The sequence below is a fragment of the Sander vitreus genome, chromosome 6 (genome assembly GCF_031162955.1).
Source record: "Sander vitreus isolate 19-12246 chromosome 6, sanVit1, whole genome shotgun sequence".
NCBI lineage: Eukaryota > Metazoa > Chordata > Actinopteri > Perciformes > Percidae > Sander > Sander vitreus.
The window spans coordinates 18,783,895-19,326,394 of NC_135860.1; the positions used below are offsets into that span (position 1 = coordinate 18,783,895).

Sequence of the window (542,500 nt, forward strand, 5' to 3'; positions counted from 1 at the left end):
TCCGTACGGCGCTTAGCACCACCCAAGACGATTGTGATTGGTTTAAAGACATGCCAGAATACCAGAGCACGTTTTTCTCCCATCCCGGAATGTTGTGTGGACTAGCCAGACCCTCCTCTTCAACGCTGTGGAGGAAGGTCTGGCAATGTGAGACTAAAGTTTTAGTAATTTCAAAAGCCTTTATATGTGTATTTCTCCCTCTCTCTTGCTCTTTACCAAAGCTTAATTATTCTCTCCACATCTGTTTTTCTTTGTCACCAGTCACCAACAAGCATCACTTTGCCGACGGGCCCCTCCTCTACCAGTTCAGGATGAATTTCCGGCGACGACGGCGGTTGATCGAACTTCTTCACGAGCGCAGCCGCTGCATCCCCGAGAGTCACGACAGCCCCTTCTGTCTCCGCAAACAGAACTCAGATGGAGGCAACACCAGTTTCCTCTCAGGTACAGACTGTACCATGTACATGTCTAATTTTATATAATATAGTTTGCCACCTATTCGTAGCGGTCAGTGTGTGGTTGACAGAGAAGCTGAGGTTACTTGTCCGACAGAACATTTTTAATGTGTTCATAACAGTTTTTTTATGCTCACTATAAAATTTAAAATATTCCCTTTGGTTATTGGATTCTGTCTTCTAGCAGAAAAACACAATGACATTTTAACCCCTCTGCCGTTATCTTCTGTTGACACACATACCATGACTGGTTTCCTTGGTGGTATTTGCCATATGAATATAATCGAGTACAGCTGTTTGTGTTGCTAGGCAGAAGAACATAGTTAAAAAGTGCTCCTGTTCTTCGATCACACTGTCTAGTTGACTTGGCTCCCAAAAAAGAAAGTAGCTAAGCTGTGGGCATTTGCAACTTCAGCTCAGCTTTTAGATTAGATGTGGTTTGTTCAGCTTATATCCTACTCATTAAATGGTGCCACTAGAAAAATGTCAAACATCTGCAATCTGTGCCAGTGGATATTTTTCTTTTTTCCGCTCTTAATGTGAAAAACGGCGCTCACAATTTCCATAAAAATATTAATGGAATAATAAACATAAAATGAATGGACACAAAGTCTAGTGCTTTACTGTTAGCAAACTTTATCTAAATATACTACTACTGGAGTCATTGATTTTCTTTTAAAAACCTGTAACTATAACTAATCATTTTTCAAAGAAGGTTCCTCTGGGAAACATGGTGCATTTTTCCCAAAGAAGTAGCATAAAGTACTTGTAATTAGCAAACAATGGTAGCTAGAGAGAAAGTGAGAGAGAGGGGTCCCAGGGGAACAACTTTGACTTAACTGAAGTGGGCAATGTCATCAGAGTTTACATAACTAATATTAATATTTCTTTGGACAGTTTAAATAAGATTTAAACCTCTCTTTTTAAACATACTATGTGCTATGTCAAATGATTCCAGCCTGTATTCGGCTTCATTGCCTTCTCCTGTCTGTCATTGGTCTAACTTCTCTCTTTGTCTCTCTCTGTCTCAGTGAGTCCCACTAAAGAGATTAAAGTGGCGGTCGGAGTCCGGCGGAGCAGCTTGAGCAGCAGCTGTGGCAGCAGCGGTTATTACAGCAGCAGTCCAACGCTCAGCAGCAGTCCACCTGTCCTTTGCAACCCCAAGTCTGGTGAGATGACATGGACACACAAATAAGTCTAATTTGTGAAGGGCCTCACTGTGCAGTTTCATTCTGTTTTAGTTTATGGGTCAGCGTTTATTACTACTACTATTAGTTCTTTATTATTCATGATGTATGAAATCTGCAAAAAACAATGGCAACCTGAACAAGTTGTGTTCCTGGTTCTCACCCAATGCATGCAGATCGGCTGTATCCATCTCCTAATGATGATGATACATTGCTATAGAAGTGGAAGTGATGTGGTAGATGTTTTATGTTTAAACCGACAGATTAATGCCTCCTGATCAAAGCCTAGTGATGTTAACGTATTTATTATACCTTAAATGTGTTCTTTTGACTTTGTATTACATATTTTCAAACATTACAGTTGCCTTTTATTAAAAATGTCATACTCAACACACAAGTACAAAAAGTACAAAAACCTACCTCCTGCCATTCATCATTCATGGCTTCACGTCATTTTAGTAGACGTCAGTACAAGTGATCATTTAGTAGAGATTTGAATCAAGAAGTGATGCCTTTGAGGTGTGTCTGTCTGTGTGTGTGGTTTCCTTTTATGTGTATAATCCAAGCAGAGTCCTTGACAGAGTCTCTTTTGTAGCACCAGAGCCCCCTCGACATGAGCACTCACACATAAGATACACAAGGAACAGGAAAAGGAAAGCACAAACACACCAAATTCCCCTCTGTCTCACATTAACCTTAGTAATTGTGGTATCACATGATTTGAAGATAAGGAGTCCAAAAATATAACATTCACAGTAGACGGTACAAAAGTTATGGTATGCATTAATGAAGCCAGACAGATAAAAAAAAGATTTGGGCCTCTGATGTGAAGTAAAAATGACAGACGATGAGGTATTAAAGAGAAATTGTCCTGTAGATCTGATCACATCAGGATTTCCACAGAAAGATTATGGAAATGTCCGGATCAAGAGGATAAAAAGGTCATTCTTACTTAATTTCCTGCCTTATCAGATTACAATGAAGAACCACACAGAGTGATTTGTCAAGAACACACATACGTAACAGTACTCCACGCCACAGATGTAGCCTACTTTCAGGTTTGTGCGGAAAAAGTAAATGCAATTCAAGTTATTTTAGCACTTTTATTCAACATACTTTTGCCTACATTTTTTCTGTCAGTGTGAAATAATAAAAGAGATTAGCTACATACAAAGAAAACACGAAAACAGCTTCTGAAGTGAATGGATTCTATATACATCTGGCTCCTGGTCGTTGACCAGTCGGCTACATCTTCCCAGCTTCTCAAAGTGTTCATCATTTGTATTTATAGAGTGAAATGAAATTAAAATATTTCTTTGAGACACAAATGTTCATTTAAAGCCAGTGTAGAGTCATGTTGAAGTGTGTAATGGTGAGGGGAAGTTGGAGGAGGGGAAGGGGAGCTATACTGTTACAGGAAGCAGCGAGCCTCCAGGCCCTGTTAGCATGTGACTGACATCAGCACTTTCTATGCACTTTTAAACTAACCATTTTGTGTGTGTGTGTGTGTGTGTGTACGTACGTACATGTATGTGGTCATGTCTGATTATCACGGTAGCAACAAGTAACATTTTGTGTGTGTCTCAACAGTTCTGAAACGACAAGTGAGTCCAGAGGAGCTGCAGACACCAGGAGGACCTTTTATAAAGAAGACATTCACTGTATGAGACACACACACACACACACACACACACACACACACACACAAAAACCAAGCTCTAACAAGGACTACTTCAGCGTGATGTTGTCACACATACTCATAGTCACACATTCACTCTCACGTGCACACACTTGAGGATACATAAAGCAGAGTACTCAAGTCATGTGCATATGCAAGAAACTCCAGCACGTACACACAACTCACACACACTCACCAATTTGCTGCACTTTGTCTCAGATGAATGTGATCTCCACAGGATGCCAAATGAGTATCACACTTGAAGAATACAAACATTCGAATAAGACAAGGGACATAAATAGTATATGTATAGAGAAAATAGGTTAAATACAAACTGTGTGCATTACAAACAAGTGTGATGTCATGTTGTACTAACATTTCATGTCTTCTCGTTGTTCCTCAGATTGTAGGTGATGCTGTGGGCTGGGGCTTTGTGGTGCGAGGCAGCAAACCCTGTCACATCCAGGCCGTGGACCCAGGTGGACCTGCGGCCGCTGCTGGCATGAAGGTAAAGACAGGAGACTGTTTGTCAGTGTCTGTAGCATTTATTTATTTTTTTTACGTGTGAGGAGTTACTGTATGTAATATGTTGAGGCTGCAGTGCTCTTGGAGAAATGTGTATGCCTTTTGCCTTTTGTTGTTTTAGTTTTCAATATTGAAATCAAAGCTTTATGTTTGCCTTTTGATATTTGAGATAGCATCTTCTTTGCTTGGTCGCTAAGTTGTTTGCAGAAATGCAAAGTGCTTTGACAGTGCACGTTTGAACAGTTTGGTATTATTTAGAGTAGGTTGTTAAGTCTGCACCTAAATATACCCTGTTATGTTAAAATGAAGAATGACGGGATGGAATAGAAAGAAGAGTACAGGCACACATAGGATAATTGCGGCTCTGCTGCCACAGCTGAAGGTATGTAGGCTGAATGGCAGCAAGGAATCCTGGGAATGTATAGCATGGCGACTTAAACCACAACGTGGTGAGAGGAGGAGATAGCAAGGACTCAATAAAAAAGCAGCAGGAGCCAGAAATAGGAGCAGAGAAAGGGGGGAAACATAAGGTTATTAAGAACATAATAAAGTGTTGGTTGTGTTTTAAAAAAAAAAAAAAAAACATAAGAACATAAAAATGTTTCTTCTGGCTTTGAGTATCATTTGTTCAGTGTCAGTTCAGTTTTACGGAAACCCAAAGGGTACAACCCTTTAAAAGAAACATGAAAATCTGGAGCTACAGCGTTTTTACATATGCAGTCCGTTTCAAAGACCATGCAGTTGAAGCTGAAAAATACTGCAAAGCTACTGCTGTTTTCTTCCCGTAATGGCAACTAAATTTAACTTTGCCAGGAAGGGAAAGGATTTTAACTCAGAGTGACGTCAGCGCAAAGACACATGAGCCAAAGAGTGTGGAGGGTGAGGAAGGAAGCAGAGGATCTTAAGTATTAGCACTGAATGAGGAAACAGTCAGTGGAAATAATATCACTTCTGATTTTGTTGCTGTAAACTGTCATATTTTATCACCATGGAAACACGTGTGTGTGTGTGTGTGTGTGTGTGTGTGAGTGAGATAAGCTCTGTTGACATGAGTGTGGACTGATTGTGGGAACTACCATGAGGACACCATGTAACCCTTTACTTCAAATCTTGTAATATCAACTTTTGTGTGTTTTTGTTTTTTGTTTAGTCTAAATGGACTATCTTTTATGTGCTGAGGGCAAAAAAACCCAAACAAAACCAGAGTATTGGGTCTGAAATTTGAGATTTTCACTCACTATCATTGTAGATAACATTCCTAGTATGTGCTACAGCGTCACTAGTTTATTTATAAGGAGTTCATTGCACTCCCTGCAGTTCCTAGAAGGTTAGTCCTGTTCAACTTTACCTGAGTAGTTTTTATTGACGTGTAAGTAAGCAGTAACACAATCCAGCAAAAGGGTATGCCGTGCTGTGAGGTGTTGGCACCACGTTCCAGGCAAAAGGCCAAAAGAGAAACCTAAACCCACTGACCTCAGGGGGGGAGGTAGTAAAAATCATCATGAAGCTCTTCCCATTTTTTTTTTTTATCAAACACACACACTTTTAAACACTGGTTCTCTGTATGTGGATCCGATGGATGGATCCGAATACTTATGTAACTGTCCAATACATCACCGTTAGAGCCTCTTCTAATGCACTTCTATAAGGCAGCAGGTAGAGCATGGTCTGTGTGTGCCTGTCTCACTTTGTGTCCATTTGTGCATCCTGTACTGTACTGCATGTTTGCACACCATTACGCGTGTTTACTTATTATTTTTACCACGTGGATATAATCACCAGAGTTTCTCCATTTGGAAGATTATGAAACTTAAAAATTGCATTTGAAGATTAGATGATTTTGAAGGTTAGATGAATTAGGATGTAGCAGGTTGTAATATCCAAATACTCTAAATACTATGTGTAAGATTATTTATATGCTGAACATTTATTCCCATTTTTGATTATATTGACTGTGCTGAAGACGCACAATTATGACCAGTTGAGACATGCATGAAAGATCTAATAGTCTGACTCTCTCTTAAAGAAATAAATTCGACGTTTTTGGGAAATACACTTATTCCTGCCAAACCCTGGGGTCTTGTCGTCAACGCGAGGTTGCCAGTCAACCAGAAGACTCCAGGAAGTTGCTGCTCTAGGCCAAGAAGTAGTCTGGCACGTAACTCTCCGTAAAACCACCAACTTGCCCATTTATCCATCCATCCATCTTCATCCGCGTCGGGTCGCGGGGGTAGCAGCTCCAGCAGGGGACCCCAAACTTCCCTTTCCCGGGCCACATTAACCAGCTCCGACTGGGGGATCCCGAGGCGTTCCCAGGCCAGGTTAGAGATATAATCCCTCCACCTAGTCCTGGGTCTCCCCCGAGGCCTCCTCCCAGCTGGACGTGCCTGGAACACCTCCCTAGGGAGGCGCCCAGGGGGCATTCTTACAAGATGCCCGAACCACCTCAACTGGCTCCTTTCGACGCAAAGGAGCAGCGGCTCTACTCCGAGCTCCTCACGGATAACTGAGCTTCTCACCCTATCTCTAAGGGAGACGCCAGCTACCCTCCTGAGGAAACCCATTTCGGCCGCTTGTACCCTGGATCTTGTTCTTTCGGTCATGACCCAGCCTTCATGACCATAGGTGAGGGTAGGAACAAAAACTGACCGGTAGATTGAGAGCTTTGCCTTCTGGCTCAGCTCTCTTTTTCGTCACTAACGGTGCGATAAATTGAATGTAATACCGCACCTGCTGTGCCGATTCTCCGACCAATCTCCCGCTCCATTGTCCCCTCACTCGCGAACAAGACCCCCAAGGTACTTGAACTCCTTCACTTGGGGTAAGGACTCATTCCCTACCTGGAGAAGGCACTCCATCGGTTTCCTGCTGAGAACCATGGCCTCCGATTTAGAGGTGCTGATCCTCATCCCAGCCGCTTCACACTCGGCTGCGAACCGATCCAGTGAGTGCTGAAGGTCACAGGCCAATGATGCCATCAGGACCACATCATCTGCAAAAAGCAGTGATGAGATCCCCAGCCCACCGAACTGCAACCCCTCTCCACCCCGACTACGCCTCGATATCCTGTCCATAAATACTACAAACAGGATTGGTGACAAAGCGCAGCCCTGGCGGAGGCCAACTCTCACCTGAAACGAGTCCGACTTACTGCCGAGAACCCAGACACAGCTCTCGCTTTGGTCGTACAGAGATTGGATGGCCCTGAGAAGGGACCCCTCACCCCCGTACTCCCGCAGCACCTCCCACAGTATCTCCCGGGGCACCCGGTCATACGCCTTCTCCAGATCCACAAAACACATGTAGACTGGTTGGGCATACTCCCAGGCTCCCTCCAGGATCCTTGCGAGAGTAAAGATCTGGTCCGTTGTTCCACGACCAGGACGGAATCCGCATTGTTCCTCTTCAACCTGAGATTCGACTATCGACCCGAACCCTCCTTTCCAGCACCTTGGAGTAGACTTTACCGGGAGGCTGAGAAGTGTGATACCCCTGTAATTGGCACACACCCTCTGGTTCCCCTTTTTAAAAAAGGGGAACCACCATCCCCGGTCTGCCACTCCTTAGGCACCGTCCCAGACTTCCACGCAATGTTGAAGAGGCGTGTCAACCAAGACAACCCCTCCACACCCAGAGCTTTAAGCATTTCTGGACGGATCTCATCAATTCCTGGGGCTTTGCCACTGTGGAGTTGTTTAACTACCTCAGCAACCTCCACCAGGGAAATTGATGCCAATCCCCCCCTCATCCTCCAGCTCTGCCTCTACCATAGAGGGCGTATTAGTCGGATTTAGGAGTTCCTCAAAGTGCTCCTTCCACCGCCCTATTACCTCCTCAGTTGAGGTCAACAGCGTCCCATCCTTACTGTACACAGCTTGGATGGTTCCCCGTTTCCCCCCTCCTGAGGTGGCGAACGGTTTTCCAGAAGTACCTTGGTGCCGACCGAAAGTCCTTCTCCATGTCTTCTCCGAACTTCTCCCACACACGCTGCTTTGCCTCTTTCACGGCAGAGGCTGCAGCCCTTCGAGCCCTTCGGTACCTTGCAACTGCCTCCGGAGTCGCCTGGGATAACCTATCCCGGAAGGACTCCTTCTTCAGTCGGACGGCTTCCCTGACCACCGGTGTCCACCACGGTGTTCGTGGGTTACCGCCCCTTGAGGCACCTAAGACCCTAAGACCACAGCTCCTCACCGCAGCTTCAGCAATGGAAACTTTGAACATTGTCCACTCGGGTTCAATGCCCCCAGCCTCCACAGGGATGCACGAAAAGCTCCGCCGGAGGTGTGAGTTGAAAGTCTGTCGGACAGGGGCCTCCTCCAGACGTTCCCAATTTACCCGCACTACCCGCTTTGGGCTTACCAGGTCTGTCCAGAGTCTTCCCCCACCCCTGACCCAACTCACCACCAGATGGTGATCGGTTGACAGCTCTGCCCTCTCTCCACCCGAGTGTCCAAAACATATGGCCTCAGATCAGATGAAACGATTATAAAATCGATCATTGACCTTTGGCCTAGGGTGCTCTGGTACCAAGTACACTTATGAGCATCCCTATGTTCGAACATGGTGTTCGTTATAGACAATCCATGACTAGCACAGAAGTCCAACAACAAACAACCACTCTGGTTTAGATCAGGGAGGCCGTTCCTCCCAATCACGCCTCTCCATGTGTCTCCATCATTACCCACGTGCGCGTTGAAGTCCCCCAGCAGAACTATGGAGTCCCCGACTGGAGCCCCATGCAGGACTCCACTCAAGGTCTCCAAGAAGGCCGAATACTCTGAACTCTTGTTTGGTGCATATGAACAAACAACAGTCAGAGTTTTCCCCCCCACAACCCGCAGGCGTAGGGAGGCGACCCTCTCGTCCACCGGGTTAAACTCCAACGTAGCGGCGCTCAGCCGGGGGCTTGTGAGTATCCCCACACCCGCCCGGCGCCTCACACCCTGGGCAACTCCGGAGAAGAAAAGAGTCCAACCCAAATCCAGGAGTATGGTTCCAGAACCAAGACTTTGCGTAGAGGTAAGCCCCACCAGATCTAACCGGTAGCGCTCCACCTCCCGCACAAGTTCCGGCTCCTTCCCCCACAGAGAGGTGACATTCCACGTCCCCAGAGCCAGCCTCTGCTGCCCGGGTCTGGTCCGTCAAGGCCCCTAACCTTCACTGCCACCCATGTGGCAGCGCACCCGACCCCAGCGGTTCCTCCCACAGGTGGTGGGCCCATGGGATGGAGGGATGTCCGCCACGTAGCTTTTTCGGGCTGTGCCCCGCCGGGCTCCGTGGCAAACCCGGCCACCAGACGCTCGCTGACGAGCCCTCCATCTGGGCCTGGCTCCAGACGGGGGCCCCGGGCTTCCTCCGGGCAGGGTCACTTCATCCCTTCCTCGATTTTTCATAGGATTTTTGAACCATTCTTTGTCTGGCCCCTCACCTGAGACCACTTTGCCTTGGGAGACCCTACCAGGAGCACAAACCTCCAGACAACACAGCCCTCAGGTTCATAGGGACACACAAACCTCTCCACCACGATAAGGTGATGGTTCCCGGAGAAGACTTGCCCATTTATGCTTATTTTAATTTTTATAAAATAAATCATGTGTTAATTAGTGAGCTTAAAAACATGATGTGTGGATTAAGTCTGATTTTAACCAACAATTAATTTTCGTTTCAGGCCAAATTTCTGTCTTTCGTTTAGCATTCAGTTTGAGGGGGTTCATGATGCCTGATTAAATGCCCACATTATTATCGATCTGGCTCTCGGATGATTAGTTGGATTTCGGGCATTCATCAGCAAGAAAGTGAATAAGCATATTTTCCAACATGTCGCACCATAAATAAATTTAAAAAACAACAACCAGGGAGCCGTGTTTGGTTTCAGTCTAGTCAGTTATTGTTTCTTTGGCTTTCTAATTTCTCAACAGACATGCATGCAAATATGGCCTCAGGTCATCCATCCCCTGAGTATTTTTGTAAAGAACAAATATCCTCTACTTTTGCATACTGCTGTTATTGCTGCATGGACATCTCAGCGTGGCCTCTTACCATGTGTTGTTTATTCTCTCTCTACGTCTTCTCTTTATGCCTGTTTCTATCTCTTTCCTTTTTTCTATGTAAAAATAATTTTAACCCTCTGAGTGCAAGGAGCCATTAAGTCCAGCTGGACCCCAGCCAAGACTAACAGCCCCACAGCCTGAAAGGAGAGAAGCATCAGTGGGAGAGAAAGAGGGGGAAGTTTTGGAGTTGGAGAGAGAAAAGGTGGAACAGAGAGAGGAATGCATAGAAGTCCAGAGTACTTTGACTTTGCAAGTAGTGGGATATAGGCTGCAGAGGTTTAAATGTGATTATAGTAAGAGTCTAAAATTCCTGTGCAGCACAGGATTAACAGTCTGGGTTTTTCTTTTCTCTATCACTCTTAATCTCTCTTCCCCATTTATGTCCTCTGTCTATTCTAATCTCTTCTTTGCTGAAACACTTATCAAGGCCGGAAAAAACATCTAGTAGCAATTGCTGTGTAAATAACCCAAAATAGTATTGTTTGTGGAGTAAATAGTAAAGTTTGTGTAAGGAACAGTCAGGGTGTAAGTAGCTGCTCCCTGTAAAATGTTTCCTGAGTCAGCGGCTTATTAAACACATCTGTAAAAGTTTTTCTTCCATCGTCACTCAGTAGTCTACGTCTGCGCTCAGTTGATTTATAGGCATTACAAATATCAGAGTGATTATGTGCTTTTGTTCTCTGTGACATGCCTCAAACCTTTTTTTTTTTTGCATCTTGCAGAGCTTTTGGAAAACCTTTGGGGAGCCAGTGAATTGGGAGTGTGCTTGCGTGTGTGAGTGCTTGCAAAAAGCCAAACCACAGCAGCAGCTGAAAAAGCAGCATCATGTTGCAAGAACAGCAGCTAGAAAGCAGCTCAGACAACTAGTCTTATTTTTATCAAAGCTGTTGAGTTTGAGTGGTGATTAAATAATGATAAGGGAAGAGGGTGCAGGCGTGACACAGGAGTGATTTGAGCGTGGCTGTTGTACCTGGTGTAATTTATGTCAGGCAACATTATCAGGGTTTACCTGTTTCTCTTTGAGCTTTGAGTATGTTGTCATTTCTGTGTTGTCCTACTGAAACATTGTCTGCTTGATTGGTTAAATAGTTTGGCTTTGGTTGCTGCAGCACTGTGAGTGAACAAATGTTTTCAAAGGAGTACTGCTGGATTAACCTGTTCGGGGCCTCAGGGCAAAAATGACATTACACAACAAAAAGGTTTTTTGTAAGCAAAAAACTCAAATAATAGAGTTGCTCTATATTTGTGAAATATGCGTATTTGAATTTTTTTGCCCAAGGGTTAGATGAGAAGATCAATACCACTCTATCTGTCCCTTGCCAGGCGGTGGAGGCAAGTCTTCACTTGTCTCCACTGCCTCTGCTGTAAAATGGCAAACTTGTCTTTTTCACACTTAGTACAGGTTAAACAAACAAGATGTAACATGTACATTTGTCAGCTTTAGAAGTGCTGGTAGGTGGATTTTGTTTCCGTTGGACAGAACCAAGCTAGCTGTTTCCCACTGTTTCCAGTCTTTCTGCTAAGCTAAGCTAACCATCTGCTGGGTCCAGCTACATATTTACTTTAAAGACACGAGAGTGGTATTAATCTTCTCATTGAAGTCTCAGCAACATAGCCAATTACAGCTCATTACAAGCCCTCACTATGTCAGTTGATATGTACTTAGTTAAGCAGATTTCCAACTACATTAACAAAAATCAGTTGACTCACAGTAAACCTGGAGCTTTTGAGCCCCTTGAAGCTTGGAGCCCGGGAGGTAATTAAGCCTCAAAGACAGCTATAGGCGGTTTAGATTCACAGCCGGTAACAATGGATTCCAATGCGTACCCAGAATCACAGTAAAAAAAGCACTACAATGTCCATAGAAACTTCTCAAACCACTCCTGCGACATAATCCACTTCTCCACTACAGATGTTGATCACATTTTAAACACTGCTGAATACACTATTTCCACATCACGCTATCGTCCTCCCACAGCTCCAAAGCGAAGCAATAATGAGTATTTTATTCCCCAAAGACAGATTCCCGTTGGTGTAGTACTTGTAAGTCCCTTATTTCTCTCTTCCTCTCATTTCTCTCTCCACTCCCTCCATCACTTTCACTTTCACCCGTTAGACAATTTTTGTTTGATGGGTGTGAAAGTTGAGAGCATTATAAGAATCAATCATCTCTCTTGTCTCCGTCCGTCTTTTCTCTAGGTGTGTCACTTTGTGGTGTCGGTGAACGGACTGAACGTGCTCTCTCACGACTACCGGACCGTCAGCAACCTGATCCTAACCGGACCCAGGACAATCGTCATGGAGGTGATGGAGGAGGCATAAGTTGGAGGAGAGCTGCGACGGAATTCCTCATAGCTGAGTAGCACAGTAATAACATGGGGACTGGAAGGTTTAGTACTTGACCTTAAAACCACAGCGACAGAGCAACGTGGATGTGTTGAAATGCAACTCTTCTCTTTCTGTTCCAACATTGTTTGAACAAGGTGGACGACTGAGAGACGCAGTGTGTTTTTAAGAATGTGTGTATTCAAGTCAAGATAATGATTCAACCTGTAGACAAAACACGCAGGTTGTACTTGAATTTTTATTTTTTATTTAGAGGCACACACATAAAAGAGTGAAAGTTCCAAGAGCCACCACTTCAACAGACAGTGATCCAACTTCTTCAACGTGCCCACGAAGACTCTCAGTCTTAATGAAGAGGCCCCAGACTTTATGTGCAGAATAGGAAGAGCTGTGTTCCCTGTTTTTATTTGAGTTCCCAACCAGAACTGTTTCATGAATCAGTTGCTGAACATGAGTGTTCAAAGGACGACAGATGGGAGTTTGTCATTAGAAGCAAGAATTGAACCAGTACAAGCTGGGACTGAAACATTAAGGAATAATATTTCATGCTGACACATTCAGTGACCTCTCCCCCAGTTAGTTTCCAACCATGGACTGAAGCTCCTGATGGCTCAACACTGCCCTCTGCTGAGGAAGACAGGAAGACACACAGAGAGGGAGCATTTATTCAACAACTATGTAAATCACAAGTGTTGTTTAGTTGCTTTTTTCCCTTGCTTGTGGAACCAGTGTGTAAAATAGAAAAAAGACAAATTTGTGGGGCTGAGTCCTTGGCAGCGGCCGCAGGTTCGAATACGACCCGCGGCCCTTTGCTGCATGTCACCCCCCCATTTCCTGTCTTCGAGCTATACTGTCAATTAAAGGCCATAAAAGCCTTATAAAAATAAAAAAAATCCTTGTCGTGTGAAAGAAATTAACAAAGTAATTGATGCCCAGATAGATTTATGTGTAGCTGCTAGGAATTAGTTAGTTAACATAATAAAAATGCAGTGATAAACTGTTTGTGACATTAACAGGCACAATGTACAGTATATACTATAGCATAGAAAAATTACAAAAGACTTAACGCACAAACAAACGGAAGAAGTCCTGCTTTAGGATGAAGCCTCAAATATTGTGCAAACTAAAACAACATCTTGGAGACTTTAAGATGACACATGATATGCAAACCAGAAAGTTCAACATGTCAACAATCACAAAATATGTACTTATATAATGTAATATATGTACTGTTGAGATGTTCTTAACTCTAGGAAAGATAAAATATTTCTAAGACTTGTTGCATGTATTGCCTACAAAAAGAATAAAAAAAGTAGTATGTACCAGTGGCAATGCAGAAACTTAAACAATCTTCTTAAAGTGAACAGTTGATTCAGTTGACCTTAAATATAGAAATTGTATCTACAGATTATTTGATGTTTGAAGGATCAAAGGGTAGAATTACTATTTGAGCACTTAAACTATTAAACATTTGTTTTTGATTGACAAAAGCACTTAGTTGAAAGCTTAAAAGCTTTCCTTTTTTCTTTTTTTAGAATGTGAATATATATATATATATATGTGTATATATATATATATATATGTGTATATGTATGTGTGTGTGTGTGTGTGTATATATATGTGTATGCATATATACATGCATTTTTTAAATGCAATTGTTTCAATGTTGTAAGAAAAACAAAATGGAATTCACTTCCAATGTACTGGCACTGTACTGTAATGTAGTGGCAGCAGAAAACCTGCCGCCAAATATTTCTTTTTTATTATTTGGTTGAAACAACCCCCTAGGCTTGATGTTTAGATAAATACATTTTTACATTAGCCTCCAAAATAATATCAGAATTAACTATGTTTATAGACTGTGCCACTTAGACATACTAGCATGAGAAGATCATATTTAAAACTATATGATGATAAAAAATCATCCAATCCATGGTTGACTCCTGAGTAAACCCTTTTTCGTTTACTTGTTTTTCTTTAGACAAATCAACACTGCCTGGTTAAATGAATATGTACTTACTGTAGTTCAGTCCTGGTGTGAAATTATTACTAAACACAAATGCACACAAACGTTTTCATTCAACATGAACATAATATATTCAGGAAATCTTTATTGCCAAAATGTAGAATTAACACACACAGTAAACTGCCTCTTAGGTCTCTGAAGTGAGTTATTCAGTGGAAATCTTTTTGTTTTTTCTCAATGTGCTTCGGTGTTGCACGCAGTGAAATGCATGACTCCTGTAAATCTGTGCTTATGTAGCATTAGCTTCTAATCTAAAGTGATTCTTCAGTTTATTGACTAGTAGGACTGAGTTAGCTTACAAATCATTTAAAAAATAAAGTAGATTTAGGTCTTCAAAACTTACGATAACAGAACAAAACTTCCTCAAGTGTATAAATAAGACGTTTATAAAATTATTATAGAATATTTTACAGACATTGGTGATGTTCTCTGGTTGACTTTGCTAAACAATTTTGACATTTTGTCTTAGATGCTGATCTTAAAACTGTCCACTCTACTATTTTAACATTGTTCATGCACAGCTCATGGGTAGTTTTGTTGTGGGTTTGCTGTGTTTGGAGAAGATATATTTTAATATTCTTTGATACTTTTTTTTTAGTTGGATTTTTTCACACAGCCATTCAGCAGGTAGCGTGACAAAAATCACATCTTATTTAATTCTTATATTAGTCTATTGTAGAGATGTCATTGTTCTTTAACCGCTGATATCTACACTCAGCATGGGTTCACTTTTTCTCAGTTTTTCTTTAATTAAAAACTCACCTACCTGCAGCTTTCAATCCAGTATTTGTTCTTTTAACTGGAAGTGATCTGGCTGAAGGGTTGGGATTCTGATAAAGGAGATGGAAAATGTATCCTGTTTTTCTGAAGGCAGGTTGATTACAGTCACAGTTGAGTTTTGACAAATTGAAATATGCAGAAGTGAGGCAGAAGTGCCAAAGGTTCCCTTCACATGTATTAAAAGGTCTTGAACTAGTTATTTGTGGCTGAAACAGGTTCACTGACTCTTCAAGTCTGAAAGCATTTGCCTTAAAACCTCATTTTTTGCTGCTAATCCCAGTTGGTGGTCAGCTAATCTATTGTTCTGTTCATCTCTGACTTTTTGTATTAAAAGTGCTTGTTGTACTGGGCCATCATGCTTCACTTCAGTTGACAATCAGTGTTTTATAGACACCACTTTCAAATAGCAGTTTTAAAAGCAATGGTCTGACAGAATGTATTTCACCGCCATCTTCTACATTGTGCTGTTGATATTGTCAGCTTTATACAATTGGTTAAGTTGTTTAATTAAAGGGATTCTTTTGCGTTATGTTCACCTCATGAGGCCGGAGTGCGGGCCCAAATATTTTCAGGGTGTTTATTTTCTCCGCTATCAGAGATTGAATGTTGGTGTTGATGTCAATATAAGCTCACAGTACCACAGTCTGTTTTTGACTAAGCAACTAGAACTCATTCTGATGTATTAAACAGTTGATTAAGTGTTTAATAAACAAACCGATTCTACTCTGTGCTTATGGTTTCATGTCCAGGATGGTTGGAAGTCTTTGTACTTAATAATTTACAAGATTTAGGCTCACATTTTGGCTTTTGGGGTCTGATTTAGTTTAGTCCCAGGAGTGTGTTGATTTTGCATGTCACGAAATAATAATAGTATATTATTATTATTATTATTATTATTATTATTATGTTATTATATAAATATAACTGCAGACTTGAAAATGGTCGTCTTTCTTAATAAGTCTATTAAGTTGCTATTTGCAATGCATTACTGTAATTTTTATTGTGTGTAATAGAAAAAAGCAAGTGGTAAAGGCAGTGGTTCCCAAATCTGCGAGTTACCAGATTAAAAACATAAGAAAGAAAAAGATTTTATTTATTAATGAATATTTTTCTTCTAATGAAATATACCTTTACCTCTTCAGGCCTATAAAAAATCCTTTAAAACAAATCTGAAAAAGGAAAACGGTTACCATAACATGTGATGAGGGCTCACAAGTAGACATTGCGTCATTTTAAGAGACCCCAAACCAAAAAGGTCGAGAGCCACTTTCTTAAGGCACTATTATGAAAAATCGCAGATGAGAGAAAATGTCGGAAATATCAAATTAACTGCTGCATGTTGTCACTGAACACATATGTCTTGTCCTGCCTGGTTTTCCTCCCCTCCTGGTTTGGTGAAAAGCTAAGTATGACATTCCTTTCTTAGATTTTTTAGATGTACAACCCAAAAGCTACCAACAGGGGGTGCTGCTTTACTGTAGCAAGCAATCTGCACTGAATACATTTTTCACAATTTTGTGGATTTCAGCAAGAGACCATACTGTAGATTTTATAGAACAACTTGCCCAGCTTGGTTTTAGTCAACGTTGACCTATACCACATAGTTTGGTCATTTTGTAGTGACATGCTCACAGTGTCCAGCCAACAGGTACGCGGGTCCCCCCTCTCTCTCTCTCTCTGGTAAAACAACCAGGCTTATTCTTTCTTCATAAAAATTTAGTTATTTTTATTGTGTTTCAGCTCTTGTTTTAACTTTTTGTAAACATGGCATTGTGCATAGTGACAGTAGATTATTTTCCAGAAAAGAAATGGAACAGAAAATAGGTATGATCAATACACATTATTGGGAATCTAATACTTTCCCATTACTCAGTATGCAGGTCAATACATTGAGATAAGGCCACTTTAAGTGTTACCAGAGAGTCACCAAAGAATGTATTCAGGGATGCAAGGTGTCTATAAATAAGCTTTATAACATGTTTAATTGCTCAGTGATGCTCTCTCTCTCTCTCTCTCTCTCTCTCTCTCTCTCTCTCTCTCTCTCCTTTTCCCATCCTTTTATCTTCAAGGAGGACTGACAGATACTCTAACTAGAACAACCTATCAGATGAGACCATCACCACTTTTCATCCACCCATCCCTCTATTCATTGCATTCACACATCCATTGATTAGCTCAGAAGCCAACCCTCACGTCGACTCCATCCATTCATCTATCCGTCTGTGTGTTAACGCTCAGTAAACAGAGTGATACATACACACAGGAAATTAGAAACTGTTGCACACACACACACACACACACACACACACACAAGACATGAGGGTATAACATTCAAACCACCAGTGACTCACCAATGACAGGAAATGTGTTTATTGAACAGAATAAGTGCAAAGCAGCAAACTTTTACACACCATTTGCACTGATTCAATGGACCTTTTTCACAGCAGACATTTTGACTTGTCATAGTAGGAAAAGCACAGCTGAAATTGATAACCTTAACGATGGCTCAGTTCCATCAAGTGTCCCAGTAAGCTATTTCAGTGAGTCAGCATGCACAACACCAGGGCCTCTCCTAAGTGGAATGCAGCCATCATTAATGGTTACTATACACCTACTATGACAACATGTCTGCCGTGAAAAAGGTCTATTATTCAAAGTTGTCAGTCAGAACAAATGTGTGGCAAACAGTAATGATGTTTTTGGAGGAGTGGTGGGCATTTTTATAAGCGAATTTAGTTCTTTTCATGTGAATAATGTGTTGATACAATGAGCTCGCTGCATACAGAATCACAGTCACACCACCAAAGTTATTGTAGGAGTCCAATTCCAAATGGAGCCAACACTAAAAATGTGCACGCCCAGAAAAGCCTGGGATGAAAGCATTCATCAAGTGGCATATATTATAAGATCATATTAAGGTTTAAAAAGCCCAGTTGGTCCAATTAAAGCAACACCAATGCAGACGTTACAAGCCAAGATCCAGTAATTAAGAGGCTAAGAAACCCTCTCGTGACAGTAACAGAAGCCAAAATAAGAGAGAAATATGAGGTGCATGAAAGCAGGGTTTTGGTTTCATTCAGTGTTAGACAAGGACAAGGAAAACATGATTTCTCACTCATTTATATCCTGACTCTACTCTTCACATCAGTGTTTCCTTAATTATGATTAAATGTGATGGGATTTTTCAAATAAGTGAATGTAATCAAGCACACAGACTTTCAAACCTGCTATAAAGTTTGACAAAAGCAACAGAAATTCTAAATTCCGAGTTGGAATTCTTTGTTACAAAGTCTCTCAATTGCTCAAAATACACCATATTTATCTTAATGCTGGGTGACATTAATGATATGGTTTCAGGCTATTATTATATTTTCATATCCTTTTTAATTATGTCATACATTACATTATGGCAGAGCAAATAATGTAATACTAGAAAAATGAAATAAGATTCACTGGAACACAATATTCTTCAAAGTTGAATTAGCTTTTTGACACAGACTGCCAATAAGTGTGGCTGCTGCTTTGATTAAATAAAGGTTATCTGGTTTTACATGTGGGAAATATGAAGCTTTTTGAATATATTACGAAGAGAAGAGAAGAAAAGAGTAATGTAGCTGAAGAAGAGGAATGTTTCAGCGCCTACTCAGGCTGATGGACTAAATGCCTTTGAGGCATGATTACTGTTTTCAAGTGAATTGTCTCCTGTCCTCCACTTCCCTCCCCACAGGCGAGGAGCTCAGGACAAGTCACAGCAAGCAGAAATATTAGCCACCTGCCAAATGCTCCTTGGACTGTGGCTGCCAGCTCTGTGAATTTGGCTAGCCACTCTGGCAGGAAGTCACCTTTTGTTCAACTGGCATTTCCTTTTCAAAACTTATTTTACCAACTAAATAGTGGGACTGGAAATGGCATATTGTATAGGTACAGGAACGCGATTTTAAAGGTGCAGGTGCATCAGTGAGAGAAGACTAATTCAAGGTTAAAGTAGTTTTTAAGCATTTTAACCAAGACACAACCAATCATCTATTTTTATTCAGGTATAATGTTTACATGTTCTCATCTTTGTTTGGCGTGTTAGCAAGCTAACATTTGCTAATTATACACAAAGTAAAGTTGAGGCAATGTGATTAGTTGTGCAGGTATTTAGTCATAAACCAAATTACTGAACATATTGACATTTTGATCTGATTGTTGGCACTACATGAAAAGTTAAAGGACCAAAGCTATTACAATTCATCCTGATGTCATCCAATGGCACCATGTGCCATTTCATGGCAATCTATCTTTCATTTGTTATTTAATCTTTCATTTTTACAGGGAAGCAATTGAGAACAGGTTGGTATTTACAATGGCGGCCTGACAAGTGACAAAGCCACATAAGGGAAGGAAAGGAGGGCTTGGAAATAAAATACATTAGACTTACATACAGTTGAAAATGACATAAAATACAATTAAAAATGTGTCTAATAGTTGTCAATGACAAAAAACTCTGTGTGCAACTGTAGTGAACGCACTGCATGTTGCAGATCCCTTTGGTCATACTGTACTTATTACCAAAAATAACATACGTTTTTTAAACAAATACCAGTATTTTCTGGAATACATCATCTCCATCCTTGCGTCCCACCATGACAAGTTGTATAATGTATCATGACCTTAAGAGCTGTCTGGTTAGCAGCCCTCTGGGAACAGCAGGCCTGGTACCAGATGACAAGCCGGCTAATAACTGTGACTAGTTGAGCTAATCAGTAGGCTGCTGCCCTCATATTAACCTGCTGCTTGTTATTAACAGGGAGCTCAAGAGCAGAAAAGTGTGTGTGTGTGTGGCACGCCCTTGTATGTGTCAACTCTACTTGAACTTGTCCAGGTCTTTTACTTGAGTTCATAAGACAAACAAACCATGTTTTTTTCTGTTGGTTTAAAGGACATCATTGTGTGTGAATTACACTTTGACACTGTAAGCCCCACACCTTGGGTTATCTCTGTTTTAAAAATGTAGGGCAGGGGGCTTCAGGTGTGTGTGTGTGTGTGTGTGTGTGTGTGTGTGTGTGTGTGTGTGTGTGTGTGTGTGTGTGTGTGTGTGTGAGAGTGTGTGCATGTGAATGGGAAAGAAAGCAAAAAGAATTCAGAGGTCTTTGTTTAAATGTAATATTCAGTGTGTTTGCAGAGAGCAGACTTTTGTCACTGCGTGTTCGTTTGTTTCTCTCTGCATGTGTGTGTGTGGAAATGTCTGACTCGTCAAATAGAATCAAATGAAAAAGAAAAAAATTCCATTATTGAATGCTGCAGCTTCTGAATTGCAGGAGGTTGCAGTTTTTCTTCTGTCAACTTTTTGAAGACACGCAGCTTTTTCATATTAATAACAGCAATATTTGAGATCTGTCTCTCTCTTGCTGATTGATACCATATGTCTTTCACCCAGTTCAAGCTTAACCATGCGCTTGTATAAACACAAATGAGGGGGTTCCTGTTTCCTGGGAGAAATCCTCTGCTAACAGGAAATGGTGCTTTCTTTGTTTGTCAAAGCCAACAATGGTCACTTGTTTCTAATAATTACAGGAAGGTAGAGGAAATACAGGAGGATGTGGTGGAGTTTTATCATTTTTTTTATTACAATGTGTTGGTCCAGTGCACACCAGTGGAATGACTGCTTATTACCAACAATGTCACCAAAATCAAGATGCTCCTTAAACGATCAATTTGAAGGTTCCTGACTAAGATGCTGTACAAAAACTCAGTTTACCAAAAAAGTTGCATCTTGGAGGAAAGAATATGTATGAAAAATTATGCGCATGCAGTTTCAATTATAAAAAAAGAAGAAGCAGTGTTTTGTGTGTGTAACACTTCCCCAAACCTTCTCAGTGTCAGGCTGAGTATAATTGGCTGTCAAAGTTTTTACTTTTTATCCATACTGTCTCGCCACAAAGTCTCCTGGTGCTGCACCATCCAGGTTTTTACAAATCGAAGATCTGTCACATATCACCTGTATGCATACACAGTGAAACAGCTGATCTAAACTGCACACATTTTTATAATTCCTGAGGGGCTTTATACGTACAATTGTTGAAGGTAAAAACTAAGATTCCCCACTGCATGCCACAGACTTGTATAACAGGAATCAGGATGTCTGGGCCATCAACTATTTACTTCTTGTTTGTGTGACAGTAATGCTAAATTCTCTATGCCCACTGGGACTGGGAAGTACCTGCAGTATACAGATATTTGTTGTAGTGCAATGACTTTAAAAACTTTATGGGGCTTCACAGTTGGAGCATATGGCGCTGAGATAAATGACCTGTGGATCAACTCTATCTGATGCATTTATTCATCAGATCCACAGTTGGGATGGACAGCGATGGCGGAAAGGTAGAAAGAAGATAAATAGATTAGGAATAGGGTGAAAGATGGAGAGAACAAGAAGGGAAATAAGGTAGAAATAAAATAATAAAGGGACAGACAAAGAACACAGAGGGAAGACATCAAGAGAAATGGATAGATGACAAAAAAAGAAAAGAAAAAGGGACTCGCAGGGAGAACAGCAGCATGGTTCATCCATCGGGCAGGTCTTTAGGTTTGCTGGCCTGTGCGTCTCTAGAGAGAGCTGTCAAATAAAAGCCACCTGGGACTGCGACCACTCAGAATAACAAAATAACCAAATATTACTGCACATTATTTTTCGTATAACTTGTTTCATATAACAGTTTCAGTACGTTCTAACTTTACTGTTTTTTTTCTTCACACAACTAGCTGGTTTTAATGTTGTCTTAAATGTGATGTATAAAATATAAAATATATTTTCACCTGTTTTGACCAGGTGAAAATTAAAATGCAGCTATGGCTGTAGACTCTGGCAGCCAGGGCTATTTTTGTTTGGTGTGTGTTTGCTGCAAACGGGCAACAGATGAACGACAGACGGACAGGAAGGCAGGAAGAGGCTGGAGGAAGAAAGAGGAGGAAGGAGGGAGGAGGACAGAGAATCCTTATCCACATGATTACAGTGTTCATGGCATCTGGACAGTTGTGTGGCTAAGGTGTGTGTGTGTGTGTGTGTGTGTGTGTGTGTGTGTGTGTGTGTGTGTGTGTGTGCGTGCGTGTGTGTGTGGTGTAGTGCCCCAGGGACACACCTGGAGTAAAGCTATTTGACGTTTTAACTTAGCCAGCCACTGGCACATTTCACCATTGTTTCCCATGACTTCCAGTCTTCCCACCTCAGGGCAAGTCACAAAGTGTCTTCACAAGCAGAGGAGAGCTGAGTGTATAAACAGGATTATAAAGTGTCAAGTCTTTTTTTGCAGCCCAATAGAAGAAAAAACTGGTGTTGACTGATCATTTTAATCATCATTTTGCGAAATACGCTTATTTGCTTTCTTGTTGATTGTTCGATGAGAAGATCTATACCACTCTCCCATTAGATATACAGCCAGGAGACGGTTAGCTTAGCTCAGCGTAAAGACAGAGGGAAACAGCTAGCCTACCTCACATAATCCATCTTGTCATTTTGACCCTGGGTTTTCTGTACAGTTTGCACTAACAAGACACAGTGTGTTATTTTGTGAGCTTTCGGGGTGCTGGTAGGCAGATTTTTTAACTGTTTTTTTTTTTTTACTGTTGGACAGTGCTGGGCTCTCTGTTTCCCCATGTTTTCGGTCTTAATGCTAAACTAAGCTAAGCTAATCACCCCTGACTGTAACTTCACTGACAGACACCAGATCTTCTTATCTAACTCTCGGCAAGAATGTGAGTAAGATTTCCCAAAATGTCCAACTATTACTTTAAAAATGTTAGCTGACTGATTTCACCTATGGCTACATGATTTTCTAATTGGACAACTAGCCTATAGCCATAAAACCTCTGATTTCAGACATCTAGAAACTAAACGTTCTGTAGTTAACAGTCTATTGTTAAAACAATAATGGAAAAATCAAACATCAGTGAATAAAGAGAAGTTTGACTGAGCACTCAGAGGCCCTCTTAAAAAAATGGTTAAGTTTAAAATGTTTGGTATTCACTCCGATTTTCTTAATTAATTCATTTGGGTAAAATCACTTGACTTTGCTTTGATTTGACAAACCAAATCCCAACAGGTAGTTTAAGATTAGCTAGCCTTCTGTTTTAGAAATAGGCTAAGTAAAGTGGTCTGCAGCCATTATAGGGTTCCATCAGCAATTCAGTTCCATCAGATGTTTTATAGAAATAAACTGTTCAAACTGACTATATGTGGACATTTTTCTATTGGAGAGAAACTATGAATTGAAAATTATCACTGAAGACACATATTGGAGCTACGGTGTTCCATGTGATGTTCCATGTGGATTTACAGCTAAAGTAAGAGTGTTTGTTTTGTAAATCTAACTTTCAGCTGAGGTGAAAACCCTGCGTCATTGTGCCTTCAACATCGGAGCTCGCAGCGCAGCAGGCAAGCACCTGCTCCGAGCGCACTGAGCCATTTTCAGCCGGACTTTTTTCTACAAGTCAAACATACAACAAACGAGTTTCAGCAACGACCATGTGGTTCCTTTAAAGCCGCTGATTCCGGATATGTGCCCACGAGAAGTCTCGTCGCGATCGCGAAGGCGCACACAAAGGGCCCCGAAGGGCTGAAGCCGGATTGGAACTTGCAGGTTGGCAGCGGAGGTTTTTGTGCAGCGGCACTCTCTCTCTCTCTCTCTCTCTCTCTCTCTCTCTCTCTCTCTCTCTCTCTCTCTCTCGAACCGGGACGAAGAAAAGGGTTGGGACAGGGAGGAATAGCTTGAGGGAGGGATGGCTGAATAACGAGGAGAGAAACACCCACTCCGGACTGACCGAATTGTATCCGGAGAGAAGGAGTGAGAAAGAAAGAGAGAGAGAGGGGAGAGAAAGAGTAAGAAGAAAGAGGAACCAACCATCCTAGTATTCAGAGGATTTCCTTTGGGGATAATAGGACGCCTCGAATTGATGCTGGAGAGGTAAAGAAGATTTCATTCATTGTAGTCGTGTGTGTGTGTGTGTGTGTGTCTCAGCCAGATTTGGTCAAACACCAAATCTGGCTGAGAAACTTAATCTAAACCAGTCAGCAGCACTTTGAAATTATCACTGAAGACACATATTGGAGCTACGGTCAGTCAAAGTTGTGCAGTCTCTATTTTTTTTAGTTTTCCCAGAATAAAATAATTGCGTGCGAGAGATCGTCTACGGCCTTGTACTGTGATTAATTGTATTTGAGTATGTCTGCAAACTCGATTCCACAAATAGCCTTTAAAAAGCAGCATGCACATTAAGCACATAGCCTGCCTATTTTTAATGAGGGCGACGCCTTTACCCTGGTTTTCATTAACCAATTAACCAGTTGCAAAGTTGCCCTTTGGACAGGAGGAAATTACGCAAACTGAAGAAACTTTCTGGCCTAATGTGATTTAGATTTTGCTGCAATGTGCGTTTGTGTTTAATCACATTTGTCAAGAGAGAGACTTTTTTAATTGAACCTCACTCTGAGACTGTCTAATCTCATTTTAGTGAGATTAACTCTCATTTGTGTGTGTTAGAGAGAGACTAAGAGAGAATCATTTCTGTTGAATCTTTCTCATTTCCCTCCTCATGTCCTGAGGCTTTTTATTAAAACAAAATGTCTTTGATGCTCATCAATATGCATTGTCATATTTCTGGCCTTTTGACAGTGTCTGAATTGAAGGAGCTGGCCATCCCTTCACCGGGTTACCTCTACATCAGAGAATGATTCAAATCCTGAAACAACTTTTGTTGAATGTTCTGTTTTATTCATTCGACTGTCAGCGTGTGTGTGTGTGTGTGTGTGTGTGTGTGTGTGTGTGTGTGTGTGTGTGTGTGTGTGTATGTGTGTGTTTTCCAAGGAGAGAAATAATAAGTATGTCCGTCTATGTTCATCCCCGGTGTGTAATATTGAGTGGCAGAATGGAGAGGAGAGAGAGGAGGGAAAGGAAGAGAGGGTGCAGAGAACAAAAAGTGAGTGGTGAAAGGAGGAGATGACATATGGAAGAGGAGAGAGGAGCATGTGTTTGCTCTTGTGGAGACAATGGTTCCCATAAAATGTTCCCTTGCTGAACTGACATCAAACTGCCCTCTCCCTGTCTGTCTATCACACTGTCTGCCCTCCATCTTTTTTTTCTTTTGTCAGTTCTTTTTTTCATTTGGTGTCCACTCTTCCCTCAAACAAAGTCCTCCACTGTTTCGCCCTTAGCCTGCTCTATGTGGGCGGGAGGCTCAACCGCTGCTCTGCGGTCAGTCTAGACTGTCAAACTACTGCTCTGTAATTGTATCAAAGTGGATATTAGACAGGAGTTAACTGATTCCAGATCAGTGATTTGGGGCCATGTGGGCAAGGTGGGTCTTCATGAACCACAGAGTCTTTCTTGCTTTTTTCCCCTCTTTGCTTTGCATTTTCTTCTCTTTGTCAACATAATCTTCATCTCTCCGTGCAGGTCTACACTGCTGCTTGTAAGGATGTTGTCAACGGGGCAGATGAGGTGGTGCTTGTGGGCTCCACTGGTATTACTGGCCCTAGTTTCCCATTCCCCTTCTAAGGCACAAGATGAGGGTAAGTCTTCTTCTCCAATCTCCTTTACCTGTCCACCCATCTCACGTCCATCCCCTCCTTCTCTCTTCCCCTACCTTCCAAGTGAGCTCCCATCCCCCTTTTTCACCCTATCCAACTTTTCTTTGCTTTTAAGTCTTCCTCTACTTCTCACATTTGCCATCCAACCCTTTCCCATCTGTTCCTGTCATCACTCTTCCCTCTTTCCTCTTCTCACCTCTCTGCCCTCCTTTATCTCCATATCCTTCTCCCTTCCCTCACCTGACCTCTCTGTGTTTTCTCCTCCCCTGTTTCAACATTCCTCCCTCTGCCGTCTCGCTGTTTGATGTGCAGGCTCAGTCCAATCAGATTACATCACGCTCATGATCATATCACCGATATCATTATGTCATTTCAACCTGCCAGCATGGCAATGCTTGCAACCCCGCTGATGATGCTGCCATGCTTCAGAGGGGCTATAATAAACGAGTTGTAACTTCAAGCTGTGATGATTTGCTGCGCAATATAACGCTCCACTGTGCTTCACAATCAACCTCACCTCAGCAAACCTGATTTTATCAAACTGAGTCTCATCAAAAAGTAGGCTGTTGTCTGTTTTGTTCAATGTTTTTGGTCATGGATGTTAAAAATCTGGATGCACTCTAAACAAGAAACGCACATTTGAGTTCCAGTTGAACATACTGCATGTTAATATGTCATTATGTGGCAATATTAGCATATCATGTGTTAAAATGTAACTTATGCATGTTCTTCTGAATGGGATGTTCTGATGCACTCCTCCTGCTGCTCCTCTCTAAGATCTGTTAATATACCGGTAGTAACTTTGTTAGCTTTAGAGCTGAAGTCAAAGTAATCCTTTCTTATCATGAGATCAAGCCTAGGAAGTAAGGTGATAGATGCTTGGGGCTATTATTTCAACTACAGCTGTAGGATGCTTTGACTGAGAACATTTAGCTTACTCCAACAAACCGATCCAAGAGCTCTTTTCTGAATCTTATGACTGCTGTGTGTGTGTGTGTGTGTGTGTGTGTGTGTAGCAGGTCTTATTTAAAGGAATACTACACATAGAAATCAACAAAAGAATATTTTTTTTCTCTTTCTCTCACTGCAGTCGTTCAAATTCAATAATCCACATGTGACACAAACCTGAGTGGATCTGTGTGTGGCTGCTTTGTGTTTATTTACCAGTGGAAGTCCTCACTGAAAAGTGATTGCTTTGAAATGAGAGATGTGGTTTTCTATTTTCTTCTGTCCTTCTTCTATCCTAAGTTAGTTCTCTTTGCTCTCTCTGCTTCTTTCTTCTGTGTTCTCTCCCTCCATCCTTCTCGCTCTGTTTCTCTTCAGTTATTTATTTTACTTTTCTGTTTCCCCCTCTTCTCTTTTTCTCTCTTAACATTTCATTCCAATTTTCATCTGCAGTTCTGTAAGTCATATTTGTCATTGCAGGCAGACAGAAACGAGAAGTGAGACAGAAATGTGACAGCGTAAATTAGACAGGGATTTGATCCCAGTGAATCACAGCAGAACATGGGTGACCTCCCAGACACTATGGGAGCATGCCCTGCTTGATTGCTTCATTAGGGAGCATGTGATAGCCATTCATTACTGCCTGGTCTGTCCCTGTAAGCTGCAACATCTGGTCAGAGGGGATTTGAGCTTAAGGGTTAGTGTGTGTTCGACCCATGTCGTCAGGAATTCCTACTACCAAGAAGTTGGTCAGTTCAGGAAGTGATTTTTTATCTGCAAGAAATAGTGTAGCAAATCAAGAAATTGCAAACTTGACTGTTGCACATTCCTTTTATCATTGAGCAATTGTGAAACATTTTCTTTCACGCATTATCGAAAGAAATTAGTTACACTGTAACATCTGAAGTGAAATAACAACTGGGGACAACAAGTGTACACAATTTCATGACAGTTCATAGTTGTTGAGATATTTCACAGTAAAACTTTGACCTGCTGGTAGTTCTAAATGAAAAGTTAGGTAATCACCAAATGAAGTTGGATTAATCCTGTGCAGGGCACGCATGTAGAAAATGTCATGGTAAATACATTAAAATGTTTTTGAAATATTTCAGTGTGGACCGATTGTTGTACTGTATATGAATAACATTTTTTTAGGAGAGAAGATTTGGATACAATATACAGTCTGCACTGCATATGAAGCTTCAGTTATATTTACCTGTAGGAACGGATCTGATGCAGTTCCCAATGCAGACATTGAGCAGCGGGCAAGACAGTGGGTTGTTTTTTGTTCTCTGGCTGTTATCTTGGCCTTGAAAAGTATTGAAAAGGAAAATGTAAATTTGGTTCTCTGCTCACTCCTCAGAGGGTGCACAGAGTGACCTGGCACTTTGTGTGGCTGTTTCCAATGCAGCAGTGACAAAAGCAGGATGGATGGAGGAAAGCTGCCTGATGGGGGAAACATGCCACTATTACATCAGAATCTTGAGACCTTGTTTTTGTAATGTCTTATTGTTACGTAATTAAGCTTTTTTTTATAGTTCTGTTTGTTGGATAAGTCAGGTAGTCATTAATCTATCTATCTATCTATCTATCTATCTATCTATCTATCTATTTCTGTGTGTGGGTTGTCCTGTGTGTTTGTGTGTGCTAATTATTGTAATTGATTTTGTTGACAGCCTGGGTCAATACTGTGCTTCTAGATACGGTGGTTAAAGGGCAGCCTGGTGAATTAGTATGAGTGAAAGTGTTGGCCAATAATTTCAGTTATAATGAACAGGGAGAAAAGCCAATGATGAGAAATAATTTATTCATAAACAAAAGAGAGGAAGAGATGGAACAACCTGTTTTGAATTTAAAAAATGCTAAATTATCCAAATCTCAACATGCTGGTAATCCAGCATCTCATAATCATCAACCACTAAATGAGGAATTGAATCGTTGCGATGTGCAAGTCGGCTCTGTCATTAATGTGATTGTAAATAAACTTAATTAACTTTAATTCATGGGAACATGAGCTAATGAGGATTTTTCGGAAATATGAGGCTTTGGCAAGGACTGATACAGGAACCAAAGGACGGCACAACGTGTAATAATATCACTTTGGATATCCAGTTCACTCTACATCCAATATGCATGCATATGCCAAATTACACAGTATGGGTACCACAGTGTAGGTAGGAATAATGGGTGTCAGGTGCAGTATTTGCAGTCTGAAAAGCATGAAATAGGATAGAGCGTTTTGGAGCATAGATGTGCCTCCTAAAATCCCAGAGTGGAATAGCCTGCAGAGCCTGTAGTGGCTCATGGTTGAGCAGATATTGTTGTATTACAAGGTTTTGAATTGTCTACTTGGGTCTTGGTTTTCTTGAAATAACTGAGAAAAACTGCCAGAGTGGTTAGAATAGGACACGTTTAAAATGAAACTTAACTTGCTGCTGGTGTGATCTACATGTCTTCCACATATATTCCCCAAATTTAAAGAAAACTCCTTTTTTGTAGTTCTGGCCATCATTTCTATTGGTTATGATAACATTGTACACACCAAAGTATCTGCTGAAATCTGGTAACACTTTCTGGAATCTGGAATTTGATATTTCATTATTTTTTAATTCCATTCATCTTCTGCAGAATCAACCCAGTTGAGTATTTTATGGTAATATTTTTAGTTTGCTGGCATGCAGAATATCACATGGGGACAGACCTTCCTGACTCTTTATATTCAGCCAGTCCTTAAGAGAGATTTCACACTCGCACACACACTGTACAAACACAATGCAGCAGAGAGATAAGAGTTGAGTGAAAAAAGCATCACTTACACAGGTAAAGCGATGAAAGAGAGAGAAAATGCGTTAAGCCACTAAAGGAGTGGAGGGGCACAGAAGAGGAGAAGATATGATGAAAGGGCAGAGGAGAAGACAGGGAAAGAGGAGGGCAAGGAAAAGAGAGTTTAAACCCAAGGATCAGAAGAAGAGATGTGATAAAAGAGTTGAGTGTTCCATGAGAGCAGCAGAGGAGATAAAAAAGAGTGGAGAGGTGGAAAGAAAAAGCAGGAGTGGATTTGGGTTAAGTGCTATCTCGGTGAGTAGTTCTTGTACTGACTAGACGCCGGCCTTATCAAACGATGCGTGCAGCAGCGCTGGATAGGCACTAAACAGACACACACACACACACACACACACACACACACACACACACACACACACACACACACACACACACACACACACACACACTTCCCCCATCTCCCTCATGTACAGTATAGTAGCTATCTTGTGGTGACAATGCAAGCCAACCGTTGTCATCCATAAATCCTACGTATTAGTGGAGGCTGAATACTCACTATGGAGTCAGTACTGTGCTAATCTGGAGAGAGGAAAACAAGGAATTAAAAAGGACTGTAAGAATGAAGGCGATGGAAGTGTAGGAGAGATGATGAGGGAAAAGAAGAGGAGAGGGGGGACTAATTAAAAGTATGAGAAAATGAACTACAGTATAGGCGAATAGTGGAAAAGAGAAGACAAAATGAGGACAATGGAAGGAGAAAATGGATGAGGAGATGAGAAAGATGATGGGAATGAGAAGACAGAGAGAATTGAGAAAGGGTTTGAGAAGATGGGAAAGAGGCAACTGGCACTGAGAAGAGAGATTGAGATAAGCCAGAAAGCTCAGAGAAGACAAAGGAAAGACATGAGGCGAAACAGATAAAAAAAGACTTGAATAGAAGTTGAATAGAGAGATTGTTGAGTAAAGAAAGTGGAAGAAAAAATGAAAGGAGAGGAGGAAAAAGAAGAGAGGGGATTGTAAGTGAGAGGAGCAGGATGGAAAGAAGCCAACATAGAGCAGAACGGTGAGCCAAATCAGGAGATGGGAAGAGGAAGCTTGCAGACGAAGTTGATCAAGGAATAAGAGGAGGGATGAAGAGAGGAGATGAAGTGAAGCAGAGGATTGGACAGCATTTACTCATCTACCAGGAATCCCTGCTAGCTTTCACTGCTGCTAATCCTAGGAAAAGTCATCCCTTCTCAGACTGGGGGCGTCAAGCTGTGCCTGTATCGCTCTTACCCAGATAATTCCAGTTCATACTGGGGGCCTACAGTTAAAATATTTTCTAGTTCACACTCCCTACAGAGTCGGGAGATTAGAAGTTCATCCTTCAAATTAGACCCCTTTTAATAGCATCTTTGAATTAAGGTTCAGCTGCATGAGTTAAGAACATGTTAAATATCGTTCTTAAAGGGATTTCTATCATTTTCTGGCGCTGGTTTGTAATTTTTTTTCATTGAAGCTTCAGTTACTCAGACTATTTACTGGAGCTAAATTGTGTTGCTAAGCAGTAGTCGCCAAAACTTCTGCCAAATGGCTGGACTTGCATTTACTACCTGGCAAGAAGCTTATGCAAAGAGCTGTTGGGGGCTCGCTGATTCCAGCAGTGTAACTCTTTCAGATACATGGCTGTGGTTTGTGTGATATACTATTGTGCTATACATGAGTTTAAGCGCTGTATGTTTAGGGTGGAGAGTTTAAGCCATCTAGCCATGTTCTACAATATTTACGCAAAATATCGGCTGTCTAATGCAATTCACTAGCATCTGGCACTTCGATTCAGAGAGTGTGAAATGTTGAGCTCTTGGATGATATTTATGGGTGCATGGTGGTAAACAAGAACAGACGTGGCGGTTTGCGAAGGGTAATTTATATCAGAGACCCTCATGTTCTGTCAGCATCCGCAGCCATTGGAGCTATTATGTCCATATTCATTAATCATAGTTGCCGTCACTGTAATAGCCAACTCATAGACCTTGACATGCATTCATAGAATAAAAGAGGGTCATAGTTGGCTCATTAATTTTTTTACATACTTTTTTATTATAATTCAGTGTGTGTGTGTGTGTGTGTGTGTGTGTGTGTGTGTGTGTGTGTGTTCATTGACATGCAAAGTAAAGATGAAAGTATTCAAGGCAATTTTCACTCGGCTATTAGTACCCTGTCTGCCAACTCAGTTCACCTATCAAGCACACACTAAATGATACCAGAGTGATAATCTACCAGCTCGATCACAGACTTAAATTATTCATAGATCCGTATTGTGTGGTTTAATTATACGGTTTCATCCTATGCATTCTGAGTATTTGATAGGTTGCGCGGTGTGAAGGAGTGAGCAAAATGCTTAACCGTGAAGTGCTGCACTGTGTCTCTCAAAAACGTTCAAACAGCTGCATAAGATCTGGTGATGAAAAGTCTGTTATTTGGGCTCCTTTAACAGTTGGCATTTGACTTTAACTTGTGAGATAATACCATGACTAAAATATTAAGGCTGTTTGAAAAGAAAGTCATGGCTGAGATGACTTTTTTCCTGGAACTATTCTCTTTGCTTTGATAATTGATTTTACATATAGTACAGTATAGTATAGTGTACATTAGATTATAGACTAGCATATTTATTATACTAAAAGTAAACTAAATCGGGGTGCCCTGGTAGCTCACCTGGTAGCTCACCTGGTAGCTCACCTTGTAGCTTGTGCGCCCCATGTACCAGGGCTCAGTCCTTACCGCAGCGGCCCAGGGTTTAACTCCGACATGCAGCTCTTTGCTGCATGTCACCCCCCTCTCTGTCTCCCCTTTACTGTCTACAACTGTCCTATCAATTAAAGGCTAAAATGCCCAAAAATAATCTAAAAGTAAAATAAAAAACAAAAGTAAAAGTTAACTAAATCTACAGTTGGTTAAAACGTGGGTTAACATTTTTAACCTAATTAAACCTTTTACCTAATAAAAAGTTGACCTAATTTGATTCATTTTGTCCAACCATGCTTATGAAGAACCTTAAAATAAATGTGGTCACTCACTCTGGGTTAAATGGACCAACTCAACAACCCAACAATTCAGACATTTCTGAATGTTCTGCTTATAAAATAACAATAGTGCAATATGGAAAATGCTGTGCTCCGTGATTATGGCCTGATTGGGATTTTCCTTTGAGAAAGATGGAGGTCTGTTCTCATCAGCGAGTGAAAATCCTGCACAGTACACCTCAGGTTTGTCAACATCATATCACTCATTTGTTTCTCTGCAGTTTCTCCATAATGGCTGATGTACAGTCTTTACATGGCACCACTCTACAAACATTCATCACATGCTATTAATTGACAGATCAGCATCAATTTGTGTAGGTTGTAGAATTGCTAATGGGTCAGCAGTTAATGTGAAGGGTCCTTCAAAAGTTTATTACAGCTTAAAGGGATTATTTGGCCTTTTAAATTGTAGCTCATTTTTCCCTCCTCCAGACACAGAGTAGTTTATTTAATGAATAAACTATAACAGAAACTATTCAGTTTATTTTTTATTAACAAAGTACAAAGACTACAAACACTATCCTCAACATGTTTTTAAAGAGTGGTGACAGGTAAAGTGACTTTACATTGGCAGTCTCATCAGATTTATGGATGAAAATGTCTACTCATTTATAGAAACTTTGTAGAAATACATATTAAAAACCATTGGTTTGTGGTGACTACTTTGTACGTAAACTAACATAGGATAATATAGCAAAACAGTGAAATGGTGATATGTGCTGCAGACATAAAGGTTATGTCAGCAACTTTTGTTTTCATCTGAGGTGAATTTGTAGCATTCCATCATACTTACATTTCCGTCTTGCTGATGTCCCTTCTTTTCTTCAGTTGTCTATTTCTTTGATTAAAAACAGTCAAATTCTACCACCTTTTTTTTCTTCACAATATGCTGTCTAAGTGTGTTTGTAAGAAGCCACACACACGCACGCATCCAGATTCATGCAGAGAATGGCTGCTGTCACCATTTTTAAGAGGCTACTGCAGATCTGTTTTTTATTGACAGATGGCTGTTAAGTATAGAGCTCAACAGTGTGGTTCCGGAAGTGAAAATCCCATTAATTTTCTCCATAAAGATTTTGATTATTAAGCCATTGTTTTCCTATGGGGAGAGCGGACTGCCCAACGAGGTGGAGCGCTACCCTTGGCGTTGTGCACCACTTGGAATTTCCGCAGAGCGCTGCGCTCAAAGTTCAAATTATTTAAAACTTTGACCTCGTTGCCGCTGACCTTTCAAGGTGCAACCAATTCCAGAACGTATACCTGCGCGTATACTTGCCTCTCTGCTCTGCGCCATACCTAACAGTTTTGCCACAGATCGTGTGTAGGCGGCTTTAGCCATAATCTCTAAACCATCCAAGGTAGACTTACCACGAGCTACGAGATTGTGAAACGATAGTTTATGCTCCTGTAGACGCCACAAGTCCGTATGAAATCAACCTTGTTTTAATGTCACGGAGAGGTACTACACTACTCAAAATCCTAAGCGTAACAGCGACGTGTCCGTTGGTGGAGCTCGCTGTTACCAGTGTTTACCGCACCTGTAAACGGCTATGAGTGAGTGCTACCACTGAAGTCTGTGATTCTGTACACAGTCTTATACCTTTGCCTTTTTCCATTTTCAAAATATTTTTTTGCGGTGAAATGCTTTATGGTAACAATTCATCTTGTAGCTGGTTGGCTTGGTTCCTGGCTTAAAACTCTTTATATAGGGCCTAATCATTTTCTGAAACGTCAATGGTAAAATCACTTCTGGAACCAGAGCAGTTCAAAAAAGCGGGCTGTCACTGTTGAGCTCTATAGGAAGCTGCTGCTGATGCTACTATAAACCAATATTTTTTCAATGATATTGTATAAATCAGAAATGTACTTTCATGTATTGGCACAGGCAAGAAACTGCCTTTTTTCTACTTTTCTTCACCCGTGTGTGACAGAAATCTAAAATCATCCCTCCTTGCATCACTTGTCCTTGAAATGTATCTTATGAAGAGAATTTGACTGGAAATAGTTTCTTATAAATCTGTGCCTTTTTTTTAAACCTTTTTCATGCTGTTTTGAGCTGAAGCTGAGCTGCATGCTGACTTGCTTTATGTGTTGCTCTCATGGATTCAGGAACTTCAAAATTGAAATTCACTCAGCCCTCTCTCTGTCCTTCTGTCCATCCATTTATACATTTCCTTTTGAGTCATTTTTATTTGTGGCGTTTTGGGGTGAATCGTTTTGGTCTTGGTGGTTGTTTTTGGGTCTAACCCTATACCCACAGTTAACACATGGTGACTGATGGCTGGGAACTTTTTGATTAATCATTTTCATTCATCAACATTTTTCAGTTTTATTTCCAATCATTTCCTAGCTTTATTGAAGCAGATTTAAATGTGGTTAATTGTTTTTCAGTTCCAGCTCCGAGGAGGCTGCGTTTCAAAGTGCTGAGCTCAAACAAACTCCTTGTTTCCTGGAAAGAGCCCAAAGGAGACTTTGACAGCTATCTATTCCTCTACAACAGTGCACCAGGTAGGGTCATTTTGCTGTACACACACACACACACACACACACACACACACACACACACACACACTCTTACAGAAAATACTTCTATGCCATTTTTGGGGGGAAGGATCCTATTATGACTTGGATTTTCTGTCTGTCAGGAAGGATTATGCAATTTACTCAAAGCTCCTTTGATGTGATCACATTTGAGAGATGTGGAGGACTCAAAGTTTGTCCTGTACCTCTGCCAAGTTTGAGACAAAGGAATGTTTTTGCTGCGTATGTGGTGTCTGTCAGCAGATCTGAAAAAGGGACTGATAGATACACAAGCCAATAGGACATACTCCGAGTCATGATGGAGTTCAGTTCAGGACAGATGACAGACAACGGCAGCCATAGTCATTCATTCAGCATTAAGCTGCATTATCACTGTATGGAGTTGTGGGCATGATTGACGCCTTGACATCCTGCTTTTACCCTGCATCTGTCAGCAGTCAATCATTGTACTGACACAGGGCATGACCTCATCTCTTTCTGGGCATGCACAGTGCAGTCAGTAATCACCCTAATTACCATTGATGTCTCCTTCATCATGTAATCACCACCACAATGTGCACCTACCTTCACATCAATTCCTTATACCTTGCTGTGCTGAACACTGCAGAAGAGTCTTTCGCAGCCATTGTAGAAAATGATAAGTAGAACTGAATAAGCACTCTGTATCATAAAACTCAACAACCCTTTGCGAGAAATGCCTCGTCTGACAATTTCTTGCTGCCTCCGACAACTGAAAAGAGAACAAAAACTGAAATTTATGGCCACTTCCTCTCAGGGAGAAGTGCAGCAGTAGCTCACTGGCATCCAGCAAATGCAGTTAAAAAGTGGACTTTCACAATGTCCACACACTATGTGGGTAATAAAGCCTTCTTTGATAAAAAGGAGGAGGATGAGGACACAAATACCTGTCCTGTCCCGTCAGATGAGGTGAACGACACCCACAGTAAAGCTTGTTAAGATTGGCTGTCCTTTTGTCCTTTTGTTGAGAATAAAACACAATTTTAGATCACAAAAGCAGAGCTCTGTCAGAGTGGCAGCTAACCTTTTGACTCAACGTAATATCCCTTTTCTCCTAAAAAAAGAGAGCAACTCAAGTGCAACTGGATAAGAATTCAGGTTTTAGGTCAGGACAGATGACTCATTTTTTGCCCCAAAAAGTTTTTTTTTCTATCTAAATGCTTATATATTCTTTAAAACATTGTCCAGTCAATTTCCACCTTGTATCCTTGTGGATAACGTCACCCAAGTCTTATTGCATCGAAATGTGTTTAACTTTAGCCTGTGCTTCTTTGTCCAGTGGCTTTATTCTCTGACAGTGCATGAATTCAAATAAAATAAGCACTTACGGAAGTCTGTTCAACAGGCTGCCAAGAATTTTGAAATTCAGATAGTGTGGGTTGTGTCTGTGTGTAGGCCTACTTGCATATTTGTGTATTTATCAGTGCCAGATGTCTATATTTACTCTCTCAAATAATCTCATTTGCCCATCAACTAGTAACGTAAAACACAGTCACTGGGAGATTAGCCCTGGAGGCTGAGGTTTGTTTAACGCTTGAAGAGGCTCTAGTCGGTATTATAATTATGTAACGTTAAAGATCAAGAAAAAAAAGGGGGGACTTCAGGTTCAGGTAGCCTACTGTAACAAATGAAGCAGACAGTTCGGAAAGCCGCACAACAGGTAGCCCCGTTCGTTTCATCAACTGCCCTATTTTTTTACAGTCACTGTCCACTGTCCGGGAGATCCATGCCAGGAGACAGTCCCGGAATGTCCCATAGTAAAGCGGGAAGGAAGCGGCTGTGCGTTGCTCTTTATTGAAGATGGGGCAGTTAACCATACGTACATTTGCCAAACTAAGCAGTTAGTCATCATCCTTAAAGTCTTTTCTCTTATAAACCGAAAAAGACGGAAAGGATAGACCTTTGTGTCGCTTGTCCAAGTCATGGACAAGGGGTTAAGCTTCGCTTCAGAGCTCGAACCTCTTATGGCGCCATTTTGATGCTACAAAACAATCACCCGACGTTAGCATCCCATTGACTGCCATTCATTTTGACGTCACTTTGACAGCGAATAACTTTACATCTGAAGCGTTTAAAGACTTTATTTGTCCATTGTTTATTTCTAAAGAAACACGACAATGTATAAAAGGCTCCATTACCTTGTATCTTACGTTATGGCTCCGTAGTAGACGTTTTTGTAAAAATAGGCTAACGATTGTGTCATAACCATGCAACTTACTGTCGCATAATAGAGGAATTACCGTATAGTACAGGAGAAGCTTGCAGGCAGTTTCGACTTACATTAGCTGTTTAAGTTTAATTACTAATGTTAACTAGCATTTTAGTTAGCAATGATTAGCCTGTGTCCATGTTATCTCCTTACATATACCTACGCTCTCCGTCTCTGTAAGATTGGGAATAATTGAGCTTTCTCTTGGCACAGCTAACAGAAGACTTACAACTTTCAGACAGGTTGCTCACGTCACATTTACGTCGTCTCTCTCAGTTGGAGGCTGCGCAGTAACGCTTGGCGCTCACCGGAAAAGTGCTTCTAATATCCTTCACTGGTCTCCGTCCAGAGCAACGGGATCTGTTGGTCCATTCTTATATACTGTCTATGGTCATGGATGTATTAAGAGAACGGTTGCAGCATCTTCTTTGCTTCACTGTGGTTCGCCAAACAATGGGCTCATTACTGCCTCCTGTGGCCGAAGGGCGAAAAACACCCAAGTGTTGGTTTTCCCCATATCGGCCACAAGGGGCAACAATGAGCCCATCCCACACTCGGAAAGAAACTTTGACAAGCGACACAAAGGTGAGTATTATACTTCATTGGAAGTGTTTTCAAAAAGTATCATCGGTATTACAAGAGAAACGACTTAAAGGATGACAACAAACAGGTTGTTTTCTCAAATGTGCGTCTGGTTAACCGCCCCACCTCCACACTCCCATGGCTGCTAATGCTAACCTACCTGTAATAGGTCTGCCAATGCGAGACTAATGGACTACTTACAATGGACTGGAGACTACAGGAAGGATGCTTGAGAAGTATTTAGCTATTATGCCAATATATCAAAATTTGAAATGTTTTATAAGGGCAAAGCTCATGACATATTATTGAAGTTTGACTCTAAGAGTTAAAGAAAACAGAGAGACTGATGGTGTAACTGAAACAATGATATTTAAGGTCAGATGAGGTCTGAGATATTTTCAGCAAGACAAAAAAGACGAAGACTGCATGGATAGTGTTATAAGGTTAAGTTATACGGGTTTTTATTATTATTCTTTCTCTGTATATGCCACGTTGTGTACTTGTGTGTGTTATAGATTTTGGTATTCGTCTGAATTTTAGTTGTAGCATTTGTATGCAATATTTTTGCTGTTTCCTTAAATTGTATGCATTGTATTTTGGCCACTATGAAGAAAATCGAGAGGGAAACAGCTGAATCTGTCCAAAGTTCACATCTAAAGCTCACTAATTAACATATTGTATCTCATTTGTTTAATCATCGTCAATCCTTCATCCCTCAGTGGGTTTATTTGCTAGTTAACTACCGCTAAGGAAGAATCCAGCAAATAGACGCCACCCGAAGAAATGTGAAACAGATGATTAAATGTCACCGCTCATTTTACATACAGTTTAGCAAAAAAAAAAAAAAATGCTACGGGAACATTAGTTTTTTTCATGTTGGTTTTGAGCGATATGCATCCCCACTAGTCTATATCGAAGACGTTTCATTTATGGGATTGTTTCAGTGCCGCCAGAGGTTCCGCTGGATGTCCCTCATTTTCGGCCAGATGTCCCTCACCTTTTGCTTTCTTTGTGTTGGCATTTTAAACTCCGGTCAATTCATGAGGACTATACTGCTCCTCACATCTCTGCAGGGTAATTCGAGACAGCTAGCTAGACTATCAGTCCAATCTGAGTTTTCTCTTGCACAACTAACACAATCTTTGAACGTACACATTCATACACGGCTTAGCGGCACCCAAGACGATTGTCTTTGGTTTAAAGAAATGCCAGAGCATGTTTTTCTCCTATTCCGGAATGTTGTGTGGATTAGCCAGACCTTCCTCGGCAGCGCTGTGGAGACTACATCCCCACTAACCTGGAAAAAGTTTTAAACAGTAACGTTAATACTGCTTGTCGGGGTAATACTACATCTCCTGCAGGGGGGAGTCAAAGGCAGAGAGACCGCAGGGTTCGTTAACGTTAGCTTCTTGTCTCATCTTGGGTCTGATAAACAGTAAATTTGTCAAGCTACTGTAACTTTCATATGTCACGGGACCCGCGTGAGAGCGGTTTTCATGGTAAATCGCTGCTGTTTGTCACTCTGCCTGAAAAGACTTGCGCTGTTGTTTATTTCGTTGCCATGACTTCGCGAGTGATGACATCCAGTCACTGAGAGAGCAGATGACCATTCGCTTGAGTTCAGTGAAGCAAACGGCTCTGCAGACTTCGTGGCATTTCATGAAACTGTGAAGGAGTGGCAGCAACGATCTATTAGTGGCGGACCGCCGCTAAGAAATGTATATAGCGAAAACACTGCTGGTTTGTGGTGTGAACACTAATCCATGCACTTACCTCACCTGACCTGCTGTCACCTTCAGTACGATTTATCTCTCTTCCCCTAGAGGCGTCATTAGTCATCACTCTGCAGGGACAAGGAACAGAAGAGCTGAGGAAACACACACACACACACACACACACACACACACACACACACACACACACACACACACACACACACGTTGATGGCTGCATTGATTGCAGGGTCAAAATTAAAATGGGGTGATAATGTGACCTGTTGGCCTGATGGGGATTAACTGCTAAGGTGAGAAGGATAGGACAGAAGCACACACACACACACACACACACACACACACACACACACACACACACACACACACACACACACACACACTCATTGTGAGGGCCCACAATTTATTTCAGGGACAAATTGTGTTTTCCTAACGTCACAACCTAAAACTAGGTCTAACCTTTAATCTCTCTCCCTCTCTAAGATTGACCCCCTAGCTCTAGAAATAACAGCAACAACAACATCAAAAACAGAATTAACTTTGGACCACAAAATGTCTTGTTTTGGAGGTTTTTTTTCTCACTTTAGCGAAGATATATGCTCTTCACAAAGACATGCCCCAATGAATCCACTATAAAATAAAACATTTCAACCTTGAACGTAATGTTTGCCTGCTTTCAGAATGGAGAATGCTAATCAGTTCTTTTGCCGAATTAACTTCATATTGGCTCGACAATGAGAATACTAATATTTTGCTTCCAAGCTACTGAATATAGCAACAAGAAATGGAAAAACACTGAATCAAAATATCCATGAGTCTAACCTCTGCCCTTCTGCCTCTTCTTCTTCTTCCTCTCTCTCTCTCTCTCTCTCTCTCTCTCGCTCTCTCTCTCTCTCTTTCTCTCTCTCTCTCTCTCTCTCTCTCTCTCTCTCTCTCTCTCTCTCTTGGTCAGGTGGTCAGCAGAGGGAGATCATAATATCTAAATCTGACACAAAGGTGTTGATAACAGACTACAACCCCTCTAAGGACTACACTGTCAGTGTCATCAGTGTCAGTGGCAGTGATCAGAGCAGACCTCTTCAGGGCAGACATAAAGGTGTGTTCATGAATGTTACTTCTTTGCTTTTATTCTATTCCATTGCTGTATTGTAATGTGTAGCTCCCACATGCTCTGTTCTTTTCTACTGTTGTGTATGCTATTCTAGTCTGTACTGTACAGTGTTATGGTCTTCACTACTCTACTCTGCTCTCAATTTTATTTGACACTAGAGTGTGTATACTACGACAACACTACTTTGATCTTTCCTCCTCTCCTCTCCTCTCCTCTCCTCTGTTGTACTCAACTTTGTTCTGATGTGCTATACTCTGCTATTTTACTTATTAAAACCATATTCTACTCTGCTCTTTTTTTAAACACTTCTCTACTGTAATCTCTATGTATCAATGTATGTGCTTTTACTTATTGTATATATAGACCCAGATAGAGAAGGGACTCTCTAAAATAACAGATTTTATTCTCTACAATTCTGCTAACTTGTGGTCAATCTGTTTTATATGCCGCAGCTGAAAGAGCTGAGAGTGACGGAGAAGACAAGACTGAGCCCGAGAGGCTGACTGAGTCAGTTGTATCTCCTGAGGATGCCAACGAGATCTCTGGAGGTAGGACAAACACACAAAAACACTGTTTCCAGGAGAGAAGGCCATATACAAATCCTGTGCTCACATAAACATAAATAAAATGAATTGCACTGAGTAGGACTCTGCTTAAAGATTCTTCCAGTCAGTTACCATAGCGATGTTTGGAGGAAGGAAAAACAGCCATTGTGTTCTCTTTAAAACCAGCTCCATACATCAGAAAGCCAAAAATATGAGTCTGTGTCCAGTTGGATCCTACAGTCGAGTGTCCCCCCCCCCATGCAGAGTTTGTGTGCAACCGGTTAACTGCAGTATCCGCCTTTTTAAAGCAATACCCAGATGGACTTTGGCCTGGTGGTCTACTTACCCACCAAGTGAGAGTAAAGATGCTAAAACCGTTGCTTCAGTGGTGAATCATTCACAGTGGTGCTTTGTGGAAACTCTTTAGCATATGTAATGGTGAGTGAGGTGACTGTGACTCCTGATATTAGGCAATGAGTGACCCACGATGTTATGTTAACTTGTGTCTGTGTGGTTGCCTGTTAATTTGAGCTCTCCTCCCCAACAGGAGTGTGTGGCTTTCTGTCTGTCTGTTACTGAAATCAAGATGTTCTTTCAGTTGGCAGCATTAATGTCTTCATATTTAAGTGTCTAATATTTCCACCTCTACTGAAAAGCGAGAGAAGAAAGGAATGCATTGATTTTCATCTTTAGTGTATGTATCTGCTTGCATAGAAATTGTCCTCTGTTGGTTTCTTTACATAACAACATAGCTGTGAGTGCAGCAGGGAATCTTCTGCGATAGTATAATTGGTCGTGTGTAGTATGGTTTTCTGTGTGTATTAGAGAAAAATTAAACTGGTAATTTGCAGAATCACACATTAACGATGCTTGTGGCTGAATTTGAGATACTATAACTGCTGCTGATGTGTGATTGTTTCTATAAGATTTAAAAATAAATTTCTGTGACAGTTTTACCATTGCTTCAAGCCTAAAATGTACACAAAGACAGAATCTCATTACTTGGTGGTAGGGGGCTTATTATTTAAGCAGTTTTGCTTATGGCCAGTTCTTTTGTGTTTTTGTGTGCAGGGTGATAATTTGTCATAGGGCACTAAGAGAAAGATATTCAGGAAGTTGTGATTATTGAATATGGTTTAAAGAAGGCCATCCTCAAGTTAACTGTATACTGTGTGTCATAATTTGTTATGGACTATAACCCTTTTATATTATTTGCACGATATAATTTCACTCTTGCTATATGTGCACTTCAAATTTGCTGATGGAGCAAGAGAGGGACACACACACACACACACACACACACACACACACACACACACACAGAGACCATGTTATAAGGCTTATTTATTGACATTTCACATTCATGAATACATAATGAGTAGGCTCTTTGGTGGAGATGAAAACACATCAAAGCAAATTTCCTATTGTATAGATTCTAAATAATGTGTATTTATCATACCTATATTCTGTTTCGACAGTTATACAAAGAGCAGATATGTTTAGATTCTTCATATCACAAACCTTTCCTTTCTGGAAAATACTGTACTGTCACTATGCACACTGCCATGTTTACAACAAGTTAAAACAAGAGCTGAAACATAACAAAAATTCAAACATGTAATGAAGAAAGCAAATAGGCCTTGTTGTTTTACCAGACATCTGAATTTCAATAGATTTGTTTTTAGCTCCCACGACTGATTTTGTGGTTTATCGAGGCAATTCATATCAGGTTATAAATTCATAAAATAAATAACAAATTGTGTGGTGACCTTTTTAGACATTTCTATTTTTTGTATGGGGAAGGAATGTGGTGTCAGAGCAGAATTCACAGCTGTGCCTCTGGTGAATTTGCCATGCACTTATTGACAAAGTAGAAACTTAAAGTGGCCATATTATTCTCATTTTCAGGTTCATAATTGTATTTTGAGGTTGTACCAGAATAGGTTTACATGGTTTAATTAAAAAAAAACACCATATTTTTGTTCTACTGCACATTGCTGCAGCTCCTCCTTTCACACGCTGTCAGGTTTCTGTTTTAGCTACAGAGTGAGACCTCTTAACTTCTGTAACATCTCTGTTGTCAGTCGCACATGTGCAGTAGCTAGGTAAGGATTACATGAGCTAGCTCCAACTTCGGCCTGTACAAGGCAGGATTAGCCGGGAGACTTCTTCTAAACTAGGGCACACTTCCAACTTTGCGTGAAATACCTGCAGAACAGGGACATGTAAGTACAGAATTTATGTGTGTTGTAGCAGTGTTTTGCCATTGAGAATGAGCATGCTAACGGTTAGCCCCCTAGGCCCCTCGTTTCAGCTAGTGACGTAGAAAGCCGTGCAGATTTTGAACAGCTCACCCGGAGACTGAAGGCAGGACACATTCAGAAACCGTATCTCACTCAAAACAGCATGGATGTTTTTTTTTTTCAAAGTTTGTATGCGTGTGGAAGCACCAGAGACACAAAACAACACCCCAAATCCCAGAAAAAGTGATTTTTTTCATAATATGGGCACTTTAAACTACCATTAAACCGAGACTGAAACTGTACAGGACACGCACGCACGCACGCACGCACACGCACACACACACACACACACACACACACACACACACACACACACACACACATATAGGTTTAGATCTTTGATGCTCTTTTCTTCTTCTTGCTCTCCTCCTCCCCTTCTTCCTGTCAGTAGGTAGATTAAAACTGGATTTCCGTCAGTCTGCTGTTATCAGACCCTCTCACTGCAGTAGAGGTGACCTTGATTGGTGTTCTGCTTCGTACCTGTTGGGGATTATGATAATATCCTGCTGTGCTTCAATAGAATTTGTGAATGCACCGTGTGTGTGTGTACTGTACTGTATGTGTATTAGTGCCTGTGTATGCAGCTTTGTGTACTATAGTGATGATAATAATTTCACACTGTGGAGACTGCTCTTTTATGTTGCACTGTAATGTGTGACTGCTTCTCTTTCTCTTCCTCTCTATCAGGCTCTGTGTGTATATTTATGTTCTCCGTGATAATACTAATGTCCCGCAGTGTTCCAAAGAGATGGTGTTGTATGAAGTCTCCCTCTGTGTTTGTGTTTATGTGTGTGTGTGCGTATTAGCAATGCTAAACCAGTCCATCACCGCTTTGTTCCAAAGTAGTAATCAGCTTGCTTTCATGTCAGAGTGGTTTGTTTACAAAACCTTTCATTAACAGCTGGCTCATAGTCTCACCTCCTCTCTGATGTGTGTTTGTGTGTTGCAGACATAAGACAAGTTAGTTGTCTTTTTGTGTGCACACTACCTTTTATATGTGTGGATCACAGCTCAGTCATAAAGTATTTGCAAAGAAATTGTAGGGTCTTTTCACTCTCAAGCTGTTTTATTATAACGATAATTAGTTTGGATATATTGATACTGATATGAAAAAATGTAATAATGTGAATTTGCAGACCAGATTGCGACTCAGTTCTTCTTTACCGCTCTTTTAGACAGAAGTTGCCAGTGGCAGCACAGTGCAACGTACTGTGTAGGCTACTGTTTTAGAGCGGCAAGGAATAATTGATTTCCGAGAAATTGGCTTATTTATCTGGGTGAAACAACTTGAAAGTTTTTTTACGATACTGATATCGGTATCTCAGTTTGGCAAATCAAGGAAAGATATGCAGCAAACTTAAGCTTGTTATCTTTGGCTGCCGATATCAAAAGGCTCGTGGCTAGTGTGTGTGAGTCTGTATGTGTGCATGGGTGTTTGTAAGCATCTAAGTAAGTTGGTTTGAAGTTGCTTGGATGTGTTTTAAAGTAGAGGGGAGAGGGCTTTTAGCTAAAAGAAGTGTCATGAAACTTCCTCCGCTCTCAGTAAAATAACTAGCTTGGCCACCCACTTTTGTTCTGAAGATACTCTACAAATTAGTTAACCGTATCTGGCAGAGCGTATGCACAGGCTGCTCTGAACTAAATACAGACCATCCATTCCAGGAGCTTTAAATGAAACTAATTTTATGTCTGCACTTGGGCTGTCATTGACTGAGTCAGGCTCTGAGCAAACAGGAAAGGTTTTAAATGGATATTTTACCTTGGTTTGTAGTTCGTAGTCTGTCCAAGCTTCCTATATTGATGTCCATCATTTGTGGGTCTGCACTCTAAAAGTCGGAGAGAGGCATTTTTTGCAACCTCTAAATCAATGAGTGATCTGAGCACCAGATTCAGCTGCTCACTGCTTGAAGATGTGAAGAGAATTCCTTTTCTTCTTGAATATCAGAATTGAAGTGTCTGAATTGTGTTCCTTTTTGCTTGGTCATTGTCTGCAGAGAAAAGCAGCATAAATACCTAGGCATGCTAGAATGATTTAAAAACCTTGACTACTGTGCAGGAGAGAAACAACATTCAAATGAAATCAGATTGATCTTAGAGTCAGATTGAGCCATAGTCATTTACGATCGATATATATTCCTTGTGTACTTTTTAGATCATTTTTTTTGGCATGTTATGCAGGTATTTATTTGTGACAGGACAGCTCCTGAAAGGGGAGAGAGAGGGGGAATGACATGCAGCAACTGCTGCGTCGAGGACTGAGCCTCTGTATATGGGTGTGCGCTCTACCAGTGAACTACTTAGGTGCCCCTTGTGTACTATTTTGTTAATGAAAAACATATGTGGCCACCCCCAGAAACATAAATACTATGAATGTTTGTTTTTTTAGCCATGCTGGCGTCATGGCTCTAGAGATGGCATTGTCGGTCGGTTGGTCTATCCATTACTGTACTTTGATCCAAAAATATTGTCTACGTTATTAACAGTTAGCCATTGCTGCTGGTTTCATCCACATTTCATCCAAAATAAAGTCAGTAAGGAATTCTGCAGCCAATAACAATACATATCTTTGTTTTTCTTATTAAAACAAGAACAAATCCATTATTAGTCACCAGTGCAAGACAGTAATATATTTTCATTGGAAAGTCGCCCGAAACAATGTTTCCTAAAAAATAATAGCCATTATTTGGACAACTGCATGATATTAGATCAGGGGTGTGTGTGTGTGTGTGTGTGTGTGTGTGTGTGTGTGTGTGTGTACATAACTGTATTTGTTACAAATGTGGGTCAGTAGACTCCAGTAGTAAACCAGATGGTTGTCGCCTTGCAGACCATAAACATCTAAGAGATACTTTCAGTCGCTGGTTTCTCTAATCAAAGCATTGAAGAAATTCCTGTTTTCTCACCATTGACAGTGAGTTGTCACCTGGCCCACTTTTGAAGAGAAGCTGTCTAAATGGGTTTCAGTTTAACTTTGGAAAAATAACCAGATATTTTTTAAATAAACTACATTGCAACAGGTTTTAACAATTGCACTCTTTATTGTACTTTCCTTTACTTAAATTAAAGTTACTTAAAGGGATATTTCATCGTTGGAAAGATGACTATATCTTTAAATTGGGTCACTTATGTAGTAGAAATGTAAATTTTTTTTAGAAATTGGTGGCTTCTTGGCCAAGAAAAGCCAGAAAATTTGTTTTTGGCTCATGTGGATGAAAGACACCAAATCCCAAAATGCACTTGCTTCGCTGCTTTAGATTCCACTCCCAAGCCACGCCTACCGTTTACAGACAGACAGACACGGTGAGACGGTCAACTCAACTCAAGTGTGTTTTATTGTAATTTCAACCATATACACGAAACAACGTTTCACCGTGGCTCAAGTGGTGTTACACATTTAAAATATATAAAAACGACATAAGAAACAGGCTACATTTAGTGCACACATTATAGGCTCCGTAAAGTTCAGCTAACGCATACTAGCATTAGTACTTGGTGGGCTGTAAACACCGAGTATAAACACAGCCATAAATTTGCATGGAATGTAGAATGGTCGGCATTTAACACAAACTCCACCAGCAGTTAGCAGTTAGTTGGATACAACACCCCATTTCTGCACAAGTCCGTGTTAACACAGCCCACCTCCACTAGTCTTACCTGGCGACAGAGCAGCAGGCCTGGTAGCTGGATAGTCCGGTACACTGTTGTTCAGCCACGTTTCCACAACAACAAAAACACAGCAGTCTCTGAACTCGTGTTGGGAGTTTCGTTGAAGTTGGATGTAGTCCAGTTTTTGTCTAATGAGCGGACACTTGCAAGCAGGATTGATGGAACAGGTGGCCGGCTAGCGTTAGCTTTCCACCTAGCTGCTTTCCACTCCTGCACACCGCTGTCGAGGTCCCTTTCCCCGGCTATCGGCATCAGGCGACACCGCAGGCTGAGGTGCTGGTTAGGGCTGCACGATATTTTGTTTCATCGTCTACATCGCGATGTGCGCATGCGCGATAGTCACATCGCAGGACGTTGCGATGTTGCCGCTACAACTTCTTTGCTGCTTGATAAAAAAGGAAACTTTCCCCGTTCTCCTGTTCCAATTCGTAATTTACACTGATTTAAGTGCTCTTGGATACACAGTTTGTTGCAAGAGTGTGACATGCAGGCTCTGCATGCACAGCAAACCAACAACCATGATCAATTTGAATCAATTTATCAAACAGCCAAAACTGCTAGTCGACCACAACCTGAAATTTAGAGGAAGCAACATGCACGCATTATATCATTCACTTTAGCCTGGATTGATATTATATGAATACAATGGTGTCATGTCAGTCAACCAGTGTATTTCTTCCTAATTTCCCTCTCCAAAATCTCTTCAGAAGAGTAGTCACAGCGCTTACTTGCTTTGGTTTTTGTAAAGCATTAAAGTTCAACAAAGACTGGTTCACATAAGAAAATTTCCTTTTTTATTTTTATTTTCTTTGTAGATGCACTCCCCTACAAAATCACCCCAGTAGTTGAGAATGATTTAGTATTTCTAAATAGGACTATTTATGTCCTCTTGTAAAAATTATTGTTATAATGTTATTAATTATTAATTCGTCTTTTTTTCATATCGCAATATATATCGCAGGGAAAATAAATATCGCAATGTAAGTTTTTTCCAATATCGTGCAGGCCTAGTGCTGGTCTCCGTAGCAGGCGACGCTCGCATAGTGTGTCGAGTATTCCGTCTGTAATAAAGTGTCCTGCATATTCTCCGAACTGTACAAATGTATCCCGGTGGTACACATGTGCGGTAGTTTGAATGCACATAATTGTTGTAAAAGTTTTCTGCTGAAAAGACGGAGCCTGTTAGCGAAGCTTCAAGATGGCTGACACTTGTTTTGCTTCGGCAAGCTTCGGGTAAAGGCGACAGTCCAACCCCCTATGGGCGGGTTGTAAACATGCGGAAATAGCTCCTACTACTGGCTGTAGTCATAGACAGTATATAAGAAAGGACCAACAAATCCCGTTGCTCTGGACGGAGACCAGTGAAGGCCATTAGAAGCACTTTTCCGGTGAGCGCCGAGCGTTACTGCGCAGCCTCCAACTGAGAGAGACGACATAGATGTGACATGAGCAACCTGTCTGAAAGTTGTAAGTCTTCTGTTAGCTGTGCCAAGAGAAAGCTCAATCATTCCCAATCTTACAGAGACGGAGAGCGTAGGTATATGTAAGGAGATAACATGGACACAGGCTAATTATTGCTAACTAAAATGCTAGTTAACATTAGTAATTAAACTTAAACAGCTAATGTAAGTCGAAACTGCCTGCAAGCTTCTCCTGTACTATACGGTAATTCCTCCACTATGCGACAGTAAGTTGCATGGTTATGACACAATCGTTAGCCTATTTTTACAAAAACGTCTACTACGGAGCCATAACGTAAGGTACAAGGTAATGGAGCCTTTTATATATTGTTGTGTTTCTTTATAAATAAACAATGGACAAATAAAGTCTTTAAACGCTTCAGATGTAAAGTTATTTGCTGTCAAAGTGACGTCAAAATGAATGGCAGTCAATGGAATGCTAACGGGGGGTGATGGCTTATTAGCATCAAAATGGCGCCATAGGAAGTTCGGGTTGTGAGGAGATGCTTACCCCCTTGGCTGTAGTCCATTGCCTCTGGGCAAAAAATCTTCCGATGACACAAAAATTGTCGTTTTCCGCATACAGAGATCTTTAGTCTCCCTTTAACTAGGTCAATTTTGGTATCGATACCAATCCATTCATAAAAATGGTCAGCTTTCTTTGTGCATTTGCTTTGTAGCTTTTGTACATAAAGAAATCATAGCGCCAGTCCAACAACATACACAAACAAGTGGAAATCATTGAGCAATGAAGGGCAAAAGCATCTCCTTTCCTCCATGCTACAGTGCCTTTTTCAATATATATTACCTAACAGGATGTGAGCCGAGTGTTGCCTTCCTCACTCTATGACTGAAGGTTTAAACAGCACTCACACATGCAGACACAGATTAAACCCAAGGGACAGACATAGTTAAAGTTGAACTGAAGGCCAATGCAATTCTGTTGACATTCACCACTCAGATAGTGAACGAGACGGAAAGAGTGCTCATAGTATCCATCACATCTGCAGAAGGTAACAAACACACCTGGAGAACGAGGTTTCTATTTTATAGCCAACCCTGATTCCTAACATTATCATTTATTTCAGCTTTGGCACTCTCTAGATAGGTGTGTGTATGTGTGTTCATTCTTCCATAGTTATCACGTTGTAATTCCCAGTTTTAACATTCATTTAGTCTATGTCTCTCCATCTCTTTGTGCATGTGTGTGTGTGCATATCTGTATGTGTGCCAGTGTGTCTTGCTTTATTTATTGCCCTATTAGTTTCCAGAATTACCAGTTATAGACTTCCTCTGTCGTGCATTTTGCCCTACAGTATATTTAATTCCTAGGCTCCCCATTCAGTTGGTGTGATGCTCAGCGGTTACACAGGATGTCAAAGGTTTATGGCCAGAGAGATGTGTCACAATGCTGACAAATGGCCAGAGAGACTGAGTAAGGAGGCCAAAACCGTTACCACAAAAGAAAGGAGACAACTACAGTAAATACCTGCAGCCCGTTCAAGTACGTGCTGGCTACAAACTAACTTGCGAATGATGCTATCAGTTCCTTTGAATGCTTCTTAACATTACGTCACTTATTTCCATTTGAGAGCAAAATGAGCCAGATATGTGTGTCATGGCTAAAATGCATGAACGGCTCGAGGAAAAGTAAAAGCAATAGACGTGATTCACAATTGATGTGAAAATGCACAGTTTCAATATGAGCTGATGTGTAGTGTGAAGGGCAAAGTAAGATGAATGTTAAAGAGAAAGTATTTAAAGAGAAAGTATTGAAATAAACCAAAATGAAAAGTGAGGCAACAAAAGGTGAACTCAGGTAAATGCCCCCCAGAGATGCACATTTCGTCTCCATGGCATTAGTCTCATCTCACTTAATGCTTCACTACGCAAGTTGTGTTTTACATTTTGTTTTGGACATTTGCCAGCTGCTGAATTATTCCTGTTTTGAGGAACTAAAGAGAAGAAAGAAATATCATCCTCACATACGTTGGATGTGCGTTCAGAGACGATTAGCCATAGCTCATTGGGACGTGTGTGTGTGTGTGTGTGTGTGTGTGTGTGTGTGTGTGTGTGTGTGTGTGTGTGTGTGTGTGTGTGTGTGTGTGGACTAGCCAGACTTCGGTCCTTGTCCTCGATTAAGTAAGAGGGTTCATGGCTGAGTTGAGCTAATTATATGACGTGTGTGTGTGGATAGGCTAATGGCATTTCAAGTGCAGAGGTCAATAAGAAAAATTAGCATCCACTTCCTCCCGGATTTTCCCCGCTATACCTCTTCTTATCTCCCTTCTTCATGTTCATAAATATAAGTTATATCACACTGTACAATTCTGTGACTGTGGTATGAACGACCTGGTATGTACTGCACATGTAGTTCAACCAGAAATGAGCCAAATTGAAAACGATGTGATTTTAAGGAGGCAAAAAGCACTGTGCATGCAACAGCACATTTTTACATAAAGTTTATCTTTCACATTACATACATAAACTACAATGGGATAATGCTATTGTAGAAGAAACTGCAGTTTCATGCAATACCTAGCTGGACATTTGATATGTGTCATTAGAAGTGACACATTTAGAACCAAAGTATACCTTGAATGCCCTTTCATAATTTACTCATTTAGCCCCTCTTCTTTTATTACCTCTTTATGCCCTTTTACACACTTTCTGTTTCTCCACTTTGTTTTACGGCCCTGACCTTTCCTCTTTTGTCCCCTAAGCTCTCTTCCCTATTTATTCAATCCTGTCCTTTTTTCTCGATCTTTCCCCTCTTTTGATCTCTATAGTTTTACTTTGTGGTTGACAAAGCACATTGAACTGTTGTTTGAGGCACATTCATTGATCAGAGGATCGTGGTTTAAAAACTGATATTGTATCAATAGTGGAATATGGGCAAATCATAACTTTGTTTTGCATACATTTCCATGATTTTTCAGTGGCTTGTAATAACTAGTTTAGCTGCAGTAAATCCTCCTTACACTTACTTTCCTGACTCTACCACAGAAGTGCTTAAGATGACTGTACCTTCTTTTGAGTTGATGATTATATACATCTGTCAAATAAATAGTTGCTTGCTTGACTAAGACTAACCATGAAATAGAAACAGGGTGGGCTGGCAAGAACTGTCCCTCCTGCAGAATTAATAAGTAAGCCAGTATTGTATTGAATAGTGACAAAAATAAAACCTTGTTTGAGAGCCACACCCATCTCTCTGAGGTTCTTACAATGTGTGCATGGAGCTAAAAAATAACCAGACATGATAAGAGGGACTCAACTTTCAACACAGTTCAACAGTGTGTGTGTGTGTGTGTGTGTGTGTGTGTGTGTGTGTTTGTGTGTGTACCAGACAAAGAGATTAGAGGGAGACAAACACAAAGAAAAGAGCAAGGCAAGGCAAACAGAGACAGGTAGAGATGGAGCGACAGATTCAGAGGTAGGGAGAGAGACTGTTTATAGACAATGTTTTGCTTTCAGCATACATATAGAGTTTGTTCTGTCAGAAGTCTGTGTATTCAGCGAAATGGAACAGAACAAGACAGTGGATTAAAGATCAGGAGACCAAGCAGGAAAATGTCTCCGGTGGAATGTCACAAACCGCCTAAAAACAGCTGTCGGATTACACCTTAAACCCCACTGGATCACACTACTTACACAAACACACACAGACAAACACACACACACACACACACACACACACACACACACACACACACACACACACACACACACACACACACACACACACACACACACACACACAGGCCCACAGGTCTCACAGATGAATATGAATTTTTGCGCCCGGCTGAGTTTGCCTGAGTTGCTCTGAGGGCCACTGAGCAAACGACAGGTGTATCAATCTGCTGTCTGTCTCTTGATTGAATAAACAAGCCAATAACACAAAACAAATCTGGTTTATTGGGAGAAACAAAACTGCTGTAGGCAGGCTAAAACAGCTCTCTGGGTTCATGCTCAGGTTGTTGTGACATTGAGATGGTTGCTAGTACTATTTTTTGTAGTCTCGCCTTGCCAGACCCTCCTCCAAAGCGCGCTGAAGGAGAGTCTGGCTACTCCACAAAGCATTCGGGGATGGAAACGTAAAATACATGCATCCGGTGGAATTTCCTGCAGCACTGGAGAAATCCCGGAAGTGGAACGCAAAGGATATAGAGTATATTTGTTGTAACCACTGCAGCTACTACTACTACTACTACTACTACTACTACTACTACTGTATTGATTCTTTTCCAATGCCATTGTTGTCAGGATTTTGACTAAAACAATCTCACCTTGACGTTCATTTAGTAGCTGTTCTGGAAGTTTTGTTCATATCACATTAACTTGAATTGTAGATGTTTAAATTACCATTTTTCTGTGCACTTTTGTCCATGTTGATTTAACAGTTGAGCATTTAAGTTAATTCTTGACTTTGGAAACAGCATTTGACAAAACAATTCTCATATTTCACAATCTTAAGGTCCAAGTGCTCTTTTTTTAAAGCTATAGTTCGTAGTTTCTGTCGCTCCCATGAGAAATTGTAAGTAATGACAACAAAACAGTCGGCTCGTCCACATGATACATGCCTTCCGTAATTGCGCATTGCCCCCACCCCTCCCCAACGCAGTTGCTAGTAGCCAAGGAGGACAAGGAGAATTAAAAAACATGATGGACTCTTCAGAAGAGGTAATTATCTTCACTTGAGTTTTTGCGCGCGAAAGTTGCCAGGCGTCACAATCTTATGAATTAAAAAGTTAAGCACTAAAGCTTTAAAGGACAACCCTGACATATTGGGGGAAAGAAATACAGTGACTGTCTTAGTAAAAAGACTGGTAGCAAGGGGAAAAATATAGTATTTATGATGTCTTCAGACAACTCCAAATTATGAAAATAAGTGCCCCACCATTGAATCATTTAAAAACACAACAACAGATATCTCAACAGGAATTCTCAACTAAATGCTCTGTAAATTTGCAGGTACGGAACCCATTAGACATATATTATCTCCCGGGAAGTGAGAATAATTTTTGTCTCTTCTTTGGCACGTGGTTAAACAGCTAAACACTAAGTTATGATATGGAAAACTGGCCAGCAAGGTCAGTTTTTCCCTTCATCGTGTCTGCCTCTTTAAATGCCATCCACATTTTCATCTCAGCTTGGCGGAGCACTTAGCAAGGCACACCTACACATGAGCAGATGAGGTGGAAAGGACAGTGTACATTTTCTCTACAACATAAAGGAAATTGCTAATTTTGATACAATAGGTTCTACATTTTAAACAGCAGGCAGGAGAAATAGATCTTATTAATATCCATCCTGAAATGATATATTGAGGAAACATTTTACAGGGGTTCACAATGAGAGAGGCAGTGTACTGTATAATATTCCCATTTCATCATTTCACGTAAGTGTGTTTTAACATTGAGTGGATTATTACATCAAAATCAAACATATCAACAACTATTTGGGAATAAATGTCCAATTATTTTTCTAATAACTTAGCCTCATCTTGGAGGTGAAGTGCTCTTCTAAAAGCAGGTTCATGGGGGAATTAAACCTTTGCTAAAAGAATAAGGGAAATATTCTCACTAATGTGGGGATTGTCGCTGCTACTATCCATCTATCTACATGCCCGTTACTGTTCTTAATGTCAATTCCAGACACTGAAACACAATCACAGAGGTGGGGGAAATAAAACTTAACTAGAGAGAGATTGAAATGACAGCACACTCTGTCTGATCCCTGGCTAAATAGAGGTCAGCAATAAATCAAGGCTGGCTAGGAAGAACTACTGTTAATGAGAACAGAGTAGAGGGAGGAGGGAGAGGGTGGAATCGTTTTTTTTTAAACAAGAAAAGAGTATGTGTTTGAAGATGTGCTGTGTGAGTCTCTGTATTTATTTGGTTGTATATTGTGCATACTTACTTTCCCAACTATAGCCATATGTTTGAGTGTGTGTGTTACTTCCAGGGAGTAGGAGATTACAAAGCAATCTGCTTTGCTTTAATCAATCTGGCCTGTTTTGCAATAACATGTAGCCTATATATGCATGTGTTTAAACCTCTGTGTGCTTTATTTGTGTTTGTGTACTGCTACAGTACAAGTTTTACTACTACTAACTGCGACTTCTACTATTTGTCTATAGCATCTCTCTCTTGTAGCTCCCAGTTCGGTCTTTGTCGCTGCATGTCTGTCTTTGCTCTGCTACATAGAAGGTGCGGCCAGCCAACAGTGGCTTCCATTGTTTCACACACATTTTTAACACCCATTTCTCAACTCCCACACAAGTTAATTCAATTGTCTAGGAGCCACATACTTTTTTCCCACAGCACTGCAGACGGCACTGTGGGCTGAGTTGTAAAATGTGGTCGCTCACTCTCTCATGGACACCAGGTGGACGGTCTGTCTAATCATGTGTTTGCATGCCAGTTATTGTGGGTGCTTGTCCAATTGTGTACTCGCATGTAAATAGGTTTGGTGATGGCAGCGCCTTTTTCTAATTGAGTACTTCTATGCAAATAAGGTTCATATGTAGTTCAGCCAACCTTATGGTTCACAAACAGTGAATATAGAGCCATATCTACACAAATCTGCAAATTCAGCTTGATGACATAAAATGTTTGAGCAACACTGGTAGGCTACAGGGCTGGATGGTTTTGTGCCTTTTCCATTTAATCAATTAAAATGACATAATTTCAACATCAACATTAGAGCCTTCTTTACAGATGATATTTTGTCATGTCACAGTAGGAAAAGCTCAGGTTTAAATAATAGAATTAACGACAGCTCAATTTAATTTGGCTGCTTCAGTTTCAGGGTCCAGATATTGTGCATGCTGGCTCACTGTCACATTGTCATGGCTTACTGGGACAATTGAACAGAATGGAGACATCGTTAATGTAATCAGTAAAACTTGCTGTGAAAAAGCCGAGGTTGTGGATGGGTGTGTTTACCTGGTTGTAAGTGTAAATTGATTATGCTGCAAATGAAACCACGTATTTCTGGTTATACCTAAATCTATGTACAAAGACAATTGCGCCTATGTTTACAAACAACTGGAACATTGGTTTCATTTTTGCATTTGCAAAACAACTGTTGAAAATACTGTAATTTCTTTGCTACTGTTACGAGCTACAGTTAGCAGCTATGCTAGTCACGTTTAGCTATCATAACCAAAGTAAATAATACATTAGATATCGAGCCATAGACTAACACAACTTTTGGACACAGAAACATTTACTGTTTAGACAGACACTGTCTTGTTCATGTTAACACTGTATTCTTGCTTGATTTTTGAACAATGTTTGAATTAAGCCAAAGAAAGTTGGCTTTCAAACATAAACACTTTGTTTTGATTAATGTCCATGGTTAAACCCGCTGTAACATAGTAGGCAAGTAAAGCTCAAATACTTGGTTCCTGTCGTGTATACCAAGAAGTCATTTTGGTTGACTGAAATGTGGGTTTCAGCTCCAATAGCTGGCTGTGGTGTAAAACGCTCTCCAGCAGAGAAAAGGAAACTAGCCAAGCTCTTCTGCAGTAGTAGTATTTCTGCCATCCATGATGTTAGAAACATAAAAAGGTTGTTAAATGTAATACAGATACAGAGGTTTGGCAAATTATTCAGCCATAGATATGAAATATCTATTTGTCAAGTGTCCCTTTAACTCTTACCTTTATCCTAGCATTAAATCTGACTTTAACTGTAACGTCTCTACCAATAAAAGATTTAAGTTTGTCAGCACTTGATAAGATTTTCCAATTTCTTTCTATTCTCATATGAACATTTGCATCCCCTTATGAATAGAAATACAAGAACACACACACTTATAGTAGGATCATTAATGGAGTTTAAGAAAGATTTTTGTGCCAAACAAAGCCTGTATCTTATTAATTAGCTGCAGAGATGGACAGAGTGACATGAGAGAGAGGCAGAGAAGAACAGCAGTAACTGTAGACTTGGACAAAGGAAAGACTTGGCATCACAAAATCTGTCAATATATCTGCTGTATTTTATCAAACCCAAATACAGCGTGTCGCTCGCTCCCTGGTTTTATTTCTTCCTTCTTAACTTGTTTCCCTTCCTCCCGTTCACACTTGTTTCTCCTTGATTTGCACACAGACACAGTTAGCCACTGTTCCCCAGTAACTGCACTTTGACCTGCAGCAAAGGCGTTAGACGGGAAGAGAAGAGGGGGGAAAGAGGTAGAGAAGAAGAAAGGCAGATGGGGCTTAGAGGGAGTAGTAGGACCTTTGACAAGTCTGCTATTGTCTGGCAGTAAGACAGAGCAGGGAAGAGGGATTCAGTAGCAGCTACAGTAAGGGAGACCAGGGACAGTTTTAACACTGTTTGCAATTTTTAGCAATACATCAAAAACCATTTACACTGGAATAACCAATTTGAAACAAGTCCTCCTGAGATAGCATTCTCACTGACATTATTTGGAGGGAAACACCATTGTGTGTGTATCCCTCTGTCTCACTATATCTGCAACATGATTGCTGAAGTTATTCTGATGTGATAGTGGATTATTTTCTCAAACACTGAGTATATTTAATTTTTGAAATTGTTCATTACCAAATCTATTCAGATAGACTCTACAGATGGGTGGGATTGTTTTGTTACAGGACATAAAGTAAAACCGATTAGGTTTATTTAGGATAAAATAATAAAAAAACATGTAATATTTAATTAACACAAACCTACATTACATCTTCTGTAGCTTGAAATGAATGAGTACACGGATACCAAAGTTGCAAAAAAATACATTAAAGTGCTCATATTATGCTTATATATTAGGCTTTTTCCCTTTCCCTTTTGTGTTATATACCTTTTTGTGCACATTATAGGTTTAAAAAGTGAAAAAGCCCAAAGTCTACCCCAAAGGGACTTACAATCTTCCAGAGAAAACACTGTTCACAAGCTGCTCCAAACAGCTCTATTGTAGTCCAGCCTTTACTTCCGTGACGAACGTGCGTCACTTTGTAACACACGTTATAATGCTCGCCTAGCTGCTAGCATGGCACGTCCTCATACTCTGCTTCTGACTGGCTAGTAGTCCTTACCTAGCTACTGCGCATGTGCGACTTCCAACAAAGATGGAGCTGCAGCAATGTGCAGTACAACAAAAATATGGTGTTTTTTGAAAATTAAACCACATAAACCTATTCTATTACAACCTCTAAATACAATGATGAACCTGACAATGAGCATAATATGAGCACTTTAAAGTTTGTGAGGTTCTTCAGCAACTTCCATTTATCTGTCCAGTCGGTTGACAAACTGAAAACTGTGCATAATGTAATGCACATGGATATGAAAACACGCAACCTGGGCAGAATGAAAAAACAGTAAAATCATGACTCAAGGTTTCATGTTTACTGAGATTGATTATCTACCTTTGGCAATTATGGAAGTTTTTTCTCAGTCTATATAAGAATGAATGGCAGCAAATTCTTTCTTCAAGGAAAAACGGCCCTCGATAGCCAACTAAACTGACTGTTTACAGACGTCAGGGGGGATAATGTTAAGGCGAGGGGCAACCTTGATTATTGGTTCATGTGTAAAACACCAGTGTTATGAAGGACGTTCTCAACACTCTGCCAACAAAAGATTATGGAATGACCATTGAGCTGTAATTAGCTGTAATTACGACCCTCTAATCCTTTGTTTGCCATCTCCTTAGTCTGACTTGATGGCTTTTCATATTGCACAGAACCCATTCTCCCTCTCTGACTCTTTCTTTCTTAACCATTAGGTTCATCGTCTCTCTCTATTTACCCATAGTGTCAACAGCAGTTACTATAGATACTAACACCCCCTGAATGTCTCTTGCTTTTTATCATAGAATAGCTCCTCAGCTTTTTCTTGTGTATATTGCTTTTAAGGGAGCCTTCCCGGTGCTTAGTCATGGTTCTTTCTTTCAATTCTTTAACCTCAAAGTTTCTTTAAAGGCCATGCTTGTTTCTTTTGTAAGAAGGGAAACTCGACAAAGAATAATCTTTTCACTCTTTGGCTTCTCAGCCTTTTTGCCATTTTGCTGAAACTCTCAAACTAAGAAATGTCTCTTCTCTTTTCAGTGGGATAGTTAAATTAAAATGATTTTCTTGCCCAGGTTAGGCCACCCTAGTGGCCATCATATACAGTCGGTTGTTTGAAAGAGTGCTCTTCCTCCTTAAAAAAAAACCTGTGACCAACTGAACCCTTAAGGATACAGTCATAATCATCTTGGCTTTTTCAAAACATTAGCAGAAGAGTATTTTATAATAGCACGTCAGTCTTTTATGCTATGCATTTGCAAATCAAAGATTGTCATCAGCTATCTCTTGTCCTTGTTGTCGTCTCTTCTCTTCTCCGTCTGCCGTCTATAGCAGATGGATAGTTCAAACAGTGAGACAGACACAGACAGCGGACAGAAGGCTCTGTCTGGAAAATCACTTCTTGAAACAAATTACTACGTGGCTTATTGTTACACTATGTGTCTTTTATGAATTTCAATCTTGAGATAGTGTTGGCCTGACATGATAGCCACAGGCGGTACAATAAATGTTCCATATATCTTTCCCGGGAAAACAAAAACAAAAAAGATTGCTTGCCAAAATACTGCAAGTCTCAGCTCTTTCTATGTTCCATCTAATGTGTTGTTGTTCACTTCAGAGTCATTCATGCTACTGTGGATTTCTGACAAATAGCCATTAGACTGGGGAGGATAATTTCCCTTTTGCCACCTAATAGCGTCTTTACTTTTTTTATTTGAATTATTTTACAGGTGATAGTTGACAGTGTACAGAGAGGGGAACACAAGGAAAGCAAAATTCAAACAAAGGTTTTGGGACTCACCCAGGACATTGCAATTACCCAGTGTGCACCTGCGCCACAAAATTAACATATGTTGCCAAAGCATAGTGAGAAATTGAACCTTTCACTCTGCAGTCCTAATCGAGATATTAAAAGAAGCTAGTCCCTTTTGTGTTCAGTTTGGATTGGTTTTGGTGAAATTATTAACCAGCAGCAGTTGAATAATCTACATTGACTCATATGATATCTCTCCACTCTGTCATCTTTGTCTTAATATCTTAAACCTACTTTTGTGAGCAGAAATGCAAAGTAATAATTCTCATTTCCTACAGTCAGCATTCTCTTTTTTGCCTTTCTTCATTAAAACATAAATGTCCAATCTGATCAGCATGTTCTGGATTATTCACTATTACTTTTGTAGACAGACGAGGGATTATAATGCAACTTTAAGTGGATGTATTCATTTTAAGGATATCATACAGGGCAGGATGACAAGATATGCAGTTATGGAATTATGATAAATTAACAAGTGTGTGTGTGTGTGTGTGTGTGTGTGTGCGTGCGTGCGTGCCAGAGATGTTCACAAGTCATTTTTTGCAAGTCCAAGTCAAGGCTCAAGTCTTTGAGCTTGAGTCCAAGTCAAGTCTCAAGTCTCTGGCATCTGATCTGTCCCTAACACTGTATTGTTAAATCTTATGAATTCAAAACATGTCCTGTAGCTACCATCCAGACAGTACAGTATCAAAATCAGTTGTAGGATAACTTTATGGGGTCTACTTAACACATCCCTCTAGCCCTCGGACCTGGTGAAATATTAACCTAAGTCTGTCACATCATATGGATACAACTATAAAGATACAATTTGCATGTTCCCAGCATTAGCACAACACTTTGATCAATTACGCATCACATGAGTTTGCCCACCCGACACAGCGTTTGTTCCTGGGGAGATGGATTCGTGCGTCCCGCCTCCTGTGCGCCATGGATTTCTTAGCCTCAGCAACTACTAACTATAAGATACAAGCACAACACTTTGTGATGGTTAGCTTGTATGTGACGATATATGCTAAATGTAACGTCTCTGGAGATTTTGCTTTAAAGCTGTCTTTGAAGTGAAAAGTGAGTTAGTTTCCGTAATTTCAGGAAGAGGAGGCACCACAGTTGAAAGGAGGCTCTCAAGATGGCTGTAGACTTACGGGTTATATTGTGTATTACTGTATGCAAATTAAATTGTCTGTGTCTTTTTTACATGATTTCTAATTTTCTAAGTTTTGTTTTTGGCTGTTTGGTTTACAGTGTGTGTTTTGTTCAATAAAGAAAACCTGAAACCTGTAGACTTGTGTGTTTTCTGAGTTTTGGCTGAGAAGCCTGCACATCAAATAGAAAGCATGTTTTCAATGGGGTTATCCTTTCAATTACCATTTATTAGTCCTTTATCCTGTCTGTTTGTCCCTGACTGTAGTCAAGTTAAAATTAATGTCTTTTCTCCTACTTTTAGTTGATCAGTTTGTGTGCCACACTGAGGCCATTGCAGACATCGTGATCCTGGTGGACGGCTCCTGGAGTATTGGTCGGCTCAACTTCCGACTGGTCCGCATGTTCTTGGAAAATTTGGTCAATGCCTTTGATGTTGGCATCGATAAGACAAGGATAGGTGGGTCCCTGCTACTTTCAACAGATGGGCACACCATGTGACCAATATGGTCTTCTGATTTGTGTTTGTGTCCATAATTCCCCTTTTTGCTTCAATCATTCTCATTTTTTAAATGTTTGCATATCAGCATTCTTGTGTGTGTGTGTGTGTGTGTGTGTGTCTGTGTGTGTTTGTAGGTCTGGCTCAATACAGTGGTGATCCCAGGATAGAATGGCATCTAAATGCTTTCTCCACGAAAGATGCCGTCATTGATGCCGTTAAGAACCTGCCATACAAAGGAGGAAACACTCTCACAGGTGCTAGATTTTACTGATACTACCATTTTGTTTTGATTTGATTAATTTCCCTTCTTTGGTTTTGCTCTTAAATGGCTTTTTCCCTTTTTTCTGACTTTCTACTTCCATCCACCCTGGTCCCTCTTCCTCATTCATCCCTCTTCTCTTTCTCCGTCTGTCTCTTTCCAGGCCTTGCATTGACCTATATCCTGGAGAACTGCTTCAAGCCTGAGTCTGGCTCACGGGAGGGTATACCCAAGATTGGGATCCTCATCACAGACGGGAAGTCCCAGGACGATGTCATACCTCCTGCAGAGAGCCTGCGAAATGCTGGGGTTGAGCTGTTTGCTATTGGTGAGGGACGACACAAACACACACACCTGCAAAAGACATTAAGTCTGAGGAAGAGTCAGATCTGTGCAGCAATGAGTTGTCTTCTGTCAGTAATGTTTCTTTGAACTGATGTTAGTTAATTCTTTACTGTCCTGCTGTGCTATAATGCATGTATGTAGAATAGATGTTAAAGGAGAATTTCTGTATGTTTTCAACCTGGACCCTATTTTCCTATGCATTTGTATGTAAGTGACTAATGTGAACAAAAATCTTTAAAATCTTACGGGGCAATAGTGACCGTCGATGTACGTCCACTAAAAGTGCTTGTTTTTGCCACTGGCTCAGATGTTATTATTAGTGTCTGACTACATTAGGGAATGTGTGGAAAAATAGGGTCCAGGTTGAAAAATACCAAAATTCTGCTTTAAGGCTGACAATCACACTTCTAATACTGGTGTGGTCACTATATGTAATGCTACATATCATATGTCTGACCTTCCTTTCCCAGGTGTTAAGAATGCTGATGAGAATGAGCTGCTCTCCATCGCCTCAGAGCCGGACAACACTCACGTCTACAACGTGGCCGACTTCAACATCATGAGCTCCATTGTACAGGGTCTGACCAAGACTGTGTGTGAACAAGTGGAGCTGCAAGACAAGGACATCAAACAGAGTAAGGGCCGGGTTATACTAGAAAAGAAGTGTTTCGAATGACATGTTGTCCATCCAAGTGATGCATTTTTGTGCAGATAGTATAATAACAGTAAGCTCATTTAAGGGAGCGATAGCTTTAACTATTAACTATTTGCAAGTGTGATCACTTTGGCTATCCTTGTATCAATGCATGACTGGATTATACAATGTCACATTGAGATGACAAGCAGCTGTAGTTGTGGAGAAGATTTTATTTGGAAGTGTGAATCTGGATATTTAGAACGAGCTTGAGTGGCCAGAGATTGTGGTCCTTAATGCAAAGTTTCTCTGTAGGGGAAGATGATGTTATATAACTCATGAGGTCATTGATTCACAGCCAAATAGAAAATTATATCCTGCCACAAAATGTTGATTATTTTAAGACACATCCTCCTCTTTCTCCATCCTGTTCCTCTTTCTCACTCTTTCCTTCAATAAGTTTTTATTTCTACGGAAATAAAGATGCAGTATGGAAAAACAAGAAAGAGGATGTCTTTAAAGAGACACCATGAATCCAGTCTAATGTGTTTTGATTATATTTCAACACTATCTCCTTTACTCTGATCCTCAATGCATGTGTGTTTTCCTACTTAATAGTTACTCACTGGGAGTAATTTTATGTAATCGAATGCAATCTGTTTTCTTATCCTTCCCTTTTTCCTCTCCTTTATAACTTCAGAACAGACACCAGAGGAGACAGGAGCGCCGCTTGAGCTGTTGACATCAGAAGTCACGGCCAGGAGCTTTAGGGTTTCATGGAGCCACGCCCCCGGAAACGTAGAGAAATACAGAGTGGTTTATTACCCTGCTAGCGGAGGAGAACCACAGGAGGTAAATGCTGTCTGTTTTCTTTTACTAAGAACCCAACTTAATTTACTGTACTAATAGTGTTGTATTAGGAAAAGCTGAAGGAGTAAACAACCACTTCAAACAAAGGTATCACTACATAAAATTAAGGAATATCCATGTCATTGCAAGCACACATTGCAGTTTACTGTTATCTGAAAGCTATACATGCATATGTGTAGACTCACTAGCAAGACCTAAAAATATTGAGATCAAGAGACTCAGTTGGAGCTCAGAGAGGGGTGGGGGGGTTAGGCTGCGCTATGCTCTGTTTTTCCATCATATTTACTACATAAATGGGAGTTACTGTATCTGGAGTCTTTGGGCAAGTGTATGGATTGAGATTGTATTGATTCAGTTTTTCCATGAGACGCTGGTGGTATCATTCATTCATACCTCTCCCACTCATCCCTCCATTCACAACTCCCATGAACATCCGTGCAGGTAAAGAAGGCTCACTAGAAATTATACTCTCGCTGATAGAGGCACCTGCCTGATTTTTCCAGATCATTTGACCACAGAAACCATTAAATCTTTTTCTTAGCTTGGTTTACGGGGACCAGATGTTCCATAGCCACATGTGAGGAGACCTTTCCAGCTGGCTCAGCCCAGACCTAATCTTTATCACAACTGTCATCCATATAGATCATGATGAAAAAATATTCTTTTGCTTTATCCCATTCAATAAATCGATTCTGTTCCCCCTCCTTTACCATTATCTTTCGATCTCTCTTCCCTGCCCTGCCTTCCTCTTTTTTTTTACTCCCTTCCATTTGTCATTTCATCCCTGCTATTTTTTGTCCTCTACCCCTCCCTCCTCCTTCTCCCATCCATTGCTGCACCCCATCTCTGCTTTCTGTCCCTTCCATCTATCTTTCACACCCCCTCTCCCTCGCCCCACTCGTGCTGTTGGCCCCCAGGCTGTAGTGGACGGTAGTGAGACTTCAGTGGTGTTACAGCATCTCACCTCTCTCACTGAGTACCATCTGGCTGTGTTTGCTGTGTACGCAAACGAGGCAAGTGAAGCTCTCAGAGGATCAGAAACAACCTGTAAGTTTATTATGACACACACACACACACACACACACACACACACACACACACACACACACACACACACACACACACACACACATAGAGAAATTTACTTACAAAACCTCACACCAATGCTTCAGTCAACATCTAAAGTCACAAGTTGATAAAAATGAAAAGGTTTGACTACCATGGAAGCCAGACATATTGAAAATGATGCCCCCATGATGCAGTGATAAAAGCATCTGGGAAGACAATACAAGCGGTTTTGATCTAGACCAACTGAAAATAATTGGTTTATTAGAATGAGGCCCCCTTGATTGAACTGTGCTGTGTGTTTGTGTGTATGTAGTGGCTCTTCCCACAGTGACGGCCCTCCAGCTGTTTGATGTGACTCACAGCACAATGAAAGCAAGATGGGACAGTGTGGATGGCGTTTCTGGCTACATGCTGCTGTATGCACCTCTTACAGATGAGGGAGACCTGGACGAGAAGGAGGTAGTGAAAGAAAGAAACAGATAGATAAAGAGGAAAAAAAAGATATATTAAATAGATAAATGCTTATTCAATGTATAGTTTTAAACAGCAACTTGGTAGCTGAGAGTCAGTTTTGTTTTAAATGCTGTAATGTGTGCATTTGTGCGTGTTTGTCCCCCAGGTCAAGGTGTCGGATGCAGTGACAGAGCTGGAGCTGGATGGGTTGACCCCTCGCACTGAATACACCGTCACTGTTTATGCCATGTATGGGGAGGAGGCCAGTGACCCTATTACAAACCAGGAAACTACATGTGAGTAATGCACATGCACACACATACCATTTTTAACTTCTGTCTCTCATTCTGAACCTCTATCCTAACCTTCACCTAAATTAAATACTAATCGTATCTGTAAAAACTAATCTTAACCCTCAAACAGCCATTGGATCAGACAAAACATCCTTTTTTTCCAACAATGTCTTCACTCTCAAGTCTAAACCTCAAACTGGTTCTCACAAATCAAGAAGCGCAAGAACATACAAACACATCAACCACTTGCTCTCTCACTCTCTCTCTCTCTTTCTCTCTCTCTTGCAGTACCACTGAGTCATCCCAGGAACCTCCAGTTCTCTGACATCACTCACAACTCCGCCCACATCAGTTGGGACCCCGTGCCTGGAGGAGTTAAGGGTTACCGCATCATGTGGGTCAAGACAGACGGACTAGTCACGGAGGAGGTGTGTGTGACTTGCGTGGCTCTGTGATTTTATGTTTTATGTGGATTTTTAGATTCATTATATTTGACAGCATTTATATCTGTGAGAGTCTGTGTCTTGATGAGAAGAAGTGCGAAAAAGAGGAAGGAAGAATAGAACAAAACAGAGATTAATTAGGGATTAGTAGGGATTGTTCTTCTTACTATGAAAATGTTAGACTGGAATGAGTATTGAACACTGATATAAATCAGCTTGGAAAATATTCAGATTGCAATCTTCACAGGAGTGAATAGTGCTGTGTCACAATCTATCGCCAAACATTTATGTTGTCTTTTTGGCTTACTGCCTTTGTGATATATTTGTGTGTGGATATGTTGTGTGTCTCTGTGTGTTTTGCAGGTGGAGGTAGGTCCAGTGAACTCCTATGACCTCAGTGAGTTGACGTCTCTGAAGGAGTACTCAGTGGCCATCTTTGCCCTGTATGATGAGGGCCAATCGGAGCCACTCACAGACGGATTCACTACCAGTAAGTTGCTTTTTGGCTGTAAGGATACATAAGAAGATACTGCAGTAAGTTAGTTTAACCAATGTTGGCACCAGTGGTACAGTAATTATCAAGTCCATTTGTTTTACTGTAGTCCAGTTTGTCTTTCTCATTGGTGTTTCAACATTTACCTATTGCCATCTCTGCTAAGGACAATTGTGTCTCAATTTCCTAAACACAGTTGTATCAGTACCATTAAAAGGCAAACCATTTCTCTTGTAGTGCCAAACAGTGTTGAATTTTATTACCCCAACTGGGCAACTTCTGCTATTTTGGCGGTCTGCCCATCTCATTTACACCTCCGCATAATAGCTCAGTCGCATTAAAAGGTCATTTCACTGTCCCTTACTATTCCGTCACGCTAACAGATATTGATTTGTAACAATATCCCTTTAAGCAACAAGCAGTTGGGCTCCAGGGCTGAGTCAGCTAAAGGAAATGTATTTCTGGCAAGCAACTATTAAACTACTCACTCTAAAGGACCATGTTGATTTTTATTGATTTCCTGGCAAACTTTGTTGAATGGACCAGGTTTGAGAAAGGGGTCTTCATGAACTAATGCACTTTAAAGGTTTTTGAGTGGAGGTGTGGGAAATGATGGGAACCTGCATGACAAGAGTTCACACCAAAAGTGTTGTTGTAAGTTTAGATAATTGCTTAATAAACAGTTTAAACTTGTGCAGTACATTAGCCCCTAAAGTCAGGAAAGTAGCAGTTTATTATCCTGGTCACTGATTGTACCATGTTCCTAACTAAAGCTGCTTAGTGGGAGGCACCATGAGGAAAAACTAGTGCAGAACACTGTGGAAATATCACAAAAAACAGAACATTGTTAGAAATGACAAGGTAAAACAAAAAGAAAAGAAAGCTCTCTGTCTACCTCTTAGCTCCAGTTCCTGGTCCTTTGGATCTACGCTCCAATGATGTTGGCATAGACAGCTTTCAGGTCAGCTGGGATCACTCAGCCAATGACATCATCCTCTACAGACTCTCCTGGGCACCGTTCACAGGTGGCGACACAAAGGAGGTCAGTACAAATAAAATACTTTATGTGAAAGGTGTTTGTTTTAGATATTTTTTCACACACAAGAAGTGAAATGTGACAGTGCAGATCATCCTCACAGATCATGTTGACAACACTATAGGCATGACACTTTAACTTTGAGTCCTTGGTGTAGCTATAAGCTAGCCTCAAACTTCTCTTTCTCAAGATATTACACCAATCTATAATTTAGCATCAAAAGATTAATAACCTGCATGAACTCAGATTTTTTTTTATTTAGCCAGGGGTCCACGTATTATCTCTATTGCCTGCACTCCATATGCTCAGATAAAGGGGAGCCTGTACTTTATAGAATTGCATATAAGCTTAACTACACTACTACTAGCTGGTAAAACCCCTGGCATGGCTGAGTATAAATAAAGGCTGAACAAATCTACAAATTAATGGCTTGGGTGTTTTATTACCATGATCTGGGGTTTAGAGACAGCTGGGCGGCAGCGATAGAGCCCTTAGGTCTGTAAGAGTGTGTGCGTGTCTGTGTGTGCAAGTTGTGTAAGCGTGTCTGTGTATTTGTGTATTTTGCTGAGAGTCATCAGAGCTGAAAATAACACTCTGGGGAGTTGGAGAGGTGGGCTGGTAATTCTGCCAGAATAGAGAAAGGGATACATGCAGCTTTTCTCTGTCTCTCACCCACATACTCTACACATGTACACACACACACACACACACACACACACACACACACACACACACACACACACACACACACACACAAACATTTACATCCTCCACCAACCGACCGCTCTGTATTGTTATATCTGAGATGAGATTAACCATAATACAGTCAAACAGCCATACAGACACAGACATACAAACAGAGTGAAATATTACCCAGATCAAAACTTGACAATTTTGATAATCTAGGGCTCCATGAGTTGAGTAAATGATATAATTGATGATCATGCTGTTTTGTTTGGATACATTTGTTTTTCTAGCATCCTGATGCCTTTTTTAAAAACAGATTTGGGGTTGTTTTGAACTCTTTGTTAATCAATAAAATATCTGTTTGACTCCACTCTTTTTAATCAGGCAAATACCACAAAGGGCAATGCTGTAAAATAACGAAATATATCTCACTAAATGCAAAGAAATTTAAAAAGAAAAGCAAGAGAATGAATTATTAAAGATGCACCTGCTCCTTGGAAAGCACAAATGGCCGGCCCCACTGCGGAAATTTGCATGTAACTGTGCCTCAAAGGGCTCTGAAAGAAACAGATTCCTGCACATAATATGATTATTGAGTCATATTCAGTACATTCCAATTTCAATGTTGCTCTCCTCCAAAGCAAGCTATACTTTTGATGACCTCTTTGCGTGTACCTTGGGATCTGACTTATTTTTGTGTTGGGCAAATTGTATTGGTCGTTTGGACTCCTGCAGCAGTAGTTGATCCAACTGGCTACACTGTTGTATTCAGGGAAAACCACATATTCCTGAATAACTCATATTGTGACGGCCATCTTTGTAAGTCCTACAATGGCCTTATTCAAATGTATATTATAGTAAGTACATTTAAATGATGATGAATTCTACAATGCATAATTTATTTAACAGAGTATTACAACCAAATCCACATACAAATTACAACAGTTTGTTTCCATAGACACTATCCTATGAAATATGCACCACCGTTTCCTGCTGTTTTCTTGCGTGAAATTACGAGCACTGAGGCGATTTGTTATTTTATGTTTTAGCAGTTTTCTCTTCTAAACCTCAGTGACAAACTTTGTTTTGAAAGTCTGGTGTACTCTTGGAGTATAAATAATCTTTTCAGACTGTTGGTTAATGCTCAAAACTTTATCACATCTTGAGGCTTTATTTTCTTTGAGCAAATATACAGCAACAACAAATAAAAATACAAAACACAAGAAGGTGACCTAACATGTTAACAGCACATTTTAAACACAACATGACAAAAAAAAAATGAAATGGGAAGCACTTGTAAGAACTGTTGTAAAAAAGGTTATAAAACAGCAAGAGCACGTGGTTGACATGTTTGGAAATAACATCTCTGAGAAGTAGTTTTTTGGAAAGAAGATTGTTGGATGTCAATTGTAATATGAGGCTAAGACTTGGGTGTGTGTTTCTCTTCTGCAGGTGGTCTTGAGTGGAAGTGATAACAGATACATCCTGACCAGTCTGAGTCCGTCGACTGAGTATGAAGTTATGTTAACAGCTGTATTCAAAGACGAATCTGAGAGTGACACCGTCTCTGTTATAGAGACCACATGTAAGTGACATTAGATTGTTTCATTGGCAACATGTACGGTTGTTGTGTTACTAACAAGGCAGTTGTAGTATTTGCTTTATCTAATCAATACAAACCTTGATGAAAGTCAGAATCTAAAAACTTTCCCAGAGAAAGAAAGTATAATTACATGAAATGTCCTTGGTTACACTGAAATTAGCCTGTGACCTAAGATCTTACTAACCCTCCTCACTGAAGTGCCACTGTCCATTGAAACAACAGACCAGTCCAATCACATCTGCCCTTTAGGTTCATAGAATTAACATTTCTGAGTTCAAAACTTGGCTCTGCATGAGCCCATCTTATTTCAAAAGAAGAAAATCTATTTCCCCGTCAATGATTCGTCATGTATTTCTGTTTAATTGCCTTAGTTATTGACACAGAGAGTTGTTGACGAGAGGTTTGATCCACTTATCTGATTTATGCTCTCTGCATTTTCCCAGTGGCCAAGACAACAACGATTGCTACCACAACCACAGGTAAGAAGTGTCCAAATAGCTTTTGTGTAAAATTCCAAAATGTCAGGAGTGTAAGTGACTGAAGCATCACACTCAATGTTGTACATGTATTAATAATGGCCAAACAATAATTTGAAAAGATGTGACACAATGTCATGTTGGATTAAAATTGTGCGATGAAATGTATAATTCCGTAATGTTTAAACCTTAAGAGTTTTTTTTTAAACAATTGTGCTGGCATGTGTCTAGTGAGCAGTGGCTAAGTTACTTGCTTTAAAAAACTATTATGGCAGAGAAGACAGCCAAATGTTAATCACAATTCAAGCCAAGGCATCTGTCTAGAAAGTCTTCTTCCATTAAAATATGAAAGGCTTTACTAGCTTCCAGGGCATGCAGATGCTGCCAGAGTGCAACCGCAGTTATAGCAAGTTCCCGTAGCAGAGTTTTTGTCCTTGTTGCTCATTTAGTTTCAGGAAGGAAATCCAGAATTACTGAGAGCTTAGAAAAGGTCCACACTGTCTCTTCTGACTAAGATTGATGAATGCAAAACTGAAACACTGATTAGATTTTCAGACAAGATTTATCTTATGAAAAACGATGGGAAGATCTTTTGTGTTTCTATAAGTGTGTTTACCAAGTTGGCTTAGTTCAGGCAGAGACTAAAGCATAGACTATAGTTCAAACTTCATTTTCTCAGAGGCAACCCTGAGGCCATCTGGATTGTGTTTCTGTATGAGGAACAGGCAACAACTAACCGAGTCAGAGCAGTTTCTCCACTAAGGGGTTTAAAAACTTAAAAAGCAACATGTCTCCTTCATTTAATGCCCTGCTCACTCTAGAAACTTTAAAATAGCACATCTGCTTTGGTTAAAACTCCAAGTGCTCCTGTGAAAATCACAACTTAAAGTGGCCGGTTAAAAGACAGCGAGTTGCCTTGGCAGAGCTTATAGTTTAAAGCTGCATGTATGAAGTCCTCACACTGATTTTAATCCACCCAGGACTGCATAAACCTAGCCTGACAAGCCAGACCCACATCAAGATGTTGGGTCTGGGAACTCACCATAAACAGGGCTTAATCCGAGGGGCGGGATAAACGGTTGTCTTTCAAATTCCCTCTGCACGTAATAGGATAGCGCTACAACCAACCAGAGCAACGAAGAAGGTAGCGAAGCTAGTTGATAGATAACACATCTTCCTTTTTTAAGAATGATTTCAGTGCCGTTCTTTGTTCTTTTCTCAAAGAAAAGCTTAACCCAAGTCTTCCAGAAGACTGCTGTTCCCAGCAGCAGCAGCCATAAGCCCGCCCACCGACTCTATACACGATGTGATTGGCCTGACTAGAGTTTGGTTTTTCCAGCTCGCAAGCCAACGGAGAGTGCCTAGACCCCCCTGGCTGCAAATTAAATTTGCTGCCGCTAGGGTGCGTCTAGATTTCTAGGCTAGCATAGACCTTAAGACATGTCTATTTAGTTTAAAGCTTTTATCAAGACTGATGAAACAGAAACACTTTGTTGTTTTTTCAAACTCCAAGTAGTGTTCCTGAGAAAATGGGCCAGATTTGAATTAAACTTTATTATCCACCACATCATAGCAGTCAGAGCATACTGGCACATTGGCAGTAACTGTTGTGATTTTTAGCACACTGGCATTTTGACTGACATTTTTCTAATCCACAGTTTACTGAACCACATTAAGTGGGGAGAAAATAAGACTTGAGCCAAGATCTTGTGTACATTTTTGGTACATAAATCCTACAGTAACTGTTATCTGTGATGTGGTGTCACAGTGGCACGTCTGGCTGTGAGAAACCTTCTGCTGAGTGACGAGACCACCCAGAGCTTAGAGGCATCATGGGAGCTGGAAGACCCCCATGTGGAAAGCTACAGGGTCTCCTACGCTGGCCTCAGGGGCGACCACCAAGAGGAGTCTGTGAGTTGATCAAGTTGTGAGCTGTGACTGTAAAATGAATCATTCACAGCACAGATTAAGAGGTGCAAGGGACATTTGCTGTAGTGGGTCTATGGTTGTGTGCATTGAGTGTTTTCTGATTTGGATTATTTCTCTCTTTTATGAGCTATTTGCATATCCCTGCATAGTTTCTAAAGTCTCCCTCCCTATGTTTCTCTGCCACTTTGTGCACTTTGGGCATTGTAGCTCTCACACACATGCACAGTGTAAACACACACAAAACTCTTCCCTGGTGAGTTGTGAACACTGATTATTTGGAATAGACCACACTGGAGTTATATTGGGAGGAAGATCCTTGTTATTTCACACTTCCAGCCAACTGGATGGCACTGCAGTGGTCAGTGTCGGGTCATCTGCTCCAATCAAAAAACTGATTACACTTTTAGTCCCGGACTACTCAGCCTCCCCTTCCTGATTCCTCTATCTGTGGTAAGAGCCCTTGAGCTCAGTGCCATGTACTGACCCTGATCGCTGATGCACACACACAAACACTTTCTCTCCCTCCTGTCTTCTCTCTTGCCACCTCCCCTTACTTCCCTCCCCTCTGTTCCCTGCCCCCTGTTTTAATTTCCCAATGTGGTGTCAGAGCTTTAGAAGATGGAGAGGCTAGGCCAAGCCAGAAGACATTCCATTATCTTTTCAGCAGCCATTTACCTCACTGGGAGCAGAGATGGAGGGCAGCAGAGAAAAGAGCAAAAGAAACAAAACAAAACGACAAAAAAAGAAAAAAAAAGAAACAATAGCTAAATAAAATGGGAGAAAGGCTTAAACCTGTCCGCCAGCTGATAGATAAGGGTTGTTAAAAGGTCGCGCCTCTCTCTGAAAGTTTGGATGTGTTTGATGTTCATGTGTGTGAGGGAGACAGATAGATGGCAAAAGAGTCAACATGGACGATTCTGTGTGCTTTATAAGCCGGTTGTGTGTTTATTTATTTGTTAAGAAATGTTTGAGTGCTTGTGTGTGTGTGTGTGTGTGTGTGTGTGTGTGTGTGTGTGTGTGGGGGGGGGGGTCTTCCTGCTTTGACACTGGCAGGTGTTTCAGCACCACAGTTAGAGTGGACAGCTCCTCCCATCTCATTGGCTGTGAGAGATTTACCTTGCCTTCCCTTAATGCACATCTCTCTCTCTCTCTCTCTCTCTCTCACTGTCAAAGTCTTGTTTTGGAAGTTAGTTAAGAACTGACAGATGAACGTTAGAAGCCTTGCTGATGGGCATATCAAATAATGTTTTGGTTATAATATTTTGGACATATCGTACGGTTAATCAGCATATGGTTTGCTCAGTTGTCACAGAACTATAGATGTTGAATGAATGAACTGCAAAGCTCAATTTTTAATCCAACATGGACAATACTTTTTAAAAATGCTCAGAATAATGGGCGTTTAGACATCACCAGTCACTTAGCAAACTTCATCTGCTTATACAATAGTTGGTTGAAAGCAGCAGAACAAAGTGAACCTTCAGTGGAGATTGTTTTGTCAACTACTGTTTCCAAGGTCAGGATATAAAGGATCCATCTAGATTTAATCATGTTATAAAATGGCAACGTCAGGTTTCTCAGGTCTTTTTCTTAGTGTCAGTGAACCAAATATAATTTGTGTACGGCACTTCGACATTTCATGACAAAGAGGTACCTTATTTATAAGAATGAATACTTTTAGAACTTAAAGATGCAGAGAAAGAACAAACTTCAACACTAAATTAAAACATAGCAGTAATGGGTTTTTTCTCAGCCCTTTATTGCCTCACTGTTGGCCTAAACTGACTTTGTTGACTAAACTGAAGTGAGCAGAATTCTTGAACAGTTGTGGTTCAATTCCCTTAAGGTATACCTAGCATTTTGCAAGCACTTTCTGTTTCACCTAATTAAGCCTGGCTTTAATCTGTGCCTCCAAATGTCCCTATAAACCAGCCGAGAAGAGCAACAGATTCTGTGTGTAGTCTGCTATATGGTGCATGTAACCTAGTGTGTGTTTGTGTGCGTGCGTGCGTGCATGCGTGTATTTCTAGGGCCATGGTGTGTGCAGATTAGTCCAAAGTGAGCAGAACTCATAATTTCTTTACAGCTTCCTGTACTACACTTTTAAGTGTGTGTGTGACGAGCCTGTGTCCCAGGGCAAAGCACACACTAAGTTTAAAAAAATGCTCCTGTGCTTGACATCTAACAGCTGTTTAACAGTGCTTCCATTTATGTGTGTGTGTGTGTGTGTGTGTGTGTGTGTGTGTGTGTGTGTGTGTGTGTGTGTGTGTGGACAGAAGCAGTCTGGCAAGGCAACCACTGATTTTGGCGGCTGAAATGAAACTCTGAGATTCTATTAGCTGTAGCTAGCTAGCTAATCAAGCCAGCATTAACGTAGCTAACAGTGCTTCCATACGTGTGTGTGTGTGTGTGTGTGTGTGTGTGTGTGTGTGTGTAGGTATTAGTGCCTGGTGGTCAGAGGAGAGCAGTGCTTCAGCCTTTACTGTCAGACACCCAGTATAAAGTGACAGTCACCCCAGTTTACGCTGACGGAAAAGACGGAATCAGTGTCTCTGCCCTGGGTGCCACATGTAAGCTGTACAAACACCCAACACACACACACATGCACACACATGCACATACACACACACACACACACACACACACACACACACACACACACACACACACAAACACTCCTTTATTAATTAATTAACCACCGGGGTCAACTCTGGGTTTCTCAGTTTTCATTATACAAAGATGAGGCTTCTAGTTTAGGTGATGAAACTGAAAGCTAATGAAAATTAATTTTATTGCTGTGAGCAGAATGTTCTTTTGCATTGCATTAATTTCATGTTCATTCATGTTCCTGAAGGAGAATGTTAATTATGCTATGACAAATACTGATGCCTTCTTAATTGCCTTAATGAAGGCCGTTCATAATTACAGCAGCTCTTTTCATTAATGCGACGATTAAAATATTTTGCTCAGCGGTAATTGATTTTATCAACTATTCTAGATTATCTCTTATAAGCAGTTGTGATTGTCTCCTCGTTGTACAGAGAATTGAAATGTCAGATGGAATATGCCATATTATTAGATGAGGGGTACTATAGTTCACCATATTGCAAATAAAACCTCTTCTCAGCAGCATAGCTGTACAGTAAATCAGAACTCAGACTTGCTTAATGTAGAGTAAGACATGATTTTCCGACGGGGAAAAACTGTGTTCTCCTAAATCAGGTCAATGTTATATATAAATCATGGGATTTATATTTCACTGTTTGTTGAAAAGGATATAATTAAACCATATATCAACAATCTATATACAGAGTGGCGTACCTTTTTTTTTTATTGTGAACAACAACAAGGAACAAAAGTCATAAGATATACAGGCACTGCACTAGTTCTTAAAGGAACACGCCGACTTATTTGGACTAGTAACCCCCAGAGTTAGATAAGTCCATACATACCCTTCTCATCTCGTGTCGTAACTCTGTCAGACGGTTCCACCGGTAGCTTAGCCTAGCACGTATCCTGAAGGTAATCGGTTCCAACTAGCCTACTGCTCCGAATAAGTGACAAAATAACGCCAACATGTTCCTATTTACATGTTGTGATTTGTATTGTCACACCATGTACAAATAACAAGGTCACATGAGACACAGCCATCTTCTAACCGTATATAAACTGGGAACTATATTCTCAGAAAGGCGAAGCATTGCTGATCTGCTCGGGGCTTCTCAGGTGCTGCAATCATATCACTCCGCCCAAGTAGCAGAAGTAGCACTGCACGGAGATGATAAGGGTATGTATGGACTTATCTAACTCTGGGGGTTACGGTGAATAAGACAAAGTCCCAATAAGTCGGCGTATTGAAAAAAGTGGGAATGTGTGGAATTAGTTTTACTGCAAAAAAGGGCTTGGCTCTCTTGCTTTGGTATTTGTACTAAAACTCAGGCATTATCTCGGCACTAGTATTAAAAAACTTTCAAATGATTTCCAGCCCTAAGTCATACTGTATACAGTAGATACACATGATGACACTTGAACTCAGTAGAGGCCATGCTTTTTTTTTTCTTCTTTTTTTTTTAAAGCTAAAAGAGTTTTAGACAACTTGTAGCTCTATGGAGCTTTTAGCATTTTAAGTCAAGTTCTGAGAAGCACTTCTATATTCTAATTTGGTTCATGTCTTGGCAGTGCCCCTCTTGTCTCCCAGAAACTTACGGGTGTCAGAAGAGTGGTACAACCGCTTCACGGTCACCTGGGATCCACCTCAGTCTCCTACAGTGGGTTACAGGATCGTCTACCAGCCCATCTATGGTAAACACACACACACACACACACACACACACACACACACACACACACACACACACACACACACAGACACACATAGACACACACACGGCCACTAAAATAAAACAAAGGAAAACAGGGGAGGGTCATGTCTTTTTATTCTTTGTTGATGGGAGGGTCATCCAATTCTTTTTAGTCTAGGGGGGAGGGTCACCCAACTTTTGTATTCATGAGAACACTAAAATTTCAAAGTGGCTTGTTTGGTGCATATTTATCCATGTAGCTCCATGTAGCTCTCTCAGTCTCGGCCCCTATTGCTAGCAGATGGGTCCCTCCCTGTTTAGTCAGCCAGACAATTTGAGCTTTAGCTTTAGAGACCGTGGGATTTCCCAAACTGAATAAATCCCGCTTGCATATATAAACATAAAACTGCTTTGCTAGCTCCATCGTGTTGTAACTAAGACATCTGCTGAACAAATAACTTTATTCATTAGCATGATTGCCATACTGTTTAGTTCAAAAACATCCAAAACACCGTACGAAAACATACCAGACTCAAGGTTTCATTTTGAAAAGTCAACCCTCCCAGAGTGCACCAGCCGGGAGGACATGAGACGGGAGGTCTCCAGGCTGCCTGTCTGAGAAATGGAGTTTTGGATAATGTTCAGCTTTGGCAAGCTTACCTATGCTAAAATATACAATGACTGAGGAAGCCTAGTGACGAGTCCATAGCACCCAGTGTTGAATTTGTTATTTCCCAGTGCTGAATGGTCTCAATGTTGTATTGTTTTATTTCATGTGAATACTAGTTTACTAACTTAGTATTTGAAGTAATGCAGTAATGCAGGAAGTGTGCATTTAGTTTCCATGCTTATTGTGTTTCTACAACAATGTTAGTGAGTAAATCTACTGAAATGGCCACCACACCATAACAGAGGAGTGTGATGCGTAAGATGAGAATGCAGAGATTTGATCACGTATGTCATGGCTGTAAAAAAAACAATGGCTATCTGTATATCTTTGCCAAGCGCAAACCAATACAAAAATTAATTTACCTAAAATCTAATTAATTCAGCCTGTCTGCTTGAAGCTGGATCCTCAAAGAAGCAGTAGTTGTGTTCAAATGACTAAAAACAGACATGGAAACTATAAAGACTGGAGCCTTGTCTTGGGAGGATGAAACAATTAGCACTTGAGAAGCAGCAGAACAGTGAAAATGGGCTTTTGATGATAATTCAAGACAAAAAATGTATGAGGAAGGGTAATATTTTATTTCAGCTCTGGATCGCTGACATTTTCCTTGAAGACTCAACCGTCTTGTTTAAAAGAATAACTAAGAAGTCACTATCAGGAAACACTCTGAGAGTAGTTTGTTTTTCAGCTACTATGTGCCTGTCGCAGGTTTGTTGCTGGTGGGCCCTCACATAACAAGCAGATTAGTATGTTTGGATGCGCCTGTGTCCCAGGGCAAAGCACACACTAAGTTTAAAAAAAATGCTCCTGTGCTTGACATCTAGCTGTTTAACAGTGCTTCCATAGGTGTGTGTGTGTGTGTGTGTGTGTGTGTGTGTGTGTGTGTGTGTGTGTGTGTGTGTGTGTGTGTGTGTGTGTATGTGTATGTGGACAGAAGCAGTCTGGCAAGGCAACCACTAATTTTGGCGGCTGAAATGAAACTCGCTGAGATTCTATTAGCTGTAGCTAGCTAGCTAATCAAGCCAGCATTAACGTAGCTCTATGAGTTGGCTGAAAACGCCGTCTCCAACTGTTGGTTGGTTATACACAGTGCATCATGTTAAAAGATTGAGGCTAAAGCTCAGGGCTGGACTGGGACAAAAAATCGGCCCTGGCATTTTTGGCCCAGGCGGCCCACACCCACCGTGATGGTCAGACACATTCCCTGCAGGCAGTCCTCCTAAAATATGCGTGCATTCTATGATATGAGTTACCTAGTGTTCTGCATTCATGTGATTGTTTTGGATCCTTCAAGAGGGGTCTCAAGACTTATCTGTTGATCTTACACTTAAATAATTAATTAATTCTTAGAGTTATGATTTTTGATTTGTTTTTTATTATTATTATTGGTATTTGATATTATATTGCCATTATTGTTATTATTATTATTACTATTTTGCTTAGCAACTTTAAAAACTGTTTACTGTTAATTTTAACTATTGTAAGATTCATATTTTGTCGCTTTGGACATAAGTGTCTGCTAAATACAATAACCATAACCATAACCCTTCCCAAAAGCTACAATAAAGCTGAGAGTAGTATATGCCCTGGAGAAGAGCACCAAGAGAAGCAGTGTACTCACTCACTTTTGATTGACGACCTGGAGGCCATAGAGGACACAATGTCCATACTCAAGTGCAAGTAATTGCCAAAGACGAAGAGTTTAAAGTATAATTTCAAATTATTTAATAACATTTAAGTATACAAGTATGTATTGTCAGTAAAGTCAGTCAAAATGTTGCCTTGGCCCACACCAATGAACAAGAAAGATTTACTCTAACAAGGTAACCTTTAAAAGAGGGAGAAACAGAGAGAAATGTCAGCTAAGTTAAGGAATAATTAATTTAGCTCAAATGTCTGGGCAATGTAGAGAGACAGCTGTATACATTGTATACATGAGCCTAGTAGAACAGGCTGCATAGATCACACAGACTTTTCAGCTACCCAGCAGGCCAACCGCTAGCATTTTCAATGTAAGCTTAAGCAGTTAGGTTACCTGACAGCCACTAACTTTAATGTTACAGCCAAACTGCTTGTTGTCGTTATGATGCGCGCACACACACACACACACACACACACACACACACACACACACACACACACACACACACACACACACACACACACACACACATACAGCCTCCCTCCCTTCCTGAGAGTCCCTGTTAATCTTCCATCTTTTCCTCACTCGCTCCCATGGCCCTGTCATGGTCACTCTCCTCCTCCTCGGCTTCTTCCTGTCATTATGTTGTTTCTGCTTCTATGTATAGCCAGCCACCTCTCCTCCTTCCTCTACTTCAGGTAATGCTGATGTTGAAGCAGCTACTACAGCCCCAAAAATGTCAGACATTTTGGGCCGTTCTTTATGGGCCGGCGCGGGCAAAAAAGAAAAAGAAAAAAATTGTTGATTTTTTGTCGGAATTGGCGATTCGGCCCAAAAGTGTGTCGCCCACCGGGAAAATGCCCGGTATGCCAGATGGCCAGTCCAGCCATGGTAAAGCTGCATGTCCATGACAAAAAGTCAACATCCTCACCAGCTGATGAGCCATGTCGAAAACATGAAAATAGAGATAGGAAATTGTTCTTGTATTGCATTGTAGAGCTATTTAGTCATGGGCGTAAATCTGATCTAACAGTAGGGGGGACAATAAACAGCAATTTTTGAAGGGGACACAAATAATACAGCCACAATTATATTCGTAGAGGACATGTGTACACAGATGAAAGCCTTAATACTATCATTAGTGTATCATGGAGACTGTACCATTATTCTTCTTTTCAGTGTTTCTCTCGATTCAATGAAAAAGCTGACTAAATTGACCAAAATATTCTTCTTTAAAACCATGTATTTATTTTAAGTTGTTTACAATCAAGCCACAAAAATACCTTAAAACATAATGAATTATTTTGAAAAAGGGTCCCCATATAAAAAAAATACAATACTTTTGTACACTTGTTAAATTAGCTGATCATAATGTTACTTAGTGAGCCACTGATAAAGCTCATCTGCTAACCCTGACAGCCACACACCTCCAAAAATATGAACTAAGCTCAACACACTTACCTGAGACTCTACACCTGACTATCCCTGGTCTCCCTGAGACTCTACACCTGACTTTCCCTGGTCTCCCTGTTCCTCAGTTCTTTGTCTCCTTTGCCGGTGACATAGTGACATTAGTATTTCCATAAGCACCCATTCTTATAAAGATGTTACCAAATTGTCTTGATATGAGGATTATTGTACTTACTTAGCGTTTTGGTGTAAGCCTACTGAAAAGGGATCTTATGTCTGTTTTTCATATCAGTTCACACACATAACGTTATGCTTATCGCCGTGGTATACGTTAGTTGTAGTGGGTGCATTTCTATCCAACAAGTTATTAAATAAGCTAGGTAACGTTACATTATATTACACTAACATAGTAAACTTTTTTGTCATGACCAATTTATTAATTACTCAGCATCATTTCTATTTGAGAAAAGAACAACTTAATCCGATGTTTAATGTGAATAAAACAGCCTTGAACCGCCTACTTACTACATACCTGTGACTGTGAGTCTAGTGCAGATCCTGACATACAGCAGGCAGTGGACCAAACCACTGTGAGGCAAGGAAGGGGGGACTCAAAATGTTTCTAAACTTAAAAAGCATTTTTTGGGGTTTGTATTGTTTTACTACTTACACAGATATTTTAAGTATACATCATTATGTGATTTACAATACACAGCATTGTTTTAATGATATTTCTAGGGGGGGGGGGGTGGGACAACCCTTAGATGGGGGGTTCCTGACCCCCCCCGACCCCCCTGGGATTTACACCCTTGTATTTAGTATTATAAGTGTGCTACAGAAATAAATTAAAATCCGACATTTCTAAGTCATTGTAACATAACCCTTTTTGGCTGTGTATGTGTTCACTTTCAACTTTAGCTACATGAGAAAAACTGCTTTTAGGATGAGGATGAATCGATGTGTTTGGAAAATGCAATGCTATCTTGGGTAACGTTGGCACAGTGTGCAGGGTCTAACCCACCAAGTTTCAATTCTAAATCTGGGATTAAAATGTTTTAAATCTATTCTCTGTCTGTGCTCATGTATACATGTGTGTGTCTTTCTTAGTTCCAGGATCAGTTATGGAGACAACAGTGGGTAAAGATTTGAACTCCATGCTGCTTCTGAATCTACTAACTGGGACGGAGTACAGTGTTCAAGTGACGGCTTCCTACCCTACAGGACAAAGTGAACCACTGCTAGTGAATGCCAAGACATGTAAGTGTAATCATACATCTGTAAAGACTACTCACACTTGTTGTAAGAGTAGCTGTTTAGGTAAGGGATAATGTATGTGTGAGTGAGTATTATCAGAATGAAGTATTCAACCAAGCAATGTAATAATACGTGGATATGATATCTGATTGTCCAATTAATTTCATGTTTTCCTTCATAGAAATGTCTTCACTGTCTTCCTCACTTGGCACTGTTGACATTGTATTGGCATGACTGTAGTCAATAATGACGACATTTCACTTCCGGGATTGTCCAGAAATTCTGCCGGATGTCCCTCATTTCGTCCGGATGTCCGTCACCTTCTGCTTTCTTTGTGTTGTAATTTTAAACTCCGGTGGATTTATGAGGACTATGGTGAACTGCTCCTCAGATCTCTGCAGGGTAAATCCATATAGCTAGCTAGACTATCTGTCCAATCTGAGTTTTCTGTTGCACGACTAAAACAACCTTTGAACGTACCATATAAATGCACGGATAATTCGTTGTTTGTCGTTAGTGAAACACAATATTGACCTTGTAGTTGAAAAAGGAGCCTCATATAAGAATGACATTTCCTCCTATGGAGTCCGTTCATTCGCATTCGGAGAGCCCCTATTTTTGACTGGGAAAATGGCAGATAGCATAAACAACAACTGCTAACGTGAGTTGCTCAAAACCTTTCTTTTTAGTAAACTCTGGGTACACAAACAATGTTGTCAATGCTTTCGTGAAGGTGTAGAGCCCCTGGTGATACTTCGAGCAAAGTTTCATGTTGTGTCGAACCTTCTTAGTGTTTTAGAAATAGCTATTTTGAGGCTAGCATAAAAGTGTCCCTAGCACTCCCATTCAAAAGGCCATTTGACCGAAAAACGAAAATACGGTAAATCTTAAAAGTGGCGATTCTGTCCTAAATATGCTTTTAAACGAAAGTTTGACTCGGGTACATTCACAAAAAGACCCTAGGTTGCATTTTGGCGAGAGTTACGCTTTAAGTTTACATTTTAAATTTGTCACAATGGACAGTGTGACTATTGGAAGGAGGAGGCAGCAGCAGCAGAAAAGCAAACTAGTTTGAGGAAAGTGGAAAAACGTACAACATGCATTTTAACTGCCTGCTGATACCATACACTTTAATTTCCATTGAGACTTTAGCAAACAGACAGATAGACAGAAGGATATTAATATTTCCCAGTCAGCCAGTGAGAACAATCCTTTTTGCATATAGATTAGGTATCAGTTGGTGCAGTAAGACCTAATGCAGGCTTTAACATCTCTCACATCTAAAACAAATAGACTGTAAGAGATGGACGAAGTGAGAAAGAGAGCAAGATTGACTGTTGATAGAGAGAAAGAGAGAAAAGCGTATGTAGTGAGGCAATATGTGTGTGTGCATGTCCATATACATATTCTTTAAACCCACTCTGGCAGGCTTTCAGAATAGTGCCGTGTCATACTCTATCACTAAACATTTATGTTGTCTTTTTGGCTTACAGTCTTTCTGTTTGTAGGGTCTTCAGAAAACTGCTACATCATTCCTTACTTTAAAATCTACTGTTGTCTTTTGGGCTTGCTGTCTAATTGGCCAGCAGGGACTTGCCAAATGGCAGAGCATTAAATGGGATGAAAACAAACACACTGTAATTTTAATATCTCATGAATTTCTCATGCCCGTTAATGCACACAGCAAAAAGAGAATTCGATTTTTCTCTAAAAAAAACCTATTTGCCTTACAGAACAGATTAAGCATGGCACATCACTGCAGCACAAAAAGCATTGACAAGTCGATTTATCAGCCTTCCACTTTTAAACTTTACCTTCTGTCCCTCGTGTGGCACTTGAAGTTTGTGCCTCTACTGTATGTCCACCTCACCAAATTTAATAAGACTTTCTTGACTCCTCATAGTCCCGCATTGCCAGACCTTCCTCCACAGCGCTGTGGAGGAGGGTCTGGCTAGTCTACACAGCATTCCGGGATAGGAGAAAAACATGCTCTGGTTTATTGGCATTTCTTCAAACCAATCACATCGTCTTGGGCGGCACTAAGCACCGGGCCGAGCAACAGTGCCTCTGCAAAATAGACTCGGGAAGGAACTTGTTTTGGTGGAACATCTATATGTTCAAAGGTTGTTTTAGTCGTGCGAGAGAAAACTCAGATTGGACAGATGGTCCAGCTAGCTGTCTCGATTTACCCTGCAGAGATCTGAGGAGCAGTTACCCATAGTCCTCATAAATCCACCGGAGTTTAGAATGACAACACGAAGAAAGCAGAAGGTGAGGGACATCAGGCCAAAAATGAGGGACATCCGGTGGATCCTCCGGCAGCACCGGTACAGTCCTGTAAATTAAATGTTGTTGATATATCCTAGGCTCCTCATAAAACCCATTTATATATGTACAGTACAAAATAATCTGTATGTATAATAACTTTATCTCCAGTTTTGCATTTTCTCCATGAGACACAAGCAATTCACAGTGCACTGATACATTCAGATGTATCAGATGTCCCATATTTCACAGGGCATATTTAAATTCATTGCCCATATTTGTACTTTCCACTGAAGGAATTCTGATTTATTAAGGAGGATGCGTTCAGTCATTTGTCATTTTAATAAGGGAGATACAGTAACATACTGTAGATCCCTGGGTACACTGCATTCATTGCAGCCTCACCATGGGAGCTAGCTGTGATGTATAAAATAAATTACACATACTAGCATGTAGCATAAAAAGGTAATGATTGGTACCTTGAGGTCCATTGAATGAAATGAAACGGTTTCCTCCAAATTAAGTTTGTATTGAGATGCTGGAACTAAAAATGAATTTTCCAAGGGACCACTGAGGGCTGCTCGGTCAATCTAGTCTCAAGAAACTTTGTAGTATGCACAAAAAAGGAAATAATATTTAGTTTAACTGACATGACGAGAAGCAGGCAGAAGTAGAAAGAAGAAATAATTTGGTGAAAACTAGGGTAGGAAAGAGGGTGTGAAGGTTGGGAAGGCAGATGGGTACAAATGTTTGGCTTCATATTAGGCAACGTCAGCTCTCTCACGCACACAGATATATTTTCTGACTGATTGCAGTATCTCTATATGGTCCACCATGGTTTATATCCAGAGTACTCATTTTATTTGGACTTTTGGATAATTAAAATGGCCACCACATCCTCAGTTCCTCTTCTTTTTGTACTTTTAATATTGTACTTTCCCCTTCTCTTTCATTCTTTTGTTTGTCTTTGTCCTAGTTTTAATGATTTTTTTTAGTTTAAACTGGCTTTGCATACTTTCACTTAAGCTTGGTGGTATACTCCATCTTACCAAAACGTGTTTGGTGTGTTTGATTATTGCTGCAGACAAAAGTGGGGGCATAAATGTCTCAGACGTCCCTCAAGGAAATAAATTCAAAGTTCTCCTAGAACAAATAAACTTGTGGAATAAAACAAATATTTGGCCTAAAACCAACATTGTTGCAGTCAGTAGTCTATTGGTGGCAGTAAATGATTTTGCCAGTTTGGCTGGCCAGCCCGTGCACTCACGGCAATCAAGCCCAAATGCAGAGCTTCATGTTGGTCATGAACCTGCCATTTACTGTACCTATGCAAACATGCCAAATTGATCTTGGTTGAGTAAACTGCCAGCTGACAAAGTTTCTTATTGTATGTACACATGTACACACCACACACATGCATCTACACATGATTATTACTGTTATTACTATTATATGATTATATATGTCCATATTCATGTGTTAATATGTACACATGTGCATGCTAGTGTTCATTTTGCATGGCTGTGTATGAGAGTGAGTCTAACTTTGCATATCATTGAATAAAAATAAGGGTTGTCATATGCATTATTCACTAGTATTTAAAATAAGGCACCTGCCATATGGTCCCAGTATAAAATGTCCATTTACTGGCGCTAGAGACAAGTTTATTTTATACCATCAGCAATTCTGTTAACAAGGGGGAAAGAACGAGAAAGAAAGCAAGAGCGAAGAGAGAGTGACTCCTGGGAGGTTACCCTAAAATCTCACTGCCAAACAAGCAGCTATTTAAATTGCTTGCAGTGTTTTGCATTTTGCTGCATCATGCCTCATTGTTTCTCCACAAAACAGTTTAACACCAAGCCTGACTAATTTAACTACTTTGAGATTTGTTCTCACATCTACACAGCTGTGTGTTGTAACTGGAATTGTCAATATAAATACATTTCCAACATTTCCACTTTATATATGGTAACTTTATGTTAATGTTTTAGCTATCAGAAGACTAAAATAGTTTGATGCAGTTCTAACCCTAACTTTAAGTTCAGTCAGTCAAAGTTTTAGTGACACATTATAAAGTATGTACATGATGTGAAGTTCGTAAAGCCATGTTGCTCTCTGTTCAGCCAAACTGACCACATTTCTGTCAAAGTAGTTTACTGTTTACAGTTTAATGATATATCTATGCAAAATTAGTTCTGATTCCATCTGATTCCTGACACCATTAACAAGATGCAAGGTATCCTTAACGAAAATAGTAACTACAGTAGTACTCTAGCCCACATCATTCATGGCTGGAGCCAGCCAGAGTGCTATGTGGGTGGGTGTGAGTTGGAGTCTTGGATCTAATTTATTTTTTTCCAATATTGTTAAACATCAGTTATAACTTACGTTTCCATGTACATTACTGTAAACCATTTGTTCGAAAACAAAAGCGACCAGTGTTACAAACTTTAGGTTTGATGTTTTTTAATTGATCTTTGTCATTTTTTTATCTGCTTGTCTCTCTAATCCCAGTGATCCTCGGTGTCTCTGGCTTGTCGACCTATCAGGTACGTCCCAACAGCCTGTGTGTCCAATGGCTGCCTCTTCTACATGCCACGTTATACAGAGTCTCCATACAGTCTACACTCAGTAAGTACATTTACGGTTAATGAGAGTGTGTGTGTGTGTGTGTGTGTGTGTGTGTGTGTGTGTGTGTGTGTGTGTGTGTGTGTGTGTGTGTGTGTGTGTGTGTGTGTGTGACATGCACTATAAGCCAGTCCTCATCTCTTTTCTCTAAGGTAGTAGAAAAAGTGAGTTAATTTCTTGCTTGCAAGCTTTCATTAGTTTTGCTTTTTTTGTGTGAGAATGGGACATCAGACAGGCAGCTCACTCCAAGCATCAACTTGATTGACTTACCTGTTTTGAATTCAAATTAAGTGTAATGTCATCATCTTGCTGAATTGTGGTCTGAATCACACCTTTAAACTGCAGTTTCATAAAAATGAAATATATCGGGACAAAAGTAGTAACACTAGAACACATGCATGGTCACACAGTCAACAGCTGTTCTCACATTTTTGGTGTGCCCCTTCAATAATCCCGACATGTTTCAGCGTTCCACGTTGTAAGAAACAAGGCTTTTTCCAGTGACTGGAATACATTTCAGTCAATAAATCAGAAGTTTTACTAGAGTACTTGGTGGGGTGGCTGGATTGAAATTCAGAATGTTTCCTTATAGATTTACAGTCTATCCTTGTGAAAGTGTCTCCTCTCTTTATTATTAACACAAAGACAAGTCAGCTCAGGACTCTTTGGTAGTGTGTGTGTGTGTGTGTGTGTGTGTGTGTGTGTGTGTGTGTGTGTGTGTGTGTGTGTGTGTGTGTGTATGTGTGTGTGTGTGTGTGTGTGTGTGTGTGTGTTGGTTACTACCTTCCAAAGTCATCTGGATTCATATTGATATGAGCCTGTTATGAAATGTGAAGTAAGTGTTATATATTTCTGTCATTTTCATATTGCAGTGGTGTACATTATAAAGGATATTCATGTTGTAGAAAGGAAGGGAGATATGACGTGCACCCAATCTCTCCCCAATAAACGACATGGGAGGAAACCGCTTTGAGGATTGTTCATGTCATTGCATGAGAAATAAAATAAAGACACAGTGTATGACCTTTAGTAGCTGTTTAATGCTGAGCTCACTCAGTTAATAAATGGAAAAAGGGAGACAGAGGAAGAGAAGAAAAAGAACAAGGGAACAAAGGAACTCTTAAAAAAGGAAAGAAAGTAATTAGCAAAGATATCTATCAAAATCTATTTAACTCTTAAAAAACGCTTGAAATTCCATGCTTTTTGGTCTAAACCCAAATTAAAAGTGGTACAGCTCCCATATACTTTGACACTCTGGGGTGTGCCTGACATCATTGGAAAGGAAACAGTCTCAAGTTTTTGTTACAAGTGTCATGGTGATTCTAGGCCTTACTGCCACAGAGTTACAGAGGCTAGAATGGAGGGTTTTTATTTCCGTCCAAGTCATATATCTGTAAAATGATTAGAATACACTGCTGTAAACACATCTGACAGGTGACAGACAACACAGGGCATTAGCCACATGTCTCAGCTTACTACAGAAAAAATCCAGAAGCCAAAAGACTCAAAAAAAAATTTCTACAGATATGTCTGTCCGTTTTTCTTATTTCAATTTGAAAAGTGCAAAGAAAAAAGCCAATAAAGTACAAAATAAAACACTTCTCAAATACACAAACACACCCACATCAATCACACACATACTTGAAATAATTATATACATAAATATATAGAAATAAGTAATTATAAATTTCACAGGGTGTGATATGCTTATAGGAGGCCCTGTTTTTGCTTTGACACAGCTAGAGCCTTTACAGGGTTAAAATTTCAGGGTCATATTAGGTGTCTATCGAATTGTCTGCTCATTGGCTAAAAATGTAGACGGGTCCTCTAGCATTTAAATCTGGTCTGAGCAAATGTCGCTCGAATGCACGTGGGGCTTAAATGGTGTCAGAGGCATCCTCGGCTTCCAATGGGGATATCACAGGCAAACCTGGACGTATTGGCTCATACCAGGTATCTATGGAAACCTCAGATCTCAGAGAATACAGTGACGCCAACATCGAGCATGTAGGAGCCTCGGGAGAGACGCGAGGCCGTGTTAGAAGTGCGGAAATGAAGAACTGTTTCGCGTTTTTCCGTTGTGATTCGGCCAGGAACTTCAACATTGTGAGGCGAACAGCTAGTTTTGGACATAACAGCTTGGATATTCCATTTCCTTGGACTCTTGGGTATTTATGAAAAAAAAGTTTTGGGTTAAATACTCCTTTGTGGATAAAGGGACAAGGAAAAAAGGTATGGATGCACTCTCGATTCTAGACACCAGCTGCGAAGTTTACGGCTGTATTGTTTCATTTTCTTTAATTTTGTAGCAGTTGTATAACTGCTATAAATCATCTTATACTTTGTGTCTGGGCTTAATTGAATCATGATAGACTAAGCTTTCAATTGGTGTGTCGCATGGCTGTATATTTTGAAGATTTAATGCTTTAAAGTTATGAAAACGTTTATGAGTGGAGGTTACAGCGACGCCACAGCCACAAAGTGTGCCGTCCACGGTACAGTGAACCTTGAGAGGTTTAAGCAAATCAGTCAGCTAAAGAAAAAAATCAGTTTAAACATTACCCATTGAATCAAGTGTCTTAAATATAAAAACTTTAATAAAACCATTGTACAATATGTCTTGTTAACAAGCGAGTATTTTGATGCTGGTCCACTCACAGTAAACAACTTCAAGTTCAAGTTTTATTTTTATTTGTCCTCAGGGATCTGAGGACAAATAAAAACAAATACAAATCTACAGTAAAAATTTTAAAAAATATTAAGAATGCTGTCACTATTTCAACAGAGAAACAGAGATATTTTTCTGTTAAGCAGTCTTCACAATGTCAGTTTGCATTATGCAACCACCTGTGACAAGTATCATGTAGAGTCCTGGTTATCTTTAGAAAGAAAGGTTTTACTTGGTGTATGAACCTGTTGACATTCAGTTGTCTGCTCATTATTTTTATTATTTATCTGTCCTTTGAAAACTTTTTTGTCTATGATTATTTTTTAAACGTCAACATGTGTCAAAAGATCACATAGGAAGCAGAACCAGATGCAGTGACTATGGGTTTTCACTTACAAAACAAAACACAGTAGGCCTACAATAAAGGATGTAAGTTTTCTGCTTTCAGTTGATATAAAAAATGACTACTGGTTTTTACAGATAGATATATAGATTGATTGATTGATTGATTGATTATTAGCCAACGAAGGCCGGTGGAATTTGTTTTCTGTACAGTATGTTGTTCTCTGCAGCATAAATCCATAAATGGACACATCAGACAATCAGGGTAACACATTTCAGTGGTATGTGATGAGGGGGCTAGAGGGAGGAGTTCAGAGTCCTGATGGCTAATGGAAAAAAATCTGTTTTGTTGTTAATGTTTAGTAGATGAGGTTTTCACAATGATAGCTGTGTGGCAAAAATGTGGCCTTCCTTATTCATTTCAGTGAGACAACTGTGTTGGTGCAGGTCACAGACAGCTCTGGGCACAAAAACAGCATAATGTTGCAGAAAGATTGTTTGCCTCTATTATTTCTGTGGCACAATAAAATGTCACGCAATGCACTTAATTAGTCTGAAGGTTGTACAAACTGTGGTTAAAACAACTGTAGGCCATTTCTAAGTAAAATAGCTTTCTTGTAATCCTCCTGTTGCCCTCAATTGGAGTGTTACTTCTAAAGAGAGACTAGTTAGAGTAGGAATAGTTTGACATTTTGGGAAATATGCTTATTTGTTTTCTTGCCTAGAGTTAGATGAAAATATCGAAACCCCAGAGTGGTATCGATCTTCTCATCTAACCTTCGTCAAAAAAGCAAATAAGTGTGTTTTCCAAATCGTCAAACTATTCCATTAAAATGGTTTGTTTTCTCTTGTACCAAGTCTTGTTGTAGATAGTCTGCAAAGAATGAAAGAAATTAACTTTCATTCAGATCATTAGTTGAGCATTTCGGAGAGCAAAATGTGTCACATTTGAATACTAGTGACATAAACCTAAACATTTTTTAATTAATTAATTAATTAATTAATTGATTGATTTTATATAATTGAGTATTATTAGTTGCATACTTGTTTGACAAGACAATGTGTCTTCTGAGAGAACAGCCTACAGTAAATCAAATGTTTGCTCTGTTTTAAAAATGGATTTTCAATTTTCAAATAAATGTGAGTGTTGGCTGGTAAATGTAGAGATTAGAGACAAGAATAAAACTACTTCTTGATGGAAACATGCACAGTACGTAATATATGTACACCTTTTACTGCCTTTTACTGTCAGAAAAATAACAGAAAGAAGTAGGAAGACTTCTCTCTTCCATCTTCCTTCCCAAGGGGGTAAGCGAGCGTCTGGAAAGCGTACCTCCTATGGGGAGTTTCTGAGGCTAATAAGCCATCACCTGCCGTTAGCATTCCATTGACTGCCATTCATTTTGGCGTCATTATGACAGCGAATAACTTTACATCTGAAGCGTTTAAAGACTCTATTTGTCCATTGTTTATTTCTAAAGAAACACGACAATGTATAAAGGCACCATTACCTTGTAACTCACGTTATAGCTCCGTAGTAGACGTTTTTGTAAAAAATAGGCTAACGATTGTGCCATAACTACGTGACTTTCTGTCGTACAGTAGACAAATTACCGTATAGTCAGGAGAAGCTCGCAGGCAGTTTTGACTTACATTAGCTGTTTAAGTTTAATTATTAATGTTAACTAGGATTTTAGTTAGCAATAATTAGCCTGTGCACTCTCTCTGTGACAGCTGTTTCCCTAAACTTTATTATCTATGGGTGTTTCCTGTGTGAAGGAGTGAATTTGTCACTCTCTAAGATGAGAGACACATTAGGAAATAGAATTAGACTAATGAAAATGACAAATAACAGCTATTAGTGCATGTGTTCAAGAGAAGAAGAAAGAAAGAAAACAAGTGATTCTTTTAATTTTTTTTATGGGCTATAGTGATATTTTCCTGCAGTGATTTTTACTGTAGAATTATCTAGTTACCTTACTTTTTGGTGCATTCATCTGTAATAAATCTGCTAGAGATTGGATGAGTTTGAAGTATCACACTCGACTTTGACCTGGTTTGTTGTGAAACTTTGAGATGAAGCTCAAAAGTGTATTCAGATACAGTTTAAGGCAAGATTTTCACATTAAGTTTGAATTTCCAGATGACCTGAGCAGATGCTTCAGCAGTTAACCTTTAATGTGCCCTGGAGCAAGGCACTAAATTACCTGACTGCTCCAATAAAGCTGCTTAGAATCCAACTCTGAAAGAAAGTGATTGTACTTGGCAGCTCCGAGGCTTCAAGATGCAGAACATGGCTTAAAAAGAGGAAATGTGCTCTGTAAAAACAGTTAATGTGAAACAGGAGCTGTAGAGGGATTTGAGCTTGTTTGGATTGATGACTCTTGATCTGAACTTCATTTATTGTCATTTTCTTTTTCTTTTTTTTCTTTTTTTTCACTCACAGATGGTCAGAGGCAGGAAGTGAGCCTGGGAGGTGGTGCTTCCCGACAGTGCTTCTATGACCTGACTCCCAGTAGCCAGTACCAGATCAGCATTCACACCCAGACGCAGGAAATGGAGGGACCTTCTGTCTCCATCACTGACATGACGCGTATGTTGCAAATGTTTTATACATTGTATATACGTATACATATACGACATATATGTATATGTCCTAATGTCCAAATTTTTTTGCACTCAGGACAAAAGCAACTAAGTGGAATTTATTTGAGTTTCATCCCATTCATTGACATTTTTCATCAACATTTTAAGGAGTTTGACTCACCCTTTTAATTCATCTATTTCTTGTCTATCACTCACTTACTTGTTTCTTAGTTCTCTCTCAATTTTCTCCCCTTGCCTTCCCAATTAATCCTTCCAAACTCTCTTTACAGTCTCTTTCTCCATCTGCCACGCTTCTGTCTCACCTCTGCAACTTTGTCCTCTACCTGTGGTCGTTCTCTCTCTCTCCCTTTCTCTCTTTTACTCTCGCCCTGAGAACATAGAGGCTACGGTTGCAGTTCATTGGTCAGCTTAGGAGGTGAGGTGAATCACACAGCTTCAGGGACCACGAGTGCTCAGCTCACAAGCAGGGTTATAGATAGATGGATAGATGTGCATGCACACACAGATTCACCAACTGATGTTGTTGGTTCACAGATTTTGAGTCGACAGTAGTAAAGCTCTACAATTGGATTTCAGCAACGGTTGTAGGTCCATAGACAAGTTTAGAATTGTCAAGATACTTAATTGTGAGGAAAATGTACCTAAATATTAAAAGTGAATGTGCTTATTAGGCACAATAGTCTCTTTCAGAGTGCTAAATTAGGCAATATATTATGTTTTTGTTTTTTATAATAATTACTGATGCAATAAAATGTAACAAGAATTTTGATCTTGTAGCTGGTGGGTGTGGAGCTAATTTTAACTACTTTATATACTGTTAGGTAGTTTATTTTATAACAATACATGATATTTTATAAGAGGATCACATCACATCATGTCTACAAACTATATACTACTACTACTACTACTACTAAAGCTGTCAGATAAATAAAGTGGAGTGGAAAGTGCAGTATCTCTCTTATAAATGTCGTAGAGTAGAAGAAAGTAGCATAAAATAGAAATAGTAAGGTAAGAGTACCTCAAAATGACTTAACTACAACACTTGTAAATGTACCTTGTTACTTACTGCCTACAGAAGCATTCTTATCATGTGTCTGTAGATGTCTTTAGGGTGGAGAGACAGTAAAGAAATAACATCAACAATAGTAATATGGTGGTTCTTTGACACGAACATCTCCTAAGCCCCAGAAACTCTACAGTGTTTATTGTTCATTGACATATGCCACAATCTCACATTCTAACACATTGCTAATTATCATGTTTGTCACCAACAAGTTAAACTGAAGAAACATTTGAGATAATTCCATCTACTTTCATGAAGTATGTGTCCCTTCTCTGGGCAGTCGCAGATGTTTCCAAGATGATTTACTTGCTGTACCCTGGTTTGACAGAACCCACTGCTCTCTGCAAAGTAATTGGCTTGGCACTGAGGCATACCTTAACCTGGGGGCTGTTTTGACTTGAAAAAAAACAGCCTATGGTCAGACAGATACTACAGTAAACTGATGAAAATAGTAGTCTTGCTGTCCCCAACTTATTGAAGGTAGGGAAGAGAGATATATAGAAAGAAGGTAGAGATAAAGTCTGATTGCTGTAACTCAGTGATGGAAAGAAAGATAAACAGAGTAAAACACAGCAGCTGGATTGCTCATGTACACATAATACTGTCTATGATGTACACGTAGGTTGTATATACAGAATGCACTAGAAATAACGTAAATATAAATAATAATAGGAAATAAAGGTCCAGAACTTAGCTGTCGGAGAAGGGAAGAGGATTAGGAAAGTTACAGCTTAATAGAAACAGGCTACTGCTATCTCTCATTTTGCCAGCTTATTGACTGTTTGTGTGGTTGTGTGTGGTCGGCACATAAAGATGAGGATGGTGCCACTTGTCACTGCCATCATGATTGATTGCCTTGTCTTCTTTCGCACATTTTGTGTTTATGTTTGTGTGTCCAGTGCCAGCGCCCACTCAAGCTCCGACTGAACCCCCCACCACAGAGCCCCCTCCCACCATCCCACCTGCTAAAGAAGGTGAGCAAGAAGCCGAACACAAAACACACACTCTCATATTATTCGTCCAGTGTTGTACAGTAGGTAATTTTAGTGTTCTGATTACTTAATATGGTAACTGTAGTCACCTGACCCTAGTGAAATGCATTTTTGGTTAAAATTATACAACGCTGTGCACGTAAACTTGTAAGCTATCACACTTAATATATGCCAGCTGACCAACAACAGACAACAAAAATTCTGTAAAACTTGCAACAACACATACATGCAATATTTGTAATGTGGATGTTTTATGAGGTGGTAATAACATATTCTTTCTACATGACCAATAAGGCAACACTACTGAGTGCAATGATGGAATAATTCTTTTGAGTGTTTTATTTGTTACCCATCTTGTTTGTTGTCACTGTATATTTATAATAATATTATGATATTACTACAGTTAGCTCATTTTTATATTTCTAAGAGAAAAAAAATCAGTTGCTCAGCTATTCAATTGTTGCTTGCATTTATTAACTTTGATGTACTTAAAGGTGTAAAATTCAATCAAGGTTTGTATTGGCAGATACTTGCAATCAAATGCGATTATGAATTATGGGGGTTACGATCGGGTGCAAACTAAATCTGATTGGGACATTGCTTCACAGGGAATTGTAACCAGTTATACAGAGCAGTAAGTTTGCTCTTAAATTTAAATCAATGATCGACACCACACTTGCCAGTGCAAGCTACGCTGCTCTGGCCTGATTTTGAAACAGGAAACAAAACAGTTTACTTTTGACAGAGTAACTTTCTAATGTCACTCTGTACTTGTTACACAGCTGTGAACTGTGTTTAGTTTCAAAATATTAACAGTGACCTCAAAAACTTTGGGGGCACTATAACTAAATCAGGGAGGTTCAATTTAAGCTATACAAAAAGGAAAAGTCAAAAAAAACACTTGAATGTCTCACACAGGAAGTCTACAAGACATTTACTATATTTCACAATGACTTTATTGGGTGAACTATACACCGTCCACTGTGGGTTGCAGCCAATGCCATAATAAAGAAATGCTCCTCTAATCCTGGTTTATTAGCTTGTTAGCTCAGGCTCAGCAGAGCTAACCTGATCACTCCCACCTAGTTTCCGCGTCAGTACAGTTCGCTCCAAAACACCAGAGCACCAAGCACTCAGGTAAAAAAGCTCAGCAAACTCTACAGACATGAACCGACACACCCGCTGAGCCCGTCTGTAAGCATTTCTGTCTAGGTTTCTGACCTTTGTTAGATCGATGCCTAATGGCAGGCAACCTTTACTTAGGACAGAACCACAAAAAAAGAAAAAAAAGAAAAGGTGCACCTGTTGCTTCGTTGATCTTATGATCTTAAGTTATGTTTTTATGTAGATTTTAGAATGTTTTTTTCTGTTACATGTTTGTGTTGTAAAGCAACAGATTGTAGCACTATGCCAAAGACAAATTTCCCTCCGGGGACAATAAAGTGTATTCTATCCTATTCTGTGTCTATACGTGGAAGAGAGACAGACAGACAGTAAGAACAACAAGAGGAAGAGAATGAAACAAAGTGATGGGCAGGATGTGAAAAAGACAGGCAGAGATACAGCTGCAGAGGCCAGTAGGCAGAAAGAGAGACACATGAGGAGAAAGACAGTGGTAGAAACAGACAGAAAGAAGTGAGAAAAAGACATGCTGTATTAAAGCACAGACAAGACAGAGAGAAAATGATGGCGATGAGTGGTGGTTGAGTGGTTTCAGTAATATTCCAGCTTTTATCAGAATCAGCCACATAAAACCGTGTAATCAAAACATTCTCCAGCTGACCTTTAACTTGACATTTCTGACAAGCATGAGCGCTCCACCTATGAAGTTCTGTAAAAATATATGATAATAGCATTTGTCTCTAGTGAAACACAATAGGACCAGTAGAGCAGATTTTTTTGTCAATACAGCTGAGGTTTTTCCCTGGCTTGAAAGACTTGTTGTCAGGAAGGGGATTTGGGATTTAGCGAAGAACTTGAGTTTGAAAACATGTTAAAACCACAAAACAACTTTACAGCAGTAAATATAAGGCTACTTGGAGTCTTTTAGAAACCTGAGAAGACTAAAAGATGAGAAGTCACTGCTGGACCAGGAATATGAATGAGCAGCTTACGGAAGGAGAAAAAAAAAATACACAAACACAAATTGCATATAGCACATTTTTGTGGTCAGAAAAATCTGTTTGAAACTCTGAATTTTAGTATACTTGTAATCTTATAAACTCTCCCATGTGCAAATTATCTGAGGACCCAGCCTTTGCATATTTACCCTTTTGCAGCGGATGTATATTTGCAGTGCTTCATACTATGCATATTTACTTAGAGTCTGAATATATTAGGCAGCCAGTTAACATTCAAGTTATGCGTTGTCCTTTGCAGACCTTCATTCTTTATGAAATTACTTATTTAAATGCAGAGACAAAATAATGGGCTGACTAAATCTATATGTCTCTCTTGTCTGCTTGTCTTTCCGTCTAGTGTGTAAGGAGGCCAAGGCTGACCTGGCATTCCTGGTCGACGGTTCCTGGTCCATAGGAGATGACAACTTCATGAAGATCACGCGTTTCCTCTACAGCACCATGGGATCACTGGATTTGATTGGCCCGGATGGCACCCAGGTCTGTCATGTGACCACACCTTAGTCATTTTTACATCAGGGAGAATCTCAAAGGAAGAACTCAAAAATGTAACCGTAATTAACAAGTTTTATGTGCATGCACACACCTCTATGGCATCAAACTACACCAAAGGAACACAATGGAAATAAGTCCTGTGGCTTTTTTTGTGGTATCCTTGATGTTATAAACAAAACAAATCAAAATACTTGTATGATTGTATCGCACCGCTATTTTACCAAATGCATCAGTACATGGGGAATGATTTCTGGATTAAAAATGTAAGAATTCAGTCTTGACTATCTGAGTCTGAATAATGTTGCAGTGAGTCTACTTGGAGTGCTGGTATTCTCTTGTATGACCACTTGTGGTTCTTGTGTCTAGTCTAAATGTCTGTGTCTTGTGAAAATGACCGTATTGCCAGTTTATACAGTACCATACAGAAATACAAATGTGCTGAAGGCTTTTAATTTTTGTTCAGTCGATTCATGCTCTTTGTTAAAGCATTTTCCTTCTGTAAAATGCATGCTCATGGAAAATTAAATGTGCAGCAGATGCTGGGGATCTAGCCAAAACTAACCACACTGAAAACCATAAAAAATAATGAAATATAGAAATGACATGTCTTAGTGTAATCTGTGGGTAAATAACCCATTCACAGAAGAGAGAATGTTGTGAAAATTATATATTTGTTCATTTATTTTTAAATATATTTTTGTAGGATAATCCCCCCAAAAAAGAAACAAATAAATCCAAATATGGAGTTTTTAGACGTGAGGTTTTGCAAGCACAGCACAGTGTCTAACTTATAATATAATTCTCATATATCCAACAACCCATTGCCCCCCAACTCTTGTGCTCCAGCCAACTACCTCATCCTTTGTCCTCCATCTTTCATATACGGCAACCCATTTAACTTTCAAGATTGCAGAAGAGAAAGAAAGTTTTAATGTGCTTTCTACAGACTTTTATTCAGTAGATAATGGAATAATGGAGACAGGACACTGTCCATAATGAAAGGGTGGAGAGTGATTCAACATCATGGCTGACTCTCTCAAAATCTGCAGCTTTCGTTCTATAACCAGCGAGCAATTCCCTCCATATTTTCTTTTTTGACAGAAATAGAAATTATGGACATAACAGACTTTTGGCCTAATGAATCCTAACCAACCTCAGTTTACAGTTCGTGTTTTTGACACGTGGGCTTGGCTCATTTATTATTTGAGGAAGTCTGCTGCTGTTGGCATTAATTGACTCTATAAGTATGCTTTGGAGCAGAATTTCCCCCAATTTCCTTTGGCTGTCCCCTGACAAATAAGCAGGGCCACAGCCTTGTATCTACAGAAAAGTTTAGAAAAGTGAAGAGGAACTTTAAATCCCTAGTGAGTCAATCTTTACTTTCTGACAAGACTTTCTTTTTAGTTGCTGTGCAGAATTCGATTAACTCTGCTCATTTTCTGCCACTGTGTTTTGTGCCAGAAAACATTACTTGTCTGGCGGGAGTGGTGGTCGTAATCATTTAGGTCTTGATGCATTAATAGCTGGAATAATGTTCAGATTGTTCAAGCATCGACTAATGCACTATCAACTTGATTCTTCATGAGCAATGCTTTAAATCACATTCCTACAGTGAATATTACCGTCTTCACTGCCGCAGAGTGTTTCTCATGTATCAGGTTCATCAGTAGTAATGTCAGGCTCTAACTTGGGGCAGTAGTTCTGTATTGTCATTGTGAACTAATTTCTTAGTGCTTCTTGCCTGCATGGCCCCCACACGTCAGCAGAGCTCAGCTGGTTCATTTGTCATACTGTAGAGGTGCTTGCTAAACCTTTTTCTTTCATTTGTGTAATGTCTGCTGTTACACAGTTTGCTACCCTCATTGTGCCCCATAACCCTCTGGCGGTAGGCTTCTAAGAGCAAAACACTGGCTGTAATGTGAGAGAGTTGGCTGTACAGTAGAGAGAGAGAGTTGGCTTGTAAATGTAGGCCGCCCTGAGCCAACAATAGCACCATTAGCAGTCTGGAGGTAATGATAGTTGTTCTCTCCTCTTAGATTAAGCCAATTAGATTGATTATAGCGCAGATTTGCCAGTTTGGACATATATATATAGTATATGTATTCAGTGAATTTTCACCTAGAGTCTTGCATAAAATAAGGCTGTAGTATTCCAGTTCGATGTCGTGGTCTTTTACTTCATGTGCTCAGTGTGAAAATATTAAGACCACCAGCACTGACCAGGTTGAAAATAAGTTGAAATCCGTGACCAACATTAAACCAGGAAAGTCACACATTTTGGCTTCTTGTGTGTGATGTACAATTCAATTTGTACAGTATCCACTTTGTGGGGCTGCTTCGTCCCAATTTGTATAATTACAGTGTTTCCTTCTGCAAACAAAGGCAGCATCTGTTTGATACTGTTGTTGCTGTTGAGCATAAATGCAGAAATTGTAGGTAATAATGAGGTTAGTATAAATGCGCAGACATTTGGCTTCATAGCACTCACATCATGCCACATGAGCTGCTTGGAGTAATGGAGTAATTAGCCTTCTTGATTTGGAGCAAGCAGAATTAAACCTGCACACACACGCACGCATACACGCACGCACATGCACGCACTCACACACACACACACACACACACACACACACACGCGCACACACACACACACACACACACACACACACACACACACATTTCTGTTGTATTGTGACTGAGAAGAGTGTGAGCAAATGATCATTTTTGTGTGAACTATTCATTTAAGGCAGGTTTGAAACACCAGGGGTCCAGAAGATAGAGATTTAAGGTATAATTTAATTTGACATATGAACTTATTTCACTTATTTGTCTGTCTGTCCGTCTCTGCCTCTCTGCAGGTGGCCATTGCTCAGTTCAGTGACGATGCTCGGACAGAGTTCCAGCTGAGTTCCCATGGCAACAAGGAAGCGCTGTTGGAAGCTATTCAGAGGATCAGATACAAGGGAGGAAACACCAAGACAGGTCAGAGCTGTGTGTTATTGGATTATTGTAACAATAGTTCATGCAATAAAACAAGACAGGTAAATTCAGATGTCAGTTTACAGTTTTTTCTGATGGCTTAGGCACATTTTTTGTAACTATTGGCTATTTTTGCAAAACTCTACACACAAATAAGAAAACCTTTCACCAAATCAGCAAAACATTGTAGTTCTCTTGCAAAAGCTAATAAACCTTGCTTAACTCTTCAAACCTTCATAAAAATGGTATTTTCGTATCAACAGTTAACACAAGCCATCACATTAATAAGCACCCAATGCAGCAACTACACACTGATGGCATGAATAAAGAACACATCTGGCTTTTGCATTCTCTGTGCACAAGGTAGTCAGTTTGAGGTCATACTTTTGTCATAGTTCTGTAAACATACAGGGATCCAAACTTCAAGTATTGGTGTTTATTTACACACATCAAAACAAACACAAGTGTTTTTTTTCCAAGTCAAAACACAAAATAGTAATTTCACTGAGAAGAAAAAAAAAATCAGTCTACATTGTGTCGTCTCTCTGGGTCGGGCCACAAAATTTCGTCTATATCATGCAATGTGCTCTAGTCCAAGGCACCGGGGAAAATATCTTCTGGAATGCCGTATCCAGCCCTGACATGATGCCTGGTCAATATCCCCACATGCCTCCTCCATTGCCTGTAAAAGGGCTATGCATTGATGGGGATGACGGTCATAGACCTTCCAGCGCCAGGCAGAGAAGAACTCTTCAATTGGATTCAAGAATGGAGAGTATGCGGGGAGGTTGAGTACAGTGAAGAGTGGGTGATCTGTGAACCAGTTGCGGACCAAAGCAGCTCTATGGAAACTAACATTGTCCCATATGATGACGTATCTGGTCTGCTCTGGTCTCTGAACATTAGTGAACATGTCATATAAGGTGTCCAGGAATGTAATGATGTGTGCAGTGTTATATGGGCCTAGGGTTGCATGATGGTGAACAACACCATTTTGACTTATAGCTGCACACATAGTTATGTTACCACCACGTTGTCCTGGGACATTGATTATGGCACTGTGTCCAATAATGTTCCTGCCACGTCTCCTTGTTTTAGTGAGGTTAAAACCTGCCTCATCCACAAAAAGCAGCTCATGACCCATGACATCTGCCTCCAGCTCCATCACTCTCTGGACAAGACAAAACAAATGCAGCACAGCAGGCCCATGCACAGCACTACAGTATGCACTTCCAGATTCAGTAACAATGATACTATAGCTTACCTGCACATAGTCATATCGCAGTTGTTTCACATGTTCACTGTTTCTTTCAAAAGGGACTCTTTAGATTTGTTTCATTCGGATTCTGTTGCGGGCAAGTACACAACATAATACAGAGATGCTCACATTGTGTATGTTTTGGAAGGTGGTGTCATACTCAATTATGCGCTGCTGTATTTCTCGTAGCCTTATGGAATTATTTCCAATCACCATATTGGCTATATGGGTCTCTTGTTCTGCAGTGAACATTCTTCCTCTGCCCCCAGCATCTGGACGTCTAGCAATTCTGTAAAGTAACAATTTCAGTATTTTTACATGTATGGTATTGTTGTGTTTCTCATTAGAGTATGGCAGTGCTACAAAACTTAGTGCAAAGTGACTGTACTAACCGATTCTCATTTCGAAATGTCCTTATGATGCTTGCTACAATGTAGTGGCTCAAGTTAGGCTGAACCCTTTGGCCAGCTTCCCTCAGGGTCATTCCATGGTTGATTACATGGTCCACTATTGTAGCTTTGATGTCATTAGTAATTCTATTTCTTACTCTTCTTACCCTTCCTCTTCCCCCTCCTCGTCCTCCTCTTGCTCCTCCTTGTCCTCTTCCTCTGACTTCACCTCCTTGTCCTTGTCGTCCTCTCCCTCACGCTTCTTCACTTCCGCGTCCTCTTCCTCTGCCTCCTCTAATTCTCACTCTACTCACTCTTCCTGCTTCCTCCATTGTACTCCACACGGACAGCTCACTTGTGGCTTATTTATAGTGCTTAGGCTGATTGCAAAGTGAACTAATTATCTACAACAGTTTTCACATGTGACAGTGTGCCAGACAGTTGGCAAAATAGAGTAAATAATAGCCATACATGTGTATAGTTTTGCTAGGAGTGTGTTGGATCATTTGGAAAATGAGTGTAAAGCAGTGAGATGTGTTTACAGTTCCGCAAAAAGAGTGCTGTGCAGTGGATTGTACCTACAGTTTTGCAAAGTGTGTGTTACAAAATTGCAAACTGAGTGCAAAGCAGTGTTTGTGCTTTTAGTTTTGCAAACTCAGTGAGTGGTTTTGCTATAAGTATTAATAGTTTTATAAATTGTGCTATGACAATCACGGTTAGGGTTTAAGCATTCAGAAAAAACTGTAATACCTTATTTGAAATTTTTCCAAATCTCTTCACAAAACAATCTCACCACAGGGTCTATTAGCTATTCTGGAGCTTTAAATCATAACACACAGTCTTCCTTAGCAAATATAGTTTGGCCATTTGTTGTGGAATTGTAGATGTTAAAATAAAAAAATACAAAATTCAGAGCACTCTAAGGACTTCTCGTCCATGTTGGCTTGAGATTGAAAGTTTATTCTTAACTTGGAAGCAGCTGTTGACAAAACTATCTCACCACAAGGTCCATTAGTAGCTGATCTGGAGCTTTGTCCAAACCTTTATGACAACTGGACAACTCCATTTTCCCAGAACAGCTACTAATGGACCTTGTTTTGTCAACTACTATTTCCAAGGTCAAGAATGAGCTTTAAACCTTAATTTACCACAAACAATCTTGATAAGAAAACTTAAAGAGTTATTTGAAACATCTCTATTAAAATGCCAGTTTTCGCCGATTTCATGATACTTGTTGAAACTATCACATACTGCAGAGAGGAAATACTTTAATTTGAAACCTTACAGTGGCTTGCAAAAGTATTCATACCCCTTGAACTTTACCACATTTTTTCACGTTACAACCACAATGTTATTTTATTGGGATTTCATGTGATAGACCAACACAAAGTGGCGCATAATTGTGAAGTGGAAAGAGCCATTAGCTCCAGGGCTGATCGCACTATCCTCTCCCCACTTATCCCTTGCTCCCCCTTCTTACTCCTCTCTCTTTTATTCTCTCTTTCATCTCCTCTACTCTCTTGCCAACCTCCTACTGTCTTCTCCTTCACTTTATTGCCTCTTTGTTTTCCTTTTAAGCGTCCTGTTAGGTTGGGCTATCCAGATTCAGTAGCAGACACGGAGGAAAGGTTGGAAACAGGGATAGAGGTTAATTGAACACAAAGGTAATGATGGTGCTTTGAAATCCTCTGGGGCTGAGAGCGGGCAGACAGGCGAGAGGCAGGTCCCAAAAAAAACCAATTCGGCTCAGGCAGGCAGACTGGGCTTCCAGGACTGAAGCGGGTATCTGGAGCAGGAGCAAAAAAAACACACAAGCTTAAAACAGGAGATACTAAAGGCAGACTGTCAAAAAACCACTTAGGTTGGCCGTAGTGAGTGTTACCACTTGGGTGAACGGACGATCTGGCAGAGACTGGTTGGAAAGCCAGGGTTTAAGACAGGAGCGGTGATTGCTGGATCTGCTTCAGGTGAGTAGGAAGAGAACCAGGAGCGCCACATCCACTCAACCCAGGACAGACAGATGACAAAACAAAAACACAAGGGAAAGGGAAAACAGACAGAACCCACTAGGACTGGGGAGGCAGCAAGCCAAACCATGACACGTCCTCTCTTCTTCTACCTTTTCATTGTCTTCCCTCTTTTCCTTCTCAGCATTCCTCCTTTTTTGTCTTCTATTTTTTATCTTCTGTTTTCTCTTGTGTCCTTCTGTTTTATTCATTTTCCCCATACCCCTTATACGTCTACTGTACTGTCTTATAATGTAACAGGTGAAAAGTGGTGGAGTTTTAGCTGACAGGGCTGTGTGTGTGTGTGTGTGTGTGTGTGTGTGTGTGTGTGTGTGTGTGTGTGTGTGTGTGTGTGTGTGTGTGTGTGGTCTACAGAAGAACAGAAAACCAACCATAAAATGTCATCTTCCCACACAAAGAAAGAAAGATGGGCTGCCAACTCTTACAAGGTTAGGCTAATGCCTACGGACTCACATTGTCTCCCTCTCCTCCTTTCTCTTTGTCTCTCTCCCCCACATACATGCACACATACACTGCCTCAGTGTAGCATTAATCCTCTTTAGTAGCTTACACATAATGCCTATTGTTCAGGCTGTCCTTATTTCACAGCTTATTGCTTATATATAGATATGTGTATATATTTTATTTTTTAGAATATACTTGAGTTCATATAATAGTTCCTTTATTTTACATGTTTATATCCATACATACATAATAAAATATTATCTATTTATTTATTTATAAGATAATTCAGGCAGAAGTGAACAGTATTTTCTGTTCTGTTCAATGATTTATTATTCATGTTTTGGTTTTGATATTTTACCCTCCTTTATGCTAAACTATACAAACATACATATATAGAGCTGTATGCTCTGAACCTAAACCTCCTTACTTACATCTTACTCCTCTGGTCCATTTAGAAATGGATCAGTAGTGAATTTGGCTTTCAGGACTGAGGCTTGCATTACAACTATGAAGTTCGCACTCCAAACCCAAACATTTCCCTTTTTTCATTCTTAAACCTCAACTTCTCCTCAGAGACTTCATCAGCACCCCCTCACTGGGTCTAAATCTCCCACAGCTTTAGTGCCTTTTTTATGCTTTTACTGTAAATGACTAGCTTACTTTATATCATAAAGTATATAACCCTTGGGTCAAGCAAACACAGAAAACACATTTTAAAATGTGCTTAAGGGGCGGCCTCTAGCTCACCCAGTAGAGTGTGCGTCCCATGTGGGCTGAGTCCTTTGCAGCGGCCCGGGTTTGGGTCCGACCTGCTGCCCTTTGCTGTGTGTCATCTCCTCTCTCTCTCCCCACTTTCCTGTCTATCCACTGTCACTATCTAATAAAGGAAAAAGCCCGACAAAAAGTGCTTAAAACTATGCACAGATCCACAGTAAAGTAACAAACATCTTGTCAGCTCTACAGGATCCCTGCACCCTTTTTTGTGTGGATAATATTGGACAGTAGATTTGAGTTTCCTAATCATGTTTATCCATTTTGAAACATTTAGTTTAAACCTGCTTATTTTAGCTTAGCGTTTCACATCTGGGAGCTGCCCTCTAACTTGGTCGGCAACAGAGCTTGTACTGTATCTATTGGGGATGAGTACTTTGCTCAATGGCACTGCAAAGGTTTGAGGAGGAGGGACAGTCTTCAAGTCATAAGCCTTCTCTCTATACACTTTGTATAAACACTATGTAAATAATGCTGCCTTCATTAGGACTAAAGTCAGATTTTTCCCCCCACCATCGGTACCCTCTCATACGAGTGTGAGGGAAGAGCATGTTGAGGATTTAGGGTGTTGAAGCTGATATTCTAGGATTTGGCTTTTCGCTATGCATTTATTCATAAAGGTATTAGTATGCCTCTGACTGGCTTGGTTAATGACTGATTTAATGTAGCTGCATCTGTAATAGTCTATCCCTGGATATATACTGTAGTGTGTATACAGTGTGCATATATATATATATATATATATATATATATATATATATATATATAGTACAGGCCAAAAGTTTGGACACACCTTCTCATTCAATGCGTTTTCTTTATTTTCATGACTATTTACATTGTAGATTCTCACTGAAGGCATCAAAACTCTGAATGAACACATATGGAATTATGTACTTAATAAAAAAGTGTGAAATAACTCTTAAATAGGTCTTATATTTTAGATTCCTCAAAGTAGCCACCCTTTGCTTTTTTGATAGCGCTGCAAACCCTTGGTGTTCTCTCAATGAGCTTCATGAAGTAGTCACCTGAAATGGTTTTCACTTCACAGGTGTGCCTAACCGTCAGGGTTAATTAGTGGAATTTTTTGCCTTACTAATTGAGTTGGGACCATCAGTTGTGTTGTGCAGAAGTCAGGTTGATACACAGCCGACAGCCCTATTGGACAACTGTTAGAATTCATATTATGGCAAGAACCAATCAGCTAAGTAAAGAGAAACAAGTGGCCATCATTACTTTAAGAAATGAAGGTCAGTCAGTCCGGAAAATTGCGAAAACTTTGAATGTGTCCCCAAGTGCAGTCGCAAAAACCATCAAGCGCTACAACGAATCTGGCTCACATGAGGACCGCCCCAGGAAAGGAAGACCAAGAGTCACCTCTGCTGCTGAGGATAAGTTCATCCAAGTCACCAGCCTCAGAAATCGCAAGTTAACAGCAGCTCAGATTAGAGACCAGATGAATGCCACACAGAGTTCTAGCTGCAGACACATCTCTAGAACAACTGTTAAGAGGAGACTGTGCGAATCAGGCCTTCATGGTAAATAGCAAATAGCTGCTAGGAAACCACTGCTAAGGAGAGGCAACAAGCAGAAGAGATTTGTTTGTGCCAAGAAACACAAGGAATGGACATTAGACCAGTGGAAATCAGTGCTTTGGTCTGATGAGTCCAAATTTGAGATCTTTGGTTCCAACCGCCGTGTCTTTGTGCGATGCAGAAAAGGTGAACGGATGGATTCTACATGCCTGGTTCCCACCGTGAAGCATGGAGGAGGAGGTGTGATGGTGTGGGGGTGCTTTGCTGGTGACACTGTTGGGGATTTATTCAAAATTGAAGGCATACTGAACCAGCATGGCTACCACAGCATCCTGCAGCAACATGCCATCCCATCCGGTTTGCGTTTAGTTGGACCATCATTTATTTTTCAACAGGACAATGACCCCAAACACACCTCCAGGCTGTTTAAGGGCTATTTGACCAAGAAGGAGAGTGATGGAGTGCTGCGCCAGATGACCTGGCTTCCACAATCACCGGACCTGAACCCAATCGACATTGTTTGAAGAGTGAAGGCAAAAGGGCCAACAAGTGCTAAGCATCTCTGGGAACTCCTTCAAGACTGTTGAAAACCATTTCAGGTGACTACCTCTTGATGCTCATCAAGAGAATGCCAAGAGTGTGCAAAGCAGTAATCAGAGCAAAGGGTGGCTACTTTGAAGAAACTAGAATATAAGTCATGTTTTCAGTTATTTCACACTTTTTTGTTAAGTACATAATTCCACGTGTTCATTCATAGTTTTGATGCCTTCAGTGAGAATCTACAATGTAAATAGTCATGAAAATAAATGAAACGCATTGAATGAGAAGGTGTGTCCAAATGTTTGGCCTGTACTGTGTATATGTGAGGAATTGTGAATAAATGTATGCTTGTGGACGAAAGATTGTGTGTGTGTGTGTGTGTGTGTGCGTGTGTGTGTGTGTGTGTGTGTGTGTGTGTACAGTATGTGTAAGATGACTGACTTCCAATGTGTAAAATAGTGTCTTTTAATCCTTAATTGTGCAGATATTATATTTCTACATTAGATTATTCAAGATGTGATTGGCCTTGTTTTATGATTTTTACTTGAGCAGCCAGTCTGACTTCTTCAGCTGTAGTAATGCAGTTGTGTGAGACCCTCACTCAATTTATCAAGGTTTATGAGTCTTTTATGAGTTCAGGAATAGATGTATGAATGGCCCATGAATGAGTTTCACTGACATAAAAGCCACTGAGACCCATTCAAAATCCATTGTATATTTTCAATAATGCATTTGATTGTCCAAATTTATTTCTTACTGATTTCTTACTTACTGTAACCTTTCAAAGATTAGAGAATAGTATAGCTCTTTCTTTTCATAATAACCACACATAATATAACAATCCCCTCCCAGTCATACAGATTTTACAGCCACATAAGAACTGGGAGAAAAAGTCTCCTACTTCATTATATTGCGCTTTGGATGCTATAACAGGAGAGATGATTTCAACTATTTATTTATTTTATCCCTTCTTATGTGACAGCGAGAGAACTGTTGCCAGCTCAATCTGAACTGATAAGGATTTCTTCACACACAAAAAGGGATCACTGATTGATGATGAGCTTTTGAACCCAAGATCGACTGACATGTTTTTGTTTTGTTTCCATTTTTGTACCTGCCCTTTCTCATCTGACCTCTTACTTCTTCTTTTTCAACCTTTTCCCCCCACTCTTTCTGTGCCCTCTTACCTGCCCTACCATTTCATCTTCCACCTCCTACCTAACCCCTCCTCTGTCCCATCCCCTGTCTCCTCTGCTCTGTGTCTCACTTCATGCCTGGCTGGCTGCTGTAATTCCAGTCTCGCCCCAGCGTGATCAGAGGACAGTGTAGAAACAGATGTATCACTGATAGATACAGCACAACACTTTACAGACCAAGCACTCTATCATTTGTCACCACTGACAGCTGACAGTCTGAGGATTTTGGTTTGGTTCGAAATTGGGAGACAGAGACACCATACACATTCTCGCATATACATTAAGTGTTTGGTCAACTTAAAGGGCCATTTACGGCTTCATCTTGTATTGTTTTTATTGCAAAGTTCCCTGATACTCGGCACTAATCTTAATAAATCAGACACACTCTTGAACACACACAAGGAGTGAGTTTTAAAGGGCAGTGAGAGTTAAGAGAATTAATAGCAGTGATTGTCCATTTAATTATGAAAAGGTCAGGTGGAGATAAGCAGATTAACTTTTTGAAGTATTAATGCAAATTATGATGAAGAATATGCAAAAACTGGCATTGTGTGCATTCAAACACGCACACAATGAGTATATTTGCACACATATTGTTGCTAATATTCAGTATGTGTGAATAAAAATTTTGATGAATTAAAGCCATATTTATATATATATATGTGTGTGTGTGTGTGTGTGTGTGTGTGTGTGTGTGTGTGTGTGTGTTATTTTAAGTGACTATACCTTGTAATTTGTCGCTGCATCTGTTCAGAGTTCATGTTTCAGCAGTAGTCATGTTCACTTTAGTTTTCAGCAGTAGAGAGAGCTGTCTGGAGGCAAATAGATCAATAGAAATACCATAAGAAATATAGTATAATATAACACAATGCTTTTAAATTTAACATTTAACCTTGCTAATAAACTGTTGACTGAATTTTATCTTCTGACCTTCAAGTGTTTTTTGAGGGGTCTTGAAACACAGTGATACATAAGGCATCATTAAATTCACTGACACGTATGTATTGAAACCACATTGGCTGCCTTTTTTTTTAAAGCTGTCTAGACAGATTGTTTTTGATTGATTAAGTCCATTAGTAGGTGACGTGCACACTGTCAAAGGTTCATCTAATTTTCACTTTCTGACAGACTGGATTTTGACATTTCCATCTTTGTGTTCAAGTCTCATTGAAATACCTTGGACATGTTTTGCTTTCTGGCATATTTTAATCTTGGTTCAGGAGCGTTTAGGTCACTTATTGCCATGTAATAATTATGGGCTTGAAAATATATTTCATTAATGTTGGTGGAAGAATAAAGAATACTTTTTTTAATCAGCAAGTACATTAAAATTGTAGCAAAGGTCACAAGTATTCACACCCATGCTCGAGGTGGGGAACAGGATTTGTTTTAGACTGTTAAAGACATCTGTGCTTCTAATAAGTTGGTTTGCCAAGCTTTTATTCATCTGTTCCAAAATGTTCTACCAATGAAGAAATAAAGCTTCATATCAGATGACGGTGCTAAGAGTGTTGTGGAGAAAGTATAAGCACCATATAAAGGACCATACTAGTTGTTTTGCATTTTTATTTTAATGTATATGTTATATTGTATGGTTTGAGTTAGATAGACTCAAAACAATCACTTGGCAGCTTTTATTTTTCTCAGAGTTATTATTCAGTCAGTGACACTTATGTCAAGGAATTGACCATTTGTAACAAATGTTTATACAGTAAGATTGGGCAGAAAAGGCTCTGCTGTTTGAGGAAGCTCTCAAAGACTCAGAGAAATGACAAGGATTATGCTGAGAGAGCTAACCCTCCCTTAATAAACATACATGAGCATTGAATCTTAGTTTAATAAACAATATGAAATACGTATCTCATATGAGGAGGTTAGGGTGGTGAAGGGAACTGTGTCAGCAAACGGCAGATGCTTGAACGTAAGTGACAGTGATAAGTGTCAGGTTTTAATGTCCTGCTGCACACCTGCATGAATATAATGGAACGTTACTAGTCACACAGCTGGGAATGATTGCAAAGTATCCAATCAGACAGTACAAGTGTAGCTTCAGTGCTTTGTTTGTATAACATAACAAAATATTGACAAAAAAAGATACGTGTACTGTGATTAACTATCTAATTTAAGTTTCTGCAAATTCATTTTATAGTTTTACAGAAATTAACAGAAACAAACAAACCTAAACACCATGGTATGCTTCAAAAAGCATGGCATAAATGTTAAGTACTGTAAATGATTATATGGGCTAAAAATGCAAAAATACTGGTATGGGTTTTAAATCATAAGGTTATTATTCTGTCCTCCATCAGGTCGGGCCATCAAACATGTGAAGGAGACTATTTTCACCCCAGAGGCCGGAGCTAGAAGGGGCGTTCCTAAAGTCCTGGTTGTCCTCACTGATGGACGTTCACAAGATGATGTCAACAAAGTGTCCAAGGAGATGCAGATGGATGGTTGGTATTTTATAGACCAAACACAGAAAAAAAAACATTGGTTGTTTACTAAAGTTCTGAAAAAGATGTCTACGTTTATGTGTTTCATTGACATTCATAAGATAAGTTGTGTGTGTTGGTACAGTACAGGCAAGATGGAGGACAGATCCCCATCCCCCCTTTCAATTCTTGGATGCTTTATGTACTGTGTCACATTTTACAGTTATAGAATATGAGACACTTCAACCATTGGTTTGAAGCCCATAACTCCCAACAATGCGTTACATTATTCCACTTTATCCTCTACACTTACTTACAAACTTGTAATGAATTCTCTTGTTTAACTCTATTCTCAGGCTATATCATCTTTGCCATTGGCTTTGCGGACGCAGACTACGGGGAGCTGGTGAATATTGCCAGCAAGCCCAGCGATAGACACGTCTTCTTCGTGGACGATTTGGATGCTGTGAAGAAAATAGAAGAACAGCTCATTACGTTTGTCTGTGAGGCTGCCACCGCCAGTGAGTAACACTACCGTGTGTTTAGAACAGAGAGAGGGAGAGGGAAAGAGACCAGGAGGAAAAAGAGTTCTTAAGAAAGGAGAGACCTAGAGAATGACTGAAGAAAAACAAAAAATATTAAATATGAACTAACATACTCTTTTCTGTCTTTCAGCTTGTCCATCAATTTTGATGAGTGGTAACACAATGGCAGGTAAAGGGAAATGCGTAATATACTGTACAACAGTCACACAGATGCAACCATGATGATGGTAATAACATAATGACGGTGCACGCTGTGGTTGCCGGAAATTATTGTAATTACAGTGATCGCATGGAGGAGGAGGAGGATGCTGATCTTAATGAGGATGAAGGAAATGATGATTTGTCTCTTGCAGGTTTCCGTATGATGGAGAAGTTTGGCCTAGTAGAGAAGGAGTACAGCACCATACCTGGAGTTTCTCTGGAGCCAGGTTCATTCAACAGCTTTCCCTGTTACAGATTACACCGTGACGCCCTGGTGTCACAGCCCACCAAGTGAGTATGTCCACTCTAAGGGGGAGAAATCTGAAAACACAGACTTCTGTGTACAAAAGCACTGTTTAGATCATTTCTAGAAATTCTGTTTCAGTTGGCAAGCAACAAAAATGGTGCATCATAGCTGTCATTTGATAATGAGTTGGTTTTGCCTGGGTTACTGTGCATAATTATACCTCCAATCTCTTGCCTCCTACTCTTTATAGCCACTTGTGTTCTGTTATAGTGTAACACACAATTTAGCTGTTCTCATTGATGTATATGTCTTTTATCTGTTGTCTAAAAACAACTCATGAATGCAACCTGTTAACCAAGGCTAACAGTAATCCCAAAGCAGCAAAGAAACTGTTGATCAAGTGTTGATTTACATTAAAACCTGCCTTACATGGGCATACAAAATAAGTGATAGCAGACAGAGTTGGAGGTGACGGTTTGTTCGGAGACAGTTTTATTTGTTCAAGTGTCATTGAGATCAAGATCCCTTTTGCAAGAGAAACCTGAGAACATATAATATACACAAGGTTATAAATAAGATGATTCCGTCTCACAAAAGAATCATCATGGCACAAAGACATTTTACAAATAAAATCAAAAATATCTGCATGTTAAGTTGTCATTTCTTTTACACAGCTTCATACATCATTATTAGTGCATGCTAAATCCAGTTGACTACTGTTTAACCTAAGGTTTCTTCTGTGTTTCTTAGAGTTATTTTGATCCTACTCCGCTGTTTATCCATCTATGTTTGCTTGCTCCTCTGCACATGGGGAGTGGTGACTGTCAGCAGGACACAAACACCAGAGGACTTTGAATTATCAGCCAGCAGTACACACAGGATCCTAAAACTATTTAACAGTCCTGCCAATGAAAATGTCCCGACTTTCTGGCTAAAAGAAAAACCACTGGGGAACAAACATGAAAGAAAATGTTTCAAAAGATTTTCCCTTTGTCTTTGTTTTGGATTATCTTTTAGGACACAAGGGTTCAAGTCCCACTCATAGCACCTGGGCTGTTATACTTTCTATCTTGCATGTCTCACAATTAGTACTTGCCCCCAATGCTAATAACCACAAATAGTGGTCTTAAAAATTATAGAATTTGAGCCTGTTGCTGTCACAGTTACAATAATATTAAAGAAAGACTAACTTACAGAGAATGCAGTTTTTACAAATCATGGAATTCCTGCAATAAAAAGAAATGTACTTAAAGCTCAGAGCAGAAGCAGAATTTTTGCAGTAATATATTAAACATGCAGTTTCCACTAATCCCTGCAATTCATACTGCCAATTAACACAAAAAACAAATTGGCAATTTCAGATAATTTTCTTTTTTTAGGGCCTCAAAGCTCAATTATAGAATGTTTTTTCAAAAATAATCGCAACCTGTAAAAACTGCATCTCCAGGGAGGCTTTACAGTATATACAAAAAGCAAAGTACACTTATTAACATTTACTGCACATTTCACCAGTACACATTTAATGCCCTGAAGTTTCCAATGGAACAGACTCTCTGTGTGTGTCCTGACCAGAGCAACAGAGAAACCACCCAAAAAATAAACTCAGGCTTTGATTAATTGTCTGCTTTCCACATATGGATATAGCCTGTATATCTCTTTGAATTCTCTTTCATTTTCATTGTTTACACAGGACACTTTTAGGACCTATTATAGCGTTTAGTTTGATTAGACCATGCCCAATCGTGTAAGTATCAATAAACAATTCAAGGTGTTCAGGTCATGTCTTCAGGTTTCATTAAGAGTTCACCTTGTGCATTTCAAATTGGTTTCTAATTGCAGATTTAGACCATGACCACAAGTAATTAAGAGGCATAACAGCTTTAGGGAGAAGCTGGAAACAAATGACAAATTCTCTAGGATGCTTGCAGATGCAGGTCAGCGTTAACATTTACCTGGCACTAAAAATATTCAAAAACCCATGCATACAAACACTTAACAGGAGCATTCAATGGCTTCAAAAGTGCTCTTGTAATGTCTTTGTTTCTGCAATGTTGTCATTTTGGAGTTGGGGGGGGGGGGGGAGGGGGGTATACCTACAACAAGCTTTCTGCTCCGTGACTTTGACGAGCCCTCTAAAAAAAATTTGAGCTGAGATCATTTGAACCTGAAGTGCTCGAAGGCAGCTGCACAAAAAAAGGCTCGGCTCTGAGATCAAAAAGAGCCTGGCACTCGAAGACAGTCTCACGCAGCCAAAAGCACTGTAAAAGAGAGCTGAAAAGAGACAATGGCACTCTGAAAAAGACACCTAGTGGATACATGCCTTTAGGGCACAGCTAAGCTCACTATCTATGTGTGTGTGTGTGTGTGTGTGTGTGTGTGTGTGTGTGTGTGTGTGTGTGTGTGTGTGTGTGTGTGTGTGTGTGTGTGTGTGTGTGTGTGTGTGTGTGTGTGTGTGTGTGTTTTGAATGTTCTTTCATGTGTGTACCAGGTACCTTCACCCTGAAGGTTTACCCTCTGACTACACTATTTCTATGATGCTACGTCTACTTCCTGAGACCCCGCAGGAGCCCTTTGCATTGTGGGAAATCCTCAACAGGGACAACGAGCCATCGGTGGGACTAATCCTGGACAGTAAGTTTGAATCGCTCTTTGTCTCCCCTACATCAAACTCAAACAGCAGACGTGTGCTGAAGCTCCTGCAGTCCCAGTGTCTCCAAATAATCCGTGAGAGTGCATTATGCAGCAGATTGCAGAAGTGCGGCTGGAGAGAATTTTTTATCCATAATAACGTACCTTTAAATGAGCAAAATGTTCATCTTACCTTTGTATCCTCAATCATTAATAAGATGCAGAGATACCAGAGCACTTGTGTTTGTGGAAGGCCTGCAACACACAAAAAAACAGGGAAAGCATTATGACCTCACACTTAGAGGCGCTGATCCTTGTGTGCTTTAGAGTTTGTAACTGGAGATCACAATTTCATATAAAGCCAGTATTTTCAAAGCCAAAGCAGATGGGATGATAGTGTCCTTAGATTGACCATGGTGCAGTGGCTGTGTTTGTATCCGACTGTGTAAAGCGATGTGACAGAAACATTGCACACTGGGTGAACTCACCCCAGGCGTCAACCTTTAGAGGTGTTTTGGACACTGACTTGGAGGAGACCCATTGCAGACCCCTGACCAGCTGCGGAGATTATGTTACCAGCTGGAATGGATGGTGTTGGGATCCCCTGGAGTAGCTAAAAGAAGCTGCAGGGGAAAAGTCATTTTGTTTTGCTCTGGTTTCCCTGGTGACCCTGATGCAGCCAAGCAGCAAGGCATAACACACCCATACTTTACTAAAGTACTGTACTATACTACTGTATTATATGTACTTTTTTGTGCCTTGTCAGAGATTAAACAGCAACAAAGTAATCATTATGCTTACTCAAACATCTCAATGCAGTGATCCATTGAAACATTTTTCTCTTTTTTTTTTCTGAGATTATCTATTATTGCTTCTAAGCAATAATAGTTAGATAATCTCAGAGTTTAGTTTTTATTGACATTGTACAAACAAACTCATAGTTCTCATTGCCACTAATATCACATATATTATTAGAACAATGGGGAGGACGGTATAGTCCTGCACTCATAAGAAACTCCATAAAAAACACAAATACAAAATTATAATTACAGGGTTTTGCAAATTAAAGATGACAGGGATTGCATGCCTATATCACAATGAAATGAAATTGAATTATTACATTTATCGATCAAAATGACATCTGAGGAAGTTTGTACTTGTTCAATGGTAAAATGCAGACAAACAGCAGAGTAGCACAAAGATCAAGTTGTTTGTTGCTAATATTGTCCAGCCCATGTACTTCACTGTTGAATCAAACTAGACCTTTATTGGAGTCTAATAATAGGAGACAGTGACAGTTAGGGCTGTCAGCATTAACGCGTTAATTGCGATGCGATTAAGGGCCGATCATAACGTTAAATTTTTTTAATCGCATTATTCGCATGCCGCCTTTTATTAATTTATTTTACACTTTACTCGGCTTTGCGTCGTGCCTAACAGGCTACTATTTTGACCCTTTGCGGCACCTTTACTTATCATCAAGCTGCCAGACACACAACGCGGATTTCGGTGCCACATTCCGGTGCCACTGATATGCCTGCGCTTCTCTCTGATGCTCTGATTAGCCTACCGCTAGCTAGTAGCTGGATTAAACACGGTTACAATGCTGACAGCTAAACGGTGTAAAGGGTGACTGTATTTCACGACGGTGACGGTGCGTTCAATGAAACTGGTAACCTACAGTCTCATGGTGCATTCAAAGTTATTGTTAAATGCCCATTTCCCATCTGGTGGTTGTTTTTGTCGTTCAACAGCTATTTACTAGTGAAATAAGTTATTGTATTGACTCTAGATTCAAATGTGTGACTAGATTCACAAATACAAATCTTAAAATCAAGTTCATAAAGTCACTTTCTTTGCATTCATTTGATTCCCAATCAAGATACACTGGTAAGAATTGCTTTAATATGTACTTAAAAACAGTTCTGAAATGCAAAATAATAGGATTTTAAACATGTGATAAAACATGCGATTAATCGCGATTGACTATAGAAATTCAGCGATTGATCGCGATTAAAAAAATGTATCGTTTGACAGCCCTAGTGACAATAGTGTGTACAAGACAAGTGTCTACTTAATGTGAACATCAACCTTTTCTATCGTCCCTCACCCCCTACTCTGTCTGTCCCCCCACAGACTCTGGAAAGACCCTGACGTTCTTCAACTATGATTACAAAGGAGACTTCCAGACCGTCACTTTTGAAGGAACTGAAATCAAAAAAATCTTCCATGGCAGCTTCCACAAGGTTAGTCTTTAATATCTGTGTGCTAAAAATGACTTGAATCATAAAACGGATTAATAATGTTTAGTAATTTGTTAAGGAAAAGATTACATTTGCTGGTTATAGTTTTATGCTAATGTACTTGCTTCTGTATCATAACAATATACTGTAGGTATAGGTTTTCAGCTGCTTTAAAATATGCAAGGTTTAAAGACGCTTTTAAAAAATACAAACATTTGACATAATTACTGTAATTCTAAAAAGTGTACTGTCCAGTCTGTGCTACTGGATTGTCAAAGTCTAGTAAAAAAAAAACAGTGTTATCGTCTTCAGAGCCTGTCCCACAGTGGCTACGTGTGCCAGTTTGCATCACATATCAGGTTCACACTGACAAACAGTCAGTATAATAATATATACTGTATACAATACTTAGGTGGTAGCTTTTTAGACAAACATTTTGCAGAGGCTTTCTAACAAGCCGTTGAGAAAGAGACAAAAATAAGGACCATCGACTGTATTTTGATGTTTTTGAAGTGGTGGAGCCTGTTGGTGGTTTTCTAGTGGCTCTTTTTTCTCTTGACCTGTCAACACCACTGCGATGAGTGTGTGTGCAGGTGATGATATCCCTCCCCTCTCTTCTGTCTCTCCCTCCCACTCTCCACTGCTTTTTCTACACCCATTTTTATGTTATTCCTTTTAAACTAGTGGAGTATACGGAGTGGGCGTGAAACTGCAGATTATTTTACCCTTAGAAGACCTCTCTGATCTTCCCTGATGAAGTTATAGTCAGATCAGATTAATTAAAAATCCAATAGCCTTTTTGCCTAACATGTAATCAATGCCACATAAATGACATGAATGTAATACCTCCAACAAAGTAAATTTGATGTATACAGAATATAGAAGAATGCAACAATTTGTGCCTATGATTTTGTTGTTATTCCTGTTCCCTTGGTGACCTTAATACACTAGTTTGTCCTCCCAACTGATTCTCTGACAAAGACATTTCATATTTCCCTCAATCACTGTGATTCTATCCAAATATATTTATATAAATGATACAGTGTCAAATTGGTCAGACCAAATGGAAATGTCAAATTTTGATGACATTCCTTCAATTAAAGACAATTTTCTGAGAATTTCTTTTTTTGCTGTAGAGCTGCTGCTGTTGTATACTTTATTTCCTGGAGCTCTGGGTCTTTGATTTAAAAAAAAAAAAACAACACCAGCCACCAACTCTCTGTCTTTCTTTATCTCAATTCTCAAAATGTCAGGGAGTGGCTGTCCATCATTCTCCGCGCCGTTTGGTTTTCTCCATTGTTTTCTGTCTCTCTGCTGGAGAACATGACAATGTTGAGAGAGGTAACAGATGCAGAAGACTGCCTGGCCAGAGGAAGTGTTCGTCTCCGCTTAGACAGGATGACAAGTGAATAAGAGGAGCGTCCGTGTGCGTGTGCATGTTTGTGTGCCGGTTATAAAGGGATTACCATATGAAGACACCTCGTGTGAAAGCAGGAATACCCAGCAGGATCTGTCACTGCTCAGCGAAAGAGACACACAGAAGACAGAAACAGGTGAAAGGAGGGAGAGTAAAAAGTGCAGAGGAAGAAATAAATATGACAGTGAGCTGGAGACACAAAGAGGAAATACAGAGACAAAAAGACATGTAGAGACATGTAGACATAGAAAGATGTGAAAGTTATTTTTAGTATAACTCACATAGTGTGTATAAACGCCATTTCTGTATCTCCCAAAATGATTAAATGTCTCACATAAAAATGCTAGAGAGCACTGAAAGCTGTAAAAATATACACTCAGAAAATTTGCACCAGTGCTTCTGATGTCTTGCTAGCTTTACAGTAATCTACAATATTTCACAGAGTCAAATTCACAAGCTTGTTCATGTGCCCATAAATTATTATTATAAAGCTGTTTCCATAAATGTTGGCAGTTTCTTGGAAAGAAAAGAAGTGGACTTGGAGAAACAAAAGCAGCAACTAGAAATAAATGTGTTGAGTTGAGTTGAGTAGGATGGACCGATTTGGGATGACTGAAACTATGTTTGTTTATAAAAGGAAAAAAAGAAACAGTGTGGCTGAGAAAGTAATATGGTGGGTGGATCTGTTATCCTGACAGTTACCAGCTTGATGTTTAATCCAGATACAGTAGGTGCACACACTGCACAGTGAAATGTAAAATGTGTGCCTATTGTACAGTAGTTAATGATGTTAACTTTAAAAAAAATGTTGTTTGTAATTTTGTATCTGAGATTGTTTGTATTCAACTGCAGGGGTCCGTTTCAGAAAGCAGGTTTAGTGAAAACTCTGAGTTTGTTAACCCTGAGATGAGGGAAACTCTGGGTTTTGTGTTTCAGAAAGAGAGGTAACTTCACCTCAGAGTCAGTTACTATGGTAACTGAGTCTGTGACCCTAACCTGGTCGGGAGCAGGTTTTCTTCAATAAACCTCAAGTTTCTCTCAGTCTCCTCCCTCTGCACAGCGTGCTTTCATTTCTTCATTCATTCATTCAGTCTGTATCAGGTGCATTTTAGCGCAGTTTGTTATCTGCATGAATAAAAAAAAGTATTGGTTTATTTTTTCTCAAACATTGCATGTCCTTTTGTGGACGATCCCGTTGATTAAAAAGCTGTATTCAGTCCCTCCAGAAAAACGCGATTATGCGATCGCATAATTCAATGCATAATCAGCATATTTATGCGGGGGCCACATTTTTTCAAATACGCCGCACTTTCGCCGCATAAATTGCTGATTTCCGCGCAAAATATGCAGGGCTTGCATGATTTTATAATCCCCGCATTTTTGTTGCAAAAAAGTCACATATATCTTAGCAGAAAGTTGAAAAATGTTGCGTTTACTTCACACAAGAGCAGCCATTTTCCCCTGGTGCCATGGGAACGTTATGAAGTGACGTAATTACGCGACGTGAACATCATCGAAAAGCTGCAAACCCCGCGATGAAGCCATGATGAAACCGCAGTTTTTGCAAGTTCCCGCAATTTCATCGCATAAAATTGCATAAATATCCTGCATATTCCATCGCATTTTTTAAGAAAACGTGCCGCATAATCAAGGATTTTTGCCCGCAACAATCACAACAAAAAGCTTTGTGGAAAGCTTTTCTGGAAGGACTTTGTATTAGTACTTCACAGAGAGTTTATGTCGGGAAATGATATTGAGTCCCGACTAGATTTATTTTCATTTCCATATAACCAATTTGAGAGGTATTTTCTTCACAGTCGATTAGATATATACCTTATCCATCCTCATATAACATCCACCATCGTGGACATGCTTTTACATCCCAGCAGATTCTTAGTGTCGCATTACGTTTTTTGCAAACAGCAGTTTTCTTTACAACATTGGTGATGCGGATCATATTAGTAAAGCCACTGTATGCAGAGCCATCAGAAAAGTGTGCCTTGCTCTGAAACGTTTTTTTTAAACGTTTTTGTAGTTGTTCCCTGGACACAAACCAGTGAGAGCCATTAAAAAGAATTAAATGATTATAAATTATATTTCTGTTAATGATCATGGTGTAGCAGGCTAGAATGGGATTAGTAGTAGCAGCTTACTTTTTCACCCGCAGGATTGCACCTAAATTAAATTATAGGTGTAATACCATTCCAGTTTTCACCAGTAATATTATAGGTTACCTTAGATTAAATATGAAATTAATACACTGTCAATGCTTACGCATTGACTCAAGCAGCAATTTTCTCCCAGACCACTTCTCTCTCTTTTGCAGCAGCCGCTGTGTTGCTTTTTTAACGAAATATATGTTCAAACTCGCTGTTTGTGCACATGACTATTTCCGCCGACCAGTTTGTTTGTGGTTGTTACCATGGTGAATCATAGTATCATGGCTCCATTCATACTGCCTTTTTATAGTGGTGGTGCACGCGCTTAGCTCTGAGTCAACCTACTGATTGATTGAACCAACTCATATCAGCTGTTCTGGAACCGAAAACTCATGTTTGTACATGTCTGTTATGATAGGGTCAGAATGCACAATAAATTCCAGTCCAGTTTATCTGGATTTGGGCTTTAGGAGCTGTACTCGACAGACAACTTCACACTCGACACTGCACTTCCTTGGGTGCTGAGCAAGACACTTGCAATAACATAGTTTCGTCCCCTAGAAATGCTATACGATAATAATGAGTATACGCATCATTTGCTGAAAGCTAACTCTTTGGGACTAGGCTATTTTCTGAAACCTTTTTTTCCAGGTTTTAATTATATATAGAAACAAAGGATAAAAATGAATAGCTCAGGAAAAACTCTTTCAAAGCAAAGTTTTAAAGAATTAAAAGTGTAACTTAAAGCAACAACTGGAATTACATTTGAGTTGCCTGTCAACAGTGCAGATGTTTCTTGTTTTTTCATTTCATTAGAATTGTTTCCACAAATACCTGGGGAAGAGAGATAGAGCTAACCTTATGTGACAGTTGTCAAGTTAGTCATTACATAAACACTTTCAAATGTGTCCAGCTGTGATGACACATTTGTTTACATTTCACATACGAAAAGCACACTGTACTATATGCAAGCACACACCACACATGCATGCACACACACACACACACACACACACACTTTCAAACATGCATAAGCGAGCATGCGGATGCTTATTTTTAAGCGCAGGCCAGAAACAGCTGAGTCAGCAGAAATACTGATAGCCTCATTTACTTCAACCCACATTACCCTACACATCATGTTTAAAAACTACATTAACAATTTAACTGTGTGTGTGTGTGTGTGTGTGTGTGTGTGTGTGTGTGTGTGTGTGTGTGTGTGTGTGTGGGCACAACTGGAGACACAGGTGCAAAACTACAGTCTGCACAGCAGCAGTTCATGTGAACCAAATTCTAGTTCGTTTTCATTGCTTGAACACAGTTTTCAAAACTCTACACACTTAACCACAACCTGCACAACCACAACACTGTAGATTTGCAGCACACTGCTGTCAAAACTGTTAACCACGGATTCCAAATTCAGCCTGGTGTATTTCAAACACTGCTGATTGCAATTCCAGCTGAAAGCCTAAGCAGGTGTCTTGTTTTAGACTTGTTAGTGATCACATACTATATATATATATATATATATATATATATATATATATATATATATATATATATATATATATATGTAAAGCTCGGAAAGATTTTTTTGAAAATAAAGAAACACCAAATAAGAATGAAACTGTTACACATTGTACTGTTTGAGAGAAACAGTGAACAGGTAAAAGAGCAAAGATACCAATATGTCCAGGTAAGATGTCTGAGGTTACATACACAGTTATATAAAATGTGAAAAACACTTCCTTTACTATAGTAAAATTGCGCACTTACTGTTTTTCAAAAAGTAATGGAGGTGGAAGCAATGGGAACACCACAGTCATTTGTTTTTGCCATATAGATAATGCAGGTTCATGGCAAGAGAGGACATCCAATGTGTTGATAAAAAACTTGTAAAACTTCTGAACTATTACATACCTTTATTTTGTCCAGTAATTACGTAAATTACTACAGACAAAATAAAAATGTATATCTGTTTACATAGTGTAGGTAAGCAAACTTCATTCATTCTTGTGTACCTTGTTTACTGGTGAAATACATAATTTCACTCTTTTCTTGTTATTATTTGTGTAAAGTCACTTAAATTATTCAAACTGTAAAGATGAAAAGATAGTATTTTCTGTATTGGTGTTTGACGCTAGTGTTTTCACTCTGTGTTTTCTGAGTGACAGTGTGTGTTATCTCGATAACGATTATTCATAGTGTTTGGCTGCACTGAGCCTGTTTTGAGAAGCGTGAAGAGTTGTGTTGCTTGGAATGAGTTTTGCAGGTGATGTGAACTGTTTTGCTCAGGTGACTGTTGGTAATGCAGACTGTGGTTAGTGTTTTGCATGTCGTTTCAGTTGTGACCAGTATCGTTTAGCAATTTTATCCTTTTTCCACTCTTTTCACTTTTTACTCTTCTTCCCTCTGCTTTCATATTTTGTTGTTGGGATGGTGATCCTTACACTACTCTGGTATAAACTTTGCTCTTTCATTTCTTGGAATCAGCCATAAAATATGCCTTCAAACACACTACTTTCCTTATGACATTAAGTAATTAAAAGCCCAGAGCATAACACTATTTAAGAATCTCCAAGCTGTCTTAAATGTTGCATTAAGAACACTTTTAGTTTTTCTCTTCCTGTTGATTTTCCCTTGTTTGACATTTATATTCAGTAAAGATAATGCTAAGTTGATAGCTCAGTGTTTAGGGTTTTTTTGCTGTCAAAGTACAACAGAGTTGTTATTCAATCTGTGAGATTATAAAGAAGTCATATGTACAACATGAAAAAGATAACGTAGCTCTGTCAGTGGTTTTGAAAATAAAAAGTAATTTGTCTGAAAAATGATAAGGAAAAAGAATTCAGATAAAGAAAAAAATAAAACCATCTGCTGACAGAGAGACGCAAATTAATGAGGTGCTTTGTATTACAGAAAGATACTGTTGATGTCTAAAAAACAGCAGTAGCATTAGAAAATACAAGACTGTGTATGTCTGTGAGGCTAATTAATCTTGTGCTGGCAGTATTATAAGCTGTGGATGGATCTTATAGTTTCCAGCCAGCCATCTGACCTTCCAGGAGCAGCACAAAGTGAAAAACATTCTTTACATTCAATACTTGTTATTCTATATCTATATTCTCATTTTGTTGTGGTCATGTTTTTTTTTGTTTGTGTGTTGTGAATGCTGGCCTATAAAACTGTAGCCTAGCTCCGCCCTCCTACGTACTTCCGCTCATGTTTCATTTTCCTTCAGTACTCCGTCTGGGTTTGCGGTATATTCTTGGGTTTTCTCCGGCCAAATATTTGGCGGTCCAATCAGCGAACAGAGGGAGTGGCTGAGAACGATGACGTTGAGAGACGCGAGCGAAGCCATTCGGTCCGTTGTGGCAACGCTGCCGAATATCCAGAAGTTAAAGCCCGAGCAAGAACAATATTTGCTGAGTTGGGTTGGTGGCCATGATGTTGTGGCCCTCCTCTTCACGGGGTTCGGGAAAAGTTTGATTTTCCAGCTCACTCCGTTAGTGGTGAAGGAGTTGGCTAAGGCTAACTCTAGCAATGCTAATGCTGAATATAAGCCGATAGTTGTTGTCGGTCTCCCCTCTTGTTGCACGGGCGCATGACATACGTCACGACCAAAAGTTAGTGATTGGTTATGGCAGATCCAGAGTGGCTCTGGGCAGATCCAATAGTTTTAAACTTCAACAGAGTACCCGCCTTCAAGGAAGTTAACACTTGTCAATGGAGAGTAGCCAGACTTTCTGTACACATGAAATGTACGAGAGTCTGGTAGGATAAGGCTAATAAAACTTATCCCAAGTCTCAATTTTAAGACTAAGAATTTTCTCAGCTTTGAGGTTATCTAATGACTCTCAGATGAACAAAAACAACAACAAAACAGACTCAGTCTTCATGGTGCAAATGTCAGAAGCCTATTCAAAGTTGTAATGTAATTCTACACTAAATATGCACTCTATACTGCCCTCAGATGCTGTCATAAAGAATATATAACCCACCAAAAAAGCAGTTGCTTGAAAATAAAGAGCATCATTTCTGATGCATGCTGCTGTTTCTCAGGTTTTTCTGATTGCATATAGCGCAAGAGTAAGAACAGAGGTTGGTTCAAATTTCAATTTTCAAGAATAAACCTCCGCCAGACTGAAAATAAGTGTTAGTCACTGCTTGAGTAAATGGAGGAACCAGCTAGCCTGAAGGAGAGTCACTGCAATGTTTAACACACACACACACACACACACACACACACACACACACACACTTTCAGCCTAGGACCCCTTACAAGATAGAGAATATACTAGGGTGGGGGAACAATCGATACAGCATAGTATTGCAATATTTTCTGTGGCAATACTGTTTCGATACACAGACGCTAAGTATCGATCTTTTATGATATACAGTATGTGTTGGTCAGTTTGTCTGCTTGACACTCCTCTTTTGCAGAAATAAAATTGAAGTGAGATGAACAAACTTATTTATTAGTTGAAATTAGCTTACCTGTTTGAGCGTGCACCCATGTACAAGGGCTCAGTCCTTACCACAGCGGCCGTGATTCTATTCTGACCTGTGGCCCCTTTCCTGTCTTAAGCTGTCAATAAAGGCCTGAAAAGTCCCAAAAAAATTATCTTTAAAACAGAAAGTGATCTATGAACTATTTTAGATTAAAAAATTAAAATATTCATTGAACTATGAAGCCTTTTGTAATAAAAAAAAAGAAAGAAAAATGCCTAAAATGCCACAAAATGCCTGCACCTTAGAGGATTTTCATCATCTTTTATATCACGTACAACACACACACCATGCCAAGTGAAGTATGCAGAATGGAGGATGAGAACAGAAAGTCATTATAAAGCAGCCGTCCAAACGTCAGCCAAGGAATGGGCCTTGACACTTGAATATGAACTTAGTTTGATTCCACATTAGTTGCACCTTGTTTTAGTGTGTGTGTGCGCGTGTAGAGGTGTATGTGCTGCACACATGCATTAATATTCCTATAACTTACACTGCATGAATATTTGTATTGAGGCTGTGAAAGAGTGATAGAAAACCTCCCATTATGGTGAAACATGCGGGTGCTAATAGTCTATTTTCTTACTACCCTTCAGCAGGATGCAGCTCTCTTTGCTCATTAACCAGGCGACCGGTTGAATTTCACAGTTCACTGCACTGGCAGTGGCTTCCTCTAAGGAGGCAGTTTGAGCTCACAGGGCCAATTTGTATGCTTTAAAGGGGTGATAGAATGATTATATAGGGTATTTTACACTGTTCCTTAAGGTCTCCTAATAGGGTATGTAACATTGGTTGGGCTGAAAATTGCCCGAATGCTATTTTATTAGGCCCTTAACTACCCTGTGAATATGGCTCCATTTGGAACAAGAGCTTTTCTTCCAAATATGGTATGCTCATGAATATTTAGATGAGCTGCGCGCTGATTGGTTTGAGCGAACCCCATAGAAACACATTGGAGACGAGACAGCAGGTCTCATATTTCAGACACTGCAAAGTTATACATTGTTTGTCGGGCTATTTTGTTATTAAATTCACTTCTGAGACTTTTTTATGTGAAAAAATCCGTTTTACGAAAATTGATGGCTATTTGCAAATTTGGTAAGACGTGTCGGACTTTAAGAGCTCCACACAGTCTGACGAGAAAACGGCAACCTCCATACCCAGTGGAAGTCACCATTTCTCGGTTACTGGACTACCAGGGCTGCCGGCATAACTAGAGTATATTTACAGTTTGAATTTCGTCACGCCACTTATATAACATCTACCCCAAGGTCTTATAAAGTTAACAATGGTGTCCGATTTCAATTTAATGCATTTTTGTGAACATTAGGGATTCCGTTAGCTGCTACTGTCCCTTCAATCCTATGGGTAAAGATCGCGGCTAGCTGCAGGCCCTGGAGCTCCATCAGGGCCTCGGCATTTTGTAGTCCAGTAACCCAGAAACGGTGACTTTGCGCGGGTATGGAGCGCCGTGGGCTTCCCTTCGTGATGGAGATCCAGGGGCGTTACAATGTATGTCCTATTTACCCACCGAACTGTTGTTATTCAACTATGACAAGGTAAAATCGGTTTTGCATTCTATCACCCCTTTAAAGCTTTTAAACTTCATTTATAAAAAACAAAAAACAAACAAAAAAACACACAAGCAAAGGAACCCATTGTCACTGTGATTAGTTAGTAAAGAGGTGGTCTATTGTTGCTGGTGCACATACACATAAATGGGGTTGTATTTTGGCTGATCACAGATACAAGACCCCTGAAAATGCTGCACTTAATTATGTCACAACTCTGTTTTATTGACTACATCTATTCAATTGTTTGTGTTTATGTCTGGTTATATATTTAAGACAATAATCATGGGTAATACAGACTAAACAAGGATTCACTATTGAGACAAAATACTTCCTAAAATAATACAAAAAAGTAAATACATTTTCACATCTTATTTGCTCAACAGGTCTTCGATGTAGCTTTAGTTTGGGAAGTACTACAATCTAATCCACCTACTACAATCTAATGCACTGTATTCTCTCTCTTCCATGCAGCTGCATGTAACCATCAGCAAGACGTCTGTGAAGGTGGTGTTAGATTGTTCTGTGGTCGGGGAGAAATCTGTCAGTGCTGCTGGCAACATTACCACCGATGGAGTGGAGATCCTTGGAAGGATGGTTCGTTCCAGAGGCAGACGCGACAACTCTGCTCCCGTCAGTATGAATTATTATCTTCATCATTGTTAAGTGCACTCTGAAGAGATGGTGATTGCATACCTGTATGTTTAGGGTTCCCACTGGTCATGGAAATTTGATGGGTGTCCTCGATACAGGAAGAAAAAGAATGTTATCAGGGCAGTAGAATATGGGGGATGGTCGGCATAATTGAGTTAGAGCTCCATGCATTTTCACATATTCCTTGAAAAAATGCTTGTGTTCATTATTTCTTCCACAGCATATCTGTATGGTGTAAACCACAGCTAAAGTGAGAACAAATCAAATTCTGCTTAAATCAAATCTGGCTGTTATACAAGTGTCCCTTGTGGGCAAGGTGTATGTGTGTGTGTGTATGTGTGTGTGTGTGTGTGTGTGTGTGTGTGTGTGTGTGTGTGTGTGTGTGTGTGTTAACCATTGTGGATTATAAAATGGCAACCATTATGTATATACATTTTAGTGAGTCACAGGGGGAGTTCATTTTATTTATTGCAAGTGGCAATATAAAAAGTGCTTTCTTTAGCTGTGCTCTACCCATAACACAAGCAGTCAAACAAACGTTTGGCACATGCAGGCAAGGGAGAAGGTAAGATATTATCCTGGGCTTCTGGGAATTCTGAGCACTGCTATTATTAAATGTATACTCCTTAGCTGCTCCAAAAAAAAAAAAGATCAGCTGGAAAATTCTGCGTGAAGAAGTTTTAATGAAGGAAAATATTACATTTTCTTCACCCGATTGTCCCTTACTAGCCAGTAATGGTTATTGATTCAAAAACATGTTGTGTGTGTCATGTTTGGAAAGAAAGACATTGCAGAAAGTAATCTGTTATAAAATTAAACCATAATGGTAGCTATACCTGGCGTCAGTTTATTACATTTTACTGTGTGTACTCAGTTGTCCAGAAGTGAAGTCTACTTTGTTTTAGGCTCCACAGCGAGCAACATTTCTTGTTATCTGGATACTCTTAAGTTGGGAATGGTGTGCCCGTTCATAATGACAGCTGAGCCTGTGGATTTTCAGGTGATTAGGTGAATTAAAGGATTACAAAAGTGACAGTACATCAGCATGAATAAATTAAATCATATAATGACAATCGTGACGCTTTTTTCAAGATTTCAATTAGCCAGCACAGCTATTCTATGAATCTGGGTCAAAGCCCCATACTGATCACAGCAAGTCTGTATCTTTCAGGTCTCAACTTTAGTTCCAATTTGACTGAGACTGCCCAGCTATTTAAAGTCTAAGACCCCCTGTGGTGTTGTAATAGAATCACTATAATTACTGGGATATTGCTGCATTTACACTAAATCAGGCGTTGCAGCGATTAGCGCAGGGTTGTGCAGCGGTGTGGGAGTGTCACTTAATGGCCCATTTCTGTCTCCATTGTGTTCCCCACTTCATTGTGTTTTGTCTGATCGGAGGTAGGTTACGTATGACATCAGGCTGCGTTTCTCCAAAAGTTGCGATTTATTTCCCGCCATCCCCGGCGGTCCCCACCCCCACATTCAAATGAATGGGAGGACTGATGTTTTCACCTGATTTGGTGTGAATGCAGCCTAAGACTGTTTGACACAGGCTGCAGGGCAGGCCTTTAATCTTTAGGAATTAAAAACATTTGACTCAAATTTCCATTTTTTGTCATACATTTTTAGATATGACATTTGACAGAGATGAGGTGACAGAGTCCACTGGCTGCTTTTAGCCTTGGGACTTCTGCACCTTTTTTAACTAAGGCCAACAGGGCCAAAACCAGGTACAATGTGTCCATACAGAATACTTCTCTAGAAATAAAGTAATGAAGATTATAATTGTGTAACTGAAACAGTAGCAGAGAAAAAAACGCCCAGCAGTTATTGCCCAGCTTTCCACAAGCCGACAGAATCTCATCCAAGTCTGCAATCGTGTGTTCGTGTCTGTATGTATTTAACTTCCTAGATAAAACAGTTTCACAGTCATTAAGTCTAAGTGGGAGTTTTCCATAGTTTAAGTTGTCTGTGTTATATATGTGTATAAAGTTTGGTTTCTGGATAGTTAGAAATTTAGATACAAGAAACTGCCATTCTAATGAAATGAATAAAAACAGTATATTTGTAATGTTTGTTAGTTGTGATGATAAACTTTGAATCAGACTTGTGCCTATGACCTAATTTATAGTCTGCTCTAAAGTTTAAGACTAGTGGAGCCTCCTGAACATTCTTTTGTTTATTAAAGTTCAGCCAGACTTTACATATCTCCCAGCACTTTTCAGCTGGTCATTAGAGCTTGTAAGCAGCCAAACAGTCTCTGTGTTCTTGTTTCTTATCGACACAGAAACACCATAAAACCATGTCATTACAAAATACCAAGGTTTACATTCCATTTGTAATATCTCTTTTATACTTCTGCATTTTGAAATGTGTCAACTGATAAAATTGTTATTATGTATTAATGGAATTGGTTTGTGTGTGTGTGTGTGTGTGTGTGTGTGTGTGTGTGTGTGTGTGTGTGTGTGTGTGTGTGTGTGTGCGTGCGTGCGTGCGTGCGTGTGTGTGTGTGTGTGTGTGTGTGTGTGTGTGTGTTTTTACAGTTCCAGCTCCAGATGTTTGACATCATCTGCAGTACATCCTGGGCCAGCAGAGATAAGTGTTGCGAACTACCAGCATTGGTAAGAAACTTAACACATATACTGCATATACTCTCTCACACATATACAGTGGGGCAAAAAAGTATTTAGTCAGCCACCAATTGTGCAAGTTCTCCCACTTAAAAAGATGAGAGAGGCCTATAATTTTCATCATAGGTACACTTCAACTATGAGAGACAAAATGAGAAAGAAAAATCCAGAAAATCACATTGTAGGATTTTTAATGAATTTATTTGCAAATTCACATAAAAATAATTACGCACCTGATCACAGACACTATTAGCGACAGCATTTCTTTTGCCAGTGCTAATGACAGCCATTCATACAGATTCCAAGTAATTTGGCTTTAATTCTGGTTTTATCATTCTGGTTTCATCATAACTCAATATGATTGTACCCACAATTATCACTCTAATTATCTAAGGCTGTAATATACAGCGCGCTAAACTACTGTACACTCGGAAAGAAGAGGCAGTAAAATGATGTGATAAAGTGTGTGAGCATACAGTGGGGCAAAAAGGTATTTAGTCAGCCACCAATTGTGCAAGTTCTCCCACTTAACAAGATGAGAGAGGCCTGTAATTTTCATCATAGGTACACTTCAACTATAAGAGACAAAATGAGAAAAAAAATCCAGAAAATCACATTGTAGGATTTTTAATGAATTTATTTGCAAATTCCTCGGGACAATATTTGGTCACCTACAAACAAGCAAGATTTCTGGCTCTCACAGACCTGTAACTTCTTCTTTAAGAGGCTCCTCTGTCCTCCACTTGTGACCTGTATTAATGGCACCTGTTTGAACTTGTTATCAGTGTAAAAGACACCTGTCCACAACCTCAAACAGTCACACTCCAAACTCCACTATGGCCAAGACCAAAGAGCTGTCAAAGGACACCAGAAACAAAATTGTAGACCTGCACCAGGCTGGGAAGACTGAATCTGCAATAGGTAAGCAGCTTGGTGTGAATAAATCAACTGTGGGAGAAATTATAAGAAAATGGATGACATACAAGACCACTAATAATCTCCCTTGATCTGGGGCTCCACGCAAGATCTCACCCCTTGAGGTCAAAATGATCACAAGAACGGTGAGCAAAAATCCCAGAACCACACGGGCGGACCTAGTGAATGACCTGCAGAGAGCTGGGACCAAAGTAACAAAGGCTACCATCAGTAACACACTACGCCGCCAGGGACTCAAATCCTGCAGTGCCAGACGTGTCCCCCTGCTTAAGCCAGTACATGTCCAGGCCCGTCTGGAGTTTGCTAGAGAGCATTTGGATGATCCAGAAGAGGATTGGGAGAATGTCATATGGTCAGATGAAACCAAAATAGAACTTTTTGGTAAAAACTCAACTCGTCGTGTTTGGAGGGGAAAGAATGCTGAGTTGCATCCAAAGAACACCATACCTACTGTGAAGCATGGGGGTGGAAACATCATGCTTTGGGGCTGTTTTTCTGCAAAGGGACCAGGACGACTGATCCGTGTAAAGGAAAGAATGAATGGGGCCATGTATCATGAGATTTTGAGTGAAAACCTCCTTCCATCAGCAAGGGCATTGAAGATGAAACGTGGCTGGGTCTTTCAGCAACAATGATCCCAAACACACCACCCGGGCAACGAAGGAGTGGAATCGTAAGAAGCATTTCAAGGTCCTGGAGTGGCCTAGCCAGTCTCCAGATCTCAACCCCATAGAAAATCTGTGGAGGGAGTTGAAAGTCTGTGTTGCCCAGCGACAGCCCCAAAACATCACTGCTCTAGAGGAGATCTGCATGGAGGAATGGGCCAAAATACCAGCAACAGTGTGTGAAAACCTTGTGAAGACTTACAGAAAACGTTTGACCTCTGTCATTGCCAACAAAGGGTATATAACAAAGTATAGAGATTAACTTTTGTTATTGATCAAATAGTTGTTTTCCACCATAATTTGCAAATAAATTCATTAAAAATCCTACAATGTGATTTTCTGGATTTGTTTTTCTCATTTTGTCTCTTATAGTTGAAGTGTACCTATGATGAAAATTACAGGCCTCTCTCATCTTGTTAAGTGGGAGAACTTGCACAATTGGTGGCTGACTAAATACTTTTTTGCCCCACTGTATGCTCACACACTTTATCACATCGTTTTACTGCCTCTTCTTTCCAAGTGTACAGTAGTTTAGCGCGCTGTATATTACAGCCTTAGATAATAGAGTGATAATTGTGGGTACAATCATATTGAGTTATGATGAAACCAGAATGATAAAACCAGAATTAAAGCCAAATTACTTGGAATCTGTATGAATGGCTGTCATTAGCACTGGCAAAAGAAATGCTGTCGCTAATAGTGTCTGTGGTCAGGTGCGTAATTATTTTGACCAATCTTGTCTTTCTCACATATATATACAAGTCTGAGCGTGCCTGTATAAGGGCACCAATTATTAATTAACACCCCTGGCATGAAACATACGCACGCAACAAACAGATACACTGAGTTACCAGTTAATTATGTACACCTCTGCAATCTGATAGAATCTATTCACGCTATGTTTTTGAGACACTTTTGTTGCCACTCAGAAAGGTCAGAAAGGTTTTGATTCAATTTAGTGGTAATTCTTCGGCTGTAGTTTGTGGTGGTATTGGATTGCATTACTGACTTTCACATTTTATTGTCCACCCTATGTACAGTACATGAAGGGCCACAGTATATTAGAAACACCCCCAGTATAATACAATCTTATAAACTGTGTGTAATTCTAACTTTCAACTTATTTTGATCATATACTTTATCAGTAGTCAAAGGAACCAAGCAAGTTTTTTTTTGCAGTACTTGCAGTACAAAGTGATTTGCTTTGTACTGCAAGTACAAGCTCAGACAGTTGAGAGTTTAAGACCTGATCCAGAGAACTGAGACAAGCTGGCAAGCAATGAGCATGTTTTACCATCGTTATCTTGTTTGCTGGCAAGCTCGCGGTGTACATAGGTTCAGTTTTGAATGATGATGCTCACATCTTGCCTGAATACAGACCAAGTGCACTGTGCACTCAATGTATGTTTGTTTTCAGAGAGTTGAGGAGCAGTGCCCCTCCATGCCTCATGCCTGTACCTGTTCCCAGGACAGCAAAGGACCTCCAGGACCTTCCGGACCCCCTGTAAGAGCCCGCTCATTTATTAATTCTGTCATTTATTCTTTCATTTAATTACTTATTCAGACTTTTGTGCTCAATCCAGTATAAAGACCATATTTTTCAGTCTTTCCACAGACCTGTGTGGAACTCTTTATAGCTATAATATATTGAGGTATTTATGGTATAAATACCTCAATACATTAACAGACTTTCTCGTTCGGAGAATGAATACATCCGTTATTCACTTTGAGTATCTAGACTCTCAGTAAAAAGGTTGTATTTATTCCAGAATTTCTGAGTCAAACAAGTTCATCTCCAGTTGTGGAATTTACAATTGAATGTGACAGAAAGAATCAATGTTATCCAGCTCGGTCAATTCTTCTTCCCTCAAGGGGGAATTTGAAGTAATATGATCTGCAAATATACCATAAAAACACAATTTATTCACACAATCTAAAAAATACCACAGAGACACATTATATCAAAAATTCCAAATGCATTTATTAGTGTATACTCAATACATTTATTTATTATATTATACGTACACAGTCTCTTGGCCACTGACTTTTTAATGTTTTAATGAAACCTGTGAAATGTAGACTTACAAATCCTTGGGTGTTTTCATTGTGGTGGCGGTATAATAGAGAGAGAAGCTGTATTCCTCTCACGCAGTAGCAGGTAAAACCTGATAGAGGCTCAGAGCAAGTAAATTACCTCATTTACAGCCTGAGACGTTTGTCCATATTCTCTCTTCTTTTTTCTTTCTCTTTATCTCCTACTCTGCATTTTCCATTCATTTCTTTCTTCTTTCCCCATACCACAATATCTCGTTCGGTTTCTCTCATTTTCTCTCCCTTCTTGAAATTCTCTGTCTTTGTCTCTGTCTCTACCCTTGGGTAGTGAGGGCATGAGAGGGGCGTGGATCAACACCAGTATAGTTTGAGAAAGTAATTATATGGCGATTCCATTTATCACAGCCGATTACAATCCCCCCAATTTTCATCCCTGTCCGACGAGCCAGATCCACTTACTCTTCTGTAGGGTTATGTCCACAGGCCACAGCCCTCCCCTCGAGTTTTCTACATCTCTTTGTTTATGTCTCTATCTTTTAATGTTTTTCATCGGTATACCAGAAACATACTGTATACTACAGGCAAATGTCAGCTAAGCCATTAAAAATGTAGCACCAAAACTTCTCTAATTTCTAATGCAAGATAAGTTGCTAGTTGGTACAATAATTTCATTTAAACTACCGGTAGTTGAGCTTAATTTGAAGACATTGTCATGAAATTTAATCTTGTGCTCTTATCTTTTGACTTGTTATCAAGAAGAAAACTAATTTAAAGGACAATTCAGGGGCAAAACAAATTTAGGGGTTATTAACAGATGTGTACCCACTCAGTCGCTCTCTGGGACATGTTTTCATGCTAATCGAATGTGTTTGTAGCTTGAAAAATGCTAGCGCGGACTGCTGATTAGCTTACAACGCTTGTATTCAGGGCACAGGGAAAGTAAAAACAAATCGCTATTTTGTACCACTAAAAAGGCTCAAAATATCACCAAACTTCAACGGTAGCATAATGAGGGTCCCTAAATGTTAACCGAAGCATTGAGAACTTTGTAAGTGTACAGACAGTTTATTGAAAAGATACATTATAAAGACACTCGCGTTCATGTTTACATGCCGCTGCCGTCTTGAAAACCAGTCATGATTTGCTCAATATATCTGAAATAATCGCACTCTGCATAACTAGTCTAGTGTACTTACTCAGTGGATAACTGTCCATCTGGTCCCTCCGGTCTGGGTCGCCGTCTCCAATTTCTTTTCGGGACATGGAAAAAAGCCAAGTACAGCCCTATTTATCAGAGAGGTGAAATCTTCAGACTGTACAAAACACTGCATCTCTTGGGTGTCGCAACGCAACAGGTCTCACTCCGTGCAACACAGACACTCCTGTTCGGTGGCCATAGCTTCACAGTGTCCGCAGGTACGAGGCTGTGTTGCGGCATTGACTACCGGTAGCTCTCTCTCGTAGCCCTTTCACGGAGCTCCCGCAACTCTTCGTTCAATAAACTGTCCTTACACTTACAATGTTCTCAATGCTTCGGTTAACATTTAGGGACCCTCATTATGCTACCGTTGAAGTTTGGTGATATTTTGAGCCTTTTTAGTGGTATAAATAGCGATTTGTTTTTACTTTCCCTGTGCCCCGAATACTAATGTTGTAAGCTAATCAGCGGTCTGCGCTAGTTTCTTTCAAGCTACAAACACATTCGATTAGCATGAAAACATGTCCCAGAGAGCGACTGAGTGGGTACCCATCTGTTAATAACCCCTAGGTTCGTTTTGCGCCGGAATTGTCCTTTAAGACTTAAAAATTTAAAGACTAGATTTTTTTCATGTTCCTCTACTCTCTATACTGTGCATTGCTTCTGTCACCTTCATCTCTTTTGTCTCTCTTTCAATCATTCTCTCTCCAAACCAGATCAATAGCAGTACTGTAAAGCTTTCACCTCTTCATTGTCTTTCTGTTTCTTCTTTTCTCTGTTTTCTCCTTTACCTCGACTTCATCCACAAGCCTGAGGCTCTTTTCTCTTTTTTTATTATCACTATGCCTCTCTCTTTGTACCTGTGTCTGTCTCTCTGTCTTGTTCTCTCACTGGCATTGAATAGCCTTCTTAAATCACATTTTAACTGCAGCATATGTGCGTAGATGAATGGTTTAATAGCAAAATCATAGCCACTTTTGTGCTCAAACTGCATAATCAGAATCAGAATCAGAAAAGGTTTTATTGCCAAGTACGTTTTTTAACACATACAAGGAATTTGTGTTGTTGGTGCACGTCACACATTCTTTAGATGGAATATTAAACAATATAAGTATAGGTACAAACAATATAAGTATAAGTATATTTACACAGTATGTATTAAGTTAAAAATAAAGAATAAATAAAGATATAAATGAAAAATAAAGAGCAAAGAGCATTACGCAGAGAGAGAACAGTGGCATGAAGGTGGAGAGTCAGGGTGGTTTCCGGGCCTTGTTAATAAGGCTAGTGGCGGAGGGGAAAAAGCTGTTCATGTGACGTGAGTTTTTGGTCCTGATGGACCTCAGCCTCCTGCCAGAGGGGAGTGTCTCAAAGAGTTTGTGTCCGGGGTGGGAGGGGTTGGCCACAATCTTTCCAGCACGCTCCTGGTGGCGTAAAGGTCCTGGAGCGGCGGCAGATTGCAGCCAATCACCTTCTCTGCTGACCGAATGACACGCTGCAGTCTGCCCTTGTCCTTGGCTGTGCTAGCAGGGTACCAGATGGTGATGGAGGATGTGAGGATGGACTCAATGATGGCTGTGTAGAAGTGCACCATCATTGTCTTTGGCAGGTTGAATTTCTTCAGCTGCCGCAGGAAGTACGTCCTTTGTTGTGCTTTCTTCACGAGGGAGCTGATGTTCAGCTCCCACTTGACGTCCTGGGAGATGGTAGTTCCCAGGAAGCGGAAAGACTCCACAGTGTCAATTGTGGAGCCACAGAGGGCGATGGGGGCATGTAGGGCTGGATTCTTCCTGAAGTCCACAACCATCTCCACTGTCTTTAGAGCGTTGAGCTCTAGATTGTTTTGCTTGCACCAGGTCACCAGGTGGTCAGCCTCCCACTTGTAGGCGGACTTGTCGCTATCAGAGATGAGTCCGATGAGGGAGGTGTCGTCCGCAAACTTCAGAAGCTTGACAGACCGGTGACTAGAGGTGCAGCTGTTGGTGTACAGGGAGAAGAGCAGGGGGGAAAGAACACAGCCCTGGGGCGATCCGGTGGTGATGGTCTGTGAGTCGGAGACGTGTTTCCCCAGCTTCACATGCTGCTTCCTGTCAGACAGGAAGTCAGTGATCCACCTGCAGGTGGAGTCAGGCACGCCCAGCTGGGAGAGTTTCTCCTGGAGCAGAGCCGGGATGATGGTGTTAAAGGCAGAGCTGAAGTCCACAAACAGGATCCTGGCGTAGGTTCCTGCGGAGTCCAGGTGCCGGAGGATGTAGTGGAGGGTCAGGTTGACTGCATCGTCTACAGACCTATTGGCTCTGTAGGCAAACTGCAGGGGGTCCAGGAGGGGGTCGGTGATGGCTTTGAGGTGTGAAAGCACAAGGCGCTCAAAGGACTTCATAACCACATAGGTCAGGGCGACCTGACCTCTGAATATACTGTACAGTAGTCATTGGGGCTTTGAGGAAGGATGAAAAGGAAGTATTGGTTGTTAACACAATACCTGTATTGTATCCCCTGTGGAAGACAAGTTTCCTTCAGACAGCAAAACTTAAATTAACAGATTGAGACTTTCAGTGTAAACATTTTTTGTTGTGCTGCTGAGACTTTGCTCACTCTTATGAGCCAAGGAGTGTAAAGAAAGCCAAATAAACCTGGATATATGGGGATGACCTGATGCAGTGTCTAAACACACAGAATACAGCAATGAAAAGACAACTGGAAGGTGAATGAACTGGAGAGCAAAGAATTATTAAAAAGGATTAAGAAACTATAGTTGCTGTCTGACCATAGAGATTAATGGAGCTCAAACAGTCCTGGTGCCTGTTTTCTTCAGAAAGTCTTGCTATTGAATAGAACATATGCACTCTTGTCTATAGTATATCTACACAGACTATATTTTGGCAAGAAATCTGCTCTACACTTAGCATCGCCATCCAAAACACTGTTTTTCCTTCCAGAGAGTAATTTTCTGTGTTTGTGTTCACTGTCAGATGCATGTCTTTTTTCTGTCTCACACAGCAGCAGGCCTCTTCAGTTTTGTAAATCTTTGAGTCATGTTTGAAATAATATTGATTGCCCCAGCTGAATTGCAATCTGTGTCGCCTGATTTGGCACTGACTCAACTCAATACCGAATATCACTCAGCAATCAGTCTGATATTAAGGAAAACAAGACTTGCACTGCCTGCCATCTCCTTTTGTTAAGATTGAATTGTGCACATGCTGTTCAAGATCGTTGTTTAAAAATGTAAATTTGCCTTTGGCATCAAATTGCTCATTTAAAAGATAATAGCAGTGTACTTTTTTTTTCTATCACCATTGCTGTTAAGGCCCATGAAAAATCCAAACAAAATTATTTGTATTGCTGCTGTTGAAAGCTAATTTCAGTTTCTCTGCAGGTTTGCCCGACCTCCAACAAGTCATGGGCTCACATTGTTTGTAAAAATCCATTAAAAAACATCTTGCAGAGACAAATTGCTAAATTAACGAACACAATCAATCATTTTGAATAACACATGTATTAATTTCTTAACATGAACTTACAATTGCACAATTGTTGCATTTCATTCAAAAGTACTGTTAGTTCCAGGGTGCGATTTGTGAAAAAAGCAGAGGGCGGGATGTTTTTTGATCATGCACAACAAAACAAAACATGCAAGAATCAAATCAAATCCCCCTTTCAGAACCATGGATAGTGCCCCTTTGCCAGCCATGCCAAAATACTTATTTATGAACTTCAATATCTAATGGAAAATAATCTCGAAATAAAATCCCTTAACGTGGTGTCAACATAAAACAGAGAAAAACAGAGAGTTCACTTCGCTGCAAAAACAAAATACTTTCAACCAGGAAACGCTCGTTCGTTCCTTGGGAGTGTTTAAATCCAAACCACGATCTGTATCCTAAACTTAACTGTCATCGTTTTCTGGGTAAACTCCACTATCCTACATGGCCCCTGAAAGGACAGTCATCTGACGGTGCCTGTATCCGGCTCGCAGTCACCTATTGGCGGATAAACAACTGCCGCTGGTAGCCGGCCGCTGGTAGCCGGCCGCTGGTAGCCGGCCGCTGGTAGCCGGCCGCTGGTAGCCGGCATCCCGGAGCTCCGTAACAGTACAGTTTACAGGTAAATACAACCAGCAACTGCCGCTCGGATTTTATCATTCTATGGCACTATAGACTGTTCACATTAAAGTGATCAGTGCTTTACTTAATTTAAAATACTTCTAATTTAGGTGTGGTCTGTTGGTAAAGTAGCATTAATCACTTTGAGGGGGGTACATTTTGTCCCTACTGGGGATAAAAATTTTATCAGAGGCAGAGACAGACCAGAAAAGGGGAAATACCACGCATCCCCCCCGGGCAAATCGCACCCTGGTTAGTTCCATTCCTTATTTAATTTTGTCTGTTTACTGTCAAAATGAGAATTTAAAGGACAGTTTTTGCCTTTTAAAAGTCTATCTTATTTGAATTTGCACATTCCATATATTGCATAGATTTATTGGTTACTGTAGTCCTTCCTCCTCTCTATACTAGCCTTTAAGCAATCCTTTCCCAGCACCACTCCACCATTGATGGATGCTGATGAGTTGTAAGCTAATGACTCCTGAATGGTAAAGCAAAGCATCACACTTCAGACTTGGGTCAACAGTTTGGTGGGTTCTGACTTTTCATTGATATAAATTGAGAAAGAAATCAAATGACACGTCTAATAAGATGATATATAATCTGGTATAGAACCTGGTAAAAAAACAAGCATATAATGATTCCATTTCTATTTGCTTTTACCACATCTGTGTGTCTCCTCTCATATTCCTCGCCCTTCTTGGAAACACCCCTTCTGTCCCCTCTGGCTAAATACTGTAGGAACTACCTAGTCGCCCCCTCGTTCCCAGGGGAGGCCTATTTAAGCAAACGCAGGAAGAGGATGTATCCCAAATGAGCCAATGATTAGCAGATGTGTGTAGTTTGTCCCGTATAAACCTTGTGGCTAGAGGGGTCAGCCCGAGGTTTACAGCTCCAGACTTACATACAGATGTAGCATGGTAAAGTGCAGAGCTCACAGGGGCAGTTTACAGCACAGATCAGCGTTGGCCTCTGTCCATCAAATTCATAATCCATTCATATCAAAGACCTGTGCAGGTCCACTTTTATTAGATAAAAAAGAACTCCATTTACCATGTTTGAAAGGGAGTCTGAAGAATACATATTTTTGCAGAGGCATGTTTCTTAGCCATCACTCTCTTTCTAAGCCCACAAACTGCAAACACTGATTATGTGCTGTTTTTACCATGTGTGTGTGTGTGTGTGTGTGTGTGTGTGTGTGTGTGTGTGTGTGTGTGTGTGTGTGTGTGTGTGTGTGTGTGTGTGTGTGTGTGTGTGTGTGTGTGTGTGTGTTTGGCCTGTGTTTCAGGGCGGTCCAGGCATAAGAGGAGCCAGAGGAGACAGAGGAGAGCCAGGAGTGACGGTTAGTAAAATGCACTTAATTTCAGAGACCATTTATTCTTCTGAAAAATCTTCAGCACATAATTTGTCTCAAATTGTGTCTATCTTGCATCCTTTATATGGTTGAGTCACATGTTCCCAACTGGGGAAGAAGAAGCACCCTAACAGTAACAGGCTGGTCAGACTGGATTTCTCAAACTGGCTGTGCATTGGAGAGCCTCATAATTTCACTTTTCACAGTTCAGTCTGATTGAACTCTACGTGAGGTAAAAGAGGCATTTGCAACTGGAAGTGATCACACCTGGCCCTGTTGTGAGGAGCCCACGAGACTAGCCGCCAGTCTGGTTTATTATACATTTTACTCATTATATGAACATGTCCAAACCTCTACCTCTAGGGACAGAATAACCCCCATCTTGTTTAGACAATGAAAGGAAAGAAGTTAGTGCTGATTAAGTAATGCCCCTGACTCACAAATAAAGAGCCTTTTCAACAGCAGCCCACTCCATCCTACAGACTAGATGTGAAGTACCTTGGGCTGAAGAAGTGGTCATTTTGGAAAAGCCTACAGTATATCAGTTTTCCAGGCTACCTCATTTTCCTTTTGGCCTCAGACTTGAGGCAGACTCCTATCGCCACTGTTACTATCCTTTTATTTAATAAATTTTTTAATAGACAGTTCCAGCCAATCCTGTCTTGGACAATGAATGATTTACTGTTGAATTTGCATCTGTTACAGTTTTGCTATGGCAATATGTTCCAAACTCTTACAAACCATCCAGCTGTGGCGGTCAGTACAAGGCCCGATGCTGTTGGATATTTATCAATACCAATAGCCAGTTCCTATGTTTGTGATTTAATCTTAAATTACAGAAAAATATGTTAGGAAGCCTTTCTTTTTTTTCCAAAAGAAGCAACAGGGGTCCTGCCACTAATGCTCAGACACGCAGGCTGTCAATCAAGAAAATAAGCTTGTTTATCTCAACCATGTGTCCTACTTTGACTCAGTAGAGTGACAGTGTATCGAGTGCAGTACATGAAGTGGGCCACCAAGAACTTAAAACATACCACAAAGACAGGATCAAACTCATTAAGGGCTTTTTCAATACAGGCCAGATGTGTTATATTTGTAATTGTGTTAGTTTTGGAGAGAGATGTGGATTTCTGTCCTGCTGGCACACACATACTCCACAGCACACACTTATATATGTATACATGCCTGCCAGATCACACTTGTCTTAGCTCAGCAGCATTTGTACCTCCTTAGCTAGAGCCAAGTTTATTTGAATGGTTGGATTAATTTGTTGAATGAGACCAGCTCCTCCATGAATTCATCCTTATTCATTCTCACTAATCAATTTGGGTGCATTACTTGTTACAGGATAATCACTGATAAATGAGAAAATAACAGGTGCAGTTCTTAAAATAAACCTTTAAGTAATTTAATTTCAGTTATCTGTAAATCCATTCATCTCTTCAAGTAGTTCAGTGCCATATTCAAGCGAAATTTATCATTTAGTTAAACATGACATAACACATTTCAGTCCTCTGTTTATTTTTGTTTCCCACTCCATTCATTTATATCTGATCCAACGTTTCTTTTGATTGTTTGCATGGATAAGAAAGACATGAAGCCAGTAACTGTATGGTTGAATAGTAAAACAATAAATACAGCCAGTGTGAAGATTACTTTGGCTACGGCTGCTGCTGAGCCAACAAGCTACAAATTCTGCGAATCAGTGGCCGTTTACTGGAATTCCTCTTTTCTGACTACCACTGCAGGAACCCTGTCTGTAGCTTGGATCAAATAAGTCGCCACACCGGCACAACCTGATTATAGATGGATGGACGAGTGTTTAAATCTGTTTCCTGTAGTAGATCTCTTTATGCAAGCAACCAATGGTAGCAAAAGCCCCAAAAGCATGTAGTGGTGATGTTGACCAGAATTTGTAGTTTTAATTGATGGACATTGTGTGTGTTGAGTAGCTGCAGCCTTTGAGAAAATGGGAACACATCAGTTACCTCAGTGAATATATAAGCGTGACATTGTCATGTAATAAACAATTAAACATTATTTAGATTTAGATAGAGTGTTATAATAACAACTAAAACCGTATAGCTAAGACCTGGAATTGTCATGTACAGTACGTCATATATAATTAGATTTGATATTTTTATCTTTCTTTTTAAGTGCTACTTTGGTTCCACATTGCTGTTACTGAAGAATTTGTTCAGAATTTGGTTAAAATGCATTTCGTGACTATGTGATATTAATGAGCTGATGAGGCGTTTTTGATTACATCACATGTTTTTCATTTAGAGGGGAGTTTGCTCATGGGATGGAAGATGTTCACATTTTCATTTTTCCTGAGCACTTAAAGGATTTATCGTTCATGTTGTTTAAACATTTATTATAAAAAATGAACTTTGAAACATTTAAATCCATTGTGTTGTTTTCACAGGGACCTCATGGTCCAGTGGGAGAGATTGGCCCTTCTGGACCCCCAGGGCCGCCAGGTCCTCAGGGACCCAGTGGTCTCTCTATTCAGGGCCCCCCGGTAAGACTTAGCATGTGTGTGTATACTAAAAGGCTGTATAATGTCATATTTTAAGTAGTGCAACCGCACATCTTGGTAATTTCCACATAGGGCTGGGTGATCTTTTTTTTTTATTTAACCCATTTTGCTCTTTGGGGAGCGTAGGTCATTTATTGACTTTCATTCTGTTTCCTTTTAGGATGATGTTGTATATGGCCAAACTCTTCTATCCCGATAATAGGTCATTTCGTGTCTATATCAAGACATAGCATGTTTTCTGGTAATTCAATAATTCAATACTCTATATGAAATAACCAACATATTTTTGTATACTCCTGTGTGAATTAAATACTTGACAAATTAAAAATACTAGTATTATATCATTTTATTGAGAACTTTAGTATAAAATAAACATAACGTAGAAGGATCAGAACATGAAGCTTTGTCCAAATTAAGTAAATATTGCTGTAACGCAGATCGCCGCTGTTTTCTTCGACATTGCAATAAAAACAATATATAAAACTATATACGCTATTTTTATTTCCTTTTTATGATATGTCATTATTTAGCTACCTCTCCCTCTTAAAACAAACAACTGTGGCTCTCCTGTTTAGATGGAATGTGTTAAAGTATAATGTGAAAAATGTAATGTTGAAAGAAATAAAACTGGTACAAGAATGACATTATCTGTTCCTGCCAAGCATCACTGCTGCATTATATTATGATGGAAACAGTCACAGAAAGTGTGCTGTTTGCCATTCCACTCCCCCGTCTCCAGTAAGGTCACAAACTGTCTGCAATTAGACAGACTTAGTATTGAACTGTCAAAATGTTGACATATGCCTCAGATAGACTTCCAGACACTTGAAGGATCCAAAGCACGCTGAAGCTGTTCTCGGGACTTGTGGCGGCCCAGCATCTTATTACAGTTTTTTATGATCGCTATGGCACTTTTTTCAATACTTTTAACAACTTTCCTAAACTCTTAACACAGTTAGCACAACATCCGTCTGTGTAGGCTATACAATTAACACATTTCTTGTTGCTTTGACACAAAATGCATACAGTTAACACAAATTTTAAATGCTTGAACTTCTTTTACACACAAGCTCCACCAAGACCAAAACAATGGATCTTTACTGCCATATTTACAAATGCTTTCACACTGTATGCCAGAACAGATAACAACATGTTCTTAACTCAACTTAAAGCCTAAAGTCAAAGTGAACAGCTGATCATATTGTAAATTGAAACACAAATATATCCCCTGGAGTTTATACATGCATTTATTGAGAAACAGCTGATTGAAGTTATGCAAATAGCTCAATCACAGCTGATTCCCTTCTAGGAAACACACTCAGGTGTTGAGGTTCTTTCAATCACATGATCATATGGTAGTACAGTAAAGGAAGACCTATTTAAACAATATACTGTAGATGAACACAGAAAATAAGAAAAATGCCTTCACAAGGGAGAGGAAGAGGAGTACCAGGACAATTCTGTCTCTGTCTCCTTTTTTTCATAAACTGTACATTCTATAAAACTACTCTGAGATGGGTCATTCATTTTTTGTATTGAATCTCTGCAGCAAAAGTAACAAAATGGTGGCTGGGTTGGCTCAGTGGGTAGAGCAGGTGCACATATACTTGGAGGTTTATGCAGAGGTCCAGGGTTCAAATCCAACTTGTGACAATATCCTGCATGTCTTCCCCTCTCTCTCTCTCCCCTTTCTCAACTAGCTGTCCTGTCAAATAAAGGCTGAAAAGCCCAAAAAATAATCTTTAAAGAAAAAACATATGCATGCATTTACTAAACCCAACAAAACAAAAATGTAGAGAGGCTTCAAGAGAAACTGCAGTCCAAAACACAATCTATGATCGATACAATCACTGTTGTCTATTGTATAAAGGCAGACCTGACAAATTTAAAATAATGCAGTTTCTGTAATTCCATGGGATGTTAGTGTTTTGTATGGCATTGTTCTATGATTGACTAAATGTTCCTGTTGGGAGAGAACATGTGTTAGTGTTTTGGAAGAATTATTTGACTTAGACACATGATTGCATTGTTTTGGTAAACACAGTGTATTGTGTTAGTGAATTATTGTATTTTGAAAATCAGTGTTGGAGTTTAGTTTACAATGTGTGATTTTGACCATGAAATTAACTGTTTTGCCAATTGTGTGTTGTAGGTGTGTTGGTGCGTTAAGAGTTTAGGAAAGTTGTTAAAAGTATTGAAAAAATTGTCATAGCAATCGTGAAAAACTGTAAGATAACTGATGTTGGTTTTTCCGGTCCTTTTGTAGCTATGAGTGTGACCACTGGTCCAACTGAGATGTAATAACTTTGTTTGTTTTACAGGGTGCTGCTGGGGAGAAGGGAGAGAGAGGAGAGATCGGTCCTGCCGGACAAATGGTAAGACAACATTTCCCAAATGACATTATAGTAAGACACAGAGGTGAATTGTGTGTTGGTTCATGTTGATATGATTCCCAAGATCACAAAGTAGAACCCAGAGGGGCAACTATTTTCCAATCTGCCTGACATGCAGTGATTTCTCCCTCTGCTTTTGTCTTCACTAAAGTAGTATTTGGTTATTACAAACCCAGCTGAGTGTGTGTGTGTGTGTGTGTGTGTGTGTGTGTGTGTGTGTGTGTGTGTGTGTGTGTGTGTGTGTGTGTGTGTGTGTGTGTGTGAGAGAGAGAGAGAGAGAGACACTATGTTTATAAATTTTTCTCCTCTGTGTGTTTGTTTGGAGAATACAAATGAGTCACTAAGGTGCCATGGCCCTGCAGGCTCACAGAAATGAGACTTGTTGCCCTATTGATGCACATTTACATTTTTTTCTTGATTTAAAATATTTTTATATTTGACTCTTCTCTAATGCCTTATATTAGACCATCCTAACTTACAGATATTTGTCAACTCTTAGAGATATAGGGATATGGAGATAAAGGTTAAAGTAGCTGTGCGTGTGTGTGTGTGTGTGTGTGTGTGTGTGTGTGTGTGTGTGTGTGTGTGTGTGTGTGTGTGTGTGTGTGTGTGTGTGTGTGTGTGTGTGTGTTTTAATGGAATCATTGAGATGTGAATAATTATTACCAGCATCTCTGTTATTTTACTGGGAAACCTGGACATCAGCAAGGACAGGAGAAACCTGGAAAAAATTTTAAGGAAGATTTTGTCATTAATGTGTCTTTTTTTAAATACATTCCTTGACACATTTCAACACTTGCAAAACACACGTGTGGTTACAAACAGTAGCTTTGGTCTGTTACAGTCTTTCAGTTTAATCCTGAAAAGAAATGTAATCAGGCTAATTAAGTGGAAACGCCTGTGAGAGTGAACCGTGGGTGTGTAGAGCGTTTTAGTTGATCCAGAGTTTATCTGTGTTACTTTATTCCCGCTATACGTCAAATATCAAAGGTATCATTGAGGTGAATAAAATGTGATGGTGTGAAGAAGGGGGCTAGACAACACACTGCAAATTATAGTATAATGCCCTACTCAGGCAACAATTTTGTCTTATGTCTTATTAGTGATATATTAAAGTATTGGCTGATAGGGGATACATGTTAGCAATAGTTGTCATAAGGCAGTCCTTAACTTTTAACAGCACTAATGGAATAAGCCCTAGCTCACTTATGTTGCAGATTGCTCCCTTCCAGATAATTTTCCTAATTCTTCTCAATCAATTTTACTGTCTTGGCTTATTACTTCATTATCACCCCATTTGAACATCAAAATGTCCTTTTGAGCCTAAATCAAGCGTACAAAAACAGATAGTGTGCACACCCTGTTTCCACTAATCTGACTACTTTCTTGAGATTTCTTATAGATGTCATGATATATTTGTTTTGCTGAATTTACTTAAGGGGTTTCTTCAAATTGTTCAAAAGTGGAGATTGTGGGAGCCAACATTCCTAAAAGCTCTTTCAGCTCCATCACAGTCACACACCTGATGCAACACTATCTGGTGAAGTTCATTCCTACAAATACTTTAAGCTTTTTTCAAGCTTATGAACTGGAAAAATAGCACAAATACTACCTTTATTGTCCTCCAGGCTGATATGGATTTTTTCCCTTTGAGAAATTTCAGTGTGGTTAGAAGTGAGCAGGAACCCTTTTACACACACAGCTTACACATACACCATTGCTTTGTTGTCTGAGGTCCAGGACAAATGAAATAAGATGGTGGATTCCATTATGGCTCTGAGCCCAAAATCACTGGAGGATGTCACAGAGTAGAGGTGCTAACCAGTCTGACTTAGGGCTCAAGGTGCACCTGTAATGGATTTTTGAACATCCATTTAGATTTTTAGGAAAGAAAAAATATTATAAGTGATTTAACATTATGTTCATGCCAGGGGATAGCACCTACTCATTAGATCCATTTCCTGTTTTGTGTTTTTATATTTGCTGTAATGAACTGTTTTTTTTCTGCCTTCTACGCACTGCATCCTGGGATAAGCTACTAAGGTACAACAGTGATCTGTAAAGGGATAATACATTTCAGAGAATGGGTGAATAAACTAATTTAAAATTCATTACAACCAGATGTACCTGCAGTCAAGCTCTACATGTAGAGCTGACAGTGGAAACATTTAGATTTTGAGAGACAGCTCCTGCAGACAGCATAAAGGAGCACTATTATCTTTTTTTCCACACCAAATCACAGCTTGTTACAGTCGCTGCTCCCATCTGCCGATCACAGACTGATACATCGATCTACCTTTAGAGCACACTGCACTATGATGGGATGGTCACTTTGTCAGTAATACAGTAATAATCCCCCACTTTCATGTACTGAACTGTACTGTACTTGAGGATGGTGCTCACCTTCTGCAGGGTATCTTTATTCATGTTTAAGAGTAGATGAAGTGGCTGTGTAGTACTGCTTATTACAGGGTTTTTTTCGATTGCTTAAAGTGCTCATATTATGCTTTTTGGCTTTTTCCCTTTTCCTTTATATATATGTATATATATATATATATATATATATATATATATATATTTATATATATATATATATATATATATATATTTATTTATATTTATATTTATTTATTTATTTTTATATATATATATATATACATCGATAATGTGCACAAAAAAGTATATATATATATATATATATATATATAAAGATATATATATAAGATATATATATATCTTTTTTGTGCACATTATCGGTTTTCAAAGTGAAAAAGCCCAAAGTCCACCCCAAAGGGACTTACCATCTCCAACAGAAAACACTTTTCAAAAACTGCTCCAAACAGCTCTATTGTAGTCCAGCCTTTACTTCCGTGATGAACGTGCGTCACTTTGTAACACATGTTATAATGCTCGCCTAGCTGCTAGCATGGCACGTCCCTCATGCTCTGCTTCTGACTGGCTAGTAGTCCTTACCTAGCTACTGCGCATGTGCGACTCCCAACAAAGATGGAACAGAGATGCCTCACTCTGTAGCTAAACCAGAGAGCTCAACACACAGGGTGAAAAGAGGAGCTGCAGCAATGTGCAGTACAACAAATATATGGTGTTTTTTGAAAATTAAACCACATAAACCTATTCTGCTTTAACCTCTAAATAGAATTATGAACCTGAAAATGAGCATAATATGAGCACTTTTTTGAAAACAGGGACCGTTTTTTTTCCACCCAATTAGCAGAACAGCTCAGACCCTTTGCAAAATGAAACACTCTTGCAAAAACTATACACTAATTTATAAAAACCATATTTTGTTACCATTTGAAACACACACGTTTCATATGACTGAATTCTGTTTGAACCAGTTACACACTGCTGTTGCTAACCTAAAACACTTTTAGCAATTCTACTTCTCAGTGATTAGAGTACTGTAAATGAAGTACACAGAGAAAGTGCAAATATACAATAAGTCCACCAAACATTACACAAGACCAATGCTGCAGACTGAGGAAAATATAATTTATTTCTCTCCATATACCCAAATTAGTCAACATGTTTTCATGCTACTACAGTAGTGTGCATAACACTGTTAGCTCAGCAAACAACAGACATACATAAAATACTGTATCCAGTACAGGTTACAATTACAGTAAAAAAAAAAAAAATACTGAACAGAAGATACTACACTTACCTGCTGCATTTTTATAGTGCTTACAGTAAACCTGATTGGTGTGTCTATAATTACATTAAGCAATCATGTGTTTGCGCACCTGATGTCTGTGTTTCACAGATTGGCTCATAGGTGCAGTAATTTGACAGTTTGTGCTTTGGAATTGCAAGTAAGTGACATTATGATATACTTCTGTGTCTAATGTATACAAGGGTGTTTAGTGTTTTGCAAATCACTGTGTGTATTGTTTTGCAAAAAGTGTGAGGCTAATGTTTTGCTCCTTGAATGTAAGGTTTTGATAATTGTGTAATACTTTTGATTTCAGTGTGTAAGCAATCGGCAAAAACTGTAATTATTTAAATCACTCAGAAAGTTTGTGCCAACAGGGTCTTAATATAAGACTACATTGAACAAAGTTGGCCAGGTGTTTATTTTAGTGCTGATGCAGATAAACAAACAGACACAAACACTTTTTGGCAGAGGCAACTGTAAAGACAACGTCTTGTTATGCTGATGCTGATAATCATGTGCCTTGTGATAGTTTCTCTCTGGACTCTAATCCATTTGTATTCACTGTTCTGTAGTCTGGCTCATGAAATGGCTTGTATATGTTTCTTTTGTTGAGTGTTTTATGAGTTGATGAGACTAGAATCCACTTGCTGATTGGAAGTCGTACTCATAGTGTTTCTGATTTCTACCACAGCTATTACATTTTCACAGATTTTCTAAGAGAGGAATGAGCAATAACCATTTGTATAAGAAGAAAACAACTAGTCTCTGAACCAACTCACAGAGAGCTGCAACACTACCTGATGCAGCACTCTCTCTGCCTGCATAGTCCTATTAATAAAAGCTGGCAGTGCGGCCCTGTGCCGCACTATGTTACCAAGTAATAATGTGTTTTGTCAGAGAGAGGAATATGAATAGGTGTGTGTGTGTGTGTGTCTCAGTGGGGGAATATTGTAGCTTCCAGGGCCCTGTTGTAATATACGAGGGGCCGCAGAGAATATTACAACTCTAAACTCTCTCTCTCTCTCTCTCTCTCTCTCTCTCTCTCCGTCTATCGCTGCAGTAAATACAATGTAACCTTGTCATCAGAGTCCTCTTCACCTCTGTTTCAATTTACCAATAAAGGTTTGTAGATACACGTGCGAAAGTGGCAGGAGAGATATTATTGCAGATGTCTTGGGAGAATGCACATCAGCCAACATCTAAACAACAGCACATCGTTAATCATAAGAGGCCTGTCCTCTGCGACCTCGGCCTGTAATTTGTAGGACCTTTAACAGTGTTAACTGTCCTGTTCTATGGGCTCTCCACTAATACTGAAGTGCAGAGATAAATCACCTCAACACTTAATCCATGACTGTCTTTTGGAGTTGGCTGTGTGCATTGACCTGCAGAGAGGTGGATGAAGGGGAAATGGGGCAGGAGATGGAGCAGCAGGGTGGCCTGCTGATGTAGAGACTGTCCTGTACCCTAAGGGTTGCAGGTTGGTTCTTCCCGTTTCTGTTTTGACCTTCGGTTGAATGTGTTTGTGCATTCTAGTTATTAAGAGAAAAAAGACATTCCTTGTTACACTGTATGTAATATGGCAGATAAAATGTCTGAAGGCTCCTAGGACCCTTGTAAACACATTTATAAATGCTACTTTTCTTAGTTTTATATCATCACTAAATGTCCAGTGGCGTGCTGTGTTGTATGTGAACCACAGCCAGTGTTGTGATAGTGATTCAAACCTGCTTGTTTGTGTGTTTTTTTAGGGTGTTCCTGGAAGATCGGGCTCCCCTGGTAGAGACGGCCCCCCAGGAGTAAGGGTAAGAACATATACATTAACTCTATCGGTTACTGTTTACACTGGTTACACAGTGTGGTTTGGTGGTTCTTTAAAGAACCACCAAACCACACTGTGTAACAGTAACCGATATTTATTCTACTGCAGTGTCAATTACAGACAGTATATGTAGATGGTAATATTATATATAGAGATGTAGACAATATAAGTCTTTTTTATTTAGTTTTGAGTTAAATGGGGTGTAAAAACCCCATCCTGAAAGTGAGACTCTGCCGCCACCATCATAACTAGTTGAAGAGGGTGCTCTAAGATATGAAAAAAAGGTCTTTGGAAATGGTTTTGAGAAAAGGCATGTAGGCAAAGCAATACACAACAACATAGAGATTTAAAAGAAGAAAATGTATGAATGAATGTATGAAAATGAATTGAGCAATCATGAAGAAGTAAAAAGTGTTTTTAGAGGTTCTTTAAGATCGATGTCTCTTCATAAAACCATACAAGTCTTCCCCCATTTGTAGTAAACAGTATAGTAGTAAATGTAGTTGACAGAAGAATCAGGCCTTACAATACCCAACAGGGCTGTAAATACCAAAACAGTAACGCAGCCAGAGCGTAATGTGTCGACAAGCAGCAAGAAGAGGTTTTATCCAAATACGTAATATGATAACAGAAGATTTTTGTCCCGGCCTTGCTCCTGGCGAGGTGAAAGACTCCACACATAATCCATCTGCTGTCTGTTTGTTGGCTGACAGCAGTCCAGATGCTCATCCCTTCAGTTGTCATGTGGTTTCCTTCAGGACAATTGTATGTTTACCGGGGGTTTCTTCTTATGACGCCAGATAGGTTTGGAGTTCATAAACTTATAGCAAGAAAAGCATTAACTCACATTTTGTTTTAATTAAAGGTGCCAATAACAACCATAACATAACATAAGTAATAACATATATGCCAAATTCTTTAATCTGCTTTCTAGTAGGACTTTGTTTTCTACTGTTTGAAGCAGCAATGTGCTCGAGGTTTCTGGGTAACTGACTATAGCATGTAGACAAAGTGAGCAAGGTTTGTTATGTACCCGTTATGATGATATGTTATGATAGCTGAATATTACCATCAGAGTGTGTGTGTCCATTTGGCTCAGGGATGTCACTAAACTAACCACCAGTTATTATCTTTCATTGTCAATAATACCTATGCATTACGGTGGAAACAACCTGAATGATGAAACTAATTCAATAATCAACTCAAGATATATTTCCTCTTATGGATGCTAGAGATCTTTGAAGAACACTGCATTGGATTGACTAGGAAAACTCGAATTTGATCTTGAATCACTCAAATTAAAGTTAAAGTGGTTAGTTTGATTCTTTTCAAGCTACAACGTATAGTGATTTAAATTATATAATATTTATCTAGAATATTCACAGCTTGATTCTTTTATTATACCATTAACAAAGCCCTGTTGAGCAGTTTAATGAGTCGAGTCCTTCTCAAATTTTAGAATTACCACCCTAATCTGTGTGGTGATTTACCACCAACACACCCACACTCACAGAATACACTACATGTTTACTAATAAAATTATTATTAGTAAACATGTGAAATTACTAATCAGGGAGCAATTTTAGCTGCTATATATTGGGAGGAGATGCCCCCTTTGCAGCACGGATTATGACAGGCCTCCCATATCCATATTTCATCAAGATGTTACAGATCTATTGTGTATTTGTTGGTAGGGACTACTAGAAAATAATTACACCATGGGGTATGTTTGTAGAATCACAAAGAGCAAATTATAATTTAGTTTCCATACACAACAGGAAACATCTCAAAATTTTACTTTTATTGTTGTAGAATAACTGCAGCGCCACACTCTGATGTTAACAGCAGCGTGCTTAGACTAAATTCCCTCCAAATGTTTTTGTTTTTTTCAGTAGATGCATTGAAAGCAGTAGGGAAGGGGACACAGTGAATACTGATAAGAATCAATTCTCAAGAGGTCAACAATGCAATAGCAATTTCTGCTATCACTATTCATTTAACAGCGATATAGAAAGTAGAATGTAGCCAACTGAACTGTAATGTATGAACAAGAAGCAGCTTTTGAAAATGAATTAATTCACAATGATTGTGCAACTTTTTGGGCTTACCAGTTAGTGGGGGTTTATTCCAGCCGGTAGTATGTATCATCCAATGTGTACAAAGAAGACCGGGGAAAACATCTATCCCTTTGTTGACTCACAGTAAAACTTAATAGCATCGCACTAGTCCACTGGGCATAAAAACTTTTTGTAAGGTGGATAAAAGCCCAAAAAAAGTCTGGCAAAGACTTCGCTGCAGTGGACAGTTAGGTCAGTTGAAACAATAGTAACTGTCTCCCGGGTACTTTATTTGTCCATATTAACGTGAAATAGATTACGGAAAGCTATACATCTTTATTTTGTAATTGAGGCTTGCATTACAGAACTTTTTCTTTTTTTTTTACTTTTTCCAACTCAGAACTGAGTAGATCTAGCTTTTCTTCCCAAGGCACAGACTCACAAAAACATTCTGGCACTACCTGTCATAACTCATAACTTTATTATTTAAGATATACTGACGACTTATTATCCAACGCCTAAAAGTTGCAGTTCTCATCAAAATTTTACTTGAGCATCCAAGTTCACCTCAGAGTGCTTTGCGAGAAAGTTTAATATAAATAAGAAGTTTCAATCCTATAGAATATAATTGTTAATACAGAACAAGCCTAACCTTTGTTGGTGGGTATTTTAGCATGCAAACAAAAGTCTGAGTTAGACCGTAAACATGTTGCAGCTTGGACTATAACAACAGTGATACATTTTCATGAGCCTGACCTACTGTGAGAGAAGGCAGGAGGCTGAATTTCTTATATGAAAAATAGAAAAAGAAAACTTTGAATGTTTGCTTTGGATTATAATATAGCCAGTACTGGAAAACGTTTATAGTGTGACAACAGACTGACTCTCGTCCCAATGTCACAAATGCTTGTTTGCTTCACTGTCGAAAATTTTGTCTGACTTTTTTTTTTTGTCTGAAGATGATGATTATTTTTTTCCAGATGTGCTTCTGATAAATTTGAAAGGTTTTCAAAGTAAAAAGTTACTAACATTGTGAGACTTTAAAAATTGTGAGGAACCAAGGCTGCCTCCAGAGTCCCATTAGTGAGTTTACCAGTACAAGTGTTTACTGTGTGACACCGGATTGACTCTAGCAGAGGCATTCTCTGATGTCACATTCTGGCACAGCTTTTCAGAGAAGCTCAGGCACATGTTATCAATCAATAAATTCAGATTTTGTTGTGCAGTCAAACCCTTGGTTTTGGTACATTTATTTGGAAGGTAAAGATCGCAATGAGAGCTTGATGCTTTAGGTGTTGTGGGGAGCATTTAGGACATAACGCCACAGGGGAATTCCCTGCTCCAAGATGTGCTGTCCCTATTTGTCTTACCAAATAAGATTTAAAAAGAATGTACAAGCAAGACATAACCCATATCCAGAATATATTCACAGAAATAGGAGAAAACAAATTACGTTGTTTTAATGCTCCTTCCAAGTTCTTAAACTTACGTAATAGCACACTGTAGACTGCACACTTCATTCATTGCTTTGTACCCTTACACAGGTTAAATTGAGTAACATAAGGAGTGTGTCCATGTTGAAAGGGCATCAGCCTCAATGTGTGACTACAAAATACATTTTGATATCCAAGCTAACATGAAAGGATTAACTGAACCTCAGGTTAAGCTGTTTTCCAGGACAATCTGATGCTGAGTTCAGCTTCTAAAATGTGTATTAATAACACTGAATTTGTTCAATTTGAATCGCCTATAAATATTGAGAAACATCAAAGCCATCATCATGTTATTATATGTCATGTTATTATATGTCATACCTTAACAAAACCAGACCTTACAGAAATGGCATACAGTAGGTATGAATGTGCTTCTGTAGTGAAAGCTCCAGTTTCATACTCACATGTTCTCTTCAAACCACAGCATCATGGAGAAGACATTAAATGACGGAGAAGTTTTAGACACCTTGAGGCAACTCAAATGCAGATTACAACTTATTGTTGTCTTTTTGTGAAAACCCATCAGGAAGAATGCAAATGTGTTTCATACACACTGTCTAAAAGCAAAACCAAACAAAGGTTTGATAGGCGGCATTTGTTGGTAGACTTTGAGCTTGCACAACAACCAGTAGAAGTAGCAGATGCAATATCTACTGAGTTTGGTTTCCGTCAGTAGCCTGTATGGTAATTGTATTAGAAAAGAATGCTGTCGGTTTAGTCTGGAGACTCGCACGAAATCCCTCAGGCCATTTAGAAAGGGCTTGTGCAAAACAAAGTTCAAGCCTACAATTATGAAAGTTCAGCTAATATTTAGTAAACTGAGTGTTTTCATCTGCGTCTGTCTGTCAGGGTCTGCCAGGTAATAATGGACCACAGGGACAACAAGGACCTCCTGGACCCCTTGTAAGTCTCTTTTCTTATTATTCTCAGCATCATATCGTCTGTCAGATCACCCTTACACATGGGCTGACTGGTCCTTCTGCTTCCTGTCACCTAACCTTCTTCCTCTCTGTCTCTTTCACTAATTGCCTGTTATTCTCTCAGGGTTCCCCAGGAGCACCAGGAGCTCCAGGACCTGGTGGGCCAGCAGGGGCCCAAGGAGATCAAGGACTTCCTGTGAGTGAAAATGTTTTTGTTTCATTTTAAAAACCTCTGATACTGAATTTACTTGAGACATAAAAACTCCATTGAAATGCATGTGAAAAGTCCACTTGAGAGTTTGACATAACTTATCCAAATTAACAAGAAGGACATTATCTCTCCACCACTTCCTCCTCCTCCATCTGATGTCTCCTTTTTAGATATTTTTCTCCCATCATGCCTCCCTAAATTTACAGGCAGAACAATCACAGAGCTGCTTACAACGTTACAGATTTGTTTAAACATTTAAAAAAAAAAAAGTAGTTCGGTTCCAACTCTGACAAGAAGCTCATGCTCCGCAGATTGTTTATTCTTCTCCTTTTCACCCTGTTCCATTTTCAGATCTCCCTTCTCCTGACTGGAAACAGCCTGTTAGTATTTGACGCAGTCCTCATAATGACAAATGTATCGTCTTAAGTTAGTTTTACTAATGAGGCTTATCTTTTTTATGATATCCAAAAGACATATCTCATAAGATGACTTAGGACTTACGGAATAAAAATTAGTCTTTTGAAAATCACAATGAAGGTTCAACTTTCTTCAACAATATTCCAAAAGTACAGTAAGTCGGTTTGCCCTGCAAAAGAAGAAGAAATATGTGCAAGAGACACAAGCACAAAGAAGGATGCGGAGGAGTAGATGTTGGGTTCCAGACTTTGTGTAATGCTAACAGGAACAGATGATACTGTGATATTGATGACAGCTAATCTAGTGTTGGGTCAGCTCTGCAGCAAAGTTTGGCTCAGAGAGGCAGCGCTATAAATCACTTACTGACACTCTCTCTCCCTCACACACACACACACACACACACACACACACACACACACACACACACACACACACTTAAACAGTGAGCAATCACATCTGCCTCATCTCTGAATCTCTGAGACATAGAAGACACAGACACCCCATATAAAAAAAATGTATGCACATGCAGCAAATACACAAACGGAGACAAAAAAGAAAATCAGATCTCACTTTCCTGAGCCATAATCTCTTAAACTTTTAGTTTTCCCTCAACTTTAAACTGCTGATGCAGTCCACGTTCTGCCCTCTGCAACCTTTCACCAGGTTTTTGCTGCAAGAGAATCATTTTTCTCTTTAACAAGTGTTTTTTATCTGAAATAGCAGCCATTTAAATCTACAGGGAAATTTTAGCATTTTGTTTCATCATGTGATAACTTAACTTTAAGACATGAAAGTTAATCCTGTCAGTTTTGTTGAGGTGGACACAAAAGTGCCACACATCTTTCCCACTGCACTAAGAAATTTGTTGAAGGACAGTGGCTTTATTCCATTGAGAGCAAGATAAGAGTATATGTAAAGATGCAGAGTAGCAGTCCTAGCGTCTAATGTGAAAACCCAAACTGTTCTGTTTAAGGAATGACATGATTCTTCTGGAAATGTTATGCTCTTTCTTTCTAAATCAATATTCATAAAACTTCATAATACGAAACAGAACAAAACATATTTTCTTTGTAGCTTATTGGCACGTCTTTGCAAAGTACAAGTCCATATGAGAATGAGAGTCAACTGTTCAAAGTTGTCAAAGTCTTGATGAGGCAGAAGTGACAGATATCCCTTGTCGATAGCAGCAGAATCCACCTCGATGGCGCATTTGGATTTACTTTTCCTTAACTGTTTCATATACCTCCATATTTACAGCTGACCTCAGAAGTCTATTAAGTTGTTGTAGCATTTGATGATGTCGTGAGTGTGTGGCTTTCGCCCATTTTACACAGCCTGTGCAGGGTGTGACTGTTATTCTGCCTCGCTGTTCTGTATAAAAGGTACGAACATGGAATGATGGGAGCATTGTTGCTCTGCCGCTAAGCCAGCACGCTATCTAAAATAACAACTGGGGCAGCATTATGTCGGCTCTGTTTGGTTCAATGTAAAAAAGCAAAGCCAGTGTTATGAAGGGTCTTCTTTACAGCGGTATTGCAGGATCTCTGACCAAAAGGAGCTAATGAGTCTAAGTGTGTGTGTGTGTGTGTGTGTGTGTGTGTGTGTGTGTGTGTGTGTGTGTGCGTGTGTGTGTGTGTGTGCGTGTGTGTGTGTGTGTCTGACCTGGACAAAATACTGCTTCTGAATGTGGTTTCCAGTGACTCAACCACCTGCAAAAAAAATTTATTTATCTTGCTTTACTTAGCGAGCAAGCACATTTGCTTTGCCAGTTACAAAAGAAAAAAGCAACAGTAATTTTGTTTTATCAGTCCACATTGAAGTGCTATGCAAGAGGAAAGTCATGAACATACTCTCCCCTGGGATGAACTGTAAAGCATTTTGAGTGAAAAAACATTGACTCTGTACTTTGGACAGACTCTGCATATACAGGGCACTATGGGAAGAACATTTTAATAAAATAATAAAAGAAATCAGATTTGTATAAGAGATATCTTTTTTCCCCGCTCAGATACTTACTTTGGCTCCCACACAGTTAGATTGGGTTTTTCCATGTCACCCTGATAAGACGGTAGACATTTATATATTTATATGCCCGGGAAGACTCAGGAGATCCAAACAGACGTCCAGGCGAAGACTTTTATTGTGGAGATCTGCACTCCAATTCAGCGGCTGTGTCAAATGTTGGCACAGGGTTTCTGTCATCTGCAATATAGTAGACATACTCTATGATATGCCAGGCCTGCACAAGCATTTTCTCATCCTCTATCCACCAACCCACTTAACACACAGCCAGTCAGTCGGTGGTCAAGGACATGTTTCCCCCAAGATAAACAAGCTTTATTCAAAAGCTGTAACAACATCAATCTGATATTTATCATATCAGCAAATGGTTCTGTGGCCAGGAAATACTTGTCTTTTATTTGCCTCTGGATCACAATGCGTTACACTGTGATATGCCATAACCCGCTTTATGTGCTTGGCAGGTTTTTGTGTGTACATGTGTGTTGTGATCAGATATGCATCTGTGTGTTTTACAATATTGGCAGTAGCAGAAAGGGATCGCATCCAGGCACAAAATTGCTCTCTGTTTGTGGGCACACATACTTTGGGGCTTATGTGTGTGTTGTCTTTAGGACACAAAGAACCTGAACACACATTTAAATGCATTTAGTCATACCAGCTGTTAGATCAGAGAAGAAAAGAGAGTGTGTGTGTGTGTGTGTGTGTGTGTGTGTGTGTGTGTGTGTGTGTGTGTGTGTGTGTGTGTGTGTGTGTGTGTGTGTGTGTGTGGATGCATAAAGCAAAGGAGAGAGATGGAGAGTAATGAGGTGGGGATATTGAAGGAGAGAGGGAAAGAGAGATGAGCATTGCTATTTCTGAGTACACATCCCGGTTGAATGTTTATTCTTCTGTGCTTTTATGTTCCAGGGTTCTGCTGGTACCAAAGGCGATAAGGGAGAAAGAGTAAGCCATTCCACACACACACACACACACACACACACACACACACACTTCAACCTCTGTTTAGAACAAATCATGTTTTACTGCGCCATTTTGCAGTGGAAATGTTATTTTGCTGAATAAAACTCTACTTTATAAGACTATTACTCACTAATGCTTCACACCCTTGTTTTGTAGAAACCAAATTACCCTCCAGTACACAGTCACTTTTTCTCGTTCCTCTTTTGCACAAACATTCACTTTATTTCTCTCTTTTACTCCCTTAACCTTGTTTAGAGCAAATCAAATCAGTGTTCATGGTTCACATTTGCAGCTAAGCAGGGTCTGTATTTTTGCTGACACAGTAGCCAGGCCATCACTGCCGAGGGCTTGAGAGATGCGCAACTTGCCAACTTGAATCAAACCTGTAATTCCATTTTCTGCCCCATTTAATTAACTGTTAGGGACATGTGAACCATGCTGCAGTTCAATTTTGTTTAAAGACTTAACACGGAAGTCTTTGCCAGTACAAGTGTTTTCTCCTCTTTGTTGTGCATTTTGTGGGGTGGCCCAGTTGCGAATAGAGCTGGTTAGGATCTTGTAGTGTGCCTCTACCCTAGATTTTTAATTTCACAGTGATTTATACGATAATAAACAGGGGAAACATTTCCTACAAAGCTTTTCTCCCTAATATATTTTTGAGATATACACATTGCGATATAGATGTCACATTAAATGACTATATGACAATGATTAGCACAAGGCAAAAGAGGAGATAAAAATCAGTTAGTCCGTAATTTTAAGTTGTATGTGTGGCCTGAAAAAATATTTTTTTTGACAAAAAATAATTTTTTTGCCTAAATCATCTCATCATGGTGCTGTCCACCACTGATACAACTGACTACATCCTTAGTTGAACAGGTCATGTGATTCTACACTTTTAGTATAATGGCCCATGTCAAGCGTGTGGGCCGTTCAGTTTTTTGTGTTTTCTGAAAAACCTGAAAAAATGACGTAGGACATTATTTTAGGAAGGTGACAATATGACATCAGCAGGGTTATTTTTTTCAAATTTTGGAAAGCTCCTCCAGTGCCACAGAAGACATTACTCAACTGTTGTGTCAAACTCCTTGTGACAAGTAAACTGAACTTAGGGTTTAGAGGTTATGGTTTTAAAACTAGCAGTTAGAATTTAAGTCAGTTAATTCCATCCTTTATATTCCTGTGGTTGCTCAAATAGAAAGTGGTATCAATCTACTGTGTGGTTGTGTAATATCAGACCATGAGAGCTCTGTGTTTGTTCTTCAGGGTGATGTGCAATCCCAGGCTGCCGTGCGTGCCATCGCACGGCAAGTGTGTGAACAGCTCATTCAGAGTGAGTATTCAGAGATATTTACACATTAACACCAGCATGTTATTAAGTACAATTGTCTTGCTGAAAATGTTTTTTCTGACCTCTACTGGCTTCACTTCTTCCCTTTTCTTCTATTCGCTTATGTTTGATTTGTGGTAAAACATCATAACTAAGCAACAATTAGAAACATTCTCAAAACGTCAAAAAGCTCATTCTAAATCATTTCAAACCATTCTCCTCCTCTACCTCCCGCAGGCCACTTGTCTCGCTATAACTCTATACTGAACCAGATCCCTGTCCAGTCAGCGGGATCAGTCCGAACAGTACCCGGACCACCCGGAGAGCCAGGTAGGAGAGGCCTCCCAGGACCTCAGGGAGAGCAAGGGCCATCCGGCAGGCCAGGCTTCCCTGGTACCAGCGGCCAGAATGGACAACCAGGAGAGAGAGGTGAGAGACGAAGATGTTTAGGGTTGTGTTTATGAGTAAAGACAGTTGTTTACAGGATGCACAACACATGTTGAGAGAGAGAGAGAGAGAGAGAGAGAGAGAGAAATATACTTGGGAATTTCTATACATACGGTATAGCTCTTATAATCTCAGTGATATACAGACTGATAACAATCCATCATCAGTACTTTGCTGTTTGGGTTGTGTCTAGACACTTTGACTGCATGCTGTTGTTTATATTAGCATCAGAAAGAGTGAGGAAACATTTGAGTGTTTATTAGACCGCCCTTGCTGCAGTGAGCAGGTGATATTCTGAACTGAACTCATAATAGTCGTAAGTGGAAAATAAGATGATAAAATGTGTTACTATGCAGTATAAAAGAGTATAGAGTATGGAGCCTTTGGCTTCTCTTTTATTTATTTTAAGTTTAATGTTTTTTTGGGGCATGGTATGCCTTTATTACAGAGCTGACAGGAAACCCAAACTTCATGCTTTCCAAGATTATCTTAATGAGTGTTTAAACCTAAAGTGGAAATAAAGTACATCAGTGTCTTCAAAAATATCTTAATCTTAATCATCATCTCCTAAAATGGATGTAGAGTGTATGTAAAATGTGCTTTTTGTAAGGCAAAACAAAATAATGTGAAGTTTAAGAAAACCAACAGGAAAGTATATGTCCTTTGCACAAAAAAGTAGGTCAAGCATCGTAGCTGACGTCTTAATTTCATTTCACTTCCATCTCTGCGTTTCCTGTTGTTGTCCTCTGAATAAGTGACATAGCCAGTTATTTGGATAAAGATTATTATTGCGACGGGACTGTATAAAGCTCTGGTGTTGTAACAAATGTTTATATATAAGAGGAGTCTACAGCTGGCGAAAGCAGTGTGTGGTTGTGAAATAATCAAATGCATTAATGGATGAAGCATCATCCTTTTCAGCAATAGCCACGGGCTTTTACTGTGAAAAGAACAGAAAACTTGCCTACTTGCTTGTTTGCTGCTTTTCGTGGTCTGGCCTGATCTCTGACTCATAGTCAGGATCACAGCTCCCTCAAAGTTAAGACCAGGCCAAAAGACAGTAACTCTAATATCCATGAGGTCATTCCCCTGCCATGAGCCCTTAGTGAAATAAGGGCCTTTAGGAGGCTCCATCTTCATCTCTAAAATACGCAACCCACACTAAAGAACCACATACCGGATGAGCCTGCACATGTGGAGGGTTAGGAAAGCTGAGAGCGGCTGTCAGGAAATAACCAGCATGGTTACCTCCACTTCAGCAGTTCAGACCTAGGATTCTCCCCAATAACATTTACGATCTGCAGCCACTGGTCCACCACACACTTGTTGTTTTATAGGCTGAACTGACACCAGAGTAGGCCAAATCTTTTAAAAGATGTATGGCAGGCTTAAGAAAATTAGACATGTTATAATAAAGTCAGATGGTCCATGTAAGGCTGATACCAGTATCAGGAACAGAGCTGTGCTCAGGCTCAACAGATGAAATTTATATTCCACATACTATATTGTCCTGAATATAGAGAGACTATGGGTCAACTAGTGGCCATTGTAGAAAAAATATCACGAGGCCCCCAGTGTAGAAAATACAGGGTTTTTTTTGTGGTAATATAAAACGTTTCCTCCTGAACCTCACTGTGCTTACTTCCTCTTTACCGATGCAATTGATTAAGCCAGTCATAAAAGCAGCAGGACATTCAAACCTCCAGATCACCAGTTTTGTGTGGTTCTCTAATATTAGAGTATACGAAAAATATTCCATTAGGTCATTCAAACAGCTGCACCGCTGGACAGCAGTGCAGAGCCAAGTCTGGGTTTATCATACATTTTATTAGACTGATCATCCACGCATAATTTCTCCGCCACATTTCTCCAAAAACTTGCAATGTATTACCGATGTTGGAATAGAAAGTGGTGAAAGAATTATTCAGATGCTTTGCTTCAGTAAAGGTACCAATTTAACGTAGTAATGGAGACCTATTAACAGCAACATTTACTTTAAGTATCAAAGTAAAAATGTCTGATATATTTACATGATTAGATTGTTACTACTGAAGCAACAATGTGTATGTAGCATGTTACTGTTGTAGCTGGTTGAGGTGGATCTAGTTTTCCCAGCTTTATATACAATTAGGTGCTTTATTCAAGTGGTCGAGCCCCCTCCAAAGGGTCACAAGATAAATCTGAGGGGTCCAGAGATGATTAATGAGGGTTGGAAAGAAGAAAAAACAAAGTTCTGCTTTACAAATCTGTATTTGTAAAATATTTATATAGAGGTTTATAGGGGAAATCTCTCAGATGGTCCTGCCTAAACTCTGAAAGGGTCATAAGCCAAAAAGGTTGTGATTACTGCTTATTACAAGCACCTTAAACAAAAAAAAAGTTACCCTCTTAGGGAGCTGTGTATGCACCATGAGATGTGATTTTGAGTCTAAAGTGGATCACTTTGAACTGTGTGTGTTTCCAGGTCTGCCGGGAGAGAAGGGAGAGAGGGGGAGTCCTGGGATTGGGAGTCAGGGACCTCGAGGACAATCTGGACCTCCAGGTAAGATACTGAAAAACGTACAAACAGTTCTGAGCATGCTCGGTAAGCTAAACCAGATAATTTAACATAATTCTGTTCCTGAACATTCTTTTGGTGTTTTCCAACTGCAGCCTAGCTGGAGCTACCATATGTAGAATATTTTTCATTGTGTTCCCTCTGGAAAAAAAAACCCCTAAATGTTTCAAATATTGAAACAATATGATAGCACAGATACCCTAATGTGGTTTGGATCTGCTTTACTTTCTGTTAAATATTTGTCTGAGAAAAGCAAGCAGACGTTTTGGACCGTGAATAGACTTCGCTGTATTGATTTCCCTGTGCTCTGTGTGGACTTTGGGGTTTGTGTAATGAAAATATGTGCTGGGATTTTCTGTTTACTGTTGTGCGATCAATACGCGAAGAACAAGCTGACAAAAGTCCCCTGAAACTTATCTATGATAAAAAAACTGTTAATAAGGAAATTCAAAACTTTAATATATGAAAAAGGAAATCTTTTCTGAGAGAAAGGTACAGGGCAGAGCTATCCGTCTTTATTTGCCGTGCTTTTCTGGAATATTTGTGGGATGATAAGTTTAGCTCCTATCAAAATATTGATTTCATATTTTGGCTGACTGCTGAAGTGAGTCCTGATGGAGCACTTTCTCTTGTGTAAACAGAAAACAGAAGCTTCTGACTAAATCTCAGCTAAGAACTGTGTTATTCCCGCTCCTGCCCTCAGGACATTCACTATCATCTCACTCATCCAGAAATGACAATCATGTCCTTTCTGCCATGTTGTCACAGCAGCAGTGAGAGGGATTTAGAAGAGATTGAAGAGGTGATATGACAGTAACAGGATGTAGCCTGTTTGACACATTTTCAGTTTATTTTCCTTCCCTTTATTCCTTTATCCCCTCTCACCAGGCATCACACTGGCGGTGTCATTTTACTGGATGCTTATTGATGACTGATTTAATGTACTCGCCCATCTTTAACACAAACTTCCCTCTATCCTCAGGCCCGCCAGGTGAAGGACGGACAGGCAGCCAGGGTCCCCCTGGTCGGCCTGGTAACCCGGGAACACCGGGGAGGTCGGGGAATCCAGGTGCCTCAGGACCAGCTGGCCCACCAGGATACTGTGACCAGAACTCCTGTGTGGGGTACAACGTCGGAGGTAAACATCATTCAGCTGCTATTTATTCTGTGGTAACACTTTACTTCAACCCCCCTTATTTAGCATTTCTAAGCAGTTTATTCATTTAATTAATTTAATAAAACGGTTTATAAACCACTATAATGTAGTCATGAGCAGATATGAGGACATTTTAAGTGTTTCTTACAGTATTTTTAACAATTATAACTTGATTATAACTATGATCATGCCTACAGCATACTGTAGAAGGCATCTCTATACAAAAATGCTAATTTTGTCGTAATTTTGATTTGTTTAAAAGAGGCCATGACAAAAAAGTTTATAAATCACTGCTGTAGACAAATGAACACAAAAGCACACATGTAGACATTAGGTCAGGTTCTGGCAATTGAAACAAAAATAACATTTTGACTGAAATATTTTCACCAAATATCCAGACTTAACAAAAACATTTGCTGTTCTTTATTTAGACCTTATTTTTCCCGATTGTCCATTAACCTAAAATCTGTTATTTTACACTTTGGAAAGACTTGTTCAGAGAAACCATCAGTGTTACTAAGATTTATTCAGACATATTTGTTTTATTGTTATATTTGCTAATGTATCGAGCTGAGACAGTCTAACCCTGCCCAGTCTTTCCATTGTATAAACCATCTTTTACACGTATAAAACACTGAAATATTGTTTTCACAGTGACAGCCAGCTGTGAGATAGTTATTGTTCTCATAAAGCTCTCAAAGAATTGGAGAGTGATCTAGCTTTTATGGTTGTTCTACTGTGACATTTATACAGTCATGTCCACACTGATGGATTAAGAAGTTAACTGTGTCACTGACCCGAAGCTATTTGTCTATATTAAGATGTAATAAAATATGATGTTACACTCACATTCAGACACACACACATACACTGGACGTCTTTGAATATTCATAGTGATGAGGACATTTATGGGTCCATTGTCTTGGGCCATCTCAGCAGGGATATTACACATCTAACAGCTTCTGATGAGTCGTCTTAATGAAACATCATCTGCTAAAAGTAGCAGATGGATGAGACATTATTTCATCCATCAAACCATTTTATGTAAATTGATTCCAGTCAAATGTTTTTTGTATGACTTATTTTCAACCATGCAAGGATTAAATGCAGCCTCCCTGACCACTTTAAATGAAAATACAGTATGTGGAGTAGTATTGTTCCTTTCACAGCAGCTAGATATTGCAGCTCATATTTAAAGGTATAGATCAGTTTACTGGTATTTCTTACTTAACCAAACCCATAAGTTTCTGTATGCTGTTTAAAACTGTGGGAATAACACAGTTAGCCTATCATATCTCATATCTCATTACTGGCTGTCAAGAGGTTAAAAAAAAAGTCATAATATAGTATGCCTTAAATAAGTCACTTAAAAGTCATAGTATAGTATGTCATGAAAATATAATTGAAAGTCATAGTATAGTATGTAATAAAAAATATAATAAGTCATGGTATAGTATGTCATAAAATATAATTAAAAAGGCATAGTATAGTATGTCATAAAAAATGTCATAAAAAGTCATAGTATAGTATGTCGTAAAAAATGTCATAGCATAGTTTTTCAAAAAGAAATCATAAAAAGTCGTAATAAAAAAATGTCATAAAAAGTCATAGCATAGTATATCAAAAAGAAATCATAAAACGTCATAGTATAGTATGACGAAAAAAATCATAGTATAGCATTTTGAAAAAAATGAGAAAAAAGTAATAGTATAGCATGTCGAAAAAAGTCATAGTTTAGCATGTTGAAAAGAGTCATAGTATAATATGTCAAAAAAAGTGAAAAAAGTCATAGTATAGCATCTCGAAAAAAAGTGATAAAAATGTAAGTATAGCATGTCGAAAAAAGTGATAAAAAGTCATCGCATAGCATGTCAAACAAATATAATGAAAAAGGTAATAGTATAGTATGTCATAAAAAAAAGTCATAAAAAGCCATAGTATTGTATGTCATTAAAAGTCATAGTATAGTATGTCATAGTATGTCAAAAAAGTCATAAAAACGTCATAGTATAGTCTGTCAAAAATTCCTAACAAAGGTCATAGTATACTATGTACAAAAAAGTCATAGTATAGCATGCCAAAAAAAGTCATAAAAACGTCATTGTCGAAAAAAGTCATAAAAAGGTCTTGGTATAGTTTGTCAAAAAATCATGAAAACATCATAGTAAAGTATGTTGAAATGGTCATAAAACGTCATAGTATAGCATGTCGACAAAAGTCATAGTGTAGTACGTCGAAAAAAATTATACGAAAGTCTTAGTATAGCATGTCGAAAAAAGTGATTAAAAAAAAGTCATGGTATAGTATGTCTAAAAATATTATACGAAAGTCATAGTATTGTATGTCGAAAAAAGTGATAAAAAAGTCTTGGTATAGCATGTTGAAAAAAATCTTAGTATAGCATGTCGAAAAAAGTCATAGTATAGCTTGTCGAAAAAAGTGATAAAAAAAAGTCATAATATATTATGTCAAAAATAGTATGTTGTATGTTGTATGTTGAAAGCTGCATGTATCTCTCCAAAGCAACAGGTTGGGAAAGAGACTGAACAAAAGTGTTCTTTCCATCTATTTGTATTCTTCATTACTGTAATGTAGGTCTGAAACTAATTGCACCATACAGAATTTGAACACTCAACCTTGTGTCTTCCAATCATTCTCTTATCACCCTAAGCTATCTGACCTGACACAAAAGTTATGTTTTTGGCATATTTGTCTCTTTCACTTTGCATATTGGACCTCAAAAGTTCATGAAATATAATTAAATATATATATATATATATATATATAGGATTTGAACACCTGACCTTCTGTCTTCCAAATAGTCTCTTATTACTCTAAGCTATCTGACCTGACACGAAAGTCATGTTTGGCATATTTGTCTCTTTCACTTAGCATATTTGGACCTCAAAACTTTCCAAAACATGTAAGATTTGAACACTAAACCTTCGGTCGTCCAGTCATACTCATATTACCCTAAGCTAATTGATCTGGCATAACAGTTTGCGTATTTGTCTCTTTGACTTTGCATATTGCACCTCAAAACGAAAATGAAATATAATGAGATATATACAGGATTTGAACTAGGGCTGTCAAAATAACGCATTAATTTCGATTAATTAATCTGAGAAAAAATAACACCTTAAAAAAAATAAAGCAGATTAATACATTCCATATTGAACTTTGACACGGAGCCGTTCTAGCCACCATTGGACTGTAAAATAAAGGAGGGAGACGAGAATGTGCTGCCTGGATCATTAATTGGAACATTTACTTCTAAAAATCTTCTTCCTGCCAACCCTGGCTACCGAAATCTGGTGTAACAACCCCTCTACTAAACAGCTATTCAATGTAGGGTCAAAATTAAGTGACAAAAGTAAGCTACTACATCATTCTGGGTTTTTTTTCTTCGTTGTTTGGAATCATGTCCGACCAAAACTACAACTTGACTGCTCTCCACGAGGCATGTGATGATTTTGACATTGAGGAAGAAATGGAAGCGGAGCAACACTCATCCAAAGAAGACAAAATTAACAAAAAACACGCCAATTAAACAGCCGAATCCAAAGAAACCGAGACACCAAAGGGAAAGTGAGGACGCGAATACTGGCGCTGCAATTCTACAAGCTGTACAAATTCTGACCAAAAAAATGGACGAGCAGATGGAACTTTTGAAAAGTTTCGACAGACGTATTGAAGCTAACACAACCGCAGCAAAAGAAAACCGAGGAGACATCTGCGTGCTTCAGAAAAAAATAGGAGGCCTTCAGAAAGAAAACCGCTTGTTGAAAGAAGCATGTTCAGAGCAAACCCGGTACAAAAGAAGGTGGAATCTGAGGATGATTGGCCTCACTGAAAAGGATGGCGAGGACACGAGAGAAGTTGTCATAGGGGATACTGACAAGAGTTGTTCCAATATCAGTGGAGAGGCTGCGTGACACCGTTGACACTGTTCACCGGCTGGGAAGGAAAGGCGACGCCGCTACCTCAAATAACACACCGAGAGCAATCATCATTCAGTTCGGGATGAGAACGGTGCGGGATGATGTTTGGAAGAAGTCGAAGGATGCGAGAGTGTGTAAAGACATGCACATACGCTTCAAAGAAGACTTCTCGAAAGAAGACCGGGAGGCGCGTGCGAAGCTGTGGCCACTGGTCCAAGAAGCCAGAAAGACAGGTAAACGGGCATTCTTGAAAGAAGGATACGCTCTGATCGATAACCGGAGAGTGGACCCAAACTGAACACTTGTTTTGTTATAATTTGAATGGCTGTCAGAAATTCAGCCTACAATCACGTTTTTCAGTGAAACTTTAATCTTATTGTTTGTTTGACATAAACGCTCAGATATGTAAGTATTAACACTACCCGCACTTTGTTTGTTAATGCATCACTGAACATTCGAGGTTAAATAACCTGATGTTATGATTGCAGCATGGTTAATGTTACGTTGTTGACTTCAAATATATTTGCACGCCAGTATATGGCAGATACTGAATGTTTACCTTGTTTACCTGTTCATATTTGGTATTGCAATTGGTCACCCCTTGATATCTCTTGTTATGCCAAAGTTAAGAATATTATAACAAAGTAGGCAAAATTGATTTTGTATTTAAATAGAACTTTGCTACAATAGCTGTTCGGTTTGTAGGTTTCCCTTTCTCCCTCTATAGTTTTACACAAAACATATAGATTTAGGACTAACTACTCATTCCTGCGCATCGTTACACTCTTTTGTGCATTGTTTATAGATTATCTACTTATTACCTAAATGTTGTCCTTTATTTCTTTAAATACTAGGGGGATGAAAGATAATGTAAAACGTAAGGCTATGTTTCTTTTCTGTAAGGAGCAAAAGGCTAATTGTGTTTTTTTACAAGAAACTCACTCAGCTGAAGCTGACACAAAATTTTGGAAATTGCAATGGGGAGACTCCATCTTTTTCAGTCATGGAACGTCACACTCCGCAGGAGTTATGATTTTATTAAATAGATTTCCTGGGGAAATTATTGACCATAAAAGTGACTCTACCGGTTAATGGTTGCGACAGAAATGAACGGTATAAACTACATCTTATTATGTGTGTATGGTTATAACAAGAGAGCACAGAACAAAAATCTCTTCTCATCCTTAAGTAAGTACTTAAAGGAATGGAAAATGCTTTTTTCAACGGATAGAGTAATAATTGGGGGAGATTTCAACCTAGCCCCTGATCTTTGGTTAGACCGCTAACCATCAAAGAGACATTGCCACACACTTGATGTAACAATTGTTGAATTGATCACAAAGGCCAATCTAATAGATTATTGGAGAATGAAAAACCCAACCAGAACACAAAGAAACCAGTGCAAGATTGGATTATTGGTTAATATCAGACAATCTCAATAATGAGGTTAATAGATGTGATATTTCATCATCACCCCTGACTGATCATTGTGTAATATCCTTGACACTTTCTCGGGTAGAAGAGAGAATAACATAAATTCCATATGGAAATTTAACAATAACCTTTTGGAAAATACTGAGTTTTGTAATGTAGTTAAACAACTGGTTAAAGAAGTAGGTGAATTGGAAATGTCTTTTCTGAGTAAATGGGAATGGTTTAAATTCAAAGTTAAACAAATAGCTATCAGAACAAGTAAGCAATCATCAACACTTAAAAAGATAAGACAAAGGGACATCATTAAGCGCATCAATACGCTATGCTGTAAAAATGATTTCACTCTGCAAGAACAGACTGAATTAAACAATTTACAGTCCCATCTTGATAATATATATCTGGAAAAGGCCAAGGGAGCATTTATTCGTTCAAGGGCTCGTTGGATTGAAGAAGGGGAGAAAAACTCTTCTTACTTTTTTTAGTCTGGAAAAACAAAGACAGACGAAGGAAAAAAATTCGGAAGTTAAATAGTATTATTGTTGAAACGAAAACATTAAAGCTTTTTATAGTAACTTGTATAAATCCCTTTTTTCTAAAGAAGATTGTTGTTTTTTCTTAGATAAGATCCAGGGGTTTAAAAAGACAATGGATGATAACTTTAAACAACTTATGGAAGATGAGCTAAGAACTGAAGAGCTAGACTTAGCAGTTCAACAGATGTCTAAGGGGAAGTCACCTGGAATAGATGGGCTAACCGTAGAGTTTTTTTGTCTTTCTTTTGGAGTGATACCAGGGAAATGCTCTATAATGCCTATTTAGATTGTATCTCAAAAGGTAATCTTTCTCCCACTATGAAACATGGTCTCATCACCCTAATTCCCAAACCTAACAAAGATAATCTTTTATTGGATAATTGGAGACCAATTACCTTGTTATGTAACGATTATAAATTGCTGGCACTTGTCTATGCTAATCGTCTGAATGAGGGATTATCACATATTATTGACGAGTGTCAATCAGCTTTCATGAAGGGTAGAAATATACATAACCATACCAGGCTGCTACTAGACATGCTTGATTATCGAGACTTCATTAACACTGATGCTTTTATTTTATTTCTTGATTTTTTTAAGGCATTTGATACTGTTGAACATACCTTTTTATTTGAAATCTTAGATTTTTTAGGTTTTGGGAGTAACTTCTGTAAAATAATTAAGATGTTTTATACTGACATATATAGCTCTGTGACCCTGAATCCTAGTATAACTCCTAGGTTTGAAGTGCTCCGCGGTATTAGGCAGGGATGTCCGATTTCTCCCAAACTGTTTATTCTAGCCACCCAATCACTTATAATGCTCATTAATCACAACCCGACTTGCATGGGATCTCAATATTTGACAAGGAATTTAAAATTTGTCAATTTGCAGACGACACAGCAATCCTTTTAAGGAATAAATTCATGGTTGATGTTGCCCTTGATTCAATCTCGATTTTCTCTAAAGCTTCAGGATTAACCCTCAATATTAAAAAATGTGAGCTACTTCCCATTCACTCATCAACGGATTTCATCATCTCTTCAATTGAGGTTAAAGCTGAAGTGAAATATCTAGGAATAGTTTTATCTAAAAATGCTATTAGAAGGGAAGACGTTACATTTTCTAACCGTTTAATAGATATGAAGAAATCTTTGAGTCGCTGGCTTACCAGAGATCTCACCATCTTTGGTAGAGTAACTCTGTCTAAATCAGAAGGTATTTCCAAAGTAATTTATCCATGTCACTCCCTGTATGTTTCTTCCGATAATGTTAAGAAAGCCAATTCAATTGTTTTCCAATTGTGAGGTGGCTGATGAGACTCTGGAACACATGTTCTTTTTTTGCCCCGTGTCTAACAGCTTCTGGTCTGAGATACATAATTGGCTGTCACTTAAAATGGATAATATCCCTACTCTCACCTTGCCACACATCCTCTTTTATATGGATAATATAGATTCATCAGTATCAGACTTACTCAATATGATTATTCTAATGGGTAAAACATTGCAGTAAGTGGAGGTGTTCTAAGCCTTCCTTTGTTTGGTTTATACATGACTTTAAATTTTTTTTTCCTCACTGAAAAAGATCAAATCTACTAAGATTGCAAGGAAAATGTGTAGTGACATATCTAGGGAACTACTGTTTTGATTAGTCTCTCCTTGTGTACCGCTCTAAATGTTAATTTTACGTTCCCTAGCCTTTTTGCTTTTGACTTGTGTATTTTAAGCAGCTCCCCCTTTTTGTTTTATTCTTTGTTGTTTCTTTTGATTAGGTAATTCCTTCTTGTACATTGACAACATTTGTATTGTATATACGCATGTATATCCTTTTCCCCAACGAGAGTTTTGTATGTTGGTGCTTTTTTGTCAATAAAAAAAAACAAAAAAAACACTATACTCGACAGCAGCTAACGTTAGCCTACCGCTAGCTAGTAGCTGGAATTAACACGTATGTAACAATCTGCAGCTGCCGTCGGAGAAACAACACATTTGCGTTCAATGAAACTGGTAAACTACAGTCTCGTGGTGCATTTGAAGTTATTGTAAATGTCCTTTTCCCATCTGGTGGTTGTTTTTGTCGTTCAACAGCAATTAACTAGTTAAATAAGTTATTATTGTTATACATTATTATTAAATCATTTAATTTTGACCATATGGCCTTAGCAATAAACAAGCTGTTCTTTAATGTCACCAACTGTTGTTTAGTACCCTTTTCTTACAAAGCATCGGTTCAGGCACCATTAATTATGTATGTGATTAATTCATCACAGAGTGTGTAATTAATTAGATTTGATTTTTTAATCAATTGACAGCCCTAATTTGAACACCTGACCTTCTGTTTTCCCATCATTCTCTTATCACTCTAAGCTATCTGACCTTACACCAAAGTAATGTTTTTAGCTTATTTGTCTCTTTTGCTTAGTGTATTGGCCCTCAAAACTAGATGGGACACATAGGATATGAACACCGAACCTTTTGTTTTTAAGTCATTCTCTTATCTGTCTAAGCTATGTGACCTGACAGAACAGTTTCCGATTTCGGCATATTCGTCTCTTTAACTTAGGACATTGGAACTCAAAACTTCCTGAAACATGTAAGATTTGAACACTCAACCTTCTGTCTTCCAATCAAAAGCTTATTACCCTAAAGCTAGCTGACCTGACACAATGATTATGTTTTTGTAAAAAAGTCATAGTATAGCATGTTGAAAAAAAAAGTGATTAAAAAGTCATAGTATAGTACGTTGAAAAAAGTCATATTATAGCATGTCAAAAAAAGTCATACTATAATATGTCGGAAAAAGATATGAAATAGTCAGGAATAGTATGTCGAAAAAAGTGATAAAAATGTCATATGTTGAAAAAAGTGATTAAGAAAGTTATAGTATAGGATGTTGAAAAGAGTGATAAAAAGTCATAGTATAGTATGTCAAAAAACGTGATAAAAAAGTCATAGTATAGTATGTTGAAAAAAATTATACAAAAGTCATAGTATAGCATGTCCAAAACAATTGATAAATAAGTAATAGTATATAGCATGTCGAAAAAAGTCATAATATTGTTTGTCGAAAAAATTGATAAATAAGTCAAAGTATAGCATGTCCAAAAAAATAATAAAAAAGTTGTAGCATAGCATGTCGAAAAAAGTGATAAAAAAAGTCATAGTATAGCATGTCCAAAATAATTGATAAATAAGTAATAGTATATAGCATGTCGAAAAAAAATTATAAAAAAGTCATAGTATAGCATGTCAAAAAAAGTGATAAAAAAAAGTCATAGTATGTATCTCTCCAAAGCAACAGGTTGGGAAAGAGACTGACAGGAACACAATTTTTCTTCTACATCTATTTGTATTCCTTATTATTGCAATCTAATTGCACCCTATAGGATTTGAACACTCTAATCATTTGTCTCTTTCACTTAGTATATTGGACATTCCAGTCATACTCTGATTACCCTAAGCTAGCTGGCCTGTCAAACAGGTTTATGTTTTTGGCATATTTGTCTCTTTCACTAATGTATTGGATCTCAAAACTAAATAAGACATATAGGATTTGAACACCAAACCTTCTGTCTTTGAAGCATTCTCTTATCACCCTAAGCTATCTTACCTGACATAGAACTGACTGATTTTGGGATATTCGTCTCTTTAACGTAGGACATTGGCCCTCAAAACTTCCTGAAACATGTAAGATTAGACCTTTCGTCTGACACAAAGTTTGTTTTCGTAAAAAAGTCATAGTATAGTATGTCAAAAAAAGTTATAAAAACATCATAGTATAGTACGTCAATAAATCATAAAAACATCATAGTATACTATGTAGAAAATAGCCATAGTAAAGTATGTCGAAAAAAGTCATGAAAACTTCATAGTATAGTATGCCAAATAAGTCATAATACAGTATGTCGAAAAAAGTCATAGTATAGCATTCATAAAGAAGTTTATCATATTTTAGTGTAGCTGTGCATATGCTATGAATCACCTTTAAATGAGTATTTGTTCAGTAATTTGTTATAAATTGCTGGGCTTGCAGAGTTTGATTCAGTATTACTTACAATGCATGCTTTTTTTCTGGGTATACTCTACATTCTTTTACTAAATGTTTCTGTGTTGTAAATCTTTATTCATACTTTCTCATGTACAGAAAGAGAAATAGAGATCTGACACATTTCCTTCTTTCCAAACATTTTAATTTGAAAGTCTTAACATTTATTTGAGCTAAATATTTTTGCAAGAATTTACTCAGGGTGTGTGTATTTTCTTCCCCTAAAAGAGAGAATCAGATTATAACACTTCATTTTACTACCTCAAAAACTGCAACCCAATAGCTGGGGAAGTCTTTGGTGTTGTTGGGTTTTTCTCCTGATATGAGGTGTAACATCTTCCCTGTGTTCCCCTCCCTCTGTTTCTTCCTCTTCCTGACTGAAGTTCAACAGGACTATGGGAATGATTACTGAGGAGCATTCTCCAACCGTCCTCCTCTCCTCTCCTCACCTCACCTCCCTCCACTCCTCCCTCTGTGCCCTGTACATAAGACTAAAAACTGAGTTGTTTGAAATTGATAAATTATTTCTTCGACGCCTCCATATTTCCTGATGGATAATTACTCCTGGCCCCGGTGTTTGACCTCTAACCCTGCAGCAGTGGTTTTTAAATTTTGTTTCTACAGAGACCTTTTTTTCTAAATGACTCTTGCGACAAACACTTCATTTTTCGTTTGATCTTCTGTCAAATTATTTGGATTTTTTAAGCAATCTCACAGCATGGGAAATTTAAAGGTATTTAAAGCTCATTTAAAGTTAACAAGTGATTTTAGTCAACTCTGTGTCCTCATTTAGGTCTGGTGTAAGTTTTTAGAAACATTCGCACCAGATTTAAGTCTTCATGAACACAGTCTGTGATTCCTTATTTAAATAGAAACTGGATTCATTTCGACTATCAGTTAACTTTCTTGATAGATTTGGATCGTTAATCTGGCTGCTTCATCATTTACAGTCTCTGAGACAAAAATGGATTAGCTTACCTTCCCACATAACAATAACAAAACCCCAAAACGCTGCTGCGATGATCACCACCACTGATCTCAGTGACATCTGTCAACAAATTCTCGTGCACACAATGGTTTGCTGCACAGCCTCCGCTTCAAGCTCAAATCTCTACGAAAAAATAATTTTTGTAGAGATTTTTTAAAGCCTGATGGCTTTAAAAAACACTAAATAGTGATGAATTGCTTTGATGCTGATTAGCTGCATTTATTATTGAACAACCCCTCTATTTGTACATCTCATGTACTGCTAATGTGACCCAGATGTGATCTTTTCATTTCTGGAAAAATGATCAGATCTGGGCAATATTGGGTAGCCCACAAACGAAATGTCATTAACACACTTCCTCATTAACCAAAACGTTTGGACTATCGTAGGTCTCAAATCTGCATGTGCAACTGTTACAAAACAATTGTTTTGTAACCTTTTAACAGCACACTGCCTCCTTATTGCTTTTAAGTGATGGTCGGCATTTAAGGTGGTTTAGTCCAAACGTCAGCCTTAACATTGCTCCATGTTCCCCTTGGTGGTGGTTTTATGTTAGCTGCGGTGATCCAGAAACATTCAGTCAAACTGACCCTAAATGTTCCCACCACCCCAGTCCAACCCCTGCCTCACGGCGGCTACCAGCCCTATAACCAGCCGTACAACCCTGCTGCAGTGGCTTACAACAACGACCAAGGAGGCGAAGACGAAGAGGAGGAGGAGGAGGAGGAGGGAGAGGAAGAGCAGGACCCCTATTACCGTGGTTACCCACCTCAGTACTACCCCCAACAGCCCTCACAACTGGCTCATGGCCACCATGGTTACCGCTCGAGCCCCACCCACTCTGAGGACACGGAGGTGAGGTCGCCGGGCGTCGCCAGGAGGTTTTCACGTGATGTCGTCGTCATGGAGGAGAGTGAGGAGGGAGGACTTTAGAGGAAGGATGGACTCACCTAAAGTGCTTGAGCCCCGCACACCACAACACACACACACTGATATTCACACATGGAAACAAATCAGACATTGACACACACACACACACACACACACACACACACACACACACACACACACACACACACACACACACAGTCCCCCATCTGAAACTATGGTGAGAGCCTCCCCCACCTCCCTGTGTATCCAGTGGTTTGCTCCATCTGGTGAAACAATGTAAATAGCTCTGTGGACTCTTGTATATCTCTGTGAAAAAGGGGGGTCCGAAAAGTGCCTGATCTATGTTTGCATCGTCCAGTGGTAATGTAAAGGTAAGACCGGTTTCTTCCCATCTCACAGCTGAATTCAGGACTAAGCCCTTCTTTTTGTGTGAAGCTGCATGTCTCCTGCGCATCTTGTTTTGGTTGTATGTAACTAGCTAGATTATTTTACAATTCAAATGGAGAACGTTGAGCTGGCAACATTTGTAAAGTTACAGGCTGCTTTTTATAATGATGAATCACGATTCCCCGCCTTCCATGCTGTCTTTATGTCCTTCTTGTCTTCTTGTTCTTGAAGTGATTTTCTCCATACAGTATTGTGTTAAGTTTGCTTCTTTTTACCAACTCTTATTGGAGTTGATGCCCCTAAATTAACTGTAGAAGCATACCATTTCTGTTAAGTTTAATATTACCTTAACAATGTGGAACACAATCAAATGTATTGCTTTTTTTATTCACAGAAGATCTGACTTCCATCACATTTTGTCCTGCAATATTTCCTTCTGTTGCTACATAATGAACGAGGTCTGTTCTGGGTTTTAATACTCAGATTCTGTGCTGTTTGTCTCGTTTTGCTGCCTCAGTTTGTTTCGTTTATTGTTCTTATGCAGCCGGGCCTGATTACTGTGGAAGCCGCTTGCTCACTGATTGACCTCTGACCCCCTGCTGGAATGAGACCTCCAGTTATTATTAAATACAGTCAGCTGGCTCTCAGTTAAACCAATTAGGATACACAAGTGTAAACTTTACCCCTCCTGCACTGCAGTCTGAAAAAAGAAGCTCTAAACTAAAAGTTGAGCTGTGAGCTAGCCCTGGTCTATTTGAGAAACTGTCAAAATTGAACAGATTTAATAAGGAATGTGTCTCGCCTCCACACCCCTTAGTACAATATGAACTTATTTATTTTGTATTTTTGATTTTATAACCAATAAATCTGTAATGAGACTATAAAATGTGTTTTAGCTCATTTGTTCAACTTTAATGACATGAAAAGGTCAAACTTCAATTAGCTGTTACACCATTTATGTAAAAAAAACTACTTGACAAGAACAGGTTTATTAAATTGTTTATTAGCCATAAACACAATTGATTTATTCTTTAACAACACTTTGGACATTTCTAACACACTGACAAGACTAACCACACTGATGGCCTGAATGTCGTCATAGTAACACATTAATTGGGGTTTTACTGTGAACCCACAAACCTACAAAGGCAGGACCGGCTAACAGATGTCATTTTTATTGGCCAGATCGGATCATTTCATGGTTGTATGATGAGAGGAAAACTCACAGAATCGGATTTTCTCTGATCAGAGCTGAGCCACATGGTGAAATCTCAAGCTGTTTCTGGATAATTCAGGTCTGCTGTCGAGGGTTATACAACTAACAGCGAGGTATATTGTGTGTAGAGGAGCACAGAGTTTGTGTTGATGATGTTGGCATCCCGGGTTATGACTTGTGTTTTCAAACAGATAACATCTCGGCGCAAATCCTTAGCATCATAATGAGAAATATTATTGAGGATGCTGTTGCTTTCAGCGTTGCGTGCTTTGGTCACGTCGGGCAGCCTCGATTTCATTTCATTTTGTAGTCTTCAGGTCTGTGGAGAAAACATAAGACAACGCATTAGTATGGGGAGGCATAAGAGTCTGGGAAAAGAACCGATTACAAGGAAAAACATGGAGAGAAAGTGACAGATGACAAACCACGCACATCTTATCTTTTCTTTGCAAAATGAGACCAGACACAGCATCCTATTTTTGTGTTTTTTCCCCTTTAATTTTGAGCAGAGATTGCAGCAGACAGATATTATCAGGGCATGCTGTATTGGGTTTGATACAAAGTAGAAAAATGTTAGCAGTTGTAATAGCTCTGCCACCAAGTTGTCGATGTTCTGCGTCTGAGCACCGTGTGTGTGTGTGTGTGTGTGTGTGTGTGTGTGTGTGTGTGTCGCATATCGAATAATAATCTTTTGCTCCAACGTTTTCTGAGGGAATATTAACTTTGTTTAATAAAGGGTAACAATTGAGTCGCCCTCGATGACCTCAACCCCATCTCCCCTGACACACACACACACACACACACACACACACACACACAGATCAGGAAAATTAATATGCCAGAGTGTGAGTGAATATTAACTAGGCTAAGGCCCATCCCTTAAATAAACCAGGATTAGCTTGACCTTGGCGACCACACAGCGACAGGCCTGAGCACACGCACTGATTGGCTGAGCAGATTGGACCAGTAAACAATAAGAAGTGGCTCATTTATCACCATGCGCACACACACTCTGACAGTGATGCTGAACGTAATGCAGACATGCTGTACGTGTCTGTACAAGGCACAAACACTAAGAGGACAGTAACTGAATGAAAACAGTTTTTGGCTCAGAGCCCTCTGAGTGGGATCACTTAATAAATTCGAACCAAATGTGGGTTATGTTTGAAGTACCAGATGGAGGGGTTACCCCATCAGAATCACTGAAATGCTGTCAGCATTGTAGTAATTTTTAGGATAATTTGTAGACACTAAAATTACAACAAAGCATCTCAATTGCCTCTTGTGGCAACCCACCATGCAGACTTGGTTTTAGATGTTCAGGTTTTGAGAGTCTGAGATTTCTGCTGCCACCCCAATACAATGGAGGTGAAAGAAATGTAGTGCTTCACAGCATTGAAATATCACATTTAGAAAAAAAAATTCAACAGCAGCTTTGTTTAAAAAAAATAATGTCAACGTCCCTATTGCTCTGGATAATCTACAGAACATGCTGTCCAGTAATAGTTGGGACTATTTCTTCTTTTTCTGGATTGGCCAGGGTGACTGGGACATAATTTCTTGAACGATGTGCTGCTATTCAATCTTTCTGTAACCATAAACAAACCTCCATTCACCTCCATTGGGTTGGGCTGGAGGCTGGAGGAGACATTTTGGACATGGACAAATAAAACCCAAACTATCTGCATGGCTGGTTAACTCTAGATGTATGAGAATTCTATTATTTGGCTCAACTGACTCTAATATCATGACAAATGGTTCTGTCATTCCACTCATCATCTCAAGCCAAGAATTGTTTGCAAAATCAATAACGTAATAAACACAATTCAAAAGCAACTCCACAAAATTGCATGTACAACCCATGATGGACAATGTAGAGAAACACATAGAAGTTGCATGACTGAGTTCCACAGTACTCACATTCTGTAGAGTCAAAGTGTATTGACTGCATTAACAGCGGTGTTACTGTATATTAGACTGTGATGCAGCTAAAAGTTGAGCCACAAGGTGTAAAGCTGTTTCTATTTACCACTTTGTCTTTTTTACGAGAGGACCAGCAGTCACAACCTGAGCAGTTCAAATTAAGAAAACCAGTGGACGTGGGTGTTATAATGAGATGTGGATGATGAGGACCAACCCTGCCCTGGATAAAGAGCTACGAATGGCTGGCTGTCTGGATGGATGAATGTTAGTGATGAGCGGGTGGAAGATAGAAAGCTCTCAGTCAACCTGTCAGAATGACGTTTACTACAGGTGAAGCCAGAGAAATGCAACAGGACGACATTCTCATGATCAGCAAGCCACGGGTCACAATGTCAGTCCAGACAATACCCGACTCAAAAAGTCATGAATAGGATTATGCCAAATAGCAGATGCTCTCCTCACACCCCACAGAGAAACCTCATACGTACAAAGAGGAAGTGGTGGCTGCTGACTTTCCCAACGTTTGTGTCATTTTACCATTTATATTGAAATGCACAACAACTAGGCCGGGGAGAAACACAGAAAGTTTTGCAATACAAAGATTCTGTTAAACAATACAACTGAACTGCTGACACACATCTACAGAGCACAAGCTGAGATGCCTGTTATATTGCATTGCCCTTCAGTTATATGTTTGATAATAGCATAAAGTACTATGGCCTTAATTTATAAAGCTCACAAGGCACTACAGCATTCAGCCATCAGAGCACAACACAGGAAACACCACAAAGACTTTTATCTATACTGAATAAAAATGTCAACATGGGGAAAAAGGGTCATATATTTAAGTACTACTACTATATGTGAGTTCCTATGACTGGATTCCCACAGGAGCAGTATCACGTGAGTTTTTAACCTTAGATTTTATTCCAAAGAATCAAGTGGCTGCTCGTCCAACAGCCAGTCTTTGTTCTCTGTGCCTCATGTCACATACTGACAGCTCTCTGTTGGCTGACTTGCATTCACACCACAGCCACATGTGTTTGTAGTTACAATAAAAAATATTGCATCTTATTTTTTTCATGCATGATTGAAGTGCCAGAGTGAAACTGGCCACAAAAAGGGGGTCTGCACGCTTTAGAATTGGATCCATTAATACATATGTTGTGTAGTAAACTGTGTAAAAGCGTCTGCACTGTTCACTGCTGAAGGTCGGGCCAGGGCAATACGTGAGTCCCTCCTTACTCATTAACATAACAGACTGTACTGCGCTGGTTAATGGTCAGTGACACGCCACCTACTGTGGCTCTCCTCTAAAGTCAAGTTCACCGTATCGTTGGTACCTTCACCATCTGCTGTCAGATTTTTAAAGCTGTATTTCGTTTGAATGCAAAATACAAAAATGTATGCGTTAATCTCGGACAGGTTTTCAGTACCCGTTTTAGAGTATTTGAAATAATGATTTCTTTTTAAAGATATAACAGCATAAAATATTCCAAATAATCTAATGCTATTGTATGACAACTACTGTATCCCAAAGGCAGGGTGTTTGGTATACACAAAGAGGGTGTGAGAAGTAGAAATGTGACATGGTACTCAGATCAACATCGCCTCCTTCTGCCTGTTCCTCATCAGCACAAGACACAGAAATATGATTGTGTGTTTGTGTGTGCAAAGGATGAAAAGATGAAGAAAGGATTCCTAAGCGAGAAATTTTTAAAAGCATGTCAATGTAAAGTATGGCAATTAAAAAAGTCACTAGAAGGTAGACGTTATGGGTTAGCATTACCACAAATGTTTACATTTGGAATTTTCTGTTTAGTTCAGTCAATTGAATACAAATAGCACTAAATAGTAAGTATGCATTTTTGTATATTATACGGGTATATTTGATCTGTATTAGCATTTATAAGTGTGCACTGTGTACATAGACAGTGTCATTAGTGTGTTTGAGAAGAGACTGTATGAGTGTTTGTGTTTCTACATACGGTGTCCACAGCCTGGGGAAGGTGTCTATCTCCTCTTGCGTGTACTCGCTGAGTTTCCTGGGGATTTCTCTGGGCTGCGGCAGCTCCTCCGTCAGGTTGGCTCGGATGTCGTCTGGCAGCTCCTAGTGAGGGGTGGACAGAGGAGACATTGAAATTAAACTGTAAAATGTGGGCAGGACAAGAAATTCCAGGAGAAAGGGAGGAAATGAGACCGATAACAGAAAAAGAAGCTGAGAATAAAGAAGAAGTTACCATTTCCACTTTCCAAAATACTCACAGGCAACTTTACAGTGCCTGAACTGCTCTGAATTGGAGATGAGACTGCAGACATTCACAAGGCTCAGGAAGCCATCTGCTTGTAATTAGGGATGCACACTGCACAACATCAATTCTGATGGTGTATATCAAGTCAGGACCAAAATAGAACGACAGGTATCTGACTTCCCTCACTTCTATATTCTGACATCAAACACCTCATGGATTACATTACAAGTCAAAACTCAAACATCTGATTTTCTTCCAATGCCTGGAATTAATAATGTTCTCTCACATGGATAAAAATTACATCCAGTTAATATTTGGGCAGGCCGCCAAGGTCAATTAACAGTCTGTCAAGTCCTTTTTTATTTATTTATTTATTGCAGAAGCTGTGATGTGTGACGCCGGTTGTTCACGCCAACATCATTTTAAAACAATCATAAATGAATGTTACCAAATGCCTGCAGATCACCGCACCACCTTAGCTGCTAAATGCTTCACTATGTTACACATGCTGGTTGCTAACTAAGTCCGTCTGCTGTTTGGTCCTGAGCAGTGTACAGTGGCTTTTTAGAGTTTTGTTGCTGAAAACATCTGTCTGGTGCAACTCAAAAAAATGCTGATGAGGGCAGTGAGAGTGAACCAAAACAGTGAAGTTGCGGGTCGTAAAACCGAAACAAAAAGCTGAAAGAACTCCGCACAACTGAGGCGAACTGAGTCGGCTGATCTTGCTCTGTGGGTTTGTCACTGTGACACTTTCACATAAACACAGGCATTTGACCCGTTGTTAAAATAAAAATATTGACTGATACAGCTTTAAGTTATAGAAGCGTGAGAACGAGTTAAAGTGCTTCTGAAACAACCGCACAACCAGAGGGAACACACACACACACACACACACACACACACACACACACACACACACACAGAGACAATGTAGATGAAGAAAAGGACTAATACTTTCCTCCATCAAGGGAAAGAATCACGTTGAACTACATATATTAATTTTATAGTAATTAATTGATATTAATTGTAAAGGTGACCTGGAGGAATAAAACTGGTTAATTATTTTGTGTCAGTGTCTGCAAAATTATATCAGTGCTCCTCATAATGTGCCCTCTTTCTGATTGTCCTTAATAAGCCTGGTTAATTAAGGTGTAAGGGTGGCAGTCTGAAGACCCCTCAGCTCGGAGAGATACGGAGAAACTGCACTTACGTCATCAGGAAAGATGTGTAATCGTTGCATCATGGTGCGGCGGTGCAGATTCCTTGGCAGCATACCGTAAACCGCTAACTTCACAATCTGGTGACGAGAAGCACGTTGAAAAGGTTGACATACAATCAGCTCACTGTTTTTCTTTTCTTTTTTAAGCCAGTGTCTATAGCAACCGTACATACTTTTTTTTCACATTTGCATCCAAAACGGTTTCTCGATGTGAGGTTGGTTGCACAAATGTGAATTCGACTTGGAGAGAGTTACTGGACTGAGACATTGGAGAGAGATGTTGGACAGAGGCTGCGCTGACAAATCATTCTCTTCGCTCGCCAACCTCATTATAACTAAACCACCGACAGGACACACGTACAGTATGTGGTCACCGGCTGAACTAAAACCTGCATCATCTAAGAGCCAACAGCAGAGAAAATGTCTCTTCTAGTTTTAAACTACAGAATGGAAACCAGTACAGGTCATTCACCAACGTTTAGGGTTTCCCACATAACAAGAGCAATTCCACAGTATTTTTATAGCCTACGTGAGCCACACGTGGAAAAAGTCTACAAACCCCTTGTGTATGGCCCTCATTCTGCTGTTGCAGTTGACATGTTAAACGATTCTGAACAGCCCTGTTGCTAGTGTGCAACATCCAATCACTTCTGATCCGTGAAGCTCAGTATTCAGGTTAAACACCCCTTCTGTTCCTTTGATTAGTCTGATGTCTGCTGTTGTAGAATACAGATCGAGCAGGAAAAGGTCAGACAAATGCTAAAATGAGGCCATAGACAATAATCTAATGCAACAGTAAACAAATATAATAGTAGACAAATAGATCTTAGCACAATGCATGTGAAGACTTGCAAGTGGTAAAAACAAACCTAACTAACCCAACACAATGCAAGTGTTAGTGGATATGAGCCACAGGAGCAGCACCCTGCGCCCACTGTGAGATGTCAATCAACATTTTATAAGATATAAAAGACCCTGTCTGTGGCACAAAACTGCAGTAACTCTAAGGACCCCGTAGGAGTCCCGGACCCCATGTTGAAGATCTCTGGTCTAAAGGTTCATGAGTGGGCGGTTTCTCTCTTGTGACAAAGCCTCCATGTTTTGCAACACAGACGTCAAGTGCCAGTGGTTCGTCAAGTACAGTACGAAGGTCACATCAAGTTCTAAATGTCAGTATAACTGCATATGCAGCGCAATGAAGTGTCCGTAAACCTGAAACCACGAATATGCAACACAACCAAAACCCCAGGAGTTATCTTTGAACTGGCATTCTTGTACCAAGTTTCAAAACGCACCAACCACCACCACCAGTCTAAATCCACTGCAGTTTAATCGCTGTTCTCTGCACTTCATATTAATATGCATGAGCAGCACATATGAAGGAAGGGATAAATGTCAAACCACGAAGCACCTGCTCTACATAGCATGTAGCAGACAAAGAAATGAGACTAATCTCAATCCCCAAGAATGTGGGTTAAATCACACATACAGTATAATAATAAAAAAAATCATGGTGTAGGGAATGTGACTGTGGAACATCTGAGGTTTTAGAATTCTTTCTAAATAATAATTTAAAAAAATGGAGAATACTGATGATGACACTTACAGCTTTTGGGTCTTTTTGGTGCAGCTGGGTAGCTGTGACCTGTTTAAATCCACCTGGATACCTTTAGAGAAAAAGACAAGCTCGGTCAGTCCTTGTTTCTTTGAACATGTACAGTGGAGCAAAAAAGTATTTAGTCAGCCACCAACTGTGCAAGTTCTCCCACTTAAAAAGATGAGAGGCCTGTAATTTTCATCATAGGTACACTTGAACTATGAGAGACAAAATGAGAAAAAAAAATCCAGAAAATCACATTGTAGGATTTTTAATGAATTTATTTGCAAATTATGGTGGAAAATAAGTATTTGGTCAATAACAAAAGTTAATCTTAATACTTTGTTGGCAATGACAGAGGTCAAACGTTTTCTGTAAGTCTTCACAAGGTTTTCACACACTGTTGCTGGTATTTTGGCCCATTCCTCCATGCAGATCTCCTCTAGAGCAGTGATGTTTTGGGGCTGTCGCTGGGCAACACAGACTTTCAACTCCCTCCAAAGATTTTCTATGGGGTTGAGATCTGGAGACTGGCTAGGCCACTCCAGGACCTTGAAATGCTTCTTACGAAGCCACTCCTTCGTTGCCCGGGCAGTGTGTTTGGGATCATTGTCATGCTGAAAGACCCAGCCACGTTTCATCTTCAATGCCCTTGCTGATGGAAGGAGGTTTTCACTCAAAATCTCATGATACATGGCCCCATTCATTCTTTCCTTTACACGGATCAGTCGTCCTGGTCCCTTTGCAGAAAAACAGCCCCAAAGCATGATGTTTCCACCCCCATGCTTCACAGTAGGTATGGTGTTCTTTGGATGCAACTCAGCATTCTTTCCCCTCCAAACATGACGAGTTGAGTTTTTACCAAAAAGTTCTATTTTGGTTTCATTTGACCATATGACATTCTCCCAATCCTCTTCTGGATCATCCAAATGCTCACTAGCAAACTCCAGACAGGCCTGGACATGTACTGGCTTAAGCAGGGGGACACGTCTGGCACTGCAGGATTTGAGTCCCTGGCGGCGTAGTGTGTTACTGATGGTAGCCTTTGTTACTTTGGTCCCAGCTCTCTGCAGGTCATTCACTAGGTCCGCCCGTGTGGTTCTGGGATTTTTGCTCACCGTTCTTGTGATCATTTTGACCCCACAGGGTGAGATCTTGCGTGGAGCCCCGGATCGAGGGAGATTATTAGTGGTCTTGTATGTCTTCCATTTTCTTATAATTTCTCCCACAGTTGATTTCTTCACACCAAGCTGCTTACCTATTGCAGATTCAGTCTTCCCAGCCTGGTGCAGGTCTACAATTTAGTTTCTGGTGTCCTTTGACAGCTCTTTGGTCTTGGCCATTGTGGAGTTTGGAGTGTGACTGTTTGAGGTTGTGGACAGGTGTCTTTTATACTGATAACAAGTTCAAACAGGTGCCATTAATACAGGTAACAAGTGGAGGACAGAGGAGCCTCTTAAAGAAGAAGTTACAGGTCTGTGAGAGCCAGAAATCTTGCTTGTTTGTAGGTGACCAAATACTTATTGTCCCGAGGAATTTGCAAATAAATTCATTAAAAATCCTACAATGTGATTTTCTGGATTTTTTTTCTCATTTTGTCTCTCATAGTTGAAGTGTACCTATGATGAAAATTACAGGCCTCTCTCATCTTTTTAAGTTGGAGAACTTGCACAATTGGTGGCTGACTAAATATTTTTTTGTCCCACTGTATCAGATGACATGAGACCATTTTTCTCTAACATCCCTAAAACTTCTCTGGTTTACAGCTATTAGATATATATGAAAATAAAAGTATACATATGCCGTTACCAGACATGACAATATCTTCTTCTAAACAACTGATGAATATATTAAAGAGCGTTCTGTTTTTATTCTGCAAATCTAAATCACATACTTTTTTCTCTTTTAAACAAAGGAAATATATTAGCTACTTGTGGAAAATGGAAATGCATTGTAACGGCTTTTCAGCAGTTAAGGGATATTAGAGCATCTAACGCAGACCCTACCGTGTGCCCCTTTAAAGTGCTGTATTACAAGCAAACCTTAGAGAAATACAAAACTAACCACGCCCAATCTCTAATGCGAAGGCACTAAGTACTATGCAGGAAATCGGTCATTTAAACCAAACAGTTTGTTGTAAATCTGTGAGTCAAGAATAAAAAATCAACATAACTAACTGACCACAAGAGTTTTAGTATAGACTATGAATGTGGCTACTGAGACACTGAGACATGCTTTTCTTGAAAATTTTCTGAGTGGTTCATGGGCATTGAAGAACAAAGACAAATTGGAAACAGAGGAAAAACGTAAAGGAAATGTGAAGTATCATATGAGGGAGTATGCACTTACCCTGTGTGTGATGAGTAGACTTTCTGCTCCCATTTGTTTCCAGAGAAAGCTATGTGTTTGGTGTTTATTACTACTACATGGTCACCACAGTCACCTGCAAAGATGTTCAGAACAAGATATTTATTTTCAGGTGTATCATTATGGTAAAAATGATGAAAAGAAATAGTTGACTATTTCAACAAAGAGAGAGACAGACATGGCTGGTATGCCAATGATAATACCAAAAACAGCAGCTAGTTTGCTAGACTAATAAAGACTTATCCTCCCAAAAAACCTATTCCGACAATGTCACTGTATTAATGCTGTGTTCTGTTGTTTATCCTCTACTGCCATCATATGGCCGTTCCATGTCACAACAACCTTAAAGAGAGGGTTGTGGTTTAGAAAGAAATTGAGGTTTATACGTAGCGTAAGGGTTATATTACAGTTACTCATGACTTTATGTGTGTGTGTCCTGTGTCAGATTGGACTCCAACTCACTCAGTGCATGGTAGATAGGCTTGTGTTTCCCCTGTAATCTAACAGCACACATGGTCGCGATCTTTCCAGGAGGCTGCACTCTGGCATCGATCAGGAACCAGGAACGAGCAAAGGTCGCCCATTGCTGGAAGAAGAAAGAGAGAAAGCATGTGTTAAAAAAACTGACAGGCATGGGACCATCACAGGTTTAATGGTATGAAAAAGAAAAGAGACCTACATTTTCTGTGACAATGGCCTCTTCCTGAAAGACATTCTGACATGTCTTTCAGGTGATGGTGTGGCAGTGGATGTGACATATGCCTTTGGTGTGGAGACCTGGGTTCGACTCCCACTGTGATACATCAACCAATGTGTCCCTGAGCAAGACACTTAAGCCTTAGTTGCTCCAGAGGTGTGCAACCTCTGATATATAGCATTTGTAAGTCACTTTGGATAAAAGTGTCAGCTAAATGTAATGTAAAATGTCACAGTAGGGATAGCACAGGTGTAAGTAATACAACAAATGAGGCTGAGTTCCATTTAGCAGTTTCAGGGTCCTAGTATTGTGCATGCTTGCATTGTCATGGCTTACTCTTTAATACAAAGGAGTCATCATTAATAACACCTGTGCTTTTACTACTATGACAAGTGACAACCTGAACCTAAACCAAATAAAGCTTTTTAGGTTATCCACGAACCGGCAGTATCACACTAATTTACAGAACGCAACAAACACCACCATCCCAAATACACTGCTGGTCAATCCAAGTTCTCCTTTGTACTTTGCATTAACCACATATAAAGAACGGGATAAGTGTCTGCAAAAAAATCCTAAAAGGTATGTGGCAGACATAGAAATAACTGTATGATGATGATAGTGGGGGGGTGTGTGTGTGTGTGTGTGTGTGTGTGTGTGTGTGTGTGTATAATAACAGTTCAGATTCAGAATCGTTGGTGGTTTTCAGATGCTCGACTAAAAAGCCAGGACAATAAACTCTGACATAGAAATTAAAATCAAATCCCCTATTCCTTTTTTTCTATGTCATTTTCTTACCAAAGTTAAAATGAAAACAAAAACAAAGCTTTAAGCTAGCATCATTTGACTGTTGAGGTTTACAACGCGGTTTGACACCTGTGTATTTCGCGAACTGCTGAGGGCAGTTCACTTGTTAACGTTACATTACTAACCGTTACAATAAAATGTATACCGTTACATTAATATCACTCACACCGTGGCTAACGTTAGCTCGTTAGCAACGCACGTTAGCTAACGGCCTATTTGTGCTTTAGCGTTACATTAACCTAACGCACATAACGTTTAAATTGGGAGATAAAAATGTATAAGTTGTTACCTGGGCAGATCTAGAGAAACTTGACATTTCGATGAAACTACCAGCACATCCTCAAAACATTTGACCCTTAACCAACGTGAGTCACGGTCCGTTTGGTAATTTCTCTCAGTTGAAACACGATATGAGACTTCACTGTTCCTATATTACGGGGTTTATGGATATTTAGCTCATGTACCAACATATACCGCAATTTTATGGATACGCTCCAACTAAGTGTTAGTAAATCTCACGACACACTTTAAATAAATGCTCAAGGATAATTATTTTAGCATTCATTTAAGTTGCTGTCGAGTAATAGTTTCTACCCGGTCCTATTTTGACATCGCACCTCAACGTAGTTACCACACTTCCTTCCCACGACAGAAAGAGAGCGGGGAAATTTGACAGCCACTGGTTATTTGCTACAAAGCAACATTAGTTTTGACTAGTTATTGCACATTAGATACGGGGTAGTTTGTGACAGTTTGTTTCGCGAGTCAAAAAGCGGCTTATTTATCAAAACGTTATCGATCTAACCCAAAATGAGAACTTTAGAGGAGGTTCAGGCCACTCTGCAGATCGCCAAACTGAAAGAGGAAGATCTACAGAAAACAATTCACTGCCTGTCTTTTGGGGAAAACGTTTCATCTGCAGACTACTGCCTGATGGAGCTGGACGACACACTGTGCAAACACATAGAATCTGGGGACAGGTAAGGTATTAACAATGTGTATAAGCGTGCCTATGTGTAACACAGACACTAAGGTAACGTCATTGTTTGATGTAACTATGTTCTATGTTATCCTGTTCCGTCTGGTCATTTCATTAATATCTAAAAACATAATGTAGTCAGCTTATTTTGTGTAGATTGACTAATAGGCTAGACTAATAATAAGTAATAATTTTCGCAGTAGGCCTACTATTCATTTAAACCTGGAAAGAGCACGTCTGTAAACTACTATCTTTCCTTTCTTCTTTTTAACTTGTGTAACTCAAATTATTAAAGAACTTGTAATTGAGGATATTCTAATTTAAACTGATGTGCAGTGTAGTGGCCCAATATGCATTATCAGGATGGATGTAAAAATATGTAAATGTAATTAATGAATTATAACTAACAATCATTTTCCCTTTTTCCAGTCTAGTGATTCGAGGGGATACGGATGAGCGTGCCGTGCTCTGTAGTGGTGACAAGACCTATGATTTAAAAATAGCCGATACATCCAACATGCTGCTGTTTGTACCAGGATGCAGAACACCAGACCAACTAACCAACAGCCAGGAAAGCTCTCATGTGGTGCACACTCAGGTATGGAAAGGATACACTTTACCTGCCTGGTAAACTGTAACACCCACACAAACAGACCCAACCTACTGGGTAGTATATGCACAAAATGGTTAATTGCATTTATGACCTACATACACTAACAATACTGCTACTTCTGTTGTAGATCTGGGGATTTTGTAACAGCTACTGGGAACTGCGGAAACACCGTCCTAAACTGAAGAAATTGAAGAAGCTTTTAATGGAGAATCCTTATGAAGGACCTGCTTTAGGGGGGCAGGAGGAGAATACAGAAAACAGGGTAATTACATATTATACAGTGAAGTCATTTACCATCATATCCTGTAGGACTGTGTAGATATAGGTAAAGGGCTTATTAGAAGTTTATGGCTTTAAAACCATAGATGTTAGTAGAGCTGACTGAGATGACTGTTACATTTTGAGTGTGTCCCACTTCTTTTAAATGTCATTGTAGCTGTTAGTAAGTATGTGTTCCTCTGTTACCAGTACACAATGCAGGATCTGTTGGAGAGGATCCAGGCCAGTGAAGAGGAGCTAAAGACCCACTTAGAGACCATCCATGCCTGTCAGATAGATGGTAAACAGTGACATTTTTGAGTAATAACTACATGTACTATATTAATTGATAAAGTTGCTTTTGCTGAAAAGTAACAAATAGGTAGGAAATCATTGCCAATGTTGTGCTCCTGGGAGGTACAATGCAGTGAAGATGCTTTTATAAAAACAATTTCTCTATTCTTACCTATACTTAGTAATATAAAAAACAAAATGTATACTTACCAGGTGTTTAGAGAGAGCATTGTTTCTGTCTTCTAGGCTACTGGCGCATGTTGGACTTCGACTACGAGATGAAGCTGCTCGGTCATGTGACTCAGCTGGTAGATTCTGAGTCCTGGTCCTTCAACAAGGTTCCCCTTCAAACCAGTCTGGACGAGTTAGCTCCACTGGAACCCAAGTAAGTTAACAAATGTGATCCTCATGCTCATGCAACAGGAAAAGCAAAATATTAACAGTTTAAACTAAAAGAGTTGATTTTTTTGTGGTGTTGAGGCTAAGGCAACTCTCTGGGCATCTATTATGATGCTAGATAAGTCTTAGCCAGGTTCCAATAATGATTCTCTTCTTTACAGAGAGATGATCGAGCACTGCTTGAACTGCTATGGGAAACGCTTTACTGAAAACGGTAAAGAAAAACCGACCAAACTGAAGTTTTTTGAAGTAAATTGGTAGTAGAACCCTACATAATAATGTCACTATGAAGCTACACAGTACTAACATCTCTGTATCCTCCTTCCTCTATATAGACAACATTTTTTATGCACTGCATGAGGATAAAGTATGTCGGGGCACAGCGCTACTGCTGCTGCAAAACGCCATCAAGTTCAACCTGAAGGAGTTTCAGGAAGTCTGGCAGCAGAGCGTTCCAGAGGGCATGAACACAAGACTGGACCAACTAAAGGTTAGCCTGTACCTCTCTTATATACTTAGTTTTAATTATAATTTAATATAATTATATAGGACAGCCGACGATGTGAAAGGGGAGAGAGGGGGGGGATGACATGCAGCAAAGGGCCGCAGGTCGGAGTTGAACCTGTGCCCGCTGCAACAAGGACTGAGCCTGTGTAACCTGTGTAGCTATCCAGGCACCCCTCTTTTCTTTCTCTTCATGCTGTCTCTGGTTATAAAATAGCACAATGGGTTCATGCATAATTTATAAAAGTCAAATAGGTTGACTACAGTAGTAATATCTGATATTACTACTGTAGTTGTTTTTGACTCCTAGAAGCCATAGCGCTCTATGTCATAGAGCGCTATGGCTTCTAGGAGTCAAAAATCCATTTAAATCACCAGACTCTTCTTCTTATCTTATTGCTCATTTCTTTGCATGTGAGGATTTAGTTTCCATCTGCCTCTGACCTAGACTGAGAAAACATGAACAACAGTCTCAAATCATGCTCTTTTAATAAAAGAGCGACTTGCTGCAGTTGTTTTTCTCTGGTCATTCTTACTGACTCCTCTTGAGAAACTGGCTGCAGTGCTGACTGCGTTGTAAATCTTCCAGAGTGTCGCCCTGGTGGACCGCAACTCCCGTCCAGAGACCATCTCCCTGCTGCGGGTGGAGGATCTCTCAGAAGACACGCTGGAGCGTTTCAACCACCTCTTCACACTCAGAGAGAAATGGACAGAAGACGACATCACGCCATACATACAGTAGGTGTCATCCATTCAGGACATTATCGTAATAAAAGCAAAAGAATAACCATAATGACAGGAACCTTACCATTTATGTGAAATAAAAGTACATGAATTTGTCTAGTTGACATTAGTGAAAAAAACTAATCGCATAAGTTATACCTTTGGCTATCTGATAGATCATAATGTGTAATGCTTCCTCCCTCTTCTCCTCGTTCAGGGACCTGTGTGGAGAGAAACAGACCACTGGAGCTTTACTGACCAAATATGCTCGATCTTCAATGCAAAATGGGATCAAGGTCTTCAACTCCAGAAGGCCTGTGGCTACATGAACATGTGAACTGTCCAGTTCTGAATTATTTGACAATGAATGTGGTCATGTTATGTTAATTCCCAGAGTGACTATTATTTTACAAATCATTTTCCCTAAAACTATCTCACAGCAGTTTAAGTAGCTAGCTTGTAAAGTGTATGATAAAAATAACCACTTAAAGTTAAAGTTATAAAGTTTTTGTAACTAACACCAAACTTCAGTTTGCTTATTTCATGTTTTGTCTGTAAAAAAAATGCTCCATCTTGGTAATAAAAAAAGTAAACTGACGATTCAATTTCAGATAATTAGAATTATGACTAGAAACAATGCAAAATACCCACAAATGTATTGTTATTGATATCTGTTTTTTTGTAACTCTGGTCCACACCATAGACCACTCTAGTATAGTGGGTGGTGGTAATGCACTTTAAGAGTGTTGCCAACCCGCCCTTAAACAAGAGGAAGAAGAGGCAACAACAAGCCGCAGTCTGATTATTTAGCATGTCTGTACATGATTCTTGCCGTCTTTGTAATGACAATTTGCGAATAAAATGAACTCTTACGAATACCAATAGCATATTTAATCCAAGAAAGATAACTCAAGATCGTGTTGGGGGGGGGGGGTTCTGCTTTTGCATGATTGAGAGAATAGAAGATTGTTTTGTGATTTTTAGAAGATGGCAAGAAGCAGAGAAAGAAACAATTAGTCCAGAAGCATCAAATACTGGTTTCATATAAATAACCTGTTAGTATGGGAATAATAAACTGGGAGCTGTCGGCCTGTTCATCAGCATCATTCAGCTTTAATTTCTCATTGTTTCACTTCTTTTTGACATTTCTTTGTAAATAAACAGTGTGTTGTTACTACATATATCATTGTCATATCAGTGCTATTTTCCACGCAATGCAGACATCATTTCAATATTTTGATTTTGGCAGGTACATGCTAACTGAAATCTGACTGCACCCTCTATCACAGAGGACGTGCAGTCATTTTTTGGCATGGTATGACCTCTGCCAGAGAATGCCTCTACTAAAAGTCCTGTCTTTGTCAGCCTTTGCGATCCTTAGGGGGGTGCAGTCCTTTTTTGACATGGGTTCTATGGAGCCTGCCGAAATGGGACTGCACCCCCTAACTCAGAATAGCAAAGTCTGACAATTACCCAATGTGCTATACTTGCATGGGTTTATTTATTTTTACAGACACAAAGCGACGCACGGGTCTGCTCCATAGGTCCGTGTGTTTGAGCCTGAACCATATAGACTGTTAACGTCACATCACGGGAAGTTAAACTTTGTGTTGCCTACAACAACTAGCCTTATGCCATTTTGGGGCTACACTAAAAACATTCGGGGCTCAAAGCCCTGCAAAAATAACCTGGCGACGCTAATGGTAGTATTGGTGCACATAACTTAGACTGACCAACATTGCCCTCAAGCGGCGTAAAGTCGTATTTCGGCAGGCAGTCTGTTTTCAGTAGCCTGACAAGCCAGACCCACATCAAGAAGATGCTGGGTCTGGGAACCATGTGTCAGTATGCTGGGAACTCAGGGCTCAATCCGAGGGGCGGGACAAACGGTTGTCTTTCAAATTCCCTCTGCACGCAATAGGGATAGCGCTACAACCAACCAGAACAACGAAGAAGGTGACGCAGTCAGAGCGACGGAAATACATCCATGGAGTGTTCCGAAAAAAAAGAAAAAAAGTGTTCCGCGTATTGTGTGTTGTGGAAAAGTTAGCCAACAAATGTTATGGTAATGGAGCCCAACGACTGTTGCCGTTTTTGCGAAAAGAATATGAGAATTTCGGGCGTGCTTACACATTCATCAAGCATCTTCGAAAAACAGAAGAAACCCCAAAGTATTGCCGAGAGACTACTGCATGTTGGAGTGGCGGTAGTTAAAACACCGGCCAAGTCGAACAGAATTTGTCAGCGGTGTCTCACCCTTTTAACGAGACTTGAACGTGACTTGCCGGTGTACTGGAGATGGGTGGAGGATGAAGAGAACGAGGAAGCCTCCGCAGTAGAAACGATAACAGGTCGTTCAGATAAACGAGACCGTGAGCCTACTCCGTCGAAGACACCCAGAGCCTTGAACAAGTTCTGCCTTAACCCTGCAAGTACTGGAAGAGCTAATATTCGACGCAGCATCACCGAGGTATGTTAGTTGTATTGTTAGATATGTTTTAACATCCAGTAACAGTGCAGAACAGCCTGATTTTCATTAGACATGTTGCCCACCAGTTACTCTGGGAGCAACATCAGTTATGATCGTAGACAGTAAAAGAAAGGTTATGGTTTTCAGACCTACAACCAATCAGAGCAACGGAGTATGTGACGTATGTTGAGCGACGCATAGTTGTCAACAGAACTCAACTGCACGCACGCTGGAAGAAGTAGAAGATGATGAGTGTAAACGGTCTTTGCCGGTGTTATGCTTTTATATACTGTCTATGGTGTTATGTCCCTACTGGTTTAAACACTAACTGGTTTCCGTATATTGTGTTTACCTAACAGCAGCAGTTGTTTCTACCTCTATCGCCAGATTCGTCACACAATCACAAACACATTACTGGCGATTTTCAGGTCGCATCTCATATCTATTGCTGCGAATATGATTGTATGAATGATAGAGATGTTCCGATCCGATACTGCCTAATACGCTGGTATCGGAAAGTACACGTAATAAAACCCTGAAGAAAATCTACTTTAAAGTAGTTTATTTATGTTCTTTTTCCGTTATAACTGACTGTCAAACTGCATAATAAAAGAAAGTTCTGGGGCGTTCATTGGTTGAGTTTGTTCATGTTTCACAAAGAGTTTAACCTGAGCCAGACTGACAACAAAGATAGAAATAATATCACATCCATACAGGGATAGTAGTATACAGTTGTTAAAACATAATAAAATATATGACACACTGGTATCGGATGGTACTCGGTATCAGCCGATATGCAAGTTCAGGTATCGGAATCGGTATCGGGAAGCAAAAAATGGTATCAGGCCATCTCTAATGAATGAGCACTACATCGCAGCCACATACAAAAAATAAATTTAAGAAAATACAGTAATTGCAAGTTTGCGTCAAGCTGGTTTCAAACCGTCGAAAGCAAAAATACATACTCTTCATGTAAGCAGCTCTACGCTGCGAGCTACTCGAACGCTGTTGACTTTTGTTTCCGATAGGCATTACTCAACTACGTCAGCATCCAGGTAACAGTTTGTTTTGGTTTTGTCTGAAAAAACTGGGGCCTGTTTCAGGAAGGAGGTTTAACAAACTCTGAGTGTAACCCTGGTGTCTGAGTTGATTTACCCTGAGATGGAAAACTCTGAGTTTTCAGTTTCAGAACAGCTGATATGAGTTGGTTCAATCAACTCGGAGTAGGTTCACTCGCTTGCACGACCACAATAAAAACGCAGCATGAATGGAGCCATGATACTACGATTCACCATGGTAACAACCACAAACAAACTGGTCGGCGGAAATACTCATGCGCACAGCGAGATAAAAAAAACAGCGGCTGCTGCAAAAGAGATAATTTGCGTGGGAGAAAATTGCTGCTAGAGTAAATGCGTATATTCCAATATAGTGTATATCATATTTTAATCATAAGTATAGCCTAATATTACTGGTGAAATGGTATTGAACCTATAATCTATTTCATTTAGGTGCTTTGCGGACGAAAAAGTAGGCCTACTACGCCTACTAATCCCACTGAGGCTGCAGCACCATCATTAACAGAATTATAATTCATAATCTTTTATTTCAAAGGGTTTACATCATTCACCTGTAATACTGTGGAACTCATTTTTAATGTCTCTTACTGGTTCGTGTCCAGGGAACACTACAAAAACGTTTAAAACACGTTTCAGAGCGAGTCACACTCTTCTGACGGCGCTTTGCTACAGTGGCTTTACTAATATGCTCCTCATCACCAATGTTGTAAAGAAAACTGCCGGTTGCAAAAAAAACGTAATGCGACACAAAGAATCTGCTGGAATGTAAGAGCATGTCCACGATGGGTGACGTTAGTGATATGAGGACGGATAAGGTTATGTAGGCTACATAACTGATAGACTGGGAAGAAAAACGATACCGCTCAAATAGGAAGTTATCTGGAAATGAAAATGTCGGGGTTTCAATATCATCTCCCGACATATAACACCCTGCAAAGTAAAGCAGAAGTAATACAGCTTCTTCATCAACGGGATTGTCGACAAAAGGAAATGCCATGTTTTTAGAAAAAAAAAGTTTTATAGTCTGCCTAACACGGTTAATAAACCAACACAATTTTTTTTTATTCATGCAGATAACAAACTGCATTAAAATGCGCCTGATACAGACGGAATGAATGAATGAGGAAATGAGATTCTCTCAGTCTCCTCCCTCTGACAGACTGAGAGAAACTCGAGGTTTCTTGAAGAAAACCTGCTCCCGACCAGGTTAGGTTCACAGACTCAGTTACCATAGTAACTGACTCTGAGGTGAAGTTACCTCTCTTTCTGAAACAGAAAACCCAGAGTTTCCCTCATCTCAGGGTTAACAAACTCAGAGTTTTCACTAAACCTGCTTTCTGAAACGGACCCCTGGTTACTCCCATAGGCTGTATAAAACCGTTACTTTTAGAAAATACACAATCGTATTTATCATGATTCTTTTCTCGTGGCTACGGCTATATTACCACTACATTACAGCCCCTACAACATTACACATATGACTATAAATACTGTTAAATAGTGACGATATAACTCGGACAAGCTAACACTGAGCCACATGAAAAGCTAAAACAACTTGTTACCCTGGGCTTAGGCAGTGTTGTATTGTGTCCACAAGGGGCGCACTTATTGAACCCAGAGAGAAACATATATCACCTGAGCTCAGTGCTCCTAAATAATTTAAATAACGTTATATGCTGTGTTGGAGTTTGATTCGAACCAAAGACTGTAAATATTAACAGTCTATGATTAGAACATAGCTTTGGATAGAATCATTCGATAGACACACAAGCTCAAATAACACTGTATTGCTAGCACGTTTTGCAAACACAGAGGTATGTTTTACTATTCAATATAGTCTACACAAAATGAAGCTTTACTGTAAATCATTACGTCCACGCCTTCAGAACTGGTGGGTATAATATTACCACTTGTATGTATTCGACTTTTCCTGGCTCAGTGGCTTGCTCGGCTCATACTGTATGTTTACGGTTTTATCTGAGTTAGATCGTCACTATTTTTTTTTTTTACCATAGACCTGTGTAGTGTCGTAGGGGGCTGTAATGTAGGCTACAGTGGTCAATATAGCCGTAGCCACGAGGAAAGAAACGTGAAATACGTTCGGGTATTTTCTAAACTAAACCTAGGTAACCAGTTGTTTCAGATCAACTCAAGACAACATGTTACCTGGCTGCTGACGTAGTTAATTAATACATGATTGGAAAGCAGAAAATCCATGAGCTTCGTAGCTCACAGCGTAAAGCTGCTGTTAACAGGTGATTATATGTTTTTGCCCTTGTGAGATCGAAACTACCTCGACACAATCTTGCAATCATTATATTTTCTTAAATTTCTTTTTTTGTATGTGGCTGTGATGTAGTGCTCACTTATACCATCATATTCACCGCAGTAGATCTGGGAAGAGATTTCAAAAATCGCCAGTAATGTGTTTGTGATCGTGTGACGAATCTGGCGAGAGAGGCAGCAGCAACAACTGCTGCTGTTAGGTAAACACAATATACGGAAACCAGTTAGTGTGGAAACCAGTAGGGATATAACACCGGTGTTGTAAAAATAATTTAAGGATACACGTAGTACTTACCAACACGATCATCATTTGAGAGAAATAGTAAAGGTGAATGCATATACGAACAAGTTCTCTGTTTAGGATTAGAACTCGACAATACAGCAAACAAATCTTGTTGCATTTGTCGGTCCCGTTAGAACTTAACAACACGGTTGGAATGCGACACGCCCGTGTTTAAAAAATGGACAGATGACGAAAGAGACCAGGCTGAAGAAGCGTGTTCATCTAAAGGCCGTTTTATGCTTCTGCATGTGGCGTACCCCCGCAGACCCCTCTGCATCTTCGCAGGACCCTACGCCGTAGCCTGACATGCACCTCTCGAAAAATGTAACTACACGTCGCTCGGCCGTGGCTTGGTAGCGTTGCATTTCCCCCGACTCATTTCCTGGTTCTCCTTCTCCATAAACATGAACATGAAATCAAGGAGAGGGTTAACTTTTCCTGCTAAAGATGTCTCACTGTGGTCAGAAAGCAAAAGGGAGACACTTTGTTTCTCTCACTATGACTCTAGAGTCAGTACTCGCTCCGAAGGTAATTGCCGTCACTCTCTCACTTCTCCCTCTACCACACCCCCCCACACCCCCACACACACACACACACACACACACACACACACACACACACACACGCCGGCTCGACGCACACACCAGCGCACAAGTATAAACACCAGGCCACTTACATAGCCTACTGCGAAAGCTCTGCGTGGTGCCTCCGCAGAAGCATAAAACGGCCTTAAAATCTACGCCGTTGCTACGCATGTAGGTACGTGATCATCAGCATCAGAGAAAAGAGACGGGGAGCCTACTCCCTCCAAGACGTCCGGGGCTCTGAAGAAGTTTTGCACCAATCAGTCAACTCCAACCAGTACAAGAACGCAAAGAAGCATTACAGAGGTAAGCTTGTTGTTGATGAATTTCTACTTCTTATGATATGACTATGAGAATAACCTCGATTTGATTGATGAACGTCCTGACCTCAAATGTTGTGGCTGGCATCCAGGCTAAGAATGCCCTGTTCCCAGGAAAGTTTGATTAGGAGAGGAGAACCTGGAAATGAGTAGGGGGAAATGCAACGCTACCAAGCCACGGTCGAGTATCGAAAGTCCTGCTATTCTTTTGAAGAGATCGATGCACGCACAAATATAAACTTCAGGCCCCTTACGTAGGCCACGGGGAAAGCTGTGTGTGGAGCCTCCGCTCCGTTGGACGCAGCGTCCCGCGTCCAACAGAGCAGTAACCAAGCCCGGCCCGAGCCTGACACAGTTAAAATCTCATTTTTTTCTCATACTAATGACACATGTACGTTTTGTAGGAAGGCATTCGGAAATGTCAACAGATGAGCGCATCAGCGCACATGGGGCAACAAGCGCACGTTAACACAGGCGCGCACCTACGTAATAAGCTTTTTTAAATTTGAAATGTTCAGTGCCTTATTGTGCTGCTGTGACCAAGCCCAAACTTCATTTCTAAATATCTGTCGGGTACTGCCGGGTCCTGACGGGCTTGGTTCAGGTATCCATCCTCTAGTGCGAGTGCCCAGCCTTTTTAAGTTGACTTTGCAATGGTAACTGCTTTTCCCATTTCTTTCAACCCATAACATAAACCCAGCAGATTTCCACTCCACAGCCCAACCTCTCAACTCTAAACAAAGCATTCAGTACTTTAGTCTGCTTTTAAATTATATTTGTGATAATGAAAGTGTTGCTGTTCCCTGTGTTGGTGTTTAGGGCACCGCTGACAGTTCCTGTCAAATTTTGCCTCCTGTAAGACACGTAGGCTCCCAGACTGACTCCCCAAAGAAAACATCGGTCGGTCCACAGCTATCTATGCAAACTCTGCAGAATCAATTTCGAAGTAAAGGTTTGTAGTCCTACATATGATCAAGTCATGTTTAATTTGCTTTAGTTTTTTGCTTTTACATACTATAGTAGTTAGTGTGTGCTCATTCATTTAGCAACTGTAGACACAACTGACAGAATTACTCATTTCTTTGTCTGTGCATTGAAGCTACCCAGGTGAAGATGCCAAGCAGAGATTGCGGTGTGGGCACTGTCACCTTCCCCTTGGACAGTCCACTACTGCTCCTACAACCAACATTAGTAAAGAGACCATCCAAGAGACCTCGACTCAGCCTTACAGACGAGGAGGAAGGCCCTTCAGAACCCAGCTCGTCTGTGGCCGTTCATGAACCAGAGGACTCAACATGACTCTGTGGACTCAGTCACTGTCGTGGGTTAGCGGTCTCTTTTCACCTTCTCATGGAGAGGAGTTGGTGGATGACAGATTAGTGAATGGGACAATAAAGACTGCTGAGAACTTGAGCAAGGCACCAAGCCTTCAGCTGCTCCGTTGGAACGGTTTAATAATAGATAACTGAACTTCTTTAGGCAACTGATTCTCCTGTTCAGTCACTGCTGTAAAAAAGGGGATGTGTTTGGTCTGCCTGGCTGAATGTTGACATGTTTTTGTGTTCATTTTGTTTTCAATTGCTCTTCTACACATTATACCACAAGTTCTTTCTTAGTACAATGTGATTTCTCTTCTACTAAAACTAGACAGAAGTGGAGAAAAAATTTGGACCACATAGACTGCCAAAACCACAAAAAAGTAAATGTAAGTGAAAAGTAGATGTAATGGGGAAAAATACATTTTAAATGTAGCTTTTGTGTGAACCTACTAGTAATATGGTAATATAATTTCATTGTCAACCAGTAAACTATCAGCAGCCTTTGTAAAGCTGGATCCTGTTTTATGGCTTTCATTATTCAACTGGCTACGTACAGAGGTGATAATAAGATAACATTACAAGCAAGTAGAGTAATTCTCTTCACTAAACACTTAAAATGGCCATCAATTTTCTGAACATCTCACAGTTTCAATTCAAATTTATAAGAAATAGACATATGACATCCACTAGGTAGAGTGGAGTTTAGGACTAAAATAAAAAGTCATAATGCGAAAAGTGTGGTTGGCAAGAATATTGGGGATGGTAATGAAACAGGAAGGCATCTCGTGGGCCCGGGGAAGAGTTTGTTTAGCAGTATTACCATGTTGAGAAAAAGATGCTGTTTTTATTTTTTGTTTTAAGTGCGAAAGCAAATACCATTTGTATGGATTACCGGAGGAAGATAGCCTGGAAATCCAACTGGTGGCCCAACTCGAGGGGCGCAATTGGATAACACTACGACCAATCACAACAATACACGGGGTGACGTATCCAGAGCGACGGGAACAAGTTTGTTTTGGACGATAGAGCAAGGCTCTGTTTTTGTTTGCTAAGAAAAATAAGAGATTTTTGCTTGGTTACAATTTTAATGGGAATATCAAAATACTGACTTAGATTCTTCAGGGCATTTTCTCATAATGGTAATTACCAAAAATAATCACACAATGGTTCAAAAATCCTATGAAAAATCGAGGAAGGGATGAAGTGACCCTGCCCGGAGGAAGCCCGGGGCCCCCGTCTGGAGCCAGGCCCAGATGGAGGGCTCGTCAGCGAGCGTCTGGTGGCCGGGTTTGCCACGGAGCCCGGTCGGGCACAGCCCGAAAAAGCTACGTGGCGGACATCCCTCCATCCCATGGGCCCACCACCTGTGGGAGGAACCGCTGGGGTCGGGTGCGCTGCCACATGGGTGGCAGTGAAGGTCAGGGGCCTCGACGGACCAGACCCGGGCAGCAGAGGCTGGCTCTGGGGACGTGGAATGTCACCTCTCTGTGGGGGAAGGAGCCGGAACTTGTGCGGGAGGTGGAGCGCTACCGGTTAGATCTGGTGGGGGCTTACCTCTACGCACAGTCTTGGTTCTGGAACCATACTCCTGGATAGGGGTTGGACTCTTTTCTTCTCCGGAGTTGCCCAGGGTGTGAGGCGCCGGGCGGGTGTGGGGATACTCACAAGCCCCCGGCTGGCGCCGCTACGTTGGAGTTTAACCCGGTGGGCGAGAGGGTCGCCTCCCTACGCCTGCGGGTTGTGGGGGGAAAACTCTGACTGTTGTTTGTGCATATGCACCAAACAAGAGTTCAGAGTATTCGGCCTTCTTGGAGACCTTGAGTGGAGTCCTGCATGGGGCTCCAGTTGGGGACTCCATAGTTCTGCTGGGGGACTTCAACGCGCACGTGGGTAATGATGGAGACACATGGAGAGGCGTGATTGGGAGGAACGGCCTCCCTGATCTAAACCAGAGTGGTTGTTTGTTGTTGGACTTCTGTGCTAGTCATGGATTGTCTATAATGAACACCATGTTCGAACATAGGGATGCTCATAAGTGTACTTGGTACCCAGAGCACCCTAGGCCAAAAGGTCAATGATCGATTTTATAATCGTTTCATCTGATCTGAGGCCATATGTTTTGGACACTCGGGTGAAGAGAGAGGCGGAGCTGTCAACCGATCACCATCTGGTGGTGAGTTGGGTCAGGGGGTGGGGAAGACTCTGGACAGACCTGGTAAGCCCAAACGGGTAGTGCGGGTAAATTGGGAACGTCTGGAGGAGGCCCCTGTCCGACAGACTTTCAACTCACACCTCCGGCGGAGCTTTTCGTGCATCCCTGTGGAGGCTGGGGGCATTGAACCCGAGTGGACAATGTTCAAAGTTTCCATTGCTGAAGCTGCGGTGAGGAGCTGTGGTCTTAGGGTCTTAGGTGCCTCAAGGGGCGGTAACCCACGAACACCGTGGTGGACACCGGTGGTCAGGGAAGCCGTCCGACTGAAGAAGGAGTCTTTCCGGGATATGTTATCCCAGATGACTCCGGAGGCAGTTGCAAGGTACCGAAGGGCCCGAAGGGCTGCAGCCTCTGCCGTGAAAGAGGCAAAGCAGCGTGTGTGGGAGAAGTTCGGAGAAGACATGGAGAAGGACTTTCGGTCGGCACCAAGGTGCTTCTGGAAAACCGTTCGCCACCTAAGGAGGGGAGCGGGGAACCATCCAAGCTGTGTACAGTAAGGATGGGGACGCTGTTGACCTCAACTGAGGAGGTAATAGGGGCGGTGGAAGGAGCACTTTGAGGAACTCCTAAATCCGACTAATACGCCCTCTATGGTAGAGGCAGAGCTGGAGGATGAGGGGGATTGGCATCAATTTCCCTGGTGGAGGTTGCTGAGGTAGTTAAACAACTCCACAGTGGCAAAGCCCCAGGAATTGATGAGATCCGTCCAGAAATGCTTAAAGCTCTGGGTGTGGAGGGGTTGTCTTGGTTGACACGCCTCTTCAACATTGCGTGGAAGTCTGGGGACGGTGCCTAAGGAGTGGCAGACCGGGGTGGTGGTTCCCCCTTTTTTAAAAGGGGGGACCAGAGGGTGTGTGCCAATTACAGGGGTATCACACTTCTCAGCCTCCCGGTAAAGTCTACTCGAAGGTGCTGGAAAGGAGGGTTCGGTCGATAGTCGAATCTCAGGTTGAAGAGGAACAATGCGGATTCCGTCCTGGTCGTGGAACAACGGACCAGATCTTTACTCTTGCAAGGATCCTGGAGGGAGCCTGGGAGTATGCCCAACCAGTCTACATGTGTTTTGTGGATCTGGAGAAGGCGTATGACCGGGTGCCCCGGGAGATACTGTGGGAGGTGCTGCGGGAGTACGGGGTGAGGGGGTCCCTTCTCAGGGCCATCCAATCTCTGTACGACCAAAGCGAGAGCTGTGTCCGGGTTCTCGGCAGTAAGTCGGACTCGTTTCAGGTGAGAGTTGGCCTCCGCCAGGGCTGCGCTTTGTCACCAATCCTGTTTGTAGTATTTATGGACAGGATATCGAGCGTAGTCGGGGTGGAGAGGGGTTGCAGTTCGGTGGGCTGGGGATCTCATCGCTGCTTTTTGCAGATGATGTGGTCCTGATGGCATCATCGGCCTGTGACCTTCAGCACTCACTGGATCGGTTCGCAGCCGAGTGTGAAGCGGCTGGGATGAGGATCAGCACCTCTAAATCGGAGGCCATGGTTCTCAGCAGGAAACCGATGGAGTGCCTTCTCCAGGTAGGGAATGAGTCCTTACCCCCAAGTGAAGGAGTTCAAGTACCTTGGGGGTCTTGTTCGCGAGTGAGGGGACAATGGAGCGGGAGATTGGTCGGAGAATCGGCACAGCAGGTGCGGTATTACATTCAATTTATCGCACCGTTGTGACGAAAAGAGAGCTGAGCCAGAAGGCAAAGCTCTCGATCTACCGGTCAGTTTTTGTTCCTACCCTCACCTATGGTCATGAAGGCTGGGTCATGACCGAAAGAACAAGATCCAGGGTACAAGCGGCCGAAATGGGTTTCCTCAGGAGGGTAGCTGGCGTCTCCCTTAGAGATAGGGTGAGAAGCTCAGTTATCCGTGAGGAGCTCGGAGTAGAGCCGCTGCTCCTTTGCGTCGAAAGGAGCCAGTTGAGGTGGTTCGGGCATCTGGTAAGGATGCCCCCTGGGCGCCTCCCTAGGGAGGTGTTCCAGGCACGTCCAGCTGGGAGGAGGCCTCGGGGGAGACCCAGGACTAGGTGGAGGGATTATATCTCTAACCTGGCCTGGGAACGCCTCGGGATCCCCCAGTCGGAGCTGGTTAATGTGGCCCGGGAAAGGGAAGTTTGGGGTCCCCTGCTGGAGCTGCTACCCCCGCGACCCGACCCCGGATACGCGGATGAAGATGGATGGATGGAATCACACAATAGTCATTATAAACATATGGATACAGCTCCTCTGTTGAGAATAACATGTTCTTGATACCATAGAGGATAAAACATCATACTGGTTGAAGAAATACCCTTATGCCTCCTTAGTTGTGGGACAAGATTTTAATATAGCAATTAATAATATGTTAGACAAATGGCCACCAAGGAGGTCAGGGTCTCCTAACTATGTTAAATTGTCTCATGGATACATTTGACCTGGTTGATGTTTGGAGGGAACAGTTTCCAAATGACAGACAGCATACCTGGTCCAATAAGGACTGCTCAAGACAATCCAGAATGGACTACTGGTTAGTTTCCAGATGTTTAACGAGGAACACCATTTCAGTCAATATCAGTAACACTCCATTGAGCGATCACAAAGCTATTTACCTCTCAATAACTCTGTCCTCAGATCAGTCCTCTGGCCCAAAAGCCTCATTTTGGAAACTTAATAGTTTTCTCCTTGAACATGATCAGGTCAAATAAAGAGTCAAAGAATTGATTGAAAACTTTTGGATTAAAGCAGACTCTCAGAAAGCGTATGGGACAAATTGGGAGCTTCTAAAATATGAGTTGGGGAAGTTTTTTTTATGAAGTTTGGTGGTGATTTGGCCAAGATATATCGACTCAATATCGTTATCGCAATATATTGAAAGTGTCGCAATAAGTATGCAATATTTTGTTTATTTTGTGGAGCGCTGCATCCCGTCCGTTGGCTGTGGCTTAGTTGTGTTTGATTTAGAGCTTGCTTGAAACGCTATAATGATCCTGTTTCATTGGCCAGTTACCGTGCCACTTGCACATGTTAGTGCACTTCAGTACATGGGTCCACTACGTGACAAACCCTATGGAGCGTACCATGTGACGTGTGTGCAACAAAACGGAACAATCTATACACATCTAATTACTGCGAGGTAACAACTAAATCATTTATGGACTCTATCAGCCATTGTAGAATTATATCCCCAGAAGACAGAGACTACTGTGATGATAGCATATCCCAAGAGGAGGTGTTGAAGGCGATTTTAAAAATCTAAAAAACAACAAGAGCGCAGGGTGTGATGGTATAACTGCTGAATTGTACAAAATGTTTGATGAATTACTAACTCCCTTTCTGGTAAACGTTTTCTCAGAGAGCTTAGAGAAAGAAGCTCTCCCAACAACTATGACGCAGGGTGTCATCACATTGATTCCAATTGATGGAAACTAGAGAAAAGTCTAGAAGAATTGGCGCCCTATCACTCTCTTAAATAACGATTACAAAATGTTTGCACTAGTTTTCGCTAATAGACTTAAAGAAGTGTTAGACATTAGATTAATCACAATCTGGGTTCATGAGGAAACGACATATTGCAAATAATAGAATAGTGCTGGATTTATTGGATTTTAATGAGTTTATCACTGACAACAGCTTCATTCTGTTCCTTGATTTTTATAAGGCATTTGACTCTCTTTAATATGGTTTTATCCTGCAAGCGCTTAAAAAATTTGGATTTGGAGATGACTTTTGCAGAACTGTCAGGACCCTGTATGAAAATGGTAGTAGTGCAGTAAAATTGAAATTTGGTACGTCCCCTAGATGCAGAGTCTCACATGGAGTCAAACAAGGGTACCCAATCTCCCCATACTTATTTTTGATTGCCTATCAACTCTTAGCTCTACATGTCTCTAACAGTGCCTTGGAAGTTCAACTGGCTGATGACACAACCATCTTCCTGAGAAATGCCTCCCAGATTCCCCCTGCGATAGAGTTGATCAGAGGATTTTCACAAGCTTCAGGTCTCAAATTAAACTTAAGAAAATTTGAACTAATGGCAGTTAAAGAATGTGATGTTTCAACTATATGTGATATCCCTGTGAAGGATCAGGTTACATACCTGGGAACAATAATAACTAAAGACCACAATATAAGAAGGCCATTACATTTTAGCCCAATCATTGAAAAAACAAAAAAAGAAGTTGAACTCTTGGCTACAAAGAGACTTCTCCTTGAGAGGATGAGTGTTACTGACAAAAGCGGAGGGAATTTCCAGACTTGCTTATTTGGATGTTGATTGTGGGGTATCGAAAAGAATTGACAATATGTTTAATTTCATGTGGAAAAACAAAACTCATTTTGTCAAAAAGTCTGTAATAATGAACACAAATCAGTGTGGGGGCTTCAAGATCAACTGGCTCAGACAATTCATTAATAATCCAACATCACTATGGAATTTTATTCCAAACTATATTTTCTCTAAAATCGGTGGCCTGAATTTTCTGTTATTATGCAATTATAATATTAGCAAAATCCCAATCAAACTGTCCAATTTTCAAAAACACATGCTTTTGGCTTGGTCTCTCTTATTTAAACATAACTTCTCACCTCATCGATATTACATTTGGCATAATAAGGACATTCTCTTCAAAAACAAATCTTTATTTTTTGAAAACTAGTACAGGAATAATATTTTACTTGGTGGCCAACTCTGTGACAGAAATGGCAGACTGTAGAGTTATTCTGATTTTTTTGCGGAAATTTCAAATTCCTGTTTCGGTTAAGGAGTATGCAATTGTCTTTGATGCAATTCCCTCTGGAATAAGAATGCTGATGGGAGGCATTCATTTCCCGTGGCCACTGACTCACAATATGGATTTATCTGATACTGCTGTGGGGAGTTTATGCTTTTCGGTGGTGCGCCAGACTAAAAATAAAACAATTAGGACTCTATACCAAAAAGATATTGTTACTGTTCCTTATATAATCCCACATTGGAACAGTTTAATAGAGAATTTCCCTTGGAAAAACGTTTGGTCTTTGCCTTTCAAATATATGCTTAATAAAGTGAGAGAAGTTACGTTTAAATGAATTCACAGATTCTACCCAGCAAAGTGTGTGCTTAAGCGGTATATACCAGATATGGAATCTGAATGCTCTTTCTGTAAAAGGTCAGATGAAGATATTTTCCATTTATTTTGGAAATGTTCCTACACAGAAAGATTCTGGTCAGACGTTCTTGAATTTATCCAAAACTATTTCGTTACGGATTTCTCTTTTTGTTTTAAGGATGTTTTCTTTGGTGTGGTCGAGCTTAAAGACGGACAAGGAAGAAAAATATTTCATTATTAATCTTTTATTTATACTCGCCAAATATCACATCCATAAATGTAAGTTCAGGGGCTCTAAATCTTTCTTTCCTGCGTTTGAGAGTGAAGTCAAACGCTGGCAGTCGGAAAAACAACGTAATCACGGGGGCAGTCCCTTATTCCCAGGTGGCATGAACACAGCAAAAATCATGCCCTTAATTCGGAAAAAAATATGAACGGTAGTGAACGGGGAGAGGCAAAATATTTTTTTTTATCGCGTTTGAATTGAGCCATGGATTACAAATATGATGTTCGTAAATTTAAAAGATAATTTTTCAACCGAAGAAAGTCTCAGTTAGCCTTAGGTTTGTCATATGAACACTTAGTTTTGTGTGAAACCGCTCAGTGAACTACAGCTCTCGTCTCACACAATTTACGTCACCTAGCTTGATGCTCAACTTGCTCGCTACCTAGCTAGCTTAACTCTGTTCCACAACACATGTAACGTTATCTTACCTGATGTGTTTTATCCAGTGAAGTGTTTTCAGCAGATAAGCAAAAGAACAAGCAAGATCCGCTGCTCATTTGAGTAACGTTACATCCCATTACGATACACACAGACATCGTAGCTTCAGCGAGACGTCATCCATGCGACATTGAAGTGTGTAGTCTTTCTAATTACGTATTTTCACAGTCTTCAACAAAACTGAGACTTTCTTCGGTTGAAAAATTATCGAGACGTAAATGTAGCCTAATGGAAATGGAGCCACAAGACGACTTTTGCCGTTTTTGCAAGCAGAATATGAGAATGGTTGGTTTGCACAAATACTCAGTCAACATTTTCGATAGATTTGGGAAACCAAGTATATCCGAAAGACTTTTTCATGTTGGCGTGACGGTAGTAAACAGACCAGTGTCGAATAGGATTTGTCGGCGGTGTGTCACCTTTTTAACAAAACTGGAACGAGATTTGCCTGTGTATAGGAGGTGGATAGAGGATGAGAAACACGATGAAGCCTCAACAAGTCGTTCTGATAAAAGAGACCGCGAGCCCACTCCATCCAAAACACCAACGGCTCTGATAAAGTTGTGCCACAACCCTGCAAGTCCTGCTAGAGCTAATGTTCGAAGGAATATTACGGAGGTACGTTTGTTGTACTACCATGTATTTTTTAACGTCCTGTAGGCTAACTAGAGCATCCTCTATTAGCTTCTTCATAGCAGCCGGTTTCGTATTAAAATACTCGTGGTCATGTTTTGTTATGATGGTGTGATTCATGCTCTGTCATGTGTGTCAGGAGTAGAGATGGTTGGTCTCGGATAGCCTAGTTAGATCCATAGACAGTGAAAGAAACGGACACAGCTACGCCATAGACAGTATATAAACGGACGGAGACCAGTGAAGTCAATTAGAAGCCCTTTTCCGGTGATAGCTGAGCATACTGCGCAGCCTCACCGTGCGTTCATGGACATCGGAAAAACGTTTTTCCGAATGAAAACGTCATCATACACGTCCCTTCCCGTGGGAATCAGAGGTGGGAAACTCGGGCTAGATTTTGCTAACCGAGTTTCCCAGTTGGTGACGCGTTGTTGACAACTGACGTTTGATGTAGGCGAATTTGGTTCACTGAACATATTTCAATGACAATACACTTATTTATTGTGGACAAACGCCTCTGCTGAGAAACGTACACAGACATAACATGTTTCGAAGTTTTCATAAATAGGCCTATGTATAAAAAAAAAAACCCAACAACACCCGATCGTTGTCCTGCAGATAACACAAACACCTAACGATGTGCTGTTTGTATGCTCACATAAGAAAACAGCAGCAAATTATTGTGGCCTCCATGTTTTCACCAGGTTTTCACACACCTGATGCTCTAGGCTACGCCCAACAGTTGGTGGCAGTCATGTAACAAGTTGTTATGCCAAACGGCAATATAACAGAAGAAGAAGAACACGCATCCTGACCATCCTAACCATGTGAACGCTGGTAGTCGGAAAAACAACGTAATCACGGGGGTGGTCCCTGTCATTCCGAGGTGGCATGAACGCGCCATCAAACTGAGCTTGACGACGTAGATGTGACGTGAGCAACCTGTCTGAAATTTTGTCTTCTGGTAGCTGTGCCAAGAGAAATCTGAATCATTCAGAATCTTGCTACATGGACCTTTATTTTTTTATTTTATTTATACATACAGATCATTACAGACAAATACACCACAAAATACACAGAACAGATGACATACAACATTACATCAAATACACAACATACAGGGGTACCGCTACATTCATAATAGGCCTAAGTGGACAAGCTGGTAGGCAGAGAAAAAGTAACAAAAATAAATAAATAAAAACTAACAAAAACCTTATTAATGAACCTTTGAGGTCACACACGACTCACAGAACCAGAGTTCTTACAACCTTAGTGTTTTTTGAGTACTTAATTGAATCAATGTAATTTCTAAACTCAGTCATAAAACCAGAAAAGATTGGTTTAGAACCACTGAATTTGCTCCTATGGATGTGGTATTTAGCATATAGAAATAAAAGATGTATAATGAAGTGTTTACCTTCATATTCAGCTTCAAAGTCAAACATACCAAAGAAAACATCCTTAAAGCAAAATGAAAAATCTGGGATTAATGGTCCGTGTAACGCTTATCAGTTCAATTTATTAAGCACAAACAGACATTTGGAAAAACAGAAAATGGGTTCAAATATCAAATTTTTCATTTTTTTCCGCCATGACAAATTAAAAAAATTTGATTTTTAACCTGTTTTTCCTATTTTCTGTTTTTATTCGGAGGATCAGAAATTTAGAAAATTACAAAATTGCGTCTGGGCTCCAATTATTCAATACTGCAATGATATTCTCTCCGTCGTTCCACCTCTCGGTGAACGTTGAATGTTTTTGTATATTCGACTTCCAACACGTCATCCATTCTCATTCTGTCTTTAGGTCTGGCTGCTGTGCTCGAGTGGGGGGGCGGGGCGGAGCTAGGCAGAAAGAGGGCGAGAATATCATTGCAGTATTGAATAATTGGAGCCCAGACGCAATTTTGTAATTTTCTACATTTCTGATCCTCTGAAGAAAAAAACAGAAAATTGGAAAGACAGATTAAAGATCCAAATTTTTAATTTGTCAAGGCGGAAAAAAATAAAAAAATTGGATATTTGAACTGAGCTTGACGACGTAGATGTGACGTGAGCAACCTGTCTGAAATTTGAAAAGTCCTCTGGTAGCTGTACCAAGAGAAATCTCAATCATTCCTAATCTTGCTACATGGACCTTTTTCACAGCAGACATTTTTGACTTGTCATAGTAGGAAAAGCACAGCTGAAATTGATAACCTTAACGATGGCTCAGTTCCATCAAGTGTCCCAGTAAGCTATTTCAGTGAGTCAGCATGAACAACACCAGGGCCTCTCCTAAGTGGAATGCAGCCATCATTAATGGTTTTGAATACACCTGTGCTTTTCCTACTATGACATGTCAACATGTCTGCCATGAAAAAGGTCTATACCGAAGTATTTCCAAAACATCAAAAACGTTGCTGAAATATTTTGTTCCAATGCTTTCATGGACTCTCTATGGGCTTCTCCCTTGACTGTATGCTTTCACGTCCCTCTCCCACCCCCCCCCCGATTGCCTGCGAGCTTCTCCTGACTATACGGTAATTTCTCTACTGTGCGACAGAAAGTCGCGTGGTTATGACACAATTGTTAGCCTATTTTTACCGTATATTACTGTATTTTACAGGAAAAGCTTGCAGGCAGTTTCGACTTACATTAGCTGTTTAAGTTTAATTACTAATGTTAACGAGCATTTTAGTTAGCAATAATTAGCCTCTGCCTATGTTATTTCCTAACATATACCTACGCTCTCTGTCTCTGCAAGATTGGTAATGATTGAGATTTCTCTTGGCACAGCTACCACTTAGGCCTACTAGCCTAGAAATCTAGACACGGCAGCAAATCTAATTTAGGCACTCTCCGTTGGCTTGCGAGCTGGAGAAACCAAACTCTAGTCAGGCCAATTACATCGTGTATAGAGTCGGTAGGTGGGCATATGGCTGCTGCTGCTGGGAACAGCGGTCTTCTGGAAGACTTGGAGTTAAGCTTTTCTTTGAGAAAAGAACAAAGAACAGCACTGAAATCATTCTTAAAAAAGGAAGATGCGTGCCGACCGGATACAGCAAAACTTTAATCTATCAACTAGCTTCGCTACCTTCTTCGTTGCTCTTGTTGGTTGTAGCACTATCCTATTGTGTGCAGAGGTAATTGAAAAGACAACCGTTTATCCCGCCCCTCGGATTGTGGGTCTGGCTTGCAGGCTAACCACTTACAACTTTCAGACTGACTACTTGTTATATGATTTTTTTTTTTTCATCTGTGTATCTATTGACTGATATGTATTATTTTATATATATATTTATTTATTTTTTTACTTTCTTACTTATTTTTTTATTCTTCATGAAAACATGATCTGTAACAAAATGATTTGTGTTCTACAAGTTCAATTTCCTTTTTTGACAAATTGTAACAAATGTACTCTGCAATAAAAAAATAAAATAAAATAAACTTACAACTTTCAGACAGGTTGCTCACGTCACATCTACATCGTCAAGCTCGGTTGGAGGCTGCGCAGTAACCATGGATGTATTAAGAGAACGGCAGTAACGCTCAGCCCATAGACAGTAATAGAAGGCTCAGCCATCACCGGAAAAGTGCTTCACTGCTCTCCGTTGCTAGTCTACGGCGTCGCTTTGTCCTGTTCTTTAACTGTCTATGGTTAATGCTCGCCTAGCTGCCAGTGTGAGGCACGCCCTCAAAACCGGTGGAGGGAGTTTAGCTAGTTGTATCCATGTCTAGGAGACGCTGTATTCGTCAGTGCAAGGGGAAATCTCCTCTGTTTCATCTTCCGAAAGATGATGAATTAAAGAGTCAGTGGTTACAATTTATTTTTAACACTACTCCCCAGGACTACAACCCCAACCTTATGTTGTGTTCTGTTCATTTTACGGATGACTGCTTCCTGAACCGGCCACAGTTCAATTTAGGATTTTCGAAACGATTACTTCTGAAAGACCGTGCAGTTCCGACTCTTTCTGGCCATCCTGGAGATTCAGAACCACAACCTGTAAGTGTGCTTTAGTTGTGGATTATATTCAAAATAAACAAGGCAATGTAACTTTATACCAGTGTTCAAGTGTGGATATGGAGGTTGTAGCTAACCTACAGCTAAAGCTAACCCAGCTAAAGCTGTGATGTTATACAGCCGTGTGAAAGCTGAACTTATTTAGCTAACTTTCAAATGTTTTTGCTCTTTTTTTCTTTTTTTTTTAAACCAGGAAGTGTTTTTAAATATGGTGATGGGTTGTGTATTTCAAAATGTGGAACAATGTTGTGGATGTGGATTTATGAGTGACTTATACCAGCTGATGTTAAGGTCGCAGTCAAATGTAACGTTAGGCTCGTTAGCTACAAAGTTAGCAGAGGATTCACTTTCTAGCTAACGTTTTGCGTGCAAATGGTTTTGTTCAAAATAGTTTGCCCACAAGTACGTTAGACAATGGACATTGCTTTTCGATCACAATATGTTGAACAATGTACAAGTGTGCATGTGGATGTATGTTTAGAACGTTAACGCTACTTTACACGTTGATTGGTAAGGGCACCAAACCACTGTAGGTCTCAGTTAATTTGGTAGCGTTAGCTAGCTAACGTTGTTGTTGTTGTTGTTGTTGAAGTGGTAAACGACACTGTTACGTGGAGACAGTTGTCGACATCCAACAGTGTATTTGGTCCCTAGTTACACAACCGGGGCATGTCATGTGCACGTGTGTACATTTGTTTACAGGCTACATGTCTCCTGATTTCACAGGGGATAAGAGTGGAGGAAGGATCAATCCTGATTATGCAAGACTCAAGTGTGAAATCAGAGCCTGATGATATTGTGATATCCGACACTGCATTATTGACCCCACCAGCGACTACGGTATTTTCATGTTCAGTGTGTGTCACTGTCAGCCTATTTGTGTAGAAAGACTGCATGCAATACTGTGCAACATGTGCCGATTGATAGGCTGCTAGATTGTTTAGCTCCCAGCAGCTAACGTTACTGCTATGCTCCAGCGCTGTGGACGCATGTCCGGCTATGCGAGATTTGCATATTACGTGAGAACCCACAATACACTTTTTGTCCGCCCCTTCTTTCAAAGTCACTATGTGATGCCGAGTTAAAAACACGACTGCTGTGTTAAAGGACGGGGGCTAATTGTTAACTGTGCAGGCATTTCATCACAGGGAAAAAAAAAGAGCATCAAAAGTCATAAGCAGATACAGTCTGCTGGCTTATATTTTTAAGGAGAAAACGTGAGTTCATGTATTACCAAAGGATCTGAAAAATCCAAGAGAAATGGTGCACGTAGCCCCCCAGACTGACCCCCCAAAGATAAAATCAGTCGGCACACAGCTATCTATGCAAACTCTGCAGAATCCCTTTCGAAGTAAAGGTTTGTACATACATACATATATTTTAGTTTTTTGCTTTTACTTACTATAATAGTATGTGCTCATTCATTTAGCAACTGTACACAACTGACAGAATTAGTCATTTCTTTGTCTGTGCATAGAAGCTATCCAGGTGAAGATGCCAAGCAGAGATTGCGGTGTGTGCACGAACACCTTCCCCTTGGACAGTCCACTACTGCTCCTACCCCCAACAATTTTGGGGGTTTATTTTGAGTCGAGGACCCCTCTGCATCGTACCAAAACACTGATATCAGCCAGGGTTTCATACGTCACATAAGGACCTAATCCCATCATCTTCTGGGGTGCTAGGGTGAAGCCATGGGTATCCATGGATATACAATAAGAATTGGGGTATGGGAGGAAATAAGCCAGGTGTAGCTACATATTGGTATCTTTCAAGCTTAGTTTCACTATTTTCAAAACGATGACAGTCGTGTTTTCGGTTGCAAAATGGCAAAAGGAGAAATCGTGAGCGTTCATTTATTCCCAAAGGATCTGAAAGTCCCAAAGAACTGGTGTAGTTTATTTGTAGTATTTTGTGTGTGTCCTAACCACAGGAATACGTCAAAGCAGAATGTGCTTCAGAATTAGGTCTCAATGAGGGAGGATCAATCCCGACTGTGCAAGACCCAAGTGTGAAACCCAAACCTGTAAGTAAGAACACTATAGTAGATATTCCCAAGGTACTGTTCGCACTGCACTGTTGATCCCTCCAGCGATATTTTTATTAAGAGTCCACCCCTCATACACCTTCCTGCTGCTGTAAATACTAGTGCACCAAATCTGCCATTGAAAATACTCCCAAATAAATAGACTGTTAAGCGTTTGAAATATTTGTGATAATGAAAGTGTTCCTGTTACCCGGTTTGGTGTTTAGGGCACCGCTGACAGTTCCTGTCGAATTTTGCCTCCTGTAAGACACGTAGGCTCCCAGACTGACCCCCCAAAGATAAAATCAGTCGGCACACAGCTATCTATGCAAACTCTGCAGAATCCCTTTCGAAGTAAAGGTTTGTAATGCTCAGCTTGTGTGCTCATTCATTTAGCTATTGTATACACAACTGACAGAATTAGTAATTTCTTTGTCTGTGCATTGAAGCTATCCAGGTGAAGATGCCCAGCAGAGATTGCGGTGTGTGCACCGACACCTTCCCCTTGGACAGTCCACTACTGCTCCTACAACCAACATTAGTAAAGAGACCATCCAAGAGACCTCGACTCAGCCTTACAGACGAGGAGGAAGGCCCTTCAGAACCCAGCTCGTCTGTGGCCGTTCATGAACCAGAGGACTCAACATGACTCTGTGGACTCAGTCACTGTCGTGGGTTAGCGGTCTCTTTTCACCTTCTCATGGAGAGGAGTTGGTGGATGACAGATTAGTGAATGGGACAATAAAGACTGCTGAGAACTTGAGCAAGGCACCAAGCCCTCAGCTGCTCCGTTGGAACTACTAACTTTAGGCAACTGATTCTCCTGTTTGGTCACTGCTTTAACCCTCTGAGGTCTAAGGGCATTTTCACATATCTTTTTAAATGTACTTTTTTGTGTCTTTGCATTAAACTGATCCCCATGTGCTTCATATCAAAATGGTCAGAATGAACTCAGCTTTCCGTATAGTGATCCCCACATTTTTTCTAGCGCAATGTGTAAAGAGATAATTTGGCCCTAAAGCTGAAAGTTTGATGTTGGCCTTTTGAAAGTCCTCAAATCTCTTTTGAATAAAAAAAATTCTTAAAGAAAAGAAGTTGGTTCATATAAAGTATGTAAAGCTGGACCCTTTTGTATGGGTTTCATTACTCAACTAGCTATGTAAAGAGGTGACTTTCTTTGTGTGAATTTGAAAATCTTGGAATGGCTTAATGGAAAAAATACATAGTCACTTTTCTCAGTAAGTCTCCTATTGTCCTTAAAACCCAAGAGACAAATTAGTGGACAAATTTCTTACTTGCCAGGTGCAGTGCTAGACATTGTCCACAATGTGGTGCACTATGCTGATAAATTAAGTATAAACTACACAAGGACTGGACAATACAGCATGTGCTGGCTGACATCCAGCTGCTGTTTTGTTGTGTACTGCATTCAAATGGCAATCACTTGTAATGCAGAGAACAAAACATGATTCAGAGTCACAAATTATTTGTTTTTGTTTGTACTGACCTGATTAAAGTCCTCAGGAGGTTGAAAACCTTCAGGTTTCTGTGGACTGGATCACATATACTGTAGAGCTGGAACAATAAATCAAATGGCATATATATTGATTGACAAAACATTCTAGCTTCTCAAATGTGAATACTTTTGTTTTCTTTGTCAGTGAATGGACATGTTGGATAAAACAAGAAAAGATGTAACCAAGGTGGGCTCTGGCCATTTCCTATTTGACAACATTCTGTCGACTGAACGAATGAGCCACAAAGAGCACAATTCACTGTCACATACTTTCTTCACTCTTCTGTGCCATTTTCACTTTGAGAGCTCTAAAGCAATGATATGAATAATAGGTATACATTCATTTTATATACTTCAGCTATCATGTACAAATCAAGGTACATGAAATGCTACATTACCACTTTTTTGGTGGGACTTAAGACTCATCTTTGAATTAAAAAAAATTCAGTTTGTCAGATGTCTGTCTCGTGGTTTTCTACGGATCATGTGCATGGTGCTCATACGTGACTCACTGTGTTAAACATCCACTGTTCTTTACTAACATAACTGTGAATCTGTGTTAACTGGCACATGGGGAAGAGCTTAATAGACACTGGCTACACAGCTTTGTGTCAACACAGACACACATACTCAGACACATCTGTGTTTCCAAAATTACTTTATATGCATTGGCTGGCTGACTCACCCTGACATCACCACTCAGGAGTGCTGACTCTCAGTTCATCGGGCAGAAAAATCTCAGCTGTGTGTGTGTGTGTGTTGCGTTGGGATGTCAAAACTTATGAATTTTCTATACCTCCTCTCCTCTGTATGATGTCACCTCCTGCTTCAACATTACTTTTTCTCCTTTCCATGTAATAGATGCATAAGTCTCATCTGTCATCATATTAAAACTACATGATCAGCAAAATTAGAAAGTACAAAGGCAGAAGCGATAAAGCAATGATTAATACTTTATTGCAACACTGCAATGTACAATCTCACAGAACACTGTAAATGTGGCATTAGGAAGAATGTTTCCTAATTTCTAAAAAACACAAACCTGCTTCTTTTAAAGATAAGGTTGTTCTTCTCTTTAACACTGGAAACATTTGAAATTTGAACAGCTCCTTAATTTCTCAACACTTATTTATGAGCCCACTGTTGCTGCTTATTTGATTTTGCAGCACATTATATAGCAAGGCATAAAGACAAACAATACCTGAGAAAGTCTTGGTCTTGTCCATTGACTAAAAACAATGGACGACTCACATTCAATTTGTAAAGACTTTATAACTCAATCCATTCAATCTCAAGTTTTTCTTAATAAAATCTTTTTAAAAAGTTGACCGTGTGTTTTGGAATCAACCAGTCCAGCTGTTCATAGTCACCATACGGTCTTCCTTTTCACTGGGGGGGGGGCCTCAGCATCCTGTGTGGTAACTGGCTACCTGGGCAGCATGTCCTGTAGGTCTGCTACGACATAGGCCACCACGGCCCACAATGCTGAGCAGAGATTCATGGCTTGAGGGTCCTGAACAGTCATGGTATCACCTTCACTGTGGTGGAACCAAAAGTATCGATTGTCTGCTACATGGAGGCTAGCACCTGGATGAGAGATGGCGGGGGAAAAAATTGATAAAATAGTAATTGCTCCACTAAACGTTACATGTTGTAGAGACAACTGTTCAAACAATCCTGCACTCAAAATCATTACATTATACACAACATTAAAGAAACACCATTTGTGCAATGGATGTAATCCTCCACCATTTGTCTGTGGAAGGGTTATGTGGGTCTGACTAATATAAGGAGTGGTTTAATTCCTTTTACCAATAACTCATCATAGGGGTTGGCGTTTTCCGGTCCTAGCATGTGGAAAACAACCAAAGCAACTAAATACTCCGAAATTGGTAAAGAGAGAAGGAAGAAGTTTGATACAATTTCACTTCTCTTTGTGGTGATGTTTCTATTTCAGTCTGCTTAACTTGTTCTTTAGACTGTCTGGCCTGCTTAGGTTTGCTGATGTATTAGGAATGAATCATTTTAAATAATGTGTTGGCATAGACAACCTTTTTTTTTTTTTTTTTCCTTTCTTGAAGTTCTGATATGTACTTGTGTTTAAATGACATACTAGGAGACGTATTATGAGTTGTACCATGGCAGGTGATCATTTCTGTCTAAGTCCAGATGGCATCCATTCTTACCCTTTATCCTGGTCCAGGTGCCAGCTCTTTGCTTAATTATGTTTTTTTAAGCTGATTGAAGCTAAGGATACCAGTTTCACATCCATAGCCTCTTGCACTATTTTGGAATCCATTGTTAACCATTCATCTGTCTGCACCCCCCCACCACCTGACTACCACTATCTTTTGTGAGGCCCTTTCCTTATCCTACCTCCTCACCTTAAGAGAGAGACACACACACACAATGAATATGGTGCTTGCATATGTATTTACCCCCTTTGCTACGAAGGCCCTAAATAAGACATGCTCCGTTTAGCTTCAGAAGTCACAAAAATAGTTCAATAGTCCACCTGCATGGAATCCAAGTGTCACATTATCCGTCACATGATATCAGTAGTATCTTCTGAAAGGCCCTAGGCCTTTCATATTAATAGTCTATGGCCTTAATACAGCCATGGAAAGGCCCGATTTGCATTTGCGGAAACTCTCGCGAGACCCGCAGCCCGACGACCTATCCTAAACAACCATCTCGCGACTTTTGCGAATCTTGGGGTACCATTTGAGCCAACCGGGCGCGGAGAAGAGTTTGTTTAGCTAGCCATGTTGAGAAAAAGACGCTGTTTTTATAATTGCTTAAGCAAATACCATTTGTATGGATTACCGAAGGAAGACTCAGTGAAGAATCAGTGGTTCGAATTCATGTTTACCACGGTTCCTCAGACGTACAAAGGCCCCTACCTTTATTTGTGTTACCTTCATTTTGAAGAGCATTGCTTCCTAAACTGGGCACAGGTCAAGGCTGGATTTTCGCAAAAGTTAATGCTGATAGAAGGGTCAGTTCCCACTTTGTTAGGCCATTCTGGAGATTCAGGATCACAACCGGCGGGATGTGCGTCAGAATTAAGGCTCAAGGAGGAACAGGACGGATCGATCCCGACTGTGCGAGACCAAAGTGTGAAATCAGAGCCTTGTGATATTGTGGTATCTTACACGGCATTGTTGACTCCACCAGCGACTATGGTATTTTCATGCTCAGCGTGTGTCTCAGTCAACCTGTGTAGAAAGACTGCATGCAATATTGTCTGCAACATGGGCCGGTTGTTTAGCAGCTAACGTTACTATGCGAGATTTGCATATTACGTGAGAACCCACAATTAACTTTTTGTCCGCAGCTTCCTTCAAAGTAATTATCTGATGCAGAGTTAAAAACACGACCGCTGTGTTAAAGGACGGGGGCTAACTGTTAACTGTGCAGGCATTTCTCCAGGAGTAACCTCAGTGTTCTGCTGGCTCGCTGTTGGGAGACGTTAACCTTCAGGGATTTCTGCTACAAATCTGGTTAAGTTTAACTAGTTGGTTAGGTTAATGAAAACATGATTTGGGTTAAAATAGCTGTAAGCCCTTAAGGCTCAAACTTGTCCCATGTGCTGCTGCTCGCTCTCATAGCTTTTCTTTTTCTACTCTTCAGCCGACTTTTTCCTCTTCTGCTAAGTGAATTACTGCCCTCCACAGGGAAAAAAAGAAAGAAGTGTATCAGTCTGCTGGCTTATATTTTTCTGCAGTTAGTGGCTCTCATGTGAGCTCCATTGCTACCCAGAAACTATTAAAAACACACTAGTTCTTTCATTATGATGAACATTGGGTATTTTGGGGGTTTATTTTGAGTCGAGGACCCCTCTGCATCGTACCAAAACACTGATATCAGCCAGGGTTTCATACGTCACATAAGGACCTAATCCCATCATCTTCTGGGGTGCTAGGGTGAAGCCATGGGTATCCATGGATATACAATAAGAATTGGGGTATGGGAGGAAATAAGCCAGGTGTAGCTACATATTGGTATCTTTCAAGCTTAGTTTCACTATTTTCAAAACGATGACAGTCGTGTTTTCGGTTGCAAAATGGCAAAAGGAGAAATCGTGAGCGTTCATTTATTCCCAAAGGATCTGAAAGTCCCAAAGAACTGGTGTAGTTTATTTGTAGTATTTTGTGTGTGTCCTAACCACAGGAATACGTCAAAGCAGAATGTGCTTCAGAATTAGGTCTCAATGAGGGAGGATCAATCCCGACTGTGCAAGACCCAAGTGTGAAACCCAAACCTGTAAGTAAGAACACTATAGTAGATATTCCCAAGGTACTGTTCGCACTGCACTGTTGATCCCTCCAGCGATATTTTTATTAAGAGTCCACCCCTCATACGCCTTCCTGCTGCTGTAAATACTAGTGCACCAAATCTGCCATTGGAAATACTCCCAAATAAATAGACTGTTAAGCGTTTGAAATATTTGTGATAATGAAAGTGTTCCTGTTCCCTGTTTTGGTGTTTAGGGCACCGCTGACAGTTCCTGTCGAATTTTGCCTCCTGTAAGACACGTAGGCTCCCAGACTGACCCCCCAAAGATAAAATCAGTCGGCACACAGCTATCTATGCAAACTCTGCAGAATCCCTTTCGAAGTAAAGGTTTGTAATCCTACATATGATCAATTCATATTTTGCTTTTACTTACTATAATAGTGTGTGCTCATTCATTTAGCTACTGCATACACAACTGACAGAATTAGTAATTTCTTTGTCTGTGCATTGAAGCTATCCAGGTGAAGATGCCCAGCAGAGATTGCGGTGTGTGCACCGACACCTTCCCCTTGGACAGTCCACTACTGCTCCTACAACCAACATTAGTAAAGAGACCATCCAAGAGACCTCGACTCAGCCTTACAGACGAGGAGGAAGGCCCTTCAGAACCCAGCTCGTCTGTGGCCGTTCATGAACCAGAGGACTCAACATGACTCTGTGGACTCAGTCACTGTCGTGGGTTAGCGGTCTCTTTTCACCTTCTCATGGAGAGGAGTTGGTGGATGACAGATTAGTGAATGGGACAATAAAGACTGCTGAGAACTTCAGCAAGGCACCAAGCCCTCAGCTGCTCCTAACTTGAGAAAACTAATTCTCCTGTTCGGTCACTGCTTTAAAAAGGGGGACGTGTTTGTAGTTCGTCTGGCTGAAGGTTCACATGTTTTTGTATTCCATTTGTTTTCAGTTCCTCTTTTAGTATTTTGTTTAGTTATTTAGTAGTAGTAGTTAGTGTTTACAGACCTGTAATGGGTACACGGTCCAAGGAGGGAATCTCAAGGCCCTCTTTTCCAAAAGCATCTTAAAGCTAAAATGACCTTACTTGTAGAGTAATTCACCTCACCAAAAATACTTTAAATGCCCATACATTTTCTGAACATCTTACAGTTTCAATTCAGATTTATATAACCTCCACTAAGTAAAGTTGAGTTTCATACTCAAAGGTCCTAATGCAAAAAAAGTGTAGTTGGCAACACTATTGGGATGATAATGAAACAGGAAGACATCTGTAATAAATATAAAAGCATGTTGCTGGAAGAATTTGGGTCAGGAACTGGGAAGAGGCCCCTTCATTACCTATTTACATCAAGGACACACAAGGCTCAAATTAAATCACTTTATAAAACAGGTTAACACCCAACTGGAGTATGTACACTAAAATCAGCCAAAAGCTGCTGAGCATGTGCTACTAAAGCATCACTGAAGAAACTTAAAACGTAATACATTTGAAAATGTTGATACGGCATAATGGAAAATATATTGCAACATAAAAAAAAAACATTTAAAAGAAACGGGTTTAGCTCACGTTTCAAAAATGTTACCTAACAAGCTCCCATTTCATCAGCAATCCCTCCTGCCTAGAAGTTAAACAGGGTTTTAAAACTAGACACCTTCCCCATTCCCTTTTAAATAATACAATTTTTCAAATCAAATCCATCCCATCTGGACTAATCCAATGTATCACTTTATTAATGTTTTGGAAGAGGTGGCATCCAAGATGCACCATCCTCAATGATTTGGCATAAATATATATAATAAGACATCTAATAATGAACATATTGGTCAATCTTCTAGAAGTAAAAAGAAAATGGCTTGTAAAAAAAGAAATAAAAATTGGAAAATATGTCTTTTATATACAGTATTCAGAACTTTACATACAATCTAGATACCGATAACTCCTTAGTTGATAAAACATTAATGCAATTATTTTGTCAGTGTCAAATAACGATGGAATTTTGGCCCGACTTAATTTTTTCTAATCTACAACCGTTACTCACCACTTAATCCTTCAAGATATCTTTTACTATGACAATGTGAGTACAGGCCAAGAATACTTCACTCTTAATTGTCTTGGTTTATAGGGGATATTCTATTTACAAAAACAGAATTCTTTTGGTTCTGAGCCTTCTTTATCCATTTTATTTTTGTTTGAGGAAAAAGCACTAATCATTTTTATTTATTTATTACAGATGTCCGTAGGTAAATTAATAAAAAAACAACATCCAGGGCTGTGAAAACATCACTAAATTGAAGAACAAAAAGTCCTGCAGAAGTCGTTCTATCTTAAAAAGTGCCTTTGCGCAAGGCACCACACCCTCAGCTTGGAAATGTCTGATAATGGAAGACTGTCACTTTATCCACATACTGCAACACTCTATCCTCCTTCCAATAATTCACCTTGCTTTAAAGCAGGAACATTTGTGGCGCCTTGTTATGCACATAAGGATGAGTTACTTCATATTTTAATTGTGTGCTTACGACAGACACAAAATTACGTTGAACCAGGTTAAGCATATTTCTTAAGTTGATGTAAAATGATTTTTTACTGTGCCCAATTATCCTATCATGAACATTTGCTGCTAGTTGCAGACAGACCGATAAAATATATTTATTCAACTAACCTGGTACTCCTGCCTGCATCCACGGTGAGATGTCTGTCCCTTCTCCATGTGCCTCCAGTTTGGTCGTATTAATGGGAACCAACAGTTTGACCACTTCTGCCATCACCTGTTGATACGGACACAGCTTAGTGCTTTTCAGCTCATCGCAGACAGTCTGTTATACACCTGCACCTTTTAAACATGGGGTGGAATTTCAACATGCATCGTCTTATTTTTTACATTACATGGCCTCTCGGATTAGATGCAGGAAAAACTGCTCAGTCACTGGACTGACACCTTGCAGAATCTGTGCTTTGCATAATTCAAGCCTGATTAAATACTAGGGGTTTCACAATTTCAATTCTAAATTGAAATCAAACGAATTGAGCTTTCAATTTCAATTATCGAAATTAAAAGCAGGATCAGTGATTAACAAATTATTTAAAGGAACACGCTTATTGGGACTTTAGCTTATTCACCGTATCCCCCAGAGTTAGAAAGGTCCATACATACCCTTCTCATCTTGTGTCGTAACTCTGTCTGACGCATCCACCGCTATCCTCACTTAGCACGTATCCTGGAGGTAACCGACTCCATCTAGCCTACTGCTCCCAATAAGTGACAAAATAATGCCAACATTTTCCTATTTACATGTTGTGATTTGTATAGTCACAGCATGTACAAATAACAAGGTCACATGAGACACAGCCATCTTCTAACCGTATATAAACTGGGAACTATATTCTCAGAGGGCAAAGCACTGCTACTTGGGCAGATTAGCTTAACACCTGAAAAGCGCCGTTACTCTCTGCTCCTCACCACGGGGCTGCGAGCAAATCACTCCGCCAAAGTAGCAGTAGCAATGTTGGCGTTATTTTGTCACTTATTGGGAAAAGTAGGCTAGATGGAGCCGGTTACTTCCAGGATCTGTGCTAAGCTAGGCTAGCGGTGGATGCGTCAGACAGAGTTATGACACGCACAGCGATGAGAAGGGTACGTATGGACTTATCTAACTCTGGGGGATACGGTGAATAAGACAAAGTCCCAATAAGTTGGCGTGTTCCTTTAAATACGACCATATTGTGTGGTACATTCCAGAAAAAAAATATGGCTATTATTATAGCACACTTGATACCATGTAGTCTCTTGTTTTTTTTGTTTTTTTAAGCATTGCAAAACTTAAAATGACAGTTGTCAGGGCATAAAACAAATGATCTGTTGATTATTTACAAATCAAGAGTTGATAGTCTGGCATAGCATAAAAAAAAACTGAATCGTGACCTTTAAAGTGGCTAGACTGTAAGTAACTTGAAGTTTGTGTCGATTCTAATGGCCGCTTTGGACAAAAGCGGTAGTGTTTTTAACCACACCTTCTGTCATAAATATCTTTTCCGTACGGTGCTGTATTACCTACTGTATTACTGAGTTAACATTACCGGGAGGTCATATAGCCACGATGCATGTTTTGCTCAAGACAGAAAATGATTCCTTTACAATAAGAAAATACGTTACAGATGCATCGTTGCATTTGCATCTGGTAACTTAGCTACTTTGGATATATCGTGAGCTAAACCGGGGGTCACTGTCATGGTTTCTTTACACAAGTAACGTTACAGGGGGACAATGAGAAAATAGTAAGATAACACAAACACGGACTGAAAAGAAATAAATACTGGGCACTAAATGGAAGGGGGACTTAATTTCATGTAGGCTACCGACATCCAACCACGTCTTGCATTTTGAAATATTATAGACTATAATTAGTCTTGTTTGCTGTTACAGGTCATTTATGATCATCAGATGGAAAATTAAACCATTTAAGAAATATTTAAAAGTTCCACAGTTACTTTATATCAAAAGGTGTATCATTACTTTTTAAATACTTTAATTTTGTGACACTGTTGTGTTTTCAATCCTACCTTTCGTGCTGCATCACTGCCAGTAAACTGCAGAGCCACCGGGGTAAATGTCCCCAAGTCCGACTCCATGACCAGGTCAAAGTTGGACATGTTCACCTGGGTGGGGAGAGGAAGGAGACAGAGCAGACTAGAGGAGGTGAAAGAACAGAGAGATCAAGAGAGAGCATGGACACAGGAAAACCAATCCAAGGTGTGTTTGAATGATTAAACACAATACAAGCTTCAACAACGTCAATATGACTTAGATACAGCTGCCTTAACTAATTGAGGCAGTTTAAATTCTAATTATATATCAAATGTAAGAACTGGACAGTCAACTGGGGAAGTACACCAATGCATCCATGGACATGCCCCCCCCACCTCAAAGAACTTATCACCCACAAACACAACAGGTTTTATTTATTTTAAACTGCTCATCTTTTGTTTCTAACCGGTAGCACTTTGAGAAAGGGCATTATAAATAAAATGTATTACTACTAGTCAAGGCTTGGAGGTAAGCAGCCAAAGTCACAAAAAAGAAAAACTGTAAGATATTGCCGTTTAGACCCTTTTAACAGAAAAATCTGGTAGCTATCCAATTCACTGGAGTACATTTCTACACTCCTATACTTTCAGTGTGGTCTGACCCTTCCTGATTCTTACTAGCAGGAACAATATGCTTTACTGCTTTTACAGTGCGTTTCTCATTAGGTACTACTGCAGTAAAAGTAGACAGTACCTTATGTAGATTATAGTACTGCTGCGCTCCGACTCCACCCTGCTCCTCAGCTGTCCACAGCACTGTTCGCAGGGTTCTTCTCGGACGCAAACCTGGAAGATATAGACTTAAATGAACACACAAGCAACAAATGTGTAAGGAATGATAGATATTACAGCTCCAAATGCCTTATGAAAATGCTGCCACTTTTCTTTAGAACTTGTAATACACTTTAAAGCTTACTGTATTTCTGACTAAAAAACGTTTTTATTAGATTAGATAATACTTTATTCATCCCACAATGGGGAAATTCACTTGTTACAGCAGCAGTTTTTCCACAATAAAAACAAACCAAACAAACAAACAAACCAGACAATGTGCAAAAAGTACTGAATTAATGTAAAGTGGCATTATATAAAAATATTGTAATTATAAGTATAGTAAAGTGAGATGGTCATAGTACGAAATTTTTTTTAATATGAGTAAGTAATTGACATGAAATTAGATTGAATAATATGTAATTAAATAACAGAGCAAAAGTAATTAACAATATAAATGATATTGAAGTGTGACCATAATATAATTAATATTGAAAAAGTAAGTACTCTGAATGGAAAAATATAAATACAGATAATAATAAAGATATACATGGAGCCATGGTGAGTGGTGGGTAATTCATAACTGGACCTTGTGCTCTTGGCTGGATGAAACTGTCCCACTATAGGTTTATTCAGTTGCATTCTTTTAACCATAACAATACTGTACTGCATATCCAAGCCTGTTTCCTAATTATGCATGTTCTTGTTCCTCTACAAACAGTTGAAGGAAATTACTGTTTATAGTCTGAGGAATTGTTTTGTAACTTGTCCCCAAGTTTAGAATGGGATACTCTGGCTTCCTCGTCAAGATATTCACTAACTGGCCGTTGAAGTTTATTAAAGCATCAGTATGGAAAATGTTTTGCTCCCTCGTTCGTGGAGCTTTACTATATTTTACTATTGTACATTGTTCTACCAACTGTTAACAGTTGTACTGTAAAGTCAGTTAGTAAATCATTAACTTGACTTTGTTTTTGAGCTTGTGTAAGCTTGCTGCCATCGGTATACTTTTTTTCCTACATCCAATTTTACAGTATGTAAATGTTTAATTCTGTGAAAGTTCATCTGTGAAGCATCATGAACTGTATGTGTGTCTATACGGTGGGTCTATACGGTATGTCTGTGTCTATATTACCTAAGTCCTTGATAAGTGACAGGGCCTCCCAGGAAATCATGGCTCCACCTCCGTCATCCATGGCGCCTTGGCCCACATCCCAACTGTCCAAATGGCCGCTCAGTAAGACAACCTAGCAGATTGGACAGATAAAGATATAAACGTGGAAATGAGAGACTGAGGTGGGAAACTGTTGCTAGGTACGTATCCATGCAACCCGACCGTTTGTCTGATCTAAATTGAAGTGCCAGAGAATAGAATCAGATAATGCTCTCTGACCCACATCTTGTCTACAATTTATTAACACACACACACACGTATTTGTAATGAAAAATTGCTTCTTTTTTTTTTTAAATCAGTAAGGACAAACAGACTTACAAAAACAGACATTTTCAGAAAAGTTCAGAGTAACATTCCCATTTCCAGGAATTTGAAGGGGTGGGATTCCGGTCAGCAGGATGATCCTGACCTGAGGTTCCAGGTTACAAAACATTTTCTGTCCTGAGCCAGCCCAGTCTGGACAATAACCCGGAGGCCACACTACCATTAAAACGAGAGCGTTTCTCCTGTTGGCTCGTTATAAATTAAATCCATCAGTAATCACAAATGGTAATAGTGTGTACTCTACACGCCTAAATGCTTTTAGCATGACATAGGAATACCGTACATCAGCTGGGAATATAAAACATACATACACATTTAGTAAAGACAGACACACAGACATGGTGCTGTGTGCAAATTCTATTAATCAGTGGTTTTGCAATACCAGAAATGTTTCTAAGTTTTAATAATAACCCTTAGAATTAATAATTCTAAGGGTTAATCCCAGGCTAAAGCATACATCAGGGTTTTTACAATCCAGTCTTTGGGTCAGAATATGCTCATAAACACACTAGGCTTGTAATAATTCAGCCCACCTGCAGTGTTGAAATAACAGATCATTTATATGTATTCAAAACGCAACATGGATCATTTTTGTTGTACTGTAATTCATACTGTTTTTTACAATATGTTGACAGTAGAGACAACTAAATGTTGTAGTTAACTAGTTTAAATGAAGACAGATCAACAAAGTATGAAAAAGATGTTTAGATGCGGTTCAGTGACCTGTAGTTTAGATGGAAATAAAAAAATGGCAACATGATTTGTGTTTTTAGCCGTAACCATAAACAGAAAGCCTACACATCGACATTTCGATTTAAAAAAGGCAAGTTAAGTGGGTGGAATAAACCCCCCAAAAAAAAAAACAACAACCAGCAACTCACTCTCAGATGACTCTGACTGGCTATGAAAGGCTAAACTGTTGAAATGACTCACTATACCCATTTTTCTATGAATGTGGGCAAACACACTCCAACCACGACTGTTGACAGCTGGAGCACAAAGTCACAGAGCCAGAAATGATGTCAACCATGCCATGTGTTTCATTTCCCTTTTCTATAATGGAGCGACCAAACAATGATTCCCAGATCAGAATAGTAACAGCTTACGTCAGCGAAGTTCCTCAAATCCATGTCTCCTGAATTGTTCTTCAGTTAGCACAACTTTCCCCCCACAAATTAAACCAGAGGGACTGCTGTTGAGAATAGAGTTCACTTGAATTACATGCATTGGTAATTGCTGAAATATATTGGACATAATAATACTATACAAACTAAGTTTGGTCATCTTGGACTGTGATGCATTTGCAAGCTCAAGAAGCTGAGAGGAAGTAAAGGCTTACACACACTGTTCATGGTCACACTCCTGGGAAATTCCCAGTGCAAACACCATCCACCTTCATCTGCCAACCAAACATATCTTGTCAGATATTACAAACCGTACATACGCCTCTGTCTCAAATGCAAAATGCACACTTCCTTAATAACTTCACTCATGCTCCAGGCAACCTTTCCTTTTGCCTGAATTACTGCAGCAATGCGGCGTGGCATGGAGTCGATCAGTCTGTGGCACTGCTCAGGTGTTATGAGAGCCCAGGTTGCTCCGATAGTGGCCTTCAGCTCTTCTGCATTGTTGGGTCTGGCGTATCGCATCATCCGCTTCCCAATACCCCATAGATTTTCTATAGGGTTAAGGTCAGGGGAGTTTGCTGGCCAATTAAGAACAGGGATACCATGATCCTTAAACCAGGTACTGGTAGCTTTGGCACTGTGTGCAGGTGCCAAGTCCTGTTGGAAAATGAAATCTGCATCTCCATAAAGTTGGTCAGCAGCAGGAAGCATGAAGTGCTCTAAAACTTCCTGGTAGACGGCTGCGTTGACCTTGGACCTCAGAAAACACAGTGGACCAACACCAGCAGATGACATGGCACCCCAAACCATCACTGACTGTGGAAACTTTATACTGGACTTCAAGCAACGTGGATTCTGTGCCTCTCCTCTCTTCCTCCAGACTCTGGGACCTTGATTTCCAAAGGAAATGCAAAATGTACTTTCATCAGAGAACATAACTTTGGACCACTCAGCAGCAGTCCAGTCCTTTTTGTCTTTAGCCCAGGTGAGACGCTTCTGACGCTGTGTCTTGTTCAGGAGTGGCTTGACACAAGGAATGCGACAGCTGAAACCCATGTCTTGCATACGTCTGTGCGTGGTGGTTCTTGAAGCACCAACTCCAGCTGCAGTCCACTCTTTGTGAATCTCCCCCACATTTTTGAATGGGTTTTGTTTCACAATCCTCTCCAGTGTGCGGTTATCCCTATTGCTTGTACACTTTTTTTCTACCACATCTTTTCCTTCCCCTCTCTATTAATGTGCTTGGACACAGAGCTCTGTGAACAGCCAGCCTCTTTAGCAATGACCTTTTGTGTCTTGCCCTCCTTGTGCAAGGTGTCAATGGTCGTCTTTTGGACAGCTGTCCAGTCAGCAGTCTTCCCCATGATTGTGTAGCCTACAGAACTAGACTGAGGGACCATTTAAAGGCCTTTGCAGGTGTTTTGAGTTAATTAGCTGATTAGAGTGTGGCACCAGGTGTCTTCAATATTGAACCTTGTCACAATATTCTAATTTTCTGAGATACAGAATTTGGGGTTTTCATTAGTTGTCAGTTCTAATCATCAAAATGAAAAGAAATCAACACTTGAAATATATCAGTCTGTGTGGAATGAATGTATACATTATACAAGTTTCACTTTTTGAATGGAATTACTGAAATAAAATCAACTTTTTCCATGATATTCTAATTATATGACCAGTGCCTGTACAGTACACACATAATGATTCACAGAGGACACTGTGGAAATTCCACACAGATTTCAGGCGTCGATACATACAAGCAAATGGAAAAGGTTAATTCAGTTTGGTCAACTCTGACGAGAATCTTCTCCCCCGTTTTCTTGCTATGCAGTTTGGTTCACACAGGTTTTACCACTCATCTTCACAAATCAGTGAAGCTGCAATTTACATACCCTGCTCAGCTATTTAGCACATGCTTGTTCAACCCAACTGGATGGGAAATGTTGATTCTGCTTCTCTTCCACTTTTATTCAGACAGACCAACAGCTTTAAGTAGAGAGTAAGATACCTCAAGACAGTGCCTTCCAAGGATTCCAAGTTACATCTGGCCCACTAGTTCTAACTGTAACAGTGGGCAACATGTGCCTTGGTGCTGAGCATGCCACATCTGGTATCCTAAGCCCACTGTGCCGTTTCAGCCCTGTACACTGACGACAGAAGCATTTTTCATCATACTTCCTCCTCTGCAAACAGAGAAGCATGCATTTGGAGATTTGTGCAGCAACACCTTGTCCGTTTATCAGGTTCTACCTGCTAGACATGTCTTGGTCCTTACCCACATATAGTGCTAAGGACCTGTGTGTGACAATGCATGACACTGCAATGCATAGCTGCAAGCTGGGTCAGGTAATGTGTTTGCTCTGCACAATGATAGGCTTCTGACTTAGAGCAGGGCATATTTTGCCAACTTATTCTATGGTTGGCAAGTCTAATAGTTAAAGTGGTAACTATACGTTGTACTTAGGTGTCTGTCTATGGTGCACATAACCTTTCATACAATGCATGCTGGAATCGGCTCATTTTATCCTATTTTCAGGTAAATCACCCTGTTAAGAAACACTGGGGATCCCCATTGACTCAAGTTTCCTACACAGCATACTAGTTTTACTTTACAAAATAATATACAAAGAATGACTGCAGGTTTTAATAGTCATTCTGTATGTTTACATTCATGTGTGTTCACAAACCACAACTCTGCTGGTATAATCAAAGGATAGGTTCATTTAATTATTATTATGTAATTTAAGTTGTTTAGACTCGCCAATAGAAAAAATGCTGTGATCTGTGAAAAATGCAGGAATGTCTGGCTTGTTGTAAATTCATATAACTAATTTCCCAATATCAGAGTTTGGGGATTCGTGAAAATAGGAAGCCAAGGCGGGGACATTTCTTGAGAATTTCCAAGATCCTAGAAATAAAAAAAAACTAAAAGAAATTTCAAAACACATCCAAAAACACATAATTAACAGATTAATAGTCTTCTTACAAAATGCTTTCTCTCCAATGAAACATAATTTATACTGACCGACTGAAAGTTGAATTTCCAACTAAGCCTCAGCACTTCTATGGAAAGACCCCACCCACAAAACAAAAGCTGACTAAACACCTCTGGGAATCTGGAGTCGGCAAAAAAAGAGGTTACACAATTCTCTCCTCGCCCCACCAAACCGAGGAAAAGAGAGACTAAGAGAGAGACAAGAACATAATAATAGAGTCCTTCTTGCGACATCTGTTTCTCATACAATTAATTTAAAAGGCCCACCAAAATAGTTTAAATAAGTCAGACAGGCAGGTGTCTGTGATGGGAGTGTACGGTCTACCTGCTCAGGGTGTTGCCAGCCTGTTATTTCAACCACTGTGTTGAAGGAGTCAGCATCCGGCAGAGTCTTGGCTCCCATTGTGAGTCTGACCACGATCTTCTGCCCTCTCTGTGCCATACGCCACATCAGCTCAGCATCCTCCACAGTAATACAGGCTGAAGGGATACGCTTCACTCCAGCTTGGTAGTCCTGCCAACCTGTGTGGGGACTAGAGAGGGAGAGACGTGACAGAGACATATTATTGGATGGATGGATGGATGGATGGATGGATGGACGGTTACCTGTTAATAGAAAAAGGAGTAATAGATCGAATGAGTGTGGCCAGAGCTCCTTCTTTGGCTGCCTCAGAGGCGCCATAAGCACGGTAAGCCACCGTCTCCCCGTAGCTGACAAATGGTTGGTTAAAGACCACAATCCTCCCCATGGCCTCACTGGCTCTACGCTTCAGTTCCTCAAAAGACTGAACCACCAACACCTCTGCCTCGATACCTGGAGAGATAAGAGAGAGACATGGAGGAGTAAACATGAGGTGGATGACAGCCATTAAAATACTTTTATATAGTATGGTCTTTACCCTCAGGTGGTGTCCCTACACTGCTACCCAGTCCCAGTATAGCCAGACTTTTGGCCCTCGGTGCAATCATTTCTGCACTCTCCTTCCCTCTTACCCAATGTGGGATTTTGACTGGCTCTGGAGAAGAAAAGGGTAAAAAGGGACACAAACTACTGTTACACTCAGCAGAGGGCAATACATTGCTGAAAGAGATCCCTTAGTTTGTGAAACATGTATCCTCATTGCACACTTCTCACAGCCTGCATCCAAGGGAGACAGATAACAAGGCATACTCACCTAAATGTACATCCAGCCCATCCTGTGTCATAGCATTGTACATGTATTTGATAGCCATCTCCAGGTTGTGTGAGCCACTAACACGGTTCCCTATGGTGTCGGTGAAGTCAGCCAGCCGTCTGTGGGAGCGGTTCTGGGCAGCTCCAAACACAGCCAGGTCAATAATCTGTTTGGCCACATTAGCATAGCCTGCTACCTCTGAAGCTATGTCTGAGACTGGGTTCACACAGAAAAAAAAAAATCAAATACAGTCTCTTTGTCACTTGAGTAGATACAGTAAGTGAGGAGGTAAATGTGCAGTCATGCCACTATGTTATATAATTTTATTTGCACATTATCCAAGGCTTGTACAAATGCATTTCCCAATAAAAAGTATACACAATAGATCAAGGAAGTAATATTACAGTTTATATTGTTATTAGTAGTTAAGAGTTGGGTGACATCACGTCAATCCCAGCAAAGCTCAACCACACGTCAACCTGACTATAGGTCTAATTAGCCAAAATAACACCTGTGTGGGTGTGCATGGCCTTTAAGAAAATCAACCAGTTTGACTGTATTAAAAATAAATTGATGTCAACCCTGATTTCCATACATATACAGTGCATCCATATATCTTTTACTACATGTCTGAAGACATGAGGGTTTGGGATTACCTTTCCTCGTAGTGTGATTAGATACAGCCCTGGCTGCAGCCATTGACCTCATGAACCCAGCAGAGTGAGGGTGACAGTCACACAGAGATGATAACATGAAGAGAAACGTGAAGAGGGAGAAGAGGAAGGGCAGTCCACCTTCCTGAGCCATCTGCAGAGAGAAAAACATGCATGTGATAATAGCTGCTTAATTCATCTCCAACAGGGAAATTCCATGTAACTAGCAGCACATCACTGAATGATGTGCTGCTAGTTACAGAGAATTTCCCCAATTCCTCCGTTAGTGACACTGATCCAAAAAGCTCATACTGACATCAACGGATACTAACGTTACAGTATCACTAATCTGCTTTGGGGTTGATCAATCAAATTATACTTTTCAAAGTAGATAAAAAAAACGGTACGTTAGATCAGTTAACGTTAAACAAATTCATACCAACCTAAGGCACCAAAAATGTAACGTTAATGCTGTATTAGTCTCGCTTTGCCCGACCCTCCTCTGTAAACCCAGAGAGTTGGCTTCGAATTATAATTTAATACTGTAACGTTACCTTATTTATTTTAGGAGTAGCTAATGTTAATATTACAACTTTACTTTCAGTCGACGCCTGACAACGTTAGTGTTTGGGATATCCATTCAAATACACCACCAAGATGAAAGTTGCGCCGTATTAACAAAGTCAAATTCACCGTGCTTTACTTTTATCAACAACCAAACGTTAAGATAGACAGAATCAGATTTGTATACAGACGAACTGAGGATGGAGAGAAACGTTACGTCAGTAACAATAATCATAAAACTTGAAATCTCCATAAAATATATATAAAAAAAACGAACCCTTCAGGCCCAGATAGTCTTTGATAATGTTGATGTTATGTTACAACACTGTTTTTTTTTAGAGTTTTGAGAGTACTCTCATAGAATACCCGGAATATAAACACCGTTTCCGTGCTCGTGATCAGCACAGGATCATCGGCATGCCTAACAAACGACAACTTCCGGCCCGATTGTTTTAACAATAAAAGCCCCATCAATGTGTAACAGTCTGTCTATGTTAGCAGTAAAAAATAACAAAAATAACACTGCACACGAACTAATGTATCGATGAAAAGAAATATGCAACACATGCAAATCAATCTATTCAATGATTCAAAGGCGTAGCTACAAATATTGAACACTGAAAAAGTTTGATATGGTAAAATTGTTAGTTAAAATTGTTTTTTGTGCTTTGTTTTAAAACTGACATTTCTAAAGGAATATTATAGTACTCTAGTTAGTATTGTGTAGATATGTTATTACAGATAGAGAATAGAGAGTGTAGTGTTGCTGCAGAGCCAGATACCTCATATTAAATAGAAACCAAATTATAAAGTGTTTGTTGGGGCATTTTAATATAATGTGTTTTCTTCTGACATTTCCACATCTCCTTGCCAACAATTTTAGTTGCCAAAAATATGTCCAGTGAATGGTACGTATTGTATCAACACTGTGGAAAACACAGCACTTCTCTGCCCACATCCCAATCTGCGGTTTTCTACCACTAATCTAATCTTCTCTGTTCCTCTGCAGTCATTGACATTCACTGTAAACATCCCACCCTGTGAAAAGGGTTATATTAATGTTAACTTATACTGTATTTACACATTTACACTCTACTACTACTCTTATATATTACTTTATTTGTGAACCTATCTAAAGATATTTAACTTCAGTTTATTTTCAGCCATTTGCTTTTTACATGCCATTCAGTGTTTGTCTTTTACCAGCCTGTTTAGTCTGCTATTTGTTTTCGTCTCTGCATGCATCATCAGGTTTTGGAAAACATCTGACCATTTGGCTCCATTCACATGCTGCTGGCTTGGTTTAACACAGTGGTTTGAAAAAATTGTTTTGGCCCCTACATTTGCAAGAGGATCTTTCCGGAGGCTGGGAGGAAATATTTTTCTGTGGAACAAAGCTGCAGCTTAGCTTTCAATGCTGGAACATTTAACACTAGATGTTGTGTATGTGTAAGAGATAGGAGGAGGGGGTGGAGGGAGGAAAGGGAAACAGGTCAATCAAAGCGCATCAAGTAAGACAGGGAGCTGGTTAAACATTAGCACACATGCTATTGAGTGAATACATCTGTCTTGTTGTGTTGTCTGTGGATGTGTGTGTATGAGAGCGAAGAAATAATGTATTATATTCAGACCAATCCCTAAAGCCAAAGAAAAGACAGACCGTTTTAGAAGTGCATTAAAGCCATCCTTTACGCAGTAGTGAACCTCATACAAAATACACCATTTCAGCAACACAGTTCTCTTTTGGCCACCTTGTGTGCTTATGTCACGCTTGTAATCTGCAAGTTGATTTTTAATTGTGTAGGTGTTTATTTGTTCTAATCAAGGCTTCAGTCAATTCATATTCAACTTCAATTAAAATGAAAATGAAAGCTTCAATATATTTACAAGAACTTATTCTACTTTATTCATTTATTAAATGCCTTTATATGAAAACAAGTATTTAAAAAAAAAAGATAGACAACTGATAATGAAAATTAATTGAACTGAGGCTCATCAAATACACGGAAAACATAAATATTTAAAAACAAAAACTGAGCAGTAGGCACAAAGAGGCTTCGATCATTGGTAAATACTGTACAATCCCAATAAATCACTGACATAACTTGGATTAAAGTCTAAGCAAGTATAAATTAATACATTTAAATTATAGTATCATCAACATACTGTATAAACTTACAAAGATTCTAGAAGACAACTGTTATTGTGTGTCATCATCTGTTGGATTGCTGGCAAGTGCTAACCCGTTGTCCTAACCCTCTAGAAGTAGGGTTTATTATGTTTTTTTCTGTTGGTATGGAGAACAGAAATGTCAGTTTTTCCTCGACCACACTGGAACAGAAATATTCCAGTTGAGGTTCCGTACAACTCAAAAGGTCAAAGCAACTGTAAATGAATGTATACAATGTATTTTGTGAGGCACGGAGGATTCAAGTGTCCAACAAATTTTACGTTATCAACAGTAAATCACAGTAGGTTAGTAGTGATAAAATCGTCTTGTTTATTGCAGCCACGGTGAATAGGTAGTTTGCATTCAGTTATTCTAGAATTGCTTAAAATTAGTACGTATTTTAAATTATGGCAAAGGTATTTATATCATGTAAACACCAATAAGTAGACTTGACTAAAGGACAAAAAATAAATGTAGCCTCACTCACCAACTTTCACTGATGTTACATTGTCTCATGAAGGGAATCAAACGATTAATAGACACAAAAACTGCTGCTACAAATTTTGCAATGGGGCAACAAACAAAAATAGCTATTACAATCCTATAAGAATACCTATACCAATTTAACATCTGTTATGACATTAAACTCATGTCAACAAAGTCAAAACAACAGAAATACAAAACAATATAATTTCAATTAGAATGTGTGGATAGCAGGCCAAGTCTACTCAGAGTTTAACCACTTAGCCCCACCTCTCTGTATGCATCGACCACTGATCATCAAATTTAGTTTTTTGACTCATAATAAGCAGTAGGTAGATGGTTAAATTTCAGACACTATACATGGGGCAAATCCCTGATCTTTTCACTTAAATATTTGTCTAACAGGGTGTATACAAGTAAGAATGATGTGCTGTGAAAAGGGAATATCTCTAAAATTCTCTAGAAGGTCCCATGCTCCTTTGGTTGGCTGGTTGAGGTAAAACCTGACATGCCTACACTACCTAACATTGTAACTATTTAAAAATAATTTGTAAGACATGAATAAATTACTGATTTTTTATAATCCTGTCAGTTACATTGTCACTGTCCCTTTAAGTCCAAACCTGCTATGGTAGCTGTATGCAGTTGACAGTCAGAAAGGAATGTTTTGGTTGCTTCAGAAATCGTTGGTAACTTTTACGGTTTCTGAATTATAGTCATTAGCCTTGGCTTTACCTGAGGAATCCTGTTACACGTGCTTGCTGCACTCAGTCATCAAATAAAATAGTCCTTTAAATATGACTAATGCTGGATGCAAAGTTGAGGGCCAACATACGGCTACCACTGTATGAATACTATGAATAACTGAAATCTCTTAAAAAATGGCTTACGGAAATATAATCTCTAAACATCAAAACACATTGAAAAGGCTAGTAAAAATAATTTTACAAAAGACAGATAAAGCACATTTATATTTGGTCAGTTCTTTAGTGTCAAAAATTTGTAAGAAAGCAACAGAAATATGTACCTGCAGAGAAACATCATCTCTCATTCCAATACTGGACAGCATATGAAAAAACATATTCATTCCTCATAACAACAAAAACAAATCATCGATGCAGCGAAGAAAGCGTACAGAAAATTAAATGTAATGATGAAAAATGTTAAAAAGAGCAAATTTGACCTCAAATAGTAAAAGTAAAAGGGTTTACATTTTTGAAGGCCCTTTGTAATACTAATCCCATAAGTGGTACCATTTCAATTAACAGCATTCAAAATGTGTTAAGGCAATTCATATGTTTCTGTGAACGTCCTCAATGTTGTTAAGCTGAGCTGGACAGTTCAGGCTGTAGCTCTGCTAAATGGGACAATCAATTCCTCTGTAACTCAGAACCAAGTCCAACGAGATGTGAAAGGATAGCAGAGGAGGAAGATGAGAAAAATAATAATGGCGAAAGCACTGAAGAAGAACAGAGGTGCTTGACTTCAAACTTCATCAAGAGGGATCATCCTCAGTTGTTTATAGATCCGTTCTTAGTCCTGATTGGGAGGAGACACACTCCATTTAAAGTCCCTACTGGTCAGTTCAGGCGTAGAACTCCTTGGTAGGCGCTTTGTGATAGGCTGTTGTGGAATCTTTGGTGTCTCCCAGGTTGTAGCTACCTTCGTCCTTCTTCTTCATACGGTAGGCGATTAGGATGAGGAGGAAAACAGCACAGAGGAATCCAACCACTCCGCAAGCTATCACCGCTGGAGAGGGAATAAAAAAAACATTGAAATATTATTATTTTCTTGACAATATTTGGCAAAATGTAAATCAAAAATCTAAATCTTATTTCTAAAAGTGCTCCAACAGAAAATAACCTGCTTGCAAATTATGCTTTATCATCATCTGTTAAGTCTTCAGATGCTAACTCTAACCCTGAATTATACCTCATTAAACCAGACATGTGGGGACAATAAAGATGCTGTTAAGCCTAGTGGAAATCTGTCCTTACCTGCCAGCACTTCCGTCCTCTCCCACATGTTCTCAGAGGTCACTTCTGCCGGAGAGTCCATCTCATATATTGTGCCTCGGTCGTTGGTGGCCTTAAGATCATTTTCGGCCCCTGCGATCCGGACTTTGTCTTCGCGGTCTTTGGGTGTTGAGACATCCCACCTATCCAGACTGTTATCCTCGACGGTATCATTGATTACAGCGATGTCTATGCCGAATTTGGTTGCAGTAGTTTCCCTGGGAGGCTTGCTGGTGGAGCTCTGTGCGAACCAATCAGCTGTTGTGCCTGCCACCTGGAGAAATATAAGCAGTAGTTAAAGCTATAGTGCGTAGTTTCTGTCGGCCCCATGAGGAATTCTAAGTAATGACAACAAAACTGTCGCGCGTCCACCTGATACAAGCCAAGCACTAAAGCTTTAAATGCATGATGCACTCGATAACAAAGTTGGGCTGAAAAGGATTTGAAGAAATTTGAAAATTTGAGGCATAATGTCATCGTCTCTCATCTCACATCATAAGTCGAAAAGCATACAGTATAATGGATGTATTCTTGGGAAGGCTTTGGTTCATACAGATGTTGGAATTAACAGTGGCTGCAAGTCTGTTAATCATTTACAATGTCCAAAGACATTTCTTAACAGAATACATAAGTACACCATTTGTAATATTTGTTTGAATCTTTTAAATCGTCTACAGTATACTAGTGGTTTATCTTGGAGAGTTTTCTTTGAGATAAGGATTTATATCAAAGGAAAAAGCAATATTCTACCTCCTCATCACTGCTGTCCCCATTAGGTAATATGAATGGTGTTGTCTCTGTATCCTTCACTTTGGTTGCTGCTGTGGTTGATGGGTTGTGAGGAGAGTCTGCTGTTGGCGGTGGTTGAGTTGGAACCGTTTCCTTGGAGACTGTGGTCTGAGAGAAGTTAGTGAACCTCCTGAGTATCTCCTCTTTATCTGCGAAAGCTGAAATAGAGGAAACAATCATCACACATTCTAACACCTTAGAGTGACCTTTCTTTAAAACCTAGCAAACATTGTTTTTTGGGGTAAAAACAATGTCTGTACACATCACCTATAAACAGACTGCATGTATTAAGAGTGTTTGAACCTAATTTTTGGCACAGAGCCGTTGCCGTATCAAAATGCATCATTCATGCACATTCAGTTAAGGATTAAGAGTTACTTTATAGTTTAAGGGTAGTCTACTACTAAATTAATATTATTATAATCTAAATATCTAAAAAATAGATTGCCACAAAGCTAAACAGGGCTTCAGCTCAAAGTTGACATTTTGTAGATGAATGGTTTGAATCGGATAATGATGCAATATTAAAAGTTGACATTGAGATGTTAATTAACCAGTTCCTTTCACACCCAGTATTGCAATGCAATCTGGGAGTTTTATAACTTACTGGAATTCACTGAACCACATTTTAGTTTTTATTGTGATCACGCTAAATGTTCCAACACATTACTCACTGTGGGCGTAAAGGTGAGTCACTGATAATGAGGCAGAGAGTATCTGACATCTGTGCGCTTCCAATAAAATCTCACCTGGTACACTCCACATTACCTCAGGTCAAACATCTGGCACACAGTGAGCGAGTGCTTCTGTGTCTGAATACACTAAGCACTTGTGTCTACCGTACATATATGGCTCATTTGTCTGACATTTGCAAATGAGCGGATAGAGTAGATTAGAAAACTTTTTAATGGTCTGTAAGGAAATTTGAATTTTAAGATAGAAATATGGTCCCTGTTACCCAAAATCACTTAAAGACTAACAGGATCTCAGTCCCACTGTAAGTCTAGATGCTTCGGGGAAACCGGGCTCTGTACTGAAGAAAAACTAATTTTGACTTTGTGTTTAAGTTCATTCAACAAAAATGATGATGTATCTGAGAACCCTTCATTTACATATTTAACTGCTGAAACAAAGAATGTGATGTTGCAACCAAAATCAGTGTTTCCCATACATTGATATATTTGTGGCGGCCTGCCACGAAATACACACACACACAAAATGATTTCCATTGATAAAAATAACAAAGCAAAACAATTACAAAACAAAGACAGTGGTCTCCTTACCAAAGGCTCCAGATCCAGAGCCTGATCCGCCATCATCACCATCTTCATCATCTATAGGGAGGTCACCTGACGTTCGGCCCTCTAGGTACATGTCATCTGTTGCGGAAAAGAGTGACTGGGAGGAGACAAAGAGCTGGAAAAGAGAAGAAGAAAAAACAGGTATTATGATTCAAGCAAAAGAGAAATATTATCAAAGACAGAAAAGACGAGGAGACACATAGATCTCCTTTATTCAAACTTGCAGAATTCCCTCCACTAATCGAAAACATGTGAACGTCTCTACAGTTTGGGGGTAAGGCAATACCTTTTACAGCCAATGACCTATGCTGGCTAAATATGCCAGAGTGTTCACTGGTGTCTATCAGTTTAACCATAGTGTGTATTGCATCCATACTGTAGCATGTACAGTAGATGGAGGCAAACTTTATTTTGTGGCAGTAATTTGTGATGCTTCACAGAGCCGGACAGAAAAGATCTAAGTGTATTTCAGAGGAGGAGGGAGAGATAGAGCAGCTTCAAAGGCAACACACAGAACAGAGAACAGGGCACACACATGGGGGAAAAATGTTTCATGTTGAGTAGGAAAACCTCCCACTAACCCAAACACTACACATAGGAGTCTGATGAAAACCAAAACCCTACTTGTCCCGTCATCTAAAGCTTAGTCTGACACTAGAAAGCAGACTCCAACCAAAACGATGAAGTACTGGAATTGATTAGGTTATTCATCAGCTTGCTGAAATATGACTCTCTCTATGTCTGAAGAATAAAACAAGCTGCGATAACTTCAGAAAGACGTTAATATAACAAACGGCTTGGGAAGACTAGAAAAACACATTAATCAAAGAAAGCAACATGATAATGAGTCTGAAATTTAAACGAGGAATGGCCACACACACACACACACACACACACACACACACACACACACACACACACACACACACACACACACACACACACACACACACACACACACACACACACACACACACACACACACACACACACACACACACACACACACACACACACACACACACACACACACACACACACACACACACACACACACACACACAAAATATGGCCCATTGAGACCTGAAATATGTCTGGTATGTATACTATGCTTCCACTAACACAGGTGCTGAGAGAGCGAGAAACGAGGGCGACTGGAGGAAGGGAAGAAGACGAAGACAGAGACAGAGACAGTACTGTATGTTTCTCTTGAAACAGGTGCTGGTGACATACTGTAGGAGGAGGATCTTTTAGTGCAATAAATATTCACACTTGAGGGATTACACATACTAGCCTTTCATTTGGCAGTATACCTACTAAGAAGTGAGAAGTGACATAAGAAGTGATACAGATCTAAAATGTGTGTATTTATTATTCACTAACTGCAGACCAATGCTCTTCACCTGATAATGCCAGACACTTATTTCTGCTTGGGAACATATTTTTGGTATCAATAAACTACAGTAGATCAAGGCTTAATAAAAACTTTTAAAACATACTTTTCTTTGTGACTCCTGAGATATCATGTTTTTATTCGAGCTACCAGAGATGCAACAAGAGAAAAGCATTATGAGATGAAACCAGATTTTGTGTTCACATTGTGGCAAAACAGGCCAAACAGAAAACCATCCATTTTCACAAGACAGCAGAGTCTCACAATGCCAGGGCTGACTAGCAGAAGGGGGTCTCGCATTCTTGCTGGCTTCAAGCGGGGATTACAAAAGCAGATGCTGTGCCCCACACACACACACACGCAGACATTTCACTTCTTTTAAAAATAACTTTGGTTTTTATTGAATTAATGTGGATGACCAAAGAGAATTAGAGCTGTCTTACATTTACTATCAAACTCACAGCTCCAGGTTGGACACAATCTAGATTGTTTGGTCTCTTTGAAAGAGAGCTCATGCGCATGTCTGTCTACACTGATTGGATAGTCCCAGTGAAGGAGTCATACAATGTACATGCTAAAAATGAGCAGGAAACCTTTATAAAAAGGTCACAACTACTACTAATACTATTTCTGTGACAGAATTCAAGTGCTGCTGAACTGATGGACTGCCAAACGCACCACCTCCACCACGTACATGTACTTTAAACAGAATCCCTCACATACACAGTGATGTAGGGCTAGGCAGTATGGTTGAAATCATTATCACCATTATTGAGGATATATTCCGATATCAATAAACACGACAATATGGTAGATGTCCCAATCATACATAAAATAATCCACCTGATGTTCAAAGCAGTTAACTGTGTTTCACTGGTATATATTATACTCTTTATATGTGTAAAACTAAAACTTTAGAAACTCATTTTAGAATTATAATATAATGTGCTCTGGGAGAAACAGAAGAGAACTCAAACAGAGGTTTGTATGAAGGTTAACAAGATCATATTTTTCAAAACGTATGCTGAAAGTCTATGCATGATCATATTGAGAATAATTACATTTTTGCCAATCCCTACTGTGGGAGCAGGCCCAGGAGGGCAGCAGATAACAGCTATTTTTTTTATTATTTATTCATCTGTTGAGTTTTCTTTTCAATTATTAAGGAAGTTGATCAAATGTCAGAGAATGGTAACAAATGCAGATCACAAATTCCCAGCTTAAGGTGACATCTTCAAATTTCTTGTTGTGTCCAATCAGAAGTCCAGAACTCAAACATATTTAGTGTACAATACAATACTGAGAAAAGCAGCAAAACGCCACAATTGAGAAGCTGAAAACCCAAGACAGTTTGCCATTTATGCTTGATAATTGACTGATTATCAGAGGTATTGGCGAATCATTTTCTGTTGATTGAATAATCGATTCACTGTTTTCGAAATACACTTACAGACAATGTAACATACAAAATGTAACACAAAGGCCAAAATAAAAAATCAGCTATCACTTTCTCGGTCAATCCCTCTTGCTAGAAAGAAGTTAGCGTTAGGGCTTACTAGAAGACTTGACTCAGTCAGTCAGAGGTTACACGCATCTGGAAAACATACATATGTCACACACACACACACACACACACACACTTTTGACAGCCTGGTCGCAGTGATAAAACACTACAGACATGAAATAGGGAGGGTGTATGAGTGTGTTTTTAAGTGCATTATTAAATCTTGTAATCAACAAATCCATATTTGTTTTTAGTCTGCTGGATGGCTATTACAGTAAAATATTCCCCCAATGAGCGGGATGTCAATGATAATGAGAAAGCAGTCAGGTCAAGAGTGAGGTTGTGTAACAGCCAAAAGTACACAGACAGCAGACCTGTCATCACCATCTAGATAGCAGCAGCACACAGCGCTGTGTTAGAGAGGGGGTATGTTTGACCAGGGCTATGAGTCATGTTCAAATGTCTGACTGACCCCCCCCCCCCCAAAATGTCAAATGTGTCTGTTTAGTTAACAGCAATTATCGTCCTCAAAGGCTTCATAAAAGGCACAAGTATTTGATACCAATTCCAATTCTTGGCTCGTGATTCTTAATCAAGTAATTTTTGTTACAACTCTGTTGGCCTGGACAGAGTATCGCGGTAGGATTGTAATACACAATATCTCCTTTTGTTTTACACATAAGAGAATATTATACTGGACTTAACTGAGATATGTATCACAGTTATTTGAATCTGCTGACCCCAAACTAAAGGTCCTAGCCCACACTATTTGAAAAAACATACATGTTTTCATCAGTTAAGAGGCTTCAAATATTAAAAGCTTCGTGGTGGACCAAAGAGCAGTATAAGAAAGATTTCCCTAACCACCAATATGTGGCGATAACTGGTAAGAAGAAGTGGTATTTACCATTGTATTGAAAAAAAATTAAATTACTAAAACAGTTAGCTCTGGTTTTACTATTTAACTCTTTTCAGGTCTAGTTGTTTGTGTACATTTCAGACATACAACTAGCAAAGTCACAAAAATGCAATAGAAACAGTCCGGCAGCAAATCAGATGTCAGACAGGACGTGAACAGTCCTCACTTCATATGCAGTGTTGTGACTAATACTGCACTACTGATAAACCGAGAGCACATTCAGGCAGACCACACATGTATACCAATTTTCCACAGCTAGGAATCTCCACCTTCTATTTTTACATTCATGGATTATCATCATTACAATAATGTATTTGGTCTTTCTGTGAAGCAGTGTGAAAATAATCATTGATAAAGAGCCAGTGCCACAGGCTTTCTCTTGCCTACTATGGTTGGGTGTGTGTAGCCCACGCAGTTAGATGCTTGCCTGGACTAGCCCGGTGGGACTCACTGTGAGTCAACCATCCAGAAAATGACACAACTACTGGCTCACAAACTCAAAAGCCTGTTTCAACATTCATCTTTTAGATGGGAGCAACGTCACTGACTGACTAACCAGTAATTCTACAGCCACACAGAAATAGATAGTTTGATCCTTCACGCCCAGCAATTTAGGACTGGAGTCTGTGTATTAGTGGCATGAAGTAATATGAAATCAAAGCATGTGTAGAGTAGAGTATGACTTACATTACACAACGGTAAAAGTAAGCAGTTCAAAAGTTGTTTTTCTAGAATACATGTTCACAGAGTAAAACTTATGGGGCCTTAGGTGGAGAACAAAATTACATTAAACTATATTAATTCTCTCTCTGCCCACACAACTTTTTCAGTATCTAGCCAATGTTTACTGCCTTGCCATCTCTGGCCACACATTTTGAGCAGGACAGTCTCAGGTTTCAGCTCTTTCCCTTTCACTATATACAGTCCATAAATCATAAATGTCATGCATTTCTGGAGAGGTGGCGAAGTTCCCTGGCTCTCATTTGGGACTTTTACAGTGAATAAATCATGCAAAGAGGAAGGTTTTTGCACTTGTGACAATACACAGAGCTATGCTTTAGCCTGTCATTTCCAGGTGTTTTTCAGCTTACACACACACACACACACACACACACACACACACACACACACACAGTTTGGATTCAGTTTGGGGGGGGGGGGCAATTTGAATTTGACTTGTCAGACAGGGTTTCGTCATTCAGTTAAATATTCATTAGATTGTGATACAGAGTTTTATCTGGCAAAAAGGATATTTTAAAACCTGACACAAGCCCTGTGTTGCTGGGAAATTCAGGCCAGGAGGTTTGGGTTTAAATGTCAAAGCTGGGGGCATAAAGGCTGAACAGAATTTGGCCCTGTGTGAACTTGACACCAACTGGACGCCTGAACTTTGCTTGAATACACAGTCTGAATATCAGTAAACCCTGCATCAGTCCGTAGTAGCTCTATACTGTTGCTTCCTGGGAGATACCATTAGCTTATGCTTAAAAAACAGTAACGTCATGCTTATTTTCATGTTGACATATTTTAGCACAGACTTATATAAAACGTCCAGGTGGTAAAGGATGTTAAAAAAAAAATACTGAACACGCTAACGTTAGAACGGTATAACGTCATATGTAACGTTACAGCATGAATGGAAAAAAACACAATTAAAAACAAAACAAATATAAACGTTACGTAGGCTGGCATTTTCTAAATGTAGCTAGCTATCTCAAAGGCTTATTCGTTTTTTTTCTCGGAATAAAAGAAAGGCAATGTCATCGAGCCAAATTACATTCAGGTTTTATACATAACGTTAGTTTTTCGGTATTTTAAATTAAGCCGAAATTAAAAGCTACTTACTTTTTCACTGATAAACCCAGTCGCCAGCCCGACGAGGAACAACAACCGCAGATTCCTCATCGTAACTTCCAAAAAGAGACGACAGTTGTAAGGATAAATAAATATATAGTAAGAAAGGAACTAAATTATATATACTCAAAAGCAAAATTAAGTCGTTAAGCTAATTTCTCGTCACGTGTTCGGCTGATGTTTTCTGCTACTTTGGTAAATCTCAGCGCTTTGATGGAGGACTGGACGCGTTGTGGTGTGCGGTTCCTCTGGAAAAGTTGTTTGGACTGGCTCCATAGTTGTGCAGCGTGGCTCCGCGGTGACGTCAACACGGCGTGACGTCCATTGACTGCTGGGGGGCGTTTTTTGTACAATGAACACACACATGCAAGCACGAGCATACCCGCACGCACGCGCGCGCGCGCGCGCACACACACACACACACACACACACACACACACACACACACACACACATACATACACAAACACGGGAGACCTGTGTGAAAGTAAAGAGAAATGCACTACATTTTAGGATTGTCAGGGAAAAGACATTTTTCAGAAAACTAAGTTGAAAGTCCACTCTCCAAATCTTATTTAGATCAGATTGTGGTAAACTCTCCTCAAATAATGAGTAGGATAATGAAGTTAACTCAGTGGGGTTGGTGTTTACTCTTTGTTGTACCTGTACCCTCAACAGCAGATATGTACCTGCCTGTTACTGTAGGTTGTTGGACTGATGTAGGTTGTATGAAAAAACATCAATCAACACTGCTCTGAAAATGATGGTGCTGATTCTCTTTGTGCTGACTCTGTGTTGGGGAAACAAAAACTAACCAGGCTACACCACAAAGTGACAAGTACAGAAACTTCTCAAAAAAAGATAATAAAGGTTCCTAAAAAATTTAAAGGAAATTGGTAAATGAGTAACTTTTAATAGCCTACATAAAGCTGTAAGCACTGGCTGCTTGTTAGGACATAGAAAAGTGAAGTATGTTATAGCTTGGAGGAAGACAAAGTTTACTTACACATGACAATGTTCTATTTCATAGTCATTTTTTAAATACTTAGAATTCAATAAACATTTTAGTAACCCATACACATTTATTTGACTCATTTTACACCTGAGATAAGGGACTGACCAGTGTGTGTAGAGAAGTAACAACTAATGAAGTGGATTTTAAACTGTAGCTATGACTCTCTAGTCCAGAATGGTTATGACAGCAAAGTACAACACATTCACATTCATCACAGTCACACCTGACATTAAACTGAAATATAAAAAAAAAAAAAACTCTTTGAAAGTTTTTGTTTTCTTTGTACCAGAAGAATTTACCGTGAATAAAGTTTCCTTTATATTTTGGCCGAAAAAGTATTCCCAGCTATGAGAGAAAATGTCACTTTGCTTTGCTTTCTTTGCCATCATCTACTAACATCATTGCTTTAATGAGACTCTTCTCCCAGAAGTCCATATCCTGAAAGAAACATACTAAAACTTTCTAACATTTTACATTTTCAAAACATTGATGATCTGGAATTTGGAACCCATCATTGTTTTGGCTCAAATCAACTACTATAATGATTTGGTTTTACAATACCTTTTCAGTGGATGTAATTGGGATTTTTTTTGACAATTAAAGACTTTGATGTCAAAACTGTAACTGTTGCCCAAGGTGCCTTGAAACATGTGAATACTTATGCTAGACATTTCACATTTGTACTTTTCAATATGTAGTAACTACATTTTGACATTGAAGTCTTTTGTAGTTGTTCAGTGCCAGAAAAGCAAAATTAGATCCACTGTGACTCAATGTGTTTAAAGAACGTGACAAATTCCAAGTATGCTGAATATTTTATTATTATAGGCATAAAATATAATACAGGGCTACAACAGTCAAAAGGTAAAGGACATGGCCGGGTTTGTAAAAAAAAGTACACAGTACTATAAGGCAGTGCTTTCTAACATTTTGGGCTTGTGACCCCTGAAAATAAATCCAGATCTTCTAGTGATTCCTCGTCACCTGTTGCATAAGTCTATCAGCTTTGACCAGTTTAACTAAAGAGGTATAATCATGAAATTATCTAATAAATTAAGACCCCTCTGATTCATTTGGCAACCTTTTGAGGGTATCCTGAAACCCAGGTTGGAAACCACTGCTGTAAGGCGTGAGCTGTCATGTGTATAATGTGGCAGTAACATGATTTATAATAAAGAAAAAAGAAAATGTATTATTCATTTTATTTCTATGTTGACAATACTTGCAATAGTTTGCTTTGGGTTTAAATACCCCAGAATGACAAAGCTTTTCTTTGGTCGGTTTTTACATGTTTTCATTGAGCTTTGATGCAAATAGGAAGGGGACAAAGTCGATAACAGCTCTACTTTTGAAAGTTCCTCATGACCCTTTAATTTCTGGGCAAACATTTTGAGACTTACTTACAGTTACAAAGTCAGACACAATACAAAAATAAAATGGCAATTTTTTTTTATTTTTTTTTAAAGACTGAAGAATATTTGATGAAATGCCTGAAAATGTGTCCCATGTGTGACTGCTTTTAACCAATTATGTTTATAATAGTCTGGCATTGTGCTGTGACAGTGCTGGAGTATGGTCTGGCTACACCGCTGATCTACAGTATTCGGGGATAGGGATAAAAAAAGCTCTGACTTGTGCCGCTAAACCCTAGATGCAGCGACAGTGCCCTTGCAAAATAGATAGCAGAGATTGCGGAAGGAAAGGGACCCCCAGCTTGTGATATCAGGCTTTATCCCAGCAATGTACATCTGGTAAGCCAGACTATGTTGCCAATCACATCAGATATCTGATTAGGATCTGATATCATGTATGATGATGTCATAAATGTTTCTGGAAGTCTTTATTGTCTAACTCAGTGTTTCTCAAATGGGGGTACGTGTACCCCTAGGGGTACTTTGGAGGACTGCAGGGGGTACGTGAGATGTTTAACAAAATCTTTAATAGTTACAAGGCTGTTGTCCAGAACATTGTTCCTCTTTATGTAGACATTTGTGTCGCCTTCTTTGGACCTAATCTATCCTTCCTTCCTTCTACTGTCCTACTTTTTACAAGTTTCTTGCTTTTTTCGAAGTTATGTCACTGTTTTTGAAGTTTTTGATACTATTTTTGACCTATTTTTGCCTTACTTCCTTCCTTCTTTCTACCATCTTTTTCCAAGGTTTGTCTTTTTTACAGTTTCCTTTTCTCATTAACATTTAAATGTTTTTCAGTTACAAGGCTGTTTAGTAAATCTATCGCTGACAGTGCTGTACTGTTGCTCTTTACATAGACTTTTTTTCTACCAAAATGATTAGCGCTGGTCAGGGGGTACTTGTCTTAAAGAACAATTCAAAAGGGGTACATTACTGAAAAAGGTTTGAGATACACTGGTCTAACTGATGTTACACTGTTGCATGCTGTAACCACTCAGCTTAATAAAGGCAAATTCTTACTTACTGAGCATACAGTAAATAACACTGTGAACCTTAAAATAGACTTTACACATTCATTTTGTTCACATCCATTTAAAAAATAAGATTCAAATCATTTTAACACACATTTTCACCTATTAAATGAGGGAACATACAAGTACATGTAAGGAGGTTATCATATTAGTTAGCTTTTTATCTGTTTCATTTCCAATTGCTGCACCTCGCCCAAGCAACCACGCACTGCTCTAAAACCACTGACAGAGCAATACCCCCACGTGTTTTATCCACATACTGTACATGCAGATATGATATGATTAGGTGACATCTAATCAAGTATCTGAAATAACCCCGACATAGTACGAGAAATTTAATGATGGGGACACAGAAGCACACATAACACACTGACGTCTACGGGCATTTGGATGCAGTCTTAACCTCAGCTGTATGCATGGGAGTGTAAAACAATGAGGTGTGTTACTAAATGAATATGTCCAGCCCTTGTAGAGAATTCAGGAGGTCCAGGTTGGTAAAGCAATCACCTCTAAAGCTGCACAGTCTGTAGGAGGTCTGTGGCATTTTACAGAGCGGTGGTAGAACATCATCTGACTCCTGCCTTGATGTCTGATGCTTTCATATTTCTCTTCCAAACTTGAGGGATCTGTATCACAAACAGGAGGAATGACACGTAAGACTTAATCTTTAAACACTCTTTTATCTGGTATTATATATGTGTGTGTGTGTGTGTGTGTGTGTGTATTACTAGAGGGGGTACTGAAGGCTCTAGATGTCGTCCAAGAAATGACAGCAGTCTTCTCCATATCAGCCCGCTGCCCAAGAACATGAAGCCTGTTACCAGCCAGAAAATACGAGGGTCCTGGTAATAAACACAAGCAGTTTTATATGTGGGTATAAACATACAAAAGGTGCAGTATGCACATACAGACACATGGACCAAAATGAATGAATACACTCAAATGACATTGCAGAAACACCAAAAAAAATGACAATCGCACACACACAATCAGGTCTGCATGGACATGTCCACAAACAAAATGTACTGTAATGACTAAACTTATATAAAATAAAACAAACAACTTTTTAAATTCACTTTCATTATTGATTTATCAACAAAAAAAATGTAATTAAACCAATTAGACTTACAAGAATATAAAGTTAAGACAAGCAAGAAAATGCTCATATTTGAGAACACCACTGTTAAACTCCATATGTGATATCATTCTTTCTTTCATAAGAAGGTTTCTCACCTCTTCAAAGGACGATGTCAAATTCATTCCAAAGGCCACCCCTATCAGACCAAATAAGGAAAGGGAGAAGGAACCCATCGCCAGTTGCAGGTTCAGGCGCATCATCACGTTACGATGGCTGGACAAAACAGACAGCACGTTTCATGTTTCAAGGGGACTTGTCTACGTATATGTCTTTTTAGAAGCAGAAAGTGATTTTTTACAACAACTACACACAATGTAAGTTCCAATTGTATTAAAGCATGTTCAAAATAAATCCTGTAAACATTAAGAAAACATACAAAACATCACAAATGTCATGAATATTCATTTTGAACAGTCCAAAATAATAGTCTACATACAATTGAATTGGGTTAGTTGCTCCAGAGGCGTGCGACCTGATATATAGCAATTGTAAGTCGCTTTGGATAAAAGCGTCAGCTAAATGACATGTAATGTAATTAAATACGACTGAATGTTCAACCATGGTCCAATACAAAATTTGGGAAATAATGAAGTTAGTCATAATGCTAAACACAAACGGGATTGTGAAAAGAGGGCCCTGTCCCCAGTGTTAATTACGCCTCAGGCTTTATATATACTGTACACATACTGTGTACAGTGTGTGTGTGTGTGGGTACCTGTCCAGATTGATAAAGATGACACTCTCGGAGTCGTCTATCAGCCCTTTCAGCTCTCTGGTCTTGTTCCCCAGCTCCTCAGCCTGTATGGAGCAGCTCAAAGTCAATGTATGAACACAACCACTGTGTTTACATTTGGATGACATTAAACACTGTGAGTGGACAGGTTCAACACCGCAATAAAGGTGCAAGTAAGAATAAATGTTAGCACTTTAGTTTAGTTTATTCAAAATATAATTTGTTATAATATATAACATTTGACATAATATTAAGTTACATTAATTAATTGTTGAGCATTCATTATCTTTTAATATTTTTAATTATTTCATATCATTTAGGAAAAGTGAAACATTTTTGTCTAACTGTTTATACATAGCATTACCTGCATCAAGTAATTCTCCAATAAAAGTTCCATCTCCTCAGCATGGTCAATACCTAAACTGCTCTCCTCACTAGAAAGACAGACAGACAGACAGACAGATGAATGTTCATACAAATAAACATACCTACATACATACAAATAAATAAGATTACTGTTTCAAAAAATAATAATTTAAATAAGTCATGTTTTAATGTAAATTAATCATAAAAACGATAAATCAAGTCAAAGCACAAACGTGTCGTAAATAGCTCGTTTGAATACCCAATTAGAAAATATGAATCCAGCGGTGAACGACGTAACGTTACACATTACAGAAATAAAACGGGGATAGTTTGACGTGAATTTAGATACTAAAAAACGTCTTGCTAAAGCAAAACGGTCCAAAAAAACGTAGCTACATGGCAAGCGGTGTAAGGGGATTTACAGTCATGAAGATGGACGACAGACAGAATATTCAGTAGGTGGGTAAGTAAGTGGAGACAGCTAAATAAGTTCCCTTGACAAAAAAAAGAGTTGTCGAACTTCTCAATAAAAATCCATGGTGACGATGATACAATGATTATTAAAAAATAAATAAAAAATTATCTAAATTATTAAAATAGTTGTTTATGTTTTTATTTTAGTTGATTTTGGTAAACCATACAAATTCATTCAGATTTAGGCATTATATAAGTTAACTTTTAAGTCAAAATATCTTTCCTCCTGTCAAGAAAGACTCATGAAGGTCGTGAAATTAGTTCGTACCAAAAAGAAAATTATAAATCCGTGATCCAAACCCGTAGTGTTATATCACTCGTATTTCCCACAAAGCGATCTGTCCACAAGTGTTTCCGTGTGTGTGTGTGTGTGTGTGTGCGTGCGTGCGTGTGTGTGTGTGTGTGTGTGTGTGTGTGTGTGTGTGTGTGTGTGTGTGTGTGTGTGTGTGTGTGTGTGTGTGTGTGTGTGTGTGTGTGTGTGTGTATATCACGGCTATGTAGTTTGCACGTGGCCATGTATTTGGCACCAGACCGCGTGGCCTAATGGATAAGGCGTCTGACTTCGAATCAGAAGATTGAGGGTTCGAGTCCCTTCGTGGTCGATTATTTTGTTTTCTATTGTCTATTTAGTTTCTCCTTACTTTAACCATAATGTTCTGGTTGGGGTCCTGGAGACATACTTAACATTCTTTTATCATATTTATAATTACGTTTCATAGTTGCTTGAACAAAGTTGAGTCTGATTTTTTTCTTTATACAACTCACTGCATAAACATGTTTGGATTGATAAATACCCCCGGCCCCACCCCCACGATAACATTCAGATTCAGAGGGTAATTGGTAAAATTAAACTATGCAAGGAAAATAAGTAAATAAATAAACAAACATAAACATACAAATAGTGTAAAATAATCACATTTAAAAGACAAAATAAATAAATACATTTGTTTGAAAATTGAAAATGATAAATTACTAGGGGTCATGTTAGGACATATGAAGGATCAATCCAATGCTGCAATTCCGCTCCTAGTTACATACCTACATACCTAAGACTATACTCAACCATAAGATTATCAGAGCCTCAATACCGATAATACCATAAGATTATCAACGCATCAATACCGCTCAGGAAAAGTTGCCACATCAATGTAAACTTGTCAGCTGACTCCCTAATAGTACACCTAATCTTCTCCAATAAATGAAATATTACATATCCCTTATCCATTGTGCAAATGTTGGGAGGGTTACAATCTTTCCATCTAATCAACATTTGTCATTTGGTCACCGGTGTGGCTAAACACAGAAGATTTAATTTACTAATGTAAGATTTTGTGTTACCACACCAAATAAAGCATGGGAAGCTAATGGTTCTAAGGATGTATCAGTAGTTTGGGAAAGCATTTCAAATATGTATTGCCAAAAATTAGATAACTTAGGACAATCTCAAAACGTGTATTAAAGTGGCTTGGTTCTGCCTGCAGCGGTCACACATAGGATCTATATTGGGTGTGAATTGGGTTAGTAACTTTAGTCCCGTGCAGTCGGGGGAAAATTTTAAACTGCATAACAGCATGCGGCCACCTGCGGCCCCTGACCAAGGCTCGACGGACCAGACCCGGGCAGCAGAGGCTGGCTCTGGGGACGTGGAATGTCACCTCTCTGTGGGGGAAGGAGCCGGAACTTGTGCGGGAGGTGGAGCGCTACCGGTTAGATCTGGTGGGGCTTACCTCTACGTACAGTCTTGGTTCTGGAACCATACTCCTGGATAGGGGTTGGACTCTTTTCTTCTCCGGAGTTGCCCAGGGTGTGAGGCGCCGGGCGGGTGTGGGGATACTCACAAGCCCCCGGCTGAGCGCCGCTAAGTTGGAGTTTAACCCGGTGGACGAGAGGGTCGCCTCCCTACGCCTGCGGGTTGTGGGGGGGAAAACTCTGACTGTTGTTTGTGCATATGCACCAAACAAGAGTTCGGAGTATTCGGCCTTCTTGGAGACCTTGAGTGGAGTCCTGCATGGGACTCCAGTTGGGGACTCCATAGTTCTGCTGGGGGACTTCAACGCGCACGTGGGCAATGATGGAGACACATGGAGAGGCGTGATTGGGAGGAACGGCCTCCCTGATCTAAACCAGAGTGGTTGTTTGTTGTTGGACTTCTGTGCTGGTCATGGATTGTCTATAACGAACACCATGTTCGAACATAGGGATGCTCATAAGTGTACTTGGTACCAGAGCACCCTAGGCCAAAGGTCAATGATCGATTTTATAATCGTTTCATCTGATCTGAGGCCGTATGTTTTGGACACTCGGGTGAAGAGAGGGGCGGAGCTGTCAACCGATCACCATCTGGTGGTGAGTTGGGTCAGGGGGTGGGGGAAGACTCTGGACAGACCTGGTAAGCCCAAACGGGTAGTGCGGGTAAATTGGGAACGTCTGGAGGAGGCCCCTGTCCGACAGACTTTCAACTCACACCTCCGGCGGAGCTTTTCGTGCATCCCTGTGGAGGCTCGGGGCATTGAACCCGAGTGGACAATGTTCAAAGTTTCCATTGCTGAAGCTGCGGTGAGGAGCTGTGGTCTTAGGGTCTTAGGTGCCTCAAGGGGCGGTAACCCACGAACACCGTGGTGGACACCGGTGGTCAGGGAAGCCGTCCGACTGAAGAAAGGAGTCTTTCCGGGATATGTTATCCCAGGCGACTCCGGAGGCAGTTGCAAGGTACCGAAGGGCTCGAAGGGCTGCAGCCTCTGCCGTGAAAGAGGCAAAGCAGCGTGTGTGGGAGAAGTTCGAGAAGACATGGAGAAGGACTTTCGGTCGGCACCAAGGTGCTTCTGGAAAACCGTTCGCCACCTCAGGAGGGGAAGCGAGAACCATCCAAGCTGTGTACAGTAAGGATGGGACGCTGTTGACCTCAACTGAGGAGGTAATAGGGCGGTGGAAGGAGCACTTTGAGGAACTCCTAAATCCGACTAATACGCCCTCTATGGTAGAGGCAGAGCTGGAGGATGAGGGGGGATTGGCATCAATTTCACTGGTGGAGGTTGCTGAGGTAGTTAAACAACTCCACAGTGGCAAAGCCCCAGGAATTGATGAGATCCATCCAGAAATGCTTAAAGCTCTGGGTGTGGAGGGGTTGTCTTGGTTGACACGCCTCTTCAACATTGCGTGGAAGTCTGGGACGGTGCCTAAGGAGTGGCAGACCGGGGTGGTGGTTCCCCTTTTTAAAAAGAGGGACCAGAGGGTGTGTGCCAATTACAGGGGTATCACACTTCTCAGCCTCCCCGGTAAAGTCTACTCCAAGGTGCTGGAAAGCAGGGTTCGGTCGATAGTCGAATCTCAGGTTGAAGAGGAACAATGCGGATTCCGTCCTGGTCGTGGAACAACGGACCAGATCTTTACTCGCAAGGATCCTGGAGGGAGCCTGGGAGTATGCCCAACCAGTCTACATGTGTTTTGTGGATCTGGAGAAGGCGTATGACCGGGTGCCCCGGGAGATACTGTGGGAGGTGCTGCGGGAGTACGGGGTGAGGGGGTCCCTTCTCAGGGCCATCCAATCTCTGTACGACCAAAGCGAGAGCTGTGTCCGGGTTCTCGGCAGTAAGTCGGACTCGTTTCAGGTGAGAGTTGGCCTCCGCCAGGGCTGCGCTTTGTCACCAATCCTGTTTGTAGTATTTATGGGCAGGATATCGAGGCGTGGTCGGGGTGGAGAGGGGTTGCAGTTCGGCGGGCTGGGGATCTCATCGCTGCTTTTTGCAGATGATGTGGTCCTGATGGCATCATCGGCCTGTGACCTTCAGCACTCACTGGATCGGTTCGCAGCCGAGTGTGAAGCGGCTGGGATGAGGATCAGCACCTCTAAATCGGAGGCCATGGTTCTCAGCAGGAAACCGATGGAGTGCCTTCTCCAGGTAGTTTAAAAGTTGTTCGCGAGTGAGGGGACAATGGAGCGGGAGATTGGTCGGAGAATCGGCACAGCAGGTGCGGTATTACATTCAATTTATCACACCGTTGTGACGAAAAGAGAGCTGAGCCAGAAGGCAAAGCTCTCAATCTACCGGTCAGTTTTTGTTCCTACCCTCACCTATGGTCATGAAGGCTGGGTCATGACCAAAAGAACAAGATCCAGGGTACAAGCGGCCGAAATGGGTTTCCTCAGGAGGGTAGCTGGCGTCTCCCTTAGAGATAGGGTGAGAAGCTCAGTTATCCGTGAGGAGCTCGGAATAGAGCCGCTGCTCCTTTGCGTCGAAAGGAGCCAGTTGAGGTGGTTCGGGCATCTGGTAAGGATGCCCCCTGGGCGCCTCCCTAGGGAGGTGTTCCAGGCACGTCCAGCTGGGAGGAGGCCTCGGGGGAGACCCAGGACTAGGTGGAGAGATTATATCTCTAACCTGGCCTGGGAACGTCTCGGGATCCCCCAGTCGGAGCTGGTTAATGTGGCCCGGGAAAGGGAAGTTTGGGGTCCCCTGCTGGAGCTGCTACCCCCGCGACCCGACCCCGGATAAGCGGATGAAGATGGATGGATGGATGGATAACAGCATGCTTCATGCATATCGAAGATGAGTATATACCCCCAATCATCTTTGACCAGATGGAGACTGAGATTTCCATACCCTCCCTCTGGCCTTTAAGCGAGTTAAGACTTGTAATATGTTCTGACATTAATAAAGAGCCAATTACTGGGACTCCAAAGGATCTTTGAAGAGATCTGCTTTTAGCATTCATGTGAGTGCATGTGTAACTTACAACACTCTTGGGTCTGTCCACTTGGTCAGACAGAGTTCTTCAATGATCTCGTCCTCATCCAAAATCTTCAGCAAGGTATCTTTAAAGACTTTAATGTCCGTCTCCAACTCTGATAAGCTGTTAGAGGTACAAGAGACAGGAGGGATACTGAGCGAGACAGGCAAAACAAAGTATGTGAATGTTTACTGTAAATGTTTAGGTCTAACACTGCCGAACTGACTCCATAGCTCTTAGATCCAAGGATGATTTTGAGAGAAGATAAAAGTAGTGACAGCTGTGCCCAAAAAAATTGAGAGAATTGAAAGAAGATAACATACATGAAGCAAACAATAATAGTGTAAGACCTGTGGCATGCCAACTGTGATTAATGAAGCATAATTCAAGTAATCAAAGGTGAGGGACTATTTTGATTGACTGATGAAAACCAGTTCAGCCCCAGAGATGCTGACCCATTTCCTCATATCCATAATTTAGAAATGCATTGCTATCTTGATGCCATCACCCTCATTTATAAGAGCATTTACAAACTATGACAATGTATGTGGTTGTGTGCTTTACCTCTTGCTGTTCTGCAGCAGTATATGTAGTTTACTTCTATCAACGGAAAGGATTTTAGGATCCACCAGGGATTCCAATGTGTCCAACATTACTGGTTCAACATCATTCAGCCGAGCTTGTAGAGTGTTTACCTATTGACATAAATACATGAAGATGCATAATACAGTATGCGCAAGCTCGCTTCACCTTATCTCGGAACAGAGCCTCATGTATGTCCTCAATTTACATGCAGGTTCAATCTAGGTTAGAACATGCTTAAATACACTGTTTATCTAATCAGTCTTACCTTGTGCTGCAGGATGGCCTCCAGTGCTCTGAACTCGAAGGGCAGAGCGTGTGACTGTGATGCTATCTGAGGCGCCAGTTCCAGTACCAACCAACGTTCCAATCCAAACCCACGAAAATCCAACACCAACAGGGACTGCGGCGTCACGATGGCTTTCAAAGTCTGTGGAGAAACAGAGGGATGAGAGGAGAGGTTAGCCTCTTTAGAAAACACTGAAACATGTACTCTGATCCTCGATATCGGATGCAAAATTTTTTTTTCATTTCAAGACTTCAAGATTGAAATGACTTAAATGTTTTGTAGCAACTGATGCATGGCCTTTCATAAATTGTTTAAATCTGCATTGCATTTCGGGGTAACGCGAGCGCGTTCATATACAGCCATGTATGCAGAACTACATTTGGATGACTTCAGTCCCAATGGTGGACTACTGATCTGTAAATATTTGCAGTGAGAGACCTGAAAAACTTTGATCCGCCAGACGTACATTTCTGTGTTTGTTTTCTCATGCTACAGTTAGATACTCAAAACAGCCGAACCAATCAAGATGAGTGGCCGGATTCTGCATCATGGGACACAGGCAGCATACACACCAAGTCAATATATGCCTGAAGCTTGCCAGTGTGTGTGTGTGCAGAGGTAAACAGCCCCCTGAAGCAGCTACAGCACAGAAAGTTTTCAGTACTTAAGGTTTGTTTGTTTGTCTTTCTAACAATCCTTGTAGTTGGGTTTTTTCCCCCGACCAATATCATTTCTATGGCTTCTACATTTGTCAGGAAAGAGATATGTAGGTATATAGTAGAGGTGTTGAAATTAATCAAATAATTGATGCATCGAATCGTGGACATGGACGATGCTGCATCGATAATCGGCCGGGCCATAATCGATTATTTCTGTTTACAATTTCATGTAGGCCTAACAACCTTTCTGTTTACATATTCTGTTATGTTTTGTGTTGTGCTCAGTGCTGTAGTTTTATGTATCCAATTTATTTAGTATTAGAGCACCGCAGAATGTTTTGTTTTTGAAGCTTGAAAAGCTATGAATTAAATATCCTATATGGCTTTAACAGAAAAATGTATTTGACGCATCGTGATGCATCGAGATATCGAATCGAAGACATGAAAACCGTAATCGAATCGGGAGATCATTGAAGATTCACACCTCTAGCATATAGTATACTAAACTCCTTAATTAACAAAAACATGCAAAATTGCTTTAAACATTTAAATGATAAACAAACAGGTCTGACTCCACGCCTGCATCTTCACCGAGTAAAAATCGAATTAAGTAAAAGGATTTGTCTTATTTTACCCATGTAATTAATATTTATTTTAAGTGTGCCCCATTAAACATATATGTACAACATGCCACAACTAGGAGCACATATTGCAACCTGTAAAATGATGAGCAGTAATGACTCTTGCTTCTTTTACTAAACCTTCTCCTGCATGCCCTCTAGAGGACAGTTAACTGTGGTGCGGGCTAAGGAAAGTCCTGGTGTACTGTCAATGGGATCAACCAGCAATCAAGTCCAATTTTTCCCTGTCTTTAATGTTAGTACTGGTCCAAATCAGCTTCATGCATTGAGTTTTAGTTTACTAGATATCACGTTTTAATGTGTTTTCTTGTCCTACAAATTGTTCTACATTTTGTTTGTAAGAAAATAGGTAGATAAAACAATTTTTTTCCGTTTTTCCGTGTCATCCTCTTGGCGCATCATGTCTCATTTACAAACAGGCTGAATACCTCTGGTTTTAAATGGAGTTGTAATGGCGTCTGCATCAGCAGGAGAAGTTGATTTAAGCTTTCTGTAGAAGTATTAGCATAATGGTGGCCATGAAAGACAAACTGTTATTAATATCAATGGTTTGGCTTAGACTTATGGTGATAAAAAAGAGAGAAAGAAAGCATACCTCCATCCGTATGATAATGCAGTTGTTTCGAGCTATGATGCTGGTGCTGTGCTGGAAGCGAAGGTCTCTGGCCTGAAGACTTAGCTCCTGACAAAGCTCCGTTTTCTTCTTCTCTGTAAGAGAAAAAGGAATAAGAGGGGCAGAAGGAGTGGGATAGAATATAGACACGAGTTTCATATATATTTGACTTCATAACAGGTAATAACATATCTACTGTTTTCAGCATTCTCTCGTTACAACAAACGTAACAGAGCGAAGGGGCTAACACAACCCACTATATGGGATGCTCACACCACAGGTCAAGCTACAGGTAACACAGCAATGGTGAGCAACAGGGTACTGTATGACGATCATGTATTTGTGTCATCCATCCATCCATCCCCATCCATCCATCCATCCCCATCCATCCATCCATCCATCCATCCATCCATCCATCCATCCATCCATCCATCACTTACCAAATGATGTCACATTTCCCTCTTGGTCGAAACTCATCTGTGAAATAAATAAACAAGTGACTGATCAACTACCTTTAGCAATCACAGATATTCAAACTAAAACCAGTTTTAATGTATTTCAATAACTAAAAAGGTATGACAGCAGATTGGTAAATGTTTGATTAATGTGGGAAATCCGGGTTAAATCCAGCGGACAAAAGCTGTAAAATCCAAAAGGCTGCATCAGTTTCTCCAAAAGAATCTTGTCTTTAAGTGCATTTGACCTAATATTAGTAACTACTGTTCAGTAACATCGGGAATGTTTTGGGCTGACTGCCCTGCCTCTCTTACCACTACAAAAGCTGGAGGCACACTGGAAACGTCTGTCACTCTGTGCCGGATAAATGACACTGTTCAAAGAAAAAACAGTTTACAAAAATCAGATAGAAATATGTCACTGATATTTCTTTCTTTTTTACATTAATACATAACGTTAAAAAAACAACGTTGTGACAAGATGTGTACTTACTTTACTACTTTCCTGTTTGATGCTGCCTTTCTTAATTGTTCATTTCTTACACTGCACTGTAACTTTTATTCTTGTATTTCATATCTGTCTTATTCTATTTTAGCTGGGTTTTTTGTTTTTTTAATTATTAACTGTTATAACTGTTTAGACTGCTATTTAATGTTTTTATGTAAAGCACTTTGATTGCCTTGTTGCTGAAATGTGCTATACAAATAAAGCTGCCTTGCCCTAAAAGGGGACACTGTAGAATAAACTTGTCCGTGTTGTCTGTTGGACAACTATGTAATGAATAAGCAGTTTCTAGATTACCACTAACATATTGGCATCTCTCTACAGTAGGGCTGGGCAATATGGATAAAATCAAATATCACAATATCTTTGACCAAATACCTCGATATCGATACCGCAACGATATTGTAGTGTTGACTATTGGTGCTTTCACAAAATATTTACACAATGAGATTTTTTTTATAAATAATCATCAGTAATGTGGATATAATGACTAAATGGGTAAAGGCAAATAATAGAACAGTTACAACAGTCTGGTAGGTTCAGAAAATGACATAACTTTACTGTAATGCAGCCTTTAAAACCAGGAAAAGACAACACTTATGCCATATTCCGATATTATGATATCCAAAATCTAAGGTGATATCTAGTCTCATATCACGATATCAGTATAATATCGATATATTGCCCAGCTCTACTCTACAGCTAATTCTTGTTACTCAACCACACACACACACACACACACACACACACACACACACACATACATATGCTAATACCAATATATAAAACAAATATTTGGCCTGTAAATCAAAGTATCAGACAGGCTATAATATAGACATGTATTTAAATGTGAAAAATATACCAAATACTGCAAACAGGATAAAATGGTGTAGTTATCTACCAAAGACAAAGCCAAAAGTATAGTATTACAATGTAATAGCAGCATACACGTCACAAATATGAATTCTGCTGAGGAAACAGCTCAAATCACCTGTTGTCAGTATGCATACTATCTTACCAGACCATGTTGCACCTCCTTGTAGCAGGTTCTCCTTTCTCACAGCAGCAGACTGAGATCTTCTGGGTTGACATCTGGACAACGGCAGTGTTTGACTGCAGAGTGCATTTGAACCAACACCACTGTAACACCTGCGGTACAATCCCAGTTCTCTGTTTCCAAGTGGCACAGTGTACTTCAGTGGGTAGAGTACTGTACGAGCACCCCAAAGGATACGGGTTTGAGTCCCACCCATTCTTGAGGAAAAAGAACTAACAGAACTAAAAAGGCGCTTTGGATAAAAGTTCCCACCGAATGGCAGATACATCCTAGTGCAGTTCATATAGCCAATCAGCAGCACACTGTGTAGTTTCATCTCCACTGCAGCAAGAAGATCATAAAACATACAACCGCAGAGAACGGTGGGGGAGAAAAGGAAGGAAAGAAGGGAATGCAATGTGTCGTAAAAAGATGAAAGTGGTGATAAAATATTGGTTAACGTAGCCTCCAGTACTGCTAGTCATACTGCATGTTGTCTTAGCTAACTTTCTTCACAGTGTTTTCAAGAGTGCTGTGCAGCTCTGCATGTTAGTAATGCTAACTTAGTTATCTCAACTGCTACTATCAGGAATAGCCCGTGTTCTAAGTTAATTATCCATTTAAAATTTGTGACAGTAAACGAAGACACAAGTAACACAGGTCAGTTAACTGCCGCTAACTACAGACTTTTCCTCAACCAACACAGTAGCTCTGTTTTAGTCCCAAAACACTGTTGTGTAAGTTAGCAGGCTGGAAGCAACTAGCAAACAAGAGGACAGGCAAGAGTCCTCTTGTACAGGACCATAATGCACCGCGGTGACAAGGACCGACTGCCAAAGATCGTCTCTGAGAAAGTCAACCACTTGGACTAGCTACAGAAGTTGACCAACACAAGTGGGATATTGGCGCGGTAGCCAGGTTTTAAAAAAATTACGGAGGTCATGAGTCAAAGCCATATACAATACAACAATCAAACGTTGTCTCTATTTCCCTATAATAATACAACTTATATAGCCTAGTTATTTCCAGGAAGCATTATAAGACATTAACATGAAAGGATTAGCTAGCCTACCAGTCATCTCCCATAAAGGTCTATTATTAATGGTGTCTCAAAGCCATCTCCGCTTGCCAGGAATAACATTCCGATGGATACATACATACATACATATATACAGATCCTTTATCTATTTTGTTGGCCTACATTTAAATAAAGGCACATTGAAAATACTGCAATCAGCCAAAATAATAATCCTAAATTTCTAAACCTAGGTTATAGGACATGACCTCTGTGGTCCTCCCTGACCACAGGCGTTGCCACAGTGACCTGTCTGGTTCTGACTCTTAGCAAAGTTGTTCCTCTCAAACACTGCCCATCATCACAGACACGTGCCAAGCTGTGGATATTATTTGCGTGCTTATCAATATTTCTGGCTTGTGTGGCACCCGGAACAAACTATAGTGTGGGCTCATAGCTCTGGCATCGCGAGATGTGGACACAGAATTGGTAAAAGACGGCGCAGCCACTGAGGTGTTTGTCAGCATCAGCATCTCTCCACTGGACGCAGACAACCGGAAGGATGCTGTGACAGGGAGGAAGCGTGGACATTTTTATTGTGTTGACGCTGTATCCGATTACAAACAGCTTCGTCCTCAAAACGGACCTCGTCCATTTTTTTTATTTGTATTTTTTTTTTCCGGCGTTGGTAATCTGCATTAACAGCTGCCATGTTCCCATCGTGTCAGTCCCAGCCCGCGGACAGCAGCGCGAAGAAGAGCTCCATGGCTAAGCTGCTGTTTGGGGTCTTTGTGGTTTATATGCTCCACACCGCCTGGCTGCTGTACGGCTTCCTCAACACTAAACCCTGTGATGGAAGCACAGGAGAGTACTGCATCACCTCCTACCTGACAGCAAGACCCAGACTACAGGTTATAGCAGGCCTGTGTTTCTTATTTCTTACTCCTCACAACAAACGGACAAATTAGGGATACCAAAAACTCCATTTCTGTGAGCTCCAGCTCAAGACACTAGCCTAGAGCATGGGAATTGAGTTGAGAATAACTAAACTGACTGCCCCTGTCTTTTCATCGTGTTATTAGCCAGCACTGTTTAGCATAAAGCCCTTGGCAAATAATTAGTTTCTGCCATTAGTTTTTTTTTTTTTCAGAAGAAATCAGTAGGCTTTTTATTTTATAGAGAGTTGACGTGTTTGTCAGGCTGAAACATTGTTTTGGTGATTTACGTAATGGAGGAAATCCACACAGGTTTATTATCCTGAACATGATGGTGAATCTGAGCTTTGGTATAATACTGCACTGTATCACAACAGTCTCTTCATAAAATGCATTTGTTGTGTAGTAAGTTTAGTTTTTGGTGGCGGCCAGTTTAATCAATAAAATAAACATAATGTACACATATTTGATATACAGATTTTTCTGTTTTGTTTTGTTCCCAATTTTCATTTCTGCAGTTGCATCTCATTTTGCACTCAAAGCTTTTTCTAAAATGGACTGCTTTGAATCTCGTCTCTTCTTCACTTTTGTTTTATCCAGCTAAGTGTCTTCACCTGCCTCATGCCAGACAACAGCCAACTGCACCTTGCTGTAAAAATAGACCCATTTGACCCACACTCTACATTTGAGAGGTGGGTTTGACATGTTGATACATCTGCATGCAAATATTAAAGACAAGACTCGCTGCTTATTACCTACCACAAGAGGAACAGTAGAAACTATACATCTATGGCATGAAATGTTGTTTTACATAGTTTATTTAAATTAGAGAGAAAAGCTTATTTGTCCATCTCTGTCAGGCTGGCTGTTTTGAACTTACTGTCACACTTATACCTCTCTCTCTCTTTCCCTGTAGGCAGGTGAATATCTCTCTGCCAGAGCAGACTCGGGCTAATGGCACTCTGTATGCAGTCGTGTACGTTCACAAAGCCGGTGTTTCACCTCTGGACGACGGCAGAGAAGTTCACTATGCAGCTCAGCTCACCACCTACATCACACCCACACACACACACACAGAGGGGCAGAGAGACATGCAGAAGGTAACATGTACAAATGTAATTCCATTTCTGTCATAGTCTTATCATATTTCAGCCACAGTGTCACCTTTACAGCAATGTTAAACATGCTGCCTTGCTGCAAATAAAGTTATTTGTGTGGCTCCATTAGAGGCCGAGTCCCAGATCAGAGAATCCTGTATCCCATTGGAGACCTCACCTGTCAATCACTATGATGTCAGAGGACTTCACCTTCAACAAGGCGGGGCTTCCTAGTGATGTGCGGCGCTACATGAGAGTGTAAGTCAACAAGATGCTTTGGAGGTCAAAGTCATGTGATCAGTCAGAGTGCTGCTGACTCATCAGTAAACTCCAGCGCTTGAGTGAGGAAAGCTTTATCATCATCATTATCATCTTAAGCATCCATATCCTCAATATATATATATATATATACAATTTAACCAACCATTTAAATGCATGTGTGTGTGTGTATATTTGTTCATACTCTTATTGTATTTTTTTTTTTTTTTTTTTTTTGCAACTCCACACGGCTGTAAATAAGGAATTTGCCCCAGGCCAACATGTGTGTTTAGGTTAAACTGTGTTCCTGTTTCTAGCTCTCAGGATGGCCGACAGATGATCTACCTCCCTCTGCTGCTGGTTAACGAGCTCAGCTTCAGAGTCAGAGACCTCCTGGTAGGACGACTTTACACACAAAGTTTAACAGACACTTAATAAAACCTTGTCTAATAAATACTGGGGTTTGAATGAAATGACTTTACGTGTATCTATCCATACATTTAATAGGAGATCAGCAGCAGCACTGTCCAGCTGCCTCTGACTGTGTCCTACGAGGGAATCTCTTTAAGGGGGTTCAGGTTCTGGGTGCATCTACAGGACGTGGTTTATTCCCTGCGACAGTTTGGTGAGCTTATAAAATTACAGATATGTAATAATAACCCATGTACACGTTTCAGCCTTTGTTTTTGTCTTTTTGTATATCACATAGTCAGGAGATTGAACTAAATGGAATCCTTTGATACTGCGTCTTGGTGTTTACCTAGGCTTCACAGAGGAGAACATAGATGAGATAAAAGAAACTTTGGTGGGCTCCAACCTCTACCTGTTAGTGTTGACTGCACTCATCACAGCTCTACAAGTAAGATTACACCATAACAACACTATACCGTACACATTAGAATCCACCTGATAAATCCGTCTCTCTATGTAACATAGTGTGTCATAAGGGCACATGGCAACTCAGGCATATTGCAAATGACGCATTTTTAAATGAACAATATGTTTCTTCTCCACATCTGGGGTTTTCAACAGCTTATCTGTGAATTCTTGGCTCTTAAAAATGACTTCAGCTCATGGAGAAAAAAGAAGAGCATGGCGGGAATGTCCAGGAAGTCAGGTAAGAAAATCATCAAATTAAACAAGTTTGCAAAAGTTTTGTTGCACAGGCAGCATTTGTAGTCAATGTAGGAGGGCTTACCGACAATTATGAACGTTAAATGATAGTTTTGCCGTAAATGAGGTACCACACAGTAAAGCAGTGCCTGGAAAATGTTGGTCTCTTCCCTCTCTGTTTGTAGTTCTGTGGCGTAGTCTCAGCACTTTGCTGATTTTCCTCCATCTGCTTGAAGAGACCAGTCTACTGGTGCTGCTTCCTGTTGGATTGGGAGCATGTGTTGAGGTATTTAGTACAATCGGCCTCCTTCAACAGAAAAGGTAAAATAAAGACCTTAACAGACAGTTTTAACCTACTTACCTGTCGTCCCGCCAGGTATGGAAGGTGTTTAAAGTGTTTAAGATCCCGCTTCAATGGAAAAGCTCCAAGCTCCATGTGAGTATATGGTGCCATTTAACCATCCATTCACAGTAGATGTGTTAAGTGATGTAATGTGTTGTGGTGTAAATAACTTAACTTTTGCTTCCAGCCCTGATGCAGATAATCAATACATTTCTTTTCTAACCTAAGCCTGCCTCCTCTCTTACTGTGCAGGTAAATAAACTGGATGAAGAAGAAAGAAAGACAGTGGAGTATGACACACAGGTATGATTTTATCTTTTTCTCATATGTTTGAGCTGATTTTAAACTCTGCCTCCAGCTTTGTGTAATTTGAATATTTTGTGTGTGGTTTCCTTCTCTAGGCGTCCAGATACTTGTCCTACTTGGTCTATCCTCTGTGTATCAGTGGAGCTATTTTCTCACTGGCCTACTTACGCCAAAAGAGGTGAGCTTGGCCACACAGCTTTCATCTCGCAACCAAATGTCACACTCATTTGTGCAGTCTACTTGTAACATTTCAATACAAACTCTTTCCTGGTTACATCTTGGTTCCTCTCCACCTACTATACTGAAGTGTTTTAAGCAGTCAGATTCAAATCAGACCTGAATATTTCTTGAATAAAAGTAAGATGGTTTTTTATATATATGTTCTAATATACTTGGCATTATGTACATAGATGTAGCAGCCACTACATTAGATTAACATTAAATTGCATTATGTTGACAGTTACTATTCCTGGTTGGTCAACAGCCTGGTGACTGGTGAGTTGACTTCCATTATTTGTCTCAGTGAAACAAGCTCATCTGTATGTCTGTCATTAGTTCATTTGTTTACAGCACAGTTTTTCAATATACTTAAATGAATTATTGTCAGTTTTCCTCATTAATTAAATAAATCATTTTTTAGGTTCATACTTGTATTTTGAATTGTTACTAGAAGATGTTTTCATGCTTTAATGTTCAAAAACACATTTTTCTCACACCGTCTGTCTTAATAAACCTGTATTTACCCTCTGCCTGAAACACTCCGTTTTGGCGCCTGTCTCTTTAAGCCCCTCTCCTGAAAAAGCCCAGAATGCTCTGATTGGTCAGCGTTTCCTGGTCTTCCGCATCTGCACTCTCAGAGTCTCTGCCCCGTTATTGCAGCCGGGAAATGACTGTAATGGCACTGCGGCGGCACTTTCTACCAATATATGATATAGATGTGACATCACAACCGTACGGAAGTCCAGATGGGTCGTTTTAAAGGCACAGTTTCTGAATACGGCTGTGTGCGCTTCTCTGTGGATTTAGCGTTTCGATCATTTCACAGTAATATAGCATCTCAACCTGCTTTATAATACAAATACATGAAAATCTCACTTTTTACAATATAGGACATTTAAAGCTGATGCCTTTACTTGTATAATAACCACTAATGTGCTGCATTGACACTTTACTTCTCCTTCTCCTCTCAGGAGTGTATGCCTTTGGCTTCCTGTCTATGGCCCCACAGCTCTTCATCAACCATAAGGTCTGTCCTGTCTATCAGTGTATTAATTACCAACTTATCTGATTATAGTGCTGAGTGAAATGAAATAACTTGAATATTGTAAATTACTGTGCAAACTGTCTACTCTGCTGTCTCTTTGTGTTTCTTCCCCTCCTCTCCCTGAATCAGTTGAAGTCTGTGAGCCACCTGCAGGGGACAGTATTGATGTACAGAGTGAGCGTGAAACTTTTTCTGGAAACTTTGTATTAATGTTGTTTATCCTCATTTATTTGACCATGAACTCAGAGTTTTAATTACCTTTAGACAGCTTTTGCTCGGAGATACTCATCAATGAACTCATTGATGAGTTCATTATTATTCTCTCTCTCTCTCTCTCTCTCTCTCTCTCTCTCTCTCTCTCCCAGGGAGTGAACACCCTGATCTCAGACCTGTGTTCCTTTGCCTCATTGTTCTCCTCTTCTGGATCATTCTCCTCCTCTCATCAACTTTCCTGCTTCAGAGATGAGATCCTCTTCTTCCTCTACCTCTACCAGCGAAGGTTAGGACACTCCACACACAATACTACAAAACATACACACTAACACTTAACAAAACACTTGCATACATTTAGTTACAATGGATCTGAATAGCATACTTGTGTCAAGTAAAATTCATGTCATGTTTGTCAATGTTTTCAGTATATCCAGCAGTTTTCTATTCCCTATGCACCTAATGGACTTTTGTCTGGATTAGTGTGCGATATAACCCTGCTTTCATCTCATATCCCCACCAGGCGTTTCACCCACAGGGCCAGGAGGCGAGAGTCCGGGCCCCACAGCAAGAAACTAAAGACTCAATGAGGACAACACAAATTCCTCTCCTTCCTTTTTTCCAGTGCACAAACACACAAAAACTCCTTCTTAAAACATCATCGAAGATGTGAAATGGAGGCTCAGGCAGGACACTGGGCCACGTGTGCCACAGCAGCTTCAAACTGATCCAAGATGAGCTGTCCTGCCTCTGACTCTTCACTACTGTACATTGGTGACGCAGCTGCCGCTTTTTGCTCGACATCGGTGAAGCTTCCCCCTTTACTGCTCCAGTGATTGAACTTATTCATCTACAGACACTCTCTGCTGCATGTTAGGCAGAAGAATATTGACGGCATGATATGACCAGTCGTAATGTGCGTTTGCTCGATTCTGTTCTTTATGCACGCATACAGGCGGTTACAGAAGGTGTTTCCTGGTACATTGTAAGGGATGTAGCCTTCAACCCCATTACATAATCATGAATCAGTAACCATCTGCTGCAACTATAGACTTGAACTTTATGACTCAACTTGACTTTCATATGTCTGAAAAGCTCGAACCATAATTCTTCCTTTAAAATTGACTTTGTAACACATTGTTTGTACAGATTTATACACATACAGTACTTGTTCCAGCACCTAATTAAAGCTGGGACGGCATATAATGCTGTATTAAGCTTTACACTTGTATAAACTAAAAATCCCAGACAAGACAGCATCATTTTTATGGTTGCACCATTACATTGAATGAAAATTATTCTGCCCAATTACCCAAACTCAGTGCAACATATTTGGTTTTTGTGGAAACTATTCTTTTGTGATCCTGAATAGAATTTGAAATAGTGTCCTGTGGTTTGAATATTGCATGGCTTTGCAACACAAGGGTGTAATGATAGACGTACAGGTGGGTCCTGCAGGGTTGCAGATAAGCAACATGGCAGTAATGGAAAGATCAGACCGGCCACATAAAGCACTTTTTACTCTTCATCCAGTTTAGGAAAATAAATGAATGACTTGTGTTGAAGGTGCTTTGGCGCTAGTCTGATAAGGTTGTATTGCAGGTAACACATCAGACATGCTACCTGTTGTGTAGATTTAATGTTAGACTTGTATATCTAGAATATCATTAGATAAAGTATTTATTTGTATTTTGTCATCCTTAATGTTCATGTATTACATAGATACGTTAGTTTCACTGTCAGTGTACTGTACAGTTATTTTATAAAGATTGACTTTTCAATGTTAACATATAAAAAGAGACTACACTATTGTCAGCAAGTTGACCACTTACTGCAAATATCCTGATGGCATGTGTCTCTAAAATCCCTGCAATGCATTTTGACTTACAACATACTGTATAGCTGCTTAATTTAAGTATCAGTGTGTTTCCTTTCACTCGGCACACAAACGCATCACATAGTAGGAGAAACATTTGTCTACAGTAGGCATGAACACAGCACTGTAAATTAACTATTTTATCAAGCTGTTTGTTGCGTTTCTTTAACACTGATCTCTGCACTAATTTCTGCTTCTTTGCTGACTGAACTGCTTGAGCTGGAGAATGATTTTCAAACTTCAAATTATTTTATTTGTATTTGTTTTGGCAATACAACCTGCTTGCAATTTTTTATTTATTAATATGAAATAAAACTAAAATGTAACTGGCTTATAGAAGGTTATGCAAACTGGAAGAAAAACAAATCACTGTTTCTGTGTACGGATTGATGTGTGCGTGCCGGTGTTATCAACACGTGCAATCAGGAGACAAATCAACACAGACAGCAGACTGGTAGTTATGGTAACTGTTGGACTGGTTTTTGTTAAGGACGTTTATTACATGCATTGTGTGTGTGTGTGTGTGTGTGTGTGTGTGTGTGTGTGTGTGTGTGTGTGTAATTACATAAGGAGGAAATGAGGAAAGATTCAGATGTAAGGACAGAATCCTAAAGAAAGTGTGTTAGGTGTGTGCTGGGTGTATACTGGTGCATTCCTCTGTTAACACTGGACAGCTGTACTATGACAGATAAGAGGATATATTATACTTATATTGTTTGTTCTGTTTAATCTGTCTAACTTATTTTAGAGAATGTGTGACATGCACCTACAACACCAAAAAAATTCCTTGTATGTGTAAAAAACGTACTTGGCAATAAAGCTTTTCTGATTCGGATTCAGATTCTGATGACTGAGCGCTACCGTAAAACAAAGTAGCAAGATCTAATTTATTTTGAACTGAAAAGTGCTGCGATGTTTTCAGGAGCCAGTGAAAGGTTGTGGTAAGAACGAAATGAGGGATGTGGCTTTAATAAACATTTGATTTCAATGAAAGCACACCTTCATTGACTAACATATCTGGAACATCGAGTCACTGGCTAATATGCTGCAGGATAATTTCAGCAAACAATGTAACCTGTTTTTGTATATTTTCAAACCTGCAATAACAGATTCTTTTGGCCACTTGAAGGCAGCGGAAACAAGTTGCTAACATATCACCAGTTTCAGAGCAAGCTTTCATCTGGAGCCATGTTTATGCCCACCTGATGAATTTGAGTCCGATGTACACTGTTACACTTTTTGCACTGTTTTTGGTCTCCACCAACTTAGATTTATGTTTTCTAGTGGCCTAACAAACACCATTTACCATAAGACCTAGATGTTCGTGGGCTAAACAACACAGGTCAACAGGTGAGGCGATTACATGAGCGAGTGCAGGGGTCGCAGCTAGCTCAGACATGTCTGTAATAACAGCAGGACAGAGGACTGAATGAGTTACACATTTTTGGACAGCAGAGTACAACTAGAACGTTGAAAACATGACTTTAGTAGAGTGTTGGTGAGTTTTATGGATATGGATGAAACCAAGTTACCATGACATAAGTACCCATGCTGCATGAGAGTGAACCAAAACAGTAAAGTTGCGGGCCAGACAGCTAATGAGCTGAAACTGAGGGGAGCTGCAGATCCAGGTGATCTTTCTCTGTAGGTTCATAATAACTAGTAACAACTTTCACATTGTCATGTATGTCTTGTAGTATCTGAAGAGCCTATAAGGTTAAAGTTTGTATAAAGCTCAAATGTGCTGAGACATAATGAACACTGTGTTAGTGAAGTAAGTTTAATGATTTTCCTCTCAGTGGAGTGATGTGTTGAAGAGGATGTTTTATGTGATTCTGTGATTGGGGACTGAGTGGGATCAATGATTTTATGTGTAGTGTTGGAGCCCCCAAAGAGACTCTGACCTCAAAGGGGACTCAGACCTTTACTTGCCAACTCACATCTATTTACTTTATCTAACATGTTACCTAAACGTACCCCTTATAAGCCATGTTCTTGCTGCAGCAAGACAGAGTGCATATTGGCTTTGTACTCTCCGGGTTCTGCAGGATCCGTCATGATGCTGAAATCCTTGATGTAATAAACCTTTCATAATCAAGAACAGTGTCAACGAAGTTCCTTTTCCACACATCGGCAATGCAGTGCTGCAACTAAATCTACAACAAATCTGTAACAAATATTAATTATAGCCACCTTAATAATGTATCACTCCTGTTTTTCATACGTCTGTACTTATGTACAACTACTACATGTATGTATAGATGTTGTTGTTAAATAGAAATGGGAGTTCCCTCTTGACTAAAGACAAGTCAACAACCCTTAAAGGAGCCCTTCAGCACAGGTTGAGCTGAACATAACAAAGTCATGACATAACTTTTCGTTTATGTCAGTTACGTTTCAGTGAATGGCAGCTTAAGTCAATTAACCACATTGTACCCGTGATTGGCAGCAGATAAATAAAAGGACAAGTATCTGTGAAACCATAGCAAGATCTAGGAATGTCCTGATACACACTGAGACATTTATGAGATGCTTTAGGTGCCATGATGGTGGATGATGATGTGGGTGGAACTGCTGTGATGAGGTGCAAACAATAGAAACCATACGTGAGCAGGCACACACACACACACACACAAGGTTTGACAGCGGACAGCAGAGGTTCAGGTTCAGTTGAACAGACACTCAACACCTGTCATGAAGATGCTGCTTGGACTCGTGCTCCTCTCCCTCCTCGTCTCTCCAGGTATGTAAGTTAACTTCAGACTCCTCAAACTGAATTTAACCAGGATGCCTTTTAAGTTAAGATCAAGAACAAATGATCAATGACAACGGCTTTTCTCATCACCAAACTTACTTGTGGCCTTTAAAGGCAGGTAAGGTGAGGGTGGTAATAGGACACCGGAGTTTTAGCTCTGAGCCTGTATGTATACATATTATAGGGGAACCAGGGAGGGCTTCAGTTTAAGGGTTGCTAAAAACATCAGAGAACAGATCTAAAATCACTTCATCCTTCCTGAAAAAGTCAGTTTGATTTAGTCGCGATCAAAGAGACAGAAAGAAAGACAAAAGTTGGATTGTGTATAGTCAAACTGACTATAGTTCAAAGTTAATTTGTTGTTTTTCAGGTGGCAATTTAAAGACTTTCGCACACAATTGTTCTTAAGGTATATACAGACCTACTTTGATTGTACAGAATAGCTAATAGTAATTAGTAAGAGGAAGTGAACAGAATATGACAGATTTATCCAAAATAGTCAAAGAATGAACATAAGATGAGATAAGAGGGGGTTTATTATCAGTGTTGCTGAGGAAACATGAATTGATGAAGAACTGATCTTTCTTTATTTTATTTGATTAATAACTGATTAAAAATGTAATTGTGTCAGATGGTTAGGCATCCTTACCATGTCTTTCAGTGGCTGTAGTAGGACTGGAAATATGTAACTAACATAAAAGTGTAATTTCAGATTTGGTAACTGTGGGCAATATAGAAATAAGAAATGTTTTAATAATAGCGTAATATGTCTAGTTTCTGCCTTTGGGTTTATAGATGTGCATAGGTTTATTGTGATGACATGAGAGCAGAATAACCTGAATGAGAGGAACAGTATGTAGCCTCCTTTTAAAACGTTTTACAATTAAAGAAGCCTGACAAGTTTGGACAATGCCGTCTGGGAGCAGTTGTCTTTCTTGTTTGGTGGATTTTGTGTACATAAATACTTCTGTAGTTCGAGAAGTTTCTTCTTCTATAGTCAAGACTAAAAATATCGTCCCAGTCTGTCATACATTTAGCATTTTGATTTTAGGCTTTAATCTAGTAGCAGACAATCAGGAGCCTCATTTTGACTCCCTATGCTTGCACTGTTGGAGAAGGAACAACCCTGTATTCATCTTTTGTGTGTCATTCTCAGAATGCATTCCTGTCACAAAGACTACATAGACTATCAGATCCCATTCCAGTCAAGTTAATTCTGTTCTACTCTCTTATGATTTTTAATACCAATTCCCAAAATATGTTCTCGAGCAGACCCAGGCATCTCAGAGCTTACTTCTAACTTCATTAGGATTCTCACATTCTCTGAAAAATCTAAAACAAAACAACATGACGAGTGACTGAGTGAATAAATACATGAGGAAAGACCCTTCCCCTGACCCCTCCTATAATCAGGTGTAGGGATATGAACCTACAGTAACCATCAATAAGCAACCATAGCAAAAGATCAACTTGATATTAAATGTCAATATGGTTTCTTTTGGCTTAGGCCTTCACAGAACTTCTATCAATGGATTTAAAAACTTAATTTAAATCATGTACTGGCTTTTAAGCTCGATGGTGTTTTTTGCCCCCAACTGCTCCTTCCAGGCAGTGCTGCCTGGAAGGAGCTGTTGGGGGCAAAAAACACAGATAAACAGCTTTTAATGCCTTGCAATTGATCTCATATTTTTTTTTATCTAACTTTAAATCATGTTTCTCTGTTTTTGTCTGAAGTGCTGTCATTGGATTGCTACGTGTGCAGTTCTTCTCCCACCAATGAAAAATGCAACAGTAACAACAACACTCAGACATGTCAGCCACCACTGGACACGTGCATGACCGCCATTGACATTTTAGGTAACAATGAAAACACAATATCAGGTCATATCTCTGGTCAACCATGGTAAAGAACTGCATATTTTTGGGATCCAGTATTTATATAAGATGTCTTATTGAATCTATATGCATCTCTAAAGTAGGTCTTGTATTATTGGAGAGTCATTACAGCTTTGGTAATTATCTAAGGCACTGTGCAGCCTTTAAATGTGGGGAAACATAGGATTTTAGTCCAAAATAACTCACTCCAATACCCTGCTGCCTCTCTCTACGTGTGTGTGTGTGTGTGTGTGTGTGTGTGTGTGTGTGTGTGTGTGTGTGTGTGTGTTTGTTGCTCAGGCTCTCAGAAAGCCATTGTGAAGTCGTGTGCCAGTCAGGCCACATGCAATGGAGCTGCCGCAGCGGCCTCAGTCGACTCAAACGGAAACGGAAACATCGTGAACTGCTGCAACAGCTTTAACTTGTGTAACTTCAGTGGAGCCGAGTCTGTTCACATACACACAACACTGCTGCTTTTGACTGTAGGTGTATTATTACTGCTGTCACACTGACGTCAGTGAGATATACCAACGCGGTCTGTAATGTAACTCAACTGTAATATTATGTAATATATTGTATCATGTAAAGACTGTTTTGCTCTGTAATTCTGTTGGAGACAGAGTATTAATACTATTTTATACACAAGTATGAGATTCAAATATTAACAGGACGCTGATCTTCCTGTGGCTGTTATATGTGAATGCTGATTGTTATAATGTTATGTTAAAAATGCCCTCACAGATAATACATTATGGCTTTGACTCTCACTGAATGCAGGTGCACTGTTCTTGGACTTGTATTTCCTTTAAAATCTCAGGTTCTTAAATACTATTCAATTCCTGCTATACTATGCTTGATTATTTTAATGGATTGTCCAAACTACAGCCTAAAACGACTTTAGAGGGTCTACATTTATCATAATATAAACAGCAGTATGACCTGCCTATACTGTATACACCTTTACATTTGTCAATTTGTTGAATTGTTGTGGGAAAGGTGTTGACACCATAGATATAAAACAGTGGAAAGTGATGCCAGCCTCCCTAGTCACTTTGGTCCTTTTGGTAAAGCAATAGGTGCTGCACAGCTGATAGTAAAGCTGCCCATAGGTGGCAATTGTAAACAGTACCCAGGTAAGATGATGTCATGTCACATCTACTGTTTTATATCTATGGTTGACACAATCAGGAGACGACCAAAATCACTGAACTCTCATTTTTTGGCTTAGAGACTTCAAATACTTTCTATTCCAGATACAACATTGAGACTTTGAAACCAGGAAAACGTATATAGTGGATTCAAATCTGTCTCTTTGAAGTTGATGTTTTGAAGACAAGTGAAGGTACTTGATAGGAGAGTAACTGTAGAACTTAAATGTAGCGCTTATTGAAAAGAAATTGTAATTTAAATACAAAATGTATCACAGCAGGGAGCCTCCCCCACGCCAACATTAAAGCTGTGGTAGGTCATTTATTTTTGCCGTTGTTCAGGTCATTTTAGAAAGAGAGAGCATTCCTATTGGCTGTTCTGAACATGCATATGCCCGTGCGACAGAGAGGGGAGAGGGAGAGCTGCAGGAAGAGGTCTCATTCTACTGTCAAATTCTGGCGTTTTTCTGCTTTCTACCCACTGCAGCTTTAACATCAAATAAAAAGTAGCTCTGTAGCTCTTGATTCTGGAGCTATACAACTTGAAATGTAATGCTTTCAAATACATCTCGATCATAGATAAGAATGTGGACAATCTGATTTCCATTTCATCATTATTTTTATTTCATTGTTGTTTTTTTTTCTCCTCCTATTTGACAAGATGGCTGATTTAGCCCAGAAGACAAAATAAAAACCAGTGTTTACTAGTACTAGTTCTGTACAATTCACCAGTGATTCACACCAGTATAACTTACAATATACTAACATGAGCAGATTTACGCAACGATAAAATAGATTGGGCTTTTTTTAACTTTTTTTTTAATCCCTAAAAAACCCAGATATTTGAGAGTTTCGTTGCTGGCTAACCCTGGAAATCAAGTCTGGGTAAAATAGGGCTAAAAAAAGTTATGATTTTTTCATTTTATTTGGTGCTGTGCAAATATGCTCTTTTCCATACCAGTATATCATGCTATACTAGAACAACCACTGGTATATTTCATATAGCAGTATGTCATGTGGGGGTCACTATTAACAAAGACACGTGTGATCTGCTGTATTTTCAGTTCAGTGTTTTGTGTCTGCAAGACAAGTTCCAGTCATGTGGCTCCACATTTCATGTGTATGTGTTTGTTTGTTTGTTTGTTTCCCTGGGGACTGTTGCTAGGAGGGACACATTTAAAGAGTTACACCTGACAGAAACTGAGACTCCAGTTGTGAGGTTTGTTTGAGTCCCATGTAAAATTCACTTTAAGACACCGCTGGGTGAGGGGACAGTTAAAAGGTGTGGCACCAGTGTTGTATTAGGAACCACTTCACGATATTGGGACTGTGGGCGAGGAAAAACAAGGGAGAGAGGAGACACTGTCCTCACAGAAATGGTTCAGTCAAGCTCAGTGACCAGTCTGAGACATGATGTCCTCTTCTTCCTCTGGGACAAATAGGAATGTCCAGTCACTCAGACTGAATTCTCAAAATTCACCTTCTGTTTTTTTTTTTTTGCTCATCAGAGTCAATGCTGGGATTGAATATTTGCTTGTATTCCAAGTTCCAAACAGTTTTCAGTACAGAGGAAGAAGATTGTGACTGCTGAAACAACACAAAAAACATGGAGCCAGCCGATTAAAAAAAGTAAACTGAGTGCGAGTAGAGAGTTTCCTGTCTGCGGTGTTTACCCAGACAGAGTTGGATTCTTCACATTTGGAGTCTTTAAAAGTGGCTCAGAGAGGAGCTGAGGAAGACGAACGGTGAGAACAAAAGGAAAGGAAAGTGAGTGAGTGAAGAGACGAGAAAAGGGTGTTCATTCTTCAGGCAGCAGACCGGCGCTAGACTGTCCTCAAGTTTTAATACCCGTCTCTCCCTCCGTCTCCTCCTCTGCAATTTCTGAGTCTATAAATAAAACCTGGTGAGACGGAGGGAGGACGGGAATGGATGGAAGGGAGAAATGGGAAGAGTGATGGGAGGCTGCTTCTCCAAACCAAGACTTGAAGCACCACATTTGACCAGAGCTGAATACGATAACATGTGGTTTGATCTGCCAATTTAAAAGAATCCATGGTGATGTGGAGGTATTCAGCTGAGGAGAACGTTCACATCCAGGGGCTCACAACACACGATATCAACAACTGACATGGCTGCTGGCTGACATCTAAGTCCATTCCTACGGTGAAGTTTCATGCAGATATGTTGCAGATCAAACGCAGTATGATCAGGTTCTGATGGCTATGCTTAAAAAGAGTAATCCACCCGATGGCAACAGTCCCAGATCCAATTGCTCCCATGATCGTGTTTCTGTTGGACGTTTATAAACCTTTTTAAGTCTAGGACCCAATGATCATCTCAGGTCCATACCCACAGTTTGAAAATCATCACTCCTCCTCCTCTTCGCTTTTCCTCCTCTCATCATTATATTACAGTCCAAAAAGAGTGAAGCTGCCAAGTCCCTGATTCAGAAAGTGTTTTTGCTCTGCTCTTGTATTACGAAAGTCACAGTGGTGGAGAGACGACCTCAGCTTACACAGGATTCAACATCTAATGATTCTTCACGGACTGTTCGATGTCAAAGTATCAGAGCTGCTGTTTGCTCCGTTGATGTAAAGCAGTCAGCTCCCATAACTCTCACATATCATGATGTCACTTTTATCCACAGTATCCAGAATGATGTTGTCTCTCAACTAACAGACCAGTTCCTGTTGGTCAGCTCAGCTGTCGTGGGGCTAGTGCGGGCGGGACTGGGACATCATCTTGAGCCGTGATTGGTCGATGACATCTAACAGGTTCTTGGCATCAACTGCAAGAGCGTGAGCCGCTGTCAACATCTGCTTCTTATAGTCCTGCTGGAGACTGGGACAGAGCAACAAACACACACACACATACATCATTTAGTGAGTGATGTGAGTGAGTGAGATGAGTAGGACAATGATAAAGCCACTATTTATTCACTATTCAACATTCCGGGGTGGGGAGAAAAACGTGCTCTGGTTTATTGGCATTTCTTCAAAACAATCGCAATCGTCTAGGAGGAAGGAACTTGTTTTGGTGGAAAATGTGCACGTAGGGAGGCGAGCCCTGGAACTTAAATGGCTGTCGATTAATATATAAGGAAATGTCGTTAATATAATTTGATTCAGTTCTAGCTCGGGGGATGTTTCCCGAATCAACCGGAGTTCGAATTAGAACGCCAACACAAAGAAAGCGGAAAGTGAGGGACATCCGGCCGAAAATGAGGGGCATCTGGCGGTACCTCCGGCGGTACCTCCGGCGGCACCAGAACAATCCCGTAAATGAAACGTTGTTGATATAGACTACAATTTGTACAGTTTTAGAATTTCGGACTTTGGCGCCCCCCTGTGATAGCATTATTGGCAGAGAGCTGGAAAATGTTCCTCTGTCTCTTTCCAAACACTGACTAAATATTATTTTTCCCTTAAAAGTGCTCATATTATGCCAATTTCCAGGTTCATTTTTGTATTTAGAGGTTGTACCAGAATAGGTTTACATGGTTTAATTTTCAAAAAACACCATATTTTTGTCGTACTGCACATTGCTGCAACTCTTCTTTTCACCCTGTGTGTTGAGCTCTCTGTTTTAGCTACAGAGTGAGGCATCTCACTTCTGTTCCATCTTTGTTGGGAGTCGCACATGCGCAGTAGCTAGGTAAGGACTACTAGCCAGTCAGAAGCAGAGTATGAGGGAGTACCATGCTAGCAGCTAGGCGAGCATTATAACGTGTGTTACAAAGTGACGCGCTTTTGTCACGGAAGTAAAGGCTGGACTACAATAGAGCTGTTTGGAGCAGTTTGTGAACAGTGTTTTCTTTTGGAGATGGTAAGTCCCTTTGGGGTGGACTTTGGGCTTTTTCACTTTGTAAAAAAGGTGCACAAAAAAAGATATATAACACAAAGGAAAGGGAAAAAGCCAAAAAGCATAATATGAGCTTTAACTGAATGTATTAATGTCCTGAAATAGAATAATAATGTACTCTTTGAATGACTGCATCCACTTGATAAATACAATAATTAGAATTAAATAACTTTAATAGTAAGGTGTCTATCACATGGAAATGTAATGTCTTCCAATGTAAGGCACTGCAACTATTATTTATATATTGTAATATTAATATTTGCACCTACCTGGTCATCACATATTGTTGGGCTAACTTCATCTTCCCAATCAGCTCTGCCAAGTCAGAGTTCAGAAGTTTCTGTGCCATCTCGATCTGTTGAAGAAAACCGGAGCATTAAATATCAATCTGGTTAAATACAAACCGATACTACAACATTTATTCCACACTACTCAAGACATATTATAAAAACACACACAACGAGTGTGTGGGTGTTATTACCTCTCTGTGTGTACTGGCTGGAAGTTGTGGTAGAGTCTCATCCACTGTGGCCAATAATGTCCTCAATGCCAGACCCACATCCTGAGACACACACACAGACACACACACACACACACATACACACATACATACATACATACATACATACATACATACATACATACACACACACACACACACACACACACACACACACACACACATATAGACACAATTGCTTAGAGGAGGTTCAAAATTATACATAACAAAAAGGAAGTTTAGGAAATAAATTATAAACAGCGTTTAAAAAAAAAATGTTTACTGTATAAAACAAAAGTAAAAGCCAAATGGGGAGACCTCAATTACTAAATCCCCACAATTTAAAGCAACACCTAGTGAAGTTATAAGGTCAGATCTGTAGAGTCGTGTGGACCAATGTATCACAAAGTATTCATTGGGAAGTAGAAGTATAAAAATTCAGCCCTCCGAAGAGCTGTGCTGTGTGTCATTTATTTAAAACAGGGTGTCAGATGAAACTGTATAAACAGAACAGCAATAATCTGTGTAATGCTTTCAAGTTATGAGGTCAAGTTTGCAGCTCAAGACAGAAAAACTGAAAAGTCAGACAGCCTCTGATAAAACAAGGAGTGAGATTAACTGTGCTCGGTTACCTTGACCATGGGAACGTACTCCTCTGGAGGAGCTGGCTGAATCTTGCTCGACATCTCAATCACAGCTTTGACCAATCCGGTCACGTTCTCGTACACCTTGTCGTTGGAGCGATCCAGATTGGCGGTGGGGGGCGGGCTTATCTCTTGGGGCTGCAGCTGAACCATGACAGCACAGAGAACGCAATGAGTGACAGGCTGCCTGACTGAACAAAGACATAGACGTCTGTGTGGGGGGGCTGGGCAGTGAGACACGGCGATGACACGCAGAAAACAAGTTGGGATAATGTTGATGAAAAATATGAACCTGTGTACAAATTCTGCATGATTATAGAGATGTACATGAAACATGCCTTTGCTTAACTAAGGAGCTTCTGACCGTCTGCACATCTGGTGGTGGAAAGTGAAACAACACTGCTTTTTAATAAGCTGAGTAGATAAACAGGTGGAGATGAAGAAGATAAGCTGAGCGCTGTAACCTTACAAAGAACAAACTGGCATACAGATGAATGAATGAATGAATGAATGAATGAATGAATGTGGAAAGGTTATTTAGCTTTATGACACAAAATGTGCAGTTCTCTATTCTGGCCACTAGGTGGCAGCACAACCCTAGTATAAATAGATATAATTATGTCACTTCAATTCTTAAATTGTGATTACAAAGACTAACACTTGGCTTCTTTAAATCTGCTACTAAATTAGCTTTTCAGCACTACAAAATGTAATCCTAAACACGTTTTTGTACATCCTCTCTGTGGCCGGGTTGGCTCAGTGGGTAGAGCAGGGTTGGAATCCGACCTGTGACGATTTCCTGCATGTCTTCCCCCCTTTCTCACCTAGCTGTCCTATCAAATAAAGGTGTAAAAAGCCCAAGAAATAATCTTAAAACATTTTTTTTTACCTCCTCTCGATCACCCTGTGCCCCCTCCTCCCTCCAGTGAGAAATCATGTTTGCGAAATAAGTCGCAGTCACCCCCTGATGTCAAAACCCTTGAGTTCTGAACCTTGTACACATTATGGTCAGCTACTTTGCTGGTTCTACTGTGGCGATTTTAAGACTGATTGTGTTTGACATGGAAAAAGCTAAAAGGAAGTTAAATTGAGTTTGTATTGTCAAGTCAACAATCACAAATCTGGCTCAAAGGTCTTAACATGACATCTCTATCATTAAGATGAGGCAAAACTAAAAACAGCAACAGAGGAGGAATCCCTCTCCTGTTTATGAAAAAAACAAAAAAATAAAATGTATTTGGCATTTATTCTGACCAGGTTTTTCACTCTAGCCTAGAAAGCAGCATGAATAGTGCATAATTAGTCCAAAGTGTGATTAAAGTAAAATAATAAGTATGACAGAGGGTTAAATACTGTTAGTATAAGATAACATATAACATACATGACTATGTAGATTTGGATGTAAGTGTTGACAGAAAAAGAAGGTAGAAACCTGACCGGTATCTACAACAAATGAAATAAATGTGTGTGAAAAACAGAATTTGATTTGTTGGACAGAGAAATCGAAGAACTGATGGAAGAAGGAATCAAATCAATCTCGGTGTGATCAACTAGCAGACAAGACGCACATTAAAACACACTAGACAGTGTGCTGCTTACCCGCCAGGGCTACAGGTCACACAGTAAGGCAGAGTGCAGGAGGAGGAGGAGGGAGGGAGGGAGGGAGAGGGAGCAGCCAAAAGAAAAGAAGATACAGGGAAAATATTAAAGCATTTAAAACATGCAACCTATATATTTGGTAAATGCATCCTTGTCTGTGTCTGTGTGTTTATAGGTGTTGGTTGCTTCTGTGTATTTTTGATTTGGGTTTGTGTGTGTGTAACTGTATCAGTGTGTCTCTGTGTACCTTGACTCCATCGTTGTAACTATCTCCAGTGTTCAGACAGGCCAGACTGCCCACTTGGCTCTGGGCCCCAGGTCGAGGGGGTTTCTTTGGGGGAGCTGCATGCTCTGCAGTAAACAAGATATAAAAGTGAAAACTATTTATCCTCACAGTTATACAGTCTCATACATACAAGTTCTGGAAAAATTGTACTTTAACATTCTTCCGCAGCTCTTAGCAACTGATGTGGTAGTTCATATCTGTATAAGCATCCGACTAAAGATTATTTTCATTATCGATAAATAGTTAAGTCTATAAGAAAGCGACATCATTAAAGTCTGATTTTGTCTGTGCAACAGTCCAAAATGATATAAAACACAGACCATTTGTGAATCCTCACATTTGAGAGACAGTTTGGCATTTTTGCTTGATTAAACATCTGAAACAATTACTCCATTATCAAAAATTGTTGCCAATTAATTCTCTCTAGATTGACTAATCAGCTTAATTGTTTCAGCTTTACATGACAATAAACAATTCAATGGTGAAAACAGAAGGAAAAAAAGGTTGTCACTACACTGACAAAAAATAAATCTCTCATCTCTCAAAATCTCCCAAAATATTTTAAGATGAATGCTTTTCTATTTTCTCTGTATTTGACTGCTTGCACGGCGGGCATATTCACGCTCTGAGCACACACACACACACACACACAACATATTGAGCTTGACATGCTGTCTGAGTCCATATAAACAGAGGTTGGTTTGCTCACTGGCAGGCCAACAGGCTCCAGAGTTCACAATCAGATCTGTCATATTGTGGCATCAGACTGTAAACTCTGCAAGCAGACACTGACACACACAGACTGACACTCTATCTGCTGGCAGCGGGAGATACGGCATCTGTATACAGATGGTTAGTTAGCGCTAAACACAGCTATGTAATGGTATATGTGGGTTACGGCATACTTTTGGGAGATGAAGACACAGAAAGAGAAGAGAGAAGAAAACAATAGTGGTTGTGCGTAATTGCAGACGGTTACAGGGCCTGTCTATTACCTGGCTTGCCAACGGGCTGGTATATGTGCTGGTTTCCTGTCTGCACAAACAAACAACAACAAAACATTGGGTTAGCAAGTACTCAATCACACGCATGATCAGAAGCTTCACAGGAAATGAGAACTTCACAGGCAAAAATCACCGGTCGGGAATCCAATTTAATTTACCTGTCACAAGACACGCCTTCTCAATTTGTACTTGTAAAATACAGCGAGTTCACGGTCGTCTCTGGTCGAGGAGATGTTTCTGTTTTCAGTGGTGTGTGGTCGAGCACTGTGTTACTAATGTTAACAAAAATATTCTGTCTGGCTACACAGGGATAAGAAAAAAAGCACTTCCTTTGTTAGTGCTACCCTTTCAAAAACCAGATAAAACCCCGCAGCATGTCTTTATGATTTGATGGTTGGGATCATAAAATGATGCCACAAAACTCACTAGTGGTGCCAGACATGTTATATATTTACTTTGTTGTATTATTACTCAATCTTAGTGGGTTTTTCCCTGTGTGAGAAAACAGTACATATGGCTTTGAAAGCCATCAGAGCATTGTGGACTGACAACCACCAACACCCAAAAATACTCTACTACAGCATTTCACGCACACGCACACACACACGGGAGATTTTACCACCACAAACCACAGCCATTCATTGGGAGGAGGAGGACAAGCAGAGAGATGAATTACAGAGACAGAAATACAGTATCTGTCCCATGGCAACTTCAGACTGCTACAACAACTTCTGCTGGCATCAAGAACACTACAGACGTCAACGTACAACTCTGCAAGTGTGTTCGGCTCTTGAGAATCCAACTTTGGGATAAAGTTACACCGAAGCGCTGATCAACAACATCATTTAGTTTCAGGAGAAGAAATTTAATCCCAGAAAGGACTTAGAGAGAAACATTACAGTACAACTCCAGTGTGATGAGGTTACCTTAAAATACCACTTGTCTTAAAATATATTACAGGTTGTTACAGCATGTATCCACCATTATGTTTTGCTGAGTTACACCACAAGGCTCAATTAAAAAAAAAAAAAAAAAAAAATGATGTGGTTAGCTTTCCTAAGCCAAGAAAGGTCTTCTTTCACAAACACTCATATTGTAGCATGGTTGGTTTGTACATATTCATATGACAAGGGCTGTAGCTAATGATTATTTTTTAATAATCTGACGACTGTGTTCTCAATTAAACCATTGTTTAGATAGTAGATAGAGATAGTGAACAATACCTGTCGCAATTTTTCTAAACCAAAAGGTGACGCTTCAAAACAAAGAAAGCAGCTATTCCTCACATTTGAGAAAGCTGAAACTTGGGAATGTTTCACGTTATTGCTTGAAAAATGACTTAAACTATTATTTTAAAATAGTTGCTTCTTTCAATCAACTAATCTATTAATCAACTGTTGCAGCTCTGAATGTGAGAAATTCACTGGGAGAAGCAGATAAATAAAGATGGCGACTTCCTTTTTTGCAACAGTGCTCTAATAATAACTGCCAATGTTGTGGGAATCCATTGACCCCTTGTTTCTGAGCCCACCCCTGACAGGTCACTTCCTGTCCCTGGATCAATCCCCTCAGCAACTAATCAAAACAAACACATGCTGCAGCCAACTGCAGTGAGTCCAACCAGAATGTGGACTTCCGTCAACATTCGTCTTTATCAGACATCCTCCTCTCTTAAAAACACAAACGGGCCAGAAAAATAACTTCCCTTTCTAATGCGGTGGGAGTGGAAAATGGTCATGAGAGCTGATGTGAAGTACAGTTCGTTCAAGAGAAATACATCAACTTTTTCTTGTCAAAATGGATTTCTTTACGCAGCCTGTGAACCGCTGTTATCGTCCTGCTGCATGCATGAATAACACCAACAAACAGTGGGATGGATGTGGGAAAACATCTGTAGAAAGTAACTCACCGGTGGTTGGAGTCCACCGTCTTCTCTGTCCAGACTCCCTCTAGAACTTCTAAAGTCTGGTTTCTACACACACACACACACACACACGCGCACACACACACACACAGTTATGCAAAATGTTTGCAATTGTTTTTCCAATGAACAGTAAGTCACACTGCTTTTCTGTTTGGGCTTTTACAAGCAGTATAGGATTTTGATTACTGGGATATTCACGGAGACAAATTGCCTTTCATGGCATGCCATCAGCTCTATATCACATGCTGTTGGAAGACTGGTGCATTATATGGTGCAAACTCGGTCACTTAAACCAGTAGATTTACTCATTACAATTTTTGGATTTAAATGATCATCTTTTATAGGCATTTTACTGTAGGAATGCATGTCAACAAGCACCATGTAATTAGTAAAAGAGTGAGTTTATACACTGATCCGATCCGTACAAGGTGAAAGTGACTCCAATTCTCCAAATCTAAGTTTTATCTTAAATCTCGCAATGATTATGTGAATGAGGAAATGAATGAGTGAATCACAGCAGTGAAGCTCACACAAAGAATCTCGCATCCAAACACAGCCTTCCTGCACGAGACTTCAAATAAAAACAGGAACACACTGTACAAAACTGCATGATTCAGAAGTGCAGGACTTGTATTACTACACACAAACAAACTTTTTCCAATATAAGCACATTTTTTTCGGATGGACATTTAAACCCCAAATAACACTGCCACTGCAAAAACATCCACAAACAATGCCAAAATAATAAAAAAAACACCTCTACACATACAACGCCCACACCCATCAATGCCTACCAGTTTTCCAATACAGGACTTGAAGACCAGCATTGCCACTGAGTTCAGCAAAGTTGTCTGATGAACCTTTTGTGTCCCGAGTTGTCTGAGATGTTGTGTCTGTTTTGCTATCTGGTTCTGATCTTATTATATCTCTCTCTATAGTCTATCTGCCCCTACGACTGAGTGTTTTCCTGTCTGTCTGTCTGTCTGTCTTTCTACTACTCTGTGCCAGCAGTTTCATCAAGACAAGAATTCAGACTCAACTCAACTTCCTGCCTCCAGCACACTTATACTGTATCTGACTCTGACGCATGGAGAGAGGGAAGGAGAGGAGGAGAAGGGAGGAGGGATGGAGCATGCTGCCAACGAGCCGTCAGTGTGTGAGCATGTCTACCCTTCTTTCCCAAACCATTCTGTTTTCTCATGCCTTTCTCCCACCTCTCTCTCGCCCCTCCCTGAAGTGACAGGGTTATAAAAACCAACCAGCCTCCAACACGCACACTCACACACACAAATATACGCCTCCCCAGCTTTTCAGTAATCTTATGTGTTGTCAGTTAGTGGTTGTGGGTCAAAGACAGACTGTTGACTGGGCTGTCAGATTGTCTAAGCCTCTCATTAGCCTGGAATTCACACATGCCTACACACACACACACACACACACACACACACACACACACACACACACACACACACACACACACACACACACACACACACACACACACACACACACACACACACACACACACACACACACAAATTCCTGAGCAACAATTGCGTGCGCGATAACGTAAGGCTTGTATCATGTGGACGCACCGACAGTTTTGTTTTCATTACTTAGAATTCCTGATGGGGGCGACAGAAACTACGCACTATAGCTTTAAGATGCTATGGCTCTAGTAGCAATGTAATGATCCAATTTAGTAGAAATGTGAAGCTGATAAATCATATGATATATTTAATCAAATCTAAACAATCGGAGAAAAAAAAAAAAAGATAAAACCCCAGGAGATAGATAACTAATATTAATTTAATAACTTCCCAATAACATGGTTCTTAACACATCCCAGAAAATCTTTCATTCAGTTTCACCCGTCATTGAAGGTCAGAGTGGAATCACCATGACAGTCACCCTTAAAAGGGGTAAGGTGTCAATATGTTGCTATAGTAGACTTCAACAAGCTTGAACCCAGATTCAGAATATTAAGTGTTTTCCTAAGACATAATGCAGCTGAGGACGAATATCAGTATTGCTGCTATTGTAATTCTGATCCAAACAATGATTAATAATAATGTGGACGTGATTTAAAATCTAATTAGCTCACACATCCAATTCATGAGTCTTTTATTTACATTTATTAAATGTATTTATATGCGTTTGTCCTTGAGGGGGATGTATTTCAGAGAGTCCGTTAACAAATTTACAAAAACACAACAATCATGCATCATGGAACTAAAAAAAATACTTCAACACAACTGACAAGTCAAAGATGGCAACTAAGCGAGAAAGCTTTGCATTACAGGTAACAATAACATGCACAACAAAATCACACAAAAAAGGACTCCGGGGTCTTAAAAATGTAGCTAGTTCTCTATATTCTATGTGAAATGTCCCTTATTATGCACATATGTATGTACACTATCGTTTAATTATGTTTAGGATGAAACTGATCTTACATTTTATTTGAAGTACCATTAAAAAAAATCCAAATTGTCCAAATTATTTTACTTGCAGAAATATAGTCAGCAAATCTTTGTTTTCTTGCCACTGAAATACAAATATATTTGATTTGTAGTGTATATTTTCACAGTAGCAATATCATGTTGCTAACAGAGTACAGTGCATCAAATAATTAAAAAAGTTAAATGTAACGTTATGTTCTTAGTACATGTGTATTAACTGTGTCTGAGAGTGCAATTTCCAATGAGCGTGCTGTGTGTGTTACCAGCAGCCTTTCCTCCTGCTCCAGCCACCTCTGGTCCTCCTCCATCTGCTGTTGTTGTATCATCAGCTGTTCCTCCATTAACAGGCACTGCTGGCCTACACACTGCTGCATGTCTACTGCCCTGTCCTACACACACACACACACACACACACACACACACACACACACACACACACACACACAAACAAACACATACACAAATACATGCATGCAACAAAAGACGAGCATAGCAGCAGACATGCACACCAACAAAGGGACACACACGCGTAGAGTCACAGATGAAGACACACACACAGACACACAGACACACACACTGATGAGTGGTTGAACTTAGATGATGGACACTTAACTACATGTAATGTAATGTTATCTAGATAATAATGTAAATTTGTGGACTGGAGTGGTTATGAAGATGGTACTTTCATTTACAATACTTCCCCACAGATTTGGTCTAATAGCCCCAACAGCAAAATGTATTTCCAGAAAGTAAAAAAGGATCTCAATAGTATTTAACCACTCAGAGTTGGACTTACTTATCCAAGATGTTGACACTATAAAAACTCTTGGAAACTACATACACATTTTTGAAGACTTTAATTATTATTTTGAACGACTGTGACTGAGTGTGACCATACCAATTTCCATAATTCTGTGTGTTTTCATTCTGCCTTGAAACATCTGTGTGTGCAAGTGTGAGTGTAAAATTGGTCTCCTACCTCCATCGCAGAGCCCCATAGTGCCATGTCGTGCGCATGTGGATGGGGGAGGTGCTGTGCGTGCGAGTGTGTGTGGACGTGGTGGCGGGGGTGTGTGTGTGCGTGGTGTGTGTCCAGCATTGCAGCCGGTGGGGGGTACAGGGCGCTGGGCACCGAGGGGAGGGTGTGAGGGCCTGGGTACCCTGCCATCTGATCCAGGGAGGGAGGACAGAGAAAAAGACATGCTGTTAGTCTGTTAAGAGTTCTCTTTTGACTACATCTTCACCTTTTTATCAATTAAAAATGATTTCTCTCAAAATGATCCATCCTTTTAATTTGTGCTTACATATTATACCCTTTATTTCCTATTTACTGTTTAAATTCTTTATTTAAAGCACTTCATATTATCTTTGTGAAATGCAGTTAGGTCAACACTCTCCATGCTAAGAAATGTGCTATACAAATACAGTTGTGTGTCTTACTGCAACCCCAAAACACTGCAACAGCAGCAAAAGAGCAGTCAGCTAAGTGAGTCTGCGTACCTGGTAGTGTCCAGGATGTTGGGGACTGGGATAAAAGCCTTCACTTGAGCGAGGACTGGGATAGCCTGGTCTACTAGGCTACAGACAGAGAGAGAGAGAAAGAGATAGCAGGAAGAGATGAATAGAGGTTGAGTAATAGCAAGACAGAGGGGACAGAAAATAGAAAATACAGTTACAATGCTTGTTCATCTTTTTTCCCAAAACTGAAACGTTAGAAGACGTGACACCGGGTCATTCAGACAATCAACACACAAACCCCTCAGAGCTGTTTGTGTGGCTGGGTTAGCTGTCAATCAAAACAGGGAACACCCACTGGGCTGCAAGTCCAGCAAGCTGTTAGTTGAACTGGCACAAACGACTGTCCCTATAATCAAAACATCGACCGGAATAAACTGTTTGATATTCCTGGACTACTGATCACTGGTTAGATATGATGCAGGTGTGTACATAGAGTGTTATGGCTGCACGTTCACCAAAGACCTCTCTTTCAAGCATTTGCTTTATCTTATTTGGAAAAGAAAGGATGTATTGCTGTTGAAAAGAAAGTGTGTAATATATATTTAGGCTTTTTAATCTGAGTTTATGCTGACTGCTGCTGCCTAAAGGAAACAAATTTAGTAGAGGAGAGTGAGTCTGCTTTTGCTGGGAACTAGTAGCTAAAAACAGAAGTGCTTGGTGAACCCACAGCCTTGTTTCGTCTCTTGTTTCTGGTGATTTGTTGTGATGAAGCTGTTGAAAGTTGATGAACAGTTTCCCCTCTTAGAATGACTGGAGATAGTTGTCTTTATGATTTAAACCTCTCTAACACAAGAGCTCATTTCTAACACAACAATGTTGTAACCTCTACCTTCCACAGTCTCTCATAGTAGCTTTCTCTGGACCACACCTCCGACAGCAAGACAGACACAAAGACACACAGGGAGAGAAACGGAGAGCAAAAAAAGACGGGGAAGGAGGGAGACAAGGAAAGAGAAAAGGAAAAACAGTAGGAAGGGAGGAAGGACAAAGAGAAGCAGACAAGACAAAGAAACTGAAGACGAGACAAACAGGAGCTTTAAAAACTCTGAGATTGACAGACCGAGAGGGAAACATACAGCATGTTGTGAACATGATCAAACATGTAAGGACACAGGGTTCCTTAACAAGAATAAAACTATATCTTGGAAGTTTAAATCTGCCCCACACAGATTCACAGCCCCGTGGTAGCCAATCCATGTAGAGGGAGGTTTCCTGGGGAATACCAAGTTTAAAAAAGGAAAGATAAACACAAGGCTAAAAGACAGACAGACAGACTGGAAGGGAGGTGAGGTTAATGGGACAGGATAGTCACACCAGGATAAGACATACATTGGTTACTATCTGGAGACTTTTGGATGAATATTTCAATGTAAGAATGAATGACAAATAAATAAATAAATAAATAAATAAATAAATAAATAAATAGGCCCAGTCAATGTCATCCAACTGCAGTACTGTAGTGCCAGGAGTATCAGTCCCAGCTCGCCACTTATAGGCAAAACAAGTAATAGCAGCACCAGTTTACACCAACAGATGTGTCAATGTGCGTCATCTACTGGCAAGGAAAATAAGCTGATGCGATGTTGAAATTTGTGCCACCTGCAGGCCATGAGCAGAAACAGCTTTAATAACCGTTTATGCTTTTAACGCTGGTATTATTTTCACCTTGTGACAACTTAGAAAAATTGAAAACATTTCAATACAACTTGTCAATTTATCATCTATTTGACATTCTTTTTTTCTTTTCATTTTCTTTAGCATTTAAGCAAATTGCGCAATTTAAAAATGCAACAATTTTAGGGCAGCACATTTGGGAAACACTGTAATAAGGATTCTTTTTTAAATTAACTTGCTGTTGTAAGCACATACCTCTGTTACTAACATGTAACCATGGCATAACTCCATGAAGAATTTTAGGTATGTTGAGGGCCACAGTGTAATTAAGCTTTTCTTTTTACTCCATGTATCTGGGACACAATTCATTGACTCCCACACAGACTCATCTATCACCATAAGGGTCACAGTGCAGTGAAAACAGACTTACAACAGGAATTCATTCTGGCTGTTGTAAATATTTAACTTGTGACCTGTTTTCCAGCTAAGAACCAAACAGAAGACTGACTAAAGGTATATGTATGTCTAAAGTATGTCCTATACAGCGGTTTCTGTCTCCTGTTTGCTACAGAGATTTCTCACTGGTGCCAAAAGTATCTCTGATTTTAACAGTATTTTTAATTTTTTACATGAAAGCCTGCATTTTCAAGCAAACAACTCATGTTTTAAACACTTTCCCAGCATTGAAAGTCATAATTCTTAGCAGACGCATCCATGTACAGTATGAGGTAGGGTGATGTTACAGCTCAGTGGTAGTAGGACTAAACGCTCAACAGGGTCACCTACTAAAACAAGCTCATGTGTAGAACTACTGGCCAGCATCCAACAGCTAGGTCAAGGTGACAGATGACCAGCTCGGTGTAAACAGGCTTAAGTAGAAACAGATCTTTTAGCTTGCTCTGTATTGTTTTCTTCTCTGGGAACCATCACCTTATCGTGGTGGAGAGGTTTGTGTGTCCCTATGAACCTGAGGGCTGTGTTGTCTGGAGCTTTGTGCTCCTGGTAGGGTCTCCCAAGGCAAAGTGGTCTCAGGTGAGGGGCCAGACAAAGAATGGTTCAAAAATCCTATGAAAAATCGAGGAAGGGATGAAGTGACCCTGCCCGGAGGAAGCCCGGGGCCCCCGTCTGGAGCCAGGCCCAGATGGAGGGCTCGTCAGCGAGCGTCTGGTGGCCGGGTTTGCCACGGAGCCCGGTCGGGCACAGCCCGAAAAAGCTACGTGGCGGACATCCCTCCATCCCATGGGCCCACCACCTGTGGGAGGAACCGCTGGGGTCGGGTGCGCTGCCACATGGGTGGCAGTGAAGGTCAGGGGCCTCGACGGACCAGACCCGGGCAGCAGAGGCTGGCTCTGGGGGACGTGGAATGTCACCTCTCTGTGGGGGGAAGGAGCCGGAACTTGTGCGGGAGGTGGAGCGCTACCGGTTAGATCTGGTGGGGCTTACCTCTACGCACAGTCTTGGTTCTGGAACCATACTCCTGGATAGGGGTTGGACTCTTTTCTTCTCCGGAGTTGCCCAGGGTGTGAGGCGCCAGGCGGGTGTGGGGATACTCACAAGCCCCCGGCTGAGCGCCGCTACGTTGGAGTTTAACCCGGTGGGACGAGAGGGTCGCCTCCCTACGCCTGCGGGTTGTGGGGGGAAAAACTCTGACTGTTGTTTGTGCATATGCACCAAACAAGAGTTCAGAGTATTCGGCCTTCTTGGAGACCTTGAGTGGAGTCCTGCATGGGGCTCCAGTTGGGGACTCCATAGTTCTGCTGGGGGACTTCAACGCGCACGTGGGTAATGATGGAGACACATGGAGAGGCGTGATTGGGAGGAACGGCCTCCCTGATCTAAACCAGAGTGGTTGTTTGTTGTTGGACTTCTGTGCTGGTCATGGATTGTCTATAACGAACACCATGTTCGAACATAGGGATGCTCATAAGTGTACTTGGTACCAGAGCACCCTAGGCCAAAGGTCAATGATCGATTTTATAATCGTTTCATCTGATCTGAGGCCATATGTTTTGGACACTCGGGTGAAGAGAGGGGCGGAGCTGTCAACCGATCACCATCTGGTGGTGAGTTGGGTCAGGGGGTGGGGGAAGACTCTGGACAGACCTGGTAAGCCCAAACGGGTAGTGCGGGTAAATTGGGAACGTCTGGAGGAGGCCCCTGTCCGACAGACTTTCAACTCACACCTCCCGGCGGAGCTTTTCGTGCATCCCTGTGGAGGCTGGGGGCATTGAACCTGAGTGGGACGATGTTCAAAGTTTCCATTGCTGAAGCTGCGGTGAGGAGCTGTGGTCTTAGGGTCTTAGGTGCCTCAAGGGGCGGTAACCCACGAACACCGTGGTGGACACCGGTGGTCAGGGAAGCCGTCCGACTGAAGAAGGAGTCTTTCCGGGATATGTTATCCCAGACGACTCCGGAGGCAGTTGCAAGGTACCGAAGGGCCCGAAGGGCTGCAGCCTCTGCCGTGAAAGAGGCAAAGCAGCGTGTGTGGGAGAAGTTCGGAGAAGACATGGAGAAGGACTTTCGGTCGGCACCAAGGTGCTTCTGGAAAACCGTTCGCCACCTCAGGAGGGGGGAAGCGGGGAACCATCCAAGCTGTGTACAGTAAGGATGGGACGCTGTTGACCTCAACTGAGGAGGTAATAGGGCGGTGGAAGGAGCACTTTGAGGAACTCCTAAATCCGACTAATACGCCCTCTATGGTAGAGGCAGAGCTGGAGGATGAGGGGGGATTGGCATCAATTTCCCTGGTGGAGGTTGCTGAGGTAGTTAAACAACTCCACAGTGGCAAAGCCCCAGGAATTGATGAGATCCGTCCAGAAATGCTTAAAGCTCTGGGTGTGGAGGGGTTGTCTTGGTTGACACGCCTCTTCAACATTGCGTGGAAGTCTGGGACGGTGCCTAAGGAGTGGCAGACCGGGGTGGTGGTTCCCCTTTTTTAAAAAGGGGGACCAGAGGTGTGTGCCAATTACAGGGGTATCACACTTCTCAGCCTCCCGGTAAAGTCTACTCCAAGGTGCTGGAAAGGAGGGTTCGGTCGATAGTCGAATCTCAGGTTGAAGAGGAACAATGCGGATTCCGTCCTGGTCGTGGAACAACGGACCAGATCTTTACTCTCGCAAGGATCCTGGAGGGAGCCTGGGAGTATGCCCAACCAGTCTACATGTGTTTTGTGGATCTGGAGAAGGCGTATGACCGGGTGCCCCGGGAGATACTGTGGGAGGTGCTGCGGGAGTACAGGGTGAGGGTCCCTTCTCAGGGCCATCCAATCTCTGTACGACCAAAGCGAAGCTGTGTCGGGTTCTCGGCAGTAAGTCGGACTCGTTTCAGGTGAGAGTTGGCCTCCGCCAGGGCTGCGCTTTGTCACCAATCCTGTTTGTAGTATTTATGGACAGGATATCGAGGCGTAGTCGGGGTGGAGAGGGGTTGCAGTTCGGTGGGCTGGGGATCTCATCGCTGCTTTTTGCAGATGATGTGGTCCTGATGGCATCATCGGCCTGTGACCTTCAGCACTCACTGGATCGGGTTCGCAGCCGAGTGTGAAGCGGCTGGGATGAGGATCAGCACCTCTAAATCGGAGGCCATGGTTCTCAGCAGGAAACCGATGGAGTGCCTTCTCCAGGTAGGGAATGAGTCCTTACCCCAAGTGAAGGAGTTCAAGTACCTTGGGGTCTTGTTCGCGAGTGAGGGGACAATGGAGCGGAGATTGGTCGGAGAATCGGCACAGCAGGTGCGGTATTACATTCAATTTATCGCACCGTTGTGACGAAAGAGAGCTGAGCCAGAAGGCAAAGCTCTCAATCTACCGGTCAGTTTTTGTTCCTACCCTCACCTATGGTCATGAAGGCTGGGTCATGACCGAAAGAACAAGATCCAGGGTACAAGCGGCCGAAATGGGTTTCCTCAGGAGGGTAGCTGGCGTCTCCCTTAGAGATAGGGTGAGAAGCTCAGTTATCCGTGAGGAGCTCGGAGTAGAGCCGCTGCTCCTTTGCGTCGAAAGGAGCCAGTTGAGGTGGTTCGGGCATCTGGTAAGGATGCCCCCTGGGCGCCTCCCTAGGGAGGTGTTCCAGGCACGTCCAGCTGGGAGGAGGCCTCGGGGGAGACCCAGGACTAGGTGGAGGGATTATATCTCTAACCTGGCCTGGGAACGCCTCGGGATCCCCCAGTCGGAGCTGGTTAATGTGGCCCGGGAAAGGGAAGTTTGGGGTCCCCTGCTGGAGCTGCTACCCCCGCGACCCGACCCCGGATAAGCGGATGAAGATGGATGGATGGATGGATGTATTGTTTTATAGTAGCTGTCTCAATCCTAGGCTTCACACATTCTTACAAGGCTTAGTAGTACATGGAATGAATACATGTGGCTGAATTCAGTACAGGATGCAGACCCATAGCATTATATTGAATTATACTGTATGTTACAGTTGAAGCTCTTTCCTCTTGAACATGACTGAGACCCTGATGGGAGTGGAGAAGTTGTTGCATTACATAACAGCACTAGTTCTGGACTTTGGGTTCCACCTAGTGTTTTTTTTGTTAATTCTGTAAATATTTGCTTTTTCTGGCTAATTCATGATATACTGTATAATGTCTCTACAGTAAGTCCCACGTGTGTTAGATGGGTCTGACTGTTAGCCAATGTATTTCAGATTATAACAGGCATCCAAGAAGAGGCTAGAAATAGGGTGTAATTATCCGAGGACACATCAACACAATACCTGATGCAAACACAAATACCTGTCACTACATTCAATCACGACAGAGGACATTCAACAGCATGTCCAACATAAATAACGCATGCCAATCATGAAAACAAAAACATGCTCATTTACAGTCACTGGTGTTGACAAGAATCATATCAAAAATCACTGCACTCAGTTATAATTAATGATTCAAAGACTGGATTTAGTTTCTGAATCCATTTATCAAAAAAAGTTGCAACATTTTTCAAAATGTTTCGCCAACACTAGGCTTATTTAACTTTGGTTGCCATGTGGTGGGCATGCAGAAAGAAAAGGGATGTGGGTGTGAGGAAAGTCAACGTACCTAGGAATGTTTTCATTCTCAACTTCAATTATTACCTTTTTAGTCATGGATATTTAATATATAAATATAATAAGTTATCATGGGCTGATAAAAATCTAAAATATTTTACAGCTTAAAACTTTCTGAGCTAACTGTATGTGGCTATTAAGTTATTGAATGGCATATTTTTTCTTAGCACAATGTATTCATTAGCATCAATAGATCAAAAATCAATATAATGGTGTTTTTTTTGTGCAAGCCTGGCTGATCTTATCTGGAATTACAAATCTTTGAATCTGAAGTTTCCTTTTAAATCCCCCTGGACATTTATCAAATGGACTACAATCCTAAACATTGCAACTTTTATTTTGACAAAAACACAGAAGTTTGTTTTAGTTATTAAAAAACAACAGCTTTAGTGCAGTTTAACAGTACACCACCTGCCTTCAAGGGTCTGGACATGTGTCTTTCGGAGCAGGGGATGGGAAAAGGTGTATTGGTAGCTACAGGGAGGCTTGGCATTCGACTGGGTGGGTGGTGCTGAGTGGAGGACAGAGTGCAGGCAGAGGGTACTGGGAGGAGTCTCTCTGTGAGGGGGGCAGGAGAGACCAGCGGGGGCCTCCCACATGACAGCACAGCAGGGTGTTGGTGCTGGGGGTCAGAGTGAGGTTGTAGTGAGGTACTGGGATTAGTTTGGCAGCCAGGGTGAAAGCTGCGCAACAAAAGGGTTTTAAGATTAGAATTTGACTTGGGCTGGATGTTTTGGAGGGTGTGGGGGCAAATTGTTGACATACTGCAGGGCAGAGAGTTAAGGTTAGGACTAGACTGGGAAGGTAGTGGGGAGAGCCCGGGATGGGAGTGTGAGTTGTTTGACTTTGGCTGGGATGAACAGAGCAGGTGGCCGTTAGTCGGGGGATTTGTCTCGTGGGGGCAGCTGCCATTGGACAGGCTCTCTGACCTGGTGTAAGGTGGAGAGTAGAAGTTAGCATGAGACTGTAGGGATAAGCTGGCTTTGGATTCAGGATTGAACTTAGTGTTGTACTGAGAGAAAGAGCGACTGTAGAAAGTGGTGTTTTGAAGAGGAGGAGATTGAGGCTGAGGATTGGGAGAAGAGGAAAAGTGATGGGGAAATTGCAGAGATGATGAGTAAAGTGGAGGAGTGGGTAGGTGAGAAGAGGTGAAAGGAGACGAAGGATGGGGGTTTCCAAGGCAGAGGGAAAGCTGTGAGGCAAAACGCTGGTTTTGATGGCAATGGTGGTAAGGCGAAGGAGCAGACAGACAATCCAGACTGAAGGTGGGCTGCAGGGAGGGACGACGGCTGGGCTGCAGACAGAAGGACAAAAGGTAGAGGACGGACAAATGGAAATATAAAAAGGTATCATAGGAGATAGAGATGTGTCGTAGTAGACAGGTGAGACAGACAGGGATGACTTGAAGCACAGACAAAAATATGCACGACTGTAACTAAAGCCATACAGCGACTGTGCCTCTGAAGGCCTAAATATGTAGTGAAAAGACTTTTACAATTTAAATTCCTTTTGTTGTACATGAAATGAAACAAATGCAGCATTCACTAATACCTGCAACCAAATTCAGATAAGGCATAGGACAACTGCATCACTAAAGGCTTAAAATAACAAATCTTATGAACTACTGTTCAAGACATATGGCTTTAGTTGTAACCAAAAGAAGCAGTTAACAGATGCTAACAGCAGGGGCATGGGGGGGCTGTAAGTGAGGGTGAAGCAGCCAGCAGCTGGGGCAACAAGCTGAGAGGTGGGATGGTACTAGTGGAGGTGGGAGTGGGGGTGGGGTTTACAGACTTACAAAAATAACCATTTTAGCAAGTAATTTCATATTTGTAAAAACAAATTATTCACGAAATTCACCATGTTTACACATCTGAAGGGAGCAGTTTGTTATATAAAAAAAATTTAAAATAAATAAATAAATAAAATGCGCTCAAGGGCTTGCATATATGCATATTACACAAACCCAGTAAGTCTCCCTTATTCTAATCTACTAGACTTTAAAGAGCAACTATTATATAGTATTTTCAGGATTATACTATTTACATGCTTTAATGTAAAAAACAAAAAAAAAAAACACTCATACTGCCCATGGCTGCTGCTCCTGTATTCAGCCTCTTTGTGAGGCCCTGTTTACACGTACATGGTTATTTTGAAAAACTGAGACATTTCCCTACGTTTGTGTCCTTCGTTTAGCCTGGTCCTACCAGACTCTCGTACATTTCATGTGTACAGAGAGTCTGGCCTCGCTCCATTGACAAGTGTTAACTTCCTTGAAGGCGGGTACTCTGTTGAAGTTTAAAACTATTGGATCTGCCCAGAGCCACTCTGGATCTGCCATAATCAATCGCTAACTTTTGGTCGTGACGTATGTCATGCGCCCGTGCAACAAGAGGGGAGACCGACAACAACTATCGGCTTATATTTAGCATTAGCATCGCTAGCGTTAGCCTTAGCTAACTCCTTCACCACTAACGGAGCGAGCTGGAAAATCAAACCTTTCCCGAACCCCGTGGGGAGGAGGGCCACAACATCATGGCCACCAACAAAACTCAGAAAATATTGTTCTTGCTAGGGCTTTAACTTCTGGATATTCGGCAGCATTGCTGCCACAACGGACCGAATGGCTTCACTCGCATCTTTCTAGTGCACGTTCTCAGCCACTCCCTCTGTTCGCTGATTGGACCTACACATATTTGACCGGAGAAAACCCAAGAATATACCGCAAACCCAGACGGAGTTCTGAAGGGAAATGAAAATTGAGCGGAAGTAAGTAGGAGGGCGGAGCTAGGCAACCCTTCGTTTACACGCAAACGGAGAATTCGCCTCTGAGAATGAGTCTTTCTAAAAACTCCGGCCAGAGTGGAGATATTTGAAATTTTCGTTTGCACGTTTGCATGTAAACGGAGACAAATGGAGGTTTAGGCAGCCGAGAGAGAGAAAGAGGAAGTGATTCGTTGCTGTTGTTGCTATTTTCGGGATTCTGATTGGCAAACGTGGGCTTGAGCTTCTCGTTACACTGCCACCTACAGGTTTGGCATGCTCTTGACGGCATTCACGGCATATATACACGGGTACATGTAAACCAACACTTTTCTGAAAACTGACAGCTGTGCACAATGTTATTTTTGAAAACGAAGAGGTTGAAATGTCCATTTATGAAAATAGCTGGCCACGTGTAAACGTAGCATGAGACGCTCTGTAGGAACGCCTGTCTCTTTAATCCCTCCTCCCGAAAAAGCTCAGTCTGTTCTGATTGGCCAGCGTGCTTCCTGGAATGTCCGGAGCCTCCGCTCCGTGTTTTACTAGTTGAAGCTGGAGCTACTGCAATGGAATATATAACAGGACTTTGTACCGTGAAAAATCACCAATAAAAGGGTTCTAAACCAAATATTACACAACCGGACATGTCCCAGCAGTAAAGTGACCGGGGTTTGGGGAGAAATGAACAGCATTGGCTGAGATTACAGCTATGTCACGTTAGCATGTAGCTAGCTACTTAATAGTTAGCAGTATGCTAAAGTTAGATTGTAGTGGAACGAAGCAGCACTTTCTCGACAAATAAATCAGCAAATAAAGGCTTTTAAACCAAATACTACTAACAGAAAATGTTTCAGGAGTAATGTGACCCGGAATTGGGGAGAATTTAACGACACTGGCAGCCAAGGTGACATTGTTTACTGCCGTTAGGATGTAGTTACATGGGACAATGTTAACACAGCAGTGGCTTAAAAAAAAACAACACTCCAGTCTTGTCTACTTGGAGCAGATGACCAATCATAGAGGGCCGGCTTAGAGTTGCGTATAATATGTGACCTTTAATATCAACATTAACCTGCCCACCGTAGGAAAGCTGCTTTTCAGAAAATAAAAATAATCAAAATTATTACATGTGCAAAAGTTGTTCATTGGTCCTATATTTGCACATTTTTGTATAAGGGCATTTCTTCCTATAATATGGGACTAAGCTACATGCACCTGACACTCCTTCTTGAAAAGCTTGGATTCAAGAGCTCAAAGCCATACACATTTGTTGGTCTTGAACTTTATTATCATAGTGAGAAAACCCCACTTGACAACTGACTTCAGCAATAATTGAACTTCGACAGGGTCCTGCAGAATGCCTTGTGCGTTCAAAGAGTCAAACCTTAGAGGAAATATTAAATCAAATCAGTTACTAGTTGAATCATTTCAATGCCTTAATATTAATGGTCGCCACAGAATCGTGTGATGCAGCAAAGTAGATGACAGAAAATATATTACTAACTCCACATGAAAGCATATCAGAGAGGCTAACTAAAGAGTGCATGGGACTTGCAAGGGTTAGGGTCAAAAGCACAAACACAGCAGATACTCTTTATTGCTACACCTATTGCACTTAACAAACATACAGACCGAGACACAAACATATGTGGTGTAGTAGTGCCTTACTTTTGGTGGTGCTTCATCAGTCCCTCCAGAGTCCCAAGAAACAGTGACCTGTCTCCTCATCTCCATCCTGCTCCTCTCCTTCTGCTGGAGCTTCTCCTCCTCTAATATAGTGCTGAAAACGAGGGGAAAAAAACAGTACTTTAACTCCACATCCATACACACACACACACACACACACACACACACACACACACACACAAACACATGCTCCTACATATAGGTACACACAACAGGGTTTTTTCTTCAAGAGAGAAGTTGTTTTTAAAACATAACTGTCAGCTTTAGTGGTTTTCTGCTGTCTAGAAATATGAAAAATTCACCGACAACTCCACAAACACACATACATCGTTGAGTATGTCAGAGCTTCATTACTGTGTGCTGTAACACCCACACAAACGCATTTGTACAGAGAGTAAAAACACAAACTACTAAAGTCACAGGAAAAACACATTGCATTTTGTTACTAAATGTCTTATTGCTCAGTCTCTTACTACCATTACAGTTCATCCCACAATACTCAAGTAACTCCTCATCACATGCAGTGAGACAATACAGTAATACAATAATAAAAACAATTCATCTCGCTCTACCTTGCAATAGTGCGGGAATGGTCAGCTATTATAATGAAACATCTACTTTAATTTCAATATTATGTCTTAACAAAGACTAAATTCACTCTAAGCTAATGGTTTCAACGTTTACCCGTCACTGTATATTCACTCCAACTACTGATACCATCTCTTTTCTGTGTCAGGCAAAACTGTTATAGCAAGCAAAGCAGTACATTTATGAGTAATATTGCTTAAGATTAAATTGAATCATATGGAGGTGAAGCAACATCCCACACCCCAAACCCAACATTTTTTAGGTCTAATGTAGCCAAAGATAACACACAGAATTTACTCGCTAAAATGATCCCTACTGACCTGTTCCCTGGGAAAACTGCTGCTAAACCAAACCCAGATTCCCAGAGAAAGGAGCTGCTGCTGAAGAGTTGACGGTTCAACAAAACAGAAAAGTGACTGGTTGAACAATCCAACACACACACACTCTCCACACACTCTTTCTACTCTCTGATCTTCAACAAGGGTAAGAGCTATTTCTAGTATCACCATCATCTGTTGTCCCCTGCCGTGTATGTGGTGTGTGTGTGTGTGTCCTTGCACCTGTCGAAGTCAGTCTCCTGTCAGGTCTTCTTTTCCATCACAACACAACAATATTAGTACTGAAATAACAGTTTTCCACACAAATATTCAGTTAAACAGATCCAACAGCATCTGCAGAGAGTTAAAATATGTTTTTTTAATCACTTCTGAATGTATTTATTTATTACAGATTGCCTTCTTTCAATATAATTGAATGATACAAATTATGTATGTAATTAATTTGTTTGGCTTTAAGATTTACATTCTTTTTTAACTGATCTCCATTTGACTTTTTGATTTTCAAATATTTGTTGGTTTTAGTTTAGTTTTTGTATTTTTAAAATCACAGTTAATTATTTGGTTGCATCTTCAAGTCAAGTCATTGGCAGGTATTATTAGCATTATGTGTTTTTGGTTCATATGAATATAAATGATCTGGATGAACACTGTGCACTAATAGTAGATCCAATCTTTTATTTTTTACTTTACTTAGCCCGACAGTGATAATAAAAAGTTATAAAAGGTTATATTGAAATGAATCTCAGTTCTAAAACTTAATTTATTCCTTTTCTTTGAGTTTAGCTTTATAAGTTTTCATTTTCACAGTAACAGCATAGCAGCATTGTAACTCTTTTTTTTAAATTGAATGTCTATTTAACAAGCAAAGTCATTATAAACCAGTCATGACTACATCTGCCAACCTTGCCTCACAGTTCAACAGTAAATGACATCATGCATGATTATGTGTGACGATAATAACATCAGCACCTGGCAACATCAATGCTGACTGTCTCCTCCCCCACCTACACCACACTGCCACCTGGAATAACAAGGCCTGTTTACATTATGTACTCAGCTTGCTGGGCTGACTGCACAATCTTGGACTTTCAGCACCGCCTTGATTTACTCTGACGTACTTCTCACCTGAGCGCAGCTACCCAGTATCTCTTTGCAGTACAGGACGGACAATTACAGCATCCAATAACTGTTTCAATCTACATACGCGTATATAAATTTTGTTTTAAGACAGACTTGATAAAATGTGAACCTATGTATTAAGTAGGAGACACATTTCTTCCAGAGGATCAATGGAGGACAGTCAAACAACAGACTAGTGTTTATGTTTAAGAGGCATATTAAATCGCTGCTCCGAAACAGCTCTGGATTGAACCCATCAGTACAGTAGCATCCACTGAATGCAGCACACTTGTACACAAATAAACTATTCATTCTATTATAGGCTGACACTACATTTAGAAAGCCTAATGAGACAGAAAGGCACGTAGACGAGACAATACTTTACCTTAGGAACAGGCCAATCCAATAGCACCAGAGTATATCCAGTCAAGCCCTTTTAGGAGAATAAAGTAACCACTAAAATGATAATAAGACAGTGGCTATCAGCACTGATACGTTACTGAAGGTCAACATGAATAACTGCAAAGGATCCCAGCAACGCTCAAAGGATAAAACCTACTACTCTTGGCAGGAAGACTCAAATATACCCTGTTGTGTAGTCCTTCCCCACACACAGACTTCACTATCAGGATAATGTGATCTGAGATTTAGGAGCCTTGATACGCTAGCTTTCACCATGGGAGTACAGCACTGCAGTAGTTCTGCTCGCCTTTTTCCTTCCTTCTTTCATTCTCTCTGTCTATTTTTTTTTGCTCTCTGTTCTTTGGAAAGCTGTAACTCCTGGCTACCCGCACACACACACACACACACACACACACGGAAAACTGTAGTAGTAGCTGAGAGCTGCATATTTGGCAGGAGAGAACTATAATTGATATTATGATATAAAAGCCGGCCAGACCGAAAGTAAACCAAATTGTATAACCTTATACGGCATGACTTTCCCCTATTAATAGCCAGTGACCACAGTTAACGTGGTCAATATTGACTTGGTTTCCAAGACACTGGATGAGGCACATTGAGGGTTCCTCATTTCTTCATGCCAACATATCACAGTCAATTAAAATAAATGTTCTTAAATTTGTCAGATTTTGCACTCAAATGCAGTTCACATGTACTTTTCCACACTGGATTTTCAGCCCATTAAAACATACAAGCACAAACATATTGTACATGTGTCAGGCTAATGATCGGACCTCCACGATGTGGGGGCCAGTACTCGCTTGGAGCCAAAATAAGAAAGCGAGATTATGAGGTCACAGTGAAAGAGGTGAAAGAGGTCAGGAGGAGAGTTTTTTAATTTTTTTAAAGAGCACAAAAAGCAGAGTTTGGAAAGGAGGCAAAGAGTGTGTAAGAGGAGTAGAATTTGTGGAAAAGCTCAAAGCTGACATTGAGAACATTAGCAGTGCAATCATGGCGGAATTTAAGGTGTGAGTCATGCTGGTTTTAAGCAAACTCATAAAACCACAGGGGTTAAATATTCACTCTTATTTTCCGGTTTCTGTGTATGTGAAAGAGAAAGAGAACAAGACAGAGAGAGAATGTGCATGTTGAAGGAAACAATGGCATCTTGCTGTGCTGCTATACCTTGTGTTCTACTTGTGTATACGAGTAGAACATGTTTCAAGCCTCAACATTAACAATATGAACACAAATGACGTACATTGTACCTAGTTTTCTCCAAGTGAATTCAGTTTTGAATGATAAGAAAAGATGTGTGAAACATACCTGTAGAAATATTCTCTCATTTCAACACTTCATGATATCCTGTAAGTAATCTTTCGAGGTAACCGCACTCACATGCAGTAAGTGGTATGTATTGTCCAGACTAAATGACTGCAAAATCTGTTGTGCTTAATTATCCAATTTGGGGAAACTGCTCTGTGTAAAAATGAGAAAGCTAAAGTCTGGAATACCACTGTTTATCACGGTTTAACCCTTGTGTTGTCTTCCTGTCGAGCATGAAAAATACACTTGTTGTCCCTTCTCAATGTTTTTTTTGTTCTTTTTTTCCATTTTTGCAGGCTTTTCAGATTTTTTTCCATTGTTATTCAAGTTTTTATCCTTGTTTTTGTCACTTTTCCCAACGTTTTGTCACTTTTCTCGACATTTTGTTGCTTTTTCGGCACTTATTGCGACTTCCCATATTTCTGATATAAAAGGAATCAGTGCAAACCTGGTATTACCCCAAGGTTCAGCAGTGTACAAGTCTCATCTGAGGACCTTGAGACCATAGTCTCGCTTTGCCAGACCTTCCTCCACAGCGCTGCAAAGGAGGGTCTGGCTAGTCCACACAGCATTCCGGGATGGGAGAAAAACGTGCTCTGGTTTATTGGCATTTCTTTAAACCAATCACAATCGTCATGGCCGGTGCCAAGCGCTGTACGGAGCGATGGTGCCTCTGCCAAATAGCCTCAGGAAGGAACTTGTTTTGGTGGAACATGTGTACGTTCAAAGGTTGTTTTAGTCGTGCAACAGAAAACTCAGATTGGACAGATAGTCTAGCTATCTGTCTGGATTTACCCTGCAGAGATCTGAGGAGCAGTAAATCATAGTCCTCATAAATCTACCAGAGTTTAGAATGCCAACACAAAGAAAGCCCAAGATAACGGGCATCCGGCCTAAATGAGGGACATCCGGCGGAATTTCAGGAGGGACCGGAGCAATCCCGGAAGTGGAACGTCGAGGATATAGACTATTGAGACCCCGACGTTACTTAAATTCACTGGGAAATTCATGTAAAATCTATCTGTGCAAATAAGATTCATTAACTGTTTCCACTTTAGAGTTTTAGGCCCTGTTTACACGAATCCTCTCGCGGGTGAAAACGACAAAATATTTTATCAGATGTGCCTTTCGTGTAGACGGTGATAGCATTTTTGGGGCTTAAAAACACAAAAAAGTGAAACCACCCTCCAGAGTGGAAATCTTAAAAACGCTCCACCGTCGCTTTCCCGTATAAAAGGGTAAAAACGCACTGTGTGTGTGTGCCGCGTGTGTGTGTGTGTGTGTGTGTGTGTGTGTGTGTGTGTGTGGCGCGCCGCGCATTGTTTGGAGCAATAACTGCACCTCCTCGTCTGTCCAAACAAAATTGTCAGCTTTTGTTGTTCGCGTCGGGCTACAAGGGAGAGGAGAGGGAGAGAGGAGGAGGAGAGGGAGACAAGTAGAAGGAAGGTTCTACGCAGGCGCGCGGACTTGGTGGATCGTATTTCACACACTTTTGCAGATTTCCCCCCCATAACGCTTGTCTAAACGCAGAATAAAAAGTGAGAACGCAACGCCACTTTTGTGTTTTCTCTTCAGATCGTTTCCGTCTAAACATAGCCTTAGTTTGTACTCTGCTAGTTGTACTTTTACAGCAGCCATCCAAAACTCACTCTAGTTTTGTTATTTAGCACCAGCACTACTCCCGTTATTACGGTCTATCTTGCCATCAGCTGAAGCATCGCTTCTAAAACACTGCAGGTCTGTTCATGTCTCAATAATTACAAATTGTTGAGTCTTGGTAGCTGGGAAAGCTCTACTTCCACTGTACCCTTACTTACTGCTAATGTATGAAAAAGAAATAGTGCCTACCCTCATTCAATTCTGCCTTCGAAAAATTGTACTAATTTTACTGACTTCTTAAATATCACTTCACCCACTTTAGTTCCGCTGGTTGTCAGAAGTCTTAGATTTAATATAATGCTAATGCTGTTTCTCTGTCTTGAGAGGAGTCCCAACTTTGTTACATAAAGCAGAGCAAAAGGTCTTATCCAACATTACAATACAGAAAGATCTCAAATTTAGTTAAATTCAACTTGTGTGCCTGTTTTGCATGCTGGGAAGAACAATGCTCTGAGAGCTGTGGATGTGATTTTGTCTGTTAGCATTAATTATAATCACACACTGTAACCCCACACTGGCTGGCATAAATCATCAAACATGTCAGGTTTATGGAGTTTTTTCCCTCTCCCCTTGGCACATGATGATGACTGACACCGTGCCCCAATGTTCTTGGTATTTAAATAAAAAAAGAAGCTTAAAATCTTTTTGTCTTTTGAGTGCAACTCGCAGTACATTTGATCAAACATTTCACAAATGGTTAGCTGTCTTTCCCGGTTATTTGCATGACATTATGTGACTCATGAATAGGTTGGACCCTTCCTGTTTAAAAGGGAATATCACAGGGATTCACCCTGGGGCTTACGCAACAAGTGTTTAAATTGCGTACAGTGTTGTCTAGCTCTGCCTTATCTGATCACTACACGCACAGGATATCGTCTCTTGATAGATAAAATCTCTCTCTTTGCAAATCTGTCTCCTCGCAAAGCTAGTAACAAGGCACTGATGTATCTTTTAACAAGGAGGCAAGGCGTGGCCGAGATATCTCATTTAATCCATCTCTGTCATCATCACATCTATGTTACCATGCCAACCATGTCATCAGCCCAAACAGGAGGTAAAGTGAAGTCTGTCAAGTATTTGTTTTGACTCTGTACAAAGAAGCAATCACTATGGAGGTTAAAGTCAGGACTTTGAGGTTTAATTTGAGGGTGTTGAACCATGTAGAAACTGTTGTCCTTTGTATACAAACAAGGGTAAAAATGTACTACGAATCCTAGATTATTCAGCTAGTATGGGTGCGATCAACGCCAAAACACCCTTAGAGGTGAAAGTGATTACGATTGAACGTTCTTCAAATAGTTCAGTAAATGATACTGCTGCAGAAAAGGTATGGGCAAAATGTAATACTTCACATCCAGTAACTGCTGTCAAAAATCTGCACGTTTGGGATATTAAATATGTTAAAATTACAATGTACATTTTTATCTATATAATTCAGATGGAGTGACATTACAATATCTATAGCATGTACCCTCTCACTACACACCACACAGGAAATTACTTCCCCGCTGCCTCCACGAACATTAAAATTGAATGCAGTATTTTAAAGTGGATTAAATCAGAGCACACACAAATCTCCTTCCTGCCAAGACACTGAAATGATCTAGTCTGCCATCTCAATGAAAATAGGAAGGCATGTAAATGTGACCTTAGCTGGATAAAATCCCTGTCTTTCTGCTTACCTACCTGTATCTGACTGTCCATCCATCTTTAATGGTTCATTCTGGTCTGCTGTTTAACCAGCAGCCAAAGACAAAGGCCAAAGTATGTTGCTTAATTTTAAATGCTTAATATTTGCTGTAGCTCTTTGTCTGCTCCGTTCATCTTCTTAGATTACCATGATTAATACAGACAGTGACACCTGGTGTTAGGAAGGCGAAAGAAAACCTTACTTCTGGAAAATATCATTTGCTGTAGCACATTCCTTTATCTTAACTATGACTGGGAAATGAGCAAAGAATAACAAGCAGTAGGATTTACATTGATCAAATATCACAACTGGATCTTTTTTTTTTCCATAAATCATATTCTTTGAGCTTCTTTCAGCCAATACATTACACCCAAAGCTTACTATGAGGGACAACAAAATGCCGGTGCACTCTTCAGCTGAGGTAAAGCATACAGATATAATAATTTAACATTCGCTCACAACGCTGGAGAGATAAGAGCGTTGGTGGTTTGTGTCCTTGAGCAAGACACTGAACTGCTCACACTTACAGAGACACACAAAGACACTCACACACTCTCAAACCACAATCCATTAAGTACCTCAGTTGTGTTTTGAGTTCAGTGAAGCGTGGCCTCTTGCTGGGATCATACGACCAACACTTTGTCATCAAGCTGTAGAGAGTAGGAGGGCATTGAGGGGGCATCGCCAGTCGCTCGCCGTTCTCTATCCTGCCGATGACGTCGTTGTTCTTCACACCTTGGAAAGGCTTGATGCCGAACATTAGGATCTCCCACATACAGACGCCTATGGAAAGAGAGAAAAACTGAAAAAACGCACTCACTATGAGACTGAGACAGCCACCTATTGGCTCTTAAATGCTGCAAAGAGTAGACAGTTAAACAGAAGCCAACCACAAACAACAAACCGACCGTTGCAGCACTAAACATCATAACAAAACTGACATAGAAATGAAGAAAGGAAGAAAACGACACAGACTTAAACTTACCAAACATCCAGACATCACTGGCTGTGGTAAACCGTCTGAAGTTGATTGATTCTGGAGCCATCCACTTAATAGGCAGTTTACCTTTAGAAGCTAAAAAAATCAGTTACACTTTAATGATCGGCTTAGTTCCTGTCAGTCCAATAAATATTAATGCTGATTTCCTCCAAGTGTTATGACAGACCGAAGATGGTTAAAAGGAGACGGTGAAGTGTGCATTTATGGAAACACTGTGCGTGTATAGAGGTGTTGTATTTACCTTTGTAATAAGAGCTATCTTCCATGTATCGAGACAAACCAAAGTCCCCAAGTTTTACACAGTCGACTGTAGACACCAACACGTTCCGTGCTGCGATGTCCCTGAGGAGGACAGAATTAAAATGGAGAGAAAATCCTTGCCACTTTGACATTTATTCTGTTTATCTATGAGACTGGACACTTGTCACATGAAGTAATAATTTACTCTCTCTCATGTCATAAGATCGCTAGTATCCAGCATTCAGCCTTCCAGTAGGTGGCAACACCAGGCTGTGGTTTACAGAAAATATGTATTTGCCGTAAAAGAATATTCTGTCACATTCAACTGCCCTAGATCTAGGGCCCTAGATATACATGATCATTTGTAAACAAAAATTGTTGGGTAAACCGAACCACTATTTCATATGTGATGTTATTTTGCACTGGCCACTTAGCACAACTATTAATTTAGTAGTGGAATACTAGCTTTTATCATTTTAAAATATTCTGATATATTAGAGGTTTTGGGAGACCCCTAATGCATACCTGTGTACAAAGCGCTTGCTCTCCAGATAGGCCAGTGCCGTGCTGAGCTGGTATGAGTACAAGATGAGACTGGCCAAGTCAAGACTGTACTTCCTCACCTGGAGAAATGACCGTAGCTATGGAGGACGGAGAGGAAAAAACACAGACAAAGAGGTGGGTGAGAGAGAGAGAGATCCACAATTTGATGGTGACAAACAGAAGACAGAAACAGGGAAAGACATCAGGAAAAGTAGAGGAGGTAGACAGAGATATGATGAGTGAGACAAAGAGAAATAGAAGGAGAAACCGAGATAGAGGGGTAGAAAGAGAGGAACAATAACAGTTATTTAAACAGTTCTATAAAACAAGCTGTGCCATTGTAACAATAGACAGGAACTATGTGAGGAGTAATTAGAGGGGACATTATCCTTCTTGTCAATAACAGAATGTGTAGAGCATGTGGGTGCGTTTTAGATGGCCAGTTGTCTACTGTTCTGCTGCCTACACATGTAGTGTGCTGCATCATGAGCTCAGATTTGCTTTAAAATGTGCTTATTGTGTGTGTGCTTGGGTGGCTTGTGGGAGGTAAAATGGTTGCCCCTCAACCACAAGGTTGGTGGATCAATCCCAGGCTCCTTTGGCCACATGTCAAAGTGTCCCTGAGCAAGACACTGAACCCCAAGTTGAGCCCCGGACGCTGTATGTATAGCTGTCAACTGCTCCTAATACTTAGGATGGGTTAAATGCAGTAATAGAATGTCACTACATTGTACTGTGTGTATGTGACGATTAAGGAATAAAGTTTGTTTATTAAGAAAACCAATATACAGAACCAATGCAAACAGAAAAATAATATATAAACGTTAAACAAATCATTTGTCAAACCAAAGTAAAAGCAATTTATTAATTAGTAAGGAAGATGTTCAATTTCTTTTTAAAACGCTCCCTAATTTTTTAAACACTTAATTTTCCCCCTGGATTTTTGTCCCCATGCATCTAAATTTTGTTGTGTTTCACGCTGCAAGAAGACACTGTTAACACAGGTCAGAATAATATAATAATAATACAAAGTGAAGAGAAAAATGTAATGGAAAACAAAAAAGGAGCTATGGCATAGAAACTAAAAATCATTTAAAACGCAGTTAAAGTGTTTGCTCTGAAGATGATATTTTTATGATCGGATTTACACCCAAACTTTAAAAATCTAATTTTTCCTCGATAAATTCCCTCTTTCTTTAAACTAATACTAAAAAATATAGCCCTAGGGTCTATGTTTATACTGTACAACAGTCTTTTAACGCATGCACACATCCATGTAAACTAGCAGATGCTGTACAAAACAAAATTCTTATCAGTGTCCTACCTCTCCGAGTGTGCAGAGCTCCATGATGATCCAGACCGGATTATCTGTGATGACTCCCATCAGCTTCACAATGTGAGGGTGGTCAAACTGACGCATGGTCACTGCAGGGAAAGAAGAGGTCAGTTCACAAACAGCTTGCAAGTTTTTCTGTACTAAAATGGTTATTCTGCAAACTCTTGACGGCACAGGTCTTGTTGGCAGGTAACACTTAGAAACACACACACACACACACACACACACACACGCTTACGTGCTTCTTGGAGAAACTTTTCCCTGACACTGTCTGACGTTGAGTTCTTACACGTCTTCACTGCCACAGACAGGGCTGGGTTCTCCTGCAAGAAACCGATCCAAGCGAACCACATGATGCAGCAAATTCACTGTCTTTAAATTCACCGAAAATATTAGATTGAAACTTAATTAACAAGAGTTGTAAGTATATCATGGTTATTCAGTGGCAAGCCCATTAAATCAATTTTCTTCTGTTACAAGTATACTGTATATGTGCAATTATTGTGAGTTCAAGTTCAGTTTTTTTTTTTTTTTTGTCTCGTATCCGTCGCTGAATTGAATCAAAATTGTATCGTGGCAGACTTTGTGATACCAGCAGATATTGTATTGTTGTCCTAAGAATCAAATTTAATATCGTATCATGATAAAACATGTGATTTACACCCCTATGTATAGGGGTTAAAATATGTATAATTTTAACTTTTCCTTTACTTTAAATGTAAGAAGATGAACCATTTTTGTATCTACAGAAGTGTTTGTCACGTGAGTAAAGGGATTAATGCTACAACATGTGCATGGATTTGCTTTCTTGCCACCTGTCAACCCCTTCTAGATAAAGGACCATCTAAAGTGGGCTATTAAATTAGATTATTTCGATATATAAAAGGTACCATATTAAACAGATATTAAACGCTTGTGTGTGTGAGAAAGAGACTACTGTACATACCGGGCTGATGTAGACTCCTTGGTGGACGTCTCCAAACTGACCCTCACCTATGCAGCGTCCCAACTCAATACGATCTCGCTGAATCTCATAGTCCCGTGCTATATATGCAATATACATAGACGTGAACACACACACACACACACACACACACACACACACACACACAGAGAAGACCTTCAGATCAAACACATACATCAGTGCCCACACTCACTTCTTAGTCAGCACTTGCATTTACCCAGCTTGTCAGAGTGCTTTGTCATGTGCAAAGTCTGTTAAAATCGTTCTTTAAAAGGCAAAAAACATACAACGGATTATGTTGATGATCAGCTTTTGAAACAATCCTCCAGCAAATTTCTATAAACGTGAATGAAACAATTTAGACCAAAGCTCACTGTGTTGAACTTTAATTTCATGTGAGCAACATTATGTGGTGCCATCTTTGCTTTTAAAATGTGATTACCCTGCATTTCCAGATGAATAAAGTCAATGCACCTTCCTACTCTGACAAGCTTAGTTTTTATAGCAATCAGCATAGCTCAATGTCAACAGCATGCAACAACAGCATCAGGAAACCACAGCCAGACAGGCCAATGTAACACGGACAAACAACAGCCAGCAACACTCAATGTATATATGAACATGAATTTCCAAATTAAATTAAATGTAATATGGATAAAGTCAGGTGGATTGTATAATGGCAGCAATTCAAAGCTCACAGGCTGATTTAGGACCAGTGGAACATTTGCATAGTACAAAAGAAAGTTGTATCTCTGTTATTATAGTCAGTCAAATTTCTTCTGTACTTTCTGTCAAGTGCATCTAGATAAAATGCACCATTTTTTTAATATACAGTTTTAAGAAAATCAAAAGAATGTCAAGGTCTGTGAAATGTTGGCTGTTGGGAGGCTGGTGGTTTGCTGACCTGACTTAGTCCATATAAGCAGCATGAGCATACAGGTTTCTCTGACTTCACTTTTATACGGTTTATGGCTGTGAAATGTCCAGCACGCATGCGACCTTTAGAGACAACTATGCTGGGCAACAAAATGCCTGTCGTGGGAAAGAGACTAAATGAGGTTGTACACTTTGTCATAATTAATGCCTGTGTGCCCTGCCTCTAAATGTCGCCCATGTAATCTGATCTTAAAAAAGTCGATCATTATGGTTAAACAATGGAGTGGGACTGCCCTGTTTGTTAGTGGTTTGGGTTTAAAATGTTACCATACATACACACAAAAAAACACCGGTATGTAACAATCTGCAGCTGCCGTCGGACATTTACAATAACTTCAAATGCACCACGAGACTGTAGTTTACCAGTTTCATTGAACGCACCGTCTGTGTTGTTTCTCCGACGGCAGCTGCAGATTGTTACATACCAGTGTTGAATCCTCTACAGTAAAACACAGTCAAACTTTACACCGTTTAGCGTTAGCTGTCAACATTGTAACCGTGTTTAATCCAGCTACTAGCTAGCGGTAGGCTAACGTTAGCTGCTGTCGAGTATTGTGTTAACTAGCGTCACATGCAGCGGGGTTTGTGTTCCCTGTAACGTCTGTTTCAGAGCATCAGAGAGAAGCGCAGACATATCAGTGGCACCAGATTTTCGTCTGTATGCAAACGTCAATATGGAATGGATTAATCTGCGTTAATTTTTTTAACGCGTTATTTAGTTATGATTAATTAATCTAAATTAACGCGTTATTTTGACAGCCCTAATATCTCTCTCTCTCTCTCTCTCTCTCTCTCTCTGCACTACCTCCTCCGGACACAACTTGCCTGGTTTAACAATATATAAAATGTTTTTGAACTGTTTCCATGTATTTGTTACCCTGAGCAAGTAAATGTGTTTCGTCAAATGGTATTGATTTTTACAATCATGTAAGTGAATACAGTTTGTTTAGACTTGTTTTTCGATTAAAAAATGTAAAATACACAACAAGATCATTGTTCAACAACAGGGGTTCAGTTCGGAAGCTACCATCAGCACTGACAGCACATCAAACATCAACAGGGAGGGGGGAGGGGGGGGGGTCAAATCAACGCAGTACGGAGATAACAGAAATAAATTCATTTTTATTTTACAGTTGCAAGCAAACATAAAATAAGGATTACAACAACCACCAAATCAAAGTGCCATCACAATACAACCAGACTTATTACCTTGCTCTAGTCCATAGTATTCTGGGAAAATGGGTTAGTGATAGGAGACAGAAATAACTAGCTGTGAGTACAGAGATCTGTAAATTGTGACTGCAGTCTTTAATAATTGCCATGATTGTGGGTGTGATAGTGATGCAGTTAAGTTCGAGGTACTGTATGTCAGTTACTATATAGGTTTCACAAATGTATCCCTTATCATATAAAATGACTTTTTTTTAGGATATTTAAAACCTTCTGGTGTGTTTTGATCTGTAGAAGTTTTTTTTGTTGTGTTCATACAAAGACGCACACCATTGGTCACCTCTAGCCAGCTTCAACAGTTCACAAAATGTGTATTTTATAATGCAAACTAAATGTAAACACCACATGGACCCCTTCAATTGCTTAGCATCCTGCTGTTTAACAAAACCAAAAAAAAAACAGACACTGAAACCCTGAAACTGCTCAGTCTAGACATAAACAGCTAAACAGCACCTTGGCTGGCATAAGTGTGTTTAGTGTATTAATCTTACTAGATAACTTCTAACTAAATCAGCCGTATCCATATCTAAGAAAGTCATGCAACATGACAGACTAGTAAATAGCATGGATACAATGTTTAGTATGGACATCTAGCTATATCTAAGATGTTGGACTTGCTTGTTCTCTCGGTATACGTTTGTGTGTTTACAACTGTTCACAGGACTCTGGTGAAAGCTATTGTATAGTTTATGAATGCTCAAAAAGCAAAGCCATGTTGAAATTTGGTTGCATGAACAACTTATGCTTGTTATACCCAGACAACATTTTGAGGCAGGTTAAATGGGGAATTTTGTCGGTAAAAATCATTCACTTAACGTCCCAGTTCCTTTCCCCTTCATACGTTAAGGTGATATCGCCTATCTTCACTGCCTCTAAATGTTGCCTATGTAGCGTGACCACTTAAACCTGGTTATCAGGCACTACTCCGCAGCAACAGCAGCACAGCAGGCCCTCTACAAGGCCAGATAAACCTCTACATTAATGTAATTGTCAAGATGAACACTTATCATTATAGTGATTAGCAGGAGATACAGCCATTTGTAAAAGGTTTACTGTAACGTAAACATTGTGGCTAGATGTCTCAAAGCTGCCTGAGGAAGCTTGTGACAACTTACTAACCGATTGCAGACCTATTTATATAAAGACAGATGTGGTTCAAGTGGTTTCCCCTTTTATACAAGATTGCTACATGTAACTACAGACAATGTAGATCCATTCAAGCCTCAGTTATTATTTTGCCTGCCATCCTTTTATCCACCAATCTAAAAAAGAGTTTAATTCAAAGCCGTAGCCCTGAATAGATTTATAGTTTGGTCCAATGTATCATTAAATCCTCCTGTATGATGGAGTGTGATGAACAACAATTACAACAGCTCGTTTACAGCATTTCAAGACACTCTGCACTCTCTGAATAATGTTGGTTGGGTCCAACACATTTCACAGTGCTAGTCACTTGATTAGAAAATGCATTACAGATGTGTTACCTTGTCATTGATGATGTTTTCATTGAATATAAAACAACCACGGGGTGAGGCCCAAGAGAGAGACACAGAAATCATCCAAACACACGTTTATGGCTTCTACAGACCTGAGATAAGGCTCCCTTTCACTCTCTCCCCGTCACCTCAACAACCTTTACACCTGCACACATATGAACTAACACTCGCTGCACAAGTCAGGGGAGGTCAACTGATCAGCAGAGCACACACACAGATGCACAATGACACCTGTGACATTGTGCCTCTGCTTATCACAATAGCTACAATGTTTCTGTGCATGTGTGTGTACTTACTTGAAGGCATGGTATATGTGTCCTCCTCATCTATGATCTCAGCATAGTCGTCTGTTTCTGCATAGGACAGTGGGGAGGGGGGAAAAAAAGAGCCAAGAAATGTCTCAGTTGGTGACACACAAAAGACAGATACAAGAGAAAGTTGACAAAAAGCTCACATATAAAAGTCCACTTTGATAGAACATGCTGAGTCGCCCGGACAGCATTCAAATTACAACTTACCAAAAGTCCCATTATCAATATCAAAATGTCATATCCAGATATCACCTGGATTTTAAGGAAATACTGTAACACTTGACTGTAAAATAATTTGATCCCCCACTACCAATATAACAAGTAAAATCCCTGCATCCAACTCAAGAGTTCTGTGAACACACCGTTAAAGACAAATAGAGTAAAAATGGCAACAGAAACACATCATCATCATCAGACAGATGTACCTTTCCAAAAGGCCGTCACCATACCCGATTCCAAACACATGCACAGCAATTTAAACGTTCGTGTACTACAAAACAGCTGCAAACGAGGAATGTAGGACAGAGGAGTGTAATAAAGAGAAAGAGAGGGAGATATAGACACAGAAGAGAGGAAAGGGGAGGGGAGGGATGGAAACGTTCATTCTTTCCAGAGAAACAAGTTGAAGAATAACAGGTTGAGTCATCCGGGATAAGGCCGACCAGTTACAGGCAGATACAGAGATACTGTACACATACAGTACAGTACCCCAAATGAAGAGACAGAGCAGGAATTCCATTGAGTTTCTAATTTAGGATGGTTAATAGAAAGAATGTTGTTTACCATCACCACTAGTGTGACCTGCAGAAGCCACATGCAGCATGAAACACACACAGAGAGGGAAAGAAGGGGAGATAAGTATTAGTTTACTGTTGCAACAGATGAAAATAAGATATTATTTATAGACTAGATACTATAGTCAAGGCTAATTTTAATTTCATTCTCTATCACTGTGAGTTAGTCAGAGGTCAGTAGACAGGCAGGGTAGAGGCAGAGGGACAGTGACTAAAGCTCTCCATGGGAACATCTGGCGAGACAAGGACTCTTCACTGCACACACAGATGAGGCTTTATAGAGGAAACAGAGTATGCACACATATCTATGAAGCCTTTATCTAACTGTTAGCAGTCACTGTCATTCATGACATTTAGAGCAGCAGACAGACAGGGAAACAACAGGGAGAAACAGACCAACAGGAAAGGAGAAAGCAAGACGGGGACTTATACCTGAGACACAAACAGCGCGGGTCCGTACTCCATCCATCCGTTTTTCCATTCGCCTCTCATGATTTGAAACTCTGGATCAGACATGAGAAAATCAGTTTGTCCCACATTAAACCTAAAGCGTCCAGTTGCAGCTATGAAGACAATAGTGCAACCAGAGAAATGGAGGATCCTCCCACATCCTGTCATGTGTGTAGCTTTACAATGTCGAACATTAGAAAATGAAGAACAAAAAACAAAGCACACATTCCAATTTCCCTCAGAGCAGATTCTGAAGTGCAACACAAAATGATGGAACCCACTGGATAAAAACCACTGAAGACAACAAACATAGTTGCACTGGTGAAAGGGAAGACATCGTACAATGTTTTCTTATGCACTTAACATCTGAACCTCGACTACACCTCTTTTATGTGTCTCACAGAAAACTCACCTTTTTACTTGCTAAATCAACTAATGAGACAAAAGGAGTCTGTTGACTTACTTGGGGATGGATGGCAGAGCTCTGTCCCCCTCTGCAGACACAAAATGAACACATGAATTAGACAAAGAACAGACTGGTTATATGTTTAAGCTGTATCACTGTAACCATTTCTTTGCTGCCATAGTTATTTACAGAAAAGACCAGCTGAACTCAATCCGGTTATTCAATCCGGTGTTTATGTTTGGAAAGAGTTTGAGTACTATTTATAGTACAAGTTAATTTTTCTTTCCTTCGGGTTACTGTTGCCATCTAAGCAACGTAAAAAGTATCCCAACTCATTAACTGCAAACAACTGAAACATTATAATGCTGCAAAATGTGGGTGTATAGTAAACACAAAAATACATATACGAGTAGTTGTGCATCCTACCTTTGTGGACTCTGACAATGAAGGAGTGAGTAGCTAAGGAGACAAGCCGACAGTAGCCGTCAATCAAGTCAGCCATGTTTTCAGCCGTAGTCAGCAATGCTGTGGTGACTGTGAGGGGCTACACACACACACACACACACACTATTAGTGGGACAGAGCGTTGCTTCAGTGACACAATGAGAGCTTTATTAGGGAAAACATCTTCTACCAGCACACATTCAGTCTAACACACACCCCTACACAGACACTCTAGCACTGTTACACACATACTTTTCCACGAGTAAGGCCTGCTGCAAACCCCCACCCCCCCATCTCGACAGACACACTCATGGCGTAGTGTAGATGACAATACCCGCCTTCAAGTGCTGTTTCCTTCTTTCCCTCATCTTTTCATGTTTTTCCTGCTGATTTTTTGTTACTACAACTTTAAATACAATGTTTAACAAGCAGATGCTATTTTATGATTATTACACATAGTAAACATTGACATCATTTAACAAATTCAAAATCAGGTATTACTGCAAGACTGCAACAGGCAATAATGTTTTGCAAAGAACCACCCTTCATGGAAAAGCCAAAGTAATAGTATGCAGTGTGTGTGTGTGTGTGTGTGTGTGTGTGTGTGTGTGTGTGTGTGTGTGTGTGTGTGTGTGTGTGCGCGCGTGCGTGTGTGTTTTCACCTCTGGAGCTCCTGCTACATTGAGCTGCAACATGCCTTTCCGGTCCTTCTCTTCCAAAGCAGAGTACTGGATGGACTGAACCTGGTTAAAGTTAGCTAAGTGTGTAGGCTGCAGAGACAAGGGCAGATATACAGAAACATTAAAAATCACTTATGGCGTACTGTATAGGTAGGTACACTTTATTCAGACTCAGTTTTTTCCATGGTTCCAGTTAGTCATGTATGTCTAACAATGAGCACTAGAAAGACATGGGTTTATGAAGGCCAAACAGGACAAGCTCCGGTCAATTTTCATGCAATGATCGATATATTAAATTAATTATAAACATTTTAACAGGCAGCCTGTCATCATTAAGTTAAAATGTAATAACTCAATTTAAGCACTGGAGTTACAGGTGTGCAGCCATTTTCCTGCATTTTGAGTTGTCACTGCAGTCGGCACCTCCAACCAACCAACCACCCCCACCAATGCAGCTGTGTAGATTTCCTAATTACATCACCTACTGATGAGACATATGGCCTTTTTTAGCTCATATTATCTGTTGTGTAACAACAACTACCGGATCAGTGGAATTTAAAGACTCCTTTCAACTTGGGCAACTGGGGAGAAGAGAAAATCTGTCTACTGGAGAGAACAACCAGTAGAGGGCAGTATGGTGGATTGCAACTCTGACATTCAAATAAAAGCATGCAGTATACAGTAGTAACAATTAAGCCCTACTGCAGTATACAGTAGTGCTAAAAGCCTTCTTAAGTCCATAAAAAAAAAACAGAACTGGAACATCTGCTAGAATCGATACACAAATACACAATATTTTAAAGAAAGTGAATTTTGAAACGGATACACTTTTTACTGAGGACAAAGTCAGGCCTTGTGAGATGAACTGTCTGAGTGCATACTGACCATTGAGCCTTTATCTGTGAGGTAGCTGATTCCTTCTTCTGGTCCAATAGCCAACTCTACTGATATTACCCAACTAGACTGAGGAGGGAGAGAGAAAGACAGTGGGAGACATACAGTATTAAAATAAATGTCACATTTCAAGTGCTTTATTAACTACACACAGTGCTGGCAAAAATGTGATACTGATAGCATAAAACAATTTTAATTTTCTCATACGTTTTCACTACTTTTGAAATGAAATGCCCTCTAGAACAGACGAAACTTTGCATTCTGTAGATGACAGTAATAATGCATTGCTGTAGAAAACGGTATAAGAGCAGTATACTGACATGATGCAGGACTGTGCTAGCGTCACCTTTATGATTCTGGCATGCCCTTTAAATTAAAGATAACACTCCACTCTACATGTTTTGTTCCCTGTGAATGCTGAATAGGAACATCCTCCTGACTTAGTATGAATTTTCAGGTATGGAAAATGTATGAATGGATTTCCCTATTCACCATTACACTTTTTTGTCTTTATGAATTAAGTGTTGCCCTACCCCCAAAGCACATTTGAAGCACTCTTTGTCAAAGCGGTAGATGGGAGAGAGTATCTCAAAGAACTTGTGGATGCTCTGCTCATCATTGAGGTTAGCGAACTGCTTGAAGGTCTGCTGGATCTGCTTACGAAGAGTCTTCGCCTGATAAAGAGGGAGAAAAAAACATTTCCAAGGATGAGGCCTTCTGGGAGAAAGTTGGTTCAGAGCCAAGAAACGCACAACTGACAAAGCAAACTGTGAGTGACAACAGGACGTTTAACTTAATTCCACACAATCAGATTATCAGACATTCAGCCAGAGATCCATTCAGTGATCAAGTTGGTGTCCCTGTCAGCCGGTCGCTCAGTCAAATAGCCATTAGCTCATCCAGCCGACTAAGCTGGACTAGGATTCCCAGAGACATTTCTGACACTGTCACTTCTGTTATCTGGCAATGGAACTTAAATGGGAGACCCCGGCCAGTTAGTCAGTGAGGTGACACATTAACAGAAGTTTAGTCTCACCTTGAGGGAGTCCAGCAGGCTTTTGGGGAAGAACCTTCTCAAACCAACGTCTTTCCTGAGAATAACAAAATCACAACATTTATGAAATCTACCATCACTAAATCTAAATGAGAGACGGTGTGGACCAAATGAAATCAATCTTACTCTAGTAGTTCATAATTGGATTTCTTATCCAGGGCATTGCCTGGCATCTCTCTAAAGAACCTCCTGTAAAATTCAAAGAGAGAAGGAGAAAACAGTATTAAAAGGCCATCAATAGATTTTTCAGTTCAGATATTCTGGGAAACTTCTCTGATATAAGCACTGACTAATAGTCAAGAACCTGTTTGAGTAAACAGAATATTTTTGTTGACTTTGTCCTGCTTGTGGCAGAACCAAATGTGTGTTTATGTGTGTGTTTCTCACCTGATTTCCAAACAGCCCAGTTTCAGAGCAACATCTTGATCCACCTGATCAGCTATATGATGCATGTAGTCACTCTTTACCTGATAACAGTGTGACAGAACAATGTTTTAAAATAACGCTGCTGTAAAAATAAAGCTGGACAGTAGTCCCATGTAAGAGCAGAGTGTATCTGTTAAGTATCTTTTTAATGATCTGTTTCAAATCGTGTCTGCCTTGTGAGACGTAAAAGCGACAAGGAGGATTTTTTATTAAGTAGTATTTTACTTTCCATCTACTCTTTTTTATGTGATCCTGCCGTGTTGCCTCACCTGGTGATAGAGGTAGTTAAGAGATGGTTTGTCTTCAGAGAAATGGCTGAGGTAACCTTTAGGAAGGTACCGCATCCGCAACTCATACCTGAGAATGACAGAGACAGTTTGGCTAAATAAGCGCGCACACACACACACACACACACACACACACACACACACACACACACACGCATCCAAATTCAATGCCTGTCCAAGCCATAGAGACAGAAGGAGCATGCTTACTCATACATACAGCTGACGCATACACAGACCTCTTCACTTATACTGTTTAAATATTTGTGCACCTGACTTACTTACTGTATGTCAAAGACTTGGATAACAAACCTGGTTATGCAAGTGGATACCACAGAATCCACGACATGATCCCGATTAAAAAAACTCCTATACATTAAGAGATAATATAAAAAGAAATATAGATATATGTTGCATATCATAAAAAGGCTTTAAAAAAAAATTCATGACACAACTCTGATACACAAGTTTTGCTGTATGGAGCTAGAAACTAGTGAGTGACTGTGGGCCGGGATGTGTTTCTTGTGGTTGTTTCTTGCTCTATTTTCCATAATTCCTCTTGCTCTACATTCAGAGGTGGTTAAAGTACATGTTAGCTACATTATAGCACCCATGGAGCCGTCGATTCCATGTCGATTCCACGTCACCTCAGCAACGCAGCTGTTTGCAAACACAGGGGTTTGAAACAAAGATTGGAAGATGCCCCTTCTACTCACTAGATTACTGTCTGGTGGCATAGTCAGATGTGATTTCATATTTTGCCGACAGTGAACAAACTGAGAGTGATAACTTTGTAATACCATACAGCATAAAGAGATTCCTTCTGTTACACATGCCAGTTAACTGTGCCAGAGAAGTACGCAGATGGGCCATCATTGTTTATAGTGACATATTATTTTATGACTGACATATTGCAGTGACTACAGCGGAGAGAAATGGGTCAGGGGAGTAGTGAGCTGAGCTCCAAGCCGCTGTGATGGGACAGCACTGTAGTTAGATAACAAAGGAAATCAAGGCTGAAGGCAAAATAAATAAAACATCCTCGTTCTATAATGAATGAACCAAAAAGAGTGTGAGAAGAGAGAGAAAGATGCGTGTTTGAGAGAAAAGAGAGCGCTGGATAAGAAAGAAAACACAGATATGATAGATGAGAGAAAGGATGGAGAGAAAGATCAAAGTGAAAAAGAGCGACTGCGAGCGCACGAGACTGGAGAGAAACACGCAAGGGAGCGAGATAGAGTCAGTCCATCCCCTGGGCTACTTCTGCTGTTCTAACAATAGCTTGGCAGCAGCAGAAGCTCATGTGGGCTTGCAGCTCGGCTGCCCTCCGAGGCAAAGCTGCAACAACTGGCAGAGCTGCTCGGCTGCATGTTAGCAGCAACAACTCGTTCATTTTGAATTCATTTAAATTTTGATGACTTTGGGTGTAACACATCAACAGCAGGACAAAGGACTGAATTGTAAGGAGAGTTGTTCACAATATCAACTGAAGATACCTAAGCGCTAGCATAGTTTCAGTGTAGGTTGGAACAGACACGGCTGCTTTCAAATAACTAGCAGCTCATTCCCTTTCATCAAACAGAGCAGACCATCCCTACATGGCATACTGCATCAAATAAATGGGAAGAATAAGGATCTATAAATTATGTAAGGGATAATGTAGAGCGAGACTGTCATTATTGTGAATTTGAACCCCAACAGGGTAATACAGAACCTTTACGTCAGGGTCTTAAATGAGCCTGAAGGACACCAGTAACTACTACTCATTGCATGCAAGTCATGTACAGGTTGGCAGGTTTGTAGCTTAAACAAGTGTAGCTCCTGTACAGCCCAATAGGGCATTTATAAAGATGACATGTTTGTGGTAATGATCATCCTCTTGTCAGCCTCTGAGGAGAATAAAGTAATGTTATGTTGCTTGGCCTGCTGTTTAACATTAACATTAAACAACATTAAAGAAGGAGGGTGCACTCCCACACACACACACACAGAGAATGAAATAACCTGCAGCATCGAAATTCAATGCCTGTCATATCTAAGGCATAGAGACCGAAGGAGCATGCTTACTCATACATACAGCTGACTGTAAAACAGTGAGTGTAAAACATTGAATCTTGTGTAATTCTACCTCCACTCCTCCTGGGGGTGCTGTTTCTCATATTTCTCCCTGATGTGACACACGCCCAAATCAGGGTGTAACCAATGGAGTGCATCAGAGTGTAGATGGGTCAGACGGAGGCCCAGAGAGGACACGCAGCGCAATTTGTGGATCTCTGCTATCTTTTGGATAACACCCTGTTGAAACAAGAGGAAGTATGAACAAAAATAAAAGCGAGAGTCAGGGAAATGATGACGATGGGAGGGCTCGAAAGGTAAGAAAGGTTTGTGTGTCTTACCCTGACATCTGTAGCATCTCCATGCCTGATATTACTAGCCCAGGTACATGGTTCGCTGTTTGTCTCAAAATAATGGAAGATCTTCAGAACCCGGTCCATGGAGCCTGAGGGCCGCTCAAGGCCTCCAGCAGAGCCGCTTGTACCAACACCGGTACCACCAGGCATCCCAGACCTGGATTTAACCCCACAACCACCCACTGCAGAGTGATTGAGGTTGGGTTCCAAGTAAGAAGACGACGCCATGCCTGATTCAGATGCTCCTGCTGGGGCTAACTGGCCGTCATATTCTGAAAAAGAGAGAGGGACAAACAAAGGAGGACAGAGGTCAAAATGTGACTTCATAGTTAAGGAGTAATCTGTAATCAGCACGTCTTGTATCTTCGCTGAAGATACAGTCGATTGGATTTTGTGAAAGTAACATTACGCAGTCGAGGAGAATAAAAATATGGTTAAAAAAGGCGATTAGGGTATGTAAACAAAATTGCTACATTAGCCCTTTGAAACACACTGCTGGAAGAATAACGGACACAGTAAAACACCCACTCAGAAAACCTCTCAGTCACCACCAGTATGTCATTCGTACTGCACTCTATACATTTGTCATGACACAAAACAGGCTACATTAATAATCGTAAGGACATAATATAATAATAAAACTGTTACTGTATGCTGTATGTCTATATCCACGACGTTCCATTTCCGGGATTGCTCCGGTGCTGTAGGAAATTCCGCAGGATGCGTGTCTTTTTCGCTGATGTCTGTTTCCTTCCACTTTCTTTGTGTTGGAATTTTAAACTCCGGTAGATTTATGAGGACTAACTATGAGGTTAACTGCTCCTCAGATCTCTGCAGGGTAAATCCAGACAGCTAGCTAGACCATCTGTCCAATCTGAGTTTTCTGTTGCACGACTAAAACAACTTTTGAACGTACACATTCCACCAAAACAAGTTCCTTCCCGAGGCTATTTTGCAGAGGCACCGTTGCTCCGTACAGCGCGTAGCTCCGCCCATGACAATGTGATTGGTTTAAAGAAATGCCAAAAAAACAGAGCACGTTTTTCTCCCATCCCGGAATGTTGTGTGGAATAGCCAGACCCTCCTCCGCAGCGCTGTGGTGGATGGTCTGGCAAAGCGAGACTACTACAACTGTAATGACACAGCAATACTGAGACAACAAATCACAGTGAGAGAGTTTCAGTAAGGCTACCAGTCAGTCAGTCAGTCAGTCAGTCAGTAAAGAGTCAATATAAACCAGCAAAACACTGACACAATGTCTTTTAGAAGGACCTACTCACAGCTCAACATAAATCAGATGAGTTTAAATAAATAAATTCCTGGTGGGCAATACTGCCAATACTGGTCTAACTGGACAACCAGCTGCTAAATCAACCATGCAGGCAGTGTTATCAAGCACAAACAGCAGGCCATTCCAACATCAGTCAGGAAACCAGTCTGTTGCATGGCAGCTCAGCTGCAGTTTCCAATCTGGTAGTTTCTAAAATCTGGCTTGACACACTAAGGTTTGCTGTGGGAGGATTAGTAAATTGTTGTGGACATACTGGTGTTCAGCGGCAGTGTCTGTAGTCGGGTAGTAGCTTGCTTGAATAGTAACGGCTGTAGGTGGATTGTAGCCTAAAAGCAGGATACATTTTTCTTAATGAGCTAACAGATAAGCGCTTAGAATCTAATCTAAGGTGTCTAATTTAGAAAAACAGTAAATTAGTAAATCCATTGTTAAATTCTAGCTTCACATTTACTCTATTACCACAGTGTGAGACTACAGTAGAGCTGGGCAATATTATATCGATATCGTGATATGAGACTAGATGTCTTAGATTTTGGATATCATAATATTGTAATATGGCATAAGTGTTGTCTTTTCCTGGTTTTAAAGGCTGCATTACAGTAAAGTGATGTCATTTTCTGAACCTACCAGACTGTTGTAACTGTTCTATTATTTGCCTTTACCCATTTAGTCATTATATCCACATTACTGATGATTATTTATAAAAAATCTCATTGTGTAAATATTTTGTGAAAGCACCAATAGTCAACACTACAATATCGTTGCGGTATCTAAATCAAGGTATTTGGTCAAAAACATCGTGATATTTGATTTTTTCCATATCGCCCAGCCCTAGACTACAGCAGCAATAATATTCATAGTGCAGTGCTTAACAAAGCAGACTTTTGTAATTAAGCAAACACAAGCACAAACCATCCACTTCCACAGATTCTTCCTTTTTATCTCAGACTCTGTCTTTCATGTATTTACCCTCTTCAAAGGTTGTTTCTACTGTAGGTTTAACTTCACCCCAATGGCGCCACCCAAAGAGGCAGCTGGCACACCCAAAAAAATCAGATGCAGATTGAATTTTTAGTTGTAGCATTACTAAAATGTTTGATTCGAAACTTAGGTTATTTTGGCCAAATTATAATAAAAAGGTAATTTTAAAATAAACTCCTTCAAAAAAAAACAACATCTGGCGTCATGCGGAGCCTTCCTACTAATACTGTTCCAGGGGATGAGGGGGAAAGAAAAAGTCACGGAACACATCACAAATCCACAGTGCCTGGAACACATTGGACAACACCTAGGCGCCAACTAAACAAAACTGACAAACAAAGCTTATTTATTTACATTTATTCATCAGAGCATACACAATAATCACTCCAAATCAGCAGGGGGAGACGCATAGAAACAGCTCGCTCTCTCTTGTTGACTGTCCCTGTAGCTTCCCTTCAGTCTGTGGATGAAACGGAATTAAAGCCAAAGTTCTATTTACAATCACGAAAAGCAAGCGGGCTCAGAGAAAGTTTTGCGACCTGCAAAACACAAAGCTTCTGGCGCTTTTTCACTCAGAGTTGAAGTTTTTTCAACTCGAGGCCTTTAGGGCACTCCTGCAAAAATGCAAGGCCCATACAGCGAGCAAAATGTGGGACTCTCATCTAAAACAATTACAAAAAGCCACCCCAGGCTGCTAAATCGATTGCTCCATTTCAGTACTACGGACAGCGCTACTCCAACACACGCACCCCCTAATTTAGACTTACTCATTTCACCATTTCACAGCATAAACGCCCACTTGCTTAGCTGTGGGGCTTCAGTAATTATGCCAAAACTATTTAGACTCCAAGAAGCAATAAACCACTTGCCAGTATGCAGGGCATCTACTTGGTATTTGTGGGGTTTTAACATTAGAGATAATTCAATGTGGCACAGACAGTTTTTCTGATGCACTACCAGAAATTCTGGCCACGCTAAAAAAAAATAAGGGCGATGGACGCTCACTATCGGCCCAACTTTGACCAACGGCCAACCGTCCCAGTGGTGTCGCCACCTTTATCCTTGTGCAAGGCACACACTCTGCTGCTTCCTGTGTCATAATGTTACTTCCTGGATATCCCTACAGGCTTTGTTGAGTCATCATCACTACAGTGACTGCTTTCAGCTGACTGTGAATTCTGGCTGTCATGTGGTGACAAAAGAGACACAGGTACACCGAATCTCATTGACTGACTAATTTCATGGCTCATTTACAGTATTGGGGATGTAATCTACAACTAAATACTTTTCCAAAAGACCTGTCTAAAATTGTGATCTGCATCACCGAGTTATTCAGGGTTTAAAGATTTGCTTATTTATATTTGATGACTTGTTTAGTCCACTAAATATGGACATAATAATTCCAACTGCCAAACCGTCTTTTCAGCTAGGTTACTGTCGACCCTTGTTGTTTCACTCATGTTCTGAACAGGCTGTAGTAAGCACAACAATCACTACTGTTAACATCACATCACTACATTCAGCATTTTTCTGTGTTGTGTTCAGGTCACGGTCAGATCACTTCATACTGAGAAAAAAGAGAGAAAGTAACAGAGACAGAAATATATAAACTGATCCAGGGAAAGTTGGTTCACCACTTTTGACAGCGTCAAAGAAGCATGCTGAAATACATGCCTGTGCCTGTGCGTGTGTGTGCGCCCCGTTTATTAAAGTTAGTGTTGATTAAGAGTGTGGTGCTATTAGCATATTTATTAGTACTGTCCAATCTGCTTGCTTACTTTCCACTGCATCGAGACTCAATTAAAATGTTTTCCTCCTTTCCCCTCCTTCTGCCCTACACACACACACACACTCCCTCACACACACACACACACACACACACACACACACACACACACACACACACACACACACACTCCCTTTTTCTATTTTGCGCATACACTCCTTTTGCTTTGCTTTTTCAATTTTCAGTTTTTTCAATTGTTAAACATGTATGCTTTCTAGATATATTGTTAGGTCTTTGCTGGATTGAAAAAGTGACTTGTTTTAATCTTTTGCATATAAAGAGCCTGACATTTTCTTTGTTACTCACCTGTAGTAAAAGTTTAAGCGGTCCAAGTATGTAATCTTTCATGTATTTCAATGTACATTGTCAATGTTAGTTCCTAGAAGCTCCTGAGACATACAAAAAGTAAAAACCTGCCTCGGTTATATCATGCTGTAATAGGTTATGTTACATTATTTAGCATTTTCTTTCTGAGTGGCTGCAGTTTAACAAACAGAAAATTCCAGAATAGTTAGTGCTTAGCTAAAGTTACAAAGTGTGTTCTGAAAAGAGTAAAGGTTGGCATTTGGTGATGAATATGTCTAGTGTATGCATTTGTGTGTACTGTAATTAAAAGGGAGCTCATTCTGTAGGCCTGATGAATAGCCACACATTCAACAGAGCCTCAGGGCTTCATTACAACAGATTAGTGAAGATCAGATTAAAAATGTCTCTCTTACAGTGTTACCATCACCATCCAATTAAAATAATACCACTGTGGCTATGACACTACTGGATTATTAGGTGGCTTGTAACAATCCTCAAAGAGTGCACTGCTGCTATAATCCCTCTAGAAATACCACTAATATCATCTCATTGTAACAATACCAGCTGCCTTGCTAATGACTACCGACCCAGTCTACCCGATGAAAACTATCACTATGATGAAAACATTAAAAGGTACAGCTAGTAATATTAAACTGGCTCTTTGCACAAAATAAACATATAAGTGGGGTTTTGAAGTGCAAATCCTTTATAGTCACTCCTCCATTACTTACAGATATTTCTAGGCTTTCTAAAAAGGCAGAAACAGATTCACTCTGTGTACTTGTTATGAGTGCTTCAAATTACAAAGCTTTGTGAACTATACCTCACATTACACTATAGTTTTTTGAAAAAAAGCTTAGTGAAGATCAGCACTGTATTTGAAAGGGAAGGAGGCTTTGGACTATGAAACACTTCAGCACTCTTGTTGGCACTATATTTGCTGAAAAGTTACAATACACCATACTTTTCCAATGACTATGCAAAAAAGACAACATACATAGATTACTGATTGATTAAAGAATTCCAAACCTGGCAACATTTAGATAGCCCACACACTGACTATGTTCTGTTGTTGATATAGCATCATGCCCTTGCATTGTTGTCATGCCATTTCAGTTTACTGTGTGAGAGCAGACGGCAGGTTTTGTGTTTGGTGGATATCCTAGTCATGACATCAGAATATGTTGCGGTCGCTTCTAAACAGTAAAACTGGAAAAAATTAACACGTATACTAAAAATGATGTTTACACAAAAACTAATTATTTCAAATGCAGTACACCCGTTTGCTGTACTACTTGGGGGTGGCGATACATTTACATCAAAACATGCTTTGTGGAAACCCTTGTCCAGAATGTGCACGGGTAATGATACACACAGCATACCTTCAGTTGTTATAACCGCTACTCTGTTAGTTCATGCCCGGCCTTCATGCCTAGTCTCAGAGGGGCTCGATAAAAAATGTATCGAGGACATTTTTTTGCCTGCAACTCATTTTTAAATAGAAACAGTTGCACCAGAGGAGATATATAGAGTCACAAACCACAGTCAGCCATCTGCTGCTGGTCTCTCACTCGGTCAGTAATCAGATTAGATATTAAGCACTAAATTCTTGTAACAGCCCACTGCATACACTGACACAAAACACAATAGCGACACAAAATCACACACACACACGTAACCTTAACCTAAATACTACATACAGCTTAATAAAATCCTATTAGAGAAGTTGGCGGACCGACATTTGCCTTATTGCACACATACAACTAATGTATACTGTTAATACTGTTACATCACACATAACTCGGAAATGAAGTATGCTTACCTGCTTTTCAGCAGCATTTATGAAAAGAGGTTATTGTTAACATAGCCCCTTAATGCTAAAGCTACAAACCAATTTGCGACTGAAGAGAGTTAGTTTTTTTTGCTTAATTGTCTTAAACAAAAAAAATTGGAAAAAGGGTTATGTTTTTACCCATTTTTCTGCAAAATATCTGAAATTGTTACAAACAGATGTCACTGACATGGTGAACATAAAGCCTAAGCATCTGTTTGTGGTACAGATCAAGGGTTTCCATCAGATACTTTTCAATTTCTTATATTATCCAGGATGTACAGATCTGATAAAAGAGTCTTGTGCATTATGCCATGAAAACAAACAATGAACATACACAGACCATAAAAGCCTTTATATTACAAAAGGCTGTCCTTTAGTTGCCCGACTCTACAGTATAGCTTGCAAAAACTAAAAAACATGGCTCTCATAGTAAATAAATTACCGTTTTAAAATAGGTGCACTACACAGCACAGGACAAATGAAACCATTCCTCACTGCACCCATTTCTACTCAACATAACTGCACTAAATCCCCACATGCATGCCCTCACACACTCAAATAAAGAAAAGCAGAGGAATCAAATCAAATAGGCCATGCAGGCAGTCAGTAGGGGAGCAGGTGACTGACAGTCAGCCTGTAGAGCCACAGAAGGCTGGAGTTGAGCTCTGCACCGTAGCAGCAGCAGCAGGACGGTTTATCTCCTCATCTAACTGGTAACTGGGTTACTGGGGTTAGCACAATCCCAGGGGAGCCTAGGCCTCTCTGCCTTTTTTCCATCCCTTTTTAATTCCTCTTTTCCTCAGTTGCCCATTCTTCACATTTATCCCCATCTTTATACTTTTCAAAGCCTTCAATTTTCCCTTTCTTTTTCATGGCTCACATGGCAAAACATCTGTAACCTTCTTTCTCCATCCTTTACCCCCTTCATCTGCAACTCTCTTCTTCTTCCCTCTCTCTTAATCTCCTCCAGTCACTCATCTCACATGCTCACAGACCTTTTAGTTCCTGCCTTCACGTCTCCATTTGATCTTCCTGTCCTATTGAACCACAGCGCTTCCTTCCTCCCTCTCATCTTTCTCTCATCCTCAAACAATTTCCTCTGTCCTCCCCCTTCCCCCACACTACCACACTCTCTCTTCCGTCTTCTGCCAAGGATGTGTATTATCTATACCAGGGGACAGAGAAGAAAAAGTCTAAACATCAGTTGTATATATCGATACATACGTGTCACTTTCATATAAATGCAATCCTTTTCCATGGTGAGCTGAAAAAATCCCAAAGGACCAACACAAAGAGTGTGTGTGAGTGTACGCATGTGTGTGTGTGTGTGTGTGTGTGTGTGTGTGTGTGTGTGTGTGTGTTCTGAGCTGTTTGTCACACTTAAGTGTTTCGGAACATCAAACCAATTTAAACAAAAGTCAAGGACAACACAAGTAAACACAAAATGCAATTTGTAAATGAAGGTGTTTATTATTAAAGGAGAAAAAAAATCCAAACCATCATGGCCCTGTGTGAAAAAGTGATTGCCCCCCTTGTTAAAACATACTATAACTGTGGTTGTCCACACCTGAGTTCAATTTCTCTAGCCACACCCAGGCCTGATTATTGCCACACCTGTTCACAATCAAGGCATCACTTAAATAGGAGCTGCTTGACACAGTAAGGTCCACCAGAAGATCCTTAAAAGCTACACATCATGCCGAGACCCAAAGAAATTCAGGAACAATTGAGAAAGAAAGTAATTGAGATCTATCAGTCTGGAAAGGGTTATAAAGCCATTTCCAAAGCTTTGGGAATCAGCGAACCACAGTAGAGCCATTATCCACAAATGGCGAAGACATGGAACAGTGGTGAACCTTCCCAGGAGTGGCCGGCCGCCCAAAATTACCCCAAGAGCGCAGCGACGACTCATCAAGAGGTCACAAAAGACCCCCACAACAACGTCCCAAAGAACTGCAGGCCTCACTTGCCTCAGTTAAGGTCAGCGTTCATGCCTCCACCATCAGGAAAAAGACTGGGCAAAAAATGGCCTGCATGGCAGAGTTCCAAGGAGAAAACCACTGCTGAGCAAAAAGAACATCAAAGCTTGTCTCAATTTCTCCAGAACACATCTTGATGATCCCCAAGACTTTTGGGACAACATTCTGTGGACCGATGAGACAAAAGTGGAACTCTTTGGAAGGTGTGTGTCCAAGTATATCTGGCGTAGAAGGAACACTGCATTTCATAAAAAGAACATTATACCAACTGTAAAATATGGTGGTGGTAGTGTGATGGTCTGATGGTCTGGGGCTGTTTTGCTGCTTCAGGACCTGGAAGACTTGCCGTGATAAAAGGAACTATGAATTCTGCTGTCTACCAAGAGATCCTGAAGGAGAATGTCCGACCATCTGTTCGTGTACTCAAGCTGAAACGAACTTGGGTTCTGCAGCAGGACAATGATCCTAAACACACCAGCAAGTCCACCACCGAATGGCTGAAGAAAAACTAAATGAAGACTTTGGAGTGGCCTAGCCAAAGTCCTGACCTGAATCCTATTGAGATGTTGTGGTATGACCTTAAAAAGGCCGTTCATGCTCGAAAACCCTCTAATGTAACTGAATTAGGACAATTCTGCAAAGATGAGTCGGCCAAAATTCCTCCAGGACGCTGTAAAAGCCTCATTGCACGTTATCGCAAACGCTTGGTTGCAGTTGTTGCTGCTAAGGGTGGCCCAACCAGTTATTAGGTTTAGGGGGCAATCACTTTTTCACACAGGGCCATGATGGTTTGGATTTTTTTTCACCTTTAATAATTAACACCTTCATTTACAAATTGCATTTTGTGTTTATTTGTTGTCCTTGACTATTATTTAAATTGGTTTGATGTTCCGAAACACTTAAGTGTGACAAACATGCAAAGGAACAGGAAATGAGGAAGGGGGCAAACACTTTTTCACACCACTGTATAACCACTATGTCCCCACTATCACACTCTTATTCACAAACCTAATTACAGCTCAGTACAACTGTAACCCAGGCAAATTAACTAATAAGAACCCGTCGCCACGATTCGACGCAGAAGCATAAATCAGCCTTAAGGCATTGTGATAATGTTATAATCAATGCCAAAGGGGATGAAATACACAAATCTGTCTAATTCAGACTTCATGAAGCAGAAAACATAGTTCAAGTAAATTAAATCCAACCAGCATGACGAAATACTATGTTTAGCAGAATAAGAAGATGCTTTCAAGCAGAGTGAGAGATGGTAAACAAGCATGGGAATTCATGAGGATTACTTAAATAAATAATGATACCAAGGTGGAGAAAGGTGCACTGTCTAAAGGAATATTTTATATTTGATTAACAATGATATGGATCTAATACATGTACATGTAACTATGTAGCTGTGAATCATTAGGATTTAGTTAAATTCACGAGAACTTATCCAACTACATGCTGTATTTGTTAGTACACAATATGGCATGTTGACTGATACACTATTAGTACATACTTGGTAGGGGGTGCTGTGCGTAGATGCAGGCCCCCTTGCTCCAGCACAGAGGGATGCAGCCGCTTTTCTCCATTTGTTTTGTAGGGGGGGCTGTTCAAGGTCTGGCCACAGGGCCCAGACAAACCTGCTGGGCCCTAAAAACAGCATAGAGCCTAAGACTAGGACCGGATCCTAACCTGGCTTTTTGCAAATGTGAATAAATCCTGGCATATAAATTTGAATAAGCCAAGGAAAAGCATGTAGAGGTCTCCTAGAAAAGTTAGAAATTGAGATGTGCTGTGCTGGTAACTGGACTGTCATTGGTTACAGGAGTGATCATATCCATTGTGCAACTTTTATCCACCTCACAAGATAGCCACAGGAAACTCAATAGAACAAAATCAATCAAAGCCAGTGTCCCAGGGCTGTAAGTAAGTCCAGAAAAGAAATAAGCCCAATAAGAGGAAACAGAGGATGTCAAATATCCTTTGTACTGTAAAATCTGATGACACAGCAAGTATCCCCACAGGAGGTAGAGAATATACCAGTCCGTGACCGTATATACTGTAGCAGCCACTACACTCGATCTATCATCAGGATCCAAGTCCAGTTGATAAAGATTTAAATAAAAGGTCAGACTCAGCTTCTTACATTAACAGTGGCCCTGCATACAGAATCTGTCCAAACCAAAGTTAAGTTGGAAGTCAGACCGTCTTCTGCAACAAAAAACTAACTAATGCTAAAAAAAAAAACTGAAAGCTACTAATCACACGACCGCCAGTCACTCTCTTCAAAAGCTTGCTGAACATCATCTTATTTCAGGAATTGAGGAAGTGGCTTGAGGTCCATGTCTTAGTAATCAATCCGTCCAATACATGTCATGACCTTTGACCCAGAAAAATAACTTTTCCATTGTGCAATGTGATATGTGAAAATCCCTGTAAGAAGTTCTTTTTTTTCCCTCCTTCACTTTAGGGAGATAGAGCCCTTTTGGGTGGAGGAGATTCAGTAAGTTGCTCGAGGACACTTCAGAAAAGGTGAAAGCAAAACAGACTGGGGGATGATTTCTCTACCCATTAGGCCATCCTGCGGTCCAATAAATCCTCACAAAATATCAAATTCAGGTCTTCGGAGCAGAGCTGCTGATCCAATTAATCAATCCTTGATGTGAAATTCAAAGAAGGCGACTTCCCTGCAGCCATTAATCTTAAGTCACAGGGTTTGGCATTGTATGTCAAACATCCAGGTTACAAAATAACACTGATATCCCCTGCTGGCAAAGTAAGACTCCATATAATTACGTCAAAGTACCATTTTCCAAAAAAGGAAGTTTTGTTCTGTAAATCCACAACGTTGTCAAAGGAGATAGTAAGACGGATGAGAGAGAAACTGGCATCGATAAAGAAAGGGACGGAAATGTAGAGCAAAGAGGGGCGTAGAGAAATGGAGCATAGTGAGGGAGAGGTAGGTAGAGTGACCGACGCAGGAGGGAAAAAGGAAAGCAAGAGAAAGAAGGATGAAGGCAGAAGAAGAAAGACGAGAAAAGGAGAGACTAAAGGAAGAGTTGAATAAGAACAGAATGATCAAAAAAAAAAGAAGAAATAATTAAAAAGAAAATATGCACAAACAGACTGGGATGAAGAGAGAAAGTGGAGAAACCACAGGGAGAAGCTGAGCCTTGCATCCTCCAAAGCTTTCCCACAATGCTCTGAGCATGCAGGAGTTAACCAGGTCAAAGCAGGTGTCTGATGTCAGAGAGAGACATAAAGTGACAGAGACCTGAAGGGAAAAGTGGAGCAAAAAAAGAGAGTCAGGAACTAAAAAAGCTATGATTGCAAAGCCAGGCAGGATGGGAGAAGGACTTTAAAGAGAAAATTATGTTGCAGGAGTGGGTTGGAGAAAAAAAATGGATGCAGTAAATCCGTTTCGAAGTCAGTCAGTCGTGTGCCGCTCAGTCTGGCTTCTGACTTTCTTCTGTAGCAGCGGAAGGGCAACTAGATCACAACATCATCCCAATCTCTCTTCACACACACACACACACACACACATTGCAGCGCAATCCTTGAGCAGTTGAAAGGAGTGCACCAAAAAGGCTATACAGTGAGAGGTATGTGTGGAAGCCAGAGAGAGGCTGTATGTAATGTATACAAGAGTGTGTGTGCATGTGACTAAGCAGGTAGGCGACTGTGTGTGTGTGTGTGTGTGTGTGTGTGTGTGTGTGGGGTGGGGAAGAGTGTCAGCAAAGCAAAAGGAGTGTATGCGCAAAATAGAAAAAGTGAGTGTGTGCATGTAAGTGTCTCTCCTCTGCTGTGTTTTCAGTATAGGCTCTGTGACCATGCTGCGAAAAAGCTGCTCTGCTCACTAACAAGCGGGTGGGTGTGGGGGTGTGTGTGTGTGTGTGTGTGTGTGTGTGTGTGTGTGTATAGGGCAGAGAAGGAGGGGAAAGGAGGAAAACATATTGTAATTGAGACTTGATGCAGTGGAAAGTAAGCAAGCAGATCGGACAGTACTAATAAATATGCTAATAGCACCACACTCTTAATCAACACTAACTTTAATAAATAGGGGCGTGCACACACACACACACACACACACACACACACACACACACCCCTCTGTCTGTCTGTCTCTACTGCCCTCAGCAGGTCTCTACTGCCCTCTGTCCTCACTCTCTGTTGTCTCTCCTCTCCAAACATATTTTATCTGCTCCTGCCGCATGCCAGGTCTTCAATGGCAATAAAGCACTCTGACATTCAATTCCTCTGATGTGCCAGAGCACAAGATGAATGTGACAACTTTCTAGCTGAGCTTCGGGCTGCAAAACACTGACAACAAATGATCATATTGTGATTCTTTTGTGACACAAACTGATGTTGAGAATTAGGTATGTATTCAATTATGTAATAAGTCCTCCAAATTAAAGAAAAAATACGTTGTTTGTAACTGACCCTTTAGATCGACACATTGAAGTGTTTTCTGAGCTGACGCCGCGCCCCTATAAACAGGACTAGTGGCTGCTGAGATCAAGGGTCGACTGGTGGTACCTTTGCTCAAATTGCCCTTCGATACCAACAGAAACGGAATCATTCTGCTGCAATGAATGCCAGTGTGGGCAGTTTTTGTTGGATACTGTAACTGACGGCTGAATGACAGTTTTATTCATCACTTGGACAGAGGTGTGCTGGAGACCTTCTTCAGGAGCCTGAAGATTAACTTGAAAAGAAAACCACGACCAGCAGGGCGATTTTGGGGCAGTTTTTGTCATTTTATTCAGCTAATTTAATGGTTTGCCTCTAAAGAAGGAGTAAGAATTGCCAACAAGAGACACTGAGGAAATACAGCGCGTAGAGCCGACGTATTTTCACATCTGACTCTGTGAATTAAGGATTTATTTCAACCAAACCAGAGTTTGTGATTGTTGGAACAGTGGAAAGACTATATTTTGGTGAGTTTTATTTTGTTTCTGTGCAGTTTTATGTGAGTTAACAAGGTAATTATTCTAGTCTTGGTTTGGTGAAAGAGACTAACTTGAATTCAGAAGGTTGTATTTTTGTTTAGGTGAAAAAAGTGTCCTTTCTTGACATTTTGTGAGTTTATTTTGTTTACTAAAAAAAAAAGCTAAGAGCTGAGCAAAGTCGACGCCAACGTGCATTGCATCCTGGTACTGCTGCCAGGGCTCTGTGAGCAGGAGAACTCACTTTCTCAGTCAATATAGCACACACCGACAGGGGGATTCATTTCTTCAGTGGACTACATTTACCATTAGTACTAATTAGACATCCACATTAAAAGTGGCAAATATGACCCTTAGTTAAATGCTAGGATGCTCAATATAACCGCAATGCACTGTTTTAACAATAAACAATGATGATAATGGTTCATGCCATAAATTGGGCTCAGCCCCAAAACACCATATGCAGCAATACACCAAAAGCCACTTTTTGACCAGGCATCGCATCACTCTTTAGTATATCCTCATGTAAAATGACACAAGAATGAGCAATATGACATGATAAAACAAAATAAGTACAGCCTTCAGTTTTTATCAGTTATGTAGCCCTAGTTGTCCTTGATTTACTAGATTGTAAACCTCGTGGTGCTTAATGCCTCAGCCACATTGTGAGCCTAAACTCCAGATTTGTCTTCCTTTGTGTTTTTAAACTTATTACCACTTAAAATATTGCGTAACATAAATGATGTCCTAACAGAGTTACAGAGACTGAATGTTATGTTCAGAATCCTCTCCACTAAAAATTTACTTGTGATCCTTATCAGCAGTACTGAGAGTGAGAGTATTCCCAGGGTTGTTATGGGTCACAGATGTTCAGTTTACTCAGTCTGTACACTGTCTGCTCTGCTACTATTACTTTCTAGCAAAGTCAGAAAGCATCATCTCATTATAAGTTTCAGTTAACCTCAATCTTAACCTCAATTTTGGCAACATGTCTGGAGACTTGCCAAAGTTAAGGTCATGGAATGTAAGTTATGTTTCTGTCCTTTTCAGGAATGACAAGTTCTCAGCTCCAAATATACAACAGCCTGCTTAAAAACATAGGATTAACCGTTACCTAGCAACAGCCATGGAGAGAGACTGGTGCCCGGGGCCATAAAATCTTATCTATACCTATGAAATTATTTAGCTCTACCAGCCCTCTTTAAGTGTGAGTCAAGACTAAGACCAAAGAACATAATCCTTTGTCAATCTCTCTTAATTACCATGAAATATAAAACTGAAAAGATACTAGCGTTTCCATTAAGTGGTTGACATTATTTCTGTTCATATCCCACATGACTTCGCGTAAACATACACGCCCACTTTCTTAAAAGGTCCAATATGTAATATATTTACTGTAATAAATCCAAAAATGACTGAATTTGTCATCAGATATTAAGGAAACATGCTAAGTTGAAATTCTATCTTTTCTGACAACAATGCTAATACCAGTATTTTCTCAAATTTCCGTTCCGTGACGGAATGTCTGTTTGTGTTCTGGCCTGTGTGTTGTTATCAACTGCCCAGTTTGACAGCCAGGCTGGGTTGCCAGATATACCTGTAAACACGTAAACCCAGCGCGCTACAGCTGTAACGTCAGTACAGTCATGAAAGCAGCAAACAAACTAACAGGATCAACGGAGATACATTCTACCCGACCTAAAAAAACAACTGCCATGTTTCTAACAGTTGCGTGACCAGAGACGTAACAAACCCCGGGGAAATATTGGAGATGTATTTGAAAGATGGAGACAGCTTAGAGCCCAAAAGGACGCCGAGTTGGCTAATTTCCTCCTGAACAGGTAAGCATTAGCTTCAGGCTAATTTATCACAGCTACAAGGGACGGGCATTTTATGTAATTTCAACATTTGTGTAGCTACTCACATTGACTTATATAGCTAGAGTACCCGAGTTGGTTACTCGCAAAAACAATTGAGACACAGCCAGTAAAGTGATCCCGACTGGTCCTGGCTAACGCCACCATGCTAACCCTGCTAACTGCTAGCGTTACCGGAGGACCAGTCAGGCGGGCCACGGCTGTTTACAACATGTAGCCTGTTTAGCGGCCGGAGCCGACAACGGTGAGTTATTTGAAGCCAAGAGAGGGGGGCTGTAAATGGGGAAGCGATTGTTGCCGTAATTCGAAGCCAATAAAGTGTGTTCCATCAGGTGGAGAGAATGGCAAGGTAGTGTTATTTTTAGCGATTCCTACTGTAATTCTAAGCCAAAAAAGTGTGCCTGTCAGTTGGGTACAGAGCTCTGCGTGAGCACGGGCTTTTATGACTGTCAATATAGCCAGCATCTAACGTTAGCTACTTCGCTGTGCTGTGGAGTAATGTCTAGCTATGTGAGACGAGCGTCTAGCAACACTGTTGAGGATGCTGCGGTCTCAGCCTGGCAACCTCCGTGAACTTCGGATCTGGGGAGGAGGGGGCGGGGGAGACGACTGTATCCAGTATTTTGAATTTGTACTGCAGTAACTATTTTAAACACTAGCTGTCAGTATTACATATTGCACCTTTAAGCCAAGTGGCGTGTTATCTGTACGCATTTTGAGCCAGCCGCGTGTATGTCTACGCTGTATACAGCGGACGTAAACATACACGCCACTTGGCGTGTTATCGCATAAACATACACGCCACTTTCTAAAGCCAAGTGGCGTATTATCTGTACGCATTTTGAGCGGCGTATACAGCGGACGGGTTGGGTTTAGGAAAAGAAGAACCGGTTGGGTTTAGTAAAAGAAGAAAGTGACGGTTGAGTTTAGGAAACGTGACACGCGGGACACAAAGGAAAAGTGACACGCGGGACACGATCCCCGGTCTCCTGGGTGAAAGTCCTGTGTTTTGCCCAATAACCACCCCGACCAACCTCCCTACGCGGATTTTCACCCTTTCATACTACTCGCTACGGCATCAATTCACACGCAATCGCAAAGTAATGTAAGTCAACGGAGGCCAAACGGCGTTGATAAACACGCTAAAAAGCGAGTATGCGTCTTGATAACACGCCAACGAATGGCATACGAATTGGCGTGTCATACATACACCACTTCATGAGATCAGTCTGTCATATCCAAAATGACATCAGGCACCAAATACCAAAGCAAAAAAAACAAAATATATTCGATAAGGGTGCAAATGAAACCTTTATATTGCAAGTTTGAGGCAATCATTTTTACACTCTGCACACACAATGCGGTAGTGAACAATGCATACGAGTATGCATGCATTATTCACTACTACTCATCTAGTGGTGGATTTTAAACATCTTTATACACAAGTAAAACTTTCTACCATTAGTTGACAGGTAGTTCAACAACACTTGCCTGTATTTAAAAATAAATTTAATATATATACTCACCAGCGTAGTATGATATTCTGGAAATATCTGGAACAGAAAAGGGTGAGGGGGGAAAAAGGATTTTACTTAGATAAATGTGTGTATAGAACACTGTGTTACAGTGAATTATTCAATCAAAGTACCTTCATGTAATGGATTCAGTCATGGCATCAATGAGAGCCACTGTATTATAGCTAGTTGGAAGTAATACTGTACTGTACTAGCTGAGTTACTTTAAGATTGTTCTGTGGCCAAAAGTATAACAAAGTGGTGTTTATTCCGTTTTGCAATTAATTGTCTATTCAACTGATTGACCCTCATTATCAAGCACTTGAGAGACACACATTTGTCTTGCATGCATGCACGCACAGATAAACTGTCCACTTTAACAACAACAAGCTAATGCACTTCATATACTAATTCCAGTTCTTCATAAGCTTCCCCTTATCTCTCCAAAACACAATAGAGAAAGATGAAAAATTACATAAGTATTACCCAATGATCAAAATATCCTCAATGAATTTTCTGTTAACTGAATGAGAAATCACAACACACATGAAAGAGGACTTTCATCACTCGGAAAGTCCAACTGTCCAATCCAATTGATACAATGCTCAGTTTATTTACCAGCCAGGTAAATAATTTCTAATACACTAAGCACAGCCACTGGTTTACATGTCAGCACTGACCAACCAGTGACTGTGGAGCAGCTCTAATGAATCAGGAGGATTTAATATGAGCTACATTCCAGACAGAGCGAGGCGAGAATCATGACTTGGCAGAATACATCTGCTCTGTCATGCTGTAATAACTTCACCCACTGGCCTCACCCAACTATGCAATTTGTCTCCTAACCACCTTCATGTCACCTTCTACTCACCACTCTCTTTTCACTCACTCGTCACAATCTCACGTAAACATTACACCAAAATGAGCAATATGATGAAAAGTCTCTCTGAAGCTACGCTGATCTGTTGCTAAGCAACAGACACAAAGCAGGACTGTGGTGCTAATTAGGATGCCAAGGCTTTGCCTTATATGAAGCTGCCTACACATCATAAGAGGTTAAACCGCGAGGTAGGGCGCAGAGCACAGAGGCAAAGCACAGGTACGTCGCCATTGCTTCTGGCTTTGGTTGTGCCTTGAAAGGTTAGCAGCAACGAGGTCAAAGTTGAAATAATTTGAACTTTGAGGCAAGCGGCAATTCCAAGCACTGCACGATGCCAAGGGTAGCACTTCCTCCGAGTTGTCTTCACTGCTCTCCCCACAGGAAAACAATATGTCATATATATCATGTGTAGGCGGCTTTATAAAAGCTGTTCCATGATACGACCTACTATTACTGTATTATGTTTGATATGTATCAAATTATGCTCTTGTTACAGATAGTATGAAATAAATAGCATGTAGTATGGAATTGGGACAGAATGTAAGTATCTTCTTCATTTCCTTTAAGCAATACATTGTGCGTCAGTCAATAGCATATTTCTCAATTTAAAAATCAAGTAAATTTAGTATCAATACTGATTTCTTTGAGTTTACGTATCTTACTCTTTCTATAGTGCAAACACACTACAAACTCAACTTATTCAGGATAAGACTAAAGTATATATTTGGGACACAGTTTAGGACTAGGGTATAACAATACACATGGGTTAATAACATGGGTTATTAAGTTATAACATTTTGGTTTTTACATTTTATTTGGTTTGATTCACTGCTGCTCTGTGTGTGTTCTGCCACTTCACATCATTTCCTCTAATCACATAATCCAATTTGTTCCTGGCAGAGTTGTGTCCAAAATGCTGGCTACAAGTAGGATGCTATTAACAAAAGCAACATAACACCAATCTTGGCAATATTCTCCCTCACTCTGAGTGTAAAATGTAGCCTACTAGTGACAAATGTAGCATTTAAGGCACTGACACACTAAGGAATTTTGAGCCAGTACTGGCATTGCATTCAGTAAAAAAGTATTGAAATGTTTCTTGGTGTTAAAAAAAAAAAAAAAACACATTTATCAATAGAATGCTGAAGCACTATTGCCCTTGAAAATTGCCAACACATTTGCCTAATACAGCTGCCTAGGCCAGTATATATTTGAATGTTTTAGATACACATACAGACGTACGGCAACATGCACATCACCCACATACACATTTTGTTAAAGAGACTTGCTTTTTTTGTTTCAAACAAACCTCTAGGCAGAAATGTTTTCTCGATGTCACCAGAAATGACCTCGCTTTAAACCCAACTTTAATCGTTCACATCCACAAATAATGACCCAAAACTAGAACCACGTTATTAAAAACAGATATGAAATATCTGTCACATTTTTCACTTGCATAAAACACTCCAGAGGTTCTCCGTCCTAAGCTATCACATTTCCCTCCCCCACACGGTTTCAGCCTTGTTCTTTCTTTCTCCCACTCAGAGTAGAAAACTATTGCCTCTGGTTGCTGTAAACCACAGAGGCTACGCTACAGTTGACACCACCACGCTAAGGGCATTGCACAACTTCATTCTCATCAGGAAAACAATAGCAGTCTTTTGCAGTCCCTCTGTGCTGTCAGAATAGAGAGCAGCAGTGAGTGCAACATCAGAGAGGAGAATAAAGTCACCACAGTAGCAGCTACAGCTTTAATGATGTAGCGGTCACTGTAAGTAGCAGCTATATAATAAAAAAAAAAAAAAAAAAAAAAAAAAAAATTGTAGTATTAGGACTACTGCAGAGATAAAGAAGTAAGCCAGAGAATGGTCGGATTCACACCAGCGCCCCTTTTCACATATGTATTTTTAATGTTTGGCAGAGGAAGTGTCATCAAAACATTTTTTACATGTTTGTCTGTTGAAACACCTGCGTTAATGACCTTCATTGGCCCAACATGACCCAGGAGAGGCCATCCTGGCGGTTCATTTGCTTATGTACACACAATCAAATGAAGCTGCATGCTCAATTTGTTAAACAGTGTGCAAATAAAAAATCCTTTTACATTACATTATGCATTACTACACTTTCCAGTGCACCCATATCAAGAGTTCAGAAGTACACAGTGCAATGTTTGTAACATCCCACCTTCACATCTAGTCATCAACAGCCCATTATCACTGTCATCAATTATTTTCCTCCTAACAACAAATACACTGAACCACACGCTCTTCTTTTAATTGAATCTATTGTATCAAAGACTTGATTCAATTATAATATTTGTATGTTATATTACATTACTATTATACACCCACAGTTTTATACGAATTTCTCTCAATGTAAGCTACTTAGAAAAAAAATGTGTCTGCTGTCAGACAAAAAGAATTTGTGGTGTGAAAAGAGAGAAGATTCAAACAACCGTGATATCAAATATTACAGCCAGAGCTGTGCAGCCATGGATTAATGTCTGTTCTTACTTTTAAGTTAAAGTTAAATTTAAGAATGAATCCAAAAAATGTAGAAATGCAAAGATTAATCGATTAGGTGTCAACTATAAAATTAAATCGGTTCTATTATGACAATCGATGAATCGGTTTGGGTCATTTTTTTAGATTTTTTTTTTTTGGTCATTTCTGATTCCAGGTTCTAAAATGTGAATATTTTCTAGTTTCTTCACTCTTCAAGGATAGTGAACTAAATATATTTGAGTTGTGGACAAAACAAGATGGAGGATGTCATCTTGGGCTTTGGAAAACACTGATTATCATTTTCTGACATTTTATAGACAAAACAACTAATCAAGATTAAATCAACAATGAAAATAATAGTTAGTTGCAGCCCTTCTGTTATTTATTTATATATATATATATATATATATATATATATATATATATATATATATATATATATATATATATATATATATATATATATATATTCAGCTATTTTACTCCACTGGGTGCTACTCTAATCATGACTGCATTTCTGCAGAAAATGCAAAGTAAAGTCAATATTTTTATTTCATTATTACCTATCATTGTTAATTGTAGAATGGGGTTTCTTTCCTAATTTGAATCATGATACAATTGCTAAGTCAGATTTCTCCCATAATGATTTCTGAAATGCTCGGTTTGACTTCCCATTACCATGCAGCCCAATGTGTTAAATATCAACAAGACAACCTGATGTGATTCTCCACACCCATGCTATATATGGATTTTAGAGGCAGGTGTTCCAGTTATTGTGATATTGTTTTTTTCCACATTGCCCAGTCTAAAGCTAATGTCAGATAACGGGCAGTGTCACAAACTTGATTAGTGTAGCCTAACCAATTGCTTTGAAGATACATCCAAACATCAGAACGAGAAAAAAATAACGCGTTAAAAAAAAATAACGCAGATTAATCCATTCCATATTGACGTTTGACCCGGAGCCGTTCTAGCCACCATTGGACTGTAAAATGAAGGAGGGAGACGAGAATGTTCTGCCTGGATCATTAATTGGAACATTTACTTGTAAAAATCTTCTTCCTGCCTTCCTGCTCTGAAGACGATACAGGTAACACAAACACCGCTGCACGTTACGCTAGTTAACACTATACTCGACAGCAGCTAACGTTAGCCTACCGCTAGCTAGTAGCTGGATTAAACACGGTTACAATGTTGACAGCTAACGCTAAACGGTGTAAAGTTTGACTGTGTTTTACTGTAGAGGATTCAACACCGGGATGTAACAATCTGCAGCTGCCGTCGGAGAAACAACACAGACGCAGAGGTGCGTTCAATGAAACTGGTAAACTACAGCCTCATGGTGCATTTGAAGTTATTGTAAATGTCCATTTCCCATCTGGTGGTTGTTTTTGTCGTTCAACAGCAATTTACTAGTGAAATAAGTTATTGTTATTGTTATACATTATTATTAAAATCATTTAATTTTGACCATATGGCCTTAGCAATAAACAAGCCGTTCTTTAATGTCACCGACTGTTGTTTAGTACCCTTTTTTTTTTTCTTTTCTAATAAAAAAGAGCAAATGTATGATTTGATGAGGTGTAATACAAGTTATTTCACAATCATCTGACAGTGTGTGCTGACCACATGGAATAGGTTAAACAAAACAATGAGCTATGCAAATAAGGGAAGGTTGTTGATGACACAACAGGAGCACATGCTTCCAGTCATACTTTCACTGCTCCTAACAAGATGGCCTGCTGCTGTGCTGTCCTGTCCCCAAAAGAAATGACAACTATAGCTCTAACAAACATGGACTCAACAAGTATAAATAAGACCTAGCATTATATTCTTCTATATAAGTGGGAAGAACATGACACAACCCATCAGGTATCTAATCTATAGCTAGTTATGCAACAGCAGAAAACATGGCCCGGGGCACAGGATGGGTTTTGGAGATAACTGTCCTGCAATTCAATACAACACAATAAAGTAACCACAATTGAGGCAAGACACGAGAAAACACATCTTAAATGAGATCAAAAGGCAGAGTTTTGCATACTTTATAGATTAAGAGGTTGTGTGTGTTTTTATGTAAATATTGCAGGCACAAACAATGTCTGAGGACCATCTGTACTCAACTGCGTAGGCATAAATGTGGGTATTAAAAAAGTGACTAAGGCAAGAGCTATTTGCTTTTTAACATCAGTTGCCCACCTACGTATACCCCTGTGGACAAGAAAAGTGATATTTGATAGCTGTGGGCTGTAGTTGTTTAGCTCCATTTATACAGAAACCGAAATCGGATGTTTAACTTTGTGGTACAGGTCTGACCAGACAGACAGACTCGTTGCCCCAATAGAGTTAAGAAGATTGGAATTCAAGCCGTTTCTCTTTGCGGTAAACAATAAAAAATAATAAATAAAAAAATCAGATGTCAGCCACATACAAGGTTTAAAATATAGACCTTTTATGCTTGTATGAATGCTGATTTAGATGCACAGGATGACTTTAAAGAATAACTGGTCAGGGCATTAAAAAAAAAAACATAACAGAAGCCTATATGGGTGTTAAATTAAAAGCACACGTTATCTACAGTTAAACTGACAGCAGGTTGTTAAATTACAGCTCTCAGTTTTGTATTTCATTGTCATAGGTGCCAGTGCCTGTGAAGTGTGACAGTGGCAGTGAGAGTCACAGTAAAGCAATAGTAATAAGTGGTAGCAGCGGTTGTTGTACTCCATCTTTAGGTTTGTGGGAATTTAAAATTGTTCACCAATCATTCAATAGAGTACTTCATACGAACAGCACACATTTAATTTAACACACGTGGATGCAAGCCTAGCAAGCAAAGTCCAAAAAACATTCAGGGCAACAGACAAACAATTTGTGTCAATTTATTCATTTGTCAAATCTGCTGTCAGAAGCAACCAACCAGGTTTATCAAAAGAGAACAGAGCAGACTAACACTGTATCAGAGCCTTCAGCGTCTTTGTTTGGGCTCCACACTCCCTACCTGTCATTTTCACATGCAACTGCTTGCACGGCGGTGAGCAGCACAAATTCCTTTCCAGTCCTCAGCCTGCCAGACCCTCTCTACCTGCCTAGCACAGAGCACCCATACAGCAGTCCAATCACAGCCCAAGACATTCCCTGAGCCATCAGTATGACTACACACGTTCATACCTCCATTGGTGCAGCCCAGGAAATCCCAGAACTGCATGTTGGCAGTCGGCACACAGAGGACTGAAACTCTGCTAAATCACAGACGCCTGTATTCCTGTTCTGTCTCTCCACTTCCTAGTTGTACTGTATGCTCTCACTTATAGGAGAGGGAAAACACCCGCCCACTGATTGTTTGGGACTGACACACCTGGGGGCTGAGTTTAATTTCCAAACTGCTTCCTCCTTCTCCTAAGCTCTCATTTTGAATAGTCTTCACTACTTCTCCCTCAGCTTCCTATCTTATCCACTACTCTGTCTCTCATCTTGATCTGTTCCTGACTGAAAAACAGACGGGTATAAAGATTGATCCAACATCCTCCATGTTTCTTTCCACATCCCTGCCTCTTCAGATTAGTGGAAGTAACTGGAGAGGAGGTAAGGAGAACAGACAAGAGGCAGAAGAGAAACAAAGCTACAGCAGAGTGCACGTCCTCCTTCACATGTTGTGTGAATAACAAGTATGAAGATTATGATTTCTACTAAGAAATGCAATTTAAGTTTGAGAGATTCTTCATATGTACACAATACTCAGACATTTGAATTTAAATCACATACGTTAAGACAGATCACACAAAATTACTGATGTGCATGAGTCCGGTTTTTATACGTATATGTGACTGCAGACCTGTGTACAACCCTGGCGGGGAAAAGCCATGAATCACAGCACTGACTGGACATGCAATCTGATCAAACACTAACTAGACTTTCAATACTATCTACACTGTAAAGTGATTGTGTAAGTCCAGTGGAAGGGTAGTGACTTCATGAAAATGCTAGGAAGTTACCTCTCTTGATAATTCACTCAATGCCATCATATCTCTTTTCCAAGAATAGCTGGAAGTAGATGTTCCATCATTAGTAGAATTGAATTACATTTTGAGTTTATTTAGTGGAAAGTGAGCTGATACCAGCCTTGTCAGGTTTGTATTCAAGTATAAAAGACTACAATATGTTCTGAGTACTTTGGGGTCCTGACCCTTGGCTGAAAGGGGATGTGTACAGGGATGTGATCAGGGGCAACAGTCACATAAAGGCAGGAAACAAGATGGGAAAAGGAAGTAAAACAGAAATATATAGGAGACATGACATGAGGGCAGCTTTGACTATACAACCCCTGCAACCCAAAAGAAAAACTGACTGTTCAGCAGCAGGGCTGCGCTGGGCACCAGCCTCCGCACCATGTTTAGTTCTGTAAATGTTGACATTGCACCTAAAATTATGTTTTAATCCCACCAAGCATGCTCAAGGAATGATTTGTGCCTAGCTCAAATATTAATACATTTCACTCGGCGTACCACAGCGTTAAGTGTTCAGTATTGTAGTTAACAAGAAGACAACAAGCAACCGAAAACACTTAGACGCACAGGTTAAGTAAGAACTGCCCCTTTTGTCTCAAAGCCGTTGCTTTCAACAAGAAGTTTCAGTCTGAGCAACTCGTTATTCATCAAAACAGATGTTTTGTCACGGCGTTGTTGCTCTGCATTACAGAAATCCTCCTTGGCTTGGACCTTTGCACCTAACCGGAGAAACAGAGAGGGGTGGTTTCGGCCACTGCACCACTGTCGGTCTGTTAGGAATACAAATGACTTCGCGGTGTCAAAATGACCAGCATTTAATTCCATTCAGTCCCCGATATTTTATCATACATCCTAATACCAGCTCCTATAAACACATCCCCGCGTATTGCATTCGCGTTAACCCCATTGTCTGTGTGTTACCCCCTTTAATGCTAAGCTAGCTCAGCTAACGGTGGACTATTCCCATTTAACGTTAATCCGCTCCCCCCCAGAATGATCAATACTCACCCGCTTTAGCCTTGAAGCTCCGGCCGCACCTAAAGTTACTCTCCGTAACCGGCCACCTTTTCCAGCCAGTAAGTTTGAATATGTATGAACCCGTTGATATCAGAACCGGCTTGGTGGCTGTATCTCTTCGTTGTGAGTCCCTCTCCCTGTCTGTTTTTGTCCTCAACAGCGCCGTGCCCGGTAGTCGGTGTCCACTGACGCTAGCTGTTTTAGCAGTGCTGCTGCCGCTGGAGCTTGAGCTTTTCCAACATGGCTGCAGCTGGCTGGGCTCACTGACAGGAGGAGAGGGGCCCTACGTGTCCAGTACTACAGCAAGGGTCCCCTAATGTTTGTTTTTATGAAAGACCCCAAGTTCACAATACCCTCCTCTCCTCCATTTATCTTGTCAAATGATGTCATGGAGGGTAAAGCTCTCCAATCTCAGTTTACCCAAAATGTTACAGTATGTTATCAACATAAATGACTATTAGGGGTTATGCAACATGAGAACATAATCGACTACAAAGACCCAGCAGCCAGAAATGTCCATAAAATCATGGAAAATAACAGTACTCACATTATGATAAACCTAATAAACCAATGCTGATTACAGATCAAAAGAAAAAAATACCCATAAGATACAGATTATAGATGAACAACTATTATTCATAATAAAAGTGGAAGTAGTAAAAGACCATTTTAAACAATAGCATAACAAAGTAGAAATAAAAATAAATAAAATTAGAGCTTATGTCCTCCTGACTAATTTCATACACCAAAGGGGAAACATGCTATATGTGACCATACCACATGATATACCAGACATAAACATTACAAATATAAACCGTGTCTATGAACAAAATAGTAATTATCCCATTGTACAATATGTTACTGCGTGAAGCTGAAATTAAATTGCTCTCCACATTGTCAGCCCCACTTTGGGCTAGTAATCACAGTGCTGGCAGGGCAGCCATTAAACCCATGTTAAATCACAAATGTCTACCAAAGTGGATGAAAATTTGCGGGATTTAGTGTATTTGTGACGCAGCCCAGCGCACAAAAGCATAGTGAAATAATAGGAAACACAAGATACATGTAAGAACCCACAGTCGTGCTGGAGCTGATGTCTCGTGTTTAAAATGAAACCTTCAGAGATTTCTGTCATACATTATTCATCATAGTATTATAATGTAAGCTAAACAAAAGAAGCTTTGAAATAAACACACACACACACACACACACACACACACACACACACACACACACACACACACACACACACACACACACACACACACACACACACACACCAATACACACCAACAAACAAAATGATTGTGACTTTGATGCCATTATGCTGTCTGTGTGTCTCCACTGTCTTGCAGTCACATCCCAAAACAATCCATACTGACGGGCCTACACACAGTCCCACCTACACATACAATACATTCATGCATGCAGCTAATATCCATACACACACAAATGCAGACACACACTCAGTTCAAATATTATTTTTATCCAGACAAAAGAGTGATGCAAATTATGACACAAGGGAGGAAGACACTTAGGTGGATTAAAACTCATGAGGTCATAGTTACATGGTGTCCGCTGGGCCAGCAGTATACTCCACATTTACACTTTTGGCAGTCACACAGCTTGGCAGCTATTGGGAAAAACATATTAATGTTTAGTGTAAGATGAATCTAATTAAACACTATGGGAGAGAAAGGAAAATGCAAATCAACCTTGAGCTATTTGCATCATCTTTATGCTCTATACTGTATGCAGTTAAAACCCCACTGTGTAGCCTACTGTAGGTTGATGTTATGTATCACACATATATATATATATAAATATACATATTATATATATATATATATATATATATATATATATAATATGTATATTTCCACTACAACAGGAACAAGAGGCTAAACCATAGCCTACCACTGGGTCACCTTATGTAGCCAAATAACATTCAAGGCACTGTGCTCATTCCAAACTGCTTTTATGTATTTGGCAACTAAATTCAAATCATATAGAAATCAAACCTATGTCCTGGATGTGCTTGATTTTTAACATCACTTAGCCTACTGTACATACATTACTGCTATGATGCATAACGAAAGAGAACAGAAGAGGTTATAGAGCTCCATCTAGTGGACACATTGAAGATGTACACTATGGTTTGTCTTAAAGCAACACCAAAGCACTTTTCCTCTTCAGTCCCCCTACAGGTTGGAAGCGGAATTGTCCATTACCGTTACCATTACAATTATTCTTATGTCTCATTCGAACTACAGATCCTAAGAGTGTATGGCTTTTTTTTTTTTTTCATGCCTCCCATTAGATCTGATATCTAAAATTTAGATAAGAGGAGGTTAACCAATATTTTATTATAGGCTAAATATTTTTAGTCTTCTATAATTTCGAAAGCTGCATTTATGGATATGCAATTTGACAACAAAAATTAGGATTAATATAAAATATTGGTTAACCTCCTCCTTTCTGAAATCATAAAACATTTAAAACTGCATGAGCGTTTAACGTTGACTTTTGTTTAAGCCATATTACATGAGAGGGTTTAATTTCGAAGTCCGAAAGGCGCATCACTGAAGTGTAGGCCTCCTTAAATGTAATATTGTGATTATACAACAACGGTTACCAACAAAATAAGTGATAATCAATCTGTATTCATATTGTGGAGCAATTCGCTCTTGAAATACAAAAAAAAAACAGACAGGATTTCTAGTCACTCCTTGTTTAGTCAGCCAGCTTAAGTAGCCTAGAGACTGTGGGATTTCCCAAACTGAATAAATCCAGCACATATAAACAGAAAACTACTCCATCGTGTTGTAACTAAGACATCTGCTGAAAAATTAATTGTATTCATTAGCATGATTGCCGTACTGTTTAGTTCAAAAACATCCAAAACACCAAAGTACGAAGACATAGCGGACCAGACGCAAGCTTTTATTTTGAAAAGTCGAAGCTCGGGGACAGCACCAGCCGGGAGGGCATGAGACGGGAGGTCTCCAGGATGCAGCCATACCGGAATCACAGATCCGCTACCCGATCTGGCAAACTTGCATAGTGTGGTTATAGCCGATAGAAGTGCCGTTCACCCTGTTACGAGTTGATGAACCACTGAAACGATTTTGGAAACATTATTTTAAGGTACAAAATAATCTTTGGTGTTGCTTTAATGCAGAACATGTTTGATGTAATGTTTACATGTCAGCCTTTAGTATCATCCAATGTACAGAAAGTACAATATCTTTGCAAAAAGAGTTAATGAACATCATTTTTTCGGGATTTAATACAGTCTAATGTGGATGAGAGTTTACAAATCATCAATTGTGATGACAAGGGAACAACAGAAAATCTTCCACCATCATAACAGTCTGAGGTGGTTTTCTCATCACACCACCAGTAATTGACATGTGATGATTTGAATCACAAAAAAAGACCATGTTGATGGACAACATAGACCTTTGGCATGACACATATAAAGATTGATGTAATCAGATTACCCTTTTCTTTGAAAACAAAGCACCTAAAGGTGCTGGAACATTTACCGATGTTTGGGTCACTTCTCGCGATAGAAATACTCTGAGTCTGAAATAATGCCTGTATCTCGCCAACTTTCATCTCAAATGTTTTTTCTTTGTCACTTAAAACAGTCCACCACCGATTTAGCATTGCACATGAAAGTATATCATAATGGAAAGTTTTTCTTTAAAAAAAGGATCAAAATCTATAGCAGAACCAGATATATGATCATTTTTATTCCAATTAATCCAATCAAATAATCTAGTGAATGGTGAGTCTATGTACAACAGAGAGCTGAAAGCAACATTTTGTCAGAATTATGTTGTGGTTATCATTGTAACAATCCTATTTGGTTGTTTTTGTCATTTAAAGCCAACATTTTGAAGTTGTAAAGCAATTATAAGCCCTCTTTTTATGACAGTAAAAGCAGTTAGTACGGGGCAGGTCAGATTGTTCTGTTTTTTATCTGTAGTTAGAATAAATGAGGGCCAGCTAGGTGATTATTTACAGTAAAAAGTGTAATCACTGATAGCACAAGAGATACTTACATGAAGTCCTCTGTTTTAATTGAGTTGAACAGTAACGTGTCTTTATAGTAATAATCACACAGAATTCCCAATGCAAGTCCAAATATAAAACATTTTTGAATCTAAAAAGTATGTCTATAAAACATTCCTGCAGTTAATAACACACAGCTGTCACAGTTGTGAATAATAAATACACATTCCTACAGTTATGAGCATACAGTTTTTAGACCTTACTTTATATACTGTGTCTTTACATTTTAATTGCATTCCTTATACATGAATATGCATTTGTGTATTACATAAACACATGATTTTCAAAGAATACATTTCAGCTTGAAAGTAGACAAGGACATGAACAGGGACAGTGAGGGGAAAAAAAACATATAGTAAAGAAGGATGACATACAGTAACAGTTCAGAGAGGAGGAGAGCAGTTGGATAGAGAAACTAGGAATGATGCCAAGAGAGTGACGCAGGAAAGGATGGTTAATTTATTGATGAAGGAATAGGGAGACAGAGTTTAGATAGACCAAAGTCACATACGACCTGTGACCTTTCAGCTAGAGATAGTGCAGATGAAAGGGCATGACAGTGGGAAGCTGTCTGATTAGATATAATGAGGTATGATTTGATTTAAGTGCATGCGATGTAGTGCAGAGTGCGCTCTAGCATGCCACTTCGCTGGACTTTGAGACGATGTGGTCCACATTACTTTTGGACATACTCTCCATTGGGATGTCAGTGTGTGAGCGCCCGCGCTTCTCTTCGGTGCCGCGTGAGTGTGTATGTTCATGCTGCAGCTCGTTGGTGTGCGCGCGGCTCCGAGGGCCATCAATGGACGTGATGCTGGAGCTGGAGGTCGTCCGTGACCGAAGTCTGGTCATGCTGACACTGGACACTGGAGAAAGAGGAGAAATAGGTTTGTAATATTCTGCATCCCCCCTTAAGGGGCATAATAATTCATTTAATCAGTTTTGCCAACTGATATAGTACAATAATATTATTATTATTATAATACACAGGAAAAATTGAGTAGCTTGCATAGCTGAACGGAGAGTGACACCTGCAGAGATGAGAATACTTCCGCTACTGATCTATGAGATGTAATAGCTCTAATTTAAAGGGGTGCTATGCAGTTTTGGCCATTTCTTCGCTGTTTTCTCACTTTTTGCTCGCAGGTTTCTCTATAGAGCTCCCCCTACAGCTTCGGAATAGATATTTGGCAGCTCCTATGTTTACTCGTGACTCCTCGCTCGGTCAGTCTGCCGTTTCCTCTATCTCTGTTCCTCCGACAATGCTTTCCTAGCTTTCTGTTTCTTTTTTGCTGGCTCAGCCATGACGATAGTGTGAAAAACTCCATCGCTACCTTGTTAGCCGGTTCCTGAATGGGCGTATGTGTGCAGTGCCGTGAAGCAATTTGTTACATAGCGAGACCTGATATCACGCGATACTTCCTGATACTGAGGCTGCCGGCTCACCGGCCGAAAGTTGCAAGGGTGGTTTTTCCGCTCACAGGCGCTAGGGGGGGAGCAAGACGACCACCACTGAACTCGAAAAAAGTCATATAACCATTCCAATGACTCCGAAGCTGTTCAGTTAAGGTAAATTAAGCTAAAAAAAACCCCTGCATAGTTCCCCTTTAAGATTAGGATAGTTTGGGGTTAAGTAGCCCAATAGTCACTTACAGTATCCTATGCCCTGGATGAAATATTTCAAGGCTTCAATCACTTTGGCTGGCTGGGGAGACAAAAGATAAAAAATATTGAATATATTTCCAACCAATCAGGAGTGCAGATTCTACATTGTTGTCAGCGGAGTAGCCATCAAAATGTCACAGTGTACCTGATCCACCTGAGGAAGTCCTCCACAGTCCGCCATCTAGAAGAGCAAAGTGCAAAGGTCAGGTGTAGGCTTCAGTCTGCAGTAAAACCTTTACCTGGTGTTAGGTTCAGTTTAGTCTCGCTTTGCCAGACCATCCAAGGTAAAGCTGTTCGTGCTCATGTTGTTATTTAATTTAACAGATCACTCATCATTCTTCACAGGTTTTCAGCCCTGACAATATGTTGTCCAAGGTTTTCTAACCGTTTGAAAAATAATTATTTGGTTGTTTGCTTCATTTCTGTGTCAGTCAGTCAGTCTTTTGGTTACCTTGAGCAGAGTGGTCTCGGTGGGGTTGAGTTTAGAGTTGCAGTCGACCACGGCCTCCACAGCTGGAGAATTATCTCCTACAATCAGCAGGGTGGAGCACCTGTAAACCAACAAATGGGCAGGTGAAATAGGCGGAAAAAGTAAGACATAGTTAGGATTGACAGAGCCTGCTGCAATGATGCAATGATGATTCACACATTGGCTGATGCTTTCTACTTCTTACCATCAACAAGGGTATTATAATATGTGAAATAACATCCAAGTATTCATTTTAAAGACCCTGCTGCTATACTCTCTTTAAATGTCAGTGGTTGTACTAACTTGAGGGTCCTGAAATTGATGTTTTCTCCAGGAATAGGCCTCTCCACCTCCAGAGCGTTGCGGTTGTTGTAGGAGTGGAGGAACTGAGTCAAGTTGGACTGGTTCATTGTTGTTGTGATGTTGTGACGGTAAGTAGCTATGAGGTCATGATTGGTCTCGATCTCATCCTGAAAAATCAGTAAGACAGAGATATTCTGTATTCTGTATGTAAGACTCACTTGATACTTTTAGTTAAGTTTATTTTAAAGATGTTTCCACTTTCGTTGTCACGGCAACTGAAGCTAATCCCTGTAGAGTAAGCCTGATAACTTACCTTTCCAAACAAATGTGAGATGACCGTGTCCGGGAGAGTGTGGGTCCATTCGGTGAGCTATAACACACACACAAAACATACACACAATTACATACAGCTAGATTCAGATAGCCTTTAATTTATTTACGTTCTAGGTTTAAAATAATCGCCAAATGGAGAACCGATCACAAGGACAAATACTCTCACTACTCTTCTAGCGGCACAAATGGGACAAATATAGGCGTCACTAAACACATAGCAGCTGAAGTGTCAGGAACAATCAAATGTAATGTATATCTATCAATACAGGCGGTTGTATAGATTGAAAGTACCACAATATTTGAAATAGATGTTGCTGTTATTCAACATACATGATGGATGATCAACCCACACCACACTGCTCACCTTGCTTGCAACAGAATCAATTAATCCTTCAGCGCTGGGGTTGATGTTGATCAAAACCAATCCGTCCACCAGATCTGGGTGATTCAGCTACACACACATAGAGAAGACTAGTTAATGATATCATATTCAATAACTCTTTTAAACTTGCTGGCATGTTTTTCAGCAGTTCTCTCATATATTTTTTGAGCGTGTTTACAACTTAATGTCATGTTATTCTTGGACAAACAGATCACATCCTTGATTTCTATGCAGCCATACATTTTCATCAGTTTCTTCCATGGATACGATCTTGCTGTTACCCATCTAGCGTTTTTTTATGGATAGCATGGCTGCGAGGGTATGTCCCTCTTTGGCTAAGGTATTTTAAAGATGGAGGCGCTATATGGCGGCCGTCATTCAAGCTCGTATGTATTCTGAATGATTCTGAATGGCAGATTCTACGCTTACGAGAATACTTTGATTAGTTGGTGGAAGTAATTACACATGAATGAGCACATATTTGTGAAAGAACAAAGGGTGTTTTGCTAAGAATCATCTCAAAAGATTACACAATGTAAGTTTAAGTTTATCCGTGGCTTTCGAATAGGAGTTTCATCCCCCCTCTGGGACTTAGGAGACATGTGTAATTGTATCTGCGTAGTTTTGCAAAGGAAAGATCTGATCAGTAACTCTGGCATAGATCTGAATTACGTATTTGCCCAGTGTACGCTAGGAGGAACTACAACCAAGCGAATGTCTTTGCAAGAGTAAAGATTTATACTTTGCGGTGACCTCTAGCTCACCCAGTAGAGTGTGCGCCATAATTAAGCGGAGTCCCTGGCAGAGACCCAGGTTGGAATCTGACCCGCGGCCCTTTGCTGCATGTCTTCCCACCTCTCTCTCCCCTTTCCTGTCTTCAAACTATCCTATCAATTAAAGGCCAGAAAAGCCCAAAAAACAATCTTAAAAAACAAAAAGATGTTAACTTTATATTTTTGCAAACTGGGTGTAAAACTATGTTCTCTCTCCCTGTCTCAAGTTCAAATGAGATTTAGAGATTGTAACTCACAGCGAACTTAGCCAGGATGTAGGCTCCAGCTCCAACTCCAAGTCCAATAACTCTACGCAACCTGTAAAGCACACAATCACAAGGTCCAAACTGAGATGAATCCTAGTGTGGGAAAATGTTCTAACCTTTAATGAAAGGCTAACTGAAAAGTGTTTGTTAAGTATCAGATTAACTCACCCAAAGTGTTTGAGGACAGCGGGCAGTGCTTCAGATAGCTGGTCCATGGAAGGGTAAATATATCTGAGGGGTCAAAAGTCAACATACCCATCAGCAGGTGTGGGATTCACTCACTTATTGCTTTATAAAACAATGATAATATTACAGCACGACATGTAAATACATTTCAGACTGAAAGTTAAAAAAAAGTGTACTGACGAAGAAGGCAGAGTTTTGGCTCCCTCATGTTGTCCTGGTGCTTCAACATGACAAACAGGCAAATAGCTGTTGATTTCCCGCATGTCCTCGTGGTTGAACAGTGTGTCAAAACAGGACTTGTCTATAAGAAGACAAAAATTACATAGATTCCGTTTAAGTAAAGGGATAAAAGGTGATAGGATTATGAAAGATAAAATAAGAAAACACAAGAAAAAAGAAAACAATATCACTCAGATTAATATTTATTTAGAGAGAATTGAATATGCGTTATTCAAAATGTACAAATGGATTAAAGTGTTGTTTTAAAGGATTTCAAATATAAATAAGGATATTTTGACGCATCCATGCAAGCTAAGAGGTTTTACATAACATAATGAACCAACAAGTTGTATTTACGCACCATGGACATCTAGTTTTCAGCTTAGCTGATATAAATAGACTGATGTTTAAAAAATAAAAAAATCAGATAGCTGTGATATGCCTTAATTTGGATATCAAGATATTTATACAACTTCTCCTTTTTACAGCAGTGATTTCCATTTGGTTAGATTTTCCCCCCACCTGTATATAGGTATATTACAGTTTATTTGTGTGCATTACATTACAAATGCCACATTATTGTGGGGCTGAGAGTTGGAACTTACGGTTCAGTCCAACATCATGAAATGTCAGGAGGACAGGGTGGTTTGCCCTCGGAGTTCCTACCATGATGCAGTGGACGTTTCCATAGTGAGTCTCTACATGCTCCTCCTAAAACAAACAGATTCAATCACACATTCAGATAATTAATACATGCAACTGTGTGTGTGTGTGTGTGTGTGTGTGTGTGTGTGGGTGGCTGAAGTTACTGATGCACATATTATTACACCCATTCGACTGTGTGCTGTACATGTAGCCAGGCAGAATACAAGTAATTTAACTATGCACAAGGATTGCACATGTAGAAGTGAATCTAGCAGCAAGTTTAACTGAAGCTCTTTGGGATACTTACAGTGATGTGGGGCTCAAATACAGATTCACACTCATTGTCGTCCACTTCCATCACTGCTGATGCAGAGTAAACCACAACAGAGGTAGGCTAAAGAATATGTGCAGTAGATGCAGAGCAGATGTCCTGTGTAGATATTTGTTTCTTAAACCCCTCTTTTTTTTGTAGCAAATAATTTTCTCATTATTTGTATTTTTAGTCCAGTCCTGCAGTAATGACGACCTCAGAGCAACAGTGTTTATGCGTCTGACACACTTTTAGTTTGAGCTGGTTTATATATCCTAGGACACTGATCTGTGTCTAAGCCCTACTGTACCAATTTACCTTACTAAGCCTTACTATTAAACCTTACTATTTTAAGCCGAGCTTAAGCTGCTGTATTCCCACAGAGACAGCACTGTATTTCCAAAGGGAATTCATATCTTCACTGTGAAAACACAACTTTACTGTGAAGTTTCCATGCATCTTAAGATACTTTGAGCAAAAATATTCAGCTGTAAGGACAGATGATCAACAGAATTGAATTGAAATTTGTTTCTAGACATTTAATAAACTGATTTTCTTAAAATCAGCTTTGAATAAGGTATTCTTATGTCTCATGCGCGACAACTGAAATGTATTAAAAACTAAACTATTGGAAATAAATCTGACTAAATGCGTCCTGTTATAAACTTTGTTGGTGGGAACTTACATTAAAATCACAGGTAAAGCTTGCTGTTTTTGGCATCAGTGGAGTCACAACAAGCCAAGCCGGGAGCAGGTCAGCTGTCTAATCTCTTTGTGCCATCTGTTCCTCACAGCAAAACATTCAGCTCCTTGCAGTTCGGTTAACCTTGACCCTCCTGCTAACAAGTACAATAACTCTGGATAGCAGTAAAGAATTGCAAAGAATAAATAAAAAGATTTTCAGATATAAAGCAGTTGACTAGTTGTTTGAGACTATGTTTCATTGCGGGAAATCCTTCCAGTCATATCTTTGTGAAAGTTTAATATTTAAGTCTTGGTTTCCAACAGTTTTTTTTTTTTTATGTGAGGGGTTTGATTTATTACTTTCTTTATGACTTAGGTTTTCAGATTTATTAAAATAGTGTGGTTTTAGTTAGAGTAAACACACATCTACAAATGTCTTTGCATAATTCTTATTCTTATTCTTTATTTTATAAAGGACAACACACATTAACATTTCTGTTAATGTGCCAGTGTTAGCCAGCCGGCTAATTTTCAACTGTAGTTCTTTGGCCAGATGATTTTAGACCAGAGCAACAGGAAACAGCAAGACATTAGTACAGGTTACACTATACAGACAGAAGTCAACAAGACATCATACAGACAGCTAGAGCAATAATAAGCTTTCTCAGTTAGCCATGCGGAGCTACAGGAAGCAGCAAGACATTAACACAGTTACACATCAACAATATCTCCATTCAGTATTCAGAAGCCATGCAAGCATCAAAACACAGCCAAGCAACACAGACCAGAGCCATCTTCTTGCACCATTCAACCATGCAAAAGCAGTAACAAGCAGTAATAAAAAGATGAAATAGGCTACATCACTCATGAGGGAGGCGTTAATACAGCACAGGTTAATTAGATGGTAAAATAGTTAAAATACAGGTTCATTTTTCATAAATACTGTACCCAGGAAATGCAGAGAACTATATTTGACACCGGGCAAGACATCAAACATGTTAGCAGCAGGTCAGCAGTGATAACAACAATAATATAAAATTACCAGGAGATTAAAAATGTTCACAAGTCTGACTTCCCAAGAGCCAGGCCTTGAGCCTTTGTGTGAAGTTATGGTAGGTGGTGCAGTTTCTTGTTTCATTTGGTAGAGTGTTCCATCTATTAGAGGCTCTAACAGAAAAAGCATGATTGACTAAAGGAGTTGGACCTGTAAGGGGTTACACAGTCCCCTCTCAGAACAGACCTAGTGGTTCTAGTGTTAGAATTGTTTTGCTTAATAAAAGTATTGAGCGGTGGAGGAGATTTGCCATTCAGGATCTTGAACCTTAGGCAGGTGTCATTATATTTGATTAGATTTTCCCAACTAAGGATGGCATATTTGTTAAGAATTTTACAATTGTGATGAGTATTGTGTTTTCTGTCTAGCACTTTGAGGGCCTGTTCATACAGAGAGAGAACAGGCTTAAGGGTGGTATCTTTTGCTTGCGTCCAGCTTGTCATACAATATAATTTTGCTGCTGAACTTGTTAGGCAGCTTCTTATATACCTAAAATTGGCTAGATTAGTGGCTGGGTTTATGCCTCGACGCAGAGCTCCAGGGTTCGAATCCGACCTGTGACGATTTCCTGCATGTCTTCCCCCTCTCTCTCCCCTTTCTCACCTAGCTGTCCTATCAAAATAAAGGTGAAAAGGCCCCAAAAAAAAATTGACATGATAGACAACTTGAATATTATCACCAGACACATAGACTTTGTGATCACAGTCAGATGAGGAGTGTGTCTTTGTAAAAAACATGCAGACAGTTTTCTTTACATTTAGACAGAGGTGAGAATGTTTAAGCCATGTAGTTACATTTGCCATTGCTGCGTTAAATTTAAAAGCTGCTTCTTTTTGTTTTTTTTGTCCAAGGGAATGTAAGTGCTCTTAAATGAACTGGCGTTTCCCTCATGATGGCAACAGGTCAAAGGTTTTGGGATTAGCTGCAGAAAATCAGGGTGGGTAAATGAAGTGCTATCCCCTCAGTGATGTATCTTTAACATTGTGTCAGCGACTATCAGCGTGCAGCAGACGCTTCATATACAACAATTATTGTCACATACAGGATATTCCCTAGATTCCATATGATATATTAAGACATGTGACATGACTGAGCGGAAACACAGCAGACTGTGCTGTGTGCACCTTCTTAAGGCCATAACACCACAACTTGCTTGAACACACGTAAACACAGCTAGATAAGAACTGTGTGTGCAGCAGGTTTAATCCATTTAGTGGTGGCTGATAAGCAGAGAGCAGCAGATGGGTCTTACTCAGCCTCACGTCAGCCGGAAGCCATTTTAACATCATACTAACCCTGACTAAGCTTTGGCATGCTAGCCTATTTCAAAGAAGTCTGAGGAAGGAAGAACCTGGTGCTTGAAACATTACACAGCATTAAAATGATTCTAACGGGAGCTACTTGATGTATGTGGCTCTTTTTGTTTTAATGTCTTTGATACACCACCCATCCTATTGGGCACGGAGATGTGCGTGTTTTTTTTATCGTTTCTTTTTGCTAGCCTATTTCACCAGTGACCGCATTAGTCCCATATTTTGGGGCATGTGTTGTGATCATTTCAACTGATTGATGTGTCAGATTTGACCATGTTAACAACATTAACCTGCCTTTTTTTTGCATAATAGTGTGTTTGAGGTTTTGAGTGACTAGTGTCACTATTAAAATTAAAGCACCCTGTTGGTTATAATTATCTAATATGACAACACGTTTACATCCTATAGCTCTAAATGCGTATTGAGTCTGTCTGCAGGTAGAATTTCTGCCAGCTCAATTAAGGTCACACCTGCTGTTTGACTGAAGACACGCTGGCATTTGATCAAACAGGACATTAAGTCTTGTGCAACAGATAAAACCATAAGAAACATAATCAACCACAGACATTGACCTTGTTCAATTGGCAACAGAGTAAAGTGCTATTAAAGAATTTTCAACATTATGTAACAAATGGTTACTTGATACAACATGGCTGCAAAAGTGTGAAGGATTTAGGAGATCTACTGGCAAAATGGAATATACTAATCATAACTATGTTTTTATTTTCTACAGTAGCCCAGAACAGACAAACCAAACACTGGCTCTAGAGAGGGCCTATAGCCATAATAGTATTTAGTGGCTAGATGCTACTAAATCTAGTCATATTATGAACTAAATACTGAAGTCATCCCTAATTCAATGGAAAGCATTTAGGGATCAAACAACTGACTAAAAAAAAAAAAAAGTTACTAGTACACTAGTTCCAAAAAAGAATAAAGTGATAAAAAATGAAAAAGAGATTGTATTACTTGAAAAATGCTATGGCTAGGTCATGTGAGCCTGTGTCGGGATTTTTGAATGGTGTCTTCAGGAAAAAATAAAGTCACAGGCTTTCTTTACGGCCAGCATTTTGGCTTGTCATTGTAGGAAAAGCACAGGTGTTACTAATAACACTAACAATGGTTGTGTTCTATTCACGTGTCCCAATAGGCTGTGACAGTGTGACAGCATGAACAATGCCAGAATCCTAAAACTGTAGCAGCTAAATGGAATTCAGCCATCATTAAACCTGTGATATCCCTGCTGTGACATGTCAAAATGTCTTATATGTGAAACAAACCTATTGTCACTGTATTACTGCCTGAAACAACAAACAAGAAAAGGCTGAGCAGTATGTCCTGTATGTCCCTTACCGACTAATGTATTTCAAGATGGCGCATGAATATGGAGTGTCCACCCCAGTTCATGCGAATGCAAATGTAAAATTTCAAGCCAAAAGGAATACTTGGAATTAATGGTGGTGGTAAATATTCATGAAAAAGGACAAGTTTGTGAACAGGCAACACAGATTTTGATAATGAACAACTAAACACGTTACACACTGGACCTTTAAGCCTACATCAGATATCACCCCAAAACCTCTGCTGTCTTTAAGCAAAGTAGTGCAGCATTGGTCATTATAGTCAAATTAGTACTGAAAATAAATTTTACAAACCTCACAGCTTTAAATGAGCCATTTGAAGCTGCAACTAATCTAAGAAGTTACTTTACTTTTACTAGTTTACTTTTTGTTTTACTTTACAGGACATGTGATAAATGGAAAAGTGCAGCTGCTTTACTCCTTCACATGTAGGCCTACTTGGCCATATCTTCTTTTAGTTAAGTTTTGGACATCAGTCTTTTAAATTATTTCAGAAACCCTTTCACAACCAAACTGAGCCAAATCCTTTGACTACTATTTTTGGCATAGACCCAAACTTTTTTGTTGAAAAAAAAAACAAACAGATTTGCTGAAAGGCTTTTACAAACGTACTGCTTTACTGGCTGACGAGCTATCTTACTTACAGTAAGTGGAAGGACTCTGCTCCTCCCTCCCACTCACACTGGATCAGAGACATTATGTCCTGTATGGATCTAGTTCCTGGGGAACAGGCAGTAGATTTTACAGTGTGGCACCCCTTTGTATCTCTACATTTTACAAATGAATGAATGAATGAATCAATTCATTAATTAATTTTTTCTTTTCCTATTTATTTATTTTCTACTTCTATTATTTCTCGACTTACTTTTTCTACTGTGAAGGTATATATGGATTTTTTTTACTGTATTATTATTGTTATACTTTTAACTTGAATTATCCATAGAATCAATTTAGAATACATCCTCTGTGGTCAGCTCTGGTTGTCTGTATGTTTTTCTTTTGTACAGAGGAATGTCTTGTGGCACCGGTGAGTGTTCAGAAAAAGAAAATTCCTTTCCCTTTAAAGATACTGTTTTATTGGCTATTGACAATCAATCAACAGACCTTTGTAAGAAAGCAATATTTGTGTCAGCTTCCACGGTCACCTGAGCTTGTAGCAGCACAGTCTGCACCTTTGTATTGATTCCACCAGATGGAGATGTTGACTTTCTGGATGCAGCGTGCTAAAGCTCAGAATTTCAATGCACTGCTTTTCACCTGACAAATGTTTTTGAAATGACTGTTGCCTAATATTAAAATAACTTTGTACTTGGCGCTTTGTACTTCCGCATAGCTTAAATTTAAAAATATAATCTGGCGTTAAATATATTCAATATATGTTTTAATATTTAAGGAAGTCACTTGGAGCTTTTTAAATCCCGTATGGGGGTTTCCATTCCAAAACAGAAGGGATGGACAGTGAGATGGAAAGTAAGTTTGGAAAGCCAGAAATCTCAGCATATGGTGAAGTGATCCTTGACTTAAGAGTATTGATATGCAACCTTCTCTATAACCTGCTGCACATGTGTTATGGACACTCTGTGTTGTGGGTGAGAACGATTCTTATTTATTGCTTATGTATCAACAGGATGCATGAGACCATGTATCCCACACTTTCTTTACTTTATTTCTTCATGATGTTTAGGTCACCTGGCTTACATATGCATATACAGTATACTGTAGCGGGCACAGTTGCAGTTGTATTGTCTTGTTGACAGCTGGTTGTCATGGTAACTCTTCTAAGTCTGCAGGTGAAGGTCCTGCTGTCCAACTCTCAGCTTTCAAAACACTCTAATTATACACACAGCAGCTGCTGCTGCTTGCCACATGCTTGACGGTGTGCTTATGTGTGTGTTTGTTGTGTGTGTGTGTGTGTGTGTGTGTGTGTGTGTGTCAGTATGTAGCCTATATGCGTTCTCCTGTAAGCATGTTTCTGAGGGTATGTGCGTGTTTATGTGCAAAGACACAGGCCCTTTCCACTATTCCTTGTATAGCATGATTAGCTAAGGGTACAGAATCTCGAAAAAAAGAGATTTAGGTACAGTGTTTTGCTGTGGAGTTACTTGTAAGACCTGAAACTGTTTTTGAAAGTGAAATAAAGATCCATTAAATCTCGTCAGAGGTTGATTATTGTTTTAGATGCCTGAAAAGGTAGAACTATGTTAATAAAGTAAAAAAGCACAGATTTAAGAAATGTTTGATATGCATAAATATAAATTTGGGTGGAACAATTTCTTTTTTTAAATCTGCCTGCGACCCTTCAGATTTATTTTGCAACCTTCTGGCCCATAGGTTGGGAACCACTGCAATGCATTGTTCATACAAGTTGTCATATACAGTATCTCTTTGCACAGTTTTATATTGCATTTTGTGAAATGGTCCTGTATCGCATTATATAGATGAAACAACTTTGCAACAAATCAAAGATCCTTCCAAAACTGCAAGCAAGTTTACTGCAGTCACTTCAAAATATTAGTATGGCTCAAAACAGGAAGCCCCTGAAATATCACTTGATCCCACACAGCATACTGCTGCTTCTCCACCATCCACTCCTGGCCAATCAGGGGCTCGGTTTTCCAGCAGCAAAGCACCTGCTGCGACGTCACAAACCCTAAACATTAGGGTTAAAGTGAAATTAGACATTGTGTGATTGTGTGCTATTTAGATACCATTAAAATACTTGTTGTGTGTGAAACAGGAAATGTCAGCTTACAGTATACTGTACGATACTGTAAGAAAACTGTTGGGAAAAACCATGCTTCCTTTTCATATCCAGTTTCTTTTTAGTTGCTCTGGGGATTACTAAGTATTTCACACTGCTGCATGACTAGTGTGCCTGAGGGACAGAATTACAAACTAGTCAAGGGGAGAGAATGTACTATGTAATTGTATATATCAACATGATAAATGAGTGTAAATGGTAAGCTTGCCTGTGTTCCCATTTCAGTCATTCATTAGGAGAGAATGACACAGCTATGTTTGTATTCATCACACACAAATGCAATAGAGTGAGACAAGAAGCTACTGAGCCAGATTAGAGCGCTTCTCTAAAGGCAATAGGAGGTTTAAATAGCACCAAACATGACGTAATAGCTTTCCAAGAAGAATCTAGTTAAACAACAGTTAAACAGAACTTTACTTAACATATGTGGAAGAATTAACAAACGCACAATGTGCAAATCAATGGGGTGTGTACTGTATGTTCGTAGTGTTAGATCTATTTATGTATGCATTCTCCAGCAAACCTCTCAAACTTTGGCAGCAGCACTAGTTCTGCTATCAGCAATTTCACAATATTTCATTTTTTTAATAAAAAGATTCACTTTCACAAATACCGACACATTTTGACATGATAAGAAGAATACGTATGGCGGGCCTTAAAGTGCCATTGTCCTATCATTTAGCCTTGCTTTCATGGATGTCATGATTACTCTGAAAGTTTTGATATGAGAAAACAAGGTAATAAATTATCTCTATTCATAGTTGCTGCTTCAGTCCGACTCTGACAGGCGAGTCTGAGCATGATGATTCATAATTACCATGATAGTCACCATCAGCAGTTTGGTTAATAAAAATAAGGCCTGAACACTTCCTTGACATTTCCTTGTAGCTGTGGTAAGGGGATTCTAAAGTCTTTGCAGGTCAGCCCAATGCTTTTCATGGCGCCACAGCCGGGCCCCGAAGTGTACTTTAGACTCCGTCGAAAGCACAAGACTGCCAGCAGAGAGTTGACCTACAGGGTGCAGGCTCACATTTCCAGAAGCCATTGCAGATACCCTGTTTAGGCCAGTGCACTGCTGTTTGTCGTATCAAAACAGATGGTCAACCTTTTGTTGCATGCAATGTTCCTCTCTCTCCCACCATGTTCCTGTCTCTCTTGACTGTGTTTACACACACACACACACACTGATGACACCTGTGCTTTAAAAGATGTAAAGACACGTACTGTACAGTGTGAACAAGCCATAATCACCTCTATTCTATGTTTACATGTTTTAGCAGTCAAAGTCCTAATTAAAGGGCATCAAGGCAAAGTAGTTGCCTCTTATTTTCCATCTCTCTGAAGGTCTTTATCTGTCTAACTGTCACATTGTGTTTGGAACCCGCTAATAACCAAAAGTGGTTACTGATTAGCCGGAACAAAAAAAATATAACAGTGAGGTAACCCTAAGCCATGATACAGTAGCTGAAATCCTTGTCACCATAATGCATGCAACAAACACAACTCCAGTTTTGAGAGCACAAATACACACAGAATATAATAAGCAGCAGGTGTGATCCTGAACATTCAAAGTTGAACGTGATAAACTGGAAAGCGTTCAAGTAGTGCTTCAGCTAATTTTAGCTAGTAAGAGGTGTTTTTCTAAAGCTCCATACGTGGGTAAACAGTCATGGCAACATCTACTCAAAGTGATTGATAGTGAGGTGAGGCCCCAGCCTGTTCTTCTTTAAGAAGTATGTACGTATGACTGCCTTGTGACTCTCTGTACTCACACATCCTCACCATAACTTTCTAAACAAATCGGATAAAATGTATCCTTAAAACTCAAAAAACACAAAGCTACATGGATTTCTTGGAAGCCTGCCTCAATGATTGTTGGTTCAGAAAATGTTCACCCTTTTTATTATATTTTTGGACAAACATAGTGAGTGATGCAGTGTGGCAACAACACACATCAGTTTGGCTGTAGGAACACAAACAAACTTGAGACTATTGTGAGTTAAGGAGAAAGTTAATTCCATGAACTGGGACTCAAAGGTTTGACTTGTCCAATCTAGCTGGTAGCTCAAAGAACCGTCTATTTTTAGTTGGTACAGGGAGGAAAAGTGGGGAGAGAGGGAGGAGAGGAAAACAAGACAAGGTCTAGACAGTTGTGTCATGGCAGAAACTACTTGTTGGACCTAAAATTTCACAATATTTTTTGTTATATTTGAGAGAAAGAGGAACTGAAAACACCAATCTGTATTTATATTGTTACTGTGCACTGTACTATATGTGAGACCACAGACTTCCTTGACTGAACCTTGTAATCATCAGCCTATAGGAAGGCTGAGGAGAGGAAGGGGGCACAGCACCTCTTCTTTACCCTGGAAGAGTGGAGGGAGAAAGGAGTCAAGTGGATGAAGGGGAGGAAGAAGAGGAGGGGGAGTAGGAGGAGGAGGAGGGAGTAAGGCTCTTCTCCTCTCCCTCTAAGAGCATTAACTGTAGAGTGTTCTGGTAGTGACAGGGCTGTCAGGGTCAGATGGCTGCTCAGCCTGATTAGACCAGCTCACAGCAGATCCTCAGCCAAGCACTCTGCACTGCTACAGCTACAAACTGGCACGTACAGTACAGACATCACAGCGGATACTGAGAGGCCAAGAGGTACAAGGAGAGGTGGATAGGTCAGTGTTATTGTGGAGCAGCAGGTTGATGCATGAATATGCCATTTTCTGCTGGTTGACTACCAGACAGCTCAGCTTCTAGAGGCAGAAAAAGCAGGTGGACTTTGCTTTGGCAAAGAGGCAGAAGAAGTGCTGTTATTTCTGTTGTTGGAAATTACATTGAATAGCAGGTAAGGACAATGTGTAGTGTTGTATTTGTTTTGTTGCTATTGTCATAATTAATAGTATTTGGGAAAGGTTTCTGGAGGTGTCACACAGCCACAGCAAGTTTTGTAACTTTTAGGAACAACAACTTCATGTGACGAATAACGAATGTAGATACAATGGTGGAGAATTTACATCGACATTCATTTCCACAGTTAGAGATACTAATTAAGTTATAATCACACTTCTTTGCTGGAATAGGCTGTCAGTGGCAAGACATGGGTGTACTAGAATTGCAGACTGTTACTTCCACAATGATTTGAAGAATCAGCTGCTGGTATAGATACAGCTATAAATACAGCTGCAGGTATTCAGTGTCTACAGGGGTTTACTATAACAGCCAGTCAGCTATTTGTGTGTCAGCACTCACACTGTTTTAGGGCTGTTGCTTTTGCAGGACTTACTTGTGGTTTGTGAATTTTCATGTTCAGCAGCCAAGCTGACCACTGAGGTAAGAGGGAAGGCTGTACTGTTTTAAAAACAGCCAAAATTTAGAAATTTAGCACATCTTCTTTTTTTTTTTTTTCAAGTTGACTTGGAGCTGCTGCAGAAATCCTCCTCAGTAATTGTTAACTGAAGGCAGCAGAGATGAATGTGCTGTAACAGGATTGATCCTATTTCAGGCTACTACTAACCTGCCTTGTTGGTGTCATTACAACTAGTCTCGCTTTGCCAGACCCTCCTCCACAGCCCTGCGGAGGAGGGTCTGGCTAGTCCACACAGCATTCCAGGATGGGAGAAAAATGAGAGTTTAAAATGCCAACACAAACGAAGCCCAATACAACGGATATCCGGCCTAAATGAGTGAAATCCGGCGGAATTTCTGTCGGCAACAGAGCAATCCCGGAAGTGGAACGTCAAGGATATAGACTCATTACTACTAACCTACAAGCTTACTGTGTTTCATTCTGCCTCACATTTGCACGCACTTTAGAAAGGTTTGGCTACCTAACGCAGTTCTAAAATAACATTGAGATCCATTTTTAACTTCTTTGGGTCCTGACCCAGCCCGTGACAGGGAAGCCAGGCAGCCAGATGATCAACTGGGGATGCACCTGTTTTTACAAACTGCGCTCTAAGGTAACAGGGAAGATTCGCCTTGCAGTTTTAATTGGAATTACTGCTACCGTCTAGCCATTTCCCTCATGCTTCTTTATGCTTTCTTATGATGTTTTTATTTAAGTCACTCAGTTGTGTCTCCCGGTTTCAGTGAATTTACTGCTTTGTCACGTCTGTGACAGTGCCTTATGTCATGTTGCTTTGTGTGATACACATTTGTTTTTATCCTGTGTGTCTCATGGAGTTAAATTGTTGTTGTGCTTGTGTTACATGAGGCTGTAAAAACACAAATGGCATCTCATAAAACCTCAGAATTAATGTTCATTCTAGACTTTGAATTGACTGGATGGGATTGACCTCTATCCTGATTAGTGGTAACTGTGGTAACAAAGGATAAATTCCTAATCATAGATAGTCAACAACCTGAAATAGACGGCACTCTTCTGGGAGAGTTAGTGAGTAAGTCGGCATGTGATTATGAAGAGTGTGTGTGTGTGTGTGTGTGTGTGTGTGTGTGTGTGTGTGTGTGTGTGTGTGTGTGTGTGTGTGTGCGCATGTGAATTGTTAGCTGAGATGAGAAGGTGAAGACGGATTACCCAGAGTACCTCTGGACTTTCCCTTGTTGTTTGTCTGAATGTTTGGTTTGGTAACGTCTTTGACCACCTTCCTTTATGTTTCCTTCACTCACTCTGCCCGTCCTCCATAACGTGATCAGCATTTGTTTTTCTATTCCTGCTTTGGGTAAAACACTTATCATGTTTAGTCCCATACTTTTATGTATGCCTAACTATGTAAAACTTTAATAGGTTTATCAGACAGGTTTCTGTCATCTTTTTTTTATTATTGTTGCTAAGCAGAATATTAAACTTGTTGACTTTTGAAGAAACTGCATTATAATTTCCAAGCAGTTTCCCAGTATCCTTTCACTAATTTATGTAATATTTAGCTGGACAGAATGCGGCAGACGAGAACTTTCTACAAATATACTGAACCAATAATAAGGCACATTACATAGCTGGAGTTCAGCCCAATGTCTTTTACTTCAGAGAATAAAGAGGATCAAGCTGTGTTAAACACACATCTAAGACACACTGTTAAAATATAATTTAAACATCTCATAGACGTGCAGATATGTATCTGATCAACAGCAACTGTTTGTATGCACAAAATATGCCAAAGCTGTTGTTGCACTTTTCAAGAAGTACTGATCTGAGATCATTCTCACCCTAGTAGGAGGACTACTTGAAGTAGCAAGTGAGCTAACCTTCCTTTTTATTTGTTTTACAGTTTGTACTACAATGTGTGGTCTTTTGTCCCAAAGGCTGAGGAACTACAGCTACTACTCTTCTACACTTACACTACAATCCTCTTAGGATACATTACGTAGGACACTGGGTTTCTCTTTTTTTCCACACCAAATTTAATTTGGTTGACATTGTGCAGGCTAATCTAATAACATTTTCCATATTTTGTGAGCCACATCATGTATTAGATTTTCTAGCTCATGCTGCATCTGTCATCTGTTTCTGTGCTTACTTGTCTATTCCATGCAAATATAGGACCACTTTTGTACATTGTTCAGTAACTGCATACAGTGATAGTTGACTCATTGTGTGTGTCTGCTTGTGTATATGTATGCACACAACTGACTTCTTAAAGAAGGGAGAATCAGGACTTACTTGCAAATATCAGCAGTCTTGAATATACTGTATGCATAAGCTAGCTGTTCTTGCTATTTGGCAATCTTTGGTGGGTTATTTTAAAATTACAAGCACCAACCACTTTCTCAGGTTCACTAGTGACTATGTTTGCATGCCGCAGTGTTTGTCAATTTGATTTAATATTTGAAACTAATGCTATAATTTTGTTAAGTGGGTTCAATGGCAAAACATTAAAATCTGAATATATACACATGTTCATGTGTGTGTTTGTGTGTTTATCTATATACTGTACATCAGCCAATCATCTGCCCTCCTGTTGGCCTTCACATTACTGATTTAGGCTGTCATTAGTAGATTTTGCCAAACAGTATGGGTATATATAGTATATACTATGTTTGGAACATTGGAACAAATGCTGGATTATTGACATTTTATTTGTACCAATTTTCATTACTGTTTTTCTGAAAGTTGATCATTTAAAAAGTTACATTTTGTTTGTATCTTTTGTACTTTAGAACTGCTGGTTGATGGAGTTTGTGCGGCGGAGTGGTGACTACTGCCACGCACAACACATTTAGAGTCTATCTGGAATGAAGCTGCAACCATGCAGTCCTGCGGCCCTGATACCTGAAAGACCATTGGCCCTTGCCCTCTAAAACCAGCCAGCTCATGGGGTAAGACGTGGAACCTCGTCACTGGAAGCTAACTGGAGAGAGAAGGACAGAGAGAGCTAAAGAACTAAGAGACAAAGAGAGAAGGACTAAAGCAGATCAAAGAGATAAAAACAAAGAGACGGACACAGAGAGAGCTGACACACTGTAGCTTCCTGGACTATAGGATACAGTCAACTGATGGAGTGAAACTGTTCTCAAGACAACAGGACCTCAGAATTGGGAACAAATAAACAGTCTCCAACAGGAAGTTCAGCAAAAGACAGGAAGTCCAGAGTTACCTGGAGACCTGATATAAGTTGAAGACACAGCAGCTACCTGCTACAGCTGGAGCTAAAGGTAAATAGTGATGCACCAACACCTCTTGCACATTACTGATTTGTTCTGGCATGATTATATTATTCTGTGATAGATTTTTAAGTTTGGTCAGTGTGAGCTTAATCAGCTTTTGGCTAATTTCCATGGTTGTAAGTTTTATTTACAAGAATTCTTTTGGCAGATATGCCTCTCCTGTGTTCTTGGGAAGTGTAAACCTGTTGCTGCAAAATTCCTGTACTGCCTGCTATACAGATTTATGAATGCGCAATACACAAGTTCCTTCAGTCACGCATTTGTGCCTAGTCATCACTGGCTTAGTTTATCCATTTCTTTACTAGCCTGATCACCCAAATAGTACTTTACTTTGACTAAAATAGTGTCTGTATGGAATGTAAGGCATCCCTGAACTAGATTGATTAAAATAAAAATTCCATCCTAAAATACACTCATATCCCTGTTGTCATATTCGAAATGTGAGCAAGATCAATGCCATTGCACAAGAGAAACTTGAAATAAATGATCCATTAACAGTTATAATAATTTTTTTTTTTTTTACATCCAGTATACAACTCAATAATACTGTGTTGAATGTAGTATACATGCATTTTGATATTAGATGTGCCCTTATCGGGGCGCCCTGGAAGCTCACCTGGTAGAGCGTGCGCCCCATGTACCAGGGCTCAATCCTTACCGCAGTGGCCCAGACTTCGATACCGACCTGCGGCCATTTGCTTGCATGTCTTCCCCCTCTCTCTCCCCCGTTTCCTGTCTACAATTGTCCCATTGGCGATTTTACACCCTTTTTATGGGGGCTCAAACCCCCCTAAATTTTATCTCAGCCCCCCTTAAAATTGTAATAATTAAAACAATGTTTTTTTTTAATTCATTTTAGTGCTTCAAGTAAGAGTTTGCGAACTTGTCTGTTAGTGACAGAGGACAGACAATTACAGATTCAAAGGTCTTTAAACAGGTTTAATCCTGTGTTGCTGTCGCCGATGCTACACACCTGTAACCCAGTCAAGGAAAGGGTTAACAGAAACGTAGTCTCCTCAAGTTGTTTTGTTAACTGTTTTGTCTAATTGTGACTGTATTGTATATGTTTGCCTTTAAGGACCCCCTCGAAAACGAGATGCTACATCTCAAGGGGTTATTCCTAATAAAAAGAATTTCCTTGTAGTTGTGCCAGACTCCCGCCTTTGGCTGAGTCTCTATCTAATCTGTCAGAGAGAAAGCAGGAGAACTCTGGGGACTATCAACGTTTAACGTTGATAGTCCCCAGAGAAGAAGTTGGTCATTTCATAGTGCAGATTAGAACCCAAATTGAAACGTAAGCAACTAAAATTGCTGAATGTTAGAACATTTTGTCAAATTGGTCGTTATTACTGTGACCTGAGTGCCTGAGTGTCAGGTTTAGTTCCATCATAGTGTTAATAGTGTCAAAAAAACTTTAGCTGACGTTGTTGTTCAGTAGCTAGCTCAGAGATTATCGGCTAATGAAATTACTGATTTAGCAGGGGGGGTTATCAATTTTGCAAGGCACTGTATCCGTGTCACATTCTCATTAGGGGCTGAGCTCCCCTAAAGGTCTGTTCCTAGAATCGCCCCTGAACTGTCCTCAATTCATGTCCATCAATTAAAGGCCAAAATGCAATGAAATGTTCTGGCTGATTAAACCAGGTTTAAGTTGGGCAGAGCTATGATGGGAATTATTTGAGGTTGAAACTCGATGTAGCAATAAATAGTGGTGTGAGATGTCCCACCTTAACAGGCGAGACCAAAGCCTGAGGCAGATGTCAAGCAAGTGCAGTCTGCTTGAGATGAGGTCAAGCAAACCAAACCGGTGGAGTTGTAGGGCCTTGAACTGCAGTATTACATTCCTCTTTGAATAATGGTGTCCCTTTACTACAGTAGATGTGCATATATTATATTGCATTAAAGAAAAGGACCTTAAAATGTGACCTTGACCTTTTGATAATCTTGAGATGTCTTAAGTTTGTAACAGGATAGGTTGCGTTTAAAAAAAAAAGTTGCAGTAATGCACCCTGGAGGGGTGAAGCTTGTGGTGTGTGGGCATGGTATGCTGAATTGACCTTTTTTTTTTCTTCACAGCAGACATTTTGTCATGTCATAGTAGGAAAAGCACATGTGGTACTAATTATAACAGCGATGGCTCTGTTCTATTCAAGTGTCCCAGTAAGCCAGTGTGACAGTGTCACAGTGAGCCAGCATGAACAATAATAGGACCCTGAAACTGAATCCACCATCATTTATTTCATCATTTACACCTGTGCTTTTCATTTCTTTTCAAAATGTCTTCAGTTAAAAAGGCATATTGGTGTCAAAGAAACAGTAGTGATACTTAATGGGAAATGAATGAGACAAATCTAGAAAACCGCATGTGTTGTAATCACTAAAACACATGCGGAGATGAGATGACTCAAAGATGACATTTTCCATAACTTCATGTGGTGCCATTTTTTGTGTTTTATATGCAAATGTCTTCGGGACATAAAAATGTGCCTGAAATTTGGTTCAAATATTTGACGCCATGTTCAATTTTTAGTTATATGCAGTACAATTCTCCCTGACATAAAAGGTCTGAGGTCCTCCTGGGATATCAAAGGTCACGCTGGTCACCATGAACCGTCCAGCTCCAGTGGAACTGTGCCACAAAAACATGAGATTCCTGATCACACACAACCCCACAGACAGCACACTCAGCTCCTTCATAGAGGTAAGAAATGTGTGTGTGATAACAGACCCCCTTCAGTCCACTGAAAAGCTTTACTGTAAATAAACGTTAATAAAACACATAAATACACATTTATCATGTATAAACTGCATGTGTTGTTTCCCTTGCTGATGACATGACACTTTAACTGAATTGAATTGATCAACTTGTGTTTTGGCTAAGTTGTGAAAATGGTCTCCTACCACTGTTGTCCCATTCAGGACCTAAAGCGCTTTGGTGCCACCACAGTAGTTAGAGTCTGTGATATTACCTATGATAAAACACCGTTGGAGAAAGACGGCATTACTGTAGTGGTAAGCACACACACACACACACACACACACACACACACACACACACACACACACACACACACACACACACACACAGTGCCAGTAGTACTGTCACTGTTTGCTTGTAACTGCTTTTTTTCTTCAGGATTGGCCGTTTGATGATGGAGCCCCGCCCCCCAGTAAACTGGTTGATGATTGGTTGAGTCTACTGAAGAAGAAGTTTCAGGAGGATCCAGGATGCTGTGTGGCTGTTCACTGTGTGGCTGGGCTGGGGAGGTGAGAGACACACCAAACAAACAAACAAAAACTTTACTTTACACAGATTGTGTCTTAACTGAATCCAAGAGAGGGAGACTCACCACCTATGCACAGCAGGGATTAACATGGAGAATGTTTCATGTTTCTGCTATAAAACTAGGTCAGACCGGTTGGATTACAGTCACACCATAGTTATTGTTTGCACGCATATGATTATGCTGTACACAGCAACATAATCGGATGATATGATCAGATGCCTTTTGTAGTTTTAGTGGCATTGGTCTCTCGCTTATATGTGTTGAACACTATGTGCACACACAGCAAACACTAATACACACACACACACACACACACACACACACACACACACACACACACACACACATATACACACACACACACAAAAGACATTTTGTACCCGGGTCATTCCTGTTATGCAGCAATATTTTCATTTATGCCCTGTCCTCATATTTCCTTTAAGATGTGTCACAAAAATGGCTGGAATACACATGACTCTGTGTGTGTTTATGCATGCATACAGGGCCCCTGTACTGGTTGCTCTGGCTCTGATAGAGAGTGGGATGAAGTATGAAGATGCTATTCAACTTATCAGACAGTGAGTACACTTATAAACTACATCCTCATCATGCAGAAATAACAAATATCATGGTGTAAGAGCACTGGTTTTTGATATACACAAAAAAAGCTTTGTGTAATATGTAAAATATTTAACATAGTTTAAGAATACATCTTACCACACACACACAATTTATTCACTACTAGTTATACACTCCATGTAGAAATTGTAATTATTTTTCTTTGGTGCCATCTGGTGGTGATATCAAAGAAGACAATTAGGCAGACAGCAACGCACGCGGTAGAGCCATTTGAAGAATTAGGGTAATCAGGAAGGGTTATACCTTCCATCATACGTTATTTGTCTTTTTTTAACATATTTTGTCTTTGTGTGTATTTCAGGAAGCGTCGTGGAGCCATCAACAGTAAACAGCTAACCTACCTGGAGAAATATCGATCCAAGCAGAGACTCCGCTTCAAAGACTCTAATTCACACAAGAACAAGTGCTGCACAATGTGAACACACACACACACACACACACACACACACACACACACACACACACACACACACACACACACACACACACACACACAAAACACAAAAGACATTTTGTACCCGGGTCATTCCTGTTATGCAGCAATATTTTAATATATGCCCTGTCCTCATATTTCCTTTAAGATGTGTCACATTTTTATTAAAAAAATGGCTTAAATTATAGCTAAAGGTCTTCTTTATCACATTAACACAGAATAATGCACATTAAAAATACATGTTGTACTTTACTGCCCTTTTTTATGGTACATGTGCTCGATTTTACCATGTCCCCAGTGTAACGTTATCCTCTTCTACAAGACCTATACGCCATAAAATAATAAAATACTAGTTAGCCATGTTAAACTCTCTCTGATAGGCTATATATTAGGAAAAACTATAGTTATTTTTTTTTCTCGCATTTTTATAATTCACTCTGTGTGCCTGAAGTAATTTTCCACCGTGTTAGTTTGTAGTTTCTCGACTTTAAAATAAAGAAACTTCAATTCCATTGACACCATGTTCAGGAAGTGACATCGTTTTTTGTGAGGGAACTCAAAGGAGCAAAGTAGGGTGAGCATAAACTTACACTGAGGCCGAAATGTTGCTGCATACCATGATCCCTCAAAAAATGCCTCAGGAATACAACCATATCAGCCTTGTGTCACTATCACAAACACTAAATATACAGGCTTCATTTGGCCCGTGTGTACCCTGGGAATTGACAGCAGTTTTATTAGAACCCATCTTTGTGATGTCTTGTCTTTTAAAGAAAAAAATATTTTATTGGTTTGCTTCACAATATAGATTACAGTGAAGAAAGATGGCAAATAATGGCAGGGAAGAGAAAATCACATAAGTTTTGTAGCTAATTGTTCAGGGGATATATATAGTATAGATATAGATGGAAAAGACACAAAGTTGGGTTAGGGATAATGTGTTGAGGTTCATGAATCACATTGAAATTTTATATTATGATATACCTGTTCTATTGGCCCTCAAAACGTCAAATCATACCAGATATTTTGTAAAGATACCATTGAATTTTCATTATTTTGTACAGGTGTTCAATATGTTCAAACTTCCCCATATTCATGCTATAAAATGGCATGCAGTATTTCTGAGAGTTAACAGCTCAGTGTTTTTACTGTAAATTAGGTCAATACTTTAAGTTGACCCTATCTTTTACATTATTCCTGTTGATGTCTGTTCTCTGTGTAACTGGAGATAAAAGAACTCATTTTCAAGCAGCATTTTCTGCCATTCAGTATCAAAATCAGCTTCTGAAATGCTAGATGAAGCATTTTGGTAAACATAAAGCCTTCATTTGGTTTTGTCACAGTTGCCGTTTAAATCTAATTTCATCGTGCTCAAATGATGTGTTTACATATTAGTGTGTGCATTATATTTTGCTCTGTTTACTGATACCCACAAAAGTAAACATCTTTGTCAGCAGCAGCTGATTTCAAGCCAGTTTAAAAGTACATATGTATTATTTAAAACAAAAGGAAATGTTAATAATTCTACAGTTATAATGCATTACACACATTCTAAAATGACGGAGGGATGTAAACTAGTTGTAAATAATATTAAATGAAGTATCTCTATTTATCACTTTTATTCTAGAGGTAAGGGTAAACCACTCCTCACAGTCATTGACTACAAACATTTGCAAAGAAAATGAAACCATTGCAGGTATTACACATATGTTTTATGTTTCTTTGTCAGAGAGGAATTTTCACATTATAAGCAGTTCATGACATAATATCTCAGTTGTATGATGATGATATATGGATAAATTTAGATCTCTAATCCTAGAATAAATATTAATGCGCATCATTTAAACTAGGTCACAGTATCTTATACAGATTTTCTTGTGGGTTGGAGTTTGCTCATTAATTTGTATTGTTTCTTAATGATGCATGTAACCAACTGCTTCATGGTAGAGCATGCACCTTTTATGTATTACAGTAGTAGGTTGCTTGTAGTCCCCTCATCATCTTATGTCCTGAACAACAATTTGTGAGAAAGAAATGTGAGCAGAGGGTGTAAAATTGTGTGTGTGTGTGTGTGTGTGTGTGTGTGTGTGTGTGTGTGTGTGTACGCGTGTGAGTGTGTGTGTGTGTGTGTACGCGTGTGTGTGTGTGTGTGTGTGTGTTTTGCAGTCTTTAGTCATTGTTAATAATTGGAACTGACCTGAGCTGACACTTTTTTTTATGTAAAACTAAATGCTGTAAATGTCTGTATCTCTGTACATTTTTGCACTGTTAATAAAGGCTTTGTCATTGTCCCTATATTTTAATAGTTGTTAATTAATTCCTCTGTCTATTTTACTGTGCCTATAAGGATCCCTGTTTTGCATCCTTATGAAGTTCCGTTCCAATGGACATTATAAAATTAAAAAAACTGAGAATAAATATAATATTTATTTATAAATATAAATATAATATTTATAAATATATATTTATAAATATAAATGAAAATGTGCCAGAGGAAAACAGCAATGAATGATCAGTGGGTTTATTACGGCTTTACTAGCTGTATAATATAAAACACTATTGTCAATACTAATGGACTTTAAGTTTAAGTTAAGTCAGGCCTTAAATGATCTTTCAGCCTACTCAGGTCACCTAGAGACTTCAATAGGGCGACTCCCTCCGTACCCTCCAGGTTTTGAAGACACTAAAGGTAAATGTTGATAGGAGCTATTCTTTCTGTAATCTGCAATATTAAACTGTGTCATGTCTATTCTTTAGCTCTATTTTTATGACAATAATTTGGCAACACTCCCAAATCATTTATTGATCTTATGATTACTTTGATTTTGACCTGTAAAATTATAATGTATTCTTAAAATTCCATGGTTACCACAAAATTCTATATTTGTAATGATTTTCTAGTTGAATAAATGTTAGTATCAGAGAAACTCTTCTCTGTACTTATCAGCTCACTGTATCAGACATTTGTAACCATAATTTAGCCATTGTCCTGTAAAGAGCCATTTAAAAAAACAACTTTTTTTTTACAGTCCCATTACCCTGATATACAACCTGTATTTTTTTTACATGGTCTGTATTTGTTGCACCACGTGACCACCATAAATGTTACGTTAAAACAAGTATTACTCACACATACTGTATTACTCCCACAACTTCAACTAAACAACTACAAGTATATGGCAACAGTGTTGATGCCTGCTGACACAGTGGTCAACATATTAAAGATGTTATGTAAAAGAAATCATTGGCAAAAAAAATCTTTAAAGAATACTGCTGCAGCGCCCTTCTCAGCCGCAGTACAGTCCTCCCGCCGCAAAGGGCGCTGCTAGGCCAGCTACAGTATCACTGTGTCCGGTCCACTTCCGCTGATTGGACGGACTTGTGTGCATACTATTGTGTGGCAGATTCATCCATGGGCAGATTCGACAGAAATTTCTTTGTGCGTAATGTAAAATTAGGCTTTAAATACAAATTCAGTGGTTATATTTAGCCGTATGTTGCCTCAAATCACTTGATAAATTAGTATTCTTTTGTTGTTTAGACGCTGGAGAAATGGATGGACAAAAAACGGGTAAGAATTTGGGTTAGCTTCAACTCGAATATGTTTGTCGGGATTTCATGTTGGTTTGGGCCAAATCAAAATAAACAAACGTGTTTTGTTAGTGTGCTAATTTTCAGAGTGTTTTATTTTTTATTCTCGCTGAGGACATTATTTACAGACTTTTTGTTCTGCGATACCGGTATAAGTAGTCTGTAGAACAGTCGACAGCTTCTGAAGGCACAAGTGTCAGTCCTGTGAACGTTATCCCCGAAGCTCAATGATGTGGCTGATTAATAATGAAGGTTTTCATACAGCATCAGATTGTGTGGACAAAGACAGCTTATCGACCTTATTTAAAAAGGAAATGTATCAACGGATCAACACTCAATAATACGCTAGCTCATATTTTCATTGCTTCATTTCATAAGGAACATAGTCAATTTCACACAAAAAACAACAAAAAACATATCAAGGAGTTAAAACATTAACAAACTGAACAATATTCAAGATAACTGTGGATGGACCGCCTCATGTTAGTCTTGTATAAAGACTAAAGCTGTGATGTTTCAGCAATTGCCATATCCTATGAATTAACATCCAAATACGTAAATTGCATCCACTTGAAAAGGAAATGCTGATAAATTGTTGATATTTAATATTATATATTAATATATTATATAGTATATATAATTGTGGGTATATTATTTTAACAGCATGCTCTGTTAGATGTGGATTGTGGAATGAAATCAACAAAATGACCGGTTGAAAATATGTAATATAAGTATGGCACACTCCTTCCCTTCTATTTCCCTTATTTTCTCCCTACCTTTAACTCCGGTTGCATGTACAGTATTGGGGGGAGGGGGGGGGGAAACAATGTTAACAATTTTAACATTGACATCCACAGAAACAAACTACTTTGAATAATGCAGATTAGGATTGTGCTATAGTGAAACTAGTTAAAGCAGTTTTCATTCATACGTATGTCTCTTTGACACTAGATTAAATAATAAAGAAAGACCAGTTTCTATGAGATGTTGCAGATGGGTGAAGGGGGGAGGCTGGAAAATGGGGGATAATGACTCCAAATAACAAAATTTGCTCAGACATATAATGTTAATCTATCTCACTCTCTTTTTTCCTGTTTTTTTTTCCTCCTCTCACTGCCTCTTGATCTGCTACCTTTTATTCTCTTTGTCTCCCCAGCTGGTTCTGTGTTCATGTGTCGGCTGTGCAACCTCTTCTCTCCCAGTCGCTCTCAGCTGCTGGCCCATTGCTCCCAGCTGCACCCCCAGCAGGAGCCTCCTGATGACATCATCATTGCTCTGCAGCCTCTTGTAGGAGAGCCTGTGGAGACGCTGACAGGTCAGATTAGCGTGTCATTGCCAGCATTGCTGTCATTAAATCATGTAAAAACAAACAAACCACACTTTCTATTGCATAATAATTATCACTACGTTCACTAATTTGGGGATGAATTGGACGATGAATTTGTACAATGTATTTGATAGGGGCTTGAGTCCAATACAGTACTCAACTGTACTAATATTCTTGGACTGATAATCAAGTAAAAGTTAATTAGAAGATAATTACAATACCAAGCAAATAAAAAATGTGAACAATTAATTAAGAATGAAGAACAAACAAACATTATACTACACAGGAATATGCCAGTCAGTGCAACACTGTAACTCTTCTCTGTTTTTGATTGCGTCTGGGAGATTGCTGTACAATGGAGTTCTATGACACAAGGCATAAGCTACATTAGTACGGCTTTTGCTACACAGAAAATAAGTGTTTGTAGGATAAGCTAATGGTTTGTTTTGGTCTCTTAGTGGGATTTATTAATTGGAAAAACACTGTGTTATCTTCTTATCTGTTCTGCTGTGTTGTTGGCGAACAGAGAGCCCAGTGAAGCGAAAACGAGGACGACCGAAAGGCTCTACCAAGAAGACACGCACAGATTTGACAGAGTGCATGGCCGACTCTACCCTTTCTCAGGAGGATAACGTTCAAAGAGAAGAAGAAGGCAATAAGGAGGAGGGAGACAGACAATGTAGCTCAATACAAGGTAGTGTTGTTGCCAATTATATGTATCCCATAATTCTTTCTTTTTCATACAGAAGACATGGTAAGTAACTTCTGCATGAGAGAAGATGCTTGCTTAAAGTTTATAGCCAATTTTACAGTATAAAGGGTTTTGGGCAACTGGTGTTTGCCTGGTTGGTAACCTAACTTTTCTTAAAAGTCACTACATTGTTGTGTAGGCATTTAAGCCATGAGTTTTATTTTTTTCAAGTGAACTTGTTTTTGTTAGTGATTTCTGTAAATATTCTACACAAACTGTGTTTCCTGCACTCGGCATACTGACTCTTCCTCTGCTAGCCGAAAGCAATGACGGGATATTGGGGCTGGAATGTAGAGACTGCCATCGCTCGTTCAGCAACAGACGACAGATCCTTAAACACATCTGCCTGAGAGAAGCGGAAGTTGACGAGGACGAAGAAGAGGAGAACGGTGAGGAGTGAAACAAATCCGCGATAGAAAAGTGAATGTGTGCCAAAGAGGCATTCAAATTTGGGGAGACCTGAAGGAGAATGTTTGGAATTATCCTTCCAATAATTATAGATCATTAGATACCTCTGCCTTGGTCTATAAAACAGGTTTTGGCAATTTAACAGACATAATAATCATTTTCAGGGAGCATCTGTGGTGGTCCAGGAGTTGAGGCTTCTGGAAGTTTGGATCCTCGGGGAACAGATCCAAACCAGATGCAACAAAACCCAGCGAGACCACGACTCGTGAGAGAAAAAGGTATAAGGTTTAAGTTCAGGACATGATTTCTTCAAATTAATTCTTACCAAGAGGGACACCTAATTGCTGCTTTAATATCACAATTTATTGAAATTTATTGAAAGAAATTCTGGTACAGGATATAAAATCCCCTATTCCAGACTCAAGCAACACAAAACAAATATATATATATATATATACAGATTTTAACATGTTTTCATAAAACACATTAATTTCATGATTGAAATGTTCTAACAATTCATAAAGAAGTTACATAAATTACTGACAAGCTTTATTGTAATTAATTGTAATTTATTGTAATTATACATTACACCTTTTGTCAGGCGAAATGCATCCAACCTATTCTTAAAAGAATTAACTGAAGGGGAACGCACAACTTCTTCTGGAAGCTCGTTCCATGATTTTACCGCACAGAGAGTGAAAAAAATTCTTTCTCTTCTCTTGACATGTTCTAGGGTAATTTGTGATGAAATGTGAAAGATTAATGATCTTAGCAGTTTGACCTTTTCTTCTTCCCTGCGTGTAGACGTGGGCAGCTTCAGACCCCCGAGAACCAACCGAAGCCGCACCTCAAAAGAAGGAGGCCTAGCAACGGGAAACAAAAAGTCGGTCATCAGTGTTGTTCTGACAGAAGATAAAACACTCCCAGGTTTGTCCTAAGGAGTGTTTTTTTTTTTTGTGTGTGCTAGCATTCACATTTTGGCTAACATCGACTGCTGTAGAAGAAATATTTATGACCACTAGCCCAACCACACCCCTGATTCAAAATGAAGAACTGCACCACAGCACCTTGTTAATTATGGTTGTAATGACTTTATGATCTTTAGCACTTTAGAATGCACAGCATTACGCAATGCATTATTATTTATTAATTTATCTATTCATTCATAGTTGTACCGTATCTGTGAATTGTCCTTTTATGTGCTACTCTTTGTGCCTTTTAATTCCTCGTCTGGGACAATTTGGGTTATTTGAATCAAATTGAATTGAATAAGTAAGATGTGTTAACCTTTCATTCAACAGGTGTTTCTACGATGGTTCCAGTAGAGGACAATTCAGCAGAAACAGAGTATTCAGCCATCCAAGCTCAACCTCAGGTAAGCACAGGAATACACACAAACATTCACCGAAATTGTAAAATGTATTTCTCACTTACCTCTTGTAGTACTTAGTCTGGCAGACAACTTGGAGTTTATTTGCCCAGGTTTTGAGATATCTCTGAGATTTATGCCTCCATCCCAATAGAATAACGCTGTATAGAATTCCATTAGTTGTACTCACAACAGTGAAAAATTACATCGTTTTTCAGGAACAGTGTCCCAGTTACTCAGGATAGTGCAGAGACCTTTTTGTGAGTAGTTTCTATGGAAACGTATTTCTGCCAAAGACATAATCTTTATTAAAAAAAAAATGATGTGGGCTCAAATGCAAAATAAAAACACATTCTTTCTAAAATGTTTTAGCATGTTAGCATTTCAACGGAGTTTTAAATGAGATGGTTCTGTGATACAATGTTGAAGTGTGTGTGTCTTTTTTCATGTATTAGTTATTATCTAATATTGATTTGATTTGAGTTGATCTGTGAGTGCTAATAGTATATGGGTTTATTTATTGAATTTGTCTGGGCAGTCTGCAGTCTTCCAGAGTCAGTCATGTCAAGACCTTGCAAGTGGAGCCACTGCCTGCGAGGGTGACCCTAAAACAGATCAGGTGCCGAGGTAATATAATATCTCTTCTATAATTCTTTGAATGTAATACATAATTGATGGTAATAAGCAGATCGCTTCATACAGACAATCTGACAACGGGAGTTAGTTTGTCAAATGCATGCATAAATAATATTGTAAAGGTCCTGCTAGTTTGTGCTGTCAGTGGTCTGATCCCTTTGTTTTCTACTCGTAGTTCTAACCCGACCTCCACAACAACAACAACAACAACAACAACAACAACAAAAACAGCAGCAGCCAGCAGAGGCTTCCAGGAATATTCTATCAAGCAAGATGCTACCAAGTACTGTATGAATATTTTTATAAAATGTATTAACATAGAATTTATTTTATAGTAGTTGTAGCTTTGGCGGTTAAGTGTGGCGGTTAAGTGTAGCCAAATGCTTCTTTATAAACTACAGGCTACACCCTACTGTAACTAAATCTGCTTCTAATGTAACAATCTAACAGAAAAGATATGTCTGACTTTGTTTTTCCTGTTTTTTTTTTTTTGAGTAGTTAAAAGTTTATTTAGTTTGCTTCCTTATTGCTAATGTTGTTATCCGAGCAGCCTAAAGTCAGTCGAAGAATTTTGTCTATTTTGTTAGCAACATTAACAGCAATCTCTACTGCCACCATAGTAACTACAATATATTGGTCAGCTGGTAATTGTAATATTGATACTCTCTGTCTCCCAGTTTACTACAGAGCCAGTTGAAGATCTTTGCCTGTGAGTTCTGTAATAAGATCTTTAAATTCAGACACTCGCTGGTGGCCCACCTCAGGACACACACCCAGGAGAAACCGTTCCAGTGTCCACACTGTGACTACGCATCAGCCATCAAAGGTAAATCCAGGCTCACTGTTCTCGAGGCCACACACACACTTTTAAGCTTGATTATTAAAAGTGAAATGAATCGAGATGTTAAAGTTACAATTTGTATTTTGAAGTTTGTGTAAATCAAAGGCGCTGACGGGAAACAGGGGGAGAGAGAGGGGCGGGTATGACAGGTCCCAGGTTATATGGCATCCGTCTTAACCACCACATGCCCCTATTCGTAGGATTTCATGTGAAGTTTTTGTTTGTACAACATTGATGCAATGCCATTAAACATTGGTGCTGTTTCTTTGTGTTGCTTTTAACCATTTTATTTCAGTGTCCCATGTTGGATCCTTGGTGAAAGAGGGCTGTAGAGATATTTTGTCTTAACTCCTCCTTTAAATGTGTAATCAGGTGCCTTTGCAATTACTAAATATCAATAGTTGCATACAAGCAACACGGAATTACTGGAAGTATTTGTAAAACCTATAGCAGACCAGGGTACCTTCTGGAATCTTTAAATAACAAAATCATAAAACTTGCAGTTACAAACTATTAAAATGCCTGTAAAAGTTGCTTACTTTCTTACCTTCCTTTCCCTTCAAAGCCAACCTGAATGTTCACCTGAGGAAGCACACAGGAGAGAAGTTCAGCTGTCAGCACTGTCCTTTCAACTGTCTCAGCCCAGGACACCTGAAGGTGTTGTTATTACTTAATTACTGGTATTGATGTTATTAGTAGCACTGTTATATCCTCAGTATAATTGATAGGGGTGTGCAAAAAAATCGATTCATATTCAAATCGCGAATCAAGCTCTACCGATTCAAAACTGACTCATAGAATTCCAAAAATCAATTTATTTTTTTTTAAATTTTTTTTATTGTATGTCTACTGCAATCACATGGGAAAAGTAACTACATTTACATACTGTGAATCGTTTTTTGAATCGAGAATCGTTTTTTGAATCGAAAATCGAGTTTGAATCGAACCGTGAGTCTAAAAATTGATATTGAATCGAATCGTGACATTTTCTGAATCGTGCACCACTAATAATTAAAATGAACACGTAAGCTTAGAGACACAATGCAAAGTATGTTGTGATTCTGGTTTCCACATTCAAATAGATTAGATCAATGGTCAGGGCTTTTTTTGTTGGTTGCAGCAGTAATTCTGTATTTCTGGTAATGCAGGTCCACATAGAGCGAGTCCATTTAAAGGTGAAGCAGCACTGCAGCTTCTGTGAGAAAAAATACTCCGATGTAAAGAACTTGCTTAAACACATGGAGAAACGACATAACCTGAAAGACCCTGCTGTCTCCCAGAGCTACCAACAGCTGAGGTTTGAGCTTCATTATAGGGCTGGGCAGTATGGAGAAAATCAAATATCACAATATTTTTGACCAAATACCTCGATATCAATACCGCAACGATATTGTAGTGTTGACTATTGGTGCTTTCCCAAAATATTTACACAATGAGATTTTTGATAAATAATCATCAGTAATATGTATATAATGACTAAGTGGGTAAAGGCAAATGATAGAACAGTTACAACAGTCTGGTAAGTTCAGAAAATGACATAACTTTACTGTAATGCAGCCTTTAAAACCAGGAAAAGACAACACTTATGCCATATTCCGATATATATATATATATATATTATGATATCCAAAATCTAAGATGATATCTAGTCTCATATCACAATATCGATATAACATCGATATATTGCCCAGCTCTACTTCATTATCTACATTATTTTACCTTCCCATCTACCATCGGACACACCTGCCCTTCTAAATCTGTTTATCTGGTCCAGGTTAAAGACTCGTCAGGGCCTCAGACAGCTCCTCTACCACTGTCCCACCTGTAACCGTCGCTTTAAGAACCAGCTGGAGCGGGAGCGCCACCTGTTGGTCCACGGGCCCCAGCGTCCCTTCGCCTGCCTCCTCTGTGACCATGCTGCAACCAAGATGGCCACCCTCGCTGCTCATGTCAGGAAGCACCTCTTTCTATACGTGTGCTGTGTGTGTGACGGGAAGTTTGTCAGCTCTCAGAGACTGAAGAGTCACTTGAAAGAGTCTCACCCCGAGCTGGACCAGGGGCAGGCCTTCACCGACTGCATCAACAACAGCTACTATCTGATACAGCCTGGAGGAGGCATGTGGGGGGATGAGGAGAGAGACGATCCAGATAATGGGATGGAGGAAGAGCTAAGGATAGAGCAGGATGGGGAAGATGAGAGGACAAGAGAGGGGGGTAGAAGAAATTGTGTAGGAGGGGAGGAGTGGCGAGATGGGGAAGGGGAGCAGCTGAAAGTAGCAGCAAGCGAAGATGTGGAGCAAGAGGAAAATCAAGCTAAATCTCAGGGTGAAAGTGCAGAAGAAATGCAGCGGAAAGAAGGAGAATTAGAGAACAGAAGTGCACAGCAAGATTCCCAAGAACTGCTCCATCAAGCTATTTCTACAGAAACCACAACTCCCTCTGACAGACAAGATGAAGCAACGGCTGGGGAGAAGTCACAGGACAGCACGGCGGACACAGGCACCCCAGCAGCTGGAGACGATACACCAGAGAGCAGTCACACCCCCCACTTGGAGGACAGGACTCAAGAAAATAAACACCCAGCTGACGAGAACACACAGACACCTTCAGCACCTCCAGTGGAAGATAAACAAACTCCACATTCAGAAACGGTAAATTAGTCCCAGGTACACAATAATATCAGTTAGGACTCCCACTAATGATGAATTGTTTTCAACACCAATTATTTTCTTGATGAATTGTCTGGCCTTTGTCTTATTTTGTCCATCCAACAATCCAAAACCCAAATATATTTAATTTCTTTAAATCATTTAATGTTCCAGAATTTCAAACGAGAGAATATTAAGATGTACTTAAGAAAATGATTTAATGATTAATCGATTGCTGCTGATTAATTTTCAGCACTAAAAAGCCAATAATTAGTGTATATAATCTTTAACATTACAAGACTTTTATTTTGGCATTAGCAGGCCGACATATCGGAGTTATGTCATCCATGTCTGATGATGCAGTCTTATTATTTAATCAGAACTATATAATCTGTGTCTGAAATACATAATTCTTTAGAGGAATTCTACTTTAAGTCATCTTTTCATCTTCTCTTGAGGTAGACCTTCTCCTCAGCTTTGCTCCTGGCAGTCTGACTTGTTCTTTGTTTTCTGCTGGTAGGTGCTGGAGGTTTTGCATCAGAGTGCGTTCCAGCAGGTGTTCTCAACTCTTCAGAAGACTCGGCTCAATATGGAGTCTTTCCAACGACTCAGGAAAATTTACGGAGACTTGGAATGTCAATACTGTGGTGAGATGATGAAACTCCCTTGAGAAGGCTGGTTTTATTTTGTCCTGTTATTTTATTTATTTAGTTTAATTTTGCTTTATATTACATGTGATTTTTTACTCAGGGGTATTACGATTTTGATTTTAAATCGTAAATCGATATTTTTTTCTTTCTCCACCCTCCCTACTTGCGCATGTCCGAAGAAATAAACAACAGCAGACACAGTGTAGCTTAATGTGTAGTGTAATTTAACCCAGGGTAACGTAGCTTACCGGTAGCCTACAGCTTGACTTTTCCAGACACCATGGCCACTGCCCCTTTGCTTTCAGCTGTGTGGCAACATTTTGCCTTCCGTGTGAGTGAGTTGTGCCGAAGGGACTCCATGGTGCCTTTGGGTGCACCTAGTTAAACTAATGGTGGAATTAACTGCGCCCTGTAAACTCTGAGAAACTCAACTTTTTGTTGTAATACCCTTCTTCCATCTAGTGGCTCTTAACTGTGGCATTGCCCTCCCTGTTGAAAGTTTAAATCGAAAATGAGAATCGTGACACCTCTATTAGCTTTTCTTCTATCTGGCTAGATTGTTAAATAGTGTCTTTTTTTGCTGCACAGGTAAACTGTTCTGGTACAAAGTCCACTATAACGTCCATGTACGCACACACACCAAGGAGCACTCACATTACTGTTCAAAGTGTAGCTACTCGTCCATCACCAAAAGCTCTTTAAAGCGGCACCAGATCCAGAAGCACAGCGGCTTGCTACTGCCTTGTTCGAATCTCGGCTGTAAATACACCACACCTGACAAATACAAACTTCAGGCCCATTTGAAGACACACCAGGAACAGGTAACCAGTCTTCTACCTTACCCTACCCACCCTAATGTATTGTTTACCTCAATGCAAGTTTAGATCAATTTGTTTGATCAACATTTTAGTTTATTTGCATTAAAATGTAATGCATTTGCATTATGCATGTATTCAAGGTAGCTTTTTACATTTGTTAAATTAGTAGAAAAATTAAGTTCACAAAAAAGATCATTCATGCCGCCCTAATGATTTTATATCTGAGCTTTAATCAGGTGAAGACCTTCACTGTTTTACCCATTTTTACTGTGACGGATGCAAACATTGACTCTTGACTTCTGTTGTTTACAGGGGAAGAGCGTGACTTGTCCTGTCTGCCAGAACAGCTATCCAGAGCACAGACTAAAACACCACATCAAAACATCCCACCCTGGTAAAGAATACACAAATATATCTACAGACATACACAAAACATGCACACACTACCTTTTGATGTTTGTTCTCTAAAAAGTTGAATTTCAAACCTGTCCTTTAAATCAGCGTGGGTATTTTGTTCATTCTCCACTGTGCTTAGTGTATTGCATCTGACTGAAATAAATAGTTAGTCACATAGCCAAGTTCAAGAAAATGTCCAAGGTTGCGATTTCATTGTGTGTGTTGGACAGACACGCTACCTATGCACGGTAAAGGACTGATGGTGCAGCGCGCAGAGAAGTGCCCCTACTGTGACTCCTATTTCCTGAAGAACAGCAGTGACTTTCAGCGGCACATCTGGGCCCACCAAGGTGAGATATTCATCTAATCTTAACACAGGCAAACACATACACACACACAGCACAAGTGTGGAGAAACACATCTGGGCCCACGAGTGACCAAATGCACAGTATTTCACTGCTTGATTACTTTGTGATCTTAGCTTCCGTCTGTCTCTCTTTCTCCTGGCTGCCCTCCAGGACGATGGACTAGACTGAAAACACACTCCAGACGTTGTAGAAGGAAATTGGCCCGTTGGTCAAGTTACTTGTGAAATGATGAGAACACAAACAAATCAAATCATCTGCTTGTATGCTGCTGGCATTATCTCAAAGATAAAAAATAGAAATCTGGCAATGAAGATAGGCAGAAGTTACACGAAAGTTGTGAGACTGTTTTTCTCCTGCAATGAGCTCTTGGTCAAAACTTGTCAGTTTTGCTACGCTAGATGTTTGTTTATCTGAGAATCTAATGAGTAATGTGGGGCTGCTAAAATTACTGCTAATGAATATGTGCTGAAGTTGTTTTACTTAATTAATTTTGTCAGTCCACACAATCCACAAGGTAATTGACAGTTCAATGTATCTTTTGCAAATCCCTTTTTATAGTACACACAGCACACACAAGCAAATCGCAGAGTAGCGAAGGGGCAATCATGGTATGGCGCCCCTGCCGCAGTTTGGGGGTTTGGTGCCTTGCTGAAGGCCACCTCGGTAGGGCCCAGGAGGCAGACTGGCAGCTGGAGAGGTGCTCTATACTCTATACTACCGTACAGGCCTGAACCGGCGACCCTCTGGTTCCCATACTTGTTTAATACGTAAACTATGTGCACATCAGCTGTAATGTACAATGTTTTGTTTTGAGGAAGTGAATTGTTAGTATATTCCTCTTCCCATCAGTCCCTGCTTAAACCCTTCCTGTTTACCTTGAAGTTACATCTGTGCTGAGGCTGAGGAAGCTGGCAGACATAAATCTAGCACAGCTGTTGATGAAGGTCTCAGAGAGCACAGCCAAAAAAGCCTGCAATGCATAGTATGCTGATTGTGTTTTTCAGCAGTTTATCTGGCTTTGTTTTCTTGACGCTTTCTGCCACTTTGTGCTACACTTCCTAGCTCACTGCTGGCTGCGCCCATACAACACTCACCCATAGAAAACATGTAGGTACATATCAGTCACAAGGTGGTGGACTAATAACGCACTTATGCACTTAATATAGTTCTTTTACTGTAACTTTCTAGCTGTTAATGTTATGTTTATGTTCTTTTATTAATCTACATATATTGTAATTACAATTCTAAACAAAACGTTTTATTATTTTCTTTTTTAGCATTTTGTTGCTGTCTCATGTGCTTATTCTTTTGTTTGCGTGTGTCCCCGTGTGTGTAGGTTTGAAGCCATATGTCTGCAGTGTGTGTGACTATGCAGGCCGCAGTAGAAGCAACCTGAAGACTCACATGAACCGACACAACACAGAGAGAAGTCACCTCTGTGATCTGTGCGGTAAAAAGTTCAAATCTAAAGTCACGCTCAAAAGCCACAGACTGAGCCACACCGATGAAGGTATGTATTATTTATCTATTTATTATTATCCATGTTATAATTGATTATTGTATGTCCCAAGTATTCTGCTTGACTGGACGGAATTTGAGTAAGTGCAAAGCGATGATCTATATATAATATCTTTTGGTTTGTTCAGGGAAGCGGTTTCAGTGTTCGGAGTGTGACTTCACCTCGGTCTCCAAACCTTCCTTGCTCAGACACATGGAGCAACACGCTGAGTTTAAGGTCAGAATAAATTCACAGGCGCGCGTGCACACACACACACACACACACACACGCTCAATGGTGTTTTAAGCCCCCAACGTCTCCTTCCAGGCAGCACTGCGACCGTTGACTTCAAGGCACCTAACCCTAATGTTAGGTGCTGAGACAGTGGGGGCTTAAAACACCGATAAAACACACACACACACACACACACACAAGCTGTACTCATGATGTCATGTCATTGTTTTGACAACATGATTGACAAGTTGTTTACAATAATCAATTTAATCTAGTCTTACAGATACTGTATTTGCATTAACTTGTGTGTGTTTTTATCTATCTATGTAGCCATTTCGCTGTGCCCACTGCCACTACTCCTGCAACATCGCTGGTCCCCTGAAGCGACACTACAACATGAAACACCCAGATCAGAAATATCAGAATGCCGGACCTGGACTGCCTAACCCTGATGCTCTGAAACAGCAAGGTCTGATCTCTGCTCTCATACTGCCATGTCCAGACTTTTCATGTTCTTTAATGTCACATTTTACTACAGTAGGAAAGTTGTATTACGTACAGATTGTTAAAGTATGGTTGGCATTATGGTGAAGACCCTCAGGAGTAAGAAAAATTATTTGATATTGCTTTAGGCTTGTCACAGTACAGAACAAAAAGCGTGTTTAGCACAACCTAACATAGCTTTTGTGTGTGCCTGTGTTTAGGTGGTATGAAGTGTCCTGAATGTGAATTTGTTTATGGCACCAAGTGGGAGCTGAACCGCCACCTGAAGAGCAAACACAGCCTGAAAGTGGTGGAAGGCACCTGGGAGGTAAACAGTATACACATACACAGACTAGATACAGTGGAAAAAAAGCATTGGGTTATTTTTAGCCATGCTAGCGACATGACTCTGGGGATGGCAATGTTGGTTGGTCCACCACTATGGTCCAGACTAAAATACCATATATCGACTATTGATTGGCACAAAATTTGGCACAAACATTCATGTTCCCCTCAGGACGTATTGCCACTTTGGTGACACCCTGGAAATTATGACATCATCAGGTCATAATTTAATTTTGTCTAATACTTTGGTCTAAGACCAAATACTTTCAAAACTAATGGCATTCCCATCAGCCTCAGATGTACATTGTGTTTAGTGCTAATAAGAAAATGCTAACATGCTAAACTAAGATAGTTAACATGGTAAACAGTATACCTGCTAGGTTCAACATGATAGCATTATCATTGTGAGCATGTTTGCATGCTAACATTAGCATTAAGCTCAAAGCACCGATGTACCTAAGTACAGCCACACAGAGCTACTAGCATGGCTGGAGACTCTTTGTCTTGTTTCTGTCCCAATCTCTTGTCATTAAAAATTATATTTCTGATTTAGAAACTTAAACACTGCTGCCACAATATCAGAAGCAGAAATCCCACTTAAAATCTTGCTAGCTCAATCATGTTAGCATTTAGTATATGTATGAGTTGTTTTTCTTCGTCAAAGCTAGTATTTTCAGTATAGTACAATCTCCGCCATATGTATGAATTACCAGGTGGGGGAGACAGTAGAGGCCCAGTACGTGCCTGTGGAGGATGAAGAGCAGCTAACAGAAGAACCTGTAGCAGCCCTACAGGACAATGGTAACAACAACAGTGATAAACATACAGTAGATACAGACAATTTTTTAAAATGCTTTTCCCACAAATAATTGGGGAAAGTGCTTGCATAATGTACCATGTGACACATCACAATAAATGCGTGTCTCTTGTGTTCAGTTAATATCCAGCAGATTACCGAATTCAGTTCCGAGACTCACGACGCCGTCACCTCCATGGTCGCCATGGCGCCAGGCACTGTTACCGTCGTACAACAGGTAAACAACACCATATCACATACTCCGTAATTCATCAGTTGTTACAACAAAATGTTGATGTTGAGTTGTGACTGAAGTTGCAGGTGGCTGATGAGCAGGAAGTTGGTAACTGCAGCAACCAGCTGATGGTGGTGAATGCAGAGGGGGGTCTAGTCGGTAACCAGGTGATGGTGGTGGAGGACGCACACGGCCTGGAGGCTCTGACAGTCCTCACTCAGGGAGAAAACACTCACCATTATATTGTCTACGTCCAGGAACACACTGTAGAAATCAACTAGTAATGCTACAGTAGCATTTCAACATCGGTCGATCCATCAGTGTTGAGGGGATCAGTGAGTATCCGTTTGCAAAAAGTTAAGTAACATAAAATGTACCAATAAGCAATAAAATCAGGATTTAGTCAATGTTTCCCTGTCCTCATTAAGCATTTCATTCATCAAATGTATTTTTTCATTCGCTTGGTAATTATGAAAACCATACTTGTGTGATTATGTGACATATTTTGTACTTACAAAGTATATTTGAATAAAAACCCTGTCCTGCACTGCTCTTTGCACTGGAGTGGCTTCATTTTCTAAAAAAACAAAAAACAAAGTTGATTTGAGTTTAGTTGTTGCTCAATATGTTTTCACATCAGAAATTCTGAAACATTTGGTACAGTTTTCATATTATGACACATTTGACATGTGTGACTGAATATGATATGAGAAAAAGCAACACAGAATATTTGCAATACTTTGAAGTATTATACACATTTTTATGGAAGTAATTTAAGAGTAGTTTACAAAAACATTTTGAATAAAAATAAAAAGAAGGAAAAGCCTTCTCTTGGAGGAACAACACTTTGCATTAGGAATTCAATATAGTGGTTTATGTTTGTTTGTAGCTTGGAAACAGACTATACAATGTGCTGTATGACACAAAAAGATAATATAGCAGCGCTACGTGGTAGTTTAGTCTCAATCCAGTAGGTGGCAGTGGCGCGCTTTGTGGTCTGTTGCATACATCCGGTACATTGTTTAGCTTACAGAAGAAGAAGAAGAAGCACCGGTGGGAAATTTGACTGCGCGAAAAATTGTTCGATATTTCACTCCAAGCTATTATTAATCGTGAAAATACTAATGCTTACATGACATGGACCGTTACGTGTTGGTTATATCCTTTTGCCAAACTGATGACGACCTGGCGGAGGAGTATAATGTTACATGTAAGTTTATACTTACTTTGCTAACGTTAACGCTGCTAAACCAAGTTTAACGTTGACGTTAGTTAACGTTAGCCAGTGGCTTAAAGCGTATGTTGATACTGTACACATAACGTACACGATCCACATCAACACATAACTTAGCTAGGTTAGCAACATACTTGTAAGGTTTGGTTACAATGCTAACAGTGTTCGTTTCAAGAGAGTTGAGTCGCATACATTTGGCTTGTAGCGTTAAATGAACGTTACGTTATCAGTCTAACGTTAGAGTAAAAAAAGAAAAAGTGTTTTACGTAAATTTAAAAAACGTAAGTCTTAAAAGTGGCTAGGGCTAACCCATGCACAGCACGTGCTATGTATATGTTTTTATTATAAATAAACCAGTAGTCCGGTTGTGGTGAAGCCTGACTACTGAATTGTCATTGTCCACAGGTCTGGAGCCAGTAAAGCAGATACATGACAAGCTTGTGGACATCTCAACTCAGGAATCAGTGAGAGGGATCTCTGTGTTTCCTGGTACAGTAAATTAAACACTATCTTAAACCCTGTCTTACCTCCACACATAAGCTGTTGTTATTCCACAACTTTCCTCGCCTCTTTCTTCCCTCTGCATGTTTTCCCAGCTTGTTCTCTCAGTGGCAGCCCATCAGTTCAGAGATGGCACTTTGCAGTTCAGGCTTGCCAAGGAGTTACGCAGGTGAGACATTTGGAAGATTCAAGACCATTTTGCCATAAACATGGTTTTTGTTGCAAGGTGTAGGTTTTGTGTCTCCAAATGTATGTATTACATACACTTAAAAGCATATTTATTTAACTTTGTCTTCGAGCAGTGACACATAGAATTTACCAAAGCCATAATTGCTGCAACATGTCGACATACTGTACCCTGTGTGTTGATTTCCAGTTGGTGGTATCGCTGTACATTTGGTCAATAAAATGTTTTATCCACTTGTATGCTGACCAGCTGAACTCATGGGAAAGATGCTGATAAAAGTATTTATTTATTTTTTTCCTATTTAATCCACTCCAACTAAGAAGGGGGTATGGCATTCAGAGAGGAAGTGTATTAGGATTTTTGGCTTTCAAACTATTGATACATGGATAAAGGAACATGGGCTGTAATTCTGTATTCATACTTGAATCCATATCACCTGTTTTGTAGTTTTGCAGCTCAGACTGGGAAGAGCTGTGGACAGGCCATCAGAAAACGGACCGTGAAGAGGAGAAGCCGACTGCTGTGGAGTCATGTCTCAGTGCTCTGAGTAATCAGGAGGCACCGGACCAAAAGGATGATCAGCCGACACTGACAGAGTGAGCAACAGATGATCATTTGTCTTTTTTATAATATGATATGTTCTTGTTTTCTCTGCTCGGTGTTGCAGGTATTTGTCTGATGCATCTTTGTGAGCTCATAAATATTAATATTATCTGAACATATATTAAACTATCATTGGTAGTACTGAATTTGCCCCAATATAATCTATTTTATATTTATCTTACTGTTTTATACAGCGAATCAGGAGATTGATTTTGAGATACTTTGCTAATGTACATGTAAAAAAGGGAAAATCTTCTTCTCGTGTCTCAAAGAATCAAAGACAAAGTATGACTTTTTGGATAGTGGGCTGCAAGTCTTTCTGTTCTGAATGTCTGCATGTCTTTCTTAAACAGGCTGCTAGAGGAGGCTGCAGAAGGACTGCATCTACTGTCAGACAAGCTACCACCCCCAGGTACTGCTGAGCACTTACTTTCTTTATATACAGTACCTTCCTTAGCAGTAGGGTCGGGCGATGTCCCCTAAATTGGCAGCTGACGATGTTTTCAGTAAAACATGGGGGGGAGGACTTTTTATTTTACTATATCGCTTTACATAAATATGTTTTTCTACTACTATGGGTTAACAGTTAACATAGAAACGATCAGACATACATTTAAATGCCCTCTGTAAATAGACAGTATTATATGCTGCCCTGCTGGTAGGGGCAGTTTTTTACAACTTGACCTACTTTCACTTAACTCCGGTGCAGTAAAGTCAATCAGATGTCCGTGATCTGCGTAACGACAGTACAGTGGGATGTTTGCCTTCAACAGAGCGACAGTAATAACCTAATATACCATCATTACTGAGATTAAACTACATTCTCGGTTATCTTTGCACTGAATAACGCATTCACTAAACAGAAACATAACTCTTGCAGCGCACATGAACAGATGCGCAATATTAGCTCACACATAAAAAAAGCATCCTCGTGAATTAGCCTACTGTTGCTAACGTACATTCATAAATCCTGTATAACATTGTCCCGTACCTACAAGGACATCAGACTTACTTATTGATGCACGCACACAGTAGTGTCGACAAACTTAGTCCAATGAGGGGAGAAAGACCGCTGTGTCCAGTGTTACTATCAGGTAGAGCGAGCTACAACTGACAGAGAGAGAGAGAGAATGTATCACTGCAGCCAATCCAGTCTGCTCAAAGCAATGGGCTTTTTCACAAATAGGTTGCTTGAAGGGGGAAAAAGTAGCTTCCACTTAAGGGGCCCTATCTTGCACCCTGCCTAGCACAGCACAAAGCCCGACGCAAATGTCTTTGCTAGTTTAAGACCGACGCACTTGTCAATTTCCCGTCCAGCGCCCGTGACTATGATTAGTGTGTGTCTGACAGGGTGGGGGGCGTGGCATCACGATAGCGGCTTTCCATCGTGAAGTCGGCCAGCCATCACGACGGACGATGATATCGTCCATCGGCACAACCCTACTTAGCAGCTGTGCATTTGTGAAGATGTTTACGGCATGCTCAGTAGGGCTGTAAACTTTTCAAAAATATTTTGTTAGAATGAACGATAACCAACATTAATTGGATTGAAATTCATTTGAAGGCACAATCCTCCCTTATATTGTGTTAAAAAAAATGCTTCCACACACCACTACTTTTTGATTGATTTTGGGTGTTATTATGATTGTCTGTACAGCACAGCTCGCCAGTTTCCTAATTTTGCTTTAACGAGGAGAACAACAAACGTCTGGTTTACTGATAGGGCAACAGAGCAAGAAGTTAGATTACTGCACAAATCAATGTCTCAAGTGAGAGTTTTGTCTTTGCCAAAAGCTTCCAATAACAAGGAATTAAAACCTATTTACTCAAGCAATTAGGTTTTGGAAATATACTATAGCCTTGTAGAAAAGGTGGCCTACTCTACATCATGGATATGCACTCACCACTGGGAAGATAGGATGCTTTTGTTCTGACTACTTCTTCTCAAGTCTGCATCCTGGAGTGATACTTTTTAGCACACCACCTCAGCAGGAGTTCAGGAACAGTCACCCTCCATTGTTAGCTGCCACGAGGAGCTCTAGTCACTACGGCCTTTCAACTTTTCTTCCACAGATCAGACAAAATGTCTAATGAATTCCTCTTTGGTTTATCCTATTTTCCCCCCTTAGGTAAAGCCTTGTTGGATGTGCTTGTGTTGGGCTCCGCAGAGCAGTCCCCTCCTATAAAGGACCTGCTGCCTCTACTGGGAGCCCTCAAACACATCTCCTGCTGGCATGCTGCTAAGATCACTGTAGTCACACAGCACACCACTGGGTAAGGGAGATTTTTGGATTTCTTGAGTTGCACAAAGCAAAGGATAAATACACTTTGAAACTAATCTAACACACTAATACAAGAACGTTCCTCAAGTCAGACGATACCTGTACATTCCCTGGGCTCACAGTGTACATATGCCAGTACACAAACACACAACTATTAGTTCATTATGGTATGCCAAACATGAAAATCTGATGAGAAAATGCAAAGATGGCTCAGGACTGTTATTCCTAATTTTTTTTGCGAATTAAGAATAAAAGTTAACAAAGCTCCCCTGTGCTGGTCATTGAGTGAACCTTTTTTTTTTTTTTTGCCCAGGTGGCAAAAAGCAGCGTCCTACCTGAGTGCTGATCTGGTGGAGCCTGCTGACCTACACAACTGTATGGACCATAGAGAACTGTGGAGGGGCGGCCTGGTCATCAGAGAGAAGAAGGTAAGGGGCTCAGAAAATGGATTGAGTGTACGGAAGAAACATTCAGGATATAGTTAGTTAGTTAGTTAGTTAGTTAGTTAGTTAGTGTGTGTGTGTGTGTGTGTGTGTGTGTGTGTGTGTGTGTGCTTGTTTAACTATATTCGTGGGGTCCAAAAACCTATACACTTGTGGGGTCCGGACAGCTTTGTGGGGCCAAAATGCTGGACCCCACAACTTTAAAGGGCTTGTTGTAATGGTTTAGGTTAGGGTAAGGGGCTAGGTAATGCGTTATGTCAATGTGTGTGTGTGAAAGGTTCAGACCTTTAGAAAAATGTGGGGCACAGCTTGAGCTAAGAGAAGAAAGTAAAGATTTATTTAAGTCTTTATATATACTTTTATGAATCTGTATACACTACTGTACTATGTGTGTGATTGGTCATTTAAAATTAGCAATGAAAAACAAAAGTGTGTGTGTGAGGTACTAGCTTTCGAGAGAAAGAACTTTTTCTTTTTCCTCATAAACTCGGACTCTCTGTCAGTGTTGGCCAAGTACTGGAGAGGGCATGAGAAAAAAACAGTGTTCTTCTTTAACTTACCTGCTTGCTTGCCCAGGGCTTTTTTATTATGAGCAGTGTTCTCTGTATGCTGGAGCATACAGCTAGCGGGGCTCAGCGAGAGACGGCAGAGAAAACCGCATTTGCTTAAGAACCTTCTGTACTGGGGCTAATCATGGCGACCTGATTCATGCCTCAGTGTGATTGTCTTTTTCATAAATTACTCATGCAGCCCATACAAAGGCCAGAGGGTACATTTTCACATAATTTCTTTAAAATTGCGTGAATGTTTTGACTCCGTGGGAGATGAATCTCTCTGCTGCTGAATGAATCTAGAGATATTACTGGAGGTCACTGAGGGGTCATGGGAAATAGCTCTGCCTTGCTGGCAGAGCCCATCCGGCCCGGCTCCACTCCCACACAACCTTGCTCCCTGAGGAGTTGGCTGTAATTGATTATTAAGGACTTAGGCAAGGACAAGGGTTAGAGAACGCCTCAGGGCAGATTCTGTCTGTGTTTAAAGGACAGTGCAGGTGTTCTTGAAATGCAGGTACGTTTTACTTTCTTAGAAAAGTATAAAAGTAGAATTCTGTGAAAATAACGGCTTAAAGAACAGTTGTTGCTCCAGAAAAGGTCTGGCTCTCTGTTGCATTTGGGTATTCTCCCACTTACGACGTACAGAGTGTTGCACGGTGAGGCTCCTGCCTATGTGGCTGAGCTACTTCACCCATATTTGTCAGCTCGCTCTCTTAGGTCTAATATGCTAAATTTACTGTCTGTCCTATACACCTGGATAAGACCTGAAGTAGACCTAAAATATGAAATGCTCTGCCTCCTCCCTTACGGTCCTGCTGTTTCTGTGGATTCTTTTAAAAATCAGATAAAAACATACCTGTTTAGATGGTGTGCAGCTGGTCTGCACTTTCAGTACGTTATTGTGTAATACCGATTGTGTATTGTGGTCTCACTCAGTATTGTGTGTCTTGTGTTTGCCCTGTAAAACACTTTGTGACTTATGTCTGTGAAAAATGGCCTTCCCACTTTGTTGGAGAAGAACTTGACTTGCCTGTACCATGCCCTGACCTCAACCCAATCAATGCATCACCTTGAGGATGAAGTGGACTGCCTCAGTAATGCTCCTCAGGCTGAATGGGAACACATTACTGCAGCCATGCTCCTTCATCTTCCCAGAAGAGTAGGAGACTGTCAAAGCAGCATATTCATTGTTTTTGGAATGAGGTGTTAAACAATAAGAGAGTGTTGCACTTTTGGCCATGTAGTGTACTTTATTACTGCTTACCTGCAAGTAGCTTCACACTGCCCTTTAGTGTCAAAGTGAATAGGCTGAGGTGAGGTGTTTTTTGTTGCTACTCTGGAGATGACTTCACACCCACTTGTACTTGTTTCTCATTAAGCAGAAATTGGCAGGTTCAGTGGTTTTTAGAATTGGACACTTGTGCTTCTCTTCCACGTTTCTCTGGGGAGAATCAGCAATCTGCTTCACCGTGGAGTTACCCTTAACGTCTCAAACTTTTGTTCTTTTAAACCTGGCTGAGATTTTCAGTTGCTATTTAATGATCATTTTAAATGTTGATCAGCGTGTATCTTAAGAAATATACCTAACTGGTATCTTGAAACTGCTCAGATTTTTTTTCCTTTGCTGAAATTTCTTAATTAAGTCAACTGTTTAGTCTAGTGCTGTTTGTACGTTTGTGTTCTACTCGGAAATATGTTTAAAGCAGCTTTAATTGATATTTTTTATCCTAGTCAACTGGTGCTTCACAAATGTTTTCTGCAGACATCTCTGCTCTGTCTACCAAGCTCTGAGTATGCAGCTTTTGAATCGCTGCTTTTGAATCGCATTTAATGAAAGTGTCCTTTTCTAAGTTGCTGCCTTCAGAAGTGATTGGGCTGGGGCAGTTAGTCAGTAAAAGCTTCACAGTTGGAGAGTGGTGGAACAAAGGAGAATTCCCAAAAGTCTGTCTGAGAACAATCACTTTACAGCTGTTTAAAACATAGCGTGACCTTTTCTCTCCTCTGTGTGTTTGCCTCAGTATGCGTCGGAGCTCCGTTTTGATGGCTTTTCTCTGCGCTCTCCAGTGCATCACATATCAGGGACCAGTCTCTTGCAAGCTCCCTACACCACTACAGAGCACAAACTACAGTCTGAGGTAAGTACCTCTCACATTTTTATTTTCCAACCTTAACCTTTCTCGTGGTTTAAAGTTAACCCTTTTCCCCTGAGCTCATGAAACTTAAGACAACCACAGCCTTATTTATGGGAATAGTTCACACTGAAATGACAATTCTAATGCTCAAAGTGTGTGATAGCTAACCTCATAATCAGACTGAGTTGCCATTTTGTTTCAAGGGGGTGCATTTTGTTTTGTTTTGCCCCAACCAAACAGTAGCTAGTGACATATCCGTCATCATCATTCACAGTCGTCATTTTAGATGCTTTTGCTGTTGTCGCCATTTTTCATGGGTGTAGCTAAATGGCTCCCACAAAGCTCTGATAGGTTGAATGTTTCTCCAACTCTGTGGGCACCACAACAGACCTATTTGAATCGCTGCCCACATCTCCGATTTGTGCAGCGATTCAAAGGTCTGGAACTAGCTTTTTATCATTGCTGCATTTTATTTAACTTTTCCAAACACCTCAGGCAGCAACATGTACGGGTTTTATTGCCAGACAATTTTATTGTGGTTTCAAAAGTCCAATTGTTTGCATCATTATTTCTTGTTTCTTCCTCTCTGACAAAAATATGTTGTAGTCTTCTGCCAGAGTGCTGTGGGCCCTGGACAAATGCTGTCATTGAGGAAATCTTGTTTAGAGAAATGTATTGTGTGTTGAGTGTTTGTTAACCTCTGCAGCTTGGAAGAAGACTATTTTGAAACGATGTCTGTGTCCATATTCCTACAAACTTTAGGGAGGGTTTTGATTGACAGGATGTTGAGTAGATAATGACTGAATTTACATTTAGGGGAGAACTCTTCCTTTATCCCAAGTTGAAGCCACATCTTACCTCCAAGCTAAAGAGTTGAATGAGCTGCACACGGTTCTATCTCCTAATTATTTCTGGTGGCTAGAAGGCGATGAGTTCAAAAGGGTCACTTCCTCGTTGCCCTTTAATCGCATTGAGGAACCAATGACTGAAGGACCATCAGTCAGATAAATCAAATGTATTTTATCTGCTAAATGAGTGCCCAACCTCTTGTACCTCTGATGATCTTGTAGCCAGAAAACAGTATTAAAATATAGATTCATCATTTCATCACGGAGAGCCATGAATGATGCCAGAATAATGACATTGTTGGACATTGTCTGTGCTTACAATAATTTTTTTTTTTTTTAAGATAATTTTTTGGGCATTTTTGGCCTTTATTCGATAGGAAAGCTGAAGACAGGAAAGGGGGGGGTTGACATGCAGCAGAGGTCCGCGGGTCGGACTTGAACCTGTGCCGCTGCGGTAAGGACTGAGCCTTGGTACATGGGGTGCACGCTTAACGAGGTGAGCTACCATGGTGCCCCACAATACATTTTTTTTTTTTTCTCATTTAAATTTTTATTGAATTCTTAATAGCAGAGTATACAAGTACAGGGTTGGTCATACATTTCGGAATCTTGGCATAAACATACAACATGTCACAGAGGAAAAATAAAACTTGAAAAATAAAGTAAGAAATATAAGGGGGAAATCCAGTCTACAGAAGGACGAAGAAGCTATGCTGTATTTAGTCTCTGCTTTCTTAGGTTGAGTTTTCATTAGCCCTTGTGTAGGTCCAAAAAAGATCCCAAGGGGTCATCCCATCCTCCTTGTTAGCCGACAGTTTGTGAAGCATAGACTCATAAGATGCTGTTTCCACCATTGCATTAGTCCAGTCTTTCAGATTAGGAGATACCGCAGTTTTCCAGTGTCTTAAAATAACTCTAGAAGCTGTGACCAAGCCCACCATAATGACAGACATTCTTTTTGATATATTCGGTATTTGTGATCTGTCCCCTAGTAAACATACGGCAGGAGTCAGGGGAATCACTGTACCTGACCAGTTACTCAGGAAGTCCACAACTTTGACCCAAAATTGACTCACTAATGCACATTCCCATACACAGTGAAGAAAAGTTCCTACCTCTGTTTTACACTTCCAACACGTATTATCATTCATCAATTTCATTCTATGTAATCTTACAGTGGTATGATAATATCTATGCATGATCTTATACTGTGTGAACGTCCCTCTTGCTTCCCTTACATACTTTCCACAGTCTGCTAGTACCTCCAACCATTTCTCCTGTGTAAAGTTTATTCTCAGCCATAACAATTTCACATTAGAAGACTCACCACTTACTGAACAGTGTTCCTGTGGCGCATTCAGATATTCCAAAATATCATTTTCTGAACAATTACCAAATCGGGATTTTACACAGTCCCTTATTTGCAAGTATTTCCAAAAATGTTGTTTGCCTTCAAGTTTAAATTGACGCGATAATTCCTCATAAGACATGAATTGTCCATTTTTGTACAGGTCTCCTATAGTACATACACCACTTGAACGCTACTGCCTCCAATACACTGATGTTTTACCAATATGTATGGCAGGATTAAACCACAATGAAGCATATATCTGTACATATTGCGACAGCTTATACATTTTGTGTACCTTGGCTCACACTTCCCTAGAGTGCACAAGAATTGGGTTTGTTGTTTTACTTCGTTGAGACAGTTGCTTCTTTGGACTAAATGGTAAACATAACTCATCCTCAATCTCCATCAAGCTTGTTGTCTGTCGTTTTCCAATATTTGGCTAATTTAGCCATTTCAAAAGATATCTCAAATAACCTTGGATCTGGTAAACCTAATCCCCCTTGGGGGCACAGAGTTCACTTAGTTTTATCCTTGCTCTTTTCCCATCCCATAAGAACTGTTTAATTATATCATCATACTTGTTAAAAATGGCAGACGGTATCATGATTGGCAGCATAATTACTAAATAGTTAAATTGAGGAGCTACTATCATTTTAATAATATTGACCTTTCCCCACAGAGTAAGTTTTTCCACTTCTCCAAATTTGTTTTAATTTTTTGCAACACCGGGTTAAAGTTTAACTAGGGCATCTCTCCTAGGTCTTGACTGAGTTTAATTCCAAGATACTTCATGCCTTGGGGTACCCACTTAAATGTATTAGATTTATTCCAATTAATTATGTAACCTGACAGTTTAGAGTAGGACTGAATAGTATCCATCAAATGTGGCAAAGATGCCTCAGGGTCTGTCACTACAGCTAAAATATCATCAGCATATAGCAACAATTTATGTTCCTCTTCACCCACCCTCTACTCCTTTTAATTCTCCCATTATTTCTGATACTAACAGCCAATGTTTCTAGATAAATTATAAACAATAGAGGGCTCAAAGAGCAGCCTTGGCGAGTGCCTCTAGACAGGCTGAAAAAGGGTGATATAACTCCATTGGTAATTACTGCTGCTTTTGGTTCTTTATATAATGTCTTTACCCATTGAGAGAAATATGGACCGAACCCAAAATGTGACAGAGTGGAAAAGAGAAAGCACCATTCCACCTCATCAAAGGCCTTTTCGGCATCTAAGGAAATGGCAGCTATAGGCACATTTTTGGACTGGGCAAGCCACATTAGATGTATTAACTTCCTCATGTTGTCTGATGAGGATCTGTTCTTCATGAAGCCTGCTTGGTTGGGATGTATAATATTGGGTAAAACTTAAAAGTCCAGATTAAGCAGGTCTCTAATATGTCTGAAATTAGATGGGTCTGTTATGTCTCTGTCTTTCTTTGGAATCAGAGATATTAAAGCTTCATTAAATGTTGGCAGCATGTGGCCTTTTTCAAATGCCTCCTGATATACCTTCACCAAGACTGGGGCAAGAATGTCTATGTACTCTTTATAATATTCCACAGGAAATCCTTCATAACCTGGTGATTTCCCAGTGTTCATTAATGACACCGCTTTCCTTATTTCTGCTACAGTTATAGACAACTCTAACTTCCTTGTGTGATCAGGGTTAAGCTTAGGCATATTAATGTTGGAGAAGAATTAATTTGGTTGTCATCGCAAGATACCGATGATGTATATAGTTTCTTGTAATATTGTTGAAATGTCTCATTTATATCTTTTGTTGAGGTTACTAATTTATCTCCCCGTTTGATGGCTGAAATTATATTTGAGGAGTCTTTTTCTTTCACTTGTCTAGCTAATATTTTCCCAGTTTTTTCCCCACCTTCATAAACATTTGTTTTTAATCTGTATAAGGAGTATTCTACTTTTTTGTTAAAGATTTCATGCAGCCGAAACTTAAGCTTACAGAGTTCCTGATATTGTGGTTCTGAAAAGTGTTCCGCTAAATAATTTTCCTTTAATTTAATTTCACCTTCTAATTTCTTTCACATTTCTTAATCATCTTTGTATGTCTCCATAACCATGTCTACTTCACTGTTCCTGTTTGAAGCACTCTTCACCTGTATGTCTATGCCTTCTGTGTTATCATTCTTTAAATCCCTGTACTCTGACAAAATATAAACACTAACATTTAACCTGGAAAAAGAATGTTTCCCGTACATGTTACACCACGGAAAAACAACAACCAAAAACAAAAACTTAAATTCAAGCCAGAAAAGGTCTGACAGTCCTGTAGCTGACATGTGCAGCTTTGAAATGAAAAGCTAAAATAAAGCCTTATCTGGTCCATGGGTTACCGCTCCTCCCGCCTGTAATCCTCTGTCCGTGGCAGCTTTACTAGACGGATCTCTCCCCTTCGACGTCTGTCTTCACAACATGTATGTGGCTCTTCCCCATAGACATGAATATCCACTCATCTCCTTTGTCGGATGGTTAGTCGTTACCCTGGTCGTTGTCATTAATACATTTATCCGCCTCCGTTGCTGTAGTGAAACTCGCATTCTTTCCCCGCCACTTGAACCTCAATGTGGCCGGGAAGGCCAGCGTGTACTTCACCTCCCGCAATTTACGCTTCACCGAGGTAAAGGTTTTCCTCTTCTCCGCCAACTCTTTTGTCGGGGAATACAGCTAGTCGGCATCCTTCCCATACGAAGCCCCGTTTTTCTTTAGCTGCCGTTATCACTTTGTCCCTCGCTGGCTGTCTCAGGAACCGTATCAGCACCGGTCGCGGAGGCTGCTCCGGGTCCGGCATCGGTGCGAGCAACCGCTGTGCTCTCTCACTCTCAAACTCGGCATCAGCCCGGGGCCCCAGCCCCTCCGTCAAAATTTTCTGAACACAGCCCAATAATGTCCCATTGGTCCCAAAAGTCTCTTTCAGGCCTATGAGCCTCACGTTGTTCCTTTTGCTGTGAGTTTCCAGGGCTTGAATGCCACATTGCATCCATTAGCTTATTTCTCTTGTCTCCATCAGTGTGTAGCCGCTCTGAGGTCTCCTCTAGGGGCTCAATGCGCGTTTCTACTTCCGCCAGACTCTCTTGCATAGCCGTCACTGTGGCTTTCACCTCCATTGTCGTCTCTTTAATAGTTGAGACATCTGTAGCGACGCTCTGCAGTGTGCTGCTGATTTTAGTAATTTCTGTAAACAGACAGTCAAGACTGGGAGGTGGGTCACCTGTTGGGCCTTCTTCATGTGGAGGGCTTTTTCGAGTAGCCATGCGGCCTGTGCCTTCGAAATATTTCGACGTGGCCATTTCGCTTAATTTCGGTTATTTAATTTCAAACGTGGGTAGTATTTTAATATAACTTGAGCCTATACTTTGGTATCATCACAAATTTACCCGTCGGAGAGCAGAGTATCCCTAATCAGCCTCCATCTTGTTCGCCGTACCCACGTGACTCCCAATACATATTTTTTTGACACTTATGTTTCATCTTGGTTGGTTTGGATGTTTTTTTTCTCCAAGTTTATATGCGTGTGGAAGCACAGGAGACACAAAATAACCCAATAAATCACAGAAAAAGTGATTTTTTTTTTTCTTTTTCATAATATGGGCACTTTAAGTTATGTTAGTCTTAAGACCGACCACACGATGTAAATCATTACTTTATTATTATTATTATTATAAGACCTGTAACTGCTGTAACAATTAATTTGATCATTGACAATTGTTTCCTTTATTAATCGATTAATTAAGCACTTGGTCTATAAAATGTTAGTGAAAAAGAGTTTTCCAGAGTCATTGATGCATCTTGACGTGTCTCTGTTCAGCAGTCCAAGTTTAAAAAAATATTCATTTTTTAGCGACATGACTCTTGGGATGGCAGTGGCATCCAGTCCAACATTTTGCTCCAGACAGCTTTTTACCCTATAAGAGCCAACGTACTGACACCGAGAGCAAACTGTTATAGCATGTAATATGTTATAATCTGAGTGTGTGTGTATGTGTGTGTGTGTACTTTTCTATAGAGAAGCCGTTGTGTGTTTGTGTGTTGGTGGTGGTTGTATGCAGTGTAAAATATGTGTATTTGTATAGAGAGAACGGACTCTGTGGGAGACAAGGTCTTTTATAACAGTTGGTATAGTTCTGTAATGAGTTTTCTTATGTAGATTAACATCCATAACGATGCAACCACACAGTAGCTGTGCCCAAGAAGTTATGGCCTGATATGGGGTCTATAGCACACACGCAGGCGACCTTTATCAGCATTAAAGACAACTGGTTGAAGGGACGTCTGTTGTACACAGTAAAAAAATAATGAAAAGACTCATTAGCTCTTCAGAAAGGAGAAGTGCTGAGTTGCTGTTGTAAGTTTTATATAGTTTAATATGTGTGCTGTCATCATCTTAACCATTGTCTGCTTTGTGAGTTTGTTTCTGGCAACATATAGTATGTGTTTGTGTTGTGTGTGCTCAGTACCCAGTTAACACAGCAGAGTGCCATCGTTAAGGTGTGTGTGTTTGTGCATGCTACTCATCTACAAGTCTATGGAGAGTAAGACGGTGTGTGTGTGTGGGTGTGCAATCTCATCAGATCTGTTTACAGAGAAGCAGATGGCGGTGATTGTCTTGGCACATAATAAATAAAAAAAAAAAACCGAGGACAACAAAACTATCATATCTCCACTCTGCTGGGATAACTGACTGTAAAATTTAAACTATGCTCAGACAAAAACTATTAGGCCTCCTCACTGTCAGGAGTAACTGTTGTGATAATTACACCCCCCCCTGTCTCACACACACACACACACACACACACACACACACACACACACACACACACACACACACACACTCTGCAGGCAGGGAGGCCACACTGCTGTGTGAGATTCAAACCCGAAGTGTGTGATTAATGAAATCTAACCTGCAGGCAAGTATAAAGTACAACGATATTACAAGTATGTGATAATATGTAGTAGGTGAAATACTTGTCAAATCAAGCTACTGCATCACATTGATGCAAAGGTCCTGTAAGTCAATACTGCCATAACACAGTCCTGCTCATTGATTTTCAGCGCTGCCCACAATGATCTAATACAACCAGAGACATTGGTAGAATAGGCACTTCCTTGTTACAGGATACAAGTCTTTATTCTACAATGATGCTAACAGTTACAAGGCTGAACATTGTCTCATGTTCAAGTGAAAAAGTGAAATCATGGACAGTAAAGGAAATGTTGCTGTACAAGAAATTGTACATTCTAGACATTTTCAAAACATGGAGGAAATTCCTCTGAATCATGTTACAGTCACCTTTTTTTTATTCTTCTAATGTAATTCTACAGCGAGCTGTTTATCAGAAAAGGTTTTTTTTAATAGTGAATGTTCTTCTACACAGATCCAACTGCCCTATAGCACATTCAAATGGTGACATTTAGTCTCTCTCTCTCTCTCTCTCTCTCTCTCTCTCTCTCTCTCTCTCTCTTTCTCTCACTCATATATCCTTTTTAAAAGTGTCTCAACCCAATGTGTCAAAGAAAGGAAAGGTCTTTACATTGCAACATTCTTTTAGGATTAAAATATTCTTCTGGCCACAAAATCTGCATTCAAACTTTAGCATTTCCTTCACTCCTAAAGCCTTTTTAATCTGCAGTGAAAGTCGTGCATGAGTCGTCACTACTGGAAACGTCCTTGACACCAATGTTGTTGATGGCTAATGTATTGATGGTTCACGATAATTAGAGAGTTTGTTTTACCCTTACTAGGGGCGTAAATCACACGTTTAATCATGATACGATGTAATACGACAATTGACTGCTCATGAACAGCACTTACTGTTGGAACACTGCTCGGCTATTCACAGGGCAAGTACATGGGACAAGATTACAGCAATCTATGTACATAGGGATAAGTATAACACGTAATGCTCCTGCAAAGAAAAACGCACGCAACAGCACTCAGATGGAAGTCACTTTTGCAGTGATTACATATTGATTTACCGAGAGTCATGTTATGTACAAAAGCATTTTAACCACAGTCATGTGTAATTTCAAACCATTATAAAGGATGATTCCAAGTACTGAGGACAGTTAAATATTGGAGGTCACCGCACTAGTCAGTCAGAACAAGTGAGTAATAAACTTTTCCAACTCGCGAAACTGAGAATCCGACCCGGGTTCATTAAAATCTTCATTTACTCTTCTACTATAAGAAATAGGTCACCACTTTATTCCAGATGAATAAATTATGAGAGTAAGATTTCAGGCTTTCCTTGGTATTCTTGTAAGTTACTGTACATGCAAATTACCTGTTTTTTCATGTGACAAATGATTTATATATTATTGATTTCCTCACGTAATGAGCTCATTAGATAAGTAGGACAACTGCAGACTGTTGAAATGTAGGTATAAAGAAAAAAAAAAAGTGTTGGCTGCAGCCCTCGTGTTAAGGTAATTGTATAGTGAGTGTATATATAAGAGTGGGTGTTCTGTCTAAATCTTTTTTTCCTTTCCCTCAAACCCTCCTCTTTTCTTTCTCACACACACTTGAACACATCTGGATGCACCAAAATATTATTGCTGACATTTCCACTGGAAGTCCAAATCCAGATTTGACACCAAGGAAGATCACATTTCAGGGTCCGTTATATAACATCTCTTCTGAACTGGTTAAGGTTCAGTATCTTGCTCAAGGACACGCTCAGTTAGACTTTCAACTGTTGGATGGCCTCCAACTCCTGAAGCTGTTGCCTCACAAACTACTGTTTTTTTCTTTGTAGATGCTGCTCTGTGTGATAACCCTGTTGCTTTTTCTTCATCATCTTCTCTGTGTTCATTCTTTCTCTCCTCCACCACCCTGTGTCTGTCTGTTCTGTTTGCAGGTCTTCCATTACTACGCACCAGTTTTAGATTTGGTTCAGCTGGTTAATCTGTCAGAGCTGCCCAGCTTTCTGATGTCAACAACCCAGTTTGAACTGTATCCTCATTTTTTGTGTGTGTGTGTGTTTTAAGGAGACCATGTATAATCAAAGTGTACTGTCATCCATATTTAAATCTATCCACTTACGTAGATGCAAACTGTTAAAGTGACACAATAACAAAACAACATTGATTCTTTATCCATACATAGCGATTTTAATATGCGATTGAAGATTATGTAATGCAGCTTCTACTGTTTTTACTGAAGCCTCCTAAGGGTTTTCCTGTCTCACTTTCTCCTCAATATTGTATTTTTCCTTCATCACTAACAAACAGAAGCCTATCTGGGAAGTCAATGAAAGCTAAACTTCTGTTGGACCAGCTGAGGTCACTGCGTGGAAAGGTATCGGCCACTAAACTGAGCTCATATAAGTACAAATGTTGGAAAACATCAGCCACGGAACTTTATCATCTCTAGTGAAGCAAATGAGTAAATTAATTGCCGAACTTATATTTCTGCATGTTTACTTTGGTCCCCAGTCTAATGTGTGTACATGTACAGTACATAGGACATACAGAAGAATACGCATATAAGGTTTATCTACTATATGACTCATGGGATTGAGGGACTGTGTGAGTGTGTACGTTTATCAACTGTGTTTCTATCTCCAGGTTGGAGCATTGTTCAGCCTGTCCTGTATAATCACACCCATCGCCCAGCCCCCAGCCGGCCAACTAAGCTCCCAGCGCTGGAGAGAGTCTATAGCCAGGAGACCAAAGTCTTTACCTGGTAAGACTGTTTTTTTTTTCTTCCCCCAAGTCCTTTTCATTTCCTTGTGAAATGATCGTTTTGCAACAACGGAGAGGAGCCATATCATCTTCCTTGGGGAAATAAATTGGTAACTAGAACTACGCTGATATAAATAATAAAGCCCTCTGTTGGGGGAACAGATTCGTAAGTGAGACAAAATCAATTTTGAAAACACCCATGAAATATTCAGAAACAAAATTCATGAGACTAGATATAACTGCTGTAACTGATATTACTATGCCCTTAAGATAATTGGATTGCTGCAGAATTGGACAGCAGGGATTAGATATACAATACGCTTGGCCAACATTTTTTTAGAGTAAGATATGTTGTACAGTACAATTTAATGGATTAAATATTTTTAAATATAAAACGTGGAATTATTTTTTTCATTGCAGCAACAAACCATTAGAATAGGATAAAAAGTATAAATCATGCTGAGAGTTCAGCAGATAAAAAAACCAATAAATAATAGTAATTGTAATAAAACAAGTTTGTAAAATATCAAGGATTAACTGTGGATGTAATCTCGTTTCTGCTGTCTGTCCCCTGCAGTGCCTGACGTAGAGGTAAAAGGTGAGAGTGCTCACTACCTTCTGTTGGTCCAGGGCTCGGATGGCGTCGGGTTGGGAGGCTGCAGGGTCAGGATGTTGCACTCAGACAGTCAAATCAATGGAGGGGCTGCCATGGCAACCATCTCCGGGTTGCTGAGAGAGAAGTCTCTGTCATCATCAGGTATATTATGTATATTTTGTTGCCATGTTTGTAGAGAAAACAGATAGTATTTCTTCTAGAGAGTGGTGGGGTTACAAATGGGATTTGTAAATCATTGTTTTTTTACCTAACTCCCCCCTGTAGTTGTACTGCAGGGGTTTTTAAAGACTGACACTGGAACTGAACTGGATGGATGATTGAACAAAAACCTTGGCTGGTTATGGCTGACTAGAAGGACCCACTCTGACAATGAGGAACGAGACAAAAATCTCTTAAATCCTTCACTGTTCTTGGGCTTTGTAGAATATTCAGGGCACCTACTGTGGTGTTTCCTCCTGAGAGTTCCCGCAATTGTTAACATTTCATGTAACCTTCAAGAGACACTTTTGAAATACTTTTAAATGCAGAACAAGATATAAAAGGTGCCCTAACTGCTGCAGTAACAGCAGAGTTTTAAATAAGTAAAAATCTCAAAGGGGTGCTATGCAGTTTTGGCCATTTCTTCGCTGTTTTCTCGCTTTTTGCTCGCAGGTTTCTCTATAGAGCTCCCCCTACAGCTTAGGAATAGATATTTGGCAGCTCCTATGTTTACTCGTGACTCCTCGCTTGGTCAGTCTGCCGTTTCCTCTATCTCTGTTCCTCCGACAATGCTTTCCTAGCTTTCTGATTCTTTTTTGCTGGCTCAGCCATGACGATAGTGTGAAAAACTCCATCGCTACCTTGTTAGCCGGTTCCTGAATGGGCGTATGTGTGCAGTGCCGTGAAGCAATTTGTTACATCGCGAGACCTGATATCACGCGATACTTCCTGACGCTGAGGCTGGCGGCTTGCCAGCCGAAAGTTGCAAGGGTGGTTTTTCTGCTCACAGGCGCTAGGGGGGAGCAAGACGACCACCACTGAACTCGAAAAAAGTCATATAACCATTCCAATGACTCCAAAGCTGTTCAGTTAAGGTAAATTAAGCTAAAAAAAAAAAGACTGCATAGTTCCCCTTTAAAAAGCACACCTGAGGGTTGTTGCACCTGAACAAAAAGCATGAAATACTCAATATACCGTTGTGTCTAGTACTAGCATAATGTTTCAAGCATAATGTTTCAAGTCGTAATGTTTTCAAGTCTCTTTTGCCAAGGGGTTACATGTTTAATTCATAAGGTTACTGCAAAGTATTTGAGCAACAATCTTGCTTAAAATGGGGTGCGGTAAATAAAAAATGAATAGTAATTCCGCACGAGTGATATTTTATGTTGAGACTTTAAGAGTTTCCTGGCAAATATTTCAAGTGAATTGACCTTTTTGTGTAAAATCGGTGGAGCGCTCATACTTCTCTGTCTTCTACCAGGAGGAGCTGTAGGCAACATCCTCTGCCCTCTTCCCTGTTTCCAAGGAGACGCCCTGCTGAAGAGAGAGAGGAAGGTGACCCAGGTCCAGACATTGGTACTCAAAGAATATCTCAGTAAGTACTAGATTTAAAGAGTTCTTGAAAAGAAAACAAAAAAAGAAAACAAATTACAGAATCTACTGTAGTTCTGGGAACAAAAAGTAGGTGGTGTACAAGTTAAACATTATGTAGACAGAAAATGACTGCACACTGTTGAAGTCAAAAAGATTTGATCACCATTTTTGTTGTATTTTAGTACTACCATTGTGCTTTCATTAACTGCTTGCATGCTATTGTATGATAATAAGCAAGACAAGCTCTCAGAACAGAACCTTGAGCTCGCTAAGATTTGACAATCAAACTTGTATGCCCTCAAGCAGGAATGGAGAAGTGATCTATTTCAGAATAGGAGAGGAGAAAGTGGGACCAGATTTTTCTCATAACAGACACATTTTTTAACCTGTCTAACAACTGGTGTGTCTTCTCATCAGGGACAATGTTTGACAATTAGGAAAAAAAGGTGACTTAAAGCGTAACTCTCGCCAAAATGCAACCTAGGGTCTTTTTGTGAATGTACCCGAGTCAAACTTTCGTTTAAAAGCATATTTAGGACGGAAGCAGCACTTTTAAGATGTACCGTATTTTTGTTTTTCGGTCAAATGGCCTTTTGAATGGGAGTAATAGGGGCACTTTTATGCTAGCCTCAAAATAGCTATTTTTAAAACACTAAGAAGGCTCGAAACAACATGAAACTTTGCTCGAAGTATCACCAGGGGCTCTACACCTTAACTACACCGGTGCACAAGGGATATACTAAATCTGTGGCTACTTGTTTTGATATCGACTCGTTTTGACTGCCGAGGTGGTCGCAGCCGGAAACAACAAGAGCTATGGTGAGTTGTTCAAAACCTTTCTTTTTAGTAAACTCTGGATGGTGATACTTGGAGAAAAGTTTCATGTTGTGTCGAGCCTTCTTAGTGTTTTAAAAATAGCTATTTTGAGGCTAGCATAAAAGTGCCCCTATTACTCCCATTCAAAAGGCCATTTGACCGAAAAACGAAAATACTGTACATCTTAAAAGTGGCGCTTCGGTCCTAAATATGCTTTTAAACGAAAGTTTGACTTGGGTACATTCACAAAAAGACCCTAGGTTGCATTTTGGCGAGAGTTACGCTTTAAGAACAGACAAACACATTCTGTACATAAACCTGGTTGACCATGCACACTGTTCAGCAATCGTTTTTTTACAGTTTAATGGAGATCATATGAGAAGGATGTGTTGGCCTCATGTCGCTAACCTTTTCTGACCCTGATAGCTGCTGGCTCACACCCCTCTTTAATTAGTCCTTTTCACCATCTCACCATCTTCATGTTATCCAGACGGACACAACCACTAATTGTGCCTAGTATAAAATCTGAGTCTTCATGGTTTTGAGGATCAACACATACTGTTTAATTTGCAATGCCATGGATGGGAGAACACATATTATTTGCTTCATGGCTCATATCTTCAAAAACAGGTCATTAAAAACTCTCATTTGATAAATTATAAGGGCTAAAAGAATAAATTGAGTAACTGTTCAATCAGTCTACAAACTGGAAAATATTTATATGATTAATCAATCATTTCAGGATTTTTTTGTGAAAATGTCAAATATTTGTTCAATTTCTCAAATGGGAAGATTTGCTGCTTTTCTCTGTTTTATGTCATAATTAATTCAATATCTGTAATGTTGGTCAGATAACAAGAAATTTGGAAATTGCATTCTTCACTATTTTCTAACATTTCATTGGCAAAACCATGAATCAATTAATTGACAAAATAATTGGCAGATTACTCAATAATGAAAATAGCCATTTGTAAACCATATGAACCTTATAATGTAATACTTTAAAAAAAAGTTTGGAATTGGTAAAGACAGACCAAGAGTCTGATGTTGTACTGTAATTACTGACTGTACATGTCCTTTTTATTCAGTCACCTGCCGGTAGAATTAAAAGGTCAGTCTGTAAGTGTGTGTGTGTGTGTGTGTGTGTGATTGTGTGTATCAACTGTCGGGGCCACTCAGTTTCCTAAACTGTCGTCAGTTTAAACTATCAGCTTTAACCAGCCCTTGGAACAGGCTGGTGCATAGAAAGACTGTAGTATCATTATTTTACAGACACACATAATGTCCCCTTGGCAGGAGAAGATAGTGTAACACCAGTGGAGTGGAACAGATCAAAGGAAATTAAGTGAAATTCTTCAGACTTTAGGAAAAGCAATAAGAATGCCGTGAGCAGAATGGAGAGTCCTGACAGAACACAGGCCTTAATGAAATTCTTTCACATTGGGGGAAAAGCATGTCCTTACAAGTGGCAAAAGTTAGGAGTACTGTACTGTGGTACCGCAAGTTTGTGTGTGTGTGTGTGTGTGTGTGTGTGTGTGTGTGTGTGTGTGTGTGTGTGTACTTCAATGGGTCCGTCTGTTGTCTTATAGGCTGTAATCAGTCTATCTCTGCATGTGCGTAAGGAGTACAGTATGCCAGCGGATGCATATGGTGATAAAGACTTAATTTATAATTTTTCTAGTTTTAATTTGACTAGTTACCTAACTCTCCAACATTTATAATAAGCCTGCATAAGATTTTAATGTAAAAATACAACCACTTCAAAGCCTGAGTCACACACTGGGGCACACCAGACAGGAAGATTAATGCTAGAGATTCTTCCAGTTTCTTGACATAGGTCTTGGAGTTTGTTGTCGTCACTAGCAGGAAATCTTCTATTGAAACTTACTAGTGTAATAGAGTAGTAGTGAAATCCAAAAGTTAGTCCAGCGAGAAACACTTTTTAGTCACTCCTTCCCTGTAGATTGAAAAGATGTTTTTTGGGGCTTTTCCGCCATTAATTGATAGGACAGTTTGGTCAGAAAGGGGAGAGAGAGGGGGAAGACATGCAGGAAATCGTCACCGGTCGAACTCGAACCCTGGACCTCTGCGTCGAGGCATAAGCCTCAAAGTATATGTGCGCCTGCTCTACCCACTGAGCCAACCAGGTTTTACGATATATAGATGACTAATGTTACATAATTGCTTTTAATTGAAAACTTTCAAACCAAAATTCAATCCTAAAGCTGTTATATGTTCCACCTTTTTACCAAGTTTACCAATCAAAGACAAAAAAGCCTTAACCTGAAATGTTGCCAAAAATTTAAACCGGCCTCTGTTTGTTTGTCCAGGACAGAAAGAAGAAGCATCAGCCTCACCCTCAATACCCGTCAATGACTTGAAGGTGATTCTGAGTCTAGCCAGGGAGCAGTATCTGAAGATGACTGACTCCACTCTGCCCTCTGCTGCCACCTGTCTGACAGACAAGCAGGAGAGCACAGCCGCCAAGAACTCGGGTATGCCAAAAACTCACTTTTTTACATTAAAACTCCATGCATCTAATGCTACATTCACACAATGTAGGCAGAAGGGGTAGAACTGGAAAAACTTCCATTATTCTGTCTTGACAATGTTCACATATTATTCCAAGATGGTTACCCCCATTGCTTTGTTGTCAGAGCATTTAAATAGCCCAGATTGGCTATTTTTGGAGCGGTTAGTTAACAAGTGAAACTAGGTACAAACAAAATATATGCCTTTATTAAAACAGCTTAATTGATTGTATATGTGTTAATATAAGCTTTCATTAAGATGGTGGTTTTTGTAGCCATTTCAACACCAGTTGGTTGACACTTCCTTAACATCAAGTGGGAAATATCATTGTCAGAATTTCCTGATATCTTCCACTCTGAATTACAGCTGGACCAACTATGATGATGATTATAATTATAAATATAAAAAATGCTCCTTGTACACAGATGAGATTTACAAATATTATTTGGCCTTAGATTATTCAGCCAATCCAAAGAGAGTGAACAGTCCTATAGAAATCTCACACATATAATAATCAACTGATGTCTGTTCACCCATTTAACACATATTTTGACTTGCTCAGGAATTGTTAATGCAGCAGCACATCAGTTTTTACTTCACATACATTCATAGGATGACAGTTTTAAGAAACAATGGCAGCTAATAATAAGCAAATAAATTGTAAACAAAACAATTCCCAGTCTGCAGTTCTAGCTACATGTGCACAGTGAGGGTAATGTTGGTTTTAAAAATGTAGCCGTGGGGCTAATAGACCTGCATGTCAAGCAGTTTTCATGTCATAAATGCTGTGACAATACTTGCCAATTATTTTGAAGTTTCTGCACAACTTTATCCATCATAATGTTTATAGTGTAATTCTTACACTTGCTGAGGGAATGCCTCAATCTAGTAACATAGATTGAGGCATTCCTTCAGCAAGTATAATTGAATTGGAAAAGCCTTCACCAGCAAAAGTAGCACTTCTAAAACAGTTGACATAATGACCTTTGTGGGTATCCTCCCTGTTTTCTGTCCTGTACCATTTAGATGTATTTAGCTCTCCAGGACCTCACACAAAAGACACACTTGAATTTCGTAAGAGCTGAGCCAGTGAGCTTCAAAAACAGAAGGAAACACGTAGAGACATACATTCTAAGTGCAAATCAGGTACTTTTTCTCCCACCATAATCCTTGCCCACCCTCTTCTCCGGAGATGGGGATATTGTCTACAGCAATGAAGAGCTTCTGCAAATCCATTCAGAATGTCTTTTGTATCTGTGTTGCCAGAGAGCTTCAGTCTCTTTATATAACACACTCACAACCTCAGGACATTACTGTGCATGAAACACCGTCATCTCGTCGGTAAACCTGCTTTGTACAGTTTCATCACATTACCATCCTCCTTGAGATAACACTTAACATTCCTGTGCAAACACAACAGAAGTGCAAAATTATGGTATCCATTGTGTTTCCCCTATATTCATTCTGCAGCGGCGCACTGCGATGTGCCCACGAACGAGGCAACTGTCTGTGGTTAGTTCACGTCTGCAACAGCTGGACAGTCGAGTCTGTTATCTAAACTGCTAAAGTCAGTTAAACAGGTGTTAAGATAACGTTGTCGGTAGCCTTACACTTACAAACAGGCTCGGCACTGTTGTGGTTTTAGCTGAGCCAGAGAATGTTTTGGTAAAACAGAAGGGACCCATCCGTCATGCTAAAGCAGTCAAACTAGGGGAAACCCTGAATATCTTACAGATTTTTCCCAGCAGCACTGAACTCTATTTTCATTTAAGGTGCTGTAAATGCTCATCCATCAGCATTTAAAATGATTGATAACTCCCATCTTGTTCATGACATCAACTACAGTTACTGTTACTGTAATCTTTAATATTTAGCCTCCCTTAGTAGTAAGCTGATTTGGGGCAACAGTATACTTTTGTGTCCATAGTTATTTCACAATGTGAAGCACCCTGTGACTGCAGTTTTAATGGAAATCAACCTACAATAAAGGTTTTGAAGAAGAGGAGACAATTAGTCAATTTTTCAATTTTCAGTCATTGGCTTGCAGACAAATATAAAAATGGTTCATGTGCACCCCATATTGAAAGATGATGGTTCTAGCTTGGAGGGAATTTTCCAAATGAATCAGTGGGAAGGGTGACTCTGACCAGTTAAGGCTTGTTGTTTCTTCATTGGAGGTTTTCAGACCATTTCCCACCTGCAACCTGACTGGCCTGAGAGGAGCGTCCTCCACAACATAGAGAACCTGCAGAGGAGACGACAGAAGAGGAGGTAAATGAGATTCAAATAGACATATGACAACTGTGTGTTCCTAATATACTGTATTTGATCTACAGTGCATTCTGTGTGTGTTAGATTTGGTCTGTTAGGTCCAGGCTCCAGTGACAGTCTGCTGGGTCCTAAAGACATTCAAAAGAGCTCCCCTGCATTACTGGACGCCAGAGAACTTCTGAAACATTTTACATGTGATGGCCTGCCTACTGGGGAGCTGCAACCACTGGCTATCAATAGAGGGTAGGTTCAGTCATCTTTTCTGGCTCCACGAAATGCACCGACTGAAGCTGTGACTAATCCTTCACACAGGCAGACATAAAGAGGCAGCCACATTAGTCTGCCAGAGTGGCAGACAAACATGCTCATGAAACGAGACAAATTTAATTTACAAATTAACATACACATACTGTAATCAGGTAAACAGTATCTGTGTTGTTTTAGTATGGTTCTGAATGACAGTTAATGAGGCCATAATGAGGATTTGATTATGATCATTAGCCTGCTACATTGAGCTTACAACCTTTTTGTAGAAACATTATTGAGTTGGGTTGAATAAATCATTATTCTGGAGCAGAGCAGTCATCAGTTAGGGCTAATAATTCTGTCAGGACAAACTGTGTGTTTTAATTAGTGTTGTTTGTATTTGAGGATTAATGACGAGAAAAACGCAACTTTCTTTGACAAACTGTTTCTCTCTCTTTCACTGTCTCCGTCCACCACCCCAACTCTCTCTTTCATCCACATTCTCTTTCTCTTCAGTAATAATGTGTTTCAGTTGTCAGCAGACCTTTCTCCCAGGAGAATCAGCCAGATGTCCTTCAACAAAGCCTCAGCATCGCATTACCATGGCATAGAGTAAGTTTCTATAAAGTATACAGCAACTGTTCAGCTACAGTAACTGATGTTTTACAGTACAGGCAGCTATTAAAAATGTATTATGATCTGCAGAAGCTCAGACAGTAACTAATCAGTCTCCATAACTTCTTTGTTTATTATTTTTTTTAAACGTATTTGTTCATCTAGGTTCTGCCTGGACAACCAGCGGTCCCTGGACCGGGACCAGGCCTTTGTAAAACTCCAGTCCCGTCTGATTCGCTATGAGACCCAAACCACCTGCTCCAAGGAGCCCTGTGCCCTCCCCTTCGCTCTCAGCCCCGCCCCCTCCCCTGCTGTGATGTCAGAACCAGGAAGTGTGCCTGACGGCGAGACTCTGCAGAACGCTGATGTAGCACGACTCAAGCGCAGGTCATGGGACACGGACATTGTCGGAGGTTATCCTCGCAAGAGGTATGGTGATGTTGCTACCGTACACTGATGGGTGGATGGCTGCGTGGGTCTTGGGGTTGCAGTTGTGGTACATGGAATGTCGTTGCTTTAGTGTTAATAATATTACCATGTTTGTTTCTGTGTGTTTGTCTGAATGATCCAGGCTGGTGAAGTCGGAGAGCAGTGACTCCCTCTGTTCTCAGAGCAGTGGCAGCAGTGGGACACACCCTGCCATTAGGTCTCTACAGCAACAGCCACGCAGATCCCAGTCCACATCCTCAGGTAAAACAAAAACACTCAACCTTAAATGGAAAGGGACGAGTGATCCTGCTTTACAGAAGGTGTTAGAATAACAGTTGGTACTTCATTTTACACAAACTAATATACAATTATCAGTGCACGGTATTAATGATCCAACTATCTAGAAACGCCACTCTCAATCTATTGTAGTTAAGTACACAGGTGTTTCAAAACACGCAAATATGCATGAGAAAGGCTGCACACCATTACTTATAATGTTAAATAAAATTATCAGCTTAACTGTTGTGGGACAAACTCATGGCATGCAACCAGTATGACGATATGAAGTAACACATAGAGCAACAATTCTAAACATTGAACCCAACAATCCACTCAACTCTTTTCACAACAAATTTCTCATCATTGTCATATGTGATAATATACTTTAATTTTACTTAATGAATACTTTTAGAGGCCTAACATCTGCTGAAATATGATTATAACATGAAAAAGCTACCAATCACCTACAATCCCTGGAGAGAATTTGTTTGTGATTTGCAAATTATCTCCTCTTTATTTCATGTCATTGTGGAACAACATACTTGTTAGTACCACTTAGAATGGATTTCATCAATTTCTTTTAATACATTCTAAATTTACTTCAAGCCCCTCATATCGTATTATGTGAAAACCTCAGAAGACCTCTTAAAATACTTACTTATACTTTACAAATAGATGGATTCTGACTGTAGTGACTCTTTACAGGAGATCCTAAGACCACGTTTGAGTTTGTCTAAATAATCTAGCACACTTATTGATATTATTATGATCATTTTTATTTGTTATTTATTGATTCTTTTCAGTCTTGTTCTACTCAGACATATGCCAAGGAATTGTACTATCATGATGGTAGTGCCTGATTGTTCATTTTCCTGACATTATTACTCAGGTTTGGTGACTCTTGCCTCTGCTGACAAACCTAAACCTCAACAGCTGAAGACGCATCATGAACAAACAGAGGACAAACCTTCCAAAGAGTCACGCTCCCAGAAACACAATAGGGTGAGTGTTTGTGTGTCTTATTTTGAAAGGGGTGACAAAAACACAACCCTTGTTTTGAAATTATTATTGCCTAAAATGCAGTGATTATTTTCTTTTTTTGTAAACCTATTCATACTACATTGACCATGAGGGCATAATACCGCATTTCTCATACCAACTAATTTTCGGAGCTCTGGCTGTTGGGTCTATCGGTTATGATTGGGAATGTGCCGGTATTACATTTTCATGCTACGGTTGTTATGGCCCAAATTTATCACGCTAAACGTAGTCTTAATATAGTAACGTTTGCCTTGGATTTCATACCCAGTAGACTGAAAAGTGAAAAGTATATTAAACAATGTTGGATTCAACATCAAATACACTTTAAACACCGTAAACAATGTGAGGGAGAATGAAAAGAGCAGGTTCTTAAGGTTGCAAGTTTCCTCTTTGTCAGACATGTAAAATGCATTCTCTCTCTCTCTCTCTCTCTCTCTCTCTCTCTCTCTCTCTCTCTCTCTCTCTCTTTCTTTCTTAACGGTAACGTTTCCGCACCCTTAAAGGGGTGATAGAATGCAAAACCGATTTTACCTTGTCATAGTTGAATAACGACAGTTTGGTGGGTAACTAGGACTTACATAGAACCTCAAAATCCCATTGACGCCTCTGAAAACGGGCAAATCTCAACGAGCTGCCTAGTTGATGTCAACTCGGCGGCTCCTCCTTATTTGGCTCTGGTCTCTATCTTTGTCACGCCCAAACATTTACATAGGCTACACCACTGATCTGAGGTCAGCTTAGTCTTCTGAATAGGTCGCGCAGATCTCAGAAATTGTATACATTGTTCATCTGCTATTTTATCACTAAATTCACTTCTGAGACTTTTTTTATGCGAGAAATCAACTATGGTCAGATATGGGCCGTTTTACGAAAATTGATGGCTAATTGCAAATTTTGTCCAACTGTGTGTCAGAATTCAGCGGGCGGTGCTGCCTGGGTTACTGCCTCGCCGCTCGGCCTGTCCTCCTTCACACACCCCAGCCCGCTGTGAGCTAGATGGAGCTCTGTCACGGCCGGCAGCCCGCGGTGCTCGATACCCGCGCAAAGTCACCGTTTCTGGGTTACTGGACTACCAAACGCCGCTGCCCTGACAGAGCTCCAGGGCCTGCAGCTCGCTGCTCTCCCTCCCCTCTTCCTGCTAAATGGCCGGTGTGTGTGAGTGAGAGCGCGGTCAGCGAGCTTGTTACGCCAGCAATCTCTTACCACAGGTTCCAGTTAATGTTATAATGGATATGTGTGTTGAGTTATTTAAACAAACGATCGGGGAAATGAACGCCTCTTGTCTGCGAGTGAGCTGGATGGAGCTCTATCAATGAGAGCTAGCTAGCCTCCTCCTAACGAGACCTCTGAAATTCACAAAAATGCATTATATTGAAATCGGACAAAAGTGTTAGCTAAGCTTTGTAAGACCTTAGGGTAGTTGTGATATACATGCCGAGTTATGCCGAAAGTGTAGCGGTGATCTTTTCCCATAGGATTGAATAGACACATAGCCTAGCTAGCAGCTCCTATTAACGAGACCCCTCAAATTCATAAAAATGCCTTAAATTGAAATCGGACAAAAGTGTTAGCTTTGTAAGACCTTAGGGTAGCTGTGATATACATGCCGTGACGAAATTCAAACTGTAAATATACTATAGTTATGCCGGCAGCTGGCAGCCGGCCAGCTCCGCGGAGCCCCGAGCCCCAGTAGTCCAGTAACCCAGAAACGGTGACTTTGTCCTGGGTATGGAGCCCAGCAGGCTTCCGCTTTCTCGTCAGACTGTGTGGAGCTCCTGAAGTCCGACACGTCCTACCAAATTTGCAATTAGCCATCAATTTTCGTAAAACGGCCCATATTTGAGCTTTATATAGTTGATTTCTCGCATAAAAAAGTCTCAGAAGTGAATTTAGTAACGAAATAGTAGACAAACAATGTATAACATTGCAGTGTCTGAAATATGGGACCTGCTGTCTCGTCTCCAATGTATGTGCATGTGCTTACCTCAACCAATTAGCGCGCAGCTCATCTAAATATTCATGAGCATACCATATTTGGAAGAAAAGCTCTCGTTCCAAATAGGGCCATATTCACAGTAGTAGCACTCCCGGCCATTTTCAGCCCAACCAATGTTACATACCCTATTAGGAGACCTTAAGGAACAGTGTGAAATACCCTGTATAATCATTCTATCACCCCTTTAAACAATCAGTCCTCCAGTAGGTCAACAAGCTAATGTTAGCATTGCCTCAGTATCTGGAGCTAAACGGATAAGGAGCCTGGTTTGCTGGTCTGTATAGGTCACTCAGCCTCTGTTCAACGAGTAAAAAGGCAAATCCTTGTGACTAATAAAATAAAACTGCTAAATGAAGGCAGGAGCACTATGGTGTGCCACCTGAAACAATGGTAGTTACAGTAATGATGGTAGAAATTTCTGGCTGTGTTTCTACCATCAGTATGTTTTACTACGGTATATAGTAAAACTGGTATGCTAGCACACATCTTCTCATAATGACGTACTTATTGTCTGATTGGATCCTGTTTTTTAGCAAATCTTTAGCGATGTTGCCACACTCGAACAAGATCCCAGCAGTTACTTTGGTGACTAATAAAATGTTATCATAACTGATGGTCGGAGCCACCAAAATATAACCCAAGTTGTATTAAATTGATAAAAAAAAGACAGTATTTTACTGTTCTCACTAAAATCTGAAAACAACTCAATGTGTAAATCCGCTGCTCACATCAAACGTTACACACAGTAAAGACAAATGTTTTGTGTTTTGCATGTGATCACCGTTAATGTGTGGGCTGCATTTTAATGTTACAGCAGAAGCACTTTAACAACTATTATTATCTTCTGTCCTACATACAGCTCACAATCTGCATCCCGACCTTGACTTGTTCTGATTTCTGATTACTATGCAAACAGGCTTATCATCCAAACCCAAGTACAGGAAAGAGCAGTTGGCCCTATTCAGAAATAATGATAGCAGTTTATTCAGGACAGAGATTAAAAGCTGCCTTTCTCCTCAAGAGACTGAATAGCACAGATGATTCCTCACAATAATGTATGGAGTTTCCTCTGAACAGTTGCTGTGACAAGATTAAAGTCAGATCTATTCATTTCAGGAATGTGTTTTTTTTTTCCTGCCAACACTACCAGTAAAATATTTGTTATTATGTTTGTACCTGCGAGCTCACACTGAAGCGTGCACTTTGCAAGGACGTCCCCCAGAGTGGAGACATTGTGACATCCCTTCCTTTTTAAAAAGGGAGTCGTGCTAAAATGAGTTTCTCTGAACCGGCTTAGCGCCAGGTGGTTAGGGAATAAATAAAACTAGATTAAATGTTTTCACAATTGTGCTAATATAAAAACTGTGTGTGCGTGTTTATCTTTTGTGTCCTCAGATGCTGCAGGAGGTAGTGGCTAAAACACTCAAACACCACGGGATCACTGCTGAGCATCAGTGCTTTGAGGCCTGCAGCAAAAGACTGTTTGATATCTCGAAATTCTATCTCAAGGTTAGTCTTAGTCTTTTTACTGCCCACACTCCGTCAGTGCTGACATCTCTTTGGCAGTTTCTTTATTTGTATGCTCCTATGCATCCAGAGGCCTGTACTACGAGGTAACTTCAGGTTCAACCCCGGGTTTTGTGTATCACGACGGTGGATCACTTACCGGGTTAAATCGCCGTGGTAACTTATGCTGAACACCTAACCTGCTCGGGAGCAGGTTATGTTGGAGATTAGAGATCAACTGGTGTAAAAGCACCACCTACTGACCAATCAATACTCGATTGATAACGACGTCACCGTTATCAGAAGATCCCGTGGATCTCGGTGGGCGGAGAGAGAGAGAGGTTAAAACATTTAGAGACCGACAACCCCGTTAACATTCCCTGATTGGTATTTTTATGAAAGATACATATTTTCAGCGGAGGGAATTACGTATAAGCTATTTGTCGGCTTTTTGAGCCGTGTGTTGTCAATGCGCACATCGGTTTGAATTATGTTTTTATATATTTTATTTGCTCTCACGATCGCTTACCACTGCCAAATGACAGTTTATGGAAAGCACAAGTGTAATTCTGGTCAGATCTTGTGCCTGACTGATGGGCAAGTGATATTGATAAGCGTTGTGATTCATGCATCGACAGCGTCAGCTATTTTTTTTGCCAGCTTTCCTTCCTGTTTTAGGAAGCAGCGACTTTGCGTATTGCCTGTAAAACCGTGTCTGTGTTTTTCATATTTATGTAGAATTATAGTTTGCTCTTATGTAAAATATGCAGCTCTGGTAGATGTTTGCGATTGGTCGTGCTGTGCAAACACCGCCTCTTTTATGTGAGTGCGCGCCGCTGGATTGGGAAACCCTGGGTTGATTGAGCTAGTTGTTAACCCCCGTCGTGACACATGTTATGCGGGGCCGCGGTTGTTAGGTTTGGTGAAGCCGGGTAACTGATAGAAATCCAGGGCATGTTGATCTTGAGTCGTAGTACAGGCCACTGGACTTTTACTGCAAATTTGACCATATGTTGTGTTTTGCCAAAACACTCCCATTTTCATCTCTTTTTTTTTGTGCCTCCTTGTAAATTGTAATCAGGTGTTTTTGTTTGATAGCATATAAACACTGAGGAAAAACTGCCTAACTTGCCAGCAGTGTTGGAAGAAGTACTCTGATCATTTAAGAAAAATGTATGCAATAAGTATTTTCAGAAAATTATACACAAAATGTTAAATGGTAAACTACTTGTTATGCAGAAAGCCTTTTAGAGTGTTGTTATATAATATACTGTATATATTATATAATTGGATTATTATTACTAATGCATTAGTCTACATCCACGCTGTTCCACTTCCGGGATTGCTCCGGTGCCGCAGGAAATTCCGCCGGATGCGTGTCTTTTCGGCCGATGTCTGTTACCTTCTGCTTTCTTTGTGTTGGAATTTTAAACTCCGGTAGATTTCTGAGGACTATGGTTAACTGCTCCTCAGATCGCTGCAGGGTAAATCCAGACAGCTAGCTAGACTATCTGTCCAATCTGAGTTTTCTGTTGCACGACTAAAACAACTTTTGAACGTACACGTTCCACCAGAACAAGTTCCTTCCCGAGGCTATTTTGCAGCGACACCGTGGCTCTGTGCAGAGCTTAGAACCGCCCAATTTTTTTTGGTTTAAAGAAATGCCAATAAACCAGAGCATGTTTCTCTCCCATCCCGGAATGCTGTGTGGACTCGCCAGACCCTCCTCCGCAGTGCAGTGGAGGAAGGTCTGGCAAAGCGAGACTACTAATGCATCAGCGTGTATTTTGATGTTATGTTGCAAAATAATCTAATTGTATCTAATTTATGCACTGTTGGAGCTATATGTAATTTCTTGTGAGTGTTTGATTTAATCTAGATGTATTTTCCTTTGCTAATTCTTTGTAATGTGAGAACTGGGCAGCACTGCAGGCACCTCAGGTTTATATAGGACCAGCATGCACCTGGGAAGGGTCTATTTTTATATATATATATTTTTTTTACCAGAGCAAGACAGGCAGACAGGGACATGATTTCTTTGGAAATTGTTCGCTTGCTTGCCAACGAAGAAAATCACAAACATTTCTTAATGGACAGTTAATAGTTATTTTGCCTGAATATAATGTATCCCCCATGTACATTATCAGTTGATGATTTGAAGTATTTGATTTTGATAATGGACAAGTAGCCGCAACAGGCAGTTTAATCTATTACAAATACTTGTATGTTTTGTATGTAAAATCTATCTAGTAAGTATGGCTGTCACATAGATGTAGTGGAGTACCATGTACAGTGTTTCCCGCTGAAATGTAGTGGTGAAGAAGTAGCAGAAAATTAAAACCTTCAAGTATAATTCTGAGATACTTTGACCTGAGTACAATAATTGGGTAATTGTACTTACACTTTTCTTTTTTTCCCCACTCTGTTCTACCCAAGTCCTAACCCCATTAAAATGTTCTCATCTGTGACCGAAAATGTGAGTTTACCTTCCTGGGTCAGCATTAGTGATCTCCTGTTCTGTTGTTTGATCCCAGGATCTGAAGACATCTCGGGGTCTGCATGACGAGATGAAGAAGGCAGCCAGTAGCAACGTTAAACAGGTAACACCACCAACCTCCAGTGGTCCTCCATTTAGTTTAGTTCTTCTTAACCTGAACCTCCCAAATGTTGTTTTGTTTTTGTTGTAGGTCATCGACTGGGTGTTGGAGAAGACATCAAAAAAGTAAAGACGTATTCTATATGTGATTTTGTTTCATAGGTAAAAGAGTGCTGCACCATAAAAAAAACTGCATTGTGTGTCACATTTCTGAGTGTTTGCTTTTAAAGCCTTCCTGACTAGTTTTAAGTTGTTAAATTAAGCCTGTTTTAATGAACTTAATCCTTTCTTTGATTTCATCGTGTCTTCACTAAGGCGGTTATGTAGTGACATATAATTTTTTCAGATGTATTGTGTGTGTGTGTGTGTGTGTGTGTGTGTGTGTGTGTGTGTTTTTTTTAGTTTGTGTTTGTGCACATCTATTCTGATATACTCCCACTGCTCCAGAGCCTTGAAACAGAAAAACAGAAACATACTGAGACAAAATCGACATAGTACATTCTGCACTCTGAGAGGCCACGAGGGCTTAGATGTTGACTTCAGGTTGCAGTTCTTTTCTTTGTAGCTGTTTTCAAACATGAGTTTGAATCTTACTTGTTTATTTTGTTTCTAAATACTGTAATAATGTTATGGCTTTATGAATGTTCATATTTTTATCTTTTTACTGTTTGTAACACAATAAAATGTTTTATTCTTATATTGTGCAAAGTGTAACTTCCTGCTTACAAAAAAGATACGAGAGAATGTGTGCTGTCTGAGAAATATGTATTACATTATCAGTGTTGACAGCTAACAGCCCCACCTGGAAGGTAGCTGTTATTCAGACACTGAAAACAAAGCCACGAGCAGTGCAGTACGTTATGCAGCGCCGATTATCACTAACAGTCAGACTTTGTACTATTACAGTACAGACTGACACCGCTAAGATTTCTGGATCTCCGTGATGAGATACAACACGCGCAGCCGGTCGTTCCACTATTCAAATCAATTTTTTCAATTCAATTTTATTTATAGTATCCAGTCATAACAAGAGTTATCTCAAGACACTTTACAGATAGAATAGGTCTAGACCACACTATAATTTACAAAGACCCAACAATTCCACTACTGGCACCATGTTGTCCTTTCTCCTAGAGGTGCTGGCTACAGGTTTCTGGCAACAACAAAACAATGTCTCCCATGCCAAGACAACATAAAAGGATCTACTTGAAGTTGAACTTCACAACAAAAAGCTTTAACTTCACAGCAGTGGACAGTTTAATTCTGACTTGGCATTGGATTACCTGCATGAATAGGATGACTATGAAGACAGTTCTGTGACTATGCACAAGAAGCAAATTTCTGCCAAGCTAAATACGATGAGGTTAGCTGCTGGACTGTTCTTGAACAGGAATAACTTGCTCAAGTTTTGGTATGTTATTTGGGTACAGTTTGGTACTAATTTTAGGGAAAATAGGAATTTAATCCAAGCAAATCATTCATTTTAGAGGAGACTTTATTCTCCATATTTGTTGAATTGTATGCTTGCATGTAAACACATTTTATATTTTTGCATGTTCGCTTACTAAAAGACTATGGTTATTCAGTAAGTCATTTGAAATATATAATAGCAAGTGTACCAATTGAACACTGTTTCTGTTTTTTCTAAATTTGGTATCAAATCACGTCGTTCTTTCTTAGAAACAACTTGGAAATTATTAGGAAACTACTGCAAAGTAGATACTTTTACATTACTGTCTTATGTGAGTTCCAGGTGATCTCTCAGTTCTCTGAAAACCAGTCTATATTTAGTAGTCTATATCAACAACGTTCCGGGGTGGTTCATGTGCCACCCGAAATTCTGCCGGATGTCCATTACCTTCTGGTTTCTTTGTGTTGTAATTTTAAACTCCGGCCGATTTATGAGGACTATGGTTAACTGCTCCTCAGATCTCTGCAGAGTAAATCCAGACAGCTAGCTAGAACATCTGTCCAATCTGAGTTTTCTGTTGCACGACTAAAACTACCTTTGAATTTACATGTTCCACCAGAACAAGTTCTTCCCCGAGGCTATTTTGCAGAGACGCTGTTGCTCCGTGCGGCGCTTAGCGCCACCCAAGACGATTGTGATTGGTTTAAAGAAATACCAATAAACCAGAGCACTTTTTTCTCCTATCCCGGAATGTTGTGTGGACTCTCCAGACCCTCCTTCGCAGCGCTGTGGAGGAAGGTCTGGCAATGCGAGACTAATATTTAGTATCAGGGTCAGTACTACCATCGCCCTAATGTAACTAAACATACTGTACACATGTAGACAAGTGACACTTTGTTGAATGTCTGCTGCTACTTTCTCGTCAGCTGATAGTTAAGAATCAACAATAGACCATCCAAATATAGTTATGTCTGTGTTTTTTATAGCAGGGATACTCACTTTGAGGGTACTTAAGGGCACGTAAACTGCATAACCTGACATTTTCAGTGTGCCTGTTTATGTGGGAATGGACTGAGTGTGGTATCCATCAGTGTGTGGGAGCACCACTGAATGACAGAGTGAGTGCAGATAATGAAAGTATTATCTGCATGTGCCTGTTGTATCGCAGTGGACCAACAAAAAAGATAATACTGTTTACATTGTACCTCCTACCCAAAATCCTTTGGTAGAAAATCCAGAAAAGGACAATACTTTGGCTGTGCAGAGGAGACAACATATGGTGCCACTTATCACTAGTCCTTGGTATGAAGTGATAAGGGTAACTAGCATTAGTCTCTTAGTATTTAGAGTAAAACATTTTTATTTTTTTAAATTTGTGTTCCTGTGTTACTAAAAAAGGAAACCACAGCCTCAGTATTTCTGTGGAACCACAAATTCACAGCCACATATTGCAGCATCTAATGTATCATGTTGCAGTATGCATGGTTTCTTGTTTTTAAATTCCAGGACCCTAAATGATTTACAGAGATGTTATGTGGGCTCATTAAATGGATACAGCAATGAATAGATGAGTTGGCCATCTGTCGCTGCTGCTTGTTACATGTAAAATAAATGTTATTAATGGCTGTTGGAGGCTCTTTTTCCAGGGACTTCTGGTTTGTCTTTTGACTGATAGAGGGATGAGAAAATTAACTAAAGGGGGAAGGAGAGGTTGCAGAGGAAAAGACCGTTTTCTATCTGAAACTGTTACTTTGGACAAAGTCAGTGTGAAGTATGTTCAGCCCAGTTTCCACTCTGTTGCTTGTTTGCCAGGGAAACAATTTAGAACTGTACTGAAGAGCTAATTCATATTGTATGAATACTTTACATTGTGATCTACCTTGTGTGGCGCTTCAGTGATGCCATCCATGGCCAAAGTTTCCAGGGAACCTTTGTTGTTCTTACATACCCAATTTACGGTATCTTGGCCAGGATTTAGAAACACAGGTCAGGACATTGTTTTAACCTAATGCAACTCGCCTAAAACATTTTTTGACTGGCCACTGTCACTGTATTAGGACTGAACATAAAGCTAACTTTTTGCTAATGTAATGTTTTCAAAGTCTTTTTAATTTTTCTTTTCATCTCTGTATGTTTTGTAAAAAGTGCAAAATTTCAACTCGCATGTATGAAAATTTCGGTCTCAATTCGCTCAAGTCATTTGCGTCTTTGCAATGACCCGATATGCAATTGCACGCCACTAAAAAAAAACCCGCACACAAACGCATTTACTTTTCAATTATGTCTTCTGTATGTACACTTTATATCCCTACAGTATGGTCCTAATGCTGTTTAAAAGCCCTCTCCAAGCTTTCACGTACTAAATACCTTCATTCTATTTTCATTTAAGTATTGCCTGTAGTTCTCGGTCATTAAACCCCCTAAATTCTCAGAAATAATACAGAAGACATGACCTTGGTGTCCTCAATGGTAGCTACATCCCTTGTTTTTGTTCGGGTTGATGGAGTATAATTTCAGTTACATCAAGTGTGTTACAATAAGACACTTGGACAGGCACTGGCGCTTCCTTTAGGCAGCCATGTTGATGTTTGACCTCATGTTTGAGAAGCACTCCTGAAACGATGATTGATACTCTAAACCTGTACTGGAACAGTAATTAGCTGGAAGTTAAAAGACACTGAAGTCCCGAGAGAAACAGGCTGACACAGACTGCTGCGTTTGTACATTTTATAGTACAGTAATTAGTGCTGAACAGACTATAGGAAGCCACACGACAGCCTGTGTGTGTGTGTGTTTGATTTTCTGTGTCAGTATGAGTAGGTGGCAGATTTTGTTTGGGTGCATCAGTGTGTAACAGTGCTCATTTTGGTGACAAAAACAGTTTTACAGATCAGGTGGAATGGGACTATCTTTTTTTTTGCCATGAATAAGTTCGGATTCGGCCCCAGATTTATAGAGTGGACCCGTCTTTTGAACACTTCCCCAGTTGTGTCAGTGGTTACTAATAAATGGCGTTCCAAACATTTTTCTCTATCAAGGGGCACTCTGCAGGGATGCCCATTAAGCCCCCTTTTGTTTGCAATTGCAATTGAACCACTCTCTTTGGTATTAAAATCCACACCTTCTTTTCATGGTATAAATAGGTGGGGTGTTGAGCATAAACTCTCATTATACGCTGATGACTTGCTTCTTTACATCTCAGATCCTTTATCATGCATCAATGATATTATCAAAATCTTGCACAATTTTGGGGATTTCTCAGGCTATAAATTGAATATCTCTAAAAGTGAATGCATGCCTGTTGACACACTTCGCTTGGCCAGATCTGGGTTTAAATATCTGGGCATCAATATTGCACATAACTTTAGAGGACTATTTGAAAATAATTTTACTCCTCTTTTGATTAAAATTAAATCCGATCTTCAAAAATTGAGGATTCTTCATCTAACCCTGGCTGGTAGGGTGAACTGTGTTAAAATGACAGTTCTCCCGAGATTCTTTATTTCAATGCCTACCCATCTTCCTTTCCAAAGCTTTTTTCAACAGATTAGACAAACTTATCTCCAGTTTTATTTGGAATGGAAAAACCCCTAGGATTCGGAAAGAGTTTCTCCAGAAGCACAGGAGTGATGGGGGTTTAGCTCTCCCTAATTTCTTATATTATTATTGGGAAGCCCAAGTTCAAAAGATAGTCTATATAGTCTATAGTTGTTCATTCTACTCTTAAAATTTGGACTCAGCTACGCCAACATTTGCAGTTAAGACAAGCACTTTTGCTTCAGAGCCCAATATGCACCAATCATGCATTCCTCCCTGCTCAACTAGACTCTGAATTTAAACAATGGAAAGCTAAGGGCATCACTCAATTTGGTGATCTTTATATTGATGGTCTTTTTGCTAGTTTTAATGATTTGCGTTCTAAATTCAATCTTAATCAAGCTGACCTTTTTCGTTATTTTCAGGTACGACATTTTGTGAACGCCCAAAGCCCATCATTTCCACATATTCCATCTAAGTCTCCTGCAGACTCTCTGTTTGAAGCTCCCCTCCATCTACAAGGTTTTATCTCAAGAATATATACAATTTTCATGTCTTTAAAAAGTGTAGGAACAGACAAAGTTAAAAGTAGATGGGAGAAAGAGCTTGGAACAGTATTCGCAGAGGAGTTCTGGAGCAATGCCCTCCATAGAGTGAATGGTAGTACCTCTTGTGCCCGATTGAGTCTTATACAGTTTAAGGTTTTGCACCGTGTGCACCTAAGCAGAACAAGGATTACCTCTTTTAATCCTACTTTTGATAAGACCTGTATAAGATGTCACACTGGAGAAGCTGATCTGACTCACATGTTTTGGACGTGTCCTACACTTACTGTTTACTGGTCAACTATATTTGATACACTCGCTCAAGTATGTAACGTACAGCTGAAACCAAGTGCTGAATTTGTTATATTTGGTGCTCCAGCTGATGATGAAATTATTGCTTTTGCATCCTTATTGGCTCGTAGACAGGTGTTACTACAATGGAAATCTGTAAACCCACCTAAAGCATCGCATTGGCTTCAGGATCTGATGTTATACCTACATTTGGAAAAGATTAAATATTCAATTAGACGCTCCCATAAATTTTCATATGTCTGGCAACCCTTATTATCCTATTTCTCTGCCATAAATGTACTTCCTGGGGAGTAGTGGGATTTACATTGGTACCTTTTACACACCTCTCTGTATGACAAACTCGTGGTCTTTGATGCTTCGGCACAAGTGCTCCAGGTGTTTGTGTTCATTGTTGTATCATTGTTACACTTTTGATTGTGGTGTCCAACTGTTTTTCTCTCTCTTTTTAATTATTATTTTCTATTTTTTATTTGTATTAATTAATTAATTAATTTTTTTAATATTTTTTTTTTAATCTTATTTTATTTTAATATTGTATCATTATTATTATTAGCATTATTATTCTCATCATATTTTGTACTATTACTATTAATGAATATTATGTAAGGCAGACTGTTCTGGGTTGATCGGGGAGGGATTGAAAATGTAAAAGATACAATCTCTGTACAAACAATAGCATTTGTCCTTGAAATAAAGATATATAAAGCCTAACGCAGAACATACATAAAAAAAAATAAAATAAAAAAAAACTTTAGTTTTACAAAAATACACATTAACAACATTTTAGAGAGTTGATGAAAATGAGGAGCCATTAAGATAAAATTACAATCATGATTGCCATCTAGCCTGCACTGCCAGACCACCATCTGTGCCAAAACCTTCCTCTAAAGGATGATACTAGACTGGCCTGACCGTGGCCAGACAACATGTCACCAACTTCTGACACACAGCTGGAACATATTAATACTTTACTTCTCTTTATTTTCTTGTTTTTATAAGCTTTAATTTTTTACCACTCTTAAAAATATGAGGGGTATCAATCAAGTGAATGTCCCAAAATGTCAAACTACTCCATTGAGCTTGCTTTAACGCTAGTTAGATTTTTGTGGGTGTTTTGTAATCTTAAAGAAGTAGAATATATGCTTATTTGCCTTTTTCTGAAGGTAAACTGGGGAGATTTATTTCAATCCCTTCTCTGCATTAAAGATTAAAGTTCATCAGAGCTATTTGCTGAAAAACAGCAGTATGTTGTGGTTTGACACTACACTAAGCAGAGGTTTGAGGAGGAGCCAAAACATCCAACCAAAACAATAAGCTGAACACGGCTAAAACCCTCCATGAATAGGTCAACTGCAGAGTTGGTGATAATTATCTGTGGATTCGTCACCATAAACACCACGTTTTACATTACAGTCATTCAATTCACTTTTAATGTAAATATTAATGCAGCTTTAATGTAAATTAAAGCCTAATTGATATATTTTGTTATTATATTTATATAATCAAGCTCTTGAGTTTTTCCCTTAACTTCTGTTAGGTCCCCCAAAGCTCCTTTCAAAGCATATTACTGCAGTGCATCCTGTCATTGTCAGCGTCATGATTTCCTTTGTAATCCCATTGTCCCGTTTTCCCTGCATGTGTACGTGTTCTCTCTCTGTTTGTGTCAGATCAGATATTGTCTCTCTGAAGTTTTTTTCTCTTTTGTGATGTCTGCCTCCCTTCCACTATCATTTTCATACAAATTGTGACTATAATAATGCTGCCATTGGTACTATTCTCATGACAGCTTGCTATACCCGTGGGATCCATTCACATGTGCAAGAAAGCACACGCACATGCACACACACACACACACACACACACATTTATCTATCCCTTTGCTTCTGATCCCAAGTTCACAGGACAGAGAACACAAAGAACATCCAGTGTGTGTGTGCGTGTGTGTGTGTGTGTGTGTGTGTGTGCGTGTGTCAGTGAGAGAAATAGAGACAGAGATGGGTACATTCAGGGGTACTTTAGGAACTTGGCAGTGGCGTCCCAAAACATTCCTTTCTCTCGCTCTCTTTCTCTCTCTCTCTCTCTCTCTCTCTCTCTCTCTCTCTCTCTCTCTTTCTGAATTTCTTCTTTGGTGGCCAGGAGGTTAATGATGAATCGCAGCTGGAGACCAAAACACAGTATCACATTTGTCACAAAGCTTTGTTAAGGTCAAAATCATAACCATAAACTTTCATAGCTTAGCAGCTATATTACCAATTGTACAAAGTGCTTTACAGCTGCCAAAAATGAAGAATGACACACAGCCGATTTCTAGACTTACACAGTGTCTCTCCCTCTTGTAAGTTGTGTACAGTCAGTGGGAGTACATAGTTTCATGATTTAAGGCTGCATATGTGTATAGGTTACCTTTGGGTGGTTGTTTCTGAGAGTAACCGAGCTTGAGGTACAGCGCTTGTTAAATGGGAGGGTCACGGCAGCGACATCACCTCACAAATATGCCTCCTATCCTCTAATGTAAGACTGTGTCCTCCTGTGTGTGTATGTTGCTGAAAAGGTTACTCATCCTCTTCTTGTACATTAACAGATAATAACAGGGACAGAGCAGGTGGCCCAGTTTCTATCTCTTGCAGACATTACCAAATTTTCAGTCATTCTACAAAGTACATGAAAAGCTTGCCACAGTATTTAGATTCATGCTTTTGGCTTCTCAGATAAATGAACATTTACCTATATATCACTTTCTTCCTTAGAGTAAGATGAAACGATTTCTGCCACCTTCATGTCTGTATGCTAAATATGAAGCTAGAGCAGTGGTCAAAAAACTCTTCCAAACCACGGCACCCCTTCAAAGGAAATCTTTTGCCACAGCACCCAGAGCCACCCAACCCCCAATATCACATGCATATATATGTACACAGATTCTTATCGGTTTTAACAATTTAATATTAGATTCTATCAATTAAAAATGAATTCAACATGTCAAGGACAAACAAACATTTGTCTTCCACTAGCGCCCAAAAGCTGTCTGTTAAGCTGAGTAGCGTCTGATTTTAGTTATTTAACAGAAAAGTTCAGGATCTGCTGCTGTGAGGTTGCAATGCTACTCATGCTGCTTCCAATGAGAACTACCAATGCTTTTGTAGGAGAACAATTAAGAGAAAGCTCTCAGGTGTTTAGCTATGAAACCTTTGTAGAGATCTTCACTTCTGTACATTGCCCATGTAGCAGCAAGAGCAGCATGTCCTCCTCATCCAGGAGAAGCAGTTGAGGCAGTTTTTCTTTCTCTTCTTCTTTGACTCGCTGTCATCTGTGTTGTCCGAATGGTTGCTGGCGTTGGAATCCTCAGATGTGGAAGCCAAAGTGTCACTTTCACTGATGGACTCCTCCTCAGATGTCTCCTCCAGTGGGATTCTGCTCTGTGAAGGAGCAGGCTGAACCCTGATAAAACCTGATGGCAGTGCTGTAGAAGTCAACCTGCGTGTTCTTCGTGTGCTGTTAAATGAAGACACATGCAGTTAATTACAGGCACTACAGGCAGCTGCCTACAGCCTCAGCCATTCTGTATTTTCCTTATAAAAGTTGCAAATAAAGTTCTCATTGATCACCTGCAATGTCAGTGATCATAAAACCAATCATCAAAGCATTGATTCAGTGGAAACCCAACCCCATCTTGCCCAACTTGAGATGACACTTATCATCTAAACAAGACCTCATGATGTTGTCTTTGGTCCTGGTCTGGGCCTGCCTGGTGTTGGGGTCAGAAGCCTGGTTGGTGCTCAGTTGAGTCGCCTGGTTGGTGCCATTCTCGGCTGCCTCCTCAGTGTTGGAGTCAATGGCTTTGTCAATGCCAAGTTTAGCTGCAGGGCTCGCACTGGGGCCAGATGCCTGGCTTGGGCCGGTTTCAGCTTCTACAGACCTATTGCTACAAGAAAAAAGAAACTCACACTATTATGTTTATGGCTGTCAAACAGGATTCACAGAGTATGCAAATAGATAGATTGATAGACAGATAGATAAATGATTGCACATTAATGCTGACATGTATTTGGGGGTGTGCTTTCAGTTTGGAGTTCAGTATGGTGATGGCTTTGTGATAGAAATTCTTCATGAATCTTCTGCATGTTTTGATCGACCTGTAGCGTTAATCAAACAGGTGATGGGCGGGTTGCAATGAGTCCTTTAGGATGGTTTGTGTTTTCTGTAATATGTAAATCTGCACGCACACTCACCAGGAGCTGAGGTGGGAGCAGCTGTTGAGGTAGCTCATGGTAATAAATGGGTGATTGAGAATACCGCTAGGGGTAATCCTCTCCTTCTCAGTCCACTTGAGCATTGCCTTCAACAGCTCAATGCACTCCCACCTCTCATCATCCTCTGTGGCATTATCTTTCTCCAGACACATCTAGTTTATAGAACAATCAAAAAATACAACAGTGGTCAACTCAACTTTCTAAAGCATAAAAACGACAATCAATAAAAGTCAGATTGCAGCAGCTACCCTCTGCTTAATGACCTACTGTCTTCATTTCGTCAAGAGAACGGAAGGTGTAGTGCCTGTTGTCAGTGGTCGTTGTTCTCCAGTACTCCTGAGGTGTCTAAATAGGATAAAAGTATTTAAGTGTTTGTTAGTGATCAAGTGGAGGAAAATGTTGAAAGCTATCATATTTATTTAAGGAGAGAGTATTAAAGATGAAACTCAAAGAATTAGTATTATACCTTAAGTATCCACTGATTGGAAGATGTCTTGTTGAAAAACCGTTCCCTTTTCCATTCAACATTAACAGCAGGGGCTGGTGGTGGGCCTAGCAGGTCGATAATGTATTGCAGCTGGAGAAAAAACAGCATCATATTTAGACATTCAACTTAATTCTTTTAGTCTACAATTGCTAAACTTAATAATAACTGTATGTGGCCTTTCAGAGCAATGATTTACAATTAGTCAAACGTTAAAACGTACTAATTCATAGTCAGTCTTCCCTGGGAAGAGTGTAAAGCCAAACATCATGATGGCCATCACACAGCCCAGCGACCAGATGTCAATGGCCTCGGACAACCGGAGACTCAACATTATTTCTGGAGCTCTGCATGATGAAGAAAAGTCTTTAATGAAATCATGGACTTATGGTGTTTTAAGAATAAAAGTAGACTACAACGGATTACACAGTTGCAAACAAAACAATAGGACACTCCAGCCCAATAAAGATCAGATTTTCTGTAGACCCCACCTAAAGAAAGGTGTCTGATGAATCTTGACGTGCTTGGCTTTAGATTTGAAAATAGCCAAACCGAAGTCAATCAGCTTCACCTTGAACGGCTGCCTCATGTGATCCACCAGCATGATGTTGGTAGTTTTCACATCAGTGTGGATCACTCCGATGGTTGTTAGGGCATCAAATGCTGTGGCCATCTGCAAGTGATGATAATGATAATACATGTTACATTTATGTCACACAAAGTGTTAAGACAGCAGTAATGAGATAACTGACACAGCGTTAAGTGTTGCCTTCTAGCTGATGCCATACCTGCTGGATGACAGTTCTGATGTCCTGGAGACTCATTGGGGCCTCTCTCTTACAAAGATAGTTTTTCAGGCTCATGTCCAGCATCTCGAACACCAGATATTTGTTCATCCAGAATCCACCGTAAAACTTGACGATGTTCTGCTGGTCCAGGTTGTTGTCCATTAACACTTGCATCATGGATGCCTGAAGATACATGACAAAATTGACATGCTTAGTTGTGGGCCTATTCTTTTGTGTTCTCACTTATTATTGCCGCAGGGAAACTAGTGATTCTGTAGCTCTCCACAGAAAAAAACTGTCATCCCTACAAGTAGCTTGCAATTAGGCAAATAAGGTCACTTCTAAGACCATTGAAAAGCAGAGTATTAACGTATCAAAAGGAAATTACACGTTGACCTCAGACATGTACAGCTTTTCACAATGCTGTTGCCTATTTTAAGAAATGTCTCTTTGATGACCCACCTCCTCGTTCAGATCACTATAGACTTTGGCGACCTTTATGGCCACAGTCTTTTTAGTGTCCTGGTCCAAGCATTTCAGTACGACTCCAAAGTTGCCCTGTCCCAGAAGTTTCAGGACCTCATATTTTCTGGGGAGGGAGTACAATTCTTCAAGGTTGGAGTCAGGTGAAATTGATGTAGGTTTATTTCCCATGTTGGTAAGGAAGCTGATATTGAAATGGGGACAAACACGAAAAAGAACAGGTTAATTGAATTCCCTTTTTTTGTTGTTGATACTTTCATCTTATTATCAAGTAGGTAAATATTAACTACACTTTGACAAATTATGAGACAACAGCTTAAGAGTTCTACCCTGTACTCTCTCTCTCTCTGAGCTTTGCCAAATGTTTCTACATCATAAAGAATGAAAGACAGACTTACCTGTTATCCACAGTTTGATTTTAAACCACACTTCTTTGGATTAGTTTGGGTGAAGTTGATTCAGCAGCACTTGTTATCTATCCAGTTGAGTCTGTCTCAGTAAAATGACCAGAGTTCACTCAGAACCTTATATGTGACATCAGTTCTAGAACATCTCTATGATGTCAAGAACACTTCTAAAACTCTGTTTAAAAAGTTAATTTGGAGTGAGTTAACATCTTACAACAACATTCCTTCAAATAAAAACAAAATGCAGTTAGGCATTTATGAAATATAATCAGCACTGAAAACATTTCACTTTCATAGAACTGTGAATAAAAGCACAAAGTGGGTGGTTTGGGGATGCACGGACGACATCACGGACGACATCACGGCATCATATCGAAATGCCATAGTAATACTGATAATAACAGCCTTAGTAAATTATTGCATAAAAGTAGGTGTTTTATGAGCCTGTGTACCGCGCATTCTCAAAAGAGAAAGAAGAAAAAAGTGGAAATGCAAGGTAGATCATATGGGTTCGGACTCCAGTCCTTTTAAGTTCTGAAAATAGATAATGATGGGTTGCCATCTCAAGTAAAAGTTTTTCATTGACCCTCTCAACGTAAATTTAATTTTTGAGAATATGGTTATATTGAGAGCCTCAGATAACATTTTGAACACTCCCGACCAATATATTTCAAGGGAAGGACAGGACCAAAAAGCGTGAGTAAGATTAGCAGGGGAAAAAGAACCCCTGCTACAGCTTGCATCAGCTCCTGGGTATATTTCAGCTAGCTTAGCTTTACTGTAATGTGCTCTATGTAGCACTTTAAACTGAATAAGTGCCAAGCGGGCACAGGATGAAGATGAATTCATTCTCGTCAGTACACCCTCCCAGTACTCTCCCAGATCAATTCCCAGCTCGTCCTCCCAGCTAGACCGAATCCTGGCTAGGTTATGGTTCTCCAAAGAGATTATTTTCTGATACAATACAGAAAACAATCCTTTTCCTGGCTTTATAAGAGTTAACTCCTCCCAGGATTCGCGTGCTGGTAGGGTGGGGAAGGAAGAGTAGCAGATTTTGAGAAAATGTCGAATTTGAAGATATTGAAAAAACGGTAGTCTAGGGAGGTTATGAAGTCTCTGTAGATTTTCATAACTGTCTAGGACTTTAGAGTTGTAAAGGTCTTGAAAAGAATAAATACCCCTCTTCCACCACTCCATAAAGGACAAATCCATAGTAGATGGAGGAAATAGGTGGGTTTTGTGAATGGGGCCAAGGATAGAGGCAGAAACAAATTTGTAGTGAGAGCGAAACTGGTTCCAAATCTTAAGAGTGGATAGCACTATAGGATGGGAGGTGAAGCGAGAAGGTCTTAGCGGTAAAGAAGAGTAAATTAAAGCTCTAAGGCTAGAGCGCTGACATGACTGTATCTCTAGTTTGTACGAGGAGAGTGTAACCAAAAAAGTATCTTTTGGATATTTGCAGCCCAGTAGTAATGGATGAAACTGGGAAAAGCGAGTCCACCAACACTATGTTGCCTTTTGCAAAACGTTCTTCTTAACTCTAGGGGCTTTATTGTCCCATATAAATGAGTTTACCATTTGACTGATTGACTGAAAAAATTATTTAGTAAGAAATAGGGGTAAACATTGAAATAAGTATAAAACCTTTGGAAGCACAGTCATCTTCACTGCATTTATACGGCCTGTCAAAGTAAGTGGCAAAGCAGACCATCTTTTAAAGTCATCTTTCATTTGGTTAACTAATACTGTGATATTTGACGACTGAAGTGAGGCAAAAGATTTAGTAATAGTAATTCCTAAATATTTGAAACCAGAATCAGAAAGGTGGAAAGGAAAGGAGGGCATCGGCCCAGAGGATACTGGAGAGTTAAGTTGGAAACATTAACTCACTTTTCTGCAAGTTGAGTTTGTATCCAGAAAAAGTCCCAAACTCCTCTAGGATAGACACAATTGTGGAAGCACTAGTGGTTGGGTGACTGACATATAGCAACAAGTCGTCGGCATACAATGAAACCCTGTGTTCTATTCCCCCTCTTATTATACGCTGAAACGCTGTCGTGGTTTGTAGGACTATGGCTAGTGGTTCAATTGCGATGGCAAATAAAAGTGGTCAACCCTGTCTTCTGCCTCTAGTTAAGGGGAAGAAAGTTGACCGCAAATCATTGGTTTGGACGCATGCTTGGGGAGCCTTATATAAGAGCTTAATCCATGAAATGAAATTAATACCAAAGCCAAATTTTTCCAAAGCTGCAAATAAATACTGCCACTCAACACGGTCGAATGCTTTCTCTGCATCTAGAGAAACGACTGCTTCAGGCAAACGATCTGCATTTTTTGTATATGCTATATCAATGAGGCGGCGGATGTTCGAAAATGAGTGTCGCCCTTTAATGAACCCTGTTTGCTCCTCAGATATAATTTTTGGAAGTAAATCCTCCAAACGGTGGGCCAGCACTTTCGCTAAGATCTTAGCATCTACATTCAAGAGAGATATCGGACGGTAGGATCCGCAGTGGGTAGGGTCTTTATCTTTCTTGAGAAGAAGTGAGATGGATGCTTGAGAGAAGGTGGGAGGTAAGGAGCCATTATCTAGTAAGTCAGTAAAAGCTTTCAAGAAAAGAGGTGCAATTCGGTCCATAAATTTGTTATAAAACTCTATAGGGTATCCATCTATACCTGGTGGTTTTGCTATTTTGCACAGCCATAATGGCTTCAAGGACCTCTCCTATTTAAAAATGTTGTTCAAGTTTGGATGCAACAGTTTGGTCAAGAGAAGGGGCTTCCAGGTTGTTCAAAAAGGCCCTCATTGAAGAGGTGTCTGTAGGGAAGTGAAAGGTATAAAGTGAAGTGAAATGGGAGACAAAAACATCGTTAATGTTTTTAGGGTCTGAAGTTATATTACCATGTTCATCTGTTACATGCGGGATAAGACGGAATGCGGCCTGGCACTTTAGTTGATGAGCAAGTAAACGACTAGACTCATCTCCATGTTCATAACAGTTTCCGCGGGTTTTCAGTAAATGTTGCTCCACATGTTTCGTAGTTAAAATGTTTAGTTTAGCTTGCAAATCCACCCGTTTCTTATGTAATTCAGCATTAGGTGACTGAATAGAGCTGGTCAAGCCTACGTATAGAGTTAGTGTCTGATATCTCCCTTGAAAGTTCCTTATTGCTAAATGCCACATAATATAGAGAAATAATTTGCCCCCTAAGGTACGCTTTAAGTGATTCCCAAAGTAGGGAATATGAGATCCCATCAGTTTTATTTGTGCTGATGTAAACATCTATATTGGTTGCCAAAAATCTGCAAAAGTCTTCATCCGCCAGTAAAAGAGGTTCTAGTTTCCACATTGGACGCTCCTTTATATTCAGAGCAAAGGAAATATCTAAAACAACAGGGGCATGATCAGATATAACAATAGCTAAGTAGTCAACAGATTTAATTGAAGGAATGAACGCCCTGTCAATGAAGAAATAATCTATGCGAGAGAAGGAGCGGTAAATTGGGGAGAAAAAAGAGAACAGTTTCAAATTTGGGTTACGAAGCCGCCATGGATCTATACAACCACTCTGCGCCATGAATGCTGACCATGCCCTTGCCATGCCTGACAAAGATGATTTTTGATGATTTGTTTATGAGTATCCAGGTTTGGTAGCGATAACAGAAGTTTATTAACAAAATCAGTATCATCCCAGTTTGGGGAATACACATTTACCAGAAGAACTTTGGTTTGAAAAAGACTATTGCAAATTATGACAAAGTGGCCGTAAGGGTCAGTGATGACCTCTGTTGGTGTAAACTGCACCTTCTTATTAATGAGAATGGCAACCCCTTTCGAACTACCATTATGTCTAGAGTGATAGACTTGGCTGATCCAAGCTTTACGCAAACGGGTATGATCTTTTAGACGTAAATGTGTCTCTTGTAAAAACAAAATATCAGCATTGATAGATTTAAGGTGGGAGAAAACTCTGGATCATTTGACTGGACCATTCAATCCCTTAACATTCCACAAAACAAAACGTACTTGTGAGTTATAGTTCAAATTGTAAGAAGTAGCCATAGGAGTATAATGGTGTATGGTAATGTTTTAAAGCTGTAACAGAAGCATTTGAGTAGTGCGGTAAAAAGGCATGAGAAAGGCAGTGAAGCATTAGTAAGAGCAATAAGTTTCACATGTGCTCTATAAAGCATTACATAAGGCTGAGGTAGATAAGACTGTGGTAAAGGCTTGTGTCCTAGGCTTCCCACTAACCCCATAAAAGCTGAAAGGAGGGGGGGGGGAAGAGAATATAAAATAAAAACAACAACCATAACATGAACAATAACACCGTCCTAGATTAAAAAGTTTACCTTTAACAATTCTGTGCACTCCCTCCTCTCATCAGTCTCAGTCATGTTATCTTTCTCCAGATGCATCTAGTTGGAAATAATAAATAATCGGAAATTCTGATGATCTAAATCTTAATAGGTTATTAATGTTTTATATAAATATATTTCTTAATAACTTGAACTGATTAAGTTGAACAACTATACACATTTTTTTTAATTAATAATAATTATTATTAATAATACATATTAATTATTATTATTATTTAATTTATATTAATAAGAGAAGGAAAGTTGAAGATGAATTAAGTCAAATAATGGGTAACATTGCATCTTGATTTTCTTCTTTGGTGGCAGAGCCAAGAGGTTAATGATGAATCGCAGCCAAAACACAGTTTCACATTTGTCACAAAGCTTTGTTATGGTCAAAATCATAACAAAAACTTCAATAGCAAAGCAGCTTTATTAGCAATTCTACAAAGTGCTTTACAGCTGCCAAAAATGAAGACTGACATACACTAGATAATCAGACTTAATATGAAAACAGAAAGTAAAATACACTGTACGAGCACTGTATGTAGGCTAATTGTTTTCTTCCAAATTAGGAATGCTCAGGTTTCTCCAGCTCAGTTCACACACACACACACACACACACACACACACACACACACACACACACAGAAAAACTTGCGATCTTACGTTCATGTTCAGCTTCATTTTAATTTTTAATTTATAACTTTTCTAATCTTCATCAAAGGCTACAGTAGATTTATATATTGTGACTGAGGGGGTTCAGCCCTATGCAGAACAGCAGTGGGGACAGAGCATCACCTTGGTATATGCCACACTTGATGTTAACATGTGCAATTGGCTTTGAGGCCTCTAGAGTTGTCTTCCACAGTCCCATTGAGTTCTTGATGAAAGTTAGTTACTTAGTGTCCTGCTGATGTTGTACAGGTCCAAACATTCCAGTATGCATGAGTGACGCATTGAGTCATAGGCTTTCTTGTAGTTGATTCAGGCAGTGCACAGGTTAGTTCGTCTGTTCTTGCAATCTCCATGTGTCAAGTGCCATGTGTCTACTCATCTTAACTGTAATAATGCCTGCCAAGAGCTTCCATGTTGTGCAGAGGCAAGTTATTGGCTGGTAATTTGAGGGAGTTGCTCCCTTCTGGGGGTCCTTCATGATCAGGATTGTCCGGCCTTGGGTTAACCATTCGGTGTGGGTCCCATCTCTCAGCAGCTGGTTCAGTTTCAAGAGCAATAGGAGTAAAATCTATTTTGTTCCCTGTGCAATAATTCTGCTTAATTTGCATATGTAATTTAGTTTTTGTTTTAGAGATTGCTCCTGTAGTATAGTGTACAATTGTGTTCTCTATATTGTATGTACAGGAAACATTTTTGTACTTTATTTTTTTGTATTGTTGTCATATCGTTTATTTGTACATGTGTTTTTATTTTTTAAACTTGCACTCCTGACTGTAGATCAAGTTTCCCACCTGGTGACTGAATGCCAACTTAACCACCTACTGTCTTTACTTCGTCCAGAGAACGGAACGTGTAGAACCTGTTGTTTGTGGAGTAATTTGATGGTCCCCAGCACTCCTCAGGCATCTAAAAAAGTGTTAAATGTATTTATGATACACATATTATGTTAATAAATTTAGCTTAATTAAGTGTCATAACTGTAGAAAACTTGTATCATAAAAAGAGAAGGAAGGTTAATGATGAATTAACTATTTGAAAAGTCAAAGAATGGCATATATACCTTTAGCATCCACTGATCGGAATGGATTTCTGACCAGCAGGTCGATTATAAATCGTAGCTGGAGACAAAACACATCATGACAATATACAATAGGAATACCACCTTTCTTCTGTATTGATGAAGCATTGCTATGGTTAAAATCACATTAGTATTTTCATAGCAATTGTACAACGTGCTTTACAACTGCCTAAAATTAAGAATGACACAAGAGTGTCACACAGAAGATAATAAGGCTTGAAATGAATCAAACATAAAAACTAAAAGTCAAATTCATTCTAAGATATGCTTTAAAAAAAAATTTGATCTAGCAAGCGTCATCTGTGTTGTAGTTTTTGTCCTCCCAATTATGAATGCCCAGTTTCTAATAAAATGTAGGCCTTAATACTCCTAAATTCATTAACTACCAGCTTGCTGCTATATCTTGGTTGGACATGTGTTTTAGCTTGAAACCAGCTTGAGTTGTACCATATCAATTTCACTTATCATCTATAGAGAATAGTGTTTTATCACTGATCACTGGTTCCCTGTGGACTCAGCTGTGTATGAGTGTCCATGTCCATGTGATACCATATGTTAGCTAACCTACTGTAACTGGTAACTAAAATGTCAACACAACTGAAAAGAATGATGGTTAAAATAATGAAAATGAGAAAAGGGAGACCCAACATAATTTCTGGAGACCTGAAAAGCACAACAAAAACATTTTCATATTTTGATAATTAAAGCCAAACTACATAGTTTAAAAATAATCTTTTTTTCTTATTTTTATTACCTATAGAAAGGTCTTTGGTGAACCCTGCCCTGCTTGGCTTGAGAACTGTAAATTGCCAAGCCAAGGTTAATAAGTTTCACCCTGAACGGCTGTCTCACATGATCCACCATCATAATGTTGTCTATTTTCACATCAGTATGGATCACGCCAATCCTCTTCAGGGCATTGAATGCTGTTCCCATCTGCAAGTAAAAATAATATTAGGAATAAAATATATCTATAGAAACTTTGATCACATAAAAACAGAATTCTATTGTATGTAAAAGGTACAGTGTTTAAATCATAAAAAATGGCATGAGATAAAACATAGCTACAATGTCAGTGTGGACCAAACACCAGACTAATCCTAGTCTTCATGATGACATTGCCATGAAACTTGTTGATGTTAAAGGTCCCATGGCATGAAAATTTCACTTTATGAGTTTTTTTTAACATTAATGTGAGTTCCCCCAGCCTGCCTATGGGCCCCCAGTGGCTAGAAATTGCAATAGATGTAAACCGAGCCCTGGGTATCCTGCTCTGCCTTTGAGAAAATTAAAGCTCAGATGGGCCGATCTGGAATCTCCTCCTTATGAGGTCATAAGGAGGAAGGTTACCTCCCCTTTCTCTGCTTTGCCCGCCTCAAGAATTTGTCCCGCCCATTAGGGGCCCATATGGACAAAAAATAATATCTCGATATTTTTTGGTGATTTTGACGATAACAATAATTAGACGATATCCTTTAAAAATGTGTTTTTAAAAGTCTGAGTTACTTAATCACTGATGATAATAATGGGCACAATGTTGAATGAAAACAGTTCTTATTTATTTTCTTTAAAAAGTAAGTATTCAAGTAAAAACAATTCAAAGACAAAATATTAATTGAACTAGTGTAGGAACATTGAACTGAGTAAACATTCAGTTGTACACCTCTGCTGTAATGTAAATTGTGCAGCATTAAAGCAAGATGAAATCATAACAATAAACAAAGGGCTCTGTTCTGTAACATATTGCACACAACCATGTCCTTATTGGAAGCAGTCCTGGAAATGGGATAGGGCAGTGTCAGGTCAGGTTTTGAACAGTCCTTCTACTTGGCTGTATAGTCCTTCTGACCGGGATTCATGCTGGGATCAGGAGTAGTTCTGTATGCTTTCTTGATATTAGAGTATGCTACATGGTCTAGTGTGTTCTTCCCTCTAGTAGCACAATCTACATGCTGGAAAAAGCTGGGGAAAACATACTTTAAGGACGCCTTGTTAAAGTCCCATGCTACAATATGTATCCCCTCTGGATGATCGCGCTGCAGTTCGTTCACTATGGTTAGCAGTGAGCCAAACTTGTGCTAACGTTAGCATCGGGGGCTATGTAGACGGCAGTGTGCTGTTTTCGTGGTAAATAAAATGGCCTGTATATTACCGACAGGGTTTCCAGGTCAGGTGAGCAGTGCTGGGCAACGATGGTACTCCATTCATTATGCACAAACATGCACAGTCCTCCTCCTCTGGTCTTGCCGGAGTTCTTGTCTCGATCCTGCCGGTAGCTAGCTCAGCCTGCTAGCTGCCAACAACAATCCACAGAGCGCCCGGTCTGGCTATGTCCTCCGGGATGTTATGAGCCGCCTGGAAGGCTCTCGTAACGGCTGTGTTGTATCGTAGTCCTATATTGATTAGTTCAGTGTGGCTGTACTTGATTAAATATATACCAACAGGAGAGCTAGTAGCCGCTGCACAATCGCGCGCCGCCATCTTTGTTGACATTAGTGAATGTGTAGCATTCCAATGCGTGTTTTGAAGTGTTTTTTTCTAAGTAATTTAAATACTCGATAATGTCAATTTGCACATCGTTAACACAACAATGACGATATTATCATAGACGATATATATCGCCCACCCCTACCGCCCCATAATAAAGAGAGAGACATCATGGCTTGAAAACCATAGACTGTATATAAAATGGACCAACAGATCCCGTTGCTCTGGACGGAGACCAGTGAAGGATATTAGAAGCACTTTTCCAGTGAGCGTTGAGCGTTACTGCACAGCCTACAACTGAGAGAGATGACGTAAATGTGATGTGAGCAACCTGTCTGAAAGTTGTAAGTCTTCTGGTAGCTGTGCCAAGAGAAATCTCAATCATTCCCAATCTTGCAGAGATGGAGAGCGTAGGTGTATGTAAGGAGATACCATGGGCACAGGCTAAAGCTCATTGTGGGACTGGCTCTAGTGGCTTTAATTCTGCACCAAGGCTGAATTTCGGGACAGAGACTTCAGATACAGTATTAGGGGACCACTAAGGCCTATATAAAAGCATCCAAAAAGCAGCATGTCATAGGACCTTTAAAGTTGTCCATATTGTGGCGCATGAGTACTTTTAGCATGGACGCCTGGGGAGACGTGACAAGTTAGCTGATATGTTCACATGGACGAATTAGCCCTCCTCCTCAACAACAACAACAACAACAACAACAGTGATCACTAGTGGTTTCACCCAGAAATATTAAGTAAACAAGCTCACATATGAGACACTTGAAAAAATGGAGAAAAAAAAGAGTTTTTCATATAGACATCTGGCATTTGACTAGCATCTGGCATAGTTTGCTAGCACACAGCTGGAATTTCACAGTGTGTGCTGCCCATTCACACAGCACACAGTGTGTGCTGCCCATTCATGATCTGGGACAGGCCCCCAATCAGGCTACTTCTTGCCACGTTAGTGTAGTTTTGTATATGCAGTCCTGTTATTATTACCATTAGTACATACCCCACCCATAAAAAAAAATTACAGTCTATTATGCAACTCTGAAATCAAAATCAACAGTGTCCCACCTCCTGGCAGAGATTATCGTAGTTGTTGGCAATCTTTATGGCGACAGTCTGTTCAGTGCCTCGTTTCACACATTTGACCACTTTTCCAAAGCCACCTTCGCCTAGAATTTCCAGGAACTCATAACTTCTGGGGATTGGGAGCCGGCGTTTAGGGCGGGGCTCAGGGGAAGATGACGAAGTTGAGCTGTCCATGGATGTATTTATTTTCTTACATACAGCTAGAATTGAAATGAGGACAAAATAGAAGACGTGCTTATTTGTATGCCCTTCAAAGTTATTTAGGTATTATGTTAGGGGAGAACTAGAGCGCAATGGGACTTACTTTTTAATATGAAGTTAGTAAAACGTGTGCACATTCTCACAAATTATAAGACAACTGCAAAACTGTGGTAAATTGTGTGTGGCTTGTGGATTGTATGTAGTTGTTTTTCGCATCTACAAAGCAAATTAAAATATTTGAAATAGAAAACATACTTTTTTATGAAATGGGTGACCTTGCTTCCCTTCTGAATAATTTACACTCAGAAAATGGTTGACAACCTATTGTTAAATGTTAAATGGATGTTTACCTTAAGTTGGACTTGCTTTGGCTTTGCAATTCCTCTTGCTGCCCTCTTTTCCCCCTCAACCCTTACGCCACCGTGTTCTATCTCTCCCCATTACTGTACCTACACAATTTTGATGTAAACACCAGCACATTAAGTAGAGCAGGCCGCACGCACGCACGCACGCACACACGCACGCACGCACACACACAAAAAAACTAATGTATTTGCATGTCACTAAAAGAAGTATTGACTGTGTGCACATGAACACAACTCTGGCCATTTAATAGCACACACACAAACACTCTCAAACACAGTTTATGGCTGATTGCTAATTGATCTGGCTCTTGTCCAGCCCCTCAAAATGAAAAGCTGACAGTCTAAGTCAATACAGCTCACTCTTTACTCCCTCAATGAGAAAGCTGGTCGTTGGTAGTGAGTGTGCATGTTCGTGTGGTTGTGTGTGTGTTAAAATGTCATCAGTAACAGTGTTGGTGCTTTTGTGTGTGTTTTTAGGTCTTTGAGATTGGCACAAACACAACTTTCTGTCTGTCTCAGTGGGAAAGTTACCTGGAGAGTTCTTTGTGTTTTTCTTTCACATTATGTAACAATTGATCTCTGTAGATGTTTTGTGTCCCACTGAGAGTCTGATGTGATTCAATAATGATCTAAACAGAAGACAAACCATGATAAACACAAAGAGGTGGGGAAAAGGGTGGGAAAATCTGCTAGTAAACAATGTCAACAGTCACTGTGTGTGAGGTCTGAACAAATTATCCTCAGTTACATGAATGTGTCCATCCATGTGTGTGTGTGTGTGTGTGTGTGTGTGTGTGTGTGTGTGTGTGTGTGTGTGTGTGTGTGTGTGTGTGTGTGTGTGTAAGAGAGAAAGGATGCTAGCTCATTACCTAGGAGCCAAGTAAACAATGTCAAAGAGTTAGACGCTGCCTACAACTCAAAGACTCTCAAGCTCTTTGGCTAAAGACACATTATTCCTTCCTGCTGAGCTGATCAACAAAACGCTACCCAAATCAAGCTAAACTGTCGCTAATACGCAGTAAATTAGTAGACCACCTTTTTATCTTTACTGTTCCCCGAGATAAAATACTGAACTGCAGAGAATGTGTGTGTTTACAGCAGGGTTCATTTCAATTCTGAAAGTTGGAGAAGGGAATAGTCAAATATACAGTATATCCTACTACTAAGAACCAGAATCATTAGCAAACACATTGTAGACATAATTTACATTTTAATGTCATTTAAGTGAAATCGAAACTCTCCAAAGCCCAAATTTTACAGGCTTCTTCAGTTGATTTGTATTTGCTGTTGATGAGCAATTAATAAACAAGTGAAGACATTAAAAACAATCTCATGATGTTGCTTTTGTTAAATACATGATTTATGTGCACTGTTTGAGTTAAAAAAAAACTAGTCTTTATCATTCTGAGTGACAGTACAGTAGCTGCCAAAAGGCATCAGAGTATACTACATATCAAAGCAGCCTTTACTCAAATGTTGTTTCCATTTGAGGTTATCAGTCAGTGCTGGCTTCATGGCTGAACAGAAGTTTTACAATGCCTCCACTATCTTTTAGTATCAACAAAACAGATAATAAGAGTGGTGGGATTACAATTTGTAAATCATTGTTCACTCTGTGTGTGTGTGTGTGTGTGTGTGTGTGTGTGTGTGTGTGTGTGTGTGTGTGTGTGATATTTCCTCAATGTAAGAAAAGAGCAAACACAAAATTACTGCTGGTTGGTTGTATCTCTGCACTCATAACTAAAAGTAAAGTAGCCATAATAGAAGAAAGTTGCTCCATCTTTTGATCTCTATGATTAATTTCGTTCAAAATTCAAATGTTTCAAATGTCTTCTTCTCTGTCATATGAAGGCAGGAGGAAAGACCCCCGACAGCCAGCCATGTCACAGACAGTGCAGAGTACTATACAGATATGATCTGCTGCATAACATCCCAACACAATAATGACCTGCACTGGCTGAAGGAGGATTGAGGACTCCTATCATGGCGACCTTGCTATAATGAAAGACAAATAATACTTGATGGGGTGACTGTGGCACTGTTGCGTTTCAGTTTTCAAAATATGAATATTAGAAGAACTCATGGCAGTTTGTCAGTTAACCAGGCAAATGTGACAGTTCTTCAGAGAGTATCAAACAGTTCACTGTCCACTCTGAAAGGAGGAAGGATTGAACAGCTTCATCACGTCTGATCAGAGTGCAGACCATTTGCGGAATAATTCAACATTTTGGGAAATAAATGTACTGGCTTTCATGCTGTGAATTAGATGAGAATATTGATACCACTCTCATATCTGTCTGTTAAATATAAGACAACAGCTTGTAGATAGTATAGATTAGCAAAAACCCGGGAAACGGCTAGCTTGTCCGAAGGTAACAAAATCCACCTACCAGCATCTCTAAAGCTCAGTGAGTAACTAGCTCAACTAGCTAGCCATTTCTCTGTTGCCAGTCATTAAGCAAAGCTAAGCTAGCCGACTACTAGCTCATCTAATTTAACTCTTGGCGAGAACATGAAAAAGTGTCTAAAAGATCATACACTTTAATGCATAATATGTAGTATTTGGGAATGTATCTATGGTGCTATGGTCCTATGTTCCCCAGTTCAAAATTCTGATAACAAATTTGACCTGTTTTTAATTAAAATATTTCAGAAATAGTTTTTCACCCTTTCCTCTTTCCTAATCTTAACCTGTTTAGTAATGGCAATTGCAAACTACTTTTTATTTCCTAACCCAAAAATGTTTCAGAATTATTTTTGTCCCTTTTTCATCTTTTGCTTTTCTTTTTCCTCTCTTTTAATTGGTTGACTAATTTTTATTAATAATTTTGCATGTAGGCCTGAAATATGTTTGGGACCTTTTCCTTCATACAAAAGAGTAACTATTATCTCTAGATTAAGACAAAGACCTGTGTCAGTACAATTTAGAGCTGGGGAACACAGGACCCGGGGAACATTAGAATGACCCCTATTTCTGTGGAACACAGTTGTATGTATCAGAAACACAATAGTAAATGCTGAGTTTTTGAGTGACATATAGTACGTGGAATTTAAATGTGATGAAAAAAATCTGAATGCTTGAGTATATTATAATTCATGTTAATTGAAGCTGAGGCTTTAAAAAATATATATACTTGAAGACATTAGAACTGACTTCAGATCACTGTTAAACACTGGAATACTCTGACCACGGGATGGTCACAGTATGCAACCTGTTAAAAGAATACTGTGACATTTTGAATTTGAGTCAGCTGTCTTTGTGGGAAACTGTGTGGGTGATTGTGCCCGCTACTTTCAATGATGAATGCTGACAGCGCTAACAAAGACAAATGCATAACGTTTTTCCAGAGTGTGTCAAATGTTTGGTGAAGAAAAATGGCCAAGTGAAATTCAGAATATTCTTTCAGAGCTAATGGTGAACAAATTAAATAATTGGTGAATGGAAGGCCATTACATCTTGATTGAATTAAAAGTAAATTCATCTCAACCGTACTGCATATGTCCAGTCCTTCCAATCCACGACGTGACAGTAATGCCCAATCTGTGTCCCTCTGTATATATCATCCCACTGCTTCTAGTCCAGTCCCTGTTTTCTTCTGTGGTTCTTCAGTCAACACTTCAGTCCTTGCAGCCCTTAAAGGGAGGGTTTATCCCCCAAAATAATCTGTTCATTTCACCCAAAGCAAAACCAACCTGAATTGGTTTCCCCAGTGTTTCTTTAACTTGGAGACCCAAAAAAAGGTCAATAGAGGCTACATTCACTCAGCTTGGGTCCCCGACTGACAGCGTTTGACGTGGTGTACTACTGCATGCGGGGCTGCAGAGAGGTGGAGAAACAAGGTGGATTTCTGTTTTCAAAAGAGATGAAATGTCCCTTTAGAGAGGTCAGGCCACCAGACCCAGGCGGGAGATCTTAGCAGAGAGGAAGGAGTGGAGGATAAAGACAATCGGCTTCGGACAGGAGTGGAGGTCCAATTGCTGGAAGAGGAAGGAAAAACAACCAAATTAAAAAAAGTAGAACAAAACAGAATAATGCAAAAGACGACAGGAGTATGGAGGAGAGAATATGATTAAAAGATGTGAGAATTCATTTAGGAGAAGGGATAAAAGAGAAAGGAAGAGGCAGGTGAGGGAAGGAAAAGAAGTTTGTAAAGCACATAAAATCATAAAAATATATTCAAAACTAACTGCACAGGCAACAGTTCCCCATGAGTCAAGGATTAGACAGATATAGCTGGAGCTAAGCGTGGCACAGACACACACACACACACACACACACACACACACACACACACACACACACACACACACACACACACACAAACACTCACTGTGAACAAATCTCTGTTCATAGCCTGAATCAACAGCAGGCATATGACTCATATCCTCTTCCTTAGGATTTAACCTATAAATCCAAACCTGACCTTTTGTCACCAGGACTCTGAAGCGTGCTGAAAAGATTGTGGCTGACCCCTCCCACCCCGGTAACAAACTCTTTGAGACACTCCCCTCTGGCAGGAAGCTGAGGTCCATCAGGACCAAAACCTCACGTCACAAGGACAGTTTTTTCCCCTCTGCCACTAGCCTTATTAACCTGAAGGCCCAGAAACCACCCTGACTCTCTCCACACCCCACCTCTGTCTCTACATGCCACTGTACTTAATCTGCTCTTTTTATCTTAATTCTTACTCTCTGCGGCAGTCAATGTTGGGCTAACAGTAATATCTAATGGAATATTGGATATTAATATTGGATTTACAGTGCATTACTCTTTGTAGGTTTGTACAAATGGTTCATGAGAACAGCCTGATTGGTAGTGAGAGTGGTAGTGTTTCTACTTGGTTGTTTTCAGGTATACACATCGATAACTTTGAGGGTGGCCCCTAAAACACGAGCCACCTGGACTTCTATACAGGGAGCAGTTGAACGATGTAAACAGATTAAAATCCTTACAGTAAGTGGCAGGCTATTTTTTAAAGAAAACTTCACTCTTACCTGGTAAGACCTAGGTATATGTGAAGTTCTTTTATGATCAATTTCTCTAATTTACTTTCTGCTATACCGCTTTCCCTCTGCCTGTCTTGTTCGCCTGTACTAGTTTGTTTTTGGCTTCATTTCCCAGAAGGCCTCCTGAAACCCCTGAGAGTGGGTAAGAATTTGTTCTATTTATTGTACTGAGTTGTACATGACCACAGCAAAGCTTGGTCAATTCAGTTTGAATTGAAAAGCAAAAACTAAAAAGCAAAGTTATTAATATAGCTTAAAGAATAACATTTTAAATTACTTGAACTTGAAATGAGAAATTATTAAGTGCAATTCTTTGGATTGGGTTAAATATAAGAAATATATTTGTTTCATAGGTTGGAAAAAATTAGAAGGCTGTACATTTTTTTTCAAAATCCAAAGTGTGAATGTTGCAAAATAAAAGTAATCCGTAATGATATGTTCAAATTCAAAATATGAGTGCGACAGACCAGCAGGGAGTCAGTAAATTAGGCTGCTGTCGTTTTCGCTAAAGCAAAATGGAGAAAACTAGCAAGCCATGCTGAACGCAAAATGAACGGACGGACACCAAAACATCTGTGAGTAATGTGTGGGAGCATTTTGAATATGACACAATATCCAATGATCATGTCTATTTTACAGTGTAGTTTAGGATTAGGTCACGTGGGTTCAAATCAAATCAAACAAATTACATGTTAGTAAACATTTGTTCAAACTTGATTTAAAAAGAAGTAACAATCCACACATTTGCTGGTCTACTGATGCTATTACTGGGGCAAAACAAATGTCAAATCAGACTCTGTGCTTGTTTAACATTGGTGAGTCTAGAGAGTAGGCCTACTACTCACATTTCTTCATATGATTACACATCATCTGTGTTTGACTATTTATACACAGAACAAAACGGAGTTTCAGTGGACTATTAACCCCTGAGTTCCTATCAGAGCACATCTTGTTACATTATGTGTGTCAAAACCTAATGCTTTATTAAAAAAGGAAACACTCACAATCTCCCCCTCCTTCCCTCCGAAGTCAAGGAAGAGCATGCGAACTCCGTCATCTGAGGACAACTTTAGTTTTTCATAGGGGTAGGAGAGGAGCACTCGGGGTGTGGTGGGTGTGTGAGCTCCCCTCTCCTCCCCGTCTCCCAGTTTGGGGTCAGCCAGCACAGAGAAACCCTGTTCGTAGTGAATCACCAGCCGGCACTCCTGACTCTGGTAAAGACAACCTGGAAGATAATAGGATATTAACATTTTTGAATGTTAGTGAACAAGATGCTCATTTTCCCTGTATTGACAATGTGTGGATGACAGAAATAAGAATTAAAGTGCAAGTCAGAATTTGAATCACTTGGTACATGCATTGTAGAATAAGTTATTACAGTGAGAGGTAAAAGTTAGACTCTGAATCACAGACTATTATGTAAGAAAGTAGCAGTACAACTTTAAATGCATATTGTGGACTTCAAAATGTATTTCATCTCTGTTCTTTGAAAACCTTCTCTCCGTTAGGGACGATATACATTTTCTACTGTCTAATGACTAAAGTGTTGGCTTGTATTGGAAGGGCAGGGCCATTCAGTTTGATCAATGTGTTAATATTTGGTCCTCTCCATTTATATTATATATATATATATATATATACATTAGAGATACCTCTTATACAGCATTCATGTAGATCTAGGCCCTTCTTATTGAAATATATTCTGTCATGTTGTCAAAGCCCAACTCTGTTCTAACTTATGTGTCTTTTACACATTACAATTTACCACATTTCAGTGATTGACTACTCTTTTCACATAGAGACCAAACCGCTGCTGCACAGTGTAATGTATTAGTTCAACATCATTTTTCATAACTTTTTTTCCCGCTCTCTCTCGTCTCTCCTCGCAGCATGTGTCCAGCTGAAAGCAGAGTGTGCTATCTATGTCTACTCTCCAAATCACTTTCCTCTGCTGTAATGACAAACCTGTCGCATCTCCACACAGCGTGATCCAGCTGCATTTAGTCTTATTTTTCAATGCCTTGACAGCAGAGTTCCCTTGCTCCACCCCTTGCATGCTGAAAACTTCATTTACAGAATAGGCTCCTCTCTCTTGATGACATCTGATCTATCGAGTGGCGTGTTTGTGTGACAAAGAGATGGTGAGCGAGAAGAGAGTTGTTATCTTCCCATTGTTTGCTGACAGCCTGAGCAGGATGTGTTTGTATTGCATGAACACGGATTGGAGTGTGTGTTTGCATGTGTGTACATACTGTATGACAGTGTGTGTGTGTGTGTGTGTGTGTGTGTGTGTGTGTGTGTGTGTGTGTGTGTAATGCCTCTAAGCTGGTGAGGTAAAGGAGCGTATTTTCTATCTTGCAAACATGTGAAAGAGACATGGAGATGCATATATGAGTGAATCGTCTGTGGACTATAGAATAGCTATGCATGTGTGTTTACATAATGTATAGGTACGCTCTCTGTAGCCAACATCAGTCTCTTTTTTGTCCGACTGTCATCAGGACGGTTTTCTGACTACATAACCGTGTTGTCAGTCAAACCACACTAATCACCCTATACACACCTAAATCCCTTCCTCCTTCGGCTCTTTAGCCAAAGGCGATTATGAAACCAAGCCAAATATGTACACAGTAACACGCACGCACGCACGCACGCACGCACGCACGCACGCACGCACGCACGCACACACACACACACACACACACACACACACACACACACACACACATACCAGACCATGGGTGAAGGCAAATAATTCTTATGAGTTTAATTTACCCTGCACTGAGTAGCAGATGGATTGGTTGTACGGCATAACAGTGTAATGAAGTCATAGAAATTGTTGAGTTTTTGGCATTTCATTGGGTTCTGCACATTTGAACCTTTGTAGAAAAACCTTCCATTATTTTATCACTGTGTTTCAGCAAGGGGATAAAATAATGAAAAGTCGTTCACTCTGAAATAACATATTCACAATTACAAACACTGCTACAAAAGTGGGTCATATTAGATTGACAGCCAATTAGCAGCAGTTGCCAGCTGTAAAAAGAGGTGGTAATTAGCACTTTAGTATGTGAGACCACCAGCAGCATAAAGTCAGAGCCCAACTTACAGGCACACTGATGAAATAAAACTACAGATTTATTCATTATGTCAACTGATGGGGGAGACAGTCTCAACAAATTATAAGTGACGCATAGCTTTAGCTCAGGCAGAGCACTGAAGTCATCAGCTGCTTGATTACCAGCTGATTTGTAACATCCAATCGTATTCATGCAGGTGTACAGTGCAGCCATTATAACCTGATCGCTTCACTATTAATCTGCTGCAATCGTCATGCAAAGCACAGTTTGCTGTTGCATCCTTCTCTGCCACCTCTTCTTCCTCCTTATGTGCTATATATTTTTTACATTTAATGTTCATGTATCTGGTTGTTAGGGGGGGAATAAGGGCCGGGGTATACTCGATCAGTACTAGTTCTTACGACATGCCCACGTCTGAAATTAAAAGTATTCATAGCTGTTCCAAATAGCTTCACTCCGGCAACCTATTGTAATATACAGTATTCTACATATTGTTAGATAGCAGAACCGAGAAGCAATGTTGGTTTCAAACGACATTGAACAGGTGAGGTGTTGGAAAATCAAGGCGCCTACAGAAGGAAGTGCTAGTATGGGTTTTAGACCCTTTTTTGTGTCAGGAGCAGAGCAGTTTACAATTTCTCCTCTCCTTATCAACTGTGAAACACACTAAAACAACAGAGGTGGGTTGATTACAACTTCTGGAAGTAATGGTGATAAGATATAGAAAAATGAGCCCCCCCCCACACACACACACACACACACACACACACACACACACACACACACACACACACACACACACACACACACACACACACACACACACACACACACACACACACAGTCAAATATGCAGTGTAATATCCCCAGAATGCTGAAGACATCCCATTCATGATGAAAAATGAATCTCATAATGTGTAATATTATTCTAATGATGTATTAACAATCTGGCAGGACAAACATCTCCCTAATGGCATAGCAGTTGTAAATGGAGCAAAGAGTGCCGGATCTTTGTTGTGAAAATTAGACCTGAAACTCTACTCTTCCACCCAAGAGCCTTGATCTGTGGGGCAAGCAGGGTTTCCCACCAGAATACATACACACACAGACACACAGACACACAGACACAGACACACACACACACACACACACACACACACACACACACACACACACACACACACACACACAGACACAGAGACACACACATAGGCTTTTCAGGCTGCAACAAAAGCCCTTCTCTCTGCTTGACAGTGAGTGGATTAGACAGATAGAGGGTCAGAGCGTGATAACACTGAGAGAGGAACTGAGGGAAAGAGAGATACAGTTTTCTTCTGTCATTAATTTTAAACTTGTAAATGACATTAACAGCAGGTAAAATACTTCATATTTTAAAACTGCTTCCTACTGTGCTAAACCTCCAAGTGTCATAGCAGGTTAATTGTCCACAACCACTGAGATAAAATTGCTTTGTTTAAATGCTCCAAGTCATTAAGCTGTTTACCTGTTCATTAAGGAGACCCAGTTGACCTCTAAGACACTTTTACAGCTGCCACCTTTGACAACTGTGGTATCTTAGATACTACACAACAACATTGACAAGAGGGCTGTGGGTGTGCAGGAAGATATACTTAGCTTCTAAAGCTGGTCATGAAATAATGTTTTGAATCTGTTGTTCAAAGTTTATTCTTGACCTTGGCCACAGCAGTAGTAGCTGTTGTGGGGTTTTCAAGCAGCTGTAGCTCATCATAAAAACTGTCACCACACACTCAACTCCCGTAACACCACGACCAACCTGAGGTTTTTACACTTTGGTTTTCGGGCAGATTAAACAAGAGCGAAATAACATGATAATTAATGAGCTTTAGAGGTGCAGGAATGCATATTTTGTTACTTTTGGACAGAGCCAGTCTTTATGGAAAGCTAAAGTTAGGTAACTGACAGCTTGTTGTAGCTTCATATTTAGCGTACAAACACCAGAGTGGTATCTATCCTCTCATCTAAACAAATCAAAGCATATATTCCCAAAATCTCAAATTAGTTCTTGAAAGTGTTTAAAAGAATTAGGATCTGCGATACCATGACAACTGGGCAAACTCTATCTGCAAGATCTATTTATATATTCTGCTCAATGAAACACTACACAGGACTGTCAGATTATTGAGAGAGCAGATATGCAATAGACACAAAGAAGGTGTAAACCTTGGAACTGCATGATATAGACAGTGCCTTATCCTGCTAATTGCTCAAAATATGAATATAACTTCTGACAAATTTTAAGTCACCTTGGACATAATAATAACAGAAATGACTGCAATGACTGAAGTGCCTGTGAAATTTGATTTCGGAGCTGAACAAATTAATTTCCCCTTTAAAGTACCTCCAAGAATGGCCTGCTGCCCGTAGAGTGATTGAGAGTTAATCAGTCTTCAGAGCAAATCTTTATCACGAGCCTTGACAGTAAATAAACCATCACAATGATTTATCAGAATGTTACACAGATGAAAAGATGACAAGGTCAGCGCGACGACTCCTCAGGTGGCAACTGCTGAAAAATGAGCGAATGGATTATCACACTCCTTCTCGGAAGTGTAAGTGTAAATTACTTTTCTACTTCCATATCAAGAAACCGAGGACTTGCTAACCTCAATCAGTTTCAGAAAATTATGGGATCCATTTCAGACAAAAATTCAATGGTGACCAAAAAATATGTGTCACTTACAGTGACTTCAGAGAGTCTATAGAGCTCTGTGGATCATTGCAGCATCTTTTAGCTTATTGTTTGACAACAACCTCACAGTTTTGGTTCTCATTAGTGTTGTTTTCAGGTGGTGTTTTTGGCAAAAGCTGTAATAACCTTCTGCCCAGAACCAAACGACAGACAGCAAAAGTTAGCGAAAGTTAGCGATGCCGAGTCCGGCTGGCAAATGCTAGTGCAGCATTTACAGCTAAATTAATGCTAATGTTGCTCCATATATACTCATCTAAGTGGCCAAAAAAATCAGTTAATGCAGGTTTTAAGGGTACATGTGTTTTCACTTATCCCAGCTGATTAGACCTCTGCTTAGGCTGACGGTGGGCAGAGAATTACATGTGGTCAACGGATGATAAAGGTGTAATATTCACAAAGCTAACAGGAGAATGAGAAAGATGTTATAATCAAACACATTCGCCACAATCCCACAGACTCCTGTGAAGAGCTGTAATTATCCAAAATAAGTACAATCACCTGTGTGGGTGTACCATGGGTGTGCAGGGCCCTTCACTTTATTTGTTATTGTTATCTGTAAGCTACGGCGCGTCAATACTCAGCAGCTTGTTTCAGTCTAGACAGCGTTTTTTCATGGGATTAAATAAAATGTCCTTTTAACATTCACATTTCCTCTCCGGGGACCATCACCTTATCGTGGTGGAGAGGTTTGTGTGTCCCTGTGAACCTGAGGGCTGTGTTGTCTGGAGCTTTGTGCTCCTGGTAGGGTCTCCCAATGCAAAGTGGTCTCAGGTGAGGGGCCAGACAAAGAATGGTTCAAAAACCCTATGAGTGACCGAGGAAGAGATGGCGTGACCCTGCCTGGAGGAAGCCCGGGGCCCCCATCTGGAGCCAGGCCCAGATGGAGGGCTCGTCAGCGAGCGTCTGGTGGCCGGGTTTGCCACGGAGCCCGGCGGGGCACAGCCTGAAAAAGCTATGTGTCTGGAGGAGGCCCCTATCCGACAGACTTTCAACTCACACCTCCAGCGGAGCTTTTCGTGCATCCCTGTGGAGGCTGGGGACATTGAACCTGAGTGGACAATGTTCAAAGTTTCCATTGCTGAAGCTGTGGCGAGGAGCTGTGGTCTTAGGGTCTTAGGTGCCTCAAGGGGCGGTAACCCACGAACACCGTGGTGGACACCGGTGGTCAGGGAAGCTGTCCGACTGAAGAAGGAGTCTTTCCGGGATATATTATCCCGGAGGACTCCAGAGGCAGTTGCAAGGTACCGAAGGGCGCGAAGGGCTGCAGCCTCTGCTGTGAAAGAGGCAAAGCAGCGGGTGTGGGAGAAGTTCGGAGAAGACATGGAGAAGGACTTTCGGTCGGCACCAAGGTGCTTCTGGAAAACTGTTCGCCACCTCAGGAGGGGGAAGCGGAGAACCATCCAAGCTGTGTACAGAAAGGATGGGACGCTGTTGACCTCAAATGAGGAGGTAATAGGGCGGTGGAAGGAACACTTTGAGGAACTCCTAAATCCGACTAATACGCCCTCTATGGTAGAGGCAGAGCTGGAGGATGATGGGGGATTGTCGTCAATTTCCCTGGTGGAAGTTGCTGAGGTAGTTAAACAACTCCACAGTGGCAAAGCCCCAGGGATTGATGAGATCCGTCCAGAAATGCTTAAAGCTCTGGGTGTGGAGGGGTTGTCTTGGTTGACACGCCTCTTCAACATTGAAGTCTGGGACGCGTGTCTAAGGAGTGGCAGACCGGGGTGGTGGTTCCCCTTTTCAAAAAGGGGGACCAGAGGGTGTGTGCCAATTACAGGGGTATCACACTTCTCAGCCTCCACGGTAAAGTCTACTCCAAGGTGCTGGAAAGGAGGGTTCAGTCAATAGTCGAACCTCAGGTTGAAGAGGAACAATGAGGATTTCGTTCTGGTCGTGGAACAACGGACCAGATCTTTACTCTCGCAAGGATCCTGGAGAGAGCCTTGGAGTATGCCCAACCTACATGGCTTTGTGGATCTGGAGAAGGCGTATGACCGGGTCCCCCGGGAGATACTGTGGGAGGTGCTGCAGGAGTACGGGGTGAGGGAGTCTCTTCTCAGGGCCATCCAATCTCTGTACGACCAAAGCGAGAGCTGTGTCCGGGTTCTCGGCAGTAAGTCGGACTCGTTTCAGGTGAGAGTTGGCCTCCGCCAGGGCTGTGCTTTGTCACCAATCCTGTTTGTAGTATTTATGGACAGGATATCGAGGCGTAGTCGGGGTGGAGGGGGGTTGCAGTTCGGCGGGCTGGGGATCTCATCGCTGCTTTTTGCAGATGATGTGGTCCTGATGGCATCATCGGCCTGTGACCATCAGCACTCACTGAATCGGTTCGCAGCCGAGTGTGAAGCGGCTGGGATGAGGATCAGCACCTCTAAATCGGAGGCCATGGTTCTCAGCAGGAAAGCGATGGAGTGCCTTCTCCAGGTAGGGAATGAATCCTTTCCCCAAGTGAAGGAGTTCAAGTACGTTGGGGTCTTGTTCGCGAGTGAGGGGACAATGGAGCGGGAGATTGGTCGGAGAATCGGCGCAGCGGGTGCGGTATTACATTCAATTTATCGCACCGTTGTGACGAAAAGAGAGCTGAGCCAGAAGGCTACCCTCACCTACGGTCATGAAAGCTGGGTCATGACCGAAAGAACAAGATCCAGGGTTTAAGCGGCCGAAATGGGTTTCCTCAGGAGGATGGCTGGCGTCTCCCTTAGAGATAGGGTGAGAAGCGCAGTCATCCGTGAGGAGCTCGGAGTAGAGCCGCTGCTCCTTTGCGTCGAAAGGAGCCAGTTGAGGTGGTTCGGGCATCTGGTAAGGATGCCCCCTGGTCACCTCCCTAGGGAGGTGTTCCAGGCACGTCCAGCTGGGAGGAGGCCTCGGGGAAGACCCAGGACTAGGTGGAGGGATTATATCTCCAACCTGGTTGGGAACACCTCGGGATCCCCCAGTCGGAGCTAGTTAATGTGGCTCGGGAAAGGGAAGTTTGGGGTCCCCTGCTGGAGCTGCTACCCCCGCGACCCGATACCGGATAAGCGGACGAAGACGGATGGATGGATTTCCTCGCTAACTACAATGACACACAAAATGTGATTATTATCAAACATCTTGGGAGTGTTTAATTCAAATTGAGCTCTGCAGGCGTGAATGAAGCCTTGCTAGTCTAAAGTGAAACTGACTTTGGCACAGTGATATCATAGATGGAGAGAGGAGAGGTACCCAGGGGAGATGTGCAGTTACCAGGACATTTTGTGCTTGGAGAGAGAGAGAGAGAGAGAGAGAGAGAGAGAGAGAGAGAGAGAGAGAGCGCGAGAGGGGTATTCGGTTGGAATTCCCTGGACGGCCCAAAACCCAATGCCGTATAAAACGCACACACACGCACACACACACACACACACACACACACACACACACACACACACACACACACACACACACACACACACACTAGAATATCATTAATTTCTATAAATAGCAAGTGCTTCATCCACATCTTTCATATGGCTATTCAATTTAATCACAAACCCTTTCCTATCTCAGTGTATAAGTGGTTGATAGTGTATTTGGATTTATGCACAGAATTTAGACTTTATTTTAGGCCTGCAAGACCTCAGGCAGTACTTATTCATCCAAACTCTTCAGTCTCTCTGGATATGTTTTGCTGCAGCATGCCTGAACATGTCTAAGCATGCATCACAAAATTCAGCACAGTGACCTGCGCTGCTCACTCCACTCCTTCCACAGCTACGTATTCTTGTGTGTTCCGGTCTCTGTTTATAGCGTCAAAGTGTTTATATTTGTCTTTATCCGTTTTAAAAGGTACTTTGAATCAAATTGTTTATGTATTACGTATCAGTACTCACTCGTCGTGACTTCTTTAATCATCTCAGCTGAGGCGTGACATCCGTTGACGATGTGTCTGGTCCAGAGGGACAGATCCTTGGTGGTCTCAGCCCGGAACAGGTGAGTCTCGATGCCAAGTCGTGTGCCAGTCCGAGTGGCAAAGAAAAGCTCTGTACCAGAATGCGGCGATCCCCGGTCAGGGCCAGAGTGTACCAGACTGGATAAACACATAAACATAAACTGCCATGTAGTATATGGTAAGAATATTTTTGTCATTATAACTAAAAGCATATATGCCATTACAAACTCTTGTTAATGACAAACTTTCTTGGTTTTTCCCTCACTGTGAAGACACAATTTTAGAGTAAACTATTGAGGGTCTATTATATTGGAAACTGAATGACTGAATGAGGGACTCATTTCAGACACATCCTAAAGATCTACAGCCACATAACAGCTGAGCTCTGTGATGCTGTAATGCTTATTATAAGCAAAAACCAAATTGGAAGATGAATACAAGTTGAAGTTCAAAGTTTGCTTTTGATCCTTAGGAGTTGTGGTAAAGTACATACAAAAATGGTAGAGGTAGGTATTTGAAATACAACCGTTTATCCCGCCCCTCGGATTGAGCCCCGTCAATGGTGAGTTCCCAGACCCAACATCTTGATGTGGGTCTGGCTTGTCAGGCTAATCAAATGTAGTATTAGTTTAAAAATCTAAAGGATTTTACTATGACAACACAATAGTCTCCATAAAATCTATATCTATATCTTAAATATGTTGTGGTGTGAATATACTGGGTGTGTTTGTGATGTCTGTACATATGGTGGTGGACCTACCGCGTTGCTAAGAGTGGATGAGTGTGTGCAGGGCTCTGCCAGGCCTCCTTGCCTCGTGGTAAAGTCTCATACAGCAGAAGGTCTTTCTCCGTCACCACCACCAGCACCGGCTTCCAGCACTGCTTCTCACTCTCTGTCTGCAGCACAAACAGATAAAAAAGGAAAGCTTGTATCCATCTATCCATTTTCTATACCCACTCATCCTGTGCAGGGCCATGGGGGGAGTGCCATATTCAGATGAAAAACATTTAAACAAAAAAGCTGTTTAAAAATATGTTTTAGTTGAGTATTGCACTATTTTACCACAAATTACCAGGGCCTGAAGTAATACCATAAAAATGATTAAAGAGTCTGATCAGCAGCCCCCAAAAAAGTATTAGGCATTTGTTTCTATAATAATATAAACAGATCTTCGTGGAGCTATAAAAGATAAATGAATTAAATAAATCTAATAGGTTGATCATGTTGAATTTGAATCAAGCACAACCTTAATTCATTTGATGCTGCAGGATTCGATGTACCAGTGGCCTCTTATATTTTTAACATTGAAATTGTCCTCAGGTCTTTAGATGAAAGCAGTATTTCATCAGTTATATCAATGGTTGTTTGCCAGTGAGAGAGCTGGATTAATGGGACTAATGGTGTGTCAGAGAGAGGGATGGTGTGTGCATGTGTTTAACATGTAAAAGACTTAGCAGTGGGTGTAGATCAGTCTTCACCTCTCAATCTTTTTTTTAAAATCACCTCTTAACCTACACTTTTCATCCATCATATTTCATTCCAAAATGCTCCAAAAATGTTTGGGCTGTTACACACTTTCACAAGAAATGTGTACGTTCACTATACTGTTGTGTAGCCATTAGCTAAAAATAAAGGTGGCTAGTGTGCAAGTACACTTTTCTATGCAATGCCCCCTCGCCCACCCATCCCTCCTAACGAGCAAACCCTCGCTTTCCCTTCAGAACACACACTGTTAATCTCTTAGTTTAGAGCACACACACACACACACACACACACACACACACACACACACACACACACACACACACACACACACACACACAGCCCCGTGTTTCATATTACAATGCTCCATAACTATTCTCATTATGAGCGCTTATCTTCGATGTTCAGCCTCAGCCAATCGTATCGTGGGATTTTGAGGGTCATGGGTCAGCTTTTTAACATAATGAGAATATGTTGCTAAGTAACAGTATTGTACTGCATTTGAAGTATCAAATACTGGCAAATGCATGAGGACTAAATTAGACAGGTATATGTGTGTGTGTGTGTGTGTGTGTGTGTGTGTGTGTGTGTGTGTGTGTGTGTGTGTGTGTGTGTGTGTGTGTGTGTGTGTGTGTGTGTGTGTGTGTGTGTGTGTGTGTGTGTGTGTGTTTTTGTATGAAAGCGAGAGTGAAGCTTTACCTGTGTGTGTGTGTATGTGCTTGTATGAATTCCAAAGGTGTGTACCTGTGCGTGAAGAGTAGTATTGCACACTACAAAAATATGCATGGAAACACAGATACCTATGCGCACACAAACACACACACACACACTTGTAAATCTATACCCTGATTGCTGTAATGCATCCCAGAGCTCATAGAAAACCTAAACCTAATTCTAACCTTAACCCTGGTATTATTAGATAACCACTAAATAAAAAATAAAAATGTAAATATAATTGATCAATACATAAAATGCAAATCATAAGTAATCCGTCTAAAACAAGACATGACAACATTAATAAAAAAATATATACAAAAATCAAGTCTTAACCCTTAAACAGACCTTTGAAGGTGAAATTGTGTCCTAATTTTTTAAAAAATGTCCACACTTTTAAAGTGTAAGCTCAAACTGGTCCTCACAAAGATAGATGAAGAGCACACGTGCACATATACACTTACACACCATAGTTCCAAAATGGTAATAAGAGAAGGTACCCCATTCAAAATGTGAGAAATCTAGAACCAGGGGTGTATTGTAAAGCATTTTACACTCCCTGTCTCTCTCTCTCTCTCTCTCTCTCTCTCTCTCTCTCGCTCGCACGCACGCACGCACGCACGCATGCACGCACGCACGCACGCACGCACACACGCACACACACACCTACCTTCCCAGCCAGCCATCCCAGGTGTCGTATCTCTTTGCTGCCAGCTACCCCTGTCCTGGCTGTGTTCTGGATATCCTCTGCCAGCGCCCGCTGTGGTGGGATGATCATTCAGGATGCATTAGATTCAGAGCTGCTCTAACGAGCTGAAGCATGGCCACAGTACAGTATGGAATCATTGAAAAATCTAATTCTAATGGTGACATTGATGAGAATTACCAATGAAATCAAAGACAGACCTGTGCCAGTGTGGATGTGACAGAGTGCATGGCAGTGAACCAGGACAGGGCAGATGGTTGGTCTGAGCAACGCAGCACCACGGTGTGCCTAGCGTCAGGGGAGTGCAACTCCAGTTGTCTGGAGGAGGAGATAAAAAAAAGTTAAAACAGCCCTAACCTCTCTGTTATCATTGGACGGGTTCTAAGACTTTAATGGTTCACAAACCTCAATGAATACATTCTTGAATATTGAATCTATGCTAGCCTTATCAGGTAGACCCAATTGGACTCAATATAATCTTAACTCATAGATTTAGAAACCAAATGTAATCCAAAATGACACTCTGTTAGAACAATGAAATAAAGTGCATTAAAATTTGAAGTCAAATGAAAACACAAAACAGACATTCTTTATGTATCCTATTCGGGCCAAATGACACTGCTGTCTCCCACTAAATTTCCAAAGCTAATCTCCTTATATCATATGGGAGTATTGCTGGCCCCGAGAGAAATGCATCTGTAAGATGCTTCTCGATTTCACTGAAAAGCTCTTTGTGTGCTCAATGAATATTTGACAATGAATCAGCATCTACAGTGCATACAGCAGTGTTCTGTGGTGTAAAACCAGCAGTTAAAATACTCTGAACAGTGATGCTAAAGCAAAGCTAAACTGCATGAAAAACGATTCTAAGTAAGAGTGATATCACAATTAACTTTGACACACAAACTATTAAGTATGGCTGACTCAAAGGCAAAATGCTGAGATTTGGCCACGAGTTTCCCACCAACTCTGAAACTATCTAGCATCTCTGTTCACAGCACTCCACTGGCCAGGTGCTCCCAGTGGTTTTAAATAGAAACTACTCCAAAATCAGGGTGGTTTCAACTCTGCAAACATGCTTTACAGTACACACTGGAGACCTGGAAAAGCCCCAATGAATGTGATGAATCTGCTATTCCATCAAACCCTCGGAGGTGGGAGGTACCGTCTAGATCAGCTCCAGGTGTTTTTCTGGGTTAAAAATAGAAATGCTGCCTGTAAAAAGTGAGTTGATTAAGGACAGGCTAGGGGGAGAGCAGAGGGGGAGCAAGGGGCCAGATGTGCTTTTGATATAGGAGGTTTTTAAGGATGGTGTTTGTTTTAGCAACAACTTGACTACCGTGAGTTATACTAGACCCAGAGGAAGCATTATCGGCCATTCTCTGGTTATGATGGGGGGTGGCTTTGGGGCTAAAATACCCATCTCTTGCATGCATGACACAGTGCATGGGGAATAACTTGGAGAACAGCACATGGACTGGATGACCCATAGATGGACTTGAATGTAAAGAACTAAGCCTGGAAGACTGAGTGAAGATCAATCTCTCACTTGATCAAAGGGTAGTTGTTCTCACAGGATTAGCATTATATATAGCAAATATATATTCAAACTTGGAAGGTCTGTTCCAGCATACAGATGTGATTCATGCTGATTTATTTTTGTAAATATTAATTAATGAACTCTAAACAGCAGTTGCATGAAATAAATAGCTTTAATAGCAAAATATCACTTTTAAAGCAGTAATGCACATGATAATACTGTTGAAAAACTGATGTTTTTGATATAACAACACAAAATATAAGCCAATTGGAATTGAGGTATTACTGGAAAAGTTAAATAATGCCAAAAGATGTAGAACATTATACGGTTTGAAGTTATTTTCTAGCTGAAAGTATGAGTATGTTGAAAAAACGCCATAGTATAGTATGTTGAAAAGAATCATAGTATAGTATTGTCGAAAAAAGTGATAAAAAAAAGTTATTATACTGTAACTACTATGAATGTCTGAAAAAGTCATAGTATAGTATATCGACAAATGTAACAGTATACTACGTCAAAAAAAGTGATAAAAAAGTCACATTATAGTATGCCAAAAAAAGTGATTAAAAAAATCAGTATAGTATGTTGAAAAAAGTCATAGTGTTTATTTATTTCGAAAAAAAGTGATAAAAAAGTAATGGTATAATATGGCGTAAAAAGTGATAGTAAAACACGTGCAAAAAGTCATAGTGTAGAATGTTGAAAAAAGTTATAGTATGTCTAAAATGTGAAAAAAGTCATAGTATGTCAGAAAAAGAAATAAAAAATAATAGTATAGTATGTCAAAAAAATTATAAAGTCATTGTATAGTATGTTGAAAAAAGTTATAAAAAAGTAATTGTATAGTATGTCGAAAAAAGCCAAGAAAAGTCATAGTATTGCATGTCGAAAAAAGTCATGGAATAGTATGTCGAAAAAAGTGATAAAAAAGTCATAGTATAGTATGTCAAAAAAAGTGATAAAAAAGTCAGAGGATAACATGTTGAAAAAAGTGATAAAAAAGTCATAGTGTAGCATGTTGAAAAAAGGTGATAAAAAAGTCAGAGGATAATATGTCGAAAAAAGTGATAAAAAAGTAATAGTATAGCATGTTGAAAAAAAGTGATAAAAAAGTCATAGTATAGTATGTTGAAAAAAGTCAAGAAAAGTCATAGTATTGCATGTCGAAAAAAGTCATGGAATAGTATGTCGAAAAAAGTGATAAAAAAGTCATAGTATAGCATGTTGAAAAAAGTGATAAAAAAAGTCATAGTATAGTATGTCGAAAAAAGTGATAAAAGAAGTCATGCATGTTGAAAAAAGTCATAGTATAGTATGTCAAAACAAGTCATAGTATGGTATGTCAAAAATGTCATAGTATATTAAGTTGAAAAAAGTGATAAAAAAGTAATTGTATAGTATGATGAAAAAAGTCATCATACTATGTAGAAAAAAGTGATAAAAAAGTAATTCTATAGTATGTTGTAGAAAGTCATAAAAAAGTCATAGTATAGCATGTCGAAAATAGTCATGGTATAGCATGTCGAAAAAAAGTGATAAAAAGTCACAGTATAGCATGTCAAAAAAAGTGATAAAAAGTCACAGTATAGCATGTTGAAAAAAGTGATTAAAGAGTCATAGTATAGCATGTCGAAAATAGTCAAAGTAAAGCATGTCAAAAAAGTTGTATGTCCAAAACGTTGATAAAAAGTCATTGTATAGTATGTCGAAGAAAGTCATGGTATAGCATGTCGAAAAAAGTTATAAAAAAGTAACAGTATAGCAGGTTGAAAAAGTGATAAAAAACGTCATAATATACCATGTCGAAAACAGTTATAGTCTAGTAATATCGAAAAAGGTCATAGTATATTATGTCCAAAAAGGTGATAAAAAGTCATTGTATAGTATAGCATGTCGAAAATAGTGAAAGTATAGCATGTTAAAAAAAGTGATGAAAAAGTCATAGTACAGCATGTTCGAAAATAGTGAAAGTATAGCATGTCGAAAAAAAAGTGAAAAGAAGTCATAATATAGCATTAAAAAAAAAGTGATAAATAAGTCATAGTATAGTATGTTTAAAAAAAACATAGTATAGTTTGTCGCAAAAAGTGATAAAAAAGTCATAGTATAGCATGTTGAAAAAAGTCAATAGTATAGCATGTCGAAAATAGTCAAAGTATGTCGAAAAAAGTGATAAAAAAGTCATTGTATAGTATGTCGAAGAAAGTCATAAAAAAGTCATAGTATACATGTCGAAAAAGGTGATAAACAATCATAGTATAGCATGTCCAAAAAGGTGATAAAAAGTCATCGTATAGTATGTCGAAAAAGTGATAAAAGAAAGTCATAGTATAGCATGTTGAAAAAAAGTCAATAGTATAGCATGTCGAAAAAAGTAGTCAAAGTATGTCGAAAAAAGTGATAAAAAAGTCATTGTATAGTATGTCGAAAGAAAAGTCATAAAAAAGTCATAGTATACATGTCGAAAAAGGTGATAAACAATCATAGTATAGCATGTCCAAAAAGGTGATAAAAAGTCATCGTATAGTATGTCGAAAAAGTGATAAAAGAATTCATAGTATAGCATGTCCAAAAAGGCCATAGTATAGGATGTCCAAAAAAGTGGTAAAAAAGTCATAATAGTATGTCGGAAATACTGAAAAAAGTCATAGAATAGCATGTCGAAAAAAGTTATAAACAAGTCATAAAATAGTATGTCGAAAAAAGTCATAGTACAGTATGTCCAAAAGGTGATAAATAAGTCACAAGCCTCTTTCACTTAGTATATTGAACCTCAAAACTTAATGAAACATAGAAGATTCAAACATTCAACCTCCTGGCTTCCAATCATTCTCTTATTAGCCTAAGCTATCTGACCTGACACAAATTTAATGTTTTCGTAAAAAAGTCATAGTATAGTATGTCGAAAAAAGTGATAAATAAGTAAAAGTACAAAATGTCAAAAAAAGTCATAGTATAGCATGTCGAAAAAAGTCATAGTATAGAATGTAGAAAGAAGTGATAAAAAAGTCAGTATAGTATGTCGACATAAGTGATAAAAAAGTCATAGTATAGTATGTCGAAATTATCATAGTACAGTATGTTAAAAAAAAGTGATACAAAAGTGATAGTATAGTATGTCGAAAAAAGTCATAGTATAGCATGTCGAAAATAGTCATAGTACAGCATGTCGAGAAAAGTGATAAATAAGTCATTTTATAGCATGACAAAAAAGCAATAAAATAGTCATAGTATAGTATGTCGAAAAAAGAGGGAGACTGACAGGAACACAATCTTTCTCTTCATCTATTTGTATTCTTCAGTCCAGTAATATAGGTCTTGAAACTAATTGCACCATAGAGGATTTGAAAACTTAACCTTCTGTCTTCCACACATGCGCCTATCGCACTAAGCTATCCAACCTGACACAGCAGTTTATGTTTTCGTCATTTGCATCTTTCACTTAGTATATTGGTCCTCAAAACTAAATAAAACATGTAAGAATCAAACCCTCAACCTTCTGTCTTTCAGTCATTCTCTTATCATTCTAAGCTATCTGACCTGACAGAAGACTTTATGATTTTGGCATATTCGTCTCTTTCACTTAGTATATTGAACCTCAAAACTTCCTCAAACATGTATGATATGAACACTCAACCTTCTGTCTTCAAATGATAATGGTATCACCCTGAGCTATCTGACCTGACACGAAGTTTGTTTTCGTAAAAAGTCATAGTATAGTATGTCGAAAAAAGTGATAAATAAGTAATAGTATAGTACGTTGAAAAAGTCATAGTATAGCATATATAGCATAGCATCGAAAAAAATGATAAAAAAGCCATAGTATGTCGAAAAACAACACTGCCACAAACATTCTTTTCATGTATTTGTATTCTTCGTTCCTGTAATGTAAGTCTTGAAACTGATTGCACCATACAGGATTTGAACAGTCAACCTTCTGTCTGCCAATCACTCCCTTACCACCCTAAGCTATCTGACCTGACACAGTGCTTATGTTTTCGTCATTTGCCTCTTTCACTTAGTATACTGAACCTCAAAACTTAATGAAACATACAGTATAAGATCATAACCTTATCACCCTAAGATATCTGACCTGACACAAAGTTAATGTTTTTGTAAAAAAATCATAGTATAGTATGTCGAAAAAAGTGTTAAACAAGTCAAAGTATAGAATGTTAAAAAAGTCATAGTATAGCATGTTGAAAAAGTCATAGTATAGCATGTTGAAAAAAGTGATAAAAAGTCATGGTATAATATGTCAAAAAAAGCCATAGTATAGAATGTTGAAAAAGTCATAGCATAGTATTTCAAAAAAAGTCATAGTATAGTATTTCAAAAAAAGTCACAGTATAGTATGGCAAAAAAAGTCTGCAAACTCCAATCAAAAAGGCCTACATTTTGACATATAAATTGTGTATGACAAGTAAGAAGTGTGGGCGTGAGAGCAAGTTATAGAGAAAATTTTAAGAGGATTTCTATCTCTCTGCCCTCTAGCTATGACATCACACACACTAAGCCGCCTCACAAACGCAGAAATAGACTACAAAACCATTAAACTTAAACGGTGATAACACAAAAAATGTACAAGATATCAAACAGCAGAGATATTTTCTAATAGCAGAAGTTTTGTCAATAGTTTAAAAGTTTAAATGACGTCTGTAGGTGAAAGTATGTAGAAGGAGTAGCATTTTGAAGTGGAAAAGGATTTGAAGGATTTGAAGCCTGCTCCCAATCACTTTCAATGTAATTTCTTCTCAATGAAACCTAATATTTTAAAAAGCAGAAATAGCAGAAATAAAGTTGAATAGTAGCCATCACGGCTATATTCAAGCCGTGATGGCTTTTTTGTAGCTGAACGTATGCAGAAGTTAGAGGCGAACAAAGAAAGTTGAAGAATAAAGAATCTGATAACAATACTGCTGAATCAGCATTCACACAATGGAGACAACTTAAAGGTCCAGTGTGTAACGTGTTTAGTTGTTCATTATCAAAATCTGTGTTGCCCGTTCACAAACTTGTCCTTTTTCATGAATATTTACCACCACCATCAATTCCAAGTATTCCTTTTGGCTTGAAATTGCCATCTTGAAATACATTAGCCGGTAAGGGACATACAGGACATACTGCTCAGCCTTTCTCGTTTTCGCTGTCACATGATAAACTCACAGCTGCTGCTAATGGGTATCGTAGCTTCCCGGCCCCGGCAAGTTTGAAGAAGGAAACATGGAGGACCACACGTATTCAAAATCCAAATTTCAGGAACAGGAGTCTTCTTCTTCACCCAGAAAAAGAAAAAGTATATTGAAAAGAGCAAGAGACTGGCTTTTTGAAGTGTGAAGGCTACCGTAGCTGTAATATGTACTTTGAACTGCGTGGTGCGAGAGAGTTGATTGCGATAAATGATCTCAACGCTTGATGGGAGAAATTCCCACACATTGGACCTTTAAGAGATTAGTACTAGGATACCAAAGTAAGAGGTTGTATCATTCAAGTTAAAAGGCCAATTTCCCTGCACTAGTATTGAGGTTATCTAACATAGTATGCAGGCATACCCTTGACCTAGGTGAGAATTGGAGAGAGAGAGAGAGTGTAAGTGTTATTCCTTTCAAAAAGCTTTCAAGGTTAATCATACTGTGAGGAACCGTGCTGGTTCTGCCAGGAGTCATCTCCTCCTTTTACACAGCCATACATGTTTTCTGTGGATAACCAAGTCTCACACATTCATACTGCAGGTTTCCCAGTAATGACACAGATTGATAGTGAAAGAAAACAGAGATATATTTCAACCATTTAGGAGTTAATAACTTTTTTCCTCATCTCTTGGCATTTCTCTCTTCTCCTTTTCCTTATCTTTGCTCATCTCAGCCTTTTCTGTTTTTCTCAATTTTCTCCTCCATCCCTTCTCACTTACTCTTATCCCATCTCTCCACACCTTCTCATAACATTTTTATCCACACTGTAAATGATAAGAGTGTAATAATATGATATATATAATCTTTCACCAATGTCACAGGAAGTTATACTGTATACACTTATCCTACATTGTATATGTTAGAGTAAGGTGGGGAAAATGCCTTCAGAGCGTTACAAAGTTTAGTTTTAAAATAAGGCAAATCAAGTCTTCTCTTCTCCGTACTCTACTCCTTCACCTCTACTTTCCTTGTCTTTTATGATCGTGCTCCGCCTTTCCTCATATCCTTCTCTCCTGTCTGTCCTCAAAGGCTTACACACAGTTTAAACCACATCTGCTGAAATGAAAAGAGAAACCCTCTGAGGGGATGCAACATTGAGTCTTGTATAAAAAGATAAGCCAGACTCCCCTGTCACTTAGCATAAAGCCTCTTAAACCATTCCAGCTCCGAACCAAAAATAAGAAAAACAGAGAGTAGGTTTAATTTTGCCCTGTAATCTTTATCTGATTACATTATCTATGAACACGATAATACTGAGAAGCATCCAACTTTATGTGAGTTTCATGGCATAACAGGCTACATTTCAACTTGGGTGTCCTCCCATTCAAACATTTACTAAACATTTACTGGTGAGTCAAAGGGGAATTTGCCCTGGCTGTGAGGATAAAGGACATTAACAAAAAAAACATGCTGGTCAAGGTACATTTTTTTTACACAAATCAAACCACAAAACACTGTTATCTGTGGAAAGAAAAAACTCACCTTGCCACCAAAAAAGTTATTGACCCCATTACCTTACCAATAAAGTCAAAGTTATGGCCATCAAAATGAATGTTCAACTACACTGTGCTCTTAAAAAGGTTTAATACTTAAACCAAGATGTGTGCAAGTACAACTGAAATGTTCTCCAAACAGTCTCTGAGCATTTTGAAATGTGGGATTCAATATTTTATATTTTTAAGGAGAAATCTGTTTATTCCCATTTTCAGGCAAAACTATCTATCCAAGAACAACTGGCCAACCACAGCATGAACTCCAACTATGTCCTCACTAATGTCTGCAAAAACTTTGTATCTACAAAAACTTCTATATGTTGCACATTTTCCGTCAGATCAGTTTCGACAAGCTGTTTCCACCAGGAAGCTTTCTGTTACGCTACGCTAAAGGGAGACTGATGTTTTCAAGTTGAATTTGAAGCAGGGGGGAGGAGCCAATAACCCCTTAAGGTGGGTCCTGCTCTAACAGATCTTAACAGCCTTTGTAGTTGAAATGTAGCTTTAAAGTAGTAGTTCGACATTTTAAGAAACCCATTTATTTGCCCTCTTTTCGAAAGTTAAATAAGAACAATACCACTCTCATGTCTGCACGCTAAGTGTGGAGAGCTGAGAGGCAATTAGCATAGCTTAGCATAATAATTAGAAGAGAGGGGAAACAGCTGACTCTGGACATATCCAGCAAGGAAAAGTGACAACTGCATTTCCATCTGACAAAAATAATGTCATTTTTGTGAATCTTTGTATTTAATATTTTAAAGGAAATAAAAGTTTGATCACACAAGAGAGCCAGTCACCAGAGAACATCTGCTCCGCCTGTGGATGGTGTTCTTATTTGTCATTTTGTTTGCAAGTATTTTTTCATTGATTGTTTGTGTGTGTGTGTGTGTGTGTGTGTGTGTGTGTGTGTTAGCATTTACATTTTACAGTTGCAGCGTTGAGCCGTCTAACAACGTCTATGCAGACGGAGGGACTTTGAAGTGACTGCTCAGTGTTAGGACTTGACTTTGATGTTGACTCCATCATCTAAAGCTTTGAAGTTTAGTGAGGTTCAACTATCTCACACTTCTAAAATCATACATTATGCAGAGAGGAACACACATGGGTGGAGGGACGGAACGATAGAGAGACACTGAGAACTGTAGAGAGAGAAAAAAGAAATACATTTAAGAGAGACACAATAATGGGTAGAGGATGGAGATAGAAGAAGAGAATTAAGCTGAGATAGCTGGGCGAGAGAGCCAATGAATAAAAAGGGAGAGGACAGCGAGAAGACAAAAGGGGCAGAAAACAAATAAGTAAGAAAAAGACAAGCAGGAAAGGAAACAACATGGTTAGAGAGAAAAAGAGGGAGAGACAACGCACACATTCACAGACTGGGACACCAAAAATGTTCAAACAGTAAATCTCTCTTTGCCGCCATGCTATTTGATTGGGCCATTGTCATATTACCAACCAATTAATTTGACGGCACCTCCTAACAGACTACCCCCCGTTGACTAATAATTATCAAACTGCCACTTCAAATGAAAAACTGTCAAAAAAAGACAACAGTATTGGGTTATCCCTTCAGGATTTCAGAAAAAGGCTGCATACACCGGAAGACTTTTCTATTTGCTCTCTGTCATACTGTTGAGTAAAGGAGCAGAGAATAATTGATTAACCTTTGGGTCATTAAGGCTAATCTTTTAGTTGTTTTAAAGTTGAACTTTGGAGCCTTTGCAAGTGTAATTTTTTTAAGCTAACCTTCTGAGCTAGTTTAGGCACTCTTGGATTCGCCACTACCCTCACAAGACACACTACTCTCACTGCAACGTATATCCAATGCACCCATTTTCATAATGGCAGTGCACTTGAAGTCAAAGTGTAATACATACTGATTTCTTAGCAAAAGTGATTTTTAATTTTAGTTTGAGTTTAGTTTTTAAAGAATAAGACCGGCAATATTCTGTAATAAAACCAACAACCTGTTACTCCGTTGTCAATACTTCCCATCCTGTATGTGGCTTTCAGCCTTTCCTACTGAAGATTCAATCTTTAAAAACAATTACGCATGACTGAACAATGTGAGATGGGATAAAAGGGACAGCAGCATTTCCAGAGAACTGTCTTCAGCTCAAGAATGAGGATACAGGCATTTTTATGTGTGTGTGTGTGTGTGTGTGTGTGTGTGTGTGTGTGTGTGTGTGTGTGTGTGTGTGTGTGTGTGTGTGTGCGTGTGTGTGTGTGTGTTTCACCTGCCTGTTCTCAGGGTCTGGTGTGGTCATGGCTCGGGTTACACAACACATCTTGAGTGGTATGCACCTCCTGTCGCCCTGCAGAGACAGGGAGGGCTGGGCAGGAGAGCTCGGAGGTTCAGATGAGGAGGTGATGGGAGGGCTGCCGAGACGGGGAGAATCAGGAGGGGGGGTTTCCCAGCCGATCTCAGACACAGGGGAGCCCTTTTTCACGTACGGTGTGGCCTCGCGCATGTACTTCACTGGGCAGAAAAAGGAAGACAGACATTTCCAGTATATAGTAAGACATGGTAAACACGGTCAAACTGGGACATGGCAGTAGCACATTTAGAGATTGAAATGTTCTGGAGATATCTTTGGTCAAGGTGGGGGGTTAATTTGAATGCATAAATTGGGAAAAAAGAAAAAAATATTTCACTCAGTAGATTCCTGCAGCATTGTTTGGTATAATATTTGTGTGAGCAACACACACAGATGACTGACTTACTCATTCCATAGATGCAAATCACAGAATCTACTGTTCGATCTTGAATCATATTTTGATGTGGACCCCAATTATAATATCAAAAGCAACAAAAAACTGTTCAAAAAGGCTCAATCTATTGTAGGTAGTTTGTCTCCATTACAGGACAGAGGAAGGATGTGATGATACCACAGATGTTTAGATACACAACAGAAACTGTTTAATTATTGCACCTCTGAGGCATTGGAAAGTATTACAGATCCTGGCATGTGGCAACAGATAGAAAAATAACTCTGTACTCAGTGCTTGAACTGAAGATGTGTGGGTAGTCTGGAAACTTGTCAATGTGACATTTCTTTGACTATGAGACTGTTCAATTGCTGGTTCAGGTTTGCAAGGGGGGATTTTCTTTATAGTAGACCTTAGTCCATAAGTTACACATTAAAACAAATGTATGTACAACTTGTGATTCTATAATTGAAGAGTATGCAAATAAAGCAGTGCATGCGTGTTGCACAGACAACAGTAAGCTCTGTTGATCAAATGATTACCTTCCAATGAGCTGGTACAGTTAGCCCTCTCTGCTATCAATTTGAACTAACAGTCAAAATGCTGATAGTCAAAGCAGACTCGGTTCACCTCTCAGTATAGTTCCTAAAATGTATACTGTAATGTATTCATGCTGTTAATTGCACTGATGATTCACACCTTGTCTCTGCTGCTACGGGCAGGCAGCATGAAAAGAGTTATGGTCTCGAAAACACTGATGCTACCCCCCATAGCCTCCAATATTTTCTAATAGGGCAGGCACAACTGACTCAGAAGTAGAGGTGTCACGATTCTCCAAATTCATGATTTGATTTAACTTTCGATTTTAAGGTCACAATCCAATTCAAACATTGTTTCAACAGGGACGGCACTTCCACAATAAGTTCCACTAGATTGCAGAAGGGTATTTTATAACGTATAAAATACTCTATCCTAACTATACTCTTATAGTTAGAGAAACAGTTTGAGTTTCTTAGAGTTTTACGAGGCGTAATTTAGGGCGTTTTTCCATTACATGCTACCTGCTCGACTCGCCTCGACTCTACTAGCCTTTTTTGGTTCTCCATTATGTAAAAAAGTCCCTGGTACCTGCCAATGGGTACTTTTTTTAAAGGGGTGATTGAATACAAAACCGATTTTACCTTGTCATAGTTGAATAATGACAGTTTAGTGGGTAACTAGGACACACATAGAACCTCAAAATCCCATTGACACCTCTTTCCTCTGCAAATCTCACAATTTGAAACTGCCTCTGAAAACGGGCAAATCTCAACGAGACGCCTAGTTGATGTCAACTTGGCGGCTCCTCCTCATTTGGCTCTGGTCTCTATCTTTGTCACGCTCAAACATTTACATAGGCTACACCACTGATCTGAGGTCAGCTTAAGTCTTCGTCAGCTTAAGCTTAAGTCTTAAATAGGTCGCGCAGATCTCAGAAATTGTATACATTGTTCATCTGCTATTTTATCACTAAATTCACTTCTGAGACTTTTTTATGCAAGAAATCAACTATGTAGAGGTCAAATATGGGCCGTTTTAAGAAAATTGATGGCTAATTGCAAATTTTGTCCGACTGTGTATCGGAGTTCAGCGGCCAGTGCTGACTGTGTTGCTGCCACCCGGCCTGCCTTCCTTCACAGACCCCGGCCTGCTGTGAGGTAGATGGAGCTCCGTCACGGCAGGCAGCCCATGGCACTCCATACTTGCGCAAAGTCACAGTTTTTTGGGTTACTGGACTACCAAACGCCGCTGCCCTGACAGAGCTCCAGGGCCTGCAGCTCCCCTCTTCCTGCTAAATGGCCGGTGTGTGTGAGTGAGAACGCGGTCAGCGAGCTTGTTACGCCAGCAATCCCTTACCGCAGTTTCCAGTTAATCTTATAATGTGTGTAATTATAATGTGTTGAGTTATTTAAACAAACGATCGGGGAAATAAACGCCTCTTGTCCGCGAGTCTCATTGATAGAGCCTGCGGCTGGATGGACCTCTATCAATGAGAGCTAACTAGCCTCACCTTAGAATTCTACTGAAATTCACTAAAATTCCTTAAATTGAAATTGGACACCATTGTTAGCTTTATAAGACCTTGGGGTTGATGTTATATAAGTGGCGTGACGAAATTCAAACTGTAAATATACTCGAATTACGCCGAAAATGAAGCTAACTAGCCGCGATCTGTACACATAGGATTGAAGGGACAGTAGCAGCTAACGAAACCCCTAATGTTCACAAAAATGCATTAAATTGAAATCGGACACCATTGTTAACTTTATAAGAACTTGGGGTAGATGTTATATAAGTGGCGTGACAAAATTCAAACTGTAAATATAGCTACTCTAGTTAGGCCGGCAGCTGGCAGCCAGCCAGCTCCACAGAGCTCCACGGAGCCCCGAGTATTCCAGTAGTCCAGTACCCAGGGAAACAGTGACTTTCACTGGGTATGGAGGTTTCCGCTTTCTCGTCAGACTGTGTGGAGCTCCTAGCTAAAGTCCGACATGTCTTACCAAATTTGCAATTAGCCATCAATTTTCATAAAACGCCCCATATTTGAGCTTCATATAGTTGATTTCTCGCTTAAAAAAGTCTCAGAAGTGAATTTAATAACGAAATAGCCCGACAAACAATGTATAACTTTGCAGTGTCTGAAATATGAGACCTGCTGTCTCGTCTCCAATGTGTTTCTATGGGGTTCGCTCAAACCAATCAGCGCGCAGCTCATCTAAATATTCATGAGCATACCATATTTGGAAGAAAAGCTCTTGATCCAAATAGAGCCATATTCACAGGGTAGTTAAGGGCCTAATAAAATAGCATTCGGGCAATTATCAGCCCAACCAATGTTACATACCCTATTAGGAGACCTTAAGGAACAGTGTAAAATACCCTATATAATCATTCAATCACCCCTTTAATATCACCTCTGTCGAGGTTCCAAGCGAGCTGAGGCAATACCAAAAGGTGACGTGAAAACCTGCAGACTACTGATTGGTCGGAGAGAATCGTCACTAATCACTGTTTCATCATTGCTAGCGACAGACGGGGGTGTAAGTGAACAAACCCGCCCTTTTTAAATAGTTTTAGCCAGCGGTGTTTATTTTCGCTGCCTCCAGCTTCTTTTGAAACAAAATGTGTCTTCTAGCTGTGGCAACGACAACACACCTTCGACGTTCTATGTGTGTGTCGCGTTAGGTCACGGCAGTTTCCTGCGGCGGCGCTATGACGACCAGCCGCACTCGCCTCACGCATGAGGCGGTACTAAAAATCTGCAATGAAAAAAAGGAGGACGGGGCACCGCGGCCAAGTCCAGTCGAGCCGAGGCGAGTCAAGCAGGTACCATGTAATGGAAAAACGCCATTAGTGCACAATTAGCTTGACAAGGTCCACATGAATGCACCATGGAGTCCCGTCGGAGCCCACATGCTTTACCTTGTTGGTTTACATAACTCACTCACAGGGAAGGGAACACAAAATGTTGCTACACCGGTGGCTTCAGAAAAGCAGGAGGTTTTCCAGTTCTGTTCTTTCTAGGTCATTTCTGACAGTGGCCACGGTGTCTGAAAAAGTCAAGCTGCAGGCTACCAGTAAGCAAATGTTACCCTGTGTCTTTAGCTGGATGCCACCAGCCGGTAAGCTACGCTGTGTCTGTTGTATTTATTTTCATCGGGCGTGCATCGGGTGTGGAGAAATAAAAAATACTGAGGGAATCACCGATTCCGCTTTTGATTTCGAAATTCCGAAATCGTAACAACCCTACTCAGAAGCCCCCATTTTTAACTGGTAAAACAGAAAGCTTTACTTGTAAATGTCAAACTCAATTTTCTGACAGGACACATGTTTCAGTAAAGGACAAAAATAGAGAGGCAGAGATAAAGTGGGTGCTCAGTACGCTTTCTATATCCTGAATGTTCTGAATCCTTGGTATGCCTTGGATGTTTAATTGGCATATCCCACTGTACTAGGCCGCGTATAATTGGCATATGGCTGTTGGCATTTGTAATCCAGCAAGTGAACTATTCTAGGAAGAAGCACTATGGACCCCTATGAGACTGCATAACAAGCCTAACCACCAACCTGTAGAGAAGAGATCACAGGCTGACACATAACACAGAGGAGGAGACGGGGGTGAGAGTGTCCTCAATGGACCGACAGTGACGATGTGATCCAATTGCACATTAGAATAACCCACAGTCTAATCAGATTAAAAGACTGGCAAATCCATTTGTTAAAATGCATCATAAGAAGGTATAATACAAGTGAATTCAATGGACTGAAAAGATCAAATCTGGTGCAGTTGGATGATGACAACCTTGTCTGGTTATGTTTGTTCAGAGCCGTGCATCTATGAGACCAAAGTGACACAAAGGCACATGGATTTAGAATTTAATTAGGATTTAAATTTAGAAATGAAAAGGCAACAAGGTTTTCAAATTTGAGATAGTCTTGTGACATACATAGATGCACACACTAACACACACTGTTGCCTCATCTTTTGTGATGCAAAGCATGATGAAGCTGCAAAGGAACACAAGCAAATACCTAAGATCCCCAAAAAGTGTGTGTGTGTGTGTGTGTGTGTGTGTGTGTGTGTGTGTGTGTGTGTGTGTGTGTGTTTGTGTGTCTGTGATAATCTGACATTGCTGCTGTTATTATCATGTTATTAAACACACTATTTAAGTTCATGACAGTGGCCAAGGGTAGCAAAATCACAAGAAATGAAACAATTTAAACAAAGTTGCTGTTAATGCATGATACAACGTCATCAGTACAATACATCTGTCTAGAGTGTGTGGGGGGGAAATCTGGAGAAATGGAGAAATCTGAAGCTGAATTATAAATTAAAAAAATTTGACTCCCATTAACCTCTTGCATCAACCATAAATCAGGCTCTAGACTCACAGGGCTTCACTTAACACTTATTTAGAAGTGTGACATAAATAAACAGGATGGCAAGCAACAAGAAAACATTAGTGTCACACTTGTATTGATAACAATTTCTATAACTAGTTGTTTAGGTAATTTATCAAGCATAAATGCCACTCTGGTTAAAGGGTGTTCTGCTTTTCTCTACTTTATATCATTGTATATCGAATATCTGTAAACAGGCAGTTTGAAACGTCACCTCTGGCCCTGGATTATGTGATGGATGATTTTTTATATTTTAAATGATTAATCAATGAATTAACATCGGAACGATTGTTAGTTGCATCCCTAATGAGGACAAAGATAAGGGGACATTTTACTTTGAACACAATGAATTTCAAATTATACTAAAACTATGTAGCCAAGCAGCTCAATCTTGGGTTTTTTACAGTCCACTTTCTGAACAGACTAAATTAAAAACAAATCATGCAGCTATTACACAAACATAATGTTTAGTGGGTGATTTGTTTTCAGTTAACATTTACAATGACAGTCCGGTGGGAGGAAATGTAAACTCATGAACCCGGGTCTCTGTGCCCAGAAATAGAGCTGTAACTGTTTCCAGCAGAGGGGAAAATAAATGGGGTGGAGTCCATATGATCATTACACTGGAAGTGTGTAAATGTGTTCCCTTGGGTCGTGTTTCAATTCCATTACAGCAGCAACACGGCCAACTCTGCACAATAACTTCAATAGCACGATAAGAACTTGGAGAGAATAGCACTCATACTGCTTGGGCCGTTACATAAGTCAGACCAAATGATCCAAATGAGGGCCCTCCCCCATCTGTCTGATTTTAATTCCTGATTTTTCTGGCTCTGGCTTGAAACAAAGTGAGAGCATGCACATACAGACACAACTAAATATTGTTGTATTGTGACTTCCACTCTCCACTTTTGTCCACTCCATTTAGAAACAGTGGCTTGCTGTTTTAGTAGTTGTGATGCAGATGTCTGAATGGCAATGTATCACCACAGACAGCTGTTCAACTAACCATAAAAATTCCACTTCCAATGATGATATTTAAAAACCATTCACTTGTTTGAAAACTGTACTCAGCCCCATTTACAGGACTTACACATTGTCCAAATAATGTAATAGTGTTCAGTTGTGTCTACAACACACATTCACAATGAAAACATACACACACACTTGTTCATTCGCTCATTCATTCCTCACCATGTGTTTGCGCAGCCCCAACACACACGCACACACACACCACTCCATACCACAAGGTGTAATTACTATATCAGCGTCATTGTGTCTTTTTCACTTAATAGTCCTTAACAGTATTTAATGAGGTCCGAAGTCATTGGACTTTCTACCATATGCTTTAAATGGGGATTTGTATTTGGTGAGAAAATGTACCAAAGGAAAAAAATAATACCTCCTCTAATTAAGCCTGTGGGAGATAAAGTAGACAGCTTAACATTAGTAGATAGTGGAAAGAGAACAGAGCAGGGCAAAGAGGTAGAAAAGGAGAAAAAGGGTCCTCTGATAGAAGAATGAAGGCTTTTACTCCGTGTCGGCATTGAGGTAGCTGGATACTACTGCAGCACAAAAGGCCTTTACAAATCCACCCTCAAGGCATCTTTTTGTAAGATTTGGACACATTTTTCAATGAGTTCAAATATCGCCTTAACTGAACAATGAATAGTAACTAATTTTATTTTATAAAAAGAATTTGACGAAGCAATTGCGTAGGCAGAATTACTCACTGACAACAAACTCTGAACATGATGTCAAACAGTTACTAACTCTCTGCAGGCTCCTAACTTTAGGTACTGTAAGTAGAGAAGAAGAAATGTGTTTACACAAAAAAAGAAGACATGGATCTGAACAGATTGAAGAGATAGCAAAAGTGAGCTGAACCTGTAGATCAAAGAAAATGAATAGCCATAGGTTTTCTGTATGAAAACATCCTGATAAATTGTTTGACTGTAAATAGGGCTATGAGTATGTGAATGTTGAAATTTTAGTCACTTTGGTAGGCGTGTATACAAGTACAAAGAAACTGAAAAGAAAGATGAGCTCAAGAGCTTATTTGCAAAAAGTGAAATAAGAAGATGCAAATACTTGATGCCTACAACCACACAGTGTGTTCAGAAGGACATATTTTATGTGATATCTCCATTACACTAAACAATAACCTGATTATTAACAGCCAAAAATCTGCCTAATATGTTAAACTGTCAGAAAAACAACTCACATCCCACATATTCTCACATAGTGGTGAGGCTGAGCTTTTTTTGTTTGTATGATATTTTTAGGGCCGTAAATCATTACCTTATACTACATTAAACTCATTTAGCAGATGCTTTTGTCCGAATTGACTTACAATTGACTATATGTGGTGAAAAAATTAGCTTGTTTACTATATTACGTGAATGCTGCCGTTACCATGAACATCCATCCCATTAAAACATGCTTTGCTTGATACTCTATATGAAGATAGGAACAAATAGTCAAATATTCATATTGAACAGCTAAATCCAAGCGTGATTGGAGTGAGCGGACACCAAAAAAGTCAACCAGAGAAAACGTTTTCAACTGATTGATTAAGCTGACCTAAGCTTAATCAGCTAGCCTAGTCTGCCAGCGAAATCAACGGTCGCCGGCTAGGATTGAAAAGTGCCTACCCATGTGCAGTGATTCCTCCCGAGGGAACACAGCAAATCTGACTGCAGTAGATGTGACAGAAAGGCATAAAAGTTGTGTTAATCCAGCCAGTGCACATGCCTCTGTTTATTTCCTGTTGTCCAGTCAAGTCCACACTAGTCGATTGTCGAACTCATACAATCCAATATTCCAGTCAAATCTGCTATGTTCCCTCGGAAGGAATCACTGCACATGGGTAGGCACTTGTAATAACATTTTGAGCATGTTTAGAGGCTAAAAACACGTTTAAAACTTGCCTGTTGGGTGCTAACGCTAGCAGGGGGATAACACGGTGTAGGCAGCACCAATTGTTATAGTTTTTCTTGCTACTGACAGCACTCCAAATTTTCAAACAACAGAGCTACGTGTTGAAATCGACCGGAATTCTCCTTTAAGTGAGGTGCTTAAAGAGCACTTCAAATTCTACTCAAGTCACTTTTTTGATAGAGCACTTGTACTTTTACTCAAGTCTGTAAATAGTCTGTTATAGTCTGTATACATGTCTGTAAATGACAACATAAACCACCATATTTGCTCAAAACCACAACCACAGAAAGTGTGAACAGATGGCAGTTTTTACAGTAGGCTGTTGACTCGTCTAGAGTGCCACGGATTCAAGAGAAGTCAGTGAAGACAGTGAAGAACAGTTATTTTGGGTTATTTTTGGTCATCCTGTTAAAATCTTTTTCAAATTTCCAATTTAAGTATTTAGCCACCGTAAAAGTTCAGTTTTCTGACGACGATTGGAGAAAACTAGAATAAAAACAAACCCAATGCTTACACTTGGAGGTGAAAGGAGTTTTGTCTTTTTCAAACAAAGACAACAGGAAACAACAGATGAGCTTTAACTCTGAGCTTTTGTTTTGGCTGTTAAAACTTTCACAGAGGAATGAATGATTTAATCTATTGTCTTCACCACAACAATAACTACTGCAACGCTACAGTTATTATCATCACCCACTCCCGCTCTGAGTCAGACTCCACAAAGCGGAGGAGATGATAGTTTCTCTAATAACATACACAAGCAGCTGGTAGACACATCGACTCTCTCTCTTTTTCTTAATCTCTCTCACACACACTTAGCACACTCAACCACATACAGCATACCATTGACTGTAGTATCCGTCTAGACTACACTGCTGACTTAACTTGATTGCACAGATATACACAAGCTCCTAGACACACACTCTGCATCACACTGCTGACAGCAGCACATATACACAGTATACCCATCCAGATGTCAGATGATGACAGGTACGGCTTGTTAGGGGATCGACAGAGGAGCTTACAAGACACTGACTCATTTCCTGTCTGCTGAAGTGTGGCAGATGTTCTTTATTGTATTCTGGCTTTCAGTTATTCATTTCTTCTTCCTTCATGTTTAGGCTTTTTGGACTTGTTTTGATGCACTTCTACCTCTGTCCAATATCAAGAACGCATTGTTTCAAAAATGACAGATTTTTTATGGTAAATCCACCACTGTTTACACTGCAAATTGCATGTGTACCGTGCGAGAGCGGAAAGCTCGACAGGCAACAACAATGACAATATTAACGTGTCAATTTCATCAGCCCAAGGGTTGCGTTTGACCAGTGGCAGAACGTGAGAGGTTACTTTACATAAACTAGTAAAAACTATGAGGCTTAGATTCTCAAATACCATATTACTGTAAATACTTACACTTGTTGTTAAGCTTTAATGCATACACATTCCTTGAGTATGCTATTATTGACATACCAAAAACATATTTACTACTCTACCCAGCAGGCTTTTGACCTAGTCTGGCAACTTCCCTCAAAGGGAAAAAGCTACACAACCTGCATAAAATAGCTATCTACAGCATTACATGCTACTGTGAAAAAACTGCAGAATATATTTTTCACACCCTAAATAAGACAAATATACTGAGTATTCTTAACATCACTAGCTATTGAGACAACCTGGACTACTCTGAGGTCAGTGAAAATCAATGTAGCCTCTTGGCATCAAGCCAACCTTGGGAAGGCTTTGTTCAGGCCACACATCTCTATGAATGATCACCTAGGTACAATCAGCAAAATACAAACATTTTCTAAATAAATAATCTGACCTCTCCTTGTGTGGGGTAGACATCATCTATATCTTCTTCTGGCTCTAAAACACTCCACACTTTAAACAAATCTAAATTTAGAAATATTTTTTTACATGTGAGACTATCCAGTTTTAATTATAAACACAAATGAATTGAGCTACACAATTCTCCAAAGGTATTGTTCTCCTCTCTTTTTAACTTTAACCAAATAGCTCTTCGCACTGAGGGAAAAATAAACTTAACACCCCCATGTTTGGACTGAATTTTCAATCATCACTGCATAAAACAGCAATACAAAAGGAAAACAAAACAGTGCAACGAGGACAGACCGGGGACAGCTGTGAACATTAAAAACGGTTATCCTTGCGTGACCGTCTCTTGCAGCCACGACTGACACCTGTAAAGTTCTCTTAGTCCTGCACCAGGGACTTATGAAGTTGTTTACCACAGGCAGGTAAAGGGGTCACACCTGCTAATGTTGCTATCCAGGACATCTCACAGGTTCTCTCTGGGGCACTGATATTGGGAGAGAAGGCAGGATCTGCTGACTAAGGTCACTATGTCTTGTATGTGTCTTTTTGAGAGAGCTGTTCAAATATTGCATACTTTCTCTTCACACACATGGCTATTGGGCCTTTTTTTCACTAAAGACATTTTGACATTTGTCACAGTAGGAAAAGCACAGGCTGAATTCCACTCATTTGCTTCAGTATAGGGTTAAAAATTCTGTACAAGTACAAACTTGTAACTGTATTATGTATCATTTTTCATCAGTATGTACTGTAATTTCACTGCACCTCCATAATGGCAATGGCTGCAGTTGCTAGGAGCTTTGTGGCACAGCTGCAGAACCCTGATTTATCCCCAAAGGGAAATTCACTTTTGACTTGTCAGGCTGCATGCTGAGCCACAGAACAGAGCCAGCAAAGAGCCAGCGTCTTGCTCAGGGGACACTTTAACAAAGCGGATCCTCTCTGACATGGGGGCTTGAACCGTTGTCCCTCTTAGCTTTTGACCACTGGATCAATCTGCTGCCCTTTTATGACTGCATCAGGCGGGAGTAAGTGGTCAGTGTCTATTTTAGCTGAATTTGTTCTCCATCTTCTTAATGAGTTTCCAAGATGGCTTGTCAGTGCTACAGTAAAATAAACAGATTACCAAGTGCCTGTACAAGCTCTGTTGCTGTACACACAAAAATGCAGTGCATCTCTACAGACATATACAGTATGTAAAGTCACACACACACACACACACACACACACACACGCATGCACGCACGCACGCACACACACACACACAAACACACACACACACCTCCCATGAGGCATGTACTATCTCTCCAAACATTTGAATCCGATGTTTCCTCCTTATCTCATGTAACACACTATTTGTCTCTCACATCTTATAAGTGGCTTACACTCAGGAAAAATAAAGGGACTAAATCACTAATTTTAGGCGTCTTTTAATCTAAAATGAAAGATAATGTGCTCGGTTACATGTTGAGCAACCCAAACATCCATGAAATCTCTTGAAAACGCACTTCGTCACTTTTTGCTATTTCACTATGTTATACTGCTTTGCCAAATGCAAATGATCTCTGTTAAATTGCAGTTACGGTGAACTTCTGTCTCTCTGTTACCCTTAAGTTAACCCTCGCTGTCGTCGTCGTCGTTATCAGCCTCTTAGCCTCCCTCGTTAGCTTTCCTTCTGTTCAGTCTCTTTCTATCTCTCTCCCTCTTAGCACTTTCCCCATTAAATTCAAATTCAGCCCCGCCCCCCATCTCTCCCCCCCTTCCTTCTTGCCTGCTCCCTTCCCTTTCTCCTTATTTCTTATCTTGGTAAGTTTTCAGCAGGGATTTGCTTTTTCCTCTGCAGTATAGCCCCTGTGTCCCTCTGGGAAGGATCATGTTCACATGTGTATATGAGTGAGAGAGACAATGTGCATGTGTGTTTGCAAAAGTGAGGTAGGAAGAGCGAGAGACACTTTGTTCTTACTATCTCGGGTCCAAGAGTCCTCACAGTAACAGAAAAGAAAAAAAATCAGAAGTGGGCACTTGTGTGCAACATTTTCCAGTGTACGTGTGTATTTGTGCTTGCATACTTGTGTGTGTGTGTGCGTGTGTATGTGTATGTGTGTGTGTGTGTCTGTGTCTGTGTGTGTGTGTGTGTGTGTGTGTGTGTACATGTGAGTGTGTTAAGGGGGTAAAATTATGTTCTTGCTCCAGAGTGGAATCTGGCTGCCATTAATGCTGGGCGGTATAACCAAAACTTTGTATCACAGTATTTTTTAAGATTGTGGAGGTTTCACGGTATATCACGGTATTTTCTTTCTTCTGCTTGACTGGGCCTTTATTTAGGTTTATAATGGCTTATTCTACTGTCAGGAGTACATAGAATATCACACAAACATGTTAATGTCATCATGTTTACTAAAAGCTTTGATTACTAAAGGGTTTGCTTGGCTCCACAACATTATACAATAACGTTATATGAAGGAGAATGCATGAAACAGTTACAGAATCTGAACTATTTTTATTATGCAAACTGCAAAGTAGTAAAATAAACTTAAATTGAATGAATACACATACAAACAACGTTACCATTGTTTTACTTTCAAAACAAAATAGTTGTAAGATAGTTGTATAAACACTACCTTGGCCACAGGTAAGTTAGGTTGTTGTAAGTGAGCGACTGAACGGAGCTCCGCTGTCAGCAGTGTTGCCAATTTAGCGACTTTGTCGCTAGATTTAGCGACTTTTCAGACCCCCTTAGCGACTTTATTTCAAAAAAGCGACTAGCGACAAATCTCTGATTATTTGGCTAAAAAGTTCTATTTCTTTCTATCTACCTTGCTGACACAACCACTAAGCTTTATACAAATGATTGCGTAATGACGTCAACAATATGCAAATGAGGGTATGACGTCATCTAGTGACTTTTAGCGACTTTTGGAGCTGGTGCTAGCGACTTTCATTGGAAAACAGTTGGCAACACTGGCTGTCAGCCTCCTTCGGTGTTTGAACAATGTTAGTAGGTTGGCGGACGTATTTCAGCGAGGCAAGACATCTTAAATCTAGTGTTTTAATCATTGCTCTGAACCCGTCTTTCTCCCTTTTTTCTCAACGGTCTGTAGCAGGACCGTAGGTGGATTGTTATTGCATTCATTATGTTGCGCCGCTGCATGCTTGAAGTGACATGTCTTTAACGTTAGCACAGCCAAGTAACGTTAGCCCAACCAAGTAATGTTACAGCGACAGGCAACAACAGTGGACAAATTACGTCAGATTTTTTAGAAACAAAAAACTTCGGAACAACAGACAGCTCCTCTCTTGAGCATACGGTGTTCTAGCGACCGGAGCCTCTCCCAGCTTTACAGACTGTTTTGCTACCTGGCTAGCTAGCAGCTATAATGTTACCCAACATGCCGTCCGGCGGTGTAAATTTGTAAATGTAAAATTATTAGTGTTAGAAATTGTTTAAGTAAAAAATTGTTGTGTGCTATGGTGTTTTATCCTGTTAAAGAGAGTTAGTTGTGGGTTATTAATTGTTGTGTTATAAAGTTACTACCATGAGTGAGAAGGGTACGCAGTTAACACGGCTCCCGTTCTCAATTCACTCGCAGATTACTTCGGCCGTAGTGCTCTCTGCAGCAATGTACTGGTGTTACGGTATATGAAAAATCCATATCATATGGGAATTTACAGTTTTTGCCTATTGCTTACTCACTTTTTGCTCATTATGTCAAAACTCTACACACAAGACAATCAGACAGCACTTGGAGATTAACAACTCATATCTATGACAAAATGAAACACTGCAATCAAAACACTCCTTTCTAAAAATGAAATTCTTACAACAAAACCATACACACAAGCACCATCTGAATTCCTCTTTCATATCACCAGCAACACACTGATGGGCTTTATAGAAAACACTGCAGTCTTTGTGTTTCTATTTTTTATATATATATACATTCTCAGACTCAGTATTCTGTAAAATTCAGAAGTAGAATTTCTGTAGTAATCAAACAAAAAAAGAGTTTTTACAACAAACAAACATTCTTACAGAAATAAAGAAAAATAGAATCACAAATCACTACAGTTTTTCTTGATTGCTTTGACACAGCAGTCAACTCAAACTCCAGATTTTTCAAAACAGAACACACAGGCCGAAACAGTGGCGGTCAAAATGACACATTTTGTTTGCAAAAGTCTCTAACCCTGCCAAAACATTTAAAATATGCAACAAAAGACACAGTGGACCACCAAATACAAAATACAGCACTCAGTGCGAATCAGTGCACCATTGCTTGTCACTGTAGCTTATTACTGTACGTAGCTTTCATGCCAGTGCCATTTGTTGTCAAATTTGCCTTCTTGCAAAGATTTGGAACCAGAATCAGAAATGCTTTGATGCAAATTGTATTGATTCCATTGATTCTTATTTTGAAACTGTGGCTGAAAACTGAAATACTGTAAATATTACACAAAATACATGTAAACCAAAATAAAATCTATTAGAGTATGAGAAATTAAGAAAATAAAATCTATTACTGTAGAGTATAAGAAATAGCCATTATTGATACTCAGTTTCAGCTGTCTTAGACCTCTTCCATCCATTTTGGCAAAGAACAACACAGACGCTGCACCTTTAAGGCCTGCAGACTGATTGCTAATTGAAGATTTGTGTGAAAGAGTGTCAAACAGGTGCTTCAGTGATTTCACACTTATGTAGGTAGTTTCTAATAGTTAGGAACAGATGGTTTCTGTTTGGTTACCATAGCTAAAACAATGGAGTTTGGACTGCTTGAACGACATCCGTGTTAACTGTTCTGCAAAAGGGTGGGGAAAATGTGTCAATCCAATGAGAAAGGGTTAACACATTTGCAAGAGGTGTCTTCTGCTCTGCTGAGACAGTGATGAAGAAAACCGAGTAGATCCCAGTTTCTTTAAGCAGGTCAAACAATCAAGAAAAACTGTAAATTTAGCAACAAAACAAAAGTAAAAAAAAACAAAAACAATTACTGGATAAATTGCTATTGGGATACTTGTACATGTGTGTGTGTGTGTGTGTGTGTGCACGTGTGTGTGTGTGCACGTGTGTGTGTGCACGTGTGTGTGTGTGTGTGCGTGTGTGGTGGGGGGCTGGGGGGGCGATGTCTCTTCCACGTCCGACTCCCCTCTCTCTTTGCCTCCATGCTTGCAAAGTTCTCAGAATGGCTTACCTGAGGCCTATCTGTATTGCTAAGGCTCAGATGTGTGTTTCAGAAGTGTTTTCAGGTGTGTATGTAAGTGCCTACAATTGCCAGATGAGTTTTGCATTTTGAACAGAGTGCTTTCCCAATGACAATAGGAGATTTCGTTTTTGAACAAAGTGTCTAATGTAAGAAAACGTGTGTAGTGCTTCGCAATAAGTGTGTTACAGAATTGGTGAAACAAACAAAGTGCAAAGTTGACAATGTGATTAAGCTATGGTTACACTGTGTTTAAGGTATGCTACAAGAAGTTTAGGTATTGAGGCTTTGGTCTAAGCATTTGTTTTTAGTGTGTAAGCAATGGGACAAAAACTGTAATACCGCCGATATACCGCCCAGCGCTAGCTGCCATCAGCCTAATTTTCATCTTCACTTTTGGCTAAAAACAGCTGCGCAACACCAACTTGGCCACACTGGTGTGAGTGAGTGAGGTGAAAGCAAAGTGTGTAAGTGTGTGTGTGTGTGTGTGTGTGTGTGTGTGTGTGTGTGTGTGTCTTTACATACTATATGTCTGTGTGTGTGTGTGTGTGTGTGTGTGTGTGTGTGTGTGTAAGACACTTGAGAAAATGTAGAGCTGGATTTGTTGAGCGTGAGGGGGAGAGATGAGTTTGATGCTGCGTTCCAGGCAACCCGTAACTCGTGTTTTCACAACCTTCTACCCGTGAAAGTGCCCTGGAACGGCAGTCAAACCCATAACTTACTACTCGTGAACTCGTACCAGATTGTTGTATTCCAAGTTACAGTTTTGACGTCACACACACGAACAATGTCGACCCCTGTTGATGCTGTACAGGCGCCGGTTATTAACAGTGAGAAATAGAAATAAATATACATAAATAGGCAACGTAAAGTAATTCCACACATTGTAATCAAAACAATACACATACGATTGTGTACTACTACAGGTTATGTTTATTAAATGAAGCCCAAAATATGTTGCTGACTAGAAATCGCTAGTATCAGTTAGCGCTAGCTAACGTCAACGGTAGGTAGCCGCTAATTAATGCTAATGCTAGCTAGAAGGGCTTTGTAGCTTTGTGGTGACCATAGACAGTAAAATTAAGGTGGTGACTTTGCCTGGGGACGCTACCAAGTCGTGAGTCATGACTTGAAGTCATAACTTACGGGCTAAAAATTGTGTCTGGAACGCAGCATGACCTTGCATGATTCTCCCTTGGCATCTCTGGTTGCATAATAACTGTTTCCTTAGGAATCTAAACTGTTCTTTTGTACAAAAGGCGGGCAGTACAGCTGTTTCACAACTATACAATACATCTACTTTTCGGGTGTCCTGTAAAGTTGCACTATGTACATAAGTAAAGTGTCTTCCCCTCTTCTGCAGTAAATTAAATACATTTGCAGAGAAGAATTTTTTTTTTGCCTTCAGTTTTTGTACCCTGGGAGACTGCTTGGTGACAACAAATTGTAAATTAACAGAAAAACAGATTTGATGAAATGAGATATGAATAGTATAGGCAGGTGCAATACAAATACCATCCTTTCTTCCGCCACTCTTGCTATTAACCAGTAGGCTACCTCCTTTCTTTAATGGAAAGTAAATCACATCTACAGCAGAGGCTTCAACTGTTAGAGCCCTGCAGCTTTTCATTCTCCTCTAATCAGGGAGTGATTTGCACCTGGGATGTTTAGTGAATACAATCAACTGGCAGGTAGAATAGAAAACTTGCAGTAATTTGCAGAACGTTGTGTCCTGAGGACCATCGACCTGATGGATGATGTGCATAAAACAGCCCAACGCCAGTCTAGGAAATAGGAAGCTAAGGGATAAGAAGCGCTCAGACTTACAAGGCATTTCTCCCTCCCTAAAGGATGAGGTCCCCATGCATGTTCCAGAGTTGCCTCAGGGATCTTTGAGTTTGGTTATATTAGGTCTCCATAAAAAATTAGGCTGAAAACAGAAGGACTTTGGCTAAACTAAGATCTAACACTTAACTTGTATCTCCCCAGGTACAGTCCCCTGTACATTCATTCACTAAAATATATAGCTTATATACACACATAACGCTCACGTGGGCTTCCTAAAATATAACCTTATTATTTGTGAGTTTATGAAATAAATTGGGGCGTGCATGAAGTAGACTATAGGCTTAAAAAAGTTTAGTTCAATAACATCCGGCCGCAACTCTCCTTCATTATTTGGGTCCCACATTGACTGTTATCCTCTCTCACACAGTCTGTCCAGCATGCCTACCTTCCAGTGTCACCTCTTTCCCGGCCCGTTTTAGCGCCTGCACAGCCTCGTCGTGGGTCGCGTCCCGCAGGTTCACGCCGTTCACGGACAGGATGGCATCCCCGACATACAGAGCCTGGGTCTGGTCCGCTGCGAGCCCCTGGAATATCTTACTGATGAGGATAGGCATTTTATTCTCCTTCCCACCTTTGATGCTGATCCCAAGTCCCCCGATCTCCTGCTTGGTCACCTTAACGCACCGTTTTCTGTTGGCGATCGCCTCGGGCACTCGCTCCGGGAGGTCCGTGAACGCGGTGCGCACAGTTTGGGGGCCGTTGTTGGAGTTGGTGTTATTGTTGTCAAGGTAAGATCCGTTGGTAACGCCGTTGGAGTTGACATTGTCGTTCACGTTGTCGTTAACGCAGCTTTCCTCGCAACTTAACGTGAGCGCTTCCTCGTTCAAGATGACCAAAACTTTGTGCCACCGCTCCCGCACCAAAACCTCCACAAATCCACTTTTTTGCACTCCGGAGGCACCTGAAACTCCAGTCGCTATTACCACCGCCATCTTTGGAGCATTTCTTTAAAATTACATGTGGTTATGTCCCCAGCACGCTCTCACACATCAACTTCCACTCTGTCTCCCTCACACTCAGACTGAACTTCGCCCCTCTCAAGTTTTCTGCGGGACTTGTCAAGCGTCCCGACCAACCAGCCCGAGCCCTTTCGGCGCAAGCAGCTCCCCGCTCCGCCTGCCAGGGATCCTATCTGCTGGGTGGAGTTTGCTCCCGCCGCCGTCAGCCGATCCCATCTCCAGACCCTATACACTTAATGTGTTCATCATTTCCCCTGAACGTTGAGACGTGACAAGTGATGCATAGTTAAACCACAATGAACACATTCACAAAATCTATTAATGTATTAATTGTACTCGTAGGTTAATAATATTACAATGATGCAAAAACCCTATTGTGATGTTAAAATATATAGACATTTAAAAGCAATTAACGTCTATTTCGTGAATGAAACCATAATTGGGTTTTGTGAGTCATTAGGCCGCGTGGTGCTGAAGAAGTGACAAAAAACTGGACATTTTCATTATGGTAGCTGTTTTTAACATGCCTTTATTAAACAGACGCATCTTAAATGTGATTAGAACCGAGTTTCTAGTCTTCCAATTCCCAGTGAGACCCATGCACTCTGCTGAACACGTTCACGTTGCAGACGTGAGACCGGTTACGCGCGTACAGGAATGCGCCTACCCTGTTTTGATGTCTCAAAGAGATAGCGAGCGTTTTGTTAGGAAGCTCTGACATGGAGAGCCCTCCTCTGAGCTTTCCAACGCCATCATTATTATTCTAAAGGTTCTTCACATGCCAGCTGTCAATCCTGCAGGCTCGTGAGAGTTCAGATGAGTGAACTCATGGTGCAACTCGTGTCAGGTTATCTCTACAATCAATGCATGGCGCCTGTTGTTTGACGATGAGCAGGGTCCGAGCCCTGTGAGTGACTGGCAGGGATGCAGAAGAGGAGATGGAGACAAAAGCCATGATGCAGCTTCAGTCAGCAGCTTCAGACATGATTATATCAGGGGGAAACAACCAAAGAGCTGCTGGGACTTCAATGAGGACTTTAAGTGCATAGAAGTTACAGTTTTTTTGGATGTAACAACACTTAAATCCATAAGTATGCATTTTCTTTAAACAGCTGTCATAGCTATTAGCAATGCAGCCACGACACCTACTGGTGGCATTTTAAATTAACGTCTGTGAGGTTAAACGTGTCAGTAAAATCACTGGGAACCCTCTATTATTGTGTTATTTGATCCATTTTGCTGTGGGTGTTATTTTTGATACACAGACAAATGTCCTGCCTTGGTGCAATAAAGATTATTCTATTATATTCTAGAAATGCAGAACTAAGCCATCTTGTATCTTGAAATTTGAAAATTATAGGCCATTAACACAAACTGACCGTCTTAACTTATTTCCCCCAAACATTGTTATTTATTTAAATGCACAATAATGTTCCATATACTGTCTTTTTTTTTTTTTATAAAGATGCTCAGGTTAAAGTATTAAATCGAACATTCGTACTTCACAAGTTTGAATTAAATGGATATGTTAAATAGTGCCTTTTCAAGAAGCTTTGAGTCACCTCTTATTTATTTATTTATTTATATATATATATATATATATATATATATATATATATATATATATATATTACATGCATGGACATTATTAAAAAAAAAGAAACTGAATTTCTATTTTTGGAAGTCCAACATACATTATGGATGAGGCATGAGAAACCAAGATGTGTATGTAGATGTATGTGCACATATGAATACTATGAGAAATAAGGGCATGATCTAATGATTTAATATTACATATTTCAGTGTCTATGTCATCATTATTCAAATTGTGTAGTCACTGGAATGTTTAGTGCAGGCAGGCTGTATAAAGGAGCCAAGCTTCCTTACTTGCTCGCCTTCTGAACTACATATATCATTGTACTGAGCCGCACCAAAGAGGGGTTTATTTTGAGAAAGAGACTAAAATAGAAATACTAAGAAACATTTGGCTTAATGAGGTGTATAAGCTACACTTGATTTTTACTATTATATGGAAATGAGCTATCAGAGGAAATGTACATTCTTTGTTGTGGTAATGACCTTCAAAACAAATAAACAAACAAACACACAGATAACTCAATCTTATTAAAGGTGATGCTATTTAAAGGTTGTTAATTAATCTTTTTTTTAATCCTCGGTCAGATTTATTTTTGCATACTTCCCTAATAGTTTAACATCTTTTGCAGGCCTCACACTTTTCAATATAATGTTAAATTATGTTGTTACTAAAATACTTATGTGATTTATTACTATCAAACTAAAACAAAGATAATCCAAGAGGTGTTACTTTTTTATTTTTGATTAAATGAATATATTTTTACAGGAATGCTGATTACAAGAACGTCAAAAAAACACACTTTACACAAGAAACTATAGGTGGTTAAATGTTATAGAATTCAAGTAAGAAGTGACTGAAATACAATGCATAGCATCAGCTTCATAATCCATATTAGGCAAATGCATGGCCAAAGTAATCAGATTACATTATTGATTCATCAAGTGAAATTTGGAGTTCAATTTGCAGACACATCCATGTCTCTTTCCACTCTATCTTAAAGTGAAACCAGAAACTAAACAGCAGTTTTACAGAATAGAATATTTGTGGAGTGATTCATTTCATTTTCGTGGCACAGACGTTTCACTCCTTTCATGTTAACTCTTTAAAAGCGGAGACTAATAATTTCCCACAAGATGACTTGATTCAGAGACAGATCTCCTTTTAGAGTTGAGTTTGAGTTGAGCACAGATGCTCGTTGTGGTTTGAGTTGTTGTTACTTTGGTTGAGTGGATCTGTTATTACATTGACACCAAAAACTTACGGTGACACCAGAAATAAAGCGTTCTTTATTGGTTTCATTAGCAGAAATGATGCTCAAAATCATATTCCAGTTCATGTCATAAGGGGTTAATGTCATGCAGGAAGAGCAGATGGGTGGAGTATGAGCCAGGGTAGGAGGAGCACTATTGCATCATTTATAGAGAAATGAAACTTAACTGGTAAACACAGATAAGTTTGCCCATTTGCATACAAAGACAGACAACAGCAGAGCAGAGCATCCAAGAAGGTGAAGTTCAACTTCTCTGTTAAATACTTGATAATATTCTGATATTGTAGAGTATTTTTTAGCTATACGTGTAATGAACTTTGCACCTTTTGTTGACAAAATGGCTCACACCAGTAGCACTTAGGAGTCAAAAAAGGATGGTTCTTAGCTTTCAAACCTTCTCTCCTCTAGATATGGCCACGGCCTGCAGTTTCCTGTCTGAAGATCAGTTCCAGTGCTCCATCTGTCTGGATGTTTTCACCGAGCCTGTTTCAGTTCCATGTGGACACAACTTCTGCAAGGCCTGTCTCACCAGGCACTGGGAGGGCAAAGAGCAGTGTCAGTGTCCACTGTGCAATGCGAAGTTCAACAAAGGGCTCAAACTTTGTGTCAACACTGTATTCAGGGAGGTGGTGGAGAATTTCAAGGAACACAATGTGATAGCTAACAATTATTCCCCAGTCAAACCAGGACAGGTGCCATGTGACTGCTGCCTTGGAAACAAGTTCAAAGCCTCTAAAACCTGTTTGGTTTGCTTGGCCTCTTATTGTGAAACACACCTAGAGCCTCATCTGAGAGTTCCAGCTTTAAAGAGACACAAACTGACTAATCCTGTGCATAACCTGGAGGACCAAATATGCAAGAAACACAACAGGATGTTGGAGCTCTTCTGCAGGAATGACCAGGCATGTGTTTGTGTCCTGTGTACAGAACATAGCTCTCATGATATGGTCCCTTTAGAGGAAGCATATGTCAACAAGAGGGTTCAGATGGGGAAGAAAAAGGCAGAAGTGCAGGAAATGAAACGTAAGCGTGGAAAGAGGGCTCAGAAGACAAAAGTGGCAGTGCAGACCAAGAGAAAAGGCAAACATGAAGTGATGGCAAACAATGTAGGCATGAATCAAATGCAAGCGTCTCTCATTTGGTGGATTCCACACCAATTCAACAGACATAGCTATTATCCAGGAAACAGGGACTTTTCTGAAGGAAGATTTTACCGTGAGGTTCAGGCCGAAGGGAACACCGGCTTGGATATAGAAGAGTCGATGCGTGGGATGAGGACATTTATACTTAACCCCAGGAATGAAAACTGGGTCATAAGGTTAGGAACTGACACCAACTGCAGTGCTCTACATGAGGTCCCAGTCCACCTCTTCTTGATTAGGAAACCTGAGAGAGTTGTTGTGTTTGTAGACTATGACGCTGGATTGGTGTGCTTTGTTGATGCAGACACTGGGTTCCTGGTCTACTCTTTGACTGGCTGCAAATTCAATGAGAGCATGTACCTATTCTACAGCCCCAGTCCTACAAAGAAAAACAGCTGGGCTAAGAGGCTACAAATGGGGGTTCAGAAGATAAAAGAATGGTCACAACTTCCAGATACCAAATTCTGCTTGCTTTGTATTGTCTTTGTATTAGTTGTTTGTATTAGTATTGCATTATCAGAACATGTTTTAAATCATGAAAAGAAATAGAAACATGTTTCTAACACTTTCTCTGTGGTGAATGCACTTGCAGAGGCAGGGAGAGTTAAAACCAGCATCTTCTTTCTCTTACTTAACCATGTGTAACAAAATGATTAAGGTTCACATACAGTGAGTCTGTAAATCACAATGAAATTGTAAATAGGACTTTGTATGCTTGTTTTGTTATTTGGTGTTCAATTATCAGTATTTAACATACACAATTAATTTACATAAAGTTTACATCTCTGTGAAACATGATGGTAGCATCATTTCTATAATGAATCAACCACTCTAAACATGTAGTGTATGCACAGTACCTCAGTATCAGTGTGTGTACTCCACACAAAGTGTTGAATGGAGTGTGATTTCACATTCATGATCACTGTAATGAAGATGGTGACAGAGACTTTATTCAAATACACCACTAGAGGGAGCAATCTACCTACCGTTCATACAAACAGCAGCGCTCACTTCTTATTCAATTCCTATAGAGATTAATCTTTTTTCTTGTTTATGACTAAATACCTGCAAATTAAAAACATGGTAAACATTAAACATCAATATGTGGGCATTGTGTAGTCAGGTAGCTTACAGCCTCACAGAAGTTTTCCATATCAGCATGATAGATACAGACTGACAGATGAGAGAAAAAAATACACTGTCGTCAAACCAAGCCAGTCTGTTTAGTCTGTTGTTCTTCGACAACCATACTGTTTGAGCAGTACTGAATCAAGACTTAAGAAGGTGAAGGTCCACCACTCATTGATACACTTCATAAAGTTTAACTAACAAAAGCATTCCAGTTTGAATGACAAATGTCAGTGCATGCATTGTTTCATTTTGTATTAGTACATTATATTATTATAACATTTCCCTCAAAACCACAAATGTGGAGCTCATGGTGGCACTAGAGGGAAAATCAGAGGATCACCAAAGCCATTAGGATTCATCAACGGACGACCATCAATATCTACTGTATCCAAAATTCTATATCTAATAGTTGTTTAGATATGACAGTACAAACAAACAAACAAACAGACAGACAGACAGATTTTGCCATCCCCAGAGCCATGTCACTAGAATGGCTAATGAAAACAGACTAACAACAAATAACTCTTTTTGGTCCGTCTTTTCATGTATTTATTGTTTAGCTTGCTCTCACTGTGTATAAAGAGAACACAACACCACACATAGCTACAACCAGATGTGTAGAACACAGTGTCAGTCCCCCACTGATCCAAGCTACTGATGAACCAAAGTTCCCACATGTGTAGCTATTTTAGGAAGCAGTAGCAATCCCACAGGAGATAACAGGGTTTTCCACTGTGACCTTCCATTTGGGGTTCAGAGAGAGAGTTCAAAGGGTCACCACCCACTGTCATTGGGGCTCGGGGAGTTTGGTAACTTCTGGGTCCCATATGATAACATCAACATCCTGGACTGTTAAAGGGGAATCCACAGGAAGCAGTTTACACCAAATGCAAAAAGATGTGCATTTGGGAAAGGGAAAGAGAATATATGGTACTATGTGAGAAGAGAAATCAGTATTTAACTCTCATGTGGTTAAATCTATTTGGTAATCTTTTATATTATTTTACTTTTAAAATAGGTGTTAAGTCTCCAGTAGTGATAAATGTAGAGCAGCCATATTGTTTGCATTAGGTAACACTTGACCTGCATAACACATCCAAGATACCATTTTTAACATTACGGTGTGATGTAGGGCACTGACCTACCACACATCAAACAACACGAGAAGTCAGTTGTATGAGAAATGTTTTAGGCAAAGTTTATTTAACATTTAGTCCTGACGACTACTTGCTCATTTATGCCTATCCATTCATAATGTATATTTCCCTGCTTTCCTCTATTATCCTCAGTTTAAAACCTTAGAGGCAATTCCTTCTTGATTCACTTAATCCAACCAAGTCAGCCCAAAGCTACCTCTCATTTAAACACATATCATCATCCCCTTTATTAGCACAATTAATTGCATTCGAGAAAACAGTTTTTATAATAAAAAGATTCAAACTTTGATACAAAAAATACACATTTATGTTGAGTTTTGCATTGTTATTTAGACAGATACAACAAGCAGTGTGAAGTATAATTCAAGTAGTAAGCAAAACAATACCACATATCAAACATATACAATTCATGTTTACATTGTTACCAATTAAAGCTGTGTATTTGATACACACTCAGTCAAACAAGCTATACAGCAAGTATTTACAAAACTTTTGTCATTATAAAAATAGCTGTTATGTGCACTACCTTTAACAAAAAAAAACAACCTTCTATACCTAAAAAAACCCAATATATTTGCATTTATTGACAAGAACATAGACATTACACATTTTACAACGGGGGTTAGATTTCAGGCAGATGTTAGAAATGACACTAAGTCACTACAGTGACCTCTCTTTCATAGGTTGAGTCCTGCGTTTGGACCAAGTCAAAGCACACAGTCCAGTTATTTAAAAAATGTGTCCCATAGTTGAAACATGTCCATGGCAGTGCCACTAAAAGGTAACAGCTCACCCTATAATCCTTTATTTCCCTCTTAATTCTCTTTCTTTATTTTATCAGTGTGAAAGTAATGGGATTGCAGTATTTTTATTATAGTTTTTTTTCTAGATTAAGGTGTCAAAGTGTCAGAGTACAGTAGGTGTTTTAATTCATTCTGAAAGAAAACCTTTTTTTCATGCTCTTTGTCTTGTTTCCTGATTGGCTGACCCGACTGTCAATCAAACAGTCGTTTGGAAGGCTTCAAGCAACCATGACTAACCTGACACCTTCATACTATTTGACCTCTTGAATAGAGGCTGTTTTATGTTGACCTTCACAATGTAAGAGCACCTACAGACAACTGTCCAACCGTCTGAGGTTAATGGTTGGATGGAGAGAAGCAATATATCACAAGGTTTAAGTGCTTTGATTCTACTTAACATAGTGAAGATGACACTTATTTGTCCACAGGATGTTACAAAACTGAATCGCTCTCCAGGAGAGAGAGAGAGAGATAGAAAGCTATTTAGTTCTCTACGATCTCAACCACAAAAGAGGATTCTCATTTTACGAATACAATTTGATTCTGAACCATAATAGGCAGACATAATCTTATTTTCACTGTGGATATGTCGCAGACAGTCTTATTTTAATCTAAAATTTTGAGTCAATGCAACTCATGTTTTTATGTTTTTTAAGTAAAGAGAAAGCTATTGTCCCTCAAGAGTGACTTTATGACCTATAACCGCTGTATCCCAGCTCTGATGGCTGCCACACAGCATTGTCTCGGGGACAATGGCTGTGGCAGGCACAGGTCAGGATGGCCATGACTGGTGTCCTGGTGGTTTTACCGTTGGCACACTGGAACTCCACCACTGCGGTCTTGGTTCTGTGGGGAGTACAGCAGCGGCCGTCTATGCAGGAGCCACAGTAGCGAGGCTTGTAGGCCTGGACGCTGGTGCAGTTCTTATAGGAGAGGTGGACGGCTGTGTCGCTCCTCACCATCCTGTGACACTTACTGCCTCGCTGCAGGGAGAAAAGAGCCGTTCAAATGAATGAATGTCAAGAAAAGAATGTCATTCAATGTGATTTTTATGAGGGGAATTCCAGCTGGTTCTAAGCAAAATGAGCAGTATGTATTCTCATGCTGCTGGCATCTAATTAAGCTAAAGCAAATGTAGATCTCATAGATAAAGAACATGACATAGGCATAGATTTCAGGGGGGATGCAGGGGATATTTAGAAGAGGTAGATTTGTCCCCCTCAAAAAATATGAAAGATAGCTACTCCCCAAAAGAGGTAAAATTAACCGTTCAGGGGTTTTAAAACATGTACGGAAAACAAGAACTGTGTCTACTTGTGCTACGTTGGGGGGTTAAAGAACACAACAGGAGCGTGACAAATAAAGATAGAATTATGTTGATTTAAAGTTTGAGATTCCTAAAAAAACATCCCGAAACACGTGTGATGGTTTGAATACGCAAAATGCACCAGAATGCAGCAAATTAGGTGTTTGACGCCCAATATTTTATGGGGAAGGACCCCGAGACCCCACGGTTATAATGTGTCCCCCACTAATGTTGAAACCAAACCTACGCCCTTGGAATATGGCATCCAAAAAGTACCTTTGGTGCAAGCTGTGTGAGCTGCGTCTGGTCCTGCTGGTCGTCACAGGGTCTGATCACACACAGTCGACTCTGCTTCATCATCTCACACCGGCGATTCTTATTAGTGACCCTGGTGGACACCCCCATGCCGCAGGTTTGAGAGCAGGCGCCCCACTCTGTGGTCTGCTCAATACAGTTCAGGCTAGGGTCCCAATTGTCAAATCTCACTGTTTCCTCCTGACGATAGGCTGAGGGAACATACAGGTGGACAGTGGATTAGAGAAAGAAATCGACACATAAAAAGTTCAAAAAGTAGACAAAGGTGTTTAGCTGAAAACTTCAAAGCAACCAATGAAAATACTCATATAAATTATATAAAACCTGCATCACATTGATGTTTCACATTCCAGATTGAAGTGACAATACTGTCTCGTTCTTCTGTTTCCTCTTTCTTTCTTAGCCCTCACTCTATTTTCCTCTTTCCTTCCTTCCTTGGTTACTGCTCCCTTACCCTGATCAGGTCAGAGAAATGTACATAACCTTTAAACTTTGCGTCTCACACTGCAGTGACACTAACGTCAAAGAGGAATGGGTGATTGTATGTGTCTATCTGTAGTATATATCTCATTCCATCTCACCCTACTTCCAGACTACTCACCCGCCATGGCAAAGCCGCCCAGTGCACTGGCCTCGGCCTGGGGCTCACACACCCACTTCTCGCAGCACTCTCCAGGCACCAGGACCCTGCGTGGCAAGGGGCAGTCCGGTCCGGGCAGCATCACGTCCACGGTGCAGCGCAGCACACATGCGATCTGCCCATCACGGCACATACACTGGTACTTACAGCTGGGGAAGAAGGTCTGGCCGTTCTGATAGACAGAACCGTCCAAAACACACACATCTCCTCCATGAGCTGGAGGAAAGAGACAAAACATGGCTTTAAGAGTGTTTTTTTTTTTCTTCTTTTTTTTTTTAATTATAACATCTCTCATTCAAAAGAAGTATAACTGACGTCAGGATCCACATTTGTACTAACATACAGTGTCATGGCCCACTCACCGGCACAGATACCAGTCCTCTTGTGGACGTCAGTGGTGTATTCACATTGCAGCCCTTTCCGTGTTTCACAGGGGTTTGCTTCAGAACAGACCTGCCCTTTCTGACGGGCACACACCAGGCAGCAGGCACAGTCATCCAGGATCAAAGGCACCCCAGGGAGACACATGGGGGGCTCCTTAGGGCACAGGCATCTCCGAGGACACACCTGTGACCAGACTTGAGTAATCACCTGGGAGAGAAAAGAGAATTGGTGTTTTACCTGTTGTTGAAAGTCTTTTTCTCTCTAATCCAACCAAAGTGACTAGTTCTTGACAAATGGAATTCAATATTACATAGAAAAATACATTTTTGGCAAAAGTAAAACAAATCATCATGCACATTTCTACAGGGTACAAAAGTACATTTTGTAGGGTAGTTTAAATTTACATACTGTATCTTGTGAAAAAGGAGGCATTCACAGCGTATCAAACAATGACTTCAGTTAACTTTCATAACAGTTACTTGCTTACTTGGTGAAACTCACTTGTACTGTTGGTAAAAAGTGGCTAAAACATGTTTTTCAATTCATCAATTTAAACAAATTAAGATACCATGTAATGCACTTAAATTCATCTGTGAAAATTACAGAAGTAGCAGTCTTGATATCTTCTAATTATGAAATTATTGTCTGAAAAATAATCCCAAAACTTCCAAAGTGAAAAGATTTTTGTTTATAAAATAAAATATTGTCTTTAACTTAAACCTCTTCAGAGTATCTGGCATCACAATATAAAACACTATCTAAATGAAAACAGTGCCTACCTGTGCTGTAAAGAAGACAAAAAGAGCTATCTGTGACAGATTGGTCATCTTCCTGTTAAGTAGAGCAGAATAGAATAATATCTGCAGTCTAAAAAGTGTTTAGTTGTCGTTATTGGAGCTGATTTGAGTCCTTTGGTTTGGGGTTGAATCGTCCCTCCTCTCTGGCTGTGGTGTAGCAGAAGGTTGTGATCTCTTTGTCGTTCTGGCTCAGGACTCGGGAGAGGAGGACCTTATATAGCGGAGCTGTCCTCTGGCACCATGACGACAAACAGGAAGGAATGTCGGATCGCCCAGAGTGTTGGAGGAAGATAAGAGTCAGATTTTATTGTGAGATCCTGTCAAAGAGGATACCCCAAACATACAGAGAGGTTCATTTAACATCCTGCAAAAAAGACTTGTTTTTTATATATATATATATATATATATATATATATATATATATTTATTGTATAACTTATTATTGTAAATTATATACTTACATTTTTTTGTTTGTTATACACTAATTTGCTTACACACTTCACTTTTTCTTATTGAAGTATCCTTATTGGGGTTTCCCTTTGCACTCCAGGATGTTCATGTTATTAAATATCATGGTATGGGGGTTCCCTTACTTTGGTCCTACTGACAGTGGGCGGTGACCCTTTGACCTCTCTTGACGAACCCCAATTAAGAGGTCACAGTGGAAAATCCTCTTATTCCCTGTAGGATTGCTACTGCTTCCTAAAATAGCTACACAGTGGAAACTTTGGTTCATCAGTAGCTTGGAACAGCTGGGGGGACTGACACTGTGGTCTACACATCTGGTCAGAGATATGTTATGTTTTCCTACGAGCAGAGGTACATGGAAGGATTTAGGGGTGAAGCTGACTGGATCCCTGAACAGATGGGGGGGGGGGGGGGAGAGCTTGTAGAGGTTTGGGGTGAGGGGGTATGTGAGTGTGATAGTAAGATGATCAATATTGTTATAATTTATAATTTATAAAGTTCAAGAAGTTATACTATCAGAATGATCATATAAATACATACAACAGCCATAATTATGAGTTCCAGACTACATGGCTAAGCACTTACTGTATATAGCTATTTCAGGTTATTTTGTTTTATTTTTTAGGTGCATTTTTCAAGAGATAGGTGCAAACATTGTTGATGTCCCTTCCTACCAGCTGATCAGGCTGAAGGTGGAAATTCCCACAGTCTTAAGAAAAGGTCCAATTAGCCAAAATACATAAAGACGTGTGGCTTTAGCAAGGATGTGCAGGGCTCTTAAGAAAATATTACTGTACTGTATGTTAGAAATCCAGAGCACTCTTTTGAATTTGAATGGAAACTTTGAAAGTTGTGTGTAAATCTAAAGTATTAAAAAATAGGATTACACAGAAATACTTTTAGAGAGTAGGTAGGTATAAACTAATGTGTTGCTGTGGTTCGGTGTTAAACATTTTCTATTCTTTATTATTCTTGACATACACTATTTGGTTACACCCTCTACTACCATTTTATTTATTGCAGTTTTTGTTGTCTGTTGCCATAGCAATGTCTTGCTCTCGGCAAAGTCAAAAATCTAAAATATGTGACCTAGAACAACCACAACTATCCAGCTGTTTTGGATAACATTTGGTTCCTCCTAACTTTCTTCCTTCATCAATGAAAGATATCATCTCCAAACACTCAAAGACGTCTCGGTCTGGACTTTGCTGTCCATCCACAGTCTTATCTATTGACTCCATCACCCAGTTAGTGAAAAAAGAGAATGAAATTGAGGTTAATTTCTTTTTTTTTCTAAATGACTTGTAATTCCAGCAAACAGTGGATAGCTCTGTGCAAATTATAATTCAGTGCTGTTCGAATAGTTTGCCAGAAGAAGTTAAAGAATGTCAAATGTCAGGATGGTTGTGTTTGCTGACTCTGTGTGTATTTCTGCTCCTTTACTGCTTCTGCTTCGGTCATTTTAAAGCAAATTCTAATCCTGTTTTGCTGCTGAGGAGTGAGACAGAACAGGACATGGTGCTGTACCAAAGATGTTTTTAGCTGCTGCACCCACAATAAACTAAGGAAGGATCACATGATTGGTCAATTCAGTCTTTCCCTCACAAATGTTTTGTATTCGGAAATATGTTCGGTTCGTTTGATTGTAATCCCTCCAAACAATGCTTTTCTTCTGTTTCTCTTCAGCCTTCTTCTACTTATTTAACTCTTTGGCATCCAAAGCTCTTTCTCTCAGTAAGGCCTGCATGGCCACTCACTGGCATCAGTCTCACCTCAAATTGCTCTTTTCATGTTTTCCCATTCTTTATGCTTCTATAATTCTCACAGAATATACTGGAAGTTAGTAATGATTAAATTGGGAACATTTGCGAACAGCCTGAAATGCAAAAACACATCCTGGAAAAAGTAACACTGCAGGCTTATTTTCTTTGTGACCGCTTGGCACAGTATGGCAAAGTGTGATATCTCCCAGGAATGAGGTGGGAAGTCTGCGTACGCACATTTATGGTATCTGTGAAATATTTGCAGTGTAGAGAGCAACATATGGAGAAGACAGACAGGGGGGCAGAGATGGAGGAATGAGAGGAAATCAGGCTGCTGGCCTGAAACGGAGAGAGATGGGGGAGGCAGAGAAGGAAGGATGGACAAAGTGACATGCAGTAGACACTTTAGCCTGTGCTGTATTTATTTCCTTGTCTGTTTCCTTTGTCCAGAGGGGGTCTGTGGTAGGACCAGTGGCTTCTGAGAATTTACAACCTTATGTTATTATCACATCTCATCTTTTGCTTATCCTTCATTCTCCAGTGGTAGGAAACATGTCAGTACCACTTTAAATGGAGGTTTCACACAGTCTTTTCTATACAAAGACACAGTAAAAGCCTTCTACTAACAGTTGGCTTGTTAGACCGCTAGCTGGTGTTGGACTCTGCTGTAGGGCATCAAACCTTTGGCCAAGTGGTCAGGCCACCACTGAGAGCTCACCATGATTCGCTCAGAGTTTACACTGACAGTCCAACATCATTAATGTTTTTGCAACAGATGATACAGTAACATATGTGGTCAACAGTCTGTGTGGCGCAGTAGGTGGAGGATCTTCTCTGTCCCTTTCCTCAGGACATCTTCTGTTCAGAGCGAGAAAATGAATGAGAGAAAATATATGAAACAAAAACATTACAGAGTGCAAGTTTTATTATATTCTGTTTACATTACTTAGCAGATATTAAAGTTGTCTTTATGTTTTTAGTTTATGGTCAGAATTCTGCGTTCTTGATTAATAGTTTGGGACGCCAAAATCATTTTTGGCCCTTTCTGTTGAATCCAATGCAGGAGCATTAATATTCACTTTGGGGAGTTTCGTATTCATTCATGAATCTATGCTTGCAGACACAGTATTACTTCAGGAACAGATGAACTCAGAGGAAGCAAAACTATTCAGATTAAAGATATACAAAATCATATTACTGATTATTAAGTTATCCATTTATGATTAAAAAAGGCCCGCCAGTTATTCTCACCAGCCTGTTTGAGATCTCATGTTGCAGTTAATCACTGACTTAAACTTGACTGACAATTATAAATTAAAACAAAAACATACTTAAAAGTTGCATGTCAATGAACATACTTACTTATGTGTCAGCAGGTGTAATGGACTATTAACATCACATCAGTCTGGTTGGTACAGCTGAAAAAGCTTAAGTTGAAATATTTTGACTTGGAATTACTTCTTGGCTGAGAAGTCTCGGGCAGAGTTTTGGTAATGTTCAGTGTAAGACATGTTTTTTTTAATTCAATAAGTTATTCTGTTATTATTGTTTGCTATTTACCTTAATCTTCTTCCTCAAAGGTTTGTACTTTTAATGTCTTACTCTAAGTCTGTACAGTGATGTAATTAGAGACACCGATTGTTGTTTGTAATAATTGTGTCTGACCATTACATACACAACATGACAGAAAAGCTGCTCATTTCCTGCATGACATCATATTTTCTTTCTGTTTCATAAAAAACTGAACATACAGAGTTCAGTTTGGGCAAATAATCTCTGTTGTATGTGTTTTTATGCAACGGTCAATTTAATTATTTGACATGTTTCTGTGATGTGTTTTTAAGTGCTTCTTCATCCTCTGCATTGTCTACGCTGCAGAACTAATGTGTCAAGTAAATCAAAGAGTTTAATCACCGGGGGTCGGAGTGTATTTAATCAGTGCTCTTCCAAAGGAAACCCAGACAAATAGCTTGAATAATTCTACATGGCTAAAATAGCGTTTCCTTTGGTCCAAATATTATTATTTTTCAGATCATTAAACACTGGCTTCCAGTCTTTGAGCATGTAACTCCACAGCACACCATTGCTGGCTTACAGGGCATATGATATCTACTGAAAGGAATTTGAATCACTGTTGATCTGTCCGTGTTGTAAGACACAAAATGTAAATGTCAGTTTAATGGGATATATAACCAGTGAGTTAAAGCATTGCAGATGTTGCTCTAGGGAATAGTTTGGAGACAGTCTGTATTTGACTGGGAATTCAGGCTGTGGTTCAGAGAGAGTTGAAAAGTTCAGAAAAAAGTGGCTGGTATTCTCACTGTAACCCATCTCCTTACCTTACCTTCTCCCACACACATCATCAGTTTACATTACTTCCTCCAAAGATTCACGGATGAAATTGAGCGCTCCTCATATTTTCAATTTTCTCGCCAAGTGGCAGTCAGGCAACAGGTTTAACGGCTTGAGAGGCAGCCGCAAATCTCTCACCCAGGGTTTATTTGCTGCACGCCACTATACATGAGCTGAGACACCGGGACGGAGGCAGATGTGTCTTATGGTGGGTGGCTGTGAATAGATGCAATATGGAGCTTCCACTAATAAAACCATGGAAAAAACTAATTTCATGCGGATGTCAAAGGCTTTATGTTCTGTCAGAGCAGACAGATCTGATGGAAACCTTGTGTATAGAAGAGCAGGCAGTGAGTAGCTACTATCAAAGAATGACCAGAATTCCCTTCATATGTCATGTTTTGTTGTTGTTATTTAGCAGGATATTTCTAAACTTCAGACACACTTGTTTGTGTAGATTTGGATGTACGTAGGTGCAATGCCAGAAATATCTAAAAGGATTTGGACAATACATTTTTGAAGATTTCTTATATCTGCTCATGAACTACTTAATTAACTTAAGAATGAAAAAACAATCGGTTATTATTATATCAGGTGATATTAGCTTATTGCATATGGGTATATTCATGTCAGTGAAAGGTGGTGTCCCCAATGTGAGTGAGTGAGGTGAGTGAATTGATTGATTGATTGATTTTATTTGACCACTTAAATATAAAAATATGAAACAGTACATGTGTCATACATTAAAAATACATAAATAGTCAGGGATGACACAATAAAACCCAAAGACTTATTTCCATTGTGGTCCCTATAAGGGAAGGGGGAGATGACATTCATTCATCATACATTAAACAAATTCATCCACATTATACAGAAAAATGAACAATAAAAATAGACCTAAGCACCTAAGAATGACAGTACTTTTCTTCAAAACCACCAGTGTGTGAAAGGTGGCCAGCTCTGTGCATTGTTGCTATTGAGATTGGTCTCCCAGCAAAATCACTATTAAAGCTTTATTTCTCAATTGTCCAGTTTACTCATGACATTGTGCTGTATTGTCTGTGGAAACAGTTAACCAAGTCAGTAACACTTTAAAACAACTACACACTATGAAGCATAGTTACGCATCAGTAAATACTGAATTCATCATTTATAAAGCATTTTTCCTACATTATTAAACATTAGTATGTCATTCATAAACAAAGTTATACATGTTTTATACGTGATTAAAAACCTCATCTATAATGTGTTTATTAATGAACTTTCATACTTTATAAATGATGGATTTACTATTTCTAAATTGAGTATTACATCAGTTACAAACCAGTTATTAAGGAGTTGTTACTGGTTCACAAGATCATTTAGAAAGTGCTTTTTAATCTCATTTATAAATGCTTTGTGAGGCATAGTTCTCACTTTAGATGAGTTCACACAAATACTTAACTAACAACGAGTAACTACCTGAATTAATCATGAATTGCTGTATTAATAAGTTTTTATAAAACATATACTAACACACTAACTGACCACTAGTGCATGTCTAAATCATTATATGTGTAAATACATGCATACATGTACATCTAAATAGTTTGGTAATCATTTACTTACACTTTCTTAATAATCTCGTGAACTCCTAAATAACTGGTTTGTACTTTGTGTTAAACCTAATTTAGAAATGGTGAAACCATCATTCATAAAGCATGGAACTACAATCATTAAATACATTATACATCAAGAATAAAACATGTATAACTGGGTTTATGAACACCATACTAATGTGTAATAATGTTGAAACAATGCTTTATAAATGATGAATTAAGTATTTACTGATGCCTTACTAATGCCTCATTGTGTGTAGATATTATAAAGTGTTACCACAAAGTCAGATGTAGGGAAGCATTTTTCTTTACATACTTACTGGTTACTGGTATGAGTGGTCACAGGCTAACAAACTCTCAAACTCAGTTACTCTGAGCTTCTCTGACAGGACACCCTGTTGAGCGTTTTTGTCACAGTGTGCAGCCATGGACGGACAGTGATGTTTGTTTGAACTTGTTCTTGGTTGAAGAACCAAACACATGGCTGCCACTTGGGGGAGATCTCGTACAAAAACAAAATATTCAAATTTATGGCCACATTTTTACAGGTATTATTTTTAGCAGTGCACAGAGAGCACAGGAAACAGAACAAACCCAGGGAGGTCGGACTGGAAAGATGAAACAAATGTTTCATCCTGGAAGGAGGATCAGATCTCAGCTTCAACTTTGGACATTTGGCCATTAGTCTAATGTTTATATCTAGATTACCAATGGTCCCTGAGTTTGACATGGCCTGTTAATTGAGTCATATAAGGCATTCACAGCGTTCATATAAATGTCATATTTGAGATTTGTTGCTATTTGCTTGTTTCAAATACACTGAGCCAATATAAAAAGTTGTAGCATAAAAAACATTTTCATCTGCCAGATGGTTTGAGTAATTGGCTTTGTGTCACATTCCACGGCTGCTTCCTGGTTTGTTTGGGGCAATGGTCGTAAATCTACAGTGTTTGTAAACCACATGAGAACGTCCAATTTGTATAGAGAGTGACGTAGTTAACAGACTTCAGAGTGTCACACTTAAAACACCATGACCACACATTTCGCATTATTTACCCAACACCATTCTAAATACAAGTCCCTTTTACTCAGTTTAAATGCTGTCAGTGTCAAAGTGCTGCGTGACGTACATGCACTTCATGATTGTTACAGAAATACTGTTCAAAAGGAATTGTTAGCACACTTAGCCCTCACTCTCTCTCTTTCTTGGAGTAGAGTTTAACATTTTTTCCTGCAAGATTTGTTTTTTTTTGGTTTTCATCTATAAAAATAGCAGAACAAAATCAGAGTTAAAAATATTGTACATTTTATTTTAATGTTTGCTGTTACAAAACATTCTAAACATGCAATATATGTCTGCAATCTCGTGCTGTCTCCTAAGTTGTCAAACCTTTATCCACTAACAGCTGCCTCACTTCAGATCTATTATAATCCACAGCAAGAAAAGTGAATTTGGGGCATAAAAAAATGAAATATTGAAAGATCTCTTGAATTTTCATTTGATGTAAGAGTAGCAGTTGTTGAAAGAATGTTGTTTGTAGAGTAGGCACTCAAAACCTTTCATTTATGTTATTTAATTTGATTTAGGATAGAAGATAATGAAATTTCTAGCACAAATTTGTTCTTCTTTTTGTGCATGACTGACCTTCTGTTATAAAGGTTATTGAAGTGCTCGGCTGAAACCATGGCAACCAGTGACCTGACAGATCCATACATTGTGCATGTTGGTAAAGGCAATGTTAGAGTTTCACCTAGGAGAGGGGCAGAAACGCAACCTTAGAGGGCAGATGGAGACTTTTAAGGGTTACAATTTACAACAGCTTTCTTATTTGTTGTTTACTTAGTGAGAATGCTCTGGAGCCAGAGAAGAAAAGAAGAAGAAAAAAAAGACATAGACAAGGAACAGGGGTCAGCGGTCTGTCCGTCTGAGGAGCCTGGTGCCTTGGCCTTTTATACTACTACTTATTGTTCTTAGTAAAGCACAGATGAGCACATACTAGCTTCATGCAGCAAAACAGCTATTTTATGCCTGGTCAGTACCAATGAGATGTGGTAGAAAAAGAGTAGAAAAGTGATTGTTAATACAAAATCATTTCAGAAACATGGAGCATTTTCTGGAGGGCTATCAACCATTCTGTCTAGTCAGCACTAATGGACAGGCAACATATTGTTATAAAGAGTGGTTGTATCTTCTGGGGATGAAAGTGAACCTATCCACTCTTAGTGAACAGGTAAAGGCAGCTACATTTTAATTACAGGTATGAGCACAACTTAACACTCCGTTCAACTTCCTGTTAATTCCAGAGTACTACAGTTGATTCTGTTTTATTTAGTAATGCTTTTTTGAGCAGCGCAAAAAAACATTCTTTAAATTCTTCTGCAGAGCCTTTTCAATATTACACAGTAGGGAAATACTTTACTACACATGAATGTTTTGATTGCTGACTCTTATTGTACGTGCCATATTATTCATTTTAATCAAAATCAAGGGCCACAATTCCTCAGCATGACCACTAGAGGGCAGCATTAAGCAATGTGAACCCTAAACGATGCTTTGTATGGGAGGGATGTTTTTTTGCTCTCTCTCTCTCTCTTTCTCTCTCTCTCTCTTTCTCTCATTTATCAGCCTCACAGGTAGCACAATAATATAGGTAGCATATTGATTGCAAAACAAACACTAAAAACACATTAAGACACATATACAGTACAGACTAGGGATCGACACCAATATACCGATACCAATATCGATTGTTAGTAGTTAATGAAACTGATAACTGATATTTGGAACCGATATGCATTCACAGTGAAAATATTCTGTTACAAACTCCAACACAAAACTTAGTTTAAATGCTTTAAGCAATTATTTAAAAAAATTCAAAACTTTCAACATAATACACAGTAAAAGAGAGTCAGACAGTGTTGTGGTCGGGACATTAAGTCAGACTCAGTAGTGTGTGAAACCGAAGCAGAGGGACAGACACAGAAGTAGCGGAGCAAAAGTAGCACACTTTTTAATTAATTAACTTTATCAGTTATCAGGCAAATAAAATGCTGATACAGATAATCTGCAAACTGCCAAAAAAAAGATAATCAGTGTATCCATAGTACAGACACTGAAAATGTAAGTAAATAATAGCCAAAACGTTTACCTATATATAAATGACATGAGGTCTAGGCCACATCACTACTGAATTGATGGAAACAATGTTGTAGACTGGACATTACTTTAACAAGAAAAAAAACGGATGGATAAAACGTTTTTTTTGTGGAAAATTCCAGTAACGTAGTCCAGATTCAGTCTGAAGCACTGTCCAAATGGAGCTTAATTCAAAAATAAATATAAAAGGAAATAATATAATCAAAGAAAGCAACTCATCTCATCTTGCTTCCACTTTTTCCCTTAGATAATATAAATAAGTATTATTTTGCAATTGAAAGAAAATATATTATCTATTATGCCTTCATTAGAGTGTTTCAACTTTGTTTCAAATCTACTTTGATGATGAGAATGATCAGATATTATTTCATTAAAATTCCCTGCTTCTGCACCACAATATCCGTTAAACCTCCAGTGTTAATGCAGCCTGTTATGAGGTGGGGAGTGAAGCTTTCAGCTTAAATGGGAAAGAGTTTGTTTTGCAGCAGCTGTGTAGCAGTTGCTCTGCCCACACAAAAACACACAATCATAAGCCCTTCACTGTAAACATCAATACACACACGCGCAGACACACTTACACACACGAATGTGTCTATTTACTCAAACACACACTTCATGTGCCACACACACACACACGCACACACACACACACACACACACTGCAGCTTTGTGGGGATTTGAAGGGCAATCAGGCGGTCTGAAGCAGAGCAAAGCTTTTACGTCCACACCATTAGCTCCCTTTTAGCGGCTGGAGGGGTTTCCATCTACTTAACCACACTGGTCAAACAAAGTCTCGCCCTGTCAGCTTGTTGCATCTCACAGGAGAAGTATCATGGTGACCTGAGTTACATTCTTTCTGCTGTGGATGAATAGCCTGACAAGCCAGACCCACATCAAGATGTCGAGTCTGGGAGCACACCATTGGCAGGGCTCAATCCGAGGGGTGGGATAAACAGTTGTATTTTAAATTCCCTCTGCACGCAATAGGATAGCGCTACAACCAACCAGAGCAACGAAGAAGGTAGCGAAGCTAGTTGATAGATTAAACTTTTGCCGTATCCGGTCGGCAAAACTCTGAACACAGCTTCCTTTAGAATGACTTCAGTGCCGTTATTTGTTCTTTTCTCAAAGAAAAGCTTAACTCCAAGTCGCGGCCAAAGCCGATTTGAAAGACTGCTGTTCGCCAGCAGCAACAGCCATCTTCTTTGTTTTCAAGTAGCAGGGAATTCACTCGGAACCGTTGCAACTCTGTTAAGCCCGCCCACCGACTCTATACACGATGTGATTGGCCTGACTAGAGTTTGGCTTTTCCAGCTCGCAAGCCAATGGAGAGTTGCTAGACAACCCTGGCTGCAAATTACATTTGCTGCCGCTAGGGTACCTCTAGATTTCTAGGCTAGTGGATGAAACCATTCAGTTCAAATGTTAAAGGAGAATTCCGGTCGATTTCAACACATAGCTATGTTGTTTGTTGTCACGTAGTGCTGTCAGTAGCAAGAAAAACGAGAATAATCGGTGTTGCCTACACCAAGTTATGCTACTGCTAGCTTTCGCACCCAGGCAGCTGAAACGGGGCAGGTTTTAAACGTGCTTTTAGCCTCTTAACATGTTCGAGATGTCATTACAAGTGCCTTGCCATGTGAACTGATTCCTTCCGAGTGAACACAGTGAATATGGCTGCAGTAGATGTGAAAGTAATGCATAAAAGTTGTGCCAATTCATACCATACGAGGAGTTATTCTATTGTAGTTCATCCTTGGACAGTGCAGTGGGTTGAGAATCAGTGAATGAAAGCTTTTTGAAAAAGCATTCAAAAGTCAATGAAGGCTACGCAGCTTTTAGTTTTGAATCACTAACAATTCTTCAAAATTTTGATAGCATTTCTGCTTTACAATAATGTAACAGCATGTCAACACATGTACACATAACCAAGGTTTATCGTAAAGAATGTTTTTATTGATAGATTTATAAATGAATATTTTAAGAATAAGACTACTACTAACGTATGTATATAAGTTTAAACTGTTGAGTTGTTACATTACAATAGCAAAAAAAGAACAGAAAAATCCACATGCTCATTACTTCATCATTGCTTTATTCAACATACTGTACTTCAGCCTTCTTTGGCAGAGAAACATGCAAATAGCCAAACATCAGTAATAGTCATAGAAGTAGAATTGAATAGAAAGGTATTCTCATTCGAATCAACATAGCAGAATGGTCAGAGCGGCGGCCATTTTTCTGCATAAACTTTTTTTTAATTAAATTTTTGTTTAACAAACTCCAGCACCAAACTAAAAGAAGAATATTACCATGAAAAACATTCTGTTTTCAAAAGCAATATAATATTAATATACCACAAATTCTACAACAACCACAAGAAACACATTTCATGTCATTTCAAATCATAGCCGATCTACAGTCATTTAATTTTTTTATTATTATTACGCAGTAATACATTGTGTTTCTATCACTTTCAGGATCAAATAACGCTTTATGAATACTGACCTCAACTAACCGAGTAATTAGACTGATCTGGATACATCACATTCTACCATTGTTGACCATACAATGAATACAGACTCAGTGTTTCAGAATACAGATCTCTAACTAAGTTTATGTCTGACTCCCAGACAAAGAGCCAGCTCATTTCTCTGGATCTTTCCATCCTTGTTGACGTCACAGTGACGCAGCAGAATGCCTCGCAGCTTGTCCAGCTCAGGAATTGTGAGATTGGGCTGGAGAGAACAGAAGAGATCGGAAGGGAGAGGCACAGCGGAAAAGCATTATAGCTAGAAATCAACACTATGCCAGCGTTCATAGATGGGTCGATGGATGCCCATCAAACTCAAATAACATCTGTTCTAAAGAATATCATCTCTTTGAGTTGACAGTTACTTAGCTTAGCTCAACTATGTCCTCTTTAAAATACATTTTAATTATATAAAGAATTTTCAATAACATGAATTCAGTTTGATTTTCAATTGTGGTGTGGCGCCACACAGATCTTCAAGCGTTTATAATTCTCAATTTTTCAGTCACATATTTGGAGTTGATGTAGTTGTATAGTGTAGGGCTGCAACTAACAATTAGTTTAATTGTTGATTATTTTAATTGTTTGTGTATAAAATAAATATAATACATTTTCCAAAACCCAGAGTAGTGTCTTCAAAATTGTTTCATATGGGCATCAATCCAAAATTCCTTTTACTATGATAAATATGATAAATATCACAGAAAAGCAGTGAATCCTCACATTTGATAAGCTGATATTAAAGAGTGTGCATATGAAATGATTAAGTTTCTATTGTTTCTACTGTTGAATATGTGGTAGGCTACATACATAGATCTACAACAAGTGTCCATTTTTGGTAAACAACACTCTAATATCTGAATGTCAGACAGCATGTTTGCAACAACCAGCAGAATTGTGTCCTACCCTGACCAGCTCCATCATGTCTTTGACAAAGCCGTCCACCTCAGGACCCTCCAGCGCTCCTGTCTTACTCTGAACAGGAAAGAAAGAGACAGAAAAAGAGAGAATGAAAAGAATAAAAGACACAAAGGAGGAGTGCGGATTACTTCATCTAATTCACCCACTCGCATTATTCAGTCATTCATTCATTAGTCTTCCTTTTCTGGGCGTATTGCTTTGGTGGGGCTGGCATCCTGGAGTGTTTGCATGTTAATCATATAGCTGCTCACATTAAATTAATTTGAAATATAGATAAACTGCAGGAAGAATATGATGCATCTAACCCTCCTCACTGCAGTTACGCAAATGCTTTTGCTTGATAGCAGTTTCAAATGGGGCCAAATGAGATAGCTCAAATATTCAACTTTGTGCCAGTTTTTCACCCTCCCACTCAGGATCAAGAGATGTTCTGTGAAAGCCTTCTGTTACCATAAAACAGCTTTCACAAAACTTGAAAATGGTGTCAGTCGCTGTGCTGTTAATTTAAGAGCTAGAAAAAAGCAGCCATAGTGTGAAACATGAGTGACACTTCTTAAAGAGCTTCTCTGAACTCTAAAGTAGTGCAGGACGAATAAAATGGTTCCAACTGAGCCATTAGTTCATGTACTACTTGGCAATACAGACAAGCTCATAAACATGATTTTACAGAATAAGGGAAGCTTATCAGTGAGTTGTGATAGGAATAATTGACTCCTGTCTGGAGCTGTACTGTGAATGAGTCTGACAGAGTTAACTCATCATCCCGGAGAGTGACTTGACATTATAATGGGTGATTTATTTTACTGTTTCATTACAGAGAAGGGAGCTAATTGGGTTCACTGTTGCTATACCAAGTCCTATTCTGCACACAGCCACACATTTGAGTGTTAGTGTTAATTGAGGATAGAAAATGTTTAGTGCAGGAGATGTCTGCCTTGACTGTACAGCTGCCATCACAAGAATCAAGATTTACTCCCCTTGTGCTATGGAGGAATCCTTTGATAAGACAGTAATACCTGTAATACACCCCGCCATTGGGCAGCTTTAGTGGTACAGAAGGGGCTGCTGTGCCCATGGGTGCCTCGAAAGGAAGATGTTAAGGGCGATTGTTCGCTGCCCTCCTCCTCAACATAGAATTTCCTACAGGCTAGCTGACGATTCAAACCGGTAAACCTTTTGGTGAAAGGCCTGCTGTGTTAAATATCACATTCTACCATAGTTTCCTGTAGGACAGGCCAGTATAAAATTATAAAATAGCAGTCATCCTCTGTGTCCCACCCAGTGAGTTATTATACTTACAACATCATAATGGTTAAAGATCTTCTCAAAGTCTCTCTTTCTCTCCTCTTTACTGCAGGCCTGGGGAAATGACAAAGCAGTTGTTCAAAAATCAAAAAATATGGGAGGAAAGAAATTAGATAAAATAACAGAACATAACTTATCAAACTGTTGCAAAACAATTAACTCATGTTGTCATCTGCCATATATCAAAGAACGAGATACACTTACATCCATCTCGAACTTCAGCAGGAAATTCTCCTCTAAAGCCAAGATCCTATTGAGGAAGAAATACATATTTTACAAGCATTTTAGTTATTAAAGAGAAGTACCTCGTGGTGGAATTATCACCATTTATGTATCTCTCTTCTTTTTTTTTTTTTATAATCAAAACAGTCAAGAGTTTAGTAAATCCCTTTTCAGGGGATGTCAGCTCTCTCAGTAGCTATCCCGAGGCATGCTGCTAGGTCTCTCCACCTCCACAAACCCCCATTACACATGCAAGCTCAAACATAACCCATATTTTATCAAAATGTCTTATCCATATGAACTGCAAACTGGCTAACCAAAGCAGTAATTTTTGAGATATTAACATTTGGCAAAATGTGATCTAATCTCTCTTTTATGGCTATCCAACCACCTATTGTGTGATGCAGCAGAGATACAATCACTGACAGAGATCTTAACATTGCAGGGACTTTTAAGAACAAATCTTTTTCCTGCTCTTTGAAAAGTACCTGGCCATGTCGTTCAAATCCAAACAGCCATCCTTGTTTTTGTCAAAGATTTTCATCTGCAAGAAAAGGGAGTGTACTCAGAACCACGAAAAGAGCTTCAGAGACTATGAATCTCTCTGTGTGTGCTGTTTCTGGTTATTTCCTCACACCACCTGTGACTCTAGAGCCGACTCATTCCATCTGACAGTGCACTGAGCGTGAACCAATCTCCTACTAATTCAAATCTATCAAGTAGCAAGAATAAGCTATCTGAAACTCTGGGTTTCCACAGAAGTAACTCAGGGAGACAGGTAAATAAGTAACACAAACTGCCTTCTGTGACACTGTCTTTTGACATCTGCAGCACACAAGATCCTCTGAAAATATTTCAGTTAGGCAGAATAGCTGATTGCAGCAGCCACTTGAATCTTTTCAGTCTCATGCTTTTTATTTGTTTTTTATCCGTTTTTATTTGTAAAAATAAACATGTCAATTCATGTACAGTAACCTACACTTCCAAGCTACCTGGAAATTGTAGGATTTGTCTGTTTTAACCAGCTCCACTCAACAACAGCAGAGTGACCAATGAATTCAGCTGCACACTAAGTAAAGAAAGGAAAAGGTTTAGCATTAACATATCTGTCTAACATGGACTGTTTTAGAGCTAGACGAAGTGGGGACTTGTATTACTACCATTGTGTCTGTGTACTCCTCCAGTTTATCAGATGACACTTCCTTGGGATGCTGTTGGAACAGGTCTTTCAGGAAAGCCTAAGAGACAAAAGTTTGTTAATAATCTAACAACAAAACAATCAAATCCAGTGGGTGATACACAATTACACACAGCTCTCTAACACACGAAACAAAGGATACTTTGTTAGTGCACATTGCATTATGTTGTGAGAAAAAGGATATACATTTCAGTGTACAGTGTGACAGGAAACAGTGGCTGAGGGTTTCAGTCATTCTCTGCCAATGCCACTGCTGAAAGTTCCTCTACAGAAAAGAGATGTGTAACTGCTTCTGCTGGGTGTTTATGCTGACAACTTTACCTTGAGCTCCCGAGCTGATATGTAGCCGCTGCAGTCAACATCGTACTTCCGCCATATCTACAGTGGGGAGGAAACGGCAAATCAGCAAATGCTTACATACAATGTGGTTATGGGTGAATCTGAACTAGAAACATGAAACAGTGTTTTGAAACTGTGTTTTCATGTTGTGCTGCCACTCCACTCATCTACTCTGTTGGCCTGTTACTGGTCATCTCTCTTTATCTAGGACAATGATAACGCTTCATGCACCCGCAACAAACATTTTATTAGAATGTATCCATTGATCCATTTCCTGGTTGGTGTTACAGGCTCACAATCAAAGAACTGCTAAAAATAAAGCTGAAGTTCTTAAGCGTTATTTGGCTTGAAAAATCAACAATTTGATACTCTGGTTCTTAAACTGTTGCGTGTGGCATATTTTTAAGATCTAACCGTACAGTATATGGTTTAAGTCGACACAGGGGCAGCAGGTAATGTAGGCTTGGGTAGGCTTAAGCCTACCCAAATGCTCCATCCTGCAAATATGGACATGCAGCTATCCTTGGCACCGTTTTGTGACAATCTGCAAGTTAAATCCCACAGTACTCAAAGACATTAAATGCACCCTCGCTGCGTAGATAAACCTGAACATTAAATCAAACCCACAAAACTTAAACCCAGGTAACATACATGCACACCCAAAACATTAACAGAACATCATTAAAACATACTTCGACGAAGACAGGAACCGTTCAGAACACAGTCCCATGAGCCTTTGCAGTGCTTCAGTGCAGAGCACAACGGCGTCCTATCGGCCGTTACAGTATTGTGCACACAACTACGCTTTTAAGTTAAAGCATACAAACCCCTGTGTATTCCCTGTATTACCCTACCGCTTTTGTCGCTATGACCACCTTCTCCACCTTTAGTGTTTATTTACGTCTTTTGAATGCGCCTCTGAAGCCCTGTGGCCGCTCTCCCTGTTCGTCTGTTTGGTCTGTCATGGTAATCAAAGGCAGTGTCGGGAAAGGGAAATGGGTGATTCGTTAGAGGACTAAAAAAAATAATCAGGCTACATAAAATATATTAATGACAATGTCATAAATTATATTTGTCAACACTGAGCCTGCTACACGTGGAGATTGACCTCACAGAAAAAGTAAAAGCAGAAGAAATAATTGATGCTTACGATGCCAAAAAGAAGCGGCGCGGATCATATCATAGTTAGCGGCAACGAGCGGTTTTACCAAGGATCATGTGTATGCGGCCTAGGCTATCCGAATCTACCTCCCTCCCACATTACCTTACCCAAACCTCCACCTCACCCGCTCCCTATGAGTCTACAGTATGTACACCAGGGGATAAGCAGTCCTGTAAAATAATAAATCTAGTGATGACATGCAACAATGGTCCCCAGTCAAACAAGGAATGTTGCAGTCACTCCATGTATGTCTTGGACCACTGGCACATCAGGACACCTAATGTTGGTGGTCTAATAACCTTTTATTGAGACATTGTAGCTGACATACAGTATTTCTAGTTGAAATTATTAGTGGATGTGGCTCGCCTCATGTCGTCTTGTCGCGTCCCTTGATGTTTGGTATAGTCACTGACCTTACCTTAATGAATTCAACACTGTTGTCCAGAGGAGCTTCTCTGCGGAAAACTAAGAGGAAGTTCTCATCTTCAGGGAGGATCATATTGGCCAACTGGAAAACAGGTCAGAGCAGAGAGTAGTGATTGGATAATAATGTTATATGAGACTTTCCAAGTCTTGTCTATTTTATTCTTGGAGAGAGTAACAATTACAACAACAATAACCAAGAACTCAAGAACAATTGAATCCAATCCGGTCTGGTAATTGTAATTATAATTGATTTATTTGAACAGGGACAGTGCACAAAAAAACATTAATAGATGTCTTGTGCCAGGTTGTAGCAAATTGCTAATTTACGCCCGTAGTCCCTGGGCAGGTAAATAGCAATTGGTCTTGTAATTTTGATCAGATCAGGTGACAGTTTTTATTAGATCAATTTTCTACAGAAGAAAGGGGTCCAATGAAACTTTTTACAGTGAGGTCTGTGGAATATCCTGATAAGATGGGACACTTTATATGGAAAGAAGATTTTTATTTCCACCTTTATTGTGTTAAGTTGACAGCAGAAGTTTCAGCCACAGATATCTCACAACCTCTGCAAACTGGACCTATCTTCATGGCTAGATACGTAGTAGGAGGGACACGTGAGAATTTATGTTGTATTGCCATTTGCATGACCGACCCTACACCTGGCTCCTCTCCAGTTTGTGTTGCTTCTCATTTTGTCTGTCCTTTTATAGTATCAGCCCTCCATTAGCAGATTAAACTGCCCCCCTTCATCACTCTAATCATAATACAAGATGATACTGCGAACCTTTGCTTCACAAAGCTGAAGAACTGCTCACAGTCAGAACAAGCGCAATGCACCAACAGATTGATGCCAACTCCAAAAGAGCTGTTCAGAAAATAAATGGAATCAACAAACTTAAAAAAAAAAGTCTTGCCATTGCTGGATGTTTTCAGTCGTTTCAGATAATTGGATAACCTTCGTGTATACACAAAGTAGCATATACACAGTACCTACTGCAGTGTCGCCTATATACTGTGAGACGAAGGCATACACGTTGCTTACCCTGCAGTAATAGTAGTTTCTTTAATGTCATTTAGAATCATAGTGTTTCTGCTATTTATTAAATCACATAACAACACACATAAATGTCCCAATGAGTTCCAAACAGTGAGGTATACAGAAATAACATTTGGAAAAAAGAGAGCACGGGTATCAAATCGGGAAAGAAAAAGTGGGATGGGTGCATCCCTAGTCGGCAGGGCGTGTAGCTACTGTACAAAGAGGTTTGACCACACTGTTCCTGCATCAGCCACTGTAAATCATGTAATTGGCAAACATGTATTGATTTTTTTTACCCATCTTTATGAGTAGAAGCCAAAGCCTTTGGGGTCTGTGGGTGCAATGCATTAAGAGATTGGCCTAATGAATGGGTACACGTTTCTTTTTCAGAATAAAAGAAAATGCACTTCATTCCTCTGACGAAGCACTGCTGCTGTGCCAAGAGCCCCATGTCTGCATCAATTACTCACTGTGGAGACTGAGAAAGCGATCTTGAAAAAGTATGGCTTTAAATTTCTGGGAAACAGCCGCAGCTTGTTAAATTGTCAGTCAAGTTTGATTTCATTTAAAAAACCGACTCAATCAAAAAGTCATTTAAGAATTAACCTTAATTAATTACAAGCAAGAGTCCTACTTGAAGACCAAAAGGATCATAAGATTATTTCCCATTTAGAAGAATCATTTTACCTGTTCAGATTAGATTTGTGATACCTTTATATAGTGCATATATACAGTATATATATACAGTAGATTGTTAGGTAATTCATTTAGGTAAATGGTTTAAGTGCTGCTCTCCTCTGGCTGTCTCTTCAGGATGGCCTCAGCATTCTCAGAAATTAGTTTGCTTTCTTCTTTATTATGGTACAAGCTGCATCATGCATCGATATCTTATAAGATAAAATGAAGAGGAGATGCAGCAGAAGATGAGGGAGGGGTATTGGAGAAAGACAAAGGGCTGAGTGGATTAGATGAGTCTGACAGAAGGGACAGAGAAGAGGAAGAAGATTTAGAATAAAGAGGAAGTTAGAGTGAGAAGGTTTTATTGTGCAGATAGTCACAGAGAGAAAGAGAGAGAGATGGTATTGTGTTGGCTATTTGTCGCCAAACTGCCTAATTGCGTATGCACCATAAATATGAAGGAGAATGTCATAAATCAATGATTACTCACTATTAAGTACCATACATTTAGTATGAAGGAAATGAAGTGAACGAGGGAGCAATTTTAGACGCAGAAATTGTGTACTGTAGTACCTCCTCAATCTGTAGTTTCCCATCAGCAGTGACATCATAGGCAGACATAAACCTTTGCTTCAGTCTCTGGACTCTCTCTTCAGTCGCTTTCTCCTGTAGAGACAATACATAAACATACGTTAAAATGCAACATTGATTTTCTTGACCCAAAGCCACCATTAAACTGGACAGATATATATGATGATCCAGTATATGATGGTGCAAAATGAAATGCCATTTACAGTAAATTGTAATGAAAAAAACGCGTTGTATTTTAAAGTTATTCTTTTAAATCACATTTGAGAAAAGAATATTAAAGGATAAACACTTAACTGGCGGTTAGTCACAGTTATTTTAAGCAATGTCACCATGGATACTGCTTTGAGCTCCCATTTTTTTCTCTTAAGGTTTGCTTTCTTAATGTCACTTACTCTACATGTCCTCTTTGGTCTACCTGGCCTTTCTAATACACAGAACAAAGAGTGTGGGCATTATACCACAAACATGACATCATCCAAGACAAGATGAGATATTTCTAATAATTCTAATAATTTGCGATGCATTTGCAGTGTGTTAGTCTATGGACTTGACTACCTTTGGTTGCAGCAAGCCTTTTACTGCGATACCTCAGTGAAATAAAATATGAAACCTATCTAAACTTTCTCCTCCATCTACACCACTGTGCTATAGATAATTAAGAGTCAGAAAGTAAATTCACTCATGAAACGTGATGTACTTCAGGATATGGAGAATGAATGTCTTCTAGATAGATTATAACTAAGGATAAATTAAGAAAAAAGACAGCTTGTTGCATGCTTATCTGAGTTAAGAATCACATTTCTGTTTCCTGTGCAGACCAGTCTCTTTATCAGCCAGAGCTCAGAAGCAACTGAAGGTGAGAATATTTTCTGCCGTTGAAGTTATTTTAATACATATTTAGCAGCTTGCAGTCCAGCATCTCTTTGAGAACCCCCCCCCCATCACTGTACTGTAACTATAGAAACCTGTTGATCAATGGTGCTGAAGTCTGAATCAACGTTTCATGCAGTGCAGAGCACAGTCTACAGACTAGCAGGTGTCGGGTCCTGGCTCATTACAGAAAGACAACTATTTATCTTCAGCATCAGCTTTCTATCAGACACTGACTCATGTTTGGAACCAGTAATCTCCTGTTGCTAAGCAGAAGTTTTAAAAGTACATATTGATATTTGACTTGATGTACACTATTGACATTGTGTACACTGCATAACAAACTCATTTATTCAGGGATTACTGATATATTAAACGGTGTCACTTGCAAATTCATTAGGTTGCATATGAGCATTCATTGAAAATGTGTTCATTCATGTAGGAGAAATCTGCATAACTACCGAATATGTTGCACTAGAGGAAATGAAAAGACAGATATACAAGATAGAAAGGCACCATGTAGTTAATGGCACACAATGGCTGAATATAATAGAATGACTGTGCCATTAGAAATACACAACAGTACTTATCCTGGGGGCATTTATGATGGAAAGCAAACATCAGAGAGACAAAGCGACAGTGGTCTGTTTGTTTTAGTACAACCCCATTAGTATGTGAGGGAGTCCAATCGCACACACGCAAACACACACTGGAACATGTACTCATAGTTGTGTGCCCATTTGGTTTTCCATTATAACTGGTCAGGAACTTTTCCTTAGACAGTAACCAGAGCTCTTTTTACATTGTTACAGTCACCCCACCCATCCAGATCCTTTCCCAGAAGCTAATTCAAGATATGCTGACAAATGGTGTCTTACATTAAATTACCAAAAAATGAATTACCATTGTATGCAGAACATTGAATTTAATGGCCAATTTCAAAATATACTGTTACCTGTACTTGTAGAACATGTGCAATACAATAAATAACAAGATAAACTAAGAAATATAGCAACTATGCCTTAATTCCTGAGACCATCTTCTTTTAAAAACAATAGGGCTGGGCGATATGCCCCAAATCTTTTTTCCTGACATAGGTCATTTTGATAACAATACATATCAGAATAAAGCATGTTTTAATTCAATAATTAAATAGTCTATGAAATAGCCACATGGTAAGACCTATTTTTTGTATACCACTGTGTGAAATAAATATACTTAAAAAATGTGCAAAATTAACACAACATGCAAGGATCAGAACGTACAGAACCGTCCAAATGACTGAAATATTGACGTTATGCAGTTCAGCCGCTGGTTATTCGACATAGCAATAGAAACAGTATATAGAAACATTTATACAATAGACATTTTTATAGTACATCGCTTTGACGATATGTATCTTCATATCGCCCAGCCCTAACGTACATTATTTACACTAAGTTATTCTAGCATTATCATTGATGTGGCATATACATAGATGACACAGTATAATAGGTATTTGTCAATATCAGATGGAACTGATATTGCAGTATGTGCCTCTGTGTTTAAGCTGCTGTCATCACAAGTTATGGATAAATTCATCCAAACAAAGTTGACTTACCTGATGACCCAGTTTCTTCATCATGTGAACGAAAAAGTCATCAAGCTCTTTGCCCTCAATGTAGCCATTATCTGTCAAAGAAAAGTAATTTAGGTTATAAAGGCGGTGAATTTTCCTCAAAATTCAAATATGACTAAGAACTTTCAATGCAGTCACTAGTAACTCTATCACTGCCAAATTATTTTCATATTTTTTGACCCGTGTAAAGGCCAGCTGTGCACCTCTGGTTAATCCACTTACAGACCAATACTTATAAATACATTATAAAGCGTTGTAATTTCTGTTTAGGTATATTCATGGTGAAAAAACAAACAAACTGTCCTCACCATCTGCATCAAAGTGTTGCCAGATTTCCAGGAAACCAGCTGCATCCAGGTTTTTAAAAGCAGTGTCCATTTTAAGAAAGACAGAGTCAACTTTAACACGTAAAAAGGACTGAGGTGACAAACTGTGTTGCACTGTTCAGTCTGCTTGGTTGACATATGCTCTTTCTGACTTAGTAAAAACCACACCTCCTCTGCCTATGAGTGAGTGTGTGAAAGAGGGAGGGAGAGAGAGAGAGAGCATAATGTAGCATAGTATTTGCCATCTGGTGGCTGTATTGTTACATTGCAAAGCAGATCAAAAGTTTAAAAAAAAAGAAGACAATGCAGAAATTTTGAAGCCCGCAAAATTATTTTTAATCAATGTTAATATTTGCATGAAGAAATCCAACACCAGCAGAATGACTGGGGGACCATTTTGATCTATGAAAAAATTGCACAGATAATGTATGAAGACAATGAGCAAACATGTCATTTGTATATGCATTTTTTTTTTTCCAGTTGCATTATTTCTTTTTTTGAATCATGATGAAAGTAACATTAAATTGATTACATGTAATAAATGAATACATACAAAGAATTATTTTCTACATTTATGAACACAATGTACATGTGAGAGGAAAAACAACAAAGGATCAAGACATCACCAGCTACTGTTTTTCATTCCAAATAAGTTACAAACAAACCCCTAGTATAGTAGTGTACTTAGTACCAAAACATTATAGGATTTGCTGTGCTCACATAGGCATGTGAATGTTTCACAGTGTGTATAATACATGTGCGTATATTACACATACATATATATACACACGCACACTCCTAGATGTAAGAAAGCACATATATACATACAGTACAACTCACAGCCACATCATGCAGTCTCACACACACACACACACAGAGTCTACACTCAATGCTACTGGTTATTTTCACTTTCTTCACTCCGTGCACCAAAAGAAATAAAGATGGATTCTCATTTTTCAGGGTTGAACAGATCAGTCTTTCAGACAGCAAGCTGCTTCTGAAATCCCAAACAGAAAGCAAAAACAGAGAGAAGAAGGTATCCATAGGATTTCCTTGCATCATAAAAATGGCTAGAAATCAACGGAATACAGCACACAGCCACACGTGTTTGCTCTAAAGTAATGGTATTTTTTTTTTTTTTTTTTGAGTGTCCTGGAACACCTTTCAAACAAAAGTGATGTTTGAGTTTTGGGGCTGAGACTGTAAATTGAAGCAGTTGTTGACATCAGAGACTAGATTAACTATATACAGCAGGAACAGTGTTATTTCCGAACCATGATTAGTGACAAAGATGCAAAATCAGAATCCCACAAAAAGACATCGATAGACACCATAGGAAATGGTGCACTAGTAAGACCTTTGGCCCTGACTTGACTTGGACTATTGTACAATAACATACATTTGTGCCCTTTTCACACTGCGCATAAAGAACAAGGTCCGGTGCATGTTTAAAATAAACATTGGAGCACACAACTAGATAGTCTAAAGTAATTCCACAGTGGTTAAATCTGATATAATGAAACATCAGTTGGATCTCACATATAGGTGTGTTGGGGGTATACTGCTGCGTTTCACATCATATAGGATGATGGCAGAGATGGGACAGATTCCCATGTTACGTTTTTTCTTTTTCTTTTTTTCTTTTTTAATACTTAAGTTCATCTTGGGAATCTGTTTGATGACTGTGTAGCAGTGTAAAAAAAGGGCATTTCTTGCTTTTAAATGACAAGGATAAGAGGAATTGGCCTGAGACTTATGATGTTATTGTTATGTAGCATTCAGATCCTGAAAATGCTACATACAGAATAGCCAAGAGGTCTATGTGGTCAACATATAGCTCCCCCCAATCGAGTGCACAGTCACCTCAGACATTGCATTATCAATTATTCTTTTAACAAATGCCAACTCTTTATAGGTTGTATTTCAAAGAATTATCTTTGAAGAGAATGAAGTGAAAGTGAACTGAATTTAAAAGCCCTGAAGGTCAAGTCTTAAGTGTTTAAAGGTTGGAGTTCCCTCAGTGTCCCGTTTTCACACAAAGATCAGACTGAAGAGGTTATCGTCAAAAATGGATCAAAAAAGCTACTGAAATGGGAAGCAACTGTCAGTGGCTTCCATGTTGCATTCAAGCTGATTATGTATGAAATCCCTCTTTTTGAGTAAGTTCTTTGCTTTCATTGGACCATCGGCACACCAGGGGAATATTAATACATGTCAGTGTGTTATCGGAAGTGGGGAATCCATTCGTCTTTAAGAGCAATTCAGAGTGCGTATGACTGTGACAAACACTGGCACACCACACAGTTTAGACAATATGTTTGACCAAAAACACTACAGACATGTTTATGATGGCACTCTGTATTGCACTTTAATGACAGACACATACTGCCTTTCCCCATAAACCGCCACAGTGTCTAAACACAGAGAACAGTGTTAGTTAACAGTGCTGAAGCCTTATTGATTGGTTATCAACAGTGAAGTTAAAGTGTGCCACAGTCCTCTCAAAGCAACACTTCATATGGTCACTCCAACTCACACAAGAGTTCACTTGGGATGTTAGATAAGGTCTTTAACTAGTTGAGTTTCGTCTGAGTGACTAAGCTACATCAAATCTGTATTTGTGATTCATGGTGGGCTGAGATTCTCAGCTGAACCTGTATTTACCTGAAAAAAAAAGATGAATTGCATAATGGATTCAGTCACCTTTGAAGTCCGAAGAAAGGTAACTTGCACATACTGAAAATAGCATATAGAAAAATCTATACAAATATATTGAAGGAACAAAATGCCATTGGGTCCTGGTCTGGTCGTATGTACAGTACAGTGATCCTGGTATTACTGTTACATGTGTTTGGTCCCTGGGAGACGAGCTACTGTAACAAATAGCAACAAGACTTTAGATTAGTACTACACTCCGTTTTACAGTCTCTCTCTGTCTTTTGCACATAAAGTCGGCTGGTTCCTGAAATCATCTCTTTTTTTTCCTTTTTTCTTTTTTTTTTTTTTAAGTGGTTTACAAACTCCATTCAGGTTTCAGTATTCATTGGCAGAATACGCTTTTTCACCCCAGGAACCATTTCCTCAATTCCATGAGATTTTTACCTGACAGCAGAGAGTAGGAATGAAAGGAGAAAAGGCTGTTTGTGAGAGAGAAGGAAGCTCTTAGGAGACTTAGCACAGTTTGGTTTACTAGGTGAAATGCGACTGAAAAACTGAGGATTTATTCCCCAAAGTGTTAGTATCAATATTTTTCATCACAGATAACCAAACTAACTTGAAACTTTGTATTACCTGATACAGCAGGTCCTCTTTGCGGTCAGACAGAACGTACAGGTACAACCTCTAATATAAATGAAAACATATTGATTTTATTCCCCCTTAGTTGTTTACTAAAGTCAAGGTGTGAGCAACCGTTATTTGCTGTGAATTTTTCCTACTTATATTAAAATAAAGTCCTTGTCTGCCTCCTCCACAGAGTCTGAGGACTTTTTGCGCACAGCCTTGTCAGGGTTTGGAGATTGGCCCTTGGCCTTAAAGGAGCCATGGTCCTCAGAGTTGGTGCGGAGACGGCTGGGTCGCTGAACAGTGTCTGACACAGACCCCGTCCTCACTGAAAACAAGAGAGAGAAGATGAAAATAACACTAAGTGTTGACAATGCTTAGAGCAAGGGGAAGATGGGGGGAGAGAGAAGAAGAGGTGAGCAGGAAAGGGAAACAGGAAATGAGCAATTATTATTTTTGTTGGGTACATGTAGCAGTTTTAAAGTGTGCTGCTACAGTTGGCTCTTGTTCCAATGCCAGCCTTACAGCCAGTTGGAATACATAAACAAAACCAGGAAGTGATGTAAAGCACCTTAAGCCCACCTTATATTTATACTACATTTCAGTTTATATTACACCTTATATTTATATTACCCAAGGCTGAATAACTACTCTGCATACCAGCAGTGTGTGTACATATCGCTTTTATACAAAACAGCCTGCTGACAAAAATGGCTCATTATTAAAACTGTAGCAGCAAAACAAATGTATAGAAACAAAGGATACTTAATACATCACCTACTTAAAAAATAAATAATATAGAGGTAGGATGAATTCCTGAATTCCTAAATTACACAAAGTTGTGAATTTTGTGAATATGCAGATTGTTATCCCTGTGATTGACTGGTGGTCTGTGCAGCAGAATATTTTCCTACTCTCTGCCCAATGCATGCTGGGATAGATGAGAGTGAATACTTAAAAGGGATCCTGCTATGCATATAAAAAACAACACAGATTTAATTAAACTTCTATTGAGAAACAACAAAACAAAGAAACACACCAAGTAGCCAACGGTTTCAAAAGAAATTCTCATTTGCCCGAGAGCAGAAATTCTGCTCATGAACATGAATCAGGTATGTGTACCTCTGACGGGTCCCAGAGGGTGTCACTGATAACATACAGTAAAAAAGGTAGGGGAGGGTCACCAAGGGAGACCAAAGGAGAGGATATCATATATAAAAACATCAGAGGGAAGGGAGCAAAGACAGACAGACAAAAATCACAAAGCTGCCAGGCTGCCTGTTACATAATAGATAACTGCTGTCAGATCTTGACGATGACATCAAACCATGTACCAGTCTATCTAGGGGAAATCTGCTCTGGCCAAAGGACAGGTTTCAGGTGAAGGAGAGAAAAAGGCAACTACCAGTGTTTAATTGTTTGTAAGAAGAGGACTCTTTCCGTGCAGTTAAACATGTATTCATTTATTAGCATTAATGCCATGGATGAGCTACATAGAGATTTAAAAGATTTTGATAGATAGGTTTTATGACCCACCATCCTGAGTGGTTTTGTTGGCAAAGCCTCCTGACTGCAGACCGGTCTGGCCCTCTTTGTCTTTCTCTGACACCGTCCTCTTCAGCGTGGGAGGAAGAACTGTGACCTTAGGGGACACACTGCCACTGCTGGGGGAATCTGAGCTCTCATCTGGCGGTAAAATTATCAGAAAACAAATACTATCAACTCAAACAAATATCTGTCGCACAATCTCACCGGAAGATAAACATTGAATCACTGTAGCAACAATCTCCTCAGCGTGGCAATCTTAGCCAGTGCTCAGACTGTACCTATGCTCCTGCTGGTACTGCTGGTCCTTGGCTTCAGAGGGATGGTGGGTCGGGCGGCCAGAGCAGGCTTCGCTCCCTGTGGCACCGGCGGTTTGGGACTCACGGGTCCCCCAGGGGGACTTGAGGAGGATGTAGCCCGTAGACGAGGGGCTGGGTCAGGCTTAGTCTCGCCACGAGGAGGGGTCTTCTCTGAAGAACCAGATGAAGGGTCGGATTTATGAATTGAGCCACTAGGAGACCTACTTTCTGGAATGGTGGGCTGAGACTTGGCTGCAGGCAGATGCAAAAATGAATAAATATATTTTTAAATCATGCACACAATGATTTTTAGGTACTGTATGGGTATGAAACCAGACCCCAAAACAGGAACATGAAAATAATCCACTAAAACCAGCTGCAAATCTGAATTATTCATTAATAGTTAGCTTGTTTACCTCAACAGATAAAACCGCTTACCTGTTGCATTGCTGTCAGGCTTGTCAGGGCTGGAAGACTGGAGGAGAAACAAGGACAAAATATTGGATCACTATACAGGAGTTCAGAACGGTAAAATATTTTTTTTCTTCTTTTAACTGATTACTCCGTTTTATGACATAAAACCAGAACATGAAACCTAGTATGTACCAATACTGTACAACATTATAACAATAAAACATTTTCTTCATATAATGCTTTAAAAAAGGTAATCAAAGGTTAAGACCACCTTTTTGAGTTTGGTATATTTATCACATTGCACTCAATTTAATATACAGTATATTTTTAGGTTCAAGCTTTTATTGATTGGAGAAGTGCTGTGCTTAAACAGAAGGGGGCGCCTTTGTGTTAGAAAATGCTCAGGATACAGCTCACACACCCAAGCTTTGCATTACAGTAGGTAATCTCCTGAATAGCTCTCTCCATTTTACCTGCATACACAAAGACACACACGCACAAAAGTACACACACACACACAAAAGTACACACACAAAAGTACACACACACACACACACACACACACACACACACACACACACACACACACACACACACACACACACACACACACACACACACACACACACACACACACACACACACACACACACACACACACACACACACACACACACCTGGAAGCCAGCCAGAACAAGCAGATGGCAGGAGAAGCTTTAGTGCCACTGATACAAGGTCAGAAAAACCACTAATGCTGCAAACACCATAAACCTCTTACCCCACACACACACACACACACACACACACACACACACACACACGCACGCACGCACGCACGCACGCAGTAGCTAGTTAGGGACAAATTATACATCTAGTGAACACACTTAAAGGTGCCAACACCATCTCATATTTCAAATACAGACAATAGTATACAAAACATACAGTTATTGTCCTTATTAAACTCATTAACTGTTATCTCACTAGTTTGGCTCCCACTGAAGAAGTCACTGTAGAAAATAGAGCACTTGTACTTTAAGGCATTTTAGCGAATGTGGGAATTTTAAATCGGTGAAATATTCCCACAGCATTTATGTCCTGCTGTGAGTCATAACAGAGAATTTGCATATCAGCCTTCTTTCTTGTCTTCATTCTGTCCATTTGCTGTTCATTCCTCCATCTCTTCCTCCTTGTCATCTGGCAGAAAATCTACAGAATTTTTTGTGTGTGTTTTTCTGTCAACATGTTGACAGGCGCAATGACTGTGTGTGTGTGTGTGTGTGTGTGTGTGTGTGTGTAAATGCTTCTTATTTTGTATTCTCGTAGCTGGAACCTGCAGTTAGCGGGTGTTGAACAAAACAGCCTTGACAAGTGGAGACTGAACACCTTCAGTGCTTTGTCCCCAAAACAAAATCTAATGTTGTCCTTATTTAAAAGGATCTATATCTCACTGTCACACCACTATCATAAAACCTTCAAATCAAATGGCTTAAATGCAGCTTAAAAAAATGATCTACTGTTTTACTAAGACACCCTTTTTACAGTCTCAGATCTGCAGATGAAACTCTAGACTTGAGTCCAAAGGTAATCACTAAACCTTTGAATCTCTTTCAAGAAATGCAATGACTGAGCTTGAAATATTTTATTATCTTAACTTAACTTTTTTTTCATTTTACAGTCGGATTTTTCCATTTTATTGTGGTTTATTATTGTCACTCTATTTTTGCTGGTCTTCTTGTTTGCTGTATTTGTTTCTGCATTTGTTCTTAACTCAAGGTCCCCTTGTTCTGGAGCTTTCAACCAAATCCCAAATCACATGGATCAGCAGATTGAGTTTGCTTAGTTGCTATGATTCTGACCTAAAAGTTGATGTAAAAGACCATGTGATATGGTAAAAAGCTCCAATAGAATCAAACAAGTCAACCTTGAGTTGAATTTATTTTGTCAACTTCTGTCTGCAATGCTAAGCATGAACTATCAAGCTTACTTTGTAAAAAGTAAATTACGACCAAACACAAATATTACTGGTGCAGGATACACTGTTTTTAATGTGGGGAGTTAGCATCATCTTGTCCTTTGTGGTTCAAATCCGGTACATCTGTCCCTTGCTTTTCCTTCTTTCTTTCTTTATAACCCCGGTGCTTACTTTTTGAATCACACCACCTCACCTTGTGTGCTCTCCTCTCCTGCTTTGCCTTCATCTCTGCCAGAAGGCCACTGCCCCCCATCATCTGCAACCCCGGGTACCGCCTGCCTCCCTGAGGACTGCCTCGGCCGTCTGAACTCTCCCACGGCTCGTCTATAGAGTCTGGCGTCCTCAGCTCCTCTGAGCGGTCTGAGCTGCTGCTGTAGTCTGTGGGCTGCGAGCGGCTGGAGGCGTCTCTGCAGTGAAGACAGAAATTATTAGAGAATCAGGAATCGGGACTGGTACATTGAGACTGATGTAGTTAGTGGGTAATCGGTTGTTCAATAACAGAAAATATTCATCTATACCTGGACTTTGGCTCAGGCGCTGGGCTCTTTACTGCCACCTTTGGTGAGGAGGGCTCCTCAGGGATGGAAGCCGTTGTCGAGGCTACAGAGGCTGAGGATAGACCTGAAGCTGGAGGGGTCGCCTGGTTTTTCTCAGATTTATCTGATTTGTCAGATTTATCTGCTTTGTCGGATTTGGCGGAACGTTTGATGAGGTTAAGGAATCCTCCTTTACTCTTCTTCTTCTCTCCATCCTGAGATTCTGAACTCTTGGAACGTCTGATATTAGAAAGAACAAGAGACAAAAATACTTAAGAAAATTAAGAGTACAATCTACTGCAAAAAAAGTGCATTAGAGTCATTTATGAGAAAAATATAAATAAAGCATACTTGGAATCCATCCTGGTGACCTTTGTAGAGAAAAACTCATCCACACCCTCATCCACCCTTCCCATGAGGCCATTCTGCTCCCCATCTTGAGATGGAGTACTGTTGATTTGCTGAAAGAGGAAGTTGAAGAATCTGATACCATATCCAGAACATCTGACAAACTATAGATAGATCTACTGTCTCCGTGCATGGGAGTATTTGGTATATATATCTTTTGTGTTAAATGTTATCTTGCAAGTAAATGAAAGTAAGCCTCTCCTGGAGCTACTAATGTCTTGAACTTAACTTAAAAAATCCATGCAAAGCTTTACTCACAGGTATTTTGCTGGAATGTGTTTTCTTGTTCCGGCGGGGTCGCAGTTTGGTGAAGTGCTGCAGCTTTTTTTCCTCCTCAGATGGCAACTCCACCATCACTCCTGGCGCTCGGTGCTCCAGTTTAGGCAGGACCTGAGATGGAGTAGGTGGAGTTTGAGATGAAGGGTCCTCCATATGGACAGGGATGTCCTCCAGGGCCTTGTCCAGGTCAAACTCCATCTCTGTAGATTGTACGGTTATTAGGTTTGTGATTAGATAAACATTAAATCAACATCAATATTAAGGATTTATTTAAAAGACCAAATATTGAATGATTACAACCAGCCAGCCAAATCCATCAGCTTTTTATAGTATGAAGCAGAAAGATAATGTACTATTTGATTATAAACAACTCAATGTCATTTAAAATATATTCAAAAACATATGTAATTAACTGCTTACCAAAGGCACGAGACACCGGCCGAAGCATTCTGCTGTGGATGCTCTTCCTCTTGGATTTAGGAGTCACCTGAAAGAGGACAATAATCAGACAAAAGTTGTGGTAATTGTTAACAAAGATAAGCCATGTTCTTATCTGGGAAACAATTAAACAAGCAATATTGTCAAAAATCATACAGTTTAGCTGACTCAGGCTGTTGGATCCTTGGTTTCCTATTCGGGATTCTGTTCACAGCTTATTTGTAACTACACTAGATTTGACAGTCTGCCAGCTTGCACTAAGGTCAAACACCATCCTACTTAATCACAACAGTCTTAATATAATTAACAAACTGTAGAGGTTCTGTATTGGTTATAACACACACGTCTTGTAATATTTTTTCCTTTGGGTTAAAATGTGTGCCATGATGACAGTGTAAGCTAGAGTAAGACAAACATCTTAATCTACATATAGACAGGGCCTTCTTATGTTTAAACAAGGCACACTGGTGAATTAAATAGTTTTTATTATGCATCCTAAAATGTAAAGGGAAAGAGTTAGGTCAGGTTATGAAAAATATACAACTTATTTCACTGTCTTCATACATTGGTAGAAAGTAAACACAGTAACACGTGTTGCATATTATATTACATTTAGGTTATGATGATGGCAGTGCATTGAGTGCAGAGGAGCAGTGCAATGTGGCTGGATGCATCCATACTGTAGTTTTTCTACACTCTTTATAATAAATCACAGGGATCAAATATCTAAATACAGGAGACTTGTTGTGCTGTAGTTGAAGCTACAGCACAGAGGACTGTGTAGCAGGCAGGGTTAGTGATGAGAGTCAGAGAAGAGAAAGAACAGTAAGATGAAAAGAAAGTGGACTGAAAGGAGATTATAGAGGGACAGTCCAGAATTACTTACACTGGTGCAGCACAAAATCTCCATGGAGCAAAGGTGTAAAGAGAAGGAAGAACAGAGGAAAAGGAGATTGAAGAGGAAGAAAGACAACACACAGTAAAGCCTAGTGAAGACAAAAATGAAAGAGATAGCTGGTTTCATGTAAAACAGGAGAAAGTAGAAGTAAATAGGATAGAGAGTGATATAAAATGAAAAGAGAGGTAAAACACCAGAGAAACAGACAGGACAAGAACATGCAGCTTCCTGTTGACTGCAGCCTGCATTTACTGTACTGTACATCACAACTAACATACATCGTCACAGCGATTGTTTCTACAACAAACCTACATAGAAACGTGTTAAAAAGCAACCATTCCTCATCTCAAGAACAATGGGATTTTCACAGAGGTTGAATAAACTCAAACAGAGGTAGATAAGTAAACATTCATTTATTTCAAATGGTTCACTCTCCCTCAGTGTCCTTCTCTCTTTCCATGTTCGTAGTCCTCCTGTAGAGTATACTTCACTCATACACATATAAACATTTATGACAAATGGTTTCCTATTGTCATTCTTCTATCACAGAATCAAATCTGACCCAATTCTTTTTTGCAAACATGAAACTCTTGTCTTGCTAGACTCAGGCAAATGTCCACACACATATCTGCCCTGATACAGAACATATAAGCCAACATGAACGGTCACTTATAAAAGCAGCAAGCGTACTTTTTTGTTGTTGCAAAAAGGTCACTTTACTGAACATCAATACAAAAATCAATTCTCAATTGTCTAAAGTAAATGCAGAGATGCCAATGCCAATCTTTCCAGTAAAAGGTAATATTACGTCAGATGTAATTGCTTGTATTTGTGTCAACAACTAAATGTAACAGGTTGCATTTAATTATTTCATTTTACTGAAAATCCAGTCACATGAAAAACACAAGAGAGCTAGATCATAATTCATGAAACATCATGGACAGTTAAAACACATATTTACACCCAAACCTACCATGCATGTCTCCAGATCCTCCAGCCTCTCAGCCTCCAGGAGCTCGGTCGATGCCCGTTTAGGAATCTTCTCCTCTGGGACGTCCAGATCCACCGACTCCTGCTGCACCAAGGGACGACCTCGCCTCACCAGATGGTCTGCCTGGGAGGACGAGAGGAGAGGAAACAGGGAGCAGAGGTGTTGTAGGAAGAAGATATGGGTGCAAGGAGGAGAAGAAAGAGGGAGAAGAGAAGATGTGGACAGGCAAGTGGAAAGAAAAGGTGAACCGAGAGAAAAGGCGGAATTTAAAGAGAAAGGAGGATGAAAAGGGGTTTCATAGAGATTTACATATGTCACAACCAAAAAAACTTAGATTTTCAAATTAACAGCCAAAATGAATGCGTCAGTGAGCCAGTTGAGAGCTCTTATGACTTTAATCTTACCAGAGTGTGTTGCGAAGTGGAAAGAGCCTCCAAAATCTCATCAACAATGCGATCGGACAGAAAGGACGCTAGACTCAGCTTCACCTCACTGACACAGAGGGAGAAAGAGAGTGATGGTCAGGTAATAGAAACAAACATAAGTACAGAAAGATCTCAGGGAGGCACACACACACACACACACACACACACACACACACACACACACACACACACACACACACACACACACACACACACACACATACCTGATCTTGTTGATAATATCCACCCCAGACTGCTCCAGGAGGGTTTTGGTGACAAAGCTTTTGGGTACGACCATCTTGGCTGAACTGGCCTTCATTAGCTCTGGACGAAGACTACTACTCTTCATCACATGGGGACACAGAGACTCCGCTGCATCCACCATCGACTCCAAGAGAGTCTGAAGGGAAGGAAGATAAGAGATGGATGGATATGAGTGAGTGTGTGTATATAATGAGGGCTTTGATTAAAGCAACTCCCGGCTGACAAAGCGAGTATACATCTTGACTTGATAACCCACCAGCAAATAACTTCAAACTTTTTTTATCTGAAATTGGTTGGTATGAAAAGTGCTCTATAAATAAAGATTATTATTACAATAAATCAAATAATGTGTGTTGAAGTCTTTTCCTTAGATTCAGTGTTTTCTGTTCACTGCCTGTAGGTGGTGCCTATTTTCTAGTTTTCAGTCTATAAATTACAAACAGACCCTGTAAACCAAAAATACGGTTTAGTTGACCGCTTGGAAGTATTAGATTTGTTTAATTAAAGTATTTGTGGGTACAATGTATAGTTAACCTTACCATTTTCTATCATCTCTGGAGGATAGGACCCTACCTGTAGTTGTTGGTCCATGACAGTAGTCACCTCCCCAGCCATAGACTCCAGTTTCTCCTGGATGGGTCCCGCTGACGAGCTGTTCATCTCCTCTCTGGCAGCTGATCCTAGGTGGTAGAGGTTAGGGAGCAGCTGGGGAGACACAGAGAGAATGACAAAGGATGGACATAGGAATCAAAGAAAGGATGTAGGAAATTGATCTTCAAATGATCTTCTACAGAAAACATTTTCATTCACGTGCACCAGCGAGGCCCGTGTGTAATGTGTCTTTCCTCACCGTTTTAGAGTTCCTGGCATCTTTGATCAGGTTCTCTGCTGACCTGACGTCCTCCAAGATGGCGTCTGTCTCAGAGTTCCTCAGAGAGTTCAGGTGGTCCTGCACCTTCACACAAATCCTGTCAATCATCTGGAAGACAAAAACAAGACACGAAATGTCAAATGCTTAATACGTGTTTTAGTTTTTCTGACTTAAATAAATAAACAGCTAAACATGCTATATGAGTTCAATACCCAATATACATATATATAATAATTATTTTGTTGCAGGTTGCCTTGATCTGTGTGATGCTGATTTACCTAAACGGAAATAAGTAGTGGCTAGACACACTCT

General features: G+C 39.9%; 21 protein-coding genes and 1 non-coding gene across 42 annotated transcripts in view; 12 read left to right on the forward strand and 10 right to left on the reverse strand.

The window, feature by feature from the left end:
* The window catches only part of deptor (DEP domain containing MTOR-interacting protein), a 37,372-nt gene extending 21,602 nt beyond the window's left edge, over window positions 1-15,770 (forward strand). For both annotated transcript variants that reach the window (XM_078253351.1, XM_078253349.1), the window contains exons 6-10: window positions 262-444; window positions 1,487-1,624; window positions 3,233-3,303; window positions 3,724-3,828; window positions 12,095-15,770. In XM_078253351.1, coding sequence (XP_078109477.1) covers window positions 262-444; window positions 1,487-1,624; window positions 3,233-3,303; window positions 3,724-3,828; window positions 12,095-12,217 — 620 coding nt within the window. In that variant the 3' untranslated portion in view covers window positions 12,218-15,770. The remainder of the gene's footprint in view (window positions 1-261; window positions 445-1,486; window positions 1,625-3,232; window positions 3,304-3,723; window positions 3,829-12,094) is intronic.
* Window positions 15,771-25,371: 9,601 nt separating this feature from the next.
* LOC144519018 (collagen alpha-1(XIV) chain-like) lies at window positions 25,372-175,906 on the forward strand. The gene is made up of 48 exons (XM_078251901.1): window positions 25,372-25,382; window positions 25,481-25,596; window positions 34,803-34,919; window positions 40,444-40,587; window positions 41,055-41,150; window positions 60,868-61,023; window positions 61,200-61,319; window positions 61,488-61,652; window positions 62,140-62,304; window positions 63,004-63,155; window positions 64,091-64,220; window positions 64,555-64,700; window positions 64,861-64,990; window positions 65,276-65,415; window positions 65,794-65,920; window positions 66,826-66,965; window positions 69,099-69,231; window positions 69,693-69,728; window positions 71,494-71,636; window positions 74,092-74,224; window positions 75,834-75,956; window positions 80,785-80,934; window positions 85,711-85,827; window positions 91,281-91,427; window positions 93,404-93,478; window positions 95,975-96,114; window positions 98,987-99,110; window positions 109,574-109,717; window positions 110,053-110,217; window positions 110,372-110,410; window positions 110,595-110,733; window positions 113,178-113,320; window positions 115,454-115,563; window positions 125,688-125,846; window positions 128,414-128,491; window positions 131,519-131,605; window positions 138,746-138,799; window positions 141,240-141,335; window positions 143,675-143,728; window positions 149,174-149,227; window positions 153,644-153,697; window positions 153,839-153,910; window positions 157,271-157,306; window positions 158,591-158,657; window positions 158,892-159,083; window positions 161,566-161,643; window positions 162,641-162,796; window positions 174,371-175,906. The coding sequence occupies exons 1-48, from the start codon at window positions 25,372-25,374 to the stop codon at window positions 174,688-174,690; spliced, it is 5,673 nt and encodes a 1,890-aa protein (XP_078108027.1). The 3' UTR covers window positions 174,691-175,906.
* Window positions 175,907-176,022: 116 nt separating this feature from the next.
* Window positions 176,023-187,512, reverse strand: mrpl13 (mitochondrial ribosomal protein L13). The gene is made up of 7 exons (XM_078253354.1): window positions 187,403-187,512; window positions 186,072-186,195; window positions 185,592-185,685; window positions 183,252-183,312; window positions 181,637-181,723; window positions 180,163-180,284; window positions 176,023-176,570 (listed from the first exon to the last, which is right to left on the reverse strand). Exons 1-7 carry the CDS (start codon window positions 187,427-187,429, stop codon window positions 176,546-176,548), a joined length of 540 nt encoding a protein of 179 aa, XP_078109480.1. The 5' UTR covers window positions 187,430-187,512; the 3' UTR covers window positions 176,023-176,545.
* Window positions 187,513-187,739: 227 nt separating this feature from the next.
* dscc1 (DNA replication and sister chromatid cohesion 1) lies at window positions 187,740-192,064 on the forward strand. The gene is made up of 9 exons (XM_078253352.1): window positions 187,740-188,093; window positions 188,522-188,690; window positions 188,833-188,967; window positions 189,174-189,264; window positions 189,504-189,642; window positions 189,818-189,870; window positions 189,992-190,146; window positions 190,750-190,898; window positions 191,101-192,064. The coding sequence occupies exons 1-9, from the start codon at window positions 187,924-187,926 to the stop codon at window positions 191,210-191,212; spliced, it is 1,173 nt and encodes a 390-aa protein (XP_078109478.1). The 5' UTR covers window positions 187,740-187,923; the 3' UTR covers window positions 191,213-192,064.
* Window positions 192,065-192,704: 640 nt separating this feature from the next.
* On the forward strand, window positions 192,705-199,739 carry LOC144519867 (uncharacterized). 2 transcript variants are annotated; one of them, XR_013502143.1, is made up of 4 exons: window positions 192,705-193,353; window positions 197,761-197,891; window positions 198,725-198,857; window positions 199,005-199,739. XR_013502143.1 is itself a non-coding variant. In XM_078253353.1 (3 exons), exons 1-3 carry the CDS (start codon window positions 192,946-192,948, stop codon window positions 199,202-199,204), a joined length of 741 nt encoding a protein of 246 aa, XP_078109479.1. In that variant the 5' UTR covers window positions 192,722-192,945; the 3' UTR covers window positions 199,205-199,739. The 2 variants fall into 2 exon arrangements, 1 of the variants encoding a protein (XP_078109479.1); XM_078253353.1 differs by lacking the exon at window positions 197,761-197,891 and having other exon boundaries at window positions 192,722-193,353.
* A 7,463-nt stretch (window positions 199,740-207,202) lies between these two features.
* LOC144519870 (uncharacterized) lies at window positions 207,203-216,718 on the forward strand. Of its 7 annotated transcripts, none has more exons than XM_078253356.1 (5): window positions 207,203-207,830; window positions 212,553-212,690; window positions 213,784-213,876; window positions 214,104-214,236; window positions 214,326-216,718. In XM_078253356.1, the coding sequence occupies exons 1-5, from the start codon at window positions 207,441-207,443 to the stop codon at window positions 214,523-214,525; spliced, it is 954 nt and encodes a 317-aa protein (XP_078109482.1). In that variant the 5' UTR covers window positions 207,203-207,440; the 3' UTR covers window positions 214,526-216,718. The 7 variants fall into 7 exon arrangements, 6 of the variants coding, with proteins under 6 accessions (XP_078109482.1, XP_078109486.1, XP_078109483.1 ...); XM_078253357.1 differs by having other exon boundaries at window positions 207,205-207,830; window positions 212,577-212,690; XR_013502144.1 differs by lacking the exon at window positions 207,203-207,830 and adding an exon at window positions 211,353-211,832 and having other exon boundaries at window positions 212,577-212,690; window positions 213,759-213,876.
* LOC144519869 (carboxypeptidase Q-like) lies at window positions 216,334-233,428 on the reverse strand. Its single transcript, XM_078253355.1, has 11 exons — window positions 233,292-233,428; window positions 232,454-232,604; window positions 231,798-232,013; window positions 231,522-231,638; window positions 231,229-231,436; window positions 230,948-231,155; window positions 226,138-226,249; window positions 224,926-225,017; window positions 224,208-224,303; window positions 222,310-222,415; window positions 216,334-216,979 (listed from the first exon to the last, which is right to left on the reverse strand). The coding sequence occupies exons 2-11, from the start codon at window positions 232,602-232,604 to the stop codon at window positions 216,819-216,821; spliced, it is 1,467 nt and encodes a 488-aa protein (XP_078109481.1). The 5' UTR covers window positions 233,292-233,428; the 3' UTR covers window positions 216,334-216,818.
* A 2,066-nt stretch (window positions 233,429-235,494) lies between these two features.
* Window positions 235,495-245,710, reverse strand: LOC144519873 (uncharacterized). The gene is made up of 5 exons (XM_078253365.1): window positions 245,434-245,710; window positions 239,755-239,887; window positions 238,433-238,629; window positions 237,665-237,956; window positions 235,495-237,416 (listed from the first exon to the last, which is right to left on the reverse strand). The coding sequence occupies exons 1-5, from the start codon at window positions 245,491-245,493 to the stop codon at window positions 237,253-237,255; spliced, it is 846 nt and encodes a 281-aa protein (XP_078109491.1). The 5' UTR covers window positions 245,494-245,710; the 3' UTR covers window positions 235,495-237,252.
* Window positions 245,711-247,260: 1,550 nt separating this feature from the next.
* On the reverse strand, window positions 247,261-261,913 carry mrs2 (magnesium transporter MRS2). 2 transcript variants are annotated; one of them, XM_078253364.1, is made up of 12 exons: window positions 261,099-261,913; window positions 259,891-259,949; window positions 259,561-259,597; window positions 259,103-259,215; window positions 257,187-257,348; window positions 256,901-257,031; window positions 256,343-256,459; window positions 251,136-251,205; window positions 250,754-250,836; window positions 250,134-250,251; window positions 249,629-249,742; window positions 247,261-249,526 (listed from the first exon to the last, which is right to left on the reverse strand). In XM_078253364.1, the coding sequence occupies exons 1-12, from the start codon at window positions 261,481-261,483 to the stop codon at window positions 249,467-249,469; spliced, it is 1,449 nt and encodes a 482-aa protein (XP_078109490.1). In that variant the 5' UTR covers window positions 261,484-261,913; the 3' UTR covers window positions 247,261-249,466. The 2 variants fall into 2 exon arrangements, with proteins under 2 accessions (XP_078109490.1, XP_078109489.1); XM_078253363.1 differs by having other exon boundaries at window positions 261,072-261,913.
* Window positions 252,141-252,213, forward strand: trnar-ucg (transfer RNA arginine (anticodon UCG)). The gene has a single exon. It is a non-coding gene; the product is annotated as a tRNA-Arg (tRNA).
* An 859-nt stretch (window positions 261,914-262,772) lies between the features above and the next one.
* On the forward strand, window positions 262,773-270,297 carry LOC144519876 (lipid scramblase CLPTM1L-like). Its single transcript, XM_078253374.1, has 17 exons — window positions 262,773-263,042; window positions 263,667-263,758; window positions 263,983-264,166; window positions 264,294-264,421; window positions 264,739-264,817; window positions 264,929-265,046; window positions 265,186-265,280; window positions 265,454-265,538; window positions 265,720-265,820; window positions 265,911-265,970; window positions 266,130-266,180; window positions 266,279-266,361; window positions 266,644-266,678; window positions 267,374-267,429; window positions 267,577-267,621; window positions 267,813-267,946; window positions 268,181-270,297. The coding sequence occupies exons 1-17, from the start codon at window positions 262,842-262,844 to the stop codon at window positions 268,245-268,247; spliced, it is 1,614 nt and encodes a 537-aa protein (XP_078109500.1). The 5' UTR covers window positions 262,773-262,841; the 3' UTR covers window positions 268,248-270,297.
* A 1,812-nt stretch (window positions 270,298-272,109) lies between these two features.
* LOC144519877 (uncharacterized) lies at window positions 272,110-276,021 on the forward strand. Its single transcript, XM_078253375.1, has 3 exons — window positions 272,110-272,276; window positions 274,023-274,145; window positions 274,464-276,021. The coding sequence occupies exons 1-3, from the start codon at window positions 272,228-272,230 to the stop codon at window positions 274,673-274,675; spliced, it is 384 nt and encodes a 127-aa protein (XP_078109501.1). The 5' UTR covers window positions 272,110-272,227; the 3' UTR covers window positions 274,676-276,021.
* LOC144519874 (focal adhesion kinase 1-like) lies at window positions 275,912-348,313 on the reverse strand. 8 transcript variants are annotated; one of them, XM_078253370.1, is made up of 33 exons: window positions 348,157-348,313; window positions 339,770-339,796; window positions 323,226-323,512; window positions 322,958-323,124; window positions 320,815-320,926; window positions 320,507-320,586; window positions 320,246-320,308; window positions 320,102-320,156; window positions 319,599-319,739; window positions 319,057-319,134; window positions 318,154-318,261; window positions 317,474-317,591; window positions 317,105-317,135; window positions 316,624-316,694; window positions 315,383-315,439; window positions 311,407-311,504; window positions 310,699-310,783; window positions 310,449-310,549; window positions 309,107-309,222; window positions 308,583-308,683; window positions 308,327-308,416; window positions 307,920-308,124; window positions 300,202-300,313; window positions 289,091-289,168; window positions 288,570-288,758; window positions 287,854-287,979; window positions 285,114-285,176; window positions 283,196-283,235; window positions 282,162-282,265; window positions 280,304-280,459; window positions 279,654-279,734; window positions 279,442-279,527; window positions 275,912-278,152 (listed from the first exon to the last, which is right to left on the reverse strand). In XM_078253370.1, exons 3-33 carry the CDS (start codon window positions 323,466-323,468, stop codon window positions 278,026-278,028), a joined length of 3,282 nt encoding a protein of 1,093 aa, XP_078109496.1. In that variant the 5' UTR covers window positions 323,469-323,512; window positions 339,770-339,796; window positions 348,157-348,313; the 3' UTR covers window positions 275,912-278,025. The 8 variants fall into 8 exon arrangements, with proteins under 8 accessions (XP_078109496.1, XP_078109493.1, XP_078109492.1 ...); XM_078253367.1 differs by lacking the exon at window positions 348,157-348,313 and adding an exon at window positions 346,313-346,552 and having other exon boundaries at window positions 320,815-320,902; XM_078253366.1 differs by lacking the exon at window positions 348,157-348,313 and adding an exon at window positions 346,313-346,435.
* Window positions 348,314-352,510: 4,197 nt separating this feature from the next.
* Window positions 352,511-357,844, reverse strand: LOC144519017 (protein NDRG1-like). Its single transcript, XM_078251900.1, has 12 exons — window positions 357,794-357,844; window positions 357,447-357,552; window positions 356,803-356,923; window positions 356,605-356,667; window positions 356,428-356,488; window positions 355,380-355,466; window positions 354,996-355,052; window positions 354,683-354,849; window positions 354,362-354,461; window positions 354,056-354,091; window positions 353,899-353,950; window positions 352,511-353,111 (listed from the first exon to the last, which is right to left on the reverse strand). Exons 1-12 carry the CDS (start codon window positions 357,842-357,844, stop codon window positions 352,879-352,881), a joined length of 1,134 nt encoding a protein of 377 aa, XP_078108026.1. The 3' UTR covers window positions 352,511-352,878.
* A 9,232-nt stretch (window positions 357,845-367,076) lies between these two features.
* On the forward strand, window positions 367,077-378,228 carry LOC144519878 (protein tyrosine phosphatase type IVA 3). Of its 4 annotated transcripts, none has more exons than XM_078253377.1 (7): window positions 367,079-367,802; window positions 371,072-371,566; window positions 374,142-374,279; window positions 374,498-374,590; window positions 374,715-374,845; window positions 375,369-375,443; window positions 375,806-378,228. In XM_078253377.1, exons 3-7 carry the CDS (start codon window positions 374,184-374,186, stop codon window positions 375,921-375,923), a joined length of 513 nt encoding a protein of 170 aa, XP_078109503.1. In that variant the 5' UTR covers window positions 367,079-367,802; window positions 371,072-371,566; window positions 374,142-374,183; the 3' UTR covers window positions 375,924-378,228. The 4 variants fall into 4 exon arrangements, with proteins under 4 accessions (XP_078109506.1, XP_078109503.1, XP_078109505.1 ...); XM_078253379.1 differs by having other exon boundaries at window positions 367,079-367,632; XM_078253378.1 differs by lacking the exon at window positions 367,079-367,802 and adding an exon at window positions 367,850-368,916.
* A 1,068-nt stretch (window positions 378,229-379,296) lies between these two features.
* zfat (zinc finger and AT hook domain containing) lies at window positions 379,297-393,878 on the forward strand. Of its 2 annotated transcripts, none has more exons than XM_078253381.1 (25): window positions 379,297-379,376; window positions 379,479-379,508; window positions 380,685-380,843; window positions 381,382-381,549; window positions 381,864-381,995; window positions 382,179-382,292; window positions 382,819-382,941; window positions 383,316-383,389; window positions 383,922-384,010; window positions 384,195-384,302; window positions 384,697-384,845; window positions 385,426-385,517; window positions 386,009-386,157; window positions 386,635-387,511; window positions 388,029-388,155; window positions 388,747-388,979; window positions 389,289-389,370; window positions 389,603-389,722; window positions 391,077-391,250; window positions 391,387-391,475; window positions 391,803-391,941; window positions 392,177-392,283; window positions 393,014-393,101; window positions 393,237-393,334; window positions 393,412-393,878. In XM_078253381.1, exons 2-25 carry the CDS (start codon window positions 379,490-379,492, stop codon window positions 393,610-393,612), a joined length of 3,711 nt encoding a protein of 1,236 aa, XP_078109507.1. In that variant the 5' UTR covers window positions 379,297-379,376; window positions 379,479-379,489; the 3' UTR covers window positions 393,613-393,878. The 2 variants fall into 2 exon arrangements, with proteins under 2 accessions (XP_078109507.1, XP_078109508.1); XM_078253382.1 differs by having other exon boundaries at window positions 393,418-393,878.
* A 490-nt stretch (window positions 393,879-394,368) lies between these two features.
* Window positions 394,369-428,390, forward strand: mtbp (MDM2 binding protein). Its single transcript, XM_078253383.1, has 23 exons — window positions 394,369-394,541; window positions 394,971-395,054; window positions 395,162-395,235; window positions 395,701-395,849; window positions 396,210-396,268; window positions 397,986-398,130; window positions 398,452-398,566; window positions 401,154-401,270; window positions 410,353-410,447; window positions 410,726-410,792; window positions 411,062-411,179; window positions 411,756-411,935; window positions 413,254-413,367; window positions 416,513-416,677; window positions 418,892-418,985; window positions 419,070-419,228; window positions 419,748-419,843; window positions 420,012-420,275; window positions 420,418-420,536; window positions 421,444-421,556; window positions 424,987-425,100; window positions 427,632-427,697; window positions 427,785-428,390. The coding sequence occupies exons 1-23, from the start codon at window positions 394,469-394,471 to the stop codon at window positions 427,821-427,823; spliced, it is 2,619 nt and encodes an 872-aa protein (XP_078109509.1). The 5' UTR covers window positions 394,369-394,468; the 3' UTR covers window positions 427,824-428,390.
* A 21,999-nt stretch (window positions 428,391-450,389) lies between these two features.
* Window positions 450,390-496,698, reverse strand: sntb1 (syntrophin, basic 1). The gene is made up of 8 exons (XM_078253384.1): window positions 495,885-496,698; window positions 478,266-478,503; window positions 468,000-468,117; window positions 467,764-467,853; window positions 465,657-465,793; window positions 464,838-465,034; window positions 456,180-456,400; window positions 450,390-454,146 (listed from the first exon to the last, which is right to left on the reverse strand). The coding sequence occupies exons 1-8, from the start codon at window positions 496,429-496,431 to the stop codon at window positions 454,054-454,056; spliced, it is 1,641 nt and encodes a 546-aa protein (XP_078109510.1). The 5' UTR covers window positions 496,432-496,698; the 3' UTR covers window positions 450,390-454,053.
* Window positions 496,699-499,455: 2,757 nt separating this feature from the next.
* LOC144519882 (zinc-binding protein A33-like) lies at window positions 499,456-501,265 on the forward strand. The gene is made up of 2 exons (XM_078253386.1): window positions 499,456-499,562; window positions 499,734-501,265. Exon 2 carries the CDS (start codon window positions 499,736-499,738, stop codon window positions 501,014-501,016), a length of 1,281 nt encoding a protein of 426 aa, XP_078109512.1. The 5' UTR covers window positions 499,456-499,562; window positions 499,734-499,735; the 3' UTR covers window positions 501,017-501,265.
* Window positions 501,266-504,208: 2,943 nt separating this feature from the next.
* LOC144519883 (CCN family member 3-like) lies at window positions 504,209-507,176 on the reverse strand. Its single transcript, XM_078253387.1, has 5 exons — window positions 506,983-507,176; window positions 506,182-506,410; window positions 505,781-506,035; window positions 505,141-505,370; window positions 504,209-504,541 (listed from the first exon to the last, which is right to left on the reverse strand). Exons 1-5 carry the CDS (start codon window positions 507,028-507,030, stop codon window positions 504,248-504,250), a joined length of 1,056 nt encoding a protein of 351 aa, XP_078109513.1. The 5' UTR covers window positions 507,031-507,176; the 3' UTR covers window positions 504,209-504,247.
* An 11,236-nt stretch (window positions 507,177-518,412) lies between these two features.
* On the reverse strand, window positions 518,413-529,724 carry LOC144519884 (secretagogin-like). Its single transcript, XM_078253388.1, has 11 exons — window positions 529,549-529,724; window positions 529,223-529,293; window positions 526,735-526,827; window positions 524,437-524,526; window positions 522,839-522,895; window positions 522,480-522,557; window positions 521,808-521,863; window positions 521,302-521,347; window positions 521,092-521,151; window positions 519,778-519,846; window positions 518,413-519,076 (listed from the first exon to the last, which is right to left on the reverse strand). The coding sequence occupies exons 1-11, from the start codon at window positions 529,616-529,618 to the stop codon at window positions 518,945-518,947; spliced, it is 822 nt and encodes a 273-aa protein (XP_078109514.1). The 5' UTR covers window positions 529,619-529,724; the 3' UTR covers window positions 518,413-518,944.
* Window positions 529,725-529,885: 161 nt separating this feature from the next.
* LOC144519885 (F-actin-uncapping protein LRRC16A-like) overlaps window positions 529,886-542,500 on the reverse strand; it is a 74,492-nt gene continuing 61,877 nt past the window's right edge. The window contains exons 25-38 of the mRNA XM_078253390.1: window positions 542,168-542,296; window positions 541,891-542,022; window positions 541,278-541,453; window positions 541,033-541,120; window positions 540,611-540,751; window positions 538,722-538,788; window positions 538,281-538,501; window positions 537,966-538,075; window positions 537,597-537,854; window positions 537,272-537,485; window positions 535,131-535,167; window positions 534,675-534,944; window positions 534,385-534,534; window positions 529,886-533,176 (exon numbers count right to left, since the gene is read on the reverse strand). Of these exons, the coding sequence (XP_078109516.1) occupies window positions 533,004-533,176; window positions 534,385-534,534; window positions 534,675-534,944; window positions 535,131-535,167; window positions 537,272-537,485; window positions 537,597-537,854; window positions 537,966-538,075; window positions 538,281-538,501; window positions 538,722-538,788; window positions 540,611-540,751; window positions 541,033-541,120; window positions 541,278-541,453; window positions 541,891-542,022; window positions 542,168-542,296 (2,166 nt within the window). The 3' untranslated portion in view covers window positions 529,886-533,003. The remainder of the gene's footprint in view (window positions 533,177-534,384; window positions 534,535-534,674; window positions 534,945-535,130; window positions 535,168-537,271; window positions 537,486-537,596; window positions 537,855-537,965; window positions 538,076-538,280; window positions 538,502-538,721; window positions 538,789-540,610; window positions 540,752-541,032; window positions 541,121-541,277; window positions 541,454-541,890; window positions 542,023-542,167; window positions 542,297-542,500) is intronic.

Excerpts from the sequence above, each read along its gene's own strand:
- LOC144519870 (XM_078253356.1), top strand. The coding sequence starts at position 207,441 with ATGGAAATGGAGCCACAAGACGACTTTTGCCGTTTTTGCAAGCAGAAT. Across the intron at positions 207,831-212,552 it reads TTCGAAGGAATATTACGGAG|GCTACATGTCTCCTGATTTC; the intron begins GTACGTTTGTTG and ends ATTTGTTTACAG. Across the intron at positions 212,691-213,783 it reads TGACCCCACCAGCGACTACG|GAATACGTCAAAGCAGAATG; the intron begins GTATTTTCATGT and ends TCCTAACCACAG.
- LOC144519876 (XM_078253374.1), top strand. The coding sequence starts at position 262,842 with ATGTTCCCATCGTGTCAGTCCCAGCCCGCGGACAGCAGCGCGAAGAAG. Across the intron at positions 264,422-264,738 it reads GTGCGGCGCTACATGAGAGT|CTCTCAGGATGGCCGACAGA; the intron begins GTAAGTCAACAA and ends TCCTGTTTCTAG. Across the intron at positions 264,818-264,928 it reads TCAGAGTCAGAGACCTCCTG|GAGATCAGCAGCAGCACTGT; the intron begins GTAGGACGACTT and ends TACATTTAATAG.
- LOC144519018 (XM_078251901.1), top strand. Across the intron at positions 74,225-75,833 it reads CTCTGCCCTGGGTGCCACAT|TGCCCCTCTTGTCTCCCAGA; the intron begins GTAAGCTGTACA and ends ATGTCTTGGCAG. Across the intron at positions 149,228-153,643 it reads ACGGCCCCCCAGGAGTAAGG|GGTCTGCCAGGTAATAATGG; the intron begins GTAAGAACATAT and ends TCTGTCTGTCAG.
- LOC144519882 (XM_078253386.1), top strand. The coding sequence starts at position 499,736 with ATGGCCACGGCCTGCAGTTTCCTGTCTGAAGATCAGTTCCAGTGCTCC.
- LOC144519867 (XM_078253353.1), top strand. The coding sequence starts at position 192,946 with ATGGTAATGGAGCCCAACGACTGTTGCCGTTTTTGCGAAAAGAATATG. Across the intron at positions 193,354-198,724 it reads TTCGACGCAGCATCACCGAG|GGCACCGCTGACAGTTCCTG; the intron begins GTATGTTAGTTG and ends GTTGGTGTTTAG. Across the intron at positions 198,858-199,004 it reads GAATCAATTTCGAAGTAAAG|CTACCCAGGTGAAGATGCCA; the intron begins GTTTGTAGTCCT and ends TGTGCATTGAAG.
- LOC144519874 (XM_078253366.1), bottom strand. The coding sequence starts at position 346,349 with ATGCAGTTCTGGGATTTCCTGGGCTGCACCAATGGAG. Across the intron at positions 311,505-315,382 it reads CACATATACCATGCCTTCAA|CACGGGACTATGAGATTCAG; the intron begins GTAAGTACACAC and ends TTGCATATATAG. Across the intron at positions 308,684-309,106 it reads AGCAAGCGCTTTGTACACAG|GGACATCGCAGCACGGAACG; the intron begins GTATGCATTAGG and ends TGTCCTCCTCAG.
- LOC144519884 (XM_078253388.1), bottom strand. The coding sequence starts at position 529,618 with ATGGACACTGCTTTTAAAAACCTGGATGCAGCTGGTTTCCTGGAAATC. Across the intron at positions 521,348-521,807 it reads GATTTGAACGACATGGCCAG|GATCTTGGCTTTAGAGGAGA; the intron begins GTACTTTTCAAA and ends CTTCCTCAATAG. Across the intron at positions 521,152-521,301 it reads TGCTGAAGTTCGAGATGGAT|GCCTGCAGTAAAGAGGAGAG; the intron begins GTAAGTGTATCT and ends TCATTTCCCCAG.
- sntb1 (XM_078253384.1), bottom strand. The coding sequence starts at position 496,431 with ATGGCGGTGGTAATAGCGACTGGAGTTTCAGGTGCCTCCGGAGTGCAA. Across the intron at positions 478,504-495,884 it reads GAAAGAGGTGACACTGGAAG|TGAAGTACATGCGCGAGGCC; the intron begins GTAGGCATGCTG and ends TTTTCTGCCCAG. Across the intron at positions 454,147-456,179 it reads GAGGGAAGGAGGGGGAGATT|CAATTGGACCTCCACTCCTG; the intron begins GTGAGTGTTTCC and ends TTCCTCTTCCAG.
- LOC144519017 (XM_078251900.1), bottom strand. The coding sequence starts at position 357,844 with ATGGAAGTGGACGACAATGAGTGTGAATCTGTATTTGAGCCCCACATC. Across the intron at positions 356,489-356,604 it reads GCTGTCCTCAAACACTTTGG|GTTGCGTAGAGTTATTGGAC; the intron begins GTGAGTTAATCT and ends TGTGCTTTACAG. Across the intron at positions 355,467-356,427 it reads ACATCCTGGCTAAGTTCGCT|CTGAATCACCCAGATCTGGT; the intron begins GTGAGTTACAAT and ends ATGTGTGTGTAG.
- mrpl13 (XM_078253354.1), bottom strand. The coding sequence starts at position 187,429 with ATGTCAAGTTTCTCTAGATCTGCCCAG. Across the intron at positions 183,313-185,591 it reads GTCTACTCATCACACACAGG|GTATCCAGGTGGATTTAAAC; the intron begins GTAAGTGCATAC and ends TTTTCTCTAAAG. Across the intron at positions 180,285-181,636 it reads TACACATCTTTCCTGATGAC|GAGCTGCCAGACGACATCCG; the intron begins GTAAGTGCAGTT and ends ACCCCTCACTAG.
- LOC144519873 (XM_078253365.1), bottom strand. The coding sequence starts at position 245,493 with ATGAGGAATCTGCGGTTGTTGTTCCTCGTCGGGCTGGCGACTGGGTTT. Across the intron at positions 237,957-238,432 it reads GGGACAGCAGTGATGAGGAG|GTGGCAGGCACAACAGCTGA; the intron begins GTAGAATATTGC and ends ATATTTCTCCAG. Across the intron at positions 237,417-237,664 it reads GAGGACGGAAGTGCTGGCAG|CGGTGATAGCTTGCGGAGTG; the intron begins GTAAGGACAGAT and ends TTCCCTCTCCAG.
- mrs2 (XM_078253363.1), bottom strand. The coding sequence starts at position 261,483 with ATGTTTTATGATCTTCTTGCTGCAGTGGAGATGAAACTACACAGTGTG. Across the intron at positions 250,837-251,135 it reads TGGAGAATTACTTGATGCAG|GCTGAGGAGCTGGGGAACAA; the intron begins GTAATGCTATGT and ends TGCTCCATACAG. Across the intron at positions 249,743-250,133 it reads TGACATCGTCCTTTGAAGAG|GACCCTCGTATTTTCTGGCT; the intron begins GTGAGAAACCTT and ends GTTTATTACCAG.
- LOC144519883 (XM_078253387.1), bottom strand. The coding sequence starts at position 507,030 with ATGACCAATCTGTCACAGATAGCTCTTTTTGTCTTCTTTACAGCACAG. Across the intron at positions 506,411-506,982 it reads TTGTCTTCTTTACAGCACAG|GTGATTACTCAAGTCTGGTC; the intron begins GTAGGCACTGTT and ends TTTCTCTCCCAG. Across the intron at positions 506,036-506,181 it reads GAGGACTGGTATCTGTGCCG|CTCATGGAGGAGATGTGTGT; the intron begins GTGAGTGGGCCA and ends TCTTTCCTCCAG.
- mtbp (XM_078253383.1), top strand. The coding sequence starts at position 394,469 with ATGGACCGTTACGTGTTGGTTATATCCTTTTGCCAAACTGATGACGAC. Across the intron at positions 401,271-410,352 it reads AGCACAAACTACAGTCTGAG|GTCTTCCATTACTACGCACC; the intron begins GTAAGTACCTCT and ends TTCTGTTTGCAG. Across the intron at positions 410,448-410,725 it reads TCAACAACCCAGTTTGAACT|AAGCCTATCTGGGAAGTCAA; the intron begins GTATCCTCATTT and ends ACTAACAAACAG.
- LOC144519878 (XM_078253377.1), top strand. The coding sequence starts at position 374,184 with ATGAACCGTCCAGCTCCAGTGGAACTGTGCCACAAAAACATGAGATTC. Across the intron at positions 374,280-374,497 it reads CACTCAGCTCCTTCATAGAG|GACCTAAAGCGCTTTGGTGC; the intron begins GTAAGAAATGTG and ends TGTCCCATTCAG. Across the intron at positions 374,846-375,368 it reads TGTGTGGCTGGGCTGGGGAG|GGCCCCTGTACTGGTTGCTC; the intron begins GTGAGAGACACA and ends GCATGCATACAG.
- LOC144519877 (XM_078253375.1), top strand. The coding sequence starts at position 272,228 with ATGAAGATGCTGCTTGGACTCGTGCTCCTCTCCCTCCTCGTCTCTCCA. Across the intron at positions 272,277-274,022 it reads CTCCCTCCTCGTCTCTCCAG|TGCTGTCATTGGATTGCTAC; the intron begins GTATGTAAGTTA and ends TTTTGTCTGAAG. Across the intron at positions 274,146-274,463 it reads GACCGCCATTGACATTTTAG|GCTCTCAGAAAGCCATTGTG; the intron begins GTAACAATGAAA and ends TTTGTTGCTCAG.
- zfat (XM_078253381.1), top strand. Across the intron at positions 384,846-385,425 it reads CTACGCATCAGCCATCAAAG|CCAACCTGAATGTTCACCTG; the intron begins GTAAATCCAGGC and ends TTCCCTTCAAAG. Across the intron at positions 393,102-393,236 it reads AGCAGCCCTACAGGACAATG|TTAATATCCAGCAGATTACC; the intron begins GTAACAACAACA and ends TCTTGTGTTCAG.
- dscc1 (XM_078253352.1), top strand. The coding sequence starts at position 187,924 with ATGAGAACTTTAGAGGAGGTTCAGGCCACTCTGCAGATCGCCAAACTG. Across the intron at positions 189,871-189,991 it reads GAAACGCTTTACTGAAAACG|ACAACATTTTTTATGCACTG; the intron begins GTAAAGAAAAAC and ends TCCTCTATATAG. Across the intron at positions 190,147-190,749 it reads CAAGACTGGACCAACTAAAG|AGTGTCGCCCTGGTGGACCG; the intron begins GTTAGCCTGTAC and ends TAAATCTTCCAG.
- LOC144519869 (XM_078253355.1), bottom strand. The coding sequence starts at position 232,604 with ATGGCTCAGGAAGGTGGACTGCCCTTCCTCTTCTCCCTCTTCACGTTT. Across the intron at positions 222,416-224,207 it reads GCAGTGATGCAGCACGAAAG|GTGATGGCAGAAGTGGTCAA; the intron begins GTAGGATTGAAA and ends CCGTATCAACAG. Across the intron at positions 216,980-222,309 it reads GATGCAGGCAGGAGTACCAG|GTGCTAGCCTCCATGTAGCA; the intron begins GTTAGTTGAATA and ends TCTCTCATCCAG.